This window comes from Triplophysa rosa, linkage group LG16, assembly GCF_024868665.1.
Source record: "Triplophysa rosa linkage group LG16, Trosa_1v2, whole genome shotgun sequence".
Taxonomy (NCBI): Eukaryota; Metazoa; Chordata; class Actinopteri; order Cypriniformes; family Nemacheilidae; genus Triplophysa; species Triplophysa rosa.
In genome coordinates this window covers 13,301,176-13,773,423 of record NC_079905.1, presented here as the reverse complement: position 1 = coordinate 13,773,423, position 472,248 = coordinate 13,301,176, and the positions used below count along the sequence as shown (strand labels likewise).

Sequence of the window (472,248 nt, the reverse complement as noted above, 5' to 3'; positions counted from 1 at the left end):
TTATCTTGAAGCCCTACTTTCTAAACTCCTAACTACTTTCTAAAAATATTCAAATGCAATGCTAACTCTGAAACATGGCATTAACTTACCTCTCTTTGTGATGCCTTTGCAGGTTTCTTACAAAATTGGATGTTGTCCCACAGGTTTCGGAGAAAGTTTTGTTGCAAAAAGTTTCCTTTTAAGCGCACTGTCGATAAATTCTTTATGGTTTGTAAAACCAAATGTTATTATGGTTCATTCTTTTAAGTGAACCGGTCGATCAGTTCACCAGAATTGTTCGCGTTTAGCGTCTCCCGTAAACACTTAATATTACCCACAAATTAATTCAGTTCTTCACTTTCTGGCGTGCATGAAAGTCCCGAGGATTTGAACAAATATACCGGAGTTATTTAGTTACATCAACAGCACACACTGAACTGAACTGCTGTGTGAAGAGAGAACTCATGAACGCGCGGTTCTTGAGTCGAGAGTCGGCAACAGGTTTCGGATCACAAGAAGCATGCTCTATCAATGTTTTGTTTTGAAGGAGAAAATATATATATATCTGGACTCGGTCGAGACCAATGACTAAGTCCGAGACAAGTCCGAGTGCAAATACCAATGAGTCCAAGACATGTCCGAGATCATAAAAAAACGTCTCGAGTCCGGACTCGAGTACTACAGCACTAGACTACTGACCTGCCAACTGCTATGGCAAGCAGCGAGGGTGATATGAGGATCACTGTGAGCGTTAATCCGCCAGCCACTGGCTCACGGACCGTTCGCACCTCGTCTCGCTCGTCTGACTGTTCCCCAGGAGATGGTCCCACCGTCTTGTTCCTCAACCACGTATTCGGAAACGGTGTGTGATAATGATGAGATGTCCCTTGCAGCATCGGGGGGTGACATACTGCCTCCCTCCCTCGGGGGGTCGAGCCCAGGAAGAAGCGGACGTCGAAATGTCAGCCATGCTTTCCAGGGCCGAAGTGAGCGTTGGGTTGCAGCTCGCGGCTGGATACATGGTGTCTCGGGTTTGAGCGCGGCTCCAAGCCGCGCCCGCCCCAGTGCCGTGTTTACCCGGAAGTGCAAGAGGAACTTAGTAAGACCTGGAATGCCCTCTCTCTGGCACGTTCACGTCTAACAAGTTCTGTCACCCTCTCTTCCCTCGAGGGTGAGGCAGCTAGAGGATACGTCAATGTCCCCCAGGTGGAGCGTGCCGCCGCGGTGCACTCGTGCCCGCAGGCGGCGGCCACCTGGGGGGCTCGACCTAGACTCCCGTCCAAAGCATGTAGGGTCTCGGCATCTTTCGTGTCGAGAGCTTGCATTGCTGCGGGCCAAGCGGCCTCCTCTCCACGCTATGGCTCCTGCCAGGCCAAGGCATTGTGAGAGCTCCACGAGGGTCAGACCGACCCAGCGCTTATGCAGGAACTCCGCGCCGCCACCGACCACGCTCTATGGGCGACCAAGGTGACCGCGCAGGCCCTGGGTCGGGCGATGTCCACACTTGTGGTCCATGAGAAACTCCTCTGGCTGATCCTTGCATAGGTTCGCTTTCTCGACCCACCCATCTTGCAAGGGGGGGGGCTGTTTGGTGATTCTGTCGACCCGCAGTTCTCGACAGTAAAGAAGCAGACAGAGTATATCAACCATATCCTCCCGTGCTGCGACTAGGCCGCCTCGGCCGTCGAGTCCCGTGCACCGTCTGCTTCCCAGCAGCCCTGGTCCTCTTCGATGCCCTCCGGCTCTGGTGCCCCCCACTCAGGCGGCCCCCGGAAGAGACATCGAGGAGGAGACCATCGCCCCGTCAGCAGCTGCGGCAAAAGCAGCGGCCCTCATGGGAAGACACCGGGGAGATCGAGAATACCATCAGGCCCGACCCCAGCCATTCCACGCTGGGTGGTCGATCCGGGACGGTTCCTGCCCTGCCCCCAACGGCCCACTCTCTTAAGAGTTCTCTCTCTCTGGGTGTATATCACAGCCGCTCTCACCCTCTACACGACGGTGTTCGGCAACTCGACGTTGCGTCACGGCAAGACCCAATGTCGAGGATAATCAGTAGCCCTCAGCACTCTCAGTCGACAGTGCGTTGTGCTACATCATCGCCAGGCAGGTAAGTCAGCAGAGCCAATCTCCTCCCCGGGGGCTTCACCACGGCAAGGAATCCGCACTGCCAGCCATCGAACCACCCCCTGGGAGGTCGATGAAGCAGATCGTACCCCTAGCCCCGGTCTCGGTCCCTGGGAGCCTGACTAGAGCCCCCAAACTGTCACGGTGGCTACGGGATACGATCCGTCTCGGCTAAGCGATACAACTTACCAGACGCCTGCTCAAATTAGGGACATCCTCTTACCTCAGTCAGAGGCAAGGATGCTCCCGTGCTTCGGGCCAGGGTCACCACCCCTCTGGCAAGCGATCGTGCTCGTTCCTCTAGCCGAGATGTTCAACGGGTTCTGCAGCCCGTACTTCATCGTCCCCAAAAAAAGGGGGTTGCTAGATCTGCGTTCCCTGAACAGGCACCTACTCAAGCTGCCGTTCAGGATGCTCACGCAGAAGCGCATCCTGGCGTCTACCAGATGTCAAGATTGGTTCATGGCAATCGACCTGAAGGACGCTTACTGTCATGTCTCGCTTTCGGGAGGGCGTATCAGTACAGAGTCATCCCTTTCGGTCTGTCCCTTTCCCCACGAGTCTTCACGAAGATCGTGGAAGCCGCCCTCACTCCCCTCGGGAGAGAGGTGTGCGGGTACTAACTATCTCGACGACTGGCTCATCTGGGCACACTCGCGAGATCTGTTGTGTACACACAGGGACCTAGTGCTCCGGCACCTAGATCGGTTGGGACCACAGGTCAACCGAGAAATCATATCATAGTCCAGCTCATATGGGAGCAGTTCGGCCAGGCGCAGGTGGACCTGTTGCCTCCCTGGACTCCTCCCATTTCCGCTATGGTACTCCCTGACCGAGGGACCCCTCGGCACGGATACCCTAGCGCACAGCTGGCAGCAGGGTAAGCGGAAGTACGCCTTCCCCCCAGTGAGCCTCATTGCACAGGTCTTGTGCAAGGCCAGGGAAGAGGAGCATCAAGTGGTACTAGTTAAGCCCTATTGGCCTAACCGGACTTGGTTCTCGGAGCTAAGGCTCTTGACAACAACTCACCCCTGGCTGCTCCCCCTGGCGAAGGACCTGCTTTCCCAGGGGAAGGGGCACGTTACGGCATCCCAGGCAGACCCCTGGAACCTCCATGTCTGGACGGGACGAGGAGATCCTGAGTGGCACACCCCCTGCGGTGGTTGGGCCATCACTCAGGCTAGGGCCTCGGCCACTAGGCGGCTATACGCCCATAAGTGGTGCCTCTTCTTGTCCTGGTGCTCTTCTCGGAGAGAAGACCCGCGGAGTTGCTCAATCGGGAACGGGCTTTCCCTTCCTCAAGAGAGACTGGAGAGTAACCTCTCCCCCCTCCACACTGGGAGTGTATGTAGCCGCTACGGCCGCTGGGAAGCCTCTGGGAAGCCTCTGGGACAGCACGACCTGGTCACTAGGTTCCTAAGGGGCGCGAGAAGGCTACTGCCTCGTCCGCGCTCCGTACCCTCTTACGACCTAGGCGGCGGGCCTCAAGAGGCCCCCCTTTCGAGCCCCTCGGAGCTGCCGCTCTTTCTCACCTCACGATAAAGACGGTTCTCCTGATGGCGCTCACCTCCAAGAGGGTAGGGGACCTACAAGCACCCTCAGTGTCCACAGATTGCCTAGAACTCAGGCCCGGTGATTCTCACGTTATCCTGAGACCCCGGCCCGGCTACGTGCCCAAAGTTCCCACCACTACCCCTAGAGACCAGGTGGTGAACCTGCAGGCAGAGACCCAACCCCATCCGTGTTGTGTCCAGAACGCGCACTGCGCCTCTACTTGGACCGCACGCAGAGATTCAGAAGCTCTGAGCAGCTCTTTGTCTGTTTTGGAGATCAGCAGAAGGGGAGGGCTGTCTCCAAACAGAGGCTGGCGCACTGGATCGTGGATGCCGTAGCTACGGCATACCGATCTCAAGATCGCCCCTGCCCATTAGGAGTGAGGGCACACTCCTCATGGGCACTGGCTCAGGGCGCCTCTCTGGCAGGCATCTGCAGAGCTGGCGGTTGGGCTATGCCCAACACCTTCGCGAGGAACCGGTGTCAGCTTGTGTCCTACAGGGCAACATGTAGGACCAGCAGCCGGAAGGGCGTACGCCTGCGAAAGCCCTTCCCCCTTCCTCTAGGGGGATCAGCGGCTATATTACGCCTCCCTTCTTTCCCCACTGGGTAAAGAACAGGCATTCCATCCATCACTAAGCACCTTCCTGGGGGCAGGCTGGGCAGAGCAGCCTTGCCCCCTTAGGCCGGGGAACAGTTGAGTTATCTACCATATAGCTCTAACCGGACCTAGTGCTCCAGACGTGGTAACCCCCCCATGGGCGGTTCCATCTGATGTATCCTCATGAATGGTTCCCACCTCGGCAACCCATGACCTCCCTAGGTGGACTTCCACCTTGCGGGTTAACTCCTTCAGTCCGCACATTTTCCCATGAGTTCTCCCCTGATGGTGAGACCATGTGGTGTCTCCACTAATTCCTCCCTATGGTAGGTAGTGGTCTCTGTAGCGTTTTTCCCCCAGGGGGGAATAATGCTTACCCAGTGGCCCTTATGGTGCCGGGCGGCTTCTCGCTGTTAGAGAATCAAGGCCTCCACCCGTGACGGCCGGTGGCAGGGGCTTCCCACCTTTTCTTCAAAAGCTCTGGGACCCCCTACCTCTCCACTGGACGGTTACAATTTCACGCTAGCGCTCACGTCTAACTCGCCCAGGCCAGTCAGCGTCGCTCCGCTAGAAATTGTGACGCGGCACAGCGCTGTGGCGTTTTCCATAGGAACCCCATCTGTCGGCTCAACACAACGTCGAGAGACCGACAGAAAGGGAACGTCTTGGTTACGGATGTAACCTCAGTTCCCTGATGGAGGGAACGAGACGTTGTGTCCTTCTTGCCACAACGCTGGCCGCCCGCTGCCCGCCGCAGCGGTCGAGGGAATTAGAATTTTTATTTTTGGGTGAACTGTTCCTTTAAGAGTATAGAACTGTAAACTTAATGTAGGTTGTATCAGAGCCATAAAGAGAGATAGTTGCGTCAACTCCGTTGACTTCAATGAAACCGTTTTTTCACAGCAATGGCGGTTCATGGAGCCTCTCAATAGTTCCCTGAAATTAGTAACGCATGGAGCTTTGGCTAAACAGACCAATTGAAGTAAACTTTTAACACATTTTAAAACATTAGTCGTTTAATGAATAAAAAAATGAAAGAAACAAGGAATTAAAAGATAAAACAAAAATTCCTGGAACTATATGAAGGATCAATGAATCAAAAAGTTGGAACTTCCATTGTCGCAACTCTCTCTCAACAGCTCTGGTTTGTATAGGGTAAATAATTTGAATTTGTGTACATTTGATGAAAAATGTTTGTATTCATTTTAAATTCTTCAATAATATTGACTTTTGATTTCAGACATGGCAAATCTGAAGTTTATGACGTTGTTGAGAACTGAACAATTAGGACAATTGAGATATTTGTGAGATTTCTGGGTCTTTTTCTCAGGAGAAATATCTGAGATGCATGAGATTCCATTTGCTCATGTATGAGGTTCAATTTGATCTCACTGTTGTCTAGGAAAAATAAATGAGGTATAAGATCTCATCTGTGATTTTTCTTTCTTATGCAAAGAGAGCAAAGGAGAATGGCAAACCTGATCAGAGAAGATCTTGAAAGATTGTATGAATCACATAAAAAGATGGAAAAACATTAAAACTGAGGTTTAGGGGAGAAAATGCAAAAGACAGAACGAGGGATTTGGCTTCCTTCATGTGGGAATAGATGGAGAAATATAATGTAGTTGAGAAGTTCAGATGGAAATGGACAGAGAAAGTTCTCTGCAGAAATTTCACTGAATTACTCTGTTGCCTAGGTGACTGGAACAAGAGATGACATAAATTATTGGATATTGGACTGGTGCCAGAGTCAGAGGGTTAGATAGGACAATGGACGGGGCTTTTATGGTGTCCACTAGGGGGAGCTGTGGTATTCCTTTTAAAGCCCCTGTGGCAAAAGCCAATGTGACACAATGTGTCTGTTAGCATGCGGTTTTAACAAACATACATCGAAATACTCGTTTACCATTCTAAAACCATGATGATATCAATAGCCATGTTAAGAACATTTTGTTCAATGGGAGAAGCAATTTAGAGAAGACATGCTGAGGTGGTCTTACCATGAGATTATAGAGAGTGAAGGTAATGTGTCTGTGTGAAGTGAACTATAACAGCAATAGTCTTCTTTGCACAATATGATGTTGTGAATTTTAAAGTAGCACATGCATGGTGGTTGACCAGCATGTGTTTTTCAAAGGACGAATCCCATTAGCAACCCTGTTAATGCAAGATGAGTCAATGTCTTACTGTCTTTCATCACAATGTATTCAGTAGACAGTATAAGAGGCCAGATGTTCATGGGGATTTAGGTATAAAGTCGCCAGTATTTATAAAAAAATCCCTCTTTATTGTTTGCTGAACCCACATCCTGATTGGGAGGCTGTTGTGTGGATATAAAGACAAAAGAATTGGACATGGTGCCTTCACGTAGTCTGTGTGAGAGATGAGTCAGACTTCAAACAGAATAGATACCTTTGGACTCTTACAGGAGCATCAAACAGTCTGGTATTTAAAGAGAAAGTTAACCAAAAATGACAATTCTGTCATAATTTACTCACACACTTTGAAAAGAATGTTGGTAATGGAATAATGGCGATATCCATTGACTTGCATTGGTTTGTGTCCATACAATGGAACTAAATGGGGGTCAATGTTGTTTGGTTATCAAAGTTCTTCAAAATATCTTCATTTGTGTTCTGAAGAAGAAAGATAGTCATACAGGTTTGAAATGACAAGCGGGTGAGTAAATGATGACGGTATTTTCTTTTTTTTTTATGCATTAATGCGACAATGAAAATGTAATGCATTTATTTTGGCATCTAATAATTGTGCATGAATGCATTGCACATTAATTCCATACCTACACATTTTTTTACCTTTTTTAGATGGGTCAAGATTCTTCAAATGCAAGTCCTTTCTGTCTGATTGTTCTTCTAGCTACAATTTTGACTAATATGACTTTGGATTTTGAAGGTATTTTTCTGATTACTACTACACAGCAATTTTCAAGAAGAAATAATGTGAAGTGCATGTGTCTGTGAAAAATGCACGTTAGGTATACATGTAGGAGTGCATTTTTGAGTTTTGGTATTTGGGCTGGGAACACTGGACTTGTTTTGGGCTAGTTTTGTTTGGCCATTATCTGGTTTGTTATACAGATCTGGCAACCCTGCAATTAACCAAATTCAAAAATTAAAACATATTTAGATCAAATTGTTATTATCAGAACAAATATTTACAGCCTCAATACTAACTTATAGCTGGTATATTCATTGTAAAAATTGTAATTGTAAAACAAATATTTGAGTAGAAAAATATTATGCAGTTTTGTCTTTTCCGGTGAACATAAACAACATAAATTTACCTGAGAAGTCAAATTGCACAAGATAAAGAATTTATGATCAAATTAATTTAAGCTATAATCCCTCAAAATAATAAAACATGCTGTATTACAGATGTTTTGATATTTTTGTCTGAAAAATACAATTAAACTGATGTTCAGGTATATGTAAAGAGATGAATCTCTTGGGATTAGCAGAACTTCAGTGATGGTCCGTCAAGTTCATTATGATGAACTGACTGAACTGACCGTCATTATGTAGCAGAATTAGGAAGACGAAGTCCTGCACTTTCAAGCTTTTGTGCCGGTCACCTATGGGCCATTAAGAAACTAATGACACATTGCTCTCAAAGCCTTGACATGCATTTTAATGTCACCATTACATTTTATTTTACATAAGAGTTTATGGCACACGTGGGTTCCAGCGAAGCCCTGGCACAGCGGACCAACATGCAATGTGTTCTCCAACATTGCTCATATCACAGAAAACATAGATGTGTGTGTATGTGTGTCAGAGGTGTCAGCCTGCAGATCCAGTGCCAGTCGGTGTCTGCTCGTCTGTGGACATGGCTTATTCTGCATGGCAACGCACAAGCCACACTTCACAGGGGCTTCATAATAACACCCCCTGCCGAGGTGACAGCCTGATTGGATTTCTGAAGGAGTCGCTTGCATGCATTTGCATACTAATTGACAAATGTTTTTTTCATCTTCCTCTTTTTTCCTTGACTCTCACTATTCTTTAAACTCTCATTAAATTATGGGAGCATCATCCATCTGTGACACATGAACTCTGCGTTTCTCAAAATAATTCAAGCAGTTCAAGTCATTTCTGTTTTTTTTCTGTATGAGATGAAGTTTCAGCTCCACAAGGAGAACACACCGTTTGTAAGGCTAAATAGTCATACTAAACAACTGTTTAAATCATGGAGACAGAGGAGGGTTTAACCTTCAACATCATCAGTTTAACCAATCAGGCAATAGGGCATGTCAACAGAGGACATGTCATTATTCCTAGTAAAGACCACCACAATCTAAACAAAACAAGAAAACAACATTTTTGAAGTAAGAAAGTAAAATTTCACATTTGGCATAAAATTTTCATTTACAATTTTGACTATCTGTAAAATCCCAAACGTTGCATAATCTAAGTAGTATATAGCCTTATCATCGCTGTCCTTCTGAAACCTTGTATGTCTAAATTTGCGTTTTTTCAAAAAATGACACTCAACTTTTTAAATGACTATACTGTGTTTTCAAAGTTGACAAGCACTTTTTAATACTTTTTATTGTATAGATGTTTGCAAAACCAAGTGACAAACATAAAGGGTGACTAATAATAATGATTTAAGGCAAAAAATAAACATCAAATAAATATGGAGATACGAGGTTTCAAAAGGACAGCAGCGAAATCAGGAACGTTTTTTAAAAATGACTTTTTTAAATGATGTATAGTATAGTATAGTATATTTCTACATACAGTGTTCAACTTTTCATTTGAAGGTTTTCAACTAAAAACTGAAAAATCTTTATGCATTTTGGCATTTCGTTTGCATGACAACAGCGTTTTGGGGGACTAAAAATGGAAACTTTTGAAAATGGGTCTTAAATGACTTTAGCTCTGTTTTCACAGATTGGGTCGCAATTATGTAAATGAATGTTACTGACATTAAAACAAAATGTGTTACAGCTCTCCATGTGATAAAAGTGTAGAATAGTAATAGAATTCAGTCTAGCTGAATTATTATTCTCTCTTAAAGTATGTGTGTGTGTTTAATGCCTTAAAAAGGCAAAAGAAGAGGATTTCTTATGGAGCTCAGAGATGAGAGCTACTCCAGCTGAGAACACGTAAATTCGGCAAAACAAGTCTCTCAGGAGAGCAGACACCAGGCAAGGCAGCAAGTTCAGTGGCAGATGTGGCCAACTACAATACAGCATACACAGCGCACACACACCCAAACGCCCTCTGCCCTTCATTACACACACCCATATTCCCCTCCCACGTACCACCACACACAAAACCGAAGCGGATGTCACCAGATGCCACTCCTGTAGCCTGTGTTACTCGTGCGATTTTTTTTTACTCCTACACACGTTGCCACAGTTTTAATTATACGGTATAAAAACAGCTCATAGTCTCTGCTGGATGCAACCAATTGGAAAGAGACCACACAGAATCAAACTGCTGGATTGTTTGTGCAAGTGCCAGCGTTATATACAAATGGCTTGCCGCGTCAAGTGGCAGAGAAAAGCGGTGTTGGTGGAGTGCCAATGTCTTTCATAGCATTAGGTTATAAAACAAAGCGTCTCGAGTCAGGTGCGCAACACTGTGAGAAATTAACTCATTTTACCTCAGGCACACGGATAAAAAAGACCTCAGACTAATGATTTCATTTGGACGTTTAATTAGTTTAATACATATTGCGCTGGCTTCTGCCCCGCTAGAACTGAAGTAAAAGGACACTCACGCCCCAGTCTGCCAGTTGAAATATTTCCCTGTTGTAGAGAGAGTGGAGGTGGCATGAAATATGGATAGATACATGGTCCTGTCTTTCTGAAAGAACTGTTTCAAATGCTCCTGAAATGTTCATGAGGAGAGCTTTTTTGACACACTGGCTGGAGTTTCTCTACCCAACTAACATAAAACAGCACTCAGATTGGGAAGATGCTGCGGTCGATACATAACATACGATTAAAAGCATATTTTGACTAAGTGAGTGTGTATATTTAGCTTTTAATAAATGGGTCTATCATAGGGTAGTTTGCTATGAGGAGGATGAATACATTCATTAATTATTATTAAGTAGTCATTTGATAGATGCTTTTATTCAAAGCTATTTACAGTACATTTATTACTTGAGACAATCCCCCTGAAGCAACCTGAGGTTAAGAGGCTTGCTCAATGGTGCTTATCATTCTTTATGGGGCTCGAACCAGCAACCTTACAATTGTCTGCCTAAAGCTTTAGCCATTATGATCCACCGCCCCATCAATACAAATAGACCACTCAGAGAATGCAACATATCTGCCTTACAATACATTAACTGAACACATAATGTAATGATTTAAACTATAAAAGCAATCAAACTGAAATGTATAGTCTTATAGTACATAATGGAATAGTGTTTTATCATTTCGCATATGAGTACAATATATTTTAACACATTGTGCAATACCTGTTAAATCCAGTTAAATGTGTTAAAAATGGCAACTCTTCCAAAAAAAATATGCTTTACAAAATAAAAATATTTGCAAGTTGTATATATTACTATGTTTTAGCTGTGTATGTTATGAACCTTTTGTGGTGTTTGTGGGTCTGTTTTTAATGTTTACTTGTTCACCCATATAATAGATGCTGTCCACGCTAACTGTGAAATGAACTACACATCTGTTAAAGGGATAGTTCACCCAACAACAACAAAAATTCTGTCATCAATTATTCACCCTCCTGTCATTTAAAACCTTTATGTGACTCTTTCTTCAGAAACACAAAAGATATCTTGAGAAATGTTTCATTGGATCTGCACAAAAGAAGTCAATGGGGGCCAATGTTGATTTGTTACCAACATTCTTCAAACTTCTTTCGTGTACTGGAGAAGAAAACAAATGAACTATAGCTTTAAATATATTCACATCATTTTTATGGCTGTAAAATAATTTTATCAGTCCACTAGACACTCTATATGTTATAGTGATCGGTGTTTCCCATTCATTGACGAGACTATGGCGGCCTGCCATAGACTATTTTGTTCTGCCACAGTCTTAAAACGAGCCGAATTGTTTTTCTTACAACAAGATAACTATTTGTAATGTTGAATTCTGCACCGCTGTTTGGTTGTTGTGCCATTGTTCACGGCTAAAAATGCGTCCTGTTGCTTCAGTGCAATGTGCGCAGCACACACACAGACACATACTGTACATAAGAACGTACGCCCGCTCGCTACTGTTTCAGCTTTCGCGGTTGAAACGCAGACACGTGAACTGGCCAGGATTTAAGACGTCGCCAAGCCATACGGAATCAGAGGTGGACGAAGTACACAACTTCCTTACTTGAGTGAAAGTACAGATACTGGTAAAATATTACTCCACTACAAGTAAAAGTTGTAAAGACAGATTCTCAGAGTGCTTTTAAAAGTACTCAAGTATTAAATGTAAATTTCCTTTATGTCAGTTGTGCATTGTTTTATTGTCGTATACCTTATGCCTCTGAAGCAACCCACTGAATACACACACTGTAAAACCGGATAAGTTCAGAATACTCAAAACTTTTGTGGAAACTGATTACCTAAGATTTTTTAAGTAAACATTGTTNTCTTGAGAAATGTTTCATTGGATCTGCACAAAAGAAGTCAATGGGGGCCAATGTTGATTTGTTACCAACATTCTTCAAACTTCTTTCGTGTACTGGAGAAGAAAACAAATGAACTATAGCTTTAAATATATTCACATCATTTTTATGGCTGTAAAATAATTTTATCAGTCCACTAGACACTCTATATGTTATAGTGATCGGTGTTTCCCATTCATTGACGAGACTATGGCGGCCTGCCATAGACTATTTTGTTCTGCCACAGTCTTAAAACGAGCCGAATTGTTTTTCTTACAACAAGATAACTATTTGTAATGTTGAATTCTGCACCGCTGTTTGGTTGTTGTGCCATTGTTCACGGCTAAAAATGCGTCCTGTTGCTTCAGTGCAATGTGCGCAGCACACACACAGACACATACTGTACATAAGAACGTACGCCCGCTCGCTACTGTTTCAGCTTTCGCGGTTGAAACGCAGACACGTGAACTGGCCAGGATTTAAGACGTCGCCAAGCCATACGGAATCAGAGGTGGACGAAGTACACAACTTCCTTACTTGAGTGAAAGTACAGATACTGGTAAAATATTACTCCACTACAAGTAAAAGTTGTAAAGACAGATTCTCAGAGTGCTTTTAAAAGTACTCAAGTATTAAATGTAAATTTCCTTTATGTCAGTTGTGCATTGTTTTATTGTCGTATACCTTATGCCTCTGAAGCAACCCACTGAATACACACACTGTAAAACCGGATAAGTTCAGAATACTCAAAACTTTTGTGGAAACTGATTACCTAAGATTTTTTAAGTAAACATTGTTAAAAATGATAAGTACATTGAACTAAAAAAAATACAATTTATGTTTTTTTAATATTTAAGTAAACTGTACTTAAAGCTTTTATTTAGCTTATGTAATGTTTTTACGTAAACGAAACTTAATTATTTTGATGAAACTAGGTAACTAAATTGTATTTCATACACATAAATTAATTAGCCTCTAGGTTATTTAAAAGTGCAGAACACTCAAAAAAGAAACCAAACACACACACACACAGAACTTCTGTCATAAAATATAAAGGTTTTTTATTAAGTATTAAAATTGCTTTGTCTGTCTTGTATGAAAACAGTTAACAGCAATAACTTTTTAAAACCTTGTGACTAAAATGGCCATCAAGCAAACAAAATCAATAAACAAAACAAAACTTTTTTCTTTTCAAGAAAGAAATTAGATATAATGAAAAAATATACAGGAAATAAAGAGACAATAAATAAATAAAAGGCAAAACAAAATACATAATTACACATCATGTTTGGGACATAGTTTTTGCTGCATTACAAGTGCAACTGAGGTACATTTTTTATGGCTAAGACAACCTACAAAATGTAAACATTAAAACGTTTGAAACTGCATGTTCAACAAAACACACTTCTAAAACAATCACCAAGTTTTTGTTGTACTGAAAGTACAACGCAAGCAGATTTGTTAGCCAAGACAGAACCTACCAAATGTAAACATTCAAATGTTCAACAACATACATTTGTAAAAAAAACTTGGGATGAATCAGAATCAGAATCAGAAGAGCTTTATTGCCAAGTGTGCTTGCACACACAAGGAATTTTCTTTGGTGTTGGAAGCTTTTAGTACAGACATTCAACACAATGACAATACAATATAATACGATTTACAGTCTAAAAGATTGAACAAACAAACAAACAAAACTTGATTAAGTTTGTGTTGTAGTTAAAGTGCATCTAAGCTACATTTGGTGGCACAAATGTAACATACAAATGCTTTAAACAACACTTGTACACAATCTGAAAATGTGCCTACTCTTTTTGTAATAGGTCATTTTTGAGATTGAGTAAGCAGGGCTTTAGTCGTTTACCGTCATCAAGACCCATCAGTACTTTATGGATGAATGTAAAGGTATAAATGAGCTTGTTTGGGTAATTCAAACGCAATGCATAGATTAACCCAAACAACAATACAAATGCATCAGAAAACCTGGGGATGTCGCTCATCACAAAATCATCTTCCACCACAATAGCAGTGCTAGCAGCGTTGAAACAGATTGGACCAGTAGTGTTCTCAGTGACCATCATCACAAGACCAACAGGGGTGTCAGCGATGTCTGGCTCACCCGACTCTTCTACCTAAAAAGTACATAAAAGGGTCCAACTGTAAGCTGAGGTATGTAGGTAGGTATTGTACAGAAAAATATACAGTATTTATGTAACTAGTTAAAAACTAAACCCTGGAAAGCACAAAAATATTATATTAACAGTTTGGTGAATGCAGCAACTTGTACTTACATTCCAAGTCTTAAAGAACTGTGGGTCATCCTCACGCAGGTATACTGCTAGGGCACAAAGTGCTAAAGTGCGTTTTATGTTGACATCATGTAAATCTTTGAAAGACAACCAAAATGTAGCATAATACATTGTAAACATGAACATGACAAAAAATAATTTGAGTTAATAAGTTGTTTACAATTTATTTCCTCCTCTTGTTTTGGTTAATGTTCCACTTGCTGTCCTTGTTAGAACTTGAGTTCATCTTTAACTCACCTGATGATCATAAATCTTCAAGATGTCACGCAGCGCCTCCGAGGTCTTGCCAGTACGTGATGCCTTTTGTCTGTACAGAACAAACAGTTGTGGTATGTGCCTGTCAAGTTCGGCATAGAACTGGTTCAAAAGATTGGTGTTTGTGATTTGATGGTACTCCGCACAAACCTACAAAATCATACATAAATAAATAAATGACATTAAGGAAGGTTACCACTCACATCCAGGGGCGGAGCCAGGGGGTGGCCAATGGTGGCCAAGGCCACCATAAATTAATCTTTGGCCGCCCCCCCCGTCCCCCTACCGCTTTTTGCGGAACCATTTCTGTACACAGTTGTTCCCATATCGACGCATTTCAACAGCGCACCTCAAACAAGTACTTCTCCACCCAAACTGAAGGTGGCGGTAATACACTCAACTTGAAATTTCAACCACCAACACAATTACAGAAGTAGTGTTGTTGTTGTTCGCGTGTGCTCCAACGGACTTTGCGCGTGCAGTCGGAGGACTGTCTGTTTCCCGCCGCGAGAGAAGAAGTCACAGGTAAGTTAACAAGAAGAATTAAGTTTATTCACTATGTTTGAAATGTTTCTTGTCTTAATGTATGTATATTATGCCTGGCGTGCTGAAGTTGAAACAGACATGGTAAAGTTTGCTAAGTTAATTTAGGCTGTTAACTTAGCAGTATGAAAGTCGCAAGTTTCACTGTGTCAGTGTCATTTAAAAGAGCATTGTAGAAGGCCATTAAAAGTAAAGTCAACTTTCAGTGCTGATTTAGCTTAATGGTGGTGGTCTGTCTGTGTCATATCCTTGAAAGGGAATTAAAATGTTTTGTTGGCAGCCAAATGATAATATGCAAAGTATTGCAAAGGAATATTTTTGAAATGCTTGCCCATAATGTTAAGGTTACTATATTTTGGTTTTTCTGTGATATTGTAATGTTTGTTTGATAAAAGTGCATTCTGGTATATTCTTATGTCGTGTAAATTGTCATTATGGTGTGAGCTTTATCACCAATTAAAAAGACACCACCTTCTGCAATGCCACACTGTTTCAGATCTTTTTTTTAAATCAGTTTAGTAATACATTAAAAAGCTTATGTGGATCTTCATGATGTAATTCTACATGGCAATCACTGCCTGTTTAAGTAAATGAGTGAGTGACTAAGAAACACTACTAGATCCACAGTGACTTGCCACATAGGGAAAAAAAAGATGATATCAGTTTCTGTGCTACCCCTGTGTGAGCTATGGTCTCAGTCTGGCCACCCCTATGAAAATTGTCTGGCTCCGCCACTGCTCACAACAAAAAGTGGTGCAATCATCTTGTTAAAAGGCAACCATTGCTCCCTAAAGGGGGTGGTTATAATAGGAAGCTCATGGTAAAACTGAAAGAAATTTAGCCTAAATGGCAAATTCATGTTTTAGCAAACATATACAAAACATCTTATGTCAGACAGATTACTTGAAAATTCTTAAACCAACAATTCCTACACATGAGATGCTTATAAGATTAGATAAAGAAGCCTAAAATAAAGTGCAGTGCTGCTCAATGTTCTGAATTTAATGCAACAATATTTTTCTCAAACTAATCTGCATTTAATTGAATAATAAAACATTTCAAGTGTTATGCAACTTACCAATAAGTTGATTTAATCGAGATAACTCTTTACGACAATGGGGACTCTATGTAGATATTCACCAGCGCACAATAACAGAAATAAGCATTTCCATCTGAATGATTTTGATAGCTTAGATCTGGTTTTGGCAAAGAATACTGTACAAAACCAAAGAATAAGGACTCAGCCTATACTCACCAGCTTCAACAAACACGTTATTTGACTCAACTCAGTACCTCAACATTTAACGCAAATTAATTTGTTGAATCTGCTTACGAAATGATCCCAAGTAAATTAAAATGTGCACATACCAAGTTCACATTTACTTTTTCTTAATCTTGAGAAGGCTCCGCATCCACTTCAGCCTACAATGCAAGAAATTTGAAAAAGTTAATGCAAGTTAGCAAGGTTTAATATTTAAGTTTATAAAATATCTCGCTACCTTTGTGTCATTAACCTTAACTTAATCATGGATAAAAGTTACTAACTATTAGCCGCAAGTGTTTTAACTAATTGCACGAAAGCATACATCATAGATAAGTTCGCTTAACAAAAAAAAACACATTTAGAAACAGTACGGCTGCCATTGACTAACAGATAACGTTAATATTACACTTCACTTAAATGAATTAAAGAAGGCAACGACGTTAAGAAATAAGGGCAGAGACACTTATCACGCTTTGCAGCTCGTTAACGTTACCTGTAGAAACCGGCAAACCGAACAATGAAACATGCTCCTCATTAAGATATACTAAAGTTAGGACATATTATCATAAATTCAAGAAGCAATTCATAAAGTTTGACAACTTTACTTACAAGTTTCTCCATGTGACTCACGTCGCTCTGTCAGCCATATTGGAAAGATTTTAGCGTCGGTTAGAAGAAGCCGTACGTCAGGACGTATATGACGTCAGCAAAGTCACTCAGTACACTTAAAAATATCAATTGAAGTAGCAGTGCTTACTCAGAAATGTTGAGCTAGACAAAAATAAAACTGAGTTAATTGTTCATACAACCCAATAGTTGTAAGTTCTATCAACTATGTAACCGATTTTAATTATGGTGTTCTCAGTTTTTATAGGTTAGCAGTACTGTTCGGGTTTACAGTGCAGAGTATCCACGTTTCAGTTGTATTAAAGGAGTAGTTCACTTCAAAATTTGCCCCCGTTGACTTTCCATAGTCATTTTTATTCCTACTATGGAAAGTCAATGGGGGAAATTTTGCAGTGAGCAACTCCTTTAAGAGCTTTATATGTTTAGCACATATAGTATGTTTAGTTTAGATATAATCCTGTATTATCATTTAGCCTAATTATCCTCATTAGCCCCCTAGGCCTATATGTATTTATGAGCAGTGTTCTTTTGATTTTGTATATTCCCTTTACCAGTTTTAGCAGCAATTTACCAGTAAGTAGTATAGGTTCTTGTAAATAGTAAAGTGTAGAAGCCATGTGTTTGTTGGATTTGATTACCATTTGTATTACCATAATTTAACTACAAACATAAACTATAGCTATATAAGAAACTATGGTATTTTAGCTTGCTGTGTGTTTTACTAAAGATTATTAATTGGAGTATGGTTCCTATATATAGAAAATGGTAAATATTGTGGATACTGTGGTTTTACTGCAACCATCCTGTGAAAAAAAATTAATTTGTGAATTAGAATCAGATATTTTTAATTAAATTCCTTTTGTAGTGTGTTTTGGTTTTATTCCAATAGGATTTACCATCCCACCAATAGAATCCATCACATACAAGTAGACAACAAGTATCCATAGTACAATTCCCATTATAACCATTAAATCCATTACATTTTATGTTGTATTTTGGGCAGGGTTCTATTGTTTTTATTTCAACAGGAATACTTCAACTATAGTTACTTCAGTAAAAACATCATTAATTTTCCAAATCGCTTTAAATGATATAGCAGCAGATCAGAAGTTAACACGCACGTGTAGCTCAAGGTGTATGTGATGCTTATTTACCGTTTAGCCGTTATGCCGATCATTTTCATGACAATGTTTCTACGATCTTTGACTGATCGTAACTCACAGATGATTACACCACACTTTAACATGTGCCTTTTCATCTTTTATTGTTCTATTTGCCTTTTTAGAGCGCTAATTGATATTAGCAGCGCCTACGTTTACATTAGTTTAGCGGAGAAGATTCCAGAGTTGCCCGATTTGCGTAAAAAAATCTGCCAAATGGCCATTCAAAGCTTGCCGGAAAACCGCGAGTATAGAAAAACTGAAATACTTGGCAACAGTAAAAGGTCCTGGCAGATCGCAAGCCAGATAAATTGCGCACACAGGAAACCCCGCTGCATAGAAACCATTTTCTACTTTTGCACCTTTTTATAAATGTAGTGGAGTAAAAAGTATGATATTTGTCTTTCAAATGTAGTGAAGTTAAAGTACAAGTACTCAGAAAAAATAATACTCAAGTAAAGTACAGATACTCAAAAAGTGTACTTAAGTACACTACTCAGGTAAATTTACTTCGTTACTGTCCACCTCTGTACGGAATACAACATCGTTTGAGGGAAGTAAAATCTAATGTTTCAGTATTCACTGCAGTTATCCACAGTACAAACATGATTTTATCAGTGTACGACAGAGCAAACAGATAGCATTACCTCATGGCGTTAACATCATTATGTTCAGCTTCATCAGCTTCAGCATCATATTATTTCCAGCTAAAATAGCAGTCTGCATATAGGGACATTTATACACCATTTCTGTCGTTTAAAATGAGCAGCGCGTCTACACAACGGAGCTGTACGCAGCACGCGCACGCATGACATTTATAATGATTATCTTTTGGCGCTATATCTCTAATATCCGTCCTTATTTAGTGCCAAAAGTACTTCGTATAACCTTTTCCAAATCTCCAAAATAGTTCCGTTTTGTTTTTAATGGCAAATTATTCATGTTTCGTTTCATTTCGATATTAAGTTCATTTAGAAAAATGTTTGGAGTATTTTTTGTTTGTTGCTCACCTGCAGAATGCATAGTTTGATAGCCAAATGTGCTGGAGCACGAATTTGAGTTAATGATGTGAATGACACTGTTTAAACTCTTAAAATAGTATTGAATAAATAAACAGTTAAAAAGTTATATTTCGTTTCGTTTCTTTATTAGGTTAGAAAAATGTTTTGAGTATATTTGTTTGTTGCTCAGGCACAGAACGTAGTTTGATTGCCAACCGCCAATTGTAATGATTTGAATGCATGATGGGCATGAGTCTGCTTAAAATCCTCATTTAGCTTCGGCTGAAGCCGTAAGAAAAATAAATGATAAGGGGGCGCGCCACACACGATTACATGCTGCCCTGTGTGTCACCGTGTCCAAAACTTGTCAATATATTTGGTTTGTCGGGCATCAAGCAGAGCTGCTCAGACCGATAGGCATGTACCGCAGGAGAAAGAGTCTGTCGTCATTAATTGCTCTCATGTTAGGTCTGCGCAACGCGCGCATAAAGTTGAAAATATAATAAATCACAAACTTAACATTACTCTGTTGTGCTGAGAGAGTGTGTGCTTTTCTTACGGGTTAACTCTAAACAGTCGCCGCATCATAATATTGTATGAATGCTCTGGTCCGGATAGTAAAGTGATAGGCCTCCTGCCATGCGGGGGAGTGGGACAATGGCACTGTGAAAAAGGCCTGATGCCCGGCCTGCGTTTTAATATATGGTAATATATTACCATATTAGTTCAACTGTTAAACACTTTTTTGCTTCATTTTTTGATGGCTCATGCTCTACATGTTTTTGACTTTTTTTGTTTGTGAACTCTCATTTTACCATGTGTTATCCCCATTTATATCTATGGTGCCAATGATTAAATTACTATTATAGCTATTGTATTCTTATAGATTGAGTCACTTAATTTTGCTCTTAAAATGCACCAGATTGCAGCATTTATCTTTAAAATATGCAAAAAATTGTATCCCCATATGTTTATCCCCATAGTCTCACAAAATTCTGTGGTAAACACTTGGTGATAGTTCACCCCAAAATGAAAATGATGTCGTCATTTACTTACCGTCTTGTCATTTCAAACCTGTATGACTTTCTTTCTTCTGCAGAACACAAAAAATTCTTCAAAATATCTTCTTTTGTGTTCTGTGGAAGAAAGAAGGTCATACAGGTTTGAAATGACAAGATGGTAAATAAATTATGACAGAATTTTTTGGGTGAACTATCCCTTTAAATATAATATAACTATATATATTTTTAAACCATCCATGTAAGTTATAAAGTATTTTATTGTTAAAATAGCTAAAAACTTTTTACAATATAGAACTAATGTTTTCTTTATGCCCAGTGATGCTTACACTGTGTGGGATGCCAGATATTTGTGTGTTTTCCCCTTTATCAATAACAATTAATTTCAGGCATCACCTGTGTTATACTGTACCTTTTACAAACAACTCGCACGCACACAGTTTTGCTATTAGATGGACCCGCTGTGGAACAGCGGTAGAAAGCTAGAGGAGAACCAAACAAAGGCCCCCCGGGGACACCACGTCTACTACTGTGCTTGTTGTGTGCTGGGAAAGATGTGACATTGACAGTGATAGCCTCGCTGGTCTCTCTTTTGTAAAGTGGTCGTCGCAGGTGATGGATTCACTTCTAATGGAGTGCTACTCCCTCAGAGGGTTAGCGTTTACCCAGTGCTCTACCACCCACAGTAAGCACCCCTACACTGCTTGCACATGAATAATTGCCCACTAGGGACTGATTTTTTTGCAGATATCCCAGTGTGCCTTTTCTGACCCCTGAGGAGGTGCGTGGGCCCGGTGTCAGCCGCTGAAGGCATTTCGAGTTCTGTATTTTCTCTTTCCCCACCTCTGATACTCTCATAGCCTTTCATAGAAATGCTATTGGTTCGTGTGTGTTCATGCGAGTGTGTGTGAGAGTGAGAGTGTGTGTGCGTGCGTGTGTGTGTGTGGAGAGTGCAGTGCCCTTGGCTTTTAACAAGAAGCAATAATGGGAGCTGAGAGGAGGAGAGACGGAGAGAGAAGGACCAAACAGTTTATTGTACTCTTTTCATTGTCAGTGTTTGGCTGTCATGAGAGAGCAGATGAATAGTGGCCTTCATATACACATACAGCTTTACACCAGTTTGTGAAGTTATGTATTATGTATTTGTGGCTCATTGTGTTTTTTAGATTTTTTTTGGCTCTACCGGCTACAGAACAAGCAATATTTACACAAAAATGCATCATAGCTATGGAGTGTTTCATCAAATTTCACATTATGTTTCTTTGGCATTAGAGATTCATCAAAGAGAGCCAGAAACCACAGCATTTCAAACAAACCATTTTTACACACAAGAATGCATAACTGAAAAGGAAAGAAGTGATGTAAGTATTTCTTTTCTTTCTTGAATCCCCGGTGTCAGACATTGCTCTGCCCTGGATCTTCATTTGGTATTTCACCATAGAAAAGTGCATATGATGGGGAATGTGACCATTGGCATTGTGATGCCCATCACTGTGACATCACCACCAGGCTGTGTGCTCTACAGTGGACACATTTGTATACTGGCAAGAATTATGGCATAAATATTACATCTGCTGATGATGGCTCCCAAGACGGATTGCATTCTCCTGCCATAAAACAGCCATGGGACACATGCATGATTCATATGGGCTGAAGCCACCTGCCCACCCCTCAGCACACATTTATGGAGTTTATATACCTTAATTAGCCCCCTGTACATTTCTTGCAACCTGCAAATTTTGGAGTCGAGGCTAATTTACTATAAAATTCGTTTCGCAAATACGTTATCTTTTTTTGGCAAAGAAGTGAAAATGTGACGACATCTTAGTTCTGTGTTAGTCACTTCAGTTCTTCGAAAGGCATGGCGGAGGGGTGGCGTGAGCCGTTGGTTGCAATTCACAACCTCACAGCTAGATGCCGCTAAATTTCATACACTGGACCTTTAACTGTTTTACGAAGTGGCTAACTCGTATAAATTCACACAATGTGAATCGTACAAAAATGTACGATTATTTAAATAAAGAAATACTGATACCCCACCTCTAACCCCGCCCCTAAACCTAACCATCACTGATGTAAAAGCAAGTAGTGGAAAAATGTAGGAAATCGTACAAATTCATACAAATTAGCCACCTTGTAAAATAGTTACGAATTGCTGTGAAATTGTGTTGAGTGCATGTTAAACAGGGAAGTAGTTTAACATAAAAATGAATGAAAACTTTCGATTAAAACTTTTGAGATTTTTGGAGCTTTGTATACATTTAACATAAAAAACAACACGTCGCCTTTATATGATGACTGAATGCACCCTATTTTGTAAGGAAAGCATTTATTTTGAGTACATTTTGAGTAGTTCATTAATCACTAATGACATTACAGTCCTTACGTTAACTATGATAAATTATTTACAAATTTTGACTATAAATCCTATTCAGAAATGTTGCAATCTAACTAAGTTTGCAGAGCTGACAACAGTTGCTAGAGAAAACTCTCTCTCCAATTTCAATTTAGGTGTGCTTTATTGGCATGACAAAGTGTACATTAATAAAAAAGTGTGATGTATGTAGTGCACTTAAGGTGGTTTATAATATAATATATGTAAATATATAAAAACAGAAATAGTGTATAGTTTAGACAAGATTTACAAAATCAAAATATACATTTAAGTAGCAGAATAAAGGGCTATAATAATATAATGTTATGAAGATATATTGGACACATCAGGTCAGGGCAGATTGGTTGTTTTCTCTTGTGTTGTGACAGACAGCTAACACACAGCAGTCCTTGTGTTCTCCTAACAGACGCGCCACTTTCTCGTCGTCTGACACACTTTCAGACGTCTGGTGTATGATTTTTGGGGGGACTTGATTTTTCCATCAAACATTGTCGGTATGTCCGTGTATTTTGTGCATTCTGTTAGGAAGTGGAGTTGTGTTGAGATGACAGTGTGGACACAGTCTCTGGTCCTGTGTCCTGTTGTTTTGTTTGGGTTTCCAAATGAGTGATATAGTTTTGTTTCATTTGTGCTGTAATTTGGTTGAGTTTGATTTTGTCAGTATTGTCAGATGTTAGGACTGAAACTGTCATGGCTCTGCTTCCTTAGTCATGTTTTTCTTGGTCCTGTAGCAGAGCCATGGCAAAGTCTTTGGTTATGTGTGGAGAGAAACATATTATTGTCCTTTTGACAATAATATGCAGATCCGGGGATGACGTCGGCTAATTCCTCCGCTGCGGAACTCCCTCCGGTCCCCACGGATTCGCCAAGGTCGGCTATGGATCCGGTGGTGCGGAGAAGGAGGGTGAGGCGCAGCGGAGGAGCGTCCACGCCGGTGCAGCCGGCGTCCAGTCCGGTGGTGCTGCTGGCATCCAGTCCGGTGGTGCTGCCGATGTCCTGTCCAGTGTCCAGTCCGGTGCAGCCGGCGTCCAGTCTTGTGTCGAGTCTTGTGTCCAGTCCGGTGCAGCCGGTGTCCAGTCCGGTGCAGCCGGCGTCCAGTCTGGTGCAGCCGGCATCCAGTCCGGTGCAGCCGGCATCCAGTCCGGTGCAGCCGGCGTCCAGTCAGGTGATCCAGCCGGCGTCCAGTCAGGTGATCCAGCCGGCGTCCAGTCAGGTGATCCAGCCGGCGTCCAGTCAGGTGATCCAGCCGGCGTCCCAGCCGGCCATCCAGCCGGCGTCCCAGCCGGCCATCCAGTCGGTCCTCCAGCCGGAGTCCCAGCCGGCCATCCAGCTGGCGTCCCAGCCGGCGTCCCAGCCGGCCATCCAGTCGGTCCTCCAGCCGGCGTCCCAGCCGGCCATCCAGCCGGCCATCCAGCCGACGTTCCAGCCGGCCATCCAGCCAGCGATCCAGCCGGCGTCAAGCCCTGTCCAGCCGGCCTTCCAGCCGGCGTCAAGCCCTGTCCAGCCGGCCTTCCAGCCAGCGTCAAGCCCTGTCCAGCCGGCCTTCCAGCCGGTCTTCCAGCCGGTCCCTAGTCCGGCAGCCAATCCGGCCCCGGGGAGGCCCCAGGGTCAAGGACTGTCCCCCCCCAGGACTCCTCCTAAGTCCCTTTGGACTACGCACCCTCAGGTGCAGCCGGGGACTGGGACTTCTCCCCACCCCCATGGACTGCCCCCTATGGGCTCTGGTTTGGCCCCTCCCCCCCTCCCATGTTTGTTGTTTTTATTGTCTCACCCTAGTCCCTTTGTAATTTTGTCTTGTCTGCCTCTTATTCTGTTCTCCATGTTTTGTCTGGTCTTGTCTTTGTCTCAGTCTTCCTTGTCTTGTCCGTCTACCCCTTGGTGAGCACCTGGAGGTGCTCATTAAAGGGGGGGGCTTCTGTCATGGCTCTGCTTCCTTAGTCATGTTTTTCTTGGTGCTGTAGCAGAGTCATGACAAAGTCTTTGGTTATGTGTGGAGAGAAACATATTATTGTCCTTTTGACAATAATATGCGTTCTCTCCAGTGTCTTGTCATTGGCCCCGCCCCTCTCGTTTCCTGTATTGTCTCCCTCTTGTGTCTTATGTTCTACACCTGCCCTTGCTCGTTATCCCTCGTTTGTCTTCCCTATTTAAACCCTCATGTTTCATTGTCCTGTGTTCGGTCATTGTGTTTGCTACGTGGTTTCATGTTGTGCTTACCGTCTTCTCATGGTTTTGTTCCTGTTGTGGATTCCCCTGTCTCATTGTAGTAAGTGTTGAGTTTAGTTCATGTCTATTGTTTGTTAGTCTAGTATTTAGTTAGTCTTTGTCCCTGTTTATCCTTTGTCATTATTGTTTTACCCCCTCGTGGGCCTTTGTTTTGTGTTTTATATTTTATTATTAAAGTCTGTTGTCCAACGCTGCCTGCAATTGGGTTCTTCTCCTCAAGTCCTTGACAGAAACATCAGAACTGAAGCTCTGGACCAGCTGACAGAAAGGATTCATTTCTTTGCTCATCTCTTGGTGTTTCAGGGCTTTAGAATGATATGAGTGAGGGTCACTGTGTTTGACATGTTTCCAGAATTTGATCTTTAGGATTACTGTCTTTATGATCAGTGGATATTTACACTTCACTGCCATAGAGGGCAATCGGTTCAATTACTGATTCTAATATTTTCAGCCAAATTCTAATTGGGATTTCTATAGGACATTGACGTTTGATGGCATAGAAGGCCCTAGTGTGGTGTGTGTGTTATGGGGTTTGTGCCTAATGTAAATGTGTGTTGTGATAGTTGGGATCTGGATCTTTTCTGAAAGGTGATCATTTTAGTTTTACTGAGGTTAACTGTCGGGGCCCAGGTCTGACAGAATTGTTCTAGCAGGTCCAGGTTCTGTTGTAAGCCGTGTTGGGTGGGAGACAACAGAACCAGATCATCTGCATACAGAAAACATTTGATTTGTAAGACCAGGAGCTTCATATCGCTCTAGAATGGTTGCCAGTTCATTGATGTAAATATTAAACAATGTTGGACTTAAGCAGCAACCTTAAGTCTCACTCCACGCTCCAGATAAAGATATCTAGTACGGTTTGTGCTGATTTTTATGCCGCATTTACTCTCGGCGTACATTGATTTAATAAGGTCATAGGTTTTACCACCTATGCCACTTTCGATAAGTTTGTAAAACAGTCCTTGGTGCCAAATTGAGTCAAAAGCTTTTTTAAAGTCAATAAAGCATGCATAGATTTGACCTTTATCTTGGTTAACATGTTTTTCGATTAGAGTATGAAGCGTGTAAATATGATCAGTTGTGCGGTAATTTGGTAAAAATCCTATTTGACTTCCGCTCAGGACCTCTCTCTCTGTCTCTCGCCGTCACTCGTTGCGTGTGACGCGGCTGACATCCCAACACTTCCTCTGTGCCTGCTGTCTTATGTTATCTGTCAGTCTGCCAATAACAGCACATGTTGAGTTATTGGAGCTTTGCTCGACATTAAACAATTAACCGGGTATTGTTGTCCTTCCTCCCCCGAAAACACATGTACTCCACTCACTGCAGTTCACCCAAAGCCTAGATAAACTCTCTGTCATTGCAGGCATCATAGTTTGAGACGGTGCCAGCGCACGAGTCTCTCGGCGGCACGTAGCTCCAATTAGCTTTGGGGCGAATGAAATACATGGTATCCGTGACTCATGTAGGCATTAAAAGAGGGCTCTATTTTTAAATCACGGAGGCTGTGAGTTGGACTTGGCAGACAAGCTAGTTAGCCGAGTGTATCCTGAGCGGGTTAGTGCGAGGCTGCTGAATTTTAATAGGGATGCTGACAGTATTGCTGTTGGAGGATTGTGTGACAGCGCTTCGGGTAAAAGGAAGTGAGTGGCTTAGTTTATGGTGAGTTTTTTTTTATTTGGAGAAGTCTACAGAACGGGTCCCTCTCTGTCTATTTTATATTCTTTATTTCTACTTTTATTTGGTTCTGTATATACTGTACTTTAAGATTTTGTTTTAAAAGCTTTATTTCTCTAAAAGATTTTCAATGAAATTTTGTACAGCCACTGTGAAACATCTTGTATGGTCATTATGTCATAACAGAACTTTACAACAAACCCCAGTGACTCATGTGTACATTTTCAATGTGCAAAGAAGTGCAAAGAAAGCTTCAGAAGAATATGTATATACTTTTTAGTAATTTATTTGTCTTGTTTATTTATTTATTGAAAATTTGCAGGTTTCGAGTTAAAGTGAATTTTTTGTTTAATTAAAAGTAAATGATTCAAATTAAAGCTCAACGTCACGGTCATGTTTAAGCATGAAACTGCACTTGGTTTTTAGTACCCAGCATACTTTGCTGGTGGCTGAACAAAAAATTAAATTACAAATGTAGCCTAATTTAAAGAAAAAATTACAATGATTTTAAATATGATGCTGTAATTTTTTTTACAGAATTCTACTGTTTATTTTACAGATTTGTTACAGAATTTACAGAAATTACAGAAATAGACTGCAATTTACGGATCAGGTGTAAAATAACATAAAGAACATATCATTTTACTTCACTTTTTTTCTGGTGACCCAACTAGCGGAATATTACCGTTTTTACAGCACTATTTAAAGCTGTGTAATAATCTGTTTGAAACATAATATTGCAGGTTATTTTACATGCTTATCTTTGTGTGTATTGAAAAACAACTGACATTTTCTGCAAAATCAGACCCGGAGCTCACATTATAAATCATTGTAAGCTTACAGTATTGATTTGAGTAAGTAAGGAGTTTTGAACAGATTGTTTATGTACTTGCTTAATGACTGATTTTTATTTTAAAGCAAAAAAGTTGCAGCTTTAGATCAATTTAAAACCTGGATAAACAGGAGCAGTTTGTAAATAAGACGCGGGTGTTCGTGCACTTTACAAAACTGTTGTGAATTCACCCCTGTATCTTTTTCCCTTGCGCTTTCCATTAAGGATTCAATGTTTGCATAAGGGGACCCAGTGGCCCCTAAAGGTAATATATCTGACATTGTCAGGCCTTTGAAAAAGACACGACATTAAGAGCCAGAGCAGCACAGTAAAACGTCTACACAGAGACTTCTACACTAATTGCCATCTCGAGCGGAGAGTGACTCAGATGGAGGCAAGCAGAACCCGATGAGATTTCTGAAGGGCCACTGAGAGCCTCTTCCCTCATTACATAGACTCTGACAGGCTTACTTAACCCTTTGGTCACACTGAGCCACTGCGAGAGAGATAAAGAGGCATGCATGGAGAATTTTAACGAGCAGACTGTTTGATGCGTCTTGACTGGATGGACATTAAATTTGCATGGAGTTGGGATTAAGAGGCTCTGCCTAAACACTTTCACTTATGTTCACATGAGAATTTTTTTTACTGCTGTTTATTATTACTACAAGGAGTCTGTGAATTATTAAATGACTGAATATCGTCAGAGCTGAAAAAGCTTTTGGAGCAAAGCAGCACAGGTTACGATACAGGAGTCGTGTGATGAAATATGTAGTGTGAGCTTTCAGTGTATGTATTATTACTGAGACACTGACTTTGTTGCATTAACTTGTGTATATTGTATATTGGTAATTATATGGATTCTGGTTGATCAATTTATCATTCCTGCCGTGTTAAAACTGTACTGTAGGGTTAAAACTGTACAGCCCCATTCGCTGGTAAATGCATCCATGCCATCTGACAGCGGCTTTATCCACTGATAGCAGATTAAAAGTAGTTTTTTGCAAGAATCATAGCAACAATTTATTAATGCAAAAAGGCACCTGACATTATGCTGTATTGAAAATAAACCTTTATAAAAATAAAATATACAGCTGAGAAAAATATTAAGAGAGCACTTCAAAATTATTTTCAGGTTTTCTGAACTGATTTTTTCCCATTGCTGTTTTTCCTATATATTACTGTCAATATGTGGAATAATTTAACATGTATTTGAAAATATTTCGAATAATAAATTGTTAATGTATTACAATCAATGTATGAATGTGTGATTGAATATGGAAGGAATTGTCACTTTTCAAATGTTGAAACATATAAGCACTTGGTTCTAAAATATGTATTTTTAATGTATTGTATTTTTTGCAGTTATTGCAGTTTCCAGTATAATACTATATATTTTTGTTTTGTGAATCACTGTGTAAAAACCCATCCTTAGCCGTATTACACAGTACAGTTAACAACCACATAGCCTTTTATTAAAGTTAATTTTAAGACGTTAGCGTTTATCTGAACAAGTTGCGTATCCGACGCAGTGACAGGCGACTGTTGCTACATCAAAAGCATTCAAAGCCACCGTGTCTGAAAGAATCACATTTGGCAAGTGAATCGAGCAAGAAAATGGCGGTAAGTGGCAGAAACAGAGAGAGAGAGAGATAAAGTAAAAGCACAAGAGAGAAAGACAGTCAGAGAGAAAGACCAGGTGGCCCCTCTGCCCAAGGACAGCTCAGAAAGCACACAGCTGCTGGCATACGATTGACTTTCAACAGGCCTCTCCAGCTTTCTTTACTGCAACAGGCAGAGTAAAGCGATTGGTTTCGCCCCGCCATAATGGCTGGCCATGAATGCTGAGTGTGATGGTGGGAGCCCATTAGAGCTTCAATGGCTGACAAGACATTTAGCGCTCCCGGGAGCTCAGACAGCCCTCTTTTCACCAGCCTAAGGCTGGGCTGAGGCTTGAGAACTGGTGGCCAGCTGGGTCTTTACCCAACCCACACACACGCACATACAAAACAGCACCTGCTTGGTATTACCCAAGGGTTGAGATTCCCAGTGTTGCCCTCAGCTGGCATGGAGACGCAGAGGACGGCATGGGAAGCAGCTGTGAGGTGTGACAGTGGGGATTTGGGAGATACTGGAAAGGCGACGGCTTTGTACAGATTATCTGACTTGCAAGAGAAACAGAAGGGCTGTATTGACTGGAAGATTTAGACATTTTTGTCGAGACTTGGAGTTTGTTGGTGTTAATCTTTGGAATACGGGGACTCAATGCCAATATACAGCACTTAGCAAATTATGTTAAAATTACTTAGAATAAAGGCCTTCACGATTCACTTTCGTGGAAATGATGAACAGTATCGTGCTTTTACAGCGCTCGCCGCTGCTGACCTGGCGGTTTTCATGCACCAAGCTCAAGCTCTGCGATGAAATACATTAGTCTCACTCAAAGGTGAACACCAACCTCATACTGACGCCTTTCTTTACTTCCCCTTTTAGTCCGAAGTAGCGCCGCGTGACGTGCATTAAAAGTTACTTCGGTCTGACTGCAGGTGCTTCTCCAGAGAAGTTTTTAGTGCATGTGTGTCACCGGGATCAGATCTGGGGAGTGTTTTATGGGGCAGAGTAGAAGCTTTTAACTGGTTTTGGACTGACATAAGGAAGGGTCAGTGGAAAGCCAAGACATTTTAGTGTGAATGTTAGAGTGTCTGTCAATTATTACATATTTAAGATCAAATTCTTTGCTTTAAAATAAACATTGAAGGGATAGTTCACCCCAAAATAAAAATTCTGTCTTCATTTACTCCCCCATTTTCAAACCTGTGTGACTCTCTTTCTTCTGCAAAACACAAAAGATGATATTTTTAGGAATGTACACCAAACAACGGCGGTACCTATTGACTTGCATTTGGGTTTGTGTCCATACAATAGAAGTCACCGCCACTGTTGGATTTATTAGAGCAATTCTAAATGAATTAGGAGAATTTTAAATACAAAAATGTATACTACCTGTCCAATACTTCACATTTTTGATAAAGCTGCTTCAAAACTACACTGTAAAAATTCCCTTAAAAAAAGACAAATATTCCGGCAGCTGGGGCGGAAGAAAAATACTTTACCGTAACATTTTTGGTAAAGTTAAATGACATGTTTTCATGTTGTTTTAAACCAAACTTGCAAATTTACAGTCTTTTACCGTATTTCAAAAATATGTGAAAATCCTGTAAAATAAAACTATAAAATGATGTAATTAATTGTTTTACAATGTATGCATTGTGAAAAGCAATACACAAAAACGGCAATTGAATTTAATTGAATTGGTGTGAATCAAATTTGATTGAATTGAATGATGAGTAGCAGGCCCGGATTAAGAATTCAGAGGCCCCTGGGCACAAGTGTATTACGACATCATAACATTTTCTAATAATGAAGGCTAAATATTGGTAAAGTAAGGCAGACCTGATCATCATTATATCAATATAAAATTTACCAAATTACCTTTTGAGATTTAAGACAACTGTGAGAGTAGACGTTTTAAGTTAGAAACACTTTTGTATGCGCAGCTCCATGTGTGTGGGCCAGAGAAGCGCACGGCAGAATGAATATAGTGGAAACACTGTGAAATATTCTTCCTCTTCCTTGGGCCCCAAGTGCGCATGGGCGCCTGGGCCAATAATGCCCATTGGATAATCCGGCCCTGATGAGTAGCCTTTCACGGGTTTCAACTTAAAATATGCATGTTTATGTTTCTGTCAGAGATGCACCGAAATTACATTTCTCCACCGATACGATAGCCGATTATTCAGAGTGATATCTGCTGATACTGATTCTGAAGATTAAATTTATATTTCCTATATAACGACTATTAATATTGAAAATCAAACTGGTGATGTTTCTTAACATTTTCTACAGAGCACAAATTCATTGCTTTTTCTGTCTTCTTTTGATTGACAGGATATTTCGACCCTGGCTGTTTTTAAACTATCGACCAATGCTTATCATTGGCCGATATTTCGGTGCATCTCTGATGTCTGTTTAGTAGGAAAAATACTGTAGCAAAATCGTCAATTTATTCACAAGATAAAGTGCATTTCTTAATATCAGTGCCAGAGGAAGGCATATTAGAAAAAGACATCCATAAAAGGCAACAATAGACCCTACCATTGTAATTGAATCATATTCAATGTGTTCAAATGAGGCAGTATAATAATGAGAGATATAATTACGGCCATTCTGTCGTTCCGAATACCATTGTATCCTTCATCCATGGATTAACCCGCAAAAGAAAAGTGTCCACATCTGCAGAACAATTAGGTCGCCGCAGACTGAGAAAGTCGAGCCAGACTCATCCCTCGGTGCCTGAAAAAGAGAAAAAACTAATCTGCCCAAGAGACCGCCTTTGACGTCAACTCCAACTTTCTTTGAGAAGTTATACGAGCAGCCGTTATTCCTCATCTGTTTCTTCAGACGTAGGCGAATGCAGATCTTGCAGTGGAGCTGTTTTCGGCCTGAGGTATGTATGATAAAAGGCTAGGCTTTTGTGATGACGGGCTCGGTTTCATTTGGTCAATTGAATGCTTAAAAGGAGAAGAAAAACTTTCGCTAATTGACAATGCCAATGAAATTCAGCAGCTATAATGAGAACTCCAGCTTAAAAGCTTATTAAGAAATGTTTGTCTAATGCCTCTATTCACCGACTTCACAACAGCTCTTTCACGGAAACTAAATTTGCAGATTTTTTTCTCCCTTTTCTCTCTTGTTCCAAGCTTGGCATTTGCCACTGCACTACAACAAATTAAGTCCTTAGTTTGTGCGCGCTGAAACAGAAGACCTGGTTTAAAGATTGCTTGAAAACATTTCATGCTAGTCATAGTCTGAAGTCTGTCACCTCCTTCATCCAGCCAATATAAACACTCTCTTGTTTCTTCCGTTGAAGTTTTCACACAAATTAATGTGCGGATAAGACGTTTCAGCGAATTCCAATTAATTTTCAACAAAAGGAGGAGAGCCAGCCAAGGTCTTTTCTTAAAAAGGTGCTATCTCGCTGAAAAGATTGTGAGGAAGAACTCATTTGTTTAACCGGCCTTTCTGACAGACAACTTTCACAAATTTGATGAGATTTCTGTGTAAAGGTTAAGTTCAAAATGAATTGAATAATGAATTCAAAAGATATTTTGGATGAAAAGAAATGAAATAAGAATTAGCGTGAAATTCATGTTATGAATATAAAGTGAGGTCTAAAAAGAGAGCACTAGTGACATTTTTTGTATTTTATTTGTTACATTTACATTATATTTACATATACATTTGACATACTAATTTAAGTGAATTGAATTGAAAATTGAATCTGAAATTCAATTTATTTTTTAGCCTATTCATATTTTCTATTATTTATAATAATATTTTTCTGTTGCTTCTTGTGTGCTGCAATTAAAGCAAGAAAGCATTTTTTAAAGAAAATCTCAAATACATTGTAATATTTCTCTTAATTATTTTTTAGATCAGATTCATCTTTTGGACCCCACTGGATTTCATTCTTTCATGACGTTGCTATCCTTCCTAAATCTTGGATTTCCAAATTTGCTGTTTTTTAGAAAATGAAAAACAAACTGTGTACTTTTAAATGACAAAATATTGTGTTGTCAAAGTTGACAACCCCTTTTAATACTTTTTATTGGTTAGATATTTGCAAAACCCTGTGACAAACATAGTGGTTAACTAATAATAATTAATTATGGCAAATAGAAATCACTAAATATGAGAGACAAGGTTTCAGAATGACAGCAGTGATTATTATAATTGTCTTAAGATGAATTGGTTATTGTTTTCCTCAACTATAAGTCTCTTCGGATAAAATCTACTGCTAATTGAATAAATGTGATTAACGGTATCCATTTGTTGTCAAAATGTCAATTTCTGGTATATTTGACAGAATAAGAGCTGCTTTCTGCACGTTTTCCAGTTTCAAATATCTTTTATACATCGAGCATCATGGAGTTTCCTCTCCTGCCCACTTTCCGTCTCTTTAGATGATTGACGCTGCATATTTGCCTGTCAGAATTTCAGATTTAAAAACCTTACCTCCACAGTCCTTGTATCTTTCTTCCGTCTTTCATTACACATTTCACGGGCTGGATCGCAACATTCGGCAGGGGGAACGGAGGTTAATAAGTGCAGTCACCCTTGATTTATTCAATTTGTAGAGTCCGGCCAAACAATGGGACGGGAGCTTAATTTGACCATCAGCTCAGTGTGGGTCTATTCAAAGCTTCACCCATAACAAAATGATGGAGTTCACCACCACTAACCCGACATGCTTGTTCTCTGAGGCTTTCAATAAATCAGTCCTGCTTTGCTGCACATCGTACATCGTATGAATTATGGGACCATTAGGTTTGTAGCATGATGTCTGGAATGCAGATGTGCCCTTTGTATTATAAATAAATGCAGTGGCAGTCTATGAATATCAGATACGCTTGTTTGATATAAGACTTGAGTCATGTGCTCTTAAGAACAGTTGTGTGAAATGTCGAATGACTTTGGTTGTTTTTATGTAGGTTACAGCAGAGGGGGGTTTCATGTGTGCGTGAAGGTAAAACAAACAGGAGGACAAAAGCAGACAGTGGGAGTGCATGATGATGAAGCTGGAGATTGACAGCTCCATGGAGTTCATAAGCACATGAGACAGCACCAACAGAGAAATTCACAGCGGATGAGAGGTGGGGATGAGCTGTGACATTGCTGCGGTCCCAAATCTTGGTTCGATAAATAAGAATCATAACAGTCAAAAAAATATGAAATTACAGCCGAGCTATTGTCCAAACAGTCAGCTTTATTCTGGTGTGTTGATGGAGAACATGCAGAGTTGTTGACCTTTATACAAGCAACAGCTTGAGCTCTGTGTAATGTGAAAAATGGAGAAAGGAAAAAATGTTTACCATCTGTCATATAACTTGCCATTGTTCTGATTAAGGGCGTTCTTCGTGAGTCTGCGATACAGAGGCGAAATAAGAACATTGTTTTTAAAAGATCCCTTAATAAATACTGATTAGAGGATAGACACTGACTTGATGACTTTGCTGTTTGCTGAGGCTTGGAAAAGCTCCGCAATTAAGCAACATTCAGCTCCTGCCAACAAGAACGATTGGGCTTAATCAGTCGAGTGGGTTATTGAGTCTGCGTCAAATTAACTTACAGGCCCAAAGATTTGTTAGTGATTAATTTTATACAACACATGCACGCTCATATATAGATTTATATCATATATATATAATGTAAATCACTAAGTCATTTAGTGGCCCGGAAAAAAGACCTTTAGATAACATTAGATGCAAAACAAAGCAGGGAGTATATCTAAACAAATTAGACTTTTTTTCCCCTTTGTCATACATTTTTTTGCCTTTTTAGGCATCGACTTTTTCATATCCTGCATTGCTTGAAAAGTGTTGTGGATTTTAAAATAAACACTTGTTTTTTAAATCTTGTTTAATAATACAAATACACCGAATCATTTTTGTGTATACATTTCATGCTTTATAATTCAAACATACAGGCAAAATTTCAGTTTCCAAATAGGCTACTACAAATAGTAATAGGCTATATAAATAGGGAGCCAAAGAGATGACATGTTTTTGTATGCCAACCCGGAGGTAAGTGGCGCACAGGTTCCCTCGATCGAAAACCTATGCATTTTCCCCATAGACTTTTGGAAAATCACAAAAAAAAGCTCTGCGTTTAACAAAGGGTTATGACAATTACACGTTTTGTCTATCAAGATAATATTTACAAGTTGACACCACATTTGTTACTTTTGAAGGCGAAATACAATCGGCAGAAGTAAAAAGCTAACACAATGATATAAACAGACTACACTTAAGGTTGCTCTAAATCAACGTCACCACCACCAAGCCTCCGACAACTCTTTCAAACTTAATTAATGTGTAATGTATTAATATAAATGTGTTCCCTGGTGAGTAATTACTCCGTGAATTAATCCACATCTGCGTTTTAAGAGATTTGTGCCCATGTTGCATTATTTGTGAGCTTTATATGCGCAATGACGTCTAACGTCCCCACCAAAGGAAGTAGTCACTTTTAGCAACTTGTTAGCAACCGCCGTTTTTAAGACACAATAAGCCTGTGTTCACACTTAACTTCTTTTTTGAGAAGAAAAAGTTGACCAAGGCGCTTTTTTAGTAAAAAAAAACAAACGCTGGCAGCGTTTGGTTACAAACAGCAGCCGAACGCCATGACTTCATCGTCAGCGTCTGTGCACGAAGGCAGCCCAGAGAAACAGATAGGCAGCGAAACAGAAGTCTATTTGAATTACAATCAGAGAGCGTCTTTGCAATAACTAATCACATATTTAAAAACTACAATACTCATTACTCGCTAGAAATGCAATCAGAAGATGTTGAAAGAGAAAATTAAACTTACATTTATACAAAACTATGCTCCAAAGGGCGTTTCGCCGCCATTTTATTTTTTCAAGCCGGAACCTTCTCGACCAATTACGTTCCTCGCATGTTGTTATGGAAACGACAGGTCTCTGTCATTGGTTAGCTGGGGAAAAGGAGCTTGACGTAGGGCGTTTTTTTCAGAAAAGTTGACATTTTTTCAACCTCAGATTAAGGGGCTGTGTCCACTGAGGTGCATTTACGCGGCTGAAAACGGCAGGAGCTCGGCTGAAAACACCCGCTGCATGCGCAGCGGTCTGCCCACAGTTGAGCATTTTTCAAGTTGAGCTCGGTCGAACACCAGCGCTGAGCGTGAAAAAATTGCATAGCACCAGCGCAGAGTGCGGAAAAAACCCATCAGCTGATGGCTTTTTTTAAAACCGCGGCGTTTACATACGAAACAATTGAAAAAACACGCCGGCCGCAGGCGTAAACGCCTCGGTGGACACAGCTGAGCTGCAGAAAAAGACGCCGGAGCTGGCGTTTAAAAAAGCACTCAAGACGAAAGAACGGTTTACTCCATAGGATTATAATGTAAAACAGATGCTAGCAGCTTCGAAAAAGAAGTCTGAACACGGGCTAAGGCTTTAAAAAAAATCACAAGCGAGTTATAATTTGTGTGTTTTATATCATAGAACAAAACGTGAAAATATTTAGAAAATACAAAAATATGTCATCTTTAAGCCTCTCTATAGTGTCAAAGAAAAACGTGTCGACATCTTAGTTCGGTGTCAGCTGCCATAGTGCTTCGAAATACGCCCTTTACACATGACGTCAGGCATCTTCCGTTCTGCCGTGAAGCAGTGTATCGTTACTTCCGCTAGCACTCCAGTTCATAAGGTGGCGGTAATGCACCTATAAGCTGGTTTGCCAACCGCCAGTAAAACTCAAGAAGAAGTTACTTCCGCTAGCGCCTCAGAATGAGTTTATCAAGTCCCTTGCACATCTGCCACAAATACGGCTAGATGATGTACAACGTCTTGCAGACAAATTTTCGCTAACGACAAGATCAAAGCTAGAGAAAGGATACAAATTCGTCGTTGAACAGTACCTGTTTGATTATGAAGCTAAGTGATTTGTTTTCTTTTTGTGTTAGCGAGGGTGCTAGGATAAGTACAATACGTGTTCTGTCCGTTTTTTTTTTCACTGTTGTTAAATTCCAGCGCGACGGCCAAACGGAAGTTCTTCTTCTTCTTCTTCTTCTTGTTTGTTGCAAGACAGATGTTATGATACACTGCTTTGCGAAAAGGCAGAAGTTAAGTGACGTCATTGTGAAAAGGGCCTATTGAGGGGGGCGGGGTGGAGTGAGTCGTTGGTTGCAATCCAGATGCCGCTAAATTTGACACACTGGACATTTAATAACATTTCAATAGATATCACAGTGATAGTGATATTGTGAGTTCTTCTGGCCACAATAATTGTGTAGTTAAAATCTGATACTGTGACAGCACTACTTTGTTTCTTTCATTTTTCAGTAGCAGTTTAAAGATAGCAGGAGTTGAAGGGAACCCATATCTGCCCCTGTTCCTCCCACCTCTAGCCTCTGATTAATTGTGTGTCTTACTCACTGTGATTCTGTCTGTTTTAATTAGCTTAGGCATGCTTTTGCATATTGTATTTATTTAATTTCATCATGTACGAGAGGCAAATCGTGCCATAATTTAGAAAATGAAAGGGCTAGCTTTTGCATTACACAAAGGATTTGGGAAGCCACTGGAGTTCTGACGAGCAAACATGTTCCTTCTGATGAGACAACAGTATCCCAGCATGCTTCACTTCTCCCGCACACTGAGCTTTCTTTTAATCATGAGTGAATACCTGATGAGACTCATTAACTAAGATAACAAAAGATCACAATCATAATTAGATTATATTAAATATATGTAAAATATGGCTTTTACTGTATTTTAAACACATTACGGATGTAGAGAGGATGCTAATTTAAGTTTAAGTTTTGTTTTTTTAATCAAGTATGAAGACGCATCGAGAGAAGCATTTAAGGATCTTAATATTTAAAAGCGCAGATTGAAAGTACAGACGCGACACACTAAAACAAAAAAGAAAAAGTGTAAAGGAGTAAGCGTTAGAAGACAGATGACACTCTCAGTGTCAATTCACAAGTTCTATCATGCAGCCGCATGAGTTTGCATGGAGCAGATGGCAGAAGGGACAAACATGACTTATTTAATCTGTTCGTGTTTGCAAGGAAGTAATTGTGTTTTAACCTGGGGAGAAACAGAATATTACAGCCTGGCAAACAAATTACACTCACCTCACTAGTCTGCAGATGACTTCATTTGTCCAATACCCAGGTCTGAATAAGTTTCATATGGGGAGAAAACGGAGACTGAGCTGTCACTATATGTTTCCATCACTCTGGTTTATGCACATTTTGAAGTTTTGCATCACGCTGTAAAAAATTATGTGTTGACTTTACTTAAAATATGTGCACCATTTTTGCATCATGGTTTTTAAGTAAATTCAACTTAAGGAGATTTTAAGTCAAAATAACAAGAAAATCTTTGCGTTTACACAAATATATGAGTTCACTTGACCTTCTTTACTTAAAAAATTATGTAGCACGAGTCCAATCAACTTACAGTGCTCATGTAGGCTGTACATACATATTTAACTCATTTACCTAAATGTTCATATAGCATAATTAAGTATATTATTATAACAAATAGTATTGAAATAATTGATAATTGAATGAAATAATTGTCATTGAATGATTCTCCACAGAAGCACACAACATACTGGATTTCCTGATGTGTGTCTTCCTTATTGTGGTAAGAAATATGATGGGTTGAACAGGGTCTTTTTTTGACTTCACAGAAAACGATTATTCACAACAAAACAACATCAATAAAACTAAATGCATCTTAAATTTGGTTATACATCTTATTAACATCTATATAAATGCCCCAAAAGTGCTTTTTTGAGACAAACAGTTAATGTAAATTATTGGAGATGGAAAATAAAAAAAGAAAGTATTTTCCAAATAAATTCTGACGTAGCAAACATTAAATTTCTGGTTTCTGGGTCTTGTTTTATGGTTGGTTACTAGATTACCAATACCACCGTCATCGGCTCGAGAAGCATGATGGAAACTTACATATTTCGTAGTTGTTTTTATTCTGTTATTGCAAACGTTGAAAAGATTTGCATCACGCCTGTTGTGTTTGCCTTTGAGTTACAGCTTTGGTGTTGGATGTTTTTTGTGGCAGAAAAATCACTTAAAGGAGCAAGGTGGAGATGTTAGCATCATCTAGAGGTGAGGTTGCGAATTGCAACCAACGGCTCACTCCACCCCTCCCCCTCACTTTCGAAGCTCTACGGCAGCTGACACAGAACTAAGATGTCGTCACGTTTTTGCTTCTGTGCAGAAGGAGATAACGTATTTACTAAACACGCCCTGTAGAGCAGTTTGTCCATTTTGGGCTACTGTAGAAACAACATGGCGAATTCCATGTAAGGGGACCCGTGGTACATAGAAATAGCTCATTCTTAGGTAATAAACATAACGCTTCATTATGTAAGGTCTTTATACACCGCTGAAGACATGTATATTATATTGCATTTCTGTCACATAGATACTTCAAAATATTACACACTGGACCTTTAAATGCTTTTTTTGGTGTCAAAAGTTTATCACCACCACAAGGAAAATGGTATTAGAGGTGCGAGTAAGCACCCACGATGTTGTTATGTTTTTATTCTAACATTTACATTCTGTTTTTAGTAATACATTTAATTCGGTCCACTCTGAGGTGCCTCAAAGTGCATTTGTTTGATCAATATGCAGGTTTTATTAGATTCAAACCCATAACCTTGCTCTTTTGGTTGAACTACAGGAACAGAAAAACGCGTTCTTATATAGAGTGTTGCATCTTATCTTTAATGTTAAGCAAAATGCTGCCTTCCATTTAATTGTTTCTTCTGCTTCAATTCTTGGTGTCACCAAATTTCTTTTTGCTTAAAACACAAAAACAGATACATAAATCGACACATTAATGCATTCATTGCACTATTGTTTTATATACATTGTCCTTGAAAAAAATGCCTCTGTAAACAGTAAGGAATGTCTAATCATGTGTGTGCTCTTGATCCCTTCTTTGATTCACACAACACAAAGGTCGAAAGGCCTCACAGTGTGAAGCAATCTTCAGCGAAAAGCAAAACCCAGCACAAAGGCATCCTCACTGACAAATCTTTTTGTCACGCTGCATTGAATATCTCCAACCAGATTAACTTTTGATTAGATTCAGAGTAGATATCTGTTCCTGGAGACATTTATGGAAATCACCCATGGTAATTATTTCTCGTTCTCGTCTCTCGGGCGTCTGATTACCCTCAGTGTGTTGTGAAGTTAATGTCGGTGTACCCAGCAGGATGCTGGAAGTGATGAGACAGAGGCTGCCCCGCGGCTAGCGCTCCACCATTTCACACCTCTGGAGTCGATGAGATCTAACCCAATCACATAGAGACAATAAAGAACTGCATCGCCTCTCTCTCACTTACGGGCCTTTCATTCGGGCAGGCTGGGTAATTACCAAATGGAGATGGATTTTGATGCAGCGGTCACAACAGAAGAAAATCAAGAGGTGATTGAAATGTTTAGAATGCCATGAAGACAAATACGAAGGCACTGCTGATGCTGTTTGTTCTGTGTGGCTCGGCATAATTGCAAGCAAAGGAAAAATCTCACAAATGCAGAGCCTTCGAGCGATTCTCTCAGCATGGGGCCCGTGTGCGCATCATCGACATGCGGCCCGTCTCTCAGATGTGCCACAGATGACTGAGGGAAATATACACAGTCAAAGAAATAAAATGTTCGATTTACTTTAAAAGGTCATGTCAAATGGTTCCACACATCTATCTTAAGTGGCTTCAGCCATTATTTGTTTATTAAAAATGTACTAGATTAATTTAAGAGAGGTAAACAAAGCCTTTAATAATTTAATATATTTATTTAGATTTTAATGAATTAATAGTTTTACACTGTTCTTCATAATCATGATGAATAACAGCTGACGTGATATAAAGAAAATGTAAACAAACATGTCTTTAAGCGGAGGAGTAATAACGTAACATTAATTGTTTCAAGCAAATAGAGAGTAAGGCACTGCACAAATGAATTTCTTACTTAGCATTGTTGTCTTGTGCAAAATTCTGAAATGAAGATACATTGCTTGTTTTAAACATAAACTTACTTAATTCTTATATATTGTTTTATAAAACAAGACAAAATAATTTTAGGTCACTTTCCTTGACAAGTAAATGTAGGCTATCTTTATTTAAGAAGTTTTAGAAATTTTACTAGAAAACAGGACAAATGCTTAGTATGAAATAATTTTTTGCAATGCAATATTTACTGAAAAGACAATATCTCTTTTCACCTTTGTAACCTTTTAACTTCCAGCACAAATCTTTTTTTTATTTTGCCATCAATTACACATTACCGGAATGGCTTGTGATGTCATTTGCATTGGAAATCTGTGGATATACAGTAGCTTTTTGAAGACAGAAGCAATTGAATATTCTTCTTTTTATTTTTATTTGCTCTATTAATTGCGGCAAGCAAATAGAGACTAATAAACATCTTTATTTACTAAAAAGACAATATCTCCTTTCACACACATGCAATGTTACTTTCCGCATTGCCGTCATTTACACATCATTACCGCAAGGCTTGTGATGTCATTCGCACCGGAAAGGCTTTAAAACATTTATTGACAGCTTAAAGATGTCCTAATGTTACTGTACAAGAGCAAGTTACCATGAGGTTGTGCTTCAAATTGGCCTTAGAGCCTTCAGCGAAATTTTCACAAGTATCTGTTTCTTCTCAGCAGTTTAGTCACTGTGACACTGATAGATTTAAGCGCCACCCTGTCCTCGCAGAGACCCGCTGTGATGGTCTACTGGTCACAATCATCAACGCCAGAGAAAATATTCATGCTGAAATGCATTTGTACCTGTGTGTGTGTGGTAGGAGTGAATGTACCTGTGATTGAGTGCAAGAGTCCATCTGCCTCTGGCCAGCTGTAATGATGCACAACAGTCAGCCGTTCGGCACCTGGAGCGGTGACCCTGCAGTCCATTCACCTGCCTGTCTTCCTCTCTGGGCTATCTTTCACACTGCCCAGCCATCCGCAAACTGCCACTTCAATGAAGGATGAAGCCCATCCTATGGATGATGATCGCTGAAAAAGAGAGTACCTGTCAGGCAGGTGAAGGGGGAGGAACGGAGAGCTCGGGCCGGGGGCCGTCATACACAGATGATGATCGGACCTGCCTCCGCTTGACAAGTGAAGTGTGAATGCGTTGGGTGGAGCCAGGCCTGTTTGGCGGCCCCTGCGGAGAGAGAAAGGGACATTTGCCAAAATGTCAGAGGAGAAAAAATGGCAGTCATTGATCGCCGGATATCTACAGGATGGGGAATAAATGAAAGAAAAGAAAAATGAAGAGAGTGAGAGAATATGGACTATAGAAGTGCATAACACGGTGTAATGTGCTCAGAAATTGCAGTGCAGCATATAGCAATTATTCATCTCACGCTGAGCAAAGATAGAGAGGGGGATTGGAAGGGTGGAGGTGGGGGTTCAGCGGCCAGTCTAATTGCCACCTAACTCCAAGCTTTAGCGCCACTGCCATTTTTAGGATGTTAAGTGTAACCTTAAAGCCCTCCTGGCAAGTTTCTCTTGTAGATATCCTTGCGAGTTATTTCTTCGACAATGTACATTTATGTAAGTGCTACATATGTATACGTATGTATTTACTGAGCGATTTCGGAGGTGTTGCATAAAACATTAAGAAACCACATCAGTTCTTAAGTCAGGGTTCTTCTGACTGAAAATGCAAAAGCCTGCTTTCTGACATCAGTAACATACATTTTTAAAACAACCTGAAACTAGATACTTCAGTTACATCAGATGTTTTTCCACCAGCCACCCGCGTTATAAAAATCATCATATAGGTAAGAGTGCAGAAGAAAATGTGTGTAATGGTGTGTGCCACTTCAGTATGACAACTAAAACTTATTTTTTATTTACAAGAGGTGCAATGAAGTCAAACTCAGTAATCCAAAATAAGGGTTTAGCATGGTAGTTCGGATGACATATAAATGTATAGATCTGCTACTCAAGTACAGCAAGTACAGCGACCTGATACAGCCAATACATCCACAACATGCTATGTGTGCATGTAAGGAATGCTGCTGCTGCACATATAACATATATGAATAAACCCAGTATAGCGTACATGATCATCTTGTAGCAGCTCTGTGCCTGTGGAGCTGGGGAAGGAGGAGGGTTTCTGAAACGCGCTGCTTGCTAGGACAATCACTAGCCAAGATTTAAATGTTGAGCAGCAAGCTCATTGCTGCTGATACAGAAGGAACCAATCTAGGGCTGCAACAACTAATCAATAAAATCGATAATAATCGATAATGAAATTCGTTGTCAACGAATTTCATTATCGATTAGTTGGTCTGAGACGTCACTTGCGAGCTGCGCAGTTACAAATCAAGCGCGTCTTCTTCCCTTTTAAAATTACCGTTTTAGATGTGTCTCTCCGTGCAGCATGAGCTGCGCAGTTTTAAATGTCAGACGTGGTTCTCCGTGGATGCGTCTCTTCGTGCAGCGCGAGATGCGCAGTTTGAAAGTCACACGTGTCTCTCCGTGCAGCGCGAGGTGCGCAGTTTTAAAGTCAGACGTGTCTCTCGGTGTATGGAAAGCCAGGCGGGTCAAAAACGCGCGAATTTTAACACGTCAATAACGCGTAGAGTACGTGTTGTTTGCGCGTAGAGTACGTGTAGTTTACGCGTGAAAAATCGACGCGTATTTGACGCGTAAACAACACGTATTCTACGCGCAAACAACACGTACTCTACGCGCAAACAACACGTACTCTACGCGTTGTTGACGTGTTAAAATTCGCGCGTTTTTGACCCGCCTGGCTTTCCATATCGGTGCATGCGTCTCTCCGTGCAGCGCGAGGTGCGCAGTTTTGAAAAAAGTCACACGTGTCTCTCCGTGCGCCACAAGTTGCGAAGTTTTAAAGTCAAACGTGTCTCTCGGTGCGGCACAAGTTGTGCTTTTTTAAAGTCAGACGTGTCTCTCGGTGCGTGCGTCTCTCCGTGCAGCGCGAGGAGCGCAGTTTTAAAGTCCGACGTGTTCTGCATGCATGTCTTCAAGCTGCGCAGTTTTAAAGTTTAAAGGGGAGAGGTGTTTTAAATGACAAAATTAAAGATTATATTAGTAAAACCCAATTTGTGGCATTTGCACTTTGCAAAGTACATAATAGGCTAAATACCATGATTTGGTGGTTTATTTAGTTCAGAGGTGGGTAACGAAGTACATTTACTTGAGAACTGTACTTAAGTACACTTTTTGAGTATTTGTACTTAAGTATTACTTTTTCTGTTTACTTTTTACTGTACTTCACTACATTTGAATGACAAATATCTCACTTTTCATGGCACAAAAATTATTTCCTTGGCCGACCCTCCCCTCGCTCCCACGTTTGGGAGAGACTATTGTCAGTTGCTTCTAATATGACACACCTGAATCAACTCACCAGGTGTGTTAATTATGGAGACATTCACAACATTTTGTGAGAAGGCTAATGAGTTCAGTTGTGTATACTTTTCCCATATCTGATTTACTTATTATAAGCAAAAGATGTAATGACATTTTATCCGATTAATCGAAAAAAATAATCGTCCAAGTAATCGATTATCAAAATAATCGTTAGTTGCAGCCCTAAACCAATCAGCTGCGCTGTGTGGTAAAGTTATCATGTCAGATTGGTTTAGATTATAGGACTGCGCCATATAGAGTTTCATGCCAGAACTTTCTCTGTCATTAATTGTACCTCAGATGCATTATGGAGTCAAGCAGTGACTTATTTTCCTCATCCGCACACTTTGATTGTGCAGCTTTATGCTTTTGTTTGCAATGCTGCCAATTATAATGTATAAAGGAATGGAGAGTTTCTTTTATTTTCCTCTGCTGGCTGGCAACCATATTCACTTCAGAATCTTAGCTAACGTTATGCTTAGCTGCTGCTGTGTATGTGTTAAATTTAGAGCATTTTAGTTTGGTGCCAGCGCTCGTCTCCATTTAATGAACTAGCATGACTTAATATGCCCCATCAATGACGTACTGTGCGGAAAACATTCTTCATTAAAGTAAACAAGATTGTAGTGCTATTCTCCAACATGGCTTCACCTAACTAGATTAAGGCATCATTTGCATAACCCAGATTGATGAGTTAGAAAGCAAAAAAATGGGTACGGTGAAAATAGGTGCACTCCCTCTTGCTGTGGTGTGATTCCTAGATAAGACGTCGCACTCCATTAGAACGGCAATACTTCATCATTTTTTTTCCATCACATTTTGTGATAATAGCTCGGAGTCCCTTTTCTCCCACATTTAAATACATTTTTATTGCCTTTAAATTTGATGAAAATGTTTTGCGGCGCACAGAATTTAACTGCTATCTTATCCGTGTGCATGATGCCCTTTGTGAAGGGTAGCATCTATTATACAATCTGTGGATATTGGTCTCAACGAAGTACAAATATGGAAGACAAAATCAATTGAATGTTCTTTTTTATTTTTATTTGGATAATATGAAGTGCATTACTTATTAGGAATATATTATATTGGAAGAATAATGACCGAAATCTTCCATTTTTCTTTGAAACTTGTTTATGACATTTTAAAGCACCAGTGCACAAAAATAAGATACTACACACATCTTTAGGTACTTGATAATCTCATTATGTAGAAACATGCAATACCACGAAATACTTGAATAAAAGCACAATAAATAAATTAATAAATACACCGCCTCCTCATTTCCAGATTTTAGTAAACACATTAAGAGCAGGTCTCGTCTCTGCGGGTCGACAGATGTTATGCGAGTGTACGTGTCAATCAGATGGCGGGGCTCAGAGATCAGAGATTCTCTGTTGTTCAGGATGGTGAAATTGCAGTCGACCCTGGCAACAGATTCTTTTTTTGAGAGAGATTGAACTGAGGCTCTGCTGGTTTTGCTGCCTGTGGAGTCAGACACCTACTGCATTCACATCCCACTATCATACTTCACCATTGCTTGATATAAAAAATCTATAGCCTGTGTGCTGTCTCAGATACACAATACTGAGAAACAGACACACTAACATACTTGGTTGAGTCACTGCCTGTCTCACATTGCCTATGGAATTCGGCTAAATTAGGTTCAGTTTGTGACTCAAAAATGTCCAGTATATATGCATATACAGTTGCACCAAAAGGGTCATATTTTAAGTAGTCATAGTATTTATTCATTTTAATGTGAACTAGGGGTGTCACAATATATGGGTAGTTGACAAATATACCGTAAATGTGTCCTATGGTTTGACTGCAACAATTTTGAAAGAACTATGAAGATAAATCCCTCTTGCTGTTTTATATTTTGAATAAAAACATTAATAATATTAAATAATAAATTATTAACAGTTTGTTTTGTAAATTTTTGCTATGTCACACCATAGGACACATGTACGGTATATTTGTTGACTACTCATACGCTACTGACAATAACTGTGATAAACCATGATTATCGATACTGTGTTCATTTAACACTTTATACAATATCGGTACCGGGAATAATATGAAATATGAAATCATGACAGCCCTAATCTGAACAGTATAGGAAGACATTTACACAAATGAAGACCCTCCTTTCTGTCTCATACTCATAATGAATAATGAATGTCATCAAGCGATGCAGTTTGATTAACAGATTCTTTGTGACACTGATTAAATAATTCAGTGTAAGTAAATGTTGCATGGTCAAGCTTCAGTTCTTTGTTGACTGACAGACTATATCACTTTGATGCTCCTCTCACAACATCATATACTCATTGAACACAACATTGAGCTGGTTTCTGTTCACAATGAATCATACTGTTAATGTTAGGGTTTAGTCCACATAGGCCAAAAACTCTGGCCAAAAACTGAGTAGAGTAGAGTAGAGTAGAGTAGACTAGACTAGACTAGATTGCAGAATGCAGAATATAAATAATAGAGAGTAGAGTAGAGTAGAGTAGAGAATAGAAAATAGAAAGCAGAGTAGAGTAGAGTAGAGTAGAGAATAGAATAGAATAGAATGCAGAAAATAAAATAAAATACAGAATAGAAATAACATAGAATAGAAAATAGAAAGCAGAGTAGAGTAGAGTAGAGTAGAGTAGAGTAGAGTAGAGTAGAGTAGAGAATAGAATAGAAAATAGAAAGCAGAGTAGAGTAGAGTAGAGTGGAGTAGAGTAGAGTAGAGAATAGAATACAGAATGCAGAAAATAAAATACAGAATAGAAATAATATAGAATAGAAAATAGAATGCAGAGTAGAGTAGAGTAGAATACAGAAAATAGAATACAGAATAGAAATAATACAGAATAGAAAATAGAAAGCAAAGTAGAGTAGAGTAAAGCAGAGAATAGAATAGAATAGAATACAGAATGCAAAAAATAGAATACAGGATAGAAATAATATAGAATAGAAAATAGAAAGCAAACTAGAGTAGAGTGGAATACGGAATAGAATAGAGTAGAATACGGAATAGAATAGAGTAGAATACGGAATAGAATAGAGTAGAATACGGAATGGAATAGAGTAGAATACGGAATACAATAGAGTAGAATACGGAATAGAATAGAGTAGAATACGGAATAGAATAGAGTAGAATACGGAATACAATAGAGTAGAATACGGAATACAATAGAGTAGAATACGGAATAGAATAGAGTAGAATACGGAATACAATAGAGTAGAATACGGAATACAATAGAGTAGAATAAGGAATACAATAGAGTAGAATAAGGAATACAATAGAGTAGAATATGGAATAGAATATGTGATATTGAATAGAATATAGAACAGAATAGAATTGAATAGCTTATCTGACTGAAATATATATTGACCAACACAATTAATGTATTTTTGGGGGCCCTTTATGGTATAATACCTTATACTCCTGATTGTCAAACTTTTTAATTTGAGGACCAAAATATGGGGGTAAAGGTCCAAGTTTCCAGGCAGACTCCTAAAAATACTCTGCGAGAAAGCACTTTCCAGTGGTGCAATATGCATTAAATGGCCTGCAAATAGCTGTGGTCAGTCTGCGTGTATCACGTCTGAGAGCGAGACTAGTGTTACACAGAATTACAGCATCTACATCTACATGCCGAGCACCTCCTACATCCACTCCTAAACACACGAAAGCGCTAATAACCGTGAAGTCTGCAGACAGGGTGCAGCAGCGCCAGTAGACCTTCTTACTGAGTCACTGTAAAGATGTTACATGAGAGGAGAACATGTCACACAGGAAAACCACAGGCCTCCCCGGAGCCTGATCCAGGCGCTCCACAGTCTTAAGGGAAAACAGATGTGACCCGAGGCGTGGAGGGGAATGGCAGGTGTTTCACTCTCTCAGCATGGCTGATGATGGAAACGAGTAAACATCTCGGCGTGAACATGCGCGACCCAGCAGGAAGCACAGCTTTAGGTTGGCACAGGTTCAACATGAGAATGAGAGTCTGGCAGCTTCTCAGAATGCTGCAGTGGATTTCTATACAGCGTCGATTGAATCGAATGAAGATGAGCCATATCACACCAGGTGGTTTCTTCTCATGTTTGGATGGAATGTTATTTAATGGTTTGAGTTTATGAATGGGGTTGCACAAAGACCTGAGTCGGAATGTAAAAGTTGGCTATTTAAGCACTGCTGGAGGTACCAAATGGAATCACAAAAAGAATGATTGTTGACAAACAGGTTTACCAAACATTTCACTCATCTTTCCGATGACTCATTCTTTCTGAAATGTTAAGATTATTTAGGAAAATTAAGACTATATTCCAGTAGAAGGAAGTCATTTTACTTCATATAAGTTGCATAGATACATATTTTTTGGCTTTAATATTTGTATTGTGTGCTTTTTGTTGTGCCTAACATCGCCCTTCAGCTGTGATTGATTCCAATAAAGCACAGCGTCTAATACCTTATTGCTTACTCAAATGGCACTTATAGATTTTTATCAAAATAATATTCAGTACATGTCATCATGTGTAATAAATTAATAGCAATTGTATGGGCAAATTTTGCTCTTAAATTGCAAAAATAGAAACAGTGAGACAATTGTCAAAATACGCAACCAACACTCTAAGAGTATGAAGTTCATATTAAAATCTTCAGTAAGAAGTTTATTGCAAACTTTTTGTTGCGGTTTTTATTGCAGACAAATCTGAGCTCAGTTTATGACACTGTTGAGTGTCATTCATTCATTCATTCATTCATTCATATTCGTTATTTTCTAAGTGGAAATATCTGAGATGCAGGAGACTTCCATTTGCTCTTCCTTTTTAAGGGACAGTGAACCCAAAAATCATTTCCCCACCCTCAAGTTGTTCCAAACCTGTATACATTTCTTTGTTCTGCTAAACACAAATATAGATATATGGAAGAAAGTTTGCAACCAAAACAGTTCTTGGGCACTATTGACTATAATTGTATTTTTTCTACTATTGTAGTCAGTGGTGGCCAAGATCAAATTTCAAATTTCAGCAGAACAAAAACAACTTGAGGGTGAGTAAATGATGACAGAATTTTCCTTTTTGGGTGAACTATCCCTTTAATCTCATTGGTGTATAAGAGAACTATTTGAGATATTTAAAGGTACAATGCGGGATGTTTTGTATGATCTATTAACAGAAATGCAATATAACATACAAAACTGTGTCTTTAGATGTGTATAAAAACCGTACATAATGAAAAGTTATGTTTTTATTACCTTAGAATAAACCAGTTGTATCTACATAGGGAGTGGGCCTATCTACATGGAATTTGTTATGTTGCGCAGCCATGTTTTGTACAGTAAGCTCTAACGGACAAACACCTCTACTTCATGTGTGTTTTTAGACGCAGCTTGCGTCATCACTGAGTTGAAGACGCACAAAGTAGTAAGTCGTAGTACGGAGAGGAGGAGGAGTAGTCGTCGTCTAGCTGAAGCAACTGATTGTTCTGTCTTAGAAGTTTTGATAAAATGGAGGACCATGCGTATTGTGCACAAGCGCCGACAGAGCGTGAATCTCCGTCGTCAAAGAAGCGCAAACGTGATGCTGCCAGACGAATTAGAGACAAACGGCGGCAGAAATCCAGGATAAACATCGGTGTATATATTACCAGATGGAAGGCACTGTTGAAAGACAAATGTTTTCAAGGCGACGCCGAAGTTGCCTGTTTTCTGCTAGACTGGTAAGATAATTCAACATTTCCAATGTTTCCACTTTTTCAATGTTTACCAAACAACTGTTTTGTTGAAACGGTAACGTTAGCATTTTATACAAATGGCCATATAACCTCCGAATAATAATGTTTTTCCGTCCCTGCGGTACGTACTCCGGTTGTTCCTGACTTTACAAAGGGGAGACAAACGTCTACTAACTTACACCTAACTGCCTATGTCGCTGTCAGATCAAACGCTTTGAACAGCGTTGCTATTTACGATTAGCTAACTTTAGTTACTTCACTACTCTCAGCATGTACTAGATAGCACGCAAGAAATATATCTAATTATAGAATTGTAACAGTAACTTTCGCAATAGAATACATGTTAAATGATTAATTACGTTAATATATTGCCTTACCTTTGTAAAGAAAAATCGTTGCTTGTATCACTGCTATCCGCTGTCTCAGTAGACGACATCTTTTTTTACTGTTGCGGCCACCGTCGTACTTCGAAAGGGAGGGGTGAGCAAATGACTCAGAGATTCGTTGCAAAACTATAATACAACGCTAGTGGCCGCTGATTTTCAAGAACTGCGCCTTTAAGAGAGCTCTTTAATATTTATATGTATAATATATATGTGCTAGATGTTTTGCACATCAAAATAAAAATCTGTATTGTCTGACAGTATTGAACATATTTAGCGAACATGTTAAATTTGAGTGAATAAATAGACACAGTCAAAATAAATGATGTTATTCAGTATTGTTTCAAACTTGTTTTCTTTAAAAGTCCATTCCAACTATCTGTGGGGCGTTGCCAAGCTATTAAAATGTATAAACTGTTCCAACCCAGGTACATGAGCATATACATTAACTCATCTGCCTGGTATATGTTATTATGTATATTAAAGAAGCAATCAGTGGCCCATCAGACTCGTGGTAAAATCAAGCGTTCTGAATGAAAGCAGCGTATGATGAAGTGGAAGTCTGCTGCTAAGCTCCCATTATAAAGAGAGAGAGAGAAATGAAGAGTGAGAATGAGAGGCCAGGAGAGGCTCTTATCAGAGAGCACACAGAGCTTACAGCTCCTTTCGAACTCTTCAGGTCAATTCTGTGAGCAAGGACATTACAGGGACCAAACACAAACAAGCTGCCAGCAATAAAGAAATACAGGTCAGAGGTGCCGTATACAGAGAAAGAGACGTGCTTAAGTGCTCTCTCTCTCTCTTTCTCTCTCTCTCTCTCTCTTTCTCTCTCTCTCTCTCTTAACTCTCCTCACTTTGGCACAGTAGGCAACACTTCTTTTAAAACAGCAAGAATACCAGATTTTTTCATCAGTTCCTTTACAGTCCCCCTCTCTGGGTTTCTATCATATTGTATCCGTTTCTGTAAGTCTACACTTTGCTTTCCACCCATGAAACTGAATTCTGTGAGTGGTTTCTTAAGACATCAGGTAGAATGAAATATTTACAGTGAACTGACCCTTCAAAATGACTTTGGTTGGTGTAACTCAATAATGATTCTTTCTCAAATCAAATGTTAGTTTTTGTCCAAAAATGAACAATATTTTTAATAATGCATTAAGTTGATGTATCTGATGTTAGTATATACAAATATATGTTTTAAAAACATTTTCAACATTTAAACATTCAAAAATGCCTCAAAATTACTTTTAATTTTGTTGATGTTTACTATTTACTTTTCTTCATGTTTACTGTTGTTATGACATAATGTTAATGTACAATATACAACCTGTAAAAGTTTAGGATACCATACAAAACATTTTGTAGCGTGTGTAACATACACATACCACACAAAGCATTTTAATAATAAAACTGTATTGACACCGTCAAGAGACAAATTTATATAAGAGTTTTAAAAGATTATACAGTGATAGTACTTTTACGGTACAGCAACAGTCTTGCTGGTGTTTTTTAGTGTTTAATGAAGCTTGTTATGGCATTACTCCGTCGGTGTGCTGATGGCTTTGAAAAAAAAGGCAAGCTAGAAAACACAGAAACCTTTTCATCAGAGAAGGTCTAGAGAATGCAATGTAGAGAATGCAGCTTGTTACCGTATTGATCTCTTTCAAGCTGTACCACATTTAGAGCAGATATATAAAATTGTACAGCATGTTCAGAAACGTCAGATTTCTGGCAGTTTGACAGTTTGCTCAGCAGTCTGCCTTAATCCTATTCGTCCCATTCAGATCCATGAGCGCAGTAAAATATTTAAAAAAATGACATGCTTATTTTTCTAGGGGACTTTAAAAAGGCTTCTCTGAAACGTGTCTGTCTTTTTGTCTCTCTCTCTCTCTCTTTCGTTCTAGCTGAGAAGTGATTTATTGTTTTACATATGCTGTGTTACTCAGAGACGACCGTTCTAATGAAATGTCTCTGATTTAGTTTTAGGTCAATGGTTTAACTAATCAGTGGCTTTTAAAATAGGTCAAGAATAAAATAAATCCTGATGAAGTCAGAGGAGTCATACTAGAGCTATTTATCAAAGATGTGCTTTAGAATATGTGCCTATGTGCAACACACATTATGCTACAGTATACATTATATTTATTTAACATACTTCGTCCACATAAGTTCTGTATGGTTTGTACCTTATCCCATATATCTTATCTATACATTTACCCAGACGTGCTCAAATTTGTTGGTAGCCTTACAGCTCATTGAAATAATGCTTCATTCCTCCTGAAGAGTGATGAAATTAAAAGCTATTGTATCATGTATACTTGCATGCCTTTGGTATATGTCATAGAATAAAGCAAAGTAGCTGTGGAAAGAGATGAATTATTGCTTATTCTACAAAGATATTCTAAAATGGCCTGGACACATTTGTTGGTACCCCTTAGAAAAGATAATACATCATTGGATTATAGTGATATTTCAAACTAATTAGTTTCTTTAATTAGTATCACACATGTATCCAATCTTGTAATCAGTCATTCAGCCTATTTAAATGGAGAAAAGTAGTCACGGTGCTGTTTGGTATCATTGTGTGCACCACACTGAACATGGACCAGAGAAAGCAAAGGATAGAGTTGTCTGAGGAGCTCAGAAAGAAAATAATAGACAAGCATGGTAAAGGTAAAGACTACAAGACCATCTCCAAGCAGCTCGATGTTCCTGTGACAACAGTTGCAAATATTATTAATAAGTTTAAGGTCGATGGAGTTGTAGCCAACCTCCCTAGGCGCGGCCGCAAGAGGAAAATCGACCCCAGATTGAACAGAAGGATAGTGTGACTGGTAGAAAAAGAACCAAGGAAAACTGCCAAAGAGATACAAGCTGAACTCCAAGGTGAAGGTACGTCAGTTTCTGATAGCACCATCCGTCACTTTTTGAGCAAAAGTGGGCTCCATGGAAGAAGCCCAGAGGACTCCACTTTTGAAAGAAAAATATTAAAAAGCCAGACTGGAATTTGCTAAAGTTCATATTGACAAGCCACAATCCTTCTGGGAGAATGTCCTTTGGACAGATGAGTCAAAACTGGAGCTTTTTGGCAAGTCACATCAGCTCTATGTTCACAGACGAAAAAATCAAGCTTTCAAAGAAGTGAACACCATACCTACAGTGACACATGGAGGAGGCTCGGTTATGTTTTGGCGCTGCTTTGCTGCATCTGGCACAGGGTGCCTTGAATCTGTGCAGGGCACAATGAATTCTCAAGATTATCAAGGCATTCTGGAGCGAAACGTTAAATCACCCAAGAATGGAAAAGAACAAAACATTGGACTATTCTGACGTGGCCTTCTATGAGTCCTGATCTGAATCCTATGGAACATCTATGGAAAAAGCTGAAACCTGCAGTCTGGAGAAGGCACCCATCAAACCAGGAAGAGTGGGCCAAACTACCTGTTAACAGATGCAGAAGTCTCATTGAGAGCTACAGAAAACTTTTGCTTGCAGTGATCGCCTCTAAAGGTTGTGCAACAAATTATTAGGTTAGGGGTCCCATCATTTTTGTCCATGACATTTTCATTAGTTTTATTATTATTTACAATATTATGTTGAATAAAAAAATCAAAAGCAAAGTCTGATTTCTATTAAATATGGAATAAACAATGGTGGATGCCAATTACTTTCGTCAGTTTCAAGTTATTTCAGAGAAAATTGTACATTGTTTTTTTTTGTGGAGGGGTACCAGCAAATTTGAGCATGTCGGGGTAATATACTTGTTCTTATTTGACGATTGTGTATTTATATAGCTTTTATATATTAAATTCCCAGTGAAACGTCTTGGAATGAGCAGCACTATTTGATTTGTGGTCTTTGCATTCTGTCAGGATCGTTGGAGACAGAACCCAAGTGCAGGCAGTAGAAGGGTTAACCAAAAGACTTTATTATAAAACACGAAAACAAACACCCTCGATGGGGGGAAAACACGATAAATAATATTAGACTTCAAACCATAACTTCCCACAAGGGGGATAAAACAAACACGAAGAATAATAAGTCCAATACAAAAAGGGAAAGTCCACGAGAACACGTAATCCACAAGAAGAACGAATGAGGCACAACACATCTGGAACAATAAGGTACGAGGGACAAAGGGAACTGAGACATTAAATAAGGAAACATTAACGAGGGGAGATTGCACGGGGACGGAGACGAGCAGGTGACAAGACTTAACATTAAGGGAGACTAGCGGGAAGATGAATGGGACAGGTGAGGGAGATGAAACACTGACGGAGAAACAAGGGTGCGGAGCGAACGAAAGACAGGAGGACACGTGGCGAAATGTCAAAACAAACCGCCACGTGTCTCCACACAAGACGAAACACACACACAAGACATGGTACTGTCACGACAGTAGTGATGGGTCGTTCTTGCACGATTCGTTCATTTTGAACGAATCTTTAATGTGACTCGGGAAGAACGAGTCGTCGTAGGGAGTGATTCGTTCAGCCGCGCATGCGCATTGCGCAACATTCTATGGGTCCTGTACTGGAATTCAAGAAGAACGAACGATTCAAACCCGAAGACTCGAGAGGTGAACTAATCAATTCTCTTTCCGGCTCAGACTGCATTGGTTTAGCTTACGACGCTGTCACGTGATGAACGAACGAGTCAAACCCGAAGACTCGAGAGGTGAACTAATCAATTCTCTTTCCGGCTCAGACTGCATTGGTTTAGCTTACGACGCTGTCACGTGATGAACGAACGATTCAAACCCGAAGACTCGAGAGGTGAACTAATCAATTCTCTTTCCGGCTCAGACTGCATTGGTTTAGCTTACGACGCTGTCACGTGATGAACGAACGATTCAAACCCGAAGACTCGAGAGGTGAACTAATCAATTCTCTTTCCGGCTCAGACTGCATTGGTTTAGCTTACGACGCTGTCACGTGATGAACGAACGATTCAAACCCGAAGACTCGAGAGGTGAACTAATCAATTCTCTTTCCGGCTCAGACTGCATTGGTTTAGCTTACGACGCTGTCACGTGATGAACGAACGATTCAAACCCGAAGACTCGAGAGGTGAACTAATCAATTCTCTTTCCGGCTCAGACTGCATTGGTTTAGCTTACGACGCTGTCACGTGATGAACGAACGATTCAAACCCGAAGACTCGAGAGGTGAACTAATCAATTCTCTTTCCGGCTCTGACTGCATTGGTTTAGCTTACGACGCTGTCACGTGATGAACGAAGGAGTCAAACCCGAGGACTTGTCAGATAAGAGTTGTGGTGAGCTAATCATAGACTAAAGACCCAGGTAAACAATGAATTAATCTTTTCTGTTTCTTATAGCATTATAGTTTTGTATTGTTTGTAATGTGATCAACGTTTGCATAATGAACGAAATGAACGATATGACTCGAAAAAAGATTCGTTCATTTTGCTGAACGAGACTCAAAGATCCGACTCAGTAAAATGATCCGAACTTCCCATCACTACACGACAGTAATGTCAACTGAAAAATGCAGAGAGCGCGAGGCATATCGAGTAGCCCCGCCTCCTTTTAAAATAACCAATAGCGTTTCTCTTACGGCAAAGTCAGCCTGGCAAGCAGGCATTTAACAGCGTGATAGCCACAGTCGTGTAGAAGTCTATTGGAAAGTATAGGAAGATTAGTGATACCAGTGATGTGTCATTTGAACTTTGTTATTTACGTTGGTGAGTGACACTGTTATTTGTCTCCTCTTTAACTCATCAAGGCTGGGATGTCCGATCTCTTCTATAGCGCTTTTAACATTCAATATTCTGTGTAGACTTGAAACGATGATACGTTTTGTTTTCTCAACGGATTTGCGCATATGATCAGCTTTCAGCTTTGTGCTATCGTGTCTCTGAACCGGAGGACAACCGCTCGCGTGACACTTAAGTTTATAGTCGTGCGTAGGACCTACGCCGTAACCTACGTACGTAGACGACGCCGTCGTGAACATTATGGTTCTGCGTTGAGAGTATGCGTCGTACTGCAATTACACCGCCGAAACGCTAGTTGGCCCTTTGTGTTTTTACGGGTTTGCTCTTCTTCGCCGATGTTTTGTGTGTATGCTAGTGTTTGCAAGCGATGGAAGGTGATCGCATCTTAACGGAGTTGGAGCTGATCGAAGTAGAAAAACAGTTACTTTTAATTAAATCACTTCAACAAAAAGCTAGAAACCAGAGATGTCGATGCTCGCCATGTTGTTCTTTTGTGGACTCTGAACTTGCCGGAAGAAGACGCCAGAGAAGAAGACGCCAGAAATGCGTAGAAGGAAGTACGATGCTGCCAAACCGACCAATCACAGCGCTTGCGGTCCGCGTTGAGTTGACGCGTTGTCACATTTTTGGAGAGGTGCGCGTCAGGCTACGGCGTAGGGTACGCGGCTCTGCGTAGGCTACGCCATAGGTTACGGCGTAGGTCCTACGCAGAACCATAAATTGGCCCGACTTTAATGTTACACTGTGTAGAGATCATCCCCTGTCTCCCATCTAGTGCATTATGCGTCATTCACCATGTAGCACATAATAAATGTGCGAACAAGTGGCTGATATGAGGCGGGTGAGACTCTTTAGATTCTAAAGCGGATTTGATTGGACGAGAACTGTGACGAGAGGCTGAAGTGCAGCATGATATCATGGAATTTCTAGATTTTTTAGCACACGTGCCAGACTGTCAGTTTTTAACACTTATATCTTCTAAATGGGAATTTTGTCAGCGCTCAGGAGCATATCAGTTTATTGACGTCCTTAAGGCTTACTTATTTTTAATAAAGGAAAAAAGCTTTCACATTGATTTCACTGGGGCTTTAACTATTTAATTACTAAGTATTTTACGTTACGTTACATTATGTTAAAATAATATAATATTAAAATTATATCACATGTATATATATATAATATATATATATATCTGCTCTTAAAGCTCTGTAACCAAAAAAAATACTTTGTGTGCATAAGCATTTTTAGCAATTAAAGCTAGTTAAATAATAAAAAAAGTAATTAAAAAAAGTAATTTAATATTTATTTTAGATATTTAATAAAACATTTAATTGATTTGTTAGTTTATTTGTTTTGACATTGTGTTTAACATTCACTTAATTTAAAAATAAGTCTTCACATAAGTGGCGTTTTTCTTGTGGCCAGAATCAGTCTGGACAGTACAGAACACAGAGTAAATGATTTGAGGAACTTTGCCACGAAACAGTCGTTATATCCACTCAATTATTCAAGTCCTTCCTCTCGTGCATTAGATATGTACTGCAAGCTGAAACATAATACGCATGCTATTTATTCTCAGTGTGGCAAAACAGCCTCTAAAGAAAATAATCATGCCTCTCTACTCTAAGGAGAAAACCTGTGATCTAAAAGAAATGTTTATTCTCACATGCTGAGCAGCAGGGCCTAGACTGATGCTTCAGTAAAATTGCTCTCCTTCTCGTGTTAAGTAATAGCTCAGAGACAGCACTCCACACAGCTCCTCTTCGCCTTTGAAAATTTACCCCCTCTGGGCAGACTTTGCCACTGCCGAAACCTTTCATTTCCTTCATTGTTTGTTCTGACTTTAATATTTCATGAAGCAGGTTTCAGTGTTTATTTGCCTCCCATTTGCGCACGCCCATCTTACTGCATCTTGCATTTGAATGTTTTGAGGGATGGCGTCCCCTCAAAGCAGGTTTTCATTTCCCGCCCCTCAGTGTGTTCTGTATTGACATTAGATCTCCCTGAGCCAAACGCATCTCGTTAAACTTGTCCCATCACAACACCTCCTCCAAATGAGATCTGAGGATCTTCAAAGGTTTGAATAACATCAGCTGGGTATGTCGTGAAATGTTCCCTTATCCTGACATTACCCTGATTTCTCTTTTATCATCAAAGATTTCCGTTATCATCTAGCTTAAGAGTGATTCCCGGAATGTTTCTGCAACAGAAGAATTTGATGAAAACTTTTCAATGAGGATGTACATGTGTATATCCTTACTGCTTTTAAGATCCAGTGTACGCAATTTAGCAGCATCTAGAGGTGAGGTTGCGAATTGCAACCAACGGCTCACTCCGCCCTTCCCTTTCAAAGCACTACGGTGGCAGACACAGGACTAAGGTGTCATCACGTTTGTGCTTCTTTGCCGAAGGAGATAACGTATTTACGAAACGCTCTCTGTAGAGCAGTTTGTCCATTTAGGTCTACTGTAGAAACAACATGGCGAATTCCATGCAAGGGGATCCGCGGTGTATGTAGATAGAAATAGCTCATTCTGAGATAATGCTTCATTATGTAAGGTCTTAATACAGCCCTTAGTTATGTATATTTTATTGCATTTCTATCAATAGATCCTCCAAAAAATGACACATTGGACCTTTAAGACCTTTCACCTAATAAAGAAATGGCGAAAAAACCCTTACATTTTCTTTAAGGAAGGATCAAAAGAATATATTATGAATACATTTAGTCACCTTGTGCCAATACCTACATTTCAAACCCATGATAAATCCCTAACAAACGCATAGAAACACCCTGGCAACCACCCAGAACGCCCCATAATGGCGTCGTGTTTTGCGTTCACAACCACCACTCACAATTTCTTCATAAAATATAGTTGGAAACAGTGCTCAAGTGAGCAGCGTTGAACTGTTGGCCTCATGTTCGGTAAGTGAGAATGACTGGAACATAGGTTCAGATTCACCAGAACTCAATCTCAACTAGGCACGTGTCCAATTGAAAACAACCAGACAACTCTAAGCCTAGAGACCAGTGTGTACAGACTTTCTTTCACACATTTACCAAGCTGCGTTTCTCACCATCAAAACAGTAACAGCTCTCATTAAAATGTAAAAACTGCATTTTTCATAAACAAACAGCACACTGATTTTCACAATGAACATAATACTGTTTCCTTAGTCTTTTAGGTCTAAACCTATTACAAAGCATGTAGGGTGAATTCAGGTTGTTTGGGACACTTTTTTGACATTCATCTCAATGTCAAAGTATTCCAGTTACCCTAAATTTACACTACATTTCAGACATACAGTACAGAAAATATGGGTGCATCCCAAATTGCACACTTATACAACACACATTTCGTTTGTATCAAATAGTGTAAGGAGTGTGTTTACATTGAAAATCAGTGGTGCAGAGATTATGTATTTTTGTAGATCAACCCGGAAGTTAGCGACACACTGGTTCCCTTGCCCGAAAGCCTATGCATTTTTCTCAAATAAGCTTTGTGATTAACGAAGGTTTATACTTACGTTTTGTCTATCAAGATAATATTTACAAATAACACAATATTTGGTATTTTGAAGCCAAATCACAATCAGAAGTATAAAGCTAACATGAGGCAATAAACAAACTACATTACAGTCGCTCAATATCAACATCACCACCATCAAGCCTCCGACACCCAGCTAGCACACGTACATCTGTAAGATGTCTGCTAAAGGTCTGGAGATCTGGAAAAACATCTGCTGTGTAAAAACATCTGCTAAACATCTTAGAAAGAGCAGTTTTACATCAATTTTAAATCATAAACATCTTATAGACGTCTTGCATCTGAAAGCAGACGTCTCCGAGACGTCAGTTAATCTCCCCGCCAAAGGATGTATAGTTGCTTTTAGCAACTTGCTAGCAACCGCCGTTTTAACTGGTGTGTTTTATGTCATAAAACGTGAAAATATTTAGAGGTTTTGCTAACCACAGACCTTTTGAGCATTTAACCAAAATCCCATTCAAAAACCCAAAGACTTTGGGGTGATGGAACCAAAAGTGCTAAAATGCTAACTCGCTTCTGGCTTTTGCATTCAAAAATACGTCATCTCTGCTCCACTCTATAAAAGAAGTGCACTTCAGGTACATGGATGATACACTCATTCAACTGAATTTATAAAGTGTAGAACAATGGACACTTCTCACGTGCAGTGGTTGCAGCTTTGCATACTGTATGTAGTGGAAAAGAGGCGGAGCTATCAGATGCTGCGGAGACGATTACGCTTTAGTCTGATGGTGACAGCGACGATGCAGGGCAAAAGTAAAATGCTCTGATTATCATCAACCTGCTTTTTGCAATGCGTTTGACGTCATTTGTCCTCATCTGGAAAACCTCTTACTTCAGTTGGTATGAAGTAGTTAGGTACTAAGTATATATTTGAGACGATGCTACCCTTCTAAAATTCATACTTTGTGCTAGATGGAGTACATAGTTTGCTTATTAATTTAATAATATATAATAGTATATGCTTCATCGTTTTTGTCGGTAGTACAGCAACCTTAAAATTCTGCAAGGTTTGCGAAAATTTCAAAATGTAAAAGCTGAATCACGTGACCTGAGGCTCTTACCACTCCAGTCTTATTGCATTGTTCCGGCAGCTCGGATTTATTTATAGGTGAAGAAAAAGAAAATTCATGGTTTTAGTTCCATGTCTTAATGAAACTGAAAATGTTATTTTAATGTCTTACAAGCAAAACCTTTTGGCAATTTAGAAATTTATGGTTGTCACATGAACTTTGAAAAGTTTCACATAAGAAACCCCTGTATTAATTCTATTCAGCTTTGTATATGTTAATGATAGTCATAAAGTTAAGAATTAATCCTTTTATCTCGCCACCCTAATGGCATATTTCACGATGAAACTTTCAACTCCAGCCTGTGCTGATGTTTGACAGGAACTTAATATGAAAGTGAAACGGTCAAAGGGACTAATTGTACATTTGCCCGGTCCCCCACTGCTGGAATCAAAGAGCCTCGGTACTTCTTCCCCCACACATACTCACTATTCTACTAAATTGCCTTTAACCGTTTGTGAGAGCAGCGTATTATGACCTCGCCAACACTTTGAAATGGCTCAGTAAGAGGTAAAATGACATCGGAATGTCTGATATGTGACCCTCTGTCTGACCTATTGAATCTACGGCTCTCTTTTGCTTTCTGTACTTGGGAAATGATGGTGTGGGAGGAGGTGCTGAGTTAAAAACAAGTCACAAGGTTTTGGGCTTATAGTAGAATTGAGCATCTCTTAAACAACGCTTAAAGCAAGTTATGTCAAACTGAACTTTATGTCGATGGAAATCTATGAATTGCTTACCGCTTTGAGAGAAGCAAGAGTCCGAATATTCCCTTTCCACCCTCAATTCCCTGCGAGTGGGTAATTAAGCACAGTTCAAACGACTTATGACTGATGGTCGAGACCCGGGACCCGGCTGCAAATCTGAACATTAATATTTCAATTTTTTCACATTAATTTAATCACATTTCATATGCTGATTTGAATTGGCCACGCTCTTCCACTCTGAGTTGACTTTAATCCCAATCTAATTACTAATTATACGGTTGGAGGTTGATTGAACCAATCCTTCCAGTGCACGGCCAATTTGCTCTCTCTCTCTCTCTCTGATGTCGAGCACCTTTTATGTTTGATCTCTTACAGGTTTTGAGGACAAGGAGATTCAAACAAAGTCTTTCTGCTTTTAATAACAAACATGTCTGGACCTGACGTGTGTAATGCCATTTTGAGACATACCAAACCCAAAGTAAATAAGTAAGAAGTACAACAGCAAAATCATTTTAGTATGAACATGATCATGGTCATCATTTACTCACCCTCTTGTCATTTCAAACCTGCATGACTTTCTTTCTTCTGCAGAACACAAAAAAAGATATTTTGAAGAACAATGGTGGTACCCATTGACTTGCATTGGTTTTGTGTCCATACAATATAGTGAATGGGCACATTGTTTGGTTACCAACATTCTTCAAAATATCTTCTTTTGTGTTCTGCAGAAGAAATAAAGTCACACATGTTTTTAAATGACAACGGGGTAAGTAAATAATGACATAACTTTCATTTTTTTGAATGAACTATCCCTTTGAGGCTATCTATAAACTAGTGTGCTCCAAAACATTGACAACATTTCTATTTACCTGTAGAATACTTGACAGACAAATGAGAAAGAAAGAAAGAAAAACCCATTTACCATCTCTTTCTCTCAACAGGTATTGGTCTGGCGTTTGTTGAAACTAGCAACTTGGTATAAGCACCTATTGTATTATTGCTCCTGTATGCCAGATTGCTTTATTGCTCCCTGAACTCTCTGTAAGTCGCTTTGGAAAAAAGCTTGTGCTAAATGACTAAATGTAAATGTAAATGTAGAAAAGTTTACAGTCTCTTACTTCCACCAGTACAGATCAATTATTTTTATGACATCATTCTGTGCTTCAACTTCTTATCAAATTCCAGGTCAACGCATCAAAACAAAGTTGCCATTTAAAGGCCATTTAGCGGTCTTTAACCCTAGATAGATGTTTCATGTAATAAAGTTTAAATAAAGTTCACAGTTTCAAGATGGTGACAAAAGATACATACTAAAAGATACATAACACTTATTTTGCGTGCACGAGAGATCGCGTGAAGAAATGACGGGAAAAGATGTTTCACGTTTAACTGCATCTGTATTCTTTGTGTTTTATTTCATCTGATCGCAGTAACAGACCGACGGTATCAATCTTACCAGGGAAAATATCTTTTACCGCAAGTTTCATGGGCTATAAAGACCTGATGACAAAAGCAAATAGAGTTATCCAGACATTTCCAGTCTAAGTACATCACTTCTGTGTATTTAGGCCAAGCGCAGCTCGAGAACTGATTTGTTCATCAGTGTACAGCTATGCAAAATCTCCTGCAGCTTTTTTTCTATAATAATCTGCTGTAAAACTGGAGAGAGACTATTTCAATACATCCCCACGGGTTGCTCTTGGAGCTCACCGCTGACTAAAGTGCACATGGAAAGTCCATTTACTTCTGACATCACTCACCACTGGAATAAGTGATGCCAGTGTCTATGCTCCTCTCCGTCTGGGTCACATACGAGGAAAAAAAGTGTATTTGAAAATGTCAGCACAATTAAGCACAATGAAGCTGGACCTGTAAGGTCTCTGGAATAATAAATGGGGTGAGAGACAGAAGGAGGCCACCTTGGCCATCGTTGAACGACTTGGAGATTCTCATTTTCTGCACATGTAACCTCCTCCTTTTAATGTCTGGACAAGTGTGGGCGTGTGCTTGATTGTCAAAGCATGCACACGGTAGTGATCGCAAGATACACATTCGTCGGCTGATGCGAAGTCCAGCTGTTGGCCCGGCGGCTGTGCACTGACAGCATTGCGTTTAGGGTGTGTTGACCTGGCTAGGATACTACACATGCAGATGATGCTTTTATGGAAAAACAGATTTTTGAGGTGTGGCTAAAACCAAGATTGAAGAACCGGGAGTGATTTGATGCACGTCTCAAAGCGTTTAGCGCCTCGTCTTACAAGTTGTCGACGACTTATGTTTATATCATTGGAATAAATGAAGTAGAGAATTTCACTCCTCTTCCCTCTCTGGGCAAAATGCAAAAAAGCTCTTTGGATAGCGAGATACAGCACAGAGCACTACATTTCACAGAGAAAGCATCTGTAGCACATTTTAAGTACCAATAATTTTACAATTTTGATATACTGGAAGCGCATTACGATGCGCCATCTTGAATGTTAACCACAGCAGCGCCAGGCTGATGGCTCATTGTTCGTACATTTGCCATTACGCGTTCCCCCACAGACCGGGTTTATATAGCATTTAAATGGCTTTACAGTAATCTCTCCATCTGAGGCGAGCAAAGTATGGCTCCCACCCTAGCACAGAATTAAACCAAGATCCTACTAATGGAGGACTGCATGAAGACAATTAAAGTGCCATCTAATTAAACTGTCTAATATGTATATTACAGCCATTACAGAGGCTGATTTGAAGACAGAATGTGTGCATTAAGTCACATTAAACTGTAATTGGACTGGTTTCATTAGACAATGACTGGAGAGTAAAGTAAACAAATAAATCATGTTTTTCTGTTCTGTGTTCATGCCTTCTCTTGCGGAACGGCTGCTAATAGAAAAATAAAAAGTCAACGCTGGACCGTGATGGAGTTGGCATTTTGGCATTTGCGGTGCATATTTTCATGGTGCTTTACCTTTGATATATCCATTGTGTTCGCAACTTGCCCAAGCTCATGAATAGTCTGAGACCAAATATTATGTAAGCAATGAATTAGTTATCACTGTCTGTAGATGACTGCATATTAAGTATAATATATATGACGCTGTGTGCGAAAACATAGCTTAAGGCTATGATTGACAGTTTTTCGTGCAATCATCCGAGCTAATGTAAAGAACATTCTGTGAAAATATAACCTTGATATCTTTAATATTGACCGAGTAAAGCCATTTCAAAGATTGAAATCATAGCGAAATGAATGATTTAAATCAAACCTTGATGCTCATTTTTTCATAATTAGATTAAGAGTTCAGTCTGGATTTCACAGACAGGGTCAAACACTGTATATGTAATATTTTAATTTCTTACATTAAATGAAAGTGTAAGAGAATGCAATGTTTCACTCACTACTGCAAAACACTGCATGTTGGTGATGTGACAATAAAAAAGTGATTTGAAATAAAGTCTAAAGATTGACACAAAAAGAGGGAGAGATCGAGCTGTCAGAAAATGATCGTTACACACGCAAAGATAATCAGACCAAATATACATATGTGAAAGTGTATTAGAACTTGTGTTGCATTGGTAGCGCTATTGTGTGTGTGTGTGTGTGTGTGTGTGTGTGTGTGTGTGTGTGTGTGTGTGTGTGTGTGTGTGTGTGTGGTGTGCGTGCGTGTGTGTGTGTGTGCGTGCGTGTGTGTGTGCGTGTGTGTGTGCGTGTGTGTGTGGTTGTGTGTGCGTGCGTGTGTGTGCGCGTGTATTGTGTGTGTGTCTATTGAAAGACTTGTTCATAGTTGATATTATATATCTATCACAAAAATCACAGATGCTTGGTTGTCAAGTGAGCTTCAACAAATGGTCTGTGTGAATGAAAAACTGAACTCCCATCGTGACTTTGGTCTCCTGCCGTCAGTCTCAAGAGAATAATGAGAACTCCACACAATTGGTCTGATTTCAGTCCTCTAATCAAACATATCTAAATGCCCCCTGATTAAATGGCACACTCAATTAATCACGATGGTGATCTTTGCTGAAGGGGACTTTACTGTACATGTGCTTGATGTAGATGAAAACTAACACTCATATTGACGGAAGAGCTTTGATTGAGCTGCTGACTCTTAGATTACAAATGTTTCAAAAAACAATACATTCTAACTATTGCTTCTAACCCAGTTTACATAACCATCCAGTATATTGTGCAATTATGTTTTCAGACTTCACTTATACTCCACTGAATATTAGAATTTTTATAAAGTAGATTTTTGTATAGATACATAATTTGATGTGGAAAGAGAAATCAATGCAATGGCTTTATCAGTATTACTGTTAAAACTTTTTAAAGTTTTTGAATTAAGATTAAAATTTACCTTCATTAGCTGAACCTTTCCTGGGTAACAGTTCACTCAAAATTTAAGACTTACAAGGTTCTCTTTAATAATTATGATGCTTGAGTCCCTATCAGATTTATATTACAGAGAAATTCCACGGTCACACTAGACTTTGAGCATGTGAAATTCATTCGGACAGTGCTGCACAAATGGGCGGGAGCCAGGGCTGGATTGGCCATCGGGCATACCGGGCATTTTCCCGGTGGGCAGATGTACTTTTTGGGCCGAAACGGACGCATGGGTCAGAGAGACGGACGGATTAGAAGCGCGAATCGGGCGCGTATGCACGGAACGCGAACGCAATTGCGAATCGCACATGTATGCAGGAAAGGCAATGACAGCAGCACAACATACCACTCGCACACAACCCCCCCCCCCCCCCCCCCCCCCCCCCCCCCCCCCCCCCCCACTCCGTCGACATTCCAGTCCAGCCCTGGCGGGAGCGATTCCATCGTTTGCATTTCTGTACCGAGAGCTCATCGTTTTGATCTTCTACTGTATGCGAATTCGCAGGTCAGAGTTAACCAACGTAAAACTTTACTATGTAGCGAAATATCTTTGGACGGGCTTGCGTTTCCGGGTTTTGCATTCGCATGCATATGAATGAAAGTCAATGGAACGAAAAGTCTAGTGTGACCACGGAATAAATACTGATACATTTGTATTTAATTACTATGTGAACTTTCCCTTTTGTACTTGTATATCACTGCTGTCCTTCTGAACATAAAAAACCAAATGGATTGATCATGTAAATGAACAGATTCAGTGGAACAGAATAAAAAGCATTTTAGGTTAATTTTGGATGTAAAATGTTAATAAGTGCTACATAAATGATACAATATTCAAGTTAAATAAATTAGTGTTTTTGTTTTATTTAGTAAAAATGTACAGTTCAAGTGTTATGTTATGTTGTAGGCCTACTGTTCAAGGTTAATGCTGTTAACATTTATCTCTTAAATGATACATTTGTAGTTTTGTTACTAATGTAACAACTTGAATAGCTTGACTGTGTTTGTCTTCAATATGGGTGGCTTGCCAACTTATTTCAAACTAGCACTGCTTCATTCAGTGATTAGTTCATTCACAACATTAGTGTTAAAACCTCTCTGAGCAAAAACATTTTATTGCTCAAAGGTCGCTCTTTCATAGCTCAGGAGATTTGATGTCCTCCATTGTGTTTCATTTAAGTATCGACTTAGCTTACACTCTAAAAAATGCTGGGTTATTTTCAGCCCGTGGATGGGTCAGAAAGCGTCATTCAGTGATTAACTAATCTGGTGCGAACATGTGAAAATCTTCTCTTGAGAGATGATGGGATATCATTCACAGCGTTAGTGTTAAACCTTCTGCAGTTAAGCACCAAAACTGTTTTGGCAGAGAGGAAGACAATTCACACTCTCCACATGGAACAGTGAAATAACTGTACATGATGTGGGCCATCCAAACCAGTGCCGTTACCCACTGACATCTGTGGGAATTTACAAGCGCAGATATTGTGAACTATAGCCTCTCCAAATGGCTCTCAACCGTCATTGGGTGCTCAGTGGATCGAATTCGCCAAAGTCGTTTTGACGTTTCAAATTGCTGAGATGAAACAATATCACAGTTTCGGATTTCAATTTGAGGCCCCGGGGGGATATTGTTTCAAGCCATTACTCCTGATCATGGCTGAAACGGCTCTCCCCATTGTGTTGCTGAGCTCTGAGACTTTCCGGTCCTCATCTTTACGCCCAATGTACTGCGCTTTAAGCATCCTCTAAGTACAGCACGCCCGCCCGCCTCCTGACACTTGAGTAATCCTCCCCACTGACTGTGTTGAATGCTCTCTACAGTAACCTCAGTGTACTGATGAGCCTAGTGCACCAATTTATCTATCCCGAGTCAGACATTGTGGAACTTCTGGAATTAAAGAAGTGGTGGAATCATGCAGCTTTAATCTGCTCTTGCTGCGTTGGCGTGCGCAGGGAGTCGCGCGCGTTGCCGTGGGAGGCGAATGATCTCGCCCGTGTCCCCCGCTAACATGACGTTCTTTCCTGGGACGGGCAATGATCTATCTGTACTTATTATTCCCCCGCCCTCCGGCTGAACGAGATGAATCATACCTGTCAATCGCTTCTCACATGGGGGCGACCGTGTTTGTTTATATCGATCAGCGGCATATGTGACACAGCTGTTGTCGGGGCCCGGAGCCTGCCGCTTTCACTCCTGCTCGCCTTGGCAACCATACAGTTGGCAGGGAGAGCGGCAAACGCACACACGGCAAATCGATATAAACAAACGCGTGAGCAGATCAAGAGTAATGCCTTTCGCCTGCGTAGCCTGTCGGGAGAGTAAAACAAATTCATTTTGATAATATGGGGGTATGGCATGCCCTAACCGCAGCATGGTCACCGTGGGGTTGAATTTTCCTGCGATTTAGAGATTTACGACGTCTGAAACCTGAGCACACATCCCCAGCGTAGAAGCCTGGCGGTTGAGGGGCGAGGATAAACCGCAGCATCTGCCCGTGATTGCTAACCATTTATGGGTGTTAATTTGTGCTACTACTGTTTATAAAGTTCAAGGATAATTACCATAAAGGTCAAGTCACAACAGAAATTAGCCAGTCAACAGGCTTCTCCGGTCTCACAATGCGTCTGGAATCTTCCACCCATAGAGAGAGTCGAGGGTCTCAGGTGATTAGGGTAATGTTTCAACATTACTAATGCAGATGTTGGCTGTGCCCTACGCATCTGGGCCGTTGTTCATTTGCCATATACTTCACTACCTACCTCTCTATAGAATTAGAGGTTGCTCATGAGATTTGGTGAAGTCCTCTGTTGTGTTTCGTTTAAATATTGACTTACATTTAGAGATAAACAATGCTGGGTTATTTTTAACCCATAGTGGGTCAAAAAGTGACAAAACCGACTGCTGGAATATAAATGAACCTATGCTGGGTTGTTTCAATTCGTGGTTGGGTCAAATATACATTTACTGTGTCGATTTTACCCAGTGGATTTGGGTTTGTCCCTTTTTTAACCCAATCATGTAAATAACCCAGCATTTTTTTTAGTGTTGTTTATCCTAAAACTGATGCAAAACCGTACGTTTTAAAGGGACAGTTCACCCCCAAATGAAAATGATATAAATTACGTTGTTCTATTGAACACAAAGCAAGATGTTTGGAGGAATGTTAGCAATTTTCAGTTCTGGGACATTATTCACTATACCACAAACCGTTCTGGGGCACCTTTGACTACCATTTAATTTTTTTCTACAATAGTCTATGATGTCACAGAACTGAAAATAGCTAACATTCTTCCTTTGTGTTCAGCAGAGCAAAATAATCTATTCAGGTTCGGAAAAACTTGAGGTAATTCATGACAGAATTTTAATTTTTGGGTGAACTGTCCCTTAAAGGAACAATCATATTGGCTTTACGAGTAATTTCAATTTACTATGTAAAATTTGGTCAACGTCTTTGCATAATTTTAACTTATTTTCATAAGTTAAAGCAACTTAACCACTCATCAAAATTTGAATTAACATGTTGAAATGACTTCGTTTGTACCTTTTACGTAAAAATGTTTTACGCTGTAGAAACAAACATAACAATTGTTGACATTAAGAATAGATGATTATATAAATTCAATCATTTAGATTTGGGTCAATTTGATGAGAAGTGTTTGAGTTTGAAATCTTTAATAATATTGACTGATTATTGCCCTCTTTGAGCTCAGTTTGTGACATAGTTGACATCTTAAACTTTATTTAAGATTTCTGGGTATTTTTCTCAAGAGAAATTTCTAAGAGGCAGGAGTAAAAGTTTCCATGTTGTTTCCATGCTGTCTAGGAGAAATAATTGAGAGATTACAGAGTTCCCGTCTGCATTTTTTTTTTTATATCACATAGATCTCATCTCATCTGTGATTTTTCTTTCATATGGGCATTTAAAGCTACGTGCGGTGCTAAATCATAGCCTGAAATGCATTTGCTTTGGTGCCGGACTTGCCAGTATAAACAGTAAGACTGATCTGTTCAATGTGTTGATGAGGGGGGCCTGCAGCTGCACCTGTGTAAACACAACGCTCTCTCCCCGAGGAGCTGAACTCCACAGCTGCATGGACACGCCCATCACTGCCATTCGAGACTGTGGAAAGTTTCTCTTCTGACCATAAATACAGATATACTGAACTAACTGACACCCAATCAAGGTTAAAGTGTCAAACTGTATTAATAAGAAATGTCTTTAGAAGTCAGCGAGTCTCAGCTAGTAGAATTACGAGAATACGGAGCACCTGGTGTGAGGCCAACGCAAAGCACTTTCACAGTGGCTTGTGAGATACTAGTGATTAAGTGTTTGCTGAAGCATGTTGGACACAGAAACACATGTTCCCTTAACAGAGTTAATTCAATAACTCACTTTCCCAGGTCACAGAATGTTCTCTGAACTTATCCTTTCAAAAATACTTCACACAGTCTCACATTTCATCCATCAGGAGGTCTTGATCTTTCTCAGAGACGTCAAGGTTAGGTCATTGAGTAATTCCCAAATCTCTAGATGCAGACGATAGCCAACCCCATGAGCCTTCAGCGCAACAGGAATGAGCATTATGTTATGTAAGCTTTATTTTTACAGAGAGCTTTTCATTGTTAACACAGAAACACTGATATTATTTCGCTGCAAAAACATTTAACATGACAAGCTTAACTAAATATTTTGAATGAAGTTTAACAGGAAACCGTGAGTACCGCTCCACAGTAGGGAGGCTTAGTGCAGAGAACAACTCAAACTTCAAGGTAAGATATGCAGTTATCAGTGCATGAGGCGTTTATGAGTCTGTGCATCTCATGAGCCCAAATTCATTTAGTGGCTATCAGTGCTCGCACACTGTTGCCAAGAAGCAGCGTCTGTGTTACAGCGATAAAGCAAAGAAATCCACCATAGACTTCAGGCATGGAATAAGATAAAATATATTATACGAATGAGTGTGTGCGTGCGTGTGAGGCAACTGTACAGATTTTTAACTGTATTTTATTGTAGCTCTTTAAATGTCAATTGGGATTTGTTTATTTTGTTTTCAAGACAGTTCATGAGTTTCAGTGGATTTTTAGACATATAAATAGGATTTTCTTTATGACCAGTGTCAGGGGCAGACTGAGAAGCAAAAACGGTCCTGGAGTCGGCCCTTCAACATATTTGTCGAGGGGGGGGGGGTTGGGGTGGTTTGCAGAGTCTCACTGCGTCAGCCGTCCACCATTAGTGACGTGTCATTGCATTAGATGTAGACGTGTCCGTCTCGCTTAAGCCTTCACATTGCGTGCATTCGCGTTCATTCGGCCCGAGCATCCTAGACGGCACACTACATTAGCGGCCGACCGGGAAAAGTTCCGATCCACCAGATGGCCGGACTGCCCCTGGTCATGGCCGTATTTTCGTGGTCTTTGACAGAATGGCCTACTCGTCAGTCCGCCCCTGGCTAGTGTATTTTCTTGGTTTCAACACAAATCCCCCTATGTATACTACATTTATTTTCCTAAAATACATGCATGCATATAAATTATAATATCAATTAAAATATAATTGCAAATAATCTAAACTGTTACTTAAATTACTGTTAGCCATTTAAGCCAAGTGTGGTGAAAAATAAATATACAAAAATGTATTTAAAAAAGTTTTATGCTAAGTATGCAAATCTATTTACCTATTTAATTACTTAATAAAAATACCCTGCAATTGTACTTTTGGTAAATTAGTATTTTTAAAGTCTAATTTTGTGCCTAGAAGTAGTGCTGAGGTCCTGTTAAAGATATACTTAAGTACATTTGATTGTGCTAAGGTGGAACTATTGCAAGTATACTTCAGGTAAACTTTAAATATCTTGCTTATAAGATTGATAATATTAAAAAATCATACAATCCTTATCAAATGTGACATTAAAACACATTTAAGGCTTAATATTAGGAAATGTGCATTGTGTACAAGTACTATAAATAAAGCTTATAATTGTATATCAGCGATATGTCAATAAATTAATACTTAGTATGAAAGAAATGTATTTTAAACGTATTTCTTTTTTACTAGGGAAACGCTGTTGCATTGAGAAATGTTACATTTGACAAAACTTTACCGTCCCAAGGTACTTGTGCAAATACACAGTATGATATAAATATACAGTTGGGGTGTCCAAGTCCTTAAGCCCAAACACTGTGGACGTCTCCTTTGCCTGCACTCTTTTTAAAAATATTGCAATCAAGAACCATTGCCAAGAGAAAGAGAGAGAGAGAGAGAGAGAGAGAGAGAGAGAGAGAGAGAGAGAGAAGAGAAAGATAGTCCTGATGAGTGCTCTAGCGAAACTGTGTGTCTGTCATTAGCAAAGCATTCTCCCAGTGGGTTTTCATCGATTTACCATGACTAATGGATGGTGGGGGGAAAGTCACTTTAAATTAAAATTAGGATTGGTAATACATGCAAATTCAAATACTCCTCTGCACCCAGTGTAGATAAAATGTGTGAAATGTGCATGTTTCCTTGTACTTGTTCAAGCAATTGTCTAGTGTTTCCCTTACATAGCCTAAAATCAGCTCGGATACACAGCCAAAAGGACGAGTGCCCCTCCAGCTGTGATTTTGCTAGAATTTCCTGTCTGTTGTGAGTATAAATAATGTATTTTACTGAATCTTCTCTAAGAAATCTTTTATCAGACATAAGGTCCTGCTATTTGTCTAGTGTTTCTGGGTCCAGAAGAGTGGGGATGAAATAGCCTACTGCAGAATCATGGGTTTATTTCATTTGTCACTCAAGTATGGATTCTCTGACAAGAGCTGCTTTTCATTGAGTAATTACAGTCTTGTGGGATCTTTTCTGAAACACTGTCAACTTTCCAAGGAAAACTGGACGGTTTATAAAGAACAAACTTCCAAAGATACAAGGAAATCATTTTCATTTTAATCCAAATAATGTATTGTGATAAAGCTTAACCTCTCTGAATTAATCACAAAAGATTTGGTGCAGCATGCAAATGAGAAGATTAATTATGCAAAACACACGGTAAGCAAGCATTCCACATTCTCTCCCTCAACAAAGGTTTATTTAAATAATTTTAAAAAGACTTTCGTCCGGAGACCTTGTGCTATATGGAAAGCTACATGTTAAGTATTGTACATTTAAAAACATATAATTCATATTATGATTGGTGAGAAACATTTGTAACACATAGCTGTTTGTTATTTTCATAGCAATGTTCTTTGTTTATAATTAAAGCATAATATCTTCTAACTTAAAGCTTCCCGCTATTATATTTTAAAAAGGGCCGGAGCTTGATGTCCTGTTTTAATGTTTCAGTAAAAATGACATCAACACATCAAATAAGGCTGGATGTTTCAAGGCACTGAAGTGGGATGTTAATGATTATACTTTACATATAACATTTTAATGAACATTTGCATTCTTATATTTTTAGCACTTTAAAAAAGCAATGAGGATAAAGTTCATGCTGTTTGGTGAAGTCACGGCTGAAGGAGTTGCTTACAATCCATTTTATGTCATGCCTAATAACGTCCTTTACCCGTGACTGTATTCACAATACAGGTTCTCAAATTATTACTAAATAACTGAACTGAGCCTTTTTTTGTTAGAGTCAAAACTGCAAAACCATTTTCTGCTACATGTTTAATTTCATGTAGCTAATTGTCAGAGATGGACAGTAGAAACGGACCTTGATGCATTGCACCAGGAATGTTTCCAGAGTACAGACAGGTCATTACAGTTTCATCCGCAAATGTCACTTGTGTCACTTTATGAAAGTAGTGTTAAATTGCTCTGTATCAGTGTTCTCCGCTGAGTAAATAATGTGTTATACAGGCTCATTATAAGCAGATTAGATCTATTAGTTACCGCTGTGCTGCTCTCAAATCAGCTGCCCATAGGAGAGCAGAAAATCATTTTAAACTTCAATAAGTTACAAGCAGTGGCAACCCACTCCATAATCCACACTGCCCCAGGCAGCAATAAGACTGGATGTAATTATGAAGACAAAATTCAACACAAACAAAAGAAATGGAAATTAGCCTTAAATAAAACAAAAAAAGGAGAGAGGAGAGAAGAAAACAAGTTGGTCTCTTGCTGTCTCCCTTTTTCTGTTTCACGCTCTCTTTTTCCTTCATTGCGAAATTTCCCGTATGTAATTTCAAAGCATTGTGTAAAGATCTCGGAGCACAAACACCTGGGATTGTTAAGGTAAATTAGCCTTCTCCCTGATACGCATTTAATGTGTTGCATGCAGACAACAAACGTATTAAACATTTTTTATGTAAATTATTTTAATGTCAGCTCTGTAAGCTTAATGTAAATGTGAACACAGAAATAAATGAAAATACTATGACAGCATGCTTGCATTTGGGCAGTATACGCCGCTGACACTGAATGTATGTTTTTGATTCATCTTGAATAAATCTTTGACACATCACATTTTTAAGATCTTGTAAAGAAGCAGTCTAATATAGTTTCTCAAGACAAATAACTATAACCAACAAGGCTAATGATGTTTATTTTGGGCTTATCCTTATTATGGCAGGATATGGCAGAAATGTGTATTTCCAAAATCATCTTTGGCAGAATAAATAAGTATGAAGTGATACACAAAGTGACCTGATATTTTATATGGTCAAGTTTAACAGATTCACATTTAATCTGGTTCCTCTCAGTGCACGTAAATGTTATAAATACTTTTAAAACAGTGAATGTTCAATTTTACACGTGGGCAAACCGTACCATGTGTTCTATGGTGTGACAGAAAAAAAAAGAGAAAAAACTGTATAATATTATTGTATAATAATCTCTTTTCTTATTTTAATTCAAATATTTTGCTGTTTATATATGTGTGTATTTTTGTATTCAAATGTCATTTGTTTTCTTCTTTATACCCTTTAATCCTTTAATTATTATTAAATAATAAATATATTACTATAGTACTTTTTACTGTTGGTTTGACGCTTTAATTTGTGAGCCCGCCCTCTGAATGACGTCAACACTGATGTAGTAACTGCTGATTGGCTGCTCACATATCCCTTTGAAATCCATCAGCCTGAACCAGGAACTACGGAAAGGATTCTTCCCCTCTTTCAAGTGGTAAGTCTGTTTACGCTCTCGAGTATAACACTCTCTTTTTTTAACCTAAGAACGTTTCCATGTATTTATTTTTCAAATGCATCCCATGAAAACTAGGGAGACTCATTTCTAACGATCTGTCGCGCGTTTACAGTCTCTAAAGAAAGTAAACATTCGTTTTTGATTTAGCGCCCGCCTCCTGCGGCGTCAGCAATTGGGCGATTGTTGCGCTCGCCGCGCTCTGATTGGATAACGTTGGACACTGTCTTTTCGCTTCAGTCAAAGTCCAGGAACTGGATGCTGCGTTGGCAGTCGCAGATTGAAAATTACTGTAGAATTGGAAACCAGTTTGGTGCAGTTTTGTTACGTGGCATTTAGATAAACAGAAGCAATGGGAATCGATCACATTTCTTGCTTTATTGCTAGATTTTAGTCTTTGCCATAATTCTCTGTTATCGGAGATTGTGTAACATTTAATAAATAATGCTTAAAGCTTTGCCTTTGTGCAATTGAAGCCAACATGTGAATCGATACACTTTCACTTATAAGATTCTCTGTTTCCATTATTAGAGAGAATGGTTGTAATTTTTGTTTTGAACAGGAGAAACACCCCTCGCTCAGACTGCCTTTCGCATTCATCCGCTTGCTAGTGGCACGGAGTGCGCTATAGCAGCATAAGACATCAATTTTTCTTTTTCTCCATTTTGTTTTGAACACTTAAACGCACAGTGCTGTCTTTTAGTGTTGTCACGGTACCAACATTTCTTTAGTCGGTACCAATACCAGTACAATTCCACAGTTCTCGGTACCAATTTCGGTACTAAAGCAAAACACCAGTACATGCTAATTGAAACACAATTTTATTAAAAAAGCTCATTGTTAATATAAATGTATAGAAAGCAATGCCATTTTGTATACATGAAGTATAAATTAATTGTTGCTGAAACTGTTGTGTGCTCACTGGGGTCTTTCATACTGATGAACATCCTCCTCAGTCTGCTGCTGTATAAGACAAATAGAATAAACTTCAGTAAGTCAACTGACTGAACAAACATGCATATGCAATATTAAAACAAACATCAGTTTTTATACTGCATTTACAGATTACTTACATTAAGGTAACTGTATATTAAAATAATAAATGCAACAGATAAATTTTTCTTTAGTTTAAATGTGTTTTTTTAAACCTAATAGTAGGCATGATGACAAAATTTCCAAACACCCCTAAACTCAAAATAGATCACATGACTAGACAGAGCTGAAAATTCCCTTTACGATGACACCTGAATTGTGAAAATCAGTTGAGGATTGCGAAAGTTATGATATTTAAAATAACGGGGAATATATGAAAATAGTATACATTAACTACAATAGAAGTCATGTGACCGAAAATGCTTATTCACACATTTTTGCTTGTAACTTCCTCATTTTATCAGATATTTGCATGAAATTTGAATAGAAGGTAGAATTTTGTTAGTTCTTTCAAATGAAATCATGAAAATTTACTGTTTTAGCTGGAATGGGCTAAATAGAACGAGTTAAATACAGACGATGTTTTTTTTTTTAGAACGACGCCTGCAGTACATTCGCTAATCTACCCGCCACAAATGTGACTACATAATTTCCGCGATTTAGTAAAATACCTTCTCCTCTATGGATTTCGATGGAATTTCGTCAGTACCAAGATAAAAGCTATGTATTTATGTCCACCTACCTTTCAGTAGTGTCCAAAGCTTAGATGAAGCTCGCGGACCGGTTGAAAGCCACGCAAATCTTCCGAAAGTCGCGGTGACCTGAAATCACATTAGGGCTGAAATCCCGAAGTGTCCAACGCTGCACTCGATGTAGTTACCGTCGTATTCAGGAAAAACATACTCCCACCAGGCGGCCAGGAGTAGATATTGAATGACACACACATTTTAGTACTACGCAGTTTGGAACACATTGTTGAGACAGAATGTTCGCCGCGAGTGGTTGCTATGTCATCATACCTACTAATAGAGTTATCTATCCAAGACATACACATTGCTAGTCATACAGTTAGTATGCTAGTTTTCTAGCACATAGATTTCAGATAGGCCTATATAAAATAGGTACTGTAAACCCCATCCTGTCCTCCCATTTATTTTACCCCATTACATTTATAAAAGCATTAAATGGTTAATAAGGACACTTGACTGGATTAGCATTGGCGCTAACAAATTAACACGCAAACGTTTGTTTTAACGTAACCTTTAACTTAACATATGCTACAACATTCATAATGCAAACGCGAACAAAATTTGAAACTTGAACTTGTTAACTTAAATCCGGATGCTTACTCCTTTCACCACAAAACTCTGTTCGTTTTCTTCGTGATATGACTTGAATCTGATGTATTTCTGTGCGCATCTCTTGTGGATCGGAGCTGCACTTATCCGCTCATCACGTCTTATTGCGTCTATAAAAAGTTTCCGACTGACAACCTGTCAGACAGAGCATCAGTACCCGGTTGACCCGGTACGTCGGTACTACCCGGTCTTATGAAAATTAAGTACCGACAACTTTTTTATTTTTTGGTACCGACTTGGACCCGAAGTACCGGGACTTTTGACAACACTACTGTCTTTATTTAATTCATTTTCGAAAAGAAGTGCCTGAGGTGCTTATTTTAATCTTAATTTCTTCAAGTCTGAAACCTTTGTAGTTCAGCTTCTGAAAAAGGATTCTGGTCTCAATTTGAGTCTTCAAAGCACTGTTACACATGGCCCCCAGCTAGCTCCCTCTATTTGTGGATTGACCTCAGTTCAGTCAACTTTCTTTGTTGTCTGTAATTGGGAAACTGTTATATTCGAAGAGTTTACAAGTGTGAGAATATGTGAGCTTTATATTTTATTAATCAGGGTTTTTCCTGCATAAAGAAATTGGAAAATGTCGAGTGTCTTCACAAAAAACCTGCGTGTATTAAACACTAAACAGACTGTCTTCAGTAAAAGAGCTATATTAGGACCTCTATTAGCTGTGTTTCACGGCTGTTCAGGTGTTTTACGTACAATTTCTTGAAACGTTTTTCTAAATGAACGTGCTGTAAATCATTGTAACGTTTTTAGCTGTGAAGTTGGCTCGTTGAATCAGCATTATTCTGTACACAGCGAGTTCGCCAGTATAAATGCACATGCGATTCAGAACGACTCGCAAACAAATGACTCCTTTGAACCGTTTCGTTTAAACCGAATGGAAGAGATCAGATAAAGGAGTGCTGCAACGGTGTGTCATGCATTCTGACTTCTTTACAATGTTAAACGTGCTGTCTTCTCATGCATGGCCATAACATGGTCAACTTGTCAAAAAACGAGTTGGGCGTATTACGTAGTATTTCTGTGCTCGATACACTCCCCCAGCGATCGTACAGGTTTCGGAAAGTTTTTTTCGAACATATAAAACTGTTTCGTAACAATTTTTCTTAGTCCCTTATTGGACAATTCTCCCAGAAAAGCACGCGGCATGCCCACGCAGCAGCAAGGAGAGCAGGAGAAGGAGCATGCGCAGACGTCACTTTCACTTGTGTGCAGGAGAGAGAGAGAGAGAGCATACGTTCGCGAAGTTCAGGTGTTTGTTTGTTCACTGCATTTGGGTGATGAATGTTATATAAATGGTGGATATAACGCTGGATTTGGTAATCATTTGAAACTGATATATGGAGCCGTCCCAACGCTAAAAGATGCCGGACATGAACCGCATGCGGTGAAACTGATGTCTGTGTTTTGTTGGCAATGGGTGCGCACATGCTTTAGTACCCCCGCACGCGCCGTATGCTTTCGGAAAAAATACAGTTACAGATACAGTTGTATCTATCTTTTATAAATGTGATCTAGTGTTGGCTCGATACCAAAATTTTGGCTTCAGTACGGTACTAGAATCTAATACCGGTAATATCGGTACCACAGGTGATCAATAACCAGCCCCAAAATAAATTATTTGAAAAAATATTAAGAAGACTGGATGAAACTGCTGTAACTGCTTAATGCATATTTTATATATTATTCTTGTATTTTATATAGCACCTTTTTATTTTTACGCTGTATTACTGAAAATGCTTTGGTTATATAGACTTGGTTATATAGACCCACAAATATGAACCGTTACATTTTGAACAACAGTTACATGTTTCAAGTAGGTCTATTTAACAGTAGCATTCAAGATGAAAACTGAATGATCAATAAAAAAAACACTGCACAGTCTTCACTGTATAAAATAAATATGCAATGACTCTAAATAAAGTTACAAAAGTTTCATTTTCTCTTTAATATGTGACACAGATGTATAAGGTTACTGTCACTTTAAGGCAAATTCTTTTTTTGATGCGGATATACATTTAAAACACAACTGACTGTGCTTATGTGAACCTTTTGTGTTTTTGACATAACAGCGTGTGTATTTGACAGTATAAGAACATATACAAGCAGAGCTGTAAAGAGTACCTGAAAACCATACTTAAGTAAAAGTACAGATACCTTGCAGTGAATATTAGTCCATTACAAGTTACAAGTCACCAATTCCAAAACGACTTCAGTAAGTCTTCGAGTATCTGATTTTAACAGTACTTGAGTATTTTACTCATACTGAATGTAGGCTCAAAGCAGCACTAGTCATCAACACTTAAGAGACATGTCAGTGAAAAACAAGAAACAGTCGATTCGTGAGGAGAGCAATCGCATTTATTTTCTTAAATCATAATAAGACTGAACACCTCAAAATTGCAACAAATCATGGTCGACACCATAACCTACATCTATAACACCCAAGTCTCATTTAAGCTCAAGTGCTCATAAGTAAGCCAACATTCTTCAAAAAGTTCTCTTCAATATAACGGATAAATAAAATAATGTTAGGTAAAATTAAAAAGTCAAAGCCAGCGATTGTCAACTACCTGATAATGCACTCGTATTCACATAAAGAAGTAAGGGCAAAATTCACAAGAAGTACCTTCAATGCTATTTGTAAAATAGCCCTTTAAATGGCAATATTAATTCTTCTGTAGCAAAAATAAACTGCTGCGAAAAAAGATAGGTGCCATGCAAAATGTAATGTGTAATTGCATTAGTCATTACAAATGTAGTGGAGTAAAGAGTACACATACTTGTTCAAAAATGTAGTCAAGTAGAGAGTAAAAGTTGCTAATATCTTTAATACTCAGTACAACTACAAAGTAGCCAAAAAGATACTTAAGTACAGTAACTAATTACATTTACTCCAATACTTTACACCACTGTATACAAGACGCGAAAGAGAACTTCATGATGATTAGTAGGCTAACTGAGATGTCTGGAACAGAGATAACGTTTTATATGCTATGTATGTCGTTGAATGGGGATGTACAGACGCATCGCAGCACGTAGAATATACGTTACACTGTAAAACAATCTAAAGATCTTTCCGCAAAAGTAGAAAGAGCCGAATTTGTAATAAATCACTCACAGTGTCTCAGTTTAAATGGTTGCAAAAGTGCTTGTAGAGGGATTCATCTTGTTCTTCTATGTTGCCGGTTCTGCGTCAGTTCTGTGGAATACTGCCGCATAGCGGTGAACTTTGGAACAGCAGTGTTTCAAGTACCGAAACGAGCAAAATTCTGGTATTGAACCGATTGAAATCTAACATGTACCGGTAAATTTCCAGAACCGGTTTACCGCGCAACCCTAATGTGATCAAACTAAATACTCTTCGAAGATACAAAGTATGCAATACTACTCTATAGGTACTCAAGATTAATATGAGATTGGCAGAAACCGCGTGTGTTAGGGCCGTTTTAATCATTCAAAGCTCAGTGAACCACAACGTAGGGTGTGAATTTAATTGGACTGGTTAATTATGGGCTAAAAAAATTAGTTGAAAAGGATAAACTGCTTATATTATCATTTTCAACGTTTTTGTTTGATTTAATACATTTAATGCTTTATATAACTTATTAGTTGTCATTTTCATCAATTGTTTTGGGACAGTAGGCCTGCACGTGCGTTGTACCACCTCCGCCTCATTTCGACCCAGGAAAAACCCTGATTAATTTGACAAAATATTCCGTAAACACAGCCTTTATGTAATTATGTAATTTCTGCATCTGAATTATTATTAATATCTGTTTTGTGAGGTGGGGTGTTTTGAATGCCCATGTGTTGTGATCTGAGTTACATTGACATTCATTAAGTGGCCAGACACCATTTTTCCAACTTGTGGTGGATTTTGAGGTGTACATTAGATCACTGTGTGTGTTCCATGGGATTCGAACCCATGACCCTTGTGATGCGCCACCAATATTGATCCACAAGAGATTCAAATGGCACACTCTCTGTTAACATATCACTTCCTGTTCCATGACTCACAGATTACAAAGCCTAAGGGTAAATGGGCAAAAAGAAGACAGAAGTTTTTAAAGGATGGACAGGGTTACCACTTAGCAGCCTGTGTCAGCTTCCTCCAGCGGTCACACTTATTACAAAGGAAGTGTTTGGTCATTGTAGGTCATGCCTCCGGGCTTGAGCTAAACTGTTGTGTAAACACAGTAATGGTTCTCTTCCTCCGGTATCTTTGGGAAAGTAATTAATTCCTTTTCTCGTGCTTTGTTGTCGGAGCCATTGTAATTACATCAACCCAAAGTAAAGATTAAAGACATCAGAAGTGGGATGCTGAGGTGACCCTTGAACTCATTTTACATAAGCAGCCATAGGGGAGGTGTTTCCTTGCGCAGTCATGCCTCGAGAGAGGATGAAAACAGCCTTGTAATTCTGTTTCCTCCAACTCTTCCCAGTTTTTTTATGCCAGTCATTCTGGGATCTTAGCACAGAGCTGCACCTTCCCTCCAGAGAGCTGCCGCTTATGAACCAAAACGAATCAGGTCGGAGGTCTCCTGCTTGATTTCTGTGGGAAAGAGAATAGGTCAGAGAAGTTTAAGCATCATCAGAAACACAGAAGTGCCCTTTGGCTCATGCACCCTTTTCCTAGCTGTTAACAGAAGAAACACTATTGATTGCATTGCAAAGTAGTGTTGTGAAGAGCGTGAAATGATGAGACGCGCTGAACACCAGACATTAAAAAGAAACTTATGGTGTTACTGTATACAGTATGTATGGATAATGGTTTCATGCACTAAACCCATTACCAGTCTTGAAATTATTTTCCCTTCAAACCAACCACTGTAGCACATCATGAGATAAGCTCTTTTCTGTCCTCCAGTGTTTTTCATCTCAGTTGCTATGGAAATCAGTCTGAGGTCTCTATCAGGAAAGTCAGAGCGGTGTAAAATGAGATGGAGTGTATTTGCTTCTTTAATGTAAATGGACAGTGTGAAAGTGCATTGAATGATCAGAAGCATTTGAATAATGCACATGTGGCAATTGTGGTTCATTCAGTGACTGATGTCTGCTTAATTTTAGGAATAATAAAAAAGTAACAGAACACCTATAAAAGTAGGGGAACCAGCATGGTGGATTACTTTTCATTTATGTTTGCATGAATTAATGGAGGTCTCGTACTACCTCTAGTAATGTGTCTTCTATCAATTTAGATTCCAACAAAATCGATGTCTTTTTTCAATGGATGTGCAATGATTTTGCACATCGCTGCTGTCCTTCTAAAACCTTGTATCTCCATATTTCGTCATTTTAATTTTTTTGCCATCATTATTATTAGTCACCCTTTGTGTTTTTCACTGGGTTTTGCAAATATCTAAGCAATAAGAAGTATTACTTTGTACTTTTTAAATGATTACATACTGTGTTGTCAGTGTTTTTCCATTTTCTGAAAAACTGCGAGTTACAAGGTTTCAGAAAGACAGCGACGACATGTAAAGTTTTACTAGTCAGTTTTGGTCATGGCGGTAATTTAGAATATTTTGTAATACGACTATAATAGTATACAGCAGATTTTTAATAAGTTACTGAATTTGAGGATGTGTTTTGTTTACTTTTAGACGACCTTTAGAAAACCACTTCGACCCATGTGTCAAAGTGACATTGTTGGTAAATTAAGAGCAGTGTCTTTCTATGGGGTTACCTGTTAATAATCACTTTTAAACGCAAATAAAGGGATAATTTGCTGTTGTTTAGTGTTTGTACACGTTACTGAAGAACAGTAGCTTTTACCTCTTTTCACCTCATACGTGGTGTGTTTTTCATTCTGTGTTTTCCTCAGGTGCACAAGGATGGGAAAAAAGGATGCGAGTACTTTCAAGTTGCCGGTGGATCAGTACCGTAAACAGATCGGTAAGACTCTACGGGATTTCCCATAGGCTTTATTTATAAATTTGGATGCTAGTAACCTTAATCAAATATTCATCCAGTGGTTTATTGAAGAGAGTTTGAAATGTAGCTTTATCCTTATTCATTCAAAGCGTTCTGATTATATAGCTTGTGACTGTTACGCGTGAACAGACTTTGTAATCAGGTTGGTCAGCTGGGAATAGACCACACTCAAAAATATAAAAGCCTGAATACAAGTTAATGGTCTTGTTTGGTTGGATAAACAGATTCTTCGTTATAAGACTTTGACAGGGTGAGCACCCTGGTGACATGGTTCATGTTCTCTCTCTTTTTAAAAAATTGATCAGCTATAAGAGTAAATAAAGTTCAAGGGCTACACCCTCCTGAATTCAACACCTCAGTTATTACTTTTGGCTTCCTCAAACTTCTTTTTTTAATGATGGCACTTTACAGCCTATCAATCATGTGTACTACCTGTTAGCATGCCAGATGTGTTTGCGAGAGGAACATGGGGTTTGTTTCATAACTAAGACTTTGCCAGTCTGGTTGCTATGGGCTGTGAGGAACAACAGTGCTGTACACACCTGCACAGATGTATAAGTGACATGTATCTGATTGCAAATTCAGTTAGCATACAGAAACAGAACTCATATTTAATTTAACATGCTGAGCGTAAAGTATATGTAGGGCACGATAGGTTCCCCTTAAAGCAGCAACGAGCAACTTTTGCTCACTGTTGCCCCACGTGGTTGATAAGCGGAATTGTCTATATGCAGTGTGGTAAAAACTGTCGCAAAGATCAGGTAAAGTAGTCCGTGTTACCATATGTTCTTCGTATATCAGTACAAAGATTTATGTATCGTAAGTAGTCAACCCTACGTGTTCGAAGCAAGGTTACCAACTTATTCTGGTAACTTTGGCCAAAAAAATATATTATGTTATTCATAAACTGTATATGATGTAACTGTTATGTTTTTGAAATCAGTGTTTCATCTTCATTGCATACCACACGGGTGCCAACATTATGGGCTACAGGGCTATACTACAACCTCAAAGTAGACTCGGGGGTAGCAGCTGATTGTTAGAAGTTAGCACAGAGCGTGCTAGCTACATGGAACATTTGTATTTACCCGAAACACAACCCATGGACTTGAATGTGTTTTGTAACCTATAGTACTTTTCTTTTGTTATTATATCGGAAGTCACTAAACACAATCGTGACCAGGCGTTGTGTTTTGTGTAATATATGTAATAACAGTCAACTCAGTATAAAAACAGCGCATAGCATGTGTGTATATATATGTAACGACAACATTAGCCTAATCAACCACTGAACTGTTCAACATTCACGTGGTTTACTGGTCTGAACAAAATAATCTGCTACTTTTTACCACAACACGTTTAGTGTGGTTGTTTAGTCTTTATTTACAAGCACTACACACATTCATGACGAGGCATGACAACATGCTAGCTATCGACACCGGCAACCATATATTATCTCTCAGCTACCTTATGCTTATAAAGTGCGAACCGGTGTTGCGCCAATGACACAGACTAATAACAAATACATTCAAAAGTACAGGACAGTAACAAAAAATGTACAAATAACACTTACAAATCCAGGAGCCGGACCGCTAGGTCTGCATCCGTTTTGTAACCCGTTGCCTCTTGCTGCTCGCGCCACCAAGTGTAAGCCCGTCCGATATTGATTCGTGACCGGCCTCATGTCCGATCACTCTCTCGCTTTCTTTTCTTTGCTTCCTCTGACAAAACCCTCTTTGGTTTTTTGGCTGGCTCTGCCATGGTGATGTTTTGGTTCGTTTCATCTTACTGTTAGCTCTGCTGTTGGCTAACTTCTCCCAGGCTACGAGTAAAACTGGGTTAGGTGCCGTAAAGCAGGGGATAGGCGGGGCTTGTACCGGCCCGAACACCAAAGTTACAAGTGCAGTTTCAGCCGATAGGAGGCTGCTCAGGTAGCAACGGCAGTAAAATTCGTCCAGTTAAAAGTTGACCTACCACTAAAATAATTTTAGAGACATTATTTTAAGGTCAAAAAGTTGCTCGTTGTCGCTTTAAAGCTGCAATCCGTAACCTCTCATCTCCATTTGAAAAATAAAATTGCAGGTGTTTGCAGAGTTACTGTCTTTACGTGGGTTGTGCTTCGGCTCTGCACTGATGAATCTGATGGTGTGAGGTATACATATTGTTTATCTGTGATGACTACATCGGACTGGATCTGCCATTGTACATCGACTTGATAGTAACATGTACTGTATGTCCCACATGCCATATATCTTTAAAAAGTATTAATTAGTAGTTGTATTAATGTACTGGTAAAAACTGACTTTTTATTTCTTATTTTTTTAAAAGTTCTGGATTGCAGCTTCAGAGAAAAATATATAAGACAATGGAAACTGATGTTATTTGACTTGTGCCGGTATTCAATAATACAGATTATAACAGTGATAATTGATTTGCACAAAATTGTTATTGCACAAAACTGTATGCTATTGGTCACAATATTGTTACCAATATTGTTAAAGTCCCCGTGAACCGGAAGTTGCGATAGTTTTTACTTCCATATTTTGACGCAATTCCGAGTGAAATGGAATTTCTAATGAGAAAAATAGTGGCCATGGCTTTCATCTTTCTCTGCGATTTGATTGGATGTATAAAAACAGCCGTTGAATTTTGAAATGGAACTGGCAGCATACTGACAGTTGAAGAGGAGGAGTTAACGGATGCTCCGCCCAAGCCGTCTAACATACTGTACATCATTTAAGATGGATAGTCATTACAGGTTTTCAGATTTTAACTAAAGATTATGAGGGCACACGAATTTTAAAAAGAGAATGACCCACATTGATAAACTGTTTACAATAAACACTGCAATATTTCATGAACAAGTAGCCATTGTAATTTATTATTTCACTGGGACTTTAAATATGCCCTAAATAATTCTAGATGACATATTAGCATTATTGTCTACTTTTCTCGGAAATCACAGAATGCTTAAAACTTTTTTGATGAAAATCATAACTGAAAAGCTACATGGTGCCAGTTGAATATGAGTGAAGTGTTGCTATTGACTACAGCAAATATATTTAAATATCAAAAGCAACATAATACCATAATAGTTCTGTATATTGTAAATAATACGCCCTTTTCACATGACGTCACGCATCTTCCGTTCTGCCGCGAAGCAGTGTATCGTTACTTCCGCTAGCACTCCAGTTCATAAGGTGGCAGTAATGCACCTATAAACTGATTAGCCAACCGCCAGTAAAACTCAAGATGAAGAAGTTACTTCCGCTAGCGCCTCAGAATGGAGTTTACCAAGTGGCTTGCACATCTGCCACAAATACGGCTAGATGATGTACAACGTCTTGCAGACAAATTTTTGCTAACGACAAGATCAAAGCTAGAGAAAGGATACAAATTCTTCGTTGAACAGTACCTGTTTGATTATGAAGATAAGTGTTTTGTTTTCTTTTTGTATTGGCGAAGGTGCTAGGTTAAGTACTTGAATAAGTGTTCTGTCAGTTTTTTTTTCTCACTGTTGTTAAATTCAAGTGCGACGGCAAAACGGAAGTTCTTCTTCTTCTTCTTCTTCTTGTTTGTTGCAAGACGGATGTTATGATACACTGCTTTGCGAAAAGGCGGAAGTGAAGTGACGTCATTGTGAAAAGGGCCTATAGTCATAGTAATGATCGTCATGTAAAAATAGATACCATCACATTCTTAAAGGTGATCATTTTTAATATTCGTATTAGTTACAAAAATCTTTTAAAAGATTTTAAAGATTATTATGTTAGATCAAATTACTACTATCTTAACCTTTTCTCTTTGGAGGCCATTATCTTACAGATTATAAATTGTTAAACTGTGCTATTGTGTTTTTTTGTTGTTATTCAGTGTCCTGGGAGAGGCAAAAAGCAAGAGCTCTTTTGTCCTGAGGGCGTATCTTACATTTTGTGGCTTCATCAGTTTCATTGTCTTTATTGAATTCTTTCACCCCCTTGCTAAGGGCGTAGTGATTTGTTTTTGTCATGGCACTAAAATGACTTCTCTTTTTTTCTTTCCATTGGCATAAATTCATTCATGATTCTATTGGCTACAGGGCCGATATCGTCTCTCCGCAGAAAGAACCTGTCTCATACGGCATGCCTTGCATGATTTTATGTGAGTTCATATCACACTCTTTAGTAGCACTATTAAGCTTGCGTTGCTCCGTCACCCTGCTTTATTGTCCCTGTGCTGCATGACTGTGATGGCAACATAACAAGCCGAACTCCCGCAGGAGCCTGCGGATCTCAGACATATTCCATTTAGTTTCCTTTCTTTCGCGTCTCATCAATTCAAAGACATAACAGCAGGTTCTGGACAATTGATTCCTCTCCACACAACATTTTTCCTCCACTTTGCTTTGAAAAGAAGTCCAGATCAGTCTATTTCCAAGAATCGCTGTTTAACAAAAAAGAATGCACCTGAAAATAGCATAACGGAGCACAAAGGGAGAATACACATCGTAATTTCACATCGTAATGGAAAGGTAATTTTTATCTTGACATGTCTTGCGGTTTTTTTTATGAAGGATGAAAGCTTTTGTGATGTCAAATACCTTGTAGGGCTGCAGTAGACACAGTTTAAATACTGTTATTAAAGTCTATAATGGACTGCAGAGAGCTGTCAAGAAGCAGAAGGGTTCCTCAGGTCTGTGTGGTCATCCCCCCTCGAATCAAGATCATTCACACCATCCTCTCTCCTTTTGTCCGGCAATTATTCGCATGAGCAAACACTCACACACATCCCTGCCTATTAACTCTCTCTGTTTGTCACGGTCATTTTGTGTGAATGTGCACTCGGTGGATTTGTGTATCTGTGTATGGTTTTGATATCTCTGCTTCAAGGTCTGTGGTGTGATGTTTGTTCTGAATGTCACGTGTTGAGAGCAAGCTTGGCATCACCGCCTGGTGTTATTACAGATCCTTTTAGAAACAGCGGACTGACACGGGCCTTTCGAAACATACAGGGATCCGGTGATCCCCGCCGGCAGGACTCTAACCTTTGCATCACAATCACACATCGCACTGTTTTAAGCTGTTGTTCAACACTTACCACTGACTGTGTGAAAGGGTTGCTGCCCCTAGGGCTGGGCAATATTGACCAAAATTCATATCTCTGTATTTTTTGATGAAAGGCGATATCCGATATGTATATCGATATTTTCTACAAAGTGGAATAAATGTTTACTTGCAAGTCAAAGCCTCATGTGAGATGTCACAATCACCTTCATTAAAATGGCTTGTGAAAAGATATTCAGTGACATGGTTTTTTTCTCTATTTGAAAACATACAGCTGCACACCACTTGTTTAAAACATGTAGATGGTAAACAAAAATTATAATAACTTTTTTTTCGTAAGGCACGCTGCGGGTAAAAGAAGCTTCCAATGTAGTCTGCGTAGCCAGACCTTATCACCGCTTTCTTTGGCCAAGGCCCGCCCAAGAGGCCATATGACTGACAGTAAAGCAACCAATCACATTTCATTTTGTGCCGCGTCATTTTTGCAGGTGGTGGAAGAGATTTGTTGTGCTTCCACCTTTTGACATAACCGTTTTATGGCATTGTTTACAGATCGCTTGTTGTTGCTGCTCATCAGATCTTTTAAATCCGAACCATTTCCAAATAACTGAACCATTGTTTTTCTTTTTACAAAACAGAAGAACTGCGGCTTCCTCCATGTCATAAGCAAACTTGTAGAGGTTCGCGCGCAGAGCGAGAGTGCTCTGCTCACTCTGCGCATGGGCACTGCGCATGTCAGACACCACAGAGCCGCTTCAAATCGAACACACCCCATATCGATATTAACGATATTGTCTAATCCCGCATCGCATTAAAAAAATATATCGATATATCTTAAAAATCGCCCAGCCCTACCCCTCCTCATGTGTACCAACAAAAGCTGTGGTAAAGTGCTTTTCTGTTTTATATGGTGCCAAGTTGTTTTTGACTAGATTCACACAAAGGCCTGTTCACAAAAATCTCATGGAACTAAATGGCATGCCGTTGTTTTGTGCTAATGCAGAATGTTTGTCATTTTCTGGTGGTGGTACCTGAGTGAAACTGTTGGATTATCAGACCGTGTCCTAACCAAACGCGATGCGACACGTGATAAAAGGTCTTTTTTCCATGTTAATCAGAGGTTTTGTCCTAACCAGCCGAGACAGCCCTGCGCGACGAGCAACGGCCATTTCTAATTTCAAAACGGTTTCTATTTCTGCGACGTCGCGGCTGACAGCTCCGCCCACACAACATCTCATTCGATGTAAGTTCTGCACCTCATGAATATTAATCGTTCTCATTGGCTGTGTTTTGTGATTGATTGTCACTTCCCACCCCTTTTTCGCATTCGGTATGGACAAACAAATTGCTTATCGCAGGAATCTCTGTCAAACGATTCATCGTGATTAATCGCATTCAGAATAAAAGTTTGTGTTTATATAATATATGTCTGTGTACTGTAGGATTGGGTATTGTTTGAAAAAATATACATGCCTTTATTTAAAAAATATATAAATAGTAAATGTTTATATTTAATTTCGATTAATGGTAAATATAAACAAATACATCAAAATATTTCCTAAATATATAGACATATATGTGTATGTTTTTGGGTTTATAAATACAAAATTAATATGCATAGTATATATTATGTAAACACAAACTTTTATTCTGAACGTGATTAATCGCAACTAATCGGTTGACAGCCCTACTTTTACTTTTTGGGGAAAAATAAAAATCACGAAATATGGAGATACGAGGTTTCAAAAATTGTGTGAATGAATCTGCCTAATGCAGAAATGTAAATAAATTCCTTTACTTTGTGTTTCTGTTTTTTTGCTGTTGACAGGCTAAGAATTCAGTAGGCTATTCAGTATAACAAATATTCCGTTCATTTGTTTTGACAGTGCACAGCAAAATCCAGAGTGTTAAAAAAATGTCAAAGTAACACTCATAGTGTATATATAATCCACACTATCCAAGTGTGGATTATATATACACTGTGAGAGTTAATTTGACCTTTTTTAACACTGGCGATTTTGCTGTGGGGTTTATCAGACCTTTTTGACAGCTTTTTATAGTTTTTTTAATTAATTGCATTTTTCATGCCATATTAATTCACATTGATTTGATGCCAACATGTTGTCTTTCACTGATGAAGACACCTGAATTAATTGTTTGGCACCCGCTCACTTAACAAATTGGCATAACCTCTGAATAGAAATGTGATAGATGTATCATCTCAGACTGTGTGAAATAGGCTTTGTTTCATTTTAAAATTATTTCTGCCAAAAATTTGGACCTGTGAAAAGCTCCTTGCTTTTTTAATTTTTGTTTTTCAGTTTTGGTCTACTTATATTTTTAAAGATTGGCACTTAATTCATTGAAACCTTCCCTGCAATCACTACAATGCAAATAACTGCAAGAAGCTTTTTGCCCTCTCGAAAAACCCTGTTTTCTCCTGCAATGAAACGCAATTTGTGAATTAGCTACATGACGGCAGAAAGGATCCAGGCTGAGGAATCTGTTTGCGCATGAGGAATCACGGCTTTTGAAGTGAAATCAGCTGTGCCCGCTTTGAAAGGCGCCCCTGACCCCATGGGTTGAATCCTGTCACTTTCTTGTCAACATCTGACAGCACAGTTTGCGTGGAGGGGTCATACCGCTCAAGTCCACAGGAGACAGCGACACATTGTATTAGAGAGTCTCAGCTCCGCTCTTGGTAAATAAGTCGGGGGGGTTGCACACTGTGACGATTCAGTTGAATGGTGATTAATGATCGAATGTGCATTCAAAGCCCCGCTCTGTATTGCCTGCCAATTTGAACCCAGCCATGGTGAGACAGCGAAGCCAAGAAGGCCGGCGAGTCGTCCGCGGCGTGCGCTCACGCAGAGAGAAACGCCTCATCGAACTCGATGGCGCGTGATGCGCCGTGCTGGCAGGGCCGCAAAGTCTCGCTATATAAACAATTTATTTCCAACTCTGACATGATTACAATTAACTATTCATTTGGAACAGATGGCTGAGTCTGTTTGTTGTGAGTATTTACACCACAACAGGAAGTTTCAAGAAAAATAAGACGCGCACCTAATCTGTCCCAGTTGGCTTGGAACAAAATGGGTTTTGCTTTTCACACCGTGTAAAATCTCTGCAGGTGCAGGCGTATAATTCTGTAGACTTCGAGAAAGAGAGGGAGGAAGAGACTTTGATAATATGTTGTAGTTTTCTGTTCATCCATCAGTAAAAGGGTTCCCACGGTAATGGACAACTTACAAGACTGGAAATTACTCAAATGTTATGCCACGGCAACTTCTATTATGATTAAATATTTCACAGTTAGAAAAATGAATAGAAAAAACAAATAAGCATCTAGATGTTTGAGTAAAACATGCAAATAGGGATGGGCCATATAAAGTGTCCAAAAGTGATGTTCAGGGGGTATATATATGTACAATATTTGGTTTAAATGCCCCCTTAGGTTCCAGTTAACCATCAAAATATGAGGTAAACTAAACAAAATTTTGGGTGTTCATTGGGCAAAATTGTTTAAGCAAACTACAAAGTACAGCATATCAGAGATGATGTGTTTTATACAAATATACAAATAATGCATAGAAAAAAAGCTTGCAGGATATAAAGGAAACATTGACAGCAAATTCATCTTTTAATATTTGCTGATCCCCTTGTATATACTGTAAAAACATATTTTTGAAAACTGTAGATTACAGAAAAAGACTGCAAATTCTCAAGAAAAGCATGTATTTTAACGTCACAAAAACTGTTATTTAATGGTATTTTACTAGATGTCATGGTTCTGCCCCATCTTGTCTTGCTTTTCTTGATCTTGTGGCAGAGCCATGGCAGAACCTCTCGTTTAATGTGGAGAGAAGCATTTTGGCCCACTTGGCCTTCCACATGCTCTCTCCAGGTCAGGTCATTGTTCCTGCCCTCTTGTTTCCTCGTTAGTGCTCGTTATTAGTTCATGCCCCGCACCTGTCCCCTCTTGATTTGGTCCCTTATTTAATGCCCCTTTGTTCTCTGTCCTGCGCTGGTTGATTGTGTGTGTCATTCGTCTGGTGAGTTCCTGTTACGTGTCTAGTCTAGTCTAGTCTAGTCTAGTCTAGCCTAGTCTAGTCTAGTTTAGTTCAGTTCATTGTAGTCCTCGTTATTGTTAGCTCCAGTGTAGTTAGTCTTAGTCCTGTCTTGTCATGTCGTGTTATCCCCTTGTTTTATTATGTTACCCCCATGTGGGTTTTTGTTTCATGTTTTGTAGTTATAATTAAAGTTTGTTTGTTAACCCCTTACCCACTGTCCGCACTTGGGTCCTCTGTCCGTGTCTCACCTCCACGTTCATGACACTAGAGCCCTAGCTGCCGGAAAATTTCATTTATTTTTACAGGATTTTTTATTTTTGAAATACAGCAAAAACGTAAAATTAGACAAAAAGACTGCAAATTTACAAGAGAAAAATCTCAGTATTTGTTTTACGGTATTTTAATTGGAGCACCAGCTGTCAGAAATTATTTTCTACAGTACAGTATTATTTTTTACAGTATTTTCTCTACAATGTAGTAATACTTTGTTGCCCTTGTGCTTAGCTATATATGTCTTTAAAAACTTTGCACTTGTTGTGTGTATTTTATTGCTATGAATTCAAATTTCTAATACTTTTTTTAATAATATATTTGAATAAAAAAGATGCCAATTGTCCAAAGTTAGACATCATCTTTGGTCAGAACTGTCCCTAAAAATCGTTTAGTTAGTTATTCATTTGGATGATTTTTGATGTATATTATTCATGTATTTTTTCCCCAATCAACTGATCTCAATCATTTGTCAACCTGTTGTTGTTACAGAGTAGATTGAAAATGTTTAATTCACAAAAAACACAATATAAATTTCAAGCAATACTTCGCATTATTCCAGTGTGTATTATTTAAAAGGATCTACTGACAGAAATGCAATATAGTATACATAACTATGTCTGTATGGTGTATAAAGACCTAACATAATGAAGCGTTATGTTTTTATTATCTTAGAATGAGCTGTTTATTTACACCTCGGGTCCGCTTACATAGAAATTAACCATGTTGTTTCTACAGTAGCCCTAAACGGACAAACTTCTCTACAGAGTGTGTTTTGTAAATACGTTATCTCCTTCGGCAAAGAAGTGAAAATGTAAGTGAACAGTTTTCTCCACATTGCTCCTTTAAATGAATAAAAAAAATCACAGTGTTACTTGTGTAACAGTCAAACATTAACTCAACACAGAATAGCAGGACATTTTCCTCTGATAATGGCCTCTTGCAGACCCAATTCGCTCCCACAGAAGGTGCACCATAAGGCCAGGGAGACCTGTGTGTCCCCAGGGAAGGGTCAGTGTCTAGCTCAGGCATTTGAGAGTCTCCTGCCCTGCCGGTAAAGATGGATAAGGACACTCTATCTTTCCCCCACTCCATGTAAATAAGTCTTAATGAGGCAAGAGTTGCACTTGAAACGGTCCATGTGTGTCAACAGCCCTCACAGAGACCTTAAGTCTGACCCAGATCTGCTGTAGCCATTGAGCGCATCCCCCGCTATTGCCCACCAAGCTGTTGCCTTTTTACTTTCTCCCGTTTCTTCCTTTGTCTATTTGTTTGTGATTAGTGACTCTACACCCCTCACACACACCTTGCAAAAGTCCAGGTGGCTGCTTTACCTGGTAGGTTTAGTGCAGTGAGAATAGAGCGCTGATAACTGCCGCTCAGGTGCACTGATGCGGTCACAGTTTTGTATTTGTGTTGACAATGGCTAATGGCTGTGTTTGGGATGAAACACTAATGTTTTGCTTGCTGCGTGCTGTGTATTCTGCAATGTAGAGTATACTGTCTAGTATACATAAAAGTATATTGCAGTGTTTCCCCTACCATCACCTTAGGGGGGGCACCCCGCCCCCCCAACGGCACCTCCCGCCCCCCTTGAAGGTCAAGTTAATTAAATTGTTTACGTAGCGTTAGATCACAAGAGAAGTCACTTAAGATTACCTTTCGTATATAACAGGTTTATACCTTGTTCTCATACTAAACAAACTAAATAGCATTATGTTATTTATCTTATTTACATGGCGGCATGTCATTTCTGTTTCTACGTGGTCGCGCCTTTACAATTCTCCTCTGATCTCTGTATCGACATTTATGTTGATTATATTTTGCCGCTATCCTCTAATATCTTTATTTAGCACCAAACGCGCTTCATTTGAACCCTTTCCGCTCTGTGAGCGCTGCTTCTCCCGCCAAAGACGTGTCGCATATAAAGACCTGCAGACACCAAGAGCAGGTAAATAAATGAACACGTTCTCTGTAACGCTTAAGTAAACGAAAATGCAGCGTTAATAAAGTATTTTTAGATGTCAGTCAGTTTAGGTTTGTGACAGATTATAAGACATTTCGTCTTGTATCTACATATAGCATTTATGATATTAATAGCATAAATAATCATCATGTTAAGAGCATTTCATTGTGAATCATGTTTTAATTGGAAAGAATATTTAGAATCAGTTCTAGTATGAATGGCATGGAAAGGCTGTTAGTAACTTCGCAAGTACTCCTGCTCATGATATATTTATTTCAGTTGTTACAGTTTGTTGTCAGTAGTTTTTTTAAATATTAAAATAGACCACTAGGACTTCGCTTCAGCACCAGAGCCTACAACACATTTTCTCAGTTACCAGACCTTCTATATGTTTCATACAGACTGTGGCTATCAGAATATAAAGTAAATGGCCTGATAAAACATTAGATTGATTGATTTAACATTATTTATTAAAAAAAGTATTGTCCGGATCTCCGCCGCAAAAAAATAGAGATCGCAGTCCCCCCCAAGCCGTAAACCTAGGGGAAACACTGTATTGTTTTATAATAAATGTGGCATTAAGGCTTAAAGGGACTGCTAACAAAACACAGCATCTGGAAGTTAAAAATGTACACCCTCATGTCGTTCCAAACCTGTATGACTTTTTTCTTCTGCAGAACACAAAAGAAGATATTTTGAAGAATGTTGGTAAGCAAACAACATCGGCCTCCATTGACTTATTCATTGACGTATGGACATTTCTATCGTATGAAACCACAGCAACATTTCTCAGAATATATTATTTTGTGTTACACTGAAAAATGAGTCATGTGCAGGTTTTAAACATGAGGGTGAATAAATAACGACAGAATTTTTATTTTAGGTTGAACTATCCTTTTTCTCAATTTCGAAATGAAATGAAATGTCATGTCTTGTGCATTGCATTGTGGGATACAGTTTCTGTGCAGTGTGCGCTGTTATATTTTTATATATATTTATATTTCTGCAAATATATTTGTATTTGCACACAATACATAGTGTTTATAATTGCATGGTAGGTAGTAAAGTATGTGATATGAGTGGGAGGACTGTAAATATTTGTGACTGTGTCTTTGTACATTTAAAATACACTCAGACTAACAGCATTGCATAAATTAATTTCTAATTTGTGTCGTTAAAAGTACTACCGAAGGTTAACAGCCTCACATTAAGTCCTGTTAACAAAGGTTAAAACAGGCAAATACATTGAGGCCAACTAAGAATGTTTAAACAAAATCCATTAGTTTAATGATTCCTAATAAAACATTGACGAAGACAATCGCAAATGCATTTCATTCTCTATATTTAAACATTAGTCAAGTATAAAATAAAATCAAAATGCAAATGTAACTCAAAGTGTCACATGGCAGAAATGACCCTCGTGCCTCTTTCTCTCTCAGGAAAACAGGATAACAAGAAAACCAAGCCAGCGCTGCGAGCCACTCGGCTGAAGGCAGAGGCGAAGAGAAGTGCCCCGGGAATCAGGGTGAGATGGCTGTCTTTCATTCTCATTATTTTCCCCAATCCCAACCGATCCCTCTCTCCCCCATCTGCCAAACCACACACGCACATTATTCATCACACCTCTCCAACCTGAGAGCAACTCAAGCAGTCTCCATATTGATGAGGCAGAGAAGTGCTGTTTGACTCTCAGAGGAACGGCTCTCCATCTCTGCTGCTTTCTCTCTGTTTTTCATAGCTGTCACTCCAGAATAATAATCAAGAATTTGAGTGATAAACAACTCCTTTATTCTTACTCTTTGTGTGATTTCCATTTATTAGTGTTGTTCGCATATGCTTATACTTAGTCTATGTAAGTGCTAAATATTAATCTTGGGCACATAACATTTCCTACAACGTTTGTGATGGTTTGTGTGTGGTGTGCTATTACTTCTTAAATGGTCTGACTTGAGTTCAATGAGGGATTTGAGCCATTTATAGGGACCAGAATATCATAGAGGCTTGGGGATGGTACTTGGGTCAGCAAGCGATCACTTAGCAACCAGCCATAACTGTTATTGATTGCAGCCCTAAAAGGAGCGATTTGGAGATTTTAGCATCATCTAGTGGTGAGGTTGCGAATTGCAACCAATGGCTCACTCCACCCCTCCCTTTCAAATCACTACGGTGGCTGACACAGAACCAAGATGTCCTCACAATTTCAGTTTTGGCTTCCAACAATTGTGAAAACAAAATAATCGAAGTAGGACGATTATTGTGCCGCATTACGTTTCGCAAGGATTTCTTCTTGTGTTGGAAATCCACAGCGCACCTCTGGACATTACACCGGTCCACTTTAATGTGATGTTAATTCTAAACTTCATGCGCTACAGTGATACAGTCACAAAGATGTAGATGACCTGCGTTTACTTCATGCTTCGCAAACAAAGGAAAACCAGACGCTTCTGATTACAAATTCTTCAAAGATGAGATGAGTCTGTTCACTGAGTGATGCCATTACTGCCTTCTCATCTATTTAAGAAAAACATGATTCGTTCTTGTGTACGAGTCAGTATCAGTTTCAAGGCAACCTGGACATTTTGAAAGAGGACATCAGCGAGAGCCAAACAATTTCTAGGAATCGGATCAGTGCCAGAGACTTGTTGGCAGTATGCTTTATCGTTTATCAGATGGATCCCAACGATATCATTCCTCTGTTTCATTAGCTATTTTTATAACTTTATAGTTATTGTTATCACCCATAATGTGAACGTCCTTTAACAGTACAGGCAAACAGCACCCCCTTTTTCTCCAAAAAAAGTAAATATATGGATCGTTTAAAAAGGTGCATTTCTTGCTATGTAAATGTACTTGTACAGATAATTAGTTACCAGTTAATGTCTTTTATTGCGCAATAATTTTCTCTAAAGTTCCCTTTATAGAAATAGTGGTAAAATTGCTAAAGATTCAGAGCGTGGCAGTGAGCGCGCATGTTGTCTTTTGGGGATTTTTTTGGCACAAGAACTTGTACAATATGATGTTTTATCACTTCTCTCCAAGTCCAAAACTCCATATTGGGTGCTGAACTCAATACACCAGCAGCAGTGCTAAGACGTGAGGTCACGGACCTGACAACTACCATCCAAAACAAATGAATAATTCATGTACTGCGATATTTTCACAGTGAAATAGACGGTGCAGAAACACTGGCACAGACGCACAGAGCTGAATACAAGTTTCTTAAAACTTTATACTTGTTTGTGTTGGGTTTAGTTTGGTATGAAGGAAGCCAATGTGAATGCTGAAGATTAGCTGGTCTTAACAGCTAAATCTTTATTGTTAGAAAGCCAAGCCATCATTACAATTCTAAGTCTCATTAGTCTTTTATCCAATTACGGAGGCTTACGTTTGAGGAAATGATTTTTTTTTTTCAAATGACTGACTTGTCTTGGGACATTCAGTGCCAGTTGTCTTTTCACAGGTATGTTTGAGCTCATGAGCTCATAGGTTAAAATATTTGTTTATTGCTGTAAGCTATGTCCGTTCTTTCTGTCAGCAATTTAGTTCATTGCGTACAGATGAAGATTCAGTCATCGACTTGGCTCAAGTTGTTCTGGTTTGTTTTGTGAGTCATGGTCTCTGAGCTGCACACTTGAGTTTCGCTCTTAGTTTCTCTGCGGTTTGTCTCTCCGGCTTCCTTTTGGGTCCGAGGAATCCACTCAGACCACTTGTTTTTCCACAGGTCATTTTCTCTCGCCTGGTATGCTTTGGCAGGTATGACCATCCTTCACTCAACCCACTTAAACAAACAACCCTCTCTTTTTACATAGTTTTGAGCCGCATTCTGGTCCCATCTGCGAGTTCTGTACGTGCACATGCTCCAGAGAGCAGGTCGAAGCTGAGATTTGGGCTGTCCCAGGGCCCGTGCGGCAGACCTTGGCAGGTTGGCAACCTGCGCAGTCTGCTGTCTTCCACGCGGCAGCCAGTTGGTTTGCCGGGATGCTGGGGAGGCTGCGGCCGGCTGACCACCTGCTGTGGGTACCGCTCGGCTCCCTGGTGCACGGCTGAGCGGATGGCATCACCTGGCACGAAGCAGAGATGCTGGAGGCCTCAGCTGCGTGTGCGGCTGGCCTGGAAAAACGATGCCAACTTTCTACCCCTGGAGCTGAATATTGAAAGCCACCGCTGCCAACTTGAACCGTTTCACTCTTCAGTGCATTCCATTGCATAATTATAAATAATGTACATTGAGTTTTAGCTACCGTTTCAAATAAGTACCATGGTATTACTGTGTTTTTTAGACATACTGGTTTGAGAAAATAACTTGCGTGATTCTGTGAGATTATGCGTTCAAAATTAATGAAGAGATCTATTAAGCATCGGTTCACATGGATTCTCTCTCTAAATTTAAAATGATCGTGAATCTGATATTAAATGAACTATCAAGTCAGTCAATCTAAACTATGTTAAATAGTTTCTTCCAGAAAAAGCATAATTCTCTCTTGATTTCCAATATATAAACAGCTTGCTGCATGAATATATAATTATTTAGTACCATATACTAAAGTACTATGGTATTACCAGCTGATACCATCGCTGTACCAAAGTACAGTCTGACACAGGACATTTTAACTGTATTTGACATATACAGCCGTGGGAAAAAATAAGAGACTTAAATTAGAATTAGAATGAATTATTCAGCTTTGATAGATGTATTGTGGTCGTTCCAGTCCAGTGTCTGTTGAATTTCAACAAAATCAAACCTCAGGAGTGATATGAAGTCATCCAACAGCAATGTGAAAGACTGACAGCATGACAAGACACATGGAAACTGTGATAAAAATCAAGGTCATCACATAAAAAGTCATGTTTTAACTTTTCCTAAATAGACGTACAAATATTACTGCTGTATTGCTTGTAAGTGAATAGGAACTTGTTTTCTTTGCAGTATTTGAGGTCTGAAAAAAGGTTTCTCCAGTTTTCATTTTCTGCAAATAAATGCAAATAGAAACAATATTTTTATTTCGAGAAATATTGTTAGTATTGTAGTTTTTTTCCGCAGCTGTATTTTTGCCGAACTAAATAAATCTTACATGTATGCGTGTGTCTGCAAAACAAAGTCATTTCCTTTATGTAAACTGTGTTTACAGTAGAAGTCCCATTCACACGTTTGTGTTTTGCGACTGTTGACAGACTGCATACGAGTTAAACTCTCATTTTAATGCCTCACACACACCCTTCCTCTCCCACAAAGATACCACCATGGAAGTGTGAGGTGCTCCGGCACACCTGGATCTCACCGAGATAACTACACGTCCACTTAACACGAAAGAAAAATCCCTTTTCAGCTGTTTCTGTTGGACACTGACGTTGGCGCACCTGACCGCGTCTGCGAGGAGCCAACGTTATGAACTAAAATACCAGTGAATTCAGTGAAACCAAAAGACCGTGAGAATTTATACAGGGACGCTTGTGATGTGTGTATAAGAGACAGTGGCCGGTTGCCAGATGAATGGGAACTCTTTCCCGGCATGTCGCAGCTGCTGCTGAGAGCCGCATGAAGCTATTGGGAATATTCCAACATTTTCCATCGGAATGTGGGAGACTGAAGCGTTGGCCGTTGAATTATTAGCTTCCTCAAGACAACAAGGTCCCTTCTCTTCTCTTACATGCTTCTCTTACTTTTTACTCAGAGTATTAAGAAGACATTCTGGCAAATGATTGTTTTTTGTTTGAAGTACAAGTTTTGTATCTTTTTAAGGGTTACACTCACAGATGTCTGGTGATGCAACAAGGTCGAGAAAAAGTTTTATGCAAATGAGCAGCAGTGTGATGCAGCGACAATACGCCCTTTTCACATGACTTCACGTATCTTCCGGATGTTATGATACGTACGGATGTTATGATACACTGCTTTGCAAAAAGGCAGAAGTTAAGTGACGTCATTGTGAAAAGGGCCTATAGGGGAGAAGATAAACTAGGGGATTGCTTTAAATATATATCACTATTAAATTCACTATAGACTATTTGTCTCTGGTCCCACACACACAGCGATAAAATACAGTAGTTTATATACAATCTCCTTTGCCTTGACAATAATAAAGGGGACAGTTCACCTAAAAATGAAAAATGAAACACCGTCCTCATTTATTATTTTAATAATATATTTTATTCAAAACCTGTATATGACACTTTCAAAAGAATACAAAAGATATTTTGAGAAATGTCTCCGTGGTTTTGTGCCCGTACAACGGAAGTCAATGTTATTTGGTTACCAACATTCTTTAAAACATCACCCTCTGTGCTGTGCAGAAGAAACAAAGTCATACAGTTTTGGAAAACGATGAAAGAATTTCATTTTGGGGCGAATCATCCCTTTAATTATTGACAGCCACGATTCTTCGTCAAATTAACAATATATTTGTATTTTTACTGGCAAAACATTCCATTTGGTTTCAGTTTTTCAAAAGGGCAGTCAGCAGTACAGCAAACAGGATGTTCGGCTCGTACCTGAAAATTCGCAAGCGCTTGCCAAAATACATGAAACATGACAAACGTCCCTGGGATGTAATGACACATGGCGGTTGAATAAAGAAAGCGAGCCTGTGGTAATATATGAAACTAAAGTGCATGAAATGTAAAAGTTTTCCAATTAAGAGAGGCTTAAGCTATTTGGTGTCTGGTTGGAACAAGATAAATGCAGCGGGCAGCGATGCTAATGAGGACATGCACACTGATGACTGCCGCCGTGGCTTGTACACAGATAGTCGTGGACGTTGTGGCGGCTTTTAATAGCCCTTTACAATTTATCTGGTAGAATTATTATCAGTCTCCTGTGTGGGTGTCTTATCTCAGTCTGGGTGGATTTGCATGCTGTGTTATTTGTGTATGTGTGTGTATGAACACAAGGTTGGGGGGTGTATTATAGAGTATTCTTTTCTCTTTCACTGTATTTCTGCGTGGTTCTCTGTCATTTCAGTCTTCTCGCTTTGAAGAAAACACTTTAAGACGACCAGATGAGAATACATGATGATGTGGATTAGCGATCAAACAACAACAGCGTCAATAAAGACCCTGAGCAAAATCATTTCTATTCATCACGTTGTTCGGCGTATTAAGGAGTTAAGGTTTTGTTTAAAAGATGTAAGCTCTGCTTTATTACAGATCCTGCCTGAATCATTCCCTTTTATATGAGTTTCTTAGCAAATATGAAAAAATAATACAGGGCTTTCAGGATTAGATTCTGACTGGTCAGTCAAGGCATCCAGAGAACTGATATTCCTCAGTAACCATCACACATTCAGGGATTCAGTGTTATCAGACCACTGATCTGAGCTGCTTTACCGGTGCTATGTACTGTAAATGTATCACATAATACAACAACAAATGCATTTTTTTATTCAAATCAATGCTTTGTGTCCCGTTGGCTATGTAATAAGTGGATTACGTACAGTACAGTCAGCTTGTTTTTGGAAAAAAAATTAGAGTGATAACAGCTGCAAAACTATAGACGGTTTCAGCAGGAAAAAATATAAACAAACGTTATGTGGCCCAAACCGGTAGACCTCCGCAAAGAATCAATAACTGTTGAGTGGTTTTAATTAAATTTAATACAATTAATGTACAATCAATTATTAATATAATTAATATTTATATAAAGTAAATAAAAAATAGACGGTTATATTATAACCAAACACAGACCGTGCAAGGTGCATGCGTCCAATTAAACCGTCTTTACTAGCAATTTTAATCTAATTGTAATTCATGATTTAAAAAGACAACTTCTACATGCAAAAAGTCTTGAAAGTATGCAAGTTTTGATTAGAAAGTTTGATAACGCATTATCGAGATGAGGAACAATTGCTTTGTTAAATACAAGAGTGCTGTTAATGAAACCGAGGTTGATGAGAATTTGTAATTTAGCACAAAAGGTAATAAATGACTGTTTTAATTCTAATTCATGCTTGAACGCCGATCCTTCAGCCATCATCAATTCAGCTCGACCATTAAGCTCCAAACAACTCTTAATTAGAACAAAGACATTTCTGGGAGATTAACTTTCTCTGAGTCGGCTGTGTCTGCCAAACCCTGCCAGCGGAAATATAAAGACCCCAATATATACAGATACTAAATGCTGAATATTCCTGGTGTGCATTACACATCCATGTTGGAATGCGAATTAGTCTTGTTTGAAGTAAGAAGGAGAATAAAGTGGTTTGAACATGTGTATATATGGTAATCTTTTTTGTGACGTCGGTCGTTTACATTAGTTCTTACTTAAAGGTCCGGTGTGTTTTTTGGAGGATCTATTGACTGAAATGCAATATAATGTACATGTCTTCAGAGGTGTATAAAGACATAACATAACGAACTGTTAAGTTTTTATTACCTTAGAATGAGCTATTTCTATCTACATACACCGCAAGTCCCCTTACATTCATCATGTTGTTTCTACAGTAGCCCTAAACGGACAAACTGCTCTACAGAGCGCGTTTCGTAAATACGTTATCTCCTTCGGCAAAGAAGCGAAAACATGACGACATCTTAGTTCTGTGTCAGCCACCGTAGTGCTTCTAAAGGGCAGGCGAGGAGTGGAGTGAGCCGATGGTTGCAATTCACAACCTCACTGCTAGATGTCACTAAAATCTCCACATTGCTCCTTTTATTACACGTATTCAGAAATATCATAAAATGTAACCATTCTTTTTTCTTTCATTTCAGGACACCTTATTGATCATTGTGACTGTTCTGATCTTCCTGCTAGTTATCTATGCATTATTCTACCTCAACCTGAGCACCGAGCTAAACCTTGACTTAGACATGGACTGAAGGATTTTTTTCCTCAGAGGATTCTGGAAGGATTCTGCCTGTATTCATGGCATACCAGCAGATTCATAGTATTACACATTTCATATCTCCTCTCGACTCTCTCTGTACCTGCGGAAGACAAGAAGATGAATCTTTAAGGCCATCGCACTGTTGAAAAAAAACTGTTTATTAATGCAATTATCCTTGAAAACTTTCAAGATTATTAATAAAGCTCAGCATGCCCCGCAGCTCTGAAGAACTATTTATTTTTCCACTTTGAATTTCTTTAAACATTTTCTTCTCATACTGTAGGACAGATGGATTAAAGGTCTCCTCAGACGAGCACTTTCAACAAGTTGGTATGATTTATTTTGGTCTTCATGAAATGTCTGGAACATATTTTGCTTAAAAACACTAAATGGCTGTGTAAACAAAACCCTTCTTGCCTCGTCAAAAACAGCTCTATGCTCACAGCAACCCGTTTTGGTGCATGTCTCTTTAAATGATAATGAGTTACAGCGAACCCCACCCCCCTTTCGTCCAGCTTGTCAACATAACACACGTGTAGTACTGCCACGGCAATGATTTAGTTAAATGATATTTCCTGAATTCCTCTGTGGTTAGTTTCATCTTAAACGTCTCAAATCATTCGTCCGGAGACAAAAAAATCAGTCACCGCAAACAGCGCTGAAGTTGTGCGTGTATGCTTACCTAAAATCCACGGAATCCACTGCAGATCTCAGCGGAATCACATGGATTTTAGCGCTTGTCATTGACAAGTTATAACGTTACACACACAACATGAGAGCTAGTTTGCTGTGACAGATTTTTCAGCCTAAGCACGAATGATTTGAGACGTTTAAAACTAAGCTAACTGCAGTGTTCGCCCCTGTTCATTAGCAAAACAAACAGCTTGCCGCAGCTAAACATATTAACGCACATAAAGTATTAACATACATACAGCTAAACTCCAAGTGTCCATCTGCACTTATATACAGTAAGTTTAACACTGGCTTTGAATGTTCTATTTAGCCCATGAATGACTTAGCTCCCTTCACTATCATATGCTAACGTTATCCTCCTATATATACGGTACATTTACGTCAATTCAGACTGTTGATAAATATTACTTACATCGGCAGTTTTGTCTCGTTCAGTTGGTCTCGATCCCTCTTGAGAAACAACTTTGAAGCTAATCCTGCTTGTACTGTCCCAGGTTGATAAAGAACTCCGGTTTGAAGTGATTCGCGCAAACAAGCAGGTTTTTACTTATGGTTTCTGAGGGATTTCCACTAAAAAAAAAATAAATCCACTCCTGTCTCTTCCTAGGTTTGGACTCTGTGCAACGACTACATTGCATGTTGTCCACGAACTTTAGCCATGGCGTCACGTACACCGCTGTCGCTTGTGAAAACAACAATGGCGGAGCGCGGTGGGTGGAACTGTGTAGATTAAGGAGCGGTAACATTATCATAAAATCCGCTTTGGACGTCACAATCGGAGCGAAATCTGAACGGCTCGATTTCTCACATGCTTGCAGGGAAAGGCAAACCAAAACAAACTTACTGGGTTCTTATTTTTCACGTTTTCGGTGTTGCTAGATGCACCGGGGACCCGATTATAGCACTTAAAAAGTGGGGTTTTCATCTGATGTCTCCTTTAATGTCAATCAAATTTGCCTGTTCAATATTTATAACGGTGTTTTCCCCTTGCTGTTTGGGAAAAGTATGTAAATATTTCAGTGTTTTCTCCCCCCTAAAATTAGACTGACAATGAGGTATGTAACATTCTGTAGCGTGAACATCTCTGTGTGTGTGTTGTTACCCAATCTGTCATCGCAAAGCTCTTTAGCACATCAAACATCATAAACTTTGGTTATTGAAAGACAAAAGAGCTAGTATGAATGACAGAACATTACCACAAAGACATTGAATTGCTCTTTCTTCTCATTTGTGCCTGGGTCAGACATACAGTAACAGAACGTATTATCAATCCCTGTGAGATAATGTTACTGTTGGGTAGTGTGTATCTTTTAAAGTATTACGAGAAGAAAGCATAGCCCTGCCTTGTTCTTTGACAGTGTTTCTCTTACACACTGGTGTGCTTCTGCAGAGAGCGGGCTGGAAAATAAAGATGATTCATTTACGTTCTCTTAGTATAGCGCGTTGGATCTCGAACAAACACGCAGTGACGACTTATTTCATTCCAGATCGTGAGAGTTGTTTTTATCTGTCTCTGCATGAGGTATATGTCTCTAACTCAGGACAACTGCTTCGCTGCACAGCCCTTATTTTCCTGGGACATCTCACTGTTATCATTAATTCAGGATAGATACCCTATTGAACAAAACATTTTTGTAGTCTGTCTTTGATTTAAACTCAAACGCTTTCCAAGTCCTTTCATAGCGAGACTGATTCAACCAAAACAAAGAGTCTCATGTTCCTCGTTGACTGTTATGCTTGTTTCTCTTCTATTCTTTCTTTCATACTTGAGATAAAATAATAAACGTTGTCAAAATGTGTTAACACTGATAAAAGGCTTATTGTGTTAATTTTCAAATGAATTGTAAAACAGTGTTGAACTTGTAAATGATATCTGTTTCTGTGCCTTGTGGTGTTCAACATGGTAATGTCGAGCGCACAATGCAAAATTTAAACTTGATAGTTTCTAGCCTGCACTTAAAGGGATAGTTCGCCCAAGTATGAATATTCTATTATCATTTACTCACCCTTTTGTGATTTCAAACCTGTATGACTTTCTTTCCTCTGCAGGACACAAAAGAAGACATTTTGAAGAATGTTGTGAAACTTAACAGTGACGTCGCTGTTCGGTTACCAACTTTCTTCAAAATCTCTTCATAGAACACAAAATAGTTATGTATTTAAATTTTGATGTGCTCATTTATGAAGAATATGGATCGTTACGGATGTGAAAATTCTGTTATGGATGTGAGAATTCACTTACCTAACTATGGAAAACTATGCTTTAAAAACACAAAAATGCTTTAAAAATATGGTTATTTAATCCACCTAATATTGACATCTGACCTACGGTAAAAAACGTTTTACTTTTTTTTTCAGGTTGACATTTCTATGGAATTGCCCAAAAGTGCAGGTCTAAGTATTCTTTCGCAAACTTCAATTTTGTACCTGCAGGTATGGCTTGACTTGTGAAGCGAGTCCCCTCGTCTCTCGTGCTAGCATCTGATTGTGCCTTGTTAACCTCCCATGCCCAGTTTTCGTGCACATGTGTGGGCGTGTATGGGCAATGTTTGTGTAAGTTAGGAGGTGAGGCTCAGCTGTTGCCATGGCTGCCCTGGCTGCAGAAGACCTCCCGAGAGCCTGTGTTAGCGATGTGAGCGCCCCTCTGCCTCGGTCATTAAGTCAATGGCAGCTAAGCGGTAGGAGCCCGGTCTAACCGTGCCCAGTGCCACCAATGTCAATTATATCCAGTTTGACTGTGTTAGTTCATGAACCCGGTGCTACAGCTGGGAGCTGTTCTCATTCACACCCCACTACACTCATTAACAGCAACAGGTGGCCAGTAGTGGGCAAACAGTAGAAACTGAATGCAGTTTGGGAAAATGGCACTGCGACTGTAATTATCTCTATAGCTGCCACGGCTGCTGCATGCATTAATGAATGCGCTTTTATCGTCTCAAACGCATCTGAGCACTGTTTATAGGAGCGTCAAAGATCCATCATGAATATTAAAGCAGTGACAGTTTGAGGAGTCTTTTGATGGAGTGGTGGCGTCAACGTCTGCCAGTGATCATGAAGATTCAGATAGACCTCGTAAAGCAAGAAACTGTATGCTGCTCTTATTTATATAATGTGTGAGGGACAGACCAATTAGGGCCGTATGGAATCTGTTTTATTTTTTTCCAAATTCAATTTGGTGTTATCTGTTTTTTACTGTAGAATAGGAATATATTTGCCCACATAAAAATGACTTAGTCATCATGAAACGGAAGTTGCTTTTGACATTTTTTTCGTATCGTGACGTGTATCCGAGTGAAACAGCTTCTGAAATTAGAAAAAATGTAGGGCGGGGCTTTATTTTGCCCTTCCCTTTTTGATTGGTTTGTTGTAAGTTGGGCCTGGAGGGAAGGGCAAAAAATGCCTGGCCATTGGACAGTCAGTATAGTCCTACCTCTTTTTTGTTGCTGACGTCATGTGGTGAAGAGTCGTTGTTGAGAGAGGGAGAGGAGCTTAACGTTTTTGTTTAAAGATTTGTTTAAAGTGCAGATGAATTTTGAAAAAATAATGGTGTGCACGGATAAACCATTTATAATTATCACTGCAACACTGTGTAAAACACTTAGAATTTCCCTGTTTGATTGCATGGTGACTTTAAGCATACTATACACTTTACTCATATTCTACAGTACAAAACCTATATTCTACAGTGTTTCAAACTTACTCAAAAAATGCATTAAAGAGTACATAACTAGGGATTTTTAAGGTCCTACTTTGGGTTATGGAGTGTCCAACAACAATTTTATGTACATTGAAGGTGTAAAAACACTATTATTGTAATCGTAATAATAGGCAGTTATTCTTACATTACTTACTGACTGACTCTCAAATGATTCGTTCCTTGATTGATCCGTCTAATCCCCTCCTTTCCGCTAGCCTAGTCTGACGTGATTGGTCAGATGGTCTAGTCTGCTGTGATTGGTCTACTGTGAATGAGGCTCACGAGCTACAGTGTTTGGGGGAGAAGAGTGAAGTTTTCGTGGGCAGTCCTAGCAAAACGTAGGCGGGGACTATATGTAGTGACATAAATCCGCGGCGGTTCGCGAATCGGACTAGGGACGACTCGTTCGCGTGATTCAGAGTCGACTCCCTTTTTTCCAAGCCAATAACTTTGTTATTCATTCACCTTCGGATTTACAACTTGTCCGACTGCTTACTTTCAAACACGGCAACATTACACACTGCACACTGCATGAAATGTCATTTTCATGATCTCATGTTATGTACTCTTTAAAGTAAGGCATAACGTACAACTATTTTATTATAAACCAGTCTACCTAATATAAACAAGTCTACTTAAATTTAAGTACTATTTTACTAGCACATTTACTTCTGTTTCCTAAAGTAAATAATAACACTGCAGTTTTTTCATTTGGTTGGCTCATAATTTGTTCAAGTAACGTTTTTTCTTTCAGGCATTCAAACTTGTCAAATTATGATTAGGCCATTTATGATCAGAATGAGATATGTGAGGACCAATGGTGGTGGTGTGCATTGCTGATGTCAAACTTGCGGTGACAATAAAAGTTGACTGTACTTAGTTGATTGAGTAACCCAGTTCCCTCAATATATTTGAGTAATGGGATATTTTAAAATTCATTTATTAAGTATACTTAACTTGATGATTAAATTGTTGAGTTGATTTGTTGCTTATTTAATGTACTTAATGAAATAGCTTAACGTATTTAAAGAATTCACACGCCACTCTATGTCAGCCAGTGAATGAACTTGATTCTTGATGTCAGGAATTAGTTTCTGTAATTCCTATGAAGGTTGGTGCTGGTCCACTGGTCCTATTGATACATTTAAAATTTCCTGCAACGTTCCTATTGATTCCTGACATCGTGCCTGTTATAAGATCTTAAGAGCTCCTTACATGGTGTGCTGTAATTAATGAGCTCTACAGAAGGTGCTGCAACCTTGGCTGCCTCTTCATCCCAGAGATCTCGCTTAATTGGAAATGATCAATCGAATTTTATTTCCATGCGTTTACATGGGAATTAATCAGGTGCTAGCGAGTCGGCGTTAAGCGTGACCTTAGCAGCGCTGCCAGGAGTTTGCGTTCCGTGGCGTCGTATAGCTTCAGGTGACAAATGGACTGGTTGCGGTGGCCTGAGATTGTCTCATTAGTCATGTGAAGAATGTCAACTAGAGTAATTACTCAAGCCCAGCTCCACCTTCCCACACACATACACGTGTATCCCTCAGACACAAAGTGCTGTTAGTTTTGTGATGAATCATAATCATGGGCCGGCAGTGCTCTGGCACTTGCATTTCTTTTATCATTCCCCGTTCCAAGTTTTAAAAATGGAGTTTCTGAGATTAACTGTTTAAATTTGTGTAATGCTGCTCTTATGGATGATTTATGTAAGTGTCTGCACTGCTTGACTGCAAAGTGCGGGTGTAACGCTGCAGACTGATCTGCTTAACTTTACGCAAACTGTGTGTTCTGTGCTCCGTACCTGCTAGCACCGTTTTTGGTTTGTGTTTTCTTTTAGGGCTTTCCTCTGTAGATTTCCGTGTTAAACATTTGTTCATGAACTTGAAAAGCCAATACCTGTTGTTGAAGTTAATGCCGAAATAAAAATTAGCTTTTAATTTACTCAACCTTATGCTAGTTGTGGCCGAAAGAGATGTTGGGGGGCTTTTAGTGTCCCTTTAGGTTAGAAGAAACCATCTATGTGTATGTGAATGATGCGAATGATATTTATTATTAATATTTGTTGATCTGTTGATATTTGTTTATCTATGATTAATATTTGTTGGTCCTTTCTTGTGGTATATTTTGCAGTCATTCTTTTTTTTTCATTCTTTTATTGCACCTATGCTTTTTGTTGTCCTTATGTTGTTCCAATTGCTTCCGTTGTTTCCCTCATCTGTAAGTCGCTTTGGATAAAAGCGTCTGCTAAATGACTAAATGTAAATGTAAATGTAATAGTAACTCGAAAAAATGCAGGAACTAACACAATAAACAACAACAATATTTATTTATAAAGCACATGTAAACACAATATAAATGGATCCAAAATGCTGTACAGAGTACAAAACAGATGCACTCACTTAAAATAACAATTAAAGGCGGGGTAACCGATTTCCGAATTACGCTTTAGACAATTGAGTCGGGCCGAGTACCAAAACAACCTTGTAGCCAATCAGCAGTAAGGTGCACAGTGCACAGGACAGACATTAGCCGAGCGCTGACGAAAGCGAAAGATGGGGGTAGGGGTGTGTTTGTTTTGGTGATATGAACATCAACAACGGCTAAGAGAAATCGGACTCCCCGCCTTTAAGTTTCCAAACGCTAATGAATAAAATACGATTTAAGAGTAGATTTAAAACAGTCCAATGAAGGAGCAGACCGTACATGAAAGGGAAGACCATTCCAAAGCTTGGGACCAGCCCCAGAAAATGCCCGATCACCCTTTGATTTAGCAACACCGAAGAGCAAGTGAGTAGAAGATCTAAGTGCCCTAGCGGGACAGTATGGCACAAGTAGATCACTTATGTACCTTGGTGTATGACCAGACAACGCCTTATATACGAACATAAGGATTTTAAAATTGACTCTAAAATCAATAGGAGGAGATGTGGTCCCTTATTTTAGACCCTGTCAAAAGTCTTGCAGCCGCATTTTGAACAACTTGTAATCGTGATAATGAAGACTGAACGAGACCAAAATAAAGAAAGTTGCAATAATTTAATTGTGATGTTACAAAAGCTTGAATCACAACTTCTACATCTTTGCTTGAAAGGAGATTCTTCAACTGCAATAGACCTTAAATGGAAAAAGCTTCCTCTAATAACAGCACTAATTTGTTTATCAAAAAATAGTGAAGAGTCAAAGATCACTCCAAGATCACTCAGATTCAAACAAAATGGGGTAATGGTCAGACATACATCCATCAATAATCTCCAGATTTGAGATTAGAAAAACCTTGAGACAGCACAAGATCATGTGCGACCCAGATTGTGATATGGACCACATACAGATTGTACAAAGTTCAAGGACTCTAAAAGAGCACATACAGTGACGCAGGGCCCTTCAAATCAACCTTCAATAACTGGACTTCAAAACTAAAGATGTCCGTGGGCACAGTCTTGCATTTAAATCACATTAAAACATGAAAACATTATAAAAATGTTTTTTTGACCAGTGATCTGTTTTTGCAAATAAACTCTTCAATTATACTATGAACTTTGGGTTTATGGTGTTTTATTACACGAATATTTCACCTTAACTTGACAACTACAAAAGAAAACCTGTCCAAAATGTGAAAAAATAAGTTATTTTGAAAATCAATATACGTACATCAACATACTGAATTAAATAAAAGACATGGATTGAGGCTAAAAAGAACCATCAACAGGATGGAAAAAAAATTCATTTTACAGATTTTTCATGTACTGTATAATGTAAAAAAAAAACATTTTTAAACAGATTTTTCATATGGTAAAAAAAATGTCAAATTACGGAAAAAGACTGTTGATTTTCAATAAAAACTTGTAATTTGACAGAAAAAATGGCAGTTTAGGGTATTTTACTGGCACCCCAGCTGCTGGAAAATTACCATTTAACAGGATTTTTATATATTTGAAAAAGTCAAATAAAAAAATACTGTAAATATACTAGAAAAACTTAATTTTATGTGAAAAAAAGTTATTTTACTGTAAAACAACTAAAAAAATACATTTTTTACACTATTTTTTTCTATGTAGTCCTTACATATGTTGTACTGCAGAAATTTAGCAGATTTTGCAAAAACTGCAGATTTTTTTGTTCTTCACTGAAATAAACAGCTAACCTTTCTATAAATGATGCCACCCAAAGCCTTTATTCTGTATTGGGTGAAATTGATCTCTAGAGCCATGCTTGTGTGTGTTCTCAGCATTCCATGCATTTTGTGTTTATGTGCTCAGTATTCAGGGCACTTTCTGGTTCAGCTGCATGGAGTCTCTCTCTCTCTCTGTGCAGACACCTGCAGCACTGACAGACAGGCGAGATACGAATGGAGGGTCACTCGCAGGAGCCTCATTTACTCTCTCTCTCTCACTTTCTCTTCTCTTTTACCCTCCCTTCATATTCCTGTGTGTGACAGGTGGGCATGGCAGGCCTTCTAACACAGCCCGATATGTGTGAGTAACATTGTACCAGAGCAGCACCACAGCTCCTGATCTACATCATATGTGTCTTCTAATCCCACACAGGGAACACCTACCTTCTCCATTTCACCTCTTCATGCACCACAACATTCTTATCCCGTCTCTGTTTTGCCCCTTCTTTCTTTTCATTATTTTCTTTTTTTCTCACACACGTGCATGTTTCCGTCGTCTCCCACAAGAATTATTCAGCGTAATGTGTTCGAGCTGCCTGCATCGTATTTGCATTTCAAAGAGTCTGCTCATCATATACACAATTAGGGATGATTATACAATTGCGTTCGGAGATTGTGCTGCAGTCTGATGAACGCGGCTTTGAAACTGTCTGTATCCTTAACTCACAAAGCAAGCCAGATCTACCAGTGCATCTTTCAAGAATAACCACATACGCACTCCTGTTAAGACAGTTGAGTCATTGTTGAACACAGGAAAAGTAAAAGTTGTTACATTGAGTGCATTTCCACCTGATCCAAACCTTTTTCATGTAAATTACTTTTGTAATAGTGAGGATGATATATCCATCCATTCCCCAGACCTGCTTGTCTTCTGCAAGGCCAAGATTGATTCAGTTTTATTAAATAATATTATTTTAATACTTTATAATAATATATTATATTTTTATTCTGTCATAAAATTAGATTTGATCTAGTTTGAGTCTGTGAAGATGCTTTGTGCACTCTGTGCTATGAATGTAATTTCAACGGCAGGTTGAAAGTCACCTAAAATGTATCTGTTATTTCCCAATTTTATTAGGGTTGCTAAAATACACTTGTTTTGACAATAACTGGGATTTTAAAAACCACAATTATCAATATTGTGTTCATTTGATAATCTTGTGAATAATTTAACACCTGTTTAAATTGTTGCCTGAAGAGCCACAATGGACAAACATTCAGTCTTTCTGACTGCCTACACTTTTTGAGTATGATGTTTGTGCCAAAAAAAAGGGAAAGACAAAAGGAGAATTTGACTGATATCATTATTTATTTCTTTGTAAGAAAACATTTAGTGATACTATTGTTATCAATAATTATTTTGGCCACAATAATTGGGTCATGAAAATCTAATATTTCCCAAGAATTTATAAAGTGCCCAGTGGCTAAAGCTGGGTCAAAAAAGGGTGACTTAGTTAAGATCCAATTGTTAAACTAATTTGCGGAGATATAGGGGCGGTTTCCCGGACAGAGATTATTTTAAACCAGGACTAGACCTTAGATGTTAGTTACTAGGATTTAGATATTTAAGTCGTTTTCAAAAAACATACCTTACAAAAAAACATTACTGGTGTGCATCTCGAGACAAAACAATGGCAATGATCTTTTTCAATTATGTCAGTGTAAATTGTTTTTGATTAAGACACCTTTAACATTTAAATTAATCTGGGACTAGTCTTAAACCCTGTCTGGGAAACCGCCCCAAAAAGTTCCAGATAAACCACATTAAGAAATTTCGGGGCTATAGAGGACATCGGGAATACGTGAACAACGCTGGTCTAGAAGAGCTTGCTTAAGTTTTAAAGCACAAAGTTCATTTAAAACCGAATCAAAATGTTAAATTTAAACCTAAATAAATAAAACATTTAAAATAAATAAATAAAAACTGAAACCAGGAGTGCTTCTGGACCAGTTTTTACATCTTGCGAAGTGGTCTATATGAGCTTTAAAAACTACAGTATAGTTTTCAATGTGACTTCTGATGTACCTGGAAAAATTACAATATACAGTGTATTATTAGACATCAATATGCACAGTAATGTCTGAAGTAATATTAGATTTGCATTCTAAAGAAGTTTGAAGAGAATGAACTGTATTTTGATATGAAACACAGCAGCCTTGTAGAGAATAGAGAGGAATAAGGTGGTAAAGCCACAGCGCGTGTGAAACTGATGTGCATGCATTAGCAGGATCTGTGGCGCTGTGGATTAGTACACCTCTGTGCTTTGTGAGGTGTGTGGTAATGCCAGACTTAAAGGATTTATCTGGCTATAGCATAGTCTGATTGGATCTCTAATCCCAGATGTGCTTTTAATATCAGATCGGGAAATGTGGAAGATGGAATGTGTCAAATAAAGGACACACTGAAATTTGATTCATGTGAATGGCGGGTTTGTTTAAGGCTAGATGGACGTTCTGCATTCATCCATAACGGGGAAATGTTAGGTAAACAGAGACGAATAAATATGAAGCGGTTTGTGAAATATGTATCTGTGTGTTTTGGAGAGCACATTGCAGGTGTTCCACAGGTGAGCTATGACACGACGCTTTGTTTATTTGCATGCTCGTTCACTCTCTGTGTGCGCTAGCGCGTTGTGTTATTCATAGAAACACACCTGGGCTCTGTGCACCTGGTCCGGCTGGCCGTCATAGCGTGGCGTGCTGCCAGTTCCTGTCCAGACCAGGAACCACATGTGCACACACACATACAAACGCGCACACACAATAGCATCCAGGCCTCTAGATAATAAACCGTGCGAGTATCGCAGAATTAAATCGCACAGAAAATAACAAAGAGCCACAGGTGCAAAGACTGTACAAAGATAAAAAAACTTTAAGGAATGCATTGAATGTCTATTTGAAGACACAGCTCGGCCTTGGACACTGTAAAAATTGGAATTAGCTTTACAAATACAAATACAAACTTTTATCCAAAACGTTGTTTCAAAACCATGTCTTTGTTCTGATGAACACAGAGAAAGATATTTAGAAGAATGCTTGTAACCAAACAGTTCTTGGCCACTATTGGCTACCATAGTAGGAAAAATTACAATGGTTGTCAAAAGTGCCCCAGAACTGTTTGCTTTCCTACATTCTTCAAAATATCTTCTTTTGTGTTTATCAGAACAAATACATTTATAAAGCATTGATTCATGTGAATGGGAGGTTTGGAACAACTTGAGGGTGAGTAAATGATGATAGAATCTTCATTCTTGGATGAACTGTTCCTTTAAGTCTTATAACATTTTTCAATAGTTTTTTCTAAAGACTCCAAGACGCTTGTGCAGAAACAGACTAAAATGTAAAATTTCCCAATAATATAGTTTATTGTTTTTCATGCTTTGTTTTAAAAATACAAATAAAGCCTATTTTCTGACAGCCTTTTTAACCAGCGCAAAGTTGTTGAGTAAAGTTTGTTTATAATGTTGATAATATGTTAGATATGAAAGATCTTTCAGAGTGAATCGTCAGGGCTCAAAAAACAAAGCAGAAAGGATTTAGGGTTTGTAAAATCAGCGGCTTTGGTTTGGCAGCAGTGAAAGAGATGAAGACAGATGCTATGAGAAGACAGAGCTATCAATCTCACAGTCATTCACTCTCTGTGAAACCCACATGAATGTACACACATATAACACTGCATAAACCAGCACAACAAGCCCAATATTCACCATTGCCCAAAGCCAGCCGTCTTTATTTCACCTGGTGAAACAGTGAGGTCTATGTGAGTCCCCTGGGGAGAGACTGGAAACGAGCAGGGGCCATGAGAACCGGCCTCAGCATGAAAGCAGGGGCACTGCCCCGTAACAAGGGCCCAAAGCGAAGCATACAATTAAAGGCGCTAACGCGTCCACCGCCGTCCTGATCTCTTAGGTCCGCCACTGTCCCCCGAGGGCAGGGGAGACCAACCGTCACTTTACCACACAGATGCCGCGATCCCACCCTACAGCCAGACCGCCGAGGGACCTCGGCGTGGCCTATAGGTCACCGGGGGTCAACGGGAGAGATATTCTCTCAAAGACAAGCTCGGATTATGAAGGGATGCCTTTCATCCTCTGATTTCTTAGCTTTTTCTTTTCAATGGTCATTCTAGATGTTTAGTGCATTGTGGGTTTATAGAGGGACAGATTGTGGGAGAGCAGACATGAGAGAGACCATTCATGAGATCTCATGTGAAGTTGACACAGGTCTGAGCAGAGATCCCAAAAGTGAAACATCAAGATCTTTGACATTTTTTTCTGCTTTGTGTCCCACGACATTGCACTTTGGGTTTAAAATGAACTTTTGCACTCACTGGCAAATTTGGATGATAGTCTTGTTACTATGTTACCAGCTTTTCAGAAGTGATTCTGGATTAAACAAAATCTCTAAAATCAACCAGTAAAATATGTATTATTCGAAAATTGAAGGCACCTGTTTTTCCCCTCAAATTCATTTCACTTTTGTTTAAAAATACTTTGTAAAAGTGTGTTAACCAACAAGAACCATTTTAGTACAACACCAGCACACCAGTTATTTCAACCTGATCTCACAGGAATTCATAAATATTTTAAGAGCTGGCTAATTTGTATGAATTTGTGTGATGTGATTCGTAAAAAAGCACGATTATTAGAAAAAGCAAAGCAATGCTGAAGCTCCTCCCTTAAACCCGCCCCCAAACCTAACGTCACTGGTGCGAAAGCAAATCGCAGTAAAATGAGCAAATGAGAACGTATGAATTCATACGAATTAGCCACCTTGTAAACACAAACTTTCCAATATATTTATTTACATGCTGGATTATCATTAATATTGTTGGAACCATAAAATTGAAGGACATAAAAATAGATAAACTAGTAAGTTATGAATGCCACAATTTCTTTCACATATAGCAATCATAATTTTGACTTCTGGTTGCAGTATTTTCAGTTTCTTTCACTCACATATGCAATGTTTATTCACTAGTCCAATATGTTTGGTTGTGGCATAAAACAGCAGGTGGCAATCCATCTCAACGATAAGATGTTTTAACGCTCAAGCCAACACAAGCACAATCCTAGTCTGGGGAAATATAAATAACAAGAGAGATAGAGAGCATCTAACATCTGATGATTGTATTTTCATGCCTAAGCTGTCCTGATCCAAACCAACCTTTGTTGGCACGGCTGATGATGCAGTTTACACAGGTGTCTCATGCTCTCTCAAAAAGCCGGGGCCTTTTTATTTGCATTTGACTCTCAAGTCCTCCTGGCAAAACAACAATTCAGGTACGCAGCACACGCACAAACCTGCCACACGGTTTACAGCTCCGCACCGAGTTTTGTTTAGCATTGTTTTGAGGCTTTGTAAAAGGAAGAAATATAGGGATGACTGGGGCTATAGGTATCACATATTTCACTTCAGTTAATATTTCTCAGGGTAGGTTTATTTTTGAAATTCTATTTCTCTATAGGCACATACTTTAAAGTCGTGGCTACAAAAAAGCTTTTGAACATTTCCATTATTGTTGCCCAGGGAAAAGATATATTTCATTGAAGGCATTCTGACCTTTTTTGACAACAGGCTCCAGAGCATATTGTCAGAAATTCCCTTTCCTGAATGTACACCAGTGTGGTTGTCTTTACTTGGTTACACGATAAATTAGTTGGAATATAAAGATGTTATTATTTAAGGACAGAATTAACACAAAATGATTGCTTTTACACTATTAAATGTGTTACAAAAGATTATTTACAATGATAAGAACCATTTTTGGTTCCCTAAAGAACAGTTGAGTCAAAGTTTTTTGAGTATCTTTTTACTTTTTATAATTTAACAAAACCTTTTTTGGATGTTAGAGGATCTTTATACAAAAATTAAACCAAAAACGGCTCTTCTTTGACACCATAAAGCACCTTTTTTAGAGTCTAGTTTATGGCAGTTCCATGCAAATGTCAACATTACCATGAAAAAAGTTTTTACCAAAGGTTTTCACCATACTGATCAACATTTTGTGGTTTAAATAACCCTTTAGAGGTCTCTCTTTAAGCTTTTTTGTTAAAGCATGATTTCAGGATATATAGTAAGTGCCGCTTTTAGAATTGTGACATCCTTATAAATGCACATGAAAATTAAAATGTATTAAAGCCCCCAGTGAAATCAAAATTAAAGTGTTTTTCCTTTTATTAAAAAATATGTTATAAGCGTTCAAAACTGAGACTGGCATGTGCGCCCAAAAAAATCGAGAAATTTCATGACATCAAGCAACACTTCAGCCTCTCGTCAAAGTTCTCATCCAATCAAATCCGCTTTAGAATCCGAAGAGTCCCGCCCCCTTCACTATGGGAGCTGCGGAAGCAGCGCCTCATGTCAGCTACTTGTTCGCACATTTATTACAGTGTGTCCTACATGGTGTAAGACGCATAATGCACTAGATAGGAGATGGGGGATGATCGAGACAGTGTAACCATTGAGCGGTGGCACGTGAGTGTCCTCCCGTTCAGAGACATGATAGCACAGAGCTGATCATCCACTGAGAAAACAAACGTATCCGACCCGTTTCAGGTCTACCCAGAATGTTGTATGTTAAAGTCCCAGTGAAGTTTAAGCTATGCCTATTTTTTCATGAAATATTGTAGCGTTTAATGTAAACAGTTTATCAATGTGGGTCATTCTCTTTTTAAAAATCGTGTGCCCTAATAATCTTTAGTTAATATCTGAATATGCACTTCAGCCCTGCAATGACTATCCATCTTAGACGACGTATGTTAGATGGCTTGGGCGGAGCATCCGTTAACTCCTCCCCTTCACCTGTCCGTCTGCTGCCAGTTCGATTTCAAAATGCAACCGCTGTTTTTATACATCCAATCAAATCGCAGAGAAAGACGGAAGTCACGGCCACTATTTTTCTCAATCAAAATTCCATTTCACTCAGAAATGCGTCAAAATACAAAAGTAAAAACGATCACAACTTCCGGTTCACGAGGACTTTATGGCTCTATGGAAGAGATCGGACATCACAGCCTTGATGAGTAATGTAGAAGACAAACGCCAGTGTCACCCACAAACGTAAATAACAAGCTTCAAATAACACATCACTGGTATCACTGATCTTCCTATTCTTTCCTATAGACTTTTACAAGACTGTGGCTATTGCTCTATTAAATGCAGCTTTGCCAGGCGACTGTGTGCTGTAAACGAAACGCTATTGGTTATTTTAAAAGGGGGCGGGGTAACTCTATGTCTTGCGCATTTTCAGTTTAAATACGTCAACACATCAAATAATATGCTGCACGTTCCAATGCATTGCAGTGGGGCTTTAACTATTGTACGTTCTATAAAGTGGCATCGCTTCTTCATTTGTTGCATATTATTACTTCTGGTTTATGCATTTTAATTCACAGAAATCTTACAAAGTATGTTGTCTTTCAAAAACTGTCCTTTTTTTGTCACATCCGTATAACGCACCCTTTTTTAAATAGAAAACTTGTGCATAGATTGATATTTTTCTGGTGTTTAGACTATCAGTAAGATATAAACAGATGGTTCAATATATAACATACATTCTGCGAAAGTTTATATGTCACATCCGTAACTCAAAATGTCACAGCCATAATTCTAATTTAAAGGTGTTTAAATTCCAAACACAACAAATTACTAGACAAAACAAAGACTTGTTTAATAGAAAGCAAATCCTTCCAAGAAATGACATATAACCTATATCTGTTCTCTTTCTTTTTTCCATTATTTAATCCAAACCATGAGAAAACAGCCAACTGTTGATGTGTCTTTGGCTCTCCCAACAGAGAACATGTCCCTCAGGTGTGCATCCTGTCAGGTTCCTCCTGAGGAAAGCAGAGCTGGTTGTCCAGTTGAGTAATTACAGTGTGTTTTATGGCGCAAGCTGAAGAGGAGACGTGCGGAAGCTGCAGCCGTAATATGTTTTGACAGCTGTAGCAGCCATTGTGTGGCCACAGCGAGCTCCTATCAGTGCCAAGCTCCTACTTAATGATGGGAATGAGAATGGCACACCTGTGGCCCCCTAATCACACGCTCACCATCAGACTGGACCGATAACGCTGGCTTGACGTAGTCCCATGCAGCATTGGCACACGCGGCTCCTCACGGGCCCATTCAGAGCAGTACATTTAGATTTAAATGAGCAGCAATGATATCTGGAGGAACCGAGTGATAATCAGCTCTGTTATGTTTATTATCAGAATGATTATGGTCTGTGCCAGTTTGTTTACGGCTGAGGAGGGATGAAATATTATTAATGCGGGTAACTAGTACAAATCCAGACATCATTGAAAATTGATTTGCAATTGTGCTGACGTAAACAGCTGAAATTAAAAGTTCGGACGGGTTTGAATTTAATGCTTGTTTTGGAGAATTAGTCGATAGAGTTTAAAGGAATAGTTCACCAGAAAATGAAAATAAAAATTTACTGAAGCTCATGCCATCATAGGTGCATAGGACTTTTATTTAGCCAAACACAAGAAGAACTGTAATAAATATTTATAATAACTATTTACCTGCATGGCTCTTATTAGATTTGTTTAAAACGCCAAAAAGACCATCAATACACCGTGAAAATGACTCTAATTGGTCAATAAATGTTTTCTGAAGTGAAACAAGGTGGTTAATGTTTGAGCTTATTTATCATTATGTTGTATATGAGAGGGAGTTGTTTAAATTTATATGATGATTTTTTTACATTTCTGTGGTCATTTTCCTTATGTAACAAATGGTACAAAGAAGAACATTTTTAAAAGTTCATGCCGCTGTTTTCCCAACCTGATCTCATGGGACGATGTAACTATTTTACGAAGTGGTGATTTCATATGAATTCATATGATGTGAATCGTAAATTGTACAAAAGCATACTTTTTTTTTAGAAAAACACAAAACCTAACATCAGTGATGTGAAGGCTAATTGTAGCCTACAAACGAGAATTTACACAAATTAGCCAACTTGTAAAACATTTAGGAATTGCCATGAAATTATGTTGGATTTTCATGCAGTGAGAGTAAATTGTGACTCAGGTTGGAGTACATTCTGCTAACGTACATAACATCTTTATTGTTCCACAGAAGAAAAGTTTTTGGGGCAACATCATTTTTGGGTAACTGTACCTTTAACCCAAACTGATCTGTAACATTCCCTTTATTTCATATTTTGTTTGTTCCACTAAAATGAGTTTTAATAGGAGCGCACAGATAATCCATTAAATAACTTCAACGCTGTAAACGAATCAAATGTTTGAGAAACACTCGGTCGCTTTCCTCACCACCTGTAGGCTATTAGAACAGAAGCGTGTGGTTAAAGCGCTGCGGGTGGGACTCACACCTTCAGGGGCTTCTGGGAACAGTGAGGTACCCGACTGTAAGTATCCTACATCTGCTCCCTGGAGACAAGCCGCATGTGGGAGAGACAGATCACAGGGCTTCATGCGCACTGGTACTTGCATCTCTGCATATTTGCCCCCTGAATCACCCGCACCGGCAGGTCATGAGGTTGAACTTCTCCTCACCCATAATCTTTCAGTGAGAAACTTTAAACATTTTTCCACTGCACATATACTGTACAGTATAGTGTACAGTTTTATACTTTGATATGTTTAAATAACCCTTCAAAACCATAGCTGTACATTTTGTGAATGGAACAACACAACATTCAATAAATAAAATGCAATATTTCACAAATGATTGCGTAAATGTTTGGTTTAGTAATACAACACATATGGGTTTGTTTTCTTGACAGCTCAGACACATGACCTCACTTTGAGACACACACAGTCAGCTGTTGATTTCTGAAGATGAGTGTTCGTCTGTGAGCTGTAAGATAGATCTATCTGTCACAAACACAGACGGCCAAGCCTCATCATCGCCACAGCATCATATGAAAGATTTGAAGCACAGATGTGGAGCTCTTTCCATTCACATTTATTCTCCACCGCTGCATTTCCATCACCAATACACCTGCTTCATATGCAGTGTTCGCCGAATTTGTTTCTGTCATGTTGCATTTATTTCCATTTAAACATCTCCGGGCCTCTTTGTTAAAACAGAAACGGGGAGGAAAAAGCAGGAAAATTAAATCTATGTTTACGCAATTGAAAACTGCAGAGCAATTCCCATTGAATGGGGGCCACAAATTTGCTTTGCTCCATTGATGTTCTATTCATGTCAGTTAATGTTGTTACTTTGAGAGGCAGAATTGCCTCTCTCAATAAAACTGGATTATGGCCATTTATAAGAGGTTCACAGACACAAAGACAGTTAAGAAGCTTTGGGATGTGTGTTAGTGTGTGTGTGTGTGCGTGTGTGTGTGCGTGTGTGTGTGTGTGTGTGCGTGTGTGTGTGTGTGTGTGTGAGTGTGTGTGTGAGTGTGTGTGTGTGTGTGTGTGTGTGCGTGTGTGTGCGTGTGTGTGTGTGCGCGTGTGCGTTTGTGCGTGTGTGTGCGCGTGTGTGCGCGTGCGTGTGTGTGTGCGCGTGTGCGCGTGTGTGTGTGTGTGTGTGTGTGTGTGTGGTGGGTGAGGGGGTGGGTGCTTGGGGTGTGTATGGGAAAATTTCTGCCAACTCCTGTCTAAAAATCAAACAAACAAAGATACTTTTTAAAAGAAGGACAGAACACTTTACAGAAAAAGTGTTACTTTAGTATAAAAAGCATTTTGTCAGATAAGCATAACAATACCTTATTTTCACACAAAACCACTGAGACATTTCTCAAAATATCGTCTTTTGTTTTCCACAGAAGAAAAGGTTTTGAATGACATGCAGATGAGTAAATGATCTCAGAGTTTTTTGTTTTTGGTGAACTATCCCTTTAGCAATTGAATCAACCTGAGCCCTGTTTCACAGACAAGGCTTATTTAGCTCAAGCTAGGTCTATGCCTTAGATAAATTCGAATACTTAAATCACTTTTTTTATTCTTTAGAAAAGACCCCCGGCGACTGCCGTCTCCCCGCCCTGTGAGGGCGCGTCATCCTTCAGCTGTACATACCATTTGTTTTGTACGCAAAATCTTTTCTGTAAGTATATGAATTGGCAGTAAATTCATTTTGGCAAAATATTGCTACACTGTCCCTTGGGGATTATTAAACTAGTATTCATCTATGAAATGCTTGCTCTCCCACCATTTTCGTCAGTGAAAAAAGTCAGTTGTACTGGTGTACGTCTTGACACAAAACAATTGCATTGACATGTTTTAAGTTATGTCAGGGCAAGTTATTTACTGTTAAGACAGCTCAAACATTCATTTTAGTATGCAACACTAGCCTTAACCCTATGAAACTAACAGTAAACAGCACAAAAATGATAAATCTGTCATCGTTTATTCATATCGATCATGACTTAAGTCCATTAAATGCTCAAAATTTCAGATGACTTGGAATAAAGCATATAATAGACCACTTCTGGTACTTTCATTGTGCTTTTGCATCCGTTTGAAGCTTTTAAGCTTCAGGCCCTATTAATCATAATTAAAATCATTTGATTTAATTTCACCACACTCATAATGGCCTGAAACTTCATGACTATTACTTTTGTTCTAAACTGATGTATAGACTGATGATCGTAAACAGGAAAAAAAACCTTGAGTGTAAGCTGCTGATGTCCTTTGCTGAAGGCCCTAGAGCTTTACCGCTCTACCATAGAAAGTGTGTTAGTGTACTGCATCTCAACTTGGTACGCCAGCTGCACTGCAGCAGACAAGAGAGCCCTTCAAAGAATAATCAACACAGCCCAACAAATCACTGGTTGCCCACTACTCTCCCTGGAAAGCATGGCTCACTCCCATTATCTCTCAAGGGCCAAAAACATCATCAAGGACACATCACATCCAGGACACCATTTGTTTAATCTTCTACCCTCAGGCAGGCGGTACAGATCCATAAGGACAGGACCACTCGCTTACAGGACAGTTTCTTCCCAGTTGCCACCAGGACTTTAAATGCATAAATTGCTCTAAAGGCAATGGCCATTGTAAATATATTATTTCAGCCATGTCATTCAACTACAGCTACTTTACTTAATTCCAATCTCTTTTCTGTCAAATGTGCAATATCAACTTTTAAACATTTAGTGAGAGTATTCAATGTGCAATGTCACCTTTTTTGTGCAACATCACCTTCAAAACATTTTAAACATTTCGTATCAGGATTCAAAATGCACAAAATATCATATCAATGTGCAATACGGATTCACTTAATATTTATCTAATATGGTACACTACACCTGCAGTAAATGTGCAATATATATTTGCAATACCAGTGTGTAATAATATCACTTAATCACTACTGTTACTTATCCCATTTCAAATGAAAACTTGTGTACACATTGTAAATTCGCACAGTATAGTCTGTTGACCATTTATTGTCCATGATTACATGTTTGTCTTTTTAACACCAGCCAGGAGCAGTGCTCCAATTTCGTTGAACGCAAAATATACAATGACAATAAAGGCATTCTATTCTATTCTATTCTATTCTATTCTATTCTATTCTGTGAGATCATGTTGGCAAATCAAGCTTGCACTGTAAAAAAAGGAAAATGTACCGGTACTTGTTCATTTTACAGACATTTCTGTTAATGCTAAACCACAATGCACTGCAGTGCTAAATTCAAGATACCGGTGAAACGGTTGTAAAAAATATAATTAACTTATTAATACAATATACTGTATTGTGCCCTATTTTAAGGATTTTTTTACAAGACTGGGTTCGTCATTTGAGCCGTGTTTGCTCTTAAAGTTGTGCCAGTTTTACCTGCCAGTATTGCCATGTGCTCGGTCATTGAACGGTAAATTGGAACCTTATGCTTTTGACATACAGCTTATTTGCGACTCTAAACATATAAATCTTTATTAACTGAATTTAACACAACTGGCTTCATATGTCCCTCGAAAACAAGTGCCAAGTAAACCTAGCACAAGCTTGAAGAAAGATGAGTAGTTGGATAAGTTGGATACATTCGGCGCAGTGCGACTGCTTGTAATTGCGGAAGCTGAGCAAACGCTGTTTTTGCCAAATGAAATTACGCCTTCGCAGGCCACTTCCAGAGCCTTGATGGTCTCATCAGCAGGGGAGGACAGAGAGAAAATGGGCGTTTATTCACTGGGCTTTGTAAACAATCGGTCTGAATGATTGGACCTGGCAGAAGGAACCGAGCGGCGAGGAGGAGCTGGAACAGAGGTCCGGCATCCTCAAGGTCTGCGCGAGGGCAGCTGCCACAAAGGCTCACAGAGCGCCTGGGGCCCCTAAATACACACACATACACATACTGGCCACTCAAAGAGCTGCTGTCTGCCCCATTCACATGCGCACTAATCCTCTCTCTCTCCTATTGCGAGCGCACCCGTCTAACTGGCAGCCGAAGTCCATCACGAGCCAGCCAAGACTCTGTTCCCATTGAGTTCTAAAAGAGAAACTTAACTTCACAGTGTTGCACTTGAATGTGCCTTTAGTTGAATCATTATGAAGAAGCCATTGACTCAGTATAGTGCCCGGACAAAGGCTTCCCGTGCACTGCATTGTCAGGACGGGCTGAAGTAAGTAAGCTCTTAAGCCAGGGCCACTTTTACACCTGGAGTTGATTTGAAGCATATGTGCCTTTGATAGGCCAACAATTGGTCATTGATATCACTTGATATTTGTCCTAAACGATATTCAGATTGTTAACCGAAGGAGAGCTTAGGTAGGTCACTTCGCTTTTGGAGAAGCACAATGCGGTAAATGATATGGAAATTCTGTGATCCAGGGGACAAAACAGTCTAAATTTAATTTGGCCCCAAACACAGGCACAAAACACTGGGTGAACATTGCTCACACCTGTTTCTATCTCACCGAGACTTTTAACAAACACTACAAGGTTCAGTTTAATCGTTTCCATACGCTGTACAGTACATGAGTTTGTGTTCAGTTTTAGTATCACTTCTTCTGTGGAACGCAAAAGAAGATCATTTGAGAAATGTCTCAGGTTTTGTGTCCATACAATGGAAGTCAATGGCGGTTACCAATGTGGTTACCATCGTTCTTCAAAATATCTTCTTTTGTGTTCTGCAGAAGAATGAAAGTCCTACAGATTTGGAATGACATGTGGGCGAGTAAATGATGCATGAATTTCCCTTTAAACCCCCTTGCCAGGCCAAGAATATACTGTAAATGTACACCTTTTTTAGCAAGTGGATTATAAAATGGCATTTGCCAGATTTCCCGGTTTCACAGACACATCTTAGCTTAAACCAGGACTAAGCCTTAGTTGAATTAAGATATTTATGTCGCTTTTATAAAAATGCCTGAGAAGAATACATTACTGGTGTGCATCTTGAGACAAAACAATGGCACTGATATATTTGAAGATAATTCTGGACAAGTTATATTGAGTTAAGACAGGTCACACATTCATTTTAGTCCGAGACTAGCCTTAAGCCTTGTCTGTGAAACCGGGCCTTAGTCTCCCAATACCCACTTAAGCATATTAGACCTTGACGCTACTGTGCAATAGTGTGGTAGTGATATGTAATGAATAATCTAACAAAAAACCAACAAAGGACTGTGGGAGGATCAACTTTCATTTTTCTCATGATTCGTCGGGTAGCGCGACAGACAGCATGTGCATTTGTATTGAACATACAGCTCTGATGTTCAAATTGATCAGCTTTTTTCTATGTTTGTCTCTCGCTTTGTGTTTGGGTGCATTTCGTCGTGCGCTTCGTTCTGCTGAGTGTTAATGCGTGTGTGCATGCACGCGTGATAATGTCTCGCCCTGCGTGCGGGAAGCCTGGTGGCGGCTCGCATTCGGGGGGCTGCTCATCTACGCCATGCCATGCCCCATCAGCTCCATCAGGATGTGGGAGAACAAAGCCTGTACATTTCCACAGCCCTGCGCCTGCTGGGAGAATACTCATCATAATTAGCCCAATGATGAGGCGCTGTGATGCATCGCACAGCAGGTCCCTGTCTGCACTCCTCTTTTTTCCTCTCTCTCCTTTTCACTTTCATTGTCTCTGAGGAGCAGCAGAAGAAAAGAATGGGGAAGATTTTAACTCGATACAGCTGTTTGCAAAACTCGTGCAATTTTCTTGTTGCATTGTCGGATCAGAGTTATTTTTGTGTGGCATCTTATACAATTAATTCCTTTGTGTGTTGAGCGACGCGCTGGAATGAATAGATTTTTTACCTGCGGTTTTATTGTTGAATAAAACATGCCTATTAAATAAAATTAGCATTTCACATCAGAGCAATTTTGATTTTAATAGATGATAAAGGAACAGTTGACCCCAAAACAAAAATATCACCATTTGCTGTATTGTATGTCATTTCAACCCTATGGGTTTCTTTTTCTACGAATGTATTAAGCTTAAATACTAGGGGTGCCATATACTAGCAATAATCGTGATACAAAACCCATGATTATCTATATCGTGACAATTCGACACAAGTTCATTCAACTCAACGAGAAATTCATTGAGTTAACTACAGTTTTAACCAGGTAACTTTATTTTTAGTTGAACCAACAAAAAACTAATAACTTTTACACTGCATCTGTACATTCAAATTTGAAGTATGAGCTGTTGACCAAAAATTAGAAAACATAAAATAAACAAAATTAAATTAAAGATGATTTTGACTGATATACTGTAATTATTTGTTCATAAAAAAAACATGTAAATAGGTTGTGACGCTGTCACGCTAACCATAAAGTGAAAATTTGATATCGTGACAGGCCTAATATATGTATAAACTTGCTATTAGTCAAATTCATCTTTAATTTTGTTTATTTTGTGTTTTCTCTTTTTTTGAAAAATGAATCACAGTGAAAATACAAGTGTAGGGAGGTAGATAGATTGCATTTCTACAAATTGTAGTCCTAAGGCAAAGTTTTAAACTAGTGCTGAATTTTAGTACTATATATGATATTGCTATCAATATTATCATGTATCATTAACATTATTTTAATAATAAAGGTTTATTATCACAATTATTGTCAAAAATAAATAAATAATATAATAAAATACAAAAAATTTGTTTTTTAGTGCATAAAATAAGTCATGTGGATTTTTCATGTTTTCTTTGTTTGGCAGTGGTCACTATTCACTCCCACTGTATGTAAAAGAGCAGCATCAACATACCACTTCTGCTTTTGTTACTTCACAGAAACAGGAAATCATACAGCTTTGGAACGACATAAGGAGTTGCGGATGAACTGTTCCTTTAATATTCAAAGTGTAATGGGCGTGTGACACACTTCAGCCTGTCAAACTGTATGAAAACAATATTGTTTACACTTGGCTAGCTCAGTGTTGAAAATAAAGTTATTCTGAAAGAGTGAAATGTATATTTGGAAGCAGGAATTAGGGAAGGTTTGTTGGATTCACCTTAGCGATTAGCAGCATCCCACCTGGAGCAGTGGCACTCTGCCCAAATGCCGCTCTCTCGGCAGCATGTTTCAGTGCAAAACAACATGCCTGAAAAACAGTACTGTTTACACTCATTAAATCTGCATTTCATCACATATCATAACATGCTTATGGACTGACAATGATGACAGAATTATAAGTCACTCTAGATAAATCTGTCTACTGCATATGACAACTAGCCGAGCCACTGATGAGAGATGTTGTCAACAGTAGGATCCACTTCATTACAAGCAAACAAGATGTTTGGTCAAATCAAAGGCTTTGTTACCGGTGGCTATTAAATCTGCTAAAACATTTTCATATGCTTTCTTTTACACATCGATTGCATTGTTTCAATGTTGGTTGCTGTCCTGGAGATATCATCATAGTTACATATCATTCATATCATTCACCAGTCTCTTTCACTTGCACTGTTAAAGTAAAGCTGTTATTATGGTTGTTGGGTTTGAATGTGGTTTGTTCTGAGTTTGATTAATGCTGCCTGGGTTAAACAGAAAGCCACATGTAAGTGATGCACAAGACAGATCTGAGAGGTCAGGAGGGAGTTTGGCTCAGATATCTTGGCTGTGTGGGTTAGTGCGGAGTGACGACTGTGAAGTAACATATCAGCAGGCCCACGCAGAATCTGTGGCGATGAACTCCACAGAATGCCCTGATAATTCTTTATATGTGGAATGGCCATCATTCACAAAAACAGAATGTTTGTTTATGTTCCCTGCGTTATATGGAATATTTTGGTTAATGATGCTGTTTTATCTTCTTCTTTATCTTATGAAAACTGAAAAAAGTCAAATATTTTACTCATTTTTAATATAGTCACTGTATACTGTAAAAAAAAACTCTGTAAAAAACTGTAATATCCTAGCAGCTGTGGTGCCAAAAAAGCAAAATGCTTTTCATGTTATTTTACACCTAACTTGTAAATGCATTGTTTTACCACATTACAAAATATGTGAAAATTCCGTACACTTAATTATTTTACAGTGAACATGAAAACATAATAATTTCAAATTTCAAACCTATATGACTTTCTTTCTTCTGCAGAACACAAAAGAAGATGTTTTGAAGAATGTTGATAACCAATCAGCATTGGCCCCCAATGACTTCCATTATATGGATACAAAATCACTGAGACAAAATCACTGGATCTGCACCGCCATACTTTCACACCATCCTACACTCCTACACCCCATCAAGATCCCTGCATTCAGCAAACGATCGGCGTCTTTGCCTTCTCAGTAAATCGCTTTCCCGCTTATTCTCCTTCACAACTCCTTCCTGGTGGAACATTGTTCCTAACTCGGTCCGGTCAACCACATCTCTCACAACATTCAAAAAACTACTTAAAACCACTCTCTTCTGTGAATACTTGACAGACAAATGAAAAAAAAAACTAACCCTCTCTCTTTCTCTCAACAGGTAGTGTTCAGGCTTTTGTTGAAACTAGTAACTTTATTAGCAACTATTGTATTATTGCTCCTGTATGACATATCGCATATTGCTCCCTGAACTGAAAAGCGTCTGCTAAATGACTAAATGTAAATGTAAAATGGTATACATTTATACTGCATGTGGTGTCTGTATTTTCTTAAATTTATTTTGATTTTAATTCAATGGGGGTAATTGTCTTAAAAATAACAATAAAAACAATGTCACCGTATTGTGAAACTAGACATTACTTGACAGGCTTTAAGAGATTGACCTCTTCAGTCTACATTGCTCTCTCTCTCTCTCTCTCTCTCTCTCTCTCAGGGCTTTCCCTCAAGACTGTTACTTTGTTATTCTGCGCTTTAATGTCTGAGCGCTCTGTTCCCAGAGCACAGGCATGTGCATTTCTAGATAAACTGCGTGTCCCTGTGTGTGTGCATTATGAGCGTGTGTCCGCCTGGACAGACCATATGGGCCCAGGAGGAGGGTTCTGCTGGGCAGAAGTGACAGGCCACCAGTATGGCCTTGTGCTGCAGTCTGGGCCGCTCCAGTGCTCATCCTTCCAGCCCCCTGCATAAACACACTGACACACACACGGCGGGGTCCTCTCGTGGCCTGGGCAGATGGCACCTCTTGCCCACATGCCAGGAAAAAGCATGCAAATTAAAGGTTATACCCAGCAGGTTTGAAGCAGTGCCAGCACGGGGTGGCGCAGCAGCCCTGGCCCACCTGCTTCTCAGCCTGGAGACATCTGGCTCGGTTTTGTGGTATGAGCAAGAATGCTGTGAGGAATAACTGTCATCTGTTCGGTCTGTTCTGAGGAGGCCGTGCTGAGCGTCTCCCTGAGCCAAGAGAAGGATGTTTTCACTGCTTTAAAAGATCTCATTAGTTCTCGAACACAGTTTTAGTCAAGCCATTTTGTGTTGGAGAAGCTAGAAACTGTAGCTTAGCTTGCCAAGATACTTGTAAGTAAAATTTCTTTGAAATGTCATTTCAAATCTGTATGTGACTTTCATTCTTCATCACAACACAAAAGAAGATATTTTGAAGACCATTGGTAACCAAACAACATTGACTACCATTGACTTTCATTGTATGAACACGAACCCACTGAGACATTACTCAAAATATCTTCTTTTGTGTTCCACAGAAGAAATAAAGTCATATCGATTTCGGTAAGTTTAGTTTGAGCATATTCTGAGTTATCGGGCTCAAGAAGGTGGATTGGTTTAGAGCGGGTTTCGCTCATTGATATAGTCAGTAGTTGTCTTCTCAAACTTTCACTGCGCTGCAGTGTTTATCCCTGCCCAGTAAATGTGTTTTAATTCATGAGATTTCTTTCATGATTTCTTTATCTTCAACAGAAATGTGAATTGCACCGATCCTCGCGAGAAGTCAATCAAACGAACAATGCTTTCTGTGTTCTGTGTGATTGGCTGTTTCGCGCACGTGTCACACTTTCAAATGTACGCGCCTCACGAACTCTGGATCAAACCTGAGTTGACAGACAACGATACCAAGCTTTGTGCAACAGCAGAACCTGATCTTAACCAGGTTGGGTTTATCTGATTTTGTCAAGCAGTAACTTCCTCTGCAACCCAGAGTTTGTTCATCTCGCTTTGTTTAATAGGCCTCTGCTCTACTTATCTGCCACAAAACCACAAATGAAATGATATAAACAGCATCACATTAATAAAATGATACGGATACACTGGCACCAAATACTATGATTTCTATAAATTATTTGACAACAGTGACTAACAATATAAAGTCTTCAAAAATACGATGTAAAATGTTATGCAAAAATGCCAGGAATCCATTAATCTGTAAATAGTTTTTTTTTCAGTTAATTATAAAAGAAAAAGAGAAACATTCTAGTTGAGTGCATATGAATTTTCTCTCAGCTCACCTGAGGTTTCTAGGTTGTGCGCTCACCATATTGTGACATAAAAACAGCTATGTAACATTTTGTCATGTCACAGCTTTTCTTAGATCTGCGCTATGTTTACTTGATACTGTTAACATTGCTTCAGATACATTTAATAACATTCCTTCTAACATCATTTCTCAACCTTACGTATAGTTGTCACTAACCTGAAAAAAAAGTAAGTTTGAATTCGGGTCGTGTCACTGGCTCACCAAATACAGAAAACTCAATATGTTTAGGATTATATTAACATGCGAATTAATGAATCAATTGTAGTCATACTTTATGCATTTCACACAGAGCATTTTTGAGGTTACAGTTCATGCTTGAAAATCTGGATTGTGTTGAAGGCATTTGCACATAGTTTTATGAAAGCCATCCTTAATTCTTTTTCAATATGTTCTTAGTGTTTACTTTTGTCTCAGAGGACTGAAATATTATGACTTTAAAGTGAGTTCACACATGTTTTGACATACCTTGCAAAGTTTAATACGTCTGTTGCTGTGTATTTAACTGAACAATATCCAGTGTTGAGACCAACTTGAGCTGATGATGAATTTGAACAAGTGTGATGTGTTGTCACTCAGTTTGTTTTTATTATAGTTTCAAGCTAAATATCAAGGTCTCTAACATGCCCTTCCTGGGGTTGTTATGGGACTGTTTGACCCCACAGCAACCCCAATCATTAATGAATGAGTGCGTGCGTGTGTGTGCGTGCGGTGCGTGCGTGTGTGTGTGTATGCGTGTGTGCGTGCGTGTGTGTGTGTGTGTTTGTGTGAGTGCGTGCGTGCGTGTGTGCGTGTGTGTGACCTGCACTAAGGTGGCCACTTTTTATCCATTTTTTTAACAATTTTGCTTTAAGTCTACAATATTCAATAAAAAAATGTGTCTTAATTATGTGTCACTTTCTTCATTTTATTACAATTTAGATAATAGTCACATGGAATTATGTGGGCCAATAAATATATTATATAAACAGACAAAAATATATTATGATAACTTTTTGCACTTTTATTGTCATCGTCTTTCTGCATCAATGTTTTCAGCATGTTAGTCTTGTGTTGTGTAGTTAGGCTTTATATTACAAAATTTTGTTTTGCAGGTTGGCCATGCCATGCTGTGTCATGTGACTTTAAGATCATGTGACTTGTAAAATCTAATATGGCTCCTTGGCTTTTTACCAGGCAGTGAGAAAGCTAATTTGTGGTGGTGTGTATATCAGTATGACTTTCTTTTTATGTTACATACAAAGATACAATGTTTTGTTTATTTTATTTTTTATTTGCATTTCTTATGGCCTATTTACCTACAATATAAACCACAAAGCAGGGTTAACGTACCGTCAGTTATACCCTGAACTCTGTGTTGGTTAACTCAAACCTTGCTTACTTGGAGTATGTCGGTTCCTAGGGTTGGGAATTGAAAATCAAATCGAAAGGCTAGGAATCGGATTGGAAACAAAAGGAATAGGAATAGGATACTTGAGATTAAAAGTTTGAATTCCTCTTATCAATTCCTGTGTGCATATTTTCAGAAAAGTACAAGCGCTGCGTGATCTCAATAAAAGCCCTTATGAAAATTAACAATATTTTTTACTATAGTAAGCATAGTTTAACTATAGTATTTGCATTAAAAAGCACAGGAACCACAAATTAACCATAGTTATAGTTAGAACAGTTTAACCATGATGTAGTTCAGCTATGGTAATAGAAATTGTAATAAATCAGAAAAAACGTGGTTTTATGTGTATATAAACGCAAAACGATGCTCATAAATATATGCATATTTTGCGAACAAGTCAATAAGCAAGCTAAATGACCATACAGGTTGATATCTAAATGTTTTACTTCAACTGTGGAATCGATAAGAATCGAAATCAACAAGCAGAATCGGAATCGATAAAATTCAATCGATTCCCAACCTTATCAGTTCCAAAACACGTTTGATGAGTAAGATGAATCAACCTCACGAATGAAACCCAGAGTTAAGGCACGCTCACAGAAACAACATGAAGACATTGTCAATGGATCACAGATTTCACGAGTCACCATGGAACAGCGCGGTTAGAAGGTTAAAGTTTTTGACTGTAAAACAACATTATAAATCAGAGATTTTCACCGTAGACTTAATTCTGCATTAGTGTATAAAGTGCGGGATTAAAAAACATAAAAAATATATTATTTCATTTATATGTTTATCAAACTATACATGCTATAAATTAATTATTTAATTAAATATATACATTTTTAAATATATGTACTGTTTTTATACTGAAACATTTAAAATATATACTCATCATGGCTATCTTTGTTACATAAAGTGTAGATTTGTTGAGATGTTTGTAACTGTTATTTTAACGTGTCTGCCATGGTATTTTACCAGAATTGTGTTGTGTATATGTATTTGATCACATTGCTAATTTTGGAGGCAGTATTAAACCTCTTTTTTGTTCCTTCTCTGTATGGTCAACCTCTTCAACCTTTATTTGGTTTTCTGAAAACTGACATTGCACTGTATCAGCTTTATTTGCAGCAGTTGCTGATGTTGTCATATTAATGGAGACTCTATTAATTGTAGAAACTGCTACAGTTGTCATAATTTTGGAAAAACTTTTGAGTAATGCTTTTTACTCTGTACTCCAGAGCAGGTTATCTTCAGCGAGTGAGTTGCTAGGTTACTTACATACCCAGAAAGTTACCTTTGTTTTTGGAACCGAAAGATGAGGTTATCAGCTAATTTACCCAGTTATGTCACATAACCAGCTTTCTGGATTACTCCCCTGCTGGTTTATGGTCTTCTGTGGAGGCATGGTACAGGTAAGACCATGTTACTCAATCTGGACCATGTTTAAAGGGATAGTTCGCCCAAAAAATGTCATCATTTACTCACCCTCAAATTGTTCTGTATAAATGTCTTTGTTCTGATGAACACAAAGAAAGATCATATTTGGAAGAATGTTAGCAGCTGAGATTTGTGGCACCATTGACTACCATAGCAGAAATAGTCATCGTGTCTTTTTTTGTGTTGTTGAACACAAAATGATATATTTTTAATAATTTGGGGAAACAAACCGTTCTGGGGCACCTTTGACTATCATTTTCACTTTTTCTACTAGTCAATGGTGCACCTGAAATGTCAGTTGCTAACATTTTTCTAAATATCTTTCTTTTAGTTCAGTGTGAACAAATATATTTATACAGTTTTGGAACAACTTGAGGTTGAGTCATTCATGACAGAATTTTCATTTTTTGGGTAAACTATTTCTTTAATGTTTTAAAACATGTGGCTTATCAATGAAAAGTGTGTGGTTAGTTCAGATTTACACTTTTTAACTGGTGAATATTAAAACAAGAAATACATTCCCAACCATATCACCTACAAGCCAAGATATCATAGAGATGAAATTTTGATTTGGGTCACCCTAACAACCACATTGCACTCTAGTATTGTGGCTACAGGATTTGCACAGACAAGCATTATTGACAATTTTTTTAAATGTAGTTGTAACCAATTTCCCATTAAACATGAGAGACATTATTAAAAAAAGCAAAATTCACTTACAGTTTACTGTAGATACAGCATGCATGGAGGCCTTTTAAACTATGCTTTCATGTTGAAGTAATGTTTTGCCATTTCTGGTTACCATTTGTTCTGTTGTGCAATCAAATAGAGAAATAAATTCAGAGTCTGGTCAAGTAACTGCTAGTGTTCTAGTACTGGAAGTTACAAACTGAGGGTAACAACACTTTGTTCTGTGCAGTGATAACATTTTAATAGCTATTAAGACTGTGTCTTCATGTCTTTCATATTGGCAATATTCTACAGTAAAATCATATCATATTAATATCCTCTCTGATCCGTTTTTTAGACTGTGCTGCTTATATCAGAAGTGCCCTCAGCTCTTCTATAGCCAACTTCTTCTGAACAAGCCTTTTGAAATGCATATGTCTTGGAGTATTACAAAGTCAAGTGTGTATTTCATATTTTTTCCCTGAAATTTTCTCATTTTAAAGCAAAAGTAATGGCCAAACCGCTCCGTAAAGTGTCTGACTCAGACCGCAGCGATGATATACTGCAGGAATAAAAGTACTTGTTTGAGATGGAAAAAGGTAAATATTTTCACAATTCTAAAATTACACTGATTTAGCTCCATGTTTCCTCAAACCTTTTTCATAAATCATTTTCCATATTTACTTTGCTAACTAGAGCAATCCATCTATTTAATTTCACATTGCTGCCTCTGTTTCCTTACCTCGCACTGGCCTGTCTCATTTCAGTCACACCCTCTCCAGCTCGTATCTTCAGACCGTTCTAGTGTGTGCTCCTGAGCATATGACATTACACATCATGTATGTGGCTGTTCCTTCACCTATGGGCTGTTTTGTTCTGTGGACTTTTGTGAAAATAAACTCTCTTAAAACACACTTTCACACTTTAGTTTTCGACAGCAGAAGTTTATTTAAGTTGTCCACTAACAAGTCCAATAGTTTATATACGTTAATCATAGAAGAATGTTTTTAAAGTATAACATTATGTATTTTTCTGTGGTGGAAATTAGATGTTAGATAAATAGCAGACTTTGTCTATGTATTGCTAAAGGGAATGTTATGTCAAGTTCAATGATATTTTTAGGGCTGTCAAACGATTAATCGTGATTAATCGCATCAATATAAAAATAAAAGTTTGTGTTTACATAATATATGTCTGTGTACTGTGCATATTAATTTTGTTTCCACATAGGTGTATATATTTTTGTTTTTTATATATTTATGTTTAGCAATAATTGAAATATCTAAACATTTATTCATTTTTTTCTTAAATATATGCATGTATGTGTTTGTACAGTAAATAACCTACAATATTAATATGCACAATGCACATATATTACGTAAATACAAACTTTTATTCGGGATGCGATTAATCGCCTGCTAGCCCTATAATATTTGTATAACACCTTGTATTTTTAAAATTTGTAGTATATTTGTAGAAAATCATTTAATTTGGCATGATTTAACATGGCTTGAAAAATTCCTATTTGAAGAATTGTGTGTGTCGTATCAAATGTCACTGATCAGGTCAACTTTTTTTAGTTGAAGGTTTAGAAAATACAGTTTGTACATTATAAAAGTAATTGGAATGTCTATGGAAACTCCCCATAAAACATGAAAACACAATGTGTGTCTGTGTGTGCATGCATACACAGTCAGGGTGTTATCTAGTACTGCTGTCTCTCTGCTACCAGCTGTGATTGAGGGTGATTGAGTGTCGCTGTGATTGAAGGTGAAGTGAGCACTGTGTGATGTTCCATCTCTCGACCCCACACACTCTCAGTCTGAGTGGAAAGTGGAGGGGGTTAAGCTCCGCCCAGTCTCTCGACCTCTCTAGAGCCCGCTATCATATCAGCACTCCCACTATGTGAACCCTGGGCCACGATGGACGATTGGGTATCTGTCCTCAACCGGCGTGAAAAGCTGTTATACTTCTCTTCTGTAAACGCCAGCATTCACATGCTCACCCTTTCACACATGCCAGTGTAAACAGATAGTGAGAGAAGTATGCTGCACTTTTTTATTTTTAATGCTTTAAATCTCCATTTAGCCATGCAGTGTGTTTGTGGGAAAAAACGCTAAAGTTTTAAAGAATTATGCTTTCCTCTTGCCATACATGCATACATAAATATACCTTAATGTCTGATATACATTACCTGGCATTCTGTACCAGTTCGCTTGGTTTGTTATTCACGTGCAGGTTTTGAACACAGGTTTGCATGTTTCTGGAGTGAGTATAAAAAGTTTGGATCAATAGATTTTCTTATTCACCCACATACTGTACCTGTATGCAAAGTTCCTTTACATTTTTTTGTATTATCAAAAATACAATATTCGATATTTACCAGATTTAGGAATTGTCCCTCCTAAAAACTCCAATTCAACCCCTGCTCACGGGCTCAGAATATAGTTTAATAATATATTAATATTTATTTGAATGAATACACAGTCTGAATAGCATTCTTGTGGGTTTTTGTGTCTGGTGATTGTACATCAGCATGTTGTAGACACTGGGCTAAGCACCCACTGGCTATTCAATTCGCTGAACACTTTAATTGCTAAAAAATAGTTTGGATGCGTCCACCCCCGACCTTTTATTGTGAAGCTTCATCGTGCCTGTCAGACCACCATCCCTCCACATCTAGTGTTTTTGATGGCATGCACTGACTCTAAATAGCCCGTGGAGTTTAGGTGATGACATACTGAAGTCTAGCTGTGCCAGTGTCTTAATTAGGAATGCCACATGGCTGTCAGTGCGATGGGGCAGAGCGGAGCCCTGCAGCCCAAGAGCTGACGACCGAGGGTACATCGGGTGCGGGAGGGGACGGACATGTCAGTCTGCTTAAGGGCGCCACCGTTGTCTAATGTGTGAGTGACAGATACCAGACAAGATGACTGAAGAGTGCTACACAATAGAAGAACCAGATTTGGCAGTAAAGTTCTACAAAGAACCTTTAACTTAGTTTTACAAAAGGTTCTTTGTAGTGAAAAAAAAGGTTCTTTAGACTATGAAAAGGTAAAGAAAGAAAGGTAAAAAAGAAATGGTTCTTTTAAAAATCTTTGACTGAATAGTTCTTCAGCGAACCAAAAGTGTTTTTTCTATGGCATTGCTCTGAAGAACGTTATGTTGTACCTTTAGTTTTAGGTTGTAGAATTGATGGTGCATCTGTTTACTTTTATGCAAAAATGTTCTTAATCGATATCTCGTGTTTCCGTAAAAAACAATACTTAAACGCAGTTAAACTGTGAAAATAATAATTCTTATAAATAATTGTAATAATTGAACGCTGTCATTCATTGATCGGACAAAAAGGTCTCTCTGTTTGTGGTTGGACGTTTAGACAAACATAATTGTGCCTCTGAACACAAAGGTTTTTTGTAATAACACAGTTCAACTTTAAAACTAGATAAATTATGATGCATCCAACTTGTACATTTGCAGTTTCTTCTGTAATTTAAATTATTTGAATATTCTGTAAAATAAAGCAGTAAAATTCCGTTAAATTACAAGCTTCTTTTGTTTCATTCGTTGTATTTTAAGAGATTTATGCCTAAACTAGTCATGTACATTCACCAAATTTCCTTAATATCTATATCTCATACATCATCTAACATATCATACTTTTCGTATTGCTTTAGTTTAGATGTTCAAGTGCATTGGTTCAGATTGGAAGTCAATGATCTTAATATGCATGACAGAGATTATATGAGATTTTGACTGAGAGAGTTTTCGAGAGAACATAGGCCAAGGCATGGAAAGGGATGTTTGAGCGAGACAGACGGTGAGACTTCGAGAGGTGAGTGGGGTGGGGACATGCTCTCATGACATTGTACAGAGTTTATTTTGGCTGGCGGTGATTAGCTGATAGGGAGGTGCTGCAGACACGCTGCTTTGACTTAACTGAGGCTCTACAGACAAAGTGCTCTCCACAGAACCACGGTGAGACAACACAAGAGCAATGACATCAGTCTGGCCCTCCTAAAACATACTGTTCACACACAGATACCTGATAAAGAGTCCTTTCACACTGCCTTCACACACTGAGTTTAACGGGCACGGCCCGTATGATACACATATCATTGTTTGCATCGTTTACTATTCACTAGAACTGTTAGTAACACTTATCCACATTCATCGATTACACGCGACACTTACATCCAGCAATAGGTGTATTTTATACACTGACTTCATAGATATGATGTATGATTATGGTTTTATTTAAGCAATATGGAATGAGGCGCTGTGCTGTGCTATATATAATGACGAAGGCTTGTTGACTTTATATACCAGTTTTACACCAGCTGGTTTATAAAACTACAAATCTTAGGAACGTTGTTGATGTGCTGTATGTTTCCTGCATGTTATAATCATGTGAGACAGAGAGTCTTTGGAGTATGTTTCTGCTCTCAGCGAGCTCTAGGATACTACTGCTCTTAGTTAACAATGCACTTAATGCAGAGTTAAGTGCACAAGCTGTTTGCTCTCGTGACGCCCGTTCTTTCATTATCACATTAAAAGTGCACAGACACAACTTCCCCCGCCGTTTGTGAGTTAACTACATCCGACTGCCCCATGTGTGCCACCGCTGGCAACATATCCACTTTCCACTCATTACCCTGTAAAGGGACAACTGGGTTAGGCCTGGACCAGGTGTTAAAATCCTACACTTATCAGAAGGCCTTCAGGAAGACGGGAGCGCTGCGGCTCCACACACACTTGGAGTTTATGTGAGGATGGGGTACAGTCTATTGCTTTGTGGTGTGTAGCCATGCAGAAAAGTCAATAGAGAAACGTGGGTTCTTTTTTTGGAGGCTCTACTTTATTATGAACTTAAAGTTGAACTGTTTGGCCCATCAGAGCACCGGCCTTAGCCAAAGCATGTGTGCAATAAAATAAACATTAGCATGGATTACAGTTCATAAAATGTTAAAGGTGAAACGATTGAGAGGGATAATTCAGGTCTTCTTGGGTGAGATGTATCACAAATGTTTTGTTTTATTTTGTTTTGTTATGATGTTCAAATTATTATTAGAGCTGCGATTTAAGCTAATGTAAAATGATTTTTTAAAACAATGAAAACAAATGCATTTAATCATGACCCCTGACTCATATGTACATTTTCTAATACAAAAATGTAATGATTAGAACATATCAAACAGAAGTACAACCTTATAATTTCATTTAATTATTTATTGTGCACGGATGCACGTGCGTGTGCATGTGTGCTTGCATGTGTGTTGGTATCACATGTCTAGTAATACCAGTGACCATTTGTCTTTGTCGGGATATTTTAAGTCCCTCTGAGGAAAACAGCTTATAAATCAAACTAAATGATGACTGTTTGAAAATGTAAAAATGCTGAAAGGTTTGTGTGAGGGTCAGGTTTAGGGGTATTGTAAGGGTTAGGGAATATAATATATATTAGTAGGGCTGCACGATAAATGATCTGCCGTATCGGCCGATAAATGGTCATGTTGAATGTTATCGTATCAGTCCGATAATAAAATCAGGCCGATAAATGATAGTCGATAAATTATGAATCATTTCCTCTGGCTGAACCACTTCAGATGCACACTGCTCACAGTTAAAACACAGCACAGTATTGTCTTTGTAGCTTAGCCTACTGTTATTAGCAAAACAGTGTTGATGGACAGTATGGTACAGTATGTAGATATTTATGAATGTGTAAATACAAGAACAAAAGCATATTGTTTGAATCTGAATTGTTTTTGTTTGAATTCAGACTGCTGTCTGAATGCTATGTCTTGAGACCTGTTAGACGTGTCTATTGGGAACACATTTCTGGGCTGCTGTGGGAGAACCAGAGCCGTCGTAAGGGCTGTGCCAGGTGTGCGACCGCACAGGGCCTCGCGCCTGACCTGAAAAAAAAAACATTTTAGTGTTTTTTTTAGTTTCTCACCCAGCTAAATAAAATTTCTGATGTGTCTTCCTCTATCTGTAATTTCATAACACATTAAAAAAAAGTATAACATTGTATCATTAATTTCGATATGTACGTGCTGCGTGCTCGCTCCACGGCGTGCTCGTTATGTATGTAGCTGCTCACTCCGAGGAAGAATATAAAATGTCGGCTGCAGCAGGAGAGCCTGATCGATTTCGTCGACACGAGTCAGGGGGCGAAAAATGAAAAGAAAGAAAAAGAGTTTCAGAAAAAACTAAGAGGATCATTCGATAAATTTGTGAAAGCTAACGTTAACCACCATGAAGATGCTACGATCAACACTTCTACTGTTGCTACCGTCGAGCCGCGAGAAGACCTAGCTCGAGGTGAGTAATCGTTGAAAACATTTATAAAAAGATTGGACATTTTCGTTAAATTGAACCACGCAATTTTTTCTTAAAACTTAATGGGAACTGCCGCGTTACCAAGTTTGTTGTCTAAAAAGGTTTTAAAGTAAAATAAAAACTGTCAACAAATGTCATTTTGTTAATGTCAAATGTTTGACCATCTGAATAATATATATGAATATAGCCTAAATATTGAATTGTTCAGTGAGTTGTAAGGAATTGAATCGCACTTCAACATGTCAAAATAAAGTGACGGCTGACTTGAGCCAGGAGGTGTTGATTTACTGTTACTGTGTTAATCCAGTTGATTTGTCCATTTCAGTGTAACAGTTACAGTTCATTTGAATGATTGAATGATAAAGTTTCCATTTTTAATAATGCTGTTAAACTGACTGAACGAAGAGACGCGAAGGCATTACTGATCAAATAAGAGCCAATGGTTATCTGCGCGTGGTTATCCCCCCCCATCTGGATACATCAAATGGATGTGTACAGTAAAGGTTCACCCTCTTTAATCTAATGCTGTTAAATTGATGCAAACTTTTTGCTGAAATATCCACAGCATTAACAACAAAAAGCGCGGATTATCTGTCCATCAGATGCCTGTGAATGTTGCGATCGTTGAAATAGCGATAAACTCACTGCAAGTTTTTTTTTTTTAGAAAATCATCATAAACTTCCGCAAAAACCATTCTCTCCTCCAGAATGCCTCACATAGCAAGTTCGCACAGGGCCTCGCACCCCCTTGCGAAAAATGATATCAGAAAAGTTTAAAAGTTCAAGAATATTTAACTAGTGTGTAGTTTTGGTACATGATTTTCAAGGAAAAAAGAGAACTAATGGGTACCTTGTTTCCTGCAGTGAATGTTTTCTAATAAAAGCAGTTGTCCACTTTTTGCTGTTTGTTTTAGCCTCCGAAAATCGTATATTAATATTTAGATATTGCTGTATATTGTCCAATTCATACAATATGTGACCCTGGACAACAAAACCAGTCTTATGTGTCAATTTTTCGAAATTGAGATTTTTACATAATCTGTAAAATGAATAAATATGCTTTCTATTGATGTATGAGTTGTTAGAATAGGACAATATCTGGGCGAGATACAACCGTTTAAAACTCAGGAATCAGAGTGCAAAAAAATCAAAATATTGAGAAAATCGCCTTTGAAGTTGTTAATCAGGGGCACTGTGGCAGGCCATCCACTCACAAAAATAAAGTTTTTACATATTTAAGGTAAGAAATTTACAAAATATCTTCATGGAACATGATCTTTACTTAATATCCTAATGATTTTTGGCATAAAAGAAAAATCGATCATTTTGACCCATACAATGTATTTTTGGCTTTTACTAAAAACGTTCCCGTGCTACTTAAGACTGGTTTTGTGATCCAGGGTCACATATAAAGAATTATTGGTTATTGTTATCGGCCAAAATGTATGTAATGCCTGTGCATCCCTAATAGTTTGTACAGTGTAAAAATCATTATGTCTACGGAAAGTCTGCATAAAACATGGAAACCCAACATGTGTGTTTACAAAACGGGTAGATAGAGTGAGTATAAAGGAACGGAACAAAACATTGATCTACTGTTACCTCAAAAAATCGAGAGATGTGATACAATGGCTAAACGTGTTTGCATGTGTACCTATAGCATTACAAAAAACTATGGCATATCTTAACTATAGCGTAAATGTGTACATGAAAACAATAGTAGTTCTGTGTTCTGTGTAAACTGCAAGCAGGCTGAAGAATAAATTACTACTTGATGTGCTCACATGTTCAACAATATGAAAAAAAAAAGATTCTGAAATTCACTCTTTTGTAATGCTTGTTCAATGCTTTTATCTCTCACAATAATGTCTCTGTAGATAATTATAAATGTGATTGTGTTCATTTGATTAATTTGATTCACACCGTAATTAATCTAGTTAAATTTTAATTGACAGTCATCATTGCAATGCACAATTGTTCTCAAATATCACAGGAAAAATCACATATTAAATCTACTTTCAATCCTAAATTTAGAGTTTCATGACATAGAATCTCGTAAATACAAAAGCCAGTTCCAGCAATTAACTCAATCCAGATTGCTGGGAGAGAGAGAGTCCACAGGAACAGAATGGAAAAGTGGAGTCAGCAGACCCTGGGTGCTCGGCCCCTCACCCTTGAGCCAACAGAAAGAGCAAGAACAGCTCCAAGATTAACAGTGTGACTCATCGTGTTCTCCCGTGGTACTTGCCCTAGGTGAAGTGTAAATTAAATCCTTCAAAAAAATCAAGAGAGGTTTCTTCAGAGCACTCTCGATGGTGACTGAACTGGTCAAGAGTGTAAAACTCAGTTTGAAATGTGAAGCGTTTAGCCAGTCACTTGAATGTCACAGAGGATAAAAGTCTAAATGTAATCACCCGCTCTAAACACAAAGAAAGCTGCCTGAGTCAAAGTGATTTCTAACCAGCGGTACTTTAATCCCAAGCGCTGCTTGGAAGGATTTCGACTTTGTATTGTTAAACCTTTAAAACAGAGCTTTGTAATATTAGGGATGTCAAATGATTAAAGGTTTAAAATAGTTCATCTTTGTTTACTTAAACACGTTGCAAGGTTTGCATTAGTCTCATGAGTTAACAAAGAACATTTGTTAATTTATTTAAACTTCTAGATAAATGTTAATTTAAAAATGTATTATTAAATTCATGTTTGTTCAAAAATACCTAATGTTACAGTTTTAACTTAAATTGGTAATTCCAGCGTTATGGATGTATATATTTTACTAAACCCCTGATGATAGACATCAGAAAAATATCTGTATATATATGATATATAATGAATATATAATGTCTGTACACACAAGTTTTCTATTTTAAAGAGGAAAAAATGTGTTAAATGTTATGATGAAAATGATGCACATTTTTGAGAGACAACATACTTTGTAGTTTTTCTGTAAATTAAAAATGCACAACCCAGAAGGCATAATACCCAGAGATGACTCTTTATAGAGCATAAAATAGTAATTTAAAATTTTATGTGCCCATTTATGAGGAATATGTATCATTATGGATGTGACAATTCACTTACCTGACAATGTAGAACTATATGCTTTGAACACAAAAAATGCTTGAAGAACTTTGAGACTTCACATGTGTGCTTAAACCACCTAATATCGACATCGGACCTAACATTATAATAAAAACCTTTGCTTAAAACTTTTTACGTTTTTTATCTAGGTTGACATTTGCATGGAATTGCTTAAAGGAATAGTTCACCCCAAAAAATGGTCCCCATTAACTTTCCATACTAGGGATAAAAATGACTATGGTCAAGTCAATGGGGACCATTCTTGGGTGAACTATTGCTTAATGCTGAAAAATGTATTAGTAGGACCTATATTTAAAAGTAAACATTAATTCATTAACATTGTCTGATTATTAAATGTGGTCAAAGTTATATCAGGTTGAATATTATATTATTATAGTATTATTAATATCTTATCAGTTAAATTTAAAAAAGTAGAAAAATACAGTACATACATTTTGTCTTACAGTTTGTTTGATTGACATTTCTAGTGAACAAATCTGGACCACTTCTGGACAGATGTAGATTTCTGCATCAGTGCTTTCAACCAATCTTGTACATCTCGAAAATAATACAATATGCTTTCTCGTTTGTTCTTAACGTCAAATTAAAAGCAAACTAAATGCAGCTAAAAATGCTAATCTTTAGTCCTCAAATCAAGCATCCTTGGAAACTTTTCCTCATGATATCTCGCCGCCATTATATCAGCTTCCATTTCTAGAAGAAGCTTAGCAGAAAAGGTTTGTTTCTGCGAAAACATTCAATATTTGCTTTCAGTTTAAAACACACATGGCCTCTTTCAAGACGGATTACACTGGGGTCAGACCTAAGCTTGAAATGAAGTGGGAGACCCATACAGCGTTGACCCCAGACACAGATACCAACACTTTCCCAGTGCCTGTGTGTCGGACGCCGCCCCATCCAACATTCCTGCCCTATCGCTGTCCTCACATGAGTGCTGGCAGGTCTGGACTGTGTCACTGCATTGTGACAAAGAGACTGGACCTCACAGTCCCAATTTGTTTCTGACCAGTGGTCTGCTTTCTGTTAGCCAAACCTTGTGATAAGACGCAGATTTGCTCGCTTTTCTTTTAGGCCAATGAACTCTTTTGTTTCTTACTCTGAATTATGACCCACCCCCCATCTCCCGGGCAGGTCCCCTCTGTGAAAATTCGTAAGATAAATGACTTGTCTTCATGGTGATGCCTGCTGCTCGCTGACAGCTTCAACTCAAATAACGTATGACGCACTGTGCTGGCTCGGAGCCTGTTGGAGTTTGTCGTCTCAGAGGCGTTTCGCCCAGTCAGACATCCTAAAAGAAAAGAGATTAACTCAGGACAGGGGCCCTGCTGGGGCCGAACGGAGCCCCGTGCGATAAGAATCCCTGACTGCTCGGGGAATACCATCATTTTTCACATTCTTTGTATGCGTCTGGAATAGTAAGGGAATCATTTGAAAACCGAGCGTGTTGGGGGCTCCCACGAGATTGTGGGAACTGTTTGAGAGATGACTAATAGACTTCTTCAGATGAAGTACATGGTGTTGAATTAGGCAAAATGATGGGTTAGGCGCAGTGTTCTCTAAGGGAATAGCTTGCCTTTTAAGTCATCAACCAAAGTTGATGAACATCCCCAAAGGGTTCCCATTTAAACCAATATTGATGGAGATGTTTATGAAAGCTGCCATTCTGCACACTAGTTGCAGCTTATATATGATGTTGATCAAAGCATATACATGGGCATTTTTCTACAAACTGTGTTGTTTGACACGATATATTACTTCGTACGTTATCCAGAAACTTCCCGGTCCTGGCAAACGTCTTTTCGTGTCTGTTTACTCACAGTCTGCCTTGTGTCTGCTCTCAGATGAATCTGGCCAAGCTCACCATCATGTACTTCCTAGAAAGCATAAACTACAGTTGCAACATGGCTTTATATTTCTGATCACAATGCATTTATATTTTTATGCATTTTTATATTTAGTTCCAGTTCTCTAATTTCATTAAACAAATGATTTTTAGACAATATCTGGAGAAATCTGTTTTGTAGCACTCTTATTCATCTCAAGGGCAGTTGCTCGCCATGTCACATTAACATTATGTATTTTATATGATGGTGCTCACCAGCTTTCAGGACCGTTTTTGTTGGCACAACGTAAGGCCCGAAACTGACCGCAGTGTCTAAAATGTACATTTATCCACTTTACCATGCCGGTGTTTTAATATACTGCAGCCATTCATTCAATGTACATCCTGTGATCTGGACTGTTGTATGTAGTAAAATACTATAACTGTGAAGCAAAAAGAATAATGATCCAGTTGAAATAACAGTATGGTGAATTATGATGGTTAAACAACATGACATTCCCAAATGGATATTCCATATCTTAAACTCTCCGATTCAGCTCCCGTCAACATGCAAGCGTAACCGCAATGCAATAATGAAAAAGGTTTTGCCGATCTAAACTGCAGGGTTTCCGAAATGACCGTGTTAAACTGCAGAGATCAGACCACACTCCAATTTTACAAAATCATTTCTCACAGAGTGCAGATCCTTCACCCCTGAACTTTCTCTAATCATCAGCTGATGAAGTAGTCCAAGTCTGTGAGATGGAGTCTTGTTATGCTTGGAAAGCACCGTGGACTTCGGTAGTCTCGAACACCACATGTGAAGCCACCGTGTCTTTACCCAGCTTTTAATAAATCCAGATAGCGCTGTTATTTTAGTCTTTTTCTGAGGCTGCAGATTGAACTAAAATATTATGCTCATCCACCATAAATTCAGTGAGCCCGGGAAAGCCACAAAACCGGTTCTTTGTTCGAGTGAGTCCATCTCGCGGCATGATGAGAAAATCAGACCCGGGACTGCCATGCTGGTGGAACCCCTGGATGAGAATTTAGGGTGGAAAAGTTGATACTCTCTCCTCTCCTTCCACGCCTCTCTTTTCATCACTGTAGCCCTATTTTTCTATTAAACACAGATTTCACGTCCTGATCTCATCCTGTAATTATTTTACAATGTGGCTAATTCTTGTGAATTTTCACAATGTAGAACAAAAATGTACAATAAGTAGAAAAAGCAATACTGAAGCCCACTCCTAAACCTAACCGTAGGTGTTGCGAAAGTAGATTGCACAAAAACGAAAAAATGGCCCTGGACAAAACTAAAAAAAAAAAAGTTGTATAATAGTTACGAATTTTTGCAAGATTGTTGTTGAATTCATGTATATGAGGCCCACTTTAAACGTTTGAAACCTGCTTTTCTGTTTCAGATTGGTCAGACTCGTCTCAGTCCATCCTTTAAGATGGCGATGAATGCAAATGAAGTTTTGTAGTGCTGTAACGTGGCAATAATATATTTTACATTCACTCTACCCGTCAGTCTCTCCCCCAGTTAAAAGGAAATAAAAACTTGAATGTTGAAGAGAATTTTAATAGCATTAGTCCAAAGCACCAGGGATCAGCAATAGACCCACCAAGAGATTATCCAGCCCAGAACATTCCTGCCTTTGTGCTTTGAGCGAGAGTCCCTCTTCACTTCGGCCTGGACTTTGATTTAAAGTGCGCTGTGAAGCCCCGCAGTAATTTGTGCAAAAAGGAAAACACAGACATTTACTGTGCAGATCCAGATATGTTTAGTGGCCGTATACCAGCCCATCTGGTTTCATTTTAATCCGGTTGGAGTCGCACATGAAATTATACTTGGCTGTCTTCGTTTTATTAGTCAGCTTTGATTTATGACCTTCAAAGTAAAAAATAATTGGCCGACATTGGACGTCTTTTATAAGACTTGTTCGGGGGCAAACACGAAAAGCTGGAAAATGAGTCGAAACAGAAGGAATGCATGACGTAATGGCTTGAGAAAGAGCAGGGACTCCAGTCGAGGTTCAATGTGTATTTTTACAACAGGCGCCTCTTTGGCCAGCTATGTTTCACCGTGCCAGTGGCTTGTGTACACAGCGTCAAACAGGTCATGTAAGTTTCGGATTAAAAAACATCTTCGTGCGACAGGTCAACGAGTCGAGACTATATTCAGGGCCAAAGCAATCGGAGCGTTTGACGCAGGGTCATGGGAGAGCTTTACGTGGCTTGTGAGGCCATATACGTCTGTGAAATGTTTTTCAGATATTACGTCAAGTTCACAGATGTCACATCTGCATATGTATTCAATGGAGCTTCTTCAGACGGTCTCAGATTCTTTCCAAGTTATTTCAGTTAACTCGGGTGCAGCTTTTGCATTCAACTGATGGAACTTTGTATCATTGAATACCTCTCTTTCTCTCTCTCTCTCTCTCTCTCTCTCTCTCTCTCTCTCTCTCTCTCTCCAGCAGGCATCAGGAGAGGGTTATGGGATGTGATAGTAAACAAGCGTGGCGAGTCACTGTGCGGTTCTTCACAAAGCACTGACTCATAGACGCCCAGGCAGACTCTGTGACTAAGGCCTGTAGTGGGAGGTAAATACATCTTTGAGTTTCTTTTGTTTGAAATAACAAAGTGAACGAATTTGCCTCAAGGATTTTTCAGCTTTTCACACAAAGATTTCAATGCTTTTTTGCTTATAATTTATCAACTCTGTAAATGCATTCTTCAAGAAGAATTGGTGTGGAACAAACTGTGTTCAGATGTGTTTGTCAGTCCTTTTTAGACTGGTAAATACCGAATGCATCGTCATCTTTTACATAAATTTGGAAAGTGAAAAGTTTTACGAAAGAAACTCCAAAATAAATCGATCTACTCATGAGTTTGAGGAAGGGTTCGGTTAATTTGGTTCAATTGTTCAATAGTTCTTGATCGTATAAACATTATTTGACCCTCCTGTTTGCTGTTGTATGTACCGGACCATTTGACAGCATTGCTGTGAATTAAGTGAAGATTCTGTCATTTTGGGGGTCTGAAAATGACAGTCCTTAAATCCGGCAAAGAAATTTAAATTCATTGTCCATTTGCCAAACATCTCTCTGAATTATTTCTTCGTCCTTGGGCGCCACTCATGAAAACCTGTGTTCGACAGACGAATAACAGTTTAAAAGACAAGAAAACACAGAGCGGGAAACAAAAGAGAGAGACAAAGCGAGTACATCTGCAAGAAATATTCCGCACACCTTCGAGTGGAGAAAGTGGCAGATCGAGAACATTTTCTTTTCCTTTTTTTCAGATTTGGAAGGCAGCCTAAAAATGTGCCTGTCGCAGATGTTTCGACAGAAGGTGTTTGCATGCTGTTCGTTAATACACTGCCATACGGGACACAGTATGACCACCACAATACCCGGTAAGTAACACTCTCTGTGTGTGGAGCCGAGAGCCAACTTTACCTTCTGTTTTTGTGGGAAGTTATACCCTGTGGATTGAGACATACCTTGCTGCTGCCGCATTGCCCGTGACTGATAATGGCATGTGGGAAGTAATGGTTTGAGGAAGATGGGAGCAAAGCACATCCTGTAGTGTGACAATGTGTGAAGGGCTCAGGTTCACCATCATTCATCTTCAACGTCAGGGAAACGCACAGTGTTGTGGAAGCTGCATTGAAACTGCAGTCTGCCAAGCAGCTAGCTACTTATATACTAAAGTGCAGTCTTTCAAAATCTTTGCAATATTTTGTAAATTGCATAGTTATGAGATTAAATAAAAATATGTTTTTTGAGATTCGACATGAACTTACGGTCACTTTTGAACTTTCCACTGTGCTATGTATGATTCCATGGATACTCTATATTGATCAAACATGTAAGCGTTTTCTCCCACAAGTGTGTTGTTTTGCTTCAGAAGACCTTTATTAACACACTGTAGACATTTAGAATGCTTTAATGATGGATGGATGTACTTTTCGAGCGTCGCCAAGATATAACATGACAGCATTTTACAAAGTAATATTAAAGTATTTGTTTGTATTCAACTGAAGGATCAAAGCCATATACAAGAAGTAAACTATGACAGAATTGTCATATTTGGGTGAACTCAATAGTGAGTTATACTTGTATTTTATTACGGGCTGGAGATTCTTGGTCTGCATGTACAATAAAATGTGACATAAAACAGCATGTAGCATTGTGTAGCATTACACCACTAGCTTGTGGCAGTAAAAAATCGCTGTTGCCGAGCTGCTGCCACTGTAGTTAAGTTAATAGCATCTCTACTTTCATTTCAAAACTCTGCAACACTGAAAACATGAACCATTTGTTCATGATTTCTCTTCATTTCTTTCCTGTAGTTTTCCCAGATGGTTACAGTAGCTGTAAGTCTCTCAAGATGGATTTTAGAAATACGCCTGTTCTGAGTTCATTTTCCCATACAGTATCTGGGAATTAATGTTGAAAAAGCATTTCCCTTTAAAGTGAAACGTATCCTTGTATTCTAGGATCAAGAGCTTTGACCCTTACGAAACAAAAATATGGGAATATACTGAAAAAAATAATGCGATGTATTAAATAATATATTTACAATTGCTTATATTTTTCAATATATGAAAAGTGGTAATTCCTTATGTATTATTCAATATATTGTGATATTGTGCTACATTAACAATGTATTATTCTTTATTAATAAATAGGAATAGGATTTTCTTTGCATAAGGGGATTCCAGCGCAGTTCACATAGACAGACTTCACTTTCTGTATGCTTTTGAAAGGTGTGGTGCTTTGCTGTTGTCAAATTCATAAGGTTTTGTTGCATTTTTCTTGGCACACTTTTCACAGAGCAACATTTCAAATGAATTATTGAAGGCAAAAACACAAAACATTTATATAGCTTTCCTATAATCTGATTCCTTACCATGGTGCTGAAAGCCAAAAACAAATACAGTACTATACTTTTGCCTGTTAGCGTGGCAGCTGCTTCTGCATTAGCCAACTTAGTTTGTGTTTAGGTCTTTGAAAAGGTCAGGAGGACACGGCACTGGGTCTGTTGACCATCAGCATCCGAGTGGAAGCTGGAAAGCCAGGGCCACCCCACTGGTTCCCACTCTTTTTGTAGACCTAGACCTACCTAAGCTGCTTTCCATGAGCTTTCCAAGTGTGTGAAGCGAATTTTGCGATGCGGTCATGAGCACATGCGACAGGCATAGGGCCAACGGTGACTTAAAAAACGAGCTCTCCGCCTTTTAACCTAATTCCGCTCCAGTGCATTACATCTGGTAAAACACATGCGGCGCGCGGCCTGCTCTCAATTATAGCATCTCCTCGCTTTCATCTGCTAAGAGTCTCTCTGACTTTCCCGAGCAGATGCAGATATCGGGTAATTGAGACAGTCCCTGAATTCTTGGACGGGTGTCAAGAAGGTTTAACGTGACGCAGTGGTTTCAATGTGTTGAAAGCATTTGGCACAACCGACCGAGTTGCACTTGATGGCTTATATTCTGCATCTCGGCATCTCTTGCTTGTTTATACTCTCAAAACATTCAAGTTAAACGTAAGTCAATGTATGTGTGCTGCTCATGGCATTGGCAAGCAGTTATAATTATCAATAGTGTGACAATAGGCATGTGAGCTGCGGTTTATCTCTTTCTCTTTATCCATGTTTCCCGTTTTATTAGTGATGTTTAGTCAATCCGTGCTGTTTTATCGTGCCGTGTTATCGTTTTTTTGTTCCGGATAAAAAAAAAACTTCAGCAATATATACTGTATCAATCGTCAGTTATAATAGCTTATAAATGAAATGATCCATGTTTTATATAGCTTGTATAGCTAAATACCTTTCCCAAATGATGGCTTGACTCTAGTTGAGGTACTTCAGATTATGAGTAGCTCTTTATAACTGCATTACTGATCGAATGATGAAATCCGCCCGATGAAAGGTTAATACGCAACGCATTTCAAATGTAGCGCAAGGAATATAAGTTACGGCACAATTATAGAAGAATTCATAAAGCAAAACATTGTTACTTTCGTCCACATTAACACATCGGGTTATATTCTCTTTTTCACACTTGAATGAAAATGTCCTCAAAATCTGACATATTGCATATTTGTTTCACGGCTTCTCTCATTGACTTGCAAATGCATAGGATGAGGGGGGATCATCAGTTATTAAAATTCAGGCAATGTATTCCTGTGTCTGCATTCTATTTGAGAAACATTATTAATTTCATATATCAAGTTTGGAGCGGCCATCTGTTCGCTCTGCACTGCTGCACCTCCCTCCATCTGCCCGGCTTTAGCGAGAGAGAAAGAGGTGCGCTCGCTCCGGTGCCACGAGGCGGTATGGGGAAGTTTCAGCGCGACTTTTTGATTTGTCACTCTTCTGAGGTTGGGCACGCAGACCCCGAGCGCTCTCTCTCCCCCGACGTGCTGCTACTCTGTTTCAATAACCAGCCTTGCCTGCTCTCTCTCTCTCTCTCTCTCTCCTCCTGTTCCCGTCTTCTTGCCTCTTGTTTTCTTTCTCCCTTGTCCTCCGCACCCCCCAATCCCTCCCTCCGTAACTTGAGGAAGCAGATTGCGAAGCCGGCACAGTGAGATGTGTCCCTGCCACAGTTAATTTAGCATCTGTGCCTCCATGAATATGAATACATTTACAAGTCTTGGATATAATTAGGCACTGAAGTGTGGAGAGGGGCACGCAGCTCCAGGTGGGAAGAGAGAGATGCTGGGAAAACAGGTTGGGCTGCGGAGGCTCGCAGACAGGTGACCTTTGTAAACAGCTCGTATAAATTGTGGACTGAGTGAGATTGAGCTGAAAAGGGGAACGAACGCACCAGAACGATACAATTTCTGACAGTTTTTTAATGTTTGTGCAGCACAGCGGTGGCACGTGAGTGCGTTATGATGAGTGAATAAATGCGTGTGTGTGTGTGTGTTTGCAACCCCGTGTGTTTATGTGCGCATATGCTTCTTTGCGCGCACAGCGCGGGCTCGTGCCTGATTCACAGTCCAGAAGTAACATTGTCTGCAATAAGTGAGTCAATAGGTCTTTCTGATGATATTTTATTTACCGAGGCGCTCTGCTATCCAGGCACAGGGGAGGGACGTGCTCCAAAATGGCTAATGTTGTGTAGTTTTACCATATGCTGCTGGCTTACAGGTTCAGTAAGCTGTAACTGCATTACAATGCTGTTCATTTTACATCATCCATAATGTAGTCTTGTAATAACTTAATGGTGAATAAAGAAATCTGGCATGTTGAGGTTTACATGAAAGAAAGAAATTCCCCAAAAAGTTCCCAGACAATTTAACTAAAGCCTTGTGTGTTGAGCTAAACATACTGTATTTACTGAAAGTCAATAGTTTGACAAATTTCCTTCCTGGCAATAGCCACATACTGTTCACATGGTACAACATCGACTCTTCTCGGCTCCTTTCAGTCGCACATATTGCCAAAGCAATGTTTTGAATAGTTTACAAAAAATGAAAATCCTGACATATTGTAATTTACTCACCCTTATGTCATGCCAGGTGTATATGACTTCAGCTTTCACAATTAAACACAAAAAGAATTAAAGCCACAATATGGAATATTTGGACCGCTAGATGGCGCAATTTTGAAACGACAACAAAAGGTGAAGCTAAATGACGTTCCAGAGGCGTATGGAGATCGCCCATCATGTTCACGGACGAGGTAAGGAATTAATTTTATTTTATGTCATCGTAATGAATTAGCTTGCAAGAAACGTGGAATGTAATGCTACGTTAGCCCGCGACTGATATTGGACTTTGTCAATTGATTTGGTAGCGTAATGCTACACAGTTTTACGTGTTTAAAACAGTCATACAGTCGTCGTTTATAAAGTAAATTGGAACGAACCCACAGCATTTACAAGTAACGTTACTGGCTGTAGGGTAACTGCATTCATAACTATTCAAATAATCTGTGCATGAGTATTTCGTGTACTATAAAAAAAATGTGCTTACCTGTCTATTAAAACACATGCGAGAGCGGAGTCTCTGTCGAGTCCAAGTTGGTCGCGAAGCTCTCTCCATTTAGAAAACGTCACGCCGATATTAATCCTTGTTTTATTTCTTCATTTGTCCATAAGCCTGCTTGCCTCATTTGGCCTACGTTTACGCATTTTTGGGTTTCCTTTTCTCGCCAAAGAGTAATCGTGATCCATAATAACAGAACAACAGATGCTGCGTCCCACATGCTGTATAACCACTTCCTCATTTGCAGTGAGGTAGTGAGGAGCAGCGGATATTAAGTCACTGATATGCGACAAATACAAGGGACAGGCCATTATTTTAAATATGAATTCCTCTGGATTTGCACATTCTTGAGAACATTTGGGATATTGTAAGTACACAACTGCATGAAATATATCACACTGTGCAGGTGATTTTTGGATATTTCATAACAAAATTCTTCCATATTGTGGCTTTAATATCATATTAAATGCTTCATCATGGTACTTAAAATGTTAAAGCTCCAAAAACCACATAGGCCTCCCTGTACATCCATTGTTAAAGTAATTCATATAAGTTGGTTATCAAATGTCTTTTGAACCAAGACAATATTTTTATGATAGAAAACTATTCATATTTTGAACGTATTTGGCTATATAATGTAAACAAACAGATCTGAGAACTAAATTTAATCATGGTGGCATATTGGCAAGAACCAATAAGATTAAAGTTAAAATTATGTGGGGTTTTTTCAGCTTAAGAAAGTCTGTTTTATCCGGAATTGCATGGGGGTGAATAAAATAGGAGAGCTTTATGTTTGGTTGAACTATTGCTTTAAAATAGGTTTAAAACATGCCACATTGTTAACACTTTTCCACGAAAATGAACTTGTGTAGTCGTGCATATTGCTCTTGACTAAGTTATTCATCATTAAAAACTAACTTAGCGTGACTACATTAATATTATAGTGACCTTCAGTCAGACAAAAAGACAAAAAAACAAAGGTTAAAGTTAGTAATGGAGTCAGAGCTTTCTCACAGCATGAGATGATGAGAGGTAACTGAATTATGATGCAATCACGTTGGGTGACTTGCTGATAAAAAAAGAGTTTCATATCTGAATTATGTCAAAGCTCTGTGAAATAAATCACATCAGAGTAATAAAATAAAGGCAATAAAAGAGGAAACGGTACATGTAATTAAAGTCACACACCAGGCCCCTGCTGGAATAGCCTCAGTGGGGTCTGGATACCTGAGGTGAATGAGAAATTACATTTGACAGTTTGCCTTCATAGAGGTTAAATTGATCTTGTAGCCAAACTATGTTTTCTTCCGGAAGCTTAGCCAGAAGATAGCCATGCATTAGTTTTAAAACATATGAGAGATTCAGACTCGTGCATCATATAGGTGTAATGTTTTGGTGCTAATTGACTGGAGACGTTCTGTGGCACAATGTGAACTGCACGATTTAGCACGCCTTTGATCGCTGTTAGTTCAAGAGCTGATCGTTCCCTTCATCATCTTGATCTCTCGCAGTCTTTTCACAATGTATTAAAGCACAAACAAATTTTGAAGTCTCTCTATGGCTGGAGAAAAAACCTAGTATGGGCTTCCTAACGCTTTATGGGCATATGGTGTCAGTTCAACAGGTGCACTTGGACCCCAGTTTCTTGGGAACAGGAGATCTGACAGGAAGTCTTTTTCTGTGCTCATATGGCTGAACGGTGGTAGGGATTGTATCAACTGGTCCATCAGTTTACTAGTCCTTTAATTCTGCCAGGCGTTTTAAAACATTAAAACTATTAAAACATATATGTTACTTGAAATCAAATAAAAAATCGTCCTTAATATTATATGAAAAACTTGAACTAAAGCTAGAAATGTTTCCCCAGCAATTATTTGAAAAGTTTGAGACTCAAACTGAAAATAAAAACTAAACTAAAAGCAAAACTGAAATAAAATAAACAAAACTTATACAGTAATATAACATTAAAACTGACTAAAATAAAATGAACATAAACAAAAATATGTGTATATGTAAAATACAAATTAATACAATATAATTAAAAAACAATAAAACTGAAAATAAAGCTATAATAAATTAGATCACGTGACTTGACTTGACTTGTCGTGTTGTAAACATGGTGGGCACTGGTCTGCAAATTGTGTGACATGAATTTTAGTTATTCGTAACGGTCAAATACATTTAGAACATGGAGGTAAAAATAAATGTGGAATGTACACATGGATGTGCTGTGGACACCTGAGACGGTCTTAATCTCTTAAAGTGTTTGCATGCAGCCCCTAGAAACTATAAACAAATGGAGGCATGACTGTTTTTTGCACCATCTGACAACACATGACAACTCAAACTTCATGATTCTGGCAATGGAAATACGTATAGTTTTATTTAGCACCCACGTCATCTCACCCACGTGGACCTTCTGTCCACTCATACACTAATCCTCTGGACTTTTGGCCAAAAACAGTCAAGTGTGCAGATGCTGCAAGGCATACGGTGAGCCTTATACAGTACATAAAGAAAACATTTACATACTTTTCTGGACAGCTGAGTGAACATAAGTTGCACGTAGTAAGGTGGGGCCAACACAGAATCGGATTTTAGGGCACTGTGCTACAGACAAAGCTTGGAGTTCCCAGAGCTCGGAGTATGAGAATACTGTAATCGGCATCATCTTACACCCCCAGTTTCCTCCATCTCAGAAAGTAAAACAAATAGCAAAAGGGTTGAGCTGTCAGCACTGTGCCAGGATGCACCAGTAACCATGCAATGTTTATGCGCCGCTGTCCAAAAAAGACATAGTTTGAGAACCAGCCCGTTTCAGTTTATTCAGCACTCTGCAATTCTGTCATATGTTCTTAATTTCAATATCAGCTCTTTTGGAAGCTATCTCCCATTTTGAGTTTGTGACTTGTGCAAAAAGGGTTAATGATGTAATCCCAAACTGATGAAAGAAGAAATCTGGTTTAATCCCGTTAGAACCCGGTCACAATTCTTGTGTTTTAGGGAAACGTTGAATATGTAGAACATGTTTCTGAAATACCACATAGAACATGTTTCTGAAATAATTTTTGAGCTACACCTATTGTTTAAAAGTTTACAGCCAGTGTAACATGCAAATAACCACAATTTCTAAACTTGTTTTATATCAATTTGTTGATGAAATGTGGTAGGTACAGATTTAATGTAATGCAGGGTATGTTTTTAAAACAGTACAATAGTTACAGTATACAGGTTGAAATCTACCTAACAAACCCTGGTGCCAATTAGGGATTAAAGCAATAAGACCCAAGAAGCAGTGGGTTACAGTGCATTTTATAACAGCTAAAGGTGTTGTTCGCGGAGTACCTAAAACCCCGTAGCTGTTATAAAATGCACTGTAACCCACTGCTTCGCGGGGCTTATTGCTCTTATAAAACGGTTATTCCATATGCGTAGCAAGGTTTCATAAAATAAAGTAAATAAAGTGATATTTAGGCTATGTAAGGCAGTCAGCCGTTATAAATCGGGGTATTTTATAACGACTTAGAATTGGGCTCAGCCAATCAGAATCATGGACCAGAACTGACCGTTTTATAAACTGAAATTATGTCTTGGCACCACAAACACATTGTGATCCTGATGTTCAGTAGATCTTACTTAGGGACTTCATGAGGTAAAAGCATGGACAAATCTTTAAATGGACATTTCCAGATCATCATCAATGTTTATGATAGCTGTGTCACTTTTAAAGGTTGTGGAGAAGAGTTTTAAAATAAAGCTTCACTGCTCACAATCTTAAATAGTTAATTCCAAAGCTGCAGAGATTTTTATATTGTGGCACTACTGCGTTAAAGAGCCATGAATCTATAGATGTACATTCCTCAGCCAACGATCAGCAAACGGCCTTTAGTTCAAAGTTTGACATAGCTTAACCAAACCATCATGCAGCTCTTGCCAACAGTGCATGAATCTTGGGACCAGCCCACGTCTGCATCGAGAGTCAACAATGGTAGGTTGATGTTACTGATGTAAAAATAGCGTAGGTTGATTTTGTGAGTCGAAACTGAAATCTGGACATGAGCGTAAGCTTATTGGTCTCATCATACAAGCCTGTCATACTATTTGGGTTATAGTGTTTCTGTGGTTAAATTGGTAGAAAATCAAATGTAAAAGATTGGCTTCCCAGGAAACACACAGTGATAAACATGATAAACGGTACCTTGAATGCATTAAATTAGGATAAAAGTGTCTGATAAACAATAAAATATAACCATAAACTTGCTTTGGATAAATATTTATAATTTTGTGTCAACTGTGTCTTTCATTTCAAAAAGCTCCATTTCTGCTAAATATGTGATACCATTCCAGAACAAAATGAGCCATGTGTGGCATAAGAGCGGGTTTGCCAGCCCGCTGAAGAAGCAGCTCTGACTTCAGCACGGTGACATTGACCTCTAGAAAGTTCCTCTTTTGTCCCGGGCATCAGCGGCGTGCCAAGGCTGCAGTCTGTGCCCTGTGAGCTGGCACTGCCAGCAGGCTGGAGATAGAAGAGGGTGGCACGAGCCATCTGGGATATCTCCAGGAGACGCACGGCAAGCCTCGCACTCATCAGCAGGTTTGAATTTGCACCATAATCACAAACAGATGCTCTCTTCCTCCTCCACCGCCCTCCTTCTGCCTGCTTTCTTCTCTCGGTTGGGCTCAGTGTGAAACCTTTGACCTTCACTGTATTCAGAGGAAAAGGCCTGACCTGATCAAGGGGTGAGAGGGAGAGAAATGTTAATGCATTTCATGTATAATCCAATACCGTGTTAAGTGAAGTTTATTTGATGCTACTGTATCTGTCTTTTTATCTCTCTGACCATGTGACCTGCGACCTGTGTTAATTCATGTGTTTGATTCTTGCGAAGAACCTTGGAGCCCTTGCTGCCCTTAGGATATTGTGTTGTTATTATTTTGGCATGTGAGGAAAAAAATGCCATGTAGAAATAATGCTCGGAAATATAAATGTAGTTGATTACGTTTTTTGGTTTACTTGCTATACTGTAAGTTTGAACAACCTACAAAATTATTTTGAATTACAATATTAAAGAAAATAATTTTATTTTTTATGTACGTCTCAACACATATGGTATATTGATTTGAATTAATGCCGTTTTTTCCAAATAGGCCTACGCTGAAAAAATGCTTTGTGGTTTTAGTCCTGTTTGCCCTTTCCCATTATGCACTAAGACATAAGTAATTATGATGGCTGCGTTGTTTGGCCATTAACCAGTTTAATTTACACTAGTGTTGTTGGTTTTGTTGTCGTATTTGTTCCTACATTTGTTTATTGATTGTTGTTGGGACTGTGTGGGTCTGGTCTGGTTGGTCTTGTTTTGTGGTCGATGTCGGACAACAGAGGAATAAAGTTAATTATGCCATTACTACTTTTCCCTGGTTGTACCTCTGTTGTCTGTTGTTGATCACGGAATGAGACCGGGTTGGACCTGCAAGGTTTCGGAGGGTGGGGCTTCCTGGGTCGCGGCTCGTGGGCTCTCCCTGTTCTTCGTGGACGTTGCTCGGTGGCTTTGGTCGGGGTCACTGAGTGCAGCTATGACACGTCAGAGGAGATCTGGCCCTCCCGGCTGAGCCTGGTTTCTCCCGAGGTTTTTTTTTCTCCATTGTTCATCATTGGAGTTTGGGTTCCTCACCACAGCAGTGCAGTGTTGGCTTGCTCACCGGGAGACTGCATTCATTTATTTATTAGATATTATTTATTATAATGATCTTGCTTGGTCTATAAACACCATGCACTGTGCTGTGTTTTACCTTTCTGTGTTTTTCTTATTTGCTCCTGTAAAGCTGCTTTGGAACAATGCACATTGTGAAAAGCGCTATATAAATAAAATTGAATTGAATTGAATTACCCTCGCCATGTTCAGGTGTGGCACATAGTTTCTGAATCAGAACCTCATGACCCAAACTTTATTTTGTTGCAATGACATCAACGCGACAAGTTTAATCCAGATATTTTTTTAAAGCTACAATCTGTAATTTTTAATTTAATTTAATAATTCTGTAATCTTACAATTTCTGTTAACATCTCTATTATAAACTTAATAATACATATAAATACAATTGGAATTGTATGTAAAAATTGTTTTGTTTAGTTGTTTCAGTGTAATGTTTTACATTGAACAAACAAATTCTGAAATTGCAAGTTGAGTCAACATAAAAAATTATATTAAAACAACCAAGTTTAACCGTTTTTTTTTTTTTTGCATTTTAGATCTTCCATTCCAGGAAATAGTAGAAGATTCTCATGATCATGATTTCGTATGAAGCATGTCAAAAGTGGACATGTTGCTTTTATCTTAAAGGCCGTAACTGCTGCTTACATTGTAAAAACCTCTATTAATGAACTTGTTTTGTGGGCCGGTACGTGCCGGCACTTCTCTATTTTAATCTTTAGCGTACCTTCACTTTTTCTTGCGTACCTGCACTTCTCACATGTTGCTGGTACTTTGTCACTTCGAGTCAAAGCGTCATTGTATGGGTGATTTATAGTGATCACATCCCGCTACAGGGAGGGAGCACTTATGCTACATTCCAGACAGCTGGGATTTCGGATATTTCCAGCTCAAACCCAAAATTAAATGTCTGGAACGGCACTTGAAGTCGGACATAGGTCCTCTGAACTCTCAGATCGAACAACCCTGGCCTCAGGGAGACGCGTCATTTTAAATCACGCCCAAATTGCTTCCAGTGAGATTAGCACGAACAGAGAAGCTCTTATTGTAGGGAGATGGAAGGGTCTGTAATAGACAGTGTTGGGTGTAACTAGTTACTAAGTAATTAGTTACTGTAATTTAATTACTTTTCACTTGAGAAAGTAAAGTAAGGGATTAATCTTATTTTTTATGTAATATAATTAGTTAATTTTGATGTAATTAAACTAAATACTTTGTGTAATATATGTGTGTGCAATAGTGGAATAACATCAAAATTCAAAGTCTAACTTTAAAATCTGTGCTTTAATGTATAATTCTCACATTTGTAATACTTGGTCAGTAAATAAGAGTACTTTATGTAGTTTATATTATTTAGTGAATTAATTAAAAGAGCCGTTTCATGTCTATCCTTGAATCACTTAACTAATCAAGGTTGATGTAGTATATAGGAAGTACTTAGTAATAAGTAACTAAATACTTTTTGGAGAGAGTAATTTGTACAGTAATCTAATTACACTATTGAATATGTAATTAGTAACTAGTAATTAATTACTTTTTCAGAGTAACTTACCCAACACTGGTAATAGAGCCCTGCACGGGCCTTAGATCCAGGCCCTAGCCCGGCTCTGGCCCGAGACACTCAGGCCCGTGCCCGGCCCTGCCCGACAAGCTTATCAGAATTCTCGAACCGAGCCCGCCTAGAGCCTGATTTTTTAATTTATTTTTAATCCCAATACTACTGTTGCAGCCATTAAAATAGTTCCGTTTTGTTTTTTTAATAGCAAAGTAGTTATATATATATTTTTCCTTTATTAAGTTAATTTAGAAAAAAATTTGGAGCATTTTTTTACTTTGTAAATTAAACTTTTTGTTTTTTAAATAGACGACAAAGCAGCTAGCGGCCGATGGTGAGTTGACTACGTTTGATCAATTTAGTCTATCAAATCAACACGTGGCTTGCCTGCAATAAAATCCAAAGATTCTTTTTAAATAAAGAAAAAACTCAACAATTTAAGCATATCACAATGTTAGTTTAAAGTTTATTATCACCACAACAGTAAAAGGGCACTTTTTTATAAACTGAGGTGCTCGCAACGGCGAACAACGTGCTGAAAACAAACGAAAACGTGTAAAATTGAAACAATTTAAAATAATAATAATAACAACAACATGCAGATTGTCTTACCTTACACTTAGGCAACAATTACCAATGAAAAAAGTCAAATCCCAAACAGAAAATGAGACAGCCTCCTAACACGGGTACAGCCACAAGAACAATCTCTTAAAGAACATTGTGTAGAAAAAAAGCCCAGAAGTTTGCCTTTCCTCTTTGTTTTTCTGTGTTTTAAGTTCGCCATTTGCGATTTTTCTCTTTATGTTCTCCATTGCACGTGAGGTGAATAGTGGACGAGGGAAACCTGTGTGAACGCGTGGGCGCAACTACGCGCAAGCAGAATGTGTAATGTGTGTCAGCGTGATATGTAAACGTGTTCGATGTTTTAAATTTACCATCATCAACTTATTATCGCTTCTTTATTTACTGAATTTCTAATATATATTAGAAATATTAATGAATGTCTAATATATAAAAAGGAGGACAAGCCTAAAACAAAACCCGAAGCCCAGCCCGAAAAAATTGGTCCGAAAAAATTGGCCCGAAGGGCGTAAATAAGTCGGGGCCCATCGGGCCCGGGCTGAAATGCAGGGCTCTAGTCTGTAATACTTCTAGTTGGAGAAAGCATAATGGCAAACAACATCCATTTACATCCCTTAAAAAAGCTAGCCTCTGGTCTCCTTTACTGCGTTTCGCTGGAGACACAATGTTAGCATTAGCCATTACGCTTTTTTGGCTAAAGATTGCAGGCTTTCCATCTATTGTCTTTGGCGCGCGGTGCTACCCAATTTCAACAGATTGACCAAACAGGGTTTACGGAATTCCAGCCAATCACATTACAGAGGCCAAGAAGCATTTCAGCCAATAAAACTAAAGAAGACAGAACGTTCAGCCAATCAAATTGAACAAGACAGTCTGCAGGCGGGCACTAATGACTGACTGTGTAATAAGATGTGAGAAGGCAAACATAACAAAGCCAACGGTTTTACAATAAAAATGACAAATGGTAAGATTTCAGAGATGCAAACAACTTATCTTTTGCGAATTCTGCTGTTTTAAATGAAAAGGTGGTTTGTCACATAATGTTTGTTCGACTTGACATGCCTAAAAACATAACATATACGTTTTTAGCATATTAGGCATGAAATATGACTGAGAGAAGATGATGGATTTAATTAACAGAAGAATTCAATAGACTGCAGAACTATTATCACAGATAATTAAAAAAAATGTTTGGTCAAATTTGTATTTAACATTAAATCAGTTGTTTGGCAAATGGTTCCTTTAGTAAATAAATATGTTGTACCAGCAACGTCCAAACACTGTTTTTCGTTCTAGAAATTTCAAATATGGTAATAATTTGCATATGGCAACGTGCACAAGAGAGCACCGTAACCTTTTGTCCCACTTCAAGGACTGGCTTCTGCTACAGACCCAATGTTTTGACACTTTTCTAAACATGCCAGTGTGTCATACTGTATACTGGAGGCCTGGTTTAGCTTCAGGGAAAACAAATTCATGTTACCATAGTAACACATTCATTTCCAAATGGAAAATTCAGAGAAATATATAATAGATTTAGTTATTGCGTGTGGTTTCACAGTTGAATAAATCAAAATGATAAACGTTTTCACCAGACAAAAAAAGCTAAAGGAAGTGTGCTGTTCAGCGGCATAATTTACTTGTAATAAAATATGCAGAGTAAAGTCAACTTGTCGTTGAATTGTGACACTTGCGGTTTTGTTTCCTTTTAACTGTTAATTGGTTCAGTGTGGTTTCGTAAAAGTACTTTCATATTTCCCATCAAAACAAATCAAAAATATGATAATTGGAGTTAAGATGTTTTCAGGTGGGCTGTATCTTAGACCCCATGAGCAGGTATACACCGAATATTGTAAACTGTTGTCGAATTGCATGCGTTCACATTTTGAAGAATCAGCGGTGCTTATTCTGCGAGCACAGATTCAGTGAGGGTTCACTCATTACCCATGATGGCCTCTTGTTCAATTAAGCACCTCTGCTCAATAAAGCCGCTTGAGTATCTCCCCGTGCCCCACCCTGTCGACTACCGTAATCTTGTTAATTCCCGTCTTCAAACCTTATGTCCAGTCACTCAGCCACTGACGCATGGGTTTGATCGATCCAGCGACTCATGTGGTCAATGTTGCAGCAAACCCCGCTGCCTGGCCAGCCTAATGCAGTCAATAATTGCCTGCGAAATGGCCGCTGCAGTCGAGACAACTTCATCAGCCATGGGACCGAGGGGCTGTAGCGAGGTGAGGTCTGTAGGGATTGAGGAGGTGGAGAGGAGCTGGCACGTTTCTCCAGCATGCTGCAGAACACCATCCGTGCCTCCCAGGGGCCAGGGATTAATGATTTGTGTCTTTCCGCTACAGTGGCACATTGTGCCGGCGCCACAGATAAAAAAAAAACCTCCCCCCAACATCTGGCACCAACCCCGTACTGAATTAGATGGGTTTGCAGTGGCAAGAGAATCTCCTTTTTTGTTTTACCCGCTATACTTCCTTGCCAGGGCTGTGGTTAACCAGGCCACGCTCTGGAAGAGGGCTCTTACCAGGAATGCACTCTGCTTATTTTTTTTGCTGACTGGTTTCACAGACTGCTAGGGTACTATTAAGTGTGCCTACTAAAATTCACAGCAGATGTTGTCAGATGTAGTCAAGCTCCGAAATAAAACGAGAACTTGTAGTCTCATGTTTTCATAATTTATAACATTACATAAATAAATTATCTATTGGTATTCATCAAATGAAAGAAAATACATTTATATACAATCGAGTGATCCTGGCATTTGATTGGACGAGAGGTGCTTCAAGGTCAAAATGAAAATGATACATAAGTATTTTTTAGGTATTTTTGTAATTTACATTTAATGAATACTAAAGCAATTTCATAAAAAATACATGAATTCCAAAAGCAAGTTGTTGCTGTAAAGCATGACTGAGTTTTCAGCGCCACTTCAAAGTCAAATGAAACGTGTCTAGATGTCGCTTTTGTTGCCTGGTTATTCAAGAAGTGTTTAAGGTTACGCTATGGGGCATTTTGTCCTTGTAAAACATATTGATTCATTTCTCAGTTGCTAAGTAACCACAATAATTATATCCTTTAAGCAGACAGCCAATTATTTTCCTGATTTCGTAATGGCATGATGAAGAGGCTTGTTTATGAGTGGTATTACTAAATATAAAAAACGAAGAACAATTAATCACATTGAAAATGCAAAAACTCTTTCAAATGACCGTGAACGCACGTAGGCATGTGCATTTGTTAACAAAGGCTTGTAAGAGTCTGTGTTGCAGACAAACAGAATAGCTTCAGAATGTGAGGGTCAGACTGTAAAATTAATAGAAATGTCGTTAGGTTTTTTTCGTCCTGCCAAAATAGCAGAATGTCTCTGCATGTGCACTGCATTTTACTTCTTATTAACACGTTTTAAACCATCATGGCCATTTTGTTCTAAAAAAATATTTGCCAACTCTGCCTTATTTACTTGACCTTTAACTCATCTAGAGTCATTTACATTTAAGTTCTCGTCTTTTGGAGAAAGGCGTATAAACACATAAGTAGAGATGCTTCACGGATACTGATATCCGATTATTTAGTGCTGTCGATTATTTTAGTAATCGAGTATTCTACTGATTTTTCCATTGATTAATCGGGTATTCGGATAATAAGTACTTTTTCTTTATTAAAGAGCAATACTAAATATACAAGAGAAAATAAGACAGGTCTCTTAAAATGAACAACTAATTTGTTTCCTTTTAGAAAGATTAACATATTTATTGCTGAAATTGCATACATTAATATCTGTGAAAACAAAACCCATTTAGTACATTCCATTGCCATATTACATTCAAAATGCAATATAGGCCTAATACAAATGTATATTCTTATAAATAAGAAACATTAATAAAAATAGAAAGAATAATTTCAAAGGTAAACAACTAACTTCAGCGTATGCATGATGCATTTAGTTTATCTAAATTAGTTTTAATTTCTTTTTTTACTATTAAATGGTAATATATTTGTCCACATAAAAATACAGAGTTAACCGGACTTTTATTTTGGCAGGTCGTCGGAAGACGCTTATTTTTTAGTGTGTTAGCGTCACTCAGTAAAATGTTCTGAAATAAAATCTCAACAACTCTGGAGACTGTAGCTCAGTGGTTAGAGCATGGAGCTAACAATGCCAAGGTCGTGGGTTCGATCCCAGGGGATTGCACATACTTAGAAACAAATGTAAAGGATAATGCAATGTAAGTCGCTTTGGATAGAAGCGTCTGCCATATGCATAAATGAAAATGTAATAATAATGATTTATATAAAAAAATATTATTGAGATACGAGTTTACAGAAGGACGATAGCAATATGGTGTATGACATGTTATGAACAACATGTTATAGTCTGATAGCTGTTGCAAAGAAAAGTGAAAATTCACTAATTTAATGCAAAAATGCTGGAATATGTTTAATTTACTAGAAGTCATGTTTTTGTCTGTCTATTGTCTGTCTGTCATTCATCATTTGTTTATCATTGTTTGTTTAAATGTACTGTATATAAAATGAACATCAAACCTGCCCAACAATTCACAATTTATATCATAAAATTATAAAAAGCTTAATGGTGGAGAATCATTCTATTCTTTAGCGAATATGCTGACTATTTATATTCCCAATGTCTCTGAAATTCACTCAAACCTGCATGTTATACAGAACAAGGCAATAATATAATTTATGGTAATATAGTGCAAAACGCTCATGCCGAGAATAGGGGGGGGTTTGAGGGCCTTCCGCATCGCGAGGAGCGTATGGGATGGGGATGCGGCGCTCCTTGAGCACGAGGTTCGAGGGTGATTAGTCTCCGGTGCATTCCCGTTGATGCGCCGCGTTTGACAGATCTGCACCCGGCACGCTACGAAGGAACGTGCCGCAGATGGCGTAATTAGAGGAAGCTGAGCCAGGGTGTGAAATTTATCTTTGATCAGCACCTTCTCGCCAGATTGTCATCTATGTTAATATGATGATAGCAGAGCAGAGATGGATGGAAACGCCTCGGCAGCCTGAGGTGGGATTGTGTCCCTGCTCATTTTGATCTGATCGTAATTCTTTGTTCTCCACACAGACAAAAAAATAGGGTGATGCATTCAGACCATGAGCTCTCCTTAAAAGCTATAACACTGTCATTACAGACACCTGTGCTTTTGAGGTGGTGCACCGCTTGTAAAGTTGGCTAGAGACAAAGCAAGATATGCTTTAATTCTCTTTTCAGTTCTGCTTGCGGTGTAAACGCCCCGACTCATGCAAATATACTTACCCAGTCAGATATTAAATATATTAATAGCAACAAAGATAATGAAAGTGCCTGCAAGCCAATGTTATTTAAACAGTTTTACAATAGACACAGTGCTGAGACTTGCTTTCACACTAAGTGAAAAAGAAACTAAAGAAAGAATAAGAAGAACACTGTGTTGCTTTGGGATTATTTGCCCGTTTTGGGGGTGTTTATGTTGCAGAGAAAACTGGAAATGATGAGAGCAAAGGGGCTCAGGGAGATGTTTGGCCCCGGGCCCCATTCACTGGCCCATCGGGGAGTTAGGAGGGAGTCTGGGGAGCGGAGGAGAGAATGGTTAGAAGGACCAGGAAATGCAGCTTTAGGGTCCTGTCACAGATGAGGTCCACACTCAGCTTTCATCTGAACGAGCCATTAAGTGTAATGATGTGTAGGTGTAATGGAATGTGCCTGTAACATCTGCGCTGAGCGAGCGAGCGAGAGAAGGAAAGAAGGGACAATGTTAATAGATTTGCAGATACACTCGAGGGAGAACAAAATATATTTTTTTCATTCTTCTGCATTATTGCTCTAAGGTCCATCTGGTGCCTGTGCGTGTGTGTTTTTATACACGTGCAAACGTGTGTGATATTGTGTGTCTGTTGCTGGATTCCATGACTTCTATTGATCTTTACAGATATAGTTTTAGATGTTTTTTGAGTGGTTTTGTCACGACTAGTGGTGAAAGAAGAACCCAAGCGCAGGCAACGGCAGTGAAGGGGTTAACAGAAACGTTTAATAAACAATAACAGAAACAAAACACCCACGAGGGGGTAACAAGGACACGACTAAGGCAAAAACTGAAAACAAAACACTTCCCTCAGTGGGGCAAAAATAAAAGGACAAAATAAAACAACTATGACACAACGTCTACTAACAGGCACACAAGCACAATAAAACAATACAAAGGCACAGCAAAACTCACTAAGAGAGGACTGGGGCACGAACAGACACACAACACGACGTAGTACAATCCACGAGCACAAGACAAAGAAACAAGAGGGTATATATAGGGGAAGACAAACGAGGGATAACGACATGGGACAGGTGTGGGACATTAAACACTCAGGGAAAAATAACGAGGAAACGAGAGGAATAGGGCCAATGACAAGACACTGGAGAGAACGTATATTATAGTCAAACGGACAATAACATGTTTCTCTCCACACATAACCAAAGACTTTGTCATGGCTCTGCTACAGGACCAAGAAAAACATGACTAAGGAAGCAGAGCCATGACAGGTTTGTACTGTACCAAATTTTCTGAAAAAATGAATAATGTAATGTCAAAGTGGATGTGTTTTTAATATTTTTTATTGGTTAAATATTTGTTAAACCCAAAGTCAAACGTAAAGGGAGACCGATATTAATGATATAATGAATTAAAAGTCATGAATTATAGAGATATGGGGTTTCTGCCCGGCAGTGAGGAATATTGGAAAAATACAAGTTATCATGATCAAGTTGTTGTTGATTAATCAAGATTATTCATTGAGAGCTTTTCCACCATCGCACCGAACCGTTCTAAGCAAGGTCTGGAACGGTTACAGTTATGTTTCTAGGTGAGACTGGTTCAACACGGCATGATTACAAACTGTTCTCGGCTCTGAATTTTCGACACTGTTGTGCTGAATCGTGCTAATAGAATGTGTGCAGAGACGTTATAGCTCAGTCTCTTGTGTTACCAAGGCAGAGTGTGACGCGTTTGTGTTTAAATATTAAAGATTTCCGTTATCAGCCCTGCGGTAGAAAATGAAACAATTTACGTACCGCCTGGCCCAGATCAGCACAGAGTGGAACAATTTAAGTCCGGGTAAAGAGAATTCTGATAATTGTTTCTAAACACATAGATGTTAGAAATGTATTGCTGAAATACATTACAAAGACACAGAAGTATGTAGTACTGAATTGGGGAGTTAAAACATTAAACAGTTTTTCACCCATTCTCTGTTCAGGATTTTTTGGGCGGGGCTAAAACGGGGCATCGATGACTCAATGGAGCGTCCGTGCATGCATGGCCCCTCACCTATCAGGCGTCTGCTCAATCACGAGCTCAGGGGTTGTAAACTCACACGCACACGCTTTCAGGCTCTCTCACTCTACCCAACTAAACAAATCTCACGCCAACTAACAAGCAAATACAGAGTATCTGTTATTTTGACCTTTTTTCCAGTTTTCATTTTTTGCAAATAAATGCAAATAAAACCCGCGGCTGTATATATCACCATCAGCAGTCAGTTCCCTGTGCCGCCGCCTCTTGTTCACGCCCAAACCCCAGACACATGCTCGTTCCCCTCTTTCTCTCTCCTATCTCAAGATGATGTCTCCAAGGTCATGTCTTCTAACCACCCAACTAACTGCCCGCTAGATCCCATCCCCACTCATCTCCTCCAGGCCATCTCTCCATCGGTTGTTCCCGCTCTGACCCACATTATCAACTCGTCTCTCACCACTGGTACATTTCCGACAGTCTTCAAAGAGGCCCGTATTACCCCGCTACTGAAGAAACCCACTCTTAATCCTGCACTGTTAGAGAACTACAGACCGGTATCACTCCTCCCCTTCATTGCTAAAACTCTTGAACGGGTGGTATGTAACCAGCTCTCATCCTTTCTCACCCAGAACAACCTCCTGGACAGCAACCAGTCTGGTTTCAAGAGCGGTCATTCCACTGAGACTGCGCTGCTCTCAGTCATCGAAGCCCTGAGACTGGCAAGAGCCGCCGCTAAGTCATCTGTACTTATCCTACTGGATCTGTCTGCTGCCTTTGACACTGTTAACCACCACATACTCCTGTCGACCCTCAAGGCTATGGGTGTCTCTGGAGTGGTGATACAATGGTTCAGGTCTTACCTCACAGGTAGGTCATTTAGAGTATCCTGGAGAGGAGAGGTCTTTGAATCCCAACATCTCGACACAGGGGTGCCTCAGGGCTCAGTGCTTGGTCCGTTGCTATTTTCTATATACATGACATCCCTAGGCTCTGTCATTCGGAAACATGGCTTTTCGTATCACTGCTATGCAGATGATACACCACTCCACCTGTCATTTCACATGACGATCCGACTGTTTCTGCACGCATTTCAGCATGCCTAGCCGACATCTCACTCTGGATGAACGACCATCACCTGCAGCTGAACCTTGCTAAAACAGAACTGCTTGTAATCCCGGCCGACACAAAGAGTCATCACAACTTCTCCATTCAACTGGGCTCATCAACCATTACATCTTCCAGAACGGCCAGAAACCTGGGAGTGGTGATCGACGATCAGCTTAACTTCACTGATCATGTTGCCAGCACCACCCGGTCCTGTAGATTCATCCTCTACACTGTAAAAAGTAATGAGTTGAGTTTACTTAGAAAACCTGTGGAAACTGATTTCCTCAAAATTTTCAAGTGAATTCATTCATAATTTTTAAGTTGATTAAACTTACAACAACTTTGTATAGTTAACTTCTGTATTTGCCAAAATTACCTGAAAACTTGAGTAAAGGAAACTCAGTAAAACAAGTTCAGCTAACTTACAGATTTAAGTTAAGCTTAACACAGAGAACTTAAATAAAAGAGTTATTTCAACATGTCTACTAGTTGAAATTACTAGAAAAACGTGTGGAAACTGATTACCTTAACTTTCTCAAGCAAGTTGTACTCAAACCTCTAAGTTGTTAATACAAAGACAGACAACAGATCGTTGGCACAACAACAAAGTCATTTATTTCTATAAAACATTAACAAAAATGTTCATTCAAGTCCTTCTGACATCAGTCAACAATTCTGAAATAAATGCACATACTGTATTGCACTCTGGAAAGACAAAAGATCAATGTAACTTCTTCACAAAACGTTAAATGTAGAATTGGAGAAAAGTGACGTTACTGCATTAGAATATGTTTCAGAGATAGTATTTTAAGTTTCAGAGACTTGTGCCCGAGTGACAAAATCACCGCCTGGATGAAATCAAAGTTGTTCTTCATTACTGGAGGGTACACTAAATTCAGAGCATTAAAGAGCCCAAAAAGGAGGCACATGGCTTGGGTAAGATTTCTTCCATTAGACTTGTACCTTCCAAAAAGATGGCAGTGGATGTGGCGTCAAGGTTCAGCGAGTTAGGTATGGTTTCACAGTCCTTAGGGTTCAATGTCAATATGCCGCTTGAATTGCCTTCATCATCATAGTCCTAAAAATGACATAACAAAAATTTAGTCAAAATAATTAACAACATATTTTAAGACAACATATCGTCACTGTCCGACAGAAACCTGGAATCTCCAAACTTGTTCATTTTCATTTTTTTTCCATAAATCATTAGTCATGTTTAACGTCTGCATGTGGGTTTTGCAAATATTTAACCAATATATAAAGTATTTAAAAAAGCTTGTGTTGAAACCTCAAAACTCTGTTGGATGCCTTCTGGCCTGCCCGTGGGCCTGGTGCATGTTAAGGGGTTAAATATACAAAAAGATCATAGAAATTGAAGGCCAGCTATACAAATTAAGCCTCTTCTGAAACTGCTAATTTGACACTTGAAAAGTGATCTAAATGTAGCATTTCTGAAAATAATTGATTAAACGTTTACATTTTGTTCTGCATGATTTCTAGTGGTTTTTAATTCTCCATAACACATTTGACTTCCTTTTCTTTCTTTCTGTCATTTCTAACCTTCTTTTGTCTTACTTTTCTTTTACTTTCTTCCTCTTTTCTGTTCTTTCTTTGACTTATTTTTTCCCATCTTAGTTGTGTCTTTATTCTTTTGTCTAAATTTCTAGCCTCATTCCATCTTTTCTTTAGTCTTCTAAGTTAATTTTCTTAAAGCCTTATCTAATTTTTTTCTTCCCTTCTAAATAATTCATTTATATTTCTCTTTTCTTTTTCCATTCTTTGTTTCTGTGTCCGGAATATTTGGTTCAAGAACTATTTGCATTACTAAAGAAAAGTTCCAGAACGAGTAAATGTGGCTTTTGTTCGTGAACTAAGTTTTCCCTCAATCGCATTCGCACGGCAAAAGGTACTATTTAGTGACGTAAGCGGTCGACAGCGATGTCATTTAAGCGCGTCCGTTGAACAACGACAAACAACCAACAACAGAAAGTTGGCCTGTCAGCGTTGCTTACGTTACGGATCGTTCGCGTCCTGCTGGTTTAGATCCTGCCTAGGAGAAGGAGCTAAAGTGTTTCCTCCAAACTAAAATTCCGGCCGATTCCTGCGGTGCGAACAACAAAAAGAAGGTACTTCCGCCAAATCTTCCCGGAACTATGAAATCGTTCCTGCAGTGCAAAGCCCCATAATACCAGAACAAAACAGACAAAACTACTTACAATACATGTCTTGTAAAAATCAGTGGGGTCTTCTCCAAGGAGGAGTGGAAGGCCATCAAGAACTGCTGTTCGTCTCCCAATGATGTCAGATTTCTGAAAAAATATTTTTAAAATTATTATTTAATAGCATACACACAACACAGAGCAAACAACACTTGCAAATGCAAAGAACTTGGGAGTCTGTGGAGCTTACATTATTTTCAATGTTGAATGTTGAAATTCTGTTGCAGAATCTTCTTAAGTTTAGAGCCAATGTCTCCCCCTTTGGCTCGAGATGTCAACGGTCCAGTTCTAGAAATAATTCGGTTTGTAGGTTTCCAGATATAAGAGTGAACTCTGCCAGAAACTAAAAAAAGTGACAATCAGCAAATTAAGCATTCACTTTTCACTGAAATGTAAAGTATGAATTACATTTTATGCTCTTTTATTTCTATAGAACAAGTTAATGATACAATATGAACCCAATACAATACAAGAATATTTATAACCTGACACTCCATAAAGAGTGCTGGCCACCTTTCCACTGTATCCTTCACAGCAGGTTCCCTCTCCATCAGTTCTTTTCTACTGTAGTGTTTCACATCTGTCGTCAGAATTTTAAAAAAAAACAGGAAAAAATAATTACAATGAATAATTACTTATTAATGGAACAATCATAATTTGTAAATAGCATCACGTGCAAAGTAAGCTGCGTGGTTTTTACATATCAATATTGATGACCCCACACTTACCACGGATTAGGATAGTTTACAAACTGTACATAAAATCAAATATTCGGTGAAAATCGATCGTTGTAATTTAGTTTGTTAGTCACTGGTCTCAAATGGCGGTTAGAGAGTAACGTTAACGTTAAGTTACTAGACGAAAACTAGCGCCTCTTCATCTATCCGCGTAATCTTTTTTACTTAACTTATTATGTATTATATACAATACGCTTAATTAGAATGAGATTCATGAGAAGGTCACCACCATACCTAATTGTGCTGCCAGATCCTGAAGACGTGAAGTTCTTCGTCTCTGCCTCGCTGTCTTCCATCGGCTACGGCGGTTACCTGTGCTAGCATGTGCACTTTCGCTTTGCGCATGCGCACGCGCATAGACTGTGAGATAAAAATGTGTTGAATACGTTACAAAAACAGTACAATACATGAACGCATATTAAGTTCGTTCTATGCTGGAACTTAATGCTGGAACTTAATTACAGAGGCCCTATAAAATTCAAACTTGATACAATGAGGATGACGTATATTGATCATTATGGGCTTGCAATAAGCTTATATCCTATTGGTTTTATTTAAGATAATTTCGTTGTTGGTTGTGAGAAAGACAAGAATCAGAACATACATTGGTGCGCGCAATGTGTGTTTGTGTGTGTTTGTGTGTGTGTGTGTATATTTATTATATATATATATATATATATATTAGTTGTATTCACTATGGAATGTATTATTTTTAATAACACCTTTGGCACCATATTTGGTAAACAGGCCTTTAGTAAACTCACTCGATGCTCTAAAGTACAGTGTACTTAAATTGTTTAGTTTAACTCTTGAATCCACCTAAAAGTTCATTTAACACAACATAATCAAGTAAAGTCAACAAAGTTTACAAAATCAGTTAAATTTACAAGATCCTCTTAAGTATATTCAGTTATTACTTTTTACAGTGTACAATATTTGGAAAATTAGACCTTTCCTATCCGAGCATGCTAAGCAAGTCCTAGTCCAGGCTCTTGTTCTGTCCAGACTGGACTACTGCAATGCGCTACTGGCTGGACTTCCAGCTTGCACAACCAAACCTCTACAGATGATCCAGAATGTGGCGGCAAGAGTAGTCTTAAATGAACCGAAGAGAGCGCACGTCACTCCTCTCTTCACTAAATTACATTGGCTCCCTATAGTCGCTCGAATCAAATTCAAGACTCTACTCCTGGCCTACAAGACCACCACTGATTTGGCACCCCCTTACCTTCACTCGCTAATGCAGACGTGTATACCAGCCAGATCCCTATGCTCTGCAAACGAACGACGTCTTGTGGTGCCATCCCTGTCAAGACAGAACCACGGGAGACCCAAGTGCGGGGGAAAAAACAGAGTCTTTATTTGTCACAGGTGTAGGCAAGGGAAAATATAAATACAGGTCGCGAACTTCTCCCTCCAAGGAAGCAGAGAGACTGAACGGAGAGTCGAGGATGGGCTGCCGGTGCTGAGATGGGCGGAAGCGCCTGGTGGCCTCACTCGACTCAGAGTCCACGTAGCCTGGGAGGTGAGAAGCAGCGCCTGGAGAAGTAGTCGGTTAGTTCTCTCAAGAAGACCGCTGACTGTGATGACCACTGACCGGAGCGCTGATGCAAACTGCTGAGGAAGACAGATCAGAAGGAGAAGCGAAAAGAACAAGGAAGGTGAATATAAATACCAGGAAGCAAGACTTGACTTTGGCTAAGGTGGAAACTCTCCAGTGAGAAAACACAAAACGAGGAACTTCTTCAGGAGAGCCGCAGCAACCCCTGGGGCAGTCTGGGCAGACAAAATCTACAACGAACAGACACTGGACAACAAACACAGAGGGAATTATAAAGAGAACGTAACGAGGAGATCATAATCAGGTGTGGAGTAATTAAGGGAACGATGAAATCTAACGAGTGAAGAGCCAACAGGCGTGTGAGCACGGAGTGGAAAAACACCAGTGCAAGAGAAGTCATAAGAAAACACGAGGGTGGGGCAAATGACGCAGACACAAGCACGAGGCCGGCCGAAGCTCGGTGACAGCCATGTGCTCGACAAAAAACAAAACAATCCCCGTGCCAGATGATGACCCGACCAAACCGTAACAATCCCAAAAAGGTAAAAAATCTCTCTCACGTACCTTCTCGGGATCGGTTCAACATTTATGGAATGATCTGCCCGCTGCTAGAAGATCAGCAGATTCTGTAGCCATCTTTAAGAATCATCTGAAAAAACATCTCTTCCGTCAACACCTGACTGATCAGTTCTGACTTCTATTTCTTTTCTGCTCTTTCAAAAAAAATAAAAAACACATTAGCTCTGTATACTGTGGTAGGCTATATGAGACCAGTTTTCTTTTATTGCACCTATGCTTTTTGTTGTCCTTATGTTGTTCCAATTGCTTCCATTGTTTCCCTCATCTGTAAGTCGCTTTGGATAAAAGCGTCTGCTAAATGACTAAATGTAAATGTTAATATCAATACATATATTCCTGAGTTATGCCAGGGAGCAGTAAAATGTCTCGTCCACTCCTCAATGTTACCTGATGAAGTAAATGTGGCGATACTGAAGCGCATTGACAGCTTGTTTAATGGCTCATAGTTTTTGTGAATACTCTGCATATATAAATCCAGCCTGCTCCCCGGTGTGTGTGTGCGCTCACATGACCCCACTCATCATTGAGAAACTGGGCCGCAGCCAAAACGCCCACCCCAGAGCCTGCTCATAATAAGTAATAATGTGATATTTGCTTTCATGCCTTAAGCGGGTGGAATGTTTGGACCTCCCATTTAGACACAACAGGAATTTGGCACTAAATGTGCACAGGTGCACTGAGAGCGAGAGAGGGAAAAAATCCATTTCAACATCTGTGTCAGTGGCTGTTGCTATCTCCCTAAAAACCACGAGAAGATGCTTTAAATAGCTACGAGAGCTGGTGCGTGGCCAAGCGTGCGTGCCCTGATCGGAGAGGTTTAACATGAGGAGGATTATACTGTATTTACAGTTACTAGATTATGTTTAGGGGGGCTTTAGGACTGCATATTCACCCTCGAAAATCTTGGAATACCTCGTATGTCAACGTACTTAACGTCGCCTACAGTAAGATATCTGCGTTTTTAAAGCTAAATCCTTCGCTTCAACAGCCATTTACTGTAAGTGTTATCCATAGAGGGACAATGTTGGGAAAGCAGGATATTCTAAGTTTTGTCTATACTCTGAACATGCTCCATTACAGTAAAATCACAAAATAAAATGCAAACTAATGTCCTATTGCGCTAATATAGAATATATAACCACAAAACATTCAATTGTAATTTAATTAAAACATTGTCAGCAAGATTCAATATTTGTCTGATCCATGTGAGCTCGAACTCCGATACGAGCTTAATTTCATCTGAAACTAAATCCTGGATTCACCTGTGATATTTGCTCTCTGTTATCTTCCCCCCTCTTTCCCTGTATATATTTTCTTCTCCCATGCGGCTGGATTGCAGCTGAATCTAGGCTGAAATGTTTTAGACTGCTCTCTCTCTCTCTCTCTGCGGATGTCTCTCCGTGAAGGTCCATATGCTCTGCAGCTGGTGTATAAGCATGTGTGCTTGGTGTGTGAATCAGTAAACTGTGCTTTGTACAGAATGGGTAGACATTATGTGTCATCACGGTTTTCAGACATACAGCGACGTTTCCTTGGCATTTAAGTGTTTGACAATCTTTTGCACAAGGCTCCTGGCATGAATGCCAGCTAGACTGTTCTCTTTGCCGATTAATGCCTTTACCTTAAGTGCAGATGTATGCCGTTGAAGATTTATTCATTTACTTAGCTGTGTTTTCGGTGTGATCTTATTCGTTTTTGTTGGTATTTGTATGTGAAGTGTGCTTCTTGCACACATGCACTTTTATACATTTGGCATTGAAACATGCTGTACAAAATCAGTGTATTGCTACACACACGATTTGTTTTCAACCTAGCGTTGGGTCAAAAAGGGACAAATCCAATCACTGGGTTAAATTATGACAGAAAGGCTTATATTTGACCGACAATGGGTTAAAACAACCCAGTATTTTGGGTTGAAGCAACCCAGCATAGGTTATTGTGCAACCCAACGGTAGGGTTTGACCCTTTTTGACCCAACACCTTAAAAATATGTGACCAGATTGCAAAAATATGTGAAGGCTCTGTAAAATAAAACCGTAAAATTACAATCTTAACATAAAACCATTTACATCGAAGCATGTCGCGACATACAATTTTGTGTGATTTTAACTAAATTTAACCATACAACGTGTGGATGATTTATTATTCTTTTCTGGAGTTTGTTCATAATAAATGGACTAAATATTTGATTGTAAAGGTTTTATATAGGTGTTTTGTGGGGTTTTATCTATAAAGATGTCTGTCAATCTTTTACTAGGTGGATGACTTTGGGCTTTGTGCAAACGTGACTAGTCCAGAAGAACTACATTGCACATTTTTTATTGCTAAAATTGTAATGTGTTAAATGGCTATAATTTGATAAGTGATGTTATGTTTATTCCCATGCTGTTAAATCGCCCTATAAACTTCCGTTAACATTTGTTGTTTGTTCTTACTAAATAATCTTCTGTGCTCATTCAACACCATGTTCTATGAATAAATTTTGTATTAAACCAAGAATATTTCTTTAATATCAAGTGTGAGAAATGTTTACCTTTTTTATTCTCACCGCCTTCTTTTCTGTTAACATCCTCACATTTGCCCAGATGTATCAGACTGCTTATCGGTCATACCATTCAATAGACCAAGTTAAAAAAAGACCACAGCTAAAATGGTTTCGCGGAGGCAATGTTATGCATTCCATTTCTTCCATCAAGACTGCTTATTATTCAGCTTTCTGGCTAAGTGGCTGCCGTTCTAAAAGGCACCTTACACAGCCGTTAGCCCATCTTTAAATGTAATGTATTGCTGTAGAATGTATCAGCCAATCAGAGAAGAGCCCTCATGCTCCTCGTAGAAGGGTGTGATTTTTGAGTCGAAAATTGTGGCCTGTCAGTAAAAAAAAGACTTTGCCGGGCTGCGTTTTTGATTTGAAGCGTTTGTGCCTTCACTGCAAAGGAGGCAGAAAAAACATTGTGCTTTTCCTTCCGTTATTACCATACTGCAGCTTTTCAATGAGAGATGTTTAAAATCTAAAGGCAAAAATCATAGCTTAATCTGAATAAATCTATCAAAAGAATAGCTGTTTGCTAAATTGTTGTAAAAGCATAAAACCTGTTTTTTAATCTAATAATACTAGACTACACCATACATTGTGAGAATTTATATCTTAATATAATGTATGTCCAGAAACCAGATAATTTGTGCATTTTTTATATATAAATCTTCACATTTCATTCATCGTTGGTGTTAAATTTTGTTGTCTGCTTTCTTCAACATTGTACAGGGATACTAGTTTTGGCAGTTTGCTGGGCACCTCTTGAAGCGCTTTTATCATATCCTTTTTGCTTTTGTGGCCCCGGCATCTTATGACATGTGTTTCACAGTAATGAAAATGTATTGTGAGGCATCTGTTTGAGGTTTGCTACATTGTGCTTCTTGCTTCAGTCTGGCTGAAGGTGCACGATCAAAGCAGGGAGTGTCTCCTCCGAGGCTAGAGAAACATACAGCACGTTACTTTCTTCCGCTCTTTCTGTCTCTTGCACTGTAGGGTCAACAAAAGCCCTGGAATCTACCAGCCCCCTCCGTCTGATGAATTCTCGGCTATGATCAGACTCCTCAGAATTGGGTGGCAGAACTGACCTGGCCTGACCTGCAAATAATCAGCAAACTCAAACACGTACTTTCAAAGACATGCACGCGTGCAGCCAGATGGATGTGTGTGTGATAAATCACATACTTAAGATGTGTTCGTCTCGTGAAAACAGTAGAGAAAAGATGAGTTTCACATTGTAATGACGTTTTAACAGGGTTGCAAATTACAAACGAAAAATAAAACAGGGAAGATTAAGCACCTCCTTTAAATGACTATTTTTTTCAAAAAGAATATTTTGGTTTTTTCATGCAGTGTGTAGATGCTATAGACTGTTTCATCTGAACCCACACGCTTGGCCCATATTTAACGTCCGGTCTGTGTTTGTTTATCGGTCTGGCTAGTGACTAATAACATAACTATATTTTAATCAATTCATATTAATTCAATTTATTGTAGAATAATATGTTGAATGGGTAGTGTAACAACTTCTACTGGTAACCCAAAATAATATTGACTACAGTATACATACTTCTAACTTTACTTGTTACAATGACTCTATTCTTTACGGGTGTGTACTGGAAGTTAAAGGCAGGGTGGGTGATCCTGTCCAGAAACATTTTTTGTCATATTGATTGGAAATCTCTTTACATGCTGATAGCAATCAAGAAGTATAGTGGTCAAATAATATTTTTATAATTATATATCATCTGTGAAAGGAGTAGGACCAAAAAACGTTCACCCAATCAAAACGTTCCGGCCGAACGCTGTGACTGGTCATGTGTACATTGTCAGCCAACGTATTTTGCATACCACTGCGCACCCTGTTTACGCAGACATCATACGTCATCAGCGCTGCAGCGCAGCGGACAATCAGCAACAATCAAACTTTCCTGCAGAACCGACAAAAAGTAAATCTACAAAACGAAAATCAGTTTTTGAAAAAGCAGTGACGAAAAAACGTCTGCATCATAAAAGAGGAAAAACTCGAAATTACCATCGGTTCAGCTTTTACACGATGGAGACAGCTCAGCAGGCAAAGGGTTTGAAAGACGATACCATGGTTGCTCTCTTTCTTTTGGACAGGTATGTACATGAAGAATTTAATGGATTTAGTTTGTAATTCATTACGTGGATTTACAAAATACATTCATGTGTTTGGAGGAGGCGTGGCTTAAGACAGCGAATCGCATAGAGGGTGGGATTAATATTTCAGTGCTAGCAGGCTAAAGTTAACACCTTTCCAAATCAACCACCCCACCTTTAAGTTTGGACCACAAAGCGTGCATGCGGCGTATTATTTCTTTATGTTGTTGCTTTGAAACCGTCTATAAGACAAGGACAAAATCCAAACATATAGCGCTGAAAAAAATTACGAGTCCGTGCCAAAAATACATTTTTAATTTACTATTTGTATTTATGCGTGTTTGTAAAATCATTTTTGTTTTATTCAGTGAATTAGTGAAATCATTTCAATCATTTCAGCAAATGAAAAGTCGAAATAACTAAAAAGATGCAGTATTTTCAGACCTTGAATACTGCACAAAAATGTTTATATTCATTTTAAACGACAAAATGCTCATGTTTTAATATGTATTTAAGAAGAGTTAAGAAAAATATATATTTACTGGAATAACTCTGATTTGAAGTCTCATCTTTCACATTCTTTAACATTGCTGTTGAGTGACTCATGAAGTTTGCTTTTGTTGGAATTGGCCAGAATCGAAAATGGAAAGGCCACGATATAAATGCTGAAATAAAGGCAAACGTGAAGTGGTCTCTTATTTTAACAGAGATGTATGCATATAAATATATTTCTAAAACTTATATAAAACATGTGTATGTCCACTCCAGTGTCCAGTCTGTGTCGGGGCATTTGTTTGCTCAGCGTCCACAGGTGTTGGTGATGACCTTACATCTGTTTCCCCTTCCACTCTTCTATTTTGCACTCCCACTCTTCATAATACCATTAACCTGTCTGTCCTCACAGGGATCACTGTAATTTACTTTCTATTATTAAATTCTACTAATGCTAAGCAAAGGGGAACGAGCTTTGATTTTAATGAGGAAGACGTTTCGAACATGTCGGTTATATTCAGCTATTTTCTTTTCTTGTGTGTTTTCTCTTCTCTCAAGGCTGATGTGTATTAAAGCACGGCTCTTTCAAAGTGGGTAATGACGTTCACGGAGAATGCATGTGAAGCATGAAGATTTGGAATGAAATCATTTAACATCACATCACAAAAGCAGAGTGACAAAAGTTCCAAACTAACTACCTAGAATCCCGGCGGAGGCCAAATATCACAGCGCGTTTACCTACGTGTTAAAGAAATCGCCTGTAATAGCCTTGAATTACTCAAAGGTATTTCATGAGCAAAGAAATTATGTTGGCCGTGGATGAGATGCTTTTACAAGCGTAAAAATGTATATAGGCAGTAATTTAAAACACGTTACTAAAAGAAAAATCTAACAAATTGTTACTAGTAAAACAAAACTTTGCTTTGTAAATCCGGTTGTTAACATGCGTGTTGTCCCCTTTTCAACCAAACATCTCTTTTCAGGAACATCTGGTACGCATTTAACGTCGTTCCTCCAGTGACACTAATAAAAACCACACACTGCCATTCGTGTGCTTGCCAAGAAAGGGTGGAACTTTGGGATTATTTATTTGTTTTTCAAAGGAAACCAGCACTCACCCGTGTGGGGTCTGAGTCATGCCGCCTGTTTATTTGTAATGGGATCTTTTCTCAACACTGGATTAGATGTCATCTCTCCCAGCGCACAGTTCATCTGAGGAGTTGCATCATAGGCGCACATCATTGACACAGCATTCAGAGCTGGCGCTGGCGCTGTCTCTCTGTGCGGCTCGGAGACCAAAAACAAACACATCTATCTGAACCGATTCCTAATAAAGCACCAACGACCCCCTCAAAAGCTGTTTTTCTTTGGAAAATCTGCTTCGCGTTACTCTCGAATGGAACGACAGAGAGAGAGTGTTATCTACTTACGAGGGGATTCAGATTTGTATTAAAGCGCAGATGTTTTCTCTCCGTTTCAACTGCTCTTGGACGTCGTCTGAGGGAAAACATCTTGATCTGTTTTATTTTGCTGTTTCTTCATGGATGTTTCTGCTCACTTCCATTACGTTCTGTTGGAGGAGAGAGACAAAGCATGGTTCTGATATCAGGGCTTTCCAATACAGTAAGCTCATTGTATTAAAAAACATTGTCATAGACATCTCTACAGCTCCTTTCAGGTAATTGCTCCCCTATTAGTTTCTGCCCAGTGCATCTGACAGATATGAATTGGATCTTGCCATGCAACCTGCTGATTAATGACATTTAAAATGGGCTCTTAATTGTTAGGGAAAAGTGTGAGGTGAAAGAGAGGAGTGATGTTCCCATCCACACACCTGTGATTAGAGAGCGTGAGGTGCATGTGTCTGCACTCCTCCGTGGACAGAAGCAGATGACCCTGGGGGAGGCATTGAGCTCAGTTGGCCCAACGATGGGAGGTTTGGTTGGGCTACATTTTCAGAAAAAAAGAGTACTGTGAAGGTATTTTTTCCTGATGGAACAAAACCAGGGGTGGATTGACCAGTAGGACATTCTGTCAAAGTCCAGAACTGTCAGAACTTATCCTGGTGGGCCGCTAATGTATGGGGCCGTAATGGACGCTCGGGCCGGACAGACGGACGCTATTAACGCGAATGCACGCACTGCGAAGGCATTAGCGAGACGAACACATATTGCAACACTGATGCAATCAAATTCTAAACAACCCATCGCCACCCGCCCATCCCCCCCCGGTCGACCAAAATGGTGAAGGGCCGATGTGTGCTGAAAATTCCAGGGCCGTTTTTGCTTCCCTGTCCGCCCCTGAACAAAACCGCACAAAGCAAAGAGGCACAACATTTTATGTTTTGTATACCTATAGAGGTACAAAAACAAACCCTTAAGGGCACCACCCCAATGATGGCTATTGTACCTTAAAATGTACAGTTTTGTACTTTTCTGAGTTTAAACAATGTCTTTCATTAACAATATTTGTCATACACTTAAATGTGCTTTATGATGTAACCCTTTTTGGCTGAAAAAAAACGTTAACATCCGAAGAACCGTTCTATTTCACAAAAGGTTCTTTGTTGTGCAAAAAGGTTCTTTAGGCCATAAAAAAGTAAGCGAGAAATGGTTCTTATAAGAACTTTTGAGTGACTGGTTCTTCGAGGAACCAAAAATGCTTTTTCTATGCCACCTTTTGTAGCACCTTTTTCTTTTTTTTAAGAGTTTTACTGTTTGACAATCTCTTCACATTCTCATAACAAGCAATAAATAAAGTGATCTAAATATTAAATATTTAGTGGTATATAAAGTGGTATATATTTATGTTTATCAAAACCACTGTACCCAACGACTGTAAATAAGTTTACATGATTGTAGTTTACATAAATGAAATTAACCATGATTTTACCACAGTTAAAACAAAAAACATGGAGTAAAACCATGTTTACCACAAAATAACCATGGTTTTGATCCAAAACCCATAGGTACCTGAAGTAAAACCAATGTTAATTAATAAACCAAAAAACACGGTTCATTTTTCCTAAAAGGTGCTTTATGCTGTAATCTAACTGTAATGTTACTGTAATGTGTAAACGGTGAATGAGGCATCTTTTCCTTTTTATGCGTTCAAAGCTTGCTATTGTTAGCTGCTACAAATCTGCCCTAGCTACCCTAGCTTTAAAAAAAAATTGTTGACTCTAAAATGAAAAAAAAAAAACATTTTATTCACCCTCATGTCATTCCAAACCCATATTACGTCTTAAACGTTTCGATCTGTTTTTCACACAAAGCTATCACATGACTTCAAAAGACTTGGAATAAACTGTAAGCGTCATTTAAACCACTTTTCAGCCCGAGTCCTAATTCACATTTATTACATTGCTATGAGAGGCCAAAATATTCTTCAGAAAACATGTTCTGCTGAAGAAAGTCATTTAGGTTTGGAACAGCACGGGGGAAGGCCTATATAAATAATGACGCCATTTTTATTTTTGGTGAACTATTCCTTTAATACCCTGTGTTATTTAACGCACACATCTGCAGAAGGAGGAATTCTATTAGCAGTATACGCACACATACACACACACACACCCATAATTAACCTGATGCTATGCACAGCTGGCCACCTCTACTCCTGCGCCGCAGTGAGTGTGGGTGGCACGGCAGCAGCGCTAAATCAATCTCCGCTAATTGCGATGCCCTTATGCGTTCTGCCACGGTCCCGAAACACCAGCACTACGTTGGCATCCACGGTCAGATGGCCATATTTCACCTCCTCACATCTTTTGAATTACAAGTGGACCACCAGAACACATGCGCGCCAAGATGATTGACACGTTACACTTTGAAAATCTGACTCCATATCGGTTTCCTGGAAGACCGAGCGACTGTCACTTAGCCTAATGATCAACTGTGCTCGTTCAATCTGAAGCACACCCAGCGCCAGGAATGGTTTTGTCATCAATAAAACCCGAAGCCAGAATCCTGCGGCGAGCTCCGCATTGATGTTGATGTTAAGTTTCGATGAAGAAATGTTATCTGCCAGCACGTCAGAAAGTTTGCATGCTGCATGACCACGCTAATGTAATTTCCACAGCCGCACTACCTGCGATTTCTTGTGAAATGAAAACACAACAGGAAGCGTGAAGAACAGATGCGCCAGACCTTGCTGCATGAATCATCAGCGAACGTTGATGGAATATATCACTGACCTGTAGAATGTGTTTTTTGCAACCGCGCAGTTCGAGAAAGCATCACATGATTCATTCGTACGGGCACATCCTCTAACGTCAGAGCGCAATCAAAGGCAATGCTCCTTGAGACATTATAGCACTCGTAAAAACCTCTCATCTCATTAGCCCGTGCCGCTAACAGCACAGAATATTCATACGTGGTTTTATAGAGCGCGCGTGATCGGAAAGCGAACGACGTGACAATCAATCACTCATCCCCTAACATGGTAACATTGGACCTGACCTTCCTGTGAAAGATTCTGCATTGACTGAGCCTTTCAACGTTATTACCAAAAAGGCCTCATTAGCCATTATCCCAAGGGGGGCCGGGGGGGTACGGGGAGAAATGAAGACATTTGGTGGAGGTCGACCCCTTCCACGCACGCTTGTGATGGAGCTATGGATTAAACAGCTGGAGGGGGGTCTCTGGAGACCATTGAGAAAGACACTCTGCACTATAGCAGTAAAAATCCATCACACATATTTCAATTGCCCTAGCAGCATTAATAGACACTACTGTTCTTTAATATTTGATGAACTGGCTGGTTGGGCCATCTAACGCTGGGTAATCAAGCAAAAGGTAATAGAGGAGCGAAAGAGAGAGAGAGTGACCTGCCATCCATTTTTAACCCTGAGAGGAGGTAAAGCGTAAATAAATTGGAAAACACAGCTACACATAAAAATACACAGACATGCTGGCACAGACGCTTGTATTGTACATTCATAGTAGTAACCCAAATCAGGCAGCTCTCATGATTTGAAACTGAAACATATATTTATTTTAAACAGTGCATGGTAAATAAATACTAGGTATTCAGGATGACGGATGAGTGCACAGGTATGACAGCGAACAAAAATAAGCTCGTAAAGGTGAATTAACTAAAATATGAGATCATTTCTATTTTTCCAAAGTCTAATAATTTCCATGTTTCTGTAGCCGGAGCCAGAAGGCGGCTTTTCATTCTAGCTGCTATTATTAGGGGAAGAGCAAACAAGGTATTGCCAAGGACCCGTGTCTCCATATGGAACCCATTCCAGCCCCGTGCCCAGTGCCGGTATGTTTCACAAGCGCTTACGTCCATTTGGTGAAATTTGTCAAGACTAATAAAACATCAAATTGATTCAAATGCTAACACATGTTCAGGAGACCCAGACGGCTATAGCGCACGGGCAAACGGTGGCTGAAACGGTGTGGTTTTGATAGTAATAGTAGACAGGAGGGCGAAGCACACGTTAGGCTTCTTTGTTCTTGACATTGAATGATGAAAAGCCTCTGACATTTTGAACCCCACAGGAATCGTCCTCTGGGTTGTCAGCGGAGGTGTGCAGTTCTTATACATAAAGAAGCATTTGTTTAAAATCTCCAAGAGATGATAGTTTTGTGGATTTTAGTGTATGTGTGTTAGCACTGAGGTCTTATTTATGCTAGTGTGCTCCAAGAAGTTGTCAAAATTAAAGCTGACAAAACGTGGAGCATGTACAATTCTTGAAAAGTGAAGTGATAATTTACCCCAAAATTCTAATTCGGTCATCATTTACTCACCCACTTGTCGTTTTAAATATGTATGACGTTCTTTCGTCTGCAGAACACAAAAGAAGATATTTTGAAGAATGTTGATGACCGAACAACGATGGTACTCTTTGACTTGCGTCTATACAATAGAAGGGATTGGGCACTTCTATTGTTTGGTTACCAACATTCTTCAAAATATCTTCTTTTGTATTCTGCAGATAAAAAAGTCATACAGGTTTGAAATGACAAGCATCTCTGTGGTTAAAATGTCTATTGTGTGTTGAAAAACAACATTTTATCTGTAATGAACCATTGTACATGTGTGCTTAAGAATACACGTGTTATTGCATCAGTATTTCCAGCCTCACTCTCGCAGCAATTCGTAAATATTTTATCATTCGTATCAGTTGAATGAATGATTATTAGAAAAACACCATACTGAAGCCCCTCCCCTGGCCCCACCCCTAAACCAAACATCACTGGCATAAAAGCAAATAATACTATAATGTACAAATGAGATCATACATATTCATACGGATTAGCCACATATAAAATAGTTTAGAATTCCTGTGAGATTGTGTTGGTATATCAGTACGTCACTGTAGGCTTTGGGAGAGTTGGGCGATCTGAGATTCAGCCCTGCCTCCAGGAGAGATCCACAGAATCGTTCCTTTCAGGGAGTGTTTATGTAAACCAGGGCAAATTATTCCACCAATTACAGGGTCACTCGGGTCAACACAGCTCAGAAGGGAGGAAGGAATCCAGGCCGTGCCGTGCGGAGAGGGGTTGAAAACATCTGCTGTGAGGGTAAAGAGTGGATCTGGAAGGCAGCCCTCACTTCACGCATGAGATTATACTTGCCTTCTTAACTGATAAATCAAAGCGGAGGAGGATCTGTCAAAGTAACAACAAAGTGGACTGATTTTGATTCCAGGTGCGAGTGGGAGGAGCACAAAAGAAAAGACAAAAAGACCAGTTAAAATTGAGATTTTCACAGAACTTCAAATGATGACACCAGTTTGCATGGCTTTTCTATAGTTTCATTCATTTACTTAATTTCTCTAAAATTGGCTCGGCTGTAATAAAATGTCAAGTTGCCACGACTAAAACTCGGTAAAGTAATTTCAACAATTACCCGGTGAGAACTTCATCTCTTTATCTTAAATTTTTGAAAAGTTTCAAGCAAAAGGTTCCATGATTCCTTTAAGTCGGTGATTGTTTTTTAAACACTGACAACATGACACACAAAAAACACCTGACAATGGTATTATCATCTAACTGATCATATTAAGTACACTGTAAAAAAATTCCCATACAAAAATGTTAATATTCTGGAAGCTGGGGCACCAGAACAAAATGTAAAAAAAAATGTGTGTAAATATATATTTTTTGCCTTTATTTGTACAGTGCAGTGGAAGAAAGGACTGGAAACGAAGTGGGAAAGAGAAGGTCGGGACTCGAACTCGGGCTAAGAAGAGGCAGAACGGGAGTGAACCACCATTTTTTAGTGTAGACCAATTTGAAAACAAAAACACGAATCCAACTCTTTGCTAAAGAAAAGTAAAATCATTACAGAAAAGCTGCATAAAAATGCATGTTTTCCTGAAATCTGTAAATAGTTGTAAAGTCCGAATTGTACATTAAAAACAATGAATCAAGGGAAAGTGCATTTACAGACACTTTTATCCAAAGCAATGTATACGTCAAGTAATACATTTAATTAGTACATGTTTCATGGGATTTGTACCCCATGACCTTGGTGTAGCACCAAGCCCTACCATTTGAGCTACAGAAACATGGCTATTTTTCAGCATTATTTAACGATCAAACAATCTTTTGTTACGGTCAGAGTCAAGAAGATGGGGGTGGTGCAAGAACAGAGAAGACTATGTTCAAGTGGAATGATTGGTTTCTTACCGCTTCAATGATCACATCCTACTCTCGCTCTCTCTCCTGCTCCCTCTTAGCAGCGCTGGGGAAAATGTGAGAACCAGATGTGGAGCCTTGACTGCAGATGTGCTCGCTTAGAGGCCAAAAAAGAGCTAATCTCAGGACCTCGGAAACACACTCACGTGAACATACAAACACAAGCACGCCGAGTATTTCTCGAGCCATCCTTCATTTTGAATGATTAATTTAGGAAATGATAATAGCACTACGCTTCAGTCTAATAAAGAGCGTCAGTCTCTTGTTAAAACCAGATCCTGCTTGCCACATTTTAGCCGCTTCCAGGAATCAGTTATTTACTTAGCAGATGATAACCTCTTACCACACGCGCTCTCAACAGAGTTAAAAACATGCTCTCCTCTCTCCCGCAAACAGCCTAATGGGTTTAAATGCTCTCAAATATTAATGCATGTCCTTCAGACGCTACAAGCCAAGCCCATTATTATAACAAGCAATGGCCTCATAGACCGGGACAGTGAAGAAAGAGAACTCAATATTAATGAAATGAGTGCGAACGGTAAAGATAGAGTGTAAGAGCAATGCTTTCAGATGACTAGCTGTGCATTAAAAAAACAGGTCGCTTACACTATATGCTTTGATGGAGTTGTTATTGAGAATGTGAATTAAACGAATAAATAATGCATTGCAGGTAAAATGTAGAAGTTAGATATTCTTTTATATCTTGAATGCCTTTATAATTTTTTTGCTTTGCACTGGAAGGTATGCTCTTCTCATTCTCATCTCTAAATGCTTTAGTCAGTGTTGTCATAACAAAGTGTACTTTTGTTTTGTGTCGGCTGTATTGACCATCACTTTTCAAGCAAGGGATTGGTTGCCACAACTGTACGATACACACCGTATTGCGAAATTCAGACCACCGGAGTTGCTTCCTCCTGCAAAATATAAAAATAATAAAAAGTAACGGTGTTGATATAATGTAAATGATTATATTACTAAAATACAGTATGAACTCAGTCTATGACTATTAACAAAAATATATAATTTATATGGCTATATACAAATAATAGGAGTGTAACAATATATTAAATACCACATATTGCATGTATCGTATAGCTATGGCAATATATTTATATATGAAAAATATTGATTTTTAATTTTTTATGTTAAAATTATTTTTTCCTGTGACAGATCTATTACGTTTTTATAAATTAATAACACATTTTTACAAAAGTTGTTTATGTTTCGGGGGAAAATCTATCATTTGAAAGTCAGTTTCTTAGTTTTCTTTTTTTTAATATCGTGATGCCTTCATTAACCATATCGGGTCTCGTATCGAATCGTGAGCTGAACGTATCATTACAGCCCTAATAAATAAAGTTTGTTGAAAATCCTTCAGACGACTAATGGAGAAGAGAGAGAGAGGAAAGCGAGAGAAATCGACAATTTAGCCCTCCACCCAAATCTTCCCGTTTATTAACGTTCTATTCATTCTCTCGCTTCTAATGAGTATTGATTTGGCCACATTTGCCATGCACTGTGCACCTAATGCTGCCTGGTTTGTGTGTGTGCGTTTATAAGTGAGTATTGATGCGTGCGTGTTTGCGTGTGTCAGATTTGTGGCAGCTGTCAGCTGGTGTCTCCCCAGGATGAGCACAGCACATCCCATCTCCAGGACCCTCTGACCCCTGCATTCTCACCAGGGACCAATAACACGTCCCTTGATTTAGTGCGGGGAGGTTACATGGTACTTATGTTTAATAAGCAGCACGCAGAGCTGGGACTCCCTGGCAGAACTTTGGAGGTAATCACCTCATATCCATCTTAGGCTGGTTTGGGAAGGAAGGATGCTACACATGACTGGTAACAGACAGCCAATGAGAGGTCCTGTGGTGGAGGGAACAAACTCTTTAGGTTATTAGATATTTTATGATTTGGGTTGAAGAAAGTAATTTATGACCAATTATGGAAATGCAGTTAATCAGATTTCATCCTTCATTTCTGTGTGAGAGTGGGCTCTTTGAAATAAGTGTGCATGAGATTTGGTTTTCAGTGGCTTACTTATTCTCAATAATAACATTTGGGAGTAGCTGTAATTGTGGATTGTAATCATTTTGCTTTTGCATATGTTGTGGTTTTTAATGTGTTTGTTTGTGTGACAGCAGGAGAGCTGGCTGACCCAATGTGTGAAGATATGGGATACCTGAGCTTGGCAAAAAAATATGTCAGCATTGTGCAAGTGTAATATTGCAGCTCCTTTTTTTATTTTTTATTCTCCAACACATCATGGAATCGACACTTTTCGGCTTTAAAAAAAAACTGTTTTATACAGTACGTCCTGTATGGTATTGAACAACAGTAAAAATATGCCGTATTTACTTTGCATAGAGCAGCAATAGAGATAAATGTCATAAATGTATAAATTACGACTTTGATTGAAGTGCTTAAAAAGTGATTAAATCTAAATTTATAATTATAAATCTAAAATGTATAAACTATACATTTTAAATAACCAAATGCATTACATGCTGTTTACAATGTAATGTATAAACATGTGATCTGTAGCCTACGTGTAAACCATTTTTGTTTTTGTTTCTTTTTGAAAAGTCGATGCACCTTTTATTCAGAAAAGCCGCGACTCCCCGTTTACTTGTTTGTAGTCGTATTCACTCAGTTATGAACACAGCGTCCGTGACGGTCTGGTTGTCTTCTGATGTTAAACAAAGTCATCCGTGGGATAAAATGGAAAAACCCTTCTACGCTTTGATATTGTAATTAAATACAGACTTTTTAAACCTTGATTTTATGCGATGTATCTCATCCACGGTGACTGCTTTCAAAGCAAATTTGTGTATTTAATTTTTGCACGACGAAGGCTCAATAAAATTAGCGCACAGTTTTACTCCTCCCTTTTCTCCTTACTTGTGATTGAGCGCTTCCAATAGTTCACCAGTGTATAGTAATTTGAACAGTGCACAGTACAGTACGTTTCGGTACGGGAAACCCGTATCAGGCTTGCATTTCCACTGCAAACAGTACCCTTACTTGGTAGGCGTGGTGTATGCCTGAAAGTTGCAATCGACGTCACTTGATATGCGTGGTGTACACCGGAAAGTAGCGATCGACGTCATTCTCACACGACGAAGCATTCTGTAAACAACAACAATGGAGGACATACAGCAGATCTGCACCTCCCAGGTCGACCATGGTTCATTTCTGCGCACAGAGATTGTATTTTTGTCTCGGCTGTGTTTTCAAAAATGGCGCTTCCTGTGTTGTCGTTTCCCAAGTGACGATTCTCTGTAAACCAATCAGCAGTCTGCAGTGAGACTAGCTCCACCCATTAGGTTCTGGTACTATTGGTACTACTGGGCTAGGTACCCTAAAGAAAGGGTCCCAAAAAAGTGGTACGGTTCGCTATTTTGGTACCATTCACAGTGGAAAAGGAAAAAGTTGCATTCCGTAGTGAACCGTACTGAACCGTACCACTCACTGGAAACGAGGCATCAAACATTGTACACCAACATATCCTGTTGCGTTAAAAGGACCATTGTGTCATTTTTGGCGGCATCTAGTGGTGATGTTGCGAATTCCAACCAACGGTTCACTCCAACCCTCCCCCGTCCCTTTTGAAGCCCTTCGGAGGCTGAAAGAGGATTCGCTTCTTACCCGAATGAGATAACATATTAGCGAAATGCATTTTGTATAGTTTGTCAGCTCATTCTGTATAGTTAGTCAGCTCATTTGTCCATTTAGGGCTACTGTAGAAACATGGCAACAACATTCCATGTAAGGGGACCCGCGGTGTATGTAAATAGGAATAGCTCATTCTAAGCTAATAAAAACATAAGGCTCCATTATGTAAGGTCTTTATGCATCTCTGAAGACAGTTCTGTATATTATATTGCTTTTTTGCCAATAGATCCTAGAAAAAATGACACACTGATCCTTTAATGGAAACAAAATCACGTAGGGTTGAAACAACGTGAGGGTGAGTAAATTATGATATTATTATTTTTTGGTGGGTGCTAGATCTGGTCAGACATTGTTTGTTTTGGTTACGTACACATACCGTATATTCATTCAGACAGTAACTACCGCTTCACAGAGCATTACTGACAACCTGATGTAAATGTTTGCAAATGATATTGTGGATATTAAGGTATTTAAATGTTGTAGAATAGCAGTAGATTCTTGCCTCAGGCCTGTGTATCAACTCTACTGCCCATAAAAACTCCCAAAGTCACCTTTCCCTGAAGCCCATGACAGAGAGGTGAAGGCTGATATGAGTGCCTGTCATACACTGGACAGTTTTGTACCAGTCATCTTGTCTTTCCTTTCAGGAGCTAGTGAGCATTTTCTTTATCCATGAGTGCTTGTGTTTGGCCTGAGGGAAACCTAATGATCCTCTGTCTCTTTTGGTTTGTGACGTTGTCTACACCTCTCCCAAACCACAGCATTCACTCCACCATTTCCAGTCCCAATGCTACAAAATCGCCTGACCTCCCTGTGCCCTTGAAAAACAGGGCAGTTCAGTTCAGTTCAGTAGTACATAATGGCAACGTACATTAGAAAAAAACACTGTATTTCTAAATCCTTATCCTTCTAAACTATACACTGAAAGACAACAATTCGTGATGATAGTTTCTCCGTATTATGAGTAAGAGACGCTTTTCTAGTTTCTTTTTGTGGAGACAAAAGAATAGTAAATGGGTAAGTGCCTTGAATTGCCGTTGTTAGCAGAGCTCAAATATGCATATTGAAATGTGGTTATTACTTCCATTCTGCTCATTTCAGCTGTCGCTGGCTGCACTTAATTAAATCAGATTGATTAGACCTTTCCTACACGTCCCCCACAATCAAGTCATTATGACAAATACCGGAGTGGAGACAAACTCAGGGTCTCTGGACTTCTTTTTTCGACAAGGTGTAGCCCTGGTGTCACCTTGTGCCTCTGCAGAGGAGATGGCCAAAACAATGTTACATTATGGTAAGTGTAGTGCAGTTCGGTGTAAACAAGGGTTAGAGAGTAAATGCATGGCACTTTTTTTGAGCATGAATTTGTTTGTGTCATGCGAGATGTCTCGGTTGTTTCTTCTGGGCACAAGTGAGAATAAATGGAGAGCAATTGGATACTTAAAGGGATAGTTCAAACAAAATGCTAATTGTTTCATCATTTATTTACCCTCATGTCATTCTAAACCTGTATGACTTTCTATGTTCTGCAGAACACAAAAGATATATTGAAGAATGTTGGTAACCAAATAACACTGAACCCCATTGACTTTCATTGTGTAGACAAAAAAACCACTGAGACATTTCTCATAATATCTTCTAACTCAACAGAAGAAAGAGTCATATACAGGTTTTGAATGACATAAGGGTGAATAAATTATTTTTTGGTGAACTATCCTTTTAAGGTCTTCTGTTTCTTCCCCCCCCTCACATTGTCTCCTGTAATGTGTTAGAAGTAATTTATAGTACAGTATGCAATAAACAGATATTAAATTGAACATTTCTAAACATATTGTATGAAATCAAAACATCAAAATTATTTCGTCCACACTATAGCTCAGCAATTCTACTGCACTTATTTGCATCAGATTTCTTTATAATTCATCGGTTTCAGATCCATTTTTTCATTATTTGCATTGTTTAACATGTGAATAAGTCACATAGCAGAAGTAAAATGCATTGCAAATGCTTTTCAGTTCAACTTGAGTATTCCTATGTCCGTCTGTGAGATCTCCTATAAGTCTTTTTGGATTTGAAAGAGCAACTAATAAGCAAAAACATTGCTGGAACTTCTATTACCCCCAGACACATTGTATGATAAACCTCACGTCTTCTACATTAAGCAACTCTACACAAAACTTCCAATAATTTCACAAGCATAATGGAAATATAACATTTCTTATTCCTGCTTTCAAAAATTCATTCATTTCTATTTTCAAGCAATCAGAATAATGATTGCACAGGGCCTTTTCAATACCTCTTTCCGAGCACTTTTGATGCAAACTGTTATTTTTGTTATTTTGCTAAGAGGCTTTGAAGGACGTTTATTGTTCCCAAAATGAAAAACGCCCTCTCCTCGGCATCCTTCGAATTTATGATTAAACGTTAATGTTGAGGATATTGACGGGGCATTTTCAACAACAAATGAAAGAAAGGATAGGTTGGCGGAAACCAGAGGGATAAAAAATTCCCCCCTAGGAGTCGTTGAGTTAATATTGTTGCTGGAGTGTTTCTTTAGCTTTGATTGCAATTTTGAGAGGAAATTATCTCACTGGGGGGGTGGCATTGTCCAACTGTGAGTAGCGTTCGCATTAATGCAATCTCGCTCTCCGCTCCCTCTTTCTTATAATGTTTTGTCCTAGTCAGACTCCGATAACATCCAGCCGCAGAAGCATGTTGATGCGACTAGCTGTTGCATGCCGCGGATATTGACCGCATTCATAAATTGGGCTCTTTGTAGAAGCTCTCTCCTTATCTCCCTACTGCAAGGCTCTTCACTCCATGAAATGGCTTGATCCACCAGACCAGAGAATAAAAGCTTTCAGATAAGAGTCAAAATGCTTCCCTCTCAATTCATTCATCCTCTATAGCCCAAGCAATGTTTTATTGTTTTTTCACATGTGGCTATACACGTTTGATGCTGCGTGTTTTGCACTCAGGGTCATCTCAACCTTGGTCAAAACCAAAAGGCCTCGGTTGATGCAACGCGCTTTATGACGAAGAGTTCATTTCTCACTTTTTTTCGTCCTCCAACCATTGATTGGACAATAAGAGAATGATCTCTTTGTAAAAACGTCTTTCTCAAAAGTGGCACGGACACTTAGCATTCATATTCATTTAATTAAAGAGTGCATTATTACCTTCAAAGCATTTCTAACGTAATGGCTTTTCACTGATTCTCATGACATTTCTGTTCATAGACGGCTGCACCTCCAGAAATTGCTCTGCCGGTCTTTGACAGCTCCAGTCTCTTTGCTCACATGCCCGATCAGACAAATCATCCGCGTCCTAATTGCAACACTATCATGCTGACACAACCTGGCCGTACCATATCACCAGTAAAAATCTTTCTATCTCAGTGGTTGAACGCTCCATTACTCTCTTTTGGGAAATTCGCAAGAAAATAAATGTAAAAGAACTTCAAAATAACTGCAAATCAGGTAATAGTGCAAACATGGCCACAAAAAAGAAAGTGCAGAACACAGTAGTCTACCGCGATATGGAACATCAGCGATCTAACATTTCAACACCGGCATCTGAACAGAGTATTTTATATGTACAGAAAATGTGCATACTGTGTGCAGTATATACACTACACCAATAGTACAAGTATTGTACTACTGTATTTCAAACATAGTCATTGCATGCTTTTAGATTCATTTTATTGACCACATGTCTATAATTCCCAGTGGTCTTGCTATTACCAACAACAGTTTACATGCAAACCCATCCATCTGCCCTCTTGTAAAAGGATCGTTCACCCCAAAATGAAAATTCTAACATTATTTACTTACCCTCTTGTCATTTCAAACCTGTATGACACAAAGAAACATATTTTGAAAAATGTTGGTAGTCAAACAACGGCGGTACCCATTCACTTCAATTCTATGGACACAAAACCAATGCAAGTCAATGGGTACCGCCGTTGTTCAGTTATAGAGAGAAAGTCATTTTGCAATGACAAGAGAACATGAAAACAGAATTTTCAGTTTTGGGTGAACGATCCCTTTAAGATGTTTTCAAATGCATTTCATGGATGTGGGGGGAAGGTAGAGTACGAGTGCAAATGTAAACCATTTCCTCCACCAGACAAGAGACAGAAAAGGAAGGTGTGTGATGGGGTACAGATGAATCATTTGTAAAGGTTAAGAAATGATCCGTGAAAAAAAGCTCTTTTCTACACAGTTAAAGCTTGACATTGGTTAATGGAGGAACAAGGACAGGAAGAAACATGCAGCTGCGGTTAGTGCCCCGTTTCTGAAAGCAAAATTAGCTTTTAACGTTCATTGTAATTAATGCAGTATTGATCAACTGCTATTGTGGCTTTGATGTTACGGGTTCAGAAGAGTTTGATGGCATGAATGCGGCATTTTTAGAAGGCTAATGATATTGTATTCAAAGAAGCAGAATAAAGCTGATTAAGTTATTATGAAATTCACATTCGCACAAATAAGGTGGTTATGAATGTAGGCATACACAGGCTGGTGATTGCCATTTTTAATTAACTGTACTTAATAATTGTAGTTAAGACACGCATTTGATGTGTAGACATTGTTGCTCTCAAACACTTGAAGTGATGCCATCTTAACTGGGGAAAGAAATCCCCATTCACACCAAACAAAAGTTCGAATCATCCACAAATGATAGTCACAGTTACCATAGCTACAGCAACCGCTGTCTCCATCAGATATCCACTAAGGCCTCGCCAAGGTCACAGAAATAAACAAAGCTCTCACGTAAAAAATCTGTGATTACTCCGTGAGGAAAAACTCCTGCAGCTTGGACTTCGCAGTGCAATTCATGATTGAAATAATGTCTTCACCAACCTTTTTCACATACTTACACATGTCCATGCTTTAATCTACTGAACAGTATAAGCAGAGCACTCAGCACACTAAAAACTACATGAGTTATGTACAGGTGTGCACATTAAGTATGGATAAGGGTAGGGTTGTGTGTGTGGGGGTCGGTCTGGTAGTTAAACGTTGCTACGATGACCTTTTCCCTGCCACTTTTAGTGTTGTGACCTGACTGTGCTCATTAAAACCAGTGTAACGGATCATTCCCCCTAATTGTTTTTGTTGACAAATTAGTCCTCAGACTGGAGGCTTTTACAGAGCCCGCAGCAGAGCTCCCACTAATGAGAGATCCACTGTATATGTGACTGTTTCAGTGCAATCTGTGTGAGAAAGAAATGCTAAAACTAAGTGAGCTGCCTGTGAATTTTAAGAGGTGTGCCCTTCTGACTTGAAGGCTGCTTCCTCCTCATTTTAGTCAAATTCAAAGGCAGTGTTTTCAGCCGAGTTAAAAAAGACAGTGATTGTCACTGGAAAACACATAAATCAATATGAAATCAATTGAATAAGTTCATTAAAAATTATTTAATTTAAGCATATTAGAATGGTCCACCATTACCTAAGCAACATAGCAACTTTCTATTAATTGTTCCATAGAGTATCACAGGGATGACGTATTTTTAGGCCAGCCCGGATGTTAGCGTTAAAACACTGGTTACCTCGACCGAAACCCTATGCATTTTACCCATAGACTTTTGGAAGAATGCAAAAAATAAGATCCGTAATTAACAAAGGTTTTGGATGTTTACACGTTTAGTCTATCAAGATAATATTCACAAATTAACCCCACATTTGTTACTTTTGTAGAATACAATCGGCAGAAGTAAAAAGCTATAAACAGGTTAAAAGGCTATAAACAGATTACACTACAGTCATTTCATATCAACGTCACCACCACCAAGCCTCCGACAACTTTTTCAAACTTTATTAAAAACGTGTTCCCTGATAAGTAATTACTCCGTGAATGAATTTCCATCCACGTTTTTAGAGATTTGTGCCCATGTTGCATTATTTGTGAGATTTATATGCGCAATGACGTTTAACGTACCCGCCAAAGGAAGTAGTCGCTTTTAACAACTTGTGCAGCTTCCTTTTGCTCCACAATATTTTTAGCGAAATATATGGCAGTATGCATACCGTAGCTCTTTTTTTACTTGTGTTTTTGTCTTTCTTGTAAAGCTCTACAATGGCAATGTGAGGAAGAGGTTGTCTGATTGTATCACGTACTTTTTGTCGAAGGGACTGGAGCAAGTTTTAAAACCCTCTTTGAAAACTGAATTTACTACTACCACCATGTCTTCTTTCATGAGGTGAATGTTATTGAGTCTGTGATTTCGTCGCCTTGGAATTATAAGGTTCTGCATTTTGAGCAGTTTTGATATAACAAGCTCTAAAGTTTTGGCATTCCACATGACTTTGTAAATAAAACCCTAAAATGTACACAACGTAAAGAAAAAGCATCATAGAATGTAAATATAGTACATTGTCACATAATAAGAATATGTGAATAACTCAATTTTGACAAAAATGCCAGATAGATTGGCAACACTGGCAAAGGAATCAGAATATGTATATATATATATATATATATATATACGTACATACTGTATATATACAATATATGAAGACTTTGGTTCCAAAATGAGATAACTGTTTTTAAAATCATTTAAAATCAATTTAAAAAATAATGTTTTTTATTATGCTATCTTGTTTTTATTGTGTTATTTAGCTGTTGTTTTTGAGTTATTTTGACATAAATCAAAATGATTAATTATATTAATTGAAATGCACAATAAAAAAACATGATTTTTGAAAAAAAATGTAATCGGAGTTACCTCATTTTGGAACCAAACTCTTCATATACATATAGGCCTACTGTATATTTACAGTGACAGTTCACCAAAAACTGAAAATTCTTTCATCATCTATTGACCCTCATGTCCTTCCAAACCCGTATGACACAAAACCCCTCATTAATTTGTCAAAATATCTTATTTTGTGTTTAACTGATGAAATAGTCATATACTGGTTTTGAACGCATGAATGCGAATAGATGATGACAGAATTTTCATTTTTGAGTGAACTATCTTTTTTTACAGTTATTTTACTAAAACGCAAAACTTCCTTCTGCACTTATTTTCAAAAGGACAACAGTGATTATTTACTTGTGTAGATGTGGCACTCTCCATGTGTACAATCATTGGTATTCAACACACAAAGCTGTGTTTTTCCATCCTCTGCCTTGCCCTCACTCCACTATACGCATGAAGTCACTCTGTCTTTCTCTCTCTCACATCCACCTGTTCTATGGTCCAGTGGAGGGCTGTGAATGCTATCAGGGGAGAGTGGGTGCGGTGCAACCCGCCTGGCTTCAGTCCATCACGGGTGCACTCAGGCTACTTTCCAAGCCCGCCAGAGCCACGCCGCATCAAGAGCCCAGCTGCGGACCCAACTGCCGCATTACAGCATGACGGATGGCTTCATATCAGGTGTTTAAACCGAGTGGCCGCTCCATCTGCTGAAGGATTTGGGAAGTCTGGAGTTCCCGAGTGATGAATGGCGAAAAGTGATGCTGCCAATCAGCTCAGTGTTGCTTCCTTGCTCTCTTCCTCTCTTTTTCTCCATCCTTTTCTTTCTTGCTCCGCCAAAAACCACTGTCTCTTTCTACCAACCACCTTTTATTTTATTTTCCTGTTTTTTTTTAAACCTGTCTAGCAGCAGAACTTATGGTGAGTTTAACAGTAGAGTGTGGGAAGTCTCCAGACGCCAGCAGTCAGCTTGAGAGTCCACATGAATCGTCTGCAGAGCTCATTTTATCCCAATGGCTACTGTGCATAGCCACCATCACATTAAAGTCAGCAGGGCTATAGTTCCGCCTTACAGACTTGTATTAAATGACCACTTATGTTCTTAGCAGACGCTTTCTTAAAAAATAAACGAACAAATGTTGCAGTCAGAATCACACTTAGTTTAGATGGAGGTAGTAGTAGAACTATTTGAAATGTGTGATTATGAAAAAGATTATGTTCTGACTTAATAAGCTTAAAGGTACAGTGTGTAGTTTTTTGGAGGGTCTATTAACAGAAATGCCATAAAATATACATAACTATGCCTTCAGAGGTGTATAAACACCTTAGATAATGAAGCGTCATGTTTTTAATATAACTTATAATGAGCTATTTCTATCTGCATACACCGCGTTCGCCATGTTGTTTCTACAGTAGCCCTAAACGGACAAACTGCTCTACAAAGCGCGTTTCGTAAATACGTTATCTCCTTCGGCAAAGAAGCGAAAATGTGACGACCTTTTTGTCCTGTGTCGGCCATCGTAGTGCTTCGAAAGGGAGGGGGAGCGGTGGAGTCAGACATTAGTTGTATTTCGCAACCTCACCAGTGCTCCACATTGCTCCTTTAAATTGAGTATCTCCACCTCCACGACTATGAAATGTAATAGCCACATTTCGTCATCCAATCTTAAAAAATTCCAATTGTAAAAAACATTACATGCTGAAAATATTGACTTTGTTCTATTTCTGTTGCGAATCTCATAACATTGCGCTTTATTTCATTTATGTGAATTAAGGCATGCCGAGCCTGTAAACACAAGCTCGAAATGCTCCCTTGTTAAAAAAATTTTCAGGTTATTCAATGATATCCCTTTTCACTGTGGTGATGCATTTTTTATGTTCTCCTGATGCAAACAAACACCTCTGTTCCAACAGTGGACTCTTGTTACCTTAAATAATATTACTCTTTATGTGTGTGTTTGTGTGCACCGGGTGTCCTCATATGTACTGTGTGCCAGTTTATGCACACTCTCTCTCTCTCTCTCTCTCTCTCTCTCTCTCTCTCTCTCTCTCTCTCTCTCTCTCTCTCTCTCAAAACACATCAGCAGACTCTAATCCAGAATCGCAAGCCAGACGGAACGTGAATGTGTGTCAGTGCCAATTTTCATTTTTGGGTGAACTATTTCTTTAACAGACCGTGTCATTAATTTGTGTTACCTTCTGTGTTTTTCTTTTCTCTCTCTCTCTCTCTCTCTCTCTCTGGATTCCTAATTTGCCTGCTTTACAGATAGGTTTCTCATGATGTGTGGGAAATCCATTTGACTGAGAGCACTTCCAGTTGTTGAAACAAGACAGGTCTGAGCAAATCAATACGCTATCTTTCTCGTGGCACAACAACGGGGACATATTTCAAAGAGCACCGTGCAAGCCAGTGTAGGGTTGTGTTTGTGTGTGAGTTTCATATGTGTGTTTATATGCCTGTGACTGACAGGCAGGGCAGAGTTACACATCATATGTCTTGTCTGTCAGCTTTTATTGCCGATGGGAGCGGGGCTGGTGAAAGGCAGCGTGATGTGTTTTTCACATGTGCACACTTCAAAAAGGATTGCACCGAGCCCGGCGCCCAGAGGACACCGCTGATCCCCACAAACTCTGGTATTGAGAGACTTATATATCTGCCACTTTGGACTGATCTGCCTTACAGTAATCTCATGGGCATAACTGTACTGTCTTGCTTTTCTTCCATATTTTCATTTACACAAAGAGGGGTGTGTTGCTTGATTTATCCGAGGAATTGTCTGAGGGAGTTTTAAAAAACAAGAAGTACAGTAAACGTACGGACGAAAGCAGTGTGATTTATTGATTTGTGTTGGGGTGGAGAAAAGGGAAGGTGTGAAAAATCATTGGGTAATATATGGCCTTCTGACAAGAGCTTGGTTAGAGAATTAAGCAGAGCTCTGGAGAACGGCCCACTAATTACATTATCGCAAAGGCAGAAACGTTGTAGAAGCATTTGTCAGTTTCTTCCCACTTAGATTTTCACCTTCGCGCTCAGAAAAAGCAAGCTGCCAGACGGGATTTGAATTCAATAACGTGCTGCACTACTGCAGATCTGTGCAACCTCTTATCATTTTGGCCACGATTTAACTGTCTTAGACCAATTTTAGTTTTTGACTGCTATTTTGACAAGTTCGCTGACAGCCAATTAATGACTATTGTGATCATTTTTCATTCTGACAGTGTCAGAAGTTTTGAGGCACAGTCTTCTTCTGTCGTTTTGCCTGTGTCTGGTTTTAACAAATCTTTTCTTTTGTACAGTCTGACATTATTGACAACTGTGATCTCACAGTGTGTCACGGCTTATAGCTGAGATCATGACTTTTAACAGTCATTCACGATTGTCGCATGTCTAAACATGATCTCAGCTATAAGCCGTGACACACTGTGAGATCTCCGTTGTCATTGGGTCAACTATTCCTTTAAAATTACTGAATCCTGTTCAATAAGTCTACAAGATGAATATGTTCTTTGAACAATTTATTAATCTTCTCAACACACCCCATTAGTAACATTTTGAACTAATTTAAAGCTATTTGTGTGCGTGTGTGCGCGCGTCCGCGTGTGTGTGCGCGCGCATGGACATGTTTGTATATCCCGGTGAGGACCTAAACCTGAATGCACACCAACACATGGGGACTCGTGTCACCGTGGGGACCAAAATTGAAGTCCCCATGGGCAAAAACGCTTATAAATTGTACAGAACAATATTTTTTAAAAATGCAAAAAGTTCTCTACGATCTTTAGGTTTTGGGGTAGGGGACAAAATATACAGTTTGTACAGTATAAAAAAACATTACGCCTATGGACTGTCCCCACGGAGATAGTAAACCAGACGTGTGTGTGTGTGCGTGTGTGTGTGTGCGCGCGCGTGTGTGTGCTAACTTGTTCATGTTTGTATATCCCGGTGGGGACCTAAACCTGAATGCACATGGGGACTCGTGTCACTATCTCCGTGGGGACAGTCCATAGGCGTAATGTTTTTTGTCCCCTACCCCAAAACCTAAAGATCGTAGAGAACTTTTTGCATTTTTAGATTTTTAAAAAATATTGTTCTGTACAATTTATTAGCTTTTTTGCCCATGGGGACCGTCCCCATGGGCAAAAAAGCTAATAAATTGCACAGAACAATATTTTTTTTTAAATCTAAAAATGCAAAAAGTGTTCTATGATCTTTAGGTTTAGGTATAGGGGATAGAATATACAGTTTGTACAGTATAAAAAACATTACGCCTATGGACTGTCCCCACCGAGATAGTAAACCAGACATGTGTGTGTGTGTGTGCGTGCGTGCGTGTGCTAACTTGTGTGTGTGTGTTTGCATGCATGCCACAGGTGGCTGACCGATAGGTGGGGAAATACAGGAAGTCTGTGTGGCGTCTGTGTGTCAGTCCCAGCATGTTTTTCCCTCAGCCTAGGCGAGGTATCCTGTGTGTGTGCAGCCCATCGCCCAGGGCGCCCAACTTTCAGGAACCCCGGCGGCAAAAACAGCACTGTGTGTTTCCTGGACTCTTGTGCTGTTATCAGTGGACACGACACCCGCTCATGCCCCTGCAGGTTTCCTAAACCACAATCCTTTTGCCTCCGGTGTCAAGATGTTGCCCTGTGATTGCCACAAGAAGTGTTTCTCTAACACACACTGGGCACAAATAAGATTGCATTGAATCCTGTGATAACCGAGGGCAGGGTCTGTTTGTGCTGATCTGAGATGAGCGTGTTTCATTGCAGCCAGCAGCTCATACATGTAAAACTGAGAGGAGTCTCACTGAGTTCTTTAGTATGAGAGGAACACAAAAAGCTAGTGAGATTCGGGCCAGTTGACAGGGCTGTTGACAGCACTTTGTTTATTGATGCACTTCTGTGTTGTCAATGTTTTTTACGCTTGTTGATCATGTACATGCGTTCTTATGTTCTTTTGAACATTGTTGTGAATTCTACTGATGTAATTATCTCAAGGTTAACTTTGTTTAGCTGGAAAAAATGAGGATTGCAGTGAGAATGACTGTAACAGGCTTGAAAGTATATTTGTTAAAACTGTATGTTGTCATGTTTCAGAAAAATAATGTGTGTAAATTTACATTTTGATTCTCATTGATACTTTATACAGCATAATTCACAGTATACGTTTCAGTTATTATAGCAAATGGAAAAACTAACAAATCATTTTGTTTTGTTCAAAAAAATATGAATGCATTTATTTCAGGCACGTAAAAATATGTAGCAAAAAAACATATTTCTTTAGTGATGGAAAGTAAAAATCTATGTAGTCTAACTGGGCCAGCTGAAAAAAAAATCCATTGTGGTTTTTCATTGGTAACATCAAGTTACTCGGCTATTTAAATAAGAAAAGAAATACCCCGAATTATGCTCAGTCTTTGCATTTACATGAATACAGTCTTATTTAAACGCCTGAAACATGAGGACAACATTGTTGACAACAGACATCACATTTTGGGTGGTGGCCAAGTTCATGTTCGTTGCCAGAATGATTTCATAATCATGATCTTGTTGCAAATCCTTAGTGTAAAATAAATCCCTCTGTAATGTACATAATATCTCACTTTAAGCATACAATTTATGGGTCGAGATGGGGTTAAAAGCCAGGTTGAAGAGAGGGAGTCTGTAACGCATTAACTTCATGAACGGCGTCTTGTGTGTGAAAGAGGCTGTTATCATCGGGCTGTAAACGACGCTTCTGCTTTTCCTGGCTCGGCGGCCCGAGATGAAGTCCAGATGGTAGGGGAAGTGTTTGCCTTGAGTCACTGCAGAGAGAGAGAGAGAGAGAGAGAGAGAGAGAGAGATGGGGAGAGAGTGCAAGCATTAAAGCACCACGACAAACCGTTGCTGTTATCATGGCAGTCCTCTTCTCACACAATCTCACCAGCTCTCTATGGAGCTTATTCCACACATCCACAAACCTGCACTCGTTCATATACAGATGCCTGTTATCTATATCTCCGCCCACCTCTTGCGAACGCTCCGCCCACTCTGCACCTGGGTTTCCCGCCCAAGCTCGCCGACTAGAGGCAAAGTACCACAGCTTCTCCGAGCAGCCGGGCGGACGTTAGAGGTTCTTCGGAAAAAACCGTCTTTATCACCACATTTCTATTCTCTAAATATTCCTGACCCTCGCATCACTCCAGGAACAAACATTTTAATTTCTTACGCATTCATTTATTCGGACATTTAAAAGGAAACGCCGCGTTAAATGAGTTGAGCTCGAGAGACTCGCAGCATCCTCTCGTCAGGTTGAGACTCATCCGAGCCCGGAGCGCGCTGCCCTTCTGCAGACGGGAGCATACGGCTGTGCACTGGAGTTTCACGGACACATTTTCTTCTTGGAAGTACACATAGGACTGAGAAATCACTAATATATAGAATTCATCCAGAGACAGGAAATTAATTTTTCACACACATCGCCGTTACGCATGGTGGGAATTTCTACCTCTTTTCAGTGTAAGTCCCTCAGTTACAATTTTATGACTTTATATGTATTTTACTGAGTAACGTTACTCTAACAACTTAATCTACGTTTAGTAATTTTATAAGGATGTTTTGGGTGAATGAAAACGTAATGTTTTTCTTTCACCGCAGAATAGGCTAATTCGTTACTATTCGTCTGTTGCTCTTGAACAGTTTAAGACAAATATCACAAATAATAGAACTGTAAAAAATCCAAAGCGGCAATCAATACACGCGTCACATTTAAGTCGATGTAAATGAATTGCAACAATCGTTTATTGCTGTAAAGAGTACCTAAATGTATTTTTACAACCCAGGCTATTTAACTTCTCAATTTGTTAAGGATGAAAACTCATAGGCTACAAATCCAGTTTGGCTGCATTTCGCGTGTTTATTTTATTCTGGATTTTCTTTAACACTTTCTCCCTTTCATTAATTTATTTGATATATTTTTTCAACTCAAGAAAACCGTTGTCATAGTAATAAATTACACCGTATTTTTTTCGCAGTGAGTGATCATACTTACAATTTTTTTTTTCTGTGAATTTGGTGGATGTGCCCTATATACTATTTCACGTGTTTAGTCTTGGAGTTTTATAGCTTTGCGATTCTAAATAGCATAGGCTACATAGAATTAGCTATTTTCTTTTTATGTTGTTTCAAGCCTAAAATGTACAATAGATAGTCATAAAATATAGGCTATCATTTAAGAAGTTATCCTAGTCGTGCAGGTAAAATATTACCTGACGCTCTCAATGTCCCCTATTGCACAACTTTAATATCATAAGAACGTATAGTATAAATGTACCATTGCAAGCACAGATAAACGTTTTGTGTGGGTTCGGCAGAAAATTGTGACAGTCGTAATATTACAATCTATTAGAAGTGTGTGACAATTGCCAGATGATTCGGTAGATGCTTTGACAAAATCAGTTAAAAGATATGTTTGGTGGTGACGTCAGAGCGGATTAAGAAGATGCGTTTAAAAACTGTGACATCATTTGAGAAGATGCATTTAGAAGACGAGATAAACCATTGTGACAGGGTCAGCTTTTTCAAAAAGCGGCGCCCTTCACAATTGTCAGTGGCATGCATGTTCTCAATCCATTCTTGATGTTTATTCCCCGCTCTTAGGTCTTGCTGTAAGTTCTGACGTGACAGAAGAGTTAAGTCTTTAAAGTTTTGTAAGATATATAAAAGTCGAAATTAAAGGGTAGATTTTTATTCCTCTTCCTCTCAGTGGCACTCGGTGTGTGTTTTTCAGACATCAAACCCTGGGGGATTTTGGAGAACTGCTGTTCTCTCTCTGTCTCACGGCTTGTGTAGAGGAAGCAATGCCTGTGTCACATTAATGCAGTTTTTTATAATCAGTCATTCAGTAGTTGTCTTGTACATTTTTGCATTCTCATAACCAGATGGCCCTGTTTGAAGAAAGGCACCTTTCTTATTAACATAGTGCAGTTCAGCTGTTTTAAATGATCTTTATTTCTTTTTGACAATCTGTTTAAGTACTGTTAGTCATAAAATGGAGGTAAACACCATCTCATCAGCAATTCACAGTTGGCTGCAATAACCACTGGACTATAAAACACCTCTGGTCATCATCTCATTAAGGTCTTTGGCCAGTGCTCCTGTCAACATGAGATTTGAACTGACCAAGCGGCAGTGCATGTAGTGATTGTACCTTGATTAAAGGCAAACATGCTGCATGGTGGCTCGAGGTGAGGGTCGGGTGAGCGATAAGCATTGTGTGTATGTGTGAAGCCAACATTAGCAGGCAGCAGCATCCTCTGGCTGAGGCCATCTGCACAGCCACCAGCCTGCCTGCCTCACACCTGTTCCCCTCTTCTCCTCTCCCGCTGGCCTCACGCTGGTCAAATGCATGAAACCAGACACTGCCACGGCCTAAGAGATGACTCTACTGCCCACACCAGCACACACAGCTGTGTGTGAGAGCGAAATGGAAATGCTCCTTCATTATTTTTCAGTTTACCAGGGAAGGTGTTAGAATTTTGTTCCTGTTATTAATTTCCCGTCATAGGATGTTAAGTCATTCTCACGGTAATGAAAATATTCTGTCTGTTGTTGAGATGGTCTATAAATAGTTATTCTCATTTTAGGTCACATGCATCAATGGAAATTAAGCATGACACACTAATAACCACGCACGGGGAAATATGAATCAGTTTGTGTCACATTCGTGAAAGACAAACGTTTCATGTTTCTCTAATGGTAAATGTGTTTCTCATTTACCTGGTACACAGAGCGGCGTCGAAACATTTGTATTTAAGTGCTTATTGCGTATTTTAAATGATGAACAGCAGACGTTCTGGCCGAAAGCCAAGTGTGTTATCATGGCAGTATATAACTCATTTCATTAGTGATGTGCTTAACCCCATACATAAGCTGCCAGATATTCTTACCAGACACTTTCAGGAATAGACTGCATGTTTTCACATTTTGTCTTTTTGCATGTTTAAAGCAAAAAACATGGTTATTTATTGTCCAATAAGGATACAGAAACAAATATTGGAAATTTTGACAATATGTGTAAAAGGGTAGTCAATACACTATATAATTTTTCTGTGCAAATAAAAAGTAGCCTATAATAACAAAAGATATAGAATGAGCCATGTGTGTTTTATGCGCTCTTAATGTTTAAACTCTTAGGCGGAGTATTCCCAGAATTACACGTTAGTATTATATTATTCTCTTTCCACTGAGTTATATTATGTATGAGGGTTTGTGTATTTATTGCGGGCTAATGTTGGACTTGCTGATACACTTAGTGTTTGGCTATAAATAAGCAATGTGAGCTTTTGGGCTTTGTCGAGGGAGAACGCTCCTTATTTGCGAGGGCTGTAGATTTGACTCAACATGAGTCTCAACGGAGAACCGGTTGAATGATTGAGATGGCCGCCATCTCCCAGAATCCATGCCTCAGATCGATAGGGGGCATAATGGCTACAGATTTTTCAACGAGAGAGATTTAGCGCGTGGTTTATTGGATTTCATAAAGCATGCAAGTATAATGTGAGAGTAGAGGATGAGTGGTTTTTATTGTATTGTGGGGCTGGACTCAATATAATGAGGTAATATAATGTAGAAGGGTGGTGTGTAAGAATTTCCAGAGGACCTTTTTTCAGAGGTAACATGAGGTTGGTTAATATTTTCAGTTATGAAATATTCCAGAAAAAATATGTTATCATTATAAAGGTATACAGATATTGTCCGATGCTGCTAGGGAAATTACTTTGTGTCATGCAAATGCCATATTTGAGCTCCTAGACACGGATGAATATAAAACAAAATATACATATACATAATACTCAGTTTGTTTTGTCATCAACACCAGAAGGATTTCTAAAGTTGGCAAGCATGGTTGAGTTTGAAGTTGAGGATTAAAGGGTCTGTCTGAACCTGAAGAGTCATTGTGGTCCAGACCAGGGTTAACTAAACAAACCGATTCACCAGCTGACAGGTGTCCAGGCTGCACAGCCTTGCTCACTATCTGCCGTGCTCTATCGCTCTCTCTTGCTTTCAGTCTCTCTGTTAATCCAAGATTCACTTGCCAATTAACTTCTCTTTCTCTGCCTCTGTGTAACTCCAACACACACTCCTTTACATTCACATCCATCAGTCTCACACACACAGAGTCACGCACACCCTAAACTACCTCTCTGTCTTCTGTCTCTCTCTCTCTCACTTACTCCGCTCGTGCACTCTCTCTCTTTCTCCCTCTGTTTATTTTCCTGCCTCCATCTGGACTAGGCTGATATTGTAATCGCCCTAATGCACATTGCCTTCCCCTTAGACACACACACAATGTGCCATCCTGACAAGCCCCTTTATATTTCAGATAAGCCGGGGATGTGTGTTTAATGAATACAAAGCCGCGGTGTGTCGCCGTGCACTCTGCCAGAAGGTAATCTTATTGAATAGGTGCTTTTCAGTGATGCAGAAGACGATAGTGGCTCGGGAGTGAAGATGTAACCTGTTATCTCACGCCGCCTCTATTTTCCCGTCACAGAATTTACATTTAAAGATTAGCTGTAAAAGGGTAAAAGATTCAGGGTGGTGAAGGTGTCATAATGAGCGTGCGTATGTATGCGTCGAACGGGGGGATGGTTTAAGGGGAAGTGAGCGTGACTTTTGCCAGAAGAAGTGAAGGAGACACACAAAATACAGGCTGTATCTGGCCTGTGTTCCAGCCTCGCGGCTGCACTATCTCTCCAGACCGACTCCCTGCTCCCTGGGAACAGAGATTAGCACATTGTTATCTGTAATTGGGTTTTGTCTGTGGATCCGGGGGCTGCTTTTTGCCAAGGAGAAGGTGAGAATGGCACCTCACCAACATTATGTATTGGCATATCATTGTAAAAGCATGATTGATGGAGAATATGGACTGTGTGATGGCTTCATTAGGGTTTACTTCTCTTTATGTTGTAACAATTGCTTAGGGATGGACTCAGCCCTTGCAAGAAGTCTATAAAATTCCTCCATAAAAAGGGGTCTTGTGCTCGTGCAACGGTCAGTGATGAACTGCAAAAGAGACGAGCATCCTTTGAATGACATTTATCTCCCCTTTTCTTTAGTTTATAGATGTTTACTATGGAGAACCGGAAGAGTCATGTGTAAAGTAATAAAGCATTTCATAGTTTAATAAGTAATTCTACAATAAAAATAGGCATTAATACATTTACAACTTCATTTATTTATCCAAATATAAATAGGCAAATTGATAAAATAATTCATTATTTAAAGTTTTAATGGGCAATAAAAAGTGTGATTATAAAAATAATTAATAAATGAAATATGAATCCATCAATAAATACTTAAAATTAAAAAGGGAATTTAAAAAAACAACATAAAACACTCATTAAGTACATCGTTTTAAAGTGCATTAATTAATTCCTAAATAAACAGTGGAATTTCAAAATGTATTTGAAAATGCGATTTAAAAAGAGGAATAAATAATTGGATTTACAAATTAAATTACTTTAATCAGTCATTTAAAAGGCGATTTCTTTTACTATTTGCATTTCCATTTCCACGCTGCCTTTCCTTTTCCGATTTGCTATTCGATTAGCTTAGTCATTTAGCTTTTCCTTTTAGTCTCTCCATTTAGCATTTCCCTGACACTTTGGGTCCTTGCATTGGTAAAACGAGGTTAAACAATGCAAATTAGCTATGACGAGAGAGCTGTAACAAGCTCTCTGATTGGCTAGTTCCTTGTACGTCATGTTCAGAGGTAAGTTAGATGAGCAGTGGAGTAGAGGATAGACCTGTTGTTCACTGCACGTGTAACCAGCGCGTTATCAGCACCTGCTTTTTCTCTAACATAAATCATAGAAAAGGAAACGTATTGTTAGAACAGGTAAGAACATTCACACTGCACGTGGAAGCAGCAGATGCTACTGTGTACTGTCTATGTGTGAGGGCAGGACTAAAAAGTGACCCTGGACATTTTCTCCAAGAGCAGCGCACCACACAGCCCCTCGCGTTCCCGTTCCCCCGGTCTGCTCATGCAGTGCAGTGGCCCACCGGTGCTGAGGGAAACAACTGCATCATGCTGTCAATCGAAACTAAGCAAATCCGAAAGCCAGAGGGCGCTCTCTCTTTGGTGCAGAAACTCCAAATACGCACTGCAGAAGAAGACCGTAACACACCTAGTTCTAGGAAATGCCTATGGACATCTTTTTATCACTGTTCCTCAAGCCTCCTCAGGTATTTTCATGATAATAAAGTATATTTATAATGAGCATGTTTGACGGGTCTTTTTTAAATGCACATTATAAGCAACTCAAACTCGCACTGCTTTTAGATCGAGCAGCATTTCCTACTGATCCCAGAGCTGTGCTTCACGGACAAGCTACGCATAAAAAAATTACCGATGCCTTGCATAATCGAGCCAGTTCGATTTCAGCATGATTTATTGGTAATCGCGATTAATCGTGCACAGCCCTAGCCTACGGGTATAAGTGTTTTTATTTTACAGTAATGTATATTATACAGTTATTTTGCTGGCAATTTAGCAAAGAAGTTAAACACTGTTGTGGGACTAATGGTATTTAACAAATACTTGACAAATGAAAGGTGTATCATTTGATTTATTTCCTTTTTTATAACTTGATATATGCAAACTAAAAGATAAGATAATAAGTCTGTAAATAATAAGTGCAAAAACAGCTACACAGTCTGTAACAAATATAATAATTGTTCGAACTCCAAATTTTGATCAGAAAACCAATGTTTCGTGTCATCGATGTTGGTTGGCTGCCTTGGTTAAATGCTATAATAATTCCAGGTTTGCACAGCTTGGCTACCGTAACCAGCTAAATGTTGCTTTGTGCTTTGGACATAACCTGTTCTGAATTTTCGCATTATTCCATGTTTCGTGTAAAAACAGTATGTATGAAGTAATATAATAATATTACACCATTTAAATATATCTAGAGGACAATGATATCAATGTTTTAGCAAAATCTTTACCAACTGACATTTACCAACGCACAGTATATATATAGTCATACCACCCGCCATATCCACCTAAAAGCAATGCAAAGTAAAAAAAATTGCCCAATATAGCACATATGAACTAAAGACAAATACCTTTTTTCTATAATTTATGGGATCGGAGTGGGAATCTGTCAGCCATATCTGTTCAGTCACTAATGTTTGATTCATGGGCCGCACACGCCCATTAATTTTGATTTATAGATTCTGATATGTATTTATGAAAAGGGCACCCACTCGAGTGCAGCCTCTGTGGCCCAGTAAAGAGGAGTGTAATTAAGATTTGTTTTGAGCCCAGAGGCTCGACTTCTTCAAGAGCTATGGATCAATAGGCAGAGACAGTAGACCCCTGTGTGTTCACTACACATATTGACACGCTCAGTCAATTAGAGCTCCTGAGAAGAGGAGAAAGCAAGCAAGCAGAAAGACGGCGAGAACAAGATGGATTGGGAGGATTGTGCTTGTGACTCACACCGTCGGAATAAATGAAAAATAAGGTAGTATACCATTGTGTAACGCAGTGATTTTCCAAAGCACACAGTGCCATATGGCGTGCATTCATTATGAAGTCTATAGATTCTTACACCGCTAGAGAAAATAACACCTGGTACTCTTCATAAACCCAGTATACCCACTTTTTCAAAAAGCAATTGTGAATGTGTGTTTTTTGCAGCTCTGATTTAGTTTAAATTGTATTGAGGCTATAGTTTTGGCTTCCTGTTGTTGCCTGTTAGTGTCACAGACACTGTGGTGGGACAATAGCTCTGTGGTGTAGCGCACTATAAGATTGTGTTGTAGCTGAACGATCAGCAGGTGACTGCGAGATAAACGCTAAGTGTCAATTATTTCTAGAAGAGGTGATTCATAAGATGGGGCTAAAGTGTAGAAGTGGAGGAAGAGAGAACGTGGGGGAGTAGGTAGAGAGAAACGCCGGCCTGGGTGGATGAACCTCTCGTTTTCAATGCGTCTCTGCATAAAAGAGTCATTTTGTTATACGTCCGTTGCATCTATGCTTTTGTTACTGATGAATGGAGGGGGCACCCTGGCGCATTAAAAGTGTTTGTAGCTGCAGAACCAATGGAGAATTGCACTGAATTACTTGACATTATCTCCCCATGTTACCATCATCATCATTTGAAAGACTAAAGGAACCGCTTTACCACAAAAAGTCAAAATATGTGAATATACAGTATGAACACTGAAAACACCATAAAACAAGATGATAATGCATTTATTACTCAATTGCTTTTCTGTGATAAACTACAAAAGCTAGGACAATTTTCTAATTCATAATTGAATTTATTAAAGTTCTCCCCTCTTGGCACTTGTTTCTGGACTTCATAGAAGGCGCAAAATGAGAATGAACCTTGTCTCAGATCCTGTTTATAACCGAATGGATGTGAGCATGTTTTTTTAAACAGCTGGGAAGGAATTCACCCTGCCAGGAGCCATTCCTGGTCACTCAGGACTTCCGCCGTAAGCAGCAAGGCTCCACTGCACGCACATGACCACAAAATGAACTCACAAATGGGCACCAGAATTTTTAAGCTTTGTCCTTAAGTCCGTTCCTGACGTCTTCAGCTCCCTGTAAAATGAAAAAGAAGTCAAGATCATCAGAGCACATCTCTGTGTCCAAAGGTTAGGCTAGGTGATGCAGCACTCGTGGTTATTACGTGACTTGTTTGCAGTGTTTCGTGATGTGCGGGAGTAGATCATTATGGATCGATGGGGTCTGAGTTTAGGGGTCGGGAGAGAAGGGCGGTGATCTGTGCCACTTGATTTGTGCAGAATTTGTGTATCGTTAACCTTTGAATGTGTTGTACAGCCTCTGAAGACCTGAATTAAAAGATCAAAGAACATGGAGAGGTTTGAGTATAGGTAGACCATGCATATGACTATAATAATTTTTCTGTTTGTATACAGTTTAATATTTTGTATTGCACTCTGTAGTAGGTTGGCATACATTCCTAATGAAGGGGTGCTATTTGGCAGAACAATTGTCATATTGAAAAGCTTTATGCAAAAAAAAGAGAAACGTATGGATTGAAATGGCACTGTGGTATTTCACTTCTCTCTGATTTATTCTTTCCAAAATACACTTCAGCGCCAGTGTTTTAAATAGCTGCACATTGTGGCAAGTGGCGCGGCTACAGTATTGCAAGAAGAATAAAATGGCAGGCGTATAAATCCATCTTGCCTTATAAGGTCACAAATGTTTTAAGTTGTTTCAGGACAGTTATGTGCGCCAGTAATTGCTCTCCCATCTGTGTGAATGTGTCTTTATCAACATCTGGTTTTGTAAGCTATACTTCAGTAACAAGTATCTGTTGTGTGTCAAGGGTTCCCAGTCCTGCTAGCGTGATTAGCCTAGCCTTGACTACCGCTCCGAGTGCAATGCCACATATGCTTGCCATTACTCCATACCATTCGCAAAATGTAATAACTTTTCAGAGGGAAAGATGTGTGTATATGAGCGTTTCTCTTCACTTTTTCCATAACTGTAAAGAATTATTTCAGTCTGGTTTTAATGTCCCCCCAGTGACTGGACAAATTACTGGCTCGCATGGAGTTTAGGGGTGCACGAATGAAATGGGAATGGATCATCCAATTTAGCTCAGCCCCGTGCGCACCTCCCGCAGGTACCTTGCACAAAAATGAGAGAGAGAGGCGTCTGGAAGACGTTTGGCGCATGAAAGGGGATGCGCCAGTAACGAACCGTACACCTTCTCTAAGGCTCAGGGAATGCACCAGAAACGTACGCACACTTTGGCAGCAATGCAAAGATATGATCTTAATCTGCTGTTTCCTCTTTGGCAGTATTAAATTGTCCACATAATAATTCACAGCTGCATTGGGATCAAATATAATGGTGCAGCTGCAATTTTATGTTTGTGAGTTTTATCTGTGCATTCTCTCCCTCACAGTCTCTTCGTCGTTCCACCCCCACCTCTTCCCGGCACCATATGGGAGATGTTGCTGCAGTCAGATGAATGGGGTTTGCGCGTCAGATATCGCACGGCGGTGTGTGTAGTTGAAGCCACCTTGATGGCTAGATTGCGTTGCGGTAGCAGGCGGTGTAGTGTGCACTCTCAATAGAGGGATTAGGAGCTTGTCATGGTTTCATTCCCCCAAGACACATAATTCCAAACATTTTGTTCCCAGGAGACCTTATCGTAGCTAGAATCTGCATTGACCAGGTCACGTCTGAATGCTCACCCCCGTATAGCCATGTACAGCTACCCCTGCAGTATTTTTAGCAGTAGCCTCTAAAGAGTTCCCGGAATGGTTTGCCACCAACAACGTGCACAGCATGGTAGCAAGGAAGACAGCACTCGTCAATGACAAGCAGCTTCTTCTGGACGCAGCCTCCCCAAGCACTTATTGCCAAAGAGATGATTTTTCATGCACAGCCTCGGGCTATTGCCTTTAATGACAACATAAATGGAAAGTCGGTGGCTGATTAGAGAGCGTGCACACACACAGCATGCCTATTCAGATCTCACTTTTGGCTCCCGTCTGGTGCTCCCTGTCACTCTGCGCCAAGCACGACTCTTAAAAGGCCCCTTGCATCAGCTGAGCGCTGGAGGCGCCCGTATGTGTTTGTGTGTGCACACGATAGATTAATGCTATAAACAGAGAGTTGGATTTATCTGCGATTGGCACCACATTTTTCTCTACGCAGGATTTGGAGCCCGAAGAGGAGGAGAGAGCGGAGAATGCCTTTATTCTAAACAACTGTTTGTGGGTAATTAACATATGAAAGGCAAATCCCTGCACTTGTTTTCAATTATTTATCCACATTCTGGGAGGGAAGAGGTGGGTGCCGATCTCAGGGGAAAGGTGGGGTGGGCTATCCAGAGCCAAGAAAAGAAAAGTGATTTTTTTTTCCCCTAACACAACCAGAGGGCCTTTGGGAATTTGCTATCAGACATGATGAGATGAAAATGGAGTTAAGCCGTAGAGTGGATTATGGGTAACGCGGAGGGTCAATGACGAGCAGACAGTGAAACGGATTGAGAGTGGACCAGAATTCTTACACCAGACACACACATACAGTAGAGTTCAGCACGATTTTTGAATACATCTCGGCTCGTGTTTGCGGTATCCCTGAGAGGGCGAGGGATTGATCTGACAGAATCCCACTGCACAGTGAGGAGTTTAAGTCAGAATACCAGGGACCGGGGGCCACCTCAAGACTTCTGTCCAAACAGAGAGAGAGGGAGATGTTCACAGGACGGAGGAGAAGAAAGAAATTAGGATGGGATCAACTTTTCACAAGCATTTGTCAGGGTGGGCCCTTCCTCTGTTCACTGATGCCACAGACTGGAGATTGATGGAAAGGGCTGTGGGCCAGGACTATAGCAGGACCAGGTCTGGACACATAGGAGGAAACTAGAGGGAGAAGGAAACCAGGTGGTCCCGTAAAAGACGAGAGAGAGGGAAGATTGAGAATGTTTCTGTGAGAGAGATTGGAGAACAGAGCTGTGGAACAGACGTAAAGTCCCAGTGCCAGATGCCACAAAATATAGAAGCATGAAGAAGGAATGAAACGGGAGAGCCCTAATAGTCTAGCATAAGAGTCTGATGCAAAATCATATCAATCATATGCAGTAGTAGTATCATAATTAAATCTGCAGATTTGTTTCAAAATTTCATTGGGTAGATGTGCTACGCTGTTCACCCATAATCACTACCAGGTTTGGAATAATGGCATTATCAGATCGCCTCATTTATGAGTAATGCAGACTGTAATGGTAGTAACATCAACATATTCTTATAATTTTTTAATGCAAAGGATTTTATTAGACTTATACGTTTGTAATAGAATTGTATTATTTGTAGTAGTACCATGTAGCATGTCTTGGGTTCGATTAACTCCCGTGGTTCTCATTCAAAGCGTCTGCCTATGTGAATGTTTTTCACTTCAAACTGTGTCTCTGGATGCCTGTCATTGATCTGCTATCTGCATCTTGATCTCTTGAGTTTCACCGTGTAGAAATCAGATTTCTTAGATTTTTGTTTTTGTTCTGTTTCTGTAAAAGAAGGGATGGGGTACACCAACCATAGAATCTTTAATACTTTCCATCACACAGGATAATCGTGTTCACGTTGATTCACATCACATGTGTCTGTGCTTGTTGTCTGCTGGGCTCCAGACTAAAAACTATGAAACATTTAGAAATGTAAATTGATGAAGAATTTTTACAGCTGGCACCAGTGGCAGTTATTCTTGCGTTTTCTGTATGGCTGTCAAATGATTAATCGTGATTAATCGCATCCAGAATAAAAGTTTGTGTTTACGTTATATATGTCGGTGTACTGTGCATATTAATTTTGTATATATGAACACATATACATAAATGCATATATTTAAGAAAAATATCAAATATAACAATTAATAAACGTTAATTTAGAATTTCAGTTATTGGTAAGTATAAATTAATACATCTAAATATGTCCTAAATATATAGTCAAGTATGTGTATGTTTTGTGTTTATAAATACAAAATGAATATGCACAGTACACAGATATATATTATGTAAACACAAACCTTTATTGTGGATGCGATTAATCGTTTGACAGCCTTAGTATTTTGTTGTTGTTTTTGTGGCATTTTCAACCATTAAGCCAGTGCAGTCTGAAGCCCTGCGACACTGATTCCGGCAAATAAATTATATTAGTGTCTAATTTAAATGATTGCTTAAATTAGAGAATTATTTTACACATTATTTACATGAAATTTACCAAAAATATTTGGAAACTAAATTCTTTGAAATTTTTGGAGATGATGCATAAAAAAACCTACCATTTCTGTATAAATAAGTGGCTGTCATGTTTTTAGTCAAAGTGTTACCTGCAGTAGATATACAAAGCGAGTAAAACCTCTCCCTCGCTCTTCATTCGGTTATTTGCATTTTCTTTGTTAGTTGGCAAGGGTGTTAAATCCCCGGCTTTCCTCGGTTGATGGGAATGTGAAACCTGAATTGACTCTGAGCCATTCTTCCCTCCAGTCTCAATCTTTATGCCATCTGTGAGTTTGATTTAGACTCTAAGAGGCTTTCTGAGCAACGGACGAGACGTTAATAGTGCACATATGCCAGACGACTGTTTAGGTTTTACGACTCTGACATGACGGTTTTGATTCAGGCATAATTCATCCGCTGCTGGCCGCTATATATTTTATTAATAGCACTAAGTTTCTCTTCTCACGTGCCGTACATTAGGGATGTAACGATTCACTCAGCTCACGATGCGATGCGAGTCACGATTCTGATCTCACGATGCGATTTATTCACGATTTACTCACAATTTATTTTTACAAAATGAATTGAAACAAATTAGAAATGAACAACTTCCCTTGCATTATTTCTTAAATGCTTCACGTTTCTTTGTATAATAAAATAAAGTTTTATTTCAAATAACTGCAATTTTATAACAAATTAATAATAGAAAAAGTCTCTTTAATATAAACAAACTAATACTGTCACAGCTTTTCTTGGATTTTTTTGCATTTAAGAAATATCAGCATGTCCACGTTTAGATTTGCAGTGAAAATAGCGGCCCCTGCTGTTCAGAAAATGTATTGCGATTAAGTTCACACCTCAACCAATTTGAATCGTCACACATTATTACCGATTTTCAACCGGCTCACGGTGAATAGTTACATCCCTACCGTACATTGTATCTCCTTTCTGTATTTTTCTCGTAGTGGTGGCAACTTTATTTAGCATGTAGTACACACACTCGCTCCTCACGCCTCTGCAGTTTGACAGGGCTGCTCACCTCACAACATATCTGCAGTGCCCGTCCCCATGGCAACTGCAGCGGGCTGCTGCTGCTGCTGGTGCTCTGTGGTCGGAGGTGTGCTGAAGTAGAGCAGTGCTGACCGGAGAGATGCTCAGGGTCTGTCTGGGAGACCCGGGGTCAGCATTCCACAGAATCATTGCCCTTTGCCATGCAGGTGAATATTTCATGAGGGTGCTGGGGGTGTTTACTCCATCTAATCTATGAGGGGAGAGTGTGCTTTTTTAACAGGAGAACATTTGTGAAATCCATTGCTGTACTGGGATAGTGGGATTGTGTATTTTTGAGAATACAGATGTAAGTCGATTTAGTGGACTTCGGTGATCTTGTGCCTCCGAATATTGACATTTATATTGACAAAAGATTATTAATGTTTACATATTTGGCTGCAGAGGATTGTCGCAAGTCTAGATTTGTTCCATTTCGAGTCAGTATATTCATCAATTTGCAATCATATTTCATATGAAATAAGTCCATATATGAGCATATTTGTAACTGCTGCTCGGCTGATCTCAGATCAGGTCTCGTGTCTATATGTTGTTTCTCAATGAGTGCCGTGTTTAGCTGTGGTTGATGCCCTACCCAGAGCTTGTGGAAGCCTTAAAATGGGACCAGCTTCTCGACCAGGACAGTGGAGGTCAGACCCAAAAGCCCCCCCACCCCTCCCACCAGGGCTTCCTAGTTTAATTACCTGAGGAGCAAAACATCCCGGCCCGCTGGTGGGGGGTGGAGTGTGTGAACATGGGATATCTGGGCCGCACAGTTTCGCGGCAGCGACATCCTGCCCGGGGAGGCCTGGCCCTGTTCGTCCTGGTTCCTGACAGTAGGCTATCTCTGCCGGGCCTGTGGTTCCTTCCATTCTAACGACCATTGTGTGAAGAAGGGCTGGGCCAGGAATGACTGGTTCCTGTTGGGCTCGATCTCTCGCTCAGCCAGCTCCGGTCTCACTGACAGATTCCACCTGTTTTGTTTAGCTCTCTCTCTTTTTGTGTTATTCAGTCGTGAGGATATCGAAAGCAATAACAAAATTGAGGAGAACTCGGAGTGGGGTTTTTTGTGTGCTTTTGCTGTCTTCCATCTACAATATGTTTGCATTACATAACTTAACATAAGCCGGGACAGCTGGCGTCTTCCTTTTCGAAAAAGGAGATGAAACCATTCAAAAGCAGAAACATATTTTTTTCCTTCAGTGTGTGCTGGTGAATCTGTCAGCGAGCATCTGGTCTTGCCTCCAAAAACCGAACGGCTCTCAATCAGGATTTGAAAATGTGCTAGACACAGGCGTAGGTGTGCAGGCGTTTTTGTTCGGTATCTAAATGCAAGACAGACACAATGAATCTGTCACTCTCTGTGTTTTTTATCTGTGTGTGTGTGAAGATGTATTAACTGAAGTATGTATTACTAGCACCACCTAGTGTGCAAACACTAAAGGATGAGCCATATGAGCATCTCAACCTTCACATCCATCTCTCAGTTATTCATGAGATGATGTCGAAATCAAAACGGCGTTAAGTCACTACATGCAATGTGCCTGATGAAACACGCTTGTGTTTTCTGCAGCGAGGACGAGCGGCTCAGCTGTCAGACAGCGGCTGGACTGAGTTGAGAGCAGAATTTGGATCCAGTCCAAATGAGTGGGCTGATTTGTTACCGAAGACACGCTTTTCATGAATCAGCACAACTGTTGTGTCACTTACACTGCAATACAACTCCAACAAGCCACACATTCAGCAGCCCCATGGTAGTTACTCACCCACTGAAGGACGTAGAGTCCCGCGCCGCTAATTCAAGAGGGGATCATTCTGCCGTAGTGCGGGCCAACGGGAGGGGGTGCTCTTCAGACCTGGCAACCGTTTTTGAGTTTGATTGGCGTGGAGCAGCCGTGCTGAAAAGGTGGAGTGGGAAAGTCATGAATAGCTACAGAACACAGATCTGGCCCCGGCCCTTAGCCACAGCTTGCTCTGGGACTCGGGGACAGCAGAACGGACAGATGGCTCGGGACTGGACACACACACACACACTTTGGTTTTTCTTTTTATACAGGCCACAACACTAATGTACATAAATTCTAGTGTGCCTATGTGCAAGCATGTTTTCAGATACACAAAATAATATACTAGTTTACGTTTTTGACCCTGCCTCGCCACCAGTCCATCAGTACTTATTCATACCTCATAGTAAACTTGCACATATTTATATAGCTCTAAAAGGGAAATATTGCTACTCACTTAAAGCATAAAGACTAAACTCAATGTTACTTGCATTCTTCAACTGCGTCCGCATCCAAAGCATCTTCATGTCTTCTGGTGCCTGTTTTCTGTTTTTTATTACACTGCGATTCAGAGTCTCTTATTTAGCACTCGTGCCCTTTGGGGTTTCTGTGAGAGACGACAAAACTGGCTGGTCTAATGACCCATCTCTCTTCTTCCCCTCATCGTTTTCCCACTTTCTCTCTTTCTCATTGCTACCTCTGCAGCTCAGCCACCCTGTGTATCATCATCAGAGAGCTCTAATGGCTTCCAGCTGTGTGGAAAATCAAGCCTTTTGGGTAGGGTCGTGGAGCAGACAATGCACAAAAAAACAGACTCATTTGGGTTCTTTTTTCTCACAGCAGGTCACAAAAGATGCCGGTGCACCGGTGTCACCCCCGAGCATAGGTTAAAGTGACCCGCACCTTGCAGGAAAAGACCTGCCAAAGTGGTCCCTGCATCTCACTTGCTGTTCATGGAGATTATAAGGTCACCACTAGTTTAACTCACGGTTTCCTCTGGCAGTATTGTCTTCTCGTTCTTTCAGTCTGTGAATGCTGCCAACTCTTTATCAGGCCAGTCTGAATATGTATTCTCTTCTCACTGGCTTCGAAAAGGTTGTCAGATTGGTTAAAGGGGAGGGAGGGGACAGAAAAGAGTTTGAATATTTAGTTTGCTATGTTGCCTCTTGAGAAAATCATGGATCTTTAGAAACTGACAGATCTGATTTTGAGTGGACGTGAAGGCGTGTATCTGACCTAAAGGCAGCAGAAAATTCTTTGCACAGTATAAATGAAGAACAGTTTCAACCTCATGGAAACGTTCGGTTTTGTTTACATGTCTAAAAGAGCTATTGTGGGCGTCAATCATGGGTGTTTGAAAGAGTGTCCATCAGTATTGCGTTGGTTTTCCCGTATACCTCGTAGCACAAATATGCCTTTTATAATTTCGATAACTGCGTAGCGTTCAAAACTGCAGGAACAAAAGACATGAGGAAATTTAGCGTTGTTACAGATTTGGTAATGTGTGTAATTTACAAGTGAATGCAACTGCTACCAATTAAAATAAATGAAGTTTGTTCGATTCGGCAGCAGTAAGCCCTCCTCATTGAAGGTAGAGTTTTAAAAAGTCTGTTTTTGCTGGTGACTGAGCATTTAAAGCACAATTATCTCAAGTACTGTGTTATTTCCCGTCTCTGCAAGATGGTGAATCTTAAGAACTGCCTAAAATACGTCTTTGCTAACTCTGTTTATCTCAAAGTCACACTCCATCTAACCCCCAGCACGGCGAGACAGGTACACAATTAAATGAGAAAGAAGGAAAAATCTGTCTCTCCTCCCCTCATCATCCTGCTTTCTTCTCCCAAGTGTTTCCTCCACATGGAGCTCATCTGCTGTTTAAGGCGGCTGGGAGAAATGCCTTCAAGCTGACAGGGGCTGAAAACCCAGACATATGTTAATCACATGCAGCGATGGTAGTCTGGGAGGGGAGAGAGAGAGAGACGGCAAATCGGAGAAAGGGAGCAGAAAAGAAACGAGTGGGGTGCGAGGGGGTGCTTAAGAGACTTATAGCAGAGCAGCGGAGGCAGATCGTGCCTTTGTTTGGACTCTCCAAATTGATTTTTCTTGTGTTTAATGAGGTTGTTCTCGCCGCTGTTTGCAGAAAGAGAATGGAGGGGCTGATGGATGCAGGCAGGGGCGCGCGTGCCGTTGTTTTGAATGGAAAACGTCCTGAAAACGTGATTTTTTGATTGATAAATTCGAGAAACTGTTGGCTCAATCGGGAGATCTTGAGCATGAGCAAAACGCTGTTTGCCTCAGATCTACATTTTCTCATTTCATCTAAATGTAGTAGGGAAGTATGAACTAAATCTGGTTAAGCAGAAGCAGATGTGTGTGAACACAGATTGGCCGGCTGACCATAAGTGGGTTGTTTTTTCAAGACCGCTCTTAATTCAGAGCATATGAGTGGAAAGGAAGATATTTCCTCTAGATCTATCCATCCATCCATATCTATCCATTCATCCATCCATTCATCCATCCACCTATCTATCTATCTATCTATCTATCTATCTATCTATCTATCTATCTATCTATCTATCTATCTATCTATCTATCTATCTATCTATCTATCTATCTATCTATCTACCTACCTACCTACCTACCTACCTACCTACCTACCTACCTACCTACCTACCTACCTACCTCTTTCACTCGCTCTCTCTCTCTCAAGCGTAGTAGTTTTGTGTGGCTGCCTCACGTCAGCTGGGAGGGGTCAGCGGAGGAGGCGGAGAGCGTGTGTTTGCGTCTGCTCTAGCTGTCATTGTCTCAGTCCGAAGGCTCAGGGAGTGAGCGTATGCAGGATAGCGCGAGGCCGCAGCGGCCACACGTGCCGTGTTAGTGCAGGGCATCCCTGGAAGCAGAGCGAGAGGCAGGTCTCCATCTGTCCTCCCAGACTCTGAAAGCAGGCGGACAGGCAGCTTGATTCTCCCACTCGGACCCCGCGTATCGGCAGCAGGGTTCCCATGTCACCCCGTGCTCCTAACCGAGCAGTTCAAGACGCAAAGATTACAGGGAAACTGACAGAAATAAAAAGATTACCTTCGATTCTCGTCGTCCATGATGCCAGGTGAGATGAGCAAGCTTTTAATGTGTGTGTCTGTGCTGCTGTTCATTCTGCGTGTGCACATTTCTTTTCACATTTACTTTTTTTTATGAATTGATGAGTTACGTGCATGCCGGGATAAAACATTTTTGGTGCTGATGTAGAATTAAACATCCAGTTAATCCTATGTATCTCTTGCATGCTCATGAAATATTTTGGATGTGCATTCAGCTACGAATAAATGTGACGTACTCTCAGCTCTATTCAACCCATTCTGCAGAATTTCACTCCAAATTTGTACAGAAAATATATCTACGCCAAGTTATGGGGGATCTGGGTGTACAGTGCAGAAAGTACAGCTGAGGCCTCTTTCTGATGGCTAGACAAAAATGGTACCTCCACTTGTCTACCTGCCAGGTAGTTTATACAGACAGATAAATCAAAATAGGCTTATACAGAGAGATCAGAGATCTGTTAGAAAAACAGAGGAAAAACAGTACAGGAGCATGGGAGTGAAGCAGACTGAAAGAGAAGAAAATAAGAGAGGACAGTTGCAGAGGGCAGCTGGCGTGCTGCGTGCATGCAGGCTGCAGGGAGATCTCAGTGCTGCTCTTCACAGATGGTGTTTTGAGACAAGCTCTGTTGGCACTGCTGCTCTCCTGTGTGCCATGGCCACTGTCTCTCTGCCAGCCAACCCGTCTGGTGCCCACCTCTCTGTCTCCTTCTCTCTATACCCTCGATTTCTCTGTTGTTTTCTGCTGAAACCTAAAAGTGTAACAGTGTTACTGTGGTGTCTGTTGCAGCTTCAGGGGTGTTTAAATGACGGAACTTTGTGTTTGAGCATTTACTTGACATTTTACATGGTGTGGCTATCGCTTTTTTACAAAGCAACTTGCATTTACAATTATGCATTTATCTAAAGCAAATTACAATGCATTTAAAGTTGCTCGACTAGTTGAGCTATACTTATATGTGGCATTCAAGTTTTATGAATGTTCCAGAGGAAACAAACTCATGACCTTGGCATATGCGCTCTACAAGATGAGCTACGGATGGTTTATATTTGATTATATTTCTACATTTGGGCTTTAGGGGTGTAAATCGGACAATTCATCATAACGGTACAATACAGTATTGGTTTTCTCCGCCGGCGATGCGATATTTGCCGATACCTTTGGAAATTTCTGCGATACGCTTCAATTGAACTAATTTATTGATATTTTGACATTACTTCCCTAGTTTACATAAGCAGTTACATTTTTAATAACTCTCAAATGCAATTTAACGTTAATAAAATTAACGTTAAACTATTTGAAAATTGGTGGGCCTTTACAACAACAAAAAATACACTTAGATGGACGTGACAGGGAGAATGAGGACCTGGAGAGTGTCAAAATAAAGATACCTTACATCGATATTTTAAGTGTGGCATCAATGCATCGTATCGTAGAAATATAATCGATCGATATTGATTTATTGTTACACCCCATTGTGCTCCTTATCTTATAAATTTAAGTCATTGCCTTTACAATAATGTTTTTTTCATCACGACACTTAAAATGTATTTGTCAAAGTTGGCCTTCATATAAAACTTGCGTTTATGAATTGAGTGTGCATGTGTAGAGTTGTTCTGGGAAGCTCTGGAGGAAGCAACTGTAAGCAGGCGTGTGTGCCAGGTCAGGGACACTTGAGCAGAACTGACACTGGGTTATTTCGGACACCCATCTGCACTGGAGCTACCGTTCCTCCAGGCCGCCGCCACGGACAATCTGTTCACTTGCTGGCAGCATGCCAAACACAGTGCCGTCCATCTGTGGCAGGGACTGAAGCTCTCGATGCTGAGCAGAGCTTGGCTCCTTCCTCTCTGCCTGTTGTTTTGTAGCTTTTGTGTTAGGGAGATTGTTTTTGTACTATACCATTCTAACATGCTTTTCGCGATAGTTTGCTTTGATGTTACGCTACTGTAAGGGTGGTTATCTTGGACGGTATGGAAACAAGCCTCTCGACACTTTCGCTTGAGTGTTTTCGTACGATACATTTGTAGTGCACTTTTTCCATTAGCAGTATTCTGCCTGCGGGTTATACTACTGTAATGAGATAATGGTGCAGGCTTTCTTGTTTATTCACAATACGTTTCATGTTGGTTCTCAGTATTTTGCTTGCGGGTTATGCTACTGTAACATTATAAGCTTGTTCTCTTGGGTAGTATGGAAACCTTTTGACCCAAGTTTACGCATTGAAGACAGCCTCTCCAGAGTGTATTTAGTCATTAAGGAGCCACTCAGTGATGGCAGCCAATCGGTTAAGGGCGCAGGAATTGCCTGGAGCTACGCCTTAGTTCCTTGTACTGAAAGCCATTAGCAAACTGTGGCCAGTACCACAGTCATGCACACACACACACACACACAGAGAAAGCGCTCAGGGTGGAAGTGCCCTGACGTTGGGTCATCCACCACCGTCTCTTGCGTCTCCTGCCTGCCAGATGTGACTCAAACCATTTTTATGGTCTTGCGGAGGGAGAGAGAGGAAGAGAGACGCAAGTAGAGAGAGAGATTTTTTGTGTGTGTACGGTAATTGGGAAGGGGGGTTGTTGTTTTCGGAATCTGGTTCTACTTAGCAATTCTCCATCCAGGACTGCGTTTCATAAATTGTCGACATATTTTTCTGCGCAGCAGACTTAACTCGCTCTAATTTTGAACACATGGCTTCTGTCATGTGATATTTTCAAAACACTTGCAGACAGAGGTCCCAGCAGAAATAAACCGCCATTCTGCCGCCGGCTTTTTCTTTTTTTTTCTCAAACCCACCCCCTTCCCCTCGAGTTCCTGTCAGTTATTCTTTTATCACGTAGCCGTGTTTTCAGTGAGCGAGAGCAATATATTATTAGCTCACATTTTTTTGTCTAGTAAAATAGCGTTTTGTTGATTATCTGTCGAAGATTTATTTGGCATCCATCGCTGTGGGCTCGACTCTAGCATCAGAAGCTTGGCTGTGCGATTGTTGCCAAGCGCGGAGAGACGTCCATTCGTAGGTGCCGCAGCAATGAGAATAAGTGGCTGAAATGAATGAAGTGAATAAGTGGATAAAGGGATCTAATTTGCAGGTTCGAGTGGTGCTGAGGGCAATGAGCAGTGTGTAGAGGTAATTGTAGTCTGCTTGTGCTGCAGGAGAGGACAGGAGCTGAATGGATATTGATGAAGCATCTACCATAGGTTCTTTGCCTTCACTCTGGTTAGTGCTTAAGTTCTAAATATTTATTCCCAAGTGCAAGTTAACAAAGCTATGCAACAATTCTCTCATCTGTGTCTGCTTTTATTTCCTTAGGCATTTTTGGAGAAACAGCAGTCAGTTGACAAAAAATATATAAAAACCGCAAATTTTATGCGATAAATCTGTTATTGCGTATTTCCAGCTCTGAAAGGCTCCTTGTTCTATGTAACATTCTGTTTATGTGAAGTTGTTTTCACCAAACAAACTTTATTCAATGACAGAGTGTTTCTCATGGACCGAGCGCAAATCCCACGAGGACGCATGACTTTAACCTACACGCTGCTAATGAGGGACACAGTGAAAAACACAGCAGCGCTGGTGGATAGCCAGTTAAAGCCATGTGTCTAGGTGCTGAGCCATATTGCATGTGCCGCCTTGCTCTGTTTCTCGCTCTCTTTCTCCCCACTTTTCAGCTGGCATCTGCTCATGCCAGGAAGCTGAGTGAGTCATTGACTTGAGAGTTGGACGAGCTTCATACTAGTGTTCGAGAGCACTAATCTCAGTATGAAAGGCCTTTTATTGAAAAATGCTCTAATTCTGCCTCTCTAGATGAGAAGTTAGTAAATAATTATTTACTGTTTGTTTAAAAGAGGCTGGAAATTGCAGTTGTGGTGTAATTTATTGTTCTTTCTATGTCTGTTTGTACTTGATACAGTAGTGTTTTTATTGTTATTTTTGATCTACGTGAGATTCCCTGTGAGGTCCTGCACTCTCACAGCCTTCGAGGATTTTTATTATTTTCCTTGGTTTTTCCCATCTGGCAACGAGATACGGCACAAATCTCTGTGATTTCAACGGATGCGCAACGACGGCGTGAATCACTTTTATTGTTCTTCTACACTTGTTTTCTTCCTCTGTGCTTCGTGCCAATGGGGTCTTATTTCAACAGATGGTTAAAACAGACGTTAAGATAAATCTGTTTTGAAGAAGAGGACGGAAAAAAGAGTGACTTCCACTCTTATACACTGCATCTGTTTTATTGGTCAGCCCTCCTTTTTTTCTTGACGCAAGACCATATTTTGAAACGGATCAGCAGATGGCTCCTGGGCTTTTCTATTTACTGCAGAAGCGTTCTGTGTGCCCACATTGGGAACACGTTCTACCACATTATGGCCAAACTGTAAAACTAACAGTGCCCACTCGTCAGTGTCCACTTAAGCCGGTACGACTGTCATCAAAGTGGGAAGCTCAAGCTATAGTGTAAAATGGCTCTCTGTTAAATGTTACTGCTGTTGCTAACCGATAATGCCATTTACAGGTACATTTAAGAGGGGGAATGATTCACTAGGCTGTTGTAATCTAAGAATAACATCTCAGTTGGGCACGGTGAAGAAAGAGCTGACGGAAATCTCGGTGTGCACGGGTTGCTACGCTCTACGTCGCTTGGTGGACAGGCGGGTGCGTGTTAACTCTTGAGTAAGCACAGACTGATGCAGGTCCCTTCAGTGCGAGTCATTTGATGGGATGGAATGGAACGTTGGCACACACCACCTAGCGCCGACCAAGTGGGCCTTGAGAAACAACCGCGCCTGGGGAGAGGCGTCGGAAACAGAGGGCTCGGAGAGGGAGAATTGAGACGGAATGTAAGATAGATGTCCAGAGGGATGGGCTTTGTTGTGGGCAGAATGAGCAGAATAAGTGTAGGGAATGAGTTTCAGGAGGGTGGGGGTATCCATACATCTTCCCTGACAAGCGGGCGGGGTTTGATGGGCCAAGCTCCCGCACCGTTCCATCTGGCAAAGATGATTGCACAGTGCATCGGCGTGCGCAAGTTCATAATGTATTCATACCGCTACAACGCTCTCCCCCAGTTCACCCTCACTCTCGGGTACCTGAGGCAGCATATGAATTCCAATCATCCGAGAAGTCAATGTGCTCTCTCTCTCTCATAACTTCTTCATCCTTAATACACAGCAGCTCTGAAGCGCAGCATCTGGTTGTAATGCCACTCTCGTCATCTCTTTTTATCTGTCCCGTGAGACTTCTTTGGTAAAAGGTGCTCTCTATCTTCACCTCGTGACCCCAGTCTGATGAGCGCGAGGATTCACGGCCACCTTAAAGCAGGCCATCTCTTTGGCATTACCATGCTCGGCTTTCTGCAGCTTTGGCACGTCATGCCTTACGTTAGCAGGCACGGCTTTTTTCACCCTAAAGCATTTTCCGGTAGAGGAACTATCTCTGAACTTCCTGCAAACGCATAACTGATGATTTTCTGCGTTACGACAGGCGTTACGGAAATAGTTTGATATAAGGCTGAATCATCACAGCAGATTAGATTCCACAAAGCTTCTAAACTAACTCGCTAAGTCAATAAGCAACTCTATCTGCTGTGTGGGAAGATGAATCTAGTTTCAGCTTCGCAATCTCACAATGACACAAAAGCTAAGATGCACCACCGTGATCCAGATATTAAATTCACAGCGCATTTGCATGTGGGGAGAGCTGCTTGAAAAACATCCTGCGGGGAATCTAATACGCAACGAGAAAATGAACGAGATTATTCGTGACCTTATTTTCCTCGCGTGCGGCATGTGTATATAGATGCTTATTTTAACCACCCTGAAATGAGCAGATCGGCCTGTGCAGTGAGTGATGTAACGGAGATGTAAGCCAGGCCGTGTGAGGCAAACAGATATGGACAAGACAGACAATTATAGATTCTTCAGGTCGTGTTAGCAGAGGTAAAGGTTTAATCCAGGATGCTCTTGTGAAAGGAAGAGAGCAAATATTTAAAAATTCTAAAAATGAATTTATATATAGTTAAAATGATATGTAAATATTAATATACGTGCAAATATTTCTTATATACTGTATACTGTATATTTATATATATACAGTATATGTATGTGTTTATAAATACAAAATTAATATGCACATACATATAATATATAAACACAAACTTTTATTCTGGATGCGAATAATCACGTTTAATCATTGAACAGCCTTAAAAAATACATTTATTTAAAAAAAGACCTGACCATTGAGCACAAGGCATGTTGTTGAGGTGTTTCTAACAGTGTTCTATATAATGTTCGTTTTGTATCTTAAATAAGGTGGTGTCTAATAATTGTTCTCATCTTTTGTAGTTTTTGACACAAATTAATGCAAGTGTGATTCAATAATACACCAGTCATGCTTCTGGTTTGTAATTGTGATCTAAAAATATTGTGAAAAATTAGTGCTTGACTTCTGTGCATGCATGAGATACGAGTAAAGAGATATAAGGTGAATGATATAGGGAGAGCCAGTCACATCCTGGCAAGATATTCACTGCCACTGTCAGGTCATGAAAAATGACCAGGCGTGGAGTGAAGATGAGCGAGTCGGTGCTTTCTAATGCTCAGTTTGGCGTGCCGTTTAATGGCGATCCATATTACTCGAGAGCTCTTTTGAAAAGCAATAAAAGACCTTGCCGAGCAGGAAAATGGAAAGCACTTCATCGTCCTTCCTGGGAGCCACATTAAATCTCTTGCTGCATCAATATCTGTGGTGGCCCGCCTAATATTCATCTGCACCGCTCGTCCGCCAATTTCGCGTTTTGAAAGGCAAGGTAACCGCCGAACAAATGCACTCCGTGCGTTAACTCTGCTGATTAACTATGAAATCAGGGCGGGATAAATTTGCACTCTGATATGTTTTTGAGCCTGTTTAAAATGCTAAATGTTCCCGTTTTCTGCAGGTGGAAACACATTTGGATTGAGTTATGCATTTTGCTACATATCTGCACAGTCTGCTGGGTTTTATGCCCTTGTACGATGTAATTTTATTGGTGATCCTTTTTCCTCGGCTTATAGAAAATAAAATTGTTGAAATTTTGACAGAGTGTACCGTACTCTGCATAGCCTACCTTATATGTAATATCTGCTTTTTATACTTACACTCTTACGCAAGTCTAACAGAAATAAAGTAAAATTTGCAACATAAAAGGTAGAGAACAATTGCATCTGTACATTTATCTTTCTTTTCTTTGCATTGGGTTTTAACAGCCGTTGATTTTATTTCCTGTGAAATTCATTCATCCCGCTAGATGTATTATGGTGATTATTATTTCACTCAAACGCAGGATGTCGCGCAGTGTGGAAATGCAATGCTTTTAAGTTGTCTGCTATGTAATATTACAGCTGTAAGTAGTGAAAGGACCATAAAGCATAATGGATCTGTCAAGGCTGTCCATCTGCGCTGACAGATCCTAATGGAGGACGTTCCAAATTCACACCATCTTTTCATATTTCACCTTGTTTCCTGAGGGCAAAATCTTAGCATGTAACCCTGCGTGCCTGTGTGTACCCAGATTACAGCCTTACTTTAAACTTTATCATTCATTTCTGTCCGCCAGGTAAGAAGAGAGGATGATTTAAACGCTTCAGGGTTGTTTCTTTTGCGGATTCCCAGTCCAATCCCAACATTGACCCATGATGTTAATCCCCAACTACACATGTAGAATCACAAGATGCTTTTTACGTCGCCCATGGCTGATTCCGAGAAATAAAGTCTGTCCTGTAAATCTTATCCATCTTGAACAATTCATATAATTTTTCACATTTTATATCGGTGAGTGATATTTTCCAATTATAACAGTCTGACAGGCATATTGGTTTGCAATAGCTATTGCACTAGGGTTTTGGCTATTTTATTCATTTCAGACTCTCGCTGCGGTTCTTGCGAATTATAGTGCCTGGACTTGTCACGCTGTTAACATTTCGAAGGTAATAGCTGGCCCCATACTGAGATTTTAATATTACATCAAGCTACGTTTCTCAGTCTCGTCCTTTTCGCCACTTAGAGGATCTTTCCTTTTTATCATTGCATTTTCAATGGATATAACAAGACAAATTAAGGACAATTTTTATTATTGTATTGTTCTTAATTAATCATAACTAAACAAATGTCACATAATATGTCACAATAAGACTGAATATTATTTTGTCATTTCTTTATCCGAAAGAATAGACAGCCAAATTCAGGTTGGGCTGTGTAATGGAGAAAAGGATTTTCAGAGCTTTTGTTTTGTAGTGCAGACGCTAACTGCCCGTTTGAGTCTGTTATCAATTGCGGAGAGGATTGGGTCAGATTAAACCCTCGCAGACCCATATGTTTGAGATCTGGTACATGCACACATACAGCCACAGAGGTGCCCACGGGAGTCATGCAGAGCTGAAATTCCCACACTCTTTATCTTTTGTGCTTTCCTGGCCAAAATCCGCCTCGTTTTCTAGATTGGGGGGTCTCTGTACCTGGCCCTCTGGCAGACAGACAGGGTTTAAGACCACAGGTGTACATGACAAAGGATGCAATTTGTCGTGTTTGTTAAGGCTAACATTGCTGTTGGGTTGGCGATTTCAGCTTCCTACCATATTACATTTGGCGTGTAGCACATTCTGCGCCATTTTTCCAACAGACATGAATGATGCTTCAAATCATGCGGCTTATTGAATACAGATGCGCTATTACGTTCCTAAGCGTTCAGATTTTCACCTGGCAGCCAATAAAACAAGTCAAAAATAGCTTTCACCACTCACAGTTTCTTCACAAGTAAAAACAACTACTGGTATTTGCAGCACACTTTTGAGTAAAAGGATCTTATGTCATTTAAAACTTTGTCTAAAGACACAGATTCTGTCATATGTATATGTTGTATTTGTCATATGGTGTATTATTGCTGTCAACCCAACATCTTATTACTGTTATCTCTTGATCTGCGTCTTAAGTCTGGTTGTAGATGGGCTACTGTTGTAGATGGACAGGTCTGTATGAGGTCACTCATCTGTAATGATTTCTTCAAACATGGTCTAGTGCAGAAATCTGCCCACTTCTCTCTAATTGCTTCAGTGAGGGTCACAATCGGGTCAGTAGTCAAGAGCAGGGTCAAAACCCTAAATATGACACCACACAACATTACAAATTCATAGTGGATGCTCCACTGATGCTGGAGTCACTGCCTCTTTTTAAAATCCAAGCCATGTCACAAGCTTGCAGTAGCAATGTCACTCTCATTTGTGGTGTAGTTAAAACTATTACAAATAACACATACAGAATAACCCGTCCATGTTGTTCTAGCTGTGGGAACATTGTGTCAGGGCGAGTAGACGCCCTGTGTCTGGTTCATGTACCCTGACTTTCTAAGATTACAGCTGTCCTGGTGTCACCTTGACTTAGATAGCAGCAGGGGCTTATAACTTCCTTTCTCTCCTTCTCTCCCTCCCTCTCTCTCTCTCTCTCTCCCTTATAGATGTTAAATGCAGCCATTCGATACCTTACAAATATGTTTTACAGCTATTCATATCAGCTATTGTCTTGTTAGCCATGCACAAACTGCATAATGACTTTATGAGTGTGATAGGGTCGTTTGCACAAGGGAATCATCACTGTTACTATTGTTGGGGATTTAAAGCTGTGTGTAGACTTTGAGTCTGTTTGTAGACACACCTAGTGGGCTAGGGATGCACAATAAATTATCGGCCATATCGGTATCGCCTGATAAATGGTCATTTTGAATGTTATCGTATCGGCTATCGACATATTATAGCCGATAAATCATAAATCAATTCCTCTGGTTAAACTTCTTCAGCTGCACGCTCACAGTTAAAATACAGTACAGTACTATCTTTCTGTCGTGATCATTCACTTACTGCTCACTTGATGTAGGTACTAGGGATGGGAATCACAGGGTACCTCACGATACGATGCATGGCTCACAATACCGATAATATCATGATAATGTAACTTATATTGTGATACTACGGTAAGCAATATATTGTTCGGCAATTCTATCACTGTATCTTCCCAACTATGAAACCAAAATGCCCATGAAAAGGTTGAGTGCAACATTTACCTCTTTATTCAAGTCCACAAACTTTTTTCAGTACGTAAATTAATAACGTATTACCAAGTAAATGAAAAATTTTCAGGTTTCACAGACACGGCTTAGGGCTAGTCCCAGACTAAAATGCAAGTTTGAGTTGTCTTTACTGAAAATAAATTGCCCTGCTGCAATATCTTAAAATATGTCAGTGCCATTGTTTTGTATTAAAATGCACACCAGTAATGTTTTTATCTAAGGCATTTTAGTAAAAGACTTAAATATCCTAATTTAACTAAGGCATAGTCCTGGCTTAAGCTAAACCTTGTCTGTGAAACCGGACCTTAATGCTTCAATTAAAAGCTTATCTTTGTAAACTGACACATTTAAAACATTTAACACATTTAAAAATTTGTATACTGGCACATTTCTAAATTTAACAGCCACTTATTTAAACCTGGGAACATCTTAGTGTTAACCATCTTAAATAAAATACACCTAAAAAACATTTCAGTGCAGCAACTTGCATTAAATCTAAGCAGATTAACGTTCATTCACAAATCTTCATGGAGCATATTTTATTTTACACACAATCCTAAACTCTTTCTCTGACTAGTTTGTTCATGTTTTCCTCATTTGCGTGTAAAGCGCCACCCAGTAGAGCCATAATGTAATAACGCTTGGAAATATATTAAGAGCGTCTTGTTTAATAAATGAATTAAAATAACAATATTTGCGCAGCATATCGATTCTCGTATCGTACGGAAAAGGACGACGATACATCGCCATATCGATATATTGTCACCCCCTAGTAGGTACAGTATGTAGATACAGTATTTATAAATGTGTAAATTATAGGAACAAAATCATATTGTTTGAATCAGACTGCTGTCTGAATGCTTTCTGTCTTAAGACCTGTTAGACATGTGGCTATTAAGAACATTTTTCTATAATTTGTTTATTAAATAAAAAAAGATACCAGAAAAGTTTGAAGGTTAAAGAATCGTTAACTAGTGTAAATTAGGCTTGGTACATGATATTTCAGGGGGAAAAGAGAACTAATGGTGACCTTGTTTTCTGCAATGAATGTTTTCAAATAGAAGCAGTTGTCATATATCGGTTTTCGGCTTCCAATGTTTAAGAATTATCGGTTATCGGACAAAATTTACATACAGTATCGGTGCATCCCTAATGTGGCCCAAACTTAACCTCTGGTAGACCTCCGCAAAGAATCAATAACTGTTGAGTAGTTTTAATTTAATTGAATACAATTAATATACAATAAATATAAATAAATTGTTATATTATAACCAAACATAGACCGGAAGTTAACCCTGGTAACCACCCAAAATGGTGGCACTCACAATTTTTTCAGGCGATGTAGAAAAGGTACATTAGAAGAACATGTCTGTTGAAGTCGAAAGATATCTCTGTGGTGTTACTTCAGGTTTATGAAACATTTTTAATGAGAGCACCGCTGGTGTCTTTGATCAGTAGGGAAATGCCGATGACAGCTGGAATTTGACTGCTGTTACTATGTATGAACTCTCTAAAGGCGCATACCGTGTATGTAGGTACGATTGTGTATGTCTTACAGGAGCTCAGGTGCGGCAGAGATGCAGCTGTTGGGATATCACTAGTCTCACAAGAACTGTTCCACTTTTTCTCTTGCAGATCGCACTGAGAAGCGCTCCACCATGCCCGACTCACCTGCTGATGTGAAAACACAGTCCAGGTTAACTCCGCCCACCATGCCTCCTCCCCCCACCACACAGGGAGCTCCCCGGACAAGCTCCTTTACCCCTACAGCATGTGAGTACATTAAACCTTGTTTATTACATTGTTTATGACTTTACATTACATTACAGTCACCATGCCTCATGTCTTCAGCCAGGCATCACGCTATCCAACCTGCAGATGTTTCGCTCTGGCTGATGCCATCACGGGCATGACACATGCCAGCTGAGAGGACCACTGGAATGGACCAAAGCAATGCATGCTACAGCCGCCCAGCCCCATGCCAGCGTAATTGAGCGGCGGTGCGCTGTCAACAACAGTAACACGATTCTCTCGCTGATGTTGCGTCCCTAAAAACAGATCGCTCGGACTCTGCAATTAGTGCTTATGAAAAAAAAGACGAAAAGCAAGCCGGGTCTGAAGCAATCCGGAGCCTTTTTAAAGGCAGACTCTAATTATACATTTTGAAGGTTTAACAAAGCAAGCGCTTTGATTTCCCCTCCATGTAATTGTTACCAGATGCGGCTCAAGTATCTTGTTTCTGTTCCGTTGGAGGGAGGCCAGGCAAACGAGGCTATCACGCAGCCTAATCTCATTAGAGAGACGTCGATTTCGAGCTGCATCCCTCCGCCACGTATGGTTCTCATCGTGGCGTGGGGGGCGCTCAACCGCACATATTCTCCTCCCCTGGACTTAATACGTCTGATGTATGGAAGCAAGAACGCACGGCTTCCTTCTCAAAGCTGCCGTGGCTGATTCGAAACAAATGTTCGACCCGTCACGAGAGCCCCGTTGAAGCGCTGTCGCTCACAGCTGCGCGGAGAACGCCGATGTCATTTTGACAGGGGCTCCAGTTCTTGCCTGTATATTGATCTTGATGTTCATGGCGTATTGAGAAAAATCCAATGATCTGTCTCTCACATCATGGTTAATGGACATTTTTCTGTTTTCAGTAACCAATGGCACCAGTCACTCTCCCACTGCGCTCAACGGAGCTCCATCTCCGCCCAACGGCTTCAGCAATGGGCCTTCATCTTCCTCTTCCTCCTCGCTGGCCAATCAGCAGCTCCCGCCGGCCTGTGGCGCGAGGCAGCTCAGCAAGCTCAAACGCTTCCTCACGACACTTCAGCAGTTCGGCAACGACATCTCGCCCGAGATAGGAGAGCGAGTGCGGACGCTGGTGTTGGGCCTAGTGGTAAGTCCGTAATTACAAAACGTGTTATTTCGGATGCCATTGTAAGCGAGATTGACAGTGACATTTTTGTTGATTTTAATTGTACATTCGCACATGATTCGTTGGCCAAATTGTAATTTCAACAGGAAAGGGAAGGATTTCCTAATATAGTGTAGCACAAATATATCCTGAATGGCTTTCCAGGAGATCTGTGATTATTGCGTCTGCTGAAAAGTCGCTTCTGGTACAGACTGCAGAAATGGATTTGTTTTGCTTTCCTGCCACCAGAAAGGATCGTGTTTGGCCTTCATCAAAAAGCTGTTTGGAAAAGAAAGGCTTGTCCAACAACCATAGATTGAACGGAATACACGTGTAGCCACAAGTCTAGCTACGTCTGTACAGTAGAAACAATCAAATCCACCAGACGAGACGTGCGCCATCACCCGCGATGCAGTGTTGTTTGCGTTAATATGTAGTTATGCTATAAACAATAGCGAAATAGCTGCCTGTGCTAGAGGAGGCCTGCTTTAATTAGCCATTCCAAACCCAAGCTCTTTTTTCGTCGGCCATTTGTTTATTTTTTGCTGTGTCTACACGCAGAGGCTTCCTCGTGTCCCCTTGGCTTCCGTGGCTCTTTTTAATTCGCTCCCCACTCTGCCTTATTGAAAAGAGTGACACACTTAATTAGCGCTGCCGATGCCGGAGAAAAGCTCAGGAGGCTTTCTGGCTGTCAAAACAGGCCGCTGCAATCTGGACGAACAGATGTAAGCCTAATGTAACAAAATTCAGGTCTGGGAAATGAGGGGGAAAAAAAGCATGTGTATTTTTCTCAAATGTACGCTCTCCTTTCTGTCTTCCCTCGCGCTAGCTTTCTCGGAAATAACATCAAGAAAATTGAAAATAGTGTCAGCGTCCTATCAGTCTGTTGGAACAGCAGAAGCAGGAGGGATAGAAATTAGCTTTCCTGTAGCTCAGTGGTTAGAGCATGGTGTTAACAACGCCAAGGTCATGGGTTCGGTCCCAGGGGATTGCACATACTTACAAACAAATGTATAGGGTAATGCAATGTAAGTCGCTTTGGATGAAAGCGTCTGCCAAATGCGTAAATGTAGTCATTACTTTTTTACTTCTGAGTTTACAGGGGGGGCTTTTTTTAAACCATATATCTTCACAGGCTTCGTTTGAAGCGTGTTTTTATTTTCACGCCATGTTTAATCTCGCAGCGCATGCTGGGATTGTGTTTATGCCTGCATTTGTGTGCATCGCTAGAGCAATGATGATGCGGTCAACGTTCGCACGTGTAAAAGCCACTAGATCAAACTTCCCCATACGTGGCCTTTCACCACAGCCGTCCATATGCATCCCATTAAAGCCTTCAAATCATTCAATCTCCAGCAGGATATAGTTTTGCCTCCAATAAGTAATATTATCACATAATGTTTTCCACATGTATTCATGAGTTTTCTCCGCGCTCACCCGCTCTTTCTCTCTCCCCGCAGAACTCCACTTTAACCATTGAGGAATTCCACTCCAAACTGCAAGAAGCAACCAACTTCCCACTTCGACCGTTCGTCGTCCCGTTTCTGAAGGTATTGCGCAAGCGATCTGGAAGACATTTAAACAACTCAGGCACAGATGTGCATATTTCTCCCATTAGTTCTCAATGTTTTCATCCCGTGCTTCTACAGCATGGACGAGGTTTAAATGGATACATGGTTGCCTCATGAGCCGAACAGCATCAGGGCGCTGGGACGTTTTTTTTAGTTTGGTTTAGTTTTGCTAAGTATTTTAAATGTGAAATTATGATAATTAGCACAACGTCTCTGTTTGTGTTAGAGCACTTAAATGAATTTGTTTAAATAAATACACACTGCATATTGTTTTTCTTTTAACTAAGGAAACTATATTTAAACATGGCATGTTTTTATATGACATTATCTTGTTTGACATGAAAATGATTACAGCCTGCAGAGCGAATATAATGTTTTAATTTTTGACACGTGTTTGAGATTAAATTCTCTCGAGCTTTGATCCATATGGCGACTGGTGTATCCGTCCACCCTCAATCGTTAGCCATTCATTTTCATCTGCTTATAAGTGACAGCTATTATGCGCTGCACTCCAGCCTCGCCGTTCTCCACCCTCTTTGTCTAACCCTCCATTATTCCTTCGAGCTTCGCCTCCCTCCATCTTCCTTTCGGTAATAATGAAATAAGCGAGCAGTGGAGATGGATCAAATCTGTGTCGTTCACTCCATTAGAAGATGATGGAATGGGGTCCCTCCATTTGATGTGGCCTAAACGCGGCCCCGTTCTCACGGACGGCCGATCGCAGGCATTTCATCTTGTCCACTCCTTGTCCTGCTGCAGAAATTGGTCCCATTAGGACTCGCGCCGGCTGCTGACGGATGCGAAGGAGCGTATGGGGACACTTCCTCGGCTCTCTCTCTCGCAGCTCCGCGCCATATGGTTACTGTATCATCCGGTGAGGAGGGGTGGTATCAAAGATGCAACTTGTGTTTTTTTTCTCGCTCCCTCTCTCCCTTTCGTCTAATTTTAGTGGTTTTCCTCAAAGGAGCCTTTAATGACAAATACCATATGGCTGTGGGAACAGGGGCTTTTATAAGTGCGCAGAAGCGCAGCTGCAACAATGTGCATTAGCAGCATTTTTTCATTAGGCTAATGTCGTCTAGTGACCCTCCCGTCAGAGCCGGGTTTGCGGGGAAGCATTTACAGGAAGGGCAGCGAGCATCACGCTAATGATGTAATCCGGACTCAACGCCAGATGACGGCCTTTTTATGTTGATGGCTTTTGTTTACCATTTCTCTAAATGGATCGTCGGATAAATTCAGAATATTTAGGCGATGTTTCGTTTAGCAGGCTCCATAAAGCCCGTAAGCACATGTGTTCCTCTGCGGCTCCGCGGCTCATTGCTCAGAGACGTACTCAGCGTGACAGAGTCGGCGCTTCACCACATGCTAGCAGTACAGAGGAAGTGAGGATTACATATACGTGGCAAACTGCTCCGCGGCTTGTGTTTGATATGCTAGTTTCCAGCTAGCTGTGTATAATGGACCACACAGGAGCAGAGGGCTGGAGTACACACTCCTGACCTAACAAAACCAACCGCTTTGTTCAGTTGTCAAATCACTGCAAGCGTTTATATACCTATTAAAGTAAATACAGAATTGTGTTTATGGTGTTGCATCATAAAAACATTGGGTTTCCAATCCGTTATGAATCACTCAAAAAAATTTGGTGTCAATTGTTCGTAAAACCATTTTTGCATAAATTGTTGCTTTCAGTTTGTGTACGAATAGTTTTAAGTATAAAACATGTTTGAACAAGGTTACTATAGGCCTATACTACTATATACTGTATACTATACTGTATACTACTGTTTTTAATGTCAGAGTAATTGTGCACTTTATAGTCAGTGTTTGGTTATAATAAAACAATTTATTTTTTATTTATTTTTATATTAACATTATTACATATACATATTATTACATATTATTACATTTTAACATTATATTTTTTGTATATTAATTGTATTTATTTCATTAAACCTACTTGACGGTTATTGATTCTTTGTGGAGGTCTACCGGAAGTTACGTTTGGGACGCATAACGTTTATTTATGTTGTAGCTGCTGAAACCGTCTTTACAAAGTTGTACATCGTGTACATTGGATCATTTGACTTTGCTTTGACTTTTACAGTTCAGTGAATAAGTTTTTTGTGTTAATCATCTTGAAATGCATTATTCAAGGCGTGAGCAGTCACGACGTGAACTGTCACTAACTATGAGGACCTTCATTTAATGCAATTCTGAGATCACTGAGGGTCAAAGCAATTTCATTGCCCCTTGGTCATTATCGTGGTAAACTAGCACCAGACCATTATCTCATACAGCTGGAAACCAGGACGTCATTTTTTAACATTCCAACTATCAAAAATAAATTTGTAAAAAAATAATTACGTTTTTTATCTGCGTCACAACCAGCAGCAGAACGTTTCGTTCCACGCTTTTGTTCAATATTCGATCAACGCACCCGTCCTAATTTTAGACATGAAATCGCTGTAATGGCACACTGTGGGAGAGCGCTGAAGAATATTCCAGAGCTGAAAACACATCTGATTATAGTCTTAGATCAGAGTCACAGGCCAGAGCGAAAGAAAGAAAACAAAGAAACCAAGACAGAAAAGCACAAAGAGACAAAATAGGCGTCATCCTCCACTAACACCTTTTGCTGTTTAGATGCCGCGCCCGGCGCTAGATGAGGATTGAGAGAAACCTTTCATCTGCCGTGAAAACGCTCCTCGCCGCGTCTTTGAAGTGCAGAGGCCTCCGAGTGCTTTCGGAGAAAGCCAAGCCAGCTAGTAATCATGGCTGAGACGCGGAGGAAATGAGCCAGAGAAAGAGAGCGAACGTTGCACACCCCCGAACCATATGCTTTGAAGATGTCACTTTCCACGTTGACCGTGATTGCTCATATCAAGGGCCCGGGGCACTAATGCATGTTTCGGGTCACAATAGAGTGCTGCTTGAAACTGCGCAAAGAGTGTCTTTATTTCAGGAGAATGTACCTGTAATGATAATAATGAGTAAACAAAACACACTCTTTAGAGGTTTGGACCGGTTTGTGGTTAGACTCTATGTCTGACCGTTATCTCCCCCTACAGGCCAACCTGCCGCTACTGCAGAGGGAGCTGATGCACTGTGCACGACTTGCCAAGCAGAACCCGGCTCAGTATCTCGCCCAACACGAGCAGCTCCTGCTGGACACCAGCACCACCTCACCTGTCGACTCGTCTGAACTCTTGATGGACGTTAATGAGAACGGCAAAAGGAGGACGCCTGACAGGTGAGCCTGTAGACTGTAAACTCACATCATTACTGTTCTTGATTCCCACTTGGTTTTGGTTAGTGGGGTTAAATGAATGCTGGAGAAATGGGCTCATAGTAGCAGGTTCATGGTAAACCTGCGAATAGGGAATTCTATTGAATTCTAATAAATATTTCATGCCCTTTATATTGTTCTTCATGAATGCAATCTTTGTTTTTCTACTTAAAATTTCTTATTTAGTACCCTGTTGGAAGTAAAACGTTTTCTGGTTTCTTTAGGCGGATTAAGTTGGTCTCTTTTTACTCTAGAACTACATACTAGAAATAGATACATCTGAAAACAGCTGGAGGCGCATAGAAATGGGGCAGCAGGTTATGAGTGTCTATATTGTCATGCAACATTTGGAATTTCTACGGTTTCCTTTAATGGAGCAGAACCTTGAGAAACCAGACACATCTGGAGAACGCAGATACTTCAGAGACAGTGAAAGAATATGTTATTCTTTTAGGTATGTCATTTCCCGTTCTTCACTTAGATGAAATGGACTCGGCGACCGAGCAGCACAAACTATGAGCAAAGCTGAGGAATAACGGCTTTCATATATCAACACACTCCCAATAGCTTCAAAATATCATTTTTTATATACTGACATATCAGCTCTGGTTATTAAAAATGAGTATTTTTTTCCTTATTTTAACTATTGTTTTTGTGTAATTCCTGCATATTTTACGTGATCTCTAATGCATGTCTAGGTGAGCCTAGGGACGTAGTTGATAACACGTACAGTCAGCTCAGATACGGCTGGCTAAGCGCTTCTGTTTCTGCTTAGGTCGGCTCAGCGCGCTCGCAACGCGGAGGTGAAAGAGAGAAAGAAAGCGATATTGGAATTTGAAAGGGAACTATGCTGTCCTTAATCACAGAGAACAATGTATGGTCACTTCCGTCTGATTAATATCAAAGGATCGGGAAACTACGGCTACGGGGAGAATGCACCCGAGAAAGCGCGCACGGCGTGTTGCTCCTCATTTAGAAGAGAAATGTGCGCAGAGGCTTATTTGAATAAAATATTCCATTGTGCTGTGCAACCTCTATACATTTGGAAAGTGAAAAAAATGAGGTTCAGATTCAGTTCACGGACTTTAGCGAACCTTGAGAAGAGAGCACAGTGTGTTATGAACATGGAAACTGGTTGCTTAGGACAGTGGTCAGACTTTTTTAGACTTAAAGGGACAGTTCACCAAAAAATAAAAAATTCTGTCATCATTTACTCACCCTCGAGTTGTTCCAAATCTCTATGAATGTCTTTGTTCTGATGAACACAGAGAAAGATATTTGGAAGAATGCTTGTAACCAAACAGTTCTTGGACCCCATTGACTACCATAGTAGGACAAATGACAATGGTAGTCAATAGTGCCCCAGAACTGTTTGCTTTCATACATTCTTCCAAATATCTTCTTTTGTGTTCAACAGAACAAAGACATTTGTAAAGCAATTTTTCTCACTACGGTAGTCAATGGTGGCCAAGAACTGTTTGGTTACAAGCATTCTTCCAAATATCTTTCTCTGCGTTCATCAGAACAAAGACATTTATACAGATTTTATTTGGAACAACTTGAGGGTATACGAAGACAGAACTTTTTGTTTTTGGGGTGAACTGTTCCTTTTACTGTAAGTTACTGTAAGCTACATGGAAGCCTGTAATAAGGACAAATGATTTACATTCGCATTTGGCAGACGCTATTATCCAAAGTGACTATACGTTGTATCTGAGTATGTGCAATCCCCTGGGATCGAACCCATGACATTGGCGTTGCTAGCGCCATGCTCTAACCACTGAGTTACAGGAAAGCTTTTTCATATTTATTTTCCTAAAATAATATAATTATTTTAATTTCATATCTTTTTTTTTGCTTTTATTTCATAAAAGCAACGCGAAAGACATGTTCAGTGCACATAAAAATGAAAAAGATGGGGACACTTGAAAAACGCACCAGGCTTTTACCCGGTACACAGGTTCGCTACGAATGAACAGAATTGGTATCAAAATGCATGAGAGAGGGGTAAAATAAATGCAGCTGTGTTGCAGAGGTGTGGGCGGGGGAGAGAGAGAGGTTGCTTTGAGGAGCATATGGACGGTGATGGATGCGCATTAGCAGCTCATAAAAGCAGCTCATTAGGAAGTTGGGTCTCTGTTAGAGGTAACCGAGGGCCGACTATCTCCCGGTGTACGTGCAGTGACTCACACGAGCGTATCCACAGGAGTGCCAGCGCCTGTGAACACCTGGTCTCGTGACATATGAAGGTGAAGGGCAGAGCGATGTGAGAGCCCCGGGGGTCTGACTTCTGTAAGCATAGATCTCTTATGTAGGCTCTGTCAGGACCTCTCTTTACTGACAACATGCTGCTTAACCGAGACTTTCTGCTAAGCACAGTAGATGACAGACAACTGCTCTGACTGTCACAGGAGCGGTTTCACATTATGTGACCCACAGCAGAGGAAAATACATTACAGTAGCATTGGGAGGTCTGATTCGTCTAAGAGAGTAAAACCATTTGGAAGGTTGAGTCATTCTTAAAAACTATTTCACGTTTAATTTCGTTTTTTATGTTGTGGGATTTCATTTTTGTTTGCTAATGGACATTACTGTTCAGCTTGTATCGAACTATCAAAAAGAATCTTTTCAAAAAACAATTTGTTCACGAATCAGACATCACTGCATTACAGGCATTACTGCACTTCTAAGCTCTCACAAAAGATGCTGTTTTCAGTCAAAATCAAAAAGGATGACCTGCCAGCAGAATTCATTTGTTTTATTACTCTCTTAATTGTTTTTTCTTCCATCTAGAACCAAAGAAAACGGCTTTGAGCGAGACCCGCTTCACCCTGAGCACCCCAGCAAGAGGCCCTGCACCATCAGTCCTGGTCAGCGCTTCAGTCCCTCCAACGGCCTCTCCTACCAGCCCAACGGCTTGCCCCACCCCACCCCGCCCCCTCCTCAGCACTACCGCCTGGACGACATGGCCATCGCACACCACTACAGAGACTCCTACCGCCACCCCAACCACCGCGAGATCCGCGACCGACCTCGGCCACTGGGTAAGGGAGAGTTGTTTATGAGGGTGTTACTGTACTGTCAATGACTATTAAAGGAGTCAACTAATACAATATAAAAACTATACAATATAAATATTCAATATAAATTGCATTCTTTATAGCTTCAAATCCTCTCAAGACAATATACTGTATTAAGTCGGGTATAAAATGAGCCAGAGATTGAGATAGTGGTCTTGGAAAAGGTGCATTTAATAAATGAAGTAGTAAAATAAGAAAATGTATATAAATATATTGCAAAATAAGTAAAAAAAGAAATTGAAAAATTAAAAAAGACCTAAAGACATGTTTATGCTGACTGGAATCTGAGGTGCCACATTATTGAAAAATGCAATATAAGTCGCCAATCCCTCGATCGTCCAAAGTCTGCCCTTAGAAGTTAAATCAAGCAGGCCTCAGTCAGATCAGGAACATAAACTCCTTTTAAAATGATTTGAGGTTTACATAAAACCAACGCGCCATATCGGGCTTAAATGTGCTAAAAATACCCAAGCGCATTAGGCGGTGATATATGCCGGAGATAAGCATGAGCCTGGCAGCTCGCTGGTCTGGTGCCGCGCAGGGAGAGGGTGCGAGCGTGCCCGCAGGCAGCACGGGTGAGCGGTGTGAGGGATGAGAGCGTGCAAGGAATGAAGAGCACGTGAGCGATGGAGGATGTCGGGGAGCGGGTGAGCTATGGCTGAGAAACAGACGGCTACGACATGCCACTGAGGGGAGCAAGAGAAATGGAGATCCAGGGCCCAAATAGTAACACGTTTAACACGCTCTTTCTCTGTCTCTCGCTCTCTGTCTCTCGCTCTCTCTCTACCTCTATCTCAGGGATGCACAGCGGCACACGGCAGGAGGAAGTCATAGATCACAGACTCACAGACAGAGAATGGGCAGAAGAGTGGAAGCACCTTGACCATGTAAGAAAAGTAATAACATTTTTATTACTATCCAAAGTGTATGTGTGTGTGTGCTTAGCTGTACTTTGGGGACAACATTTTTCCCTCAGCTAAAAATGTAACCAGATCTCTCTTAGAGAACATTTGGTAACATCCTCATTCTCACATCCAAATAATTAATAACTAAATTAATATTCTGAAAATGCTGTATTTAAAACGGACTATATATAAAAAATCAGTAGATGTTTATGGTTTGTCCCCATTTTAAATAGCTAAGTTAACGTGTTTGTGCGTGCGTGTGTGTGAAAGAGAGAGAGAAATGAAAACATGACACGAAAGGTGTGGAAACAACATGAAAAATGTGTTTGCTAAGTGCATTTCTATGTGCTTGCACATTTATTCCCTTGGGGAAGAAAATTCACAAAGGAAATTCTCCAAAGGCGTCTTTACACAGCAGAATTAAGGCTGCTTTGAGCAGGACCAATGCTCCTGCTCTCAGATATTTCTCCTGAGAATAAAACTCTGAAATCTCAGCTCAAAAATGTCAAACTATGATTTGCAGATACCACAGTCTAACATCAGTCTTTAATATATACATTTTTGATTCGTCAAAGTTTGTCCAGGATCAAATTTTGTTTAATAGTTCTGTAGTACTACCATATGTCATTTTATCAGAAACATCAGAGACGGTGTTAATATGTGAAAAGACAGCTGAGTCCTCCATTACGTCTCCTGAGCTTTAAACCTCTGAGCTGTTAGACTTTCCTCTTGATTTACTTTAGTGACTGTAAACATAGTCATTATTCAATCTAAACCAGTGGTTCACAAACTGAGGTCTGTGGCCTCCTGGGGGGGCCCAAGATGGATCCAAGGAGGCCACAGATTTTGTGGCTTTTTCTGAACTATAGAAATTTATCATAAATTTTATACAATCAAACATCAGAAAAATAAGCCCACCAACCAAAATAATTGATGTTTCAGCATTGTATAACTGAATATGTTTTTGGTTTAATTAAAATTTTAAGCTTAAGATTATAATTCTTGATTTGGGGGGGCGGAAAGCGATGCACCCTACTCAAAGGTGGCCTTACAACGAAAAAGTTTGAGAACCACTGATCTAAACCATTTTAACATCATGTATTTAACATCTAAATCGGTCGGTTCTGTTTAAAGCAAATGCCATGTTGGTCTCTTCCGCAGCTCCTGAACTGCATCATGGACATGGTGGAGAAGACGCGTCGCTCCCTGACAGTGCTGAGGAGGTGTCAGGAGGCAGACCGGGAGGAGCTTAACTACTGGATACGACGTTACAGTGACGCCGAGGACCTGAAGAAGACCAGCGGCTCCAGCAGCAGTCAGTCCAGACAACAGAGTCCTGCCAGTCAAGATGGCAATGCTTTAGGTACATGTACATGTTGACAACAGGAAGTGTGTCATTTCAATGCAGCACATGTCAAAACAAAATCAGATCAGCACACCTAGATTTAAGTCTCTGTGTAAAACACATTGTGTGCGTTTTTCGGTTGACATCAAAACCTGACATCTTCCTTTTTTTCTTCCCAGACGTCCATAGGGAGCTTCTTCACAGACCAGTGTCTGGATACGTACCCGACGAGATCTGGAAGAAAGCTGGTTAGCATGCTGTCTTTAACGCTTCTTTTAAACATGCACACACACTCATAAACACAGGTGGAAAATCAAAGCGAAATTATTCAGACAGAGCTCTTTCAAAGACTGTGGCTGTGATTTACAAGCTCTCTGAAATTCAATCAGTCAGTCAGTTAGCTGTATGGAGTCAGATGGGAACACAAAACTCTGATTCCAGAATATTCTGAGCACCTTGGTTTTCATGTTTGCTTGGTTCATAAAGGTTTCCTACATTTTAAAATAAAGAACAGCGCACCAAGGCCACACACTAGAATTATTTTTCTTTTATTTACTCAAGGTCATAACTTTTTTTATGTATAAAATCTTTCAAAAATCGCTTAAACCTAAAAACGGATTTAGCATGGTATTTGTGGGCTTCTTTTGAAATAGTATGTTTTAGTTTAAGTTTTAGTTTAGTTTAGTTTAAGAAAATGAAGAAAATGACACAAGCAAGTGCCAAAATTTGTATTGAAGAGACATCAGTGCGCCATTATAATAAATCTTTTCTTTTTTATACTTTAAATGTTTCATTTGTTTTGATATAAATATTTCAGTTACGAATTAAATATTTACCCTGAACCAACATTAACAACAATATTCAGCATTTCTATCATCCAGCAACCGAAATAGCACTCCTCTAGCGTGCTCTACAATGACAAACGTTTGTCTGTGTTTGTGTAACGTTGTCTGAGCTCTGTGATGGGCAGTTCAGCGCTTGGCTTTCACTAGAAGCGCCTTGACACATTCCAGCAGTGATGTCAGATCATAAAGCTCTTTTATTGCTCTGGCTGAACAGGACACGAGTGCTTCCAGCACTTTAGCACTTCTGCCATTAGCTGTGCAACAGGAACCAGCCGGCTCTCCGCGGCACTGTGTTTTATCACAGCGGAGGAGCTGGTTAAAAGAGGGATAAAGATATTAAAAGGCTTTGTTTAAAGAGCAGCTGATTTGTGTGAAATATGACAAGTGATGGATTTTGTAACAGCAGAATGTTTGCCTTGGCCTATGCTCGCTATTACGCGACAGACGACGCGTCTGTCAAAGCAGCTTGTCTTTGATGTGTGGTCTTATCAAAGGCTTAATAAGAGCAAACAAACCTTTTCACCGTACAAAAACAGCCCAAAAAGACGGCCACAGATTGAAAATCCATCTGAAGAGTGGAACATACAGTAAATGCAGTAAAATGCATCAGGGAACGTGTTGCATTTTCCGTGACCTCAGAGGGTGAATTCGTGCACCAAACCACCGCGGTTTCACAAATTGGTCCAATCCCGATAAAAATGCGGCTGGTTTTATAATCGTCCATATTTAAGACCGGGGTGGAGGGTCTGTGTGACCGCGACCAACCATTTGTGAAGATCAAGGGGCTACAGCGTTATCAGACATGACAGTTTAGTCTATTAAAAATGCTTAAGAGCAGCATTCATTTTTTTACAGCATTGTATGCCGCAAGCGAGGGTTACACAACCAGAGCCAAGAGCAAAATAAAGGCGCATTAGTTGTTGCAAAAGATCCAGAACCGCCGCAAGTTTCAACAATGTAATAAAAGGTGAATGGCCTTTTCTCAGAAAGCCCGCGTACAGTAGCTGATGAATATTCAAGGCCTTTTCTTACATGCTGCCATATCCTGATCTGCATGGGCCTTTGGGGCGCAATTGAAATGCATAATTTAAATATAAATTGCCCGATTTGCATATGCAATTAGTCAGGCTGCAGCCCCGAACAATGAAAACAAACAAACACAAAATAATGCTCTAGTCTGCTCTCGAGATGAGTTTTCAAGCCAGAAGTATTTGCGGTTAATGGGATAACAATGTAATGTATAGATAAAGCGCGAGTCCAAGGAAATTCATTTATTCTTCAGAGAGAGACATATCAGGGATTACCTGTAATCTGTTCAGTGCATTTCTGTCAAGTTTGTGCTTTCATGCCAAACTAAAGCAGTTCGCTTGTTTATTTGTATTCGGCAAACCCAGAAAATCATCCGAGCCTATTCAAATATAAATTGATGTTTCTAATTAATCCAAAGATTAATCTGTTGACTGCTTTTGAACAAAACAAGTCAATAGGATCAATGAAACATTGTGAAAATAGTTGAAAATGTGCCATAATTAGCGGTTTAGTTACTTTTTAGCCAATTAGGAAGGTGTGAAGAATAAAATCACGGATAGTGTTGTTTGAACTAATAATGTGAAGTTTTACAGCCTTGGTCTAATTTATTTTTATGCAAGGAACATACGGTCATACATGAGCTGATTGTTTTCTGTATATGGTCCAGTTACCAGAAATTTGGTGTGATCCAAAAAAATCGTCCTCTCCTAATACCCTGTAAAAATGTGAAATTGTTAGCCTATTTATAGCTCATAATGTAGGTGGGTAGCTTCATTGGTAGTAAAAAGTGAAGCGTGTAATTTTTTCTAGTGTTAAATTGTGCTCTTTCATATCAGTCTAAATATAGAGACAATTATAAGAACGCTTTTGATTGATTCCCTTAAAAATATATTAATGTGATTATACTGTATATCTACTAAATGAATAAGTGTACATTGCTGTCCTCGCATGTTTAAATTCGCTGTTTTTCAGGGAATGGTAAAAACACTGAAAATTTTATCATTTAATCATTTAAAAAGTACAAAGTTAAAAGCACTTTTAAAAACATTTTATTGGTTAGATATTTAAAAAATTCAGTGACAAAAATAGAGAATGACTAATAATGATGTATGGCAAAAACGAAAAATCACACAATATGGAAGGTTTCAGAAGGACAACAGCGATATGTAACACCAAATAAAACATTCTGGAGTGTAAATATCTGTATATCTAACCATTGGCAGACGTAGGACATATTTGGAAAATGAGCTTTATGTGCGATCTAAATAGTGAAACTGACATTTTTGCCATCACTAGCATCACTGACAGAATTGCAAAATAAGGCTCTTCTAACAGATTTTGCCAAAATATATTTTTTCTTGCAATTTATTTGATGTTTCTCTTACAATTCAGTTCGCAGGTATATAATTGATTTACTTACCTGCGAAATCCTTTTTTTCAACAATGCAAAAAGCGGTGTATGTTCTGTGTGCCTAAAATCATTGCTTTCTCTCGTCAGAAGAGGCTGTGAATGAGGTGAAGAGGCAGGCCATGTCCGAGCTTCAGAAAGCCGTGTCGGAGGCGGAGCGCAAGGCTCACGAGATGATCAGCACTGAGCGAGCCAAGATGGAGCGCACGGTGGCCGAGGCCAAGAGGCAGGCGGCGGAGGACGCGCTGTCAGTCATCAACCAGCAGGAGGACTCGAGCGAGGTAACAGCTTGTACGCCTACCGCACATGGTTATTGTATTACTGAACAGCTGCAGCGCTCAAATACTGCACAGTGAATCATTTGGATGGTAATGTATGCCATCATTTATTATATTTTGCATTAGATATCATCTTGGGGATTGATGGATATTCTTTATTTTGTATAAAAACATACATGACTGTTACGTCCTAAGTTAGTTTGTAGGCTTGTTTTATTTTCAGGGCTCATGTTTGATCTCTTAGTATGAAAAACACAGTGATGGGTGTAAAAGAAGCAACATTTGTGAAGAACAGGGGAAGAGAAAAGGTGTCCCAGATAATTCCCCATGCAGGCCGATGTCACGCGGAGCGGTGGAATATAGCGTTGCGTTTATCATCTCAGGCAAAACCAAGCTTTTCCTCCTCTAAAAGAAACATGTGGACAGTTCAGGTGGTTCTGATTTGGACGAGGAAAATTGCGAAGGGAGCAGCGAGTGTCTGCGCGCAGCAGGGGGGGCGACTCAGTTTAATCAGTTAGTAGGGAAAGGCGGCACGCATCTGAGTTTAATTGCACGAGCCGTGTTTATGCACACTTCTCCCCGGAGGATTGCGTTGGTAGCTGGTTTTAACTCCAGCTTTCCGTCTCTGGTACGCATTCAGGACTTTGTGATAATTGCACTTATGTGGCTTGGAGACAAACACGAAAAGGCCACACTGGTAACATGAGTGTCTGTGCGATCTCCGAGCGTTTTGTAGTTAACCTGTTACAAATGTGTCCTCACGTAGCTCCATGTGGAACTGGGTAAACTAACTTTTTTCCCCCAGCTAGCTCATTTTTCCATGTTTTCAAAGCAGGGAGATTCAAAGAAAAATAAACCAGAATTCTCTGTTTAGACGTAAACTCAAATGGGAAATGTTTGCTGTTAATGAGCCGAGACTTCCACTCGGTTTTCTCAAAGGCCTGTGCATCTATTATTTCCTAATTGGGATAATACCCATGGAATGGAGCGCACAGATTGAGAAAGATTTTTTGGGGTATTTTAGCGGTGAGAGTCAGCAGAGACCTAATGGTATGAGACTATATTTGGGTCATGTGGAGCTATTTAAAACTGTAGTGTATTACGATCCTTTACTCACTTAAAATGGTGGTCATTTGTTCCCTTCAAAACAATCATCTTCAGTGTAAGAATAGTAATACAATATTTGTGAGGTCACAACACTATTTTCATAATGAAAACATCTCCTGCCCCGATTGTTTTGCAGAGCTGCTGGAATTGTGGGCGCAAAGCGAGCGAGACCTGCAGCGGCTGCAACACAGCACGTTACTGCGGTTCCTTCTGCCAGCACAAGGACTGGGAAAAGCACCACCACGTATGCGGTCAGACTCTGCAGGCGCAGCAACAGGGAGAGACCCCTGCCACCGTCAGCTCCTCAGCCACCCCCAGCAGCGGAGCCGGCAGCCCCGCGGACATGCCCACAGCTGCCACCCCTCGCTCGGCCACGCCTGGCACGCCGTCCGCCATAGAGACCACGCCCCGCTAGAATCCGAGTAGAACATTTCTGATGCCTCAGCCTACCGGAGACTGACTCACCTGCCTCACTCGCTCCAAAATGCTAACGCTAGCACGCTAACAAAAAGAGAAGACTGACACTAGGGCGATCACCCACAGGAGGTCCATTTCAGGTCATATTGACTTGCCATGATAGAGAACGCAAAGATATTCTTTGTTTGAAATTCTCATTGTTCTTTATTGTTTCTACATCTATTATCGGTTATACTGTTGGTAACGTTGTTTATTGTTGTTGTGGCTCTCTTACATTCTGTAAATAAGAAGTAAAAGAAATGGAGTAGACAGCTGGGACCTCTCGAGGAATTTATTTGACCTTCTTTTGTCCACTTTCGCTACCTTCTCAAAGCTCTTTATCCAGTAGCTGGGATATGAAACTATTTGACCTCATTCAAAGACACTTTAAACAACCAAACCAAGGAGATACTTCATATCTGACGTTAACAACGACACAAAATATGATTGGGAAACGGACAGCATTGAGAAATAAACATGCCATGAGGGGCATCTGTGTCGGACGTGGTGGAGTAAACGGCGGACAGCATTTCTGGCTCACTGGCTGAACTCTGCAGAGGTGCAGCAGATTGTGAAGGAACGCAGATGTTCATGCTTTCTTTTTTCAGCGAACTTCTGCGAGATATTATCCAGGTCAATGGTCTGAAAAATAAAAAGCTGTTTCACCGAGGAATGTAAGGGCGAGCTAGATCAAACCTGCGCTGGATGTTGAACACCACGCAGCGTAATGAAGGACGTGCTTCGAGCCCTGATCCCAAACGCACTTCGTCAGCTCCCAAACAGGAAGTGAAGTCATCAGCCCACCAGAGCAGGACTGTCACATCCTGACTATGACAGCCGCCGGAAAACAAAGGGCTGAGAGATTACCCATAAATCACGGGCGAGTCGCTGGGCGTCAAGACCCTCCCGTCCTGCATATCTCTAACCCTGCCATCAATCCTTGTTTTTGCTTGTTTTTCCCTTGTAGATCTCATTGTGTTCAACACTCGTGTCCTGTGCCGTCTCCGATGGTTATTTATTGTACATGTGCTGGACAATTGTGACGCTGCATAATAGTTCAAGCCACAGTCACGACTTTATAGTCTTTCTAGGTGCAAAGCGGAAGAACATGTTTTCTCTTGTTTTCTCTCTCTCTTTCTCTCACGCTCTCGCAAGCTGCTTTTCTCTACGTATGTGTTTGTGGTAGTCCCCTTGTAGTTCTCCGAAAAGAAGACGGAACGCTTTTCCCGTTGTCCTCGAAAGGCAACCGCTATCTCAGTGCTGCTACTTCAGTATCATTCAGATCTTTTTTGAGAACTAGCATGTTACATGGAATGCTAACATAAATGTTTTTGTACATGGGACGTACATAAATGTATTTGCACTGTCACGGTTCCTCTCGGCATGCTTCTTTTGCAGTTTTTTCCGTAGGGAGCGTCACTTCACGGGTTATCTTTGGAGTGCTTCGTTTCATGTGATTTTCATTTGTTGTTAAAAAACAAAAAAGAGAAAAAAGTACTAAGAAAAAAGACGAAACCGAGGTATCACGATCTGCTTTTGCGAACATTTTCTTCTGAACATAACGGCAAAAAACTTTGCTTTGAATAGTTAAGGACAGTGCATGCACATGCATACTGAACGCTATGGTATATGTTGTTTTTGTTTTATACGAAAAAGAAAAAACATACAAAAAGACACTAAGAAACTAACTTTCCAAATGCAGAGGTGAAAAACAGACAGCTTTAACACTGCAGAGCACCAGAATACACAGTATTACAAAAGAATTAACATGGAAGACAGCCAAAGACAGACATGAAGGACCAAAACCTGATTTTATCCAAGACTTAAACATGACAAGATATTCACTCAAATGCATTCTTCTTTTATCGAAGCGTTTATCAGGTTTCAAATGCCATTTGAAAACCTTTAATTCTCCCTGTCCGGAGCTACGAACAGCCCTGTTCAGCTCTTAGGGAGAACAAGCCACTCAAAACCATGTAGCAGTTCCCGAGGCAAGAGGGTTCACGTGTATATGAGAAAGATCGAGCAATAATCGAAAAGGTAGAGCAGATGGGGCGAAGTATTCTACAACAATCTCACCCTTGTTGGTTTTTCTTTCCGTATCATTCTTTCGTGAGAACGTCACCCCAAAAGGCGACCGGTCGATGGCGTACTCGTCCGTTCGCATTCATGAACGACGCATAACCAAACTTTCAAGTGTTTCAGCTCATGATATAAAGCCATGTCAGACAGAAACAAAGACGTTTCTAAAACTAATGTAACGAAACGAAACAACCTCGTTCATGGCTTAAGAGGAAGAGGGGACTGAATGAGCCCTCACGCCCCCGAACCATGGTGCTAAACGCTGCGTATTTGACCTCTCGTGAGGCTCCCCGGCCTTCAGCTCGACATGCTATGGTTAAAGAATCCAAAAATAAGGTGAGAGACACCTTCAACTTCACAGATCCTGCCAGCTAAGCTGCGTTTAGTGTGATATTTTTGAAAAATGTATACAGTGAGTTTGATCAGGGCAACCTGAATAAAATAAGCACGGACGAAGCGGACTCTCTCCTCTTACCCACGCTAGTACGTCTGTTTTGCTACGAACTTTTTCCTCGGCGGCAAAAAGACTCACTCTACCTCTGACGGCATGTTAGGAGCTCCAGTCACTGAGCGGACGCTGGTCTAGTCAAACCAAATGGGCACTTGAGAACAGGACTTAAACCCAAAGCAAAAGCTCGAACCATATCACTACTTGGTAACAATGCAGACCTCATAAGAAATAAAACTTAATGAATAGAATACATAAGATAAAAACCGAAAAAAAAAAACTTTTTTACGTTCCTTTACGTTGTCACACGCTTTGAGTTTGTAAATATGACGACTCAAAGTAAAAAAAAGATTTCAGAGTGTTGACTCCATTTGATATACTCTTTAATTCAATAAATGGTCAAAGATGAGAAATGTGATATATTCTTATTGCCCTCCTTTTTACCCGCGCCCCCTCTCCTTGTTTCTGTCGTCTGTTGTAAGACACGCTAGGCCGCTCGTCGACGTCCTTTAGGTTCATGTTTATAGGGGGTTCACGCAGAACGCGTCCTCTTTTGCTGGCGCGCGAGGTGTTCCTGCGTTTGTAAAGTGAATTGAACTCTGCGTTAAAAGGGACAGTGGAAACGCAAAATGAAATGAATTGGTGGGTGGGTTCAGGGATGGGCAGTCTTAGGGTTCTTGGAAATCTTTATTGTGAAAAATAAAACTCATGAAAGTCGTTGTGCAATACTTAACGGAAACACAAACCACATGTTGAAGGTGGACTGGGAGGGTGTGGTCTCTCAGTATACTCAATATACTGTAGGGGTTTTTGAGTCTACTATGTCAGAACTGTGGTTTCTTGTTTAATCTGTTTTCTTTATTTTATTCTCTCATTTTAGGGGGCTGTAGTAAATGGTCTGTCAGTCTGTGAATCTTTGCAGTATGATTCTGGTATTGTTGTACTCTTTACTGTGTAATAAATATGTTCATACCTGCATTGGAGACTCTGGGTTGCTTTGTTTTAGGCCCTGTCCACACTAACAGGTATTTTCAAAACCGCAGTTTTTTCTATGCAGTTCGGCCGTTCGTCCACATGCTAACGCAGTACTCGGTCACTGAAACCGAACTTTTTTGAAAACTCCTGCCAGGGTGGAGATTTGGCGTATGACGTTGGAATTCCAGCATGCCGCTATCTCCTTTGTTTGACGACAGGCTTCTGATTGGTCAACACTGGTTTATGGTTAGGGTTACAGTATATATCGCCACCTGTTGGTTTGGAATGATTTTGACAGCGCTTTATAGTGTGTTTTTGCTAGTTTGTGTGGATGCTGGGATTTTTTTAAACGAAGAAGGAAAAGTCTATTTATGAAAAATACCCGTGTACGTGTGGACTAGGCCTTAGTTAGTCATAAATGGTCATGTGACCAATAATACCTCTTATCTTATATGAGGTATTATTGCATCATATGTTTCATAGGCAAAAAAAATAAAACACTTTCATATTTTACCTCATGCAATTTCAAACCTGTATGACTTCTGCAGAACACAAAAAAATGACTTCCACTGATGGACACGAAACCCCGAAGACATTTATCAAAATATCTTGTGTGTTCCACGGAAAAAAGAGTCAAACATATTTTGAATGAGATAAGGGTAAATAAATGATGACAGAATTACTTTTGGGTGAACTATCCCTTTTAAATACAGAAATTCTAAACTACAAAAGTGCATAAGCATTGCACTCTTAAAGTCGGCATGAAACGGAAGTAGCAATTGTCTTTTTTTCCGTATCGTGACGTATATCCAAGCGAAACAACTACTGAAATGAGAAAAAATGTAGGGCAGGACTTGATTTAGTGAAGAGAGGTCGTTTAGAGGGGGGGAGGAGGTTAACGTTTTTTATTGAAGATTACAAGTGCAAATTCATTTAAAAAATAATGATGTGCACGGATAAATAATATATAATAAATACTGCAACACTGTGTAAAACAATTAGAATTAGAAATTTTAATTTCATGCCGACTTTAATTCCAACAGACATATAGCCATATAAAACTACACTCCAACTTACACATACACACGTTAAATGTTGAGTAAATTGTGATTTGCTATGTATGTATACATAAATCAGAAAAAGCTTTAAGTGAAATTACGCCATTTGAAAGGCCTTGCGCACCCTGAATAAGTGGCCTTGAAAATTGAAGAGTAAATGCTCTCTCTGAAGGGAAGCTATTAGCGTGGAAGGTCTATATTTAAAGTGTCACTTAATTCCTGTGTCCCCCATTTTACCTAATGTTGAAATGTTAATATGTCCAATATTCAGCCCACTTCCTCCTGTAATGTGACGGCAACATTGACAAGGAAACGCATTTAGCACAGGAATTACTTTCGTCCCGGTCGAAAGCCTTTATAAATGCGGCGTTTAGATGCCGTCCCCCACGTGCAACCAAAATTAACCCTCTGATTGGGTAATCGCTCGGCCGTTTAAAAGGAATGGAAAAAACTCCTCAGAGATGTCTGAAGATCTACACCTTTTAGTCCTCTTATCTTCTTTTATTACCATTTAAGACACCATAAAGCTAAGGATGAGTTGAAAACGCCGTCATATTCCCGCCGTCCACCTTCAACCGCCTTTATTTTCCCGGAACGTTTTTATCAAGTGGCAAGAATTGACAGACCCTCAATTAAACGAGGTCTGGAGAACTGTTCTCCACCGATAACAATACAAATGGATCCTCTCAAACAGAGAAAAACAGCTGTCTCTATTATTTGAATGCTTCACCTTTCCCCGCTTCATTAATTGGGTCTTTGATCACAGGCAGAGGTGCGGAGTGCCTGATAAGAAAAAGGTTATTAGTAAAGTAGCCCGGAGGACTGCGCACGGGCTGCGAGAGATGAGATAAACCCGTAATGCCCGTGCGTGCATGTGCTCGCGAGCGATAGGGACGCCGTCTGCGCCGGGAAACGCTCGCGCGAGGAGAAGAGCAATACTCCGACGAGACGGTAGCTAATGCGGGATATAAATTCGGCTTCCGGGGACGCGACGCAGGATTAAAGTCCATAAAGAGTTCGCCTTTAAATGGTTTACATTTTTTGCCTCTAAATCAAACTGTCACAGAATTTCACCGTGCTTTTTTGAAGCCCGCGCGCGCCTGGAGTATTACTGCGGTCCTACAGTGGCGGAGGAGAAAATAACATTCCGCCTTTGAGAGTTAAGCGCGAGCGTCTCTTTGATATGCGGCCGAGCTAAATTCGAGGATTTAAATCTGATTAAATCTGAGCCTGTTCATATTCCCGTGTCCATGGAGTGATTTGTAACACCTCGTTGAGGAATCTTCGCAAAAACTCTCTTGTAATGGGTTTCTTTTTTTACTTCATCCACAGACGAATACAACCGGGGGATACCAGAGCGCATTAGGGCTGTTATGGTGGCACCAAAGTGAGTCCGCAGTGAAAACATTTTTGATGAAATTACAGAACACAAGGTTATCTTTCACCAGCACATGCTTCACTGCCCCGGGCCTGGATAAGCTGTTAATACCATTCAAGCAAAATGACATTATTAAGCAAGAGGAGCAGTGCATCTCCACCCAGTCCTGAATGATGCGTGTAGCCGACCCTCCATCACCCTTGACGGTGGCAGGTGATGTGAAGAGAATGATAAATAGTGAGGGAGAGAGAGGCTTAAATGTCAGCTAATGGTTCCATCGTGGCACCCTGCAGATGAACAAGAGTGCCAAAAATGGAGACGACGAGGGGTGAGAAAGATATCTAAGAACTCAAGCCTACATTCATGTAATGTGTATCCTTTTTACACATACTGTCTAAAAAATTTGCTACACTGTGAAAATGTGGCATCCAATATACTCGGTGGCCATACAAGCACTGGTGGCTCTTTGTTAAGTAAATACTCGGTCACAAAAATAAAAGTAAATGAAGACAACACCGTGTGAAGGTGGTTTGTGCTCGCGCTCAAAAAGTGCCGACTCTCACACCTCGAGCAGCCCGGAGCTGCGGGTCTTCCCCAGCTGAGATGAGTGATGGCTATAGAGAGTGGAGACAGAACCGGAGCGACTGCTACCCACTGTGTTTAAAGCGTGATTGATGCTTTTCATGGCTCTCGAGCCGCTTCTTCACAGGAACAGCTTGCTCTAAACACACAGGGCAGCGCTTGCTGACTTAAATACAAACTTTGTGTTTACGAGAACCTGCCCAGCACACATTAAAACTTTAGGAGTCATATGGAGCTCACAACTTTCAGCTCTCACTGGATGTGTCTGCATATTGTTGGATGATGTGGCAGATCAGACTATATTGTTTGTGTAGTATGAGTGGGACTAGTTGTCACAACTAGTTGTTTCTCATAGGGCGGGTGTGTTTTTGGAAGTCAGGATTTGCATGGGCACATACCTTGAAGACTTGGCTACACAAAAGCTACATTTTCAGTGTAGTTTAGAATAAAGATACAGTTCATTAAAGACATGATTGAGCTGTGGGACAACATGCCCCAGGGGAGTTAAGTTTAAAGGGATAGTTCATCCAAAAATGACAATTCTGTCATCAGACCCTCTGGTCACTTCAAACCTGTATGTGTTTATTCTTTCTTCCGCAAAACACAAAAGAAGATACTTTGAAGAATGTTGGTAACCAAACAACAGCGGTACCCATTCACTTATTTATTTATTTATTGTTTCATTCTTAACGCCATTCCAGCATATGGCTACCTTTTGGCGAGAACTAGTCAATCTATACACAAGTCTGTTCTACATACTAGTCGATCCATACACAAGTTGGAAGGACAATTTGGAATTCCCAATCAACCTAACCTGCTTGTCTTTGGGCTGTGGGAGGAAACCGGAGAACCCGGAGTAAACCCACGCTGATACAGGGAGAACATGCAAACTCCACACAGAAAGGCTTCCCATCCCACCCGGGGCTCGAACCGTGGACCCCATTCACTTCTATTGTAGAGACACAAAACTAATGCAAGTCAATGGGGACCGCCATTGTTTGGTTAACAATATTATTATCTACTTTTATATTCTACTGTAGAAAGAAATTGATACAGGTTAAAAAATGACAAGAGAGTGAATAAACGATGAGAGAATTTTCATTTTTGGGTGAACTATCGCTTTAATGTAACCTGCTATTAACAATCAACCTGTTTTAATGTAATATGGCATTATTTCAATACTGTAAAAAATACCAGTTAAACAATGTAATATTCCAGCACCTTGGGTGTCAGAAACGTACTTGCTTTTCATGTTATTCTACACCAATTGTTTCAATTTGCCATTTATTTCTTTAATAAAAGAAAATCTACCAATTCATAAGTGAATATGACAAACAATGTAATTGATAAAACAATAAAAATGTAAAATACAACAAAATCGCTTTGGCCAACAGAAATGTGAACAGAAACGTGTCCCATTGTGATATTTTTGTAAAATACTCTTTCCTGTGTTTGATTGTATGCACTGGTTCCTTTATTTAAATTATAGTTTGGAGGATGAAAATAGCAAAAAATATGCTAAAGTAGGGCAATTTTGAAATATGTGTTTGAAACCAACATACAGTATATAAAACTACTGCTTTAAATCACACCCATTTTTTTGTCAATGAGATTATGACTCAAAACCTTGAGTTGTAAAGAGTAATATAGCCCTTGTGACAACAAGTCGTGCCCGAGAAACCTTAAAATATCGATCCGTTTCCAGTCAGAATCATCATAGGTCTGGAGAGATCCTGAGAATATTTCAATGAATCCGGCAGGATTTTGGCACGGGAAGCCTGTGTCTGAATACAGTGAGGATTGTGTGCTATCCGTCATTCTGGTAATATAGTCACCACAGAGGATTTCTCATGTGAGATATCACACCAACACAAGCCAGGCTGCTATCATCAAAATATTGCGGGCAGCTGATACATTTTCGTAATCTGTTTTGTAAACTGTTTCGTGGAATACCGCTAAACGGATCTCAGCGGGGCAGTTTGAGAGTAAACAGAGATGCCAGCCACTGTTTATTCCAAGCACTTATTATGTTGATAAATGGTTTCAAATAAACACAACTTGCAGTTTTCCAGGATGAGACAGAACGCTGGAGCAGCTGGGTCAGGTGTTTCCTGACATATGTGTCTTCTGGAAGATCCAGATTTATGTTTTGTGATGTCTGATGAAGGTATTTATTATTCCTATTCTTGATGTTTTTTCAAATGTTTCTTTTTCTTAAATAGAAAGAACAGTGACTATGGTTATGAATTGAATATTTAAAGGGACAGGTCACCCTAAAATGTAAACTAGGCCTATTTAGTTGTTTATTCACCCATATGTCATTGAAAACCTGTATGACTTCTGCAGAACACAATAGAAGATATTTTGAAGAATGTTGGTAACCGAATAACATTGTGGTTTTATCAGTTTACCGATGAAGCATTTTTACTTTCCTTAGGGAAGCATCAAATTGCTTCTTGGTTCAAAGAAGTCAATGAAACTGCCTATGCGATATGTTTACATTGTTTAACATTTAGACTTTGAAATAACCACCAATGAACAAATTATTAGTTGTTCCGATGTCTACCTCAAGCTATTTCAGTTCCACACACACAAACACGGATCAGTTAGAAGATGGAGGGCATCAGAAATTCAGCGTGGCGAAGATGGTGATGTGCCTTTCATTCCACCAAATAAACAAGCGGACAGAGGTCATAAATCAGTAGGGCTGCGTCTGCTCTCCCCGCCCCACCGTCTCGCTACCGAACGGTAATGAAGGGGGGGCTGTATAAAAAGCTGAGCAAAAGCAGGCTAAAGAGAAGGGGAGAAAAAGAACGGGAAGGATTGGAGGTGAATAAGTGCAGCTGACGACCAGAGAAGTGACGGGACACACCTGAGCTCCTGCGTATGATTAATAGTGCTGGAGAGACAAGCCGGTGTTAAGTACCTGAGTTCCTGCGCAATTTATAGCTCATGCCGTGCTCTCCCCCCATCCCTGTATCTGCCGTCCCCCCACCGCGGTCGTCCCCAGCTGTTCCACACCTGGACGTGGGCCCGGGAGAGAAACGAGCCATCCATCTCTCACAGGCCACAGAGGGAGGAGTGGGTGAGCAAGAGCACCCAGCAGGAGGAGATGGGATGGAGAGAGAAGGTTAGAGAAGGTTTCAAAAACACGCACAACAGAAACATTGCAGGTAAACGTTGCTCGGGTCTCTGAGCGAAGTGCTGCGATCACACATCTGGCGCGTTTAAAATTAGCAAGCTCTCCAAATCTCTTTATCAGCCCCCAAAATCATATTTCACACTGACGGGTGTCTTAGCCGAGATTCGCCACATAAACACATAAACCGCCTCCCTCGCTTACCCATCGAGGAGGTATGATAAAAGCCGCCCCTGTTGGAATGGCAATCTGCGTGGATGGACGATGTCACCAAATGTGGAATTGATTTTTCAGTAAATTACATTTTTTTCTAGCATCGAGAGTTAAAAAAGGGCACCTTATCTACACATAGGAATCCCGCCCGGGTCTCTCGGATGATTTGGAATCATGCTGAAATGTCTGAGATGAGCCCTCTGGAAAAACATTAATTCCAGCTACGGGAATGAGAGCAGAGGAGCAAGACATGTCATGATTGGCATTGCGTCAGTCCATTCACACTCCCCTCCGATCAATCTGGTATCAGAGATGACATCTGTAACCCCTAGTGAGACAGATCCTGCCACATACGACATGGTCCGTTCTTCACTTTCACAGAGATGGATCATCTCATTCGATAAAAACTCAACTATTTTTACATTTTCTGCAGAAAATGTGAATGGTTATTGACTGTGTTGGGTGCATTGCAGTTTGATTGCTATGGTGTATTGATAAATGCTTTGGAGTACTTGAAGGGTCTTGGATTCAGAAAATGGATTTCAAATTTCTAGGATTTTGGGGCTTGACAGGAGACTGCGGTAAAAGCATTTCATTGCCTGGACACTATACTGTAGGGTTGAAAGAAAACAGCTAATAAGCTGGCTGGCCGTCTAAGGTGTTTTAAGATGGTCATCCCAGCCTGGAAAAGCTGGTCATCTAGCCTAAGAGCATCTTGGCAGGTTAAAACAGTGGTCAAAACCCCTCTAAAAACATCCTGCTAATCCAACTAAAACCAGGCTGAGAGTAGATGAAGATTTCGATCACTTTGTGTAAATAGAAAACCTTATGATTTAAGGTTTCTTTCATGTCTACACTCTTAAAAATAAAGGTGCTTAAAAGGTTCTTCACAGCGATCCCATAGAAGAACCGTTTTGGTTCCATAAAGAACTATTCTGACAAAGGTCCTTCAAAATACAAGCTTGAATTTCATTTAATTAAATCTTTTCCTAATCCCACCTACTTTCTTGTGAATAGTGTTGCCTTAAAAATAAATAGATTCAATCACAATTCAGTGTGTTAAAACACCAAAAACCACCAGCTTCTTTCCGCAGCCAGTTTTTAAGCAGACAGGCTAAATGGTCATGCTTGCCTTAATCACACACAGATTTACTACCTTTCTAAAACATATTTAATATTAATACTTCTTACTTTTTTATACCCCATGCCCCATACTCCCTCCAGCAGTCAGTAGCTGGTCTCAGTCAGAGGAAGACAAGCCACCCTGTTCACTTTCAATCATCTGTAATGAGTGATGTCACCCAGATCTCAAACAAATGTTTGACCAAGCTGTTCCACTGTATTATTCAGCTCTGCAAAGGACCTGACACATTTGACATAATGCATTCGCCTCTTTAATTATAAAGATTCCAGATAAATATTTACAGATGGTCTTTTTCTGTTTCAGAGAGTGATTTATTCAGATTATGATGGGGAGGTTTCTGCCTTCCTGACTGTGTCGAATGCATCAAAGGATGGATTTCTAGACAGCTATATAAAGATTGTAATACCAAACCGGTTTGTTAAATCTGGTAGAGGAGCGAAACCTGTGTGCACACTCCAGGTCCAGACATTTATTAGATTAAAATAAGATTTAAAGGTCCAACGTGTATTTTTTTTGGAGGATCTATTGACAAAAATGCAATATAATATACATAACTATGTCTTCACAGGTGTATAAAGACCTTACATAATGAAGCGTTATGTTTTTATTACCTTAGAATGAGCTATTCCTGTCTACATACACAGCGGGTCCCTGTGAATAGACTTCACCATGTTGTTTCTACAGTAGCCCTAAACGGACAAACTGCTCAACAGATCGAGTTTCGTAAATACGTTATCTCCTACGGCAAAGAAGCGAAAACAACATCTTAGTTCTGTGTCAGCCACCGTAGTGCTTCAAAAGGGAGGGTGGAGCCGTTGGTTGCAATTCACAACCTCACCACTAGGTGCCGCTAAAATCTCCACATTGCTCCTTCAAAATACAAGCTTGAATGTCATTTAATTAAATCTTTTCCTAATCCCACCTATACTTTCTTGTGAATATTGTTGCCTTAAAAATAAATAGATTCAATCACAATTCAGTGTGTTAAAACACCAAAAATCGCCAGCTTCTTTCCGCAGCCAGTTTTTAAGCAGACAGGCTAAATGGCCCATCTCATGGGTCAACCTGCTGTTTCACAGTCTTCATCGTCTCATTTTAGAATTGTTCCTTGCATTAACAGAGCAGAGGCATTAATGGGTGGGTTGAGGGGTTGACTTAAGCCAGGTGCTCCAATTAGGCTGGCTGGCTTCCAGCACACGCGGCTGCGGCGCCGCCCGTCACCAGCTCCGAGTGCTTTCCCATTCACACACAGCTGCTGGAAGGGACTCAGCATCCCCATATGCTGCATTAGAAGTTCACCAAAGAATTACATAACGTTTAATGATACCGAATAAGATTTAGTAGATTCATAAGCGTGCATTTTCCCTATTCCCATTCAGATTTATATAGCACATATGGTATGAGTGTGTACAAGTTGTGGGCTCCTTGAGTGACCTTACAGTTTTGTAATGACGGGGAATATGAATTGCAATAGGTCGTTGTGATTCTGGATTGTATGTAATGTCAAAAAGCCTGTTTTCTATGTGGACGCATACTGCATGAGCCAGACATCTGGTTATGTGATAGGGCAAGTGTAACATATGACAGGGCAATGACTGATGCTGTGGTGGAGAGTTACTGAGAGAGAGAGCGAGAGATTAATGAATACATCGGACAAATTCCTCAAGGACGTTGCTCCTGTCCCCTCATATGAAACAGATGTTGAGCCAGTGGAGGTAGAATGCCACAGGCACGGCATGCTCCAGAAAAATCCTGTACAGATGCCTCCACCTGGGTCGTGCTGGTGTCAGCTGCCTTTCACATTGAGCATGTTCCCCAGGCCATGTGAGCCACCACAGAGTAATGGAAAAAACAGCACAATACTGGGATACAGACAGCACCAAAACTGACATTACGCCGACTGGCAAAGGTTACAAAACGCTCTGTACAAAACCCAGTGCACTGTTGCAAAAATAGAAGTAAGCCATAGGTTGATTTTCGTGACATGTTTTTTTAAAAGCATTCTGATCAGACTGACATTTTAACATTGGCTCTATCAAAGGCATGAGTTTAAGGTACAGCTATCTACACAGAAATAAATAATACACTGCAAAGAAATGTTTATATCAGTTTTATGGCTCTCATTATATACATTTATCTAAAGGAATGGACCTTGCAGACACAATGATGCATTTTTGTTGTTGTTGCAAGAATTAACTTCATAAATCAAGAAAACCTTTATAAAAAATTGAACAATGAAAATATGTTTTGAATATATAACTACTTTGGGTTATATCACCCTGCTGTAAAATTACTGGTGCAATAGAGTTTCTAATAGAGCTGCTTAGAGAATGACTGTAAATTTGACATCTTTCTCTCTTATGACTGCCGCAATCCATCACTTTTGGAAAATTGTGAAAACGCAATAGTCCATTTCTCTTTCACTGCTGAATCAAATAAGCATGCAAAAAATACCTTGTTACAGTTTTCCAATCCAGAAATGTGAAAAGTGACCATTGGAGAAACACTAAGTTATGACATAATATGATTTCACACTAAAAGGGATAGTGCACCAAAAAATAAAAATTATGTTATCATTTTTCACCCTCATGCAGATCAAAACCTGTTTATTTGTCTTTCACAAAAAATGATATTTTGAAAAATGTTTTTTTGTCCAAACAATGGAAGTCAAATGGGTCCAATGTTGCATGGTTACCAACGTTCTTCAAAATATCTTCTTTTGTGTTCCGCAGAAGAAAGTCAGTCATACAGGTTTGAAATGACATGAGGATGAGTAAATGCTGGCTGATTTTAAATTTTAGGGTGAACTATCGCTTTCAAAAGTACAAACAGTAACTTCACCTCAATACCTTGAACAAAATGTTGGTGATCTTTTTGTTTGTTTTTCTTATCAACCAAAGGTGCGTGAAAGGATTCAGCAGGATTGTTTGCTTCACTGCATCTGCTAAAGTTCATGTCAAATTACAAAACTTGGAAACCAACTTTCTGAGCAAAACAAAGCCCATCGAAAAGTACGAAAGAGACCCAGGTATGTAATTCCTATGGATAGTCAGTCATTTTGTGACTACAGAAACTAGAAGAACACGAAACAAGATTAAAGCTTATTTGTTCTTTGAAGTTTTTTGCGTCTGTGTTTTCTTGCTCTTAACAACATGAGGTGTTTTTACACTTGGAAAAGCGAATGACCCAAAACTGCCAGAGAGAAGAGCCCTTTCTTTGCGGCTCTGTGCTCTCCAGTAATGAGCAGAGGACCAATGATGGTATAGAGCCATCTTCACCTCAAAGCCTCACTCCAACACTTATTCTCATTTGTTCTGAGCCGAGACACAGAAAAACAAAGGCTTACATTTCTTCAGCTTTCTCTGTACTGATGTGTACAGTATGTGTGTGTGCTCTTTTAATGGAAGAAAATATACCAAATAAACCAGAGAGTGGTTCTGAATTATATAAAAAATACACAGCCATTTCTTTTGAGCATTGACTTCTGGCTTGAATCCAGCGAAAAAATTAAATTGAATAAAATGCTGCTATCTGCAAAGCTCAGTATGTCAGATACTCAAACTTAGACCATTAATTACAGTCTTTTAGTGCAAAAAAACAAGACATATAGTCCTGTGCTCCGGATTAATCATATTTTTCTGGTTACATTTTGGAAGATCTCCAGACTTACATAGACATTTTGTTTAATGTACGCTATTCTCATCCTCAGATGCTTTTTACAGGCTGCACTTCAATGCTTTTAAATTCCCAACACTTTCGATCCCCATTCACGTTTACCGGAGAGGAACAGTGCCCCCTAGTGGCACGTAGGCATTGACAGATTGATTGTGCGAGCATCATGTTGACAATGTGCTGGTGCCATGCCAGCAGCTCAATAGGAGATCCCTCATTCAGCATAAGATGTGAGACAATAGATTTTCCTGATTGGAGAGCGCTCTTCTTTGCCTGACAGTTGTTCACTGCGTGGTATTGAGTAGCTGTTTTTCTCCTCACAAGCAGGCCAATACACCAATCAATGATGCTAATTTTAATACTTGAACTCAGAAGACAGCAGGTCTGGCTGGATGACTAAAATCGACACACTCCATTTTCAGAGGCGTGGGCAAGAGATTTGACTGAATAGAGAAAGGAAAGACGACTTCACAAAAATACAAAAGACAACTTTGATAGGCTTGCATCAGAAGACGAATGTATTAAAGGGATAGACGTCCTTTCTTGTGCAGAACACAAAAGAAGCTATTTTGAAGAACGTCGGGAACTAAACAACACTGGTCCTCGTTGACTTCCAATGTAGGGACACAAAACCACGGACTGGACATTTCTCAAAATATTTTCTTTTGTGTTCCATAGAAGAACGAGTCATATTTACATGACATGAGGGTAAATATAATGACAGGACTTTTCAGGTGAACTATGGCTTTAAATGTTTAGAAAACTACCTCCAATAGATTTACAAAGAGAGAAATGTGAACTTTCTCAATAGTTTGATGGTTTAAAGGCAAAAATGAAAATTTTCCATTTTGGGTGAACTATCCCTTTAAATGAGCAAAGACGTAGCCATGTGTAGCCTGACATCTAGAAGGTCATTAAATATGCTGCGGTCATGGCCTTCCCACGAGCACTCGCGTTTATTGAATTATATCAGGTCCCATATGGTCCTTCATGTTCACCATCAACCTCTTTCGCAGTATTTGTCTTCATAATACAGTCATATAGCATTTATAAACAAACACATATCTCATTTTACACTGAATATATATCTAAATCTCATCACTTCACGTGCATAATCCTGCAATTGAACATGGTCAAATACTGTCACCGGTATAAACACCGAGGCCATAGACAGGAGAGATGAACGGGGTTGCCTCAGGCAAAAGCAAAAATCAAAGCAATCGCATTTCATCTACACGAGCGTTCGAGATTATGAAAGCAATATGGTGCCATGAAACCTTGTTTGGCTGATGTCAAAGTCCAGGGTGACGATAAATCCCTCTGCGTGTTGTGTTATAAACAATTCATGAAAGCGCGAGGAATAATGATAGAATCCTCAAATACCAGCCGCTTATTAATAAGACAAACACATGCGATTTGTTATTGGAAATATTCAAGTGAGTAAAATACGTGGTTTATAAAAAGCACTTTCACGGTGAAAAACGTCGAGCTAAACTCCATCCAGAAATCTCACCAGAACATCAAACAAATATGCGAATGCGAGGGGTTGATCGTCTTAAATGGCCTGACAAGGGATAACGCAATAAACCTCCGGTTTTCCAATAGATCATCTCGAGTGAATCCGCCGACGTTACTTTTCTCATTTCAAGTCTAGTAAATTGAAATGGATGCACACCTACTTTATCTTCCTTTTCCTTTCCCACGAGGTAGCGGCGAGATACGCTCACCATAGGCTATATTCGCTTTCAGTAATTATATCTTCCAAATTAACATACGGCATACATGTTCAGAATGTATAGCCGTAATGCTCTCAGGAGGACTCCCGCTGCGTGATATTTCCTTATTGAAACGTATCCCTCGTTTCGATTAACGTCAATCAAATGCCAGTCCTAGATCGAACCCTGCACACGTTAATGTATGAAAACAACAGTTAGCGTTTGCAGTGCACGTCTGTTTGTGCGAAACGAGGTTAGCAAAACAACAGCAAGGCTGGACTACGTCTTTAACAAAGTGGTCTGACAGAGGAATGGCACTTACGCACATCTACACACATCCACAAACACGCGCCGCTGACACCAGACAGGGCCCGAGGCGGTCCTGCTGCTCCACGACCCCAACATCTGCTCTCTGGAATAATGCATGTTTCATCAGATGCTCCCTCTCGCTTTAAAAGCGAGCGGTGATCTGCCTGTAACGCAAAGGCCACGGATCGTGCAGTGAACTCGGGTCTGGTAGCCTTGAAGCTGTCCTCGGGCATTCAGAACCCGGAGAGAAAGATGCTGAAGACTGGTGCACCATTGTTTCCAGTGCAATGAATAATGGCTGCCATTGGGCTCTGTCAAAAATACCCCGTTTCAGTCGAGATGGATGAAAGAATACGACTCCTAACGCACATACAAATATGTCATCGTTTATTCAACCTTATGTCGTTCAAAACTAGTCTGTGGAACACAAAAGAAGATATTTTGAGAAATGTCTCAGTGTTTCCGTACAATGGAAGTCAATGGGGGCCAGTGTTGTTTGGTTACCAACATTCTTCAAAATATCCTTTTCTGTGTTCTGCAGAAGAAAGAAGTCATACCAAATGAAATTTGTTTGATAATGCATTGAAAAACATTTATTTTCATATACAATACAAACTGACAAAAACGATTTGTTTGATAGAATTTTCAATATAACTAACCATACACAAATATAAGTTGAAGGGATACTTCACCCAAAAATGAAAATTCTGTCATCATTTACTCGCCTTCGAGTTGTTCCAAATCTGTATACATTTCTTTGTTCTGATGAACGCAGAGAAAGATATTTGGAAGAATGCTTATAACCAGACAGATTTTGCCCCCCATTGACTCCCATAGTAGGAAAAAATAGAATGGTAGTCAGAAGTGCCCCAGAACTGTTTGCTGTACTACATTCTTCAAAATGTCTTCTTTTGTGTTCAACAGAACAAAAAAAGAATAAAGTATTTTTTTTCAGTCAATGGGGGAAAGATCTGTTTGGTTATAAGCATTATTCCAAATATCTTTCCCTGTGTTCATCAAGAAAAAAAATTATACACATTTGGAACAACTCGAATGTGAGTAAATGATAACAGAATTGTCATTTTAGGTGAAGTAAAAGCAAAAGACAATACAGAAGACATAAGTAAAAAAAGAACTACTTCCCAGCAACAATTCACATCTATATAATCCATATTTTTTCACATTGTGCTATATAAAAATCTATTGTTTTGTGTTAAAGGAGTGTAATAGGATTGTATTTACGTACAAACAATCAACATTTACATTAGTATCAGTTGTTAGGAGTAGTTCTCCCAAAAATAACTATTCCATTATTATTTACTCACCTTGATGTCATTTCAAACCTGTATGACTTTTTTCCTTGGCAGAACACAAAATAAGATATTTTGAAGATCGTTGGTTACCAAACAACATTGGCCCTCATTGACTTCCATTGTATAAACACTGAGACATTTCTCAAAATATCTTCTTTTGTGTTCCATATACAGGTTTTAATGACATGAGGGTAAATAAAAGATGTTTTATATTTTGCTAAACTATCCCTTTATGGTGATTGAGATGTCAGAATGGCAGCTTGGAGGTCCTTAGATCATCATGAGGAAGCAATTTGGAAACATCATAATGCCTTAGACTTGTTTACACTATATTCATTCCTTTCCCAGCGTGGCCATATACCGCTCGTGAGGTGCATTAACGGCCACCAAGTGCACAATGGCTTGGAAATCGAGACGACTGCTGTAATATCTCGCCTGAGTTTGACTGAAGCTCGTATAATAAATGACTGAATCTCACGTCTTTTTTCAGTGGACATTCGCACAGTCGCCATTAGTTTCCTAAGTGCACTTTTTCCCGCACTTCTAAATTGATTGAAACAAAATGTCACAATTATGCCCTGTAGCTCAAGCTTTAATTATTCATCAATTAGCCTTTTCTCTCCCCCCGTCTTTTTTCTGAACTGATTTTTCATTCAGTTTGCAGAGATGTATGGTTCCCCTGCTGTTAACCAGTCCAAAGTCATTAGTTTCTGGCTTTGCAATTAAACCTGCTGCATTATTCATCAGACCCAACTCGGTAGACTCTGCTCGGAGCTCAGGAGGCCTGCATGAGAAATTAATTTGAAGGGATGAAGTTTCCTCTCAGGTTAGAACAGATGCCATTGGCCCAAACGGAGGGAAGGTATGGAATGCATTCGTTGTGGTGAATTACGTTGGCAAATAAAGGCAGGCTATAGAAAGATGATTAAAAGAGAGAAAAATGCAAATGGGAATAAAAAGTGTGCATAGCCCGTGGCAGCGGTGTTCCAGATTGCATTAAAAATCACTTACTGTATAACCCTAAGAAGTCACATTGTTCACTTACAGATTATTAAAATAAACATTTCATTGACGCAATAAAAAGCATTTAATGTAAATGAATAATAAAGATAAATAGCAGAGCTGTGATCAGCACATCTTCTAATCTAGACGAATACTGGCGTACAGTATTGTGAGATTTATACAATAATATGTCTGGAATGATTCGCTCCAGCAGATGATTATGTGTCTGACAGACTGATCAAAGAAAGCCAGTGATCAAATGTTGCCATCTGCTGGCGTAATGCAGAAACATCAAATATTAATTCTTTCTAATAAATAGAGATTTAGAAGAATGATCATTGTCAGTCGCACATTTGTGAGTTACATCCGCACCAGCCCGTAGTATCGGTGATCATTCCTGTTGAAGCAGTCGTGGGAACACAGTAAAACTCTCACCGGTATGACCTCGGAGCTTTTCATATCCATATGCTGCTCAAAGACAGAGAAAAGACTTCAGATTAGCATCAGTATTCTAATGCTGTTTTGTTTTTAACGCAATAATATGAATCATGCGGAAAACAATAATAGTGATAAGCCTTTAAACTGAATACCATTCATCTCTTTTGATTTACTAGTGTAAAATGTATACAAAAATGTATGTAAAAAGCTGTAAAAAAAAAACTTCACAGTTAGAAGCATAGACAGCATATATATGGGTAATATTTGTCATTTACCTTAAATCACATATATGTGAAAAGGCGCTCTTCATTTTTAGCACTAAAAAAATAAAAATCTATGATGTGGATGAAAAAATCTTGTTTATCTTGTATAAATATATAAATGCGAACCTGGACCACAAAACCAGTCATAAGTAGCACGGGTATATTTGTAGCAATAGCCACTCAAGTTTGGTATCTGTAAGCTTAGAATTTCTGCTTTTGGCTTCATCTACTCTCCACAACGTCATTACAGCGGAAAGACAATAGAGAGCGTTAAAACAAACCTGTTTTTTCTTACCAACATCCTACTACACCGTCTCTGATGGACAACTTTAAAGGCGATTTTCACAATATTTTGATTTTTTTTAATCCTCAGATTCCAGTTGCATAAACATAGCCTTTAAGTTGAGACCCGGTCTTAACAGCTATTCTCACCGACTAGCAATTAGTTAGGACTAATCGTTCTTCATTTTCTTATTTCAATAAGACCAATCTACCTTTTTATGTAACTGACTTGAAGAAGTTATGTCTTGAAGATTAGGTGACTAACTTGTAAGACTAGTCTAAGCAGTTTATGCAACAGGGCCCAGGTTTTTAAATAGTTGTATTTCGGCCAAATATTGTGCTATCCGAACGAACCATGCATCAATGGAAAGCATCAGCTTTCAGATGATGTATAAAACTCAATTTTGACCCTTGTGACTGGTTTTGTGGTCCAGGGTCATATCATATGTGTGAGGGGAGTGCAGTGTTCTAGGTGTTTTTGAATGACCCTATAAGATGAATATTAAATAACCAATACAAACATACACTGTTGTAATCAGTATCACCAAGAACATTATAGCTTTGAGCTTGATACGTTGTAAGCTTTTACTGTCAACATAAAACAGGAGTGTTAAACATTATATAGTGTAATTCAGAATGAGCGGATACCTTCCTAAGGTTTATAAACTGCACACACTCCAGCCAGGTGGTAAGAAAAGGTTGTGAGCACACAGCACATTGTCCCCAGTGAGACAGCAGGTCCTGAAGTTCCGGATAAAAAGGTAGAGCCCTAGAGAGCACTGAGAATATATGTGTACCCTCTCTGAGAATTAGCCGGGCTGAGAGTTCCTGCACATATACAGTAACAATCAACACAAGTACAATTACGGTTAAAACTATACCTGCCTCAAGCGAAATACCAAAACCCTTAATAATGTCAGAGAAAACGTTAACATCTTGTAGGCTCGCATCATAACATACACAAGAAAGCAACCAGATTTGTGTAGGACACAGGTACAAAGGGATAAGAAATACTGCGTTACCTTTAACGAAAGGATTTCTTTCTCTTGAATGGACTCCATCGCCATAAATGGTACTAAACAGTTTCCTTCAAAGAACAACTCGTCCAGTGTGAGAAGCTGAAACTATTACATTAACATTAATATGGGAACAGAAGCCTTTTGTTTTTCAACTCGAATCAGTTTGTTTAATAAATAAATATATTCATGTGGACTTACACCGACTGGAAAGACAGATAAATGATTTCCAGCGACATCTAAGATCTTGAGATTTTTCCAACCAAGAACCCCCTGAGCAAAGAATGAACAGTTTTATTTATATGCTTACATTTCTTCACATTNTATATTCATGTGGACTTACACCGACTGGAAAGACAGATAAATGATTTCCAGCGACATCTAAGATCTTGAGATTTTTCCAACCAAGAACCCCCTGAGCAAAGAATGAACAGTTTTATTTATATGCTTACATTTCTTCACATTATTACTCTACAAAATAAATAATAAATAGGCCTAGTAATATTCAGAATGCTCTTTTCATACCTCTGGTAGTTCAGTCAGGTTGTTTCGGGCCAAGTACAACTTCCTCAACCGTGATAAACTGTATAACTGCTGTGGTATTCCAGTCAGTTTATTATTTGTAAAGTTAATCTCAGTCAAACTCTTTATCGAACCGAATTCAACTGGAATATGCTCCAAATGATTGTGTGTGACACTTAGACTTTCTAGATTAGCAAGCCTGAAAAGGAAATTAAAGTTTTCAAGAACCGAGAGACGCCTGATGTCCTAAAACAGTGAAAAATGTAGCTTGTAACTCACAGCTTTATTTCTGAAGGAATGACTTTAATTTGATTGTGGTTCAAATTAAGAAGCACAAGGTTTGGAAGACCCTCTGTAAAGAAATAACACAGCTGAATAAAGAAATGAGGATGCGGATGAATTTAAAGATGAATATGAATATATAGTCTTAGCTTACCCAGAACCTGTGAGGACAAATGCCTGATTTTGTTCCCATATAAATAGAGTTTCTTCAGACAGCAGAGGTGAGCTAAAACAGATGGCACCTCCTCAAAAGCATTATTGCCCAGATTGAGCTCTGTCAACTTACATGAATGTGTAATCCATACAATAGACCAATAACAACAAGAAATAAATATTTGTAATATTACTTAATTATATTATGATTAAATTAAAACGTATGAACTGTAACATTGGAATGTGAACATAATCAATTTGGTATTTTTCGCTGAGCAGGAACAACATAAAAAACGTTATGTGGCCCAAACTTAACTTCCGGTAGACCTCTGCAAAGAATCTAACTGTTCTGTATTTTTAATTCAATATAATAATATACAATAAATATATAATAAACTAATACACGTTTAATATAAATCCGGACCGGAAGTTAACTTCGGGCTAGGCGCGTGCGTCCGATGAAAACGTCCAATAAAAGAGTGTGATATAAAAAAGATATGACGCAGGTGAATCTGTGAGGTTACCTGTTGTAAACAATGCAGTTCAGATGGCAAATCCGACAGGTAATTGTTATTTAACTTTAATATCACAATCCATGTCAACCTAGCAAAGTCTTCTGGCAGGTTCGTCATTTTTCTACAGCTCAAACTGAGCGACTTCGCTTTTGTTTTTGATGCTCGTACTAAATCGTTTGCCATTTTACTTTTACAACTTCTTTTCTGTTTCCATGGAGCTTCTTAAACAGTTTTGTCGCATTGTCATTGGCGCCACCTGGCGGGACAACTGCGTAAACATGCAAACTAGAAATTAGTCAGAGCTACATGTAATCAGTCTTACTTTTGAGATTAAAATAGACTTACTGTAACTAACTTTAAAAAATGTATGACCAGTCTTGAAGAAAAATGAATGACACCAAAAATGAAAATTCTGTCTTCATGAACTCACCCTCACGTTGTTCCAAATCTTGCAAAATGTATTTGTTCTTTTGAACACAAAAGATATTTTGAAGAATGCAGGAAAGAAAACAGCTCTGGGGAACTTATGACTACCATTCTAAATGATTACAGAATTTTTTAACTGACCCCTTAGACTAGTCACAACAGTATATGCAACCGGCCATGGCCAGTGTTTTACATGTCACTGCAATACTAATAAAAACTAACTTGCAGATCAGCAACACAATTCTAAGAGTGAGGCTTGTCTTTGATAAAAAGTTTATTCCATTATTTATTATCTTTATTCCCAGACAATGAAGTCAGCATGTTACATCTTACACGATCCAGCACTATACAGAGCAAATTATTTAGCTGATATGCAGTTCTCCAAAAACACAATGCACATTGAATGCAGAATAATCATGAATAACACTGCAAACATGGACTATTACATTTAGCTTGTCCAATGCCACCAGAGTCACTGCCATGTGTTATTTCAGTGCCTTCTATGAGTATCCCGAGTGAACAAACCAAATTTAGCTGCTCCTAGCAAATCTGAATCAAACTCCAGGTCCATTTCTACAGACTAAGTAAGCACAGATGCATATATTCATGCGTCACGGATTCGGTCAGCCATCTTCTCCGTTTGATAAATCTCTGAGGGGTTCCACCGAGTTGTAGTGCTCACCAAGTCCATATGCATGCCGCATATAACTGAAAGAAACAGTATTGAAAATTAAGCATAGCAGTGTAGTATATACAGTATAGTACATGTACTCATTTTCATTATAAACAGCAGGTATTTACATGAGTGTAACAGGTGGCTTGTCATATTCTTCACCAACAATTATAGAGGGAGATTCTGCCTGGATGACTTCGATTGGCAGCTGAAGGACTTGTGAAATGGCTTTTAACTGTCAAGGAGGATGAAAACAGGGATGAATATGTCCATCTTTTGACTTAAACGCATCAATATAAAAAATTAAGAAAATGCTGGATTGTGACATTTGTTTTCAACTATAAATTCTTGCCTCTAATTGTCCGCCCCAAGCAGCTGTCTCTGAAACATCATTGCAGTACTTCTCAAACTCATCTGAAGTAAAAAAGAAATACTAATAAACACCACTGAAAGTTTGGACAAACTTTAAGAGTCTCATGATATTAAACCTTGTTTGATGTAAACACTTTCAACTGTGATTTCTGGGGTGAATAGGTCTTGCATGTTTGAATTTAGTTTTGCAGACAAATAAAAAATTGTGCCCATCCATAACCTTCTTTGCGAATCTAAAATGTATTTATTTTTGGAATAGATGGACTGGTCCAGACGTTCACCTGTAGTGAACATGTCTCCTGTATTGGGGTCAGTAAGAAAAGGCAGGAAGTCATCTACGCGGCTCCCCATGTACTGAGCTGTTTGAGCCCGAAGCTCTTTGAACCCGAGAGCGCTGCCTCGCACCAACAGCTGATCCTCCACAGCACGGTACATGCAGTGTCCATCAGAGGAGATCTCTTTGATCTGTAGGTGCCTCTCTGCCAGCTTCTGTTTCAGCTTCACACCCTCCAGATGACGAGAACCGGCGAGATTCTCCACCTCGGCTTCAGCGATCCGGGTCTCTCGCTCCTTCTCAAGAGCAGCTTTTTTGTCCTAAAAACAAGAAACCAGTGTGTATACCCCCCTAAACAATTTATATTTCATATAATACAGCCACCTTGACAAATATTACTGCTTTTCTTTGTTAATCATCTTTTTACTAGGGATTTTTGAATATTGCTACCTCAACTCACCCGTCTCTTCTGAGCTTTAGATGCCCCTGTTTTCTTGGCATCCGTTTTTTCCTCTTTAGTTGTCAAATTTACTGAATCCAATGCATTTGAAACCTCTTCAACCTTAACAATCAATGAAACCAATGACTGCACTGCAACTTTCGTAACACTTTACCACTTAACTATGTTATAATGTATGGCAAGTTAGTATTTAACAACATATAATAATAGGAAATTCATTTCATCTACCGAGGATGTAATTGTCAGTTGTCCGAGCTCATTCTCGTGTTTTTGATTGAGCTCGTCCTCTAGTTTGGCGATGTCTTCAGTCAGCTGTTTCCTCCTCTTTTTGTCATTTTTCGGCACAGCATTTTTCATGCTTTGTATTTTTGCTATGAAACAAACAAGCCAGATTTATGATCGTAGATATTTATTGCGTTGCTTACTAACACACAATCTCACGTGTTCTTTTGAAGTTTAACAGATTGAGTTACGTTAGTGATGCCGTCTTACCTTGCAAATCTTTCTTTTCATTGCGATGCTGCTTGGCTAACAGCTCGTCTGCTGTCTCCACTTCCTCCATAATTAAATTAACTAAATATTTAGAGCAGTAACGCGTGTCGCTAAAATTCACCTAAACGATAAGTACCCTATTTGAGGCCATTGGATTAAATTGTTGCCAAGCAAACGCTGGGCTGCAGATTTAGCTCACAGAATCATTGGGCTTTGGGTTGAATTCATCCGACTGCTGGGAAAAACGCGTGTATTCAACAAGAACGCAGAAACCCCGAAAACTCTCGCGAGATGTAAAACAAAAAATTCAAAATTAAAGTCTATCGTGTCAAATGGCATTTTTTTTTCAAATGTGTCATTAGGTTGGCTATATTAAATTATTAATAATAATAGAAAATTTAGGGGGAAATTATGTTCAATCACTGCCCCTGCGGTGGTGTTTAAAGTAAGAAAATAAAGATATTGCCCTTAAAAAACCCAAGACATCACTAATCGAAAGTGTTCGCTCAGACAGCGCTTACGACAACTCGACATACTTCACGTAATGTCTGACCTGCGAATCACAAGCTGACTCTTTAACACGATAATCAGTTATATAATTATAAACACGACGACAGTTTATATACATTTTATTGGAGGAGCGAGGTTGCAGCAGACTCGCGTGCAATGTTGGGGGGTCAGGGAATACAGCCTGTCACGGTGGTCTTCAACAACTCCAAAAACTGCTTTCTTCACCTGTCATCAAACTTCGCCATTCATCTCTGTCTTCGTGAGGTGTGCGACAGCTAGCTCATTTATGTCACATGCATGTACTATGTTTATATGTGTACTATATGTTATAAGTTGTGGTAGTCTTACAGTAATGTGCTGTTGACAGAACCAGATCGTGGAGTTGTCGTGGGGTGTTTCTGCACCCGTGTTCCTCAGCTGGATCAGGACCAGACAGTCTTCAGGTCAGGATGACAGAGTTGAGATCAGCAGACAGCTGGGAGAAAAGCTTGGACTCAAGGATGGAGAGCAGGTTAACTTTAGTGGCTATGAAATGTTATTACAATTCGTTGGGTAATATCAAATACATGTATATGGATGTGATGTATTTCAGGGCTTCTTGCGGCCGTGTCATCAGGTGCATTCAGTGCAGCAGGTGTTTGTCGAGCCTCTCTCTGCAGATGACTGGGAGATTCTGGTAAGCAGACGACAGCAAGAGATTTATTCATATTCCTTTTAATTCTCATATTTTCCCATTTATGTACTTTAACAATGAAAAGAACAATTTATATCATTATCACAGAGCCTAAAAACATACTTTTCTTACTTCCAGGAGCTCCACAGCATAGTTTTGGAAGAGCGACTCCTGGATCAGATTCGAGTGGTCTACAGTGGTGGTGCTTTCCCTGTGTGGGTGGATCAACACACTGTCATCTATATTAAAATAGGTCAGTTAGCTATGCTATGCTATGTAATACAGGAGATATCATATAAACGTTTCCGTTTATGTCAATGATCCTTTGTTTTTTAGTGTCCCTATCTCCATCTGTCTCATATGGCCACCTGGAGCAGTTCACTGAGCTTGTTGTTTCTCCAAAACTACATCCAAGAGGTGAACAACTCCAAACTCACCCCATAGAGACAAACCGTCATCTACAAAAACAGCAGAATGATGACCACACACATACTTCCATCTCATCCTCCATAGCCTCCAGTGTCCATCAGGAAACCCCCGGAGATCATCTGGAGTTGAACCAAAGTCAGAAGGAGGGTCAGTGGGGAGGTATCGCTGACCTGAAGAGCCTTATTGCATATCTGTTTGCAAGTCGACGTGAGCCTGCAAAGGAGGATCTTACCATTCCCATGATTCCCGTTTTACTGAAAGACTGTGTCCTCAGAACATGTGGAACCCCGCCTAGATTTATTAACCACCTTGGGCAATGTTATGATGTACATGTACTGCCATGGAATCTGCAGGAAGAAAACTGGAGTCCAGGGCAGTGTGCCTTAACATACGGGAGACTTTCGAAGATTTATTCTCCCAAAGAGGTCAGGGAGAGAGTCAAGCAGGCCATGGAGAAGAAGAAAATCATGGAAGGACCTCAGAAAGAGAAAGATCCAGAGGACGGTAAGGAGAACAGTGTTGTGGTCAGGATGCTGTGTCACAACATAGAAAAGCTGCAGGAGGATCAAAAGTTCAACAGAAGTGAAGAAATTTACTCTGGGAAAGTATGGGTAAGTTGTTTATTGCTATTATTTCTAATCGTGTATGAATAGCAAAATATATTGAAAAAAGATATTGAAGAAAAAAGTAATAAAAAGCTAAATAACAAGTTTGTAAAGTTTGAAAAATCAGTTTAAAATATCGCTGCTGTCCTTCTGAAACCTCATATCTCCATATTTTGTGATTTTTATCTTTTGCCATACATTTTTATTATTAGTCACCCTTTATGTTTGTTACTGGGTTTTGCTAATATCTTACCAATAAAAATGATTAAAAAGTGCTTGTCAACTTTGACAACACAATATTTAAAGGGATACTTCACCCAAAAATGAAAATTCAGTCATTATTACTCACCTTCAAGTTGTTCCAAATCAGTATACATTTCTTTGTTCTGATGAACACAGAGAAAGATGTTTGGAAGAATGCTTGAAACCAGAAAGATTTTGCCCCCCTATTGTTTGCTGTCTGTCATTCTTCGAAATGTCTTCTTTTGTGTTCAACAGAACAAAAAAAATGACAAAGTAATTATTCCTACTATGGGAGTCAATGGGGGGCGAGATCTGTTAGGTTATAAGCATTCTTCCAAATATCTTTCTCTGTGTTAATCAGAACAAAGAAATGTATACGGATTTGGAACAACTCGAAGATGAGTAAATGATGACAGAATTTTTATTTTTGGGTGAACTATACCAACTATAAACCAAAAATTGCATTGACCTAAATCTATACATAATTTTTTAAGTAGTAAAATAATTCAGTTATTTAAAACCATTGCAATACTTTGGTCATTTTGATATTTCTGAACAAACCTCAAAACTGTTTTGCTAGTGCTGAATTGTAAGGCAAAAAAGAATAGATTTTATCATCGAAGTCATAATCAAGTTACATTTTTCTTTCATATATCAGATCCCGGAAGCGCTGCAGAGGCGATTGAGAATAACCCCTCACTCTGCTGTCAGAATACAGCCTCTAAAATCAACACATAGGGTAGCAGAGACAGTCACGCTACAACCATTACAAGCACTGGTAAGTAGTTCTTTCAATTACATTATTTATGTTGGACATTGGAAGTATGAGGTTATGTTATTGTTTTGTCTGTCTGCAGGCAGAAAGTGAAAGAGAGGATGAAGTACAGACTGCATTCCTAGACTGGCTGCATGCTCAGAGTCATGAGCCTCTGTCCTGTCTGACAGCACGCTCTAACATCATCCTCCTACCCTGTGCTGAAGGTGTGGAGAACAGCCTCCAGTGGTTTCTTTCTCAGAATCTAAAGTCCATCTTTCAATTGGTTTATAATTGATATAGACTAACTGTGTTTCTCACTTTTCAGGAAAGTCAGAATTTGTGTTGAGCGTGTTAAAACCAGAGCAACAGCAAGATGATGAGATGTTCTTTCTATCAACTACTTTACTCAAGAAAACAGATATACAGGTATTGATCTATTCAGTTTAGAAGTGTAATTAACACTAATCCAGAAGCACTTCCTGTTTCAGTTTTATACTTTGTTTTTATGTTTCACATATATGATTAAGATGTTTGTTTAACATTTCCATTCAGTTCTGTTCTGATGGTTATTTTTTGTTATTATTTATTTTTGTGTAGTGTTAAAAACCCGAAACAGAAAGTGCTTCTGGATCAGTGTTGTCCTGCAAAATGGTCTTTACAAACAAATTACAATTATGTATCGTAGAAGCATGGCAATATTTTCACAATATGATGTGTGTTTATTCCTAATGGACACATGTCCTTGCTGAAAATATTTACATTTTTCTTTTCTTTTTTTGAGTTTTTCTGCGTTTACTGTGTTATGTTATTCTCTCTTAGGTTTTAGTTTTCTTAATCTCTTTTTTTCATTTTAATTAATAAATTTTTTCCCCAATGTTAGACCTTATTTAATCATATTAAATAACATAAAGAAGTTTAAACTTGAATATTGTTAATTCTATAGCAAGTATAAACAAGTTTGTACAACAGTAAATGTTATTGATGTTATGGATAAATGTTATTTTAATTTACATTTTACTATGGTAAAATATTGCAAAATATGTAAAAATTGAAAATATTAAAGAAGAGATTCTATTTAATTGTGAACTCAGTATTTTACTGAATTCACATCATCATTACACCCATAACAAATCTTGTTTTATATGTATTTTTAAAATTCATTTCCATTCTCCTGCTTGCTCAATTCTTCAACGTTTCCATTCAGATTGTAAAGGGGCCACATCATTTGGACAACAGGGGTTCTTCAGACTCTGATATTGAAGATCCATGTCTCGGATTTCCCTCCTTCAGCTCTCTTGGGTATGCTTAGAAATAGAATTTATTCATTTAGTCCCAAATATTCTTAGTAACAATTCACTCTGGATTAGTGTAGCTGTGCTTCATTGGGATTGTTGAAATGTGAGTGAGTCCTGTCTGTTTATTCAGTGGGGTAGAGGATATCAGCAGAGCGGCCTTTGAGCACATCTCTCATGCTTTAATGGGAGGTCCTCTGTCCCGTGAGCTGGTTTCAATGGGACGAGGACTTAGGGGCGGAGCTTTGCTCATCACAGGTGCCAAGGTAACATATGAAATACTGTATTGTATTCTTCATATTGAAGATTTTAGTGTTTTTACAGGGCATGAGTGTGTAACAAATCTGTTCTTCACAGGGCAGAGGGAAGTCTTCTCTGTCTAGAGCACTGTGCCAAAAAGCAAATAAAGAGCTGGATGCCCATGTGCGAACGGTGGACTGTAAGATGCTGAAAGGTTGCCAGTCACATTTGCTAGCTAGATTCACTTTGTATTTAAATTCTACATTGGTCATATTTCGTGATACTATAAATTTACCAGGCAAGAGAGCAGACACAATCAGACAGAGGCTGGAGGAGGTTTTTGAGCAGGCGGTTTGGAGGCAGCCCTCTGTGGTCCTGCTGGATGATTTGGATCACATCACGGGTGCTGCATCTTCACCGGAGCATGAGCACGGGCCGGAGGCTGTACTGCGGCAGCACATCGCACAGAGTAAGACATCACGTGCGTGAATCTGAGAACTGTGAGGAACTGTCAAACGTGATTCACACCGTGTTTCTTTCAGGTTTGAGGCATTTGGTCGGTGAGATGGTTGTACGTTCCAGTCTCATTGCTTTAGTGGTCACAGCACAAAGTGAGCATTCCCTTCATCCGACCCTGACTAAAGTGCAGGGCTCACACTTCTTCCAGAGCTTCAGCAAGATCCCAACACCAGATCAGGTGAGTTGAGGATAGTGCGCGCTTTCTTGTCGTCTTTAAACGCCCTGTTGTTTGTATATCTGGAATTTTTGTATGTCCCTTTAAAGGCTCAAAGGGGCGAGATCTTGAGGTCACTAATACACAAGAAGAACTTTCAGGACTATCAAGCTACTCTTGATTTGGACAGTGTTGCCAAGGAAACGGAAGGATACATGCCACATGATTTGAACCTGCTGCTTGAGCGGGCCATCCATGCCTACACTGTACGCAGCAGGAGCAATGGCGACTCGAAAGGCGAGCTCTGAATCACATATTTTTGTCATGATTCTTTCTAAATTCCTTCTGTTGTAGCTCATTTTTCTGTTTTTACAGATTTGAGTTACAAGGACTTCAAACAGGCCCTTCAAGACTTTACACCACCCTCGCTCTGGGGAGCTCAGCTGCAGGTGCCCAGCAGGGCGGGCATGGAGAGTATCGGGGGACTTCACCAAGCACGTCAGCTCCTGATGGACATCGTACTACTGCCGGCTAAGGTATAGTAGCTGTTTCGATTTAATTCTCTCATTTAGTCATCCTCATGTTGCCTAAAACCTGTACGTGACTCTTTCTTCGGTGTAACATAAAAGAAGATATTTTGAGATATGTCTCTGTGGTTTTACTAGTAATAGCCTGTTGTCTTCTACCATCCAGTACCCACTGCTCTTCTCCAGTCTGCCCATGCGCCAGTGCTCCGGTGTGCTGCTCTATGGAGCTCCTGGCACAGGAAAGACTCTGCTAGCTGGGGCTGTGGCCAAGGAAAGCAGCATGAACTTCATCAGCATCAAGGTAACGGTGAATTTGTGTGTGTATTGATATTATTCAGAAATAAATGAGTGTAATGTTTTGTCTGTATGTTTTGTCTCCAGGGTCCTGAACTTCTCAGCAAGTACATTGGAGCTAGTGAGCAGGCGGTTAGGGATGTGTTTCAGAGGTATGCCCTTATTTACATAACCTCTTAGGTAAGACATCAATTTAGTGTACAGTGGTTTGACCAAATATGTGTTTGTTTTTCCACAGGGCTCAAGCAGCTAAGCCCTGCATACTGTTCTTCGATGAGTTTGATTCTCTGGCCCCTCGGAGAGGTCACGACAACACGGGAGTCACTGACCGAGTGGTCAATCAGCTCCTCACACAGCTGGATGGAGTCGAGGGGCTGACAGGTTGTAAAGCCAAATGTTTTTTGCGAGATGTGTTTGAAGGGTGTATGTCATAGTTGGAATTAATATTTAATTTTTATGTTTCCAGGTATATGCAGTATATTTATATATTCTTTTGGGCTGTCAAAGAATTAATCGCATCTAGAATAAGCGTATGTGTACTGTGCGTGTTAATTTTGTATTTATAAACACAAAAACATACACATGCATGTGTATATATTTATGAAATATTTCGATGTATTTTTGTACATTTACTAATAATTTAAATTATATATAAATGTTTATTAACTTTTATGTTTAATATTTTTCTTAAATATATATCTGTATGTTTATGTGTTTATAAATACAAAATTAATATGCACAGTACACAGACATACAGTATATTAAGTAAACACAAACTTTTATTCTGGATTTTATTCCTTTGACAGCCTTATATTCTTGTATATATTCATATTTATACATAACTGCTTCGTTTCTTGTTTTCAGGGGTGTATGTGTTGGCGGCCACCAGTCGTCCGGATCTTATCGACCCTGCTCTTCTGAGACCCGGACGGCTGGATAAGTCTCTCTACTGCCCTCCTCCGGATCGGGTCAGCATTTTGCTCGACACACCAGTTTAACCTCACACCAAAACCTGCAATGTCAGTTAACTGTCATGTCTGTCATTCAGGAAGCACGGTTGGAGATCCTGAAGGCTTTGACTCGCTCTGTGCCATTGGCTGCAGATGTGGATTTGGAACAGATTGCTGTGGCAACGGAGCTGTTCACTGGAGCTGACCTGAAAGCTCTTCTATATAACGCTCAGCTGGAGGCAATTCACAGCAGCCTGGGGCCCAACCTTCTTCTTGTGTGTTAAACACAATCTCAGACTTACTGTGCATACACACATGCGAATGTAAAGTATAGAAACGGCTGCATTATGGCAGTGCACAGTATTGCAGTAAGTGACTCTGTGTGCTTGTTTTATAGGATCTGGGCTCAGGGTCAGACAGTGATGTCAGCCTCTCCTCCCTGATCTTCCTGAATCACAGCAGTGGGTCAGATGACTCCGCCGGGGAGGGGGATGCAGGGCTCGACCAGTCTATGGTTCTGCTGGATCCCGGCGAGTTCCCACCTGAGGACCCACGTCACAACATCTGGCGCCTTTACTTTGATAGCTCCTTTGAGTCTGAACTGGACAACCATTCTCTCTCTGAACTGGTAAGACGGGTATATGATAGATTATTAAGTTGTATAACAATCAATGCTGTTTGAATGTAAGTGATGAGATAATACCAAGAGTTGCCTATGACACTCCATTTATTTTCTCCCAGAATTCCCGATGCCCGTCTGGGCACAATTCTATCGCTCCTGATGTGACAGGGGCATCTGTGAGGGATGCAAGCTCTTGTCATGCCCCAGTCTTAATGTCCTGTGTGCAGGACGGCTTTCAAGAACTGACCAATGAGCAGTCAGAGCATCTCAGAGCAGAGGTCAATGCTGTAAAGAATAGTTACCGCAGAAACATGGTCAGTTACATTTCTGATACATATTTCCTCTCCATATTTCATGATTTTTTTTTATTAATCATTACTATTGGTCACCCTTCATGTTTACCTTTGTTTTTTTTACAATTAAATATATTTACTAAATGTAAAGGGATAAAAACAGTGGAGCAACGCAATGCTAAATTATTTAAGTTACATTGTTTTTTTCAATTTCCTGAAAAGTTTTGGAGATGCAGTCTTTCCTTAGATTGTGCTGGGTACAAATGTCTGGGTAGAAATTTATTGGTACTTAAAGGGACAGTTCACCCAAAAATGAAAATTCTGTCATCACCCTCAGATTGTTCCAAACGTGTGTAAATTACTTTGTTCTGCTAAACACAATGTAGATATTTGGAAGAATATCTCCCATAGTATTTATTTTCCCTACTTAAGGCAGTAAATGGGGGATGAGATCAGTTTGGTAACTGACATTCTTCCAAATATCTTCCTTTGTGTTCATCAGAACAAAGTAAATCATACAGGTTTGCAACAATCTGAGGTTGAGTAAATGGTGACATTTAAAGGAACAGTTTACCCAAAAATAAAAATTCTGTCATCGTTTACTCACCATCAAGTTGGTCCAAATCATTATAAATTTCTTTGTTTGGTTGAACACAGAGAAAGATATTTGAAAGAATGCCTGTATCAAACAGTTCTTGCCCACCATTGGCTACCATATCACTTCAGTGTGGATGCAGTCTCTATGTATGCCCTCAGAGAAATATCAGCGTATGTATATGACAATGGTAGTCAATAGTGCCCCTGAACTGTTTGCTTTCCTACATTCTTCTAAATATCTTCTGTGTTAAACAGAACAATGACATTTATAAAGCAGTTTTTCCTACTATAGTAGTAAATGGTGGAGCACAGATTTGTAACAACTCGGGGGTGGGTACATTTTTATTTTGGGGTGAACTGTCCCTTTAACTACTTTAGTTGACCCAAAAATGGTCCCCATTGACTAAGTTGTAAAAAAATATAAGTGATGCAAAAGTACATTTATTTGCATTGAATAATATTTATATATATATATATAGTTTTAATAGCATATTTATTATTGTTTAGTATTTTTAGTATTTATATGAATAATTATGTGATTTCACTGGTATTGCTGTTAATTAGTGTAATTTTGGTACTGTGAAGATCATATTGAGTATGTAGTAGTCTACAGTATATTCAGTGTTGGTATCTTTTGCTCTGATGTGTTCACAGGATGACTCATCTCTGGTACAGACTGGACCCAGTAAACCTGGCTGTCTCATAGGCCAGGCTCACCTGACCTCAGCTCTGTCTAACACTAGAGCATCTGTCAGCAGAGAAGACTGGAGGGGATACTCTGAACTGTAAGCACATGCATATTTTACGATCAATAAACGTTTTGACTAATGGCTGGAATACACCACAAGACTTTTAAAATATGAACAGATTTTTTTTAAACTAGACATCATACACTTGCAGACTTTTTGAAAGTTTCAGATAGAAACACACTAACTGATCAAATCTGCAGACTGGCACAGACTTTCTGCAACAAGTCCAGACTGAAAATCTTGGCAAAATCTGAGCAAAAGTCTCGTAGTGTATTTTAGCCTTTACTCATATAAATCACCTGAAGTATACTGTATATAGCCAAACAAAGCCATTTCATACCTAATTTACATAATTGTGTTGCTTTTCTGTTTCCTTTATGCAGATATGAGTCTTTTGGAGCTTTGAAGGAAGGCAGATCTCAGAGCACTGCTTCATTTAAAGCAGGTCATAGGGTAACGTTAGCTTAATGAGAGCTTTACACTACATACATTTATCCAGCTCAGGGCATTAGAATGTAAATCTCTGTGGTTTTCTGCATTTCTAATTTGACTTAATTGTAAATTCAGATGTATAGCTTTTGAGTCTAGCAAATGTGTGAATGTTAATAATAGGGTGATTGTATCAAGAATTTGTCTTTTAAACTCAGTTGCACCCACTGAATAATAGTTTAAAGATAATGTGTATATCATTACATTTCTCATTGATTTGCTGCTGTAGAAAATGTACGAAAGAACAAATGTAAATGTGAAAAATCCGTAATTAACTTTTTTAATAAATGGTAATTGTTATAGGAATTCTAATGCCTGTGACTTTATTGGTATTCAGTATGTCAATTTTCTTGTTTTAGTGACAGCGAGCATTTAAACTGGACCTATAAGTTATAGGCTATAACTTTCCTTTTGTTTCTTTTTTTGTTTAGTCATTTAAATTCCAGATTTATGCCTGGTTTTAGATATTAGGACTCTTATATGTGACTGACAAGCATGCCACCCAGACATAGCCACCAATAGATGGCAGTATACTGCAATTGTTTAAAAGTCCATTTAAAGTGCTGCAAAGCTGAAATCCTGCTGAATCTGTATTCACATTTGCTTATCTTTTTTTCTTGGTGGAAGAGAATAATCTTCTATTTCATAAGCCTTAGAGGGTCATTCTGTGTGTAACAGACACCTGCGGGCTCTCCAGGATCTGAGTTCTCTTAATTTGATTTTTTCAAACCGCACATTTTTCATGGACTTCGGACCCCCTTGGACATGCCCTGAAGCTACAGCTGTCTCTGCACCTTTGATGATCATTAACTTTCACAGCATCCACAGCTCTGACCTCCTGAGAGCTGGATTTTCTTTCTCACACATCTTTGGGCTGAATTCATAGATTCATAGTCACCTGATGCTTCACACGCATACGGCCTGGTGCTGCAGTTACTGATGGGTTAAATATGGCGAGCCTTTGTTCTGTCCCCTGGTGTTGGTATTGTCTGGTGTTGCATTATAGTTCCACTGGAACCTGTTCAGCCAAATCTCAGAATAAAAACAAGTGGCATAATATGAGCATAATAGAGTGAGTCACTAGCACTGCAGAGTTTAATTCACTTCAGTGTGGATGCAGTCTCTATGTATGCCCTCAGAGAAGTATCAGTGTATAAATCAGTACGGATATACAAGTCCTGGTTTTAATGCTCGCAGTAAGTACATAACACTACAGAGGGAACGTGTGGTCCTTGTGGATCAGCCACAGAACTGAATAACATTAAATTAGTTATCCTTATAGGTCCAGAGAGACCTTAAACGGATAGTTCACCCAAAATAACTGACATTCTTCCAAATATGTTCCTTTGTGTTCAGCAGAACAAATTCATTTATACAGGTTTGGAACAACCTGAGAGTGAGTAAATGATAACATAATTTTCATTTTTGGGTGAATTATACCTTTAAGATGGTTTTTTAATCCACATCTTTTCTTAAGATGTTCACTTTTGATCTAAGAAGGGCTATGGGTCCGTTTTCGAGTTTCGGCGAGGTGCAGTAACTTGTATAGAAAAGCTGCGTATTAATGGCCGGTTAGCTCAGTTGGTTAGAGCGTGGTGCTAATAACGCCAAGGTCGCGGGTTCGATCCCCGTACTGGCCACACTCGTTTTACAAGAACTCATTTGGAAGACGCTTTTATCTAAAGCGACTTACAAGTAGGAGAGCATATAAACATTTTGTCAACACGTTAAACAGTACCGTTAGTTAGTTTACATACTATATAATAGGCTACATGATATGAAAGTAAAAGGAGACATGGTTTTATTGTAGTATAGTAAAATTACAGTAACCGTGTTTTTATAACCATAGGTTTCCCACTGATGTCATCCAGCTATGGTTACTGTAAACCCATATGATTACTTTTTATATAAAACGGTTAGTTCCAGACAGTTCTTGATTCTGACTGGGTCAACAGATGTGTTAACATTTTTTGTAAGGGAAGGTTGAGTACACAAGAGGAGTGTTTGAGGAATTAAAAAGCGGTAGTATTAACAAGTGGAGACCTGGTCACCTAAGAGCTGCAAAGAAAGAACATTCTGCTTTTGGCTTTGAGGTTCACTAATTAAGCCCATATAAGAGAAGAAATGTATGTTGATGAGACAATGGTTTACGCAATATTGTAAATATCTTTAACAAAAACCCTTTAAAAATTACAAAAATGACCTTAATGCAGACAGTACAACCATTTGACTTTATACCCATTCTTACTTGAGTACACAGAAGACGAGAGCTATAAATACACATGACCAGCAGGTGGCACTGTGGCAGTATGTCCTCCTGACACACCCAGCCTGCCCCGCCATGAAAGAAAAGTGCCTTGTTTGAGGTAAACATGCATTAAATCACCGTCTTATGATAACACTTAATACATTATCAGTAATTTAGTATATTATCATCAATCACCCGCGCAAACTTTATAAATGACGAGAATGAGAAACACACTTGAGGTTTGGTTGTATTTATTGCTTGTATGTGAGCACACGCACCCACTGTCAGGCAGGTAAGTAGCCCCTGTCAGTCCACATGACTCTAAACAGAGACCCAAATGCATTAGCTAAAGATATCTTGTATATATTCAATTCACATTGACTTTTTAATTCATATGTATGTATAGGAAAACTAATTAACGTTAGTACGTTTAAGTTCGGTTGACCTGTGCATGCGGCACTTTTTACGTCAAAAAATGGCGGCCTCCATAGGTTAAAGTCCGTGTAAAGCAATATTGAATTCTTTGTGAAAATATGCAGTTTGTAACACGATAGAAAAATGTGTTATTAACCACCCAGCCAACCCATTTGGGTTTGTAGATAATCACATAGACGACACTGTGATCATTAACTGTCACAAACATCAAAACGGCTCTTCTATGCATTGTATTTCTTCTTTCATTATTTCTTATGTAATTTTTACTATATACTTACAGTCGTGGCCAAAAGTCTGCTGCCTCAGTTTTTATGATGACGAATTGCATATACTACAGAATGTTATGAAGAGTGATCCGGTGAATTGAATTTTATTGTGAAGTACCTCTTTGCCATGAAAATGAACTTAGTCCAAAAAAAACATGTACATTCCATTTCAACCCTCCCACAAAAAGTCTAGCTGACATCATGTCAGTGATTCTCTGGTTAACAGGTGAGAGTGTTGACGAGGACGAGGCTGGAGATCACTCTGTAATGCCGATTGAATTAGAATAACAGACTGGAAGCTTTAAAAGGAGGGTGGTGCTGGAAATCATCGTTCTTCCTCTGTTAACCATGGGTACCTGCAAGGAAGAACAGGTGAGCTGTACAATCAGTCCTGTGTCATGCCAACAGTAAAGCATCCTGAGACCATTCATGTGTGGGGTTGCTTCTCAGCCAAGGGAGTGGGCTCACTCACAATTCTGCCTCAGAACACAGCCATGAACAAAGAATGGTACAAGAACATCCTCAGACAGCAACTTCTCCCAACCATCCAAGAACAGTTTGGTGATGAACAATGCCTTTTCCAGCATAATGGAGCACCTTACCATAAGGCAAAAGTAATAACTAAGTGGCTCGGGGACCAAAACATCAACATTTTGGGTCCATGGACAGTAAACTCCCCAGACCTTAATCCCATAGAGAACTTGAGGTCAATCCTCAAGCAAAACAAAAACCTACAAATTCTGGCAAACTCCAAGCATTGATTATGCAAGAATGGGCTGCCATCATTGAAGATGTGGCCCAGAAGTTGATTGACAGCATGCCCGGGCGAATTGCAGAGGTCTTGAAAACGAAGGGTCAACACTGCAAATATTGAGTCTTTGCGTAAACTTAATGTAATTGTCAATAAAAGCCTTTGGCACTTATGAAATGCTTGTAATTATACTTCAGTATACCATTGTAACAACTGACAAAAACATATAAAAATCACTGAAGCAGTAGACTTGGTGAAAATGAATATTTGTGTCTTTGAACACAAAGACAACGTTGACTATCATAGTAGGAAAAATTAAAATGATAGTCAAAGGTGCCCTAGAACTGTTTGCTTTCCTAAATTCTTCAAAATATCTTCTCTTGTGTTCAACAACAAAAAAATGACACAACAGTTTTACCTACTATGGTAGTCAATGATGTCCCAGAAATGTCTGTTATCATTTTTTTTTTCAATTATCTTCATGTTCATCAGAACAAAGAAATTTATACAGGTTTGGAACAATTTGAGGGTGAGTAAATGATGACAGAATTACATTTTTGGGTAGAGTTTCCCTTTAACTGTCTAACTCCATTCAGTACAACATAGTTCACAGTCTCTGCAATACGTTTACAATACAATACAATAATGCGTTTAGAAACGATTCTCGGAATTGCCTTAACACAGACTTTAAAATAGAGTGCAGTGGGGATGACATATTTTTGTAGGCCAAACCAGAAAAAAACGAAGGCCAATGGGTTTTTACCATAGACTTTAGGAAGATCTCAAAAAATAAAATATGGCTAACGAGGATTATGGCACTTACACAGATTGTCTATGAAGATAATCTTTACAAATGAACACAACATGTATTAATTTTGTTGCCTAAAAACAATCGCCAGAGGTAAAAACTAAAATGAGACTATAAACAGACTACACCGCAGTTGCTCGATGATGACGTTTAATGTCCCCTCCAATGTATGTAGTAGTTTTTAGCAACTTGTTAGCAACTGTCGTTCTTAAGACATGTTACGGCACTCATGGACTCACAAGCAGGTTATTACTGGTGTGTTTTATGCCGTAGATTAAAATTTGAAAATATATATAATTTGTTAACCCAAGACCTTTTTGAACCATATAACAAAACCCCATTCAAAAAATGATTTAATTTGTTCCTAAGAACGCATTGTAGTAGAAGGCAATTTATTTGACATACATGTCTTCCTAGGCGATGATACTTTTAAGTGATTTTACTTCATAAGTTGCATTATACATATCTTTTGGCTTCGATATTTGTATTGTGTTGGTAACTGTTTTAAAAAAGCAATAAGGTACTCTAATAAATCACGGCTGAAGGGGTTGCAGGCACTCCGCTTAAATAAATACTGCAGTATACTGTAATATTTACTATAGTGATGCTCACAACCACAATAGTATCTAGGAATTTTACTACAGTGTAATAATATACCACAGTATTTGTTAAGTACTGTATGCATGTTTGTGACTGTGTTAATTAAGGAAACTTGCTTCTCTGTAGGTACCAAGAAGGACTCAAAGAAAGCAGAGGAGAAGCATATGGAATGTGTGGAGGAAATAAAATAATTGCTGATGAAAACCGGAAGCCATTTATTAACATTCATTTTCAGTTTGTATTTACAGTTTTCTCTTTTCTGATCCACAGGTGTTGCAGATGCCTTATCGATCAGTGTCACCTTTTGCTGTCTTTCTTGCTTTTAAAAATGTAAGTCATTTTCTTTGCCAATTGTTGACAAAGTGTATTGTACACTCTTATGAAAGGTGCTAAAAGGATTCTTCATTGCAATGTCAAAAAAGCCGGGTTTGATTCCCCAAAGTTCAGTCAAAAGTTCCTAAAAGCAAGCATTTCTTTCTAAACGTTTTATTGACATTGACATTTATGTATTTGGCAGACGCTTTTATCCAAATATACTATACATAGCATCAGTCTGAAGAACCTTTTTTCACTACAAGGAACATTTTGTGTGACAGAAATGTTCTGTGAACGTTTACTTGTGTTTCATTTACCTAAAGATATGTCCTAACCAGCTTTATTTAGACTTATATACTTCGATCATAAGTGTATCTCTACTGGAGGAAAAGAAGCAGCTGGATGTTGGATGCCAGGAGGACATTTGAAACAGAGGTTTGGGAGCACTGCCGTTAAAAAGACCTATAGAAGCCACAGAAATAGAACAACAACAACAATAGCAACAGCAGTTCTTCTGACAAAGACTGATAGTAATGCTGTTCTTGCTATTGAACAAAACATTATGGACGTCTGAGAGTCGATTGTAACCTGTGTGCCAAAATGCTGAAGTTATGTTAGAAAATAGCACAGATGTGTTTATTTATATGTGAGCTGCGGTTGATTTTTTACGGGGAGGACCCCAAATTTTTCATAATCAAATATAGGCATCTAATGGTGAACATCTTGAGTTTACACATCACTACTTTCACTAATCACTATCATTAACCCACGTATTTATAAACAAATTGTTTAACACGTTAAAAAAATGTAACCCTTTGGTTAGTGTGCCCACACATAGCTCCAGTGCACTCACAGTGACCCAAATTCTATTCCCATCTCAAGCCCCTTGCCAAACCTGCTCTCCTTACTCTCTGCCCAACACTTTCCTTACTCTCTGCCCTACACTTTCCTTACTCTCTGCCCTACACTTTCCTTACTCTCTGCCCAACACGTTCCTTACTCTCTGCCCAACACGTTCCTTACTCTCTGCCCAACACGTTCCTTACTCTCTGCCCAACACTTTCCTGTCAGCTCTGTACTGTCCTATCCCAATAAATGTGTAAAAGCCCCTAAAAATATTTAAAAAAAATCCCCTCATGATAAAATATCAAATCATGATATGAAACAATAGCCTGCTAATGTATATTCGAAAATTAATCCGCCCAGAAATTGTTTTATCATTATTGTGCAATTGAGCAAGGCATCTAACCCTTAGGTTGCTTCAAGGTTTTCACCATTTGATCTCTTTGTTTCCCAACTCTGGGTGCAGTGTCATGGGCGGATCTTCGAGAGTTTCGTCCCGTACGAGCTGTATGCTTTTAGTACACAAGACGGGCAAGGTCTCGAGTATGCTCACCCCAGGAACTCGCTCAGTTAGAAACTTTTCCCACACGGCCGGTTACATCAGTTGGTTAGAGTGTGGTGCTATTAATGCCAAGGTCGCGGGTTCAATCCCCGTACGGGCCATGTCTGTTTTACTCTTTTTGCAATTTGCAACCATCTATATAATATAATACATGATACAAAAGTAAAAATGAGCCATAGTTTTATTATAGTGTAGTAAAATTGCAGTAACCATAGGTTTCCTACTGATGACATCCAGCTTATGGTTAACTGTAAGGTAGGTGGGTGGGAAACAGGAAGGAACCCATATTTTTCATAATCAAATATTTAGATATTACGAATCTAATGGTGAACATCTTGAGTTTACACATCATTTTTAGGTGAACTGTCCCTTTAAGCGAATTTGGCTATATTTACTAACGTCAGCTCTCACTATATTTGATCACTGGCTAGTGAGTGATTTCATTTAGGAATTGTAAAATCAAAATGCTTGATAAATGAAGGCGTTACCTACTACCAGGGATGCACTGAAATGAAAATTCTTGGCCGAAGCTGAATAAAAATTAAACACTTGGCCGACGGCTGAATTCTGAACACCGAACATGCTTTTTTTGCATTTCTTCTATTTATTTAGCCATTTTTTCAATATTGCATAAACTGTATGATCAAAATGTGCTTTTTATAATTTGTCTTGCTTTTCAATAAAATACAACATACTGTAACTTAAAATAAAATTGATCAAAACAAAGTAAATTCAAACAAAAGATTGAGCCCTCTCCCTTCATGAATAGCCTATATTAATTAGGCCTATAACTGACTGATAAAAGAATGTAATGTAAGTTACTCTGTACCCCTACAAAAAACACTTCATTAAAAACTGTCATTCCACATTAAGCCTATAAGCTAAAAATACAAATAAAAGAAAACTGTTGGATTATTATAGGCTGTAGCCTATAATAATCCAACAGTTTTCTTTTATTTGTATTTTTACAGTTGCAAAAAGATTTAAAGAAAAAAAAACCCCATCCAATTCAAGCAATTCTGACCGATGCTGAGTGTCAACCATATCAGTTCACGTCTCTCCTCCAAACTCCGCCCACAAAAGCTGACTGTTCTCTCAGAAGGTGCACTCGTGGCCGGGATGCACAGAACATACTTTGACAAGTTGTTTAGTACAGGGAACTGTGTGCACGCGACCACTGTACGATGTCAAATGATGTCGTGAGTGGCGGGGCTACTGTCAGACAGCCCGCTTCCGTCTGAAGTAAAGTTACCGACCGGTAAAGATGCTTTCATTCGGAAATTTAATCCCGCGTGGCAAGTCCCGTGCTTTGTATTTCTCTAACACTTTAAAATGCTCCACACACACACTGCCAAAATGTTTGCGGCATTAAAAAAGCGCACGTGCGCGCGTCTCTCTCTTGCTGAACATCCGGTGCATCCCTACCTACTACAGCATCCATGGCCTAGTAATGAACGTGATTGCAGGGATCACGTAATTTACCTGAAAACCATACTTAAATGTTGGAAACAACAAATTCCAATATTTGAGGGGACTGCTAAATGCCCCTCATTTTGATTTGAATGGAACACAGAACATTCAGGTGACAACAAAGCATGAAGGAGAGGTTGCAACCTCATCCTATATCCTGGAGTCTAACCCTCCTTTACTGACCTAATCAAGATAGTCTCCCTCAGACCACTTCATTAACATATAAAGTGTTCACAACATACATTCCGGGTTCTCTCGACTTTACCCCTGACTGACCCGCAAACAAATGGTCACCAGCTATTGCAACATTGCTGTGTTCCTCCTAAATATACAATGCAACGTATTTCACTTTAATATTTATTGTCAATATATGGTGGAGTAAGAGAATCAGCTGGTCTTAAAATGATCCTCAATTTTACATTTCCACAGCCTCCTATTACTGATTGGCTAGAAATGTATTGTGTGGATCGATCTGATCCACTTTGTTTTTCTACTATTTACACAGCCAGGACTATTTGCAAAGTTTTTTTTCAACAGCGTTTCTCAGAAATCGCTTTTTCCACATAAAGTTGCAATCGGCATCTTTGTTGCAAACAAAATTCTGTGGTACTTTGTGTCTAACCACGAAGTATGTAAAGATAATAAACAAGATGCTTCGCTGCCATTGCAAAGAATGGGGAGGGAAGGCAACGCTTAATATGGCCGCCCATTTTTATCACGATTTAAGCTTAGAAAACAAACGTTTTAATACAGTTGATGTCAGGTTTAATTGTTGGTTGGAAATATATTATTTAATTGCGATTTTAGAGATATCAAACTTCCTCAAGCAGATAGGACTGTGGTCTCGCTATGACTGAAATAGCTACGAGTAAACTGATTTTCAGTCAAATAATATAAAACGTACATTTTCAGCTAAATTATACCGACAACTAAAATATAAGTCACTTTCATAAGCTTACCATTATGAATCGGGGGTAAGGTAAGAACTTAGATTTTTGTTTATTTTTAAACAAATAAAAGTGTCTTCTAAGTTATAAATTGCAGCTATACCTAAAAATATAAAATTGGAAATTTTATGACGACAACAACAGGATAATGACATTGGTTGAAATCAACCAACACTAGGATGACAAACTTGCAAACTGAGAACAAAGTTGGAATCAATCTTTAATGTAAACAGCAGGATGTTGCGTTTTTAAATCGATAAACATCTGAGGGAAAAATAAACCAATTATAATAACAATTATTATACCCACAATCTTAAATTAAAGTAATCATGAAAATTCGAATTAATTTGACTGCCCTGAAAAGTAAAATTCCTTAACACACAAAAATGTATAATACTGACTACTTGGCAGCGATCACAAATATCACAAAAGTGTATACTATACCAGCTTACAAAAACAGAAGCTCAATATTGCTTTGGAATGTTACAGCAGTCTGCCATGAGTCGGGTTGATGTCAAGTGAAGGAAAGAGCTCTATCTACACGTCTGCGTTATAGTCAGATGATAATGTGGCACAAAGCAGGAATGGTTTAAGACAAAAAAAGAGACAACCTCTCGAATGAACCTGCCTGTTTAACAGTCTACTGTATTTGAGGCATGAATGGGAGACCTGGGGAAATAATTGACAACAAACTTGGACTATGCTAACACTAGCGGTTCCTCGATGTTAGCTGCCACTTGTTGAGGTGCAAGCCAATTCTGCTCCCGGCGATCTATTTTCCTGCAGAGTTCAGACTCGACTCAAAGTCTGGAAGTTCACTTGAAATTTACCGAGAAGCAGTTCGATTTCTAGTCTAATAAACTGCAGGAGGGGCAGATCGCCGGCAGCAGGGCTGCATACATTCAACAGGGAGCATCACACCCCGAACAGCCTGGAATAACATAAGACAAATTTCGTTCAACAAATAGCAATTTGAGCCAGAGCAGGTGGACTGTTTGACAAATGTAACCGTTTGAAGAAATGGATGAGATGACCGTGACAGCGCTAGAGTGCTTTAGGACCTGAGGGCCAGTTTGCTGTTCTTCAACCAGACCAGATGTTTCATAGGCCTCGCAAGCCAAGTCTATTAACTCCAGGAAATCCATTGTGATGAGGCGCAAAAAAAGCGCGTCCTTTTTAAAAAGTTTGTCTTCCAGTATGCATTTACAAAAAAATAAGTCCAGTGAAGGGATATTAGTTACAGTCATAAACAAAGTCATAATTGCTTGGCTCTTTGGGTATAGGGGGAGGAACGTCAGGGATCTGGATGTTTTCCAAGTCGAGGAGGCGGAGCTTCATCTCCATGTTAAGCAGAGTGTCCATGTCTGAGCGAGTGAACTCGCTGGTCATCTCCTTCCCCAGCAGTGCATTCAGCCCATCTGTCCACACGCAGTACTGAAAAACAACCAGACGACACAGTTTGAATCACACTATTGAGATACAACAGATCCACTTTTCCGTTCGATTTTGGCAGTCGCTCACCTCGTGCTTGTCAGGGGCAATGAAGTTCAGATACTCATCAGACTCGTAGAGGACAGAGAAAGCCAGCTCCAGGACCTCCTAAAGGAGACAGAATTGACACCGTCTGTCAAATGCTAATGGGGCTGCTGTGTTTGTGTGCCTCCTACTGCGTGACTTTTGCAGATCTTTTCCGAACATATTACAACAGCAGATGGTTCGATCTTGCATGTGTGTGTTGGTGTGTATGTATATTGGTCTCTCCTGCTGGGACGGCGGTGAGACGATCTAAACAGGTAGTGCGTCAATGTTTTACCGTAACAAGATACTTCGATTTCACAGACTCAACGTTAAAGGGAAAATACATGTGGATGTTTTTGGGCTAGCTGTCAGGGGAGATATCCGGTGCATTCGCAAAATGAGTCTGGATAACACACAGTTTGAATAATTTCGACGAATCCTAAAAAATCTCTCAAAAGACAACGCCTTGTCAATCTATGGCATACTCAAAAGGTTTATAACCATATTATACGAATGCACCTTAGACACCCTGATCTGTTTATAGCCCACTGATTAAAAAGACCCCCTTCAGTTTGCCCACGAAGCCAATTACTCATGCAACTAAAAATAAATAAGAGCCATTATTTTTTTGTTAATTTGCAACTACTTGTATAAAGCAAGCTGTCTCCGCTGGCAGTGCTGGGCTTCATCTGTTGGTATAGCACTGACTTTTAGATGAACAGGAAACAGTGTGTGAGGCCATCTACATATTTTTACAATCAGCTTAGTGGGAGTAAATTCACATTCAGGACCCCTGTATATCTGACTAAATCTCAAGTGTCATCAGAGAAAAGTTTTTGGAACAGCAAACGTGAACTTTATCCTCAAGAAAGAAATCCTTTGCGTCTACCATCAATTCTCTCATCATCTCCAAAAGTGTGGTTTGGTTCCACCAATATACAAAACATGATGAACCTCGAATGCATCATAAACGAAGGATCATTAGATGCGAGTTACTCTCCATCAAAGTCTACAAAATCACATCCAAAAAGAGAGCATACGGCATCTTCAAGACGTACAGTGATGAGATTCTGAACACTTGACGAGAGTGCCCATGATTTCCCAAGTCAAATTCCTCCCAAGAACAATCTTATCCTGCCACTAAAAGTAATAAAAATGTCCTTCAAAGCAACAGTGACACACGTTATGTTATCTGAATATCACGACCAAGGGGACCACGACTGTTAGAAAGTTCCACAGACAGTTGCCCGACTCAATATCCCGTCCTGTCAACAGGGAGTCTTTTTTTTTTACAGTTGTCGCATAAATTTGACATTGCCTTCTTTGTTCTTTGGGCATACGAATGGGTGACTTTGAAACTGAAGTGAGCTGATGTATCATTACTCACAGAGCTACGATGCATAACTAATGCATCCATTGTCACTAAGCCGCTCACCAACGCATCAAAGTAAAATTTGATCTCTTGACATTCAAGAGCATTTTTGCTCTCCATCGCCAAGCACACACCAAAGGACTCACCTTGTTCTGCTTCAGAGCTCCCTTTTCTTTCATGTGCGGACAGTCTTTACCAGTGACAACAGCTTTGATATCGGCCACAGGAACTGTCACGGGGAACAAAGAATGATTAATAAGAATGGGCACGGTCATCTTAATACCATCTTTATAAAGTGAAAATGCTTCTGTACTCACGTTTGTCCTGCAGGGAATCGTAGGGCACCTCTCCTTGAGGGTTCTCCTCCAGATCACTGTAGTGCAGGACTTTATGATTGGGTGACAATCGACAGTACCAGAACTTATCTGTGAAGAAGCAGAAGAGACAAGTTATCTTCAAGTCTAGTATGACATCTATTGTGCTGAACTAAACATATTAAAGCTGTAATCTGTACATTAAAAAAAAAAAAACTGTTATTGAGCAAGTACATAAAAACAATTGAAAACAGATTCTTTACCTTACCCTGATTCACAACAGTAAGCACATAACGATGACGTAAATTGAGCTGTTGGGTACGATTTCGCGGGAAATGTTAGTTTGACAATTTATTTTCAACCCGTGTAAAGTAAATAAGGTAACCTAAAATTTTTTGTTTCAAACAGAGATGGCGATAGTTACAAAAAAAGTCACTGTTTGATCTGTCAAAATGGAAGACAACCTTCAGATTTTTCTGCCTCTGTTAAAAAAAATCAGTCAATGAAGTAAAATATTCAAATAACGTGACCTCTAAAACCACCTTAAATAAACATCAAAATCAGACTGTAGAAACGGCCCTTTCGTTGACAGCTTTGCATATTCGGGAGCAAGAGCATTGGTATAAGTACTTAGTGGCTTTTCATTGCTGGTTGTGTTTAACCATGACTGGCAAGCTGTCTCTCCAACTTTCTGGCACTTTCTGCGCTTAAATGACCATTACTGGCACTCGTCTCTTGTGACTGAATCCAGATCCTAATTGCTAGGAAGAGCAAAATGGAAATATTAAGGAATGGAAAAGCGTTCTGCACTTCTCAGTCTGCTCGTATGCACACCCTGAGGGATAAGAAGTGTGCCGTAAACAGCTCGATCATCGTCCGCTTTCTATACAGTCGGCTTACCAACAAACCAGCTCAATAGGGTGTTTATCCACCACTACGAATGTGCGATGAACAACTAGCGGATGTTGCAGCCAACAGCCATCTGTGAGCCCATTCTGAGATGTCAGAACAGATATGTACAGAATGGTTTAAATGCATGCCGTGCAACGCGCATTATGGAAAAAGCAGCTTTGCTGAGTTTCCGTGCTAAGAGATGACAGACAGTACAGTAGGTAGTCAACCAGAATGCTCTCTACCGCCGCGTTGAGTGCCACCGTTGGGGAAGGGTGGCAGTTAAAAAACATTTACTGTACATGTGAAACTTGTTTGTGAAATTTCCGCCAGGCGGCGCAAAGGGAGAGTTTGCACCTTCAGTACTTTACCATATGTACTGTGAAACAGTGAAATTCAATGTGATAAATTCATTATTACATGACAGGAGGCAACACATTAAAGATTCGAACAAGAGTTATTCAAGTTTATAATACAACAAAAAAAGCGATATATGTGGAGAATTGAGTCACACTATTATAATAAAAAAAGATCTGTCCTTATACGAGCAAACTGTTGAACCGTTTGATTGTTTTTTAAAAGTTCCATAACCACAGTTTAATACGTCCCTATTCGCGGGTAAGCTTTTACAATAAATGTATCTTTATTTGAGGATAATCTCATTTCCACCACAGCGCAAACGCAATGAAGTTCAATATAAAATTTTATAATAACATTAAACAGTCTTCATTGAACATATCACCAAGTAAAACAAAACAGTAAACATTTTGAACGCGCAACAGCACCAATGCGGGCAGAACCTTTAATGTAATATTTGTACCTTTAATAATATATTGTACAATTGTTTTTGCCATGAGCGATCATTTTACACTAAAATATGCTACTTGTGCGTGAGTGAAAACCGTATACAGATCACATTGATCATGCAGGGGTGGGCAGTTTGCATCAGCTACTTCAATATGCCTATGAAGAACATAGCGGAGCGTAGCCTCCTCATTAGCGGTTCCGTCTCCCAAGCTGGTGTAGACCGATTGTCGGTTCGAGGCTCGCTCGGAGCGGGTGACAGGCTGGTGACAATCAGCTAAACCAGAAATGAATGATACAAAGCGACAACAGAAGCCTACACGCTGTCTTTCAGCCAATACCTGAGGCCGAATGTGACATAATATCACTATTTTTATAATTATAAATGACTGCGGACCGGAGAAAGTAAACTGCAAAAGGCGAAAATGTAACATAAAATTATTATTAATGAGCTAGAACAGAGGCCCGTGTGAAGACGTGAACAAAAAAACATCATATTTGCCAAAATATGCACTTGATAGACCGTTTCATCGGTTTTAAATGAAAGTGTGACGAAATAGTGTATTGACCTGCGTTTAAATGACAAGCATTGAACTGTTTTAATTCTCTCCATGTCAGTAGGCTACAGGCTTTTAAAAACAGATTCCACTTCTCAGTTGACGGCGGATGGGAGAGGTGTGAATGTCTCGCTTTTTGAAAGAGCAGAGTTTAGAATTAATGTCTTACCTGCAGGGTGACAAATAAATGTAAGACGCCGTAACACTGATAAGAAACTTAACTCCAAACATAAGCGAAACATCTTTGCCAAAATATGCTTTTTATAATCGTAATGCTCCTAATTTACGTAACATATTCAATTATTTTAATATTACATTTTACATATTAAAACACTGTAATGCCCTCTCGTTTAAATGACAAACAATTAAATGTTTTCATATCTTCTTTATCAATGCAGCACTTTATAAAGTAATTAAGGTAAAAATCCCTGTTTACATTTCAATCGATTTTTAAATATGCAACTTCTCAATAGACGTCTCGTTTGAGTTTTGGCTGAAGTGTTATAGGGTGATTTCTTCTTGCAGTCGCAGGCGGTGGGGGTTGATGGGGGTTGTGTGAGCAATAACAAAGAGCTGACTATTAAAAGGCTTTTAAAGTGCAGGGTTCAGATAACTGGAAAGTCTACCCTAATGGTAAAAAGGTAAACATTTTTGTTTTTAATGTTTTGATATGTTTTGACCGACCACGCTTTCAGGACAATACAAGTCGTGAACGGGGCTTGTCGCTGAACGCTCACTTGCTGCGGCTGCCACATTTAAAAGAACTTTAAAAAGCCTGACATTATGAAAAGCCTACTGCAGAGACATTTCTTGATTTATGACAATATATCCCCAATGTATGTGAAAGTAGCCTACCAATATTTATACATGAATGTTTATAATTGAATCCTGGGTTAACATCGGAGAAACGCAGCTGTGTTTGCAGTGGTATTTATTCCATATGGGCGATATATGCTGGTAATCCAACGATATTATACAACACATTCGGTTTTAAAGGAAATATAGCTAATTCATGTTAGAGTTGGGATTTGCCATTTTTTTATGAATGACGCGCATCGCACACACGAGCAAACACGCGCAGAGTTTTGCACAGGCGCTCTGATCTCACTCGCTGTATTTCTCAATTTGCACAAAACACAGAGCGAATACAAACATTAAAGCTCTGCATGCAACCCAGCATTAAATGAAAACACTCCTTATATATTGAAAATGATTCAAACCGAATAAAGCATTGATTGAATGAATAGAGCAAATTTAAAATGTAAACCCTTGTTAAATGAAATGATGTATTTATGACTAGTATTAAATAAAACTATTAGTGCCTGTGGGTTTAAGTTCAGTGAATAGACTGCCACTCAGCGGTAAACAAGAGTCAACACACATTAAAGACGTACCGCCGCGGGGACGGCGGCGGCGACGGCGGAAGGCTCATTCTGGTTGAGTACCTACTGTATGGTCGAGAGAGAACTTATTGAGAAAGTTATGAGGAGCATTATGAATGCTGTATGGAGACACATTCATAAACATTTTATTCATTATTTTAAATGTAAGAACAAAAAATGAGTTAGGGCAAAGAAAAAAATAATTTGAGCATCATTCTGAATGCTCGCCTCAGGCGACCTCTGGGTAAGAACCGGACTGCTCGTTTTGTAAGTCATGAGGAGAGAGCTCTGCTATGGGGGAACAATAGGGAATACAAATGTCAATGTAGCACCTGTCGCAGGGAAAAGCCACAGGTGCATTTTTGCTTCCATTTATGAGTAAGCTCTAAAAGCTTTCTGAGAATAAAGGGCACAGTCTAAAGCAATCATCTGACATTGGGTTATCTTGAGATATCTGCGTTTTGTTTTTTTGTGTTTGGTGCGTAACTTAAAGTGATAATTCAGCCAAAAATGAAAATTCTGTCATCATTTATTCACCCTCTTGTCAATTCAAACCTGCATGACTTTGTTTCTTCTGAAGAATGTTGGTAACAGAACAGCGCTTCTATTGTATGGACACAAAACCAATGTAAGTGATTGGGTGCCAGTTACCAACATTCTTCAAAATATCTTCTTTTGTGTTCTGCGGGAAACATAAAGTCATACAGCTACAGGTTTGAAATGACAAGAGGGTGAGAATGAATAAATAAGAGAATTTTCATTTTTGGGTGAACTATGACTATTAAGGTTTGATTTGATAAACATGAATACATACAAATTATATATACAATCAATATTAGGAAACAAATATGGAGGACCCAAATCACTCCTCAATTAGAATAAATGTGGATTTGTACAAAGTTAACAGTTGTTCGATTTCACGTTCCAAAAGTGCACTCTCTGATTGCACATTTCTTACATCAGTCACATTACAAGATGGTGTCATGTAAGTCACATTTAATGCAACCAGCTTCTGTCAGATGAAATTCTTGATTGCGAACAAAATTTCTTTCACTCAAATGAGGCGTGTAACAGAAGACGAGCAACAAAACAGGCAAAGTGTGAAAATTCACGAAAGCCAGAGGAAAAAGTGAGAATGAACAGAGATCTGGAGGGGCGCTGAAAAAAGAGAAAGCATGAAAGAACGAGTAAGAGAGAGACAGGCAGACGATGCATGGCAAGAGACAGACAAGGTGTCTAGTGTGAGAATGATCTAATCCTGTCGAAGTGTGAAGTGTGTTAAATTATCCAGGCTAACTGATAAGACCTCCCTCTGAGCTCAGCAGACAGGCCTCCTCTTCAGCCAGCCGCCGTAAAAGCCCATATTACATTCCACCATCCTTCAAGTCTCCGGTCTGCGCCGTAAGCTTTATCACTCCCACCACTCAGCGCTTGTTTGAAACTGGCCCCGTACTTTCTCTCTCTCAGCGATGGACAAGGCTATTTTTCACACTTGCTAAATCATTCTGTCAGTTTATTAATCGCAGTCATGAAAATATTCATAGGACGTAAATATTTAAGAGTGCGTTTAAGAGAGGAAAGCTGGGACACAAATGGAGAACATTTTGATTTTTTGTCAAAAGAAGTGGCTTAAAAATGTTTGTAATTCTGTCTGAGAAATACAATGAACTCCATAGAGGTCACCAATAAAAGCACAACTCAATTATTTTAGTAGGTCAATTTCAGACTCTTAAAGGGATAGTTTAAATTCTTTCATCGTTTACTCGTGTCATTTCAAACCTGTATGACTAAGAACACAAAAGAAGATATTTTGAAGAATGTTGGTAACCGAGTAACATCAGACCACATTGACTTCCGCTGTATGGCCACAAAACCACTGAGACATTTCTCAAAATATCTTCGTTTGTGTTCCCAGACGAAAGAATCACATACAGGCAGAGGCGGATTAACCATATGGGCAATTGGGCAAGTGCCCAGGGGCACCAAGACTTTAGGGGCACCAAATAAACCCGCAATACAAAATATATATTTTTTATAAATGTACATAAGCACTTGTTTTTTAAGACTTAAGTCACGCATCTGCGCTAAATAGGCGTGGCACCTTGTGCGGGAATAGAACGGTCGGTGTCATCACTATAGCAATCAATTCATATGTGTCCTTTTTAGTGGAGTACACTTTTATCTTAGTACTTATGTGATCGTTTAGTAAGAAGAATATACACATACTGTGCTTAAATAGAGCGTTTGAATAGCTGTATAGCAGTTAAAATAGTAACAATAACGTTTCATGTTATTTTTATGAATAACCTTGCTATACATTGTAATTTTGTGAATGCCACTTTGGTGAATTAAAGTCCCAATGTCCTGAAAATCTGTACATTGTTCCATTGTCCCCGTAATGTGAATACATACATGCAAACTAGTGTGTGTGTGTGTGTGTGTGTGTGTCCCTGTACCCCCATTTTGTAGCACGCACAACATTTACACCTGTTAAAAAAATGTTAGTGATTTTTTTAAACTACATCAAAACCTGAAATGTAACATTACAACAGAAAGCAGGTGCCCCTTAACTACAGTAGGCCTAATTGTTAAAAATACTTAATGGAAAAGAGTTGTTTTTGTGTTATATACAAAAGTGTCGTGTTAATGTATAATTCTTGTAAAATAGTATATTGTAAATTGCTGAGTTTCATTCTTATAAAATCTTTTAATATATACCACTTTTAATGAGTGGATTCTTGCGTGTGGGTTGATGGGGGGGCACCTCTGGGGCTGTTGCCCAGGGGCACCACGAGGTCTTAATACGCCTCTGCATACAGGTTTTGAATGACATTTCTTTTTATATTGTGTGAACTATTCCTTTAACAGCAACGGAAACTTTTCTAGATTCCTGTATCAAAATACCCAAAGAGTAGGTATGTTTAAAGCAGTTCAGCACATTTTGAGAAGAAAAGGTATGTAACATGTTTCAAACAGATGTGATGGGAATATGTTGTGTGCCACAACAAAATCACAGTACGTCACAACATATATGGTGAGTTTTAGTTTGCTCGCTACAGCTGAAAAGCATGAAGGCAAGAACAGAGACCATGTGACTCACAAAAAGTGTTACTTGTCACAGCTGGTTTGGACAGTATGGTAGTCTCAAACGATCAGGAATCTTTACGAAATATATCTATGGATCTTTATTGATAATAAAGGGTCATGTTCAAGTTTGTATGCGTTTCGTACCCTGTCTCCTTCGGCTGCTGATCTTCCTGAAGGCGGTGCCCTCACACAAGCGATTGAGGCGTTGCTGTTTGATCAGCTCCATGATCTCCGGCTGGATTTTCTCCCTAAGCTCCCTGCAGAAACGAGACAAAAATAAAACACACACATTATACAGAGGGTTCACACAACTAAAGACACAAAAGTATTAATGCATGTTACATATCGCCACTGTCCTTCCAAAACCTCGGATGTCCAAATTCACTGTTTTTCAGGAAATGGAAAAAAAATGGTGTGCTTTTTAAATGATCAAATACTGTGCTGACAAGCACTTTTTAATACTTTTTTATTGGTTCGATATTTGTAATAATTTCATTTAATTATTAATCTAATAATAATTTATGGCCAAAAATAAAAACACAAAATATGGAGATACAAGGTTACAGAAGAAGAGAAGCAATATTCTCTTCGTGTCAGGTTTTGATTTTCCTTCTTTTATTTACATGTTTAATTTCGTTAGGGATTGCGCTTAACACTTTATGCAAACCAAGAACAGACTGAACAATCTGTTAAATAGATTCAATGTTATATATTTCAGACTGATAAAATCTGACATTTTGAGCAATATTCCCAACAATTTACAATTAAATGTAACATGTGAATGTTCTTAAACGTCCCAGTTTTTTTGTGTGTATTTTATTTAAAGTTGTGAAGTTATATTAACGAACACAAACACACCAAAGGTAACCAACATAACAGAATCCACACAAAAAAAACACAACTGGACAGCCTCAATTAAATAATTTGACAATATCAACCTAGAAGACAATATTTAATACATCCCAATAATATTAATACTGTTTAATACATCACAATAATGAACGAATGAAGTCATCATAACTGAGTGTATATATATATACTGTATGTCATATAAAGGCTTGTTTTCACACACAAACAGATGCATGCGACTCACAGAATGGGCCGGGACTGGAAGTCTTCCTGGTTCATCCTTTCCGACTGGCGCAGTTTGAGGATCTCCGTGTAGCTCAGATTCTGCAGACGACTCTTGAACTGATCCAGAGAGTTAGGCTTGACCGTGAGAGCGCGAGTGATCTGCTCTTTCACCACCTGCATTACCTGGAGCAAACACACGTGAGAACAACATTATTTTATTATTTGCCATAGTCAGATCCACGACAGCCAGATTCACACATACCCAGCACACACGACAAAACAACTTCTCCATCAAGCCTGAACGATGCACAGCTCGAAACCACAAACAAAAGGGTTGCCATTCGCAAGGCCTCGGGCTATAGATCATACGCTGTAAGTAACTGGGGAACGGGATGAGTTGGGAATCTAGAATTGCGTCCAGCTACTATTCATGCAGGCATCCCTCAGTGTTATCCAGAGGAGCAGGTGCTGTTGGCTTACGCTGTAGGATTTACACGGGGTCTAATTAGTGATACGTAAGGGCCAAGGTCAGAACTCCCTCCCGAATCACTGTGCTGATGTGTTGGCGCTGGAACAACGAGAGGAGTGACTGCTAGAGGAATAAACCAGGACAGCTTGATTCAAGCGCCACAGCGGTGTTTAAAGCTGTGAGGTGGGGGATGACCGAAACACGTCCACTCGAAACAATCCCTTCCGGCGGGGGAAGCAATTTTCGGAGCACATTTGCACATTTCGCACGGTTCAAAATGAATTAATTTTATCCAAGGCGCCGTCTCACTTTTAATCAGCCCCTCTAAATCAAGCAGCGAGCAGACCTTTCATACGCAGGGACGTCATGGGTGAGACGGGAGAATGGTGGAGATTGGGCGTCTGAAATGTGGTGGGTGGTGATATTCGTGAATAAAGCAGAACAGGGACTTTTTTAGAATAACAGAGGGTATCTGGACTAGTGTCACTTCCTCGGCGAGAAATGAGCCGGTCTTCAACCACCCTGCCAACCTCATTGTCTTTCCTTCGATTCTCTTCTCCTAAATGCACAGAACACACTCGCCCACTGTGTGTCAGCCTGCAGATAATACAGAATGACATGCGGTGTGTGCGTGCCTGTGACTTTATAACAAAAATTAAGAGCGCTCTTAAGGTTGGTTATGGTGTATTGGAGCATAAATTCTGTTTTATATTGAATAGGGCTGTCGCGATAGCAGGTTTTAAATTCACGGTTATCGTGGCCGGCGGCATTCGTGACAGCGATATCATCGCTATATATTTTTGGACGTTTTCTAAATTAACAAATAATGCTATTAGTCAAATTAATCTTTAATTTCACTTATTTTTGTTTTCTACTTTTATGGTCAACAAATCACATTTAATCTACAATCCCTACACACAAATTTGTAACCATTGCGGCACTTTACGACATTATTGTATGTTAGCAAATGAATTAAAGGTGCAGTTTGTAAAAACCGCCGCTAGAGGGCGCACGATCAAAACAACAACAATGCCGTAGCTTGATGACGCTGTGAAGGAGCGTGTAATGATGGGATCTGTTGTCTTCAACTCCACCGCTGAGGGCCATCAATCAGACGGGAACGAAAAATCATGTTAGCGGATGAGGTAAAGTTTTATAAATGTTGCGAATAATTGTGGTCCATAAATAATTGACTGCTCGAAAAAAGCTAGTGGCTTCCTAGACGCTAGACTCTACTTCCCCATTTGTCCACGACACTGTTGTCATGCGGTTTCTACGTCAGTAAAGGCGGTAACAAAGGGGAACGCGGATATGACGCCATTGACAGGCGACCGCACAGCCCCGTGTCATTGTTTAGAATGGCGATTTTCTCACGATTTAAAAGTAGTTGGAAACATTTGAGATATTGTAAGTACTCAGCTGAACAAAATATATAACACTAGCCTAGTGGTTTATCGATATTTTACTGCAAAATTGTTACAAACTGCACCTTTAACACGGTATCAATATTCATGGTTTTTAACATCTTGGTTATTGACAATACCACAAAATCATTTAAAGGCCCAGTTTGTTTGATATTTAGCGGCATCTAGCGGTGAGGTTACGAATTGCAACCAACGTCTCACTCCACCCCTCCCTTTCGAAGCACTATGGTGGCTGACACAGAACTAAGATGATGTCATGCTTTCGCTTCTTTGCCGAAGGAGATAACATATTTACGAAACGCGCTTTTTAGCAGTTTGTCCGTTTAGGGCTACTGTAGAAACAACATGGTGAAATCCATGTAAGAGGACCCGCTGTGTATGCAGATAGAAATAGCTCATTCTAAAGTAATAAAAACATAACGCTTCATTATGTAAGGTCCTCTGAAGACACAGTTATGCATATTATATTGCATTTCTGTCAATAGATCCTCCAAAAAATTACACACTGGACCCTTAAAATGATTATTATTATTTTTTAGTGTTTGGTTATTTTTATAAGGGATGTACAATGGATGCTATTGGATACATCCATATTATAATAATACCGTCTAGTTATGCCAAGTTCTTGAATATTGTATTAAATAGAAATTGTAGAAATATTTTATTCTGGACAATGGGTGTTCTTGAGGTCAAAAACATTTAGATCCACTGCATTACACCTATTATTATACTCCAAGGCTATTATTAGCTCCAAGGCAGCTATATGATTTAATGCATTTGAATGTCAAAGTCACAATGTAACAAATCCCAGGCTTCCTTCAAACACAAAAACAAGAGATTAATCTTAATACTATAGTGTTTCTGAGCCATCTTTGAAAAAAAGTGATCTTATGGTATTATTTGTTGAGCTACCACCAAAAGCAATCTCTCGTAATGTCATTTATATATAAATACATCATTCCATAAAATATAAAAAAACATTGGTATACAGCAGTGTACCTCGGACATGTGCCACAAAACATATTTATACACTTACATAATTTCATATCTGATAATCTGGCTGCTGAACAGCTAAAACATAATAAATAGATTTTCCAGCTGATCGCAATTTAATAGAGATTTGTCCTTTGGGTTCCCAAACAATTTCAGACTAATGGCTCTAATGCACAAGCAAAACAGTGATGACACTCTGCAAGGAACAGAAAAACAGACCGACTGTAGCGAGATATACATTCTTGCAGACATTTTGCAACAAGAAAAATAGTGGCCAATGTGCATCAGGCATTACGATGTCTAAAACATACAAAACTATGGAAAAGAACATCTTGAACAAAAGATGAATGATGTACATATTCATGTATACCAATTATAATCGAAATAATATGCATGCTAAAACCAGAGAACAAGTGGTCACTGTGGTACACCAGAAGTTGTGATCAACTTCCACATTGTGATGTATTTCAAAATATCCCAAATCCTTTTTTTGGCATTTCAGCCAGAACTGGGATTCTGCCCAAGACGTCAATGTACTGTCATATTCGGTCATATTCATTGCTGTTTAACACTAAATGTTCAGAAAACTGCATGCATGTTTTTCCTCAAAGACATTTTAGTTAACGGTTAGAACTCAAATTTAATGAAATATGATTTGCAATGTTTATATAACAATGTCCATTTTTATACAGTTTATTATTGTGAACACAAGCAGGGAAATCAACTTTAAAACCTTTATGTAGTTCATGTAAACAGACTATATTCTATAAATGTCATATAGGTATCATCTTGGCAATATAATCAAGAAATATATTTTTTACCTTTTGTTAGATTTCATTTTAAAAACAACGCAAGATCTTATAAATGTTAAAATGGTCCCAATGAAACACAAGAATATGCCCTATTATAAACAACACCGAAAATACAACCTCTGAAAAGTTCTTTCTAGTAGCATTTTGTGGCGAGCCCTCACTAGATCCCCTTTTCTGAAACTTGTTTTCCTGGCACATTTTTGCAGATTCATCAGTTTGCTCCTCTCTCTGGTCCAGACAGCCAATCAAAAACACTGATGCGGTTCCAAAGCATGCAAGATTTATCCCTCCTGTCCGTTTTTAATTACAACTGCGCACAGCTATCCATCATAAATTCATAAGTATGCCTCTCTGTTTTCTTCAACAGTATTGAATTAACGGTTGTATTTATTTCCTATCCGTAATTATGGGAATGCCATTATTCTGCCAAACCGAAAGAACTTCCCACTGACTTCAGAACATAAATCACACTGGACAGATTTATGTGAGCAAAGTTGATGCTGAGCTTCATTATGATTTCTTCACATCAAAAAGCCGCTGTGTTAAGTTAAAAGGAACACCAGATAAAGCCACCGGATAAAGCCATGACCATCCCAAACCCTCATCCTCTTAAGACCAATAAAAGTGAACAAAATTTGCAGTGCATGCTGGGAAATATGTCTGGCAGACCTCTCAGTCATCCCTCCCCTCGATAATTTTGCTAGTTACGGTCCATGAGAACAGTGAAGTAATCAGGCACGGAAAAGAAATGGAACATTTATCCATTCCACAATTGACATGCTAATTATATTGTTTCCTCCCCTTTAATGAATTCTATAACAGTTAATAATGAGTCACATCAGAGGAATGGGCATTACTTCAAAGAAAACAAATAGATATCATTAGCTGGAAAAATTGAACATCGTTGCTGGAAATACTGACCACAAAAATCGTGGCATGCATTTAGATGAGGGTCACTTTCTCGCGAATGTTGGAGGTCAAACACGAGCTCGAAAGTAACACCTGCGCATGCATATGCATGTCAAGACTGCAGGTTTGCACGCGGTGCAAAAACTGTTGGACTTTCTTCCACTTTCCTATTCCCATCTAACCTGCCCAAGGTTATAATGGAGAAAGTGTTTATTTTGGTTTTGCAGCAGGTGGCTGGATGCTTGCTGAGGGTTGGGAGGCACGGCCTGGCATCTCTCACGCGCTCAAAAGATGGTGTGTGTTCTCCTGCACGACCTGGAGCCACTGGTGGAGCGAAGCATCTGTCAAACTTTCATAGAATACTGTGCATCATTAAGATAAACAATGGTCATAGTAGAGGATGACCACGTGTAGACGCTCACACATATGCAGAGCCAAACGCAGATGACTGAAGAGAGGAAATCATCAATATTTCAGAAGACAGAAAAGCACATCGTGAGTGGATGGAGCCACCACACATCCCTTCTGAGATGAGCGGATCGGAGGATCTCAGGTCACCAGAGGGCTGATGTGAAGCATGCTAATAGCGTGCAACGCATTAAAGTTGGCTAAGGTCTCGGGAGACCCGGTTCCTGCGGTGGGAGTGCTAGTCTTGTGTATGAGAATGCAAGACTGCAGTAGAGGCAAGATATGCAAAAACAGACGAAATGCAAAACGTAAGACAAGAAATCAACTAAAATATGAACAAAATGAGAAAAGAAAAACAAAGAGAAAGGAAGAAGGAACGCAACGTCAAGCTCTTTAGTCTCGCTGTGCAAGTGTAGTAGGAGATTGTGAACGGGAGGCTTGGCTGGGAATGCTGAGCACGACCAAACCAAACCTCCAGACATGATTCGGTTTATGAGATCTTGCAGATTTGTGCCGTGAAGTACACTGCCTGCGATATTACCCTAATCAATCAACATTAGGACCCAACTGACAGCCCATCACTGGCATCAGACGTGCCGTGGGATTTTTATTGTCTTTTTGATAATCCTCAAAAGGTCATCACTGCAAACGATGAATACACAAAGGATGTGGCAACAGATGAAGCCCAACTGAAACATAAAAACAAAAGAACACACAGTGTTTATTTCTGCAGCCACGACTCGCCACACGTGGAAAAATGCAAACTTGATGAACATCCACACAGCAGACGATGCTGCACCCACATTCAACCGCTCATTCACTGTAAGCACCCGAGGAGGGGCCGGGCTACGGAGAAGCGCGGGTTACTGCGAACGCTCTTTGGATCGCTGGCTCTTTAATCGCGAGATGAAATCCGTCTCTAACCTGATTACTACGAGCAGCTCCGCACAAAGCCCCATCTGTGCGTCTGGCTCTCCATCCCTCACTGAAGCCGAGCAAAATTACAAACAACCTTCCATCCTCTCTATCCTGTCATTCTCTACTCACGTGCAATCGTCACCTCCATGTTTGGGAGCAGAGCTCGATGCTGGTGGAACCCAGCGTAGCGGAGATGAACCCTGACCAGGTGCAGGGACGCTCGGAAAGACAACGTGCCAGCAGATGGTCCCTGGTTTGTTTATCATGCGCTGCTGATAAAAGAATAACAAAATACAGACCGAGCAACGTCAAGCAAGCGTCTGGTTCGTCGTGCAGGGTCAGCGCTCTGAAGTCTGCAAGCATCTCCAAGCAGCTCACAGTTTATGTCCATTTCAACGCTCAAGTCTGATTGGGCGGCTCACGCCAATGCCGTTCCGGCAAGGCGGACCACGTGGTTCGCATACAAGGGAGGAGAGGGATTCGGTGAGAGATTGAAAAGGGGGAGGGGAGAGCGCTAGCTTAAGTCACTACAACTGAGCGCTTTGGATACACTGAAGTGGCCATTTTTAGTCAGGTGTCGTAGCCGTCTCCGTCAGAGCTGATTGGGTGGGGAAGACAGCTGTTTATGAACCAAAACACACGCGCGCGTCAATGCCGCACACAAAGGCGGCTGCAGCCCGTCGTGGAGGAGAGGGAGTGGGAGTCATTATGATGTGGTTGCCATGGAAACAGGAATACGTTGCCCGTCGGATTTTTGTCCCGAGAGCACCGGCGAGAGCAGGCCCACCTCTTCTCACTTCACACACACACAATATTTACAGGATGTGACAGGCCTACCCTGGAGCCAGCGAGTGGGGGGGGGATCGTATGAGCGTATAAAAATGACACGTGCGTGTGAGGAGAGGAGGAGGTGCGGTCATGTGTTAACATACAGACTAGAGGGTCATTAACAGTGCACGAATGTGTAAAGTAGGGTTAAAGTTTTGTCGTTGTTTTCTGAACAAAACCTTTAAGAAATAAACAATAGAGGACAAGCTTTAAAGACAATAGCTTACAACCATAACATATATCTGAATGCCACAGCAACACGTAAAAACAAAAACTGGAAGTCATGTTTGTTAACCACTTAAACCTCACTGCATGTTTAACTTCTGACTATTTATACAGTTAAATCCAAATTAATTCAGACACTTTCAACATTTCTTACATTATCACAGTTTATTCGCTATAGTTAGAAAATAGTAATAAAATATGACAAGAACTCCGAGTTAAAGGGACAGCTCACCCAAAAATAAAAATTCTGTCATCATTTACTCACCCCTTTGTCATTTCAAACCTGTGTGACTTTCTTTCTTCTGCAGAACACAAAGGAAGATATTTTGAAAAACGTTGTTAACTGGACCCCATTCACTTGCATTGGTTTTATGTCCATACAGTAGAAGTGAATGGGGCCCAGTGCTGTTCGGTTGCTAATTTTCTTCAAAATATCTTATTTTGTGTTCTGCGGAAGAAAGTCAGTCATATAGGTTTGATCAAGTGAATGATGACACATTTTTGGGTGAACTATCACTTAAAACGTGTTGACAAAATGTTTATATGCTCTACTACTTGTAAGTCGCTTTGGATAAAAGCGTCTTCCAAATGAATAAATGTAAATGTAATGTATGCAAACTGTGTCAGAGCAAGTTCATCTTGATAATGTCAGATAACTCTGATAGAAAGGTATGTAATGGAGTGGATTGAATAGCTGTCAGCTATTACATTTAAGTACACAATTAGAGAACACCCATTTAGGGCATCCAATTACCAAGCAATGCTTCATTTTGTTCGGTCTGCGGTGGAAAAGATCGCATTAGTGATTAAAGAAAAAAACACCTAAGCAAAACATGGTCAGGTCTGAAAAACTGGGTCCTACATTTTTATCAGTTTTACTGCTGTATGAGGATTTTTTGGGTATAAATATGTCACAGTTTACTTTATTTTGCTATCCTCACTTACAGAAATAAACTATAGCGTCCTGCAACCCCTAGTGAAAAAATATTTTAAAAATATGAATCGTTTTTGGTTTGACTGTATGGACGTTTTTAAAGTGACAACATAAAAAAACGTCACGGCGCATGCGCGCGTCCGTGGACTGCCCTTAACCTCCAGTACACATTCATAAACAATAGAGAGCCTGTATTATTTCTGATAGCAAGCAAAATAAACCAAGAAGAACCGTTACTTGGCTAAACTTGTCTCTCCAATATTTAGAATTTAGACCAAGCTCAACCGCTAGATGTCCATGTACCGTACGGCTTCATTAAATGCGACCAAACTACACGACCCATTCAACAAATTCTTTATTTAATAAAATGAACATACAACAAAATTCAACAAATCGTTTATTTAATACAGTTATTTTACAGTAAAATAATAATTTAAATTGATCATTTAACTATTTATATTTTATTTACTTTGATACCAGCCAATCACAGGTTGGAAGTTAACTGCAGTCGTGGCACGCGCGTCGGATGAAACGGTCTATATGTGAATTGAATATCTGACATTAGTAACACCTTAAAAAGTCATTTATTTATTCTGGGCATCTTAAATGTGATAGGACCAGCGTGTAATTTAGATCTGACACTTGAACCTTTAATATACTATAATACTTGAATTTGAAAAGCATGCCAGAGTTCAGTCTGCTACAGGAGGTGACAAGCGAACAATGAACCTCAGAGTTATTCCTCCGTAAGTCAGCATTAAACTCCCACACAATGGTGGGTGGAAAGGAGGGTCTAATCTTCCTCACTTCAATCAGGATTGTGTCCACACACAACGTGTAAACACAAGCCAGAGATATTGAAACTTCTGGCCTTAAGGTGTTAGACTAATCGTTTCTCTAAAACGAGAGAGCGCACATACCCCGCCACCATGACTAAACACTTAGTGGCAGTCATCACAAATGCAGTCACGCACTTCAGTACTGAGACATTGCATTGATATGAATGTTATTATTCCAAACATGTAAAAGATGATGGGCTTATTGGGAATGCTTATTGCTTTTTAGAAAAGGTTCTTTGCTCTGTCTATCCTTTTTCAAAGTGTACAACAACCCTAATACTTATAACCTTAATATATACATTAACTATAATGGACTCAATTACTGGACTTTATACTAAACATCGATGTACACCTCATTACTTAAACTAAAACATATTCTCTGTGGCTTTACGATTCGCTGAAAAGTAATAATTTACCATCTACTATGTGTGAATTAGGCACACATTTTTCTAACAAGAAAGTCTAATACAGTATGTGTGAACAGCACCATATCCGCAAACACTGTCAACACTGGCCATCATTCACAGATATTAGCCGAGTGTTAACATTTTAAATTCATACCAAAAATATACAACACACTTTTGAGCTCAAAGGTAAAATAGATAAGGAATAAGAACGCTGATCATCATCAAACAATACTGCACGGCACAAATCTTAAATGGTATTATCATAGACTTCCCTCTCACAATACTCAGAACAATAGTACTATAGTTATAACAGAGTTACTGTATATATACTGTGTTTCTATAGCTTAGTTGGTAAAGCATTGAATAGCAACACAAAGTCATAGGTTCAATCTACTGTTCAGCTAATATGGGTTTTTTTAAGGGGATATTTCACCCAAAAATGAAAATTCTGTCATTTACTCACCCTTAGATTGTTCCAAACCTGTATACATTTCTTTGTTTTGCTGAACACAAAGGAAGATATTTGGAAGAATGTCAGATCTCACCTACCATTTACTGCCATAGTAGGGCAAACAAATGCTATTGGAGTCAATGGGGGGGGGTGAGATTTGACAATCTTCAAGATATTTTCCTCTGTGTTCAACAGAACAAAGAAATGTATGCGTTTGGGACAATCTGAGGGTGAGTAAATGATGACAGAATTGTCATTTTTGGCTGAAGTATCCCTTTAATAGCTGATGCCAATACCCATATTAAAAAAGCACTGTGGCCAACTGGCAGATATAACACAAATGCAATTACAGTAAATGAGAGACATACAGAAAACTGATGAAACTAAATAAACAATTATTGTGTATTACGTGGCTAGTTAGTAGCATGTAGCCTTTTTTTAGCACGCTATATAGCCGCCAAACAGGAAAAATATCGTCCGATTGTAAACATTTATCGGCCGATGCCGATAATAAAAAAATCCAAATATCGAGCCAGTATATCAGCCACGATACCAGGGAATACACAAAGCATAAAACATTGCCAAATGCTTAAAAATATCAATGCAAAAATAACAGTACTCATCTACACAAGTACTCACGAAATACAGCTTCAACAATCAAAAGAACAACCCGAAACAAATCACCGACTGCAACTTTTCATCTTCGCAGTTTAAGACCGAAACGATTTGCTTTCAAACTATTTTCTTTGTGCTCTTCAACTGTCAAGACAGAACGAAACACAAGTTCTGATCACCAGATTAAACATCGGCTTTATCTCTATATTAAGGAAGCCTTCTTATAATGAAGCAGGAATACAGATGAGGGCCAAAAGCGAGCAGGTTTTCTCAGATGTGCTGCTCATGTAGGAAAAAACAAAGGATGATTAATTTAATCACAGTGTCCAGAGAGACATGCTCCAGGGAGATATTTTAGAAATGAGTTTTCATGTCCATGAATCTTAATTAAGCGCAAATATTATACACAAGCTGGTCTTTTATCCTACGACTCAGGGACAAGTTTGTAATGTGATTATCACGATTACACAAACAACAGCCGAGCGAAACTCGGACGCTTCTTCACACGGCAAAACTTTACCTCTGCCAAGTGCCTGGCACTACCATCATCCCCAGAAAATGACTAACTGTCCTGTGTTTCTAAGAGGTGCAAGCTAGCAAAAGACTAAAATATTATTCAGACCAAATAATGGCAAAATATTCTGTCATGAAAAAACCAAACAACATTGACCCCCATTGCATGAACACAAAACCACGGAGACATTTCTCAAAATAAGATCAGACACAGGTGTCAACAGGAGTCAAAAGAGCTTCTCTCACCTTATTGAAGTCTTCAGAAGTGGCTCTCATCTCCTTCCAGGTTTTGTTGAGTAGCTGGATACAGATGCAGAAGAACTCCTCGAACGAGCGGTCGTGGGTGAAGAACATGGGGTGGAAGTCGTGGCAGTTCTCGCTGGCTGTGGAAAGAGAGGCCACCGGGTGAACTTTTGTTTGGTTAAATGTCACACCTGAAGGAAAACTTCTCTCATAAATAAGCAATATCTTTATCTCATCACAAAGCAACACCCGAATTCACACCGCTCGCCGGCGGAGCCTCAAGAGACCTTCTGACACCTTTAAAGGCTCACGTGTCTCCGTTCTTGGCCATCTTCAGGCCTCACGTGGGCTTCTCATGCACTGACACATCAGAAACGGCTGGGAAGAAACGGTGCTACCTCACGACGTTTCTCTTTTAAAGAGCCTCTTGGCAGCAGACGTTTATTCTAAACCCAGAAAAGCATGCACTGCGTTCTCAGGACACCTACACATTTGAAGCCAATGTGAACAGTTTGGTACAAACTGGATTTTTATAGCAGTGTTTTCTTTCAGCGTATTCTTGTGCCAGCCAGGCAGACGGTGTTTTCGATCAGAGCAAAACTGGATGCGTTCAGAATTGACTAGTCAGTGAGTCGGCTAGTAGACTTCATGCTTTTTTTCAGTTTTAAAGCGGTTTTATTCACCATCGTGTCGTTCTAAATCTGTATATTAATCTTTCTTCTGTGGAACACAAAAGGTGATATTTTGAGAAATGTCTCGGTGGTTTTGCCCACACGATGTAAGTCAATGGGGGCCAATGTTGTTCGGTTACAAACGTTCTTCAAAATATCTTCGTTTGTGTTTTACAGCAAAAAGAAAATCATACAGGTTTGAAATGACACGAGGGTCAATAAATGAGGAAAGAAATTAAAGGAGTAGTTCACCTTCAAAATGAAAATTCTGTCATCATTTACACACCCTCCTGTCATTTCAAACCTGTTTGACTTTCTTCTGCAGAACACAAAAGAAGATATTTTGAGAAATGTCTCAGTGGTTTTGTCCACACAATGCAAGTCAATGGGGGCCAATGTTGTTCGGTTACCAACGTTCTTCAAAATATCTTCTTTTGTGTGCTGCAGTAAACAAAGTCAGACAGGTTTGAAATGACATGAGGGCGAGTAAATGATAAATGACGTCTTGTCGATTCAAACCTGTATGACTTTGTTTACTGCAGAACACAAAAGAAGATATTTTGAAAAATGCTGGTAGCAGAACAGCACAGCTCCCCATTCACTTCTATTGTAACCAATGCAAGCGAATGGGGGGCTGTTAACAACATTCTTCAAAATAACTTCTTTTGTGTTCTGCGGAAGAAAGAAAGTCATACAGGTTTGAAATGACAAGAGGGTGGGTAAATGATGAAGTTAGTTTCATTTTGAAGGTGAACTATCCCTTTAATTTTGTGGCGAACTATCCCTTTAAGAGTGGCTTCGTAGTATGAATTAGTTGCAAAAAATCTAATAAAGCCACACATAGAATGAATTCTATGCATGTCTGTTGATTATTTTCATAAGAAGAAGAAAATACGGTGTTGCTGTTCATAAATTATCTTTAAAAACAGTTCCCCGGGCCATCGCCAAAGCAGGATTACAGAGAGCTCATGATGATCTATCATGCCAGATTAGTGCTTTTTAAAAATAAAACCACCCCGAATCAAATCAGAACGACTGCGTGGGAAATGAAAGTCTGTGTGAGCGCTACAAAACTAAAGGTGCAATTACTGTATTCATAAACAGCAGCAGTGAAGGTGAAAATGAAACACGGCTTTTACCTCGAGGCCCCGCCGGGCCCAAATCTGCACGTGTCGGTAGCGACGCTTTAATAAAACACCGGTCGAGGGGAAAGGTGCTTTGAATGAGAGGCGCTGTTTGTGCTTCTCATTTCGTGAAATTGAAAGTGAGGACTATGCGCAAAGCCCCACAGAGGGCCAGTAATTGCATTGCCGTGGTAGAAATTGAAACTTCACAGCATAATGAATGACGCCTGAAGGGGAAATGGAAACTTCGTTGGAGGCGATGTCACTGGACCAGCACCGGTAACATCAGACTCCATCCAACAAAGACCGGTCGAGCCACAGGTCTCGGTCCTTTGGGCCGGCTGTGAGTGATTCAATGCGTAAGTTTCCTTCTCCTTCAGAAGTCAGAGAAGTTCAAGGGTGCGCTGAAGGGTATGGTTCCCGCCTGCTCAGGAATGAAATGTCAGAGTCACTTTGGCCCTCGCTTTAGCCCCGAGCTCACAGGTATGGACAGTATTAATTCTCTGAAGTGACTCTTGCAGTCACGCTGAATGTGGGAATCTCATTTAAACAGGACATTCTCTCATACAGTGATCTTCTTTGACTCGTTTTATTCAAAGCAAAATTAACAAACTGGTGCATGATTTCAGTGCATAAGAAGCCATTCAACTGATTTCAGTGAATGTAAGACTAATTGGTGGAAACTCTTCATGAAACTGACATCATTCTTTGCTTTAAGTGATGTCATGGCTTGGCATGGCGAGCTCCTCAAGGCCAAATAAAAACTAGAAGAGAAGAATCTACAGCAGGCCAATCAATTCGATAGCCATATGATCATAACTTTCTACAAAACCCTGTTGTGGAGGTCATTACTGTGAATGCAAAATAGTCCGTATATTTAAAATGAGATCCTGTGAACTTAACTGATCATCCCAGCTTCAGCCCAGGCAAACAATCATTGGCAAAGATGGATCCTTGTTATTTTAATACTGATACTAACTTTTGTTTATTTTTGTCTTACTTTCTGTAAAACTGCTTTGCAACAATGAAACATTGTGAAAAGCGCTATATAAAAAAACTGAACTGAATTGAAAATGACACTATGCCACCCCCCACAGACCCGCGGGTGGGTCCAACATTGCATCGTCAAATCTATAAGTTGTGGAGCACTAGACAAATCTGGTATCTTTTGAAAGCTTAGATCATCAGCTTTCGACCAGTCCCATCAATTTTGCATTTACGTTACGTGAAAGAACAAAATAAGGTCTGAATTTGTCGTTTCAAACAATTGATGTTTATCAATATACTCCAATGTATGCGAGTGGGTCACTCTTAAATTCAGGTAAAAATGCTAAATATGCACCAGAGCTGAAGAGGTTAACATTCTCGTTGACTTGGAAAAGCTTTAAATGAAAATGCTTTAAATAAAGATTTCGTAAGCAAGCATTACTGTAAGTCAAAAGTCTGCATCCTTTAAAGTTGTTTTCTGCAAGAAAAGTAAAACAAGCAGCATAAGATAAACTACCATCTCAGATGTGTCATCTTCCAACCACCTGCTCCTCAAACATTTGCATGATTCCTCACTGACAACCCCATTTAAAGCACCGCAGAAAATGCGTCACCGAGCTAAAGCGTTTCATGTTACGTCTACAGGCCATTTGTGAAGTTTCTAGTAATAGTTTTCTGGCTGCTTAGAGACTTCACTGCAGTGAGGTTAGTCTAGCATAGACAGATGCACGGGCCATCGCTGTCTATACGTGTGCGTCACTCCAAATCTGACAAGATCATGTCACTCCCTGATGTTCTGCTCCTGCTAATTATAGAAAGCAACAGGAAGACACATGCATCTTAAATGAGGAAAAACAAGCCAAAGATGCCATTACGAGGCTGAAAGCCCAAAGGTAGACGTGCAAGTATTCCAGAAAGAACAATGAGATGTTGAGGTGACAGCTGCCAGACCTCACCTTCAAGGCAATGCCTTTGATGAACTGATACAGTGATAGATGCTACCCTGAATGTTCAAGACGGGGGAAATGAAAGAATCACTGCTACGAGACAATCTACAGCTCTGCGACATCTCCAGAGGGCGATTGAAGTCCACAATACTGCCCTACCGTATACCCCAAAGGACAAGGGTTTGGTTTCAACAATGAGAGGGTTATTTTGAAATTATTAAATGAATCCAACTCTAAAAATGCAACATGTTATACAGTGAAAATTGGTGGTTAACATTATGAGTTGATTTGTTTACATTCCTTAAAAATATAAATATATACAGTATTTCTTTAATATATTCCTTAAAAATATATGGTTTATTTATAGTCAACAAATACATAAATGGGTAACACTTTACAATAAAGTGCTTTTTGTTAACAATTAGTTAACGCATTAGCTAACATGAACTAACAATGAACAATACTTCAACATTTATTCATATTAATTCATGTTAATTTCAGCATTTACTAATACATTATTAAAATCAGACGTTGTGACTGTTAACATTAGTTAATGCACCATGACTAACATGAATAACTGTATTGACATGAACTAACATTGACAAGGATTAATAAATGCTGAAAAACTAAATTGTTCATTGTTAGCTAATGTTCGTTAATGCATTTACTAATGTTAACTAATAGCCCCTTATTGTAAAGTGTTACCATGTGAAATCACTGAGTGCTTTGGGCTGTTGCTGCCGCCATATTGGGGAGGGCAAGACTGCTATACAAACGCACATACAAATAAAGGAGTTGTGGTATTTCCAGCAAAAAAAGCACAGTAATGTTTATATTTCTAATTTGTGAGTTTTTACAATTACTTGACAAAAATAATATTGACAATAAATGCATAAAGAGAGACAGAACATTTCAGTCCTCCGTGTAGATCATAAACCATGCAAATTACTTCTAACTGCAATTGAGTAAAAAAAAATACGCAGCTCCCCCTTTACCTGTATGCGTTTTTAGGTTAGCCTTGCCCTTTCCAATATGGCAGCACCATTGACAATTGACAATTCAGCAGCCATTGCCACATCTATATATGTTTGTGTGTGAACATGACAGATATCAGTATTAAGTAAACAATGTTATACAACAGTAAGGTAAAATGTACAAATTTACCTAGGGCTGGGACAATATATCGTGTAATTTTTATGCTCAGTTTCTCAATGAATTACGGTTAAATGCTGCCACATCCAAAAGCCAGAGGGCGCTCTCGCGGAGAAATTCCAAATATGGGACACAGAAGAACAACAATTTACATACTATGCACTTAAACTTTGCACTATGCACTCAAACATGTAGTGTATTAATTTGAGAAGGGTAGTATCGTCCCAAATGGACTACTAAACGGAAGTATATCAGTTGCCCAGACAAGCGCAAATGATGTCAATCGCACAGCACAATGCGTGTGAATAAAAATCAACTTGTACATTGTGCAATTAATGTAGTTTTCATTTGTTTTGCCCAGAAATACTTTCACATTGACTTTATATATCGTCACAGTAAATTTACCAAATTTCTGCTGCCTGTCACTAGTACAAACCAGATCATTGCGTCTCATCATCTCTTCTGATTCAACGAAGAGCAAAACACATCATAAACAAGGCTTAACATTCAACATTCCCGTGCTAGACAGCATCCCTGTTAACTCTAAACCCTCCTAATTGAATTTATTAAAAGCAAATGAAACCCTTTTATTTTATAAATGAACACAACCATACAGTAACAATGGGAAAGGATTGTTCAGTGTCTCTAATCATTGGTTTAATGTAAATCTGTGCCCATGAATACAACTGGCCTTCATGTTTTATAAGCAAATGTTCAACGATCTTGACATAGAAGAAGACAATTGACAACTGATAAGGAGAGTTATTGCTGAAGCCAGGTTTGATGCATGTGATGTAGAAAAGCACAGATGCGTGGCAGATGAGACCAGAAACAGCTGCCAATCTGCTTAACCGACTCTTACACATCAATCGACAAATGATTTCTGTTGTAGATAAACCACACATTCGTTCTGACCGATAACCATCAATTTTATCTCACAGCATACAGCATAGGATCTATCCAACTGTGTAATATAAGAACAGATGTTATGTTGGAGTTTGTGTGTGTGTGCGCACGTGCGAAAGTAGGTGGGTGTGATGCTGACAGTAGCTGCATCTGTTAACTCATTTATTTTGCATGAGAAAGCTCGACTCGTCAACACACTAATATCACAGCTGCCTCATCTTCTATTCATTTATTATATATTCAAACCTGCCCTAAAACGACCTCCCGTCTGACATCATTTCCGTCAGCATTCAAACAGAAACTGGGCAACTGTAATCTGCCCATTTGGATCTATGTTGAAGCAACTTTAAATGAGTTACATGTTTACTTGCGTCATTTGCAAACGCATTTCACTCTTATGTATTTTATGGAAAATAAGATGCAGTTTCATCTTCCATACAATGAAAGTGGATGGTGACTAGGACAATCACTTAAAAAACATCTTAAAAACACCATAAAAGTAGTCCGTACTAAAAAGCTATAGTAAGAATCCTCAGATGCCATATGATAGCTTTGAGTAAGACGGACGTGAAATACAAGTTAATTATTGAACTAAGAAAACTTGCTTGACAGCTGTATCACCATTCACGCTCATTGTACAGAAAAAAAGCCGATTGGACATTCGGCAATAAACTCCTCCTGTTGAGAACTGAAGAGCTAGTCTCAAAAGACATGAGGGCAAGTAAATGGGTTTTCATTTCTGCATGAACGTACCCTCTTACTCCACCAAGCTACATATGCTCCCAAACCTCTTTAAAGCTACTCCCCGCTATTTTCAGGACTTTCAGCTAGATAACATACAGCAGTTCTTTTGAACCGCTTTGGGCTACTAATGGGACCTTACAATTTGAATCAGCCGCAGGGATCGCTTCAAAGGCAATGCAACTTTCCATTTAACTCAACTTAGCTCTTTAGCGTCCATCGCTTTCCATGTAATTGCCCACAATGTCTGTATTTTTGTCAGCGAGTGGTTTTATTACTCCGCGCGGCTTATGCGAAGCTGTAGTGTAAGAGCGTGTCAATACACACATTCATATCCATTTCCAACTTTCCACAGACAGGAAACGGCTTTGGCGAGTACTTAAGACAGAAGATGTTCCTGAGAGAACATTTTCCGCTAAACAAATACACTTCAGCGGTTAACAAGACATGCGGGAGCTCCGCCGAGTAGAGCGGTTTGAAAAACCCACGTTAAATTTACATTGTTTTGTCACCACATCTTGGTAGCAACTACAGCGAGCAGAGCGGCGTTCTGGTTTTATCCACAGACTCAAATTCGATCCCTCAGGCATTACACAGGCTTGCCCAGGCATGAAGCCATGTGCTGATCTCCAAAGTGTGCCATGTCTCAGTAGGGAGCTCATGCTAAAGCAGCAGGGATGTCAAGAATGTCATGCAAGAAGTGCGAGATAACACGGACGGTTGAAGACAAGCCCTAACACACATCGTCCGCAGGGAGCCGAGTTTCAGAGATGTCCCTGAATGCACACTTACGTCACCGAGACATCTATCTGAAGTGTGTTTTGATTTAGATTTTACATTTCTTTAGCTTTAAGCAAAGCGTTAGCATTGCTATGGCTCATACTTAGAGAGACAGTTCATTCAAAAATGAAAATTCTGTCAAATTTCTTTGTTCTTCTGATGAAGACAGAGAAAGATATTTGGAAGAATGCTTGTAACCAAAGAGTTCTTGGCCACCATTAGTTAGAAAAATGACAATGATAGTCAATAGTGCCCCAGAACTGTTTGCTTTCCTAAATTCTTCAAAATATCTTCTTTTGTGTTCAACAGAACAAAGAAATGATTAAAGCCATTTTTTATTAAAAAAAGTTTTTAAAACATTTGCTACTCTGCAATGTCGCTAAACTCCTCCCTAAAATATACATTTAGTCATTTAGCAGACGCTTTTATCCAAAGCGAGTTCAGGGAGCAATAAGCGATATGTCATACACATATTATCCATATAAAAATTGACACTCGTTATTCATTTCTAATTCAGATTGTGTGTGTGAATTTGATCTTTGCAAGACATTTCTCAGATGTTTATCCACAAAACAGGATTTAAAATAAAACGACGATTTCCGCATAACTTGTGCTTTCAGTCCCACACTGTGGTCGGTCAACTCTGTATTTGAATAAATTATTCACAGAGCTGAGTTCAACCCATAAATATTCTCCATCATTAATATGTCAGTGTGGTCACGGTGTGAAACCGTCACCCTATTCCTTCTGTAAAAGTGAAATAACATCATAAATCCATAAGCGAGGGCTTTTCTGCCCGTGGCCATTTTGATTCTCCTCATAAATATTAGATACGCCTTTTTAAGGGCTGAAATAGGAAGCCGTGGCGTCAGACCACCACGGATTCCATTAAAGCTTTTGCTGGGAAAACATGACTAAGCTATAAAACTTTAAGTAGTTCTTCGGAGCGTAGGTGAAGCCGGGACACCTGGACGCCTGATACATAATTCATGACGAGAGCGTTGCACAAATAGATTAAAAAATATATCAAATTTGATGTGGGGAATGCCATAAAAATGATCACCGATAGGGTTTAATTGACATGGTATTCAGAGACACTTTGCTCGCCCACAGCAGCGCGTCAGCAGAACTTAAGGGGATACGTTGACCTGAAAGCTAAAACAAGTGAACATCTCTAGTAATTAACAAAATGAGCAGTAGATAAGAGGTACCTTTATTTTGACACTCTTCACGTCCTTATTCCTCACGCAGTGTTTTTTTTGTTAGTTTGTTGTCATAAATGTCCCATTTGGGACAGACACACGATTTTAAAAGTTTAATTAAACAAATGTATTTTATATATTATTTGACTTATTAAAAATGTGACTGCTTGTGTAAATAGGCAAGTAATATAAAAATATTGATAAATGAATCGGATCGTAATCGTATTGCAAGTTTCCGAGGTACCGGCAAATATCGCATCGCTGGCGGAGAAAATCGATATTGGCTGTCCAATTTACACCCCTAGTTAACAAATGCACTGTAAATTGCATTAGCAACATTTATAATGTTTATTAATGGTGCTTGCACACGTATGTGGCAACACCCTAGCATTGTGGCAGCAACACACACGCACACACATTTTCACCACTCACAAATTGTTAAAATCAAGCTCTAAATATATCTGTACTGTAATTGTCAAGTACACAGTGGACAATGGTCACCCGTGAGTCACTGTGCTTTCACAGCCACGCTTACAACACCTCGCAGTGCCGCCCAATGAGATCCATCCCACACCTCTCTGTCCCGCTCCGTATCATCACGCTCTCTTCCACTTTCCATTACACGTTCCCCCCGTGTGCAAGGTCAAAAGAACGAGCTAACCATCAGCCAGCCTGGAGCTTCAGTGGAGTCACATATTCTCAATTCACATGCATTAGCTCAAGTCATTAGAGTCATTAAAGCTCAGGCACTGCTGAGGTGGAAGGCAAACATCAGACTCTTTACTTCATTAATTTATGAACTCCTGTACAATTATAAAGTTTAATGTTGGCTTTTTATCTTCACTGCTGGCAACTGTACACTCTCAGCGGCATGTGTGAGCGAGAGAAAGAGAGAGACTCAGTGATGACAGTCTGGCAATAGAGAAAGGCAGACAGACAAATATGGCTTGCAAAGGAAAAACGAGTCTGTGTGCACTGTGACATTCTCCTTCACTGTGATAAATGTAAAGAGGTGAGAGAGAAACACTTTCACACGATCTCAAACCCCATGCCAGAGTTTCAGTTCTTCAGAATACATCAAATGCAAATGTTACTTCGTGAGAGACACCCATCAGCTGCCACTAAATTCATTTTTTACTGTCTACACATACAGTGGTTTCTACATGTGCTTTTGTTTAAAATGTAAATTATATATATATCAACTGTTTATATTTCCAAGTAATTTTCTATGTTTTGTCATTGTATTATTTTTATATTATTGCATTGCGTATTGTATTATGTATATTTATTATATTAGTGTATTATTTTATATAAAAATACACAATAATACAATATAATATATAATAATACAAGAAAAAGAAAAAACAAGAAAAAGTCACTTATACAATAATACAATATAAAAAAAATACAAAAATAAAATATTAAAAATATATATTTTCTAATATTGTATTATAACGGTTTGTTTCTTGTTCTTTGTATACTGCTTTTTATATTGTATTATACCTCTATGTTTCTTGTTTTATGCCTACTGCTTTGGTAATTGTAAACACACAATGATGCCAATAAAGTATCTTTAAATTGAAAAAGAGAGAGAAAGTCCTTGAACTAGTGAACCGTGTTATTGTACTGTGGATGTTATTTACTGTACTTTATCAGTAAAAGGCCTACATTCTTGTACCTTAAAGGAGCAAAGTGGAGATTTTAGCGGCATCTAGTGGTGAGGTTGAGAAATTGCAAACAACGGTTCACTCCACCCTCCTTTTTGAAGCACTACGGTGGCTAACACATAACTAGAAATAGAAATAGCTCATTCTAAGGTAATAAAAACATAACGCTTCATTATGTAAGGTCGTTATACACCTCTGAAGACATGGTTATGTATATTATATTGCATTTCTGTTAATAGACCGTCCAAAAAACTGCACACTGGACCTTTAACGTGCAACTTTTTTCAATATCACGAACATTGTAATTGAACATGTCATGATAAGAGAGCAAGAAAGAAAGAAAGGTCAAACTTACGAAGTTCTCCCACTTTGAGAATCTCACAAAGCATCTTTGTCAGTTCGATGCTACTTCGGCCAAACGGACACTCATGCTTGTCCTCACGACTGCTGTTCTCCAAAACAATCTGAAATACACACACGCACACAAACAAAGATAAAGACGTTAACAAAAAACATCTCCTTTTGGTTTACAACATTTCAGATTGCACAACATTTGCCATTGCACATTACTGACATCATCATTCACCATCACAGAGACCATGATTACTGTTATAATTGAATGTACAGATCATAACATAAATATCTTCCAGATGCATACAGAATGAGGGCATTCATTTAAATAGTGAAAAATGCCATTTCTGATGCTGTAACCGGCTTTTCCAAGCACAAATAAAGTCCCGATTCTTGTGTTTAATGGGGTATTGCATGCATGAGGACAGTATGCAATGAACTGCTGGTTTACCGCAGACAGCTGCGCAGATGCACTGAAGTGAAATTGTATAGTTACAGAATGACATGAAATGTTCCGATTCAACACTACTTCAATTTACATCAAGTCTGTGTGTACAGTAGGCGGAGGGTGCTAAAAAACACCAACAGTGAAGTGTGTTTTTTAGCAATACCAGCAAAGGAACATTTAAACTCACGCTGTCCCAGAACCAGAATCAATGCATAATATGAGATTAAAAATGGAAAGAAATAAGGTTAATGGATCTTAATGTAAATGTATGACTCTCATACATTTGGTCTGCAGTGGTGAAGTCATTCTTGGCTTCAAGAGGTGTTAAGCTCTAGTCAGATTATAAATAAATACAAGCGGGTTGCCGTTTCCGCACCTCATTTCCGTAGGTGTGCGAGCGAGTCTTACCCTGATATAGGCGTCCTGATGTTGCCTGGCAAAATACAGCATGTTATCGAGAGCCAACATCCCGGGAGGAATCTGAGTAAAATCCACCGCAGGGTTCACATGATTCTGCACAAACACACACAGACACACACACACACATTTAGCGATGCAGGACACCGCACTCGCTACAACTGTGACTTCATGACTTGCATCATAATGGCTCTAAGAGTCACGGATTGCATTTTAAGAATGAGAACCGAGATACGACGGGTTCCACCGCACAAACTTAACTTCAGAGGCAGCAGGATTCAGAAGCGGGCCGGAGTATCCCTGGTGGAGGACAAGAGCCACGCAAGCTCTCTGCAAATATAAAGGTGGACGGTATGTGCTGCCTCAACTCGCCTTTCTGCTTCAAACCAATCTACGCTTCTCAAACAATGCGAGACGGTTGCCTCTGAGGATGAGGGCTGTGCGGCTGCCTGACTGGGTTTAGGGTTGTCAATTATTCTGTCTTTGAAAGTTCTGGCCTTCATATAGACACACGGGTGCGTCTGGGGTGCTGAAGAGCAGAGAAGAGACAGGACTGATCACAGAAGAGGGAGGTGAGGGAGACGCTGCGGTCTGAATCGACTTATTAAACAGACTTTGTATCTCAGACAGACAGAAAAACAAAGACAGAGAATCAGAAGATATGTACTACAATATATTTGTTCCTATTAATTACAATACTAAAGTAGATAAATATTTGGATGCATTGAACACATGTATGACCTGCAATATTTGCCAAAATAAGCGGCATGTAGAAGGCTTGAGGGCTTTTATCAACTAAACCAGCTGTGAGCATTCTGTGAAATGTTTGGTAGAGCTATGCAGTCAAGATCTTTTATGTGTCACATACATAGTTTAATACACATAAAACCTGCAGTGATGTTAATCTGGTAAACTTCATAAACTGTGCGAAATAAACAATACCTGTTTATTGTATATAGGTAGTTGAAAAATGTCCTGCACGTGTGCCCTATGTTGACATAACTAGGGCTGTCACGATTATTAAATATTACGATTGTCACGATTATTAAATTATTAAGATTGTTTGACCTCATCGCGATGATTTCGGATCATCGCAATTATCGCACATCTCTATAGAAGACACTAGGGGGAGCTGTAGTGCATCTGCATATTGCATATTTTAGTGTATATATTGTTACTAAAGCATGGTAATAATTGTAAAATGTACCACCACAACAAAATCACTTAAAAAAAAAAAACTAAAACATATACAAATTACCTGCAGTACAATTTAATGTTATTTAAGCAAATCTCAGTGTGAAAACCAGTCTACCAAAATTTCACTAACACACAAGTTAAATTTTATTGTAGTCTTGCAAGTGAGAAAAAAACAGACTAGAAGCTTTTCTATGACTGATAGTATTTTAATGGTGGCTTCAATTCACACCTGATCAATTTACAAGTATTTGGCGGTTGTATTATTGACAGGTAAAAGCCTAAACCTTAAATATATGATGACCCAATGTTTTCCGATGTATTTCCAAGAAAAAAACATAGTGTTGTATTCAGAACAATATGGTCATTTCAATCGCTGAATCAAAAATGTATGAGAATTAAATGTCAAAGCTCAAAAACAAACAATTAATCGTCATAATCGCCAAAGCCCTAAAATAGACAATTAATCGCCATAATCGCAATGATTTATTAGACAATTAATCGTCAATCAAATTTCATAATCGTGACAGCCCTAGACATAACTGTTAATAATATATTATTTTATATTAATACTATTTATATGTATATTCGTATTATAAAACAGCATACGAGTGATTTATCTTCATTGATTTTCTTTCTAAACTTTTGCTGTCACACCATAGGACACATTTACAAATTTATTTGTCAACTACCCATATATTTAAAATAAGACTTTCAAATGGATTAATCGAGATTAATCGATTCCAAAATAAATGTTTTTGTCTATTTATACAGTATATAATATTAAATAAGAATATCAAATCGATTAATCTATATATACTGTATATATTATATTAAATGTGTGCAGGTATATATGTAATGTTTATATAAATGCACACTTATACATGAATATTTAACAAATATATATATAAATATATATTATTATCATATTATATGTATATATTATTCACTTTATGTATAAATATAAACGCATTACAAATATTTCTTAAATATGTTAATATATACATATAAATATACAAATATATATATATATTATATAAACACAAACATTTGTTTTGAAATTGATCGATCGAATTCACAGCCCTATTTTAAAACGAAGACAACAATTTATATTTACTACATCATTATTTAAATAAAAAAGATTTAACAAAATGTGCAGGGTTAACATTATAGTGAAGTAAATTCTGAATTGTCAAAATGCTTGCTACGGATGCTAAAAACGCAGAAAATCGAACCCGGTCCGAATTTTTTATGACGGACGACAATATCGGAGGCAGTGTGTAAATGTGATTCACACAACGTGAGGTTACAGCATGTGAGACTAAAAACATTAACTACATAAACTATATATTTTTGTCGGAAATTATATCTTTATGCCACTCTGAATCAACCCTATTCAGAACCTGTGTCTACAGGAATGGACTTGAACGTCCATGTTTTTGGGTTTAAAATGAATAAAAATACATGCTTTGTAATATTAACAATGCTTGGTCATTGATTGGTCCATGATTAACCAATCAAAATAAAGATATGACCCCTAACCTAATCTGAGAGCGCTTCAGACATCACATTATGCCTCACCAGCTACACAGCTAAGCACCTTTTTCTCTATAAATACAAATGTACATTTCTGGTAATCTTACATTCCTACAATTTAAATTGTACATGGTAAGCTGTTTGCTAGTATAACATTCTGAAGACAGCCAGAGACAAAGTCCACTGTACTTAAAAACACATCTTTTGGTGAGCGCGATGGGGACCAATTTCCTATCCGTCAATATGACAAGGTCCTGAAAGAGCTGACACACAGCTCTCATTTGCACATGCTGTTGTCTTAACATTCTGCACAGCACCCTAACACTCTCCTCAAACTGTGTCTGTGTGTGTAATGCGAGGAGGTGTTAACACCGCAGCAGGACTTTAGGAAAGGTCTTATCTTCATGCAGCACACGGGACTGTGAAAAGGGTCTTAGTGAACCTCAGAAGCCCAAAGGGGTTTAGGAGCATGTGACAACTTGAGTTTTAACCCCCTCCAAAGTGTGTTACTTTGAACACAGACATGTAAATCCATCACAAGCTATATCTTAATATAACCTGATGTTTATTATGTATAATTATAATAGTTATAATGTATAATTATGTAATGTTTGTGTAATACGTTGTATTATAAATATTTCATACAACGCCGCCCTAAATGTGACAGACTGAATCCTGACTGACACACCTGCATGAGGAAACATGTTGCAATGTCAAAATATGACAGAATGATTGACAGCTCCTCTTCCAGAGCACATCTGATGAGGTGACCGCTTTTTCCAGACTTCTAGATATTAAGTACTGGTTTGAGAAACACTTTGATATAAGGTGTCAAAACAAACTTTAAAAAAATGTCTGACCGTTCCGAGATTATAAAGCGTGTCATGTAACCCAGCCGTTCAAATTTGAACCACTGATCTATATAAATGACTGGATTGTGCCTAGAACGCTAAACCAATGGCAGGTGAAGCTACCGGAAGCGATCGCGCCGCCATCTTGGCATGCCCAAGATGTTTTTCTGCTTATTAGGCGCGCGATACGTTTTTAGTTCACATGTGTGTTTACATTAATTGTTACTTCTGATGTTTCTCCCAATGTTTATGTTTATTGTGGGCAGAATTGCGACGTATCGAAATCAGTGTATAGAAGGTGAGTGTGTATTGCAAGCTGTTGTAATGTAAATGTTTAGAAATAAAGCTTCATGACTTAAAAGAACATATACAGCCTGTATTTACAGTATCTGTATTTAGATTGCAGAATAAGCACATTTGTCATAGGTTGAGGTGTCTCGTGAGTCTGCTGATCTGACGCTACTGTAATGAAAATGAACTTAATTCACTTTTTAGCTAATAAGGCGAGAAAATTCTCGACTTTAAATTATTAACCATTTAAATGCTTAAGACATTTGCGTTGTAAGAATGTACTGTGAGACTTTAGATATAAAAACGGGGACTGGTAAGCTACTGTTTCATCATTAATATGTGATAACTCCCTATTAATTTAATAGGACGTTTGGGCATACCAACATGGCGGCGTGGTAGCTTCTAGGGATGCACCGAATCTAACATTCTTGGCCGAAGCCGAACATGATGTGAAACACTTGGCCGAAGGCCGAATAATACCGAACACCGAATATGGTTTTTGCATTTCTTCTATTTATTAAGCTATTTTTTCACTATTGCACAAACTGAATAGTCAAAATTTGCTTTTAAAAATTTGTCTTGCTTTTCAATAAAATACAATACAACTTAATATAAAATTGAGCAAAACAAAATACATTAAAACAAAAAATTTAATAGCCTATATTAATTAGGCCTATAACTGACTGGTAAAAGAATGTAATGTAAGTTACTCTGTACCCCTACAACAAAACACTTCATTAAAAAGTGTCATTCCACATTAGGCCTATAAACTAAAAATACGAATAAACTAAAACTGTTGGATTATTATAGGCTACGTTGCAAAATGATTGTAAGAAAAAAAAACATCGAACGCAAGCTATTCTGACTGATGCTGACTGACAACCACATCAGTTCACGTCTCTCCTGCAAACTCCGCCCACAAAAGCTGACTGTTCTCTGGTGCACTCGTGGCCGGGATGCACAGAACATACTTTGACAAGTTGTTTAGTACAGGGAACTGTGTGCGCGCGACCACTGTATGATGTCAAAGGATGTCGCGAGCGGCGGGGCTACTGTCAGACAGCCCGCTCCCGTCTGAAATAGCCACAAGTTACCGACCGGTAAAGACGCTTTCATTCGGAAATTTACTTCCGTGCGGCAAGTCCCGTGCTTTGTCTTTCTCTGACACCTTAAAATGCTCCACACACACACTGCCAAAATGTTTGCGGCATTAATAAAGCGCACGTCTCTCTCTCTCTCTCTCTCTCTCTCTCTCTCTCTCTCTCTCTGCGCTGGTTGCTAGTTGATCGTTTCTCGAGTCAATAAAATTATTCGGCCATTTCACATATTCGGCCGAATACCGAACATGCGTTTTTTGCTATTTTCGGCCGAATATATTCGGTGGCCGAACATTCGGTGCATCCCTAGTAGCTTCAGTGTAATGACGTCATGAGCAATCCAGTCATTTATATAGATAAGTGAACATGAGAAATAATAAATAATACCAAGACTTACAATGAAGCCCAGCTTTTTGTAGTCTCGGGTGTACATGGACTTGCGCTTCTCAATGCTGCCGCTGTTGTTGGACTCGCACTCGACATCAAAAGCAATCCTGCGAAGCTCGAAGATGATGTCCCTCTGAGCCTGCACACACACAAACAACACAAATAAAGTGTTCAAGGGGTCATACGGCGTGAATACGTGTTTTTCTGTGTCTTTGGTGTGTTATAAGTTGCCCATGCATGTATTAGACACGTAAAATTGCACAAATGAAAGTGTGGGAACAAAAGATGCATTCTATCTAAAAGCGAATGCTCACCCAGACCTGCCTGAAACGCCTGGTGTAACCACAAACATGCACGGTATGTGGACAATACGGCGTTTTTGAACCTTAAACCGTGTTTACACATTGCATTACATCTAAAACAAACGATAATATTCGTTTTAGCCGTGTCATATGACCCCTTTAAAAATGTATCTGTAAGCTGCAAACAAAGACACACCTGGTCTTGTGGGTCCATCTTCGTCATCATTCTGTCCTCGAGGAGGTTAAAGGTCAAGACCTGCAGAACATAGAGCTGGTGGGCCATCTCATCGTTTATGGGTTTGTTGCTTCTGATCACATTCTGAAAAGGTGAAACGAGAATGTCTGACTGCTGTGGAGATCATATCAAAATATGAATGAATTGCAGTTTTCATGGTTTGTGTGATCTTTTACCTACATTTAAAAGAGTCTTATAAAAAGAAAGGGCACGGGAGGAGAAAGTATACCGTAGCACAGTGAGCACTTACACTGAGGATGATTGATCGCAGCTGTTTCTGTGCCAGAATGTGGGCCATCTCCTACGATCAAAAGAACGAAACCGATTCACTTTACTGAATCACTCACTCGCGCTCAACACACGCACACACATCTCGAATAGCCACCTCAAAAGGTGTAGCTCTACAAGCACTAGGAATCAGTTGTGCAAGAAAGAATCAAATATCAGTTAAACCACACTCATCACCTACAGACGCTTCAACCCAACAAGAGAGCACTTACTGTTAGAGGACAACCAAGGATGTTCACATTGTCCTCATCAGACTAGCATTACAGCACAGCGAGAGGAAGGAATAATGAGAGAAAGAGAGAGAACCAGAGCAGAGGAAAGAGAACAAGACAGACGGCAGAGGCAGCTTGTTAGTAGCACAGAAATGAGAGGTCAGCGAGTCAGAAGAACACATCTGCACACACTGTAAATTGACATTTAGAATATGAGACGCACTGTTTACACAGTTGAGTTAAAGCTGCTCTGTGCCCGCTCAGAATTCTGGGTAGAAATGCAATGGCAAATAAAAGCCGGACTAAATGATGCTGGCTCTGAGACAGCTCGGCACAAGACACTTCTGATGTTTTATTGGTTATTGTGTATATGAAATGCAACATCTATGCTTTCTTAAACTTTGCTCCATTATTTAATATCATGCCACATCTCTGTATTCCTGCCCTTACATTCAAACACAATGTTATTTATTCAATGTTAATTGCTGTGCATATGCATTTATGACACCTTTATGTAAAATATCTGTAAATACACTTAAATGCCTATTAAGATTAAGCTTTCGTGCCAGCATTTACTGTACATGGAAAAGTGAAAAAACGAATTTAGCAGCGGTGATACAATAAACAGCGGTATCGGCTGCTGGAATTCATTCTTGATGCATGATTTTGTCAATGAAGTGAAAGTTGGATGACATATTTCATATGTATATCAATAGATTTTACTTTAATATTGATACTTGAAGTAACCAATATTAAGTCAATTATATTACATCACATTTGCTTTGTTGGGTAAGTATACATGCTGTAAAATGAAGTGCAACCGTGTGACTTTCTAAGACACAACAACATGCACTCGCACAGAAAAAAGATAACAAAATGATGGCTGTTCATGCAATGCATGGACATTGTTTCTCACAAGCTTATGCACCGACATATCGGCAAATAATCAGTATCGGCCGATAAAATTCATTTTCACACTAGTGTCATCGGTGGAGAAATTTAGTATCGGTGCATCTCTAGTTCTTACACCATGTCCTAACCACAAATGAATAAAAGCTCAATTCTGACACTTGAAAAAATGAGGTAGTCTATAAGAACATTTATAGTATGATTTTATAATCCACAGATCTGTGGAGCAGGATTGGTTTTTCTGCAGCTGGAGCTACAAAACAAATCTCATCATGGCCAAAATGTCTTGATTTGCAAAACTACTGTCATGACTGTTTTACAATTGAACATGAAAAAGGTTCAACTTAAGAGATTCATTAGGACCTGGTGTCACTTTGTAGTCTAGGCAACGACATACAAATGGGAAAAGCAGAAAATATGGTTTTGTGTGTGTGTGTGTGTGCGTGCGTGCGTGCGTGCATGTGTGTGTGTGTGTGTGTGTGTGTGTGTGCTGTACCTGTCTTTTCTCCTCAGGGGCTTTGAGGAATAATGCATTAATCACTGCAATGGTGTAAGTCTGAATGTCCTGATCCGTCCTGTTCTCGGAGAGATAAAGAGCAAAGAAACAAAGCCAAAAACAGAAATGTTGTCATTTAGAACAAAAGCATACACAACTTGAAAAGCACATTTTTAAACGTATATTAAATGAACATGCTTGGGATGACAAGGCCTACTTTTCATTTTAAGTAAACTGTTTCTTTAAAGGGACAGTTCATCCAAAAATGAAAAATCTGTCATCATTTACTCACCCTCAGGTTGTTTCAATTACTTTGTTCCAATGAACACAGAGAAAGATATTTGGAAGAATGTTAGCAATTTTCAGTTCTGGGACATCATCCACTACCATAGTAGGAACACAAAAAATGTATTTTTTTGTTCTGTTGAACACATAATGAGATATTTTGAAGAATTTAGGAAAACAAAGAGTTAATACCATTAAATTCTTCCTACTATGGTAGTCAATGATGTCCCGGAACTGAAAATTACTAACATTCTTCCAAATATCTTTCTCGGTGTTCATCGGAACAAAGTAATTTATCGGGTATGAAATTACATAAGGGTGAGTCAATGATGACAGAATTTTCATTTTGGGGTGAACTATCCCTTTAAATACACTCTATCAGTTTAACATATGATGAAACATATTCTACATATTTCTATATTCAAAACAAAACCACTATCCTCCATACCCTTGCAGATGTGGAATAAGCTGGCCGATGGTGATTTCTTTAGCCACCTTCTGGTAGAGGTCTTGACTGTTGAGCACCATGGATTCCAGGATGGCCAGAGACCTCTGAAGCACAGCAGTGTCCATAGCTGATTTGCACACGTAACCAGCAATCTAAAGATGAAGCGACATGGCTTTGATAGTTAAATGATTTAGTCTTTTTTAATATTTACATGGCATAGACACGGAGAAATTGTTTCCGAAATGCTACCCACCTTCTTGATGAAGGCCACAGAGAAGGTGTCCCAGGAGACAATGCCATGGTCCATGAGCTCCACAAAGGCCGTCAAGGTGAAGGAGAGCAGGTCACCAAAGCTAAAAGACACAAGACAACAGCCACTAGCCACATCTCTACCACTCACCTGCACTGGCAGAAGAGCCAAGCTTCAGTCTTAAGCCCATTGCACATTGAGTCCGAAATTTGCATCCGAAGTTTCCGCACGTTAAAAAATAAATACGACCTCACGTTGTGTCAATCACATTTACACACTGCCTCCGATATTTTCGTCCGTCATAAAAAAATTCGGACCGGGTTCGATTTTCTGCATTTTCGCATCCGTATCAAGCATTTTGAGTGGCCTTTTTTAACAATTCAGAGACACCGTACAAACGAGAGCCTAATACGAAAAAACGCATACGAAAATTTCGGGCTGTATGTGCAAAGACCTTAACAGAGCAACAAGAAGCGAGAAAAGTGCTAAAACAGCAGAAGGACATAGATGATGTACATCAGAAGGGCAGCGGATGGCAGAGAGTTAACAGCAGCGCACAGAAATGTTTAATGGTGTCATGCAGCTCTTTGCTTGGAACACTGTAGTTATGGTGATGAACCCCCCAAAAAATGACAGTTACTGTATAAACTGACGGTGGAACAAAACAAAAAATATAGTTAAAGGAAGTTAAAGGAACAGTTCATACAAAAATGAAAATTCTGTCATCATTTACTCATCCTTGAGTTGTTCCAAATCTGTATAAATGTCTTTGTTCTGATGAACACAGAGAAAGATATTTGGAAGAATTCTTGTAACCAAACTTGGCCATCATTGACTACCATAGTAGGGAAAAAAACAATAGTACAGAACAAAGAAATTTAGAAAGCAATTTTCCTACTATGGTAGTCAATGATTTTTTGAATGAATTTTTCTTTTTGGGTGAACTGCCTCTTTAAAAAATAAAAACAAACCTTTTCTGTTTTTTGGAGTTTTAAAAAGTGGTTAAACCGTGGTTGTATGACAATAGCTCCATCTAGTTCCATTTTTGCAAAAAATATGAGTTGGATGTAAGGATAAGTAAATAATGATCATATTTTCATTCTGGGTCAATTATTTCTCTATTGACAGCAATTGTTAATGATTTAATCATTCACCACAGGAAAAAAATGTGCGTCTTGCAATGTCTTCGGTGTGAACATGTCACAGATTCCTAACTTGTATACACAGAATTGCCTAGTGCTAATGAAATTTTATACTAATAATTTAATACTGAATAAAATATTTTAGGAAAAATAAAGCTCTTAAATTAACCAGAGTCTCTCTAAAAACTCTCTTAAATACACATTTTGAGAATCCTAAACATACTAAACATGAATTTTCCCAAACACGAACTACAGCCGCTTACAATGAATAATACTGCCCCCTATTGTTACAAACAACTTATTCATGCCGTTTCATGGTTTCTAGCCATAACAAAACAAAACTAACAACATAATAAAAATGCCAGATGAATAACTAAATAGCACGGTTGCAGGCTAAAAAGACAAATATATTAAAGTATATGAAAAACATAAAATAATAATTATTGCGATTATCAAAAATATTATTATTAAAGTAACAAAACAGGGAGGAACAGAAACATGAATGACTTATGAATCTAATATAATGAATGAATGTGTTAAGGGCTTATTTGAGTGCAGCAGGGAGTTAATACAGCATAAGTTAGACTTTAAAGTAAGAAGACGTTAGTTTATTACAGCAATGTATACCTATAACTGTACCCCTGACAGAAAGGAACTGCAGCTTGAATTGGGAAGAAGCCTATAATAGTGTAGCACTTATTTATTTAATTACAGTGTAAAATGTTTTTCCTGGTTTTTTTTTAATATACGATCAAAAACTGTAAAATTACAGAAAAACTTAGAGGTAAATGATTTCAATTCATATTTTGTCCGATTCATTATGTTCACAATCCCAATTAGCCCCAGTTGTGTAGCTGCAACAAGCTGTGTTTTGCTCTTTGTAACTATAGTACTATTACTTAAAATTAACAAACAAAGAGAAGATATAAAAAAAAAGTTTGTTGCGACTACCATATGAGTGAAAAAACTCTCCAAGAGTTTCCCCAAAGACAGCAAAGCTACCCCCTTAAAGCACCAAAAATGCCCAATACCACATGCAAAAGAACGTAAGAAAGCTCATTTGGTTACATGGAAATAATGATAAATAATTCAATAAATAAATCATGAGAAAATGGTGACTGCAGCAGTTGCCAAGTGTTCCCATCACTTTGATTGGTTTTGAGCACTGAGGCCCGAGCCCGATCATGCAGAGACTCGGCCCGGAGATTAGAGGGTAAGAGACAGGGGGGTTATCCGGCACAGGGGGAGGGGCTTACCAGGGCTTCATTATCTTCTGTAGTTTCTTATACTGTCTGAAAAGATTTAAAAACTTTGATGTCAGGGAAACAGAAACACTTACATGGTCAGGGTCCGAAAATTCCTTACTATCAGACCCTGTTATGTACATTTAATGCAAATCTGTGGAAAACTTATGGTTACAAGGCTTAAAACAAGGTACATTAGGTCTCAAACAAACAGTCAGGCTTGAGCTGAAAAGGAAAACATCTCATTTAAACAGGGCACCTAAAAACCTATCAAGACACAAAGCATGCAAAGCAAAACAATAGGAAAAGCATATCGCAAAAACAACACAATCTTTCCTTCACACTTGCATTTAATGCACAACGTGTGCTTAACTCCCTGAGGTGGCAACAAGCAAGTATGAAGGATTACTAGGTGTATACATTATAAATCAACACATGTTGCATTCAAGCATTATTTCTATATGAATAAAACACAATTGTAGTGTTCCTGTCAGCAGGGCTGTAATATAAAGTGACTCGTTGGAAAAGCCGAGGCACATTTTGCCTGCTCAACAGAACTTTTGCTGATCTAATGACTTGCACTGTACTTTACACATAAGAGTCTGGTCTGTTGTGTTACAAATACAACACTTTGATATTACCCCCCTTCAGCACAAGCTTAAAGATGCACCAAGTTTTGTTTTCGCTTTAATGTTTGGCTGATCTATGAGTGTAGATGCCATTGTAACCGATATTGTTAGGGAAAAAAACTATGAAACGCAGTCATTCGGTTGTTTATGTGATCTAAACATTAAGGCACCCCAAAAGACAAGTATTTGCTGGTTAAAATAATATTTTCCAAGCAATATACTGTATAAATTGTACATATTTCATTACATCAAAATACATTTGCCTATTTATTACATTTTTATTATTTTATTTTATTTTGTATATTTTGTATTTTATTTTTTATATTATTTGATATTATATTTTACTTTACATACTTTTTGGGGAGCTTTTAGGGTTGTTTGTGTATTCTGAAGAAAATATTGTTTTGCAAACAATATATAAATTTATTTATTATATTTTTTGGTTTTTATATCTCAGTTATTTTTATATTTTAATTATTAAATATGTTTATTTATAATCTACTTTACATACTACATCTACATTACATTCTGACAAAACGTTGTTCTGCAAGAAATATATAAATTGCACATACTTCGTTACATCCATCCTTTTTTATAGTTTTATTTTATATATTTTTTTAATATTCTATTTTACCTTCCATACTTTTTGTAGGGCTTTTAGGTTTCTAACCAAATGTTTTTTTGCAAGAAATAATATAAATTGTACACATTTCAAAATAGATTTGCCTATATTTACATAGGGCTTTTAGAAATCATTCATGTGAAATCAAATCAGTGAAACCATTACCATTACAATAACCTTGAACAAAGCGCTATTGTACCACGTGACCAGTAGAGGGCACTAAATCCCAAACTATTTACACTAAACCTCCAGCCGGCTACATTTGTACTTCATGATGTAATGGAGGCCAGACCTCGAGTACTCAAAGCGCAGCCTCAAGAGTGCCGTCATGCTCAAGTCTTCTGAATAATCATCACCGGTCAGTGGCTCACAGGAATCCGTGATGAAAATTTGAGACCGTGTGTCTGTGTGCAAACACGTGTTCACTTGGATTCTTGACGGTATGCGAGGACTGCACAGAAAGCCACACATAGACTCGTTGAGGTCAGGAGCTGTTGACACAGAGCTGCTTTATATAAAACATACCCATGGAAATGATTTCCATGGTCGAAACACCAGCGTGCCGAGATAAAACGCAAGTAAAAACGCAGCTATTGACTCAGAGACTTAAAACCAACATCCCTAAGGCAACTTAAATATACCCAGCCAGCACAGCACCATGGGGAAAAGAGCGCTGCGCGAGCATGAAAAATAATGAAAGAGGCAATTCAGATTCATCCCTTTCCACAACTGCATGAAGTGTGAAAAATGCTGTCGGACTTTAACAACCCTCCTCAATTAAGCCACGGGAGACATAATTAGGTTAACATGTAACAGAAAACAAAAGCACGAAGGACGCCCTCACTGAGCATGTGCAGTTTGTCTCTGGGCTCTTCTGAGGTCCACCAGCTGGAGGGGAGGCTGCGGAGATCCTCAAAAATGTTTAAAGGGATAGTTCAGCCAAAAATAAAAATTCTTTCATCGTTTAGTCACTGTGTCTTTCCAAACCTGTATGACTTTGTTTTTACTGCAGAACACAAAAGAAGATATTCTGAAGATGGTTGATAACCAAACAACACTGGACACCATTGCCTTCCATTGTATGGACACAAAACCACTGAGACATTTCTCAAAATATCTTCTTTTGTGGTTCACAGAAGAAAGGGTAAGATTTTGAATAACGTGAGAGTAAATAAATGATGACAATTTACATTTGGGTGGCACTATCCCTTTAAAGTCAAATTGATGTTTCCGAAGCATTTTATTTTGGTAATCTTACAAATTTCTGAGTGAGATGGCTTACGAAAGACCTTTTTTCCATTCCAATAAAAAGCACAGATGAATTACGCTCATCAAGACCAGGAACATACAGCCGCGAAAAAATTAAGAGACCATTTCAAAGACCGCTTTTCTGATTTTAAAATGTACTACTTTTAGGTATGTGTTTAGGAAAATTATCATTTTGGTTTCCTTCTGTGAACTACTGACAATATTTTTACCAAATTTCAAATAAAAATCTAGTTTCTGTTTGCATTTATTTGGAGAAAATGAAAACTGGATAAACAGGTCAAAATAACAAAAGATGCTCTGCATTTTTTCAGAACTCAAATACGGAAAAAGAAAACAAGTTCATATTCACTTTTAAGCAATACAACGGCCATATTTGTACATCTATTTAGGAAAATTTAAAATGCATTTTTTATGTGATAAACTTAATTCTTATCACAGTTTTCATGTGTCTTGTCATGCTGTCAGTCTTTCACATTGCTGTTGGATGACTTCATGTTACTCCTGAGGTTTGATTTTGTTGAAATTCAACAAACACTGGACTGGAATGGCCGCAATGAATCTAGAAATGCTGGTTTGAAATAAAAATTTGGAATGGTCTCTTATTTTTCTCCGCAGCTGTATATTGAGTAAATAAATATGGACTATTTTGACACCATGTTAACCACCAGGAAATAAAAAATGATGTGTTTTGACGGGACAGAATTTAAAGGGCATGTTATATCACAGGTTCTTAAAAGTATGACAGACAGCATAGTCTTTCCTCGTATAAATTGTACATCCGGGACTCATAAACCTCTTTAAAGCGTGTTGTTATATCTCGCCTCTATATATCTTTCTGCAGTCCTCTTTTCTTCCTCCGTGTTTCTCTGCTTTGTTTCTCTCTTTGGCTGTCTAATGGCAGAGCACCGCCTCCTCATGGGACCATCTAAAAAGCTGAAAAAAGTCCAGCTCAGCATATCATCTATCGCTTGTTTCACCTTCAGCTGATATGACCCTGATGGCCAAACCATGACACAGAAAAGGGAAGGATATGATTTCTGTTCATTTATTATTAAAATGAAAATAATTGCCATTGTTGTCTTCAAGAACTTTGTACTGTAGAAGAGTCCGGGGTGGGGAAGGGGTGGTGTGATTCAGGAAAGGACGTTGAACTGGGACTTGAACTTGGGTTGACTGTAATGCTAATGCAATACTTACAACGGAGGTACTGTAACATGCTATTTCATGCATTCTGACTTCTTTACGCTGTTAAACGACCTGGCTTCTCAAGCTTAACATGGTCAACTTGTCAAAGAACGAGTTGAAAGTATGACGTAGTATTTCTGAGCTCGATTCACACTGCCAGGGTTCGTACAGGTTTCTGAACGTTTTTTTCGAACATGGATTCCCATTTCGTAACAAGGGTTCTTAGTCCCTTATTGGACAATTCTCCCAGAAAAGCACCGAGCAAAAGAGCACACGCGAGTGCGAGAGAAAGAGCACGCCCACGGTGAGAGAAAGAGCACGCCCACGCGCGAGAGCAAGAGCACGCGCGAGAGCAAGAGCACGCGCGAGCGCGAGAGAAACAGTACGCGCGAGAGAAAGAGCACGCGCGAGCGCGAGAGAAAGAGCACGCGCGAGCGCGAGAGAAAGAGCACGCGCGAGCGCGAGAGAAAGAGCACGCGCGAGAGAAAGAGCACGCGCGAGAGCGAGCACGCGCGAGAGAAAGAGCACGCGCGAGAGAAAGAGCACGCGCGAGAGAAAGAGCACGCGCGAGAGAAAGAGCACGCGCGAGAGCAAGAGCACGCGCGAGAGCGAGAGCACGCGCGAGAGCAAGAGCACGCGCGAGAGCGAGAGAAAGAGCACGCGCGAGAGCAAGAGCACGCGCGAGAGCGAGAGAAAGAGCACGCGCGAGAGCGAGAGAAAGAGCACGCCCATCAATGCCGCGTCACTCGGCTGATGGAAGTTTATCTTTGTTGTTTGCTCACTGAATTTCAGTGATGAACGTTATATAAACGGTGGATATAACGCTGGATTTGGAGATCCTTTGAAACTGATAGATGGCGGTCCATAATACTCGTACAGCTGTATCTCTCTTTTATAAATTTGACAAACTAAATACTCTTCGAAGATACGACGTATGCAATACTACTGTATAGGCACTCAAGATTAAAATGAGATTGGCAAAAACTGCATGTGTTACCTCACCTTTAAGAATTGCATTTTTTTATTGATGTTATGTTTAACTGTTCATTTAAGTAGTGTTGGCATTTTGTAGTTCTCTAACATGCAAATATCCCATTACAAATTTAGTTGTTTTAGGACTAAGGACTTTAACATCCTGAAATCTGATGGGACATCTTCTGCAGGATTCACCACAGAGTACAGTGCAAGTCATTGGCTCTTCCTTTTGTTACTCAGACTTTAATTGACTCAGCCCTGCTAAAAGGACAAACCAACAAGCGACTATCAAGACCTGAAGCCAGAAGCAGAAAAACAGTAACTTACTCGGTCCCGCTCTCCACCATCTGCGTGAGGAGTGAGATGCCATCGAGGTTGATGAACTCCTGGGCGAAGGTGATGTCTCGTGAAGAGTTGGCCAGGTCCTTCAGAGCGTCCAGTTTCATGTCCATGCTGGTGGACTGGATGCGCTCATGCAGCTGTAGGGCCATCTGGGCCTGTTACCATGGCCACAGAAGAGTCGTGTTAATGAGAGGGTGACGGATCATCATGTAGGAGGTCAGGCCTTTAGTCACACGACAGGGAAGTAGGCGAGACAGCACTTCACGAAATCACAGGCTCACTAATCTGAAATTATTCTCTTGTCAATGTGTATAAAACACATCAGTGTAGCTGTAATGGTTTTATGCCATTGATCTGTTAAGGTCAGCTTGGTTTTGAAGCCTTTTTACAATATATATAATTTATTATATTACCCAGTAATGTAAATATATTTTAACAGACAAAATATATTTTAACAGACAAAAGGCTACCTATAGGTCCAGTGTATGAAATTTAGCGACATCTAGCGGTGAGGTTGCGAATTGCAATTCCACCCCTCCCATTCGCAGTACTACGGTGGCTGACACATGGCTAAGATGTCACGTTTTGAATCACAACTATAATAGTATAAATGATTTACAAAGGAACATATGAAGCCAAGTGGCATTGAACTATTCAAAATGATGACACTTTCTAGCTGTCATACTAAAGAAGTGTCCATATGTACAGCGGCTTACAGTGACTAAGCAGTTTGGATAGCACTTGTCAATTTCCAGCCACATGAGCGACGGTGACTGCCGGTGATTCAATGTGGGCGTGGGAGTGGGAGTGTCCAGCAATGTGACAAAGTTGAGAACAATACAACTGGCAAATGAGCAGCGATGTGATGCCTACTAACAGAAGTGAATGACAGGAACTGTTGGCATTCAGTGAGAGTCTGATTCATGCTTTAAAGCAGTGGTTCTCAAACTGGGGACCCAAGATGGATCCAGGGGGTCACAAATTTTGTGGCATTTTATGAAAAATAGAAACTTATTACATTTTATGCAATCAAACATATAATTATATACATATAAATATAATTATAATAAAAAAATAAGACCACCAACCAAAAGAATTGATGTTCCAGCATTGTATAACTGTATATGTTTTTGGTTTAATTAAAATGATAAGTTTAAGATTATAAGCCTTTATTTGGGGGGCAGCAAAGCGATGCACCCTACACAAAGGGGGCAAGATTATTTTAGTTTACTAAAATTACAACTTTGAAAACATTTCTGTTCAATAAAATATTGACCTAAAAACTTTTGGAAAAACTTAACTAAAGGAAAAATTGAAACTGAAATGATGTAAAAAATAAACCAAAATAAGTTTAAAGCACTAAAATTATAATAATAAACAAAAACTAAAATAGGAATTAATTAATATTATATAGCAACACAAAAAGTAAACAAATAAATTATACAATGACAAAAGCATATACCAAAACTTTAACTAACATTAACATAAAAAGTAAAAATTAAAGCTAATTAAAAATATTAATAAAACTAAAATCAAAACTACAATAACTTCCCTTACAACAAAAAAGTTTGAGAACCACTGCTTTAAAGGGATAGTTCACCAATGAACACCCCCTCCACTTTTAAACAGATTTATATTATGATCTTATTTTTACTGTAAACATATCCATAATACATAATACTAATACATAATTAGTGATTGTACATCCCATTCGTGAATAAATGACATTAACATGTCATTCAAAATTAATCCGATGTACTTCTCTCTTTCTCTAAATGAAACTTGCATTAAAACTGGACTGCATAGCTTGCATTAAAACTACGCTGTATTGTACATATACAAATCATGAACAAAGCTACCACTGCTGTTTTAAAACCTAATCAAACCTTACAAAGCATTGACGGCTGTTAAATATCAGTGGAGGCTGGTGCTGAACATCACAGGAAGAGACACAGCCATTGTTGTCATTATGCTAGAGGGGACGGTTTCAAATGTCACAGACATCAGCTTCAAATATCATCATCCCCAAGCCGCAAATTCAGACGGGTCATCTGAAGAGCAGCTCCTGACTGAAATTACCATTCGGATGTAACACGTTCACAAAATCATGCCACGTTTTATATCAGGGTGCCAAATGAGACACAAAAGACCGGCCCGAAAAGGCAAAAATATTGATAACTGGACGTGTCTCCCCCTCGACAGGTCACGCGAAAATGTTTCTCACCCGCTGACACTTCAGGAAGCTTTGGTAACGTGACCTCTGACCCCTCACATCTGAAGAATAACAGGACCCAGCTGGACTAGTAGGGGCTTAGGAGGATCAAGGCAAATCTCTCCTGCTGATAAAACCCTTGAGATGTGACTAAGAAAAAAAATGTATTTGCTACTCACAGCAGAGGTAGTAAGCCGCAGGATGGAGCCGTTTTTGATGTTGTTGCGATTCTGTCAAAGAAAAAAAGAGGAGGTCTTTGTACGGATGGATATGAGGGACCTGAAATGACTGAGCTCAGCAACGTGCCGTGTTTGTGAGATTTTTGTGCCAAACCTTTTCAGTGATGTAAAAATTGGTGGCGTCTGCGTTTTGCAAAGCATAGGTTTCAGGGCTCGGTAAGTTCCACCTAGCGAGAGATTCAGAAACAAAAACAGAAGATTGGTTTGGTGTGATGTCCCTTGCCATAACAAAAAGAAAATAATTCCAGAACAAAGAATGAAACCGTAAGAAGCTTAAAAAAACGGTATTACTTACCCCTCACAGACTTCTTTAATGATGGCTGAGAGAGGCTTTTTCTGAAGAAAACATATAAATAAAACACTGTTATGCTCTCTGGAATTGAACAAACATTTGGTTGAATGTCGACCTCAAGAGTATAAAAAAAGGAAATGATGAAATAAAGCAATGAAAAGATGTGATAAACAAGGAAGAAATTCGAGGTGATCATTTATGTGTGATTATTTCCAAACAGCTTTTTTGAAGCACATCAAGTCCATCAGCCAGACAGGCCCGGCAGGGCCATTTCTCTCAAATGTTAAAGCGTACACATAAAATTGGTTCATTGACTGGAAAAGTGCTGACACAAGACACCAGCGTTGGTGAGTAACTAAAACATATACATTTTTCAGTAGAATGACAGCAGCTCAGCTCAAATTTTCCAATAACAAGCTGCTTTATTCGACGATCTGCAGTTATAAAAAAATGTTCTGTTTTGTGTCTGTTAAGACTATCTATATGCTAGGGTACTTATCTTTAACAACATGTTTTTACAAACACATTTAAAAGAGCAATGTGGAGGTTTTAGCGGCATCTAGTGGTGAGTGGCAAATTGCAACCAACGGCTCACTCCACCTCTCCCTTTTCGAAGCACTACGGTGGCTGAGATGTCATTACATATTTACGAAACGCGCTCTGTAGAGCAGTTTGTCCGTTTGGGGCTACTGTAGAAACTACATGGTGAATTCCATGCAGGGTTCCCACACTTTCATCAACACCAAATTCAAGGACTTTCAAGGACTTTTTCAAGCACGTTTTGGTCAAATTTAAAACTGTGTTTTTGTGCCGTTGCCGGGCACTTTGGGAAAAGGATACCATTTTTTTTGATTTCCCTCTTCACAAAGGGCAATTTCAGAAGTCTGTTAGCAAAGGGTACAAAGGTGCCCGCTTATGATAGAATAAAGGACTGAAGCGGAGACAAGTATCACACAGAAGGGGTTTCTTTTTACGATGACAACCGACTCGCTGTACATTATCCTGATGTTAACATGGCTACTTGCATCAAGAGCAAATTATATCATGTATTATGTATTGATTTTAAATATTTTATTAAACCATTTCTAACAAATGCAAACCTACTGCAGGGAAAAAATGTTTACTTTTGGTTTTTAGGCAAGAAAAAAGTTAAAAAAAGACAAACATTCAATTTGGTTTAATCATTTGTAAATATAATCTCATATACAGGGTTTTTCCTGCATAGAGAAATTGGAGGCGGCCGCCTCCATCTAATGTCGTGCCGCCTCAGGCTCTCGCCAAAATTATGTTGTGAGTCTTCACAAGAAATGCTGCTTGCATTTAAGAGACTGTCATTTGTAACTGCAGTTGCGACATTACGCCACAGTGGAGGCGCTGTTTCGTTATCAGCACACTGAGGTGCTAAAAAGAGTTCCAGAACAAGAGCCAGCCGTGTTTCACGGCTGTTTGTTTTGCATCCAAGTACATTTAATTTCTTGAAATTTATTAAATTAACATGACGTACATCATTGTAATGTCTTTAGCTGTGCAGTTGGATTGTTGAATCAGCGTATACTGTACACAGTGAGTTCACCATATGAACGCACAATGCGTTTAGAACGACTCGCACACGAATGACTCATTTGAACCGATTCATTTAAACTATTGAACTTTTCAGTCACTAGCGAATATAAGAGATAATTGAATCATTTAAAGTGAACCACAGAGAATGAAAAATGTGAACGAGCTTTGCTCATTTAGAAAGACTGGTTAATTCAGTTGGCTATTGTGGGCTGAAAAGTTAGTTGAAAATGATAACAAAAGCTTTATTTGATTAAAAAAATTCAGTTTGGTTGAATAAAAGTAATGTTTTATATAACTTAATAATTGTCATTTTTATCTAATTTTATTAGAACTTTTAATATGTCAAACTCAAAGTCACTTTGGTTAAGCCACTTAATGGTACGGTAGGCCTACGTGTGTGTGTGTACAAGATCAGGATGGCACCACCTCTGCCTCATTTTGTGCCAGGAAAAACCATGATATATGTTATTATTATTGTATTGGATGATTGTGCATTATTAGTTTTGATAATAAACGATGAGAATGCCCTCAAGGAGCTTAATTCAAAGGGTTCTGCCCTTCAAAGGTAGTACAACATAGGTGAGTTCACTTCTGTTTGGAATTAGCCTTTCATTTGAATATTTTTATTTTCAATTTATTTATTTAGCATTCAATGTGACAAGTAATCAACAGTGACCTGAGGGTGCCATGTACGCTCAATGTCATCTGTCAATCTGCCTAAATAGTGCTCTGGAAAGTTTCAAGACATTATATAAAATAAATTGTAAATAAAAATTAGGGCTGTCAACGTTAACGCGTTAACGCATGCGATTAATTTTTTCAAATTAACGTGTGAAAAATGTTTAACACAATTAACGCAGCATCCGTTTGTTTTGACATTTTTTGTCTAGCGTTACATTATGTAATCACGCTCTTATTCGTGTACAGGCTTTTAAACCACTTAAGCACGATTTTAAACAGTTGCTTTGAGGCGTTCAATGAAGATAGACAGCTTCTAAACTGTGGGACGCGGCAAAACGCAATGCGAGGTCCAGTCTGGTGTAAACAGTCACGGGCTGAAGGCTGCGTCCGTGAATCTCTGTCGGACAGCGCATCCGTGTTAAGTTCTCTTTCGTGCTTGAATGGATAAAACCATACAAGATTATGTCAGAAAGCCCGTTTTGTCTAGCATTTTCTTAAGCAAGACTTCAAAGTGTAAAATAAAATCTTAAATGAATGCAAAGAGTTGTGAAAATGGGAGTGCGGTGACGGTCAGATCTGCGTACCGAGACAGCTCTTAAAGGGGCCACGTTCTTAAACGTGCTGCTCTGACTCCTGTCACTAATGTTAATCAAAGAACAAAATAAAAGAGGAAATCAATGTGATTTTGTAGCTTTAATGAGAATTCTTCTGCATTTAATTTATAATTTAGCATTAAAGACTGTAAAGTGTTTGAGAACTTCCTTCAATTTCTGTATATTTCATGATAGCTCTCAATTATATTGTTGAATGGCTATAATTAATGTTAAAATAATCAATTTAATAGAGACATCAGTTACAGTACTAATATCAAAATGTTTTCTTTCATTCATAAAATGACGCTGTTAAAGAAATATGTTGTTTCTGCATCAATTTGAAGATTAAATGTGAAATTATTAAAATGTAAAAGTATATTTTAAAATATTATTATTATGTGTGATTAATCGTGATTAATCACAGAAAATGTGTGATTAATCAGATTAATTTTTTTAATCGATTGACAGCACTAAAAAATATATGATATTACTGTATGATGATTCTCTGAGCAGGAATACACCACCATTCAAACATTTCGTTCCATCACTGCTGATATGGTGAACTTGATAAAAAATGACTGAGCGACTTCAGACACAGTAAGCTCAAATATCCAAACCTCCGCCCAAACACACAGCAAAAGTTCATTACTGCAACAGATAACACTGCTGGGAGCATGTTTTTGTTTTCGCTAAAAAAACCAATGCCATCTAGCTAGCATTTCAGTGTTTCTTAACATCCTAAAAACAATTCAAACTCTTAAGGCACATTCACTGACAAGAATAATGATAACTAATGAAATTATTCTTGAAATGAACGTAGCTGAAAAGAAACTTATTTAGCAGTGGTTTAATACAACATATGTTTGACTGTATACGATGATCTTAACCGTTTTGCTTGATGCATAACCTGCTGGTGTACTCCACATCTTAACTTTGATAAACCATATTTTTATTATAGCTCAAGCATCGTTGAATTTGCACTTCTCTGGCATTGAGCGAGTTAAATAACTCCACGCCTCTGACTGTTTTATGCAGGACTGCACATGATCACGATCCATCCGCTCAAAGCCTCTTTTTTTAAGTTCTTCCCGCTTTCCCCCAGATCAGCAGCGTTGTTTTGTTCTGGCTTCGGCAACACTAACCAATTTTTTTTAACAGCGCGATGCAACTAACAAAATCTAGTTTGTTTAATTTAAGCACTTTCAAGTACCTATGTCTGTTTTCAAATACTTTCCAGTCATTGAATTCATATGTCAGAAATTAAAATACTTTCAAGCACTTTCAAGAAGAGTGGGAACCCTGTCCATGTAAGGGGACCCATGGTGTATGTAGATAGAAATGGCTCATTCTAAGGTAATAAAAACATTATGTCTTCAGAGGTGTATAGAGACCTTACATAATGAAGCATTGTTATGTATATGATATTGCATTTCTGTCAACAGATCCTCCAAAAAAGTACACATTGCACCTTTAAAATAAAAATATTTCTCTAAAAAATGAAACAAAAATATTGATGACTCATCTTGCACTACAGACATTGTTACCCAATTCTTTTCTAATATCACCAGCACAGAAAATAAAGGCTCTCCTAAACACTTTCTCAAAAGTACTTCAAACTTGAGATCTCACAAATCACCTCAGTACAGATAATACTACACAGGGAAACAATGCAGTGTACCGCTGGACAAGCATCAGGTGCAGTGCCATAGGCACAAATGTCATAGTTAGTTCTGAGGCACTGACCTGATCAATCTCCATGAGTTTGGGAAAGGCCCCCGGCCACTCGATGGCCACCTTCACAATGTCTGCAGGGGGCGGCATGGCTGCTGATGGAGGGTGTGGCCTCTCACTGCTGTCTGGCTTTCATCCAAGCCTATAAGGCAAAGAGAAAAAAATATATTATGCAAATGTATTATAATATCACAATATACTAGTACTAAGAATAACCATGATATTCAAAACCATGAATATCAATATTGTGTTCGTTGTACACAATACACATGCAGTAAATAATTCTGCACCCGTTTAAAGTTTTGCCCTTAGTTACAAACTCTCTCTCTCTGCATCTTTACATAAATGCGATTCATTTACAAATAAAGATAGAACAGAAAATAAACAATATTAGACTGATAGCACTATTTATTTCTTTAAAAATGTGATATAGCGATAATATTGTCATTGCAAATTCTTTCAGCCACGGTAACCGTGTAGTGAAAATCTGACATCGTGACAGACCTACACAATAATTCAGAAGAAAAAAAAAAAGTACAAGCCTATTGTAAAATTATATACAAATATAAAATATAAGCGCAAGCTCGTTACGTAAATAAGCTTGTAATTAAAAAACCACTGCATTTCGTATCTTTTTTGCTTAAAAATAAACAAAAATAAGTGTTCAAAACAGTATCCTTATCGAACCTGATTCACGATAGTAAACGTTTGATTTATCATTTGAGCTGTCGGATGGTGACAGAGAGGCTGAAGTTACACTTCGCTGCTTTAAATATTCTGAATACAACAGAAGTTGAACAAATAAATTTATACAGCAATTTTTCCTACTATGGTAGTCAATGGTGGCCAAGAACTTTTTGGTTCCAAGCATTCTTCCAAATATCTTTTCTCTGTGTTGTTCATCAGAACAAAGATATTTATACAGATTTGGAACAACTTGAGGGTGAGTAAAAGATCTCTTTTAATACATAACATAACATCTAACGTCTATAACTTCTGACCGAGCAGCATCACCAAACAGAACGGCCACATTTTCCAAAGGTTTTCTAGAGGCTTCATAACTTTCTCTAAAATCCCATCAAATGTAAGTACAATAGAACAGTTCATCTTTTCCAAGAATAGGGTAGATAAGCCGATAAAGAGAAAATGACATCCACTAATGCTCTGCGTGAATGATTTAGTACTCCAGGCACTCAGGATAGCACGGATCATCTTTGGTCGTTGTGGATAAACCCCGTTACATTTTTAATCCCTCATTCTATAACGCACAGGGATGAGTCTTGGCGAGAAAACAAGAACGCACACAGCCAGTGTGTGAAACATGCATTCATTCAACCCATTCAAGCAAGCTGCCATGTCACTCGTGCGCCATGACTCATCCCATAATAATCTTCACAGACACTACCCAGGCTCTGTTGCTATGACATCTGTTCCATAAGTTGCGTCTTTCCAGGGTGGCTTGTTTGGAAATGTTTACTTCATTTCTTGTAGAAAGTTTCCCCATTAAAGATGACATGATTTCTGGTGACACACGTCGATAAATCTTGGTTCTCGGTTTAATAGAAAACTCGCAGTTGTTTCTCAAACAGACAGAAGTGGGAAATATCCGAGAATGAATTATGCCTGCCGACAGCATCCTTTAGCAAACAAGCCCCAGAATTAGACACCGAATGTAATTTGTGCATGGCAAAACTGATGTTTGCAAAGCTGATTTTGAGCACAATTTGTGCCCCCAATGACAGAGAGGGCGTGGCCTGATTCTAGTCTTGTCTTTTTATCCAAAATATGTGCCTTTATAATGCCCCATAGTGTTTATAATGTGCCTGTTGATCATACTCTTTCAAACACTGAAAATACACTAAGAGGCAAAATTTTAAGAAGTCAGAAATAGTCGACCTTTGTCCACAGGAGATGATTCTGTGTCCCCCATGTGCACACTTCACAGTGCATACTAAAGAAGTAGAATAACATCACTGCCTCATGTGGATCTGACCTTCTTTCTATGCAGATGTATGAAGAGGCCTTGTGGGCAAACATGGGAATAAATGAAACTGTAATTTGGAGTATGTAGGTGTGTGTGTGTGTGTGTGTGTGTGTGCGTGCGTGCGTGCGTGTGTGTGTAAGAAACAGACATCAACCTCCACAAGGAGTGATTCAGTTTGAACCGCTGACATCACTCAACACAAAGGCAACAAATCACAAACAACGTCACTGAGATGAGGAGGTTAGCTGTCAAACAGACGATGTTGTCACCAGCACGTCTGGCATTTATATCCACTTTTCGTCCACAGCAACAAATAAACGCAAGGATGTTTTTGGTAACTATAGCAGAGACGAGTAAGATTTAGCGAGACATAAACTGCACTATTGATTTTTAAACAGCAGACAGTTAAAGCTCTTAAGCTGTCACAGAAGTCTGACTTGCGTAATGTGTTTTTGTCTGCGTGTCAGTTTTCTCAGTTTAAATTAGTAGTTCACCTAAAAATAAAAAAAACTCTGGTCATCATTTACTCACGCTCACGAACGGTGCACATTATGTGAGGTGTCGAGGGAGCCGCTGTGATTATAGTAAAAAATACTGCCGGCGTTCCACAGGAGAAACATAACTGCTTTATTGGCTCGTCGTGAGAAAATGAATGAAATCATGTTCACTTTTGGGTCAAAGTGGCTATGTACAGATTCAAAAGAATCACTTTTAAATGCAAAATCTGCAAAGGTCAAGAAATGACTATTTATCTCTCCGTTTCTTTTTTTAAACATTCCCCATTTGAAAAAAACAGCATATGCTGGTTTGGTATGTTTTGATACTGGTTTGCTGGTTTGTGCTGATTTAAGATGGTCATGTGCTGGTCCTTAGCTAGTTTAAACTGGTCAAACCAGCATCAAAACATATACCTAACCCAGCATATGCTGGTTTTTTCAAAAGCGTCCTTCTTATTTTTGTTTTCATTGGTCTGGCCTTGTTAAAAGACAATAAAATAGAGGCACAGAGTACAACATTTTATTAGAGGGCGGTTTCATTTCACATTGAATATTTACATAAGAGTCAAAAATGAAATTATAGATATGTGCAATAGCCCCAAAGCCGGTGGGACACAAACCAAAAGCCATGTAAGGTGCTTTCACTAAAAACAGCTCTTGAAGATAAAGAGAAGAATACTTGACATCAGATTACTTATGTCAAATTCCCTTCCTATCAGAAAGTTGCCATAAAAATCTACAAAAGACATTGACATTTTCAAGTTTTTTCTTATATGAATTTGCCAACACAATGTCCAGCACAACAATGTCCTGTTGACAAAATGAGAAAAAAATGAAAAAGAGAAATTAAAAATCCCTAACAGGGATTCGATTTTTTTGGGGGGGGTTACAGTACAGTTACACGAGCAGAGGAAGACAGCTCTCTCACGCACGCACACACAAAGCCCTGCCTACTTTTCAAATCCCTCCAGCATGAAACTTGCTCAATTTGACATTGACATTTATGCATGTGGCAGACGCTTTCATTCAAAGCGACATACAGTGCATTCAGGCTTTACATTTTATCAGTATGTGCATTCCCTGGGAATCAAACCCAAGACCTTGGAAGAGTTAAAGCAATGCTTTATCAGCCGAGCAACAGAAGTAACTAATAAATCACTGTGGACAGCGGCCACATCTACCATCAGCTTCCTATCCTTCCTTAATGTAAAGTCAGAAAACACTAAACATTAAACTAGCCTTGTTTCTGAAAAAAAAATGTAGGGCTCCACGATAATTTATCGCGATACCACTAAATCCTATTGTAATCGAGCTGGCAATGTTTCGATTTTTTTTAATGCGTAGCTTGTCTGTGAAGCACGTCTCTGGGATCAGTAGGAAATGCTGCTCGATCTAAAAGCAGTGCGAGTTTGAGTCGCTTATAATGTGCATTTGAAAAAGCAACACCCGTCAAACATGATTATTATAAATATACTTTATTATCATAAAAATACCTGATGAGGCTTGAGTAACAGTGATAAAAAGATGTCCATAGGCATTTCCTAGATTCTAGAAGGTGTTATGGTCTTCTTCTGCAGTGCGTATTTGGAGTTTCCGCACGAGAGCGCCCTCTGGCTTTCGGATGCAGCAGCATTTTCCCGTACTTCACTCAAAAGCTGTGCATAAATCACGTGATATTTATCGTCGGTTTATCGCAACAGCCATAAAAAAAATGTGAGTAGCACTTGCACATATGTTGCTAGGGTGTTGTTATATAGTTGTCAAAGTCAAAAACTGACTATCCTTATTTTTGATAGAATATTGCAGCATTTATTGTAAATGACTTATCTGTATTGGTTATTACTTATTAAAAAAACATGACATCAACCAGACTACATTTCTGTATGATGTACGTCTCGGCATGGGACTAGACGGTTTCGAAGCAACAACATAAAGAAACGTTCTAGTGCATGCGCCCTTTTGTGGCCCAAATTTAATTTCTGGTACACATCTAATAGAGTCCCTGTAGATTATTCCTGATAACAAGCAAAAGAAGTAACAAGTGAATGACATTAGCTAGCAAGTTAAAAGCACATTTGTCTAGCCAGTAAATCTGGCATTTCAGCCGACTTGAATTGTCACATATTTGAACCGATTTTCAACCAGCTCAGGGTGAATCGTTACATCCCTACTGACAACAGAAACATTAAATATGTAAACGACTTCGGTCTTCGGTATTCAAATACACAAAGTTAAAAGAACACATGTACAGTACATCGCGATGACGTCACAAACATGCTAATTGGCAAGTAATATCCCCTTCCGCCATAGTGACGAGAAAAAATAGATTATGATGGATTTTTTACGAGAATGAAAAGTCTAGCGCAACCTCTGCGCAGAACGCAAGCGCTGTGATTGGTCTGCTTGAACCCCCTCCCTTCCGATAAAAAAACTCGATTGGCTTAAACGAGTTCTAAGCCGTTATAAAATACCCCAATATATAACGGCTGACCGCACCACATTGCCTAAATATCATTTTATTTACTTTATTTTATGAAACCTTGCTAAGCATATGGAATAACCGTTTTATGAAAGCAATAAGCCCCAAGAAGCAGTGGGTTACAGTGCATTTTATAACAGCTACGGGGGTTTTGGGGGTCACAACGCCCTTAGCTGTTATAAAATGCACTGTAACCCACTGCTTCTTGGGGCTTATTGCTTTAAAATGACGTGTTTTCTGTATTTAACAACACAAGCAGCAAAAGTGACTTTTTACTTGCCGCTATCACTGCTAAATGCTTCTGACGCAGAAGTAAAAATCCGCCTTTACACACACATAATTGAGGTAAAGCGTGAGCCTAAATAAACCAAGATTGTCTACACTAGATGTGCTACAGTGTGGATGGATAATGCAGCATGGAGTTTTAACCGTGACAGCCGCAGTGCAGTTTAAATACTTCACTCCCAGACAGCACACAACAGCACCATACCAAACAGCTGCAGTCTGTCCCCTGCGACAACAACCTAGAGAAGAAAGTCTCAGAATGCTCAGAAACTCACACTCACTCCATGTTTCATTATGTCCTGTATAGGTTTCAAAAGAGCCCTACAGTGATTCATCTGACACGTCTACAAAGGGCTCAGAGCACAGAGGGCCAGCACTGTGAGGGCAGTGAGCTTTATCTGTGCTGAGAAACAAAGAGATGAGACAGCTACTGAGTTATTATAACATACATTCAATCTCTCACACACATAAACACACTGATGTCGGACAGCTCACATTTCAACCCTGCAGGTCCGACCTGTATGTGTACCTACAAGCCTTTGTAAAATAAGAACTGTGCGTCGGGCTTTGAGAAATACAGAGGGATCCAGATGTCAGAAAGCATCGGAGATTCATAATGGAATTTTTAACTTGTACATAGCAATTCTAGGGTTATGGATGTGAGATTTTCAGTGTAAACTTGTAATTCTCAGAGATGGTATTTATTATCAATATATTGAACCATCTGTTTATATTTGACTAAATCTCTGATGATAGAGTCCAGACATCAGAAAAATATCGGTCTAGGCACAAGTTTTCTATTTTAAAAGAGGAAAATATACATGCGTTATGGATGTGACAAAAAGGACACCGTTTTTGAGAGACGTTTGGAAGGATTTTCTGTGAATTAAAATGTACAAACCAGAAGCAAAAATACCCAACAAATGGAGAAGGGATGGTTCTTCGTAGATGACAAAATAGTTATTTTTATTTTCATGTGCCCATTTATGAGGAACATGGACCGTTATGGATGTGACAATTCACTTACCTATGTACAATCATGCTTTTAAAAATGTGTTACAAATTTAAGAGAGACTTCACAGCAGTACTATTTAAACCACCAAATATTGACATTCGAGCAACCAGCATCGGTAAAAACTGTTCTGTTCTGTTCTTTTCTATTCAAACAGCTATTATAGACACTATATATGAATTGTAAAATGTAAAAATGTATGAGAGAAAATTCTAGAGTACTTTGGCTTTACTATAGTAAAGTCATGGTTATTATGATAAAACTCAAATAACCATGGTTTAATTGATTTCATTTGTATACCATAGTTTTGCTACAAATACCATGGTTAAACTAAGGTTACATTGTGATATCATGGTAAATGTGGTTACTATAGTTTTACCACAAATAAAAGCAAAAAACAGCTCATTTAACACCCATGATACTTACATAACACAGTACAGACTCATTACCATATTCATGTACCATGGTAATAAAATGGCACCAAATAATAGTATAATCAGAAAAAAACATGGTAGTGCCATGCTAGTCTAGCATGAACTTTGTTTGACCAACATAGAAAGATACACATCAGCCAAGAATGAAGTTGTAAGATACAACAGATATTGTGTAGCAAGAATTGAAACAAACCAACAACCTGGCCCTTACAGAGCACAATATGCACAAAGAACATTATACATTTCTTTTTAAATAACCTTGCTTCCCTTTTTCACAACATAAGCGGATAGAAACCCTGTATTCTCTTCAGTTTAGGCCACATCAGGTGGCTTTGTTTCAAAAACAAGCCCTCTGTTTCACCAGGATATCCTGTCAAGCCACTCGCCCAGCAAAGCAGCAATTTACACATCTCCAGCCCCTCGCATTTACATCTCACCCTTTTTACACCTTCAGTAAAAACTGGCTTACTGCCAGGGTAAAACTTTAGGTTTAAGATCGGTGCAAACATTCGACTAGAAAAATATGTCCACACAAACTGGTAGGTCAATGAGAAGCATGTCTTGTCTGCTCAATGGAGACATCATAACGCAGGAAACCAACCAAACAGCTGTTTTAAACATCTTGGATTCCATGAAAACGGCAGCCAGGTTAACGGGTAAATCTATAGTAGTATATTAGGGACAACCCAGCACCGGAAGCCACACCGTGAAGCCCTTCATGACCCGGGTTGATCCGCAAGAATAAAAAGCCTTACCCGGAAACCTCCACGACCAGCCGCTGGTCGAACAAGCTCAAGTTCCCTCTTTGTAAGAGGAATTCTCTTCAGCAGACGACGTCTTCTCAGATACACATCATAAACACGACTTTAAAATCAAAACTAAAGCAGTATTTCACACGTCTTCACCAAACCAAGAAAGAGAGATGGAGAGAAAGAGTGGTGAGAGAGGAGGAAGTAGGCGTTCACCAGAGAAGAGGAAACAGGTCGGCAACAGTTTAGCGAAAAGGCGGCAAATTTCAAAGATAGGACACAACTGAAGTCGCGAGGAGGAAATGGGTACACCGGCTTCTAGCTTGACTTAACTGTGTTGGACAATAACAGGAAGTGAGACGACACACCGATCAAGTTTTATGATTGAGATCAAGTGCTGCAGGTTTTATTTATAGGAGAACTGTTTTGGGAAGCACACAACATACGCTGGCACGTTGTGACTTAACATACGGCAAGTCGAACTCTATTTGAATGGATTTCAGCAACTATATCTGCATAAATTTTGCTAAATATATTAGCACATTGTGTACACCGATGACTGCGCTGACTACATTTATAGCAGCACTTTATCTTGGGAGTAATATGAATATAAGATCCATCTATGAATATAAGATCTATAAATATAAGATATGTCCGCCAACTCCTTTAAATGTAAAAACATGCCGTTATTTCACCAACTGTACAGCAAACGTGTTTGGGAAACACTAAAAAGAATGGGCTTCAGTGCAGTGTTTGGATTACTGTTGGTCGCTCCATGACGCAAGTAACTTCCGCATTCCATTCTTACTATGGAGGTCTATGTTACTCTGTATTTAAACGGCTCTGAGGTAAACATCTCTAAAGTATTTTTACATACACATTATGGCTGTATTGATTAAAAACAAAATGCTGTGGGTCCACTAGACCTATTAACATTGGCCGAATAAGAGAAACATGAACCATGAACAACCAATGAGATCTGAAGTTACTGACATGCCACACCATATTTAAAAGTAGGGATGCTCCGATATGTAAATTTTGTCCAATAACCGATAACTTTTAGCATTGCAAGCCGATAACCGATATATTGGCCGATATACAGTATCTAAATATTAATATAAAATTCCCTAAGACTGAAACAAAAGGCAAAAAGTGGAACACTGCTTTTATTTGAAAACATTTACTGCAGAACACAAGGTAACCATTAGTTTTGTTCCTATAATTTACACGTTCATAGATATTGTATCTACATACTAATCCTACATCAACAATGTTTTGCTAATAGCAGTAAGTGAATGATCACGACAGAAAGTCATTTATTAACCTATAGACGGCTTCATCGGATACACACCCAACACTTCGTAAGATGTAAACACTGCTTCAGCTGCACTTTCGGTTTCATTTTATATATTTTTTAATCTCACATAATTAAATCTTAAACATATTCATTTCATATTTTGATTTGGTTCTTAATGTTTTTGATTCTAACTTTTGTCAAAACTGAAACAGGAAGTTCTTCTTGATCAGCATTGGAATTAGCATTGTTTACGTCTTCTGAAAGGGTCTATAAAATTATTCTTTTGTGTTTAACTGAAGAAAGGAAAGTCATATACATCTGGGATGACAAGGAAAGAAGATCGAGAAAATTTTCTTTTTTGGGTGAACTACTCCTTTAAAACTGCTGAGTCAAGCATGCTGTCAAAGCAAACCTTTGTTTCAAGTTTGTGAGAGTGAAGAATAAGCATTAATGGAGGCGTGAACACATTTTGAAGAGCACAAATAACGTGAATAATGTGAAATGTGTGTGACTTAAAGACTCACCGCATGTAGTTCATTTCTTTGTCTTTAAAAATAATACCTGACTTGATTTTTTGATGGGAATCACACCCCCCCTGCCATACACGCAGCCCACGTAAACAAATCTGACAAGAGACTGACATCAACACACAGCGCCATGGTAACAAAATTCATAAACAACCCATCAAGTGGAAACATAACATGCTCAGATTATGGCTAGCTGTATATGGCTATAGCACACAAACAGCTCTAATGATCAGAGAGCTAATTGTCGCAAACCAAGGGCACATTTGAAAGAAAAGAATGAAAAAAGGGAACAAGCACAAGAGCTGCTGATTACACCACAGGCCGGCTACTCTCATTTCCCATATCCTCTCGCAATATTTAGAGGAGCGTGTCTGACGCAAGAGCAGCTGGGTTTGAGCACTGGGTGGCAAACTCAAGAGGTTCTAAAAACCCATTGGCCATTAAAGGTTGAAGAAGATGATGGGTAATTGGCTCATGCCAGTGAATGAGAGGAAGCATATGTCGGTTCCACCCACTGTGGGCTCCTAAAAAAGGCTGACCAGCCCGATCTCACAGCTGTTTGGGTTTCAGACATGAGGAGCTTCCTCCTTTGAGCTATGAATAAATATCAGCAAAATGACGGGTTTGGCCTGGATTCATGCGTGGTTAGGCACAACAAACAAACTATGTGTGTACCGACTGGTAAAAGTGGTCAAGGTGTTTGTGACAAGCTAGAAAGAGATGACACATTTTTACAGATAATGAGCATGTCTAATGTAAAAACCGTGACTACACTGTGATAAACATATAGACCACTTCGGAAGATGTAAGCAATGCTTTTACAACGTTTGAACAAAATGCAACCAACAGAATATTTATAACCGAATCAAAATGTTAAATTAATGAATATAAAGATGTTATTATATATTTAAAGGAGTAGTTCACCTGAAAATAGGCCCCCATTGACTTTCCATAGTAGGAATAAAAATGACTATGGAAAGTCAATGGGGGCTTATTTTGAAGTGAACTACTCCTTTAAGATTAAAACAAAAGAATAATAATAAATTAATAAAAACGCTGGACCCCATTGACTTGCTTTGGTTTTGTGTCCATACAATAGAAGTCAATGGGGACCAACGATTTTTGGTTACCAACATATTTAAAATATCTTCTTATGTGTTTTTCAGAAGGTGAACGATGACAGAGTTTTCATTTTGAAGGTGAACTATTCCTTTATTTGAAACGGGTCCTAAAACACAAACCAATCTTCTCACCTCACACCTCAAGTCTTCTAACTAGAGAAACAAGCTGACCTAAAAGCGATGTTCTTGTCTCGATACTCAGGATGCCATCTGTCTCTGTGGAGATGTATGTGTGTTCCAATAGCCTCTTTCTAGTGTTCGCTCTCTACACCCCCTCCCTAGAAGCACAGAGACCCCCTACACCCCGCACCGCCTCTGACAAGCCTGATTAAGTCACCCGTACCAGCTTTAGGAGTCAGTTTGCCAAGAGAAGACAGACTGGTGCTACTCATGACCACCATCTTTGCATATGGCAACACTTGGTCTGGAATGGATTCATTTAAACACATTTTTTAGGGATGCACCGAATGTTCGGCAACCGAAAGTATTCGGCCGAAAATAGCAAAAAAAAAGCATGTTCGGCGAATAAGTGAAATGGCCGAATAAATTTGACCGAACATGACGTGTGATATGAGCAAGCAGCAGCCAGCTACAGGCCCGCAGCCACTCATTTTAAGACACACGGTCCAGACCACCAGACTCAGGGCGGAAGGGGCGGGCCGGCAGCACCACGTGTTTTCGGTTGGAAGGGGCGGCACCACGAGTTTTAACAGCATGGTGGAGAGCAGGGTGAGTTCTGTCCAGTTTTTGTTTATCTTGTGAAAAATTAATGTATATATTTAGTTATGTGTTTATCGCAACTATTATGTGCATGTCTTTCACATGTTATAACTGAAGTTTAAAATCATTGTAGCATTCAATTCAATTTATTCATTTGGCAGACGCTTTTATCCAAAGTGACTTACAAGTAGGAGAGCATATAAACCTTTTGTCAACACGCTTGTCAACAGTACCGTTAGTTTACAATGCCATGCTACTAGGAGGATTAAAGCTGGAGTAAGCAAAGGAGAAAATGAACTTTTTTTGACAGACAGACATACAGAGTAAAGGTCAGTTTATGGTTCTGCGTAGGACCTACGCCGTAACATACGGCGTAGCCTACATACGTAGACGACGCCGTCGTGAACATTTATGGTTCTGCGTTGAGAGTATGCGTCATACTGCAATTACACCGCCGAAACGCTAGTTGGCTCTGTGTTTTCATGGGTTTGCTCTTCTTCGCCGATGTTTTGTGTGTGTGTATGCTAGTGTTTGCAAACGACAATGGAAGCCAAACCGACGTTAGAGGAAATCTCTCTCCAAGAATTCGCCGCCATCTGACAGTCTTTATAGTCCGCCGAAGAGGAGTCATACAGCGCTTGCGGTCCGCGTAGGGTCCGCGTTGAGTTGACGCATTGTTACATTTTTGTAGAGGTGCGCGTCAGGCTACGGCGTAGGGTACGCACAGGGTACGCGGCTCTGCGTAGGCTACGCCATAGGTTACGGCGTAGGTCCTACGCAGAACCATAAACTGACCTTTATTGGTTAGTCAAATAAATGCAGAACAGGTATGTTTTGAGCTGTTTTTTGAAACTTGTGAAGGATGCTGTGTTCGGGTGGAGGCTGGTAGTTCATTCCACCACAGGGGAACCGAATAAGTAAAGGTTTTTGCAAGCGATTTGGTGCCTCGCTGTGATGGAACAACCAGGCATCGCTCATTTTCAGACTGAAGATGACGGGAGGAGATGTAGACCTGGAGCACTGAGTTAAGGTAGATGGGCGAATTTGCCGTCATCGTTCTGAAGGCCAGTGTCAGAGATTTAAACTTGATGCTAGATATTGTACACAAGTCACCAAAATCTATGTGAAAATAAGAACATAAGCTACAAAAACTTTATGGTTCCGGCCTGAGACTGGTGGTCTGGATCATGTGTCTTAAAATGAGTGGCTGCGGGCCTGCAGCTGGATATATCTCACCAGTGCAGAGAGAGAGAGAGAAAGAGCGAGAGCAACGTGCACACTTTATTAATGCAGCTTCCCGGCCACGAGTGACAGTCAGCTTTTGTGGGCGGAGTTTGGAGATACTTGAACTGAAATGGTTGTCAGTCAGAATTGCTTGCATGGATGTTTTTTTTCTTTAAATCATTTTGCAGTTTAGCCTATAATAAATCAAACGTTTATTCGTCTAAGCTTATAATGTTGAATGACACTTTTTAATGAAGTGTTTTGTTGTAGGGGTACAGAGTACAGTACATTCTTTCAGCAGTCTGTTATAGGCCTGTAGGCTATTCAAGAAGGGAGAGGATTAAGAGGACTTGTTTTGCTCAATTTTATTTTAAGTTATATTGTATTAAATTGAAAAGCAAGATAACATTTAAAAAGCACATTTTGACCATTCAGTTTATACAAGTGAAAAAATTGGCTAAATAAATAAAAGAAATGCCAAAAGCCATGTTCGGTGTTCGGTATTTGGCCTTTGGCCAAGTGTTTCGTTTTTATTCGGCTTTGGCCAAGAATGTCCCTAACATTTTTTGTGATATCACGCTGTTGTGATATCTTGTGCAGGTATTAAGTTTCCCTTCGCAAAATTATCTTTTCGATTCCGTTCCAGTGAGAGATGTAATGCAGATTTACTCTGTGGTATTTCAAAGCAGCAGAACAGATCGGGAAAGTGCTTCAACGTGCATTTAAACACGTTTCTGTAATCGTTTTTAATCTACATGGAATAAACTAAAAGTGGAGAGAGATAAAAGAGGACTGTGACAGATGTAAACTATTGCAAGATTATATCAAAACTGGAGTTAAAGGGACAGTTCACCCAAAAATGTAAATTCTGTCATCATTTACTCACCTTCGAGTTGTTCCAGATCTGTATAAATTTCTTTGTTCTGATGAAAATTTCCCATACAATGCATTTACTTGGGCGGTACACACAGGTATATTTATGGCCGCCCAATGATATTTGGCGTCACATTTTTTTTATCCATCCGTGCTAGATTCAACTTTATTGTCATTGCACATGTACAAGTACAAGGCAACGAAATGTGACCTCTGCATTTAACCCATCCAGAGAGTAGTGAACACACGCACAGCAAGTGGTGAACACACGTACCCCCGGGCAGCTATCACTGCAGCGCCCGGGGAGCAAGTGGGGGTTGGTTCCTTGCTCAAGGGCACCTCAGTCGTTACCCGCCGGCCCTGGGAATCGAACCGGCAACCTTCTGGTCACGAGTCCGACTCACTAACCATTAGGCCACAACTGCCCATGACAGTATCTGTGATCAAATCACAGCGCTAACGCGTCTTCTCTCCTTCCTGACTTGTTTGGTGTGAGTGGAGCGTGGCCGCGTGCACATCCTCATCTTCTGTGTTCGCATGCACTCTCTCTTCCGATGAGCTCCATGTGCGTGCGCGAGTGCTCGGCCTATCGTATTTAATGGTCACTTGCATTTGAAATCAAAGAAGCGTTCGTAATACAGCAACACATTGTCGAGAAAGGGCAAACAGCATATAGCCGCTCTTTAATGTAGATGTACTGTATTGTGATTTTGTCTGATGATGTTGCGTTTATAAATCAGAATTTTAGCTAAAGTTAAGTTAGTTTAAGTTGAGCTCGAAAAAATAAAATGGAGGCCGAAACACCCGTTGGAGGATAGTTTTGTATAAATGTAAGTATAATTTTCACATTCAACAACAAAGAGAAATTAGATTTGTAGTTTTTAAATATGTGATTAGTTATTGCAAAGACGCTCTCTGTTTATAATTCAAATAGATTTCCGTTACGCTGCCTACAGTATGTTTCTCTGGGCTGTCTTCGTGCGCGAAGTCATGGCGTTCGGCTGCTATTTGTTTTACTAAAAAAGCACTTTTGTCAACTTTTTCTTGTCAAAAAAAGTGCTAACACTAACACGACGTGATGACGTCACAAATATGCTAATTAGTTTGTGAACGTCAAAAAAAGTGCTAACACTAAAGCCCATTGCACATCGAGTCCGAAATTTGCGTCCGAAATTTCTGTACGTTAAAAATAAATACAACCTCACGTTGTGTCAATCACATTTACACACTGCCTCCGATATTTTCGTCCGTCATAAAAAAATTCGGACAGGGTTCGATTTTCTGCATTTTTCGCATCCGTCAAGCATTTTGAGTGGCCTTTTTTAACAATTCAAAGACACCGTACAAACGAGAGCCTAATACGAAAAAACGCATACGAAAATTTCGGACTATATGTGCAAAGACCTTAACACGACGTGATGACATCACAAATATGCTAATTGGTTAGTGATGTCACCAGCGCCACAAGTCTGTCAAAATCCTATGGGAAACACTGTCTTATAACCAGACAGATTTTGCCCCCCTTTGACTACCATAGTAGGAAAAATTACAATGGTAGTCAAACATGCCCCAGAACTGTTTTTTGTCCTACATTCTTCAAAATGTCTTTCGTGTTCAACAGAATAAAAAAAATGATTAAGTAATTTTTCCTACTATGGGAGTCAAAGGGGGGCAAAATCTGTCTGGTTATAAGCATTCCTCCAAATATCTTTATGAATCTTTCTAAATGATGACAGAATTTTCATTTTTGGGTGTCCCTTTCAAACCTGTATGACTTTCTTCTGCAGAACACAAAAGAAGATATTTTGAAAAATGTTGGAAACAACATTGGAGCACATTGACTTCCACTGTATGAAAAAAAACCTTTTTCTCATTACTCGAAATATGTGTCACAAGAAGAAAGAGTCATAATCAGGTTTTGAACGACATGAGGGTGAATAAGTGATCACATAATTTTCATTTTTGGGTGAATTATCCCTTTAATGATTTTCGTCCCTCTGCTTAACCCAGGAACACCAATACGCAGCTTTTCAAATAAATTTGTGCAATTCCAATAATGATGTCAAATGAAATAGCTCACTAGCACATTATTCTGTGAAGAGAGGATAAAATAACTTCTCTCGGTTTCAATATTCCAAGAAAGATTTATCATAACAGCAGTTATCATTGAAAACATGAGTAATGTGTAAATTTAATGCAGTGTCAGGCTAGAGTTTGGTCATAGTGACATTTCATCAGCAGGGAAAGTGGCTTGTTTTCAGGACTGAGATGAAACGGAAGATTTTACTGTTGAGCACAGGCCTTTGCTGACACAGAACAAGAGATGGAGGTGTTACTCATGAACTTCTGCTTACAAGCTCCTTAACCCAGCAGGAAACACTGTAAACGGGTCAGATTCAGCCCACTACAACAACTACAAGCAGACAATTTAGGTTTTCACTTATTTATGATGTTAAGAAGAAAGACTGTATGGATTCAGTTTACATGAAAAGGCAAAATCAAGTTTGCCATTAAGTTTCTGAGAAACATCAAGTTTCAGAGAAACACATGAAAATGAAATGAGGTACAGACTAAGGACAGTGTGAAAAGCCCTTTAGATGAGAAAATGCTTCCACATTTACTTACAGAAAATAAAGTAAACATTAGACCCACAAATAAGAACTTTCCTTTCCACAACACACATGCACTTCAAAAATACAGACAGAATTGCCACAATTTTAGGAAACAGTAAGAAGCACACAAAAAGATGATTATTTCGTAGAATAAAGTGACTTCAAGGTCTGGCTGAAGAGCAAACATCAACCATTCCTGGTAACTCGGTCTGTGCACATGTGCCAATACACACAAGCACAAAAAATGTTGACCAGCCCCCAAACCCACTACACCACATCCTACAAACTGACCTGGAACATTTAAGAGCTTTTAAATCAGCCCTCAACTCACTGCACTGGTTCATCTGGCTGAATTAACCTTATAGTAATGATGAGACGGGATGAGGAAAATTCACGTAATCTTTCAAAACATCCCCACAAGACATTGACCTTTGGAACCAGAGAGATGAGTAATGGACATGAGAGAGAAAGCAAGAGAGCGAGAGAGAGAGAGAGAGAGCGAAAGAGAGAGAGAGACTATTCAAATTCCATCAAAATGTTGTCGCTGTTGGGCAGAAACCTTCAAATCTGCAGTATTTTTAAATGAATGAAACACTGTGTTTTGTCAAGCAACAATTGGTTAAATAAATACATTCAAAACTCACAGACATATACTGTATACAACAAATAAAATGTTAACAAGTAATGATAACAAGTTAATATAACCACCAAACTATCGGTATCGGTATGAGGAGATTTCACTTGGAATAATCGGCTACCGGTATCGGTGGAAAAAATTTGTATCGATGCACCTTTAGTAGAGACATAATTAAAAACATTACATGTATTTTCCTGATTTTAATATTTATATTTCTGTATTCAAGTCACATGGTATCATTGCACATTTTTACTAAGATTACTACTTTTCCAAAGCACTACAAATTGTAAAAAAAAAAGTAGCAGAGCGAAATTAATATGATCAAATATGATTACTTAACATCAGCGAACAACAGATTTTAAAGATAATGCGATTAATCTTGATTTTTTTTATTTCCCCCAATAGTTTTATCTCAACATATACTGGTGATGCTTTCTAAATTTGCTAAACCCTGTAAACATTGCATAAACAAAGCACGCCCACACACGTGCTCAGCTAACACGCATACAAAAATCAAACAAAACTGATTTTTCATTGATAGGGATTCAGGGGTGTCCAATGTCGGTCCTGGAGGGCCACTGTCCTGCAGAGTTTAGCTCCAACTTGGCTCAACACACCTGTTTGGAAGTTTCTAGTCTGCTTTGTGAGACCTTGATTAGCTGTTCAGGTGTGTTTGATTAGGGTTGAAGCTAAACTTTGCAGGACACCGGCCCTCCAGGACTGACTTTGGACACCCCTGGATTAAATGATCGAATACAATCACTGAACATGTTTCATGAATGACTCAGAAATAGGAAGAGCCCATTAGCCAAGCCATCCTGAAAATGCGCATCTGACCTCCGGCTGTTGTAGGCATTATAGCGATCTTAGACCGTTTGACACAGATTCTGATGGATAGGCCTTGTTTAGAAAACCATGGGAACCATCCACAATTGTATAGTCTTTTGCACAAAGACGGGCCTATCCTGAGGAGATGGGAGTGGTGTGGATCTCTTTGGGGATGGAAGGGCAAAAAACCTTTATTTAGCAGTAGCAGTTTTCGACTATTACAAGCGATGGGATGCTGTGAATGTTAAACGCAGGTGCTAAGCTGCCCTCAGGAACACTTACCATAGAGTGGGATGGAGTGGGCGCATTGTTCAGGACAAAAAAAAAACTCTTCTTTCAGAAATAGTGAGCGCTATAAAAAGTACAGAATTTTACAAAAAAATGTCATGTTATGAAACACGCTCTTCAGTGAAAAATAAGTGAGCATTGGGTAACCAGAATAACTCAGTTTTCACTCACAAAAAAAGTGGTTTTTGTGACACAATTTTGGATGCATCTCTGAGCGATTCTTAACTGGAGGTTTGTTTGATAATGTATAATGTACAGCCGACCATGTAACGGTTAGGACAACAAAAACTTTTAAATGGTAGAAGAAAGCAATTGCTATATTTGGTTTGTTGATGTTACACTCAAGTCAAAGGTTAGGGTATTTTTTAACCTGTCCTCCAACCTATACAACAAGAAACAACTACGACGCACTGAATTAGTGCCTCTCCTGGCAGCAGGAGAAGCTTTTGTCTATCGTCATTATAAAATGATATATTGCGCTACAATTTTTAGGGGTGTAACGGTTCTCGGTAAAAAATTGAACTCATCTTAAATCTGACGACGCATTTATTATATGGTTCGTTAAAAATTATAATGCGTAAAACAGACTGACAAAGTTCAGCTAATTAAATGCTGACTGACGCGCATCTCTCATGTCCGCTGACTGCACACACGTGCACACGCATCATGTACTGTACACACTGTAGTTCATCTCTCGCTGCTCCGTCTACATGGGGTGTGTATGCTAACAGTGATGCTATTAGCATCATGCTAAACTCTGACACATGCTAAACTCATGTTGAAGTCGTTCACTCTGTGTAAAACAAACGTAAATTCCATTCAACCTGACTGCTTGTCTTACATTAAAACTGTGGTCATTTCACCTAGGTAAAATGACATTCAACACGACTTCTACTTGTTTTTAAAAATCCGAAATATAAAAAAATGAATAAATCAACCAATATATGTGATATATATCTGATTGAGTTCTTTACTAACACAAAAAACTGCAAATACATCTTTAGAGTAGAATTCACTCATAAGATTTTATAACTTTTTTATTGAAGTTGCAGCAAAAATCAACCCACTTCTTTTAATCCTACAGACACAAGATAAAGACAATTTATTTTACATTTCAGAAAAAATGAAATAAAGCAATGTTAGTTTCATAAACGGAAACAGACGAGAATAAAGTTGAAGTATTTTATTGTTATCTTAGACTTTTGTGAGATGAGTACAAAAATGAAAAAGGTAAATTAAGTGACATGTTTGGTTATATTTTATTATTTGTACTTCTTTTCAGTCACAGAGTTCTTCAATTTAAGAGTTGTTTGGGAAAGAGAAGATTCTGTAATTTAATGCAGCTTGGAGAACTGCATTTAGGGAAATTTGGGGGAAATGGTATTGTCCAATCATTTATTCAATGAAAATTCAAAAAATGTGTATTGAAGAAAAGTTAATATGGTTTTATATAAAGTATACTGTCAATTATAGTTTGTGGATAGAAAATCGGAATCGGCAAAAATCGGAATCGGCAGGTTTCACTTGTAATAAAATCGGAATCGGCAAAGAAAATTGCAATCGGTGCATCTCTAATACACGGATAATCTTTGTCTAAAGTTAACTTCTGGCTTCAATTCAGAATCAGCAGGTTTGCAACACGGTTTATTTTGTAATTTACTGATTGTTGGTCAATTCATGCAATAAATACCTGACTGTACTTTCATTTGCGAGTTGTGTTTTGTATGATTGAGAAGTGTTTAGGTTTAGGGTGGGGGTTGGGTAGGTGCTCCAAAATATTTTGAAAACCATAAATATTCATGAGTGTATTGATACTATAACAAATACGAAGGATTGAATGCATAAAAAGTGAACAACCTAAAAGCAATGGAATATCGTGCACATCAATACATGTAACCGTACGTTGTAATAAGCTGCTGAAACTGTTGGTCGTAATAAGGTACTTGAACAAACTACCGATAGGTTCGTCTTTTTTTTGGAGGACAGTCTCTGTAATTTATCCATCACTCGTTTCTAATTCAATCTATTTCTGCTAATGTTTATGGATTTGTCCATTTCACTCATCTATGTTAAAGAGTACATAACTAGGGATTTTTAAGGTCCTACTTTGGTTTATGGAGTGTCCAACAACAAGTTTATGTACATTAAAGGTGTAAAAACACTATTATTTCGTAATAATAGGCAGTTATTCTTACCTTACTTACTGACTGACTCTCAAATGATTCGTTCCGCGATTCATCCATCTAATCCCCTCCTTTCCGCTAGCCTAGTCTGATGTGACTGGTCAGATGGTCTAGTCTGCTGTGATTGTGACTGCTAGAGTGAAGTTTTCGCGGGCAGTCCTAGCAAAACGTAGGCGGGGACTATATGTAGTGACATAAATCCGCGGCGGTTCGCGAATCAGACTAGGGACGACTTGTTTGCGCGATTCAGAGTCAATTGACTCCCTTTTTTCCAAGCCTATAACTTTGTTATTCATTCACCTTCGGATTTACAACTTGGCAGAATGCTCACTTTCAAACACGGCAACATTACACACTGCCTGAAATGTAATTTTCATGATCTCATGTTATGTACTCTTTAATATTTTTTGTGGCCTCTGTGCAGTTAATTGTAATTCATGGTAACTTCAAAACATTTTATCATCGCCGTGAGACGGGAACCAGTGACTACATTTTTGCAAAGTCTGAGTGACCAAAAGTATTGGTAATAGAGAAAAACAAAATCTTGAAATATGGAAATACAAAATTTCTGCTCAACAGCAATGATAAACATGTATTGAAATGTCAATGAATTGCCATTAACTGACGCTACAAAATAAATTTATATGTTTGGTCATGTCCTTAAAAATCACACTTAGCATTTAAAAATAGGGCTGCACAACACTGAAGAAAAATGTGATGACTTGCTAAATAATGTGATTTAGATACGCAATGCAATAATGCTTTCAGTTTGTTCAATTATTTTGAACTATACTAAAATGTAGGGGTGGGTGAAAAAATCGATTCACATATTTGACACACATTATGAATTGCAATTCAGTCCTTCACAGAGTTCCAAAAATCGATTTTCTAGTTAAAATAACAATTGGTGATGTTGTCGGAACGAAAAAGGCGGAACTTTTTTGCGAGAGCGGTGCGGCACCCGGACAGTCGAGAGACCGCACACCTTAAGCTCAGCAACAGCAATGGCGGGGCTAAAAGAAATGCATCCCGTCCCATTTTTTGCGAGGGCAAGTTTTTGGAAATACTTCGGATTTGATCAACTCTATGGTATGAAGGAGCTTGACAAGATGTATGCAATATGCAAGCAAATGCAAAATGTAAAGCGAAGGTGAAGTAATTTGAGAACACTAAACGTAAAGACTCACATCGAATGCCATCACTCCAGCAAAATGGAATAAAATCTAACCTCTTCACTGGCGCAGCACTTTTTGAGCCTACACGTGAAAACCCACTGTTGGCACTAAAATGGCTGTAACTCATGAATTCTTTTTTGAAAGAAGAAAATTAGCTATGTTTATTGTAATAAAAAACTATAAAAACTTTGTTTTTCTTTTATAAAAAATACATTTAAAATAATTACGGATCAGCCCCAAAATTTCATAAGTCAAAGTCTCTAGGATCACCAATTGTTGTATCAAGTATGGTCTTGATACATCAAATTTGGTGTGTCTGAGTTTTTCTATCTCCAATATTGCAAAAATCCACTAGGGGGTCCATATGCTTTCCATTGGTTTTAACACTTGATCTGAAATTTGACCACAACAGACATTGAGATGCTTTATTACTTTTCCAATTAACAGACACAATGAAAAAATACACAAGCACAGAAACAAAATAAAAACAGTAAATTTGTATGAAACTATACTGTGAGAAGGGAAAGGACATAAACCTTTTTAAGCCCACTCTTTAAAAAAAAGAAACAATTAATCTTCCTACACACATTATTCTATAAAACAGTGATGAAGTATGTTTTCTAGAGACTTTGCAACGATATAATGTTTGTCACAATAAGATAAGAATTCACATGCAAAATCTTCAAGTAAATCAGCTGTCCCGGATACGGGACGGCGCCAGTTAAGGGGCTAAACATATATCACATCTAATTTTGAAAAAGAATCGTTATTAAAAATCGTGAATCGATTTTTAATCGAATCGTGACCCCAAGAATCGATATGAATCGAATCGTGAGGTACCAAAAGATTCCCACCCCTACTAAAATGTATATAAAATAAAAATAATAACCAACATGTTTCACATTTCTGATTGTTGTCTTCCACACGTCATCTTCTACACACCTACTGTATCTGCATCAGCCTAAAACTTAGATTATACAAACCTTTCCAAGTATTACAATAATTCAGAAATTTATTGCATTGCAAAACAATGCTGTATGCACATTTGCAATATTTAAATCATTTCCCAACACCAAAGTACCGTGGTATTACCATCACTGAATCAGCACAGTATTGTACCCAATAAAATAACAGCATGATATACGTAATGAACAATAAAATCCAGCAGTCATTAGTAATTGGTCTGGAAACAAAGCACATCTCTGCATCTGCTGTGCATCTGAACCGCTGCCAGAACAGACATCTAACTCAACGCAACATCTGAGATTAAATCTGCTTCTTTATTCGCAGCGGAATTGTGGAAGTAAAACAAAAGACTTGTTTCCAGACTGTTACGTTACATTTCAAAATAAAAAAGAAGTGAAAGAATGGGTTTCATATATTAAAATAGATAGATCCACTATCATCAAGTTTCTATTTGTTTGTTAGGGTGGGTGCTATAGGAAGACTCTCTATTCTCGTCTGCTAAAGTCCTTTGTCATACAATCCGCTTCCCAAGTTCACGCCCATAAAATTAGTCAGAAACATGATTGACGTAAAGTGCATCTCAACGCCAGACAAACACACAGACGCTCTGCTGTATGGTTATGAATGATCTTTAGGTCATTATCAAAAGATTCTTTGATCATCTTGAGCTCATGAGGGACAGCCGAGGAACAATCCATTGAGAGAAAAGATGGATAAAGGTTACAGGTTTCAACATGGACTTCATTCATACATGTGGAACTTAGCTATACAACAGATTGTAAAGGCTCATTGTGTTTGTGCAGAGCAGTGCAGACGTCACACATGCTACGAAAAAATCTGTTTTTGCAATACAGTTTTGCACGTGATTTAGACACAGGCGCTTGTTTGTGTTAGGTGTGTTTGTCGCGATGCTTGTTTGTGTGTGGTGTAGGGCTGCAGCTATCGATTATTTTAGTAATCGAGTATTCTACTGATTTTCCATCGATTAATCGGGTATTCGGATAATAAGTACTTTTTCTTTATTAAAGAGCAATACTAAATATACAAGAGAAAATAAGACAGGTCTCTTCAAATGAACAACTAATTTGTTTCCTTTTTAGAAAAAATAAAAATTGTATTGCTGAAATTGCATACATTAATATCTGTGAAAAGTTAACCCATTTAATACATTACCATTCAAAATGAAATATAATACAAATGTATAAATAAGAAACATTAATAAAAATAGAAAGAATCATGTCAAAGGTAAACAACTAACTTCAGCTTATGCATGATGTATTTAGTTTATCCAAATTAGTTTTAGATTCTTTGTTTTCCTATTAAATGGTAATATATTTGTCCACATAAAATACAGAGTTAACCAGACTTTTATTTTGGCAGGTTGTCGGAAGACGCTTATTTTTAGTATGTCTGTTTCTTCACTCAAACAATAACATGTTCGTGACATAAACTCTCAGAGCAACTCTGGAGAACTCTGTTCATGTCCTCAAAGCGCAGACAAATTCATGAGCACTGCGTGTCATAACGCGTGTAGCACGTTAAACTGTGCAGTTCATTCACTCAGACATGCAGAACAGTCAGATGACATGTGTAAATAACAGGATTCGGCATCCACTAGTCCGCATCTAGTTTGATGGACTCAATGCAGCTGGAAAACAAGTTTCACTCGCAAAATAGACTAAAACTAAGTAAAATAGCAGTTCACCATTTCAATAAGCTATCAGTTATTTATCAGCATGAGACATACGTGTGAGCGTGTGAACAGACTAAAATGCGTGTGACTCACGGTGAATGCGTGAGACTTGAGAGCCCTGTAACATGAATAGAGTTTAGCGGGCTGTGCGTCAGTAATAACGGTCCATGGGGAAACGCAGTGCTCCGTGTGTACTGTAGTTAAATGGATTAAACGAGGCTTCGAGGCAACAAAAATTGCCTTGATTTTTTGTATTCAAATTACTTGAGAAACTCGAGGAATCGTTTCAGCCCTAGTGTGGTGTAAATCAATGGTGCACTGCTATTTTGGCTTCTTAAATATGTCATCTGCTTGTTTTGCGTGAATGTGAATGAGCTGCACAGTTTAACGTATTACTACACACGTGTTTAGTTTATTTCATAATCATTTCACTGTATGAAAAAAGCTATCGTCAACCACACTCTCTTTGCCATGATTTGTCCAAATAAAAGTCTGGTTAACTTGAGCATCCAGATTAAAAACACTGTATTGTTTTATAAGGTTTACTATAGTAAATTGTAGTATTCTAGTAGTAAACTGATAAACTACATAAACACTAGAGTATACTTACTCTTATTTACTAAACTAATATTTACTATAGTAAGGTTCAAAAACAATATTGTATCTGCAAAAGGAGGAATTTTACTGCAGTTTATCATAGTAAATAATAATATAGTAGTATACTAGAGTATGTGGACAAATATATATTTATTGTATAGTAAAAGAATGGAAAACACAGAACTCATAAAAATTTAATTAAAAAAAAGGAAATTACTAAATTATATGACCCTCATTTGCCCAACTCAGTTACCTGCCTATTTATGTGATAAACACACATAAATATTTTTGTGTATATATTTTTTCTAATATAACAGACATTTTATACTTGTGCTATAACTGTTTGGCCTGTGCTACAAAGCTTTAAACCACTGTAGCACCACTGCTACGTGCAAAAAAAGTTGCGTTGCAGTCCGCGGATGTGACATAGAAACTCTCCGAGAATGTATTGGTTACAAACATATTGAACTACTTTACTAAATCCCTGTTAATAGAGTCTAAACATTAGAAAAATATCAGTCTATGAGAAAAAAAAAGAAGCGCTAACGGATGTGACAGGACACAGTTTTTGAGAGACAACATACTTTGTAGGATTTCTGTGAATTAAAACACACAAACAAGAGGCAGTAACAACAAATGGAGAAGGGATGGCTTTTTATAGACCACAAAATTGTTATTATATTTTAATTATCTGCCATTTATGAGGAATATGTAACGTTACAGATGTGATAATGGCCCTTACATGTAGAAAATGCTGCTTTAAAAAAAAAAAAACATTTAAAAACTTTAAGAGAGACCTCACAGGGCTATTACAACCAACAAATATAGACATCTGTGCTATTAGTGTTGGGAAAACCTTTGGTAAATTGACAAAAAAAGTTTTTTTGTCAAATTGATTTTTTTTAGCAAAATGATAAACCACAGTATATCAGGGAATAGATGTTTTAGTCAATTATATAAAAAATGCATAGGAAAACTAAGTTACAGAAAATAAAGCAAAAACTGACTACAAATGTATATGTTATTAATATTTGTTAATAATAAGCTCCTCCTACCCCTCAGGATTCTTCTGTGGGTCATTTTGATGTGTGATAACAATCACTCTCACACCAGTTTATTTACATACCGTGGTATAGGCTACAAGGAAAAAAAAGTCATCAGGAACAAATGATTTTATTCCATCTTAATGCTAGTATATTCACGTTGGTCGAACAAAAGATAATTCCACACAAAACACATACTTTTGGTTGGGCCAGCGTTGTAATGTCTGGCTGGTCACAATGTTCAAACAAACTGAATTTTTTAGAGCGTCACATTTGCTTACCAATGCATTTCATACACTTGCGTCATATGCGAGAGTTTTAAAACAAATAACAAACAAAAACAACAAACATCACCTTTTAACGTAACCACAATGCTTATATGACACCTGTTTGGTCACAACAATCCTGCATTTTCCGCCAGTCTGAGGTTTGCTTCGCTCAGATTCACATACCAGTGCAGAGACGCAGAGAGAGAGGCAGCTCTAAATGGCTCAAGATTACTCAGCTCAGCTTCAAGTGTTTGCGTTTACAGGATGATATGAGCTTTCATCCACGAGCAGTCAGCGTAGCGTAACGGCTGGCGTCAGGAACGCAGATGAGCGGTGATTTCAGGACAGAGACAACAGGAGTCACAGACAACATGGAAAATAAATAGAGCGGTCAGACCGGCTCCATTTCAAATGGGATCATAATTTACATAATCACTCATGTGACCTGAAGATAAATGACTTCCGTCGGTTTTTTAATGGTGAGGTGGGGGATCCAGGGCTGGGAGACATAATTGTGATGGAGAGTTTGGAAAGAATGTATACTGGACTGCTTAGGGCAGATTCAGCAGCAGACTGTGAACATGAATCATGAATGGGGCCACTCTTCCTATTATGATTCTGTATGGCACTGACAACCAAAAACTTGAAGATCCAGTTTTAGACCTTTGAAGGCTTTCAGACCTTTGAAAGGACTTTGATGGGGAATGTTTTTCTAAAACATTTTCCTCCAGTTATTTTATCAGTTCAATAACACAAACAATATGACACAAGTTACGTGCCAAAGTTGAATAGGATTAGAGGTTTCTTTTCCCATACATAATAATTCCGTCATTTATTCACCCTCATGTTGTTTAACACCTGTATGACTTTGTTTCTTCTGCAGAACACAAAAGAAGATATTTTGAGAAAAGTCTCAGTGGTTTTGTGTTCATACAATAAAAGTAGATAGTTGTCCGTTTACCAATGCTCTTCAAAATATTTTCTTTTGTGTTCTTCAGAAGAAAGAAAGTCATAAAGGTTTGAAATGACATGAGGGTGAGTAGGGCTGTGACGGTGGCCGTGACCACCGTGGTGGTAAAGTGCCATGGTGGTGGTGACCTGCCACCGGCGGTAGTGCATGTCACTGTGACAAATTTAGGTGTAATAAAAATGACAGTTGCGATCAGGGTTAGTATTTATATCCTTTCAGTTGTAGATGGTTTTATTTAAAAGATTTGACATTAACACAGAAATGATTGGCATACGTTTTTCCATTGGTGATCTGAATTTCCATTCAGATATCATATTTTTTAAAGTATTTAAATAAGGTCTATGTTTCTCTTTTCTCTTCTCTTTCTCTTCTATATAAATAATGTATACTTCCCAACCACCGCGTTGGTAAAAAAACGGCCACCATCACAGCCCTAAGGGTGAGTAAACAAAGAAATAATTACAAATTTTGGGTGGACTGCCCCTTTAAATGTAACCGTTAACATTAGTAACGGTGTGATTGTTTAACATGACGGGGCAAAGAAAATCATACACTGAACTCGCTGTCAGAGGTTTACGCGTTCTGCCCCTTCAAGTCACCGTTTCTAGTTCTCCAGCGCTTCAAATATAGAGCAACACGTCACTCACCACAATCCCTGATGGGTTAATTTATCCTGAATTGAGCCTGGAACATTCTGTGATTGATTTGATACTATTTTTACTCGCCCCACTTCAAGCAACTGGTCCAAATATGTGGTCCATTTAAGTAAAGTACTGAAAACTGCTTTTGTAACAAGAGCCGGTCTATAATCTCCCAGACAAAACTGCAAGATTTACCCAACAATTTGGCTGGAAGGTAATATCACAGTCAACAAAAATGATAAGAAAAAGGTTCCAGTAGTTCAATTCGTAGAGCATTGTAGCAACACAAATGCCATGGCTTTGAATCCTAGGAAACACACATACTGTTGGGAAACATGTTAGTGTTGTCAAAAATATCGATATTTCGATAAGTATCGATACTGAAGAATCTGAAACGGTTCCAATACCCATGTCCCACGTATCGATATCAGAGAGCGATTCCCGCTCTCTTTCTCTTTTCCGACAGTGAGTTAACACACACTGCACGTGAACGCATAACAACAGAGCCCCGCCTCCTCTCACAGACTTGACTCGTTTGCGGCAGTTAAATAGTGTTAATGTTAGAAAAGATGGCCAGTCTCAGTAACACATCTGGCGTGGTGCACGCACGTTACGCTTCCCGTGTTTACCATAGCGATCCATGTATGTGCGCTGATCAATAATTTTATCCACTCGTTTCATTCGCCCTGGTTATGTTATGTTAGTACACAGTCCGCAACAGTTCTCATGTTTAATGCACGCGTTTCTGTCTTTATGTGCGCTGATCAATGATTTCATCCACTCGTCTCGTTCGCTCCGGTTAATTTGATGTTTGAAATAATGCTGGTGCGAGTAAAGTCTCCGCAACAGTTATCGCGTGTGATACACGTTTGCACTTCCGTGTTTACCATAGTGCTCTATGTGTGTGCGCTGTTCAATGATTTCATCCACTCGTCTCATTCGCTCCGGTTAAAAGTTGTTAATGTTAGAAAGATGTCCAGTGCGGAGTCTCTGCAACACTTCTTGCGTTTAAGTTTGCGTTTCTGTCTATCTGTGCGCTGATCAATGATTACAGTATGGGCCTATGTGAATAAAAGCCAATTTAGCCAAATAAAAATGTAGGCTATTAACTAACATTAACGAACAATGAATGAGCAATACATTTGTTCAAGTATTTATTAATCTCTTTTAAATGTTAGTTAAAAAATACAACTATTTATGTAAACTCCCCTGTTGAAAAATCCAGTATATGCTGGGTAAGGTATGTTTTGATCGATGCTGGTTTGATCTTAAATCAGCATATGACCATCTTAAACCAGCACATGAACAGTTTAAACCAGCATCAAAACATACCAAACCAGCATAGGCTGGTTTTTTCAACAGGGTCTGGTCCATTAATACTGACAAATACAACTTTGATTTTAAATAGTAAATGTATTCGTAAAATTAACATTAGATTAACAATTAATAAATAATGTAAAAATATATACCTCATTGTCTAGTCTTGTTCAATTTAACTTCAAATAAAATTTAAAAAGGCCTATATTGCTATTGCTTATTAGGGCCTTATTGCTATGGCAGTTTATTCCCCGTGGTATCGAAAATGGTATCGAATATCGATTTTTTTTAGGTATTGAATCGAAGTTAGAAATTCCAGTATCGTGACAACACTAAAACATGTATAGGTTGATTCAATGCAAGTAACTTCAGATTAAAAAAAATTCACTTCAGAAAAATATAAATTCTCAGAAAATGTATTTATTACCAATATATTAAATCATCGGTTTATATTTTACTAAACCGCTGATGATAGAGTCCAGACATCAGAAAAATAGCAGTCTATGCACACGTTTTCTATTTTGAAAGAAGGAAACATCCATGCGTTATGGATGTGACAAAAAAAGGATGTACGTTTGTAGTACATTGTTCTTCATTTGTTTGGTATTTTTGCTTCTGGTTTGCACATTTTAATTCACAGAAATCCTACAAAGTTTTTTTATCTTAATTTCCACGTGCCCATTTCTGAGGAATATGGCCGGTTATGGATGTGACAAATCACTTACCTGACTATGGACAATCACGTAAAACAAACCTTGAATAAAAACTTGAATTGACCCAAATGCACAAAGACGAAGTATTTCAGGGTCAAAAGCAATGTAACCTACACAGAGCCAACCCAGACCTTCAACTATACTAAAGAACTATCATTCAGTAGTGATGCTTCACCTCCCATAACAAGAATTACAATATCTAACCATCATTATCCCGCACACTGTAATTTGCCCAATAGCAGTGTGCTATGGAAACACTAGGCACCGTGGGTGAGCTGGCATACGTTATTGTCTGCTACGGCCTTCTAACCTTCAAAGCATCTTCCCTGTAGCGTGCAGCCAATCCACAAAGAAGCCAGACTGCTCCCAAAGCTTATGTGCCAATGAACGGCTGTAGTCTTAAATGATCCGGCCGGTGCCAGGCGCAGGAGAGGGGAACAAAGAGTCACTGTGGTCCACACACCCTCACATAAAGCCAGCTGTCCTTGCTCCTCCCTAACCCCCAGCTGTATCTGGTCTATCTTCAACCATCCCCCATCATCATGGGCTGAACCAAACACAGTTCTTTCCACTGTCCGTTTTCTGGATCCTCGGTCAAAGCGCCTTTACTGGGAACACTCATGGCAATGCCAGCCTTCATTTTGAGTGTGTGTGTGCCCGCACATGCTTTCATCTCCAGGCCTCAACTCTACCCATTCATTGGGATCTGCTGTGGGCGGCTATTCTTCGTGGTGGTAAACGCTCGCCTCATTCGGGATGTCCCTCAGTTGTGGACTTTGACTTGGATGTGGATCTCCTGGAGGGGTTTTATTCAGCATGCAGGGTTTAGGAAGTTACAGACACTAAGAAATGAGAATGTATTTGAATCAATATGATATAATAGTACAGTATGAGGTCTAGAGATGAAAGGTTATGGGCACACACACGACAATATTCTCTCAAATGGTGCCCCAACTAGTCTAATAAAGCCAAGTTATTTCATATTGGAGAATCCTGCCAATTTCTTTCAAACTTGCAAGGTCCCAGCATGCACTGCAGCACACTAAGAGACACATTAAAAGATTAGTTGACTGAAAAATGAAATTCAGAAAAATGGTCAAAAACGTACCCAAGCACCTAAGAGTGCATATTAGTGCGTATAACGGTTCAAATTACTCACGGTTCGGTTTGTGTCACGGTTTTAGGGTCACGGTTTCGGTTCAGTTCGGTTTGTGCTATGTTCAGGGAAAAGGGACTACTGACAAATAAAAATAAGAACAAATAATCAAGCTACAAGTAACAGCACCAATAAAACAACAGAGCAAAGCAGAAAATCAAATAAGATACTGTATATAAACCTTTTAAGGTACAGAAATGGATTAAAGTAATCAAATAAAACATAACATTGCATATGTACAAATGAAATAAAGATGAATCATAGTTGAAGTTACAGAAGCTATTGAGTCACGAGCAGTGAGTGATTTCCTTGACTTTTAACAGACAGCAGGAATATGCTGCTGTCGCTTTAAGAGGAATGAAACAGATCCAGCTCACTGATACTGTACACATGTGGTGTTTTTCTTCTGTTTCGTCCGTTCACTTAAGACATAACCTACTATGTTTGTTAAGATACTGGACAAGAGGGGCATGTTGACCTACTTCGTGTGTGAATCTGTCCGTTTAAGCGCTTCAAAGACAACTCAATATTTGCGCCATGTCTGAGACTTTCCTTGTGCGCGCTTCGGATCTTCTCACAGCGCATGTTGCTGTTTAAACTACACTCATTCAAGCCTTGCCAATTTAAACATTTAAGCGAGTTTTCTTCTGCATCATCTTGCACTTAAATGTTTAAATTGGCAAGGCTTGAATGAGTGTAGTTTAAACAGCAACATGTGCTGTTCAGGTTAGAGCTGAAGATCTTTGCCCGAACCCGACGTGACCGGGCTTAATTTCTATCATTTTACACGGGCTCGGGCCGGGCTCGGGCTTGCGCGGTAAATGAGCGGTCATGTGATGCGTTCCGATTAGCGCGAGAAAGATGTGAAAATGGATGCTGAGGAGGTGAAACGGAGGCTTGCCTCTGGCGATTACGTTTTGGTTGCACCAGCAACTAAAGCAAAGTCTGAGGTGAGGAAAAGTTTTGACCATGTGCATAATGAGAATAATGAGCAAGTGGGATATGTGAGATGTTACGATGTTACAGAGGACTTATTTTATTTCTTTGTTCCAACTTCCAAGTGGCCTATAGACTACGTTAGTCATTAATAAATTATGTTAAAACATGGATAAATGACGCATTCTTGACAAAAGCTGTGTGCGTGCGCACATTTGAATAGCCTAATGTCGGCCTGTAAACGGGTTCGGGCTTTGAAAAAGCTGTCAATAAAAATGTACTTGTCGGGCTCGGGCCGAATTCTGTCGGGCTCGGGCACTGTCGGGCCTAACTTTTAGGCCCGATTACAGCTCTAGTTCAGGTCTCACCTGCACTCGCGCGCTCACAACACCCGGGTGATGAAAGCAGAAATGACTGTACAGCATACGTCAATCCTATTGAAATGTGTCTACGTTATTTGATTTGTTGTAGGTATTAAATGTGAATCCATCGACAAACATACATTAGCTGAACTTTGTCAGTCTGTTTTACGCATTATAATTTTTTATAAATGCGTCGTCAGATTTAAGATGAGCCAAGCATGTTGGACCGCGTACCGAACCGTTGGTGGAGAACCGTGCGGTTCAATTTTTTACCGAGAACCGTTACACCCCTAATAGACAGTTTCATCGGTTTCATAACTTGTTGATCTGTCTGGCTAGTGGCTATTAATATTATTTAGTATTTATATTTAATTTAAGTTCAATTAATATTTTATTGTATAATAATTGTATTAAATAAACAATTTGTTGAATGGGTCGTGTAACTTTGTCGCATTTTAGTTTAACCAAGTAACGTTTCTACTGGTAACCCAAAATAATACTGACAAGACATACTTTTAACTTGCTAACTAATGTAATTTACTTGTTATTTCTTTTGTTTGTTATCAGATATAATCTACAGGGACTCTATTCTTTGTGGATGTGTACCGAAAGTTAGGTTTGGCCACAAAAGCGTGCATGAGCAGTAAAATTAAATCATTACATCAGCTATAAAATGTGCTCTGAGTCTCCGCACAGTCCACGTCTTGTTCTGAGTATGAAGACAGTAATAACCCTCTTGAATGTCATTATGATAGGATGAGAGATCAAACAGGAAAGAGCATAACACACCAATCTCTAGAAAAACATTGAATATGTCCGTTAGAGCAGGAAATAGATGAGAGTGCGCAGTAAGCGGCACAGGAAGCTGCTTACCTGACTCTGATCTCAGATATTTCCTTTCCGCAGAGGACGGATGTGCAATGTTTTTTTTAGAAACGCTGACTCTATGCATGACTCTAGTTAGAGTAATATTTTTAAGCAGTGTTCTCAGATCCGTTTGGCTGTTTCATGTGACATAAATGAAGCAGTCAGTCTTAAAGGTCCAGTGTGTCATTTTTTTCGAGGATCTATTGACAGAAATGCAAAATAATATACATAACTACTGTATGTACTCAGAGATGTGTAAAGACCTTTAATAATGAAGCGTTATGTTTTTATTACCTTAGAAAGAGCTATTTCTATCTACATACTAGGGCTGGGTGATATATTGTAAGATTCTTATGCTCTCAGTTTCTCAATGAATTACGGTTAAATGCCGCCACATCCAAAAGCCAGAGGGCGCTCTTGCGCAGAAACTCCGAATATGGGAAACAGAAGAAGAGCAATTAGTTCCAGGAAATGCCTGTGGTCATATTCTATCGCTGTTCTTAAAACCTTTTCAGGTATTTTCATGATAATAAAGTTGATTTATAGTAATGATGATAGACGAGTGTTGCTTATTCAAATGCACGTTATAAACGACTCAATCTCGTAGTGATTTTAGATCGAGCAGACGAGCGGTACTTCCTACTGATCAAACAGCCGTAGTTCACGGAAGAGCTGTGCATAAAACATCGAATCGATTTAGACATGTATAATTAGCCTGAATCACTATATATATCGCCCAGCCCTACTACATACACGCGGGTCCCCTTGCATGGAATTCGCCATGTTGTTTCTACAGTAGCCCTAAATGGACAAACTGCTCTAGAGTGACATAACGTAAATACGTTATCTCCTTCAGCAAAGACGACCAGCCACAGTAGTGCTTCGAAAGGGAGGGGTGGAGTGAGCTAGGGCTGTCACGATTATTAAATAATCGTCTCATCGCGATTGTTTGACCTCATCGCGATGGTTTCAGATCATCGCAATTATTGCACATCTCTATAGAAGAGACAGGGGGGAGCCGTAGTGCCTGCATATTTATTGTATATATTGTAACTAAAGTATGGTAATACTGGTAAAATGTACCACCACAACACCATCCATCACTTAAAAAAAAACTTTAAAGCATATACCATAGAAATAACCTACAAACCTACAATTTAATATTACTTAAAATAATCTCAGTGTGAAAACCAGCCTACAAAAATGTCATTAACATAGAAGTAAAATTTTAATGCAGACTAGAAGCTTTTCTATGACTGACAGCATTTTAATGGTGGCTTCAATTCAGCCCTGATCAATTTACAAGTATTTGCCAATTGTATTATTGACACGTAAAAGCCTACACCTTAAGTATATGACCCCGTGTTTTCAGATGTATTTCCAAGAAAAAAAATTGTCTTATATAAAGAACAAAATGGTCACTTCAAAGCCGAATAAAAAAAACTTTGAGAAAATGTCAAAGCCCTAAAACAGACAATTAACCGTCATAATTGTCAAAGCCCTAAAACAGACAATTAATCGTCATAATCGCAATGATTTATTAGACAATTAATCGTCAGCCAAATTTCATAATGGTGACAGCCCTAGAGTGAGCTGTTGGTTGCAATTCACAACCTCACCGCTAGATGCCGCTTAAATCTCCACATGGCTCCTTTAAATGAAGAGTTCACAAAAATACATATTGAGGGCCAGAAAGTAAGTCAGAAAAGGCTGCTGGAACTGAAACCCTATAGTAGCTTTGTGTGACGAACACAAAATGCATGGGTCACTGAAGAAAGAGGATGTGAAAATAAAGACAAAATTATCCATTTCGAATAAACTCCGCCTTTAATCTCAGCTAATAAAATATGAATAAGCAGAGCCATGTGGCCCATTGTTGCAATGCACACTACTACTTTAGCGTAACAGAAAGTGTGTTGGGAGGGGATTCTGAAACAATGTATACAGCAGGTGGTCCGCAGACAGATGCACTGCCGGCTGGAGTTCAGAGAGTGAGACAGAAAGAAAGAGAGAATGTGAAGTGAAGAACACCACCTGCACAACATTCCAGAGACCATAGCACAAGTCAACCATGATTTCACAGGAGACATTCCAGCACCTCAAAAAAAGTCCATCTTCACAGTCTGCTACCCAGAAGAACAGCCATTTGTCTCTCCAGATTTAGGCTGTGCTGAACAGCTCGCATGGCCAACTCGAACAAATGTGCAGATCTTCTATTCAGACCCCAGATTTTGATCTGCATGGCTCTCTGACGCAAAGCCCTGGACTTTTTCTACAAGCCATAGTGTATTTAGACAACCATTCATGAGCTGAAACTCTAGACATCCCAGCATCCAAAAACTCAAAGAGAGTCCTGTGGAACATTAAAGTGAGCTGTCTAGTTTTGCACACAATATAACTATTGGATTGGACTTCACTAAATAAATTCACCAAACTCAGAAATTATTAAAAGAACTTAACTCACTGAACCACACATCCCTATCTTCAGCCATGACAGACTTAAAATAAATTAAGCATTCTTTTGTTTACTTACACATTTTTTTGTTTGTGGTTTAAATATCGTTTTAATTTGTAACAATCTTTTTACATAAAAACATTTTAACAACAGACTATACATATAACCTTTATGCAGGTTAACCAGGTGTATGGGGGTGTGGTAGAAACATTTGGTGTGGATGGGGTGGAGGGGGTCTCACTTCCTGCAAAAACAAACACTGCCTGAACGCCTTCACAGTGAGTGTGACCATTTGCACAGCGATGACTCAACGTTTTTGCAGTGTGGGTTGATCTTTTTTTTGTTGATTTGTTTTGTTGCGCCGCTCTTGGTGTGAATAGGCCTTGACTGTGTAAAAACTTTATTTAAAAACTAGATTGCCATTCAAACAGGTAGCAGATTTCTTCACTGTCCTCATACTTTGCATGTGCAAATTCATAAGCAAAAATTCCAGGCTGCACAACATTATTGATAAACTGAAGCTCCCAAACAGTTCAAACAAACTGGGACGATCCAATAAATCACATTTGCTGAAATAAACAACAGACACACCGAACACACAATGTGCAAGTGATGATAAACATTACATTCAGGCTTCATCGCAATAGCTGCATTTCAAAATATTTCCAAAAAAAGAATCCTCTCCAAAGTAATTAAAACTATATTCTTTGAAAAGACTCTGAAGGCCTATTCATTCAAAGACAATAACCTGTAAGGTAAAATTGCAAATCTTAAATTTGAGTTCACACCACCCCAATAATAATAACAAAAGAGGAACAATACTGTTGCAGCTGAAAACCCATTTAAAATTGACCTCCAATCAAAATCCATTAAAATTTAAAAGGCCAGTACATTCAAAATATGAAACCGCAGCATGTAAGCTTAGTATAAACAATGTTTATAGAACGTTGGTGCGGATGCTAATATTGTTCTTTGTGTTAACAGGCCTTAATACCGTCCGTTTTTATAGTGTAGACGACATTCATCACGTTCTGCGCTGAAAAGATTAATTCGTCATCCATTTACACCTGCCCTTTACTGATGCATTTTCACACACTCTCATCAGAAAATCTCATAACCCCTCGAATTCAGTGACTAAGAACTATTGCTAGACCAGTAATACACATCACAAACTCCCAGATCTCTATCCGCAAAGCTTTTAAAGTCAAGGCCAGTCAACAAGATGTGTTCTGGTGAAGCACCGATCTTAATAACGGATCAGTCTCCTTTAAATAAATTATTATCAAGCGACTTCGGTTAAGACAGCAATATACAGTATTATAGGTTTATAAAGCGCATGTCTGGCACACCCAACATAAACATTTCTACTGGGGTTAGACGTAATTATTCCTAATGACACTCATCAACAGGAAGCCAAACTGGAGGTGCTGTGTTTTATCCCCATGCAAACAAACATTCTTGGACTTGCATCAGACAGCCTCACTAGAAAGACTGAGAGAGAGAGAGAACTAGACAGACAAAGAAGAAAAAACTGATGACAGAGAAACAAAGGAAATTTAACACTTTCATGACTAGCTGTGGATGGCAGGATCGATTCACCAATGCACACAGAACGCAGAATGTACTAGAATTTATAGTCATTGAAATTATTGGCCCGGTTTCACAGACACAGCATAGCTTAAGCCAGGACTAAACCTTAGTTGAATTGAGATATTTGTGTCGCTTTTATAAAAATGCCTTATAAGAATACATTACTGGTGTGCATCTCGAGACAAAACAATGGCACTGATATATTTTAAGATTTTTCTGGGAAAGTTATTTTTAGTTAAGACAGGTCACACATTCATTTTAGTCTAGGACTATCCTTAAACCTTGTCTGTGAAACCGGGCCATTATGTTTATTGAAAAAGCATATGCAGGACAAAACATTAGACATAGAAACATCACACCTAGTCCTAGATTGCAATGCAAGCAAGGCATCTACAGCACGAACGGCACTAAAAGCAACCATCAGAAACATGTAATAGCCAGGAACAAAATGTTTTAAAAGTCTGTATTTATATTTATATATATATATTTTTTTATTGATAAAAAAACATTTTTATTGCATACAGTGTCTGACAAGTTAACTGACTTCTGCTGTTGCGTTTTGTTTATATTTTTCAGATTTTTTCCAACATCATCTTATTCATTTCAACCCAGGTATACCATACAATTCCGGGTACCATACAATTCTTATTTTGTTTTTCCTCACAAGACAGGGAAACTCTAGAAATGCTGGGTCATTTTCAACCCAGCGTTGGGTCAAAAAGAGACGAAGTCAGCCGTTGGGTTACAAATTAATATGCTTGGTTGTTATCGAAAAATGCTGGGTTGTTTTAAACCATTTTTGGGGTTAATTTGACCCAACGGCTAGGTTCGTCCATTTTTAAAATATATAATGTAAAAAAATGTATACGATTTTCACATCTTTTTAAATACGGTAAAAAAGGTCAAATTACACAAAATTACTTAAAATTTACAAGAAAAACACCAAATTGAATAGTAATTTTAAGTGAAAATTGTAATTTTGTGCTTTTTACATGATTTTTTTCTTACCGTGTATGTGACAATAAAGATCCAGAATCTCGAAATATATATACACAGGACACAGTATGAAGTTAATTATTCTTGTTCACACCCACAGAAAACATGCTAGTTAGTTACTCTCTGCAATGAGAATCATGAGGGGCTTAAAGACTCCCACCCTCATTCATGACAACAGCGCAGTGTTACTAACGTCACACTAGATTCACACTTACACTTTCTCTTCCTGTTCATCCATATGTCCTATACAATCCAATCAGACCAGCATTGCTTGGAGAGGTCCTGCTCTTTCTCTCTCTCTCTGACTCGCGTTGAGCTCAGATGAATCAAAACCCCTGCAGAAGATTGTGGAGATTTGCATGTGCTTACAGAACGCCAATGAATCACCACCACAGCAAACAAAGTAAATACAAAGCCGACAGCGGCGAACAACAAGAACAAGAAATTTCCCCCCCGATTTAAAGTCCTGGCAAAGTGGCTCAAGATGCGATCCATTACAGCTAAACTTAAAAAACTGCATGATCCAGGATCAAAGCCGGATTTGTGTGGATCCACACATGTGCTTTAACAAGGTTAATATTGTCATTCCAGACCTCACGCTCTTTTAATGGGATAAGCCTTGGCTAAGTGATGAGATGAAGTGATAACACTGGGATTCTGCTTGATTTAGTTGGCAGAGGAAGTCTCATGTGGAAGCTTTCCAGAAAGTTATCGCTGCAGCCAAGGGGGCAGGTGCACAGCTGGGGTGCACATCTGGACCGATAGCGGACGCACAGCTGCGCTGACCTGAGGCTTATACACGCGGCACAAACACCGCCTGTGCCCGCTCTGAAACAGTGGGACGTGCCAAATCGGTACCAGCAGGGCCGGTTTAACCAAATGTTGATACCAAGCAACGGCACAGGATTACTGGTTTACTGAGGGCACAGGTGTCAAGAGAAGCTTCAAACCTGCCCAGAAATGACAGTAAGACCACCCGATCAGTTACAGAAGGAGTCCAGACAAAAGTAAAGCCATATTTAGTGTAAACACCGGGCAACGGATGCATTTTAAAGGAATATGAAAGAACATAATGGCCTGGTTTTGGCAATGTTTTGACATTCATCATCTGAGGTGAACTGAAAGTAGAACAATGAAAATGGAAGAACTGTGATAGCATGACAGAATTTTCATTAATGCCCACCTTCACTCAGCCTATTAATCGATGTTAACACCTTCATTTAAACCTGTCGGTGTCTGTAATTATTATAATGCCACAAGCAATAATTACATGCGCTGCAACATTATTCACTAAACCAAGAAATTAATCCAGCCAGGAAGTGATGAAGGGTTGTTGATAAATCTTTCATCAGATTGTACATGTTGCACTAAGAGACAATTATAACAATAGAAACTGTACCTAAAAAAAAGATTGAGTTCTTCAAAACCGCATACAATTTCCTATTAAAACAAGAAGTTGGGCCATGACAATAGCCTATAACTTTTAGTTAACACTATGAAATGTTTTAAATCATAAATAAAGAAGAGAAACATTGCCATACACAGTGTTTGACATCATTAATATTTATCACAAAGACCGATTTAAACGTGTATCTGCTTCTGCTTCTGCTTTAAACGTTGTTTTCGGCAACTTTTAGAACTACACTAGCATATAAATGGCCTCCAAGACAGACACGACTAAAAGCCACAAAACACCTATTTTACTGGGCTCTTTAAGCGAAAGTTAGACAGAAAAGCTTGACACAAACATGAGCAGACAAGGAAAGCGAGGGGAGAGATCACGAGTGAGTTCAGATGTGAGAGAAGATGGCTGGTGGTGAGAATGATATAAGGGTGGGAAACCGGGAAAAAGAGAAAGAGAGAGAGATCACTTGCAGTCGAGAACTCATCATAAATTGGCAAGGTTGCATTCAGAGGTGAGAGACTGAGGAACCGCAGAAAGTCATTTATATATACACACACCGCACACGCGTGGAATTTCAATGAGTCGCTTTCACTGCACTCCTGTAAACTTCTGACAGAAAACTCATCTGATCTCAGTTACTGACTCCACTATACACAGAGACAACAATAAACCCTTGACACCACGCCAGAGGAGGAAAATGAATCAGAAAACGCATAATAAACAGCCTGTAAATGTATTTCTCAATTTATTCATATAGCCGAAGCCTTGTCAAGCGTGCTCGGACACATTAGTCCAGTTTCCAGATCTCGTGCACTACTACTTGTCCATTCCATTGCTCATTATTTCTATACATTCTATAAAAAGCGTTTAGAATACAACCAAATGCATGCATTTTGACATTAATGTCACTACTCAATTATGTCTGACCCAGAAAACACTATATGCAGCTAACATGCACTGGACATGCTTACATGCCAACTACAATTCATGTGATGATGTCACAAACAGCCGACTGGAGCAAGGCACTGAGCTCACACTCGCCTCCGGCCAAAGATCTGAGTCAACTACATGAAAAAACAGACTGTTACTGCTACAATGCAAATTCCCATCTGGACTCCACTAGTCCTTATCTCGTGCATTTGAAACACACCCGACTACAAAGACAAGGAAATGTATGCATGCAAAGATGAGGAATTTTGCTGCCGGTTTAAAAATCAAAAGGAACTTTTCTCTTCCTAGAGGACATCACTCTCTACTACATACATATGACATTTGTTCCTCAATTTTAGTACATTTTCAAAGCTTTTCTAAGTACAAGTTATCCATAAAAAGGTACTGAATTCTGCTGATTTTGAGTCAGTGGAAAGGAGCAGTGCACGAACTAATCGATCAAATCTACAGAAATCAATAATACAGACAACTGGCAACTAACGGATAGTTTGGGCGTGTCAGTGACGTCACTTAACAGTAGTTTGCGCACAATATAAACTTAGGCAGGATGAATTCATTTCACATAAAAAAGGACAGTTAAAAATAGCGCAATATTTGTTATATTGCATTTACATTCGTTCATTTTCGCACATCGAAGCAGAGCATAATAGCAAATAACAAGCTCTTTAATACAGGACAAAAGAAAAACATGTTTATTTATTATTAGAATAATGGAAAACGTCGCCGACAAATTAATCCAGTATAAAAAATGACACTAAACTTAAAATTTAAGTCACACAGTCACGTGTAATGAAAAGCCAACTAAAGCCCTTATTCAAAGCGTATAAAAGCCTTAAAGACTTCACGTATGAGTTTCCATTCAATTAAAATATTTTTCAATATAAGTTAAGGAGGTTTTACTTCTCTGTCTCACTGCTATGACAATACAACACTGAATAAAGCATTGTGCATACATGTAAAGGCTTACAATTTCTAACGTAACATTATTGCTAAAGAAAAGTGTCAATCATAAAGTGAAACTATCGCGTGGTTGTGTCTCTTTTATGACATCGCTGTATTCTTTGACAAGTTTGACACAGAGTGGAAGTCAGTGCATCCATGAAATATAAATTCACACATTAAAGGCAAGCAGGGTTTACTTCACAATCAGTATAAAAGACAGTCAGTCACGTTTGTCTATATCACATGCACTGAGATCACTGACAAACCTTCCACCCGTCTCGAGCTGTGATCTGCCAGTCCGCCGTGCAATAGAGGGACTATTCATGACTGACTCACAACTGCCCAGCACGGCGCTTAAACTTCAATCAGTGCACATTAAACAGCACGGACTGGCCTGCTATCGCATCCGACAAGAGACCGTCATCAGTTGAACAGACTATGAGACAAAAAACGCACAAACCTGAAGCGGCGAGGCGACTTTATCCTCCTTCCAGGGATTGATATGTTGTAGTTTGTTGCGGACGCGCGCTCCCTCTCTTTCTCTAGCGCACTAGATAGATTGTGCTGATGTTGTTTTCACTTCCTCTTTCCTCCTCCTCCCTTGCGCTGATTGGTCCATCTGCTCTGGACATCCACCAATCACGGCACAGTATATACTGCTCATTCAATAGAGCGTGTGGGCAACGCAGTAGTATATTTCTTAGTATAGTAAAATCATGATTGTAATTGACCAATAAATGTATTTAAGGCTTTATTTCAAATGTATAATAAATATTAATTAAAATAACACGATAATGATGATAATTAAACTTAATTTAGGCCATTCTATGATCTTTAAGGTCATGTAGATGTTAAAAATGTATGATTTTTTGAGTTGGAGGTGTTAACACATGAGGAGAGACAGTGAGTGAGAGAGAGAGAGTAGAATCACTGTGACTCATGACTCACCACAACATGCCTGAAATTAAACTATGAATAAAATAATACATATGATTTTAATCGTAAACAATTTCAAAACAAAAGCTTTATAATTGATGCAGCCTTAGGTTTTCGATAAGAATAATCCAGCTTTATAGTCCAATGTGAAATATTTTGCTTGGTCCAACATCAAGTCACATTTTGTTTTTCAAGTATTGTGAAAAAATAAATGTTAGTAATACTTATTCAATTTGTCTTATTTGAAATCATTAAGTATTTGGTTAATCTACTGGATAAGATTCCAGAAGTACTTACAAAGGTACCTACAACTTTTCATTGACACCAATAAAAGAAATATAGTATTTGATTAAGAAAGTTAAATACTGACTAAGAACAAAAATGGTTATTTATTTTAAGGGCATGTTTGACATTTTATAAATATATGTAAATGTAAAAAAAGTCTTTATTTTGTCTTATGTCTGTTTTTCCCTGCAATATGTTAATGTGTATCAAGCACAATCAAACCCCCGCAGAATTCTGTTAAGCAGTGTCACTTGATGTAAAAGATTATATATCCAGCATCAAAAAATCAAGCATCAATGCAAACCCATTCATGACTACAGAGGTGAAGTTTTAACTTTATAGAACAACTGCAAAAACATACAAATAAACGGCAGTTAAGAAGCCGGGTCACTCTTTGCTTAAAATCTTCTTTGAATGCTGAATCTAACTTTGGATGTTTTGGGACACCAAAAATGAAAAACAGCCTCTATAATGAAATCATTAAAACGAACCTCATGCTTCCCAACGTGTACTGAAGATAATGCATTTTCTATGGATGATCCTGATGCATTTAAAACTAAGAAACTCTAAATCTACACTAGTGGTACATTTTTGGCTAGAATATCATAAAACATTAATAAATCATAAGATATCAGTTTATCTGTAACTGAATCAAATGCATGACTTTTTTATTGTTTTCAAAATAAAATGACCAGATTACTAATTGACTGATTTATGACACCATCATTGGACTCTTTTTGTCTTTTATGCTGATCAATTTTATACCACACGCTGATTAGAATTAAACTAGTCATCATTCAAAATGTATTTACTGCAGAATTAATCTAGTGTTTTAACAAAGGATGCATGACATAGAATAGATCAGCGGGTAAACCCATTTGTGAGACTCACGACTCAGATAAAAAGGGAAATATGACACAAAAACACACGCATCTAATGCCCTGGGCAATATCAGCACAAAGGGAGTTACAATAGAACAGAGGAACTAAATGGGAAACATGAGAATCCAGCTTTCATTGCACACACAGAAACACACACAATCTAGACTGAAGATTTGAACAAATTGATCTAAAACCGCCAGAAATCAAATCTTGGTTGAATAATAGTTTATCAACACTTTTACTTTAAATTGGACTAATAATAATTCACGATTGCTCTTTGTTATAGCACACATTTAAATAGTCTCTAATTGAAGCAGCATTATAAAGAGCTTCTTTGATGTTATGATGCACTGTTTACCTTTGTACAAAATAGTACATGTACTACAGAGACTGCCGTGTTTCAATGACAGGAGAGCTTTTCTCCTCTCTCTAGTGACATGAAAGATGTCAACCATTGTAACCTCTTCAAGAGGTGCTAATTGGCTGTGCTTACGCACCACGGCCAGCTGCAAACGCCCAAAATGATGAAAACTGAGGATGTGAATTTCACGCTCAATTACAAAAAACACAAATGCTTGAAAATATTTAACAAAAAAATCTGATTATCATTAATCAGATCAAAAGTAAACAACACGACTCATTTCTTTACATGACAGTACAGGTTTATAGACTTGAAAACGCCTCTGCAACATCTGCTGAAACATACAATGATGAAAATCAACATACAATTCAACAGATTTCATCTTCAGCCAAAGACAATCATGGAGCTTAAGAAACAAACTATTTCTGAAAGCCTTAGGAAATCTGATAGAGATGCACAAATCCTAAGCATTCCATGCAACAGAGGGGATTAAATGCTCCCATGCATTATTAAGCAGATCTGAAGATGGCTTGGGGATCTGGGGAGAGGACTCGTCTGATAGGGCAGCCATCTGAAACACTGTTTTACCCAAGGCCTCATAGGCTTCTATTAATGAACGCTGACTTAAATCACGACATAAGGACCACCAGCCCCGATTCAGTCAGTCGTCACTATCCTTAGCCTTGTGCTTCTTCTTTTTCTTCTTTTGTTTCTTCTTCTTCTCCTTTTTTTTCTTTTTCTTCTTGTGGCTTTGACTGGATGAGGAGGAGGAGTCAGAGTCTGAGGTGGTGTCCTGCAGGAGCTGTCTCAGCTGTTGGATCCTGAGGTGAGGGAGACGTTTTATTAGCGGTCCATAATACTGAACAATATTTTTATATGTTGACAAAAAAGAAATAGACTATTGATTTGTCTTAGAATTTAAAGTCATTTTAAAGGGATAGTTCACCCAAAAATGAAAATTTTGTACTCTCAGATTGTTCCAAACATTTATAAATCTCATGGTTCTGCTGAACACAAAGGAAGATATTTGGAAGAATGTCAGCAACCGAACAGATCTCATACTCCATTTATTTCTATAGTAGGGAAAATAAATACTACAGAAGTCAATGGGGGATGGGATCTGTTTGGTTACTGACATTTTTCCAAATATCTTCCTTTGTGTTTAGCAGAACAAAGAAATTTATACAGGCTTGGAACAACCTGAGGGCGAGTAAATGATCACAGAATTTTCCTTTTTGGGTGAACTATTCCTTTAAGGTGATTCAGAGGCATTTTCATGGTTCCATGGAGAGGTTAAATGTGCAAATACTGTGGCACTGTGTTCGTCTGAGCGTACCGACACAGTAACACTGATTCAACCAATGGAGATTAAAAATGCAATTTTTAGCAATTCTGTCCAGCAATGCTGGTGGCACAGAAATGTACACATTCCACATACTGGATTTTTTAAACTTATATTAAAGACAAATCCTGTTTTCTTAAATAACACAAAATAAAATGTAACGCTATCGATCAGCAATACAGGAAGCATAAAACAGCTTCTGACAGACGCAGTGACCTGAAACCATTAACAATTCATCAGAGCACCGCTGTTCACAGAGCTAGAAAGATCCACGTATCCTTGGGAACCACACGGCACACCATGTGTTCAGCACAGCTCCGTTTCACATTTGCTTTCATTCACTGCACGCTGTGAAGATTGCATCAATTTTAAAGCAGCCGAATTCTTATTTTTCTTTAACAAGCAATTCTTTACTTTCTGCTGTAAATTGTAAATTGGCAGACCTGAGGGAGTGTTTAGCAATGCTTGTAGCCCATAAAAGTGCATCTCGGCAATGCACGAACAAAAGAATTCAATCGTCAAAATGGCCCACAATGGGTTGACAACCCACATTACAGTTTCTAACTACTCCCATGAAGCTGAAGCCTCTTGTCACCACACAGCAGAATACAATCACGGTGGAGTAAGAAGTTATGTAATCGACTGTACCATCTTCCATTGTCGTACTGACACAATTCCTCAGGAATGGCCAATATGAGGAACACTCGACACACTCAAAGTACCTGGTTTCTTTTTCATTGCGTTTGTTTTCTCTCATGATATCGTACATTGGATCCTCATGCGCCTGTGAAAAAAAACAAGTGAATTTACATTTTGATCCCAAGTACAGCTTGTATATTGCATATTACAACTGCACTATAAGCACACCAATGCAACTGTAATGTTTTAAAACTACACTGAAAGGCTGATGTAACATACTGTATATTGGTTCAAATGAAACATTCAGAAACATTATTTGAAAATACAATAAAACTGTAATAGTACCTTATGTATGGGCAGTATGGGTTTATACCCACACAAAGTACATTGTCTAATATTGCACACAAAACCGGCTATAACAGATTTAAGGGAGTTACGATGCACTGCGTTTCAACCGTCTGCCAGAAAATTAAACTGGGTTTATAAAAGAATTTGATTGACACAATTTACCATATCGCTGCTGTCCTTCTGAAACCTTGTATCTCCATATTTCATGATTTTTTTGCCATAAATCATCATTATTAGTCACCCTTTATGTTTGTCACTGGGTTTTGTAAATATCTAACCAATAAAACGTATTAAAAAGTGCTTGTCAACTTTGACAACACAGTATTTAATCATTTAAAAAGAACAGTGTTTTTTCCATTTCCTGAAAAACATTGAATTTGGACATCCAATGAATTTGGATAATCTTTAAATCATTTAATGATAATCAAGCATTATGTCTCAGGAACTTACTAAACAAAACGTCACACCTCTAAAACATTTCAACTGTACACATGTTTTCATTAATCATTGTATCGTTTCTTTCTTAAAATCACACATTATGAAAAAACAATTGGTGGCTTTTAGTCTGTCTAGCTTTTAAAGCATTAGTGCCATGAAAGGTTCCCAAACGCAGCTTTAGCATTCAAAATGTATCTCTGTTGTCTTCTGTTCAGAAAAAAAATGCACTACACAAATTTAATTTGCAACCAACTAGCAAGCAGCAAATCGTGTTTTGATAGTCATTTAAAAAAATTACACTTTACAAAGCTGATACGTGAACTTAAAACATATTCATATTTCATTCATGTTGTAGAAGCAACTGTAATTTATTAGCTGAATAAGCACAACCGCTTTTATTTTGAGAGAACTGGGCTAAAACGATTACTTGTACAATAGCACACACTTGAAAAATCAGTACAATTATTTGAAATAAATCACTTTGGTGAACGCAAAAGGCTATTTGCTGCCCTCACCACTCTGAACTGCTCCAGTTTCTGATTGCCTTTGGTGAAGAAAGGACATTCCCGATCTCCTGTTCTGTGCCCATACCGCTTACATCTCCAACCTACGTACAGTGAAAATGCAAAAATAGTACTTTGACTATAAATAGCTCCAACAGACTCCCATAAAAAGCCAAAAAATCAAAGTCTACATTTTTCTAAGTTCATACAAACATCCCGGACTGAATATCTGTTGATTTAGCTGTCAATGAAGGTCACAGGTATTTAATATGTAACGCAATACACATACACTATGAGATCGGAATTCTTTCATTTTAAGGGTAAAGGAGATATATCCGAGAGCTTGCTTACACTGCATGACCTTCACCTCTTTCCCCAGAGGCATCCACAGTCCTTTAGTCGGGGCATGAGCCAAGAAGTTTCTGGCATCCTCATTGCCAGGTCCCTCTGGAATACAGTCCTCCGGCCTGTCCTCCTTTTCCTGCAGAAGCAGTACTGCATGTGTCACAAAATCATCTTTCCAATTGTTTTCATTAATGCATAACGTCTGATCAAATGCTATAAGGAGAAGTGGTCAAACGAATAGCCAATAATGATGAATAAATCAAGAATTAAAGCCATGGCAAACCTTTATGAGACCGGGAGGAGGATTTTCATAGCTGGAAAGGAAAAGTAAAAGAAAATTATAGATTTGTTTACCTCTTTCATTGACAAACAGCCCGATGCTTAGAAACATTAACTGCTACAGTACAATACTTTAGTTTTACTATGCTATTTATAGGAAAACTATTAGGGCTGCATAACGATTAATCGGGACTAATCGTTTGCAGAATAAAAGTTTTTGTTTACATAATATATGTTGGTGTACTGTGTGTGATAATTATGTATTTATAAATACACACACATGGATGCATGATTTTAAGAAAAAACATATTTAACATTTATATATAATATAAATTATATAGTATATAAATATAAAACATATCAAAAGTTACATATTTCTTAATTATATACAGTACATGCATGTATGTGTATTTATATATACATAATTATCATATGCAGTACACCAACATATATTATGTAAACAAAAACGTTTATTCTGCAAACGATTAGTCCCGATTAATCGTTATGCAGCCCTAAAAACTATAGTAAACACAAATTGATCAATGTCTCACTGCAATAACCACAGTTTAACCATGACATTAATAGTAAAATACAGCAAAAACATGGTTGCTGTACTTTACTATATTAAAACCATGATCGATTTTCTTAAACAGTGACGTTAGAGCAGTCCAGTTTATCACTTAACTCTTATAACTCATTTCAAAGCTATTAAAGAAATTGTGCATATTTTCTTTCTGTGGTACGTTACTCACAAGGTTTCGACATGCTCGATCTTCTGCGCCTCATAAACGAGTTTTTTGGTTTGATTCTTGTATTTGTCATCGTCCTGTCCTGACTCCTTGTGTTTCTTTCGTTCATGTCTGTCCTCGCGGTGTTCACGGCTTCGTTTGCGATCTGACATGTTAGATTTACTAGGGGTAATTTCTGCTAAATATTTGCCAACATCGCGTACCCCAAAAGTTCAGATTTGGGGGTAATTAAACATGTTTGCAAAAACACAGGAGAGCTTCTGTTTGACTACTTCCGGGTAAAAGAGCGAGGCGATTTATGATGTCAAAATAAAAGTCGCACACTACAACCGCTAACTAAAACATCCATGAATCTGGACTAACCATAATTTTATACGTTAACTTTTAATTATATAAGTATTGTACTTTTCAGTACAATAATACTATTTTCATTTATTACACGGCTCGTTGGAATGCTTGATTCTGATTGGCCAGTCGCGACATTTGCAGGTTCATTATTCCCAGATAACCTCTCAAAAATCATTTTGACAGGATTTTTTTTGACAAATTAAATATATCTTTTAATAACATATATGGCATTATATTGATAAATAATTAAAACAAATTGCCTGTTCGTGACATTTGAACATCGTTTAAAATCGAAAGTAAACGGCTTTTCCCTAGCGGAAGATCTGCATTCGGTAAAAATGAGCTTAAAAATATTTCAAATTCACATTTCATGTCCTGTTTTTCTCTCATGTGGCAACAGCTTCGCGTCGGGTCCCGATCACACTGTTGGGGCTTATTTCTGCGATAACAACCAGCTGCCTGTACATTATCCCTTATTTAATATATTAAGATTTTTTGTTATAATTAATATAATTTACATGTAATACATATATTGTATTGTCATACATACATGCATTACTTGTTGTAAGCTTCAGGGTATGTGCGATAATATTGAGGACTTTGTGAAATACTAATTATACAACCTCACACCACACTATTAACACCATTATAAGCAACAAGACAGTGCAGTAACATTCGTTTTTATTTTTATATATACTGTATTTGCGTGCCATTCAGCACATCGTTTATATCTGCACTCGTCTATGTCTGTTGTATGTGTTTTAATGTTTGTGTGCGACTACTGAAGAGACCAAATGTTAATAACAAATTAATAAAAAAAAATAAAAAATTATGAGAGTGTGATGTATAATGTAAAAGACCTTAGAATTATATTGTGATTTGATCACCTCCTGCAATACCTTGTGGTTTTTCTCAGATCTAAAAAAAATAAAACAGATATATATAGTGTACCAAGAGTTTACATTTATTGAAAATATTCCATGACAAAAACGTTTTTTTTCAATTGCATTGTGAAGAAGACACAGAATTAACAAAGAAGCTAACTATCTTTGGTCTTTGCTTGTAAAGGCAAATAGCCCATCAAAATGTAAACAACCAGAAAACCGAGCCCCGTTCTTCTTTTCAGTGTGTAAACTAGTGTAAAGACTATACCTCTTTCAATACAAAATTGTAGCAGTGATTCAAAAGTACGGCTGTGGATACAAATGTGTGAAAAAATAAAGTGTATAAGATTAACATGAACCATACAACACATAAAAAAAGAATAAAAAAAGAGACATCGTGGAAATAATTGGCAAACATTTTAAAGTCAAAACATAGGTCTGCAGCACAAGTGATAACCCCCTTAAATATGCACTTGACCACCAGAATCCAGAGATAGACACTCAACATAAGGAAGAAAGACCTTCTCTTTAATATATCTGTTAGTGCCTAAATGAGCTTGATAAACCAGGCTATAGTGACACCTCCACCAGGTGGCGTAATAACATATGAAAAAGTGAGTGATCTCCAGCTATATCCACCTGGATGCTCCAGATTTCATTGTAGACCAACTCAAAGTGGGCCAGAGCCTCTTCTCTAACAGCTCTGAGATCTTCAGAGAGTGGACAGAAAGTCTTTCAGACCACCTTTCCTGCTCTGCTGTTTATCCTCCAGCGTAAGGAGCTTCTTGAGTCGAGCAAAAGGTGACGACTTCGACGATGAAGAGCTGGTGTTTGAGGACACTGACCTGTGGAGACAATAGTCACCTTACAAAAATGTTTTGATAACAAATGATGTCAGTAGATCTCTAAGAGTAGCCTACCTAGGCGTTTTGCTCGGTGTTTGGTCTGAAAAAGCAGATTTTGGAGTCGCTCTTTTAGCCGACTGCGGAGTCCTGTTTTTGCTCGCACTCCACGGGGTGCCGCGGCTCTTCGACGGAGTAGCCAAAATTTCCCTGTTGGTTCCCGGTAGTCTGGACAATTTATCACAGGTGTAGCAAGTGGCCATCTAGGACAAGACATAAAACAAGTTAAATTAGTTTTTTGAAAAGAAAATCGTGTCTTCGTTTACTCACCCTCAAATTGTTCCAACACAGTTTTTAAAATTCTTTGATCTGTTGAACGCAAAAGAAGATATTTTGAAGAATGTGGGGCACCATTGACTACCATAGCGGTTTTCTTCCCTACTATGGTAGTCAATGGTGCCCCAGAACTGTTTTTTTACAATCTTTGAAATATCTTTCTTTGTGTTCAGCAGAATAACAAAAATTATACAGGTTTGGAACAACCCGAGGGTGCGTAAATGATGACAGAAGTTTCATTTTTGGGTGAACCGTCTCTTTAAATCATATATAAATGTTTGCTAATGCGGTTTCATTGATAACGTTGTGACTGTTTTTCAGGTTTAAAAGCTTTTAAAAGAAAATCTGAATAACCACCCCTCGAGCAGAGAATCTCACATCTCAACGGCTTACAGATCTTAACAGATGTCCCATAAACAATCAAATAAAATATCTCAATATGTGGTCACCAGAGCATCTCACAAACAAGTTATTCAGGCTCACAGTTTGCAAAGACATCCAAGTTAATTGTCCAATATTTACACAATGACTCAACATGAACCTCACAAGAGCTGCAACAATACATCCAAATAAAAATACACACAAAACACACACAAGTTACTAAACCAAGCCTGTTGCTTTGGTTACAATCTTGTGCTTAAATTTCATACAATGATGTTTTGACAGGTATCTCACACATCACATACGAACGTGAGCTCTATTTACAGCAGACACGCAATGTAAACTGCCAGAGACAAGCGCTAATTTAAGCCCACCAACCAGTGTGTTACAACTTTATACACACTTTATAATAATATACATTATTACACTTCCCAATATACTTCCTAATATTCATATTTAGTGCTTTGACAACATTGGTTTTTCAATGACTGATTTTCAAATTATTACATTTGGCTTCATACAATCCTGCCTATGTGGTTACAACTTTATATTTTTTGTAAATAATATGAATCAATAAAACAAAAGGCTGTGCACAAACTGAAAAATGATTTAATTTACATTTTTGACAAAAAAATCAACTCACCGACACAAAGGTAGCCATTGCTTTTTGAGGGTAACTGGTGGCTAAGCTGAAATACGGATGATTTGAGATGATCCAGTCATACAGGTGGAAGTAACTATGTTTACTACAGCACCCTTCATGTCTGAAGATATAAAGAGCACTGATAGCCAATCAACTACTGCGAGGGCGGAGTCTGAATGACTCATTCTTGACCCCCATTGGTTGTCAAATTACGCTCGGTAATTTCCTAGCAATCCCTTATGAAATTCCACAGATACGTAGAGATAAACAAAATATTTATTAACACTGTTGAAATGCTTTCAAATAGTACCAAGAAATTAAATGTGGACTTGAAGTTCAAATGATGCACAGATAAGTTTTTCTGGTAAGAACATTTTGCCAATGTATTTGATACGACTTCCATTTATCATCTCCAAACCCTTCTTGTTTAAAGTGATAGTTCACCCAAAAATCTAAATTCTGTCAGCATTTATTCACCCTCATGTCATTTAAAACCTGCATGCGACTTTGTTTCTCTGGAACACAAAAGAAGATATTTTGAGAAATGTCTCAGTGGTTTTGTGTCCATACAATGGAAGTCAATGGGGGCCAAACCTGTCACACAGGTTTGGAATGACATAAGGATGAACAACTATACCTTTAATCTTTACCTAAAAAATACAGTCGTGGCTAAAAGTATTGGCAGTGACAAAGTTTGTGCTTTGCAAAGTTTGCAGCTTCTGTATTTGTAGATTACTTTTCCACATGTGTCTATGGTATACTGGATATCTTAAGTTACCATATCTTAAGTTTTAAAGGCGCAAAATCATAGTTTATGCAAAGAGTCAATTTTTTAAATGTTGGGCCTTGTTTTTCATAACCTCTGCAATTCGCTCTGGTATGCTGGATATATTCTGGGTCAAATCTTGACTGATGGCGAACCTTTCTTGCCTTATTAGTGCTCGGAGATGATTGCGATTTTGGGGCTTCTGCTTGTCAACTCACTTTTTGAGGACTGACCACAGGTTCTCTTTACGGGATTGACATCTGGGGAGTTGCTTTTTTTTCAATTATTTAAAATGCATCGGATCACTCTGCATAATAATATTTAAACAATGTGAATGAACACAACAACAGTTTAAGCAGAAACTTTGCAAACCGCAGCATTTATGTTACTGCCAATACTTTTGGCCACGACTGTCTCTCTTGGAGGTTAAACGTATCAGTTTCCTATACTTCTAGCTTTGAGAAAACAAGATACCAGAACTACAGCGTATATACAAAACACCACATACCACTTAAGCACTATTTAAAAAGTTAAGTGCTTCTCCATATAAAGACAATAACCTCTGTTACATCCCTTAATCTCCATCACACAGCTCAGTCATTAAATAGCCTATTCTCCATGATAAAAATCTGCCCATTAAACAGGGCCATAAACAACTATTAATGCATCTTTGGGACAAACAATATGAGAGATAAGAGTGGACTAAGGGGCAGATGAAAGAAACATTCGTCTCATTCTTCTCCAATCATACGTCTCAGTCAAAGTACATCAAACTCCAATTGCGCACACAAAAACACAATTTTTGCTTTTTTATTCCTATAAGACCTGGCAAAACATCTGAAAGACAACCTAGCTCAGTTGCAGAAATCATTTGTGGTAATGACAACCTCATGATAAATTTAAAAAGTAAACCTAACATATGGTTTGGTGTTGTTGAAATGTTTTTTGAGCCTTGCTGACAGGTCTATGACGTTGGGACACACTGTTTAGTAAAGTACACCATTTTTCATCTGGGTTAAAAACTAGTATGTAGGGACATACATATTAAATAGCGTTTAATATGTGTTCTGTATTAATGATCAGCATAGCACAGATGTTGTCAGCAGAGTTTAAGCTGCATTTAATCCGGAACATTCTTTTAAGCAGCCGAAGCACATGCTAAATTGGCTGGAGGTCAGGTGCACAGGACGCTCTCCGATGACTAACACAAGTCGTGTGCGTGTTGAGCGATGACTGGTGCAGAGCTTTGATGATCATCTTCCCCGTTCTACAAATTCCATGTAAACACAATTACGCACCGGCATCTCTTGAGACTGTCAATAACACAAACATCAAACAGCCGAACATCCCAAGACATCTCATCCGGAGCATTTCAATATGGCTGTGCGAATTCATGAGCTTTTTTCAAAGATGGTGAAAAACTCTGAGACTGCCTTGCGAGAGATTGAAGCAATCATTCAACAGCAGCTGTTGATGTCGAGACAGTAAATAAATAGGAATAGCAAAACAGAACACTCCTGTTCTGAGATAAATGTGATGCAGACTGAGCTGTCTTGCATTCAATGTCAATACTGATGGATTCTATTACATCTTGGACTTTACTCAAAGCCAGAGATCACAAGTAAGCATGCATGTAAATAATATGAATTTCATGAATTGGTATGTTCCACTTTTGATATCCGTAACTTTAGCCTCAATATCGCCACTTCTGTTGGTCAAACGATGTCAAACGAATGTTTCTCACAAAATTGTGCCAAAGAACCTATAATTTATTATTTTTAGGTTACCGTTGTGAATCGCGGTAGAGAATTTTTTTCTACTTGCGCAATGAGTGATTTTTAACCAAAAAAGCATGTTTGTATAATTCTTTTATATAATTTCTATTGCATTTATATTACAATACAAAATTACATAAACATGTTTTGTTTTTCAAAATGAATTGAAAGTGTATTTATAATTATTTTATATAATTTTATTGCATTAAAAATTATTCAATTATTAAAGGGGTCATATGGCGCGAACACGTCTTTTTCTGTGTCTTTGGTGTTATAAGTTGCCCATGCATGTATTAGACACGTAAAATTGCAAAAATTTAAGTGCCGGAACAACAGATGCATTCTATCTAAAAGCGAATGCTCACCCAGACCTGCCTGAAGCGCCTCGTGTAACCACACCCCCACAAATCTATGTCAGTTGGTGGTATGATTTGACTAAGACCGCCCAAATGTATACGCAAGTAAGGTGGCGTACCTGTCAGTACAATTGCTTTGGAACCTGATGTTCCAAATATGGTAAGAGGCGTTACATTTCTGTCACTACGCACTGGTTAACTGGCCAATCATAGCACACCTCGCTTTTCAGAGCGATGAGCTTTGTAAAAAATCAGCGCGTTTCAGAGAGGCGGAGCAAAGAGGAGATACAAACATGCACGGTATGTGGAAAATACAGCGTTTTTAAACCTTAAATTGTGTATATGCATTGCATTACATCTAAAACAAACCATAATAATAGTTTTAGTCGTGTCATATGACCCCTTTAACAACTGCAAAATTGTGTATTTTGATTAAAAAGAATACACAACTAGAGGTTTTGTAAATGCCATTGACGAGTGACTTAAACCGGCTTTTACAGATCCATCCCTCACTTCCTAACCATTTACTAACACTTTCTCTCTCACACACATCAATCTGGCAGACAGGCTCTTTGTTTTCTATTAATAGGTGAGACTCCTGAAATACCCTCATCTAGACTGTCTGTTTGACCTTGCTGCTGAGATTCATACTAGCACAGCTGTCCTTGATACACAAGCCTGGCCAGCAATGTGTGTGTGTGTGTGTGTGTTGAGCTATTGATATGTGAAAACCCATCTTTTCAGGGCGATCGATCTGCGGTACGCCCATCCCCTCCGATCAAACAGGGAAAAGCTACAACACTGACTGTTTCCCAAAGGGGAAAGAGTCTGTCACACACACTGTGCATCAAATGCAGGTTGGAATAAGTCAAGGTTCGTTGGCACAGAAGCATCCCAAAATGGCCAAAGATGCACCTATAACAGAGTCTTCTCATGGAAACGGATTATTCTTAAAATGAAAACAACAGAGGAATAATGATGATGTGTTAATGCATGTATATTTTTATCAGGGAAGCTTAAACTGATTTTAATCCAGTTTTGGCAAACCGGTACAGAAGAAAATGCTTCAAACACCTTGCTAAAGACCCAGCGGAGCTGTCACAAGCCAACAGCATGTCAAGCATTTCCACATCGACAGCCTGGGAGACTCTGACTAATTCAAAGTTCAAGGCCAATAACCAATAAGCAACCCCACGGGCCTCATTCAACCCGAACGTGACTACTCACACTGAATGAGGATTTTTACAAATAGCCAATAACGAATTTACAAAAAATGATCAATTTGTGAATCAATTACAGATTCATAAATAAGAACCGACTCATTAGATTCATTAAAAAGAACCAACTCATTCGCTAACATAAAAACATTCCTGGCAGTCGTAATTAAATATTTTAGCGAAAAAATATAACTAAAAGCTTTATTCACTTAATGTGAGTAATAAAAAGTCTTCTAATATAACAGAAACGATAAAAACATGATATTTGTGTGACTGAACTATTAAGACAAACAGAGAAACGTGATATTACATGTCATGACATCTGTAAAAGAGATCACTGCCTAATAAATCCTCTAGTGCTAGCAATGCCAAGGTCATGTGTTTGATTCCCTGGAACATAGATGAGAAAATATATGAGCTCTTTAAATTGCTTTGAATGAAATGTTAATGTAATCCAAACACGTCCTGCCCTCTCGGCTAACACTGTCTCCTGCATTGACTTGTGAGAAAACAAGCAAGCTAATAGCAATGAACCTTTCTGAACCCTTCCTCTCCATCAAGTTCATTCGTCTTGCCAAAATCTTCCTCGCCCGCACAGAAACGAACGCTAGCAATGTGTGCCGTATCTAGCAAACTAACACCTACTTCAACCCCCACCCCACAACCACAGACCTTTGCAGTATCACTAACACACAGCTATGCATCAGTGCAAAACCGCACGTAGACCAACATAAGGGTGCTTTTGAGGGTTAAACAACAAGTATTTTACTATACACCACAGATTGATTGCTACATTGGTGTCAGAAGTTGCAATGATGAAAAAACATTTCCAATTTACATCATTTATGTTAACTCAACACATTTTGTCCCAATATAATTGATCATGTTTAAGTATCAAAATTGATCTAGTCAAACTGGGACTACATGATTGATTTGTCATGCTGTGTAAAAAAATAGAATCATTAAAACTAGCCAGATTTCAAGTTCCCAGCATGGTTTGCGTGCAGTGCTTACATTAGGTGTTATTATATGTTATTATAAGTATAATTATATGCGTTTTCTTTAAATAGAAAGACTTTTGAGTGTCTAATGTCCTTTTTTCTTGGTGATTTAGAAGAGTTTGTTATATTTTGGAGTTTTGTGGTTACCGTGGTTCAGAAGAGCTTGTTCTTATTTTCAAACTGTAATTTCCTAACAAAAGTTATGTTAACAATGTCTCAGAAAAGAAAAAATAAGTTTTAAAACAAACTAAAAATATTTGAGTTAAGTACAACCGATGTAAAAAAAATTATCTTAATCCGACAGATTTTTTCAGCGTGGGTCTTAAAGGTGAGGTGTGTGACATTTGAGGATCTATTGACAGAAATGCAATTTTATATACATAACTACGTCTTCAGAGGTGTATAAAGACCTTACATAATGAAGCGTTATGTTTTTATTAGTTTAGAATGAGCTATTTCTGTCTACATACACCACAGGTCCCCTTACATGGAATTCACCATGTTGTTTCTACAGTAGCCCTAAACGGACAAACTGCTCTACAGAGCGCGTTTTGTTAATACATCATCTCCTTCGGCAACGTATCGAAAACGTGATGTCATCTTAGTCCTGTGTCAGCCACCATTGTACTTCGAAAGGGAGGGGCGAGCCCTATTTGCCGCTAAAATCTCCACATTGCTCCTTTAAAGGGATAGTTCGCCCCAAAAAGTGAAAATTCCAAGTTGTTATTCCAAACCTGTATAAGTTACTTTGTTTTGTTGAACACAAAAGACAACATTTAGGAGAAATTTGACAGAATTTTTAATTTTGGGTGAACTATCCATTTATCCCTTTTTTGGGTTCAAAATAAAAGTCATCTGAGGATAAACAAATGATCAAAAAATAAATGCTTGTGTCTGATGAATGTCTTTCTGCCAAATACTTAATCTATTATCTATATCAAATCTGAAACTGTTAAAGTGTTTGACAGGCTGTCCTGCAGTCCTCCAGAGGCTATCAGTACTTTACATACCAATCTTAGAGGAAAGTCAATGGGAACTGCCTGTAGGGCAACATCAATGATTCTGTTCCTACCTATCAAAGGCAGAGGAGCCACCACAACACTTGTGCATGAGACTCCATTTCTTTTAAATGTCTATTCCCAGTTCTTACCATTGCCCACAGTATTACTGTATATACGTCATATGTATGAACATGAGGTTTGTCTGGTTTATATTTATCTATCTAATCTCAAGTACTTAGGACATGTTGCAGACAGGCATTATGATAGAACTCAGAAATGCACATTTAGCCCTACATGTGAAATTGACCTCACCAGAGCATTAGTGGCCCTTTTAAACTTCTGGAGCACTACAGTCTCTTCTCTGCTGAGTCTCTTTCCCATCGACTGCCGCTTCAGAAGCCTTCTGATCCGCGCCGTGGGCTTCCGCTTGGGCCGCAGACGCACCCGATGGTTATCCGGCAGTCGCCATTGGTAACAGAACGGGCAGAGCATAGAATCCGGCAGGGCGGCAGCTGGCGTGAAGAGAAAAACATAGTGGAGGTTTTGGGCACGGCAACTAGTTCAAATAAAACCGCTGATGTTATGCTCTATTCTAAGGACCGTTAGGTATTTCATTTGTCTTGGACTAAAGATCAGACAACTTTTCCAATATGTGGTCATCGCAGCCTGCCGTCGGCCTGCCTTTGAGCTTGAGGCTGTAGATTCTAGTTTCACGTTAGGAAATGCGGATGGCATTATTGGGTTTAACTTTGGTTTAGTTTAGCGTTTCTTTTTTAAACCTGAGTTCTATTCTGTCGCCTGTGTGGTGTTTTTATAAACTAGGGAGCTAGGGAAGAGAATGGGCCTTAACTAAAATAACCAATTAATAATGACAAAGAGGTTTATTAATATGAATAACATACACATAACTTACCATTTCTCTGATGTCGTCTCCTGTAAATAAAAAAAAAGAGTTAATCTTTAAATCTCATACGTTAAAAGAACTACACTTTCAGATGTTCAGCTAATGAATAATTTATAAGTTCGGCAGATGTCTTGCTCTCAGCTGATAAAGTTTGTTTATACCTTGCGGGTTCCTACATAGTACACAAGAAAAAAATACTGGAAGAGGTTATAAATAAACACAACATTCCTGTATTTATTTATATACCAATGCTGCTTTCTGGAATATCCTGTCAAATGTTGAAAACCGTATACCTTTAAACCCCAGAGGCAGGCAAAATACAGGGGTTGAAATACTGTCCATCACATCAGCATCCTTAACTCATGATCATAGCTTGCTTACTTAAAGACTTTAATTTCCCCTGAGACATAGTGTGTATGTTCTCTATTTTGGAACACGATGCTGTTTTGGCTAGCTCCATTTAATCTTTATAATCCATTCCAAAATTGCTTCACATGGTCAGTGTTACGTGTGTGTTAAAAGGGACGGGTTGGTATTGTTGTCATGCACTGAGTCACATCTGACAATGTTTGTAATGCCACAGCGGATGATTCACAGCATGCCATAGAGCCTGGAACAGACATCATGGTCTCTATGAGAGCACATAGAGCCATCATATGGGTGGTGATGAAGTACATTTAGAGGGAAATCTTTTCTTTCTTCCTGCCGCCAGCAGCTGAATTTATGCCTTAAAACTAGGGGTGTAACGGTTCAAATTACTCACGGTTCGGTTTGTCACGGTTTTAGGGTCACGGTTTCGGTTCAGTTCGGTTTGTGCTATGTTCAGGGAAAAGGGACTACTGACAAATAAAAGTAAGAACAAATAATCAAGCTACAAGTAACAGCACCAATAAAACAATAAGATACTGTATATATACACCTTTTAAGGTACAAACCCGATTCCAAAAAAGTTGGGACACTGTACAAATTGTGAATAAAAACAGAATGCAATGATGTGGAAGTTTCAAATTTCAATATTTTATTCAGAATACAACATAGATGACATATCAAATGTTTAAACTGAGAGAATGTATCATTTTAAGGGAAAAATAAGTTGATTTTAAATTTCATGGCATCAACACATCTCAAAAAAGTTGGGACAAGGCCATGTTTACCACTGTGTGGCATCCCCTCTTCTTTTTATAACAGTCTGCAAACGTCTGGGGACTGAGGAGACAAGTTGCTCAAGTTTAGGAATAGGAATGTTGTCCCATTCTTGTCTAATACAGGCTTCTAGTTGCTCGACTGTCTTAGGTCTTCTTTGTCGCATCTTCCTCTTTATGATGCGCCAAATGTTTTCTATGGGTGAAAGATCTGGACTGCAGGCTGGCCATTTCAGTACCCGGATCCTTCTTCTACGCAGCCATGATGTTGTAATTGATGCAGTATGTGGTCTGGCATTGTCATGTTGGAAAATGCAAGGTCTTCCCTGAAAGAGACGACGTCTGGATGGAGCATATGTTTTTCTAGAACTTGGATATACCTTTCAGCATTGATGGTGCCTTTCCAGATGTGTAAGCTGCCCATGCCACACGCACTCATGCAACCCCATACCATCAGAGATGCAGGCTTCTGAACTGAGCGCTGATAACAACTTGGGTTGTCCTTGTCCTCTTTAGTCCGGATGACATGGCGTCCCAGTTTTCCAAAAAGAACTTCAAATTTTGATTCGTCTGACCACAGAACAGTTTTCCACTTTGCCACAGTCCATTTTAATGAGCCTTGGCCCAGAGAAAACGCCTGCGCTTCTGGATCATGTTTAGATATGGCTTCTTTTTTGACCTATAGAGTTTTAGCCGGCAACGGCGAATGGCACGGTGGATTGTGTTCACCGACAATGTTTTCTGGAAGTATTCCTGAGCCCATGTTGTGATTTCCATTACAGTAGCATTCCTGTATGTGATGCAGTGCCGTCTAAGGGCCCGAAGATCACGGGCATCCAGTATGGTTTTCCGGCCTTGACCCTTACGCACAGAGATTGTTCCAGATTCTCTGAATCTTTGGATGATATTATGCACTGTAGATGATGATAACTTCAAACTCTTTGCAATTTTTCTCTGAGAAACTCCTTTCTGATATTGCTCCACTATTTTTCGCCGCAGCATTGGGGGAATTGGTGATCCTCTGCCCATCTTGACTTCTGAGAGACACTGCCACTCTGAGAGGCTCTTTTTATACCCAATCATGTTGCCAATTGACCTAATAAGTTGCAAATTGGTCCTCCAGCTGTTCCTTATATGTACATTTAACTTTTCCGGCCTCTTATTGCTACCTGTCCCAACTTTTTTGGAATGTGTAGCTCTCATGAAATCCAAAATGAGCCAATATTTGGCATGACATTTCAAAATGTCTCACTTTCAACATTGATATGTTATCTATATTCTATTGTGAATAAAATATAAGTTTATGAGATTCGTAAATTATTGCATTCCTTTTTTATTCACAATTTGTACAGTGTCCCAACTTTTTTGGAATCGGGTTTGTAGAAATGGATTAAAGTAATCAAATAAAACATAACATTGCATATGTACAAATGAAATAAAGATGAATCATAATTGAAGTTACAGAAGCTATTGAGTCACAAGCCGTGAGTGATTTCCTTGACTTTTAACAGACAGCAGGAATATGCTGCTGTCGCTTTAAGAGGAATGAAACAGATCCAGTTCACTGATACTGTACACATGTGGTGTTTTTCTTCTGTTTCGTCCGTTCACTTAAGACATAACCTACTATGTTTGTTAAGATACTGGACAAGAGGGGCATGTTGACCTACTTCGTGTGTGAATCTGTCCGTTTAAGCGCTTCAAAGACAACTCAATATTTGTGCCATGTCTGAGACTTTCCTTGTGCGCGCTTCGGATCTTCTCACAGCGCGCAAGCGAGTTTTCTTCTGCATCATCTTGCACTTAAATGTTTAATTGGCAAGACTTGAATGAGTGTAGTTTAAACAGCAACATGTGCTGGTCAGGTCTCACCTGCGCTCGCGCGCTCACAACACCCGGGTGATGAAGCAGAAATGACTGTACAGCATACGTCAATCCTATTGAAATGTGTCTACGTTATTTGATTTGTTGTAGGTATTAAATGTGTATCCATCGACAAACATACATTAGCTGAACTTTTCAGTCTGTTTTACGCATTATAATTTTAACGAACCATATTATACAGTTGTGCTCAAAAGTTTACACACCCCTTGCAGAATCTGGAAAAAGCTGAAACTTTTGGAAAAATAAGAGGAATTTTGAAAATGAAGGTTTATTTTTAATTTAGTCCTGCCCTGAGCAAGTTATTTCACTAAAGAAATGTTAACATATAGTTCACACTAAAGAATAATAACAGAATTTCTAAAAATAGCCCAGGGCAAAAGTTTACACGCCCCTGATTCTTAATACTGTATGATGTTACCTAAACAATCAATGACAGTTTTTATGTTTAGTCATAGTTGTTTAAGGGTTTCTTGTTTGTCATGGGTCATTAGACTGTCTTCAAAACAATCACCCAGGTCCTCCACAATCTTTGCTTTTTCAGCATTTCTGGATATTTTACTGTATATGCTGAATAAAACGGAAGGAGGAGGCGAACGGCGAAATTTAACACAACTTTATCAAAAATAACAAAATTTAAGTTTGTGAACTGAACTAAGAGTTTGTCAGCTACAACTCAACTCAACTCAACTTTATTTATATAGCGCTTTTACAATTTTCATTGTTACAAAGCAGCTGACATGAGACACATTGACTACAAGCAAAACAATCAAAGTTGTACCTGCAAAAACAAGAAAAGGTTGAAAACACAGAAGACAGACACACCCACACACAAAACACTCCACACACACAACACGCACCAACACACACAGACACAGAGACACACACACACACGGATGCGCACGCACACACACACACACACACACACGTACGTACACAGACAAGTACGCACACACACACACGCTCAGTGAGAGCACACATTTAGGATAAAGGAAGGACATAAACACAAAACTTAACATATGTCCGGGCCGGTCCTCTCTCGTCAGCACTGTCGATTCCTCCTTTATGGTCCCAATCTCCTCCTGGGCGATGCGGACGGGCGACGCACAGCTGATTTCCATTATCACTCACCCACCGGCCCGCCCACGGATCCCGTCCCGCCTTCCTCGCCACAATTACTCATGTCCAGCAGTACTGTATGATGTTGAGACTCCTCTTTTTACATTGAGGACAATCAAGAGACTCATACACAACTATTACAATAGATAGAAACATCCAGTGCTGCCACAAAGTCAACACGATTCATTTAAAGTCAGGTGGGTGTAAACCTCTGAAAATGGTTTTGGTGTAAATTGTTATTGTTTCATTTATACATCTTATTTTTTCATTTACTAATGCCCTTCAGAAGATTTAAAAATACATAAATGTTTTTCAGGAAATGAAATATATTTTTTTACACCAAAACCATTTTCAGAGGTTTACACCCACCTGACTTTAAATGAATCGTGTTGACTTTGTGGGTATATTATATTATATATTATAGATATATTTCTTTCTTTGTGCTCTGCAGAAAATATAAAGTCATACAGGATTGAAATGACAAGATGTTGAGTAAATGACTCATTTGAATGACTGAATTTATATTTTTGGTTGAACTATGCCTTTAAAGATGATAATCAAAAACTCAATACTGCATATATTTGCTTTTTTATCAAACATTATTTAAAAATGAACATAAAAAAAATTATGTTAGACAGATTTTTTGGATTCTAAATAAAAGAGATTTGAAGATAAACAAATAACTAAAAGCAATTTTTGTTTGTTTATTCGTTTTGTAATTTTTGTGTCCTATTTTATTTGCTGAATAAATTAAAAGATAATTATTATTATTTTGGGGGGGTTTGTATTAATAACAAGAAAAATGTGATGTGATGATGACTCTCACAGTAAACATTTGAGGATGTAATATAACAGCATGTCCTGTACACTGTAGTACTCTAATTAAAATAGTTTCCCTATTTAGGGTGTAGATCCTCTCGGATGCTCTTTGAACAAAGATAATCCACATTTAATTTACAATGTGCTGTCTCGGCAAGATTATATCAAAGTTGTGAGGCTGAGCTGAACTACAATGACTTGTACTGCAATAAAATAAAGAGAAAAACATCCTGTTCACCTCTAGCGTACACTAGTGACGTTAATGTAGTGCCTTACAATGACATCCGTGACAGGATGATTCACTCAAGAGGGTTTATTCATAGATGGTTTTTAAATCTATGGCTGTCGTGGCATGCATGACTTCAGTGAACTGATTCCGGTAAGTTACATGTATGCGAGTTGTGTGGCACTCTCTGTACAAGCAGAAGAGCAAAAAATGTGGACTGACACTTGAAACATGCAGCGTATTGACCATTAACAAAGGTTTACGACACATGATGCTGAACATGGCAAAATCATCTAAGGCTAAACTAAATTAGAGAACAATTTGAAGCAATATGGTACATAAATACAGTTTAATAAACCAGATAAATCACAGTAGGTTAAGAAGAATAATAGTCTAAAGTTTTCAGAACTTAAATAACAGCAAGAATGTGAATGACAGATGATCTTTCCAAGCCTCAATTTCCACATCACTATATTTTAAATTCCTCATTGACTTTCCATCACAGCTTTACTAGGTTCAGTAAATTGATCTAGCTGCTTTGGAAGTTAACAGATTCAAACTCACGTAATCTATTGACTGCACTTACTCCCTCTACATCTTTAAGTACAGCCTCAGGATAAGTAAGAAAGAATAATAATACTTTGTGTGTAATAAGAATGTGAGTAAAATTACTTCTTTACATAGTTCTTTCATAGTCTTAAAATAGTTCTGCTGTGCTCACCTTATTCACTACTAATAAAGAAGACAAAATATGATCACAGGATTGAAAGACCAACTATCATCCCTGTTGAATATCGGTCAATGTACTAATTGTAAGAGTGTGTGGTGGTCTCAGTACAGTAGTTTAGTGTTCGTTTTACTATAATGTAATACATAAAAGGATAGTTCACAAAACCCTGACCCTAGTGTCATTCCAAACCTGTATGACGTTCTTTTGTTTTGATGAATTTTGGTAACCAAACAACATTGGCCCCCTTTGACTTCTATAGACCCGTTTTGCGCCAACGTCACGCTTACGTCACGGCATTAGCTGGAGGCAAAACAAAGGGAAAACTGGAGGCGGCCAATACAAACCAGCACAGATTCGGCTACATAAGGAGTTTAAAATATCATCTTGTTGTGTTGTTTAGTGCCACAATCGACAGAATACAGTCTCCAATTTGATATTTTAACACATACATGTACCTTCTGCCATTGCCAAACAAATACACTGACGACAGCTGTAGTTAAACACAATAAAACGAGCAGACTGAACAAAACGATCATCAAAAATGCTTGCGTTTCACTTCATAACACTAAAGATTAAAAAACGACTGTCTTTTGTTGGTGTGGATTATGATTTGTGTCTAAAAACATCTTGCGTATGCCCAAATCAGAAACAGGGGAACAAGGTTATTTTTCACGTAGCGTTAGCTTTTGAACGCATAGGGTATGCTAGCTAATGTTGTTAGCTATACAACTAGCAGTTAACTGTTGGCCAGAAACTAAACAAAGGAAACGGTTTGTCATCTCTTTTACTTTAGTTGTCACAAGTGCAATAGTATAAAGGGAGAGGGAACACTGAGACGCTCATGTTATGTGTCAGGTTTGTGTTCAAGTAAATGCATTTGCTAACGTTTGCCACTGTTAGTACACGCAGGCATCTTTAGATTTATACGCTCTCAGTTTATCTTTACTATAGGCTTGGTTTCTCTGTCTGGTAGGTGTAGATGTCAGGCCACTTAACTTGAGGTAATCCTGTCAGTTCGTCCCTGGATCCATTGAGTGAGCACGTACAGGTCGATACGGTTCCTTGCGTTAAAGGAGTCATGAATTAAGACCTCAATTTTAACCCGAGCTTTTGTTATATAAGAGGGAATCGTATTCAAGCAAACATCCTGCAAGTGTCAGAACTGAAAACGCCCTTGTTACTGAAATTACAACTGTTATTGACACAAGGCCCAGCGAATGCCAGGACCTGGAATGCACCTATCTAGATAGGTTGAACACCGCCTCCACAGAAGAATATCAACGACTGCTTCTCTAGCCCCGCCCACTGGTTCGTGCATGACAGTACTGAAGTAACACAAGTTGCGTGGGACCAGATAGAGCGAGCAAGCAATAAACATGCTGTTAAAGATCGCAAAATATTGTGCAGTGCCTGGTTGTGGAAGAACACAGTCGTTGCATAACCTTCCTTTGGATTCCGACATTAGTAATGCGTGGTTGAAATTTATTTTTAAAGACGTTCCAGCTCACTTTGTTCGCTTCATTTCACCTCGGTTTCCTTTGTGAACAAGGCACAGGTCGACGCTGGATTTGCGCAGAGACTAAAATTAAAAGTAGTGCTGCTGTGCCGTCAATATTGGATCCGATAGGAATGGCGCAGCAATCTTATGTGAGTAAAACATATTTTTACCATGCGTCACTTGCTTTGTTAGAGATCGCTTGATATGCCCTGATAATAGCCCTATTCGCACGGGATTAGTATTACCTGGGGACCTCTAGTGATTTGTAATCATTGCAGAGGTTGTCTGTGATCTTAATCCCGTGCGAATTGGCCATGTCTGTAATTTGTAAAGTGAAAATTCACCCACAAATTACCAACCATATTGTGAACACCGAGGTCCTGTGATAATATAAATCCTAGGGATGGGCATGTCTGATCATATTTCATTTCGAGTACTGGACAGGTTTGAAAAACGAGTACTCGATTAACTGGGGGCGGGGCATTAGAGGGGGCGGGGCCTGTCCCCCATACCATGGTGACAATGAAAATATTTTAATTACAACACTGATACGAAAATTTATGTTAATAAAACTATAAGATTGAGTAAATATTGAATAAATTTTTGAATAATCTAACAATCAATGTTTTTGAAAACAAAGTAAACATTTAAAAGAAATATCAGCGTGAGATGAAACGTCATCTCTGCCCTGTCACATTTCTGTCTGTCAGTGTCTGACGGTAAAGTCTCTTATGCTCGTCTGACAAGTCTGTCTGATAGTAGTGGTCTCACCTGACATTTTGTCTCCAAATATACTGGTGCGGAGCAGGGTGAGCGTTTTTAATCCATTCAACTTCTTATGAACTTCAGCGCACGTTCACGTGGCGCTCGCGGAGAAGAGGAATACTCGCTTTGCTCCGCGAGCGCAACGCGAGTTCAGCTTCCATGGGAATGGATTGAAAACGCTCGCCCTGCCCGCGAGCGGCGCGAATACAACAAACAGAAATTCTGTGCACACTGGATGCAGCGCAAAGAGACGCAACAAACGTCCAGTTTCTTTTTGCTTTCGCCATGTTGCATCGCGCCGCTCGCGTGCGGTGTAACGTTAGACAGAGTGTAAGATGATAACGGATCAAACTTGTAGTAGATTTGTATGTTTTGTATGCTGCTTGGCGCCGTACATTTTGCACTAGACTGTATTTTCGTCAAGTTTATAAAAGTGAAACCAAGCATCGCTGTGCGCTATCAATATGCCCTTCTGTGCTCCGGACTTGACTCTGGACCGAAAACTCTAACAACGCAACAATCAAATTTCTGGGCACAACCCGAAATGCCAGCATAACCAATCAGAAAGAAAGAAAATAATTAAAAACTGTATTTAAACCCCCAATCGATCATTGTTTTCACTATCGATCGTCGCTGTCGCGTTCGAGTACTCGAGTAATCGAGTACTCGTGCCCATCCCTAATAAGTCCCGTGCGAATCGGCATCTCTGTGATTTGGCAGGCTCATATATCATTTTTCAAGGTTTTATCCAAATAATGGAGGCTGTTTTGAAGTGTTTTGATATTATTTCGGGTGCTGGGTCATATCCATACCTGCCAACACTGTCGTTTTGGCCAGGAGGCTCCCGTTTGTTTATTTATTATGGAAACTTTCGTAACATTTGAGACCTGCGATCGTGGTGATCTTTTGTCTGGTTCGCGATCACGGGTCTTAAATGCTGACAGGTACGGTCATATATCATTAAACACCATACAACTATAGGCTATACAAACTATACGCAAAGCCTTGCCATCACATCCGGGAAATAAATCAGTAAATTTGATCGAGGTCCCCAGATAATACTAATCCCGTGTGAATATGTTACGTGTCTAACCAAATTCACAGAAGGCTCCAACTAAGTTTACTATGAAAACTGCTATCCAATCATAGCAGGGGGCGTTTACTTCCAAGTCTTCAATCCGGCACGTCCATTAAAACCGAGCGTTTGTCAAGCCGGCCTCAAAACCCGGGTAGAAAATAGCCTATTAATTATTGATTTTGATGTTTTTTAATGTAAAAACCACGCGAACGTCACAAGTAGACATCATACAACAGTATAAAACAATAGAAAAAAGGCCAGTTCATGACACCTTTAAAGTTAACTTTTTCAAAATCAATCGCGGTCCTAGACTGTGAGCAACCTTACATGTTCAAATATACTTAGATTTTTTTCTAGTCATTGTCAAAAAGCAAGCAAACAAAAAATGCTACCTAGCATTAGTAATGCGGTGAGGGATCTTTCTGCCTCCATCTAAGCTCCGCCCACAAAAACGCGTCACAATGTTTACTAACAGTAAAGGCGTCTATTGTATGAACACAAAACCATGGAGACATTTAAAAAATAAAAAAATAAATAAAGAGTCATAAAGAGTCATATACAGGAACGACATGGGGTGAATGATGACTTGTTTTTTAGGTGAGCTATCCCTTTAAATAGTGTAACGGTACCTTGTAAAATGTAAATTAGGAATGGTCTGTCATCTCCTGGTGACTAAAAGCACTACAACAGAAACCATGCTGAGAATGAGCGAGATCAGCCAGTTCAACACAGTTCATGGCACGTGTAAAGTACATACGGTAAACAAACTGAAAAGAAATGGTACTTACATAAGAAAGCGCGATTGTTCTGGGCAGATGTCTTTGTAAATCAAAGAGGCATTTACTAAAAACTCGCGAGTTGTCGACTCGGCCATGGCTGCTTGAAAAACAAGGCGTCTAAATTCAAAACGTTACAAGTATAATGTATACTTTACTTATAGTGCAAAATGTTGTACATCTATGTTTTCTTGGTCTAACGTAACTACAGAAAAAGCGTGCCTGTATCCGTAGTCTGTTTCACTATTACCCACCATACACCGCGATGAGAACCAGGAATTATGGGAGTTAGAGTTTCTTTGCGATGCGCAACATATGACGTATTTTGTAGGCTAACCCGGAAGTAAGCGCCGGCGATGATTCTGTCTCGACCGAAAGCCGCCCTATGCATTTTTGCCTTAGACTTGGAAGATCGCAAAAAATAAGCTCTGTGATTAACAAAGGTTTATGATGTTTACACGTTTTGTCTATCAAGATAATCTTAACAAATTAACACCACATTTGTTACTTTTGAAGCCGAAATACAATCGGCAAAAGTAAAAAGATAACACGATGCTATTAACAGACTACACTTAAGGTCGCTCGTGTCAACGTCACCACCACCAAGCCTCCGACAACTCATTCAAACTTTATTAAAAGTGTGTTCACTGGAAAGTAATTACTCCGTGGATGAATCCGCATCTACGTTTTAAGAATTGTGTGCCCATGTTGCATTATTTGTGAGCTTTCTATGCGCGATGACGTCTAACGTCCCTGCCAAAGGAAGTAGTCACTTTTAGCAACTTTTTTGAGACAATAAGGCTTTAAAAAAATCACAAGCGGGTTATAATTGGTGTGTTTTATGTCATAGAATAAAACATACAAATATTTAGAGGTTTTGTTTACCACAGACCTTATTTCGGGCAATTTACCAAAAACCCTTAAAAAACGACTTTGGCGCGATGGAACCGGAAGTCTTAAAATGCTAACTCGCTTCCGGATTTTGCATACAAAAATACGTCATCTCTGACCAATTGTATTTTATTGTATTATAGTTGAGACAGTAAAAAGAAAAAAAGTGTATGGTTATAAAAGTAAATCATTATTATGTCAGATGTTAAATTAGATTTCAGCTGCAAAAAAAACCTCGACAGGTATTTACGAGAGACTGAACATTGATTGTTTGACAGAATTGTGCTCATAATTAACTATTTATAACCCATTTTAGACGCCACGAGAACAGACCCCTCCTGAGCCGTTCACGGCGTCGCTTTCTCATAGATTACGGAGAAGAAATAGCATAATCATCATCACACGGACTCCGAGGCGCTGCGTGTATGAAACTAGATATTTAAGGCAACGGAGAAAGCAATTCACGTTGACTCTCAGCGGGCGCGCGAGCAGAGAAACGTGTTCTGTATCTGTCTATAGTAATCTGAGAGTGTTCTGCTGTGTAAAACGCTTCTTATAACGTGACCGGGGAGAGAAAAGGGGACGGATTGAGCGCTCGACGCACGCGGGGGCGTTTTTTTTAGGAGGACGGTGGATGTCCGCTAGCGCGCACCCAAGAGCTCGTCACCTTTGAGAAGAGCGCGTGGACCGAGCTCTCCACCGCTGAACTCCAGCTGCAGGTAGGTGCAAAGCATGAACACTTCAAAATCTTATTATCACTAAACGATGGTTTTCTGCATGTTTGTCCTTTTTTAAGTAGCCGGTTGTTATTATTGTCACCGCCTGTTATTTTTTCTGTATGTGTCGGACAATGGCTATATATTTAATGGTTAAGAATTTATTTTATACAACATTTTGTCAGGCACTGGCTATCAATATCACGGTCTTTTAGGGTTTCTTTTTTAGTTTTATTTCTTAACTCGACGCTTTAAAGACATTTAATACTCTGGCATAAGTCAACACATCTTAAATTCTCATGGCACATGCACTAGATTTGTTTGTGAAATCGTTGAATACCCTTTTGTCCTTGAATTGTAATTGTATGTAATGCAGATGTTTGCCTTAGATGCATGTGTGTATAGTTTACTGCAGAGCTATGCAGGACGATTTGTTACGCTCTACTATTTATTAATATCAGGTCATAATAAATAAAGTACCCTGCTTATAATAAACCCTTTCCCCGTTCGCAGATCTAAAATCATGAGGGGGATGAAGTGTGCTGTCAGCATGCTGGAAACGCTAAACCGAATTGTAGGAGGGAGAAACCTGAGTGAGTCTCTAAACGAACATGTAATGCAACACCAGCTCTGATTCTGCTGAGACCTGAGAATAAAAGTTCAAGAGGTGCTCTGACTCTGTAAGACCCTTCAATCCAGTTCTGTCAGTAAATCCAGCTCGAAATGTAGATGCAAAGTACAGACGCACATCTAAACTGCAATTGGCACTTAAATACAACTGTTATTTCAAGATGAATACTCTTATGTTACTCATTTGCCTTTTCAAATGATGAAATATATAATTGATACAATTCTGAATTATGATTGGATGAGCCACGTCTGAAGCATTGTGAAATGACTAAAAGCGCATATCACTGTTGTTTTATTAACCTTTAAATTACATTTACACATTTGGCTTATACATAGCTTTAGTTAAGATACATAAATATATCACTTGGTTATAATAGTTTTTAACATTAGCGTATTTTATAAATTAAATCAGCTTTTGTAGCAATTTGAATTAAGGCAAGGACACTTGAGTCTGTGAATTAGAGTGATTTTATCATGGGTTTATTGAAACCTTGGCTTTTCATCCGTAATCAAAAACGCTTGCTTGCTCTGTTCAGTTTTCTTATCTGTCAACAGAACACGAATGGCAGGTGTTTTGCATACAAGTGTAGAAAGAACGTTTCTTTCCTTGAATATATTTAGAACATGCTGCCAAAAACAATTTTCTTCTCAAATGAATTTCTGAAGAAAGACACCGCAGCCACCTCTTCAGAACATCACCTTGCGTTTCAAATGACATGCTTTACTTTGTATTTTTACTCTGCGAAAAGAGATAGGCTTCTCTCTTGAAATAAGTGCCCATACTAAATTATTCACCGAACTGTTGCCCTGGCCATTGAACCTAATTGTTTGTGAAGCGAAAGTTTCTGTTCATACTTTCAAGTGTCTCAATGTAGAGATAAGCACAAGAGAAAGAGAACTACAGATGTAACAGCAGCTCGATCCCTTCTCAGCACCGAAATGGGTTTTTAAAAAAGAAAGTAATCTTGTTATTTTTCTTTTACTCAAATAAACTCTTCAGAAGCACTGGAACATCACTGAGAAAGGTCATTAATTGTATATGCCGCAGCTAGAGAGCCTATTAAACTGCATCAAAGTCCTGCTTCTGGCGTTCTCGCTCCTTATGCCGCCCCGTGTGAGACGCAGTGTTGTGGATCGCCCTGCAACGCTATGCATAATCAGTTTTTAGAGGATAAAGATGCTGTTTTTTTAAAGGGATGTTGAGGTATTCTAAAAAAGTGCACTAAAGACACTTAAAGGGACAGTTCACACAAAAATGAAAATTCTGTCTTCATTTACTTACCCTTACGTTGTTCCAAGCCTCTATAAATTTTGTTGTTCTGCTATTTGGAAGAATGTTGGCTATTGACTACTGTAGTAGGACAAAATCTGCTATAGTAGTCAATGGTGCCCCAGAACTGTTTTATTTCCCACATTCTTTAAAATATCTTATTTTGTATTATACATAAAGAAATGTATACAAGTTTGGAACAACTTGAGGGTAAGTACATAATGACAGAATTTTCATTTTTTGGTGAACTTTAAATACACTTCCATGATGTACCTATTGTCACACGTTAATTTTGTAGATAATATAAAAAATATATATATTTTTGTACTTCTAAATAGCACAGCTGAATACACTTAGATCTTCTTAAGTTTATTTTAAGGTGTACTGAAAACTATTTTTGTTGTATATTAAGTAGAAAACTAGTGCATGAATATAGAGCACTTTAAGTACATGTAAAGGGATACTACACCCAAAAATGAAAATTCTGTCATCATTTACTCACCCTCAGATTGTTCCAAACCTGTATGTTCTGTTCTGTGCTGTCATTGTGGAAGCATTACTCATTAGCTTACATCAATTCTTTAATCACAATTTTCATTAAAGCATGCAGTAAAGCATGCAAAGCTCATTTTAAATCCATTTCGTTGTTGGACTCATTAAAAGCAATCCGTGTAAGCAATGGAATACATGCTTTAATAGATGGCCTACTTTTTTATTAAAATAACTCGCCTAATTTTGAGACAATAGCAATTTCAGTGTGTAGATTAGATAAATTTCATGTACTTGGATGTATTGCTGTACTTTTGCTCCTAAAATGTTGACCATGTTGAGAAAAGCACATCCGGTCTCTCTTGTTATCTGATTGAGTCCGGACTGGATTTCACCGTTTTGTCAGCGTGCAAGTTTTCGCTGCCAGCTACTCTTTCGGTTCACCTTGTTGGGTCGTCCTTGAAGCGCTAAGGCGTCGTGTGGTGCGTGTCCCTGTTGTTTCAGAAGTAGGTTGGACCCATGTTCACACTAGGAGCTGTGAGATTTTCACTGATTGCTGTCTTTCACCTTAACGAAAGGGATATTTAGTATGTGTTTTGTGAAAATATTTCAGTTGAAAGTAAGAGATTAACTCGAAAAGCAAAAGAACGAATGACACAAAGATGATATTGGAGAGTAATATAATAGTATTTTGATATATATATACAGTATATATGTATATACTATGGTAGTCAGGGGGTCAGGCCCGGCTCCATGGGGGGGCCAGGGTGGGCTATGCCCACCTTATCAGAAGCTTTGCCCACCCTGCCTCCACCCGGAGCCGTTGAGAGAGAGGGATCCGTGAACCACCGTTGCTGTGATAAAACAGTTCCATCACAGTGAACAGACTTGGCACGTCTCTGCGTCAGAGTTCTGCACGGGTACTGTTTGATAAACCCGCAGTAATTAAAAGAACACCCGACCCCACATCGGACAGCAGCACTAATTCAATTCCGTACCCGACCTTACCCTACCCGTTTGACAAAAATGCCGCGACCCGAATTGCGCCCACATTACATCTACACGATGCAGACAAAACCATTTATTTTCTCACGCAACAAGTAACAAAATATTAGGAATTCCTGGGTAATGCATTTTTAAACATGTAGTAACTCAACATGGCAGAGTTTTGGGAGACACGACCAGAGTGAATCCACAATTGTTTTTATTGTTAGCTAACAGTAGCTATTCTATAGGCTATTTGATTAGTGATTTATGAAATGTGTTTTGATTCATGCAAAATTTGTTAAAAATAGGCAATATTGTTCATGTGATATTATCAAGTTTCCCTTACCTTTTTCATGTAAAATTATACCAAAGCCGCTAGCTGCCATTAAGGCTAAATAAAGCTTAATGCAGAAAAGCAGGAGCATGATGAGCTAAAACGTTTATTTAAATTGTGATAAGAATTAGGGATGCACTGAAACGAAATTCTTGGCCGAAGCCGAACATGATGTGAAACACTTGGCCGAAGGCTTGTTTCTGACCATGTCCATCCCTTTATGACCACCATGTACCCATCCTCTAATGGCTACTTCCAGCAGGATAATGCACCATGTCACAAAGCTCGAATCATTTCAAATTGGTTTCTTGAACATGACAATGAGTTCACTGTACTAGAATGGCCCCCACAGTCACCAGATCTCAACCCGATAGAACATCTTTGGGATGTGGTGGAACGGGAGCTTCGTGCCCTGGATGTGCATCCCACAAATCTCCATCAACTGCAAGATGCTATCCTATCAATATGGGCCAACATTTCTAAAGAATGCTTTCAGCACCTTGTTGAATCAATGCCACGTAGAATTAAGGCAGTTCTGAAGGCGAAAGGGGGTCAAACACCGTATTAGTATGGTGTTCCTAATAATCCTTTAGGTGAGTGTATATATATATATATATTATATATATACTATATACTATGGTAGTCAGGGGGTCAGGCCCAGCTCCACGGGGGGCCCCGGTGGGCTATGCCCACCTTATCAGAAGCTTTGCTCACCCTGTCTCCATATTTTTGTACTTCTAAATAGCACAGCTGAGTACACTTAGATATTCTTAAGTTTATTTTAAGGTGTACTGAAAACTATTTTTGTTGTATATTAAGTAGAAAACTAGTGCATGATTATAGAGCACTTTAAAGCACTTTAAGTACATGTAAAGGGATACTACACCCAAAAATGAAAATTCTGTCATCATTTACTCACCCTCAGATTGTTCCAAACCTGTATACATTTCTTTGTTCTGATGAACACACAGGAAGATATCTGGAAGATTGTCAAATCTCACCCCTATTGACTCCTATTTATTTTCCCTATTATGGCAGTAAATGGTGGGTGAGATCTGACATTTTCCAAATTTCTTCCTGTGTGTTCAGCAAAACAAATAAATTTATATAGGTTTGGAACAATCAAGGGTGAGTAAATGATGACAGAATTTTTTTTTTTTGATGAAGTATCCCTTTAAGTGTATTATAGTGCACTGTTTTCACCTGGGTTATAGAGAGAATTACTTAAAGAAATAGTTGTAAAAGTCCTTCCAACAGTTATTTCACCTAATGTCATTTTAAAAGTCACTCTTTCTTCACGACATTCTTCTGTGAAACATAAAAGCTTAAATGTTTCCTCTAGAGTGAATATTGACTGAATCTGTCAGTCTCTAAAAGTCTTACATCTTCTTTAATGTTCCACATAAGAAAGAATTTCATGAGTTTGTTAAAAATATCACGTTGTGAGTAAATGATGACAGATTTTGTATTTTTTGGTGAATTATTTCTTAAAGGAATGGTGCCCTCTTCGAATATGCTTATTCATAACACAATTATGTTTTTAAAGTTGTGTTTCGATGCTACATTGATGCTACATGAAAATAAATATTACTACAATAATTAGCACCACAGAATTGTACTAGAAATATAATAAGGTCGGGCGAAACTAAAATTTGTCACACTTTGTAATTTATCATAATTCGGAATACCGAATCAGAGTTGCATTGTATTTCATTAAACTTTTGTCTGTAAATTGTTTTGTCCCAGTTAACTACAATTAGTCTACATCACATGAAGAAACAGAAAGCATGAAATTTTTTGTACCTTTGAATTGATTCTCAAATAAAGAAGCACACTACCGCGGGCCAGTTGTTTATAGATCTGATTAAGGTACGGTTCCTGTCACTAGATATTGGAGAATGGCCAAGCCTGGTACGGAAAAGGGATTTTTGTTAGCCTGTGGATTGCAGTAGGCTTGTTGAAAACTGAAAACCATTGTTTTGCCTACAGGAAGCCCATTTGTTGTGGGCCCTTCAGAGAACAAAACACAATGGGCCCTCACATTGACCCCAAGGTCTTATGCCCACACTTGGTCACAGCCCCATGTTGGCTTTATATTGGAGGAAAAGGTTTTTAAAGCGCTTCTGTGATCAAGAATGCATAGTCATTCACATTGCTGTTGGTCGTAATTGTTTCTTTGTGGAACTCAGCTATTGTGTTGGTGGGTACAGTACAGCATTGTTACTAAACATGGTGTAATAAGTCAAACAAGGAGAATGGCTCTTCTTCAAAGAGGCAAGAGGCATTTACAAGGCAGAACACGATGTATGTTCTGTTCTGTGCTGTCATTGTGGAAGCATTACTCATTAGCTTACATCAATTCTTTAATCACAATTTTCATTAAAGCATGCAGTAAAGCATGCAAAGCTCATTTTAAATCCATTTCGTTGTTGGACTCATTAAAAGCAATCCGTGTAAGCAATGGAATACATGCTTTAATAGATGGCCTACTTTTTTATTAAAATAACTCGCCTAATTTTGAGACAATAGCAATTTCAGTGTGTAGATTAGATAAATTTCATGTACTTGGATGTATTGCTGTACTTTTGCTCCTAAAATGTTGACCATGTTGAGAAAAGCACATCCGGTCTCTCTTGTTATCTGATTGAGTCCGGACTGGATTTCACCGTTTTGTCAGCGTGCAAGTTTTCGCTGCCAGCTACTCTTTCGGTTCACCTTGTTGGGTCATCCTTGAACCGCTAAGGCGTCGTGTGGTGCGTGTCCCTGTTGTTTCAGAAGTAGGTTGGACCCATGTTCACACTAGGAGCTGTGAGATTTTCACTGATTGCTGTCTTTCACCTTAACGAAAGGGATATTTAGTATGTGTTTTGTGAAAATATTTCAGTTGAAAGTAAGAGATTAACTCGAAAAGCAAAAGAACGAATGACACAAAGATGATATTGGAGAGTAATATAATAGTATTTTGATATATATATACAGTATATATGTATATACTATGGTAGTCAGGGGGTCAGGCCCGGCTCCATGGGGGGGCCAGGGTGGGCTATGCCCACCTTATCAGAAGCTTTGCCCACCCTGCCTCCACCCGGAGCCGTTGAGAGAGAGGGATCCGTGAACCACCGTTGCTGTGATAAAACAGTTCCATCACAGTGAACAGACTTGGCACGTCTCTGCGTCAGAGTTCTGCACGGGTACTGTTTGATAAACCCGCAGTAATTAAAAGAACACCCGACCCCACATCGGACAGCAGCACTAATTCAATTCCGTACCCGACCTTACCCTACCCGTTTGACAAAAATGCCGCGACCCGAATTGCGCCCACATTACATCTACACGATGCAGACAAAACCATTTATTTTCTCACGCAACAAGTAACAAAATATTAGGAATTCCTGGGTAATGCATTTTTAAACATGTAGTAACTCAACATGGCAGAGTTTTGGGAGACACGACCAGAGTGAATCCACAATTGTTTTTATTGTTAGCTAACAGTAGCTATTCTATAGGCTATTTGATTAGTGATTTATGAAATGTGTTTTGATTCATGCAAAATTTGTTAAAAATAGGCAATATTGTTCATGTGATATTATCAAGTTTCCCTTACCTTTTTCATGTAAAATTATACCAAAGCCGCTAGCTGCCATTAAGGCTAAATAAAGCTTAATGCAGAAAAGCAGGAGCATGATGAGCTAAAACGTTTATTTAAATTGTGATAAGAATTAGGGATGCACTGAAACGAAATTCTTGGCCGAAGCCGAACATGATGTGAAACACTTGGCCGAAGGCCGAATAATACCGAACACCGAACATGGTTTTTTGCATTTCTTCTATTTATTAAGCCATTTTTTTCACTATTGCACAAACTGAATAGTCAAAATGTGCTTTTTATCATTTGTCTTGCTTTTCAATAAACTACAATACAACTTAATATAAAATTGAGCAAAACAGTAAATTCAAACAAAAGATTGAGCCCTCTCCCTTCATGAATAGCCTATATTAATTAGGCCTATAACTGACTGCTAAAAGAATGTAATGTAAGTTACTCTGTACCCCTACAACAAAACACTTCTTTAAAAACTGTCATTCCACATTATGCCATAAGGTAAAAATACGAATAAACTAAAACTGTTGGATTATTATAGGCTACATTGCAAAATGATTTGAGAAAAAAAAACATCCAATGCAACATCCAAGCAATTCTGACGGATGCTGACTGACAACCATTTCAGTTCACGTCTCTCCTCCAAACTCCGCCCACAAAAGATGACTGTTCTCTCAGAAGGTGCACAGAACATACTTTGACAAGTTGTTTAGTACAGGGAACTGTGTGCACGTGACCACTGTACGATGTCAAATGATGTCGCGAGCGGCGGGGCTACTGTCAGACAGCCCGCTTCCGTCTGAAGTAAAGTTGCCGACCGGTAAAGATGCTTTCATTCGGAAATTTACTTCCGTGCGGCAAGTCCCGTGTTGTGTCTTTCTCTGACACTTTAAAATGCTCCACACGCGCACACACACACGCACACACGCACTGCCAAAATGTTTGCGGCAGTAGGCTAATAAAGCGCACGTGTCTCTCTCTCTCTCTCTCTCTCTCTCTCTCTCTCTCTGCGCTGGTTGCTGCTTGATCGTATCACGAGTCATGTTCGGTAAAATTTATTCGGCCACTTCACATATTCGGCCGAACACCGAACTTGCGTTTTTTGCTATATTCGGCCGAACATTTTCGGTGGCCGAACATTCGGTGCATCCCTAATAAGAATGAGTCATAAAAGGAGCAGCAAGTTAATGCTGTGAATATTATAGTGATATGAATAGCTCTTTTTGTTTTCATCAAATCTTAAGTTACTAAATTGTTAAATAAATGTAAATGTTAAAAAAGTAAATATATACATAATAATGTAAAAAAAATGTTATACAATATTAATACGAGACGAAGGAATAATTCAGAGAGGTAATTTGACCCTTTTAACACTGGCGATTTTGCTGTGCATAACAAATGCTGTGGTAATAGCAGGGTACATCTGGAGGCATTTTGTGTTTTTTAGCACAGAAGTTTAATGTGCTACAAGCAAAGCAGTGTTACTGAAAGAGCCCATTTTCTATGCATTTCAATAATCTTAATGTACTGAATGACAAATTTGTCACTGAGATAACCCCCCTTTTCTCCTGCCTGCGGGATTCACATACCTGTGTTAAAAATGGAAATGCTACACTCCAACTTTGTTTGATATCTGAGGAAGGCTCTCGAGAGATTCTTTGTCTTTGCTGGAAGGTGCCTTACGATGTCATTAACCTCACTTTATGCAATTTGGGCCAGAGTGGCTGCGTTCCCCTGGTGTGGTCATGTGTAATAGGTAGGGCTACTCTGATCCGAGATGAAACAGGAAAGCTATTCTCAGTGTTTGTGATTAATGTGGTGTTCAAGGCATGGAAAAGTATCTCTCTCTCTCTCTCTCTCTCTCTCTCATTCCTAATCTCTCCTCCTCTTCTTTCTCTGCACTCATTACATTCTCTTTATCTGTTTGGCAGTAATGCAGCAGAAGTGGAGGAGATGAAGGTGACCTGTGGCTGGGCCAGGGGCTGCAACACAGGACATGGGAGCCGCTTCTCACTCCCGCTCGTGTCTTGTGTTGCAGCCAGTGGAACGGCTACGCTGTCCGCATCAGAGACAACCGTCGCTTGGAGAACGTTCAGCAGGACCCACTGGTGGCATTATGCTCATCTCATCTGCTGCTTCCAGGACAACAAACTGATGATTAGTAAGATTCTCAATAAAGACTTTTGAAATGTATCTGTAATCTTCGGAAGTTAATGCGAGTTAATATAACCACCATACTATCAGCATCGGCTGATATCAATCTGGATAATCGGCTATCTGTATCGGTGGAGAAACGTAGTATCATGTGTCTTTAAAATGTACAGTATATGTTAAGTATAAAGTCAAAGCATAAATAAGATTATAATGAAAATAGTAATTTGGGGTAATTGTTTATTGGTATTTATTATAATATAAAATTATTATTTACATTTATTATTATTATTATTATTATTATTGAAAAACAAATATATGGTCAAGCTATTTAAATGATAGGAATATGGTGGAGGACTTTTTTAAAATAACCAAATGACAAACATGCCATTTTGTTGTCATGTGACATAAAAATACAATAAAACATTGACCCAATAACAAGATACAAATACACATTGAAAGAGCATTTTGATAATCTTTATTACACTTTAGTAAAAATTCTGGATTATTTTTAACCCAGCCTTAGGCCAAAAATAATTAACCCAACTGTTTAGTTGTAAATTAACCTAAGATTGGTTGTTCAAGCCATTATTGGTTTTAATATAAACCATTTTCTGGGTTGATTTAATGATTTATTTTTGTCCCTTTTTGACCCAACGCTGGGTTGAAAATAAACACAGTAACAGAGATTATGTCAACACTAACACACCTATGCTTAGAAATTGAACATGTGCACACTTCAGTTAGACTCCATTGCATTTATTTGTATAGCACGGCACATTTTCTTCAAAGCAGCTTTACAGAAAATAGAGAAGTTTCTGGTGCCTTGTGTCTCCCTCAAGGTTATGTATGAATAACACGGGTAAAGAACAAGCTTGCATTCGCTTTACACACAAATATATTCACACTCACACGGCCTCAGATGAGACATTCACTGCCAGGTGTAAATATTCGGATCATGTTGCTGCGCTGCAAAACTGAGACGCGCCTGAGCTGAAGAAAGGCAAGTTGTGCCGGCCATTTAAAGGGCTAAAATGAAGTTGTTTTCTCTCAGCTTTATTGAAATTTAAATTTAAGAATAGCTTGGAGACACAAATTGTTTGTGAGGATCTGAATCCAACATGACAGGAGTGGCTTTTCTGTAGAAAAGTTTTTTTTTAATATAAAGGTTCAATGTGTAATTTTTTTTAGATAATCCATTGACAGAAATGCGGTATAATATACATAATTATGTGTTCAGAGGTGTATAAAGACTTTACATAATGAAGCGCTATGTTTTTATTACCTTAGAATGAGCTATTCCTATCTACATACACCGCGGGTCCCCTTACATGGAATTTGTCATGTTGTGTCTACAGTAGCCCTAAACGAACAAACTGCTCGACAGAGCGCGTTTCGTAAATACGTTATCTCCTTCGGCAAAGAAGCAAAAATGTGACGACATCTTAGTCCTGTGTCAGCCACCGTAGTGCATCGAAAGAGAAGGGTGGAGTGAGCCGTTGGTTGCAATTCACAACCTCACCGCTAGATGCCGCTTAATTCCATACACTGGACCTAAATCAATAAATATCAAATTATTAAGTTAACTTGTTTATTATTAAGTTAACTAAGTTGATCAAGACTAGATCATTACACAAACGTATTCGACCACAAAATGCAGTAACTGAAAATCTTGTATCCCAGACGGCCATGTAATAATTATACTTAAATATGTACATAAACAAGCCTGTTCTTCTAAAAACTGCATTTTTATTGTCTGCATCAGGCAAACGACAACAACATCAGATATTTAGCACAAGACAAGCCATAAAAGCCACATGTGACAAGAAGCCATCTGCATTTCAAAGATTTTTCTGCTCAGTGTGAACCGTAACCAGTCCTTTCCACACCTGAATGTTGACAGCATGTTGAGTCAGAATGCTTTATTGTGACAGGCTGTGTAACTAATGGGTACATCGGTTGGTTTTGTCATCGCTGGTCTCTTAATTACCTTTCAGCATGGATGTGAAAACTAAGTGCTTTCGCTGCAAGACAGGTCACTGGCTTGTTGCCATGCCCTTTAGATTTGTACTTAACCTTTCTGTAGGTGCATTACATCAAACTGTGTCCAGGTGCTGGTGTAACTGCAGAGATGCAGTTTCCTCTCAACAGATCTATAAATCAAGCCCTTCATCAGCAATACTCATTTGTATTCATTTACACATTCAAGGTCAATTCTATGTTGAGCTGTGGACATCAGAAACGTTCATACGAAAACTCTTTTCACAGTAAAGAAAAATGGGTTGTCATGTATTTAAAAAAATGACTTCATGTCTGGTTTCTTCAAGTTGAAATATAATGTCATATCAATGTTATACCAAATAAATATTCAAATGTAAAAACATTAAGCGACCCATTTTATGAAAATCGAAACGGTAAAAGGCTGCTTTTCCAAAAAGTTTCTCAGGGTCAAAAATCACTCCTTAAGGTAAAAAATTCATATTGTTACTTTTATAATGCTTGAAAATTACAAAATAAACAGTATTATGGGTGTGCCATTTTGAGTCAAAACTTGAAATATAAATTCTCAGAGAATGTATTTATTACTGTATTGAATCATTTGCTTATATTTTACTAAACCCCTGATGGTGGAGTCCAGACATCAGAAAAATATCAGTCTAAGCATACGTTTTCTATTTGAAAAGAGAGAAATGAATGCGTTATGGATGTGACAAAAAAATTACACGTTTTTGATAGACGACATAAATTGTAGGATTTCTGAGGATTAAAATGTGCAAACCAGAAGCAATAATACCCAACAAATGAAGAAGGGATAGCTCTTCACAGACCACAAAATAGTTTTTTATTTAATTTCCATGTTCCTATTTATGATAAATATGGACCGTTATGGATGTGTCAGTTCGGTTATGCATGTTACACTTTACTTACCTGACTATGGAAAACAGTTGTTTATATCATAGCAGTCTCTTGTCAAATGTAAAATTTTTCTGGTTCAGTTTAAAAGACTAAAGCATATGAGAAAAGGTTTCAAATGTCCTTGAGAAAGTGCAGAGCATTTTAGTTGTGTGGGTGAGTGGGTTACTGAGCCCCTGTTAAAGAGCATTCAGCTGTGACAGAATGCGCAGACTGTGAGTTTTATTGCTACCACGGCAAGCTGTAGCAGAGTGCTCGAGTCTGCCTTTGATAACACAGACGTCGCCCTGCAGTCGCCTCGCCGGGGTTTTTGCCTGTGATGGGAGAAATAATGTGGACTGATTTAACGAAACAACCCACTATTGCAGTATTTTTAACACATATTTTTCAATAAAACCTGCTGGTTTATAAAAAGGACAGACTCTCTCACAGATAACAACAAAGCTGTTAACGTGGTCACCTAATAGAAAAAAATACAAATAAAATAATCTTTAATCGATAATTGTCAAATTCCCTATTTACGTGGCAAACACTTCTATACTTCTATATTGAAAACGTCTCAAAATTGCTTTCCTATAATTTTATTTTGTTTTATTCCATAATGTTTTACTTTTTACTGTCTAGCTAGCATCTTATTTTAGCAGTGTCTGATGTGTCCATGTGTATGAAGTTTAGCGGCATCTAGCAGTGAGGTTGTGAATGGCAACCGACGGCTCACTCCACCCTCTCCACCGTTGGACCTTTAAGTGACCGAATATGTTTCTCAAAAATGTAGCAAACTAACTTATCATCCCATCTGTTGTATTAAAACTTGAAATACTTAACGTGGGAAGACTGCGGTGTGTGGCAAAAACACAGAGAGGTCAAATGGAGGACAGGAAAACCAGACAAGGTGACCCGATCCGTGCCAGTCTATTTCAGATGGCTGACAAGCTCTGCCTCTCCACTCTCTGTCATGGTTTATTCATTCCTCACCCCGGGGAAGAAAACACCGATGAGAGCCATGCCAAAAAATAAATATGCTTAGTGGCAAAAGTTTAAGTAAATTTATTTTAGCCAAAGAAAGAAGATGATTGATGATGTACTGATAGATCAGTGGATTGTGAAATGAACATGCTGCTTTCTCCTGGTGCTTAAAAAAGAGCAGGCAGAAACATGACAGAAAAATCTTGTTTTAATTAAAAGGGTTTTATAAAAGACATTTTTTTAATGCACTGTACAAATGTGCTGACAAGCTTAAAATAGGCCTATGTATGTATAATATCTCAATTCTCGTACATTTTTATTTTATGGCTAAATCAAGACAACCTGCAGCACCATCCAAAGTTACATCCTCAAAGGGATAGTTCACCCGAAAATGAATATGTCCTTCCAGACCTGTATTTTGCAGAACACAAAAGAATATATTTAGAAGAATGTCGGTAACTAAACAACACTGGCCACCATTGACTAACATTGTATGAACACAAAACACTGAGACATTTCTCAAAATATCTCCTTTTGTCCTCCACAGAAGAAAGAGTCATATACAGGTTTTGAACTGGGTGGGAGTGAAGAAATGATGACAAAATTTGACGACAGGATTTTTATCCCTTTAAAGTAACAACAAGCAAACAAACTATTTTTTTGTCTGAATGTTGTCTCTTGATGTAAACTCATAAAATGTTGCCCGATTGTTATTTGTGTGAGGTTTTGGGATGTTTGTTTGATGGCCAGCAGCTAACAGCACCTCAGTGTGTAGCGGCGCTGAAGGGTGTCATTGTACTCGGTTTTGATAAATGTGAGGGGGAGTGAGGGAAGGAACAATTCCAGCAGTGTTATCAGGAGCGAGCAGTCAAGAGTCTGGGGGTCCCATCTGCAGGGACGACATCACAGCTCGCCTTCCTTCACTACTGCACACAGGCTCTTACAACTGAGGAATGGCGATTCTTCAATATATGTATTTATGATGTCTGCTGTCTTATTTGTTGATAAGGACAAGTGATGCTATTATTTAATCATGCAGATGACATTCTTTTTACCACTGTTCTTATTTTGCTGCTTTGATTATTCCGTCCAAGTCATCCATTTATTTTTAATGAAAACATTTATTTTTATTTTTAATATAAAATCGGATTATTTCATTTTATATAATATACATATTTTCTTACTTTTTATTCCTATTTTTGATTTTTCATTCAAGTAATTCTATTATTTTCTAAATAAACTGTTATACATTTTTATGAAATATATATATTTTTATTTGAGATATATTTCATATAAAATCTAATTGTTTTATTTTATAATAAAATATACATTTATAAATAAACAGAAAATAAAAATAATAATAAAAAACAACAAAATAATAATAATACAATTATTTTATTATTCCTTCATTATTCCACCCAAGTCATCCATTTAAAAAAAAATTAATGAAATGTTTTCTTTTTTTAATAAAAATGTATATATGTTTATCTAAAATAAAATGATTTATTTTTGTTTTATATAAAATATATATTTAAAATAAATTGGTTTTCTAATGAAAGAAATTATTATGTTGGCACAATTATATTTATATTTTGTCATATTAACATTAAACTTTTTGCATACACCTTCACGATTATGAAAAACAATTCAGTAAAATGTTTATTTGTAGGTAAAGTGTATATGCAGTTTTAGAAGCTACAACTAGTCACTATTTGTTCCTGTGTTGAGTCATAAAACTGCCTGTATATAACAATTATGCAAAACTCATGGGGCAAAATAATAAAAATAGTTTCAGATGACGTGCTATCACTGCTGAAAATGTCATGTCACCCACTTTGCTTGGCTCACGTTGGTGGCCCTTTAACAAATGACAGGCTTGTTTGAAATCTGTTTCTGGCATTATGCTTATTATTAAACCGAAAAACGGACAGTTTTTTAATAATAAACGGAGATGCAGCAACAAACCCCTTTTAACAGTTTTCACAGGGGAAATGAATGTGACAGTTAAGCAGCAGGAGTAACAAACTCCTTGCAGTGACAGAGAACATCCAACAAAGCTTTCTCTTCGTGTCACGCTGCATTCCAACTTCTGGCTGTTGCCAGGATGCAGAGTTCAGGTCTCTGGGGCATTTTGGGGGCTTTGAGGGTAAATGCTCGAGGTAGTGCTGCATTTGTAGCAGTCACTCTTGTTTGTTCAGATCTAAGACCTATTCTGAGATTTCTTTTCGAAAGTTTAAAGTGAGTCTTGGGGCAAAGAATCCAAAGTCCAGTAAAGCTGAGACGCAGTAATCGATGGAGCACGAGTAAATTGTGTTCAAGTTTGCTCACCGCATCACTGAAGATGCTCTAGCTGCAGTATGACTGCATGGCACGATGCCTTCTTGGAGCTGTAACCCTTTCATCTGAAGCAGGACAGAGGATTGGACTGTTTATCTACAAAAGCACCATCGTGTAATGAAATAAATATGCTAGAATTGGGAATGACTAATGGTCACTAATAAATCAAAGCGTGTGAATGTGTTGTTTCTTCTGAATCCTTTAATTAAGGATTTTTTCATTTCAGGCTCTGCAAGGTCGCAAGTGTATTCCTTTTGGAACAGGGACAAAATGGGCCAAACGTGACGCTCAGTATTAACAATTTAACATCAAGTTCATCATCAGCGGATGTTTTGAAGGCAGCAGGATTTATTAGACTGCTTCTCTCAATGGACCCAATGTCTTCGCGGTTTGCCATATCAATTCAGCATTATGTTGTTGCTGTGAATGCAGGATATACTTTATATATTATATATTCCCAGAAGCACACTAGTAGGTCTGTTTTCAGTTTTGCATTATTTTGCAGATCTATACAGTAAACGGGGCACGGTGTGATTTTGGTGCATAACATTTTTTCGTAACAGAGAAGGTAAATAATCCAAAATTAAACTGTCCAAAAGATACAGTCAAATAACAGGTCTGGTTATTAATGGGATACAACAAATCTTATATAAATCCGTTGAATTTGATTAGTTTCATAGGACAACCAGTAGGTGACAGCCTTCACTTCAGCAATAGATTTTAGGGACGTGAAGAACTTCCTGCAGAAATAAACCATCGGCTCTTGTTGAAAAGATGTGAATAAGACGTGAAAGGTAAAGTGACATTAAAGATTCATAGGGGGGTAATAGAACTGTAACAGAGAAATATTACGAGTATTTCTGCACTGCGAAAAATGACATTCTTACTAAGCATTTATGTTTTTTACAGAACAAATATTTTAGCATTTTTAAATCAAGATACATTTTCTTCACAAGAAAAGTGACCTAAGATATTTAGTCTTGTTTTCTGAAAGAACATTTAAGAATTATGGAAGTTTATGTTTAAACTAGCAAAAATATAGGCCTACATCTGCCAATGGGGTGAGAAAAAATTAGCTACTTGAATTAATGGTAAAATAATTTTATTTTCCTCACCCGATTGGCAGGTTTTTTTTTGTTCTGAAATTTTCTTTCACAAAACAAGACTAAATACGTCACTTCTTGATTTGTATCTTGAGTTAAGAATGCTAAGATATTTGTACTGCATTTACATTTTTACTAGTACATAAAAAAACCGTGTACTATCTAAAGTTGTAGATATTTTTACTAGAAAACTATATAAAATGCTAGTAATAATGTTATTTTTTGCAGTGTGTGTGGGGGGGCTGTTTACTTAATCCTAATTTAGGGACAAATTTGTACCAAAATGTGATCAAAACCTGCTCTTGTTGTCATCCTTACTTGTAAATACATTACCAAATATAGAATAAAGCTTTTTATTGTTAAAATGCAGAACCTATTCTATAGAGTCAAAATGTGTGCTGGTTTGTAAAATAAGCATTTATTTGTAAAGGCCTGTGATGCTTGACGATACACAGCTTCTAAACACAGAAACTCAAACACAACATTTGATATAGATGATTGTGGGTTTTAGTTCAGCTTTGTTGCTTTCAAAGAGCAATGGAAGTGTAGTATTATTCAGAAAGGAACAAATTTCAAGAGTCTAATATAACTCTACACGGTCTTATTAAGTTTGTGCACTGAACAAAAGAAGTAATATAAGACACAAACAACGTGTGGACCTAACTAGTAAAGGTTGCTGGAGATCTTATCGTGGAAATAGAACTCTGCCTGTTCCCCTGAGAGAAAAAGAGGAAAATCAATTGGATTTGGCATGGAAAGGAATTGGGAGGGGAAAGACTGCTACAACATTGGCAAGATGTCAGCAAGTTCTTGGCAAACATTAAACCTCAAGGTGCCATCCAAAATCTTTAAATGAAAACAAAAAGAGAGCTGCTTCACGCAATGCTCAGACACGATTGTATTGCAACAGATGCAAATGCATCAGATGTGCATTATGGCTATAAAAGTATTTAAAGGGTTTGAAGAACTTATCTATACATTTTATGTAATAGGGTAAGTTGAGCTGGGTTCAAGTTCAAAACAAATAAGATCAGACAAGAACCGATCATGAATGATTATGAGGAAATATCATAAAGGAAAACCTGAAAATCATCAATACCAATGTTGTATTTGTTTAGTTATGTACAGATTGTCTTAATAAACTGAAGGGAAGACCTTTTTCTTTTTTGCGGTCAGTCACAATTCACTTATTCCATGAGGGAAGGTGTCAGATAATGTGGGGTTATAGCGACTGAGTGTCATTCAGCTGGTCATATGACCTCGTCTGCTACCATGAGGTGACCCACTCTTTGTATGCTTTTCTTAGGCTACCGATTATTAGAAATAATCCTTTTTTCAAATGAGCAAATACTGAACTGAATCTTCCTCTCTCATTTTGATGACTGACTTATACGGTAGTTTACAGTTTACATTATTGTCTCCATCACCAGTAAATCCATTCTCATATAAACAACGCCTCTTGACTGAAGTATTGTTTTTTTAAAAGCTGTCATGTCCAATACGCACCAGATGTCAGCAGCAGCAGCAGGACGCAATGGGAAGGGAAACACACCAGTCACGTCCTTAACAAACAAACTGGGAGAGTGCTGTGCAGAGTAAATGCCATGCATCTTTACAGACGTTGACAAATGTTCTTTGTTACCATGAGTCACCAAATCTCCCAAACCACTCTTGGTCTCGATATTGTGAAACACATTGTCAATGGTTTAATGTGAGTAAATCATAAAAGCAACGAATGTGTATTCATTCAAATGAAATGTGAAAACTATAACACATTTGCATTTCAGCGTCCATGTGAATTATTTAGATCACACAACTGTGTAAGAACGGGTTCTTTGATTGATGGCTGTGGGCAGAGGAGAAAGAAAATAAATGTTTCAAACAAGAGTCATGCGGCCCGCTGGATGGACAGTGGAGCTCAGTTTTCTGTTCAACGGAGCTCCTGGCCAGCATACAGTTCACGTTCCGCCTTCGTCAATAATTACTTTTGATCTACATGATACGGTAACAGTAGTCATCACGGGCAAAGAAAAACTTTTACTGGTTATTTATCAGTTTGCATTTAACTGATATGTGGTTACTTTATTACACGTAACATGTTACAATTACAGTGCATTTAGACTAACAATGGCAATGTGAGGGAGTTGAAACTGACTCACATTGGCTGCCAGTTATACCTGTTTCAACCACATGGAAAAGGTTTCTTTAAACATCAGTCAACTTTATTGTGTTCCGAACAGTGGGTCATTTACAAGGTTTACTTTGAATATAAAAATCCTGCCACGTTGCAGACTGGGAGGTCCTCTGCAACCGGAGGGTGTTGTTGAACCAATATTTCAGGAATTACAACATGCTTGACATTCTGAGGATCTTGGACAAGCCTTTAATATGAGGAAGTAACTAATATTTGTCATAGTCATAGGTTTTTCCAATAACCTAGTTGCATTTTTTCTTTAGGAAGCAAGTGGATTGGAATGTCCAGATTTATCACAATTTTAGTCTCCACACCCCGACTCTTTTATATTTAAACTCATAAAAATATTACATCAAATATAACAAGAATCAGCCGCAACAGAAACATTTAACTGTGTACTAACCAACCAACCAACAGATTTATATAATGTTTTTACACATTTCACAGCAACAGTCTTAAAATAGGTCTACTCAAGGACATCATTTTTTGTTTCTGTATGACAGGAAGGATGTGATTTGAACACTACTCACTCATGCAATCGAACAACTAACATGACTGCTAAATGACTAAAAAAAACGTATATACTGCATGTCGCCAGTACAAGCATGAAAAATTTAGAAACAAATAGTTTGATTTTAGAAAGAATGTTTTTTAAAGGGATAGTTCACCCCAAAATGAAAATTGTCATTTCAAACCCGATTGACTTTCTTTCTTCCGCACAACACAAAAGAAGATATTTTGCAGAAAGTTGGTAACCGATCAGCGCCGGCACCCATTCACTTCTATTGTATGGACACAAATCCAATGCAAGTGAATGGGTGCCAGTTAATGACATTCTTTAAAATATCTTCTTTTGTGTTCTGCGGAAGGAAGAAAGTCACACAGGTTCTCAGTCTCATTTAAAGATAAAACACATAAATACACACAATTCTATGAAAAAAGTCTTCAAGCCTTAAGAAAATGAACCATGGTTTTATAGAACCCAAAGTGTCAAACCACAGTAGCCACAAATGTACTATTTTCTCACCATTCACCTGAAGAAGTATACTTAAATACTTACTATAGTAAACTAGCCTATTGTATATACAGTATAGCTGTAGTAAATATTGTAGTATACTTTATTATTTACTATGGCAACGTTCAATACATTATGGCAAAGTCATGGTAATACAAATGGTAATCAAATAAAAACATGGTTACTAATATACAACTAGTACACAAATAGTATAGGCTAGTATACTTATAGCTTAGTTTAGCATAGTATAGTACACAACTGTGTATGCTAATAATCGTCTATATAGTAGTCTCGAAACAACAACAACCGGACGAACAGCCCTATGATTCATAGTTACTAACTTAGAAACAGACATTTATTTAACACTACATTTATTTGAATTGTATTATTTTTACGGTAATAAAAACACATACATGCAAATGTAATAATTCTTGCAGTGAAGTGTAATTTTCACTCGTAAATCACACGCACACTGAAGCGCAGCACAGCGCCAGCGTTCCCACAATTCTTCAGTCACGTGGCTCGCTGTCTTTTGAAGGCAGGCTGTCAAATCTGAAACTTCCTGGGGTTCACTGCAGTGCGAGTCGGCTACAAGATCGCGACACTTTCTTCAGACATGTCACCAGTCATGGAGTCGCGCGATTGTAAGGAGTTTAACCATTGAAAGCGATCAAAATAAGCGGTTGTCTACAGGAGGGGGGGGGGTTCGCCCGGTGGGGCTGTTGTTTGAGGACGCGTTTGGGTGTCTGAAGGATGTGGTTGTGCTGACAGCGGCTAACGATCTCTGTCCTTCCAGCTCTTTATAGCTCAATAAAACCACGGCATGTAGAGATCAGGTAAGATCGTTTGCTAATGCCGGTGTGTCAGAAGTGTATCTGTGTGTGTTTTAAAGTTGTTCGCATGTGTACAGTCTGTTTATCGAGACGTCGGTGGTTGTCACATTGTTGCATGAACGGTAATTGTTGTTGACTTATTACTGTAGATCTTATACACTCGCATGCTTTTACAGTGAACATATCTCGACTTACTTGAACTGATCGTTGAATTTCGGATTGTGTGAGCGGCTGTATTTCACATTATACGAGTTCATCGCTTTTTATTCATCATACATTAAGATCTTTTCGGTTACAAAAAGGGAACTAGATCTCAGAGCATCCCGTCCTGCTTAAACAAAGTCGTTCCCCTCACCAGAATAAAAACAAGTAAATAAAATGGACACGTTTAGTAGTAGAGGATATACATTTTTGGTCTGAAGAGCATCTCATGTGCATAAGAATGTAAGTAAAGCATTTTGTACTTAATTCAGAAAGACAGCTCTAGTGTGTAAAGCAGATGTGCTGGCCGTGTATCCACATGTACTGTAACAACATCCATCTTACTGTAAAGCGGCGTGATGACAATGTGCTGTCTAAACGCTCCCCAGATGGCCATCTACACAATCTTTCACCTTATTTCTTTTTCTGGCTCTCTTTGCCTTATTGATACAGAACAGACACCTTCCGTCTGTTCAAGGGTCAATGACAATAAGAAGGCCTGAGATAATGAAAAAGTAAATATTTTTGAATGTCTAGTTTACAGTGCATGTGTCAGTTTTCAGCGTTCAATGATTTACAAATGTTCAGTTTTGAATGATGAATATTATTTTGAAGTTTTTGTCATCAAGATGCTTCTTCTGTATGCCAGACCTCCCCGACTTTGGCAGATTGAAGATTTGCAAGTATTTTTTAATAATTAATGATGTAGGTATCCCAAGAGTTTCTGCCTTTCAACATTTTTACTTGCATGTATTGTTTTAGCAGACGCTTTTACCCAAAGTGACTCACAATTAAGAGAACGTTCATGTCAATGAGCCAACATTAAGCCAAAAGAGCTGTTTACTTTACAGAGTTGAAGCTCTCGAGAGATGAACAACAGATTTTTCTTTTGTATATTTTAACAAAGTTAGACTGTTGGAGGTTAGTTAAGTAAATGCAGAAGGTGTGTTTTCAGTTGTTTTTATTCCAGATTTTTTTTACTTTATGTCCCATCTAAAATGTGAAAATTACTTCAATATCATAATTAATAAATTGAAAAGTGGTTTTATTTTTACATCAAATGACCTCATCCACAAAAAATAAGGTCATGATCGACTGACCCAAAATATCAGACCTCCGAGTTTATTAATCTTATTAATACACTTACTTTATAGTACTTTCAAACCTTTCTGTGCACAGAGCCAGTATTTTAACTGTAATGGGTGGTTTCCCGGACAGGAATTAGCTTAAGACAGGAATAGGCCTTAGTTAAATTATATTTAAGTCGTTTTTATAAACAAACTTGACAAAAAAAACATTATTATGTGCATCTACTAAACATTTTTTTTAAAGATATGTCAGTGTAAGTTGTTATCAATCAAGACACCTCTAACATTTTAGTTAGTCTGGGACAAGCCCTGTCCGAGAAACCGCCCCCTAAGTTTTAATTCCACAGAGGTGATACTTAAGCTTCTGTTCTGACCCCTGTAGTGAAGTTCCTCAAATCCAGCCTATCAGGTTTAGTGTAGATTTTATGGGTGCTCAGTCAAGGGCCGCTTTGAGAGAGCACTCCATTTTGTTATTCTCAGAAAGCTTTTGTCTATTGGCATGTGACCAGTCTTGTGGAAAGGGTCATCTACATCTTCAAAGCCTGGAAAACAAACCTTTTGTTTTCAATTTTAAAGCTGACCTTTAAGGATGGTTAAGCAAAAGCTACGTTTTGCATATAGTTTCAGATAGTTATATACAGTGGCCCCAGAAATATTTGGACATTTAAAGGGATATTTCACCCAAAAATGAAAATTCTGTCATCGTTTACTCACCCTCAGATTGTTACAATCCTGTATAGATTTCTTTGTTCGGCTAAACACAAAGGAAGATATTTGGAAGAATGTCAGTATCTCATCCCCTATGTACTGCCATAGTAGGAAAAAATACTATGGGAGTCAATGAGAGATCTGTTTGGTTAATGACATTCTTCAAAAATGTCTTTCTTTGTGTTTAGCCGAACAAAGAAATTGATCTGAGGGTGAGTAAATGATGACAGAATTTTCATTTTTGGGTAAACTATTCCTTTAAGCCACATCATTTAAGCCTTTTATTTGTTCACCTCGGGGCCACAGTAAATAACTGGAGTAGCGGTAACACTTTAAATACTTATATAAAACATAGCATTAACGTTTTAGAATATTTAAATATCAATTTTTGCCCTGTGGCCATATGATCCCACAAACACAGACGTACAGTTAAACCTGCACTTTTGTTATTATCATCTGAAGAAGCGCAGTGGGGTGTGAAAGCAATTTAAAATAAGCCATGGAGTTTAAAAAGGGTCTAGCTGCATGTTCCCGAAGAATGTTCTGTGTTTGCTTTACTTTTATTTTTGGGATAATCCAGTCACATGCTGTTATTCACTCTTAATCACTTCCCTTCTTTTCAGTCTCTCTTGAACGCTTTCATAGAGCAGTTAACCCTCGATGGTTCAGTGCCTTTTTTCTTAACTTCCTCTTTATGCAGAAAATGAAACAACCAAGACACATCGCATGGTTGTAATTTGAAGGACAGGCTTCAGAGAAACCCACTTTCTTCTTCATTGCTTTTGTTTAGTTGTTTGTTTAGTTTTTATTCACAAATACAGTTAATTTGAGAGAATATGAATGTTGTCATTTAACAACTATGTATAGTGGCATTTCTTCATGACACTTCCAGAAGGAAAAAGCTTATTTATGACTATTTCTCCCATACTGCATGTGTGTAGTATATGGTTCTGTTGCACATCCGTGTGTGCGTGAACCGCATTCATTATTAAATGAGGTTAAAAGGTTGAATGCTTCGATTAAGGAATGGGATTATTGGCTCAGACTGATTGTCTGTCATGACTACTGTTCAACTAAATCCCGGCCTGTTGAAATATTAATGCACCTCAATTATGTGATTACTGTCTTAACCGCAGATGATTGGCGATCCTGCTGAGACTCATGCGTGTCTGTATTTGATCAGATTCAGCTTCAGTGATTGGAGCTGGCGCTTACCATGAGACCACTGTCAAAACAACCTGGCTTTCAAAAAGTCCCTTATGAAAATTAAACAAGGTAGTAACCTTGTTTCGGATAGATGGATTACCCTTTTATAGAGATTTAGTTAGGGCTGTTCATCGATTAATCACGATTAATCGCATCCAGAATAAATGTTTGTGTTTAAATAGTATATGTCTGTGCACTGTGCAACATATACATGCATATATTTAAGAAAAATATAAAAAATAATAAATGTTTATAATTTAAATCATATATAAATATTAATATAATATTTGCAAGTATGTGTTTATAAATATAAAATGATTATGCACAGTACACAGACATATATTATGTAAACACAAACTTTTATTCTGGATGTGATTATTGGTGAATAATCGTTGAACATTGTTAATTTTTATTTATTTATGTTCATTAATTTTTTATTTTGTACTCATTATTGTTTATTATTGATTTAATTATATTTGATTTATATTATGATTATAAACCGCTTCACATGTTAATATTTTATTTTACCGTTTCATGATCTTATTGGACGCTTTTTGTCATTACATTTTCAAATATGTTAAAAATTAAACGGATCTGTTTACTCATTGTTAACATATTTACTGAAACCCCCATTATGGAAAACAAAACATTGCATTATTCATGAATAAGGCCGTTGTGGTGAACTACACGCTTTATTGTTTATAGTTACATCACTGATTTCTTCCGTCTCTTTCCTCTCTTGTCCTGCAGTAGGGTGGGAGTCCAGGGGTGTTTGACGGCTGCTGTAAGCGTCGCAGGCCGCTGTAGGTCATGAAGATTCGCTGGTCAAGAAAGGTGGCTCTCCTGGCCAAGGTCTGCTTCCTTTTCTCTCTGCTGTGGCTCTTTTACCTCCTCATAGCCCCTACCCCCACCTCATCTCTGACCGACAGTGACGGTGGACGTGACATCTTCGTACGAAACCTTCCATCCCTCACGGTAGGTGATTCCAGCAGCCTGTTGCGACCCGTAAACGAAAAGCCAGCGCCAGACCCCAACGCTCCTGGAGAATACGGAAGAGCTACAAGATTGACCCTCAGCGCTGATGAGAAGAAAGAGGAGGAAGCGAGCATTGAGCGCTATGCCATCAACATCTTCATCAGCGACAAGATCTCCCTCAATCGCCACATACAGGACAACAGGATGCACGAGTATGTCTGTCACATTGTTATGAATCTTAAAGGGGGCAGTTCACCCCAAAATAAAATTTCAGTCATCATCTACTCGGATGGTTAGGCTCACATGATTTATGAGTTTTGAGTTCAAATGTTTTTTGATGAAATGTAAATCAATGGATTTTGAAAGATGGAGAGTAATCGATGTCAGAATTTAGATTTGTGGGTGAACTGTTCCTTTAACTTAGACTGACAGGTTTCATTACAGGTCCTCTGAGACCCTTGTTGTAAATAATTGATCTGATTAGATTAGGCTAGATTGAACTTTAATAGTAGTACAATACTTGCTAAGGCAAGCATCAGTACTTCTTTTGCTTATGTTTAGGGTTTGGAATAATCCCTTAACCCCTTAAGTATTCAGTTACAGCTATGGAGCTGTAATACATGAATGATCTAGCGGCTTGTTAAGGAGAGGTGTACTATTTCTTTTTAAAGCGGTTTGTCTTTAGCCTTGTAAACTTGTGTTGAAAGATGGCCCTGAGCTACATGTAGGAACCAGAATTTGGGCTTTTTTGAATTTAGGTCAGTAAGCAAACACCCAGACCACCCTACCAACCACATAGCAAGCTAAAATCATTTTTAAGACCTATATATCCATGGTCAATGGCTCCCAGCATTTTCTTAGAGCTTCCACGTACATTTAATTAATTTACTCTTATCCCTTTCATGCACAAATGAATACAACCTTATTCAAGATTTTTCCTACGAGTTCTTATTGCTCTTAGGGCATGAAAAACATGATTTGAGCTATTTTTATTACACATATTTTTCTTTAGAGCGGACATCTGGTTTTGTGATAAGTTTTTTTTTTTGCTGTAACATCAGCAAGCACAGTAGTAGATCAAGCGAGTAAGATTGTTAATACTGTGATCTCATATATTATTAAAACAGTATTATTTTAACTGCCATTGCATTGCATTATTGCATTGTAGACATGATTTTTAAAAACTTGAAACATATATACAGCCGCAGAAAAATTAATGAAAAAACATTTCAAAATTATTTTCAGTTTTTCTGAATTTACTATTTATAGGTATGTGTTTAGGTAAAATGAACATCTTTGTTTCATTCTGTAAACAATATTTCTCCCAAATTTCAAATAAAAATATTGTTTCAATTTGCATTTATTTGCAGAAAATGAAAACTGGAGAAACAGGTCAAAATAACAGAAAAGATGCTAAAACATTTTCAGACCTCAAATATTGCAAAGAAAAAGTTAATATTCACTTTTAAGCAATATACAACGGTTACATTTGTACATGTATTTGGGAAAAGTTAAAAAACATGTTTTTATGTGATAACCTTGTCATGCTTTCACACTGCTGTAGGAGGACTTCATGTCACTCCTGAGGTTTAATTTGGTTGAAATTTAACAGGCACTGAACTGGAATGGCCACAATACATCTAGAAATGCTGATCAAATGAACATTTTGAATGTTCTCTTAATTTCTAACACTAACTTTTTCAAGTCTGTAGAACTCATTCACTTGTCATTGCATACTGCTGCTGATATAGTGTATAAAAAAACATGTTTTTGCTCTCTAAGGAATTCTAAACATGACCCACATCTGTTTCTCAGGTGATGGATATACTTTGTTCACCTCACCTATTCCATGCTTTCCTCTGGGGAAATGAACCCACGCCTGCAGCCAAGCAACATGATCGAAAACAAAAAAATAATAGAAAGTAGAGCAGTGAGGTTTTCCCCACAAAAGCAGCACGTTTGTGTGAGAGTAATTGTTGCTTGTTCCCTGTCACACAATAATGCCGTTCATGCTGCTTTTTTGAAAGGACCCACAATGCTGAAATGTCCCACCGGAAGATGAGAAGTGAGACAAAATAGATCTGTTTTCCCCCACCCGCCGTGTTTAACCAGCGCTCCTCTCGCCACATCACAGTCTCATCCACAGCAGCAGGAGATTCCTTGGCATCAACAGGGATTTTTATCTGTTGATGTGAAGTTCTCTCGCTCACTTTCTGAAATAGCTCTCAGACAAGTTAGGTCTTGTCAAAGAGTTAAGCATTACTGCTGGCAGTGTTATACCCTGAGGGTTTTATGGTGCGTTATAATTTTACATCTGCCTAAAAATCAGGTCAAATTGGGTTGCGTTTATAGGTAAGCAGGTTGCATAAGAATGTGAGATTTGTTTGGAAAGCGTTTAGGAGGATTGTGAGAAACATTATTACTCTCAATTTATTTAGAAGCCCTGCTGCTTCTTGAAGCCTTTTCATTCCCCCATTTTCCATCCATGCTGGTTATATCATTCAGTTATTAAACAGTTTTTTAATTTTATTGGTTGTATTAAGTGTAAATTTACCTGTACAAAAACAATTTAATGTTGTCACACTAGATAAAAAACAGGGCTGTCAAACGATTAATTGTGATTAATCGCATCGAGAATAGAATAAAAGTTTATGTTAACATAATATATGTCTGTGTACTGTGCATATGAATTTGTGTATTTATAAAAACAAACACATACATGCGTATATTTAAGAAAACAAATATTTACAGTATATACATTTATATATAATTTAAATTATAGATAAATATAAATAAATACATGTAAATATTTCCTAAATATGTATACATGTATATGTATGTGTTTATAAATACAAAATAATATGCACAGTACACAGACATATATTATGTTAACACAAACGTTTATTCTGGATGCGATTAATCGTGATTAATCGTTTGACAGCCCTAATTTAAAAAACCTTACTGATTGTGAAGTTGTTGGGCACGTTTTGACTCCACGTGTTCCTTTTTTTAGTCAAATTCCTTTTCCACATTACAATTGAGGCATAGCATGACTGCATGTAAAACATAAATTAAGTTGGTATTCAGAATATTTAAACTGCCTATTACTATTTTGTACAACTTTATAACTCCCTCACTTACAGGAAAACTACTTCTTAACCACAGCAACTTGCCTAACCACCAATTACCTTTTTATTTCTTTTTTGCAATGGCAGATGCAAAGAAAAGAAGTACAACATCCACAGTCTGCCAACTACATCTGTGGTCATTGCGTTTTACAATGAAGCCTGGTCTACTTTACTCAGAACCATCCATAGTGTGCTGGAGACCACGCCAGCCATCCTGCTAAAGGAGGTCATACTCGTGGATGACTTCAGCGATAGAGGTGACATGTTATGGCTTTTAGACCATTGTTTTGTTGCATTTATGGGCCTGAATTTATTAAAGCTGGGTTTTAAGTAAATCAAACAGGCATTCAGATTTACTTTGCATGAACCGCAGGCTATCTGAAGTCACAACTCGCTCAGTATGTCAGTAATCTGGACCGAGTTCGTCTCATCCGCACCAAGAAGAGAGAAGGTCTGGTACGAGCGCGACTCATTGGCGCCACCTATGCCACAGGACACGTGCTCACGTTCCTTGACTGTCATTGTGAGTGTGTGCCCGGCTGGATTGAGCCACTGCTGGAAAGGTGTGATTTTTATTCCTGAAAACATCACGTCTCACATTATTCTCCCTTTCATACGTTTAAATTCACATATACACTGTGACTGTCATAACTGTGTCTTTTATAACTTTTTGTTTTCATTTAGAATTGCAGAGAATGAGACCACCATCATATGTCCAGTGATCGACACCATAGACTGGAATACATTTGAGTTTTACATGCAGACGGATGAGCCCATGGTGGGGGGCTTTGACTGGAGACTGACGTTTCAGTGGCACTCTGTTCCCGAGATCGATCGCAAGAGGCGCAAAACCAGAATCGCCCCCATCAGGTTGGTTTCATCTTCATGGCAATGGATCTCAGTGTTTTTGAGTCTTCGATATTTAATGACCCCCCCATGCTAAACCTCCAGCTACCTACAGTAGTAATATATTCTCGAGATTGGTATACTGTAACTACAAAGATACAGTGAGAGACAGTGATTTATTAGGGTCTTCATGAAATGTCTGGAACATATTTTGCTTAAAAACACTCAATGGCTGTGTAAACAAAACCCTTCTTGCCTCGTCAAAAACAGCTATGCTCACAGCAACCCGTTTTGGTGAATGTCTCTTTAAATGATAATGAGTTACAGCGAACCCCACCCCCCTTTCGTCCAGCGTGTCAACATAACACACGTGTAGTACTGCCACGGCAATGGTTTAGCTGAATTTAGCTGAAATCCACGGAATGCGCACCTGCAGATCTCAGCGGAATTACGTGGATTTTAGCGCTTGTCGTTGACAAGTTATAACGTTACACACACAACATGAGAGCTAGTTTGCTGTGACATATTTTTCAGCCTAAGCACGAATGATTTGAGACGTTTAAAACTAAGCTAACCCTAGTGTTCGCCCCTGTTCATTAGCAAAACAAACAGCTTGCCGCAGCTAAACATATTAACGCACATAATGTATTAACATACATACAGCTAAACTCCATATGCAGTTATATAGAGTAAGTTTAACACTGGCTTTGAATGTTCTATTTAGCCCATGAGTGACTTGGCTCCCTTCGCTATCATATGCTAACGTTATCCTCCTATATATATACGGTACATTTACGTCAATTCAGACAGTTGATAAATATTACTTACATCGGCAGTTTTGTCTCGTTCAGTTGGTCTCGATCCCTCTTGAGAAACAACTTTGAAGCTAATCCTGATTATACTGTCCCAGGTTGATAAAGCACTCCGGTTTGAAGTGATTCGTGCAAACAAGCAGGTTTTTACTAACGGTTTCTGAGGGATTTCCACTAAAAATAAAATAAATCCACTCCTGTCTCTTCCAAGGTTTGGACTCTGTGCAGCGACTACATTGCATGTTGTCCACGAATTTGAGCCATGGCGTCACGTACACCGCTGTCGCTTGTGAAAAGAACAATGGCGGAGCGCCGTGGGTGGAATTGTGTAGATTAAGGGGCGGTTATATTATAATAAGAGCCTGCGTCTGCGTCACACCAGGAGCGAAATCTGAACGGCTCGATTTCTCACATGCTTGCAGGGAAAGGCACACCAAAACAAACTTACTGGGATCTTGTTTTTCACGTTTTCTGGGTTGCTAGTTGCACCGGGGACCAGATTATAACACTTAAACACAGAAAAATTTATTAGACCTCCACCACCACCCAATTTACACTGCCACAGATGCCCTAAACTAAAAGTTTTGGGATTACCAAAATCATTTTTTTGTTTCTGTAATGGTTAATCCAGCAGTATGTGTAAACTCAATAGTCACTGAAGTATTTCTAATGCTAAGTATAATTATTGTTGTTATCCATGAATGTTCAAATTTACTGTTTTACAAGAATGTCAGAAAAAATAGTAAAGCACTTTATTATGTTTTTTTATTCAGATGCCAAATTACAGTTAGAAAAGATGTTTTAATGTTTTTTATGTAATGTGCCAGTTTAAATTTAGGTATAAAAACGTGAATAAAACCGTTTAGTTGTTTCAATTTGTTATTTGCTTAATAATTGACAATACTTTTTTTAGGTTTTAAAACAAGTTCCCCTAAAATATTTCCTAAAAAAAATCTTAAAATATTTGTGTTTTCTATTTATTTTGACAGGCTGGTGGTTTAATAAATTTGTTAGGCACTGTATATTCATTATACATAAAAACAACCAAACACAGGAAATATCTTTGTTTATAAAAGCGCTGCATAAATATTTATCAAAAAACAACAACATTAGAGTGACATGAGGGTGATATCATTTTCATATTTTGTTAAATTATTCACGGGTCATTAAAGTGCCTGTCACAATGTGAGTCTAGGAAAATTAGGACTGAAATAGAACTGAACTGGTATTGTGTTGCTAAAACTCTGAAAGTATAGTAAAGTGGTTATAGTTAATGCCTAAACACAGTGTTTCATTATTCAGGTTCTGTCCATTTCTATCCTCTGAGGTCATTGTTTCCAGGGAATATCTCTGATGGATTGCCAAAGCTTTGCTTTTTTTCACAGGTCTCCTACTATGGCTGGCGGCCTGTTTGCCGTCAGCAAGGCCTACTTTGAGTATCTGGGCACTTACGACATGGGCATGGAGGTCTGGGGAGGAGAGAATCTGGAACTTTCTTTCCGGGTAAGACACTAGCAGGTGTTCTGTATTCATGTTACCTATTGTAGCGCCGATTTGCATAGGCTTCCCATCGGAGCGTGTCGGGGGCTCTTGATAGCATGAGAGACATGCTCGGCTGTTTATAATTAGGCGCATCTCTCATATTAAATTTCTTTTTTTTTTAGACTTTACCTGGTAATGAAGATTGATAGTGTATACCGTGGAGTAATATTTTATGCATATGGAAACATAATACAATGCCACGTCTTCCAGGGTCTTACAACGTTCATGTATAATTGATGCGATGTGAATTGGTTTACAAAAGCATGCGGGAATAGGGTATATGCACACGGGACCATGATGTACTTCCGCTAAAATCTCTGCCAGCTAGGTCACTTCCGCTTTCATAGCACTAAGGGCATTTTTCACCAAGTGATAACAATGCGTTTAGTAAGAAAACGTTCAAATTTCGGCGAACCGACAGCACAAAGGTGCTTCTCCTTTTTGAATAATTAGACTCACGTTTTTTATCATAATCCTATGTTCATCCCGAAGCGAAACGCCATTGTTCCCTATGGCGCCGGATGTAACATAGCAGAAGGACGTCATCGCTCCATGTGCAAATACCCCATTAAAGATGAAAAATGCCTAAATAAAGACTTTGTTGGCATTGTTCTGAAGATCTGATGCCAAAATACATCTGGGCTCATTATTGAAACACTCACCTTTTCATGAAATGTAACATGGTTCAATGAAAATGTTAAGGTAAAGATCTTTGTTGATGCCACCGGTGCATAAATGACACGTTTCAGCTTAAAGTATTTTGACTGAGAACAAAAATACGCTGAAAGAAATTCAGTTTGAACTCTTTTAGGATTTGATTAGCTATTCAGTCATGAATTAAATGAATTAGCTCAATAAATATATCTAGCCGTGTAAAATCACTATCTCAGGTCATTGGGTGATTCCAGTGTTGGGTAAGTTACTCTGAAAAAGTAATTAATTACTAGTTACTAATTACACATTCGATAATGTAATTAGATTACTGTACAAGTTAAGTTTAATTACATCAGAAGTAACTGTAATTAAATTACAGAAAAATAATCTCTTACTTTACTTTTTCAAGGGAAAAGTAATTAAATTACAGTAACTAATTACTTAGTAACTAGTTACACCCAACACTGGGTGATTCTTACATCATTTAAAACATATTCTGTTATCCGCAGGTGTGGCAATGTGGGGGGTCTTTAGAAATTCACCCGTGTTCACATGTGGGTCACGTCTTTCCCAAGAAAGCCCCGTACGCCCGTTCCAACTTTCTTCAGAACACGGTCCGCGCTGCAGAGGTTTGGATGGACTCGTACAAGAAACACTTCTACAATCGAAACCCCCCGGCGCGCAAGGTACCCTCACATTCACTGTGATGCTTTAAGCGGTAAAAATCAACCACTTTTATTGTCAAAATCATCTTGTTCTGATGTGTCAGATGTCTGCAGCAGTTGCGTGTCATTTCTGAAGAAAAGGGGCACTTCTTAAAATCTCTCACTCACTTCTAAAGTAGTTTCGCTTGAATTCCTCAATTCTTTTGTTTGTTCTTTGGAAAGCTAAATAGCTGACAGAGATAAACTAGGGCAAACATATATTATATACACTTGGCTATTGTGGTGTTGACCGATATCAACGTGGCGTGTAACTCCATATTACAAGGAGATTGTATTATTAATGACCAGGATCTGTGTTCAAACAAATCACTTTCTGGTTGCCACGTAGACTAGATGCAAGACTCTGCACCTTCTGATTGGCTATCTGGAATGATCCATTTACATCAGGACTGAATGAGACCACATGACAGAATGAATTATGTGTACCTTGGGTTTGTCTTGTTGAAATGCGTCATGGCTATCTTTGTGTCAACATTACATTAAAAGAATGAGGTTAGGTGGCACTCTTTTAAAATATCTTTAATCTAAATATGTTCTGATACAATAAAGGTGTCACAAATTGAAGGTTTGTAATAATATACTGTAGTATGTAAAGTTGTTAAAAAACAAAAAAGGAATTAGCTGTGAGAAGTAAGAAGTGATATAAATAATACAAATTCATAAAGGAATTTATTAAAGGGACAGTTCACCCCAAAATGAAAAATATGACGTCCAGTGTATGAAATTTAGCAGCACCTAGGGGTGAGGTTGAGAATGGCAACCAACGGCTCACTCTCATTAACTCATGAACAAAAAAGCTCCTACTCGAGAATAAATAATTTAAATTAGATACATCCTACTGTGGGTGGTTTTATTTGTCATCTTTGCCAATGTTTATTTCCTCCCGTAGGAAACATACGGGGATATATCTGAGAGAATATTACTGCGGGAGCGGCTGAAGTGTAAGAGCTTTGAATGGTACCTGCAGAACATCTATCCTGATCTTCATGTGCCAGAGGACAGACCAGGCTGGCACGGGGCGGTAATGACTCACTTTTGCTCACATTACGAGATAATCCATGTGATTATGAATGTTATGTTGCTTATGTCTTGCTTTTAATTTCTCTCTTTTTTCCACATGATTTTTTTATCCTGGCTCCCGGTGTAGGTGCGTAGTGCCGGAATCCACTCTGAATGTTTGGACTACAACGCCCCGGATCATAACCCGACGGGAGCTCACCTGTCCCTGTTTGGATGCCACGGTCAGGGCGGTAATCAGGTAACTAACAGCACTATGAACTTTTTTTACTTCCCCTCCCTCACCGCTTGATATCTCCTAAAGGGATTAAAAGAGGTCTTCTAATAATGCCAGAGGTATCGAGTAACTTTAAAAATGTGCATTAGGTGCATTACGCTTCCAGTTATGTAACGGTAGCGGATGCGTAAGATCTGTTGGATACTATTTGTTGCATTTGCTGCAAAATAAAGCCAGCTTTATTTGAGTCGAAACACGATTCCGTACCGAGATGTGCTGTCCCTAAGGTTTTAGATTGTAGAGCTTAGAATGAGATGATCAGATGTATATTTAATGGAAAGGGAAGCCTGCGTGTGTCCGGTGGCTTATGTCACCACCATCATGAAGGGAAGTGGCACCATGTGTGAGTGAAAATCAATGTTTCCACAGTCCGGCTTGAAAGGGAAACTCTAGCCAGTTCTCCTCAAAGATAGAGCTTTGGATAAAATATACAGTACATGAGGCTCCTGAGTGCATGAATTAATAGTGAGTTAGTAAATGAGATTTAGACTCAGACATACAGCCTTTTCTTAATATCTAATGTAAATATACATAGCTTTATATAGCTCATATGTCTGACTTAAAGTAACTTAAAGTCCGGGTAAAGAGAATTCTGAGAATTGTTTCTAAACGCATTATAGATGTTATAAATGTATTCCTGAAACACATTACAAAGACCCGTTAAACAGTTTTTCTCCGATTCTCTATTCAGGATTTTTTGGGCGGGGCTAAAACGGGAGATCGATGATGCAATGGATTGTCCGAGTATGCATGGCCCCTCCCTCATAACTAGAGCGCCTAGCATCAGGTGTCTGCTCAATCCCAAGATCAGGGTTGTAAGCTTTTCACACACGCTTTCATGCACTCTGCCCAACTAAACAAATCTCACGCCAAATAACAAGCAAATGGTAACGCAGACGCGAACGGAAGGAGGATCACTGCGCGTTATCGCGACGTGCTTCAGTGAATGATGTTTAATTAACAAATTTCGAGACGAGCACGAGCAGATAATCCACCTGGCTGGTTCGCTATCAGCAATCCCAGCATCTACCTTATCAGCTCAAGAGAGTCTACAAATAGACAGAGCTGTCTGTGTTCACACTTGACTTCTTTTTCGAAGCTGCTAGCGTCTGGTTTAAATTATAATCCTATGGAGTAAACCGTGTTTTCAAAAAAAGTCATTTTTTAAAGCGCCAGCGTCTCTTTCTGCAGCTCAGAGTGTCTTTTGAGGTTGAAAAAAGTTCAACTTTTCTGAAAAAACGTCTTGTCAAGCACCTTTTCACAGCTAACCAATGACGAAGACCTGTCGTTTTCATAACAACATGCGAGGAACGTGATTGGTCGAGAAAGCTCAAGCTCGAAAAAATAAAATGGCGGCAGAAATGCCAGTTGGAGCATAGTTTTGTATAAATGTTTTGGCTGGGTGGTTAATAACACACTTTTCTGTTGTGTGACAAACTCAGAACACGTGTTTCAATGTCACTTTACTCGGACTTTAAGTGTTTGATATGATTTTCACCTGTTGGCCGATAAAATGGGCGAAAAAAATCCCAGAGAGGGTATGGCGGCTATTTTTGACACAGTCCAAAGCATCATAAAAATTGAAGGTGTGTGCTTTTGAATTGAGGCAATAAGCAAGCATTGTGTTGGTGAGTTTGATGTGTCCAAGCCCAACCCACTTTTCTTTATGAGATAACGTTAAAACTCAGCTGCGTGTATGGCTGTATGCCACGGTCTCAATCTGTCTCAAAATCTAATTATGAGATAACAAGCATCAAATTTGATCAAAGATATCATTCACAGACTGTTCTTTACATGAGGTAGAATGATTTAATGTAGAAAACAGTCAAAAAATCACAATAAAATGCTTTTAGCTGGATTTTCACAGACCCGGTCACAATTTGTGAAAATATTTTTTTAGACAAAATTACTTAGAAAATAAACATTTACTCTGCAATAATGTTTTCAGCAGAACAAACTACAGCTTTTAATTGTTTGTTGCTTTACCATTTTGCCTTTCACCTTCAAACAATCTGATCTTCTGCCAAGAAACATTATTTGCTTATGAATTATTAACCTGACTTTCATTTAAATGTGCAAACTTCCGTATTGCTGCTTTAATTACCTTGCGTGCAGAATATGGGCTTTTCATTTCGGTATTGCTTTATTTTAAAGTCCTGTTCTACATGTACATACTATGTACTGGCTAAATATGTGAAGTACATGTAGTAAATGTTATAGTTTTTGTTGATACACTGTTAAAACAATATGGGGCGGTTTCCCGGACAGGGCTTAAGCCTAGTCCCAAACTAATTTAAAAGTTAGTTTAAGTTAGTAAACTTAAAAGGTGTCTTGATTGAAAACAACTTGTACTTACATATCTTAAAATATATCCATGCGATTGTTTTGTCTCAAGAAGCACACCAGTAATGTTTTATTTTTTTTAAACGACTTAAATATCCTAATTTAACTAGGGCCTAGTCCTGGCTTAAACTAATCCTTGTCTGGGAAACCGCCCCTCTAAATGCACCTTAAAGGGATAGTGAAAATTCATTGACTACCGTAGTATAGTATAAAAAAATATTTTATCATTTTGTTGTTCTGTTGAACACAAAATGAGGTCATCTGAAGAATTTAGGAGAGCAAACAGTTCTGGAGCACCTTTGACTATAGGCCTACCATTTTTTTCCTTCTACTATGGTGGTCAAAGATGTCCCAGAAATCTCAGTTGCTAATATTTTCCAAATATCTTTCTTTGTGTTAAACAGAACAAATAAATGTATACAGATTTGGAATAAATGGAATAACTTCTTGACAGAATTTTCCTTTTTGGGTAGACTATCCCTTTAATTTTGAATACCTAATAAATATTTCAAATCAGTATTTTGTATCCAAATAACTGCTATTGGAATTTCTTCTGAAATGCTTTTAATCAAACAAACATAACATTCTGAATAGGTTCCAAATGTTTAATACAATAAATAAAATGCAATAAAAACTTTTTAATGTTTTACCCTCAGGTCAAAAGAACCCACCCCTATGTCTCCATATAAAGCTCTGAGATAAAGCTGCCGTATGTTGCTCAACAGTTGCTAGGCTGTTGTGGCTGTGTGCTAAGGCGTGGCGAGGAAATATCTAAACTAGATTTGACTCTCAGATATGATCCTTTTCATCTTTATTTGTCGATTTCTCATCTGCTGGACAGAAAAAAGTCAAAGCACCCCTCTCCTCGATACTCTTCAGCAATTGAGGTATCATTCCTATCATTTACATATGTCATTTCTTTCACTCTCAGTACTTTGAATACACGTCGCAGAAGGAGATCCGTTTTAACTCCGTGACTGAGCTCTGTGCCGAGGTTCAAGATGGAGCAACACATATAGGAATGAAGCATTGTCAGCAAGATGGTGTTCCCAGAGCTCCCAGCATCATATGGGAGTTCAGAGACGTGAGTCTGCTCAGATTATTTTAAAAGTGCAGTAAACAGGATGCTCAGATATAGATGAGGTTATTTTGATTCCCAAAATGATAATTATCTGGTTATTGTTCTCTCAGAATGGGAGCATATATCACCCTCATTCAAACATGTGTATCACATCCTACCGCACATCAGATGGCCGTGCAGATATCCAGATGAGAAACTGCTCCCCTGGAGACAAAGACCAGCATTGGAAATTTGAGTGAATCCGTGTGAACTCGGATGTATGCAGGTGCAGTTATGTCATTTTTAGACATAAGACAGGGACACATAATAGTGCCTTTGCAAACCAAAGTGGATGTCTACTTGTAGTGCCAATGTTTTTCTTTTTTATTAGAGACGTTTAAAGTGCTATTACAAAGATGTCGAAGTGCAGATCACAACTATTAATATGACTTTGTAGCAAACTCAACAATCCAGCATTTTTGTTTACATTCATGCACTATATGCTATTAGTAAATCATGTTTCGACTCAGCAATAACAACATGTTGGCTGTGCTGTTTTATTTAATTGGTCGCTGATATCTTGATTTTTTTGAGCTGGTTTGTCTTAAATGTTGTCTTCGGTTGACTTGTGTATTTTTGTATTAATAGGATGTTTTCCCCTTTATTTGTGAAAGATACATGGATTATGTTGTCATACTGGTGTTGATGGGACTGTACAAGCATTTTAAGTCTTTCTGGCTGTCTCAACTCAAGGGAACAGTCGAAATAACATCAGCGCTCAAATGGTTTGCTTATAAGTATACTTCAGTTTGAAGTAAATGATGCAAAGCAATGTTAAATAATGTGCTCAAACGTATTTGTACTTCTCTGGGGTTGTAGTAAGTAAGTTTTTTTTAAATGTTTTATACCCACTTTGCATTTTAAAATGGTTGAACTTAAGTTGTTGTCCTGTCATATTGGTTTTCAAATAATTTAGCAACTCATGAGAAAGTGCCTCTTCCTTCAACTCAAGTGCCCAGTTTCATGTGTTCCATCTGTACACATCAAAGAACCACAGTAATTTAACATTGGTTTGGTAACGCCTTCAGCATCTAAGTGCCTTTGTCTCAAAGGTCTTCCAGATTCACAATTTCAAAACTATTGTCTGTTCTGTAATGGGTAAAATAAAACAAATATTAAAAGGACGGTTCACCCAAAAAGAAAAAAATATGTTATCGTTTATTCTGTGGAACACAAAAGAAGATATTTGGTGAAATGACTCAAGTCAATGGGGGCCAGTTTTGTTTGATTACCAATGTTCTTCAAAATATCTTAAGTGTTCTGCAGAAGAAAGAAAGTCATATAGGTTTGAAAAGAGATGGTAGTGAATAAATGATGAAAGAATTTTCATTTTTGGGTGAACGGTCACTTTAAGGTTTAAAAGCACAAGTAGGTCACTGAAAATGGATTTTGTATTCGAATTGACTCTGTACTTGACCCTTTATGGATTTTATTTTTGCACTAAAATGCATACAAAAAGGAATTTTTCATTCTTTGAAATTGTCAGCAATTAAAGGGATTATGGAAATGGTGATATGAAATTTTAAATACTACTGATAAAGCACAGATCTTAGTGATCATCTCTTTTGTAGAGTGTAATGAAGTATTTTGAAAATAAAAGTATTTTGTCTCAAAGTAAAATAAATGAAATTAAACTTTGTTGGGTTTCGTTTTTCTTCAAGTGCCTGTATTTCTCTGCTGATGCCATCTAGTGGTGCAGAGGAAAATGGCATTAAGTTACAAAGTTGCCATACGTGTATTTACTTTTCTCACTTTATACACCATTTTAATTAAGGTGTGCACCACATACAGTATGATTGTTTACTTTTGTGAACTCTCCTACAGGAGGTAAACCCGGTCACAATAAACCACATAGACAGTTCTGCCAAGTCAGGCTGTAGGTTTAATGGCACACTCTTCATACGGTGGCCCACTGGTGCACAACACAACGAAATTTAAAAAGCAAATATAAGTTAACAACGCAATCAAGCTACAACACAACGGAATAAAGCCACAACACAACGGAATCAAGTCACAACACAACGGAAATGCTCCCGGCCACTAGGGGGCACTTTCGGCATAAAAAAGCTATGTCATGTAAAACTGAATGCCAATGGCAAACAATCTCATATGAACAAATTAGAGACAGTACACAGCGCTTTTGAATGCTTGATTTTGATTGGCTAGTCATGACATTCTAATGTACGTTTTGGCCCTTTCACCAGACTTGGCGAGCTGTGGAGTTGCTGTGCTGCTGCTGTCTCTCGTAGTGAAAATGTTTTGTCTCTGGGCAGACGTTCAAGGTCACTAACCTGCCTGAAGTTTGAGTATATTTTAAATATGCAATCAATTTTTGTGGTAATGACTAATACCAATGACGCTCAAGGCACAGTTTACTATGACATTTTGCACGTATCGTGTATTTTAACCTGCAAATCAACCCACTCTGAATTCTTTATTTAAATCTCTGTATTTGTCTTCTTTTTGTTAGGTCACATAACTCTGGGAATTCCATTATTAAAACTATGTTCTCCGTGTTTTGAGCTCATTTAAATGTTGATAGATTAAAGCCAGCGTGGATGCAGCTCACAAAAAGAGCGCTTGCTGCGGAGAGACGAGCCATTGGAAGTGGCAGGATTTTGGGCACCGCCAACGAAACCCCCGCGTTTTGCCGCTTACCGCATGTCTCCCACTGAGAATGAGCTAGACATTTGCGACTGCCGCTCAAAACTAATAACACAGGATAATCCCGTTACTTCGAGTCACCTTGACCAGCAGAGTTTACACAAACAGCATATATAAATACACCATGTACAAGTATAAGATTATATTTGCATTGCATTGTAGTCTATTTGCCAGCATATGAGTTTACCTCCGCTGCTTTTAGCATGTAGCTAGAATACATAATTTGGATTGAAAGAATGAATTCCAAAACTCCACCGACACACCCGGGTATCGTAGACTCGTAGCATAATAATGCACAGCCCCATGTTGCAAGGATCTGTACACAATTCCTGGAAACTGAAAACATCCTAGTTCTTGCATGGCCAGCATACTCACCGGACATGTCACCCATTGAGCATGTTTGGGATGCTCTGGATCGGCATATACGACAGCGTGTTCCAGTTCCTGCCAATATCCAGCAACTTCGCACAGCCATTGAAGAGGAGTGGACCAACATTCCACAGGCCACAATCAACAACCTGATCAACTCTAAGCGAAGGAGATGTGTTGCACTGCGTGAGGCAAATGGTGGTCACACCAGATACTGACTGGTTTTCGGACCCCCCCAATACAGTAAAACTGCACATTTTAGAGTGGCTTTTTATTGTGGCCAGCCTAAGGCACACCTGTGCAATAATCATGCTGTCTAATCATCATCTTGATATGCTACACCTGTGAGGTGGATGGATTATCTCGGCAAAAAATTGCTCACTAACACAGATTTAGACAGATTTGTGAACAATATTTGAGAGAAATAGGCCTTTTGTGTGCATAGGAAAAGTCATGAGTTCAGCTCATGAAAAATGGGGGCAAAAACAAAAGTGTTGCATTTATAATTTTGTTCAGTGTATATGACTGATTTTACTCTACACAGCGTGTAAAAAAATATAAGCATATGTTCTATATTTACGACGGCCACCTGGGACTGACATTATGGATGCACTGGAAACGGTGAACAGACAGGAAAAATGAAAGAAATGCTGACAATATAAATGAAAAGCTATCATTGGGTTATTATTATATAGATCTTTTTAAATGACAAAGACTGCTGTTTTCAAGGAAAATACACGTTTTATTATTTATAAATGCAGAAAAACACAAAGCAGCAGGTGCAATTAGAACAAAACATTTTTCTTCATGAAAAAGGATAGCCATCTTAAATATAAACTGTAAATCGAAAATAAAAGCTATTGTTTACGCTGTGTGTTTGTGTGTAAGGGTACATACAGAAACACACAGCCTGTTTTAAAGATGGCTAAGCGATCACATTTTGATCAAGCGGTCAAAACGCATTGTATTTTTTTGTTAAATATTTTGATCAAAGTAATTTTCAACTTTAAATTTGCATTAGATGCAGATGACGCTACATTATCAGTTTGCAAGCTTTGGAATTAGCCTATACAAAACTGCATTAATTTTTTTACTTTTACGAATAATAGATTACTCTTTTAAATATTGTTTTCATTTAAAAAAATGTTTAACCTTTATTTCATTCATTGCATTGATTATCCTTTCTGTTGTTTGACTGGCAAAGTGATATGGAACTGTAATGCGGTCAGCAGACCTGGAACACCTTCATAGGTGTGCATTTAACTGAAAGTTAATGCATACCCATAGAATGTTTATCAACTAATCAGATTGAAGCATTCAACAGCCCTGTGGTATAATAAAAAAGAAACCACTCAGCAATAATCTTATAATAGAACCCATAGCCTTTGTATATCAACATTCAATATTTCACAGCACTCCAAGAACATATTAATAATTAACATGTTGATATGCATAAACATACATCTTTCTTGTTTTCATCTTTTTTTCATTTATTTGATTGTAAGGTATTACTTACAGTTAGTAGATAAGACATTCATGTTTAAAAGTTTAGTTTGAGGATGGAGGAAATGTTCTTTGGTACTTGAAACCAATGTCTCCAGTTCAAGGAAATCTATCTTCAGAGTTAATTATGCTTACAGTATTTTAAGTATTTTAAGTTCTATTTCATTTCAGTCAGCATGCCACAGTATGGGTTAGCCTTGGCTAAGGATGAGCTGTAAGGAGCTGCCCGTCACCACTTCTACGAATACATACAGGTGTGAACCGGCCATGCCTTTCTCTTTTTTGCATCCTGGCTATCAATAGGTGTGGATTAGTAGGTATTTTCTTACACCTTCGAATTGTTTTATGGCTGACAGAGGCCTCTTCACCCGCGTGGGTGGATGCTATCCTGTTGGCTGTGGTATTTAGGTGCTATTTATGTGCTATTTTGTTTTGGCTGCCATTTAAAGGGGTCTCTTCACCCGGAAGGGTGGATGCTACCACATTGGCATACAATTGTTCCAAGTTTTTGTTACTGAAGGTGAGTATATATTTTTAACATAGCTTTACCTTTATAGGCAAATTGTTTGCAGTTTAGCCAAGGAGGCCACTTCACCTACAAGGTGAAAGATATCCCATTTGGAAAGGCCTCTTCGTCTGTGAGGACGAATGTCACATGAACTTACTTCTCTTCACCTACAAGGTGAAAGTGAAGTGAAAGTGACCTATTAGTCAGATATGGTGACCCAAAATGTGACCTCTGCATTTAACCCATCCAGTGAGTAGTGAACACAAGCACACAGCAAGTGGTGAACACACGTACACCCAGAGCAGTGGGCAGCTATCAAGTAGGGGTAAGGTGCCTTGCTCAAGGGCACCTCAGTCGTTACCCGCCGGCCCTGGGAATCGAACCGGCAACCGGCTTCTGGTCACGAGTCCGACTCTCTAACCATTAGACTTCTCTTCACCTACAAGGTAAAAGCTATCCCATTTGGAAAGGCCTCTTCATCTGTGAGGACAAATGTCACATTAACTTATTTCTCTTTACCTACAAGGTGAAAGCTATCCCATTTGGAAAGGCCTCTTCGTCTGTGAGGATGAATGTCACGTGAACTTATTTATCTTGCTTATTTCTCTTGCTTGTTGATAGCGTTTGAAAATGCATGAAGAAAATGACGTGGCTGGATCACCATCAGAAATTCCTGCAGGCCAGGTCTCACAGCAGGCCTCGTGCCTAATGGATAAGGCGTCTGACTTCGGATCAGAAGATTGCAGGTCCGAGACCTGCGGGTGTCGCAGGTTTAAAATGTCAATTACAACCGTTTATGCCACAGCAGTGGTCTGTGCAAGTGGTTTTTACAGCTTGTATCAAACTCATGAGAAGTTCCAGTTCCTGGGTTGTGAACGCCACAAAAGCAGGATCCTGGAGGAGTGTCAGTGAGACGCAAACATGTACGCAAATGCAAGCATGTACAGGGGGACATTGATCAGCTTCAGAGACAAATGCAAGGTTTGCAAAAGACTCTGAATGATCTGATGCTGGCTCAACAAGGACCAGGAAGGTTGGGTGAGCCAAAGTTGATCTGCCACCCAGATGAGCTGTCTGTGGCAGCTTCTGAAGATTTTGGGAGAGCAATTTGTTCCATCAGAAGCAGAGGACTGCCAATACTCCCAGACTTTGTATCAGAGCTGCATTCCTCATGGAAGGCGCCTAGTTCTTCTGCTCTCGCTAGGACACAGCTGGGTAACCCTTTGGATCGAGCTAAGGACTTCGGCAGTCCTTTCGAGAGAGACGTAAGGCAGATCCCTCCAAGCACACGATCAGCAGAGGTTTCATTTCTTTTAGGAAAGGGAGCAATAACAAGCCTGTCCTTGGAAAAGATAGGACAGGGGTTTTCTTCCACCTATTTCCTAAAGAAGGATGCAATCTCAAGAGGTTCAATGGTCATCAAAAGCGATTGCCTTTTTCACATGCTTTCCCTGTCAACCCTCCTAACCTTTGTCAGGCAAGGGGACTGGTTCCCAACAGTGGATCTTCAGGATGCTTATTTCAACATCCCAATTCACAAGAGCCACTGGAAGTATCTCAGGTTTCATTTTTCATTTTCAGGAGAGCACATACGAGTACAATATTCTTCCTTTCGGCCTGTCATTAGCCCCACGCACTTTCACAAAGTGTATGGATGCTGTGCTCATACCTCTTCGGCGTCAGGGCATACGTATAGCCAATTACCTGATCGACTGGCTAACTTGCTCCCCCACAGAGCAGCAGGCCAGGCAGAACACAGACCTGGTCCTGGCCCACTTATGCTAGGGCCACACCAAAAGATAATTGAAAAAAGGCAGATTTCTCCCCTTCCGACATTCCTAGGTAAAGTCCCGATGATCTTAAACGGCTCTAAAGATTATCTTATCAGATTTTCCTGTGGTGTGATTAGTTTAGCATATCACACCACAGTTTAGCACAGTTTAGCATACATTATCGGCACGCCGATATTATCGGCAGATAATGGCTTATAAATTAATTATCGGCATCGCCCGATAAAGAAAATAACGCCGATATGCCTCGCCGATAGGAAGCTGTAAATCATGCTTGTAAAAGCAGCACATTCTTATATTAACCGAGTGCGCAAAGAAATCCATCTCTGCGCCCGTCAGCCGCGCACTGCCTATTTATTGATTAACGTTTTTAACTAAAACACAGAATAAAAATAAAGTTGAATCCTGCCCATCGTCCATCGGGAGTAGACTTTGAACTTGAGCTCAAGCGCGCATAATATGCAACGCGCCGCCCTGTGACTTTCGTCTCTGCACACTGCCGTTTTGTAGTCTCCATTTCAAAGACACCTATGCTCTTGTTGCTTCTTTAATTAATAATCACCAAATTCATTTTCCAAATGTTTTAAAATTATTTCGTTTATCATGATTTTAAAATGTGAAAAGATGGGCTCGACATTAACGCTTGTCCGGGACAAGTGAATGTTTTGTATGAGCAAGTGAGAGATAACTTTACTTGCCCGACTGGACAAGTAACTTGCAAAAAATAGCAACAGTGCGACATATATGCAGAATAATAAGAATATGTGCATTAGACAGAGCTGTATTTTGTGTTTAGTGCGTTTGTCGTGGTGATGCTTGTTGTGTGTGACAATATCCATGGCGCATCGCACTGAGTCCATGTAACTACATGCGGAGCTGAATCCTGTTATTTAAATGTCATCTGACTGTTCTGCGTGTCTGAGTGAATTACGTGCACAGTTTAACATACAACACGAGTGATGGTCGAGTATTTTATCTGCATCTGCACTGTATGAGGATGTGAACACATGAACTTCATCTCCAGTCAGAGTTGCTCTGAGAGTTTATTTTACGAGCGTTGTACTGTTTGAGTGAAGCTATCTGCAAACAAGCGTCTTCACGACGACCCGTCAAAATAAAAGTCCCTATAATAAAAATTGAACACTCAGACAAAAAAATACTGTGGTGTACTATAGTATTTGTTTTTGAAAATTGTAGTGCCCTTGTAGTGAATTGATAAACACTATACTATAGTGAAGTTCAAAAACACTATAGTATCTAAGAATTTTACTGCAGTTTACTATAGTATACTACAGTAATTTATGTGGACAAATATACCAGTATTGTATAGTTAAAAAGGAAAAATACACAACTGAGAAATATTCAAACAAATTTAGGTAATCTAAAAATGATACGGCCCTAATTTATTCATCTGTATGTAACATTAATGTCTTTTGTCAGTTACCTGTCTATTCATATTGAACTGTACTTGCATATTTTTTTTAATGATGACAACAGACGATTTATACTCCTACAGTTTGGCCTGTGCTACCAAACTTTAAACCTTTCTAGCACCAGTGGTATGTGCAAAAAAAGTTAACCTACAACCTTAACACTAATAATAATAATTACTGCTTGCCTTTGTTTTATAGCAGTCACGGAGAGTAAGCCTATAACCAAATTCAGGCACCTAAAGCGGACACGCACCGGTGTAAAAACGCCCGGTGGATAGACAGCATATATAGGTATCGGCATCGGCTATCGGCTTAATTGAGGTGGAAATTATCGGCATATCGGCAAAAATCCAATATCATGCATCACTAGTTAAGAGTGAATGAACCTGATGGAAGAACATCGGAGCTCCCCCTATCGTGAATCGTAAATATTCAACATGTTGAATATTTGAAATCCTGATGTGTGGGGGAAACCCAGAGGACAAACGCACAAGAACTCTGTTGATTGTCACGTGGAACAAAACAATACCCAATTAGAAGGCCAGCTGACAGAAGTATAACAACCGTAGTTATCACTTCAACACTTCAAACCTTTTGTTTTTTCTGTCAATTTTCTGTCAAAGGCATTACAAACACTATCATCACAATTACGAAAAAATTAAATAAAAAACAGGCCATGTGCAAGTGATGGTAGTGGTAGGAGTCCGAGTGTGCTGATGCTTTAAGGTGGAACAGAAAAAATAGGTCCAGTGGAGCTAGTGGAGCGAGTAGACTCTTTCAGGTGATAATGTCAGCAGCTATTTTTTACAAAACGGTATTAATATTCTTTTTTAATTACTGTGAAGACATAAATACAACAATATTTGAGTTGCAATAAAATTATATCTAGTGCTGTGCCACCTTAAATGCTTTAGACGACGCTGCTTGAGCAATTTCTCAACTATGAATAATACTTTTAAAATTACATAAAAGGTTATATGTACACATTTGTTTATATTGAACACATACATAATAAACAAACCTACAGTGAAACAATAAAAAACTTATTCTGAAATCTCGAGAGAATTTGCGAGATTTCCTGTGTTCACAGTGTGTGTGAACAGACTGTGTTTAAAAATCTGTGTGTATGTGGTATGCTTTCTTATTCACAACACGGCGCACCACGCATTATAGGAGCAAGACGAATAAATCTAGGATTTTTTCTCCTCATGTTTGTGGTCTCCAACAGTTTGAAACTTTTGAACACCAGGAAGAGTTGTCTCACCCCTACCAGGGTAGTAACGTATCTGGGCCGGGATCTGAACTCGATAACGATGACAGCATCTCTGATCCCACAGAGGCAGGCAGTGTTGAGGCAATGTCTATCCCAGTTTCTCGAAAGGAAACAGGTTACGTCGATGGTTAAAATCGCACAGAGTAAATCCGTACGAAATGGAAAACGAAGAATTCAGAGGGATATCAGTTGTCTCCCACCAATTCAGTGGTGGCTGTCAATCCCAGGCCTGAAGGAAGGAGTCTCCTTGGGCCCTCTGTGTTCAAGAGAGACGATAACAACAGAAGCCTCAGAGTCAGGCTGGGGGGGGGCTGTCTGGAGATAAAACCCAGTACCAGGCCAATGGGGTACCTCCCTGAGAGGAGCACACAAAAATCTCCTGGAACTGGAAGCAGTCTTTCAAGCCCTGATTCATTTTCTGCATCTGCTTCAGGAGATCCGGTCGGACAGTACAACAGTGGTTTCTTATATAAAACCACCAAGGAGGGACACGCTCAGAAACCCTACACAGGAAAGCTCGAGGTCTCCTGTTATGGGCACATGCGCAGGTGAGGTCTCTGAGGGCAGTGCATCTGCCAGGAGAGGACAATTCTGCAGCCGACCTCTTGTCCAGAGGAGGGCCCAGGCCAGGGGAATGGCGACTTCACCCAACAATAGTGCAGTCCATCTGGGCTTGTTTCGGAGAGCCTCACAAGAGACCACACATTGTCCCCTTGTGGTTTTCAAGAACATACGGCCCCAGGGCTCCTGTATGCTTTTCTGCCTTTCCACTTCTGCCAGCAGTCCTGGCCAGAGTGAAGATGTTGGAAGCCTGCTGGAGGGCCTGCTTGAAGCCTGCTTGAAGGGTGCTGCAGTCATGGATGCCGGACCTGGTGGTGCTGCTGAAGGGGTCTCCATGGTGCCTCCCAATGAGGCAGGACATGCCATCTCAAGCTCAGAGTTAACTCTGTCATCCAAACCCAGGGAGATACAGGCTACACGTCTGGCCCCTAGATGGGAGTCTTCCAGAGACCTTGTAAAGGCAGTTATAACGGCCTTGGCAGCGAAAGCCCATCTACAAGGCGGATTTATGCCTCACGCCGTAGAAAGGTTGACTAGATGGTATCAGTCAAGGGACACTGACCCAATTTCTTCTGAGACAGAATCAATCTCGTTATTCCTCCAGTCCCTGTTGGAATCAGGACTAACAGAGTCGACCCTGAAAGAGTATGTAGCAGCTGTTCTGACTACCACTTAGGCTATGAAGGTTGCTCAGTGGACTCTCAACCTCTTATCAAATGCTTCCTGGAAGGGGCTTGTGTCTATCTCATTGTTCTGAAGGCCCTGACAAAATTCCCCTTTGAACTACTGGACAAATTGGGGATACAACTCCTTACATTAAAAGCAGCATTTCTTTGGCTATTTCCTCAGTTAGGAGGGTCAGTGAGCTACATGCCTTGTCTGTACACCCAGCATGCCAGAGACTAGGGGATGAAGGCTCATCTAATTCACTCCTTCCAATCCCTCATTCCTGCCCCGTTCGTAGAGTTCTGCCCCGTTCCAATGTCTCCAGACCGTTGGTCTTGGAATCCTTTTATCCCCCTCCCCACACCTCTGCAGAAGCAGCCAGAATGCATTTGCTCTGCCCAGTAAGAGCCCTGAGGAGGTACATTAATTGCACAAAGCAGATAAGACGAACTAATCAGTTGTATGTCTGCTTTGGGGACTTGGTGAGAGGCCAGCCTGTGTCCAGGCAGCGGCTGGCAAAATGGATGGTTAGGCTGACAGAGTTGGCCTACCACAGCATGGGAATGCCTCCCCCTGAAGGAGTGGGGGCCCATTCTACCAGAGGAATGGCTGCCTCCTGGGAACTAATTAGAGGTGCCTCAGCAGCAGGTTGGACATCCTCCTTGACATTTGCCAAGTTCTACAGCCTGGATGTTGCTTCAACGGTTACAGCCTTTGTTCTGCAGATGGCAAAACAGGAATAGATTCTTATGTTGAGAATGTTCAAAGCACTAATGCCTGGTGACTGATTTGTGCACTTGAAAACCAAAAATGCTTTG

The 472,248-nt window shown here is 38.9% G+C and overlaps 9 protein-coding genes, 2 long non-coding RNA genes and 2 other non-coding genes across 23 annotated transcripts; 7 read left to right on the top strand and 6 right to left on the bottom strand.

Moving 5' to 3' along the window:
- The first annotated feature begins 74,801 nt into the window (after positions 1-74,801).
- On the top strand, positions 74,802-105,924 carry triqk (triple QxxK/R motif containing). The gene is made up of 4 exons (XM_057355352.1): positions 74,802-74,865; positions 83,008-83,078; positions 95,908-95,993; positions 103,169-105,924. The coding sequence occupies exons 2-4, from the start codon at positions 83,018-83,020 to the stop codon at positions 103,274-103,276; spliced, it is 255 nt and encodes an 84-aa protein (XP_057211335.1). The 5' UTR covers positions 74,802-74,865; positions 83,008-83,017; the 3' UTR covers positions 103,277-105,924.
- A 65,069-nt stretch (positions 105,925-170,993) lies between these two features.
- LOC130567354 (uncharacterized) lies at positions 170,994-173,134 on the bottom strand. Its single transcript, XR_008964574.1, has 3 exons — positions 173,063-173,134; positions 172,870-172,962; positions 170,994-171,731 (listed from the first exon to the last, which is right to left on the bottom strand). It is a non-coding gene; the product is annotated as an uncharacterized LOC130567354 (long non-coding RNA).
- A 31,852-nt stretch (positions 173,135-204,986) lies between these two features.
- On the top strand, positions 204,987-255,463 carry runx1t1 (RUNX1 partner transcriptional co-repressor 1). 4 transcript variants are annotated; one of them, XM_057354616.1, is made up of 11 exons: positions 204,987-205,423; positions 235,346-235,483; positions 236,362-236,603; positions 238,082-238,171; positions 241,267-241,448; positions 244,278-244,528; positions 245,363-245,451; positions 246,631-246,832; positions 246,994-247,062; positions 250,187-250,377; positions 251,618-255,463. In XM_057354616.1, the coding sequence occupies exons 1-11, from the start codon at positions 205,396-205,398 to the stop codon at positions 251,894-251,896; spliced, it is 1,761 nt and encodes a 586-aa protein (XP_057210599.1). In that variant the 5' UTR covers positions 204,987-205,395; the 3' UTR covers positions 251,897-255,463. The 4 variants fall into 4 exon arrangements, with proteins under 4 accessions (XP_057210599.1, XP_057210598.1, XP_057210601.1 ...); XM_057354615.1 differs by having other exon boundaries at positions 245,363-245,460; XM_057354618.1 differs by lacking the exon at positions 204,987-205,423 and adding an exon at positions 223,293-223,626 and having other exon boundaries at positions 245,363-245,460.
- Positions 255,464-271,197: 15,734 nt separating this feature from the next.
- lrrc69 (leucine rich repeat containing 69) lies at positions 271,198-274,621 on the bottom strand. Its single transcript, XM_057355704.1, has 8 exons — positions 274,448-274,621; positions 273,925-274,051; positions 273,768-273,840; positions 273,492-273,687; positions 273,310-273,381; positions 272,973-273,074; positions 272,599-272,778; positions 271,198-271,435 (listed from the first exon to the last, which is right to left on the bottom strand). The coding sequence occupies exons 1-8, from the start codon at positions 274,619-274,621 to the stop codon at positions 271,328-271,330; spliced, it is 1,032 nt and encodes a 343-aa protein (XP_057211687.1). The 3' UTR covers positions 271,198-271,327.
- A 503-nt stretch (positions 274,622-275,124) lies between these two features.
- otud6b (OTU deubiquitinase 6B) lies at positions 275,125-277,408 on the bottom strand. Its single transcript, XM_057355356.1, has 7 exons — positions 277,136-277,408; positions 276,872-277,014; positions 276,644-276,745; positions 276,191-276,503; positions 275,890-275,951; positions 275,666-275,772; positions 275,125-275,572 (listed from the first exon to the last, which is right to left on the bottom strand). Exons 1-7 carry the CDS (start codon positions 277,203-277,205, stop codon positions 275,488-275,490), a joined length of 882 nt encoding a protein of 293 aa, XP_057211339.1. The 5' UTR covers positions 277,206-277,408; the 3' UTR covers positions 275,125-275,487.
- A 119-nt stretch (positions 277,409-277,527) lies between these two features.
- pex1 (peroxisomal biogenesis factor 1) lies at positions 277,528-287,384 on the top strand. 2 transcript variants are annotated; one of them, XM_057355355.1, is made up of 25 exons: positions 277,528-277,909; positions 278,013-278,156; positions 278,238-278,321; positions 278,457-278,571; positions 278,655-278,735; positions 278,832-279,358; positions 280,254-280,373; positions 280,453-280,576; positions 280,678-280,778; positions 281,557-281,651; positions 281,778-281,910; positions 282,002-282,098; positions 282,183-282,353; positions 282,427-282,581; positions 282,668-282,854; positions 282,933-283,093; positions 283,251-283,385; positions 283,466-283,530; positions 283,617-283,759; positions 284,243-284,346; positions 284,427-284,603; positions 284,726-284,956; positions 285,070-285,264; positions 286,495-286,625; positions 286,973-287,384. In XM_057355355.1, the coding sequence occupies exons 1-25, from the start codon at positions 277,802-277,804 to the stop codon at positions 287,055-287,057; spliced, it is 3,669 nt and encodes a 1,222-aa protein (XP_057211338.1). In that variant the 5' UTR covers positions 277,528-277,801; the 3' UTR covers positions 287,058-287,384. The 2 variants fall into 2 exon arrangements, with proteins under 2 accessions (XP_057211338.1, XP_057211336.1); XM_057355353.1 differs by having other exon boundaries at positions 278,655-279,358.
- Positions 287,385-288,644: 1,260 nt separating this feature from the next.
- On the top strand, positions 288,645-288,718 carry trnai-aau (transfer RNA isoleucine (anticodon AAU)). Its single transcript has one exon. It is a non-coding gene; the product is annotated as a tRNA-Ile (tRNA).
- Positions 288,719-293,933: 5,215 nt separating this feature from the next.
- Positions 293,934-294,007, top strand: trnan-auu (transfer RNA asparagine (anticodon AUU)). Its single transcript has one exon. It is a non-coding gene; the product is annotated as a tRNA-Asn (tRNA).
- A 2,523-nt stretch (positions 294,008-296,530) lies between these two features.
- On the bottom strand, positions 296,531-394,577 carry elmo1 (engulfment and cell motility 1 (ced-12 homolog, C. elegans)). 5 transcript variants are annotated; one of them, XM_057354281.1, is made up of 23 exons: positions 394,458-394,577; positions 353,216-353,345; positions 348,639-348,679; positions 348,438-348,510; positions 348,284-348,334; positions 345,878-346,047; positions 340,883-340,918; positions 338,488-338,587; positions 338,235-338,386; positions 337,502-337,580; positions 336,097-336,138; positions 335,847-335,897; positions 335,558-335,680; positions 335,070-335,198; positions 329,695-329,799; positions 328,843-328,951; positions 318,314-318,450; positions 307,342-307,505; positions 306,393-306,505; positions 299,531-299,638; positions 299,360-299,442; positions 297,845-297,922; positions 296,531-297,757 (listed from the first exon to the last, which is right to left on the bottom strand). In XM_057354281.1, the coding sequence occupies exons 2-23, from the start codon at positions 353,291-353,293 to the stop codon at positions 297,557-297,559; spliced, it is 2,223 nt and encodes a 740-aa protein (XP_057210264.1). In that variant the 5' UTR covers positions 353,294-353,345; positions 394,458-394,577; the 3' UTR covers positions 296,531-297,556. The 5 variants fall into 5 exon arrangements, with proteins under 5 accessions (XP_057210264.1, XP_057210265.1, XP_057210268.1 ...); XM_057354282.1 differs by lacking the exon at positions 394,458-394,577 and adding an exon at positions 360,650-360,845; XM_057354285.1 differs by lacking the exon at positions 336,097-336,138.
- Positions 394,578-395,388: 811 nt separating this feature from the next.
- rp9 (RP9 pre-mRNA splicing factor) lies at positions 395,389-401,389 on the bottom strand. Its single transcript, XM_057354291.1, has 6 exons — positions 401,107-401,389; positions 400,359-400,389; positions 400,082-400,211; positions 399,743-399,834; positions 398,525-398,586; positions 395,389-397,281 (listed from the first exon to the last, which is right to left on the bottom strand). The coding sequence occupies exons 1-6, from the start codon at positions 401,253-401,255 to the stop codon at positions 397,122-397,124; spliced, it is 624 nt and encodes a 207-aa protein (XP_057210274.1). The 5' UTR covers positions 401,256-401,389; the 3' UTR covers positions 395,389-397,121.
- A 1,011-nt stretch (positions 401,390-402,400) lies between these two features.
- Positions 402,401-421,853, bottom strand: lg16h18orf21 (linkage group 16 C18orf21 homolog). Its single transcript, XM_057354292.1, has 5 exons — positions 421,604-421,853; positions 411,567-411,586; positions 410,966-411,165; positions 403,256-403,440; positions 402,401-403,180 (listed from the first exon to the last, which is right to left on the bottom strand). Exons 1-5 carry the CDS (start codon positions 421,687-421,689, stop codon positions 403,048-403,050), a joined length of 624 nt encoding a protein of 207 aa, XP_057210275.1. The 5' UTR covers positions 421,690-421,853; the 3' UTR covers positions 402,401-403,047.
- A 1,055-nt stretch (positions 421,854-422,908) lies between these two features.
- LOC130566656 (uncharacterized) lies at positions 422,909-437,774 on the top strand. The gene is made up of 3 exons (XR_008964506.1): positions 422,909-423,201; positions 423,712-423,791; positions 432,441-437,774. It is a non-coding gene; the product is annotated as an uncharacterized LOC130566656 (long non-coding RNA).
- A 5,950-nt stretch (positions 437,775-443,724) lies between these two features.
- poc1bl (POC1 centriolar protein homolog B (Chlamydomonas), like) lies at positions 443,725-462,301 on the top strand. 3 transcript variants are annotated; one of them, XM_057354289.1, is made up of 12 exons: positions 443,725-444,024; positions 447,202-447,293; positions 447,975-448,411; positions 451,415-451,584; positions 451,701-451,890; positions 452,012-452,197; positions 454,371-454,488; positions 455,691-455,867; positions 456,796-456,927; positions 457,054-457,164; positions 460,475-460,627; positions 460,735-462,301. In XM_057354289.1, exons 3-12 carry the CDS (start codon positions 448,035-448,037, stop codon positions 460,861-460,863), a joined length of 1,743 nt encoding a protein of 580 aa, XP_057210272.1. In that variant the 5' UTR covers positions 443,725-444,024; positions 447,202-447,293; positions 447,975-448,034; the 3' UTR covers positions 460,864-462,301. The 3 variants fall into 3 exon arrangements, with proteins under 3 accessions (XP_057210272.1, XP_057210270.1, XP_057210271.1); XM_057354287.1 differs by having other exon boundaries at positions 447,155-447,293; XM_057354288.1 differs by lacking the exon at positions 447,202-447,293.
- Positions 462,302-472,248: the final 9,947 nt, after the last annotated feature.

Bases quoted from the DNA above. Each gene is read 5' to 3' on its own strand.
- triqk (XM_057355352.1), top strand. From the start codon at position 83,018: ATGGGAAAAAAGGATGCGAGTACTTTCAAGTTGCCGGTGGATCAGTAC. The intron at 83,079-95,907 runs GTAAGACTCTAC...TTTCTCTCTCAG, and splicing joins TCAGTACCGTAAACAGATCG to GAAAACAGGATAACAAGAAA. The intron at 95,994-103,168 runs GTGAGATGGCTG...CTTTCATTTCAG, and splicing joins GAAGTGCCCCGGGAATCAGG to GACACCTTATTGATCATTGT.
- runx1t1 (XM_057354615.1), top strand. From the start codon at position 205,396: ATGGTGGGAATTTCTACCTCTTTTCAGT. The intron at 246,833-246,993 runs GTACATGTACAT...TTTTCTTCCCAG, and splicing joins TCAAGATGGCAATGCTTTAG to ACGTCCATAGGGAGCTTCTT. The intron at 247,063-250,186 runs GTTAGCATGCTG...TTCTCTCGTCAG, and splicing joins CGAGATCTGGAAGAAAGCTG to AAGAGGCTGTGAATGAGGTG.
- lrrc69 (XM_057355704.1), bottom strand. From the start codon at position 274,621: ATGGCAAACGATTTAGTACGAGCATCAAAAACAAAAGCGAAGTCGCTC. The intron at 274,052-274,447 runs GTAACCTCACAG...CATTCATGTAAG, and splicing joins AACTGCATTGTTTACAACAG to TTGACAGAGCTCAATCTGGG. The intron at 272,779-272,972 runs GTAACGCAGTAT...GTATATGTGCAG, and splicing joins AAGAAATCCTTTCGTTAAAG to GAACTCTCAGCCCGGCTAAT.
- otud6b (XM_057355356.1), bottom strand. From the start codon at position 277,205: ATGGAGGAAGTGGAGACAGCAGACGAGCTGTTAGCCAAGCAGCATCGC. The intron at 277,015-277,135 runs GTAAGACGGCAT...TTTGTTTCATAG, and splicing joins TGAAAAGAAAGATTTGCAAG to CAAAAATACAAAGCATGAAA. The intron at 276,746-276,871 runs GTAGATGAAATG...TTGATTGTTAAG, and splicing joins AACTGACAATTACATCCTCG to GTTGAAGAGGTTTCAAATGC.
- pex1 (XM_057355353.1), top strand. From the start codon at position 277,802: ATGTTGGGGGGTCAGGGAATACAGCCTGTCACGGTGGTCTTCAACAAC. The intron at 281,911-282,001 runs GTAACATATGAA...TGTTCTTCACAG, and splicing joins TGCTCATCACAGGTGCCAAG to GGCAGAGGGAAGTCTTCTCT. The intron at 283,531-283,616 runs GTATGCCCTTAT...GTTTTTCCACAG, and splicing joins GTTAGGGATGTGTTTCAGAG to GGCTCAAGCAGCTAAGCCCT.
- elmo1 (XM_057354281.1), bottom strand. From the start codon at position 353,293: ATGCCGCCCCCTGCAGACATTGTGAAGGTGGCCATCGAGTGGCCGGGG. The intron at 329,800-335,069 runs GTAAGTCTTGGT...GTGTTTGTGCAG, and splicing joins ACAAAAAGCTGGGCTTCATT to AATCATGTGAACCCTGCGGT. The intron at 328,952-329,694 runs GTAAGACTCGCT...TGTGTATTTCAG, and splicing joins ATCAGGACGCCTATATCAGG to ATTGTTTTGGAGAACAGCAG.
- rp9 (XM_057354291.1), bottom strand. From the start codon at position 401,255: ATGTCAGATCGCAAACGAAGCCGTGAACACCGCGAGGACAGACATGAA. The intron at 399,835-400,081 runs GTAAGCAAGCTC...CACTGTACGTAG, and splicing joins AGAGGTGAAGGTCATGCAGT to GTTGGAGATGTAAGCGGTAT. The intron at 397,282-398,524 runs GTACTTTGAGTG...CCCTCACCTCAG, and splicing joins CGCAATGAAAAAGAAACCAG to GATCCAACAGCTGAGACAGC.
- lg16h18orf21 (XM_057354292.1), bottom strand. From the start codon at position 421,689: ATGGCCGAGTCGACAACTCGCGAGTTTTTAGTAAATGCCTCTTTGATT. The intron at 411,587-421,603 runs GTAAGTACCATT...TTTTATTTACAG, and splicing joins GAACAATCGCGCTTTCTTAT to GAGACGACATCAGAGAAATG. The intron at 411,166-411,566 runs GTAAGTTATGTG...TCTTCACGCCAG, and splicing joins GAGACGACATCAGAGAAATG to CTGCCGCCCTGCCGGATTCT.
- poc1bl (XM_057354288.1), top strand. From the start codon at position 448,035: ATGAAGATTCGCTGGTCAAGAAAGGTGGCTCTCCTGGCCAAGGTCTGC. The intron at 451,891-452,011 runs GTGTGATTTTTA...GTTTTCATTTAG, and splicing joins ATTGAGCCACTGCTGGAAAG to AATTGCAGAGAATGAGACCA. The intron at 457,165-460,474 runs GTAACTAACAGC...TTTCACTCTCAG, and splicing joins ACGGTCAGGGCGGTAATCAG to TACTTTGAATACACGTCGCA.